At 43.4% G+C, this 576,716-nt stretch overlaps 6 protein-coding genes, 3 long non-coding RNA genes and 1 pseudogene across 23 annotated transcripts in view; 4 read left to right on the top strand and 6 right to left on the bottom strand.

The window, feature by feature from the left end:
• Positions 1-5,461: 5,461 nt before the first annotated feature.
• LOC142826622 (U4 spliceosomal RNA) lies at positions 5,462-5,614 on the top strand (annotated as a pseudogene).
• Positions 5,615-7,180: 1,566 nt separating this feature from the next.
• PKP2 (plakophilin 2) lies at positions 7,181-84,677 on the top strand. The gene is made up of 13 exons (XM_075940244.2): positions 7,181-7,778; positions 19,819-19,922; positions 21,869-22,557; positions 30,760-30,898; positions 37,174-37,381; positions 48,219-48,396; positions 66,482-66,599; positions 67,533-67,694; positions 68,201-68,374; positions 69,885-70,038; positions 71,888-72,077; positions 77,190-77,277; positions 80,025-84,677. Exons 1-13 carry the CDS (start codon positions 7,580-7,582, stop codon positions 80,091-80,093), a joined length of 2,472 nt encoding a protein of 823 aa, XP_075796359.1. The 5' UTR covers positions 7,181-7,579; the 3' UTR covers positions 80,094-84,677.
• Positions 84,678-108,700: 24,023 nt separating this feature from the next.
• LOC142831081 (uncharacterized) lies at positions 108,701-121,637 on the bottom strand. The gene is made up of 2 exons (XR_012906726.2): positions 121,432-121,637; positions 108,701-109,556 (listed from the first exon to the last, which is right to left on the bottom strand). It is a non-coding gene; the product is annotated as an uncharacterized LOC142831081 (long non-coding RNA).
• A 23,421-nt stretch (positions 121,638-145,058) lies between these two features.
• Positions 145,059-197,007, bottom strand: LOC102453956 (uncharacterized). Of its 3 annotated transcripts, XM_075940277.2 has the most exons (23): positions 195,803-197,004; positions 195,183-195,270; positions 191,526-191,659; positions 190,219-190,319; positions 186,986-187,172; positions 185,829-186,257; positions 184,655-184,707; positions 182,118-182,257; positions 178,659-178,800; positions 175,676-175,717; positions 173,297-173,324; positions 171,840-171,914; positions 168,991-169,121; positions 167,010-167,196; positions 164,615-165,091; positions 163,077-163,126; positions 160,697-160,818; positions 159,549-159,669; positions 156,696-156,726; positions 153,445-153,540; positions 152,914-153,026; positions 147,869-148,013; positions 145,059-147,132 (listed from the first exon to the last, which is right to left on the bottom strand). In XM_075940277.2, the coding sequence occupies exons 4-23, from the start codon at positions 190,279-190,281 to the stop codon at positions 147,077-147,079; spliced, it is 2,688 nt and encodes an 895-aa protein (XP_075796392.2). In that variant the 5' UTR covers positions 190,282-190,319; positions 191,526-191,659; positions 195,183-195,270; positions 195,803-197,004; the 3' UTR covers positions 145,059-147,076. The 3 variants fall into 3 exon arrangements, with proteins under 3 accessions (XP_075796392.2, XP_075796383.2, XP_006114445.3); XM_075940268.2 differs by lacking the exon at positions 191,526-191,659 and having other exon boundaries at positions 147,869-148,010; positions 195,803-197,007; XM_006114383.5 differs by lacking the exon at positions 191,526-191,659.
• A 4,647-nt stretch (positions 197,008-201,654) lies between these two features.
• On the top strand, positions 201,655-208,880 carry YARS2 (tyrosyl-tRNA synthetase 2). The gene is made up of 5 exons (XM_075940287.2): positions 201,655-202,459; positions 205,725-205,892; positions 206,926-207,081; positions 207,423-207,593; positions 208,531-208,880. The coding sequence occupies exons 1-5, from the start codon at positions 201,693-201,695 to the stop codon at positions 208,688-208,690; spliced, it is 1,422 nt and encodes a 473-aa protein (XP_075796402.2). The 5' UTR covers positions 201,655-201,692; the 3' UTR covers positions 208,691-208,880.
• Positions 208,881-218,520: 9,640 nt separating this feature from the next.
• DNM1L (dynamin 1L) lies at positions 218,521-285,187 on the bottom strand. 4 transcript variants are annotated; one of them, XM_075940303.2, is made up of 20 exons: positions 284,940-285,187; positions 268,130-268,277; positions 262,961-262,999; positions 261,750-261,796; positions 259,825-259,896; positions 257,024-257,110; positions 255,415-255,577; positions 252,366-252,486; positions 250,898-251,029; positions 250,338-250,544; positions 249,979-250,099; positions 248,396-248,551; positions 246,466-246,555; positions 240,610-240,702; positions 238,307-238,363; positions 235,592-235,669; positions 232,497-232,664; positions 231,760-231,869; positions 229,786-229,945; positions 218,521-221,577 (listed from the first exon to the last, which is right to left on the bottom strand). In XM_075940303.2, exons 1-20 carry the CDS (start codon positions 285,039-285,041, stop codon positions 221,521-221,523), a joined length of 2,208 nt encoding a protein of 735 aa, XP_075796418.1. In that variant the 5' UTR covers positions 285,042-285,187; the 3' UTR covers positions 218,521-221,520. The 4 variants fall into 4 exon arrangements, with proteins under 4 accessions (XP_075796418.1, XP_075796428.1, XP_075796422.1 ...); XM_075940313.2 differs by lacking the exon at positions 235,592-235,669 and having other exon boundaries at positions 284,940-285,186; XM_075940307.2 differs by lacking the exon at positions 262,961-262,999 and having other exon boundaries at positions 284,940-285,185.
• Positions 285,188-299,359: 14,172 nt separating this feature from the next.
• FGD4 (FYVE, RhoGEF and PH domain containing 4) lies at positions 299,360-479,606 on the bottom strand. 8 transcript variants are annotated; one of them, XM_006114387.5, is made up of 17 exons: positions 478,710-479,606; positions 368,661-368,822; positions 352,863-353,046; positions 349,258-349,750; positions 335,757-335,846; positions 332,837-332,982; positions 330,599-330,755; positions 328,482-328,620; positions 318,761-318,819; positions 317,971-318,117; positions 315,890-316,062; positions 312,982-313,012; positions 312,676-312,771; positions 312,156-312,281; positions 308,328-308,468; positions 307,203-307,343; positions 299,360-306,077 (listed from the first exon to the last, which is right to left on the bottom strand). In XM_006114387.5, the coding sequence occupies exons 1-17, from the start codon at positions 478,915-478,917 to the stop codon at positions 305,820-305,822; spliced, it is 2,751 nt and encodes a 916-aa protein (XP_006114449.3). In that variant the 5' UTR covers positions 478,918-479,606; the 3' UTR covers positions 299,360-305,819. The 8 variants fall into 8 exon arrangements, with proteins under 8 accessions (XP_006114449.3, XP_075796471.1, XP_075796449.2 ...); XM_075940356.2 differs by lacking the exon at positions 478,710-479,606 and adding an exon at positions 424,019-424,162; XM_075940334.2 differs by lacking the exon at positions 478,710-479,606 and adding an exon at positions 423,944-424,094.
• LOC142831092 (uncharacterized) lies at positions 322,378-328,012 on the top strand. The gene is made up of 3 exons (XR_012906761.2): positions 322,378-322,507; positions 322,959-323,037; positions 327,886-328,012. It is a non-coding gene; the product is annotated as an uncharacterized LOC142831092 (long non-coding RNA).
• On the bottom strand, positions 402,771-415,326 carry LOC149525616 (uncharacterized). Its single transcript, XR_016350690.1, has 2 exons — positions 409,234-415,326; positions 402,771-407,363 (listed from the first exon to the last, which is right to left on the bottom strand). It is a non-coding gene; the product is annotated as an uncharacterized LOC149525616 (long non-coding RNA).
• A 17,168-nt stretch (positions 479,607-496,774) lies between the features above and the next one.
• BICD1 (BICD cargo adaptor 1) overlaps positions 496,775-576,716 on the bottom strand; it is a 229,157-nt gene continuing 149,215 nt past the window's right edge. Inside the window, exons 3-11 of one of the 3 annotated variants that reach the window (XM_075940436.2) lie at positions 561,892-562,044; positions 560,011-560,448; positions 549,563-550,657; positions 545,380-545,531; positions 535,782-536,099; positions 534,658-534,848; positions 521,537-521,545; positions 512,028-512,103; positions 496,775-503,491 (exon numbers count right to left, since the gene is read on the bottom strand). In XM_075940436.2, the coding sequence (XP_075796551.1) occupies positions 503,401-503,491; positions 512,028-512,103; positions 521,537-521,545; positions 534,658-534,848; positions 535,782-536,099; positions 545,380-545,531; positions 549,563-550,657; positions 560,011-560,448; positions 561,892-562,044 (2,523 nt within the window). In that variant the 3' untranslated portion in view covers positions 496,775-503,400. The remainder of the gene's footprint in view (positions 503,492-512,027; positions 512,104-521,536; positions 521,546-534,657; positions 534,849-535,781; positions 536,100-545,379; positions 545,532-549,562; positions 550,658-560,010; positions 560,449-561,891; positions 562,045-576,716) is intronic. The other 2 variants (XM_006114395.5, XM_006114397.5) reach the window with 2 other exon arrangements.

The following is a 576,716-nucleotide window of genomic DNA, read 5'->3' on the forward strand; positions in this document are numbered from 1 at the left end:
CTATGCAAACTAATACAATTAGAATGCAAATGAGATATCATCACTGCACAAGGTGTTCACTAATCAATACATTTCCAGCTCAGAAAAAATGATTCTTGCATATCTTTATGTGGGGGGAGGGCAGAAAGTGCATAATTTATTTATTTTTTCTGTTACTAGGGGATAGCCTGTTTGAAGTTTAGAAACATTTGAGATAAATCAGTGAAACTTTCATTCAAAGTTTATTGTCACTCATGAAAATGGCTGCCTTTTTCTCGTTTCCTGCATTTTAGTCCCTTTTGACCTGTGATCATTTGTCTTGTGTATTTCATAAAAATCATGAGGTGTCCTTTGTTAGCATCAAGCTTGGAATGTTGATTAGACTCCCAATAGCAAAACTAAGATAATGGAGGAGCAAGTGACAGACAAATATTAAAAGATTATATATATATATATATATCTGAGAGGCACCCCAAAAGTAAGCTGCTTATCTGAACCCTAAGCCATTCTGAAATTTTGACACCCAGACTCTTCTGGCCAAAACAAGAAAGAGGAGGAAAGGCTGGACCGTGTGGCCCCTTTTTTCTCCACCCACCCAGATGGGCTGGGCTGGAGGAGTGCCGATGGCTCCCTGCAGGGAGCTGACTGACTGGGCAGGGCTGATGAATCACTTGGGAAGCTGTGCTGCCATGCAGCTTAGAGGGAACACTGGTTCATACTAACACAGCTAGATTTTGTTCAACCTTAAGATATAAATAATCCCTGCTTCATTAAAATAAAAATGGCCACCGCGCTGCGCCGGCAATCAGCTGATCCAGCACAGTGCGGCAGTGTAGACGTGGATCGGTCAACAAGGGAAGCCTTTGTCGACCTCTCCTGTAAACCTCGTTTCGCATAGGAGGTTCTTGGACTTTCCAGGACTAGTAGCAGAGCTTCATCACCTCAAATACTCTTTCCCCTAAGTGGTCTGGCATTCTGTCTGCCTGAGACACATGAGCCTTTTCACAACTACATCTGAGGGCTTCCCAGTCTTTACTGCATGTATCTCTAACTACCCCTGGAAGATAGTGAAAGGCGAACACCCTTATTTTATAGATGGTGAACTGAGGCACAAAGATCTTCACTGGCTTTGAAAATTTGAATGACACTTAAAAGAACAAACTGAAGTGATTTGCCTATTGCTCTTGCCCGTGCAGAAATGGCCTCAAAATGTCGCTACAGTCACAAACTGAGGTGAAATGCTGATCTCCTATAGGTTTAGTGCAAAACAGTGAATGCCATGGTGTTCTAAACATCCTGAGATGTTCAGGGTTTGCAAGACACACCATAATAGTGAATTAAAACCAGATTGCTTGTGAGGATACTTGTGAGCTAAATGTGGTTTCCTAAATTAGCCACTTGATGGCAGAGTAGCCTCTCTGCTCCCTGAGGTTATACAAGTAGCATAGACTCTAACTGGTCGTTCAGCTAGACTTCATGTTATGATGGTGATCCCAGAAGGAAGATGAGGGGGAGTGCAGATATGGCCCAGATGTATGGGTGTATCCTATGTTCTTATAAAGCAACAACCACCATGGTCTCGAACAGCTGCATAAAATTAAAGAATGTTTCAGGCCAGAATGAAAGGTGCCCATTTCTTTGGACATGCAGAATCATGGTTTTGTATTTGCGGGATATTTTTAAATTGCATTCATCTTGAGAAAGGCTTTACCAAAACAGCGTGTTACACCTTGATCTGAATGCCAAGGGGCTTAAACTTACTCTGTTCTCTTCTAACAAGAAGTTTCACTATCAAGGCCCTATTATTGACAGTATTTTGTTCTCAATATCTTAGGATCAGACCCTGGGCTTACCCAGACATATGTAATGGGAAGTACTGAGAGAAGCAAAATCTTTTTTTTTTTTTTTTTGGTACCACCATAGCGCCTAGGACACCTAGTCTTGAAACAGGACTCTATTCTGCTAGGTACTGCACAAACATAACACAAAAAAATGGTCATTGTCCCCAGAGAGCTTACAGTCTGAGGGCACATTTTCACTAGCTGCACCGGAGACCAAAGTTTTGGCATTCGATTTAGCAGGTTTAGTATGATTTTGAAATAGCGTTTTTTCAAAAGAGCACCATTACATGATTATGCAAATGAAGTTTAATGCAGATTATTTAAATCCCGGCTTCATTTGCACTTTCGAAGTGCTTCATTTACATCCCTCTGTTGACAAAGGGATGTAGTCTAGACACACCCATTTAAGTAAAGGTAGGTCTATACAGCAACATTATTTTGAAACAACTAGCGTTATTTTGAAATAACTTAGTCCGCATCTACACAGCAGGCAGTTATTTTGAAATGGTGTCAAAATACTGTCAAGCTGGAGGACTTCTTACTCTGACTCCTGTAACCCTCACTGTACAAGGAGTAAGAGAAGTTGAAGGAAGAGTGCTCTGTTTCAATATACAGGACTATGTAGCACTTTAAAGACTAACAAGATGGTTTATTAGATGATGAGCTTTCGTGGGCCAGACCCACTTCCTCAGATCAAATAGTGGAAGAAAATAGTCACAACCATATATACCAAAGGATACAATTAAAAAAAAGTGAACACATATGAATTGTATCCTTTGCTATATATGGTTGTGACTATTTTCTTCCACTATTTGATCTGAGGAAGTGGGTCTGGCTCACGAAAGCTCATCATCTAATAAACCATCTTGTTAGTCTTTAAAGTGCTACATAGTCCTGTATTTTGTTTCAGCTATACCAGACTAACACGGCTACATTTCTATCACTATTTCAATATAAATGCTGTGTAGACACTCCCAATTTCTAAATAAGCTTCGCAATTGAGGCAACTCAACTTGCGTAGCTTATTTCGAGTTAAGCCCTGCTATATAGAAGCACCCTGAGTCAACCCCAGATTTCTTCTTTTTCCTCCCTGAGCAGATAGGTCACTTACTTTGAGTGTAGGTCTCCTTGTTATCTTATATTGAATCAGAGGTGAAAATAAGCAGGTACACCCTGGTGCACAGCTCTGCCAAGGAGCTATTTTAAGAGATGGCAGGGTCCCAGGCTGCAATAGGACAGTAACTGTAAGAAATTTTAAGTAACATTCACCGCTATATTGAATTGTCCTCACATATCACAGCTTTTTTGATGCACCACATTATTTCAAGGGACTTTCCAGATTACGTCTGATCTTCCCTAGTAGTGGCATAGTTTGCCTAAAGGGGAAATGGCAACTGAAAAAGTATGAGAGGGGCAGGCAGGCAGTTGCAGTGAAGAAAAATGGGAGATGGACAGACTGAATCAGCCCTAGGGAGGCTGTACTGCTGGCTTAGCAGGTATGTCAGTATGGCAAAAACACTAGTAGGAAAAACTGGATATACTGGCTCAGTTTGTGCCCTGATTGCTCCATAATTCGGTTATCTGTTGTTGGGCTAGCAGCACTATAGTTAAGATTACATAACAGTGTTAATTCTGATCTCCTTTTTTTTCATTCATTCCTAACTTTCACAAAATTCACCTTTTTAACTAAAAATCTCCAAAGTTGGTCCAAAAGTTTCATTTGTTTGTTTTTAAATTGAGCAACACGGGCTCATCCATGTCCTTTTTTAGAACGAGAAAAATGGAAGTATACACTTTCCCATTCTAAATCAATTCTTGGGGGTTTTAACCACCTAATTGCCAGAATGGCTGGAAATAGAATATCAGCTCTTTGTTTTGAGATTGCATGTACAACATTAAGCATTGATCCTGCAAACTCTTGTGTGCACATATTTCTTCATGTTTAGCAGTACAATTAAGCACATGCATAAGTATTTGACCTTTTAAGATGGTATTTTTTTGCTTTTAAGTAAATCATTCAGCCTTAACCTTTTTTAAAAAATGAACATACCTATTTACACATCTCAGGAAGTTCCAATATCCATGTCATAGTCTCAGGGCCACTGCAACTCTACTCCTCTCCCCCTGCATGTTTCATTAAGGGCACCCACTTCATGCTTTTTTTTCCCCAGAGGTCACCTCACTTGGGTGGAGACCAGCATCTCTCTCCCTCTTGACTGAGGATTTTAAGGCTGGGTCTTACATTGAATTCCCCAGCAAGACAGACTGCCTAAAAAGGTCAGCACCTGAATTGTTCGTTCTCTCTCTCTCTCTCTCTCTCTCTCTCTCTCTCTCTCTCTTGTCTATGCCCAATGTTTTGCCTTTAGTTAATAAGTTACCACACAGCACTTTTGATGCCAGCACATGTAAAAGCACGATAGGCAAAATACAACAATAATAAAATAGTCACAGAGAAGTGGCCATGTTAGTCTGATCTTGGTAAAACAAAAAAGCAGTCATGTAGCACTTTAAAGACTAACAAAATAGTTTATTAGGTGATCTGAAGAAGTGGGTCTGCCCCCAGAAAGCTCATCACCTAACTATTTTGTTAGTCTTTAAAGTACTACATAACTGCTTTTTTGTAATAATAAAATAAGTCAGGCAAATACTAGAAAGCATAGGAGAGTTCACCTCCAGCTCCAATTTACAGCTTTGGGAGATTTTAATCCTTCAAACCCCACAACTGGGGTTTCCTCCATGATTGCAAGTCCGCATAGGTCTTAGATCCAGAGCCAGACCAAAAGCTGGGTAGAGTAGCTATTTCTTTGTACAATTTTTTATCATGGCTTTATGTAACAGGTAATCAACCGACAATGACCGTCTCCTCAGGGCATCTCTTCAAAAGGCTGTGTTTTTGCATAACCTTCACTGGGGAATTTGCATTAATCTCTCCCCTAGGGATTTACCAGGAATCCACTTAACACTTACTGTCCCAAAAGTTCATACTTGTCTGCTGTGGCTCTAAAGCTTGTCTCTCTCCCCAACAGAAGTTGGTCCAACAAAAGATATTACCTCACCCACCTTGTGTCTCTCATACTTATTTGGCACATTTTCAGTACAGCCATTTGAACTCCTTCACACTTCCCAGGTCTTGCATCAACCACATCTCTTCCCTCAGGGAAATTGCACACAATTCTGGCCCACCTTAATACAACACAATAAGCTCTTTTCATATCTGTCACACAGTGACAACATCAAAAACCAAAAGGACTTCATTTTCATAGCTATTAGAATCCTGCATAAACAGGATTATGCACAGCCCAGTAATGTCATAGTTAAAGAACTGCCCAACATTTTGTATTTTAAAATGTGTTTCTGCATGTTTACTATTTTTAAGAGTCTGTTCTTAAAAACTTGGGAAGAAAAGTGTGAAACTTTTCTGGAAATTGTATAAACTCCCTCCTTTTCTTTAAAAACAAATAACAAAGAAAATTATTAGCCTGATTTATTTTCTTTGCTTACTAGCAGATTTACCCAGCATTCCTTGGGTCCTTGACTCAAATATTTTTTTCTTCTTTTAAAATGTATATGCTTTATTGAAATGACTGTATTTCAGTGTTATTTTTATTAAGTTAATTTTAGTAAAGCTTTTAAATAGGAATTCCATCAAGTAGTGGCAATATCATAGCTAATGAGGTTAATCCAAGGCATGATTACAGCTAACTGAAAACTTTTCTTCATCACCACACACTCTTATCGTTCACTTTGTTTTAACAAAAAAAGAGCTATAGTCAATTTGGTATTCAATAACATTGTCTTCTAGTTTCCAAACCTGAAGCATTGATTTAGCTGTGCGAAAACAGAGTACTACTCCAAATCTCTCCATTTTATCTCTTTTCTTTAAAGTTTATTGAGAAGTAATCATATTCCAGGTTCATCCAATTTTTCTGGCTCATCTTGGTTTAGTCTGTTTCAACATTTGCTTAGTTATGTCCATTTTAAGGACTATATGGCTGCGTCTACACTGGTATGATTTTGCGCAAAAGCAGCCACTTTTGCGCAAAATCTGCCGCTTTTGCGCAAAATCTTGCTGCCTGTCTACACTGTCCGCGAGTATTTGCGCAAGAACACTGACTTTGTAATATACAAAATCAGTAGTTCTTGCACAAATACTCTGACGCTCCCGCTCAGGGATAAGCCCTCTTGCGCAAGTATTCTTGCACAAGAGGGCCAGTATAGACAGCAACGTTAATTTCTTGCGCAAGAAAGCCCGATGGCTAAAATGGCCATCGGAGTTTTCTTGCACAAGAGAGCATCTACACTGGCACAGATGCTTTTGCACAAAAGCAAATCTTTTGCGCAAAGGCATATGCCAGTATAGACGCTCTCTTGCGCAAATACTTTTAACGGAAAAACTTCTCCGTTAAAAGTATTTGCGCAAAATCATGCCAGTGTATGATTACATCAGTTAAAAGGAGTTGTGAGAGGCTCCCAAAGTTAGTGTGGGGGGAGGACAGCTGCAGTTCTACTACTCTTCTGTGCAGCAGCTGCTGGCAGTGGTGCTGCCTTCAGAGCTGGGTAGCTAGAGAGAGGTGGCTGCTGAGTGGGAGCATATGGTATTGCCACCTTTACTTCTGCTCTGCTGCCGTCAGAGCTGGACCCTTGGCCAGCAGCCACCTCTCTCTGGACACCCACCTCTGTAGGCCGGAAGGCTGCCCTACATATGTTGCAACACCCCTGTAACTCTTTTTTGGGTCAGAACACACGCACGCACCCATTTGAGAAAAACTGGCTGGTCTCCCCCAGTGAAAGCTGACCAGCATAGGGTAAAAGCACTAAATTTTATAGTGGTGAATTTGTTAGGGTTCTATCCATGGGCCCCATTCTACACTACAAACTTTGATGGATGTAATTTACAAGGCATCATTAATGTACTGCTGATGCAGGACACACTTGGGGAATGTCTACACTACAGAAAAGAGCAACCCTTTGGAGGGTGAGCTTCTAGCGTTTGATTTAGCATGTCTAATGTAAACCCCCTCAATAAAATGTGGATGGAAACACCCCTCCCCGCCAGCATCTGATACCCCTTCTGTGAGGAGCAAGGAAAGCCAACGGGGAAGGTTTGCTCTGGTGGGCCTCCCGCAGTGTGGACACGGATTTAAGGTAAGACAACTCCAGCCACGCGATTCATGTAGCTGGAGTTGCCTATCTTATGTCGACCTTCCCCTCCAGTGTAGAACAGGCCTGGGTGCCAGAAGAGCTGGTCGGGTGCCTACAACCCTCGTTGGGGGGAGTCTCTTGCCCGGACTCTGCCCTGTCGCAAACTCCGTGCAAAGTTTCTCTTTCCCCTCCCCTGCTACGAAGCGCTAGTTCCCAGGCGCCCCCTGCCTGGCTGAGTCCAGGGACTCGAGGCTCAGCCCGCCCCGCCCGGGCGCCGCGCTGCAGCCGCGGGGTTATTCCCGGGTGAGCAAAGCCGAGGCGCGGCTGGGCGGGGTGTGTGGGAGCGCGGGTGCCGCGCCTACGCCGGGATGTCCAGGAGCCCTGCCCCCGCGGGGCGCGCCGCCGGGCAGCGGAGCAGGGAGCGCGGCTCTCGCCTGTGCCGGCGGCGGCTCTAGGATCCAGGCCGCCAGCTGCTACCTGCGCTGGGGGGAGGGCGTGGCGGAGCCACAAGCTGCCCAGCCTCGGTCCTGCCGCGCCGGAGCTCGGCGGCGGCTGCTCAGGCAGGGAGCCCCGGTTCCACCGCAGCCTCCGCGGGCGCCTCTTCCCCCGGCGGAACCATGGCCACCGAGCACAGCTACATCCGCACCGTCCTGGGCCACCAGACCCTGCAGGAGCTGGACAGTTCCACCCTGGCTCTGCCCTCCGAGGACCGGCTCAAACAGCAGGGCAGCCGCGCCGGGCAGCAGAAAAGTATCCGCATCCAGCAGCAGGTCCAGCAGTCGCTGGCCAGGAAAAAGAGAGGCTCCGTGGGCAATGGTGAGTGCCCCCAAGGGCCCCGTCCTGTTCCTCCCGCCTCCTCTTTTACCTCCCTCTTAACTGTCTCCTCTCCCCTTTCCCTCAGCCCCCCCTTTCACCGCTCACCCCTTCTCTTTCTTTCCCCACCTCTTCTTTCTGTCTTCCCCTCTCTCTGCGCTTTCCTCATAACTTCTATCCCTTCTTCCTCTTTCCTTTTCCTCCTCACTCTCCTTCTTGTTCTTTTGAGCCTTCCTCCCTCCCCCTTTACCCAGCTTCATGCCAACAATGTCTCTGGAACATTTTTCTTCTTCTTTACAGCCCTTTCAGGGGATACCATTATTCTGTTTGAAGGAGATGCTGATATTCTTTGCATTCCCATGTTGCTTAGAGGAAAGTTTGAAACCTTCAGGAGTCAGATGTTTTCTCTCCTCCCTCCCCCTTGTCCAAACCATTCTGCCTGTCTTCCCTCAGTTGGACTGTTATGCTAAGACGAGCTAAGGTTCTCCATTTTTCTAGCTTCTGTCAACTGTGTGGTGTGTCTGGTAGACATTGTAGCTATATAAATATAACCTGGAGTACTAAAGGATTTAGGAGCACAATACTGATTCTAGAGTCTATTGTATTTCTGCTCTCACAGTCCTTTTCAAGATTCAGAGGGATAGCCAGTTGGTCTGTAACAGGAAAAACTTAAAAAACAACAAATAGTCTATTAGCACCTTAAAGGCTAACAAAACATATAGATGGTATCATGAGCTTTTGTAGGCACAACCCACTTCTTCAGTGGGCCCACAAAAGATTATGATACTATCTACATGTTTTGTTAGTCTTTAAGGTGCTGATAGACTATTTGTTGTTTTTTAAGTTTTTCCTTTTGAAGATTGTGAGTCTTTTAAGTTCAGAATAGTTTTCTAAGTGTCTGTAAACTGCACTAGGCCTTTAGGACATGGTTTAAAATTATTTTAATGTCTGTGACTTTCCTGCCTTGTACAACATTTACCATAAGATCTTAGTTGTGTCTCTTCCTCTTTTTTAATGCTCTCTCTCTCTCACTTTCCTTTCGGATTAAATAAATTAGCTCCGATTATCTTTTCTCACTACAGTGTTTTTATAGTAGTGTAACTCCGTTGACTTCAGCTGAGTTACTCCTGGTTTACCAGGATATGAAAGATTTGTGTCTCTTCCCAACCCTCCAACCTGCAACTCTAGTGTGTTTGTTTTAATCCTCTTTTAATAACTATATTTTCTAATTGCCTCCATTTGCAAAAGAAAATGGAAAGAAATCAAATATTGTCTTGCCTGCCTTCAGACTGCAAACAAAAAGTAAACAAAGGAGAAGCGTAATAAAATACACATGGGAAAGGAATGATTGGGAGACATGGAAACAATAATACCATAGAAAATTATTATTCACGCTATGCATTGGTGTACGTAGAGCATTACAGTTAAGTAAAAGGGAGTTCACCGTTTGAGTCCTTGACCCCCTGGGTTGGACTCATGCAGCGTAGCCACACCCTTTGCATACAGTGTGAATCCAGAACCTAAGAACCTGAGAGCTTCTGAGGAGCTGCTGAGTGCATTTGGCTCTTCATGGGGTACAGCCCTACATTATTATTAATTGGTGATGGAAATATTTTATTTTTAAACAAAGCTGAGAATCAATCATCATGAATCAGAGGGGTAGCCGTGTTAGTCTGAATCTGCAAAAGCGACGGGGAGTCCTGTGGCACCTTATAGACTAACTGAAGTGTAGGAGCATAAGCTTTCGTGGGCAAAGACCCACTTTGTCAGATGCATGTCCCACATGGGACATGCATCTGACAAAGTGGGTCTTTGCCCACGAAAGCTTATGCTCCTACACTTCAGTTAGTCTATAAGGTGCCACAGGACTCCCCATCGCAATCATCATGAAAGCTTTCATCCTATTTTTAAGTAAAAAGATTAGTTATCGACTCATTTTTTGTTCTAGTCTGCTCCAACAGTGTGAGAGGTCTTGTACTGAATTTTAAGTATTGAAGCAATCTCTTTTTTTCTTCTCATAAAAACATGAAAGTACCCCCATTGATATATATGTAATTCATCCCACTGTCTTGTCCCAATCAAAAAAAAAAAAAAATCTGGTCTAGTGCTGTTGATGACTCTCAGCTAAAAAATATTTACCACTAAAAATGAAAGGGATAGAGTCACAGCTCTACCTTCCTCAAAAAACTTTGCAGGACATCCATCAAAATCTCATACCTTTGGTTTCACCATCAAGTGTTTAAAAAGTCTGAGGGGTAACCATATTAGACTGTAACCATAAAAACACGAGGAGTCCTGTGGCCTTAGAGACTAACAAATTTATTAGGTCATGAGCTTTTGTGGGTAAAACCCACTTCATCTGACAGTGCCTGTGGTTTAGTCAAGTTCTTAGTAGCTCTAGGCAGAATATAGTTTATATACAGATTCCTGTCTTGTGAGTTTGAGTATAAAAGAAACTTCCAAACATTTTAACAATTGGCATTTATTCCATTGAAATGCATTTTTATTTTACTTTATTTTAGGGCTGACAATAGAGCTGAGACCAGGCTTCTTTAAACTGAATCTGCAAATAGGAGTGGGTTAGGGCAAAGGACATGCCAACACTCCCAAAACACTCAGAAAGAGAGCTACAGACCTATTTCCTTCTCTAATTCTTTTTCAGGGTGTCTCCGATTCTGGCAGATTTGGGATATTTGGGGGTTTTATTTGCTTTATTTATCTGAAATTCAAGTATTTTTGCATTTTGAATTTTTGAAATGCCAATTTTTTTAAAGAAAATATGCTTCAGAAGCAATAATGGTACATAAAACACTGCAATATGTGCACTAGTTATACAAATAAGGACTTTGAACCACAATTCTTCCAACTTATTGACTTCCTGTGCTCAGTTTATCATACTTCAGGTTATTTCCAGTTCAAAGCACAGAAAGACCCAAGAGACCTAGAATTTGCTTATATTTATACTTAAATTAGCCCCCCCCCCCCCCCGAGATTTGCCACTGTTTTAGGTGGAAAAAACACTCATCTTCCTAAATTATGAAGCCTTTCAAACTTTGCTTTGACACTATCGCCTAAATATAGATTACAGGCCTAATCCTGCATCCCTTAAATTTGATGGGAAAACTCTCATGCACTTCAAAAGGAATACACAGTCCCCTGCAATATAATGGTAAGCATTTCAGACCCGGTTCAGCAAGTCACAGGAGCATATGCATAACTGGACTCACACTTAAAGTCAGGCAAATACATAAGCACTTGTTTCTATATGTGTAAAGAGGAATCAATGGTACACACTGCTCTAAGGTCTCGATCCTATAGGCCCTGTGCACTAATAAATTCCATTGATTTAACTGGAAGGTTTGAGGGTGTTGGAATATAGCATCAAACAGTATATTTTCTATAAAAGGGATCAAATTAATCATTCCAACTCAGCCTTATCTGTGACATACAAAGGGAAACAATTGGATTTGTACCCTTTCTTGTTTCATAATGCAGCGTGAAATACATTCATGATGTTTCTTGGGAGAGGTTTTAAGGTTTCTACTTTTCTATGTTAGAAATTTAGGTCAATTTTAAAATGCATGTATTTTTATTCCTTGAGAAAATGAATAGTTAATCATGACATGAGAATTACTCCAGTCACTATACAATTAAAATTTAAGTTCTGCTCTGTTTCCATTTTAAAATAAAAGCATCTGATCAACACTAATGCCAAAAAAAGATCTTCATTGTCAAATTATTATAGTATTATTAAATGTAAGACACTAAGTGGCACAATTTCCAGCTACTGTTGAACCAGTTGCTATAGTTTTATACATTAAACATTTGATCAAAACGAAATAGAGCACTAAATCAGTGAAATTAAAATTCTGAATGTCTAAATAAGTAAAATAAATAACTGATTTGTTTTAAAGCGAGACCAAGTGGCAGAGAGTTTATCATCACAAAGAGAGAGAAAAAGGGAGCAGTGTCTAAAATGTTATGCAGTAATAAGTCTGGAAATCCTCCCTTCAGTTCTAATGTGTAATTTAGCAGTTCAGGTTGAATCTCTGTAATCCAGCATTCCGTGTCTGGCAACATCCATGGTCCAGCATTAGCAATGACACTATGCATGTTCCAGGATTGGAATAATCACAGGGAAAAAGCAGCACCAAGCTCCCTTCTCTGTTCAACTCTCCCATGCTTAGCAGCTCTTTCATTGCCCTGATTTGCATGTTCAAGCTCAGGGAGGAAGGGGAAGAAGCAGGGATGGGGCATGCTCTGGGGGAAGAATTGGGGTGGGGTCAGTCTATTGACTGAGCAAAATCCACACTCCTTTGCTTTCTTAATGATGTTATTGATGGAGAGAAGGGCAGAATCTGGCACTTTAGCCTACCCTTACTGTGTAATTGCTTTCAATGAAGGAATTGCATTCAATTTTCTGAGTAATAGAGGTATAAATCTTCTGTGGTTTTGGTTGACAGTTTTGTGTGTAAGCCAGTTATAGGTAGCCTTTTGTCTGCCTTGAATTTTCTTCATTTTTATAGATCTTAATGGGATTTTTCTTCTATTGTATTTTCTCTCTTCCAGTATGAGTAGATGGCTCAATAGAAACTGGATCATATTCAATCTCATATTTAAAGACATAGAAAGTAGTTTCATTTTTAAATTATTGTAGAGAAGGAGAATTATATAGAAGGAACATTTGCTGAAGACTTCCATTTTTTCCTGTTAAATTCTTTTCTGTCGTTCCTAAACAATAAAGGCTTTTTGTTTTTCACTATGAAAAATTGCATAAATATTCTAGCTTTGACAAATACAAAGTATAAAACATTAGGAAAACTATTGTAGGGATCACTCCTTCACTGGCAGGGAGAAGGACTAAATTATCTGGATGATTCTTTATCTCTAGCACAGGGTTTCCCAGCCTATGGGTTGGGATCCAAATATAGGTTGCCATTACATTTCAAAAGGGTCACCAAGTGTCTCCCCAGGTGGCTCTGCCACCCCTCTTCCCCCCGTTTTTGAATTGCCTTGGGTCACCAAGTCTTCCTGAATTGTCAAAATGGGTCCCCATCTGGAAAAGGTTGGGAACCGCTGCTAGCATCTGTGATTCCTCAAAGGTAGGGTTGCCAGGTGTCCAGTTTTGAACTGAACAGTCCGGTATTTGAGCTTTCTGTCCGGGAAACAAATTGAGGGGAAAAAAACGGACATAGAAATGACCGGTATTTTCTAATTAATTAAGTTTTATTATTATCATGAGTATCAGTACATAGTTGCATACTGCCTTTCTGGTAGACACGCTCACGATGCATGAGCATGTCTACCAGTCAGGTAGTATGCAACTACACAGTAGAGAGGAGGGGCATGGGGGATGGGGGGCGGGATGGAATCCCTGGGGCCAGACTCGCCTGTGCGCCCCGCCGGGGACCGTGCGTGGGAAGGGCAGCGCCCCGGGATCTGCATGCACCACTTCCTGCCGGCTGATTCCCCTCACCCATCTCCCCAGCCAGCCCCACTCTCCCGACCCTCTCCTGGCCAGCCCCGCTCCCCACTGGCCGGTTCCTTTCTCCCCATCTCCCGCCCTGGCCAGCCCTGCTCCCCCCTATCCCCTCCCATCCAGCCCTACTTCCCGTCGGCTGTTCTTCCCCCCCCCCCCCGCCCATCTTCCCTGGCCAGCCCTACTTCCCGCCAGCTGTTCCCCCCCCCATCTTCCCCGGCCAGCCCCGCTCCCCTCCTGGCTGGTTCTCTCTCCCCCGCCCCCATCTGAGATCAAGTGGGTCTGGTATTTTTTTGAAATCATCTGGTAACCCTACTCAAAGGGCTGATACAATAAGGTACAAATTTAGGTTATTTCATGAATGTTTGAAGATGACATAAGATTGGAGAAGGAAGGTGTTTTTGGTAGCCATCCAAATACTGGTACAGATGGTAAAGTATGTCATAAATGGGATGTGATTGCACTAGGGATGTTAAAATTAGTTTAATCAACTAATCGAATAGTCAATGGATTTTCCATCGACTATTCGATGAGTTAATAAGGGAGCTTCCTGCTTTGAAATGTAGCAAGAGCCTCCCTGACTGTTGCTGCTTTTCAAAGGTGGGATTGCCATACTGCGTTCCACCTTTGAAATGTACAAGAGCCCTAACAGGGCTCGGAGTCCCCTGCTGGCTCCAGGTTCCATGCTGCAATTCTGCTTTGAAATGTACAAGAGTCCCTGCTGGGGCTCTTGTACATTTCAAAGGTGGAACTCAGCTGCTGCGCCCCTGCCACCTCCCACGGAGCTGGGGCTAACTGGCTTTTAAGCTGGCTCCCCCCAGCAAATCTCTCCTCTACTCCCTCTTGCTACCTCCTTCTGATAGAAGCGGCATGGTGGGGGGAGCGACTAGTCGACTAGCCGATCAGTCGCTTACATCCCTAGGTCACACACAGAGTTTGAAACATTTGGTGTTCACCGAGTCTTTGCATATTGACTGTCCCATTCATATTTTGTGCAGAGTCAAACACACCCAGATTTGTCAAACTGCCACTGTGATTCTGGGGAATAGGTAGATGGACTTTGGCTGCAAGCTGCAGACAGGCTACCATCTATGACTCAGGATTATTGGAAGGAATCCAAAGGACTAAAGCCTTTCAGCACTAAAGCCTTTCACATACAAAAACACTGGTTCTTTGTCCAAGGTATCAACTGGAGAAAGACCTAGGAGATACAGGGACGCTTACCCCAGAATCCACTTAGTTTCTTCAAGATTGCCTCTGCTTTACAGAACGTGTTGCTAGTTCTCTTGATTTCATCACAAGTCTGGTGGCTCATTTTTAAACCACCAACTTCTGGAGTCCTGCCATTATGTAACCCTTTTCGTTAAAATTAACCCTGAGGTTAAGCTTCTAGCCCCTTCATTTCAGAAAAAAAGTCTTAAAATCTGAACACTAGAGTCAGGGGTGTATCCTACTTCCTCATCCTGAGACTGTCTGGCTATGTCTAGACTACAGGGTTTTTTCGAAAAAAGTGGCTTTTTTTTTAAAAAAACTTCACTTGTGTCTAGACTGCCACCATGTTCTTTCAAAATTAAATCAAAACAATGCAGCAGTTTTTTCAACAGCGGTAAACCGAATTTTAGGAGGAAGAACATCTTTTGTCGAGAGAGCATCCAGATTGCCTGGGTGCTCTCTTTCGAAAAAAGTGGTGGCTGTCTAGCCGATCTCTTTCAAAAGAAGCTTTTTCGAAAGATTATTTTGAAAATGCTTCTTTCGAAAGAAGCGTGTAGTCTAGATGTACCCTCGTGCTTAAATCAGAAGGCAAATATCAAACACTCAGATTTCATTTATATTTTTTGTTAAATCTCACTTTTTTAAGCCAATGTTCTGATTTTTGAGGCCTTGACTCATAATTTTTGAGCTGGCAAAACTGCAAGTCTAAGGCCTTGTCTACACGTACCAGGGCTAAGCATTGGAGATGAAAAGCATATTTCTGTCCAGCACAGAAGCCAGAGAAAGGAGTCACCCCCCTTCCCCGCCTCAGCAAAACTTGTTGAGGGGGGAAAAAAAGGGAACTGACTGGGGCTGAAAAACAAAAATAGCAGAAAAACTTGGGGGGGGGGGATTGACGGGGAGAGGGCTGGGTCGCCTCATGCCCCTCTGGAATTTCTTCATGCTCCCCCAGGGGGGAATGCCCCCCCATTTTGGGAACCCATGCTTTAGTCAGTCATCCACCAGGACATAGGATGTTTCTAAAAAAATCTGGCTTGTTCTCAAAATACTTTTATGAAGTAATTATATTGTCTTCTAGCCATAAGAGAAACTAAGATGTAAAAATTATCTCATGTTTTATTTTTAAATATCTGTAATATGAGAGGCTGACAAAAATGACATGAGAATGTAAAAATGGCTATACTGGGACAGAACAAAGATCCATGTAGCCCAGTATCCTGTCTTCCGACAGTGACCAATGCCAGGTGTCCAACAGGGAATGAACAGTACAGGGAATCATCAAGTAAACCATCCCTTGTTGTCCATTCCCAGTTTCTGGCAAAAGGAGATTAGGGATCCCATCCTGACTAATAGCCATTCATAGACTTATCCTCCATCAATTTATCTGGATCTTTTTTGAACCCTGCTACACAGTCTTGGTCTTCACAACATCCTCTGCCAAGGAGTTCCACAGGTTGACTGTGAAGTGTGTGTGAAGGGAATACCCCTTTCTTTTATTTGTTTTAAGCCTGCTGCCTATTAATTTTAGTTGATGACCCCTAGTTCATTTGTTAAAGAACTGTTATTGACTCTTCATATTTACTTTCTCCACACCAGTCATGATTTTATAGGTCGCTATCATATCCTCCCTTAGTCATCTCTTTTCCAAGCTGAAAAATCCCAGTCTTATCTTTCTTCATACAAAAGCTGTTCCATACCCCTAATGATTTTTGTTGCCCTTTTCTGAAGCTTTTCCAGTTCCAGTATATCTTTTGAGATGGGGTGACCACATCTGCATGCAGTATTCAAGATGTGGGCATACCATAAATTGAGATAGCAGCAATATGGCTATGTCTACACTAGCCCCCTAGTTCGAACTAGGTAGGCTAATGTAGGCATTCGAAGTTGCAAATGAAGCCCGGGATTTAAATATCCCGGGCTTCATTTGCATGTTTCTGGGCAGGCGCCATTTTTAAATCTCTTTAGTCCGAACTAACTGCCCGCAGCTACACGCGGCAGTCAAATGTTAACTCGAACTCAGTCCTTAGTGTAGCCGCAGGCAGTTAGTTCAGACTAAGGGGATTTAAAAATGACGCTCGGATGGGAAGATGCAAATAAAGCCCGGGATATTTAAATCCCGGGCTTCATTGCAACTTCGAATGCCTACATTAGCCTCCCTAGTTCGAACTAGGGGGCTAGTGTAGACATACCCTATGATATTTTCCATCTTATCTATTCCTTTCCTAATGATTCAAAACATTCTGTTTGTTGTTTTGACTGCCATTGCACACTGAATTGATATTTTCAGAGAACTATCTACAGTGACACCAAGATCTCTTTCTTAAGTGGTAACAGCTCATTTAGACCCCATCATTTTATATGTATAGCTGTGGTTATGTAGTCCAATGTACATTACTTTGCATTTATCATCATTGAATTTCATGTGCCATTTTATTGCCCTGTCATCTAGTTTTGTGAGAGTCTTTTGTATCTCTCCACAGTCTGCTTGGGACTTAGCTATCTTGAGAAGTTTTGTATCATCTGCAGATTTTGTCACCTTACAGAGTTTACCTCTTTTTCCAGATTGTTTATGAGTGTTTACTAGGACTGAACCCAGTACAGACCCCTGAGAGGCACCGCTATTTACCTCTCTCTATTCTGAAAATTGACAATTTGTACTCTTTGTTTTCTAGTTTTAACCTGTTATCAATCCGTTAGAGGATCTGCCATCTTAACTAATGGCAGTTTATTTTGCTTAAGAGCCTTTGGAGAGGGACCTTATCAAAGGTTTTCTAAAAGTCTAAATATACTGTATTCACCAGGAATGTTAAATATTGGTTAATTGAATAGTCGAGTAGCCTCATGAATTCTTATAGGTTAATTGACTATTCTAAAGTACCTGGGGGTGGGGGCAGGTATCAGAGGCAGAAGCTTGGGGTGCCACACAGGAGCTGGTCCTTGAGGGGAGCCAGTTTAAAAACTGTCGCCCTGCGCTGCTGCCTCTGATTCAGAGGTGACAGCAGCCCCTGTCCAGAGGGGGGTCTGAGCTCCTGGACCCAGCAGGAGCCAGAACTGAGCTGGGCTGCCTGCCTGCCTGGCTCCTAATACACATTAAATGCAGAACTGTAGTGGGAGTAAGTCCCGGACTCAGTGTAGCCAGGACTGAGCCAGGTTGCTGGCCAGACTGCTAAAAAAATGTGCTAGCGGAGGAGGGGTGGGGTGGAGGAGGGAATGTGTATAGTCTCTAGGATTTACGTATAAGCTTTTGCTTATCAGATAATTGACTACACTGTTACATCCCTAGTATCCACTGAATCCTCCTTGTCCACATGCTTGTTGACCACCTCAGAAAATTCTAGTAGATTGGTGAGGCACAATTTCCTTTGACAAAAAACAGGTTGACTCTTCCCCCCAAAATTATGTCCATATATGTGTCTGAAAATTTTGTTCTTTACTATAGTTTCAACCAGCTTGCCAGATACTGAAATTGCTGCCTGTAATTGCTGCGGTCACCTCTGGAACCCTTTTTAAAGCTATCATATTAACTATCTTCCAGTCATTTGGTACAGGAAGGCTCTGTGTACACCACAGATAAGATTGAAGCAACCACATTCGATCGAGGTTCGAATTAGTGGGTCTAGTGAAAACATACTAATTTGAACTGAGAGGGCACTCCCGTCGATACCGGTAGTCCTGTTTCTGTGCGGAGAAAGGGAAGTTGAAGGGAGAGTATGCTCCCTTCAACTTCCTGCAGTGCGTATAGCACCAAAATTCGAGTTGATACTTCGACTCAAGCTACACAATTAACGTAGCTGAAGATGTGAATCTTAATTCAAATGTATCCCCTAGAGTAGACAAGGGCAAACTGATTTAAAGAATTGGTTACAAACTGCATTTAATAGTTCCGCAGCCTCACCATCTGAGTTCCTTCAGAACTCTTGGGTGAATGCCATCTGGTCCTAGTGGCATATTATGGTTTAGTTCATCAGTTTGTTCCAAAACCTCCTCTAATGACTCCTCAATCTAGGACAGATCCTCAGATTTGTCACCTAAAAAGAATGGCTCAAGTTTGGAAATGTCCCTCACATTCTCAGCCGTGAAGACTAATGCAAAGATTCATTGAGTTTCTCTGCAATTACTTTATTGTCCGTGAGTGCTCCTTTAACACCTCAATCATCCAGTGCTCCCCTTGTTATTGAGCAGACTACTTGCTTCTGATGTACTTAACATTTTTGCTATCACTTTTTGAGTCTTTGCCTAACTGTTCTTCAAATTCTTTTTTGGCTTTCCTAATTATATTTTTACATTTCATTTACAAATTTTACTCCTTTCTTTTTTCCTTACTGGGATTTAACTTACTCTATTTAAAGGATGCCTTCTTGTTTCTTACTGTTTCTTTTATTTGTTGTTTAGCCATGATGGCACACTTTTGGTTCTCTTATTGTGTGTGTGTTTTTAATTTGGGTATACATTTGGGTGTCTTTTTAAATAGTTTCCATGTACTGTAGTTCCAGGGATTTCACTTTTAGCACTGTACCTTTTAATTTCTGTTAAACTAACTTCCTCATTTTTTAGTAGTCCTCCTTTTCTGAAATTAAATGCTACAGGGTGTGTTTAGACTGCAGGGGTTTTTTGGGGGAAAAAAACGACGGCCATTTTTCCAAAAAAACTCCAGTTACGTCAACATTGCTATTGTGTTCTTTTGAAAGAAAACTGAAAGAACACAGGGGTTTTTCTGACATTGGTAAATCTAATTCTGCAAGGAAGAACACTTTTTCTGAAAGAGCTCTTTTGGAAAAAGGTGTGTGTGGATGCGGAAGAGGGATTTTTTTCGAAAGAAGAGGCCTCCAGAAAAAAGCACAGGTGCCCTGGTGGCCACTCCGTCCATAGTAATTACAGCTTAAATGCGAGATAGCGTCCATTCAGTGTGTACGCTATCTTTCAAAAAAGCAGATTGCTTTTTCGATGCACTTTGGCTGTGTGGATTCAAAAGAAGCCTGCAGTCTAGACGTACACACAGTATTGAGCTGTTGTGGTGTTTTTCCAGCAGACAGATGTTTACATTTCATTATCTTATGGTCACTATTACCAAGCAGTCCAGCTATAATCAGTTCTTGGACCAGATCATGTGCTCCAATTAGGACTAAACCAAGAATTGCTTCTCCTCTTGTGAGTTTCTGCTATCAGAGAACATTGCTTATGCACTACCTGAACATAATATAGTGAATACCTAACACCTTTTCCGTTTCTCCTTGTTCACTCTCCAACTAGTGTGTGTATTATTAGCGTCACAGGCTGGATGTATATTGTCCTTTTATTATAAAATATTGTTTCCTTAAGATCGTGCTTACATTAGTCTTGTTTCAATTCTAGGCAGTCTCCATCGGGCCATCAGTGTTCCAGAAAATGTTTATAACCTGGACACAGTTGATTTTTCAAGACCTCCACAAGGAGTCACATATTATCAATCTGTTCAGGTGAGAAAAACGCAGGGAATAACTGGAAATTTGTAGAATTGCAAATTCATATCTTTATTTGCTGCCACACACAGTGGCTTGATTTTTTTTTTTTTTTTTCTATAATGGTACGTGTTCACCTTGTAATCTCTTTAAACTTTGCAAAACACAAGAATTTCTACTGGGGTGGTTTTGTCATACAGGCTTAATGGCCACGTGGAGCTTTAAAAGCACCACCACATACAATTATATTTTGTTTTTCTGAGTCTATTTACCCTCTTCGCATATCTTCACAACCAATTGCATAACTGCAACTGCCTCATGGCTACCTTTATGCTCTCTCACCACTCAATTTGAAAACATTTGAAATGGGTTGTACTCCACATTACAAAACTTAGAAAGAAGGGTGCAGTGAGGGTGGGAACTGGAGGTATTACATGAACCTCGGGGAGATGTCATAGTTTTGAAGGTGGAAGTGGAAGAACTGGGAGGAGTGGCTGCCATGAGAAAAGGCCTTGTAACCTCCCAGTGCCAAGTGACTCCTGAAATGATGCATCCTCCCCCTCCCCCACAATTTCTCCATTGCCCTTATTTATGCACCTCTGCCCTTCTAGTGAAATGGTGATGCATAGAAAGAGGTGCAAGCTAGGGTTACCTGCCTTCTTCCCTTTCAGTCCAGAAAATGGGGATTGCTGTGTACATCTCCTGGATAAACAAATGCAACCAACCTCATGAGCCTGTCCTGGTCCCACAGCTGGATTGTGCACCCCTTCCTTCCACGGCTAAGACTGCCCGTGCATGGAGCTCCTCCCCAGTGAGAGCAAGCAGTATGCAGTCTGGCCCCTACCTGCGATGGCTTGCACCCTACGTTCATACATCACGTTAATTTTTGAATGCACATACATGTAAATAAGGTGTAGTTTGTGGATTGCAACAAGTTGCCAGTGTGCCCATTGAGGCCAGGAAAGTTGTTCATCACTCAAGGTCAGATAAGCTGACTTCATGTACAAGCCCAGTTACAGTATTGTTAATAATGCTCCTTGTCGACATAACATTTTTCATCTGTCTGAGGGTCTCAGAGCCTTTTCAGACACACAACTTCAGTTTTGGAGATTTTTGTGTTCAGTGTGTTTGCAGATCAAACTTTGGGTGTGTCCAGTTGTGACGGCGCGTTGGGGGTTCCCCGTCTCCTGCACCCCGAAATGGCACAAACAGACTCCACCAGCTGGTGGAATAGAGGAAGTTTATTGCCTCTCCAGGATACAGCACAGCACAGATGGAATCTGGTCACAGAGCTGGGCTAGGATACCTCAGGCCCCCTTGAGATGGGGGAGACTGGGCCCCTAAACTCCAGTCCCTTCCCCTAGGCTGTCTCCTCCATGCTCTCAGACAGCCAGCAACCAACTAACCCTCTTCCAGCCCTGCCCCCCAGCCAGGGCAGCATTCCACCTTCCTTTGTTCCTCTCCATGGGGGGTGTCTGGCCACTGGTTCAACAAGTTTGGCATTACCTTGGCCTAGTGAGGCTTTCCCTGCTGGGTCTTGCTCCAGACAGCAGGGGTCACCACAGCCCAGCAAGTACCCCCACTACGTCACACCAGTTGAACACCTAAAACAGAGATGACCCAGAATGTAGAGGCCCTTTTGAGTATCTTATGTTTAGTGACTTGTACAGGATCACACTTTGAGTTGGTGGCAGAGCAGGGATTAGAACCTAGGTATCCTGAAGTCTAGCCCATAGTGCTTAGGAGCCAGAATGCACTCCCTCCTAGTTTCAAAGGGAGGTTCATAAAGAAGTGCAATAAACCCTATTTTCATCAGCATGTTTGTCTGCAGTCCACCTTTGATCGTACTGTTCTACTTTCTACTAGCAAGTGGCAAAAATGTTATCCACGCAAATTATCACAGAATAATTAAGAAAACAAAAAAGCTCTGTTCTTATGATGACTCTTGTCCCTTTTTGCTTCAGGTGGCCTCACCAGGCTCTTACAGAAATAGATGGGGGACTGGAGCCCCACAATATACTTCATACAAGACAATGGAAGAGAAGTATCAAAGGCAGCCTCTGAAGAGATTAGAAGTTTCTCCCCAGAAAGGTCCCGAGAAGCTGGTATACAATGATTTCCACTACAACAGGGGATTCTCTCGGAGGCCTGGTGATAGCAGGAGATCCAATGTTAGTGTTCCACCAAGATATGCTCGTTCTGATATTGTTGGTCCCAGTAATCATGATTCTGCAATCAAAGAGCAGATGTATCAAACCCATTTCCATCTAGGGTCTTTTAATGACACAGTCTTTGACAGTGCCCCCAGCAGCCCAGCTGTAGTTATGTACCCACAAGTGGGGAACAGTCGCAGTATGACCAACCTCTTGGAGAAAGAGAACTACCTGACTAATGGTAGTGCTGTGGGACAAGTCAGATCACCATTTCTTTCCCACGCTGGATTTCAGAACAGGCAGTCTTTGAAGACCAGCTGGCAACAAAATACCTTCAGAAACACTCAGTCCACAAGGGAAACTCCCCAGGCAACCGTAATGACCAGTCGTAGTGCAGAAACAGGTGGGAAGAAGATGGCATTGACTGCAGCTATGGCAGCAGCCACAGAAAATGATCTCTTACGCACTGAAAAAGTTGTCGCCAGTGGCACACAGCTTGGGTAAGTTTGATTCTAAATCTGCTCTAGGATATATCTGGAAGTTTTCATACTGACTCTGTGCCACGCATTTCCCTGTAAAAAAAAAAGAAATGATCCCCCTCCATTAGTTCACAAAGAATAGATGCATTTCTAGCTGTTTTTTCCTTTATGACTCGTGTTTTGGATAAATGGAACAAACAAGGGGAAATCTTTATTTATTTATTTATTTATTTATTTATTTATTTATTATTGGTTGTGCCTCTATAAACCGGAATTCTCTGGTTCAATAACATCTATGGTCCAGACCACAGATGTTTCATGATCAGAGTTCCCAGCATACTGTAGGTGGGGGTGGAGGGATGGCCCAGCTGAGTTGCATGGGGAGGAGGGAAGCCAGATGCACAACCCAGCTGGGCTGCCCAGGGGGAGCCAGGAAGCCCTGGCGGGGGCAGGGAGCAGGGCATCAACAGAGGGGCCAGTAATGGCCTCTCTGGTCTGGCAAAATCTCTCATCTGGGATCAGTCAGGTAGGGAGATCTGGTATTTGCCTTCAGTAATTTACAGTCTAACTTGCAATAATGTATTGACAGGCCTTGCTCTGTTGGGTAGAACAGATCCTTTCAGCACTCATTCATTGTGGCTGTTCATACAGATTGAACCACTTGATAACCAGAAGACTACAGGCAGTCCCCGGGGCTACGCGGCTCTGACTTACGTCGGATCTGTACTTACGAACGGGGTTTTTCTCGCCCCAGAGGACGCGGGCGGCGGGACCGCCCAGACCCGCCGCGGTCCTGCCGCCCGCATCCTCCGGGGCAAGAAAAGCTGCTCCGTGTCTCCCTGGTCTGCTGGGGGGGAGCCCCCCCCAGCAGACCAGGGAGACGCGGAGCAAAGCTGCGGAGGACCCGGGCGGCGGGACCGCAGCGCGTCTCGGTCCCGCCACCCGCGTCTCCCTGGTCTGCTGGGGGGGGGGGGGCGCAGCTAGTGCGCCCCTCCCTCCCCCCAGCAGACCTGGGAGATGCGGAGCAAAGCCGCGGAGGACGTGGGCGGCGGGACCGGTCTCCCTGGTCTGCTGGGGGGGCGTGCAGCTAGTGCGCCCCTGGCCCCCCTAGTCCCCCCCCCCCCCGGCAGACCAGGCTTTTCTCGCGGACGCCTGGGGCAGAGCAGCTGGGGCGCTGCCGGTTAGTCCCACAGCACTGCTCCTTGGCTCTACAAATTCAACTTAAGAACAAACCTACAGTCCCTATCTTGTACGTAACCCGGGGACTGCCTGTATTACAAGTTCACATTCCTATTTCATATTTTCTTGCACATGTAGTTTTAAATGTTAATTGTTCTCCTAGCACCAAGAGTATAATTAGATAATTTCTTTTTTTTTAAACAAGAGTATTGTCTTCAGATGCCTTTTTTTTCCAAAGCTTTGTTTGCTTTCATATTTTGTTGTTGCTGTTTTTTTGCTCCTTTTGATGGAGTTTTGCTGTGGAGCTTGAACATTTCTGATCAGATAGCAACAACATTATTTGTTTACCTGGGAATTAAGTGTTCATTGTCTATTATGGTATACAGCATCAGAGTAAAACATTGTTCTGTAGTCATCAGGTCAGCACAAGTTATTGTACAGTAGTAAAATGATTCTGTCAAAATAGGAGCTTGTTTAAACAGAATTCCCGAAGTGATATTGATATTCCTTAAAGCAGACAAGTTTAAGGGGTTAAGCTGACTGAGGCTAGAGGTAGGGATGCTGTGCTTAAAAGAAGCACATGGGATCTTTTTCAGGGGGATGAGTCAACATGCCGCATTTATTGAGCATACTTAGATCAATCAATACTTTATCATATGCATATAATATAGCACACACACCCCGCCTTGTTGTTACCAATAGTTGCTCCCCCTAACTGCACTGGCAAGCTGAGTTAGGTGTGGGGAGAGATGGAGCTGGGCTTCCGTTGATCCGGATTGATGTTCCCATGTTGACAAGACGAAAACCCGAGGTCCCTCTTCAAGATGCCTTAGATTTATAGTGTCTTCTCTCTCATGCAACTCTACACTAGTTAGTCATCACATGCATATGCATGATTTGTGAGAGTCATTATATGCATATGCAGTCAGACATCTGTGGCACCTTTGTCTGGGTGGTGTCTTAATGCTGTCACATTCACTGTCAAAGAGGGTGTTTCCAAAAGCAGGCCCTTGCTGCTGACTCCCAAGGCGTCCATAGGTCCAGTCTTCTTTTAGTGAGCCCACTTCACAGGTCCCATTGTTCTTCTCATTGTTCTTGAATCTGGCTTTCACCACTCTCTACCCCTTGCAAGTGCAGGGAGTTGCTGGTCTTTCATGCCTTATCCATTCACACCTCGTTCACTCAGCAGGACAATCAATTAAGCAAAAGGGGGTACAAAGTCTATAAGATACAAGGTTTCTATGTAGAAAGACTTAATACAAAGTTTCTATGTCCTATATGAAAGTATACAATGTTTCTATATAAAAGGACTTAATACAACAAAGCTAAAGTCTTATTACAATGCTAAAAGGACTTGATACAAAGTTAAAATAAAAATTTCAATGAGAAAATGATTAATACAGATATTAATAAGATGTATCTTCAGGGATGTAACAGTGTAGTCGATTAACCGATAAGCAGAAGCTTATAGGTTAATGCTATAGACCAGTGTTTCCCAATTTTATTTGGCCACGGAACCCTTTTCAGCTTAAAAAGAATTTCAAGGAACCCCTAGGGTTGCCAGGGTAAAATCTGTCAAGCAAAGAAAAAAAAAGACCCACTAGAAATTGTCAAGCAACAAAAACCAAAACAAAACAAAAAAATGCAAAATAGTCTCTTTAAGAGGGGACAAGGGAGCGCGACGTTCTTGTGGAACCCTTACTTTTGCTTCATGGAACCCTGGGGTTCCACGGAGCACGAATTAGGAAAGACTGCTATAGACTACATGCATCCCCCCCTTTCCTCCCACCAGTACATTTTTTAGCAGCCTGGCCAGCAGCCTGGCTCAATCTTGGCTCATGCCAGGTCCAGGACCTACCCCCACTGCAGCTCTGCATTTAAAGGGTATTAGGAGCCAGGTGGGCTGGCATCCCGGCTGAGTTCTGGCTTGTGGCAGGTACAGGAGCTCACCCCCCATCCCCATCCAAGACAGGGATGCTGCCACCCTGTACTGCTGCCTCTGATACAGAGGCAGCAGTGCAGAGTGGCAGGGGGCTCCTCAGGAGTAGGCCCGAGTGCACTGGCTGCCGGCTTCACCCCTGGGGACTATGGAATAGTCATGTAACCGATAAGAATTCATGAGGTTAATTGACTATTCAATTAATTGATATTTAAAATCCCTAGCTAAGGAGCAGGCAACTGAATTTCTATATGTATCTTCTGACTGGATAGGAGGAAGTGACTGGGTTGAACCTTAAAAGTTTTGACTGCTCGTTTCAGTTGAGGTATGCTTCCAAAAGTATGATCATTGATTCATGAAAAGAAATATCTGAACCTTGGTTGGTCAGTGAAATTGTTCGTTAAAATTCTCAGAAGAGCCTCTCTCGTGCATTCCTTATGCCCTATATCCACTTGGGCAGTTCTGAAAATGGTCTGTCTTGAGGTATTATGGCACTTTTAAGTCTTAGTCACAACCAGGAAATACAGGAAAATGAAACAAGCGGGATAAAAACTTGCCATACGTTAAGAAAAATAAACTCAAAGACATTTTCTTTTTGGAGAGAAGGGGTGAAGTTGGTTCAAGTTTTAGCTCCAGTATTAGCTGCACTAGCAGATGCATTTATCCTGTAGATAAGGCAGATACAAGTCCCATTGCTGCTCTCCCACAAAGGTTCTGCTGGGAGAAGCTGCCACTGTGTGAGACATCCCAGAAGATGTGGTACAATCAGTGCATCTCCAGGTCCCATGCTCTGCCACAGTGTGACTGGCAATGCACAGATTGAGAACATTTTTGTAGTTGTTGTTCCCGTCACTAAAGGAAATGTTTACTGCATACACCCACATCTGGGATTCTAAGAGACCGAACGAATAAGGCCCTCGTTATCTTTTTCCTGTATGAACTACTATTGACTGTTGAATGATTATTTGAGTGGCTTTGTTTCTCCATTAAGGCCCTGATAAATGAAAGCACTTGTACACATACCTAAATCCGACCTATGGACTGAAGCTGGTATTTAAAGTTCAGCACATGCTTAAGGGCTTTCCAGAATCATGATCTAACTGTGGATTTGTTTCAAACTGAACTCGTTTGGGGGGAAGAATAGGGTTGTACACCAGTAACATGTTTTTATATAGAAGGATTTTTTAAAGAAAATTAGAGGAATAAAGTAGAACAGATTACATAAATGATTCACAATTACGCAACATGAGATTTAGTCAAGGCAGCTCTGTAGAAATACATTTAAAAATCTAGTTAGCAAACAGCTTTGCTTGTATCTCTCAGAGATGACCATTCAAGGGCCACAGTTTAAAAACAAAATCTTTGGATTTATGCTGGAACAACTTTTCTGTTTGATTAATTATGGAAACAAATACCGTATTTTCCGGTGTATAAGACAACTTTTGATGCTAAAAAACATCCCCCAAAAATCGGGAGTCGTCTTATACGCCGGATATACAGGCGGCGGGGCATCCCAGGCGCGCCTGGGCTGCCCCGCCACCCGAGCCCCTCCACGGCTTTGCAAAGCCTCGGGGGAAGCCGGTGGCGGGGCAGCCCAGGCGTGCCTGGGATGCCCCGCCGCCGGCTTCCCCCGAGGCTTTGCAAAGCCGCGGAGGGGCTCCGGCGGTGGGGCGGCCCAGGCGCGCCGGGGCTGTCCCGCTGCCGGGGCGTCCTCAGAGGCTTTGCTCCCGGTGTCCCTGGTCTGCTGGAGACGGTCCCCAGCAGACCAGAGGCACCGGGAGCAAAGCCGAAGCGGCGGCGGGGTGCCGCGCTTCTGAGGCTTTGCTCTGGCAAAGCCTCAGAGGCGCGGGACCCCGCCGCTGCTGCGGCTTTGCTCCCGGTGCCTCTGGTCTGCTGGGGACCGTCTCCAGCAGATCAGGGACACCGGGAGCAAAGCCGGGGAGGCGAAGGGGCGCTGGTGTATAAGACGAAAGCCTATCTTTTAACTAAAAAATTAGGGGGTCGTCTTATACGCCCACTAGCCTTATACGCCGGAAGATACAGTACTAGAATTTAGATGCCACACTATGAGACTTGGAAAAATTGCTCTTCACACCTACAAGTGTGTGTATTCAATTGTTGTACCTCTAAGTGATTGTACTCATGTTCAAATACAGGGGTAAAATTAATGGCCAGATTAGGCCTTCTTTGAAAATGTAGCTATTAATAGCCAATTTTTTCAGTCCATCTTTATTGGTACCCTATATTTTTGCATCCACAAATTATGGACAAGTAACTGTGGGAAGCCTCTTGATCACTTAAATATCTATATACTTGCATGCTCTGTGTTTAGATGGTCAAGTGCCCTAAACTGCACCTTGAGATTACAGCCATATTATGAAAATTTATTCTTACATTTCCAAAACAACACAGCATTTACTCCCAAAGTTCAAGAATTTATAAGGGGTGTCACATTAGTTAGAGATTGGAAAAGACAAATAGTCAAGACATAGTCCCTGAAAAGAGATGTACCACTTGATAGTACACTTAATCATTAACAAAAAAAAGTTTGTGATTATAATTTATTATTTTTAAAATAAAATCATTTTAATTATTTCTTTTGATGCTGGTGTATAATAAGATACTTGTGGTTTGCAGATGTGTTTAAGTTTTTGCAGATGCCTGAACAATCTTTAAAACTTCACCCTTATTTTAAAAAAATTCTAGATATGCCTGATATTTAAATATAGGAATTTTTGCAGTTCATTCTGTTCCATATTAATGTAGAATTATATATTTATGAAATACCAGACTATATTGTGCTCTTATGCACACCATTGTAAACTGAGTAGCATAACTACAATGACAAGTGAGGACAATTAGCTGTGAGCATAAACTGACTTTTTCTGGATGTATATCCATGATACTAAAAACAAAATTTGGCCCTGCCAATGTTATTCTGTAACATTTGTCACCTCAAGTGAAGAGGAGTCGGATAAGTTTTTCTCTTACAATAAATGCTGGATTATTAAAAGTTATGAGTCCAGTTCTATACTCCTATATTGAATCTTTTGGATCCTACACTAATTCACTAAATGAGAGTAGGATCACGGTATTACTCATGTAAAGCACAGAGGATGAAATCCTGCCTCCAGGGAAGTTTTCTGGAATTTTGTCATTGACTTCAGTGGAGGCAGGATTTTATGCAGTGTAAGCCAGTCCGTTTCCCCAAACATCTCTCAGTCTAAGATATGAGTCAACTCATCAGCATTAAAGCCTTAGCAAACTGTAATAAAGCACATTCTGCATATTTTACAGCTATGTTCAGGAAGGTATTGAAAACGTAAAGATTCGTTCCTACTTTGGTCTCTTTAAAGAATAACCAAGAGGATATAAAATGATTAAACTCTTTGGCTGCGTCTAGACTGGCATGATTTTGCGCAAATACTTTTAACGGAAAAGTTTTTCCGTTAAAAGTATTTGTGCAAGAGAGCGTCTGCACTGGCACGGATGCTTTTGCACAAAAGACATCTTTTGCGCAAAAGCATCCGTACCAGTGTAGACGCTCTCTTGCGCAAGAAAGCTCTGATGGCCATTTTAGCCATCGGGCTTTCTTGCACAAGAAATTAACTTGCCTGTCAAGAATACTTGCGCAAGAATACTTGCACAAGAGGGCTTATCCCTGAGCGGGAGCATCAAAGTATTTGCGCAAGAACCACTGATTTTGTACAGTACAAAGTCAGTGTTCTTGTGCAGATACTCGCGGTCAATGTAGACAGGCGGCAAGATTTTGAGCAAAAGCAATTGCTTTTGTGCAAAATCTTGCCAGTCTAGACGCACCCCTGATGTATAAAATACAAGCATTTAAAATCATTTACAGAATATTTAGCTAACCCTGTGAATACAGAGCATGAAGCACAGAGACACTTAACCCACTTATTTTTTGGCCATGCCAATAAGCGGATACCCCAGAACCACTCTCATATTGAAGGCTTAGAGTTCCTGTTCAAAGAGCAGCTCTTTATGGAGTCGTCATTCTACTTGGCATGGAGTACCTTAATATTATCGGACAAAATGGTGTATCACTACTACTCCATATTTTAGTGATCCACATAAGGTGTCATTTGGAAGACACACAGAGTTATTATGGATATTCATTTGCTTATTTTCCCTCCACTTGCGCTAATTCGTAATATGGTATTTGTTCATCTGTGAAGGTTTTGAAGTTAGGATGGGATCAGGGCACCAAACTTTGATTTTAAAACTTTGAGCTGGTTGAACTGTGAAATGTGCTCTACAATGGTTCATTCTACTGACTAAAGATAAACTTTAATGAAGTAAAAATTAGACTAAGCCTCAGACCTGTTATAATTAGCCTCAGTATAACCTTGTGAACAGGAATCTAGGCAATGAAGGGCGTACCTTACCCGTCCTAAATCTACATATGCTTAATGTGTGTGTTTTATTGACTCACACCCATTGTCAATACATTTATTGTCAGCACATGAGCCTAGTGATCTCTCCTTCCAGCTTTTGATATTTTGCCTGATGTAATAGCCATCATCATGCTGTTTCCTTGCACCCAAAAAACCCCCAGGGCCCAGTCCAGCAGATGTTCCCTACGTAGAACAGCTGAGAAAGCATAGGACGTTAAAAACATATGGTGAGTGCATGCCTTCATAATGACATTGCAGAGAAAAACTAAATCAGAGACCCCTGAAAGCTACGAACACTTTTTTTAAATTTGGCCTCCAGTAGGGTCCAATCCTTCATGGTGTGATGGATGTCCCAAGCCCAGTGGGAGTAGAGGTTGTTCTGCACCTGCAAGTATGGGCACCTTGGAACTTTTGGTGTGGGTTTGAAATTCTAGCAGATTTAGTGTGGGCTGCTCCACTTGTTTGTGTTATAACAACTCCACTTGGTAGGATTTTTTTTTCCACAGCACATATCTGGCTGGTATAGACACCATGACACTTTTCTTAGCTCTCCTACTACTGGGAGGAAAATCATAGGTGAAGGATGACTAAAGAGTGTTGATAGTTATGAATTGCCTGGTAAAAGCCATTGGCTGAATGCTGGTACTCTGCCACCTTGATTCACGATAACATCCCTGGCTGTATATTTAGGAGCCCAGAAGGGGAGATGACTCTGGAGCGTGCAGTGAGCATTTTGGATACCGAAAAGACGTCCTCATTACCCAGGATCCTTGCTGCCATTACCTTTATACAGCACGAGTGTTTCCAGAAAGCAGAAGCCAGAAAGAAAGTGAGTAACTGTTTTCATATCCATTAACAGAGCAAAGAATGCTCTGCATCTGCTGTACTGCGTTGTCTGCCATTTGAGAGATGGCACTTTAAGAAGCCTCATGCAAAACACCATGTAACCGTCTAAGCCAGAGCCTGTGCTGCTGTAATTTGTTGAAGTCCCAATGGAGTGGCACCAGTTTACACCCGCAAAAAATCTGGCCCTTTATTTAGTATTTATAGGCAGCTGTGCTTACTATATAATTAATATATACTTTCTATTTCTCATCTCCTGTCTTCCTTATTGTTTTCAAAATTAGGGACAATTTTATTAAAATCATTGTTTGGTTAGAGAAGAGATAAGAGAGCCCGAGAAAATTCCTCAGTAGACAGGAAACAGGGTTCTTTCATTGTGCAAATGGAAATCAAAACCTGTTGTGGTGTTTGGACAGGATAATGTGAAACAATAGAATGATCTAAGAGTCTTTCTCATTTAAGTTGAGAAATCAGTTATCTGGATAGATAGCACTACAATATCCGAGGGTTGGATATATATACATTTAAAAAAAAAAACCTGCAAAGTTCAAACCTAGATTTGTACTTTTTTAGGATTTAGGTCGTGTTTGTGTTGGATTGAGGTCTACTTACCCGGAAGATGGGTCTCACAAATCTTTATTAAGGCAAAACCTTCAGCAAGGAATTGTAGAAAGAATTGTACTGGATTATCTCAAATGTTGATAGTGTAGAAAAGCCTAGATTTGGGAAGGTGGTCTTTCATTTTTTTAATGGAATGAAAGTCTGAAAAAATACAAAATGTTGTGAAGCTCATTTTACTTCTAAATAACCTAAGTTCATACACCCCTCCATTCCTGTTACTACACAGCATACTGTCTTGTGAATTGCGTTGCCAGGTGTCTAGTATTCACTCGGACAGTCCGGTATTTTCGCCTCCCGAGGCCTCCCTCCAGCTTGCAACACCCCCAGACGCTATGCTTACCTGGTTCTGCAAGGCTGCCGGCACAAAATGGCTGCCGGCAAAAAGACCTAGGGGAAGAAATGCTCAACCTCTCCCCGTTCCTATCCCTGCACTCACTCTTAAAGGGGACATGCTGTTTTAATGCTGTTTTAATGTTGGCTTTTTTTGGGTGGGGGCGGGGTGTTAATAAGTCTTGGAGTGCCCCCGCCCCTTTTTTTTTGCTCAACAACTTTGGTCTCTTCCCCCTTTTTTTCCCTTCAACAGAATTTTTTCCCAGTGGTTTTTGTTTTGGGAGGAGGGGGGTGTTCGGTATTTTTTGTTTCAATCATCTGGCAACCCTACTTGTGAAGTCCTTGTGTAGACTGACTGCTGAGTTTACCTGTTTTGTATAAGTGTTTGTATAAGTGTTTAATCACTCTTACTAGACTTGTAACCATGGGAATAGCAAATAGATAAATGACACAGATTTTTTTTTAATTTGAAAGAACCCTGTTAAGTTATTTTACATAAGGGTTGAATTAAATAGAAAACTGTTAAATAAAAAAACCTTAGCCCCTGTTATCTCTGTGGATTGTGAAACCACTTGTGTGTCTTAGTAAAAATGCTGATCGTGGTAAATGACTGAATGTTCCCCTAATATATTCTTCTGTCCTTGGATCAACAGCTTTATCAGCAAATTACTGCCTCACAGTTGGGGGTGGCGGGCGGGGGGAGTATGCTCTATGCATACCATTCCTCATAGTTCATGTTCTATCATATCTGAAACCCAGCTACTGAGTGATTGATGTGATCAGTTTTCATTGTATGTTGGGTGTTATGTAATGCTTTATTTGTTACTGTGCTCTTATGTAATTATGGCCTTGTCTGTAGCAACTCTGTAGGTAAGGCTGAGTTAAGTTTTGTACGTAAAGCAGAGAATCAACTTCTTTATTATTTATATAAGAGAAACACAGTGTATGCTCCCCAAAATTACTGGCACTTACTCTTTTCATGCAAAATAAATGTTCTGAGAATTTACAAGTAAATCTGTTAATTTGTTAGGATTTAAAACATATAAAAATGGATCCTTTTTAAAAAAGTTACTATCTAGTATCACACTTATTTTTCCATCTCTCTCTCAAAAAAAATACCCCTCAGCAACAGAATAACCGAGACACTACAAATGTCCCATTAAGTTAAAACTCACTGAAGTCTTGAGGCATTTGGGGATGGATGGATGATAAGGATTTATGGTAATTTTTCCCCATTATTCTTTATTACGGAAAGTTTTCCCCTGCCACAGAGACTGAGAGATTGAAATGGTCTGCTACTAAGAATACCACAAAGAACCTCCCATGGGTGACATCCCAGCTGGGGAAGGCAAGCTTCAACCCCACCCTTTCTGCTATGATATGACAATAATGCAAGAGCGATGCAGTAACATTTAATTCTTATTAGTGTTTGTGGATGCTGCTTCAATTAAATGATTTCTGAAGACACATTTGACTTTTCCTCTCTTATAGTGTCAATAGCAGACATAGTTAAGGTTGATTGGGTGCCTTAAACTGCAGTACCATATTAAACAGATTTGGATTTCCTTTGTTTAATCCCTACATGTGAATTTCCTTCAAGTCTTTGGTTTTGAGATAATTACACCTTTGTAATGTGGACTACTCTAAGTTACTGATATTTACTTCTAACCTTCACTCCATTTTAATGAAGCTGTTTTTTCTTGGAACACGTTCTGTTGCTATGTATACTAATCTTAAGTATGGATGGATCATTATTTGTTTGTTTCATTAAAAGCCAGATGTTGAAGGGATTATATGGTTTACTGTGGTTACATGCTACAGAGCATTTTCCTGCTTAGGTCCCAGCTCAAATACACTTAGGCTTCTGTTTTTCTGAGTTTGTTTATTCCATTTTCTGGGTTTATTTTTAGTAGCTTGAGTTTTATGTAGATGTGAAAAAAAATCAGCATTTTTCCAGGATATGGATTTTAGTGTTTAACTGGTACATACTGATAAAATGTCCTTGATTTAAAAAAAAAAAAATCAGTATGCATCCAATAAACACTGGAAAAAATCACCAGAAATGCTTACTTGGATCTAAGGGTACATCCACTAGGGCAGAGAATGGGGGTGCAGAGGATTAGGCTTTGAGCTAGGGCAAGAGGGGACTATGATCTGGGCAGGGGATTGGAGTGCCAAATCTGTGAGGGGGCATGAGTACAGGAGGGTGCAGAGGATTTGGGTATGTGCAGTGGTGGGGCAGGAGTGGGGGGCAGAGGGTTGTTGAAGTGAGGGCCTGGGATGCCAGAGGCAGCCTCAGGCCAGGAGACTTACCAGCCAGCAGCCCTTTCCTGAATCAGCCTCCCTGCCTGCCCATTCCCTGCACAGGCTACAGCCATGTGCTCTGTGAATAATTATGAGCCCCTTGTGCTTCATGGCTGCTTGTTATTGGCCAAAAGCCGGTCAATGGGATTATGCTGGGGGTGGAAGCAGCTCCTAAAGCATCCCCTCTCCCATCCAGGTTCAGTTTTTAAAGTGAAACCTGCCTTGCAGCCATTTTTCTGAGTGGTATGCAGGTGGGGCGAGGCAAGCGGGGAGCATACCTAGGGCTCCCCACAGTATCCGGGGGCTGGATACGGTGTAGGGATGTAAGCAACTAGTCATCTATATGATAAGCATAAGCTTATCAGATAGTCAACTAATGATGCAACTAGTTGCTTCCCCCCATTGCTGCTTCTATCAGAGAGGCAGCAAGGCGGGGGAGCAGGAGACAGTGCTAGAGGGAGCCAGCTTAAAAGTGGTTCCCCCCAGCACCGTCTCTGTGGGGGGCAGGGAAGGTAGAGGCCTGGACAGTCTGGTATTTGTGGCTTCTGTCTGGTAAAAAACCCAGAAAATACGTACTCAGATGGAAGGCTGCTTGGGACATTCTTCCCCAGCTGTGTGTGGTGGGGGCGTGGGAAACGTGGGGATTTAAAGGTGCAGTGGCTCTTTTTTTGGGGGGGGGGTTGTTTTTGTTTTTGGGTTTTTTTGCTCAACAACTTTGGTCCCCAAAGGTTTTTTCCCCCACCATGTTCAGCAGTCTCCGCTTTTGCCAGTTTTCCTGCGATTGTGCGTTTGAAATGTACAAGAGCCCCTCTGGGGCTCTTGTACATTTCAGAGGCTCAGGCATGGTAGGAAGCATGGGGCCAGTCTCCTGCTGGGCCTGCATTCCCTGCAGGGCTTCTGCTTTTGAACTGTAGCAAGAGTCCGGCAGGGCACTTGCTACGGTTCAAAGGCAGAGGTGCCTTTATCAACTACTCGAATAGCTGATGGAAATCCCATCAACTATTTGATTAGTTCATCTAAATTTAACATCCCTAATCCGGTGGCTTGGTGGGCCGGATTCCACCCTTGGGCCATATTTTGCCCAGGCCTGTTTAAGAGCATGGCCTTCTGTTCAGTGGGTTTAAATAAGCCAGTGGCTTTCATGGACTCTGCCCAGTAAATGAGTAGCAAATAGGCTAGTAGCCTTCATGAGCTCTGGAGTCACCGAAAATGTAAAAAAGAAAAGCCTATAAAAATATTTAATGAAAAACAAAACTAAAAACGCCAAAAGGACATGCCAGCTTTGTGGCAGTAAGAAAATAGGCCTTCACAGTGCTTGGGCTCCACTGACCTAGAGAAATAGCCATCTCTCAAGATAACTCTCTAAGAATCAGAATGTTGAAAACATAGGGAACCAGGTCAATAGTGTGTTAGCAGCAAACTTTACCTTTAATGCAGCTGAGTCAAAGCAAAGGTAGGCATACAGAGTACATGGCCAGGTCAGGAAGATAACAGGAGGCTTTGTTGGATTTTGTTTCTTCATGTTCTCGGTACCTGCCAGTTTGATGAAATTCATTTTATCATGTGGCTCCATACTACCCATAGTAGTTGTATCAGTTTTCTAAGTCTTGTATATGCAATCCTTGCTACTCAAGGATGAGTTTCTCCTGAAGACCTTGTTACATTATGGGATGCTAGATTAAACCATTCCTAATTGTGCTCAATTGTAAGACCCACTTAATAAGGAACTTGTTCCTAAAGAAGCCAAAGCTCATGTACACCACATTGTGGGATAATTGAGATACTGAGCTTTGCCACAGCATATAAACACTGAAAAATACTTTATTTCCATAGCGCTGCTGTGATATAAAATGTTTTTTGTTTTGCATTCTTTTTGGGTCAGATCTTCAGTGTCTGGTCTTCTAAAAAGAAATTGAAGAGCGCTCTCTTGTGCCGGTGATCAATGTCTTAAGAATAGTCAAGATTTATTGATTTAATTTATAATTGATTGTACTTTGGGGGGGTTGTTTTGCATTTTTATTAATTTGCTGTTTAGTGTGCTATTGCTAGGAAGTGCCTAGTAAGTAAAATGTGTTATTTATTATGTGTTCAGCCCATACAGCAGGAGACAGCAAAGAAAACTGCAACCTTTCTAGCAGGCTGTCTAGAATGAGAAAATAATAATTTTGAACTTCTGTAGCACTTACATCCTTGAAACTCAGAGCACTTCACAAATATTATGTCATTAAATCCAGTAACAACCCTGTGAGGTGCAGAATTATTTCATCCCCATTTTATAGATCTAGAAGATAGGGCACAAAAAAGGTTAAATGATTTATGTGAAGTTGAACAAGATGGTGGCAAATTTGGGAACAGAATGCAGCTCTCTTTAATTCCCGCCCCATGCACTGAACTATACTACTTTCCTTAGCTATGAATTATGACTGTGACTTACACAGAAGCCCCAAGATAAAGAGTTCCATAATAAAAGTTACAATTAGAACTGGGCAAACTATTTTGAGGGGAGAAGGGGAATAGCACATTTGAAAAATGCAATGTGGGAGTGACCAAAACCAATCAGGAGTCTGGGTTACATTTGGCGAATAAATTAGCTTAGAGACAAAATGAGAGAAAAAATTAAAAGCCAAAAACATTTTCAAAACAAAGGATACTGACATTTCTATTCTAAATTACCTATTTGGTTTGGAAATGTCATTTCATTAGACCCAAACAAAACAGTTTCATTTTTTCATTTCAATAGGAAAACCTGGAAAAAAAGCTCCATTCAAAAGGAACACTTTTTCCAGACTTCTATCCACCACTGAACCAATAAATAAGTTGTTCAACTCAGCAGTAGTTACAATCATGACTGATTCACTGCCCTAGCTATTAATGATCTGAGCTTTCGGTCATTCTGCCCACTATTAGACCTAAGCCTATGAATAACTTACAGAATCTATATTTGAGAAGGCTTTTTTCCCCAGAATCTAAATGATGAAAACGCTTCTTTTGGGTTTCCTCCCCCAGGTTTATTTCCTTCGTGGCATTCCCAAGCTTCTACAGATCGTAAAAACGCAGAATGGGGAAGTTCAGCGGCTGGCATGTGGAGCTTTGAGGAACTTGGTATATGAAGACAATGACAACAAACTAGAAGTGTGTGAGCAGCATGGGATCCCAGTCCTGCTCCATGTACTCAGACAAACCAAGGATGTGGAGACTAAGAAGCAGATAACTGGTAATTCTTGCAAAATATTTGCATGCAGATTTTCAGTGCTTTACATAGTGCACAGGCCTGTTGTAATATATGTGTTTGTTTATTTAGCAGCATGATTGATGAGTCAAATATAATCCAGAAAGGAACAAGGATTTAAAGAGGCATTGTCAATAGCTAACCCCTGAAGTTTCTATTCAAGGCCATTTTGTTCTCCTGAGGCAGTGGTCTCCAACCTTTTTGCACCCAAGATCACTTTCTAAATGACAGAACAAGCCAAGATCTACTACCCCGCCCCTTCCTCTCTATTCTCCTCCTCTCCATCACTTGCTATCCCTAACCCTTACAGTGCTGCTTTGTTTTTTCAATTCTTCTGTAGGAGTAGGTTTTTCCAACATTTGGCCTGTCTAGACTGGACCAAATGTCAGAAAAACCCTTCTTTTGGAAGCCCCCTTATTCCTCATGGAAAGAAGAATATAGGGGTTACCAAAAGAGCATGCTTGCTCTTCCACTAAAAAAAGCAGAAGAACAAACGCATCCCTGGATGCAGAAGAGTTTTTCCGGGCTCTTTCTGGAATCCTGGAAAAACTCCTGCAGTCTAGCTGTACCCTCACTGGGTTGAGACAGGATGGTTGGGCTCTGGGGTAGGAATGAGGGATTTGGGTGTGGGAAGGGGTGAGAGGTGCAAGATCTGGGAGGAGATCTGGATGCAGGAGGAGGTGGAGAAGGGGACACTGGCTCGGGGAGGGGGCTCCAGGCTGGGGAGGGTTGGGGTCAGATGGAGGGTTGGGCTACTAAGCAAGCCACAGGCTTGTGGATGTGAGGGTGCAGGAATTTGGGTTGGGATATGTGAGGGGCTCAGGGCAGGGGGTTCCAGTATATGACAGGCTCAGATCTAGGGTCTGTGGGGTGCAGGAGTATTACCATAATTTAGCGAATGTAACCCGCGGGGTATATTCGGGTGTGGGATATATTCGCTAAATTACGATATAATGCTGTGGCCAGATGGGGGCTTGGCCCCAATTGTGGGTTTGTTGGCCAGGCTTCATTTTTAAATAAAAGACTTTGTCAAATACAAAAAGTTTCTGCCTTCTCTTTATTTCTGAGATAGGCAGGGGATCTTTTTGAGTCAGGGGTCACTGACCCACAGAAAAGTCAGTTGGGGTCACATATGGGAGATGCAAGAAAAAAAAACCCTCCTCCAAAACCCCCCAAGCCTCCCTAATGTGGCCCCAACTGTGCTGGTGGGAGCAGGGGACGTGGTACTGGGAAAGGGTGTTAGTGGGTGCTGGGGCAGGGGACAGGGTGGCATTGGGACAAGGGTCAGGATTCTGGGGTGAGGCAGGGGGCAGGGTTCTGCAGCAGGGGGCAAAGTGCCAGTGAGGGGGAGGGGACAGGGTTCTGCCACAGGGGACAGGGTGCCAGTGGGAGCAGGGAGTCCCCTGCACCCACCTCCTCCCAGGACTCCTCCCCCCTCTCCTCCCACAGAGCAGGGAAGCCCCAGCGGGCACTTCCTCTGGGGCTGACTCCCCACTCCCGCAGAGAAGGATGCACCTCGGCTGAACATCGTGGCCAGCTGGCCAGACAGCCCTCCTCTTTGCTCCAGCCCAGCTGCGCTGCATTCAGCCCCTGGAGGCTGCACCACACTCCTGCTGATCAGGAAGCCCTTCCTCTTTGCTCCAGCACAGCTGGAGTGAGGCACAGCTTCCCCGGGCTGAACACAGGGCAGCAGGGCTGGAGAAGAGAAGTGGCTGCCCGGCCAGCTGGCTGTGGTGTTCTGGCCCGGTGCACCACTCTCCATCCAGGCTTGCACAGAGGGGAAGCTGCCTGGCCAGCTGGTTGTGGCGTACGCTACAAGCCTTTCTTTCAAAATAATGTCGAGCTGAAAGACTTCTTACTCCAACTCGTGGTAACCCTCTTTTCACAAGGAGTAAGGAAGAGTGTTCTTCATTCAATTTCCTGCTGTGTAGACAAAGCCAGCAGTTGAGTTAAGCTATTTCGACTTCAGCTATGCAATTGACATAGCTGAAGCTGCGTAGCTTAATTTGAGTTTAGCCCTGCTGTTATGACCAATGGTATGATTCAGTTTTTTCTCAGTCCTTCCTCAAGTTATATTCCCATTCATTTCAATATGAGTTTGCCTAAATGAGAACTGTCTTTAGAATGAGTGAGGACAATTTGTTAGAGACAAGGTTTGTTTTGTTTTATCAGAAACACTGCTATAAGGTAGGAGGGGTACAATCTAGTGATTCATCTGTGACAGTATTTGTCACCATTTGACACAGAGAAAAAGATCACTCTGAGGACATTGTCTGGTGGCTCTGTGGGGGCCAGTCAATGGACAAACGCTCTCCCCGATACTTCTCTGTAGCAGCAGTGTACAAATTAGAACAGTGGTCTCCAACCTTTTTCAGCATGAGATCACTTTTTGAATTTAAGTGCAATCCGGGATCCACCTCAAACCCAAACACCCTTGCCCTACCACCTTCCCTCCCCTGCTCACTCCATCCTTCCCCCCTCACCCTCCCATCCTCACGCACTTTTATTAGGCTGGGCCCAGAGGGCTGGAGTGCAGGGGAGGGGGGTGCAGACTCTGATCTTGGGCTAAAGGATTTGGAGTGTGGCAGGGATTCTGAGCTGAGCCTGGGGCAGGGAGTTGAGATGCAGGAAGGGGTTCAGGGTGCTGGCTCCGGGCAGGAGTTTGGGTGCAGGAGGACTCGGGGCCAGGGCAGTGGTTTGGGGTGCAGGAGGGGTTCAGGATTGGGGCCAGGGTTTGGAATGCAGGCTCCAGCTGGGCACTGCTTACCACAGGTGACTGCTGGGTGGTGGTGCAGGGGGCTAGGTCAGGCTCACCCCTACTCTGGCCCTGCACTACTCCCAAAAGCAGACAGCAGACTCTCTCCATCCCTGTCCCCTCTCCCCTCCTTCCGGCTGCCCCCCCCCTCCCCCGCTCTGTGGAAATGGGGTACAGGGTGGAGAGAGGAGCACCCTGACATCAGCAACCCTTCCTCTTCTTCCTGTGCCCCACACAGCAAGCAAGAGGCTCCTGGGACTAGTGGGGGGGCAGCTCCAAGGCAGAGGGCAGGAGCAGCATGGCAGTGCTAAGAGGGGCAGATGAAGTGCCGGCACTTAACAGCCTCCTCGCCAAACCTGTGAAAGGCTCCAAAATCTATTAGTAGATCCCAATGACCACTGAATTAGAAAACAAGCCAGCAGCGAGCCATGTTAATGTTTAAAGCACAAAAGAAAAACATGTCTGTTTTGCAAATGGAGAAAGACAAAATGGAGAAATGGAAGGGATTTTATAAGATTTTTTTTTTTTACTCTCGAACAAGAAGCGAGTAAAATATTGAATTTAAAAACTATTAAAATAACAGCATTGAAGTCTTTTGAAGTGTTTGAAATGTTGTGCTGAAAATATATCTTCGTGTTATCACCTGTCTTGGCTCGAGTCGGCAGCCACTGCTTCAAATCCATGAGAGTTCCTTTTATATAGCAACTGGAAAATCAGGTCCCTTGTGTCCTTTCAGATGCAGCATGTGTGTAGTGGTGCATTTACACTGAGAACGTTCACTCACTCTTTCCATCACCGTTGATCCAATCCAAGGGTAAAAAGGCATGTTGGTAAAAATGCCTGAGCCGTGTGGATACTCCTAGTTCCATCACTCCTGCTGTCAACGGAGCAGCACTAGCACTAGGGCAAAGGCAAGAGAAGGAGTAGTGTGGTGCAAGATCTTTGTAACTATTACTGTGTTTTAACTTAACCAATATAAAATTCAGATCCAGCAATTTTGCAATTGCACCTGTCACTGAACATAAATACTTATATTAATGACTTGGAGAATAGCTGCCTGCAAAGTACTTCAGTACTAATACACAGTGTGTTGCAGATTGTATAAATCAGGAGGTTCTTCAAGGCTCTCAACTCCCACAAGTTGCAAGGGGTGAGGGCTGATCTTTTAAAAGCAAAATGAAAATTGCAACATTGATCCTTAATTTTAATGGGCAGTGTAGCTTCCTCCTATTTTTGTATACACTAACCCTCCTTGGAACTGATCAGTGTCCCAGCTTGAGAAATATGATTGAAGATTACAAAAACTGTAGAGTTTCATTGAGTAGGTCATGTTTCCAGTTTAAGAGACTCAGGGTATGTCTACACTACCCTCCTAGTTCGAACTAGGAGGGTAATGTAGGCATACCGCACTTGCAAATGAAGCCCGGGATTTGAATTTCCCGGGCTTCATTTGCATAAGCGGGGAGCCGCCATTTTTAAAACCCCGCTGGTTCGAACCCCGTGCAGCGCGGCTACACGGGGCTCGAACTAGGTAGTTCGAACTAGGATTCCTATTCCAAACTACCGGTACACCTCGTGGAACTACCTAGTAATAGGAATCCTAGTTCGAACTACCTAGTTCGAGCCCCGTGTAGCCGCGTTGCACAGGGTTCGAACCAGCGGGGTTTTAAAAATGGCGGCTCCCCGTTTATGCAAATGAAGCCCGGGAAATTCAAATCCCGGGCTTGATTTGCAAGTGCGGTATGCCTACATTACCCCGCTAGTTCGAACTAGCGGGGTAGTGTAGACATACCCTCATTCTCTAGTCTTATTACTTCAACTGTGAACGCTGTATAATGGAATATCATCCTGGGTATATAACGTAATCACATTGCAATATAGTGACAATATACAATACTTCCAGGGAGAGGTCCTAGTGTAGAATCCTATGCCAGAGGTTCCCACCTTTTAACATGACAACTAACACTCTTTTCACCCTATATCTTATATTAATTACTTGCTAATATGACTGCAAATTAGTCACCGGAAAAAATCCCCTGAGTTGTTCTTAGAAGCATTCTCCCATCAAAGCTCCATGAATGACTTGTTAACCTGTCATAGTTCATAAAGGTTTTGAGCCTGACAGTGCAAGACTTATTTTCCATGAATGAGAGACTCATATTGGAGTTGGAAGCCTGTGATTTTCCTCAATGATGTTGTAATTTCTGTACCAAAGAAGAACAAGAAGGCTTTGCATTTCTAGTGCTGTGTGGGAGGCACTACACCAGAATTCTGTATCTGAAGGAAAGAATGTAAACTTGAGGAAACGGCTGCTTTTCAAAGAGTGTTATTCAGCTATTCCCTGTGTGAAGAGGGTCAAGAAGTCTAGGGTCAAAAATTCTTTGTGTGATATTTATTTTCCACCACATGACAGAAAGATTATCTAATTTTCAAAGATATGAGAGCAGTGCATCCCAACCTTAGAAGCTCAGCTTCAAGGTCACTGATTAGTTAATCGCAGAACTGTTCATGTAAATTTAATTGGCTGCAACTAAGCCAATTCTAACAAGACTAAAATTTATCTCTGTTACTAATAGATGCTAGGACATTTCCTCTACCCCCAGCCCTTTTCCTGTCTGTCACATGAGCACACACACACACCAGGGCAGTAGTGGTCCCCGGAGAGCCTTGTGAGCTGGAAGCCAACCTAACTAGCTGTGATGCCAGTTATGGGGATTGGAAATAGCATCAAACCAGTGTACTTTATCCAGATCTGGAAAATCACTGCAGGGTTCCCTGTGGCAAGTTATGTGGCTCTCCGGCCTATTTGCAAACAGGTTATGTGACTTCCCCAAAATCACACTGGAAGTCATGGAGGAGTTGTCAGATTTTCATAATTACAGTGTAACTACTAAAGAAAGGGTAAACTTAATTTGCTCACAGTTTAACATGTAAGCAAATTAGCTGCAGGTTCTTTTTAGGCAGGTAAGGAAGTTGCAAAGTAATTGTAGGGAAAGAGTATGTCAGGTTGGGAGAGTGAAAGAGCTGAAAGATATGCCACCCACCTGCCCTGATGGGGTGAGAAAAATTAATGGTGCTGGTGGCAATGGGTGGGACAGGCACAGCAGTAAAGGAGATGCTTGCTGATGGACACTAGGTAGCTCCTCCCCTCTTGGGAGCCTCTGCCACCCATTGACAGTGGTGGGACCAGGACTGGAGCGTTCCTAAGCTCCCAGGATTCAACCTGGTGTAGGAGCTATGTGGAGCCTCTTTTGGCTCCATTCCAGCAGCCCTACTGTACCCATCCCAAACTAGGAATGGCAACCTGTCCTAACACAAGTGGTTCTAGCTAGTCTCCCCTTTAGGGGCCAGGAAGGAATTTTTTTCTCTCATGGACCAGTTGGCCATGGATCGGGGAGTTTTTTGCCAACCTCTTAGCACCTGCAAGCCACAGTGGGTTAAGTAGGATTGCACTTACTACCCAACTCAGTATTGGGTTGAGTTAATCCATTGCAACTTGCAGCCAGATTTCAGTGTGGTTAAAAGGACAAAATAAATGGTTCCCAGAGGTGAAATACCTGGGATTTTGGTGATGGGCGTTGGGAGGAGACCTTGTGGCCTTTCTAGGACCTTCTGTCCCCTTTGTAGGAGGTAGGGTACTAGAACTCAGAGCTGACTCCTGGTGGGGAGGGGTTCAGTTGAGGAAAGGTTACCCCATGTTACAGGTTATAAGGAGCTTGTAGCCATTGCACTGGAACCAATTAAATGCCTGCTAGAAGAGAATGTGGGTAATGAGAAGGCTATGACTCTCCCCTTTGCTGAAGTTTAATAAAAGTTGTGGCCTACTGCTAAATTCCATGCGTGTGTCAGTCATTTCACATACACACCAGTCCGCATCAACCTGTATATTTGTTGATTATGTCGAGAGTTCAGCAGGGAATAGAAAGTAGAACACCCAGAACTTTAAAAAAAAAATAAAAATCAGCTTTTGAAGGTGAGCCAGCTAAGCCTGTAGGGGAGTGTCTAACCTCTTGATCTTATTGTGCAACATTCATCTAAGAAATGTAAGAAAATTTCTCCTGCAGGCAGGATTACAACACAGAGAGGCCAAGCTGTCATTAAAAGAAGAAATAATTTCAAAGGAAACCCTCCTGTCTTACACCAATCAGCCTTTTAAGGGGAGAATTGTATGCCACTAGTACAGATTGAAACTCTAATCCAGGACCACATCCGTGGTCTGGTGTCCCGTGGAGGGCCATCAGCAGGGAACCCTGTGAGGCTGACAGGGCAGCGGGCTGCCTGCAGTGAGCTGCTGGTGGGGCCACCCAGTAGGGTTGCCAGATGGTTTAACAAAAAATACCAAACACCTCTCCCCCCCCCACCCACCCCCCCCCCCCCCCCACTCCCCAAAAAAGAACACCACACCGGAAAAAAAATTCTGTTGAGGAAAAAAATGGGGGAGACCAAAGTTGTTAAGGGGGAAAAAAGAGGGGGGGCGCTGCATCTTTAAATGACCCCATGCACCTCACTCCCCCGCCACACGTGGCAGGGGAAAATTTTCCCACCAGGCTTCCATCCGAGGGAAACAGTAAGTACTGGACATTTCCCACGTCCAGTATTTTCTGTTTTTTTACCAGACGGGGGACCTGAATAACGGACAGTCCAGGCGAAAACCAGACACCTGGCAACCGTAACACCCAGGGAGTGGCAGCGGGGCTGGGAAACCTGGCCCATGGCTGGCTGCTGGGGCTGGGAGCTGCAGCAGCGGCAGCATATGCCCAGTGTGGCCCAGAGTCACTGCACATGGCTGCCCACAAGGGCCAGGAGCTGTGGCTGCCCAGTGAGATTGGGAGCCCCGGCACACAGCTGCTCAGCAGGGTCGGCAGGGAGGCAGGGCCAGAAGCAGTTGGGAAACCAGCCAGGAGGTCAGCGGGCCTGGCCAGGGTTGGGAGGCAGGTGGCAGGGGGTCAGGAATGACCTCCCTTGGTTCGGCAAAATCCCTCATCCTGGATCGGTCAGGTTCCAAGGGTGCCGGACTTAGGGAGGTCCAACCTGTAGCATATTATATAGCATATATGAAAGTAAAAAGCCTGATCCTGCAAACATTTTTGCATATGAATCTGCATTTATGCCTATAGGCTCAGTGGGATTGCTCACATGAGTAGAATTAAGCATGGGTGAGAGTATTTGCAGTATCAGCAACATTTTAAATACTATTTTGGCAGCTGTGAGTCTTCTGTTCCAGCTGCTTTTATTTTTTTTCTCATATGTATGTAATACCTATGTTCTTCTGGCAAATTGATACCTGTTGCTTTGTCACATTAATTTTACAGAAGCCAGTTCACAATATACCCCGCTTGGACCCTTCATATTATTTTACTTCCTATTTACTGCACACTTTTTTGGGTTTGGGAGCTAGTGTTTCATTTTTCCTAGAAGAAGGCTCTCATAATACATAGCAGTGGCAGCACTCCCAACATTGAGTGTGGGTTTTTTCCACTGCTGGCAACTATTGTAATTAAAACACCTACCATATCTAGGTATTATAAACGAGACATTATCCATGAGCTGCTAAGTGGAACATCAGCCTACACTGTGCTGATTTTTAAAGGGTTATGAAAGCAGCAGGCTAGACAAACAATCCTTCTCTTTGTAGTACAGAACAGCAGTTTGCGTGTTTTACTCAGAATAATACTTTTAAAATCATTGGCATAGTCTGATCATTTTTCTCTACACAATCCCAAACTCTAGTAATAAGGACTGGGACCATACAGAGAATATGGCACTGCTTCCTTTGACTGACAGTCTGGACAATAACACAATTCCAAATGTTAGTATTTTTCACTCCTGTGAGAAATTCTGCTGTTAAATGCGGAAGAAACATAGTAACAAGAATCTCTCACCTTGGTGTCTGTACTGTATGAGGGTGATTTGCAAAATTTTCTGCAGTGAAGGTATTGTTGGTGCTTCCCCCCCCCATTGACAAGGAAGGAGGGAGGGGAGTGGATATGAAAAAGATGTCCAAGAGAATCCCCATTGTGACCTCCACTAACGGGCACCAAGCAGAACTTTAGTGCCCACACCTGCATGACCCCAGAGGTATACTGCCTTTCCACCTTCAAGGGAAATTCAGCCTTGAACACTCTGGCCTTTGCTGCTAAAAGGCCCATCCTGTATCTGCAGGGAGTGACTCCACTCTTTGAACCATGCACCATTAGCTGAAAGATGCTTCCCTATGTTCTTGTCTTTTTTAAATAACTTGTGAGAGTTTTTGGTAATCAAGAAAATGAAAGATTGATGCACTTTGGAGTTGGTGTGGGGAGGGCAGTCAGGGCATTCACCCAGGAATGGGAAATATAGATTCAATTGCTATGTGACTTTGGGCAAGTCAATCACTCTATGTCTTAGTTCTCCATTTGTGAAATAGAGCAAAAATCTCTTACGCAAAAGGGAAAGGAAGAGGAAATGCAAATGAGAGCACCCCATTTGCATTTCCTCTTGTGGAAGAGGCTTGTAGTGTAGACGTAGCCTGAATGCCTCACATATATGGGCAACTGCACCCTCCTAGCACCTTGATAGGGTGTATCTAGATTTAGAAAGAAAATAAAAGTAAGAAAAGGTGAAATTTCTGGAGAACACCTTTACCACCCCCACTACCTCCCCACACATGACTGCACATATTCCAAAAATAAAAGGAACTTACTGTCTCATACCACTTCTGTCTCTCAGAGCCACCTGCATCCTCAGTTTGGAATTTCTTGTCAAGCAGGGTATATCTAGCTTGCTTTGAGTACCTGCCAAAGGGAAAGAAAATGAAGTGATGGTAATAATTATACACTGGTACGTACTCACAGGCCCACATGTGACAGGGTAGTTCTCTTTGCAATATCAGGCTATAGCTTCCAATGCTGCTTCTAAAAAACGAAAAGCAGTGCATCCAAAGGGCCATATACTCCACCCATAAAAGTCCATGGGAGTTGAGTGCAATTATAAGATATTAGGAGGCATTGGACCAGTTTCTCAGATAACAGGAATGGACCTAGTACCTGTGTTGTTAGCATTGGTGCTATGCCAATTTACACCAAGAGCTCCTTTGTCTATATACAGAACAAACTAGATTCTCAGTACCTTTTATTTGCTTTTTTTCTCCATTTCCTTTGAGAGTAAATATGTGAATCAGTAGTTTCCTGTTAATTTTTTGCCTGTGTAAAAAAACCTTGAATTCATTATCCCTTTCTGGGCTTTAGATCCCCACCATGTGATTCAGATCCTTCTATCTTTCTCCTTTTACATACTATTTGCATTGTGTTACAGTAGCTCCATAGTTGGGGAGGGAGCCTATCACTCAGTTGATCTGTGTGTTTGGTTACATTATGGAACTCTTTTTTTTTTTTTTTTTAAGAATTTGTTTACCCTTTACCTTTTTATGGCATTCTGAAATGTATATAATGAGAGAGCAAGAAAGATGAATAAACCTACCAGCCCAAAAACACGTAGTCACTTCTGTTAACATTTCAGCCCCTGAGGCACTTTTTACCTGCTTGTGCTACTGTCTGAAACAGTAAATGCCAGATGGAGTTCTTTGATCATTGTTCCCCACTAGCTACTTATGTCTCCTGATTTTTTGCATTGCCTTTCATGAATTTCAAATAAAATTGATTTCAGTCGTTTGCCAGTCCACTCAGAATGAAAAGCTGTGATTTGTTAGCATAGTAAGATCAGCAGTGCAATATTTGTCCAGTGAAGCAGTATTAAATGAATCATTAAACATCTGACATGCTCAGTTAAAATTCCTGGTTAAATTTAAACACATGCACTACAATATCATAGATCACGGTGCCTTTCCTTCGGTGCATGATACACTACCCTGCCAACACTGCAGAGTCTGGGAATTTGTGCTATCAGTTCCATCATATTGATGCATTAGAGCTAGTATAACTGAGGATAGCGGAGTTTGAGCCTTCCTTTAAAAGTTACCAAATTTTCACTTCTGTTCCACAGCCCATTCAAGTCAATGAGTGTCATTAGTTTCAATGGGTTTGGCCTCGTGAATTGATTTCTTGTTGCCATTTATTTTGGCTATTCTAGGTTTGCTGTGGAACTTGTCCTCCAATGACCAGCTGAAGACCCTGCTGACCCGAGACACTCTGGAGCCACTGACAGAGACCATTCTTATCCCCTACTCCGGTTGGCCAGATAGAGATTACCCAAAATCGAGTATTGTATCTGACCCTGATATCTTCTACAATGCCACAGGATGCCTGAGGTGAGCATCTATAAATAAATGCTACTGATGATAAATATGTCTGAACACTCTGACCCCTGCATCCTTCCAAGCACAGAGGGAAATGTCTTGTTTTCAGGCTGACACGTTGGTCATATTTTGAAATGCCAAACTAGTGTGCAGCCAAACAGCTGCTGTTGAGTATAATACAAACAGCTTTATTTGTAGAATTCTGACAACCCTTTCCAAAGAATGCTGCACAGGCTACAACATTTCATTAGCAATAACCAGTAATCTAGTGTCCAGTTTTACCAGCCTTATTCGAGTAGCCACATTGAAGTGAAGCAGGAACTATTGCTGTGGCTTGCAGAGTTGAGCCCTAAATATACATTATAATATTAAAGGCCATTTAAAAAATCATAGGTGCACCATGACTAAGTCTGTGCAGGGGAGGGGAGAATCATTTAGTCCAATACAAGACAATTGTTTGGAAGAAAAAAACTGCAAAAAAACTTTTCCAGGCAGTTTTGAAAAGTGTAGAGAAAGGAATAAAGAAGAATATCCAGCAAAAGTGGTCTTGCAAACCCAGGCCACAGCAGCAAAGTTTTCTCCCCTACTGGTCTAAACTGTGGTTAATGAAAGGTAGTAATTATCTCCATCGGGAAGGGATGTCAGAGCACATGTACCTCATCCACAGAAGTACTGCCTCTGACACAGCTAACACATCACTTGCAGAATCAATCCCTGTTTAACTTTGTTTAGCATAATTTATAGGAACAGCGAAGTTCTCATTCAAATACCTAAGCACTGTACACTTGGGTGTCTCACAAAACCATGTCTGCTTTTTTGCTGTCTCCCTCCCATACGCACCCAAAATACTTAACATACTTGCACTTAACTCAGATATATATCAGTACTCCTGGATAGCTGGGTGGGTTTAGGATTGCAATTAATGAAGCATTGCTATTTGGAAAAGGAATATTGCAATGTCTAGTGATGTCTATGGAGCATAAAAGTTAAACCAACAGTATGGTTTAGTAATTTTTCATTGTGCTAGAATGAAATATTGTTATGGTAAGTACTTATAATTTGTAATAAAGTGTCCTTAAGACAAGTTTCCTTGTATGTATGTAATAAGCATTCAAGTGTATGATATATTAATTCCTTGATTAGAAAGTACAGGTTGAATCTCTTTGGTCCAGCACCCTCAAGACCTGACCTGTGCCAAAACTGAGATCTTGCCGGACCACAGGAGGTTATTATTGTGTATCAGCATTACCAATGCTTCCATTGCTTATTGGGCTCTTAGAAGACATTTAGGAGTAAATTAGAGCTAAATAACAGCACAGAACAGTAGGAGCCAGGTCTAGTGCCTGTAATTAAACTTTATGGGACCGCGGGCAACTTGGCCACACCCGTGAAAAATGGATATTTGGCTAACTAAAATCATTCCTGACCATGGATGTTGCTGGACTAGAGTACACTGGACTAGAGAGGTTCAGCCGGTAGCTTCTAATAAAGGTGAAACAGAATTGTATTGTGGCATGGATAGCTACATTGGGGTAGTTTCTTAAGATACTGTAAACAAGGCAGAAGGCTGCCTGTTATATTGATTTCATTATAGTGGAGGCATTTTCTGAAATTCTGGGTTTGCTGACAGCTCCCAGGCAAGACTTTATAGATGTCAGGCAATGTGGTCACATTTATAATTAATGAAGCTGAACATATGGAAAAAAATGGTTTACGCAGTCTTTGTAGAAGGGGTTCCAGGTACATGAGCAATTCAAGAGTTTCTACAGAATTTGCTCTTCTGCCTCCCCAGCTGTGGTAACAACACTGTGAAGGTGAAGGATTTCAGGTACGCAACTGAATTATTTATGGTCTTCAGAGCTGACCAAAATAATTATATTCCATGCTGCTATGTTGCACCTGCTTGAGTGAGACTGGATTCTGGGGGTCCACACACACAGAGCCCACTGAAAAGAATCACCATAGGTAACAATTGAATTTGAGAACTCAGCAACAAGGCACTTAGGTTCTGATCTTTTACTAAGTAAAAGGGGCCTTTCAGTGGATTTTAAGGAGCCAGACTCATTGAAGAACCAGATGAGTGATTTACAAACTGCTCAGCTTGGGATTGTGAAATAGACATTATTCAGTTATAGTAATTTTACATCAAACATATTTACTGATAAATGTTGTAGCACTGGCTTTTTACTTGTTACTGACAACATGGATGAGATGCCAAATTAGTCTGTGAAAGGCCTAAGTTGTGTTAGACTTGCAGATTAAAACTGGACAGTCAGTGAACACAGTTGTATTCCCCTCTCTCCTTTCAGTCTGCAGCGTATGTATTTCTTTAAGTCTGGTATGTGATGCGCTGAGATTCATCTCGATGGTGGAGACTTTAAAGACATGTTTCCTCATCTGTAGTTGAAAATAATAATCGGATTGCTGATTTGTAGATTTCCTTTGGGATACTATCAGGTGATCGTTAAAGAATATATTTAATTTGTACTCTCTTCTTTGGAGCCCCTCACTATGATATCTGAGGACTGCACACACATTACTGAATATATCTGCACAGCATCCCATGAGGTAGGGAAATCTCTCCATTTTACAGCAGGAGAGTCTGAGGTACAGAGGTTAAGTAGTGTGATATGCCCACATTCCACAGGAAGACAACAGAAGAGTCAGTAGTAGACCCTACTCTTCCCTGGTCAGTATCTTAACTTATAAGACTCTCATTTTTATCAGCAGTGTGAGAAAGTCCTTATACTTTACCTGCAAAAGTCACTTTAATTATTTCAATCCTCAAGTTGCCATTTTTGATTTTGCAACATCAGCAGGATGACAGTGTTATCCTAAAACTCTGAGGGAGTTTTTCGAAACTTTCAGTTTTCTGAAATGACACAAAAGTGGTGGGTACTTCAGAGAAAGGTTATATGACTGCTTTATGCCTTCCTTCCATTAGACCTGATCAATACCCAGTGAATGCCTGTTAACTTCACTAGATATTCAATTTGCCCATTGGACATTGAAACTGAATGGAAACCACCAATGGAATGGCTATTTTTGTTTCTACACTGCAAATAAAATACACTAACATTTATATTGTGGAAGCATTTGTGGGCTCCAGCTGAGACTGAGGATCTGTTATGCAAACACATAGTAAAGGGTAGTCACTGGCCTGAGGACATTAGTCTAAATATACAAAACAGAGAAAGGGTGAAAGGGGACAGCGATGGGAAGAGAGTTGTTCAAGGTCATACAGAAGGTGAGGAGCAGAGCTGGAAACCGAACCAGGGTCTCTGGACTCCCAGTCCATAGCCGTAGGACTTAGTAATGTGTAAAGGTTGTAGTGGTACAATCTCTAAGACAATGCAAGAGGGTAGCTGACACTTATTTCTGTTTAAGCTTATTTCTATTTAGTTAGTTTGATTAGAAGCTGACTTAAGCAAATGTGGCAAAAGCAACTTTTAAACTGAAGTATGAGTGTCCACGTACCTCTTTCCATCAGTTTAAATATATTGGTTATACAATCACATTTTACGTTAAACCAGTGCAACTGTCTCATGTTGACAAGTCTCTGGTCTCTGCTCCCCATTCCCTTGTTATGATTTTGGACAGGTGCACTATACTCGCAAGAACTAAACACAAATGTGAGCACAGGAGATTTGTGGTTTTGCTAATAGGTCCAAGAAGGCATTCAGTAGATCAATGATTGCAAATAATTAAAAGTCAGTTATATTTGAAAAGAGCATAGCTGTAGTTTTGGACATGCCTCAGTGGGAGTCCTTAGAGCTGAACATGAAATTTATAGCTTGCAAAGCTGTCCTGTTTCAGCATGCAGAGGTGTTTTTTGTCAACACATTTTCTATGGTTTGGGCATAGAGAGCTCCTTTAGTGGAGTAGTTACATATAAATTGCATAAACCACTGCTGCCCCTCAAAAGGTATTGAATAAGCCATTCTCCCTTGTCAAACATTATGATTTTACAGTGCACACATAGTGGAGGTTAAAACAGACAAATGTTCAACAATGAAGATTCTGTTCCCAAAGGAGCACTGCAAGGCCACAAATATCCTAACTACTAATTAATTTTGCTTCTAAGGAATAATTAATCAGTGCATAAGGCAGGACGCTTTATTTATTTGATGGATTATAAAACCAAAGATAGACAAACTACTTGGTATAAATTTTTGTGTCCTAGTTAATGTCTACCATCAGATACGATATGTGGAATTAAAGATAACCCTGGCATCTATGAACGTGCCAAAGTTTTATGTATGTACAAAGAAATAGACCTGTTAGTTGTGCCCCTTTACAGCGGGCATCTGTCATTTTAGGTTTCTTTAGTTAAGTACTTACATATATGTCCTAGAACAGCCATTTACTAGTCAGTCAGATGAAGAGGCACAAAATTATTCCGAGTGCTGGCAGGGAGCTAGTCTTACAAAGCTTATAGTGGTGACTACGTCTTGAGATGTGCTTAGTAAAAAATTTAAAATGACAATGGGTGAACTGTTTTGGATCAAATATAAATGGATGTTGAGTCAAACTCATCCTTGGGAGTTCAGAGGAATTACAAAACCTGTTAAAATAGTCAAAAGAATTTTAAAAATTCTTTTTGTTTGCACTCTTCTGCCCTTCCCGTTTTGTGAATGAAATACCATGATAAGATGTATTTCTCACCAAAATGAAATCACGAAGTACTGGAGAACTGATGAATAAGGCTGATCTGTCAGGTTATGCAACCCAGTTAGTGGGAACAAGAAAAGACTCAGATAAGATTTAGGAACCACTCCAAGCAAAGTCTTATAAAATTATCCATTTTCAATAAAGAAGAAAGAGAAATGGTCTGATTTCTTTTTCTCTCATACTTTAATGCTGTTGTTCCACAGGCTACAGTGAAATTACCCCTGCTGTGTAGCTGTAGTAAACATGAGAGAATCTGGCTCTAAGGAGACTAAAATCCAAAAGAATGCTACAGAAAAGTGATCCAGTGAAAAACAGGGCACAGAAAGTGCTTTGCTGGCAAATAATTTGTTTTAATGTCTATACAGTGCCAGAATATAAATCTGTAATTAGTTCTTCCTTTTGTAATAATTGCCATGTTTGTTGCTCATGTTGTTAAAGTCTGTAGCCTGCAGCCTTATTGCAGCATGAAAGCCTTACTTTGAAGTTTAGAAATTATATGTGGTGTATTTATTGTGCTAACGGTGAACAGCAAAGCTGCTTCTTTGATTGCTCATGTACATTCCAATATGCTTGTGTGCGTGCTGCATGCACAATCATCAGAAGATTTTTCCCTAGTGGGGTCCATTGGGTCACCTGTACCGCCCTCTGTGGTGATGCCTCACGGCTTCGCATATATACCCCTGCCGACCTGACTCCCACTTCAGTTCCTTCTTTCCACCAGTGAGGATCGATCCTTCTAACACTTGCTTTGCAAGTAGTTAGTCCCTAGTGTAGCATTTCTTTGTTATTTTTGTTGTGTAGATTAGTAGTTCTTCAAGTTAATTAGTTAGTTTTGGGGGGGTTGGTCCCCCTTCTATTGTTTCTGCCCCAGGTTACAAGCAGTGTGCGAAGTGTGGCAAGCATATGCCCTGAGAGGATCCTCACACCACCTGCTTTGACGTGTCGTGGTGAGCTCACCTGCCAGTTAAGTGTAGTATCTGTAGCCGGTGTAAGCCGCAAACCGAAAACGAGAGGGCCAGCTGCTTAAACTGATCTTTATGGAGTCAGCACGTAGGCCTCAGCCAGCCACTTCAGTGCACGAGACTTTGGTGCTGTGTCCTGAAGAGTGGCATTGGCAACATTCCCCGGTGTAGAAGACGATGTCCTCCAATTCGTTCCCTGGTGCTGTAAAAAGAGGAGATACAGAGATCGATCCTCCTCCAGGAGGTTGAGTAAGGTCCCAGAAGCAGCCTACAACATGCCCAGCTTACCAGGGATGAGTGCTTCAGTCCCAGCACCATTGACTCTGAGCCCAAGGGGAGATCCATTGAGTCCCGTGTCGGTTGACTCCCCAGTGCCAGTGGAAATGAGTGAGGACTTCAATCTTCTCACCATGCTGGGCATATTTGAGGCAGCCTGAGACATCATTGAGCTCACAGTGACGGCAACGTTTGGGCTACATCACATTCCCTCAGTGGCACCAGCAGCTCATATACTGGCACCAGTTTCAATGGCATCAATGGCACTGCCACTGGCACCCGTGCCTGTGGCACCAGGTGCATCCAAGCACCTCACCAGTCACTCCGGCGATGACTTTAGCCCCGCCACCTGTCCCGGCACTAGTGTCCTCTTCGGCATCGCAGCTCCATGAGAAGTCACCGTCACTAAGTGTCCTTGCTCACTCGGTACCATTCTGTGGCACTGTCATCTGCTCCTCTGGTTAGTGTCAGAGTATGCTTTGGGGTTGGAGGCAGAGTCCTTTGTGTCCTAGAGCTCGCAGTATCGAGCCCATTCACGTCACCATTTCTGGCCCCAGCACCCAGAGGCCCTGGCAATACAGACGCAGGCCTGACCTCCGCCATGTCAGATGCCATTTAAATGGCCCTTTAAGACCCTGTAGTCCTTATCAACAAGGCAAGCACCCAGGGTCCACCCTCTCAGGCCACATCGGTGGCACCTTCCACTCAGGCACCACCTTCTGCATCATTGGTGGTCCCAGCCCCACCTCCTATGCAGGACTCTAAGGTGCAGAAGGCACAGGCTCTAGTGGTGGCCCAACTGGCAACTCCCCTTCCCAACCCTCAGCTGGCAGGGGATGGCCATGGAGATCAGGTGGAACAGGTAGAGCCGGTTCCCCCGCTAGCTTCTTCCTCGTCATCCCCCAACAAAGTAGTGGTGGGTACTTCCCTGTCACTGCCCCCTGTGGACTCTAGGGCCCACCAGATCTGCTCAGTCACGTGGCCCCTGGCACAGCAGGTGGTTGAAGAGTCCAATCCCATCATGGATGTTCTTTCACCTGAGGGTCCAGCAAGAGTGGCCCTGCCTCTCACATCAATCCAGTTGACCACAAAGGTTCTATCTGAGGCACAAAGTAACACCTCTCCTCCCCCTTCGCAATTGAAGAGGTATGAACACTTCTATGCCCACCCTCAGCTGGGCTCGCTGGTGGTAGAATCAGTTAACCACTGGGAACATCAAGGACAGCCTGGTCCAGCCCTAAAATATAAGGACACCAAAATGTTTGACATTTTTGGGTGCAAGGTCTATTTGACTAGGGTGCTTCAACTGTGGTCTCAAACTAGCAGGTGCTCCTCAGTCAATATGCTGTCAACTCCTGGAATGCCCCCTCCAAGTTCCAGAAGTTTCTCTCCTCAGATGCCCAGCAGGGGTTCTTTGCATGGCTGCAGAAAGGCTGCACAGTCACCAAGAAAGCCCTGCAGGTGGGCTTTGATTCTTTGGATTTGGCAGCATGCACGATGGCCACAGCATCGTGATGTGGCGAAACTCCTGGCTGCAGATGTCCAGCCTCTAGGTGGAGATGCAGTGCACTATCCAGGACCTGCCGTTTGATGAGTCAAGCCTGTTTGACAAAAAGACTGACTTCTGCCTGTGTAACCACCAGTGGGGGAATTTGAACCTGGGATCTCTGGAGTTTAGTATAGGAGCCGCTACAGCTTGCGCTATAAAGCCAACTAGCTCTCAGCTTAAGCTGTAGAGCTCCCTTGTTCTTATCTCTTGCTGTAGCTAGTGTAGGTGCCACTACATGGGACAATGAACCACACTAGGGCTATGTCTATACTCGCGGCTTCTTGCACAAGTAACATGCAAATGAGGCTAAGCGTGGAATATCGCCGAGCCTCATTTGCATACCTAATGAGCCACCATTTTTTTCAGAAGAGGCTCTTGCGCAAGGAGTGTCTACACTGCCCCTTCTTGCACAAGAAAAACCCTTTTGCGCAATGCCATTCTTCCTGAAAAGTAATAGGTGTAATGGCATTGCGCAAGACGGTTTTTCTTGCGCAAGAAGGGGCAGTGTAGACGCTCCTTCTTGCGCAAGAGCCTCTTCTGAAAAAAATGGTGGCTCATTAGGTATGCAAATGAGGCTCGGCGATATTCCACGCTTAGCCTCATTTGCATATTACTTGTGCAAGAAGCTGCGAGTGTAGACATAGCCTAGGTGTGTGGTTTACACTTGCACAGTCTCAAGGATTCCTGGGTTACCTTGAAATCCTTGGGTATTCACACCCCGGCTCCTTAGAACCACTGCACCAACTGTTGTGATTTTACCTTGGGCCACCCAGACAAGACTAGGGGTACCATAAGTGCCACCGTAAAACAGAAGGGGACCTCATTGTCCCTGCTCCAAGCAAGAGCAGGGTTCTTCCAAGCAACAGCCAGGGCCCAAGCCTAACTTTTGAGGGTGTGCTCAAGGGCGAAACACCAGAACCTATTCCAGATCTGTCACCTCCCATTAGGAATCATCTGTTCCACTTCCATTGTGTGTGGGTCCAGATTACCTCAGACCGCTGGGTCCGGAGCATGGTGGGAGTGGTATATTCTATCCAATTCTGTACCCTCCCCTCTTCTTGCCCCCCTTATCCATCCCTCTTCAGGAACCCCTGTCACAATCAGCTCCTTTATCCAGTAGGTGGGATTGCTCCTCATTGTGGGGATGATAGAAAAGGTGCCATAGGATTTCAGGGACAGTGGGGTTTACTCCTGGTACTTCCATATCCCAAAGGCCAAGGGTGGGCGGGGTCTACTCTCCATACTGGATCTCAGAAACCTGAACATATTCATACAAAAGCTCAAAGTTTCCCACGGTGCCCCTGACCTCTCAATTCCCTTGCTGGATCTGGAGGACTGGTACAGCTACCTCAATCTCATGGACGCATACTTCCATATCTGCATTGTCCTGGCCCACCGCCATTTCCTCCATTTGGGGTTTTGTGTGAACCAGCAATACCTTTTCAAAGTGCTCCCCTTCAGGCTAGCCGCAGCACTTTGGGTATTCACAAAGTGCATGGCAGTGGTGATTGCATTCCTGCACAGGAACTTGGGTCCAGGTCTTCCTTTCCCTGGACGACTGGCTCATCAAGGCGGTCATGGGAGCAGGTGCTCGGGCATGTGGAACTGATCAAGGCCACATTTTACCGATTGGGCCTAATCCTCAGTGTGCCACAATCCACACTCATATCCATGCAAAGAATCAAGTTACTTGGGGCCCTTCTCAACTCTACCTGGGTGACCTCTTCCCTACCCGATTCTCAGTTCCAGACCGTGGTGGGCCTCCTCTCCACACTAGCACTGCCTGACTGTGACGACCCTGCAGTCTCTTGACTAGTGAACGCAGCCCTACGTAGTGTGTGGGGGTGCAGGGTTCTGTTTGTGGGCCCACAGCCAGAGATCCCTCTGGCAATGGACTCCTTGAATACAAGGTGGGGACACACCTATCTGAGTTGCGCATGCAAGGTCTCTAGTTTCATATGGAAATGAAGTTGCATATCAGTGTCCGGGAACTCAGAGCAGTCTGAATCACTTTCCAAGCATTTCTAGCTTGCCTGCAGAGCAAGTGTGTCATGGTGCTGACAGACAACACCGCAGCGATGTTTTATATCAACAAACAGGGTGGTGCTTGTTCCTCTCCCCTGGGATGCTATCGCTCTGTGGGTCCTTTGCAGTGCTCGTGACATTCACCTGCAAGCCTCATCCCTTCCAGGCATGCCGAACAACCTCGCAGATTGCCTCAGTCGGTCTTTTCAAACCCACAAGTGGTTCCTCCAAGTGGATGTTGCCCTCTACATCTTCCAAGAGCAGGCTCATCCCCAGGTGGACCTGTTTGTGACCTGCCTAAACAAGAAGTGCCCATGATTTTGCTCCTTTTAGGACCACAGCTGGGGGTCTCTAGCAGATGCGTTCCACCTATTGTGGACTTAGCAGTACCTCTGCACCTGTGCTGTTGATACCCAGAATCCTCCTCAAAATTCAATGGGACAAAGCAGTGGTCATACTTGTAGTGCCCGCCTGGCTGAGACAGCCCTGGTTCACCATGCTGCTATCCCTGTTGGTGGCTAGGTCTCTGGTTCCACACCTATTGATGTAGGAGTGCAGCAAGCTGGAGTAGCTCCACCTTACAGCATGGAAACTCCATGATTAAACTGCCTCAAGTTTCAGTGCTCGGTCTCAGTCAGGCCAAGTGGAAGAGTTTCTCCATGTGGTGTCTTGATATGGTACGCTGCCCAGCTGGCCACGGTTCCCCTGTTTCTGGACTTCCCCCTTCACTTAAAACACCAAGGGCTGGCTGTCTCTCCCATCAAAGTACACCTGGCAGCTATTTCAGCTTTCCAGCCAAGTTTGGGGATGAAATCCCTCTTTGGGGACCCAGTGGTGGGTCATTTCCTTAAAGGTTTGGATAAACTCTATCTTCAGATTAAGAACTTGGATTTGGTGAAGAACTTGGATTTCCCCCTCATTCGAGCCCCTGGATTAACTGCTCTCTAGCCTACTCCTCATACAAGGTGGCCTTTCTGGTGGCTATTACTTCTGCCAGATGGCACTAAACCGTTCCACAGGTCAACACAGCTCTTAATCTCCATTGCGCACCACATGAAGGGCCTCCTGATTCCATCACTGTGCCTGTCATCCTGGATCAAGCTGTGCTATGACCTGGCCAAGGTGCCAGCTCCGCCTATCACAGCACATTCTACTCGGTTCGGGTGCAAGCCTCAATGACAGCCTTCTAGCACAAGTTCCATTTTAGGACATACACACCTTCACGACTCATTGCGCCCTCCCCCCCGCAGTCCCGGAATGATGCAACATTCAGCAGAGCTGTTTTGCACTCAGCACTAAGTTGAAGTCTGACCCCTCCTCTGTCCAAACTGCTGGTAAGTCACATATTGGAATGCACATGAAAAATCACTCAGTTGGTCCTGGCTAGGAGAGACTCACTGTGCTGTCCTTAGCAGGGAGCTGCCACTGTAGTGGAGGGAGAAGTGCCCCTCCCCAGTCAGGCTGCTTATAAAGCAGCTGCGTGGCTGTGTTGCCATACAACTTAGAGGGAATCTTGGTCGGAGGGGCATAAAGGTTAAACTGATTTTCATATGCTTTGCTTTAGAATGTTAAAATAGTGGCAATGTTTACACCTATGCATGTGATCTGAGTAATTGTGGGTTGTGATTTTAGAAGACTTTCCAGATCTCTTACTGTGATATTTGTGATCCCCTTGCAATCATTTGCTCCTTTTTTTTGTTTGTTTGTTTTTTAATGCAAATAGTGCGGGTCATGCAGCTAAACATTAGAAAGATCAGGCATGTTTTAATGGCTGCCAGACACTGAGCTTCAGAAACTCGGTGGAATTATTTGTATCCAAAAGAACCTTTGGCACTGTGTCCTGAAGAGGCAGAGTTAGGTAAATCAAAAGAAAGGGCTTGTTGCCTATCAACCAGGCAAATAGAAAAATCTGCCTTTACTATTTAATGAGCTAGTCCAAAGCAGTACTGCATACTTGGCACTGAGCCCAGGGAAACTGTTGTGGATTTGAAAGGTAATCTAGCATGTCTTTCTCTTCATCTGAAAGTACTGCACTTTGCTCTGATTCGGCATCGTTCATTCCCTCAGAAGGGGAACTAGCTGGGTTGGGTAGCCGCTACATAACTGAATGTGTGGTCTTGGGTAGGTCAGTGCATTACTGGCATGACTCTGTCTTTGCAAAAAACAAAAAAATCAGTTTTTAGCACAAGGCTTCTGTGTTTCTTTGCTGCACTTTGAACTCCAGTGAGAATTTGATCTCCCTTTTGGCAGGAAATACCTGTTCAGAAGGGCTCTTCGTGAATCACAGGAGATAAATGCATGGCATTGTACAGAAGATGATTGTTCTGCCGGAGCAGCTGCAGAAGCAGATTTACACAAAGCTGCAGAGAGGCAAAACTGCAGAGCAGGGAGGCTGCTTCCTTATCAGAGCTGTTTGATGCCCTTACTAGTCTGTGGAATGTTTATTTCCCCCCTTCCCCATCTGCCCACTTCTTCTCCATACCACTGCATTCTTTGTTTAAAACAACACAGACCAGGTGCTGAGCATACCACAGCCGCCAATCTTCCTTATTTCAGCAGACCAGTCCTGGCTTTTTAAAATCTTTCCTGTGGGTCGCTTTATAATTGCATTGTCCCCCAGCAAAATGCATTTTGATTATTTTGGTTAAGCCCTTAACCTAGGGATTACGCCTGGTCTACACTAGACCAGTCAGATCGGCATAAGGGACACCAACCAGCTACGCAAAATGCATAGCTGGATTCGGCTTTCCTTAAGCCGAGCCACCTCAGCGTCTACACTGCAGGAGGCGAAAGGGAACACATGCTCCCATCAGCTTCCCTTACTCCTCACAGTACAGGACGCCAGCAGGGGCTGCCCTCAGCGTTCAATTTGGGGGGGTCTACACTAGACCTGCTAAATCGAACACTAGAAAATCGACCTCTGGAGGGTTGATCTTCTCCATAGTGTAGACATATCCTAAGATCTGCATTGAGTTCCCATTTGTGACTCAGAATTCCTGTGAGACCTTGGAAGAGTCAAAAGGTTTTCCTGTGCTTGGGTTCCCCATCTATAAAATGCTGCTACTTCATCCTCTCTTCTACACTTTCACTGCCTACGGTATTTAGACATGAAGCTCTCTGGACAGGGTCTGTCTCTCTCACAATATTGTTGTATAGTGCTCAGCACACTGGGGCCTTGATCTCAAATGGATCCTGTAGGTGCTGCTGTAACATTCCACCTCTTTGACCTCTGTTGCAACAGGACCTTTTTACATTATCTTCATCCTCTCAAGTTTCCTTCCACGTGTCCCTGTCTTTTCTGGTCTCCCACCCAGCTTCACCATCCACTCATTTCCTCCTCGTTGTTTCTAGCTCATCCGCTTCCAGTCCAGCACCTTTGTCTGTTACTAAATACATCCCTGAATTCTTGACCCCATGTTGCTGCTGCACTTCAAAACTGGGAGGCATGAAGGGAATGCTGCACTCTGAACTTCCTAAGACATTAGCAAAGCCATTGTCCAGTGACATAGGAAGGCAAGACTCTCATCTTTGGCCTTCACACATCAAGCTTTTCAGTAAAATTTCAGTGACCTTCATTTTCACAGCAAGAGTACAAAACTTCTGTATTGATCTGCATAACAACTGATGCATAGGCCATCAAAGTACAATACAAGCATTCCACAAGGTGTCACAGTGCTGGAAGGGTTGCCCCCAGGTTCGGTTCAACCTTTAATATTTGAAGTACAGTATTTCCTTATTTAACACTGTAGATATGTTTCAGAAAATGATCGTGTTAAGTGAAAACGTGTTATGCGGGGTCAATTTTCCCATTGAAAATAATTGAAAAGGTGGGGATTGCGTTTCAAGCGGTGGTGTCTGTTGGGACCGGGGCATAAGGTTGGGGAAGAAAGGGAACTGAGTCACAGCAGGGAGGGAAGGTGTTTGGCTCTGGGGAAGGGAAGGGGAGAAGAGGAGAGGGAGATTGGGTTGGGAGTATGCACCTGTGACAGGTCTGCCGGGACCCGCACTGTGTCTGGCGAGGGGGAGTCACTGGGGAATGGCGCAGCGAGCGGTGAACTCCCCGCCGCTTTGCAGAGAGGTGGGGGAAGCCCCGTGCAGCCACCAGCAACGGACCGGCTGGGGAAATCGTATTATTCCGGGGGTGGTTGTGTAATTCAAAAAACGTTCCCTAAAAAAAAAAATCGTGCTATCGCAAAAAACGTGTTAAGTGGGCACGTGTTAAATGAGGAATTACTGTACAGGAAGTCCCCTACTTACAAATGGTTTGTGTTCCAAAAGTTTGTCAGTCAGTTGTTTGGGACAACAAAAAACATTATCCCATAGCAACAATGTTATAAATGGTAGTTTGTTTCCCACGGTAGCCCACAAAAGCCTATTTAACCCATAAAGTAGCTGAAATTAGGGATGTGAACGACTAGCAAATGCTTATCGGATAGTTGACATGCTAGTCAACTAGTTGCTCCTTCTCCCCCATCTCCCTCCCCCCTGCCTGCTTCTATCAGAAAAAGGCAGCAAAGAGGAGGGAAGAAAATAGGGTACTTCAAAGTGGCAGTGCCCAGGCTCCACACGGCGCTGTCGCTTTGAAACACCACATGCAGCTGGGGTCAGGTGGGGACTCCCCTGCTGACCTTGAGCTCCATGCAGCACTGCCACTTTGAAATGCCATGGGAAGCACGGGGACAGCGGGGGTTTGCTTGAGTTCCCCTGCTGGCCCCATGCTCCCCACAGCACTTTCACCTTTGAAGTGTATCAACATCCCTGGGGGCAGTTGCTGTGGTTCAAAGGCTGAGGCTTATCAACTAATCGAATAGTCAATGCAAATTGCATCGACTATTTGATTAGCCAGTTAATCTGAATTTAACATCCCTAGCTGAAATTCTGTATATTTGCAATGGAAACTGGTAGAAACAGTTTTTTAGTTGACTTTTTTTAATAGTGATGCTTGAGGAAAGGCAGGTTTAATGAGAGGAGGATGAGGAGGCAAGTGGAGATTCTGATGGGAACTTCTGGGCATCCCCCCATGGGCTCTGCTCCTGCAGCCATCCCCATCCCCTGACCACACCACCCTCCACAGGCTCAGCACCAGCTCTGGCAGCCCCATCCCCAGTCTCTGCTCTCCCCACCCTCGCTCCCCATCAGCTGCACCCAGTCCCCGCTCACCAGAAGGTGACAAGCAGCACAAGCATGGGCTAGAGGAGCAGAGGTCAGCCAGTGGCTGGAGAGAAGAGGTAGTTTCCCCTTCGAAGCGCCACTTCTCTCCAGCTGCTGGCTTCTTACTGCCCTCGGCTCCTTTGGAGTCCTCAGGCCAGCACTTGCACTGTTCCATCACCTGTGCCTCTTGCCTGCTCCTCTGAGACTGCAGGTGAGCTTATGTTTGCATGTGTGGCTGTCCATAAGTCGGATGGTTGTAACTTGGGGAGTGGCTGTATTATGCAGTATTCTTTTCTTTCAAAATCTGTCCTTGTTTTATGTTCTAGTAAATCATTTGCTCTAATATGCCCTTCCCATCTCAGGATCCAAACCTGTTTTTACAAAGAATAATTAGTTGGTTTTCCAGAAACATCTTTATGAGATGAAGCATAATCTGTTCTCCTGGGGCGGTGAAGTCATGTGACACCCTTGACTTATAGCACATTGTAAGGCTGCACTCCAGCCTTTGTAAGATTTGGCACTGTTCTAGATCCAAGCACTATGGCTGCTGCTATCAAAAATTCACACATTAGCCTGTTTTGTGTACAGTGATTTTAAACTAGCATGCTGTGGCATAGCACAATTCCGTATCAGCTGGTATGTCTTTGCTGGTAATGGAAATTCCATACTTATCATTCATTATATTTTTAACTCTTACATGCTAGTGAACTATTTTTGATATGCACACACAAGGCTGTTACATACAATTCTCTCTCTGTCTCCCTCTCTGTCAACATAACCAAAAAGGATGACTTATTTCAAGTGTGTTGTGTCAAAGGAAAACTAAATTGCAAAGCAACATGGATGGAAGTTCATGTGAATAAGCTTGGTTTCCAAATGCATTCATTCTGCTCCATATCCTTTCACACAAGAATGAATGAACTCAGATTTAATGGATACTGCTAATAAAGTGTGACCTAAAAGAAAATTGCAGTTACCGCATATCCTTGTTTAAATTGCCTGAATACCACTAGAGGCAAAAAAGCATGAGTGCTGCATTGGCAACATATAAAACACCACATCTGTTTGTTCTACCATGTATAAACACCAGGGAGCTTTGTGGTAGCTCATCAGCTTTATGGCATTAATAATTGTAAACCAATGTAATTTGCCATCTGGTTGTATTAAACTTTTGTGATATATTTGCTGTGTGTGAGTCATTTAAAGGGAAATGTTGCTGCTTTATTTTTGATGACTGATCTTCAGGCTGCATTTTATACTCTTTTCCAACAAAGAATCTGAAATGTGGTGAAGAGTCCAGTCCCTTTCACCAGCAGAATTGCCTGAGGCCTAAATAGTGAGGCTTAGATGTCTGATGTCTGAAATTCAGATCACATTCAGTTATAGAATAAATGTTTTGGCCTCCTGGCTCTCTCCATAAATTGGTAGCTCATTTGGGGCTCAGCTTCCAGTGGGAGTTTTTGGGGGTTTTAACTCACTTTCATAGTTCGTGTTAAGATTCTCTCTCACAAACCACAGATCTTCTGGTTGGAAGCTGGGACGGACAGTTGTTCCTTGTGGGTCTATGAGGCAGATGAAATTGTGCAGCATAGATTCAGGAGTACTCTGTGCTGGAATTGGGACAGAAGGGAAAGGTGATGTTACATTGCCTTTGCACCTCCTCTCTTCTGGGACTCTTCAGGAGACCTCTGGGCTTGACTAACTGAGAGTCCAACTCCCACTAGTCTTCGCTGGGCCATAGGAAGCAGGGAAACCATGTCCCCTGTCTCTCCTCTACCTTTCTCTGTCAATAGCAAGGGAGGCCAGTGTAAAGTTTCCTTATAAGCAAAGCCCCTTACACAGAGGGCATGCCCTGGGGTGGAGACACCCACTTGCTGCCTTTAAGCCCCATTTATATAAAGGGACCTTGAAGCAAACAGGGAATCGAGGTTATGTTCCTATACTGGGGAGACTAAAGCAAGTGAGTGTAAATATCCCCCACCTCTCTTTTGCCTATGAGAGCGAAGGGGAACTAAATATTGATAGCTGATAAGCCTTCAAATTCATCAGGTGGTCAAAAAGCAGAGGAGAAAAGGCCAGCAAGGAGAATGCACTTCACCACTGACCAGTCCAACAGTTCTTCATAGCACTGCTGTGGGAACTATAGAGGAGTAAAGGGAGCCTTCCCATTGGGTCTAGCAAAAGCCTAATCTCATGCTTCCTTTTTGCATGCAGCAGCAGCAGCAAAAGTGACTCATCTCCAAGCAACTCCAGGGAAGGCCCACTTCCTGTTCCCTTGTGCCATTCCTATCACTGCTGCTGTAAGCAAACTCTGGGCCTTTTGCCCTCCTGGGCTAAGCTCTCCTTTACACTCACAGAAGCTGTGGGCTTCCCTTCAACACTCGCCAAATTGGGGAAGTTGCTTCTGCAGCAGAATTAATCTCTGGTTCGCCTTTGCTCAGCAAGTGAGGTGAAGAGCAGTCGGAAAAAGTTCACTCTTGCAGTTTTGAAGCTGAGACTTTGAACCTGGTAGAACAGAGTATGGACTCCCACCACCACTCCTGATCTCTGCTTTTAGCCACGAAGAAGCAGAGAGAGGGGCTGGGGAAGGAGGAAATACAATATAAAAATTAACTCTAAAAGTGAATTTGAAAAACAAACTCCTAATTGGGGTTCAGCTCCAAAGGGATGCCTCTATGTAAAAGTGCTAACGTCATTATTTACAGTTTATAGTACACTAGCATGTACATACCAACTAAGTTGGTGCCTCTTTGGATACTAGTGTTGTACAAACACATAGAAAAGAGAATATAAGTAAGAGCAAAGCTAATGGGGTTTGAAGTAATTTGTAGAATCCTCTTTTCAATTCTATACATTTTTTAAAATCAGCCTAATAGATTCTGTTGCTGGAATATAGTTGTCTATTAAATTCTATTAGAAGGATTTTTTTTTAAATCAGTAAAGAGGCTACTTGAATTTGGCCTCATAACTAAGACTTTAAATTGCAATGAGCTAAACAAGTGTGCAGAGTTGTCTTAGGATGAGTTATGGAATTGGGGAATAAGTAGTTAAAATGCTAGGTGTAGGGAAAGGAGTGGCTTTCCATTATAACACCTAAGTTTGTACAGATGTTGCAGAATTTCTTATCACGTATAACTATAGATGAGTGGTCATGGTAAAAGGGTTGGTTCAGTTTCTGGGTGGGAGGTTTGATGCAGGTCTTATTCTATACAAATAGATGCATCTGTTCCTCTGCAGTATGTAATATTGTGTGGTTTAGATGACAACTTTAATTAGAAGCCATGTTTTGTTACTTGCTGACTTTTTTGATTATCCAGTGTCTGGTGACACCTAGCAGGGGAGTCCAGTCATAGCCCCACAGTGTCAGTATCTTTTCTACTGTTGGGCCAAAGGGTAAAAGGGATACAAAAAAAGTGACCTTACAAATAAATCTCTTCTTACCAATGTATTCTGTTCTGAACAGAAACTTGAGTTCTGCTGGACCAGAAGGAAGGAAAAAGATGAGAGAATGTGATGGATTGATTGATTCTCTTGTGTATTACATCCAAGGAACCACTGCAGACCACCAGCCTGATGATAAGGTACTTCTTCAGAATCAAAGGATTCTGCACCAAGACTAACTGGGAGGAAAAAACAACCAAACCATTCACTTCTTAGAGACAGATGGAAATGTTTGTGAAGGAACATCACATTTTCACTAAGCAGAGATGAAATGTCAGATAAGACTTTTTTCATGGAGGGGTTTATTATTGCGTCTTATGAGGATAACACACAGAGTACAAAGAGTACAGTTTTCAAAAATCGTTCAGTGAGTATAATCAAGTGCCCCATATTTATAAAAGGGATTTAGAGGTAGATATTAAATGTCTTTAGACATCTAAAGGTGTAAATAGGTACGTAGTGGGAATTTAAAAGCACCCCATGGCTTTTGATGGCCTAATCACTATTGTTTAGTTCTTCTATAGGGGTATGTCTAGACTACATGCCTCTACCGGCAAAGGCATGTAAATTAGACTACCTGACATAGTCAATGAAGCAGGAATTTAAATATCCCCCATTTCATTAAAATAAAAATGGCTGCCACACTGTGCTGGCTCAGCTGATCATCAGCACAACGCGGCAGTCAAGACACGGATCGGTCGACGAGGAAAGCCTTTGCCGACCGATCCTTTATGCCTCGTGCAATGAGGTTTACAGGATCAGTTGGCAAAGGCTTTCCTTGACGACCGATCCGCGTTTTGACTGCCATATTGTGCCGACGATCAGCTGAGCCAGCACAGCGCGGTGGCCATTTTTATTGTAATGAAGCAGGGGATATTTAAATCCCCGCTTCATTGACTATGTCGGGTAGTCTAATTTACATGCCTCTGCCAGCAGAGGCATGTAGTCTAGACATACCCTAGGTGACCAGGAATGCAAAGGTTAGCCATGTAAGATCCTGAATCAAACCTTCTGCCTATATCGTCTCCAACACATGCAAAGCTATAATGGCATTTACTTCTTCATTATTTTAGGCCACAGAAAACTGCGTGTGCATCCTGCATAACCTCTCCTACCAGCTAGAGTCAGAGCTTCCTGGCAGTTACAGCCAAAACATTTATATGCAAAGAAGAAATTCTCCTACCAATGATAAAAGCATGGGTTGCTTTGGAACACGCAGCAAGAAAGTGAAAGTGGTAATGTGTGAATTTATTATACTTTGAATTTTTCGGTAGTTCTAGCATGGATGCTGGTGAATGGTGATCTGATGATAGCTGCAATAAACCTGTAGTCCTTTGCGGTTAACACTTGTTTATCAGTGTGAGCCAACCAATCTCATTTCAAAATGAATAACGCTTCACTAGAAGCACGTAGGTTTGTGAGGCACTGTTGTTAGTATTACGTCTGATGTCCCAATATTTTAAATACTTACCTTTTATAAACCATTGTTTGAGCCCACAAAATATTTTAGTGTGTCATATCTGGGAGTCTGAAGAGCCATGCAGTTGACTTGATTCTGTTTTTATACCATTTTTGCACTCATTTAATTCTCTTGACTTCCATGAGGGGTTACTCCTGATTGACACCAGTAAAAATAAAAGCAAAATCAGGCTACGGTTACAGAATGCATGCTTTAGATTGTGTTGCACTGCGTCATCTACATTCTCCAGTTCTAAAGGTTTGATCTGTTTTACATGTTTAGAAGCAACAAGATATTCTGCTACGTGAGGAAAAGAGCAATCCCAAAGGTGTAGAATCACTCTGGCATTCCACACTTATTAGGATATATCTCTCCTTAATAGCAAAAAGTACAAGAGACTTCACCCAAGAGGCATCTTTGGGAGCTCTCCAGAACCTCACCGCAGGTAGTGGACCAGTAAGTTATCCTGTTTCATGCTTCATGGTTTTTTTTTTCTTTAATTTTAGATATGCGGAGACTAGGGCCGAAATGTGAAATATTTACAGCTTTCAACTCAGACCCCTATTTTGAAGTTGCAAGTTCATAAGTTGGTCAGTGAGAGTGAAACTTGATACATGGACATGAGGAGGGCCAGGCTTAGAATTGTGAACATTTTCTTCTTGGCACATTAAGGGGCAGTTCCTTCTCTGTATGTTCCTCTTTCTATGTAACAGGCTAATTAGTTGGGATGGGGATGAAGACATGGGAGTATATAGTATTGATATCATAGAATACTAGTATACTAGGACTGGAAGGGACCGTCTTCTAATAATATAGTTATTACTTTATGAAGCTCCTCAAGGAGCAAAGAACTCCCTCTGGCACACGCATAGCCACAGTATTTCTAATGTGTCATCAGTTGACACTTTTCTAGTGTATGCCACTGACTAGCCAAACAATCCCAGGATTTGGTGGTGCAAAAGGGATTTAGAGCTGCAATTGCATCACCCATCTCTCCATTCCTAGCTTCCACATAGTTCATGATCTGGGCTAATATCACAAACATTCCTGAAAATGATCAATAGGTTACTTGGGATGTGAAAGGTTAACCGGTGGGGGCTGGAGTAGCTCTCCACCCACCATGGGGAGAGGGTTGCTCCAGCCCCGTGGGGGCCCGCTGTGGATAGGGGTTGCACCAGTCACCTGGACCAGCCCCTGTCCATGGTGGACCTGGGTGCATCACAGGCAGGGGCTGCTCCCTGGGCTGGAGCAGCCCCTGCCTGCAGCTTAAGTACCTTTTCTCCCCCTCTCCTCCAGCCCACTCTCCTTTAATAGTTTAACTAGTTAACCAACATGTTTCACCAGTAATGAATTAGTCAGGCTTTTACATCCCTATAGGGTACCACGTTACTGCATCACCTGTGCTTTTAAAAACATGAACGGGATGGCCCATTATAAAACCAGCTTCCCTCACATTTAACACATCATTGATATCAAAAGCTAAGTGTGGGATGCTTCCAACCAACTCAGTTAGCTTCATTAGCACCAGCACTACAATTGACAGGTTTGGTTTTGTGGTGTTTCCCCCATCCCTTCTTTTTCTGTTATAAATTCAGAGAGTCCCCCTTTTTACCCTCCTTCATTGCTGGAGGAGTAACGGTAGTCCGAATTAGGGGCTTTAGTTCGAACTACCTAGCCCGTGCCGCGTGTAGCCATAGGCAGGGAGTCCGAAGTATGGGGCATTTAAAAATGGTGGCGCCCAGGAACATGCAAATAAAGCCCGGGATATTTTAATCCTGGGCTTCATTTGTAAGTTTGAATTACTACATTAGCCACCCTAGTTCGAACTAGGGTGGCTACTGTAGACATACCCTAAGGTGTCACAGAATTACTCGTTTTTAAAAAAAATGAGAACTTAATGTGATGGTTGTTTACACAGCTGTACAGTCGTAACAGTGGCTCATTAAAGTTGTCTGCCTTATGACAGATGCCGTTTTCAGCAGCTTATACTGTGGTCCAGAAGGCAAATGGCCTTCAGAATATTCGATACATGCTGCATGTAAGCAATCCAAATGTAAGGAAGACAGCTGTTTCATTGCTCCGGAACTTGTCTCGCAATGCCTCTCTGCAGAGTGAAATAGGTGAGCAAAGGGGTAATGTTTTCTTTCAGATTTTCTCTCTGTCTCTCCTTTATTTTCAGTTTTCCTTCTATTCTATTTTCTTTCTTTCTTTTTAAGAAAAGATTTGATTTGTGAATTTAACAGAGTTAGGGCCCAATGCTTGCAGTCTTTTTTCGGGTAGAGCTCCCATTGGCTGAAATATAGGTTTTGTCCAAGTGAGGACCATAAGCTCAGATTCTCTCTGAATAACGGTATTATGTTTTTCTCATCGGTATCTTTTCAGAAAAGGTTAAAGGAAAGAACTTTTTGGAGTTTTGGAGAGGGAAGATAGTTTTGTATTTAAAGCAATTCATACTCTCACAGGTTTACTATGGAGTAATTAACCCCTATATTTGGCACTTTGAATGTAGCCAGTAGCTGTCAAGGTCACTGTTATGTTGCCAAATATTCTCATTGTGGCCTTTACCCACTGGCACTACTGTAAGGCCTTGTCTACACTGGCATGTCTGCTGGCAAAACTTTTGTCATTCAGAAGCACTGTTCCCTATAAGCTAGGCACTTGTGCAGCCACTTAAAAGAAATTCAGATGCCACCCACATGATTAGCAGAGCACTCACAGCTAGGTTTTTTATTTCTATTGGTGCGCATGAAAAAAATATACCACACATAGATGGAAAACATCCACACATAGATGGAAAAGATTAGCAGGAACATTGTTCAAGGGTGTGAAAAGACATACCTGGAGGGAGTAAGTTTTGCTGGCAAAAGTGGTAGCATGCATAGCACTATGTCAGAGGGAGATATAGCTACTGCCACTTGTTGAGCTGGTTTTATTATGTTGATGGGAGAGCTCTCTCCCATTGACATAATGCATCTATACGAGCATTCTTACAGTGGCACAGTAGAATAACACTAGGTCACATCTATGCATGTGTGTTTAGAATCAAGCTGTTGTTTGTGCTACATGTGTGTTCTATCCCTTTCCCCATCCTTTGTCTCTTGTCTATTTGGATCAGAAGCTTTTCGGACAGAGATCATCTGCTACTCTGTGTTTACTCAGTACCTAGCACAGTGGGGTCCAGTCCTCAAGTACTGAGACTAAGTGAAGCACTAAAGTAATAAACATGATTTGATGTATGGATGCAAGAGACTCCCCGCCCACTTTACCAATGCAGCCCAGTGAATCATTTAACTCAATATCTTAAGCATATTCTATTGTAGGGATCCATTCTGCATATTGCTGTGCATATCTTAATAAGTACCGAGTACCCAGAATTCCCACTGTTTTGTTCTCAAGTCAGAATTTGGTTTCAAGCATTTTTCTGAAAGGTACTTCAGCACTTGCATAACTTTAAGTATATTTGATATTCAGCCCATGCTTAGTTGCTTTTCTGAACTGGGATTGGTTTATACACATTCTTAACTCAAGGCCTTGAATTGGAGTTCAAAATGCTCATGTGATCAGGCCCATAATGTATATCTCATAGCGCAGAATTGATACACTAACATAATTTTTTTATAATCAGTCCAAAAACATTTTATAAGTGTTAGTGAAATGACCCCTGTTTAGATGGGTTGGAGCAAAATATAATTTATATTAATCTGTCTCAGACTGGGCGGGGAGGGGGCCGTTTTCAAAATATACTATAGGGAGGAAATATCAGCCCAACAATATTTACAGATAGACATTATTATACCCACAATTAAATATAAAATACAATCATGAACTTTCTTCTGAAGTAACAGCCCACCTGCTAGTGGACATCCAGTAACATAGGTAGAGTAAATCTGGTGTTAATGTGTTACGTGTACAAAGCAGAACTTATGGTATATTTGTAACTGAATTCCTTGTTTCCCTTTCATCCTCTAGCCAGAAACGTCTTATCAGATTTGGTCTCCATACTTCCTGACTCTGTCCCAGGGTCAGATGTTACCAGTGAGACCACAGCTTCTACCTGCTACACCTTGTACAACCTGACCCATAACAGTTCCCAGAATGCACGGCTTCTCCTAAATACAGATGGCATACCAAAGATAATAAACATCAGCATGAGTGACAGGTGAGCTATTTTAAAGATCTCCCTCCCCAAGATAAAAGAACAGCATCATTCATTGGAAAAATATAAGTAGAGAGGTAGCCGTGTTCGTCTGATGTTGCAAAAACAAAGGGAAAAACTATATAGCGCTTTGAAGACTAACAAGATGGTTTAATAAATGATGAGCTTTCATGGGCCAGACCCACTTCCTCAGCTCATATTCTGAAAGAGAATTGGCATGACCATATATACCAAAGGAATACAATGAAAAAAGTGAAGACATTATTAAACTGACAAATCAGATTTAGAACAGAATGTGGGGCGAGGGAGAGGGAGGGAGGGAATAGCTATTTATAAGTCAATCAGGGGTGTTAAATGGGGAAGCTGTCTTTATAATGTGTAAGATAATTAGCATCTTTGTAAAGGCCCATTCGTAAAGTATCAAATTTAAGCATGAATGAAAGTTCTGACTATGTCCAGGTAGGCTGAAATGCAAACTGACAGATTTTTCCTTGTGAAGATGTCTTGATGTCTGATTTGTGGGCATTAATTCTTTGGCAAAGTGTCTGAGAGTCTGTCCAATATACATAGCAGAAGGACTCTGTTGGCACATGATGGCATAAATTGTATTTCTGGATGAGCAGGAATATGTGTCCTTGATCGTATAACTGATTTGGTTAGGTCCAGTGATGGTGTCACCAGAGTAAATATGTGGACAAAGTTGGCAACAGGGTTTGTTGCAAGGGAAAGTTCTAGGGTTGGTATTAATGTGGTATGACCTGTGGTGGTTGGTAAGAATCTTCCTGAGGTTAGGTGGTTGTCTATAGGAGAGTATGGGTCTGTCCCCTCTCACACTTCACCAAAGAATTAATGCCCACAAATCAGACATCTTCACAAGGAAAAACCTGCCAGTTTGCATTTCAACCTACCTGGACATAGTCTTAACGACCTTATTACATGCATCTTACTTCAAAGAGACTTTAACATCAGATTACAGAGAGAAACTTCAGAACTTTCATTCATGCTTAAATTTGACACTTTACGAATGGGTCTTAACTTAACAAAGATGCTAATTACCTTACACATTTTCATTGTATACCTTTGGTATATATGATCATGCCAATTCTCTTTCTGAATATGATCTGAGGAAGTGGGTCTGGCCCACAAAAAGCTCATCACCTATTAAACCATCTTGTTAGTCTTTAAAGCGCTACATAGTTTTTCCTTTTGTTTTGGAAAAATATAAGTTCAGGGAATATACTGTCTAAATAATAATTGAGTAATGTGACTTAAATCAAATATCATTTGTAAAACAATGAAGTCCTTTTTTATAACTCCAGCTTTTTAAGTGCTTCCTCAAAAGGTGATATGCTATGGCTGTGCTGACACTGCACACCACTAGTGTGTCAGGTAGGATGTGTGTAGATAGGGTTGCCAGGTGTCGAGTTTTTGACCAGAGTGCCCGTTCAAAAAGGGTCCCTGGCAGCACCAGTGACAAGTCATTAAAAGTCCAGTCAGTGGTGCAGCAAGGCTTCCTGCCTGCCCTGGCTCCACACAGCTCCAAGAAGTAGCCAGCATGTCCAGCTCCTAGGGGCAGGGGTAGCTGAGCAGCTCTGTGCGCTTCCACCACCCCAAGCGCTGACTCCTCAGCTCCATTGACTGTGAACTGCAGCCAGTGGGAGCTACATGGGCAGCGCCTACGACAGAGAGCAGCACTCAAACCCCCCTGGCTGCCCCTGGGCCTAGGAGACGGAGAGCCACATGGAGCTAGGACAAGCAGGGATGCAGCCTTAGCCCCCCTGCACTGCCAGTTGGGGATCTGTTGGCACCCCAACCCTCTGTCCCAGCCTTGAGCTCCCTCCTATACCCTAACACCCTCCGGAAGCCTGCTCCCCCATCTGGCACCCCAGCCCTCTACCCCAGCCCTGCGTACCCTCCAGCACCTGAAACCCCTCATCTCCAGCCCCACCCAAGAGCTAGCTGGAGCTTAGAGGCCCCTCCCAGACTGTGACCCTCTCTCATTTCTGGACCCACCCCAGAGCCTGCCTCCCCAGCTGAAGCCTTCACCTACTCCCGCACCCCACCTCCTTGCTCCAGTACTGGGAAAGTGAGTGTGGAGGTGAGAGTGAGTGATGGAGGGAGGGGGAATGGAGAGGGTATGGGGGAGGGCTTGAAGAAGGGTAGGGGCAGGGCATTAGAGAAGGGGTAAGGGAGGGGTGTTTGGTTTTTACAATTAGAAAGCTGGCAACCCTGCTGGCAGGGGCAATGCTGTGGGGAAAGCTCCGGCTGCTCCCTGGGGCAGGGAAAGGCTCCAGCTCGGAGTGCGGGGGATATTACACTGGTAGGAGTAGGCAGGAGAGATGCTGCTAGAGCATGTAGAGAGCTATGGAAGTAATTCACAGTGTTCAGGCATACCTTTACTCTACTAGCCTAAGCAGCTTCTCACATTTACACTGCATTTTATACCTGTACAAAGGGCATGCAACATACAGACTCTATGGGTATGTCTACACTACAAACTTAATTCGAACTAACGGACGTTAGTTCGAATTAACTTTGATAGGCGCTACACTAGCGCCTAGTTTGAACTTACTAGTTCGAATTAAGGGGTGTGTAGCCCCTTAATTCAAACTAGTGGGAGGCTAGCCCTCCCCAGCTTTCCCTGGTGGCCACTCTGGCCAACACCAGGGAAACTCTATTGCACCCCTCCCGGCCCCGGACCCCTTAAAGGGGCATGGGCTGGCTACGGTGCCCATGCCAGGTGCAAGCCTGCCAGCACCCAGCTAGCAGACCCTGCACCTGGAACAGCTCGAGCCAGCCACCCGATGCCCCCCAGCTCTCCCCCTCTTCCCGGGACCAGGCTGGCGGCTTCCGGGAGCTTGCCGGGACCGCAAGAGGCGGGCACCCGCCTGGTCTAGTGCGGAAATCGTGGACCTCCGCACTAGGCACAGGAAAGTGGCCGTCTAGGGCAGGAGAGCTGCCAGCCTGGCCACCCAGGAGCAGGTGTGCATGAAAATCAAGGTGGTCCACTGAGACCCCTGAGCTTACAATGGCCATACTGGGTCAGACCAAAGGTCCATCTAGCCCAGTAGCCTGTCTGCCGACAGCGGCCAACCCTAGGGACCCTGGAGGGAATGGACCGAAGATAGTGACCAAGCCATTTGTCTCGTGCCATCCCTCTCCAGCCTTCCACAAACTTTGGGCAGGGACACCACTCCTACCCCCTAGCTAATATCACTCCATGGACCCAACCTCCATCACTTTATCTCACTTCTCTTTAAACTCTGTTCTAGTTCTAGCCTTCACAGCCTCCTGCAGCAAGGAGTTTCACAGGTTGACTCTTTGCTTTGTGAAGAACAACTTTCTGTTACTAGTTTGAAGCCTGCTACCCATTCCTTTCCTTTGGTGTCCTCTAGTCCTTCTATTATGGGAACTAATGAAGAACTTTTCTTTATGCACCCTCTCCTCCTGCTTTTATAGACCTCTATCATATCCCCTCTCAGTCTCCTCTTTTCTAAGCTGAAAAGTCCCAGTCTCTTTAGCCTCTCTTTATATGGGACCTGTTCCAAACCTCTGATCATTTTAGTTGCCCTCCCCTCTCCCACCCTCTCCCTTCTCCCCCTCCCACCTCCTTTTCCCAGTCTCCCCGAGTTTTGTTCAATAAAGAGAGATTCTATTTTTGAACACACGTTTTCTTTATTTTGTACATCAGGAAGGGGGGCTAGGGAAGGGTAAGTGGAAGGAGGTGAGGGAGGAATGGGGTATGTGCCCCCGATGGGGAGGACTGGGCTGGCTCTGCAGGCTTCTCGGGGTGGAAGTTCTCCTGCAGCCCCCCGATTGCCCCCCCCCTCGGATGGCAGCCTGTGGCAAGTGCAGCCAGGGTGATGGCCGAGTGCTGTGATGTTCCGCGTGTGGGCACTCAGGGCACTCCAAGCCAAGACTGCTTTGCAAGCGGGGAACCCTGAGAACTGTCTGTCCGGGGTGGGGGTCGGGTCCCTTTAAGCACAGCCCTCGGCTAGCCTGAGACAGCAGCTCCACGCTCTAAGTCCTCATCTGATGCCCTGCCGGCACTGCTTCCGGCCAGCCTTAACCTCAGTTCAGGGTCCACTCTGTGTGGACATGCTAGTTCAAATTAGCAAAACGCTAATTCGAACTAGGTTTTAAGTCTAGCTGCGCTAATTCGAATTAGCTTAGCTAAGTTAGTTCGAATTAGCTCTGTAGTGTAGACATACCCTATCAGGCACAGATAATAGCATGTAAACATGCTATTATAGGAAATTCATCTGTTGAAGGATTAAGTCTTTTATATAAATAAATCTCTTTGTGCCAGCCCCTCTCTCACAAGGGTAAAACTCACAGGACCCCCCTTAAATCAAAGCCCCACTTTAATCCTTACTATGGGGTTTAACTAGTACAAAGGGCCTTCAATAGGACTACTGTGCTGCAGTGTCTTTCAGCCTTAAGCTATGTCTAGACTGCAGGCTTTTTGTGCAAGAAGCATTTGTTGGGAGAGATCTTCTGCAAAAACGTCTTGTGCAAGAGCGCGTCCACACTGCAAAAGCGCATCGAAAAAGCAATGCGCTTTTGCGAAAGAGAGCGTCCAGACTGCATGGACACTCTCAAAAGTAAGCAGTGATTGCTATGCACAGAATGGCCACCAGGGCACCTGTGCTTTTTCCTCTTTCCTCCTTTTTACGCAAAAAAAACCCTCTTCTCCGTCCACACATGCCTTTTTGTGAAATAACTCTTTCGCAAAAAGGCTTCTTCCTCGTAGAAAGAGGAATACCAATTACACAAAAAACCCTCTGTTCTTTTGATTCTCTTGCGTAAAAACGCACTTGAGGTATGGACGCGCCATTTTCCCGCAAAAACTCTGTAGTATAGCCATAGCTCAGTGAACACCCCTTAGAGGTGGAGAGTTCAGACAAGTTTCTTGGGAATATCATCACAACCTAGCTAAAGCAGGGAGATGCATTCCCTATGCTACGTTAGGTGGCAGGGAGTGGGGGACTCCGCTCTTGTCAGGGAAATGAAAGGGGAACTGATCATAAACAAACATGTCTTTAAGTCTGAGCACACATTGTGTTCACACATGGGTAAGTCAAATGTCTTATATTTAATTTTTACACATTGCAGCAATGCACTCAGCAAAACTAGCAAAGCTGCCTCAATCCTCCTGTACTCCTTGTGGTTACACACTGATCTCCACAGTGCCTACAAAAAGGTAAGCCCTGGGTTAGTGCAGACATTGCATCTGCCTGCAGATTCAACTGCTCGGGGAGGGGGGGTTCTTTGTGCAGTTTGTGGTATGTAATGTCCTTTATTTAGAACACGTGTAGAACATCCAATAGGTCTGCCTTGCTGCTAACAAATCCATGGTGTTGATCACACTGGGAAGATTTGTAGTCTTAATTTGGTGTTTGTGTGCTGGTTTCTGCTAGATAACAAGTGCCCTCAAGCTCCCTTGAGTATTCAGATCACCTCTGTTTTGGGCTCCCTGTATACTGCCAGAGTTGATGTGGATGCTATTGCTTGTTGTTGCAATAGTACAGGTGGGGGGTGCTATACATCAGCAGGTGTGTCTGCAGCACCTGCTGAACTAATCTGATATGGAGGGAATAAGATAGCAACCAAAATGGCAGGTGGGGTGCCACCATCTGTTCTGGGCTTTTTTATTTGCTTATTTGAAGCCCGGGTCTTATATTGTGTCCTTTTCTAGGGCCTTATCTACACTGAATAGTTTTGTCAATAAAGGTTATGTCAACAAACAGCCAGCCCTTCTGTTAAATTGCTGTTGCATGTCTACACTGTGCTCCTTGTGTGGATATGCTCCAGTGACACTAGCAGCTCTTGCATCGACACAGAGAGCAGTGCATTGTGGTAGCTATCCCATTGGTCGCAGGGTGCTTTGGGAAGGGTTTGGAATGCCTCATGGGGCAGGTCCAGCATTACACTATGCAGTTTTCTCAGTCCCATCATTCCATGGGCATCCTATTAGATTGCCAGTCACTTTTTAACTAAAGCATGCCTTTTGCCAACACAGCTGTGTAGCGTAGACAAGGCCTAGAGAGCTGCACCACTGTAAAGTCACCCAGGTAAACTCGCTACATTGAAGGAAGTCTTCTGTCTGCACAATAAAGCAACCCCAATGAGGGTGGTAGTTATATTGACAGGAGAGCATCTCTTACTGACAGCATTGACCACAGCAGCACTTCCATGGGTGTGACTTCTGTCAATGAAGAGTGTGTTATTTTTCCATATCTTTGAGTGACATATGTTTTACCAGCATAAGAGCCATTGTAGACGTAGCCTTACTCCTATTCAAAGGGAATGGCAGGTGAACAAGAGCTGACCAAATTAAACAACAGGAAGCAGTCAAAACAGAATTGGCCAATACTCTACTCTTGTTTTTCCACTTGTAGCCTCGGCAGTTACTATTTTCAACCCACCAAAGGGGAGCACTTAAATCTCTTGAGTTGCTTGCCTCTTCCCTGTATTTCTTTAAAATGTCCTCATTTCTTCCTGCTGCTTAGAACTTTCGCCTTCTGTAATTCTCAGGAAGTCAAATGAACCCAGCTTTCCAAGATTTATGGCTTTATTATCTAGTGCAGCTCTTGAGAAAAGAGGGAGCTCCCTCATGAAGTAGGGTTTATGAGTCAGAAATGTAATGTAGTTCACTGGGGAGTGGCCAAGCAATCTGATCAAAGATAGCATTCTTCTCTTGCATAGCCTCCGCAACAAGGAGGGCTAAGCATTGTAAACCACACTCCGGATGGTGAGTTTGGCATTCCTCTGCCTCATGAGTTATTGTCTGCAGTGCTGCCCCACAGCCATGGGATGGAAAGGAAACTAGGTCAAGCCAGCACATACCTGTGGATACTCTGGATGAGCTAGCGACTACTCTGTTAAGCTTAGCCCAGGGTCTATGATCAAGTGGAGAAGAAGGCCAGTGCAGCAAAGAACTCCTGAATATACTTAGAATATTAGATTTTCTTTCTCACTGATGCTTCCAAAAGCTATAAGTCTGTAGTTTTTTTGTGCTCCCTGGAACTGCTGATCATCCATTCGTGTCAAGGACCAGTACCACGCCTGTCCAAGGGTGCGTGAGTTACCATAGCAAAGCGGTGATGAAAGACCAGCTCTGATGACACACCCCAGTCCACAGGAATGATTCCTTCCATGCAACAAGCAGGTCTTTGAGTTGTGGCTGCCTGCTGTTTCCTGTCTGAAAATAGGGCATCAGTCAACCACAGATGTAGTAAGTTGGTTTAATGTATTACAGCTCTCCAGGCAGACTTAAAAATAATGGCATCTCATCTAAGTTCTGGCAGACAAGTCTACTGCACAAGGCTTTTCCATCACAGCAGCTAAAAGCAAAGTGCACAAGCAGACAAAATGCAAAAAGTTTTCATCATAAAACAGTTAGCATTAAAACACGGTGTTCGTTAATTCACAGTGTGCCAGTACTGTACACATTGCAATATATGTATCTTGCAAACCAGAAATCTAGCTTATGGAGTAAGGTGCTGTAACTGATTTACCTTTAGCAGTGGTCTCCATTGTGTACCGTCACAAATTCATTACAGTGTCACAGAGGTAAGATGAAAGTGGATAACCTGAATTTTTGAAAGTCACTAGTAGTTTTTGTGCCCAAATTGAAACTCCTTTGAAGGAGCCTGGTTTTCAGAAGCTGCGGAGCATTGTCCTGTTAAAAATCAATCCCTTTTAAGGTGTCTTAGATAGGGCAATGAAAAATAGAGGCACCCAAAATCAATGCTCATTTTTGAAAAATTAGGCTGCTAGAGAAGCAAAAGGAATTACATGACCAAATAAGATCAAATCAAATCTTAGATCATCCTTTTATAATAACATACTTTGTCTGCAGCTGACAGTTGACCTTTGTCCTATGTATTCCCTTTGTTTTCAAAATTGTCATTAACGCTAATTAGACATTTTTGTTTCTTTCCAAAGGCTCAATTTAAGAAGATAGTTTTCGTCAATAACCGGACAACGAGAGCATATAACTCACTCAAAGACTAAGTCAAGCTACAAATATAGAGAGACTGTGGATTTGTATAATTATCTCCTCAGTATCAACCTAGCCACCGTGAACTATGAAGTATCTGACAAAACAGAGACTGCTTTTGTATGCCACTTGGATGACCAGAGGAGAGCTGCTGCTGCTCTCCTGCCTTTACCCTGCATCACACTGTTCTGAGTGTACTTCAAAATATCAATCGCCAAAGATGGTATTGTTAGGCATTCCTAGTGCAAATTTTTTTAAACTTACTATACTAGCCAGTGTTTCAAACAATAGGCAATTTATACTGGGAGGTTTGAAATTCTGACCTGCAACAAATTCTTTGTAGGTCACTTTTTAAACATCAAATTCTCTAGGGGATAAATTTCAAGTATGATACTCAGGGAATAATGTTTTATTAGCAGCAGTTATAGTCTTCCTTTCATTATGCATGCACAGCACTAAAAATTGATCTGCACTCTGTGTGAAATGGAACTGAATATACAGAAAGATGTTTTACCACATGCATTTTTAAATGCACCCAGAAAGTTAGAAGGGGTGTTTTTTTTAGGGGAGGGGTGTTTGTCTTTGTTTTGGGGTTTTTTCTATTTTTTGGATTCATGTGTTCAGTAGCTCATCAGTCTCTTTTTTGCTTTGAGATCTCAGCAGCAATAGCAATATTGACAAATCAGCAATGCAGATTTATCCCACTTTTCCTCCCCGCTTCCCTTTGGCTGGCACCAGAATTTTTGGTCGTGTTTCAGAAAGAGATTTAAATAGCCTCCATAAGTGTCAGGACCATTGGGCTGAACTAGAATGTGTCACTCATTGCTAATTAGGCTTAAGCACTGATTTTGATTCATGGACAAGTTTGAGAAACATTTAGTTTTTAAAAGAAACTTGTGCGGATAGCTAGAAATGGTAAAGAGAGTAGAGATTGGTCCCTTATCTTTATTACTAAGGATTGTTGGTTAGGAGTTCACCTGAATGAGGAAAACATTCAGTGCCCTTTTAAACAAGAACTGTCTCCTAACAGATTTTTCTTAACTTTCTTTAAGCCACAGCTGATCTTTAATGTATAAAACTCTATAGGCCAGATTATCAACTGGCATAATTGGTGGCACTCCATTGAAGGCATTGGAGCTACACTGAATTTATGCTGAGAATCTGGCCCTACCTATTTCTAATATCCTTTTGCCTAGTCATCACCTTCACAGCTCCTTCACTGCCAGGCACAGGAGCTGTTACCATGGCCCTGAGCCACCAAATGATCCCTCAACATTATGGAAACCCTCAGCAGAAACTCTTTTGTGCCACATTGTGGCGAGGTCCGTACTGTCCGTCCCTACGGCACCCCCCTTCTCTTAGTCTTTCCTTTTAAAGTCCCGCCTCACACCCGATGTCTGGGGTCGCCGGTCGTGCCCACGGCCTCTGCTTGGCTCCGTAGCCCGTTACCAGCCGGCGCCGGGCCCGTCCGGGTTGGGGGTTTGCTGCCGACGGGCTCCGCCCGTATCCGCCAAGCCTCCCGCCGGAGTCAGTTGTGGCATCCTGGGGAATCGCCGTTCGGGGCTCCTCCCGTCCTCCGCACGCCTTGTCTCCACCTGCGGGGGTTGAGAGCACAGCCAGCTCCTGCTCTCTCCCCTCCCCTCCTGGTTCCCAAGCTCGCCCTTTTGGGCTTCCCAGGCGGTGCCCCACCCTCCTGCGCTCACCGCGCCGGGGTGCCCCTCCTGGGTCCTAATGCCCTCCCGTCTGGAGTCCTGCCTGCCGGCGGCTGTGCCAGCCGTCAGCTCTGGGCTGGCGGCAGTGGCACTCTCCCCGCCTGCAGGCAACAGCGGGCCGCCGAGACTCGTCAGGGCTCGGTCCTCGGTCTGCCGTGCCACCACTATGGCCGCCTTCAGTCCTCCCCAGCTGTTGGCGCCCGCCGACCAGCTGAGTTGAGTGCGGGGATCGGCTTCCCCGTCACACACATGATCAGAGCAAAGAGTTAATGGGTCATGAATTGTTCCCATTCATTTTAACAGTCTTTACCAGAATTTCAGATCTTACCTTACCTAAGGCTATAACCAAAGAAACCACAGCATAACAGTATACGCAAATGAGTCTCTGTGGACTAGGGAGCTAAATTCTGCTCTGAGGTGTACGTAGCTGTCGTAGACTTCTAGCAGAGCCACATATGTACACCCACTAGAGAATTTGTCCCTGAAAATTTAACAAAAACCACTGTTTTCTTATCTCAGGTCATTTTTATGTTAGTTGAGGCTTTTTCTTTGCTTAGAATGACTAACATCAAATGAGAGGCTCTTAAAATAATTCGATTTTAAAGGGACATTTACAACAAGTTCTATGCCCAAATATAGGTATCACTAAAAACCCACAAGGGGAAGACGAGCTCATGAATGTAAAAGTGTTTTCACTGTGTGTAATTGCATTTGAGAACAGGCATTTAAAATCTGAATATTTCTCTCCGCTTTTGTGAAACCAAACCCTGCTGCATTGTACTAATGAACAAACAGTAGGAAGTGGCACTGAACATTGTTGTACTTGTGACAGGTTGGATCACAGGGATGCTGAAATACCAGTGTACCTGCCAGCCTTCCCTTTGGGGCATCCCGCCACCAGGTCCTGCTGAGCCAGAATCTCTAGTCTCTCCTAGTGATGGCACAGAGTAGGGGTCACAGCCCATTGCAAAGTAACATAGATACTGAGAGGAGCTCAGCTCTGGGAAGGCTCAGTGACAGGGACTTGATACAGCCCCCAGGTGCACAGCTCCAATAGGATCAGAACCCCAGATAAATCCATCTTTCTCTCTATAAAGTTTCATACAGAGCAAGCTCATAACTTCTTTATCCCCTTTATCAATGAAAGAGAGAGATTCACAGCTATTGCTTCCCCCCTTCCCCCGCTAGCAGTTACTTACACTGGGTTCTTAGTCAAAAAGTGGTGACTAAATATAAGTGATTTTATTAAATATAAAAAGTAGGATTGATGTCGTTGCAAGTGATAGACCAAACAAAATGGGTTATTAAACAAAATAAAACAAAACCTACCAGCTAAATTTAGTACTCAAAGAAACTTGTTATATGCAATTTTTTATCCTAACAGTAGTTCTAATCCTCTTTTCTCACGAGATGACTAGCATCCCAACTTGAGCCTGGTCCTCCTCCTTAATGTTCATTCTCAGGTAGTTGTAGCAGACATTATAGATGGTATACGGCTGTGTTTTGGAGTCTGGCCTCTAGGGTTGCCAGGTGTCCAGTTTTGAACCGGACAGTCCAGTATTTGAGCTTGCTAGTCAGGAAACAAATTAAGAAATATAAATGTCCGGTATTTTCTAAAGAAGATGTAATGTAGATTGTGATGTAATGTCAAGTGTGTCCAGTATTTTTGTTGAAACCATCTGGCAGCCCTACTGGCCTCCCCCATTTGGTTTCCCACCTTTATGTCCTTTGTGTTCAGTTGAAACTTTTCCCATCAAAAGTACAGCATCCAAAATGGATTCCAGCATCAGGTGACCAGGCCACATGTCTTGGAAGGATCAACCCTAGTCCAGATTTACAGGAAGAACAAGACCATTCACAGATCGAGTATTACGAATAGCCCTCTTTTAGCATGTCTAGATTAGTAAACAGGTTTACATTTCATATTTCTAATTTCAAATACAGGAATGATACATGCACACAAATTGAAATACACATACAGCGGATTACAAGCTTTCCAATGATACCTTACAAGAATTCTTTTGCATAAAACGTATTTGATTTATGCATATTCATAAGCATGTTTCCATAAAAGTATGAAATACACTGTACTACCACAAAATGCAAAGAGCATAAATGGTGAAAGTGGAGAATGAAAACCAACATAAGTACCACAGAAATAGAAGAGCTAAGACTTGAGAGGGAGACTTTCAAAAGTGCTTAAGATTGGTCTAACCCTGCTCACATTGAACTCAGATGTAATTAATGGTGGTAATATGTTTATTTGATGTTGACAGTGTCCTTTTAAATTATGAGTGTTCGAAATGTATTTAGAACTTGCAAGCATGAAAAGTCAAAGCTGCTGTCATTTGAGAATGATGAATAAGGATGTTTGTGAAGAAATACAGACACACACCTTATTATTAGATTTGGAAGGACTCTATTTTTATTGGTAATTGGTGAAATGGACATTTAGCAGCATACATTTACAAGCCAATGAAAAAATATTTCCATTGATAAACAAAATGTATAGATAGGCAAAGTAAGAAAAATTCTGCTTGAGAACTTACTAAAGCCCTACCTTAATGCATATAAAACATGTTGTAATACTAACATTAGCGTGGCTGGGACTCTGTTTAGGTAGCTGTAACTTTTTTGACTCTCAATATCTGCTGTGCTTTAGTGCTGTCTGATTCACCAAAATGTCCCGCAACTGTGGAAAAAAATGCTTAAAACCCATACTTTTGTGCTATTGAAAATTTATTTTGATAAAAATCAATTTCTGCTAAGCCAACTTATTACAGCCGAGCTTCTTCATTACTATGAACTCAAAAACATTTCAACTGGACTTCAAGGGGGAGAAAATGTTAACTGGAGAAATAATAAAGCATTTGCTCAAATGGAAAATCTGCCTTGGGATCATATTGCTGTTAATGGAAATATTTGTTGTGAGTTAAGGCTTGAAAAATGAGGATTTTTATCTGCCTTTAAGAGGGCAAGTCCATTTTTGTTACTAGACCTTGATAAGGAGAAACAGAATTGCTGTAACAGGGTTGTGCAGTGATGCCATTTAGCTGTTTCTGGTTGTACCAAAGAAAGCTTGTATTAAACTGTGTACAATAGAATGCCTGTTACAGCATTTCTTGCAGATGCCATAGTGATCTGCCCAAACATTTGGCTTTCCTGAGGTTCTCACTAGCCATGCAGAGGTGTTTTCTAATGGGCTGATCACACCAGCAGTATCTGAGCATCTCATCAACTCTAATCAAATTATCTTCATTATGTTCCTATGAAGTTGGGAAAAATTATTACCCCATTTTACAGGGGGGTAACTGAGTCACTGAGGGTATGTCTACACTACCCCGCTAGTGCGAACCCCGTGCCGCGCGGCTACACGTGGCACGGGCTAGATAGTTCGAACTAGCTAGCTATTCCGAACTATCTGTACGCCTCGTGGAATGAGGTGTACAGATAGTTCAGAATGGCTACGTAGTTCGAACTATCTAGCCCGTGCCGCGTGTAGCCGCGCGGCACGGGGTTCGCACTAGCCGGCTTTTAAAAATGGCGGCGCCGGCTTTATGCTAATGAAGCCCGGGAAATTCAAATCCCGGGCTTCATTAGCAAGCTCAGTATGCATACATTACCCCGCTAGTTCGAACTAGCGGGGTAGTGTAGACATACCCAGAGAGACTAAGTGATTTACTAAAGGTCATCCAGCGAGTCTGTGGCAGAGCTGGGAATTGAATTCAGATCTTCTGAGCTGATGCATTAATCAGAAGACCCTCCATTCTCTTTTAGCGGAAATAATTAGTAGCTGATAGTGTTGTGCTAGGACCATGGGATGTTGAGATGAATTCACTGCCAGAGAATGGTTCATTCTTTTCCTTGTTCCACCTGTCTAACTTCCTCTCTCTGCTGACATGGCTGGTAAGTAAGGGGCAGGTCTCGCTTGCTCTCCCTGGCCAATCAGAATTATACATCATATCCAAAATAGTGTTGTTAGGTGACGTTAATAAGAGTTATGCGGGTTTATAATTTTTTTTCAGTTTGGGGTAGAAACGATAAGGTCTCTGTTAAGTTAAACCCAGCCACTAATACTGCACCTATGCAAAGCTCAGTGGGGAAGAAGAGGTACAACCATACTGAGCCCTGAAACTACAGAAGCTTCAGACTTTGCAGCATTTAGATGTGTTTAGCCTGTCTAAAAAGCAGCTTATTAAAGCGGAGGGATTGCTTCGTCTGTTTCTTCAATTACGCTGAGTCTGCATATCTGTGTGTCCAACTGTGTATAATCGCAGCTTGCCCCAAGAACTCAGATTTCTCTGCCCCTTCGCTTGTAGGACAGAGGCCAACAGCCTGAATTCACACCCCTTCCCACTGCCCAGATTGAGACATGTTCTGCCTCCTTAACACAGTGGCTGTGTCTAGACTGGCAAGTTTTTCCGCAAAAGCAGCTGCTTTTTTGGAAAAACTTGCCAGGTGTCTACACTGGCCGCTTGAATTTCCGCAAGAACACTGACGATCTCATGTAAGATCATCAGTGTTCTTGCAGAAAGACTGTGCTGCTCCCGTTCGGGCAAAAGTCCTTTTGCACAAAAGGGCCAGTGTAGACAGCTCAGATTTGTTTTGCGCAAAAAAACCCCGATCGCGAAAATGGCGATCGGGCTTTTTTGTGCAAAAGCACGTCTAGATTGGCACGGACACTTTTCTGCAAAAAGACGCTCTTTTCCGCAAATGCTTTTAACGGAAAACTTTTCCGTTAAAAGCATTTGCAGAAAATCATGCCAGTCTAGACGTAGCCAGTGAAACTACCACCACTCTGCTGCAAGTGGGTACAGGTTGTGGCAGTTCACGCAAGGTGTAGTAAAGTGATCATCAAAGAGTTAACTGGGTTATTCTGAGTATAATGGGAAAATCGAGGTGCTTACTATAGAAAATGAGGCTTGGCAATAAATTGACAGAGCAGGCCATCCTTTTATTGCAAATGAGATTATAGATAAGAACATCAGGAAAGCTATGTTCCTCCATGCCTGTGGCAGGAAAGCCTTCTCCCTCTGACGGTGTTTGTTACAAATGCAGAAAGGGAGGTCTGCAGATGATCCTAACAGAGCACTGCCCATCAAAGCCAAACATCAGTATAGAATGTTTCCAGTTTCATAGTAGAATGAGGAGTCAGGGTGAAACTCTAGCTGGGTAGGTGACAGAACTAAAAAGATTAACTTCAATATTGCTCCTTTGGAAAAGTTCTGGAGAATATACTGTGGAACAGATTGGTTTGTACACTTGATTTAGAAACTGGAGGCAGAAAATGAGGACTTTGGTGATGCTGCGCAGCAAGAGCAAGAACTTAAGACTAGTACAGGACACAGTGTAACATCAATGGCATCAGCACCTGATATTGGACTTCTTGGTAAGAACAGTGTTGCTCAAGTGCAGGCATTTCTCAAAGTTAGTTGTTTTCAGATTCCAAGTAATATACTGAAAGATGCTGAAAATCAAGCTGTTTTTCACTCATCTTCTGACAAAAACTCTTCCAAATAAAGAGATCTACATAAGAGAGGGTATGTCTACACTACAAAGTTAATTTGAACTAACACATGTTAGTTCGAATTAACTTTGATAGGTGCTACACATACAAACTGCTAGTTCGAACTTAATTCGAACTAGCGGAGCGCTTAATTCGAACTAGGTAAACCTCATTCTACGAGGACTAAGCCTAGTTCGAATTAAGTAGTTCGAATTAAGGGCTGTGTAGCCACTTAATTCGAACTAGTGGGAGGCTAGCCTTTCCCAGGTTGCCCTGATGGCCACTCTGGGCACCACCAGGGAAACTCGTCTGCCCCCCTCCTGGCCCCGGAGCCCTTAAAGGGGCACGGTCTGGCTACAGTGCCCGTGCCAGGTGCAAGCCTGCCAGCACCCAGCCAGCAGACCCTGCACCTGGCACGGGATGAGCCAGCTACCCGCTGCCACCCAGCCCTCCACCTCTGCTCGGGACCAAGCTGGCGGCTCCAGGGAACTTGCCCAGGGCCGCAAGAGGAGGGCGCCCACCTGGTCTCGTGCGGACATCGTGGACCTCATCCAGGTTTGGGGGGAAGCTTCCAACCATCCACAACCTCCGCACTAGGCACAGGAAAGTGGCCGTCTAGAGCAGGATAGCTGCCAGCCTGGCCACCAAAGGCCACATGCGAACTCAGGAGCAGGTTTGCATGAAAATCAAGGTGGTCGAGTGAGACCCCGACCCTGAGCCCTGGTCTTAGAACATAAAAACATAAGAATGGCCGTACTGGGTCAGAACAAAGGTCCATCTAGCCCAGTAGCCTGTCTGCCGACAGCTGCCAACACTAGGTACCCTGGAGGGGATGGACCAAAGACAACGACCAAGCCATTTGTCGGCACGGGGTCCGAATTAGCCGGCATTTAAAAATGGCGCTGGCCGGCTTTATGCAAATGAAGCCCGGGAAATTCAAATCCCGGGCTTCATTTTGCAATTCTGTATGACTACATTACCCCCCCTAGTTCGAACTAGGGGGGTAGTGTAGACATACCCTTATAGTTCTAGCCGGCACAGCCTCCTGCAGCAAGGAGTTCCACAGGTTGACTATTTGCTTTGTGAAGACGAACTTTCTGTTGTTAGTTTGAAGCCTGCTACCCATTCATTTCATTTGATGTCCTCTAGTCCTTCTATTATTTGAACTAATGAAGAACTTTTCTTTATGCACCCTCTCTACACCACGCGTGCTTTTATAGACCTCTATCATATCCCCCCTCAGTCTCCTCTTTTCTAAGCTGAAAAGTCCCAGTCTCTTTAGCCTCTCTTTATATGGGACCTGTTCCAAACCCCTGATCATTTTAGTTGCCCTCCCCTCTCCCACCCTCTCTCTTTCCCTCTCCCACCTCCTTTTCCCAGTCTCCCCCAGTTTTGTTAAATAAAGAGAGTTTCTATTTTTGACCACACATGTCCTTTATTTTGTACATCAGGAAGGGGGGCTAGGGAGGGGTAAGTGAAAGGAGGTGATGGAGGAATGGGGTACGAGCCCCCAATGAAGAGGACTGGGGTGGCTCTGCAGGCTCCTCAGGGTGGAAGATCTCCTGCAGCCCCCCGATTGACCCGCCCGGATGGCAGCCTGCGGCAAGTGCAGCCAGGCTGAGGGCCGAGTGCCGTGATGTGCTGAGTGTGGGCACTCCAAGCCAGGACTGCTTTGCAAGCGGGGAACCCCTGAGAACTGTCTGTCCAGGATGGGGGTCGGGTCCCTTTAAGCACAGGCCCCGGCTAGCCTGAGACAGCAGCTCCACACTCTAAGTCCTAATCTGATGCCCTGCCGGCACTGCTTCCGGCCAGCCTTAACCTCGGTTCAGGGTCCACTCAATGTGGACATGCTAGTTCGAATTAGCAAAATGCTAATTCGAACTAATTTTTAGGTCTAGATGCACTAGTTCGAATTAACTAATTCAAATTAAGTTAGTTCGAATTAGTGCTGTAGTGTAGACATACCCAGACTGTTGCTAAAAATGATCCAAGAAACTAATAACTGAAGCTCACAATGCTACATTAGATGTTGAGAGGAATAACTTTAAACAACTTCTTAAAGGTATTGAAATGATTCATGACCAATGGGATGCAATCCTTTCTGAGTCCAAATTAGTAGCCCAGGATATTGAAATTTTATCTGAGTCTTCCACCAATCACAACCTGATACAGAAAGGCGCTATAGAGCCAATGTTGTGGGGTTTTGTTTGTTTGTTTTTTCGTTATTATTGACTCCATCAAATCTGGCCTTTGAGTTACTGTGACAAATTTGTACACTTTTTGGATTCCTTTGGGAGTTCAGAGAACTAAGTGAAGTAGATTTATATTCAGTGGCTGAACAATTTCAACAAAGGTACAACAATGAAATTTCAAGAGATCTCTGGGACGAGATCATCTTCCTGAAATGTATACATTCCACTAACTTTAAATCGGACTGCAAGCCAAAAGAGCTGCTTCAAGAAATATTTGATCTAGGCCTGTCAACTGTATTTCCTAATACCACAATTGCATTACTTATTTTTGTCAGTCTCCCTGCATCAGTGGCTTCAGGTGAATGCACATTTAACATGTTAAAACAAGTAAAGAACTATCATCATTCTACAATGGGACAAGAGCATTTGAACGGGCTCGCAAGGCTTAACATTAACAGTGGTGTTGCCTGTAAATTCAATTTTTCATCAATTACAAGTTTGCACACAACCAAGCCAGAAAAGCATTCCTAAAATGAAGAGTGTTGCTTGAAGTGGACATTCACAATTAAAGTTAAGTTTTTAAAATACATGCTACTGGTATAATGATTTAATTGTTCAAAAATAAGGCTATGTCTACACTACAGAGGGTTTTTTTTTTAAAAAAAAGCTGTTTTTCTGAAAGAACTTCACGTACGCCCACACTGCAATCACGTTCTTTTAAAAAAAAATTGAAAGAACGGAGGGGTTTTTCTAACATTCGTAAACCACTTTCTATGAGGAAGAAGCCTTTTTCTGAAAGAACTCTTTCGGAAACAGGCATGTGTGGACATGGAAGAGGGAGTTCTTTTGAAAGAAGAGGAAAGATGAAAAAGCACAAGTGCCCTGGTGGCCACTCCGTCCATAGTAATCTCAGCTTAAATGCGAGAGAGCCTCCATTCTGTATGAACGTTATCTTTCGAAAAAGCAGATTGCTTTTTCGATGCGCTTTGGCAGTGTGGATGCTCTCTTTCTGAAGAAGATTTTCCGGAAGATCTCTCCTGGAAAAGCTTCTTCCAAAAGAAGCCTGCAGTCTAGCCTACATGTCTTAAGTATTCATTTTCATATATTATTTGGTGTTGATATGACCCTGTGGATGAGAAGTTAAGTACATCAGGGGCCTGGGGCTCAGGCGGAGCTGGGGCCTCTTAACTGAAAGTGGCCCGGGCCTCTGTCATTCTCTGAGAGGGCCTTGTGAGAACTGATGACACCCTTGTCACAGACAAAAATGGCACAAACATCTGTCAGCCTTGGAAAAGGCCCTTGAAATATTGGAGGCCCCAGAACTTGGCTTAAAACAACGTAAATGCTTTTTTGAGACCAGCAGTGGTATAAATGGGCTGCCAGATAGAAAAGGAGGGGATTCACCCGGTGGCAGACAAGTGACAGCAATTGAACTTCAGACCACAATAGAGTGTTAAGCCCCAAGGACCTGTTCTACAGAAAAAGTTTCAACAGTTACTAGCCTACCTGGATTCCATACCATCCTAGAGCAAACTGGACCCTTGTCTTTTAAAGGCCATTTAAGTGATGGTCAAATCATAAGATGTCATCAAGATCATGTCTGCAGGACATGCAAGCCTTACAGCCGTTGGCCTAGGGTAATGATCATCTGGAGGGGAGCCAAGCTCAGGAGAGGATATGGTTTGCCTGGGGATGCCTGGGAAGAGGATAGCTACAGAAATGCTGGACCAAAAGACTGAGGAAAATGAGTCTCAGCTCTTGGGAGCAGCTCTGGCTGTTGAAGAGCTGTACTCTGTGAGAGGGAGGGAGAGAGAGAGAGAGCGCAAAAGAAAGAAGAGCGCCAGGTCATTTAAAAGACTCTGTCTGGGCTGTAAAGTAAGAAGAGATGGATGCAGTAAAGAGTAGTAAAGTATTCATTGAGGGCTTAACTGGGTTGGTCAGAGTATTATGGGTTGGGGACATAGTCTAACTCTTCCTGTTTAGTGAGAGTTTTCCTCCTGTCTCTATCATGGTGCAGTAAAATAAAAGCAAGTTCCCAACCTACAGCTCTAACTAGAGTAATCGTATTTCTCCAAAAACAACCTTAAAGGCTGACAGATTTATTTGGGCATAAGCTTTCGTGGGTAAAACCACTTCATCAGATGTGGGTTTTTTACCCACGAAAGCTTATGCCCAAATAAATTTGTTAGTCTTCATGATTGTTTTGCAGAAAGCCACAGGACTCCTCAGTGTTTTTTCAGATGCAGACTAACACGGCTACCCTTCTGAAATGTAGTTCTGTTGCACCCAGCCATCCCTTAGCAAAGCAGGGAGGCTCCACACACCTTACACACAGAGCTCTGCTTTGCTGAACTTCTCCCAATGATAGAGTAGAAAAGAAGTGGCATTAAATCTAGTACCACGTGAATTCATAGACTTAAGTTCTCCTCACTAACTGATGTAACTTTAATAGTGGCAGGGATGAACCAGAGTAGCTGCTCTGTACTCCACTACCAGTTTTTACTTGAACCAGAGTAGCTGCTCTGTACTCCACTACCAGTTTTTACACACACACACACACACACACACACACACTTGTTCATTCTGACCTTGAGCAAGTCTGTCTTAGAGAAGGTAACCCATACGGCATGGTTCATACTATTGTACAGCATGTTTCAGCTAAGTCGGCAATGTTAATTACATATCAAAGAAAGTCTCAGATACGGGTACAACGAGACAGACTCAGATACGGGTAGATGAATAGCTTTTTTATGGCAGTCAATATTTGTACAGTTGGTGTTTCCCTTCCCTTTTATCTATACTTTGCACTTTTATAGGTCTATTCTCAGTGAATTACAATTTCAGGGGGAAAATCAATTTGTTTATTTCCTTCACATACTGATAGCAAAATATTTTCCATATTCAGATAGCAGGAGTGTTACCAATTCAGTATCATACATTAGAAGAAAGAATTCAAATTTATCTCCCAGAGCTTTACCGAATCTCCTTTTAAATTATTCTAGTTAAAGGGCTCTAATATCACCGCTACAAAATTTGCCTGTTAGTTAGTCTAGGCTTTTGTGTCCTTAATTTTATCCCGTTACTTCTAGCAATATACCCCTAAGATTCCTCTAAAATATCCAGCCCTATCAGGAAGGAGAGGAACTAGTTAGTCATTAGATATGTCAATAGATAGTGTAATTTAGAGAAATCACAGGAACACCTCATGAGGACACAGGGATGACTGAACAAGAGCACCCTCCCAGCCAAGGAAGGAAAAGCATTACAGTAATAAAGGGGAAATGGGATCTCATGGTTAAAGTACAGGACTAGTAATCGAGTGCTTTTCTACCTCTTTTATGGATTATCTGTGAACTTGAGCAAGTCAGCTTTGCCATGCTTGGTGGTTCCAGCTGCAAACTGAGGATAACACCTACCTGCCTCATGGAGCTTTTTTGAGGATTTCTGAATTAATGCTTGGGGGTCCCCTAACCTAAGATGCTATAATATGTAACATGGTGGTGTGACACTGTTCCTCCTCATAAGCAGGAATCCTAGCATGCTTTTGACACAGTGGAGTATGTGGTGTTTCATGGGGCAATTAGTGGATGGAAGCAGGTGCCCTAGAATACCAAAAGCATCTACATTATAGTTGCACGACCAAAAACAGACGTTCCGGTTTGGGTAAGAAAATTAAGTCCTTAATTTTGAAATAAGCGAGCTGGAAATCTTGTGAAAACAGATTTTTTGTCATATGCCTGGCATGCCTGCTTTCTTGAAGGCCAGAAATGCAAGTGAGGAAAAAAGTTGTGCGTTTATCACTACCTACCTACACTGACAAGAGGGGTTTTCCCCTCTACATCTCCCCAAGAGACAGCAGCTACACCCAGGCCCATCCCTACCAATATGCAAAATACAGAGCTGCATAGGTGTCAGCCGACAGTCAGGGCAGTGAGTCCCTTATGACCGGCTGAAGTTCTTTTAAATTGTGCTTGGTTCTATTACAGCAACTGAAGGAGTCAGGTTAAAGCTTAAACAGTTACTATTTATTGTTACAGGGTAAACTTAGTTGTTAAATGCTACTACTGTGTTACAGATAACACAGACACTACAAAGGACAGGACAGAAATTACACTAATAAGTCACTTACAGGTACCATGAAACCCTTTTGGTTCTCTGAGCTCTTATTAAATGCATGCAAAATACACATAGCAGGTATATATTCTCACCCCTGCGTTCCAGACTTGGCGTGGCCAGCGTCTTTCTCTCAATCCCTCGGGAAGAAGTAGGGCGAGGTTGGGCGTCCCACAGACCTCGGGAGACAATCAATACCTGCCAGCAGGTATAGATGATTGGAGCTCCAATGGGGTGGGCTGCTGAACCTCTTTTATACCCCTTGGGTCATGTAGGCTTCTTCCTGGGCTCAAGTGGCCAATTAGGAAAAATGGCTTTGAATGCCAAGTTTCCCACGAAGGGTGCAAAGCATAATTCACACCCGGGAAAATGCAGACAATGGGCACCTCTGGTATGTGATGGGCGAAGATTCCTCTCCTGGGACAGTGCAGGCGTGTCAATTACTGGTACTAGCCATCAGGGCGACGGGAGGCCCCGGGTCGTCAGCTAGCCCATTTACTGTCTGGTTTCTGTTTATGGTAGAGTCAGGGACAGGCAGCAAACCTGTGTTCCCAGGGCATCAAAGGCTGACTGCCTTTCTCTTGCTCTCTGGGGGGGGGGGAAACAAGATGGGGCTCGTGGAAAAACAAGATGGGGTTTTGTGTCTGGCTACAATAGGGCACCACAACCCTACTCAGCCCCTTCACCTAAACCCCCTCCCTTGAACGACACACCAGGGGCATTAGTGGCAGCAGTGGGAAGCAGAGGGCCTCAAGCAACATGGCTGGGGCCAAGTTTCTCCACTTCCCCCCCACTGCCAGCGAGTGCAGGGGCAAGCTCAATTCCTGCTGCCTCCCAGCCCTGCTTCCAACCCTCACCTCTGGGCCTGCCCCCCACAGCTCCTGCCTCCACAGCTCTGCAGCCTTGAAGCACAGCCCACTATGGAGGGGCCAGTACCCACATGGAGAAGCTGCCCCACCATAGGTCAACAGCAGAATTCTTCCACTAAGCTAGCACTGTCTGCACAGGGCCTTAGATCAACGTTACTACACCACACAGGATGTAGTAATACCCATCCTGGCAAACACAATTAAGCCAACCTAATTTTCTTGCATAACCAGGCCTCAGCTACAATTTCAACCTGTACTTGTCTCTAGGAGTCCCCGCTCAACTGAGACCATTGGGATGAATAAGCCATGTCACGCCTTTCAGAGCCTCCTGTGCTGCAGATGGACGTGCAGAGAAACCCTTTCCCTTTGTCATTCTGTTACCCATCCTATTTAAAGGACAACATTTCTACATGCTCTAACAGCCAGGTACTTGCACAGATTTTCCTGAAATTTGCTGGTCCTCCTGGGAGTGCATTGTAGAGTTAGTGACCCATATTAAGGGTTATTTGAACAAGGGGTTCTGGAGCCTCCCAAAATAGCCACTTTCAGGAAGTTTCTAGGTGGTTTTGTTTATTTGTGCCAAAGATCAAACTACTGCTATGATGTGGGTCAAAATGGCACCCATTAGGTCACCTGTCATCCATTTCGGGGATGCAAACTGAAAGCAGTTTTTAAGACCATGTTTACTTTTTCACTAGTGTAGTGTGTTGTCTGAAAGGATCTCCATGTGCATGCACCAGTAAAGAAAAAAACCCATGAACAGATGTCTGTGGACATGCTTTAGGCTAACCTGAGTGGTACTAGAGAATATGCAGCGGCAATATCACTGATGGCTCTAGTTTGAACGGTTGTGCACCTGTGCAATAAAGGTTTACTAACTCATGCTGCTTGCTACAAGTTGCTTCTGTCATGATAGAACATGGTTTTATTTTACCGTGGTGAGCACAGCAGGACGGTTAGCAGCCAGTCTAACAAACATTTTTTTGTCAGATCTGATGGGGGGAGGGGGAGAGAGAGAGAGTGTGTGTGTGTGTGTGTGTGTGTGTGTGTTTAGAGATAGGGACTTAGGAGTGGGGACAAATGGCTACCGCTTTATGAGGATATTAATGTGTTGTTTCCAAAGACATGTGATGCAGAGGGTTGGAATTGACAGCACAGGTACCTTGACCATTGAGGAAAATAAAATGTGTGGTTGCCAGAATGTTTCCACTGATTATTGTTTTAACTGAATCAAAAACCATTTCAGTTCATAGGAAGCTTTGTAAAATCCTTTCTTTAAAAATGCAGATGTTGAGATTAAAACAACTCACTAGTCTTCCTTTAAGGAAGTCTTGAAATGAGTAGCTTCAAAGGGTGCACCATATCTTATTTCTTATATTTTGTCAAGTTCTTGATTTCTCCAACACCATCCCCTGCTTGCATTTCATTTCATTCCATTCCATTCTTCCTTTCTCCACACCCATCATTATAAGTCTCATATTACAGTTCCACTAGCCACAGCAAAGCAGGTTGGGACAGCTGTCGACAGTCCTTTAACCATCTCATTAATCAGAGAGTCAGACATAAATCCCACATCAAGAAGAATCCAAATCTCTTAAAGAACTTGTTAAGAGTCTACTTTATCTGATGAATGAACAGCATCAGCCAAATGTCAAAGATTACTGAGATAAAGATGAAGGCTAAACATTTCTGGGCAATCGCTTTGGGCTGCATTAGTCCACAGATTGCTTTCAAGTGCTAAGTCCAAAGCCACTTTAATTTCCAGATGTTGGGACCTTTAATAAAAATATTAAATCAATTGAGTCCACTGGTCTTATTTTTGTACTGAAAAAATTTCCTATCAAAATGTACTCCATGAACTGTTTGCTACTGACCATTCTAGAGATGGTCAATGGTCAATATAAATTGTGAGTTTGAGTCTCAAGCCCTCACTTGCTATTCAGTTACCTATGATGTAACACTGATGCATAGATTTGTTGGCTAAAAGCTAGAAGTAAAGGGTATCTAAAGGACTGTCTTCTCCCATATGAACCTGCCTGGGGATTGAGGTCAGCTGGGGAGGCTTTGCTTCATGTGCCCCCACTTGTGGAGGTAAGCTTAACAACTACGCGGAACAAGGCATTCTCAGCTTTTGCTCCCAGGCTGTGGAATTCTCTTCCTCAGGATATTCGCATGGCACCAACGCTAGCACTGTTTTGGCATCAGGCTAAAGCCACCCTTTTTACTGGTGCTTTTATTAATGTTTGAGTCTGTATATGTATGTTCCTCCTCTCTATGGGTGCGTCTAGACTGGCAAGATTTTGCACAAAAGCAGCTGCTTTTGCGCAAAATCTTGCCGCCTATCTACACTGGCCGTGAGTATTTGCACAAGAACACTGACTTTGTACTGTACAAAATCAGTGGTTCTTGCGCAAATACTCCGATGCTCCCGCTCACGGACAAGCCCTGTTGAGCAAGTATTCTTGCGCAAGAGGGCCAGTGTAGACAGCCAAGTTAATTTCTTGCACAAGAAAGCCCAATGTTTAAAATGGCCATCGGAGCTTTCGTGCGCAAGAAAGCGTCTACACTCACACAGAAATAGTTTGCTTGTTATGCTGCCCAGCCAGAATACTCTGATACCCTCATTATGGTGAAGGTAGGTAGGCCACAAGATAACTCATGGGCTCCTTTGCTATTGCAAGTAGATTCTAAAGAAGATATGCTAGACGGTCCCTACTTTGTTGACACTATGTGAGAAATATTCTGATTGTGAACTGTTGCCTTTCTTCCTGAGTGCCCAGATACTATGTTGACTGAAGTGGTAGAAATGTATCGAATAACTAGTCTTGTGCTTATAAATGTGAGGTGTTATAGGATGGCATGACATTTTATGCTGCTCAAAAGCAGTTTCAAAGGATTTTATTCCAGATTGCACTAGAAAATAAATCACAATTAATGGCAGAACCAGGATAATCTACCACTAGAGATGTGTGTTAGGCCATGTTTCCACTTGCTGGAGGATTGACACTGGTGATTGATCCTCCAGGGTTCGATTTAGCGGATCTAGTAAAGACCCACTAAATCAAACACTGAGAGTGACCCCATTGGCACCAGTACTCCTTGCAATTGCGAGGAGTAAGGGAAGTCAACAGGAGTGTTTCTTCCATTGACCTCCTGCTGAGGGGCTGCCCCAGAAAATCAGTGCAAGGTACGTCAACTCACATAGCTGGAGTTGCATAGCTTGCATTGATTTTCTCCGCTAGCGTAGACCTGGCCTTAGGAATATTACACCTAAGTCGTAGCTTGGTGATTCATAAGAGACTTAAGAGATTACAGGTGTATCTGTGCTGCTGCAGTGCTGTGACTAGCTCCTTGGCTTCTAAAACTTTCTATGTTTTTGAAAAATTTAGTCTGGGACCACTCAGGGAAAGGGTTAGACTCTGATATTAGGCCGCTGACTACCAGCGCGTGCACAGAAAAAAGCTGCTGCTATAAATGTAACAGAGAGCCTTTCTCTCACTCTGCCAAGGCATATTATGGTGCTGGTCTGTGCGTACAGTACAATCTGGTTTTACCTGTCTTTGCACACTGTACTTAATCTTCTCACATCCATTGTTAATCTGTTTACAAAAGCTCTGTTGTCAAACTGGTGAAAAGTTCTTTGCTTCAGCAAAAATCTATAGGAGTATGTCTTTACACTGCCACCCTAGTTCGAACTAGGGAGGCTAATGTAGTCATTCGAACTTGCAAATGAAGCCCAGGATTTAAATATCCCGGGCTTTATTTGCATGTTCCCAGGTGTCGCCATTTTTAAATGCCCCGTAGTTCGAACTACCTGCCCACAGCTACACACGGCACAGACTAGGCCCCATCACCCTTGTTGGGCACACTCCCAGTGCTGGAATATATAAAAGGAAGATCAGCTCTCCCGGAGGGAGTGGGAACGTGTGTTGCTGACTCCTGCTGAGAGATTGTGAGGGATGGCGGGTATCATAGTCAGGGGGAGGCCTTGCTTCCCCAAGCAGACTACTGTGACCCTCCCCTCAGGGAGGCTAGTGCTGGGCCACACTGCTTACCCACTCTATCCCCCTCAAGAGCCCATACCACCTCCCTACCTTCACAGGGTCCCTTATCCTGCCTTCCTAAAGCCAAAGCCACCTCTCTCCCTGGGGCAACTGGTGTTGGCTGTCCAGATGCTCCGAGGGTGGGTGGAACTCAAGCCCCCAACCCTGAGCTCCCCAGGTAAATCCCCTAGTCCACTCCAGAACCCACCTCACTGCCTTTCCTTCAGAGGGTCCCTTATCCAGCCCAATAAGGGCAGGGGGCAGTGTTTGAATATGGATAAGATACACCATAAATCCACATCTCGTTGCTGCTGACTGTGCAAAGGAAACAAGATTGAGAAAAAGAAGGAAAAAGCAGGTCTATGATGTGATGGCTTTGGAGCTACTCTGCAATAGTTTAGGAAGAGTGTTGACCTGGTCATTGGAACATTCACTGTATGAAGATATTGGTCTAAAACAACAGAGACTGCCTCAAAGAACAGTCAGGAAGGACAAGAATAGCTCAAGATAGCCACCTCTCAGCAAACATTTAAGTGACAGAGGCAAGACTATTAGCTGTGCAGATTTTGCCCTTTCTCCAGACAACCAAGGCTATGTCTACACTAAGGGGCTTTATTGGTAAAAGGTACACAAATTGTGCTCTGCAATTTGCATACCTTTTTCCGATAGTTTGTTCGGAAGAGGCTTTTCCAAAATTTGGCCCGGCTACACTGGGCCAAATTTCTGGAAAAAAACCTCTTTCGGAAGAGCCTTTCTTCCTTTTGAGAGGAGGAAGACAGGCCTTCTGAAAGCATGCCTGCTCTTCCACAAAAAAAGCAGGAGAGCAGACACGTTCCCTGGACGCAGCAGAGTTATACGTCCGGTATCCCAGAAAACCCTCATCTTCTAGACTCTAGACATAGCTCTACAAAGCTGGTTTCAACCAAGACAAGAAAAGACCCTTGAACATAGGAGATCAAAAGATTTATGACAGACTTCAACAGGAATGCTTTGTCAAAAGAGGCAACAGTTGTTTCAGGGGACCAGATTGTGACACACTACACTGCACTCCAAGATTTACCACACAAGTGCATTGTGGGCTTTTTTTCTTTTCATAAAAGAGTGAGTGGCTCAGGACCACAATCTAGTTCTTCAGCTCATATTCTGGAGAAACTGATCATGTAAAGTATTTTGACAGGTGCTAAACACGTCCCTCCAAGTGAAATGCTTCCTGACATGTTAATTTTCAGAACTATTAAAATAAACTCATATCTAAAACAACAACAACAAAAGACCAGATGGCATTATTGCTGAATCTGAGCATTCTCACTGCCTGTAAATAGAGTTGGCATTTTCTTTTGGAAAATACTCCACCCTCGAGGTCAGATAACTACCTGCTGTGTTTTGCATTCAGCTTTATCCCTTCTGACAGACAATGCCATATGAAATATATGAGGCACTCCTGCACATTTGGCTGAAGGAGTTGCCTCATTCATCATGCTAGCCCAGGGGCACTCTTTACCATGGGAGTTCCCACAACCCCAAGGCAGCTATTAGAGAGCGTTAGAATTAAGATACATAGAGCCTTACGTTCTCATCTGCTCCCTCCGTTCTTGATATATAAAATAAAATCCAAGCAGAATGTTATCTAAGTTGCAAAGTCAAACTTTCAAAAGCTAGGAAATGCCTGATTTATGGTTGCCTGGGTAACCTTAAGTCTGCCCTCTTGTGCATCCATTCATTGCACCGAATGAGGCTGTGGGTCCCTAGAAAATATAGCATGACCTCATGCAATTCAAGATTGTGTCATAATGTACATACACAAAGGGACCTCGAGCACCTTAAGTAAACCGAAGGTGGTGGAAATAATTATTGACTCTTTCCCTTTCCCCTTGTACTCAGTAGATATTTCATGCTGCCCAAACGCTGATATACCAGCTTGCTGCTGCTGCTGAAGTATTTCTCTGGAAATTAGTGCAATCTTAGTATATTTTTTTCAGGGCTGCTAAAACTGCAATTAAATTAGGGCTGGGTGCACAGCTGAGGCAGAAACCTGAGCCTGCCTGAACCACCCACCTATCAGGCTAACCCATCAGTCCCAGAGCTGTTAGCTATCTGCCTTTTTAATGTTCTGATGTTGTATCCAGATTCAGACATCTGATGCTCTTTGGACCTCTTCCCTGGCAATAGGGTATATCGGAAAATGGCTAAGCAAACTCTTCTCTGCTCTCTAGAGCACAAGAGGGAGGAATACAACCATTCAATGTTGCCAAACTTCAAATATCTTTTTAGGGACGAGCACTTGATACAGCCTGAATGTTGCTGTCAAGAAGAAACATATTGTGCAAATATTAGGAGGACAATCAATCTTCTTCAATTCTGAAAAGCAGCTCTGGGGAAATTACAGATTCGAGTTTGCTCAGTTTACAAGGGAAAAGCTGGCTATTCTAACTGCCCGCTCTGCAAATTCTCCTGGGGTTCTCTGAAAAATCAAGCTCTTTTCCTTCCCCTTCGCATTATTATGAGCCATAAAAATTCCTCAGGGAGAATGTAGTCGAAAATTGTGCCACTGAATGACAGAGGAAAATAGAATTGTTTGTTCTCCCATTGTGGTTTGGGCTTTTCAGTACAAACTTCTTGTTATTGGTAAACAAAGCAGGTATGACAAGAAGATCCAAAAATTTTTAGAAATACTGTATGCTCCTGATCATAACCACACTTGTATCACAGATTTAGAAAAAATTGATTACAAAAGAAAACTGGTTCTTTTAACTACATTAAACACATCCACAACAGTCCTAGGATGCTACAATTTTCTCTGACATTTCCAGAGTGGAAAGACTTTCTTATGAGGGAAGAAATTTCAATGATTTGGATGTGAATGAGGTGCATCAAAATGTCACTTATGCATCAGAAACATCCCTTAAGTCCATTGAAAAACACTTTTGCAATGGGGGGTAACTAAGAGAGATTTTTTTTTATTTTATGGATTTCCTAATGCAAACGTCAAAACTCAAGCAGGCCAGGGGTGAGGTATGCCCCCCTCCAAAGAATCTGTGTTCAATTTCAGTACCTGCAATGATGATCCACTATCTAAAGCGCTGTCTACACTACAATCATGCTAACAGAATGATTAAAGCATGGTTCTGTTTTCCCATATAGGCAGTGGCCAGCTGTATTTAAATAGTTGTGCTAAAGCCACTTGTCCACCAAACCTTTGAAGATTGACTGAAGTGCTACAGTATTTGTCTAAGACATATCAAGGCTGTTGCACAACTGTTAAGCATGGTTATATATAACCTGTCCACATTAGAAAATGGAACCCTACTTTAACCATGTTGGAGGGTAATTATAGTGTTACAACGTACTCCCATACAATTGTATTAGCAATGTACCAGGAACCAAAGAGGCCAGTTAAGACAACTTACTGTTCCTGTGGATTTGATTGCAATTGTTGAAACGCCATGTTGCGTTTTGATGCCTTACTTTACCACTGCACAGGAAATAACCGGCAGAAGTTTAGCTCTGTTCACTGATCTTTTAAAGATAAAATATTTTGTTTCTTTCATGTGGACAGTTTCCCCTAAGAGTTTATTTAAGGCAGTTGTGCTCCAAAGAGATCTCTGTATATCTTTGTGTGTCCTGGCTTGTATATCCCCTTTTTCAGGGCTAAAATGAAGAAAATGCTAATAAGAAAACTACATGGGCTTGCAAGGACTCCAGTTTAAGCTTGAAATGGCCCTGCATTGCCAGAAGTATTCCCTGTAAGCTGTACACTTGTGTGGCCACTCAGGAGAGATTCAGATGCCACTGGCAGGTTAGCAGAATGCCCACAGCTGGATTTTGTGTTTTTCCTGGTGGCGCACATAAGACAATTTATTCTGCACATGAATGGAAAAAATCCACACATAGATGGAAAAGATTAGAGGAAATATTGTCAGTAGCCAATACTTAAAGCTCACACTGGCTGAGTCAGCTGCCTAGGTACATTTTTTAACATAGTTAGGTAACACTTGCTGTGCAATGAAAATTTGGTTGGGTCTCTGATCCTTGCACAGGATGGAACTAAAATGTCCCAAATCAGCATCTCTGAAAATCAAGCATTTAATTCCGCCCCTGTTAAAGTTAATGGGAGACCTTGATGGGAGCAGAACCGGGGCACACACTTCCTAATTTTAAATCACCAATTTTTTTCCAGACAGAAGAAGAAAGCTGCAGCAACTCTTGAGAAAACATGTTTAATTATTTAAGGTGAGTTACAAAGGTATAGGTGACACATTTAAAATGAGTGCAACCTCATCCAAGTTTCCTCTAGCTAGTTCCAAGGATTTGAAGTCACCAAATTGTGTGACCGTCTTATAACTGCTGATTGACTCTCTTTTACATTTGATGAGTTATTGATCTGACCAGTTTTCAAACATTTGCACTATTAATTCATTTACTCTATGTCTACACAGCAGCGTTATTTCGGAATATGCTATTCCAGAAGAGATATTCCGGAATAGTTTATTTCAAAATAGCGCAGATACACACAAAATGCATTTCGAAATAGCGCTAAGCAATATTGAAATAGCGTGTCCACACTGATTGGACGCTGAATCGCATTTAAAGCCACCCGGAACCAGTTTAGGCAGAGCATCAGGTCAGTAGTTACCTCGTGTGGCTGCTGCTTGAGGCTATCTGAGGCTCATGCCTAAAGGGACTCCCCTGGACAGTCATTTCTCAGGTTTCCCTGCTTGCTTGCCTACCTCTCTGAGGGAGCTGGCTCCGGGTATTCTTCAGCTCTTGGAGCTTTTGCTGAAAGTCATGCCGCACTTTCTTCAGGCTGCCTCCCAGGCTCTGCTGGAACCCAACCCCCAAGGCTTCTTGGAGACCCTCCTCGGGTATATGGAGGAGCAGCTACAGGATCTGGATACCTCCCGCCATGGTTTGGCCGCTGTGCCCCACCATATCTGGCATCTGGACACCAGTGCAGACTGGTGGGACCACATTGTTTTGGAGCACTGGGGAGGCTCCAGAACTTTCAAATGAAGAAGGGCACCTTCCTCGAGCTCTGTGAGTGGCTCGCTCCTGCCCTGAGGTGATGGGACACGCACATGAGGCCCGTCATCCCCCTCTAGAAGCATGTCGCCATCACCCTCTGGAAACTCCCTATGCTGGACAGCTACCGATCTGTGGGGAACCAGTTCAGTGTGGGGAGATCGACAGTGGGGCCCTGCTCATGCAGGTATGGCATTCTTGAGCTATTGTCCCAGGAGGCAGGTGGAAGGAGGGAATGGGCTTCCCTAGGGTAAAGGGGGTGGGGGAAGCTGGCTGAATGCTCCCGGGGAGCAGTGGAGGGCTGGCTGGCACCATCTGTCTGGCTCATGTTGGGCCGAAATGCAGTCAGTGGCAGCTGCAGGGTGGCTCAGAGTTGTCAGGCCCGCAGCGAGCCACAAACCTGCCTGCAGAGTTTGCAGCTTTAAGGGCTCCAGGAAAGAGGGTGGGGAATAGAGTTTTCCTGTATGTGGCCAGAGCGGCCAGCAGGGCACCCTGGGAAGGGCTGGAGGCCCCCTATTTCGACTTAGCCCCTATTTCCTGTCTACACAACGCCTATTCCAAAATACCTACTTTGGAATAGGAGCGATTCCTGTAGAATCAGGTTTACAGAACTCGAAATAAGCCGTCTGCAATTTTGAAATAATTTCAAAATAGCGGTTTGGCTGCGTAGACACTCGCAAAGTTATTTCAGAATAGTGGTCATTATTCCAAAATAACTTTGCTGTGTACACATACCCTTAATGAGCACCATTCAACAACAGGAGCATTTCACAGTTTAACAGAGAACTTCAAAATCTCAGCTTCTTGTTTGGAAGACAAGTGAGCATAAATCATCATGAGGTTGAGAGGCCAGAGGCAGAAAACAATATTCCTCAAAAAATAAGGTTTACAGGATCTTGCGCAAAACAGGGTTTTCCGACAAATGGCCCCGTCTACACAGGGCTTTTTATCACAAAAACCTCTTCTGCAAAAAGGATCAGAAAATAATATGCAAATGAGAATGAGAGATTTGCAAATGAGCGCTCCATTTGCATTTCCTCATCTGAAAATCTGCCACAGTGTAGACGTAGCCTTAGGGTCCACACAGGCAACCCAGTGTCTACACTCAGGCTGCATCAACCACCATCCATTGACTGTGACTCAACACCACTCAGGGAAATGCTATTACTAGGTTGGCATAATGAGGCATTTACATGGGCTGGAGACACCTTTAAGCGGATATCCATGCACAACTAGGTCAGCTCAAGATGATTTGTGTTGGCCCAACTTTGTAGAGTTCTGCACTTTACTCACCCGAATTGAAGGGTCGGCCTTCATGGCGCTTTTGTCTGCAACTTTGCCTTGGAAGTAATGTGGTAATTAGCCGTTTATCTGTAGCTGATAACTCTCAACGGATTCCTTGTGTGACTAATAGGCTGTAATACAGACTTCACTGTGGTGACTGGCTGATTGTACTCTAGCCAGGAAAATCACACCCAGCCCCAAAGGCGGTTTACAGGATTACTCTGATCCTTCACATTAGTTTCCCCTGCAGCATTCTCACCACATGTACCGCAGCCGTTACTTACGTGTTGGAAAGCCAGGGATTCTCCCACAATCTGTGCAGTTCTTTGCAGCTCAGTGCCTCTGCCACAACACTGGGGGCCACTGCTCCATACTTGGTTTGCCCACCTAATGCACAGCACTGGTCTAGCTGCAATGCCAAGTGACACCTTCTGGCTACAGCCCCTGAAGCCCCTCCTTACTTAGGTTCCACAGCAAAGTCACTATTGGCTCTGTTGGAATTAGCATTCAATGTTGCAATGTCAGTGGGACTGATGGGGGCAGAGGTCATGGTTGTCCTTCCAGCCTCTCCTCTTCTCTACAGGCAGATCCATAACCTTGTAAAATGCACAGCCAAATCATGCCATTCAAGCCCAGGCCTACACTGCAGACCATACGAAGATGCACTAGTGTTTGGAAAATGCCCAAGAGATTTTGCTGCAGAGCGGTGTCTCAGAACTCCCTACACAGCATAGCAGCTTGAGAGCACAGCACGTTCCACCCCCCAGCATGACTAGGCATCACAGCTGGCAGGTGGACAGGGCTGGGCTGGGAGGGGGCGGGGTATTATGATTCCACCATCTCCCAGTTCCTTCCTTCCTCCTTTGGGGCACTCTCCTTCCTGTGGCAGGCAACTCAGCAACAACCCGGCACTCCCCTGAATGCCGCGCTTGCCAGTTCTGGCTGGTATGACAGGAGTGTCCGTGTGCCAACTATAAAGCAAAGCGTGAGTGATAATACCAGCCAACAAACCCTGGGAAGAAAAGGCGATGCTGACACTGCGCCTGGAGGTTTTTATGCATCACTAAACATACCAGCCACTGACTAGTTTCTTAAAAATCCATGTGTGGGGAGAATCAAACAGGCTGGGTAAGAGCCTGACCCTGCTCTGGGCTCTTTATGCTGCACGAAAAGGATGGAGCAGGCTAAAGGGGACGAAACAATCTGTAAATCTGGTGTAGGGAGGATTTCCCTGATGCAAGCATTGCAGGGACTGCCAGAACCCTTTGCAAGCCCCGGCATAGCACATGTACTTGAAGGGGCAGGGCAGCAAGCAGTGCTGTAGAGATCCCAGGAACTACTGTGAACTATTATAGGGCAGCCCAGAGACACAGCCATGACTTGAGAAGTTATGTCTAGGGCCAGCAACACAAGATTTCGGCTGGTGGCTTAGCACTACTTTAGTATCTCTCTCTCTCTCTCACACACACACACACACACACACACACACTCTCTCTCTCTCTCTCTCTCACACACACACACACACACTCTCTCTCTCTCTCTCTCACACACACACACACACACACTCTCTCTCTCTCTCTCTCTCACACACACACTCTCTCTCTCTCTCTCTCTCTCTCTCTCACACACACACACACACTCTCTCTCTCGCTCTCGCTCTCTCTCTCTCTCTCTCTCTCACACACACACACACACTCTCTCTCTCTCGCTCTCTCTCTCTCTCTCTCACACACACACACTCTCTCTCTCTCTCTCACACACACACACTCTCTCTCTCTCTCTCTCTCACACACACACTCTCTCTCTCTCTCTCTCTCTCTCTCTCTCTCTCACACACACACACACACATGGAATTTGAGTTCTGTGCTCTCAGAGGCCCAATGCAGAATCTCACCCACAGGGTGTGTCTATAATTAATTTGAAGAGACTGTATTTTAAAAAGGCAGGTCCCTCAGCTGCGATGGGTAGATGACCTCTTGAGTTCTATTCCAGAGCCACATTTGTGATTTGTTTTTCAGAGTGTGGATGAACTCTGTGTACAGGAAAACCCCTGTACACAGGCTGACCCCCTACTACCGCCAAACCTAATCATTACTATTCACACAGGGAGCCGTGGTGCCGGTCTGAATCAGCCCTTCTGTGAGCCTGGAATGGACCTTTTATTGCTGACTCCCAACAGAAACGTAATGGCCCTGTTTTGGAAAGTTAAGATCTGAACGTGAGAAATATGGAGCACCCACAACTCCCGCTGTCTTCCCAGGGCTGAATCCTAAGGCAAGGCCTCTGACTCTTTTAGTAAAATACGGTGATACTGAAAAATGTTGAGTAGTGAGGGGGGGAAGGGGGTACTGAAAGCTCCCTGTCTGCCCTATCCCTCTCCTGGCTGAGGCAGGGAGCCAGGCTCTGTCTCTGGAAAGGGGGACCAGGACAGGGGTAAGAGAAGGAGGCCATAGGTGGAGATGGGTGTTGGACCAGGAGCAAAGCCCGGTGCAGGGACCAACAGCTGGTACCAACGTGCGTGGCCAAAAGCAGAGCCCTGGCCATGGGGCTGGGGGCAGGGCCTGGAGAGTGGAGCCATGACAGCAGGGAGCCAGGCACAGGGCCCCGGGCATGGTGCCAGTGGCTGGGGAGTGGGACAGAGGGCCCAGATCAGAGCCCTGCATGCAGGATTAGGAGTGGGGCAGGCCATAGGAGTGAGGGAGGGAGCCTAGCACAGAGCCAGCAACCAGGATCCAAGCCCCAGGTGAGGTGAGGTGTTGAGGAGTAGTGTGTGGGTGGAAGGCCAGTAGCTGGGCACAAGTGTGGGAAGCACCCCCAGCTTTCATGCAGGGACCCAGCAGCTGGGGAGCAGGGCACAAGGCCAGTAGCAGGCAGTACCCCCTTCACCGCTACTTACCACACCTCTGGTAAAATAGGGGAACACTCTGGCCATCAAAAGAGCTTCTAGGAGGGTTTGGAATTTAATCTCCATTTCTCATGTGGTTGCAACAGACCAGTTTACAAAGAATTAACCCAGCCTGCCAGCACCTCTGAGTGTCAGAGCTCAGGATACTGCTTTATCAGCCGTCCTTTGCCTTGACTCGGCTGAGTACTTAGTTAATAGAACACAGTCAGCCCCCATCCTCAGCTGGCCTGGCCTATCTCTCAAGGCCTATCTATTGTGTAATTCATTGTCAATCCAGCAGTTTTTCCCTAGAATTTTTCAAGAGGGATGTGTAGTACCAAAGTGCAATTTTACTATATGATTGATCTGAATCATGAGTATATTGCTTTGTCATCAACAGTATATTGACACCACTGTTTTAAGACAATGAGCATTAAAGGCACTTGGCATGGTTCTAACTGGAAACAGATTTAAAAAACAAACCTCCAACAGATTTCAATGACATTTTTGTTTACAATTTATGCACAAATAACAGCCTCGGGGTTTTTTGGCCCTCTGAGTACTGATTTGCTGATAAAGGGGCCTCTGGGCCAAACAAGAATAAGATGTGAATGGGATACTTATTCACTGTAACCTTACAGCACACAGTGTGCCCAGGGTTTTGTACCAAGTTTATCGCTGGCTGATTTCCATTGTAATAACTGTCATTGAAAATCTTTTTTTAAAAAGGAGTCTAAGCATTTAATATAGCTTTCATTTTAACCCCTTCTTCCTTTTCCCTTGTAACCCCTTATTCCTTTTCCCTTTAGATGTATAATAGTTTTAATAGGCAAAATCCCTGGCTGCCATTGTTTTTCACTCATATTATAGAGTCTTAAGTGTTCCTTTGGGGAGGGGGAGAAGTAATAGTTAGTCGATAGTTAAGTAATAGTTAGAATCAAACTTCAACCACACTCCCTTAACTGTTTCCTTTAAGAAAAAACAAGCCAAACACACATGGAAGCGGAAAGGAAAAGTTTATTGTTATGCCAAATATGACTTTACCAAAAGCCTTGAAAATCTCTTATCATGGTTCCTTTCACTTAAACAAACCAGCTAGTACCAGTCTGTTTGTCTCCAACTTTTGCTGACTTTCCTAAACAATTTTCTGGAACTGCCCAAGTTGGCCTTTTTTTCAACCTTGGGCACCTCAGAGCACAGGATTTTGCACACCACCACAGATCTTCATTCTTCCTACTTCCTAGTCCACACTCTTCAATGTATTCCCTCACTATGCCGGGCTGGGCCCAACGCTGGGCTACAACATAACAGAACTAGCGGCTCACCAGTACAGAAGAGCATTTCCAGGTCCACAGCAGTGCCCTGCTGCAGAGACAAGAGAGCTGTTGCTTTTTTAATGAATCATGTGACTTCTGGTGTTATCCCTGCACTGCCACTCGCCTCTCAGCTGTCCCTCATTTTGTGGAACATCACTCAGGTTGTAGTACCAAAGTTCCTAGTGTTCCACACCAATTTGGGTCTCAGTTCTGTAATTTCTGCCATGATGGGTGAATTGCTATGCTCACACACAAAGAATTGCAGTATCAGGGCCAAAACTCTCCTTCCTTGTTATTATTGCAAACAATTTACAGCCCCCGCTAAAAGCAAAGCAACTGAAGATACAGAAAGAAGAGCGACATGAGAGGAAGGAATCTCCCAGAATGAATCATTTCATACAAGGTTGTTTGCTTTTGTGGAGCCCTCTTGCTGGGTATTTGTCAAAAACTGGGTCTCACATTCAGCCCTTGGCAGGTCCAGAGGTGAGCTGGGCAACATTCAGAATTTCCAGTGGAAGGGAAATTCCAAAAGGACGTCCCTGTTGGAAAAATCAAAATGTTTTGATTTAATTTTTTGGAAGGGGAATGGAGCCCCAACTCCCAAGGACCCTGCATGCAGCACTGAGGGACTCTCCAAACCAAAGTCAGAGGTAGCTCAAAAAGTTGCCCAGAATTAGGGGCAGATAGGGAATTGGGGGCAGCCCAAAGGCCTCCTGGGAATCAGAGAAGTCCCTGTCACAACAGACAGCATGGACAGCGGGTGAAAGCCCAGCTGAGAAAGAGCAGCCACAACCCCACCCTTTCCGCCCCTTCTGCCCAAGGCCCCACCCCTGGAGCCAAGCCCCGCCCACCCCTAGCCTGATCCTTCCTGGCCACGTGGAGGGCTGGGCATGCTGCAACCTTGGCCTTGCCCTCCCTGGTGGCAAGGGAGCAATGCTGTCACGCTGCAGCCCCAGCTTCCCCCGCTGGTGGCCCAGCCTTTGTCGCTTGGGCGTGTAGGCAGTTTTACCAGCTTCCAATGGCAGGGAGTCTAGAAGCCCTGAGAGCTTTGGTTTCCAGAGCTGCCAAGCTCCTGGCTGCAAGACAGGAAGCCTGGAAGCCCCAGAGGTTCGCAGCCCCCAGGCAGTTTACATGACAGAGCTGTCTCGGAGCCAGCCATGTACCCTGGAAGTCCAGGCTGGCAGGAAACCAGGCAGGTTTCAGTGGGAATTCACCAAAACCGAAACATTTCCACCAACCGGCATTCTCCCGTGAAAAATGCTTGTATTGGGAAAATGCCAGCCTGTTCTAGCTGAGAGCCAGGCTAACTGCACAGCCATTTGTTTTCCTCTCACGTGTATGGTTTAGCTCCAAATTCAGCATTAATGGATTAAACTGTTCCCAAAATGGACTTTTAGCCACAGGACTCTTTTGAGAAAGGTTTATTTGAAAAGTATTTTCCTGGTCAGTTCTTTTGTTGCGTTCTCGCCCTAAACTGCTCTATTTCTGAACGCCTCGGTTATAAAGTCCCACGTGGAAAGTTTCACCATGAAACTGCTGCCAGACTGTCAGCCAGACTGGCTCTAGAACAGTGGTCTCCAACCTTTTTACACCCAAGATCACTTTTTAAGTCTCAGAACAGGTGAAGATCTACTGCCCCGCCCCTTCCTTGAAGCTCCGCCTACATTACATGAGGAAATCTAATGTAAATGCACTGCGCAGGTGCGCAGCTCAGAGAGGGCTCAAGAGCTACTCTTGGAGCCCCTGAGATCTACCGGTAGATCGCGATCTATTGGTTGGTGACCACGGCTCTAGAAGGTGTTGTGAGAGTGATATTTGTGAGTTGAGTCAAGTTACTGTAACTGTAGCTGTGCAGGAACAAACATGGAATCTGCATTGCCTTGATGGTACCAAGCATTAAAACCTTCCTACTCTTGGGCTCCAATCCCAGTACACTTCATTTGCCTCAGTGTGACATGGGAGTGTGCAAGGCATGCACAATTGAGCCCTTTATGACTTTGCGTTTACCTAGGGCCTGGTCTTGGAAACTGTTATTCATGGGGCTCCCTGGTCTAGCTCACTGAACTCAGTGGCGAGGAGTCCTGTGGCACCTTATAGACTAACTGAAGTGTAGGAGCATAAGCTTTCGTGGGCAAAGACCCACTTCATCAGATGGGTCTTTGCCCACGAAAGCTTATGCTCCTACACTTCAGCTAGTCTATAAGGTGCCACAGGACTCCTTGCCGCTTTTGCAGATTCAGACTAACACGGCTACCCCTCTGATACTGAACTCAGTGGGACAGTAATAGAGATGTAGCCGTGTTAGTCTGGTTTTGCTGAAACAAAAGACAGGACTATGCAGCACTTTAAAGACTAACAAGATGGTTTATTAGGTGATGAGCTTTCGTGGGCCAGACCCACTTCCTCAGCTCAAATTGTGGAAGAAAATTGGCAGCTGCAGAGTTAGTCACATCAGGCCCTTAATCTCAGAAGTTTTCAGAGGAAGGGTTGGTTTTGCAGTATTGGATCATCTTATAGTAGAAATCACTTTAATAGAGGATTTATTCAGGGCCAACTGTGTAGCTATAAGGTAAGAAAATTCTTATTCTAATTCCCACTCTCCTCAACTTTTATAAGCAGCAAAACAGAAAATTGGCTCTGGCTTGCCTGGATCATTGTACACATTCAAAGAACAGCCCCTCTATTCATTTGTTAAGACTGATATATATATATATATATATATATATATATATTACTGTACTTAGGGGATGATAAAGGGATCCCCTAGGGATGATGTACTGTAGTTTTGTGAACAAAGCATCCGTGTCATATTTCAAAGTAAAACATTTACATCTTTTACAGATTGGGTTGTGTTAACCTTTCAAATAATGTTGTCCCATCAATTCAATTCCAGAATTCTTTGACCAAACGTATTTCATTCTTTAAATATTTTGAAAGAATCATACTTTTTAAAAAAAGGGTCAAACAAACACTACTGCATAGCCAAAATGGCAGACCTCTGAATATTATTATTAGCAGTATTACCATAAAGTCGAGGAGCCTCAGTCATAGAATAGGACCTCTTCTTACCCTCTCCAGGATGGCTGAACAAAATAACTAACTAACAATTACAGGTTTAACTTTAAGTCCTGGCTGATGACAGATTGTTACAGAAAGTTCTCTTTTTACTGTTGCAGGTGAACTAGATCAAACTTATCCATAGTGCAACTTGATTGTAGTTGCTACATTGACACCAGTCATGGGTTTGGCCTCTCTTTAAAAGCAATCCTTGCAAAGAACAACTTATGTCTGACTTGAGAATGGTATGTCGATGTATGTCAGATGAGCATTGTCTGTATATTCCTGCCCTTCACAGGACTGGTTTTAATCAAAACAATCTATGAAGCTCCTGTATCACAGGATGATTTTTAAAAGTAAACTAAACAACTAAGATTCATAACCCTAAATAAACCTAAATATTGCAAAACTCTCGGCTTCACTAGAACTATCAAAATATGCACCTTGGTGGAAACAAAAGTGGAGCTTACTGCACTGTAACCTCAGAACTGATCCACTAATCGGTTGCTCCACTAATTCAGATTCCAGATACCAGCAGCTCACTGGAATTTTGTTCTTCCTTTTCCATCAGTGTCAGGTTCAAACCTTTCAGAGTTTAGATTTAAAACCAAAGACCCCAGGCAAAATTCCTTAAAAAACTTAAAAATTCCTATGTTTTACTTGGTGGTGTGTTGAAAATATGAATAATGGAATGTTTCTAATTTGGTATTTAAAAAAATACACATGAAATAGTTTGGATCCAGTATATGCCACTACTAAACTCAGATTCAAATGAATACTCTTATGCCCACCTAGGAGTGTTTGGAGCATTTACTGATGTCCAGTGTATTTTGAATAGCAGAGAGAATCAGTAAGCCTAGTAGCATATATAATCATCTCTGAAATGCAAGTTGTCCAGCCTCCCTTTGCAGATAAGACATGAAATACCCTTACATGAGCATTCTATAAGGCTTCTTATAATGCAGTTCCTTAGGTCTGACAGTCTGGGCAATGACAAGTGTGAAATCAGATTGCTGTGGTTTTACTTATTAATGCTGAAAACCCTTTAAAAACACAGTGGAAATGATACCTACTAGGACCAATTTCATCCTTGGCGTAAACTGTGTTATTATGAAATCAGCGATGCTATGCCAGAGATACCTTTGGCTTGTTGCATTTTTTAAAGGTACCTGTCAATTTAAAACTCAGGCAGGGGTCAATCAGGAAATGGATGGTGGGGCTCATTGTTCTGGGTAGGGCTGCTGGAGCTCCAGGACAAGCAGCACTGCCCTGTATTTCTATCGCTTCAGGGGGTAGCCGAGTTAGTCTGTAACAGGATAAACAACAAATGGTCTTGTAGCGCTTTAGAGACTAACAAAACATGTAGATGGCATCATGAGCTTTCATGGGCACAGCCCACTTTTTCAGATGACCAGAGTGTTGGATATCCAGGACCAAAATAAATATGGGAAAAGGAGGGGAGTGGAAAAAGGAAAAAATGGGAGTGGGGAGCAAGAAGAGGCAGTGGATTAAAAAATACATACATGTAGGCTGTGTCTAGACTGGCAAGTTTTTCCGCCAAATCATCTGATTTTACGGAAAAACTTCCCAGCTGTCTACACTGGAGGTTTGAATTTCCGCAAGAGCACTGACGATCTCGTGTAAGATCGTCAGTGTTCTTGCAGAAATACTGTGCTGCTCCTGTTTGGGAAAAGCCCTCTTGCGCAATTCATTTCTGCAAGAGGGCCAGTGTAAACTGCACAGTAAGGCTACGTCTACATTGGCCCCTTTTCCGGAAGGGGCATGGTAATTTTTGAAATCGCAATAGAGAAATGCGCGGGGGATTTAAATATCCCCCGCGGCATTTAAATAAAAATGTCCGTCGCTTTTTTCCGGCTTTTAGAAAAGCCGGAAAAGAGCGTCTACACTGGCCCCGATCCTCCGGAAAAAGCGCCCTTTTCCGGAGGATCGGGGCCAGTGTAGATGCTCTTTTCCGGCTTTTCTAAAAGCCGGAAAAAAGCGACGGACATTTTTATTTAAATGCCACGGGGGATATTTAAATCCCCCGCGCATTTCCCTATTGCGATTTCAAAAATTACCATGCCCCTTCCGGAAAAGGGGCCAATGTAGACGAGCCCTAATGGTTTCCGCAAAAAAGCTCCAATCACAAAAATGGCGATCGGGGCTTTTTTGCGGAAAAGTGTGTCTAGATTGGCCACGGACGCTCTTCCACAAAAAGTGCTTTTGTGAAAAAGTGTCCTGCCAATCTAGACGCGATTTTCCGAAAATGCTTTTAACGGAAAACTTTTCCGATAAAAGCATTTTTGGAAAATCATGCCAGTGTATATGTAGACGTAGATTGTAGTGGGTTTTTCACCCTTAGACCCTTAGGTAGGATGTCCATCTGTTTGCACTTGGAAAGGAAGATGATGTCCATTTGGATCTGTGCAAGTTTCTTTGTGAAGTTGATGGATTTCCACTCAATATGGCTGAATGCAGTGCCTTGCATGTTCTGAATTTTGACTAAGTACCTGTTCAGGTACACTGGAGAGGAGGCCTGAAACAGACCTAGTGCAAGCTGTTCTTTATGCTGGAGATAAGAAGAAAGAACACCAGGTTCTATTGCTTATTGAACACTGGGATACTCCATTAACGCTTGGCATTTTAAGCATCTAGGTAAATGTCTGTCTCCTGAGTACAGTGAGACATCTTCTGGCAAAGGGTAGGCAGTGCTGCTTGTGCAAGTTGTTGTAATGAAGTGCCATTAAAGTAAACGTCATCTGCATGTGGCAGTGTAGTAAAGACAACTGCTGGAGTTTCCCTCACTTTTTTTCTCCTCCCTTCCCTTGTTTTTAGTCTGAGGAACCGCTTCTTTCTCCGATGAGGATGGTCTGCGACCACTAGCTGGTGGCCTGTGCCAAGATGAACGAACGTAAGTGTTGCATCAGTGCTTATTGAACGGCTCTTTAGTAGCATTAGCTCCCCAAAGACAGGAATGGGGAAAAAAAGGTGACAGATTCAGAGTCACAGATGGAAAGTTTTCGGTGCTTTAAATTGCCCTCCCTCCTGAGTGGGACATCCCATCACACAAATGAACAACATGGAATAACACTGGCTAGTTCATAGAATCATAGAATCATAGAATAATAGGACTGGAAGGGACCTCGAGAGGTCATCGAGTCCAGCCCCCCGCCCTCAAGGCAGGATCAAGCTCCGTCTACACCATCCCTGACAGATGTCTATCTAACCTGTTCTTAAATATCTCCAGAGAGGGAGATTCCACCACCTCCCTTGGCAATTTATTCCAATATTTGACCACCCTGACAGTTAGGAATTTTTTCCTAATGTCCAATCTAAACCTCCCCTGCTGCACTTTAAGCCCATTACTCCTTGTCCTGTCCTCAGAAACCAAGAGGAACAAATTTTCGCCTTCCTCCTTGTGACACCCTTTTAGATATTTGAAAACCGCTATCATGTCCCCCCTTAATCTTCTTTTTTCCAAACTAAACAAGCCCAGTTCATGAAGCCTGGCTTCATAGGTCATGTTCTCTAGACCTTTAATCATTCTTGTCGCTCTTCTCTGTACCCTTTCCAATTTCTCCACATCTTTCTTGAAATGTGGCGCCCAGAACTGGACACAGTACTCCAGCTGAGGCCTAACTAGTGCAGAATAGAGCGGCAGAATGACTTCACGAGTTTTGCTTACAACACACCTGTTGATACAACCTAGAATCATATTTGCTTTTTTTGCAACAGCATCACACTGTTGACTCATATTCAACTTGTGGTCCACTATGACCCCTAGATCCCTTTCCGCCATGCTCCTTCCTAGACAGTCGCTTCCCATCTTGTATGTATGGAACTGATTGTTCCTTCCTAAGTGGAGCACTTTGCATTTCTCTTTATTAAACCTCATCCTGTTTACCTCTGACCATTTCTCTAACTTGCTAAGGTCATTTTGAATTATGTCCCTATCCTCCAAAGAAGTCGCAACCCCACCCAGTTTGGTATCATCTGCAAACTTAATAAGAGTACTCTCTATCCCAATATCTACATCATTGATGAAGATATTGAATAGTACGGGTCCCAAAACAGACCCTTGAGGAACTCCACTTGTTATCCCTTTCCAGCAGGATTTAGAACCGTTAACAACAACTCTCTGACTACGGTTATCCAGCCAATTATGCACCCACCTTATCGTGGCCCTATCTAAGTTATATTTGCCTAGTTTATCAATAAGAATATCATGCGAGACCGTATCAAATGCCTTACTAAAGTCTAGGTATATGACATCCACCGCTTCTCCCTTATCCACAAGGCTCGTTATCTTATCAAAGAAAGCTATCAGATTAGTTTGGCATGACTTGTTCTTCACAAACCCATGCTGGCTATTCCCTATCACTTTATTACTTTCCAAGTGTTTGCATACGATTTCCTTAATTACCTGCTCCATTATCTTCCCTGGGACAGACGTTAAACTGACCGGTCTATAATTTCCTGGGTTGTTCTTATTCCCCTTTTTATAGATGGGCACAATATTTGCCCTTTTCCAGTCTTCTGGAATCTCCCCTGTCTGCCATGATTTTTCAAAGATCATAGCTAAAGGCTCAGATACCTCCTCTATCAGCTCCTTGAGTATCCTGGGATGCATTTCATCAGGACCTGGTGACTTGCTGACATCTAACTTTCCTAAGTGATTTTTAACTTGTTCTTTGTGTATCCTATCTTCTAAACTTACCCTCTCTCTGCTTGTATTCACTACGTTAGGCACACCTCCAGACTTCTCGGTGAAGACCGAAACAAAGAAGTCATTGAGCATCTCCGCCATTTCCAAGTTCCCTGTTACTGCTTCTCCCTCCTCGCTAAGCAGTGGGCCTACCCTGTCCTTGGTCTTCCTCTTGCTTTTAATGTATTTATAAAAGGTCTTCTTGTTTCCCTTTATGCCTGTAGCTAGTTTGATCTCATTTTGTGCCTTTGCCTTTCTAATCTTGCCCCTGCATTCCCGTGTTGTTTGCCTATATTCATCCTTTGTTAGTTGTCCTAGTTTCCATTTTTTATATGACTCCTTTTTTATTTTGAGATCATGCAAGATCTCCTTGTTAAGCCAAGCTGGTCTTTTGCCATATTTTCTATCTTTCCTACACAGCGGAATTGTTTGCTTTTGGGCCCTTAACAACGTCCCTTTGAAATACTTCCAACTCTCCTCAGTTGTTTTTCCCTTCAGTCTTGCTTCCCATGGGACCTTACCTACAAGTTCTCTGAGCTTATCAAAATCTGCCTTCCTGAAATCCATAACCTCAATTGTGCTGGTCTCCCTCCTACATTTCCTTAAGATCATGAACTCTATTATTTCGTGATCACTGTCCCCTATACTGTCTTCCACTTTCAAGTTCTCAACTAGTTCCTCCCTATTTGTTAAAACCAAATCCAGAACAGCTTCTCCTCTGGTAGCTTTTTCAACCTTCTGAAACAGAAAGTTGTCTCCAATGCAGTCCAGAAACTTATTGGATAGCCTGTGCCTCGCTGTGTTAGTTTCCCAACATATGTCTGGATAGTTGAAGTCCCCCATCACCACCAAATCTTGGGCTTTGGATAGTTTTGTTAATTGTTTAAAAAAGGCCTCATCCACCTCTTCCACCTGGCTAGGTGGCTTGTAGTAGACTCCTAGCATGATATCACCCTCGTTTTTTACCCCTTTTAGCTTAACCCAGAGACTCTCTACACAGCTATCTCCTACGTTCATCTCCACTTCAGTCCAAGTGTGTACATTTTTAATATACAAGGCAACCCCTCCTCCCTTTTTTCCCTGTCTGTCCTTCCTGAGCAAGCCGTACCCTTCCATACCAATATTCCAATCGTGCGTCCCATCCCACCAGGTTTCTGTAATACCAATGATATCATAGTTGTATTTATTGGTTAGCAATTCCAGTTCTTCCTGCTTATTACCCATACTTCTCGCATTTGTATATAGGCATCTAAGATACTGATTTGATCTTGCCTCCCTGTTGTGCCCTGACCCTCCTTTCTCCTTGCCATTATAGGCCGTAGTCCCCCCCATTTCCAACCCATCTCCCAGTCCCGCACATTCAGCACTTAACAGCACTTTAGTTCAAGTAACAACAGCCAGGAAGCCACACCCACCCTTCCACATACTTGGCGCAACCACTGCCCAGCCTACAGCAATTTTACTCAAGCGAACTTTGATCTAGCTAGATGTGCTGCAATTGCTGCAAGGCGTGCTGACTGCAGCATAGGCAAACAGTTCGCATTAGAAAAGCCTTCCGCAGATGCAGGACTGGTAGAATTTTCAGTATCCAGGCTGGTAGGTACATTCTTATTCTTCACTTATGTTGCAGCACTTAGAGGTGTGCTAAGCGCTTCACACACAACACAGAAAGACCCAGCCCCTTCCAAAAGAGCTCCTAATATGAAATTAGACACAACCCAAGCAGTGATGGTAACAGACTCTAGACCCGGTTGAGGATGGACCAGAGTAATGCCAGCATGAGTAATGCTGCTGAGTGTACAGAATGGGCACGTCTTGGTTTATTGTTTTAATGTGTACATGTAAAATGTGTTTGGGGAAAACAATTGACTCCCTTACAGTGGGTCACAGAGAAGAACTGAATTTTTAGGCGTTTCTGCGTTCATTCTTGGTTTTGTAAAGCACCAAGAAGCATGAGACTTGTGATACTATACAACACTCAATAAGCAATTACAACAAATAACCCCAGGAGAAGGCATTTGCAGAAGAGCCTCCATCTTACCTGGAAGGGCTGTTGGGGTTTAAAAAAAGTGCTTGGCTCTTGTATTTGTCTAACTCTGTAAAAATCCAGCCTAGCCCAATTTCTGAGCAGGTTCAGATAGAACAGATGCTGCATGGGGTTCTTTTTATCTCCATGATAAACAACACCATGCCATGGAGCACACTGCAAATCCCTCCTGGCTAACAAGTGCATATATTTTTAATTCGTTCAGATTTTGTGTCCTGGCAGCTGTTGCACTATTCACTAAGCCAGTATTCTACGATGGTTTTTGTGGCTGTTGAATGATCTAACCAGTGTGATAAAATGTACCCTGAGCTTTGGGCAATAGTGTTTTCGATTCTTTTCTCTCCCCTACACGTCAGTTTATTCATTCCTCCTTACTCGACTTTGTTTTTTTATCATTCCACCCAGAGTGGAATTCAGCTGCCACAACAAAGTGGGGAGTTCACTTTCAGTTAATTTGACCTCCCCTGTGAGAGATCCCAGGGCTTCTTATTAAGCTCAGCGAGAAGCTGGTCCAGGGTAGGCAGAGAAAATAATGTCCACCCTGTTTATCCCATGGTTCACGTGCTGAGGGAAGAGCCACATAAAATAAAGGAAAGAAGAAAGAGAGACTAAGAAAAGCTCCAACCCAGAGAGAAATCACAATCCCCTAGTTAAAATATTCTAAGAAATGCACATTTTTTTCAGGGTATCTTTGCTTTTCTGTTGCTTTTTTTCCTGTGCTCTTCTGGGCACTTCTCCCCATTCCCCAGCTAGATTGCCTCAGCCCACAGCCCATGATTTATCAGTACCCCATCCCTCCTGTACACAATCTCTGGCCACAGAGAGTCATAGGTCTTTAAGGCCAAAAGGGACCATTATGATATGTCCCATCACACTCTGTTCAGCCAGTGTTACCAACCTGGATGACCTCCCAGCCATCTCCAGCGTCATCCTTGTTTCCCCACCATGCACATTGAAGCATGAAACCCTCTACCCAAATGTGGCCTGTCAAGCCATGCTCCTCCTCATATTCAAGTCTCTCCTTGACACCCTCTTCTGCACCACAAAAAGTGAGTTGACCCCAATAACAATTATTTTTGGGAAATGGACTGAGCTGCCAAGATACATTAACCCACTGAATCGCCATTGCTGTAACTTTCTCTCTCTCTTTCCCCAGTTCCCCTCCTTCCCTTTGTTACCCCCATTTAGCACGTCATATCCCAAATTAGCTTGCTAGATCTTAAAGACAAAGGCAGGGCCAACCTTAGACATGGGCTACTCGGTGGCCATCCAGTTCACCTGGTGGCTAAGGGGGCACCGTACTGCAGTGCAAAGGGGAGCACTGCTAATATGGGGCCTGAAACTGTTGCTCCGTGGGGGGCCCTCCCTGCTTCCCCCCAGCAGAGGAACATGGATGGTGGGCAAGCAGAGACACATGTTCCTCTATGCCCCTGAGGGGGCTGTGAGGGAGAAGTGAGGAGCAACCACAGCAACCTACCTGGGCTGTGTTGAGAAGCATCAGAAGCTGCTGCTCTTGTGCCCTCTCCTTGTGCAGGCCAGGAGGGGGTTAGGGTTAGGGTGCATGGAGCATTTGGGATTGCTCCTCGCTTCTCCCCTCATGGCCCCCTGGGAAAGTGAGGAAACAGCATTCAAGGGGGCACCAAGCAGCCATGCCAGCTGCTCTGTGCGTCCATATCCATTTCCCCACATGGGCTCAGGATGGGAGTGCGGGGATTACGGGTGCAGAAGCACAGTGTAGGGGTTCAAGGTAAGGGGTGGGGCACGGGGGAGAGCAGGAGTTAGAGTGAGGGAGGGTGAGGAGCCCACAGGAGCCAGGGCACACCCAGAGGGTCCAGGGCAAACGTGAGAAGGGAGGGGGCTCCATGGGACTCAGGGCTGTTAAAATACAAGTTCACCCCAGGTGCCATTTACCTTAAGTCCAGCCCTTGGCAAAGGTGATGATGGGCCAGCATGTGAGGCCCAGCCATGCTGAAGGTGAAACAAAGACCCATGGTGTATTGGTGTAGAAGAGACTCTAAGCCACCCGTCCTCTCTAGCCCCAGCGCGCTTTAGAGAAGGTTCCAGGTTGCTGTAAGCTACTAGAGCTTCACGATCCCCTAGGGACAGCTTCACCTGTTGGGATCTGGCAGAGAAGCATGTGCTTTAGCTCCACCCACTTCTGCCAGCCTATATTGGGATGCCAGGGGTTGCAGATCAGATGGCAGAGAGCCAGCTCCATAAGGCTTTACACCACCATGGAATTCCCTTAGAACTAGGCCCTACAAATCTGCAAAGAGCCATGTGCAATTTGTGGGGCATTGTTATAAATATAACTAATAACTATTCATCCTGGCTCTTTGTACTCAGTGGCAGGAGAAAGCCAAGAAATGCCAGCTGCTCCTCGCCTGATCCTGGTAATGGGATCTGTGTTTAGAGAACTCACAATCTGTCTGGGAAAAGTGATGAACAACATCCTTATACCAGGTCAGTTAACTTGAGCCAATTATTGTTTACCCAGCTGCACCGAGTCTTAAGAAGCCCCTTCAGATCAATGAGCTCCATTGCATTTTGCAGCGGCCTGTCTCTATTTTTGGTTCTGAAATATCATTTCCCCTTATCGACTTACCCTTCAATATACCAGAGTGAATGGGACTGGGAACACCATAGCAGGTAGTAACGCTGAGCTGCCAACATCACTGAGGAAATAGTAGTTACATCCATTTTCAGGGGAAATTCAGTAATAGCAGGAGGAAAAAGACATTTCCCTTGCTTGACATTCCCCTCTCCCTCCCCACCCCCCTTCCCCAGTCAGGTTTTCAGACAGTTTATGAGTCCTGAAGTAACAGGGCAATTTACTCATTGTTGCATTATATTTCAGGTATTTGCAGACAAATTAATGATTAATCCTTGTTATGGAGATTAGTCAAATACTGACTCAGCAAATGTATTACTTCCATGGAATTCTCCCAGTCTTTGGTGGCTTTGTGGAATTGGGTTGGTTACAGGATCTAAGTAGCGATAATTTGGGTCGTTACTATACAGAGCTTCGGTTTAAAAAATAATACAATAAGCATAATTTTACAGCTTTGAGAACATGGCTAAAAATCCAGCTGCCAATGGGAGTGGATGTTAGGCAGCATCAAAGCTCTAAGAGCCAGCAGGAGTGTTTGTTTATATTTGGCATAGATTGAAGGAATGATTATCTGGGCTGAGGGACCATACAATGGTCAGGACTTTGGACTGTTTTTCAGACTCTCTTGGGTTGACCTGGTGAGTGGAATTGTTAACATTCTAGCTGAAACAAAAATGCTTACACTGCAGAGGCTGCAAAAGATAATAGAGCAATGTGGATTGTTTCACAAATCGGGCCCATTCATATGCAATGTCTTCTAATACAACCAAATGTGAAGTTATAGATCTAGGAGGAAGGTATGTAGCCCATATACATAGATTGGGAGACTGTAGCTTGGAAAGCGGGGATTCTAAAAATAATTTAGGAATCAAAATGGTCAAGTATCGAAACGTAAGTGCCCAGTGTGATACTGTGACCTAAAAAATGGTCAGTGCAATCCTTGGATCTATAAAGAAGGCAGTAGAAGTAAACAGGTAGTTTTTCCTTTATACAAGGGATTGCGAGGCCCCACTGTGAAAATTTTTGTTGTCCACATTTAGAAATCTCGAAAAAATGGAAAGATGAAAAGAAGAGCCATACAAATAATTTGAGGAGTAAAAAAAATGCCTTACAGTGCAAGACTTAACAAGCTCAATCTGAAGATTGAGAAGTGACTTGATTTTAGTGTAAGTATCCTCAGCGAGAGAAAAAAACAGTAGTAAAGGTCTTTTTAAAAGTAGGTCAGGAAGGCATAACAACAACCAGAGCTGGAAGCTGAAGACAGGCAAATGGAAATTAGAAATAAGGCACACATTTTAACAATGAACATGATTAACCTTTGACCCAAACTACCAAGGGAAGCGGTGGATTCACCACCTCTTAATGTCTTCACATCAAGACTAGGTGCTTTTCGGGAAGAAATGCATTAGTCAAACACAAGTTATGGGGCTCAGTGGGTTGAACTATATGGGCCTAGTCTATATAGCAGATCAAACTACATAGTCCAATTTGCCCCTTTTGGCCCTTTGACTCTGTGAAACTTCCAAAGATTTCCCCCCAGAAAAGGTTCCTGAGAATTCTTGACTCCCAACTCAAAACAAACAAACAAAAATCCTCCCATGAGCAAGTGAATGATATGTTGGTTCTAGGTTCCAACACAAAGAACTCAGTAGTCAGGCCACTTGGAGCCCCAAGATCAAAGCCCTAAGTTAATAGGGAACTACTAGACTATGAGGGAGAAAGTCTCCTCAGTGCTACAGCCTGTGGACCAGAGACTTGAAGTTGGCTCTCCGACATTGCAGATGAGGGCACGAATTACTGAGCAGCAGTCATTCTTTTTCTTGCTTTCTCTCTCTCTCTGGCCCAGTGACTGTTTCATTATGTATACAACATGGAACAGCTGTAAGAGATGGCGAGACCCAGCCCAGACTACTCCATCGCCCAGAGGTTACGGCGCTCATCTGGGTAGGGGGAAGCCCTCCATGCCAATTGTTGCTCCCCATCAGGCAAAATGGGGATTAGAATCTGGCTCTCCCACAGGCTGGATGAGTACACTACCCCCTGGGCTAAAAGGTTCCAAGGGACAACCACCTCCTCCACCAGTATCTTTTGTGCATGGTCCAATCCAGCAGGCAAGACAATAGTTAGCTTGCGGATCCTGTTGGCCAGGGTTGGGCAAAATACGGCCTGGGGGGGCCGAATCCAGCCCACCAAGCCTTTCAATCTGTCCCATGGCCCACCCCATGGGATCCATAGGCAGGGAGCAGCCTCAGGGCTCAGAGCAGCTGGCTGCTCCATCTGTCTTTCTGTGCTGGGGGTAGGGGGAAGCTTCGTGCACTGCAAACTGCCGCCTTCCCCCAAACTCCCTCTCAGACCCCACACCCTCCCCTGTATCCCTGTCCCCTACCCCAAGCTCCCTTTTGCATCCAGCGTCCATCCCAGACATGGCATGCCCTCCATAGAAAAGTGTAGCTCTTGACCACTTACTAAAATTTTGGAGTGCGCCCCTCCTCCTCCCCTCTGGCCATCAAAAATTATTGCCCACTCCTGCTGTTGGCTTAATCATGAGCTGAGTTCTCAGGCTATGTCTAGACTGCAGGCTTCTTTCAGAAGAACCTTTTTTCAGAAGAGATCTTCCGAAAAAATTCTTCCAAAAGAATGGACGCTATCTCACATTTAAGCTGTGATTACTATGGACAGAGTGGCCACCAGGGCACTTGTGCTTTTTCCTCTTTCCTCTTCTTTTAAAAGAACTCCCTCTTCCCCATCCACACGTGCCTTTTTCCGAAAGAGCTCGGAAAAAGACGTCTTTCTCGTAGAAAGAGGATTACCAACTCCGGAAAAACCCCTCTGTTCTTTCAATTTACTTTCAGAAGAACGCGATGGTAGTGTGGACATATACCCCCAGATTTCAGCACTTGGGCAACACCTACTGGCAGAAATTTAAACACTGGGGGCGAGGGACTTTACTAGCAGGAGTTTAGGCACCCAGGAATTTTGACACTCTGGGTATGTCTACACTAGCTCATTAATTCGAGCTAGGTAGGCAAATGAGGCAACCAGAGTTGCAAATGAAGCCCGGGATTTAAATATCGCAGGCTTCATTTGCAACTCCAGTCGCCTCATTTGCCTACCTAGCTCGAATTAACAAGCTAGTGTAGAGAGTTAGAAAGAGAGTTAGAAAGCAGCTGAGCAGGAGTTTGGGGAATTTAAATTTAGACATAAGCACCAAAAATATTTTGTAGGTCAAGCCATAAGTAACTTGCCCATGGGCACACTGGGAGCCTATAATGGGACAGGGACTGAAACCCACAGCTCTTGGGTCACAATCAGCCTCATAGAAGAACTCTGTGGATACCTGGGAGAAGATGGGTATTGTTTGTTTAAAGTGTGTAGCTGGAAGAGGGTCTAGCACAAGCTCTGCAGTGAAGCAAAAAGAGAGAGAGAGAGAAACTGTATTACAATAAACATCTTTGTTCAGTGTAAAAAGAAAACAGATTCTTCTCATATGACACTCACAAACTCTACGCAGCTTTAGCAGTGCCCGGTGCCATCAAACTCAACTTTTGATGGGAATGGGATGGGATTGACATTTTAGCAAATAAAATAGAAGAGTGGAGTTGAAAATGTTCCACGTGGCTTGCAATTTGCTTTTTGATAGGTATTTGTGTACTGTATTAAGCCTGTTTATCACTAAAACATTGCTTTTGTTGGGAGTGTGGGATTATACATTATCCTGGTACCAGCAGATTTCGCACACTTTCCTCTTCTCTCACTCTATCCACCATACTCCAGTGGCTGAAGTAGATCACATCTTAAGCCTCAGCTGGGCTAAGCGGTCAAACACAGCAGCCACATTTGGCAGTATTGTAACAAGCAGAGTTGTACAAAACACTCATTATTAGCATCTTGAATTGCTTGTTGTGAACACATTGATTTATACCCAACCAAAAATGTGTGTCTGTAAATTTGCATTGAGATTCATTATCCCCATCAAATGAGGCCAAATTGTGCATGATGCTGAATCGTAAAGTAAGTGTCATCTGTACTTGGTGTCCTAATACAGAAATGAGTTGGTGGTTCACTATCATTCCTAATGGAGGGGTTGCCACAAGAAACCCCTTCCTACCAAAATGGGAACCAAGGGCCATATCTTCATTGATTTCAGTGGGCATTAAGCATCTAACTACCTTACAGGATCTTGGACTAATTGCCCATACGTACACATACGCCCCTCTGCTGGTATCATCAACTGAGAGAAAAAGAGGCACAGAGACCAATCGCCACTCTCAGCTAAACCTGTGGAGGGGGCTTTCTAATTCAGTATAATGACACGCTGGTAGACCAGCATGGGGATGCTTTGCATTGTGCCTGCCATGCTATGCTTGTGCTGTTGGTAGCATTTCTAGTATCCAGGACATTTCACCATTCCTAAAGTCACTGTCATTTTTTTTAACCTCACAGCTTTTTTCTCTTTTTGGCAGAGCACTTTTTCACCAGTGAAAAACAGTTTTTGCCACCATGACATTGGCAGCAAGGCATTACTTAGAATAAAAAGGAATTGTCATCTTTGAAAAAGTTTATTTTTCCTTAGTGGAGAATACCACCTTTGTGGTGAAAACATTACGTTTTCTGTAAATATGGCAAGAATGTTCCTTTTCAGGGTTCTTGAATTTTGTGTAATTGGGGACTGTGCCTTTAAGAGCTTCCCAGACAGAGTATGTGGGAGAGATGCTCTTGTTATGCCCACCCAGTTGGAAATGGACACAGAATTAAAGCAGATCTCATGCATCTTATGCACCAAATGACAACTGATAACCATGACTTCATGAGATAATCCTCATTTTGTTATGTCTCCTTAATGTCCGCATCACCGGATTAGATACTGTGGCACCATGGTCCTATGGTACTCCAGTGCTGGTTATTCTAGAAACATGATTAGATGAAAGCATCCTGAATTATCTTTTGGGACTGATGCAATATTATCACTTCATGCTATTGCAGCTGCAGTGAGCTAGGCCAGCTACTCTGTTGGTGACACATGCAATAGGCAGTATTTCTATGAGATCTCCCTCTCCTGTCTGATAGAGTTATGAGAAAGAATGGCTACTGCTTTGCAATGCAATAGCCTTCCTTCAGAATCCCAGAGGAGCTGTAATGCATTAGCTTTCAGTAGTCCCCTCTCTATCTATATTATCCTAAGGAAGAAATATGTTTTTCACACGAGTTTGGCTTATCCACCTGACAAAGTGCAACAAGGGAGGCAGTTTGTATAATAAAGTTCCTTTTTTTTCTTTGGGCCAAACCACTTTTTTTACATGAATTTGCCATGACAAGTTGGTTCCTAATCAAACTATGCAAGTGGAAACACAGTTCTTCAATTGTCTGCTATTTTGTTTTTTAAATTAGTCACTCCCATTATATTCTAGTGCTATTTGCATTGTCAATGAAAAGAACAGTTTGTTTGTTTTAATCAGTAATGAGTATGAACTTGGACCAATATTTTGTCTTAAATATATTTAAATCCCAGGCTTCATTTGCAAGTTCGAATGACTACATTACCCACCCTAGTTCAAACTAGGGTGGCTAGTGTAGCCATACCCTTAGGGTATGTCTAGACTACAGGGTTTTGTCGACAGAAGTTTTGTCAACAGATACTGTCGACAAAGCTTCTGTCGACAAAGAGCGTCTAGACTACATCCAGTTCTGTCAACAAAGCAAGCCACTTTGTCTACATAACAGTGTGGACGCAAAGGACAGTGTAGATGCAATAATGCCTGCTATCGACAGAACTCTGTTGATAAAAGGCATAGTTTTGTCGACAAAAGTCCACTTTTGTTGACAAAACCCTGTAGTCTAGACACACTCTTAGGGTATGTCTACACTACCCTCCTAGTTCGAACTAGGAGGGTAATGTAGGCATACCGCACTTGCAAATGAAGCCCGGGATTTGAATTTCCTGGGCTTCATTTGCATAAGCGGGGAGCAGCCATTTTTAAAACCCCGCTGGTTCGAACCCCGTGCAGCGCGGCTACACGGGGCACGAACTAGGCAGTTCGAACTAGGCTTCCTAGCTCGAACTACCGTTACTCCTCATGAGTAAGCCTAGGAAGCCTAGTTCGAACTGCCTAGTTCGTGCCCCATGTAGCCGCGCTGCACGGGGTTCGAACCAGCAGGGTTTTAAAAATGGCGGCTCCCCGCTTATGCAAATGAAGCCCGGGAAATTCAAATCCCGGGCTTCATTTGCAAGTGTGGTATGCCTACATTACCCCGCTAGTTTGAACTAGCGGGGTAGTGTAGACATACCCTTAGAGACTAACAAAACATGTAGATAGTATCATGAGCTTTCGTGGACACAGCCCACTTCTTCAGATGAATGAGGGCATGTACAGGCAGCCTGGCTCCTACTACATTTAAACTGCACAGCCACAGTGGAAGTAGGCCTGGGACCTAGCGTGAATCAGGACTGCTTCAGTCCCAGCTCAGGCCAGATCCGGACCACTGTGGCTCTGCCTTTCAAATGTAGTAAGAGCAGCTCTACTTGAAATGTGCAGGTGGCTCTTGTTGCATAAAAAAGCCTCCAGCTGAGCTTACTTGATTTTACACATGCATTTTCTGAAAATACACTAACTATAAGGTGTAAAGTTTTAAACAGCAACTCGTTGTATCTTTGTCAAACTTTGCAACTTTGTAACTCTCAGCGCTTTTTGCGGAAAAGCGTCCGTGCCAATCTAGACATGGTTTTGCACAAGAAAGCCCCAATCGCCATTTTCGCCATCTGGGCTTTTTTTGCGCAAAACGATTCTCAGCTGTCTACACTGGCCCTCTTGTGCAAAAGCATTTGCGCAAGAGGGCTTTTTCCCGAACAGGAGAGTCATTGTATTTGTGGAAGAACACTGACAATCTTACATTAGATCGTCAGTGTTCTTGCACAAATTCAAAGCAGCCACTGTAAACAAATGGCAAGTTTTTCCGCAAAAGCAACTGCTTTTGCAGAAAAACTTACCAGTCTAGACGCAGCCTTTCTGTTTAATGTAATATTTTATTTAAAAATGAAGCCTGGCCAATAAACCCCCAATTGGGGCCTAACCCCCATCTGGCCGCAGCATCATAACACTCCTGCACCACCACATCTCCCAACCCTAGATCTGAGCCTATCGTACACTGGAACCCCCTGCCCTGAGCCTTTCACATTCCCAAACCTCTGCACCCTCAGTCTTCTGCCACAACACTTCTGCACCAGCCACACACTGCAAATCTGAGTCCTGAGCCCATCATACTCCCAGCCTACCTTCCCTGAGCCCATCACATACCCCAACCCAAACTCCTGCACCTTCACATCCACAAGCCTGTGGCTTGCTCAGTATCCCAACCCTCCATCTGACCCCAACACTCCCCAGCCTGGAGCCCCCTCCCCGAGCCAGAATCCCCTTCTCCACCTCCTTCTGCATCCAAATTCCCTGCCAAAGCTTGAACCTCTCACCCCTTTCCATGCTCAAATCCCTCATTCTCACCCCAGAGCCCACACCTACTGTCTCAACCCAGTGAGGGTAACAGCTAGACTGCAGGAGTTTTTCCAGGATTCCAGAGGTATCCCAGAAAAGCTCTTCCACGTCCAGGGATGTGGAAGAACAAACATGCTCTTTCAGTAACCCCTGTATTCCTTGTTCCAGGAGGAATAAAGAGGCTTCCAAAAGAAGGAGTTTTCTGACATTTGACCCAGTCTAGACAGGCGAATGTTGGAAAAATCTCTTCCTAAGCAGAATCGAAAAAAAAAAGCGGCAGTGTAGCCATACCCTGAGAGTGTATAGGGGCTGGGGATAGCAAGTGATGGAGAGGAGAACAGAGAGGGCAGGGCTTCAAGGAAGGGGTGAGGTCTTGGGAAAAGAATGGGACGGTAGATCTTGGCTTGTTTTGACATTTAAAAAGTGATCTTGGGAGTAAAAAGGTTGGAGACCACTGGTCTATAAGGTGCCACAGGACTTCTCTTTGTAACCTTTGTAACTCTCAGACACTTTGCCTGTAACTTGCCTGAGCGATGAAGAGAGAGAGAGAGTGTGAATGTGTGTGTATATTAGGAGTTGCAAGGCTGGTGCACATGGTGATGAGTCATCAGACTGCAGCTTTGCAGGAGAAAGGGGAGTCTGGGCATGCTCCCTGGTGACGAGGTGGCTGAGTCACAAGGGTCATTCAGACACAATAAAAGAAGAGGGAGCACATGTGAGACTGTCTTTTTTTTCTTCCCCCTGCTCCTGAGAAGCTCCTTTCTACAGCCAGTGTCTCGCCTGACTAGCTCCCCAGCCATGATCAGCAGACAGAGCCTCCAGAATCTACATGCCTTGGCTCCTTCTGCAACCCATATGCCTGTGTAAGAGCGGGTGTGCCTGAGGCCAGGAATGAATGTGTGTGAATGGAGTGAATGAATGAGGGGTGTGTTTGTGTGTGTGAGCGAGAGAGAGATAGCTGGTCCCCCCGTTAGTTTAAACCTTTGGTGGCAGCTCTAATTTTGTAGTACACATAGTGGAGTGCTAATTCCTCAAACAATAAACCCATGTTAGTGTAACCCTGGGTGGTCTCCAGTGGGAAAAATTCGGAGTAACAGCTCTGACTAAATTTAAAAGGCAGAGCCTCAGTGCCACTGCCTCCCCCCCCCCCCCAACACTACACCACAAAGATTAAGCTGGCTCTCCCCACCACTGGCTCCTGCTTTCCCCCTTTACTGCCTCTGATATAGAAGGACGGGGGGGGGGGGGAGAAATGCGAGTAGGTGACTCCATATCTAGTAGTCAACTATTCCGCTACTCTTTTACATCCCTAGTGGCCTGGACGCAACTGGGTGGGTTCAGTAATGTGGGGCTCTGAGAGTGGGGGTTCATCAGGGTGGTCCAGGTGCAGGAAGGGCTCATTTGGAGGTTTAAGTGCAGAAATCTCAGAGAGGAGTGGTCTGGATGCAGTGGGAGGGGCGTGGCACGGAGATCTGCGTGCTTGCTCCATACGAAGGGGAGTAAAGTGCAGTGGGGGGGGGGGGGGTCCAGGGCAGCAGGCTTAGTAGGTTTATTTCGGTACCAGCTACTCTGGGCATCTAAAATGACATGCTCATGCCACTGGGCAGGGATGCACAGCTACTCTTGCAGCTTCCCTTTGCTTCTCCATCAGATAGTCATTTTTCTTCAGGGGACATGCCATCTGCCTGTACCCAGTAGTGCAAAATTCCTCCAGGAGATACATAGTGTATAAGACCATCAGTGAAATGTTGCATAAGACTTCTTTTGCATGGGTCCCTTTGTGGCTCTTGTGGGGAACAGTAAGGAGCCCAGCCATTGCTGTTCCAGGACATCGAGGACTAGGCATTCAAGCCCATTGTGTTCCTTATTGTTTCTCAGCAAGTCGGAACATATCTCCCACACAAAAAAGCACTAATTTATTATTTACAGTGGTAAAATTCAAAATCCAAATGTACTTTTTTACAATACAAATTTCCTAGTGTTAAGATCACAGAATTGTTAGATTACACATGTGGTATATCACAGCAGGGAACCTATAAACTTCCCAGTGTCTCATGAAATGTGGCTATAGCCCTGCATATACTGGGGGAGCTACATCAGAACAAATCCCCAATGTGGATGAGCATTACCAGAGGAAAACACAACTTGCACTGGTGATTTCCACTAGTAAGCTGCCAGAGTAAGTCACGCTGGTGTGTCTACACTAGGGGTTTACACCTGCATCAAGAAGAAGTTACTCACTCTGTATAGTAATGATGGTACTTCAAGATGTGTGTCCCAGTGGGTGCTTCACTCAGGTGTCGGTGTGTCCTCATGCGGGTGATTGGAGATTTTTAGCCTAGCAGTGCTTCCCCACGCTACTCATGCTCAGCAGCCATCTCGCGCTGTTTCCATACATTAGTTGTGCATGCAGCACAAGTGTCCCTCACTTCCTTTTCTACTGGAAATCCTGTAACAGACTCCAAAGTAGAGGGGAGGAGAGAGTAGTGGAACACCCACAGGGACACACATCTCGAAGAACCATTGTTACTGCGCCGGGTGAGAAACGTCTTCTCCTTCGAGTGGTGTCCTTGTGGGTGCTCCACTCAGGTGATTAAAATGCAGTACCCACCATTGTAAAGGTGGGACTTTGGAGTCATGTACTGGCAGAGGCAAGGAATGCATTGCCCACAGTGGAGGTAGGTATTGGTCCTCACAGTAACATATAATGTTGCATAAAACTATGCAGAGGACCATGAGGCCGCCCTGCAGCTGTCGGCTAGCGGGACATTGTGTAGAAAGGTGGTAGATGCCGCCATCACTTGGGTGGCGTGTGCTGTGATTGCTTGTGGTGGCTCCTTGTTTCTGAGTCTATAGCAGGTATTTATGGAAGTTGCTATCCACCTGGATACATGATGGCTGGTCCCTTGGCAGGACCAGACATGGATATAAAAAGTCTGTTAGATTTTCTAAAGGGTTTTGTTCTGTAATATAGAATGTGATCGCCCTTCATGCATCAAGGGTATGTAGTGCCACCTTCCTCGGGGAGGCGTGTAGCTTAGGGTAGTAGGTGGGCAGATAAATGGGCTCATTCAGGTGAAAGTTGGAGAGAACCTTTGGTAAAAACTGCAGCTGGGGTCTGAGAATAATCTTCTCTCTATTGAAAAGCATATACAGTGGGTTGGCCATCAGGGCAGTGATGTCACTTACTTGTCGTGTTAATGTGATCATGACAAGGAAGGATGCTGTCATGACCGGGTTTTGCATTGAGGCCGTTGCAAAGGGTTTAAAGGGAGGTCTTGTTAAGGAGTCTAATGCAAGGTTCAGGTCCCAGGGTGGGACGAGTGGACATCTATGGGGTCATGCCTTTGAGAGACTTGCTAAGAACCATTTAGTGATAGGATGGGCAAACACAGAAGCATCATTCACTGGCTTGTGGAAAACGATGGTGGCCAACAGATGGACTCTTATAGAGCTAATAGAGAGTCCTGCATCAATGAGGTCCATCAAGTATTCCAAGATGGTCGGTATTGGGGAGGAATGTGCTTATACATTGCATTGGCTATACCATTCCTGAAAACTTTTCCATTTGTTTTGATACCTCATGGAAGGGCAGAGACTGCTGAAAAGGATCTGTTTCACTCTCTGGGAGCAGGTAAGTTCATCGTTCTGGAACCATGGAGAAACCAAGGGGTAAGCTTCAGGCTCTGAGAGTTTGGGTGAAGCGTTTGTCCATTGTGTTGAGTTAATGACTAAGAAGTGATGGGGAGCTGAATGGGTTTGGCGACTAATGGATAATGGAGGTACAGAAACCAATATTGTCTCGCCCAATATGGTGTTATCAGGATGACCTTCACTCAGTCCTCTTGGATCTTGTAGATTACTCTGAGGATCAGGAGAATCAGAGGCAATGAGTATGAAAGGGGAGCTGTCCGTGGTATGATGAATGCATCCCCTGCCGAGTGTTTGCCCTTTCCCCCTCAGGAACAGAAGCAATGGTATTTGCAGTTGGTTTTTGTGGTGAAGAGGTCTGTGACTGGGAACCCCCATTGCCAAAAAATGGGTAAAATGATTGTCAGGCTGAGTTCCCATTCATGGTGTTGGGAGAAATGTCTGCTCAGCTCATCTGCTCTGGTATTCTGTTGGTCTGGTATGTACATTATGGTCGGTTCCAGAACTTGACTGCCTAGGCAGATAGTGAGCGTGATTGGGCAACCCCCTGTCTGTTGATGTAGTAAATACAGGGAGTCCATAAGGACATGAATAGTATGGCCCTAGATCAGTGGCAAAAAATGGAGACAAGCGTTGCAGACTGCTCAGAGTTCTAAGATACTGATGTGCAGTGTTGTCCCTCATTGTGACCATTTGCCTTGCCATATGTAGTGTCCACAGTGGGCTCCCCAACCTAGAAGGGAGGCATCCATAGTGATTACCCGTAAAGGATCTGGGTGGTAAAAGGGGACTCTGGACAGAAGGTTGTGTGGGCAGGTCCACCATCGCAGCGATGTGCGTACTAGTGGTGTGAGTGTAACTCACTTGATGAGGTTGTGTTGATTGGGGATATACACGGATGCCAGCCAGACTTGTCGGCATCGCATATGGAATCTCGCCAGGGACACCACAAATGTTGTGGTTGCCATATGTCCTGTAAATATATTTGGATGGTTGTCACTGGGGTCTGTAAAATCGTTGGAACAACATTGCACAGTGTTTGGAAACAGCTCAGAGGGAGAAACGCCCTGGCCACAGTAAAGTTTAGAAATGCTCCGATTAATTCTATTCTCTAGACAATGTCCAGAGTAGATTTCCGTACATTTATTAAGAGACCCAGCCGGGTAAAAGTGTCTCAAGTAAGGTCTGTAATGATCATTGTGTGTTGTCAGGAAGATCTTTTGATTAAGCAATCGTTGAGGTACAGGGAATATGATGACTCCCTGCTTTCTGAGAGAGCCTGTGACTGCTACCAGGGTCTTGGAGAAGACGTGTTACACTGTTGACAGTCAAAAAGGAAGGACTTAGTATCGATAATGATCCTTGCCTACCATAACCACCTGTGGGCTGGATGTATTATTATATGAAAGTACGCATTTTAAAGGTCGAGGGACGAGAACCAGTCCCCTTCGTCCAGTGCTGGGATGATGGATCCCAGAGTTACCATACTGACCTTGTTGCGTACAAACTTGTTAAGCTTTCTGAGGTCTAAGATTGGCCTCCATCCCCCTGTCTTTTTCAACGTGAGGAAATACTTGGAATAGAACTCTCTTCTGTGAAATTCTGGTGGAACTCACTCTATGGCCCCTAATCTGAGCAATTTTTGCGCTTCTGCTTATAGGAGGGGCTTGTGAGAGGGGTTCCTGAAGAGGGACAGGAAAGGGAGGCAAGTAGGGAGTATAGACAGTAACAGGATGGTGTAGCCAGTTCTTATAATCTCGAGGACCCATCAGTCCATAGTGATGAGGGCCCATTGGTGGTAGAAGGGCCTCAATCTGTGATGGAAGATTTGGATGGTGTGCACCAGATGGAGGAGATGGTCGCTCATATCCCCGACCAAAGTTTCAAATTTGCTACTTGGGAGGAGCGGATTGAGATGTGAATGGCTGGGCATGCTGTGTCCTTCTTCTATTTGGCCTTTGCTTTGATCTGTTGTCAAATGGCCTCTAATGCTGCCTTTGATAGGACGTATCTCTTATCTTCTGATATGGTGTGTATCTCTTCCTCTTACGGGGGGGGCGGGTACATTCCAAGTGTGCAGAGGGTTGTATGCGAGTCTTTCATGGAATGGAGGGCTCAACTATTCATGGCTAAAATGGATTTAACCATGAATAGTTGAACTCTGTCAAAGGGCAGATCCTCCACTTTGGTTTGCAATTCCCTAGGAACACCAGATGTCTGCATCCAGGAAGCTCGGTGCATAACATCACCGTTGCCAGTGATCATGCCTCCAAGTCGACTATATCCATCGACACTTAAAGCACCATTCAGGCAATGGACTGGCCCTCTTTCATAATGGACTGCACGTAGGGCCTTTTTTGTTCTGAGAGGTTATTGAACAACGCCTGAAGTTTGGTGTAATTGGACTAGTTGTAATTGGCCAGGAGGGCTGCATAGTGGGAAATTTGAAACTGGAGTGAGTGTAGCCAAGGATTAGACTTTATCAGTATTGTGACCTTGGAAGATGTGGAATGTTGTAAAATTCTTAATAGTTTGTGCTGGTTTTCTTGCACCTCTTGTAAAGGTATGTCTTGTGACTGTGCTACCCTTTTGAATAACTCCTGAAATTGTTTGAGGTTGCCAGCTGGTGGAGAAGTGGAAGTGGGAAACATCGTTTCATCTGGGGAAGACAAAGATTGCTGGAGAAGGGATTGCTTGAATGAGTTCCACTGTGGTATGTCATCATCATCCTCTACTAGGCCAGTTTGTGTCGTGGCTGAGGGGAAATGAGCTAGAGAAGACTGAACCATTTGTGGAGATTTAACGGGGGTGCACAGTTGAGTGGCAAGTTCAGTGCCGATGACGTGGTCAAAAGTGTCCTGTGCCAGGTCTGGTATTGGGAGAGGATGGTGTAGGAGAGAACTAGATGTTTTTGGAAGAATGTGGGTGCTGGCTAGATTCCACAATCCTAGGGGAATTGGGAGACAACTTATTTGTTGGCCCCAGTGAGGAGGGCATTGATGCAGGTGGTAGCCAGTGCCAAGGCTGCAGTTCACTCTCTTTAGACTTTGGCACCTGTGGTGAGAGGGGATGCTTAGATGCTGCTGGGCGCCAAAAGTCCAGTACTTGCAGTGCTGTGGTATTTTTCAACACTGGCCGAGGCAGCATATTCATGGGTGCCGGTGTGAACGGTGCCAGCATGGTGCCCTTTCTTTTTGGTTCTGACTTGGCACCTTGGTCTGTACCGTCTTTTGTTTATGTGCCATGCTGGATGTTGACAGCACTGGCAAGTGCCCAGCATGTGAAGCGGATGGCACGGCAGGCGAGAAGTGTGCTGGAGAGGCCTGTGACTTACGTGAATCCCTTTATGGGTGATGAGCTAGCCCTTTTTCTTGGTATTACAGGTTCTAAGGCGGGCAATTGAAATTTCTGCCATATTTTTGAACCTTGTGGTCCCCTTGTGGTCCTTCCTGGCCCTGGTGGTCATACTTTGACAATGTGGGCACTTCTGCGCCACAAAGCCTTCACCCAGGCACTTTATACATGAGGCGTGTCCATCTGAAGTGGGCATCAAGTCTTTACAGGAGTCAAATTTTTTAAAACCAGGAGACCCTGGCATAATGCTGACTGGAGCTAGGAACTTGAAGCAAGAACCCAATGAAAGGAAGACAAACCGGGGTATAACTTTTTTTTTAACTATAACTAACTAACGCTACTATCTCTAAAACTGACTAAACTGTAACTATGTATTTCTATGTTTTCCTTGGGTGAGGAGAGCACTGCTGGCAACTCCATCTTCTGCTGAGGATGGTAGAAAAGGAACTGAGGGACACTCGCACTGCGTGTGCAGCTAACGAACAAAAACAGTGCAAGACGGCTGCTGCGCATGCACTGTGTGTGTGTGTGGGGGGGGGGGGGAAATGGCACTGCTAAGATAAAAAATCTCCAATCACTAGTGTGAGGATGCATCGACACCTGAGTGGAGCAACCACAGGGGCATGCTCAAAGGCAAATATAATTATAGCCATGAAAATTTCCCTTATCCATGCATATACATGAAATCCATCACAAGAATGTTTTATAGGTACATTCAAAGTGAAGGCGTCTAACACCAAATAAATCGACACACGTTAAGTGTGTTTTTCTTAGCAAAGTTCTGCACAGAGCTCTTCTATGATGAAAACCCTGCACAGGGAAGCTTGCTGGCTGCTGGCATTTTCAGCCTACCTTTCCCTCTACCTGTAAGGTGTCTGTGGCATATTCAAAGGAGCTCCCCTGGTCTTAAAAGATGCTAAATGGAATATTATTGTCTGATTTTTCATAGAATCATATGGAGGTGGAGAGAAAATTAGTAATGAACAGGCTGAACTAAGTGTATTGACTTGCTGTTCCTAGGGGTGTGGAAAGAATATCCTGTTTGGATAAAGGAATCAGTATTTCATGTTGTTCATCTGGAAAATGTCAGGGATGCCTATGGCGCTGTATAAATAAAAACATGATTATTAGTTTCTACCTCTACCATTTTATGAAAACACGAGTTGTTCTCTAGCACTCAACTATGGCTCTTGTGATTCTTTGATGTGGTCAGCAGATGCTTGCTTTTTTCGAGGAAATGTTTACAGAATGTTTTTACAACATCATGCAAAGAAAAATACACACTACCTCTGAGCCAATGCCCATTGAGATTGGTTAACAGACACACTTGACTACAGTAGGAGTTCGGTCAGACGTACGCAGAACGCTGAAGACTTACAAAAGACCAGCAGGACACACGGTTAGAAGCAGAAATTATATCTGATGTGCTGAATGGTGTATGGACAACTTTTCATTATTACTTACCGATGAAACCACCCAGCCTGACTGAAACAAAACATGAAGCATTCCAAGCAGCTTATGAAGACATTCCAAGAAGATTTCCAGGCTTCTTCAGGCTCCTGGCAAGATTAGGGAAAAATATTTCTAGAATGAAGATGCTGCATTTCATAGTCGTGTCTGCATATTTCGGCCCCCTTTTTCCCTATCCCATATCCTACAGTGATTTAGTCACTACCAAATTCCAGGCAAGAAAACAAATGACTTGCTGAAAGCAATACACAGAAGGATGCTTGTTTCTAGACAGTCCCCACACAGCGAGCTGGACATCCCGGAGAATAAAGCTAAATAAAAAAGGAAAATAGAGAGAGTCTTGTGTCTTCCACTAGGTAAAGTATGTAACTCTCTACCAGTCATCCAAAAGTGATGCATGGCGGGGGGAGTCAAGTTCCCCCATCCCACCCACCAGATTATCCTGCTGGGAGGAGGAGGGAAAGGAGTTCCGTCCTTCTTTCCCTGCACCTCTCCCTTGGCAGGTTCAGATATCTGGGAGCTGGGCAAGGAATGGGATGGAGCTGCTCTAACCTGAGAAACCCTGGCTGTGAGGCAGCAGTGGCCCACTTGGACTTAGCTTCTAAGGACTGGGGCTGAGCAATTTGGAGCTACCCTGTCCCCTGGCATGCTTGGACCCAGGAACCTGGGCATATGATTTCCATTGGTAAGCTACCCCCATAGTTATTACATCACTTGTGCATGTGCAGCCAACACTTGTGGTGACACACTTCCTTCCCAGGAGCATTTGTATCAGTGCAGAGTGCAATGCATTGTGACGGGGGTCAAGTGTCTCCTCCTTCCCACCCACAGACTGGCCTGCCAGGGGCACAGAGGGAGAGTGGTTTAGTCCTTCTCTCCTATTGCCTCGTCTATCACCAGGAGTAAAATTTAAGTGTAAATGCTTTCACCACTAGATCAACGTAACCTGCCTTGTGTTGACCTAGCCATGTAGTGAAGAATAGGCCTAAAAGTTAGAGAACTTTTGACATGTCACCTTTCACCAAAATGCAGCTAGCTCTGGCACGGAGCATGGCACTAATTTAACAGTGTATAACAATACTAACCGGTAACCTGGGACATTAAGGGTATGTCTACACTATAGCCTTATTTTGAAATATCTTATTTCAAAATAGTTATTTCAAAATAAGATATTTCGAAATAACGCATCTACACACAAAATGCATTTCATTTTGCTATTTCGAAATAGCATGTCCACACTGAGTGGACTCTGAATCGCATTTAAGGTCAGGAGTTACTTTGTGTGGCTGCTGCTTGAGGCTATCTGAGGTCTGTGCTTAAAGGTATTCCCTCCCCCCCGCCCCCCGACAGCCAGTTCTCACTTTTCCCTGCTTGTTTGTCTACCTCGATGAGGGACAGCAAAGCAGCTTTGTCTCTGCATGCTCTGGTTGCCCTCACTCGGGACACCACTGCACTCTGCAACATGGAGCCAGAGCTGCCCATGGGTACTCTGGTGCTTCTCATGGACACGTTGCTGCGAGCCTGGCTGCACTTGCTGCAGGCTGCCATCCAGGAGGTCCATCGGGGGGCTGTCAGTATCCAGGAGGCCCTGCGGGAGAGCTCCCATCCTGAGGAGCACTAAGAGCCTCCCTGGTCTGCCCCACTGGGGGCTTGTGCCTCATTCCTCCCTCACATCCTTCCACTTACCCCTCCCTAACCCCCCTTCCTGATGTCAAATAAAATACATGTATTTTCATAAATACAACTCTGTTTGTTTAACAAAACGGGGGGGGAATGAAACTCTGGTGAGACTGGGGAAAAGAGGCAGGAGAGGGGAGGAGAAAGGGTGGGAGAAGGGAGGGGGAAACCTGGGAGGAGGGAGCTGGAAGGGGGAAGCAAGGAGAAGAAGGCGGGAGGGGAAGCTCAGGGTTCAGGGTTGGGGGTCTCGTTGGACCAACTTGATTTTCATGTGAACCTGCTCCTGGGTTCGCATGTGGCCTTTGGTGGCCAGGCTGGCAGCTATCCTGCCATAGACGGCCGCGTTCCTCCATCTAGTGTGGAGATCATGGACATTGGGGGCATCCCCCCCCAAACTTGAATAAGGTCCATGATCTCCACCCTGGACCAGGAAGGTGCCCGCCTTCTCCAGGCCCTGACAGGCTCCTGGGAGCTGGCAGACTGCTCCTGGGGAGTGCTGGAGAGCTGGCTGCCAGTGGCTTGCTGACTCATGTTTCAACACTAGTTCCAAATCACTGCCTGCTGTGTAGTCTCGGACTAGGTTATTTCAAAATAATGTTGCTGAGTAGATGTACCCTTGGTAACTAAATCTATTACTGACCCTGTAATTTGGACCAGAGATTGAGACTGGTAACCACTCCCCTCCCCCCGTGCTTTATAAAGTATTGTATGGAATCTTAAATAGACTCCATAAGATCAGGGCCTCGTTTGTCTACCAAATCCCAAACTGGCATCTTTGGCACTGCTCTACTATCCTATTACATATTAACTTGCAGCAGCGCTGTGCACTATGGAACCCTCTTTGTTTTCACACTTCACATAGCTCACCCATTCACACAATGACCACACCACATACCTTCTGAAATCAGCCAAGAGCACAGCCTGGGGATACAGGGCTGGAGGCCCCACAGTGCTATAGACAAACTGCAGCAATACACATACAAGATGGCTAAGTAAGGGATCAGTATAAGCATTTGCCTCCAGAAACAGAACATCCATGAGGGAGACTTACACTTTTTCCCAGAAGAAAGCTCCTACTGTCAGCTTTTAAGAAAATGTCTTATTTATCAGCTAGTTAAACAGGCAAGTAGCTGGATGTTAAATTTACTGACAGTTGGCAGCACAGCAACTCAAGCTCAAGGGCCTTCTACCAAGAACTGTGTTTAGCATGTAACTCAGTTTGATGACAAAAGCAGAGAAGCATATCTTGCAGACAGAACCACAATAAATAACATGAGAAAGGGACGCTGCTAGATAGCCCCTTAGTTCAAGGTTCTCTGCCCTGAAAACTGTTTGGAATAATGCAGTCTGTCATGTCCTTCCTTTCTACAAAACAGTGAGAATATGGGGAAAATCACATGGGCACAGTTGCATGGTCAAAAAAATGTGTTTATTAACTATGTACAATTTTACAAGACTTAGCTCCAGTGCCAGATTTATGCACAAGCTATGTAAGATACATTTTAGAGCCTCAGATTATGAAGGGCCTTTGAATAAAAAAAAGGACTAGTTTTTAGTTGCATCCACTCCTATGTACCACCATATATGTAAATATAAAACTTTGTGATGTCTATTTTCATTGTCCTTTCCATTAGAATAATTCATTGTTTTTAGGTAATGATATGTGGCCTCTTAAACTGGACATAGTTTAGGGCCTCAGCAGGTCTTAATCCAGCCCTGCCAAGCTCCCTGCTGTTCTGGCAGGGTCCTGATGGGTTCAGCAACAGACAACAGGAAGGCCCACTGGAGACCACCCAGATTATTTAAAAGACTTGTTCCCAGTTCCTATACAGTACAATCTGGAACTAACTATTTTTAGTGTGAGTACACATTACTCAGGCAGCTGTGTCCACAGCAGATCAGAGAACCTGGCCACACCCAAGACACACTCTGAGTTGGCTTGCTAATGCTTCCTTGTTAAAAAAAAAAACATTGCAGCACAAGGGGAACAATTTTACCTCTTCTAGGTTCCTTGAGCTCTTATGTGCCTTTGGGCTGCTACTCCTTTCCTCAATCACATATTCATGCTATACCAAAAGGAAGAGTTACACATACCCTCAAAAACATGTGCCCCAATTTTTCCAACTTTAAGTGTTTATTTAGCACAATGCAACATAATTACCTCGATTAGATTAATAGATATTCTCCCTCTAATGCAGGACAATTCAAATTCTGAAAGGCGAGACTAGCAACAGTTCCTGCAGGCGGCTACATCTTTGAATGAAATAGCGAAGTGCAGTTTTCTGATGGGTTTCTCATCAGTTCGTACTACTAATTTATAAATAGTAATGGTGGTGGCTACCATAGACATGTGATACGTGATGCAGAGCTAAACAACGTGTCTAGACTACAATGCATTTCTTCCCTGATACAATCCGTTTGTGGCTTAAGGAAGAAATAGCATAGGCTGTAACTCTGTAGATTTAAGTTACTCTTGAAGGCATACTGCTGAAAACTGAACAATGTCTTCAGAAGTGAAAGTAAACCAGTGCTCCTCCCAGGGCTTTCCTGCTGGCTGAAGTGCTAAGCAGCAGGCAGGTGAAAGGGACTAGCTGGGGGCATGCCCTAGCCTTGAGCCCCATCCCCAGGGCACGGTTTAGGGAAGGTAGCGGGACTGAAGCGTCTCCTTCTCCAGTTCCTACTGATACTGCTTGTTGCCTATTGTTCACTATCAGGGAAGGAAAGCAAAGTACACAGTGTCCCTGCCTTCCTCTCCCTCCTGTCTGGTGCAGGGAGGGGGAAGAGGAGTGAGCGAGCCACCCTGACAGTGATGAAAGGGGAAGAGCAAGCAACAAGCAGCATCAGTAGTAATTGGAGGTGACTTCAGCCCCCCTGCCCTCCCCTAAAAGGTGCCCTCTCCCTTTGCACCTACCCCACACCCCCCAAACTCCTACCTTGTGCCCCCTGCCCTTACCCTGATTCCTACACCCCTCCACACACCCCCAAGCACCCTACTCTGAGACCTTCCTCACACCCACAACCCTGACTTCTGCACTATCATATACCTCAACCCTCTATCCTGAGTCCCCCCCCACCATCTCCAACCCTGTCTCCTTCATCTCCCCACACAAACCCAGCCTCCTGCCATGGCTTCTGAACACCCCACACCCATTGTTCCTTCTAATCTTTTTCATCCTCGTGGGGATTTTTTTCAGCCATGTGCTGAATAATTTTAATGTGCACTGAGCCATGTGCAAATGTGCACCACCAGTAGAAACAAAAACAATCTAGTTGTGGGCATTCTGCTAATGAGGTGGGCAGCATTTGAATCTCTCCTTAGTGGCCAAACAAGCACACAGCTTACAGGGAACAGTGTCCACACCCCAATCTCCTGCCCTGAGCCCCTTGCACTCCAACTCACACTTAAATTTCTTACAAGTACTGTCATATCACATACACCCACAACTTCTTGCCCTGAGCATCGCCCCGCAGGGGAGCAATCCAACAATGCTTGGAAGAAATTTAAATTACTTACACTCTTGAATGTCTTACTTATTTTATTCCTCACAGCATCAGAGAAATGAGACCTTGCTACTGAAGATGGTGTTGATGCTCTGAATATTCCGGAACCTGTAACGGATGTGAATTATTCTGAGCAATAGGAAAGGAGAGGAATGGCTACCATTTTAATTTGGTCTAATATAATGTCCAAAAAATTAAGTCAGACATGCTGAGAAGTGAATCAACAACCTAGAAACTTTGAAAAGCTTGGGCTTTTCAAATAGAATCTAAGGGAGTCAGGCACCTCTCTCATCTGGAAATTCAATGAGAGTTGACTTTAGATTCTCTTGAAAATCCCAGGCCAAATTTTAAAAGCCCAGTTAAACAGTAGACTACCTAGAGTTCTCTAACTCATGCATGAGTTAAGCAGCTTTATGTCACTTTATGCCACCTCCTCTCCTGAGCTGTACTGAATGCTCCTAGGCTACAGCTGAGTATCCAGCCTTGAACCTTTTAAGAACATAAGAATGGCCACATTGGTTCAGAACAAAGGTACATCCAACCCAGTATCCTATCTGCTGACAGTGGCCAATGCCAGATGACCCAGAGGGAGAGAACATAACAGGTAATCCCTCTCCTGTCATCCATTTCCAGACAAAGAGGCTAGGGACACCATTCCTACTCATCTTGGCTAATAGACATTTTATCAGTTGCTTAGCTTCCTAACCATAGGTACCAAGTTATCAGCTGTATAATAGGAACTAGACTTAGGCCAGGTCTACACTATGAGAGAATGTCAACCTAAGATACACAACTCCAGCTATGTCAATAGCGTAGCTGAAGTCAACCTACCTCAGGTCAAATTTCTGTAGCATCCCCACTGTGGGAGGCGGGTGGCTAACTATGGGTTTATTATAATTTGCCAGTACAAAACCAATAGTCAAATACAATAGCAACACTAGACACTGAAAGTATATCTTTCTCAGTTAACGAGAATAAATGCTACATAAGCTCTAAAAATTATTACTGAGTGGCTAAAGCTTATACTGCCACCCAGTGGTTAATATAGATATGAATCCATTTATCTCTGTGTGATAGGTCAGGCCCTACCAAATTCATGACCATGAAAAACATGTCACGGACTGTGAAATCTGGTCTTTTTGTGCTTTCCCCCATATACTAAACTGATTTTATGAGGAAGATCAGAGTTTCTCAAATTGGGGTGCCTGACCCAAATGGGAGTTGCAGGGGGGGGGGTCACAAGGATATTTTAGGGGATTGTATTGCACCCTGACTTCTGCCTTCAGAGATGAGTGGTGGCTGTTGGCCAGGTGTCCAACTCTGAAGGCAGCACCCCACCAGCAGCAGCACAGAAGAAAGAGTGGCCATCCCATCCCATGCCATCCTTACTGCCATCCTGTGCTGCTGGTGACAGAGGCTCTGCTTTCAGGACTGGACTCCTGCGCAGCAGCTGCCACTGTCCAGCTGCCAGGCAGCACCACCACTTGCAGCAGCACAGACATAAGGGTAGCAGCACCTCAATTCCCCAACCCCCCACTCCCCAGTAACCTTGCAAGCTCTCTACAAGTCCATTTTGGGTCAGGATTACAATTATAACACTGTGAAATTTCAGATTTAAATAGCTGAAACCCTTTGTTTAGTCTCCCCATATCCATGGAAAAATATAAGATTCAAGATGGATTCCAGGTAGCATGGTCACATGTTTTTCTAGGACCAATCACAGTTTGGGTTTACGGGAAAAAAACATTTACAGATTATTACCTTGAGTACTGAGCCATTATGTTTCCGGAGTATCAGTAATGGCCCTCCATTAAGTGCATTTAGAATTATAAACAGATCCACACTTTGTATTTTTAACTTCATGTACAAAAGTGATATATGCACAGAAATAGAATATACACATTCAGCACATTGATATGTTACATGATGCATTTTGCATAAAATGTTGCTATGCTGATAAAAAGCACATGAGATCTTTTTAGGGGAAAAGGCAATATGCCACATTTATTAAGATTGCAATAGTAAAGCAGCTAACATATGCTTACATAGACATATACTATCCTAACAATATTTACCAGATTGATCGTGGATAGGAATAGGGCTCTATCAGTCGGGACTGATGCTCTAGAATCTTGGCAAGATGAACCCAAAAATTACGGCAAAGCAGCCCCTTTTTATAGCAGTTTTCCTTTGTTGGGATTAGTACGTTTTCCACCATCATCCTGTAATCAATTGCCATGTGACGAGTGCTTGTGTTTTTAAGTCATTCTTCACATATCTCCATTATTTTGTCCCAACTGATAGGTGCTTGAATTATCCTTTAGAGTCGTCAATCTGCCCTTCATCCTCATCTTGATAGGGATATACAGCAATCTCCTGGCACTTTTACACCTGTTCTTTGCTTCTCCCTAGAACATCTGCTCTGGTGATGGCCTTCACACTTACCTTCTAACACATATTTTACTTACACACACACACACACACACACACACACACACACACACACACACACAAAATTGATTTATTTGTTTTACAGAAACAATATGAATATTGAAGCAGGAACATCAAATTACAATTTAAATAAAACATACCCTTTACTTATTTCACAATACTAATTGTAAAACTTAAAACAAAAACCTTAAGAATCTATTCCTGCCTTATCATAAAAAACAAAGACAAACAACCTGCTTAATGCATCTGTGCCAACAACACTAGTCTGTTCTTTTCTGCGTGTTAGAAAGGGTGGCTGGCAAGGTACACTGAGGCAACTTATATTATATAAAGCTACATCTTAGCTACATGGCTACAATGTCTTTGAGTTATGCATATTCATACTCATAAGCTAACTGTCATAAAGCATGAGGGGCATGGCATATATGTAAAAATAGCCAAGAGTATCAGCAAAATTCTAGATACAGTATATGTATGCTACCTGAACAGACTTTCTTTTACAACCTAGGATACTTTGGTTTCTTTGAAGCTATTTGCCAACACGTTTCCAGTTATTTACACCACGAAGGATGGTCTTGTGGTTCTGACAGCCTTACATGTTTCCTGTGTAACCTGGAGAAAGTCTCTTTGGCTCTATGTGCCTCAAAGGGACATCATGAAAGTTTCTAACAAACTTCGTTGGACTTTTGGGACAAGGATTGTCTTTAATTATATGTTACTACAGCACGTGGCACAACAGGGCTCTACAGTCTCAGCTGAGGCCTCTAGACATTATTATAAACAATAAAAATAATTTTCCTGCTTATGTCCAAATATTTCTGCATTTTGTGTCACTGTGATTAATTTGGGGACTATAGGTACAACTTACAAATTCTCTTTGATGTTATGAAATTATGAAATTGTATCAGGAAATACCTCTCTGAGGATGTGGAATCTACCATACTAGGGACAATGAGGAGTTATGAACTTTAATAACCATTCTCTAACCAAACAAAGGGTATGGTAAGGAGAATGCCCAAACAGGGAAACCAGTTCAACCAAGTTTCTCTGCAGAGAGGGGAATCTGAAAATATCCGGATGGAGAACAAAGAAACCAGAAGTGGGTAGGGGTCACAAAAATTTGAGGAAGACTCACAGATCAAGACACAGGAAGCTCTGGGCAGGAGAGCAGAAGAGAAATGCATGCTTTCTTAATAGGAGGTCCAAAATCAGAGAAAGCTAGCTAACTCAGCGTACATCTACACTACAGGGTTTAACTCAAAACAAGCTACACAAATTGAGCTATGTCAATTACGTATCTTATTTCGAAATAGATTATTCTGAAATAGGGAGTGTCTACACAGGACTTATTTCAAAATAGAGCACTCTTCCTGCGACTTTCCTTACTCATACAATGAGGGTTACAGGAGTTGGAGTAAGTCATCCTCCCGATTGACAGTGTTTTGACACCATTTCAAAATAACTGCCTGCTGTGTAGATGCGGACTAAGTTATTTTGGAATACCGCTAGTCATTTGAAATAGTGTTGCAGTGTAGACATACCCTTAGAAGTACTCAAAGATTCTAAAACGAAACCATGAGCTGAAGAAGAAGAATCCTGGACATCTCAAAGGAAGCCCAAGTCCAAAGAACTCTCCAGAGTGGTAAAGAAACTGAAGTAGGGAAAAGGCATATAAGTTTACTTATTATAGTGTTTATGTATCTCTTGTGTTGCTAAATAAAGAATAATTGTGTTTCAGAATGCTGTGCAAAGTCTGTCTGTGTGTCTGTTGGCTTTTACTGTCACAGGGGTAAGGTTTGGACTCTGTTCAGGAGGCTTAAAGAGCACACAGGATCCATTTCAATAGATCCCAAACACAACAGCCTGGGAAGTGCCCAACCAGACAGGAAGTTCTATTAGGGCTGTGTGCACATTATTATTTTAAGTTTATAATATCATATATTGCCTGGCATTTCAAGATTATTAACCTGCTACTTAATTATGTGGGAGGTTGATTCTTTTTAGGGAAGGAGGGTTGCCATGTCCCAAAACACTTCTGGTTGTTCTGATGTTTATGCGGGTTCATCTTCTTCAGCAATCACAGATGGCCCCTCTCCTTTATGTGATTCTGAAATTATTGAAAAAAATGTAAGAAAGATATTAAAAATAATTCATTGGTAAGATGATTATGAGTTGATACTTTGCTAGTCATTGAATTAAACAGATATGGTTCAACTGTAGCTACCACTCACTAATCTGCGCTCCAGTGTCATTTCAGTGACTTACAACTGTTATTCTAAAAGTATCATGGGTTCTCTTTCCACTTTTGATATTAACATACTAGTTTGTTAATGTTGTTCTACTCAGTTGCACTTCTCAGTTTCACAAGGCCCCTTCTATACAGAATGTTCTCCAAAACCTACACAATCAGGTCACTGTGGCACTGGTTTCAGGCTTATTAAATGCAATGACTCACCCATTATGGGACAATTAGTCCCTTTCAGACCTCCTCACAGGTGGTCATGCTTCAAGGGACTGCATTTCTGTTCTGTATTTATACAATGCCTAATGCAATGGGGGTTTAGCTCTAGCTACTTCCAAAACTGTGAATCAAAATGGCATAAGGTTATATCACTGATTCACCTGAATCTGTGTAATGAATTCTTTCAGTTGGTGAGACTAAGAATTTAAGGAGCTAAGAGTTAGCAGAGGTTCTTCTCAAGACATTTCCCATGTGATGGAAGAGGAATATGTGACAAACTACAATTTAGATTTTTCCGCATGTCAACTGAGAAAGTACGGGATTCCAAATTTGAACCTTTCAGATAAAACAGAAATATTAGTTCATTGGTCTTGTGATGTACCTTCTGGCTTTTCCAAGGACGTAGTATCTACCTCCGATTCAGTCTCAGTCAACAAAGGATTTGTTTTTTCACTGTCTTCTTTCACTATGGCAACAGATACATCTCTGTGGGATGCAGATGCTTCTGAAGAACTGAAAATGGCCTGCTAAAACATAAGTGATTGGCTCAGTGTGCAGAGTATAATAAATAGAGGCTATCTGAACAGAATTATATTGTTCATCGTCAATGATGGGAACAGTAACTACACAATTTTCTGTTAAATTGGAGTTAGAGAACATATGGTTGGCATGTACTAGGCAAAATGTAATTGAAAAACTAGAGGCTCATTAAATATTAAACATTTCAAGCTGCTATATGGTACTTGAATCTAATAACAGAGGTGAGCAATAAAATGGCAGCGGTTCACTAGGGTTAGCCCCTGGTGGGCTGCTGATGCTATATTTACCAGTACTTCCGCAGGTATGGCAAGTGCAGCTCTGACAGGCCAGGAACAGCGATCTGTAGCCAATGGGAGCTATGATCCCCCGTGAGGAGGCGCAAGTAAATATGGCACTGTGTGGGCCTACCAGGGGACCTTTAATCAAAGGTTAAGTATTTTGCATGGAAGTTGACTTTACTATCAGAGACCTGTAGCAGTTAGAGAGACTGTGACTATGTACTCAAAGTATACAGTAATCTTTCAATTGCTTTCTAATAAGAGTTGCGTGACACATGCAGGGCAGGCAACAGACTTCAATGCTGCAGCAATCGATCCATCGGCAGTCGATTTATTGTGTCTGTTTAGACACGATAAATCAGACTCCATAGACTCTGGTTCTCCACCACGAGGAGAAGAGTAGCCAAAGTCGATGGGAGAGCAGATCCCACTGATCTTAGCATGTGGAAGACATGGCAGTAAGTACATCAACTTCAACTACACTATTTGCATAGATTAGAACAACATGGGGTATAGTATAGACTAGGCCTGATGTTCTCAACAGGTGGTCCATGGACCACTGGTGGTCCATGGTGACTTTTTCGGTGGTCCATGGGAACATTGTCCAAAGTCACACAGCGTGAGCAGGCCGTGTTCTCAAGCACACAGCGTGTCATCCATAGCGTCACGTAGGACGCAACCACGTTGTGTTGCCAGTAACTTCTGTCTGAGGCTCTGAGCATCAGTGTAGCTGCCGCCATCATGCTGAGTGGTTGCTGTGTCATTCATTCTGTGCTACATGTGCTGTTTTACAGGTGTGGTGTAGTTTGTTTATAATGGTAACGACAGGAAGAAATGTCAAGCGCAAGTATTCGGAGGACTACATCAAATTCGGTTTCACTTTTCAAGAAAAAAAAGGCGTGGATTTGCCACAACGTGTTATATGTTTCAAAGTCTTGGGGAATGACTCAATGAAGCCGGCTAAGCTGAAACTCATCTCAAAAAGTGTCACCTCAACTTGTTGCAAAAGGTTGAAGATTATTTTGAGCAGCAGTTATCAGGTCTGAAATGGCAGCGCCTCAACTCAACAAGTGTATTCTACAATAAGACAAGAAATGCAGTGCGTGCTTCCTACATTGTTACATACAAAGTTGCACAGGCCAAGAAGCCTCATACCATTGTAGAGCACCTTGTGCTCCCCTGTACAAAAGAGATGGTGCAGCTGGTTCTTGGCGTGGAAGCAGCAAGGAAGCTGAATGATATATCTGTCTCTAATGACACAGTATCGAGACGGATAAATGAGATATCACAGAACATCAGTGAACAAAATGTGGATGAAATAAAGATGTCTCCATTGTTTGCCATACAATTGGATGAATCGACCGATGTCGCATTGTGCTCTCAGCTATTGGTGTTCGCACGATACATGGTTGAGGGAGACTTCAAAGACGAGTTTCTTTTTTGTAAGACTCCTGATACCACCACAAAGGCTCAGGATGTAATGGAAATTGTTAACAAGTTCTTTGAAGTACATGGTCTGGATTGGGTAAATCTTGTGGGTATCACCACTGATGGTGCACCTGCCATGCTGGGCTCAAGATAGGGCTTCCAAATGCTGGTGAAACAGCACACTCCAATGGTAACCGGAGTTCATTGCTTCATTCATAGGGAAGCTTTGGCGTCAAAAACATTGCATGATCAACTGAATACCGTTTTCAAAGGGTTGGTGAAAGTGGTGAATCACATCAAATCATCGGCTCTAAACACCAGGCTGTTCAAAAGATTTTGCCTGGACATAGGTTTCGACTTTGATGTGTTACTGTTCTACACTTCTATATGGTGGTTGTCAGCAGGGAATGTACTCAACAGTTTTTCAGTTGAGAGAGGAGTTTGATTTATTTCTCCAGGCTCAAGGGAAAGAGGAATTCCAAAATGTGCTGACGCAGTCAAATTTAGAATTTGCGTATCTTGTCGATATTTTTGGAATCTTGAACAAACTGAATCTTCAGCTTCAAGGGAAAGGTGCAAATCTGTTCTCTCAGCAAAGCATCATCAAGGCTTTTCTTGACAAATTTGGAACTCTGGATTGTAAGAGTCGAAGGCAATAGTTTGGTTCAATTTCCATATGTGGATACCATGCTCGGGGAAAAGGCAGCCATTCGGACACAAATTCTTGATCATTTACGGAAGCTATGAGACGAATTCCAACTATACTTTCTGGAGGTGGACAGGACAAGGGATGGATTATCTTTCATCAGGAATCCATTTACAACAGATGCTAATAGTGTTCCAGAGGATCTGCAGGAGGAATTCTTGGATCTGAAAAATGATTTTGCGGCTCAAGAGGTGTACCAGCAGTCTACCATAGAGAAATTTTGGGCCAGCGTAACCGGGAGTTACTCAAATCCGTCAGCACACGCAGTCAGATTTCTTTTGCCATTTGCATCAACTTATATGTGTGAGACTGGATTTTCGTGTTTGTTGCACGTTAAGTCCAAACAGAGGAATCGGCTTGCAGTGGAAAGTGATATTCGTTGTGCATTATGAAGTACCACTCCAAACACTGAAAAGCTTGTCAGTGAGAAGAGAATCCAAAAATCTGTTAGTAAGAAATAAATTTCAAACCAAAATGTTCGTTGTCTGCTCTTTTTTATCATGTCTCAAAAAGGAGGTGGTCCACGAAAATTTTTTGATTGGCCTGCTGGTCCATGGACTGAAACGAGTTGAGAACCACTGGACTAGGCCTATGAGTAATGGAGACAAGCAGCCCAGATACAAGGACAATGTACATAAATCTAACGAGTTAGAAAAACCTCAAGAAATGTCCATGAATGGTCATTTAAGTAAACAAAAGTAAGACTGCCTCCCTGTTGGGTCTGCTTCCCATGACTACATTATTCAGTTCACTAGTAGGGCCATTTATTCATGGAAACAGAATGGCTTATGAGAAGTTTAGGGAATATTTGAGGAAAACAAATCTTAAACTCCTCTAAATGTATTTTCACTAGAAACCTGAGTCTAGGAGTTATGTTCCTCCAGTCATGGACAGAAACTTACTATGTGACTTACATACTCCTTCAGAACTACTCAACACCAGTTGGATTTCAGATATTAAAAGTTCACAGTGAACAGTTAGTGCACAATCTACAAACCACGAATGACTCACTCATAAAATTAAGTAAACAAAATTAAAAAACCAAAGAGGTTGAAGAAAATCAGACTGCTCACAGAAAATTTGTGGACAGAAAAACAAAAATTTGCCATGTAAATGATTGGCTTTGAATTATTGATATTGCCACTTCAAAACTATGAAAGGAATCCCTCATATGAGGGGTTATTTTCTGTCCAGTTATTGGTAATCACAAAGATAATATCATTAACTACCAGAACAGTAATTTTACAATAATCTTGCAATTGCTTTCTAATAAGAGTCTTGTGACACATGCATGGTTAGTGACAGACTTTGCTGGACCCTGAGCAATGGGGAGGGATGCTAGGCTCTGCAACCCTGGAAGGGGTGGGGCCCTTGGCACTGCCCAGACCACACCATGCCGGGTTCTGGCCGCAATTTAAAGAAAAATCAGTTGGGAAGCACACAAGTGAGATGCAAAAAAACTCCCAAAACCCCCAACCCTCACTGATGTGGCCTCCAACTCAGATACTTCACTCTTCTGGCACTCCAGCCCCCACAGGGTGAGCGGAAGGGAGAGGGAGGACTGAGGTTCAGGGCTTCTCATAGGCCAGATTTACTTTTCTGGGGTTCCAGAGTTAGTGGATTTTGTGGACCACCTTAGGCTCTGGGGTGGGAACAAAAATTAGGGATTCCATGTGTGGGACAGATTGCCATCGAGTGAATAGGGAAGCAGGATGTGCGTAGGAGGTGGGGTACAGGACAGGGTGAGGAGAGCAGGGTCTGGAAGGGAGTTTGGCAGCAGAAGAGTGGGTGGGGTGGGGGTACAAGAAGGAGTTTGGGAGCAGAAAGGGGTCAGGGGAGTAACACAGAAAAGGTGAGAGGGTGAGAATGCAGCAAAGAGCTAGTTGGGGAGGAAGGCAAAGAAGTGGGGTGTAAAGGAAAGTACAACTTCTGCATTGCAGTTCTGCCCACAATTACCAAGCAATTATAATTAGTACATCTCCTAGAATCTTTAGTCTTAAAGGGCTAAGTTCCATTAGCAATCAGACCAGCAGTGCTTGTTCTTAAAGGGGCCTGCAATCTTAATTAAAGTAGCCAAAGAAACTATGGTAAATTTGTCACTGTCAGAAAACACTAGACGATCAGTCCAGCGTACTTCTCAAAATATGAATTAAAATTAAAGTCAAAGGGATACTCTCCAATCAATTAAAAAATTGGCATTCATAATTTTATTCATCACTCACAGACCAATGTAGTGAGATTTTATCTTTACCATAGTATTTTTATTATTATTATTTGTATTATAGTAGCACCCAGGAGCCGCAGGCATGGACAGAATATTATTGTGTTAAGCGTTGTACAAATACAAAATCAAAGGATGGTTACTTGTCCAAAGAGCTTATTATCTTTACCATTCTAATATATATATTTTAAGCGTCATGTAGGCATATTTTTCTGGTTTATCCTGTTTATTATATTTTTTTAATATGTGTTTACCTGATCAGGAGCATATTCCTCATATGCTGATGACAATATTTCCTTTGTCTTTTCTTCCGTCTCTCCTGAGACTAAAGTTTCAGTATCCTTTCTATTATATTTCTCTCGATCAGCTGTAAGAATATCCATAACTCATAAATACTGCTCAATGCAACTTAGAATTAAACAGAAATACAACTTCTTCTCCTTAAAAGAAAAGTACATTCTTATATAAGTAAACATTGTAATTCTGGGAAATATGGGTTACAATTTTTCAGAACCTTTTTGGTGGATGGTGGGTTCTTGATCACGGTTTTGTCTTAACATGATTTAAAACACCTGATAATTCCTGGAGGTCTAGTGCGAATTCACTAAACTGATTTTGAAACAATTAGACTAGCATATACTTTCAAACTGCACTTAAAAGTGGATTAAACTGATACCAATGTAGGAAAGTCTAAAAACACTGATCAAACTTCCTGCTGAAAAATGTCAAAGTCATTACAGTCTTGAACAGATCTCAGAAATAATATTAAAAGTCAGAAAACTCACCTCGGAGAGCTAAAATCTTTTCATCACAAATGTTCATGCCTGTTTTGTCTCTTCTTCTTAGCACAAAGGGTTCAGTGCTTGGATCTGTTTCATCTTCTGAATGTGGATTTCATGTGGGGGGGAAATTTAAAGCATTAGTTTTATGTTTGGGCAATATGCTAATGGTGCACAACCTGAAGAACGAGGGCCGCATGTGGCCCATTGGGGTCCTATGTGTGGCCCATGAGACATATTGTTTGTTGTTGCCCACATGCAGGGTTGCCAGCTTCCACTGGTTTCTGTCCATGTTGGTTTTTTCCTACCAATATTACTAAAGTGACACACACGCAGGGCAAGAGCACATGAACTGAGGTGTGTGCTGATGGCTCACAACACAGACTGTGAAAGCTGTGTGCTCCCTCTGCATTAACTCAAAGTGCTGCTGCGGTTCAGTCGGCACACCCCACAAATTCTAGGTACACAAGTGCAGCTGGTAAAACTACCCTATTCCAAGAGACCATCTTGGTTATGATAATCTTATGGCCCACTAAGATGAAAGAGAGCTATTCATGTGGTCCACTCACTGAAAAGTTGAGTGTCAGTCTCCAAAGCCATGGAGTTCACCCACCTCAAGAGTTTGATACTTGTACTCCAAGGCTACGTCTACACTGGCACTTTTTTCCGGAAATGCTTAAAACAGAACAGTTTTCCGTTATAAGTATTTCCGGAAAAAGAGCGTCTACATTGGCAGGATGCTTTTCCGGAAAAGCCCTTTTTCCGGAAAAGCGTCCGTGGCCAACGTAGATGCGCTTTTCCGGAAAAAAGCCCCGATCGTCATTTTCACGATCGGGGCTTTTTTGCGGAAAAGACTACTGTGCTGTCTACACTGGCCCTTTTCCGGAACAGTTTTCTGGAAAAAGGACTTTTGCCCGAGCGGGAGCAGCATAGTTTTTCCGGAAAAGCAGCTGATTTCTTACAGTAGATCGTCAGTGCTTTTCCGGAAATTCAAGGGGCCAGTGTAGACAGCTCGCAGCTTATTCCGGAAAAGCGGCTGCTTTTCCGGAATAAGTGGCCCAGTGTGGACACAGCCCAAAGGTACAGTCTTTACAAACATATGGAAATACAATAAGAGAAGGCAAATGTGTATCAAGATAGCACTGAAAAACATCGTAGTTATACAAAATGCTGCAGAGACAATTGCACAATTTTTGCTAATCAATCAGTCACTTCTCTTGATGTAGTTCTCATTAATGTTAAACATAACTTATTAATGTTAACTTAAGTTGCATATTTATTAAAGGAATAAATTACTTCAGCTTTCTATGTAACTTAGGGTATGTCTACACTACCCCGCTAGTTCGAACTAGCGGGGTAATGTAGGCATACCACATTTGCAAATGAAGCCTGGGATTTGAATTTCCCGGGCTTCATTTGCATAAGCGGAGCTCCGCCATTTTTAAATCCCCGCTCGTTCGAACCCTGTGCCGTGCAGCTACACGCGGCACGAACTAGGTAGTTCGAACTAGGATTCCTAGTTCGAACTACCGTTACTCCTCATTCCACGAGGAGTAACGGTAGTTCGAACTAGGAAGCCTAGTTCGAACTACCTAGTTCGTGCCGCGTGTAGCTGTGCGGCACAGGGTTCGAACGAGTGGGGATTTAAAAATGGCGGAGCCCCGCTTATGCAAATGAAACCCGGGAAATTCAAATCCCGGGCTTCATTTGCAAGTGCGGTATGCCTACATTACCCTCCTAGTTCAAACTAGGAGGGTAGTGTAGACATACCCCTAGTGTTTCTACATTAACTTCACTATTTTACATATCATTACTTTCATGATTAAGCAAATATATGTCAATAAATCACAGTAGGTAAAGTCAGAATACAGCAAGTGGGACAGAAGTTAATTTGCATCTGAAATGAGGAGCAGCACTTCCTGTTGCCTACAGATTAAAGATGAAACTTGTCTGATCCTCAGTGTCCCCTTTGCTTTTTTTGAACGTGTAAGTTACCAGCTTTCTAGTAGGCTGATTTCTATTTTTAAGAGAAAGGATGGCAGCAGCATCATTGATGTATAGTATATGTTCATCTCTTCTCAGGGAAGAGCTGACTGGAAATAGGAACACAATTTGGGAAAACAGACAAAAAAAATAGGCTCATTAAGAACTTTGATAGGGCTCATGTACTAATGTACTGTCCCACTGTCACAAAGAGAATAAAAGGCTGAATTGAAACGGCAACTCTGCTGTGAACTTTTTTGCATGGGAGTGACTTTCCATAAATGACAAGGGGCTTCACATACAGGCAGTCCCCGGATTACGTACAAGATAGGGACTGTAGGTTTGTTCTTAAGTTGAATCTGTATGTAAGTCGGAACTGGCATCCAGATTCAGCCGCTGCTGAAACATCAGTTTCAACAGCAGCTGAATCTGGACACCAGTTCCGACTTACATACAGCTTCAACTTAAGAACCCCAGGTGTCCCCAAGTCAGCTGCTGCTGAAACTGATCAGCAGCTGATTCCAGGAAGCCTGGGGCAGAGCAACTCTGCCTCGGGCTTCCTGTAGTCAGCCACTGGTCAGTTTCAGCAGCGGCTGACTTGGGGACGCCTGGGGCAGAGCAGTTCGGGTGCTGCTGGGTTGGTCCAGTAGCGCGGCCGCTCCTCGGCGCTACTGGACCAACCCAGCAGCACCCCAGCTCCCCTGCCCCGGCGTCCTGATTCAGCCGCTGCTGAAACTGATCAGCAGCGGCTGAATCAGGATGCCTGGGGCAGAGCAGCTGGGGTGCTGCCGGGTTGGTCCAGCAGCGCCAAGGAGCAGTGCTGCGGGACCAACCGGCAGCGCCCCACCTGCTCTACCACAGGCCCCGGGCTTTGCTCCATGTCTCCCTGTTCTGCTGGGGGGGGGGGGACACTAGTTGTGTCCCCCCCCAGCAGACCAGGGAGACGCTAAGCAAAGCCACGGAGGACCCGGGCCGGACCCATGGCGCTTCCAGATCAGCTGGAAGCGCCGCGGGTCCGGCCCGGGTCCTCCGCCGCTTTGCTCCCCGGGGAGCAGCTTTTCTCGCCCCGGAGGAGGCGGGCGGCGGGACCAGGTGTTCCGCCGCTCCAGTCCTCCGGGGCGAGAAAATCCCCATTCGTAACTGCGGATCCGAAATAAGTCGGATCCGCGTAACTCGGGGACTGCCTGTATACAAAGTTATGTACTTGCCAGTCAAGACCTAAAGCAGTATTTTCACCCATTTAATAATTGCTCATACTTCATATAGTTGCCTACCTGTTGGATCCTTGGTTGCACCTTCTGGTTGCTTCAAGAAGAAAAAAAAATGAGTGAAAAATATTGAACATTTATTTTTTCTAATGAAAAGAGGCACTATTTAGTAGCTTGTTGTGCTGGAGGGAATTTTTAAAATAATCTTCTGAATTCTTTTCATTTTGGGTCACAATAGTAACTCTCAGCCTTGACATGAGTTGTGACTGTCCGATAATTTTCTTTCAAACTAATTAGAGGGCGCTGTACATTAATTCTTGTGCTGAAATGACTACAGAATCATGTATATAGTAACTAAAAAAGAATTTAGTTCAATGAGCTGTATTATCTTTGGAAAAAGTAAGTCCCCATTCTACTACTGTAGGAATATCTATATATAATCACCAGTCATGGAACAATTTGTGAACATAGTCCCACTGAATTAAATCTTTGCCAGATGGAGACCTGTGATTTCAGGCAATAGTCCTAACCACTCTGTCAAATATTCAATGAAACACTGTTAATGGAACATCAGAGCTGTCACATATTCAACATGCACCAAGGTCAGAAAACTAAGTTATGTTTCCCATAGCAGTTGCAATTGAACCCCAGCTGCATATTCAGAGCCAAACCTTGCCTCCTTCCAAAACAGTAAACCCTAAAGTACAGCAAAACCTCCTTCATTTTATCATGCAAGATGACTGGACATTGAAATCACATCATGGAATTTCCTGATTTTTGTGTCTGGGTAATTTCAGTTATAATACTTTTGTTTGAATGTAATGTCTTTGGCAAGGTAAAAATCATTACATCATGAAATGGGCATCATAGCACCTGGTCCTGTAACCACTGCAGTCAATGGTAAAATTACCACTGACTTGAATACTATTGGATCAGGTCCTTAATGCTCTTTGATTACACATGCAAATAAATGAACTGGCACCTTTGATTAAATATTGAAATAAAAATTTGCACATATGTTCATGCAGCCCTTGTAAGAAAAAAACTGCCAAGCATTCTGCTAGGTATTACCACTGGAAATTTCAAATTTCACATGTACTAAAGATAGCACTCCTTGTTTTCAGTTACTTTATTTAACCTAATTTTTTATTTACTTAAATCCCAGGAATTTATCACTGTTTATTACCCAACAATAAAAATGGTAAAAATCAGTGCAAAAAACTATTAACTTTTCTGAGTATATGTTAGGGTTTATTTTGATGGACAGAAAGCCAGGAGAGTAAAGTATTTGGTGGACTAATGCTTTGAATTCTGTTCATCAACATGGTTTGCTGAAAAACTAGAACAGAAATCAGAACACAATGCTACCTCTCAGTTTAAGAAAACACTATACCTCTCATCCCCAAATACATCTTTTCATTTGAATAAACAGTTTACTGTTGTAGACACAGAACTACTAGCCTCTAAATATTTACATTTAATCATTGGACCATTCTTCTTGCAGCACATACTCAACTTCATCCTTTTCTCCTGATTTTTTTTTAACTTTCAAATACTTCCTTGTGTTCTGAAATGTATTCTAATATGGATTTTCCTTTTCTTCCCATTTTAATGCATCAAATCTTTAAACCTGTTATCTGCTTTTAGCTTGAAATGTACATATGATGGACATGAGATTCATCAGTAAGTTCAGTGCTCAGACAGTTCTGAGTTTGAGTGTATACCTAGAATCATAGAATCATAGGACTGGAAGGGACCTCGAGAGGTCATCGAGTCCAGCCCCCCGCCCTCAAGGCAGGACCAAGCTCCGTCTACACCATCCCTGTTTGTTTATTATGTGTATCTTTCAGACAAACGCATGGTCTGACTGAACAGCCAGCTTTGCATAAATACAGACTAATGTATTATCATAATGCTTATACCTCATGCATTGTATTTTCTTAATAAACCAAGTTATTTTAAAATATTTGAACGATACAAAGTAGGTTGAAAATTAAAAGAAATTATGAATTATACTTTTTGTAAAACCCAGGATTTTTTAAAAAACAGATTTAAACTGAAAACAAACGGGCTTATCTGTAAAGCACAATATTCTCTGGGGGCACAGAACTCATGAAAATTGCCATGACACATCCGCCAAGAAAGCTGATAGTTATGCCTCTCCTAATGCTACTTTAAATGTAGGAGATTTCTAAAGGAAATGAGGTGAAAGAGGGATTAGCAAGATTGGGGAGGGAAGCAGGGAACCAACGTTTGACTGGGACTACATCTACACTGTGAGCTAGGGGTGTGATTCCCCTGCTTGTATTCACATACTCGCACTTCTTCTTAGCAAGCTAGTGCAAGTTTATACAGCAGTGTAGTCACAGTGACATGAGTAGCAGCAGCAGAGACACAGCTGAGCTGTGCAAAGTACTTACCCACCAGTTTCAGATAAGCCTGCAAACATAGGAGGATAATAGGATTTGTATCTGATTAAAAGAGAGACATAGCTAAGGTGAGCCAGACTACAGAAAGGGACGGAGGTGGGGAGGGAGTGTCTGCAGCAAGCTAGACCTTTCAGAAACCCCTTGGTTATTTTGATTCTTTTCTCTTAAATGCTTTGTGCCTAGAGTTAAATCAACAATACTCTTTTTTTTAGAAGGTCACTGTATTCAACAGGTCATAGGCTCCTAAAGGGAAGAGTGGCAGATATCAAACCTAATAGGACCTACTGGGTAAATGTATTTGATACACATGGTTCTGCAGCTTAGAGCCATTTGACAATGGGAAAATCATGTGATTCCACGCAAAGAGAGGTAAAATCGCCAGGCCTGAGATTCAAAGTGGTGCACTCAGAGAAGCCAGAAAGAGGCAGAGTTGCAGTGAGCCCTGTAACTGAGACACATGGTTATTTGCTGTGGACTTTCTGCTACCTACTTTTTTATCTCGATTAGGCCAAATGATTTTCTTTATCTTCAGTGCTTTAATTAGGTTTTCACAGATGCCACAGGGCTCAGATGTGGTGATTAATTCAGTGCCACTCAGATCATTCTCAGTTCTGTAAAAGACAAAAATGTTGTCATTTTTTAAAATGAGCTCTTTTTGGTTTTAAATTAATTCTCTTAGCCTATCTAAAGTGAGTTCTTTTCCGTCTCTTCCTCCACCACTGACCAAAGGAGATTAGTAAGGAATCTGAGGCCTGTAGCTAAGACTCAGGATACATCGTGAGCTCGCTGCTATGATGGGATGAGATTGCATTGACTCTACCCAAGGAGCAGTCTGCAAGGTCCTCCTTTCATCTATGTGTGCAGCACTGTAGAAATAATACTCCTGTCTATACATATACCTCACACAGATCCCGCCCAGTGTTTTAGCTTAGTTGCCTTTCTCCCCTGCTCTAGTTATGTCTAGACTACATCCCTCTTTCAACAGAGGGATGTAAATTAGACACATCGAAATTGCAAATGAAGCTGGGATTTAAATTCCTTCATTTGCATAATTGCATCATGACATTCTTTCGAAAAATGCTATTTTGAAAGTGAAACCACGGTCTAGACACGGTTCTTTCAAAAAGAAAAGCCTTTTTCAAAAGATCCTGTAAACCTCATTTGAAATTCAAATCCCGGCTTCATTTGCAATTTTGATGTGTCTAATTTACAGCCCTCTGTCAAAAGAGGGATGTAGTTTAGACATACCGTAGTGTGAGGTAACATACTCTTTTGTATCTTTTATAATCTTGTCCATCTGCCATTCATCCATGGCTCTCGCCATACCCATACCTCTACATCAAAGCATCTATTCTCCTCCTCCTTCTCCCCACTGTCTTTATTTTCTCTTCTTTGTTACTCTCACATCTCTACAGTTCTCATCAGGTCTACCTACTTCTCTTTCCCTCCCCATCTCTATCTCTTCCCTCCTCCCACCAGGAAAAATTTGGGTTCCACATCTGCATACTCTTCCTCCTCCTCACTTTTGGTGACATTTGCCCCCATCCACCCTTTCCTCCATCCTCTCCTTCTCCCACATCCACAACAACTGCCACCACCTCCCTCCCTTCTCATACCACAATTTCTCACACTTCCTACCTCAGAATTATTGCATTGGCTTCAGCACAGATAATTGCATGCTGGTCACAACTACAATCATCCTTCTGTGCAAAAAGACTATTTACTGTCCCTTTTGGAAATCCATTGTAGCCAACAGCAACCTATAACAATACCAGGCAAAAGTAAACAAAAAGAAGAATACTTTCCCAGGACCCTGATGCATTTAGGCCCAGTTCATCTCCAAAAACTTGTCACTGACTTCCATAGGAATTGTATCATTGTACACTTCAATCAGCCCATCATTATTCTTTGAGCATGTAGATTTCCATCACCTAAAATGTTTGCATTTTGAATCCTGAATATTAAATATATCTGAAGCCCCAGTTAGGGTTAGTTCCATTGCCAAATCCTGGTTTTAGGACATTTTTTCTTTCAATTTACAAGAAATCTTGATACATGAAGTGAAATAATTTAAAAAATTGAGCAAAACTGCACTATTTGCCCAACTGAGATGGTATTTATTCATTTTGCAAGGATGTATACTACACAGGTTGCACAAATGTAGGAAGCAATACAATTGTATCAGGACTGGCATGCAGAGAAGTCAGATGATGATGATGATGATGATAATAATAATAATAATAATAATGATAATAATAATAATAATTAATAATAATAATTAGCGGGGGCTTTGCACATTCCAAGCACTGTGAAGATATGAAATAATCATCACAACATTCCTGGGAAGGAAGGAAGGAAGTATTTTTATCTTCATTCTTCACATGGAGAAATAGACACAGAGAGCCTAATTCTGATCTCACAGTGATGTGACTCCACTGACTTGGTAATGGAGCTCAAAAGTACATTCCTTAGTCCTCAACCCACTACACCATGCTATGTCTCAGCCTTTGTAGTTGTGTGAAATATTAGTAAGGCTATGGGTGTACTAAGACAATTGCTGTGTCTACACTGGGCCACTTATTCCGGAATATCAGCCGCTTTTCCGGAATAAGCTGCGAGCTGTCTACACTGGCCCTTGAATTTCCGGAAAAGCAACGATGCTCTACTGTACAAAATCAGCCGCTATTCCAGAAAAACTATTCTGCTCCCGCTCGGGCATAAGTCCTTATTCCGGAACACTGTTCCGGAAAAGGGCCAGTGTAGACAGCCCAGTAGTCTTTTCCGGAAAAAAGCCCCGATTGTGAAAATGGCGATCGGGGCTCTTTTCCGGAAAAGCGCGTCTACATTGGCCACAGACGCTTTTCTGGGAAAACGGCTTTTCCGGAAAAGCAGCCTGCCAATGTAGATGCTCCTTTTCCGGAAAAAGTGAAAACGGAATAGTATTCCATTTTAAGCATTTCCAGAAATTCATGCCAGTGTAGACACAGCCAATATGTTCTAAGGCAGTAATAGGCAACCTGCAGGCTGCGGGCCACATGTGGTCCTTGGGGGTTCCACCTGCAGCCCACACACCCTGTTTTTCCTCCTCCCCCAAACCCCTCTCACACACTGGGGCACTGGAACCCAGCAATTCCTACGCCTCCCCCTTCCTCCCAGCACTTTCAAAGAGCATTGAATCCACGGATTTGCACTATATCTCCGCTCTGGTGCCCCAGTGTACAAGAGGTCAGTACGGGGGAGGGGACAGAGAAGGGGTGTGCAAGTCACAAATGGAACCACAATGGGCCACTGGTCACAGATTAGCCACCACTGATCATGCAGTCCACTGACACAAAGGAAGACTGCTCATGCAGCCCACTGTCTTGGATGCCCATTACTGTTATAAGGCCTATGGTAGATTGTAGCTGCACATTTTATTAGCCTCATCATAGTCTGTCCAAATGTCCAATAAGTTTTATACTCCATTAAAAATAGTCATGTGGAAATATGAATAATTTGTTCCTTGTGCAAGTTTCATTGTCTTTAAAATCCTTTCAGATTTAGACTTGCACAAGGAGGGGTAGTTTAGGAGACTTTTTAAGAATCACTAGTGGGTTGCGCCCCATTCTCTCTACACTTGCCAACCCCCCGTCTCTGGTGGCTTTCATGACCATACAGTATGAAAGTGTGATTACATCATTCTGTCACCTGGCAGGAAAAGCTTTTTTATACAAAGAGAGAGATTATTTACGTCAGTAGAATTAACTTGTTGACTTATAGAAATAATACTCAGAAAATCCATAGAAATGCTGTGCCTATTTTATGAAAGACTTGAGCTCTTTCAAATAGTTGTATGCATCACAATACATTGCACAAAAAACCTACTAGGAGAAGTTTAATGTGGCAATCAACTGGCACAGATTAACGTTTGTGTCAAAAATTAATACTTGATGGCAAGACTGAGCAGGTTTTCCTCATCATTTTCAAACTGTACCTAGACAAATATTAATAGTTCTTAGGCTGCATATACTGTACTTACAATGTCTTCTTTTCCATAGATCAGTGTCCCCACTCCAATATTAGGACTGTCTAGTATGAAAAAAAAATCAAATCGTGAAGATGCCAACAAAGTCTCAGAAACTGATTCACCTTCTTGGTACAAAGTACATACCCCTGAGCTATCACTATTTCCCTCCAAAGAAGATTCTACCGAGGAAAGAAAGTGTTAAGTTGCAGTGAGGGCTGCACATTGGCACCAGCTGCGAAAAGTGTCCAGGGATGTGCTTAATCAGCACATTCCACTGATGACGTGCCTGAACACAGTCTTATAGCCCACATAGCCTATGTCCCTATGCAATCCACCTCTACTCCCACCTGGTGGCATCATCTTGAGTGGAAGTGCCAATGATCTGGTAAGTGCTTATACCATTCCCAACTGCTCATTCTCACAGTTATTATATCTGCTGTTATCTCAGAAAAAGCATAAAAATACTATCTCCCCCGAGAAAGCAAGTCATAATGGTTTCTGCTAAACCTTCTGACTACAAAAGGTGAACTTATCAACTCACATCTCTCCAGGCCCATTGACAGGAGGGAGAAGGAAGCAAAGGGGACAATTGCCTTGAGGCCCAGCAATTCAAAAGGGCCTGGGACTCTCGACCACCGCTGCTGCTACTGGACGGTGTCAGCGACTGGGAGTCCTAGGCCTTTTAAATCACTGCTGGAGCCCTGCACATTGCACTTCAGACAGCATTAAGGGCTGCCTGGTATAGGCACAGTGTGCTCTGGGCAGCACTGAAGCTGCCTGGGGGAAGCTAGCTCCAGCCCCACCCCTTCCACCTGAACCCTGTCTCTTCCACCTGAGGCCCTGCATCTTCTGGGGGTGTGGAGCTGCCCTCACACATTGTCTAGGGGCCTAGCAAGTCTGTCAGCCCCACTGCCTTTCTCTGCAGCTTGGGTCATGGGTCACTTGCAGATTTAAACCAGCATAACTTGAAGTATTTAAATCATGATTTTAGGACTTCAGTAACTCAGCCAGAAATTAGGAGTCTATTACAAGAGAGGATGGGTGAGGTTCTGTGGTCTGCAATGTGCAGGAGGTCAGACTAGGTGATCATAACGGTCCCTTCTGGAATTAAAGTCTATAAGTAAGACCAACGACTGTCAGCCAATGCAGCTTGAAACTCAAAATAATTAACATGTCAGATGACACCTGAAGAAGTGTGTTATGCCCATGAAAGCTGATGATACCGTCTACATGTTTTGTTACTCTTTAAGATGCTACTAGTCTATTTGTTGTTTTTTAAGTTTTTCCTGTTACAGACTAACTCAGCTACCCCTCTGAAGCTTCTGTACCATAGGGTCACAAAACTCAGTCTTGCAGCTTCATATAGTTACTTTCTATATCACATATTACATACATATAATCAGGGCTCGACAAACCGCGGCAAAATCCACTCGCCAGCCCCGCACCGCGCATATAATTATCTACTACCCAGCACTTTAAATTCATGAACTCTTGTCTTTCCTATACCATATTATTTGATGACATTACCTTAATACTAATCATTCACTTACCGTTTCTGGCTGCTAGTAAGTTACAGAGCTGCAATGCATGAGTGTACTTGAGCTCTCTTTGAATGCTGTGTATATCATCTTGAAAATTATTTTCCATTATTTTGGTGTCAGTACCACCTGCCAGCATCCGAAAAGACTGCATTGCTTTAGCAACATCATCTTTATGTGATTTCTGGTGTAATTTATCTTTTTTAATGTGTGTCAAGTTAAGTATTTCTAAAAGTTCAGGTGATAGCATATGATCATATATAGAGGTAATTGGAGTGGTGCCCTTATCATTTGGAGGTGATCCTGTTCGTGGGAAAATCCTCTTCTTCACTGTTTCAACATCTAATATTGGTATGTAGACTGCTGCAGTGATGTAGCTTTCCCTAAAGATGTTATCAACAAGTTCAGCTTCCTTTTCAATTTTGGTCAGATTTACTTCTCTTATTTGTATTTCAAGGTTAGGCCAGTAATACACTTGAGCAACTTGAGCTGTACAAAGAAAAATATATGTAAGATAATATTAAAAATGAAATATAATAAGGTGAACTCACCTTAGTCGGCAAAATTAAAGTAGCAGGGGAACTAGCTAAACTTGTTTATGCATTATTATTTATTACTCTTGAGAACTGAGGCAGCGATGGTTGCTGCACACAGTGAGGTCCTGCTCCATGATCCTAGATGCTGCTACACTACCAATAAATCATCATCATCACATTCTATCTACAGCACCAGCAACAAAAACATGAAAACAAGAGAAATGAGAACAGCTCTGTTATTAGCATCTACGTTTAACTCAGTGGTCCCCAACACGGTGCCCGTGGGTGCCATGGCTCCCGCCGGGGCATTTATGTGTGCCCACCTAGTGACTAGTGCCGGCCCGAGCCATTCTTGTGCCCCAGTGCCTCGGGCACCCAGTGCATGCATGGCCCCTTCCCCAGGCATTCGGCAGATGCGCGGTGCCACCCCCGGGTGCATGGCACATGTGCGGTCCCGCCCCCGCCCAACCTGGCAGCCCCAAAAGGTTGGGGACCACTGGTTTAACTATTAATCTCAGACACATTCAGTGAATTGCAAACATAGCTCAATCAACAGTAAAATGGAAGTTTCACCTTTCAACCAAAATGAATTATTATTAATATTCATTTTAAAAATTGGCATCTTTTGAATTACAGGAATACTGTGAAGCCAGGTACCTACTTTGTCATATTTAAGAAATTTGTTGTAACTGGAAATTTCAATACAACCCTAATTATGAAACTGCCCACACATATAAATGCTTATAATAAGGTACATTTTAAAATTAAGGTTACTGTTACAAATATTTGAAACATAACTCCATTTAAAATTCAGTTTAGTCGAGTAGATCTTGGTGTTTTTATTTGTTTACAATGTGAACTACTTAACAGTGATTGGACCAAGGACATATATGATTCCTTTCTATTTAGCAAGGTGTTACCACATTACAGAGTGAATCTCTTTAGGCCATCAAGGAAGCGTTGTTTCGGGTGCTATTATTAAATTGAGTGAAACTACTGACTATTCATCATTATCAAAGCAGCTGCAACAATCAAATGGTAATATTAAAAAATATTAAACAGGTTCTGCATAATTTGGGAGTTTTTTATTGGTGGGAGGTGTTTGTTATTTTTTTAAAGCAAATGAATCTTGAATAAATGACAAGCATATATCTAACAATCTATTTGTCTTCTGTATTTTTGCTGGACATAATTGATACATTATTTTTCCAGAATAACACTTTTCCTCCCTTCCTAATTTTTTTTAGAATTATTCCTCTAGTTTTGTACTATTTTTCATTTTCCAGTCACAGGTTATCAGTAGCCACAGGCTAGCAGCTGAGAGCAGATGAGAGATTAATTCTCATTTCTTTGAGTTTGACCATTTCTTTTAGGAAGCCCTAGAAGGTTTGCCCTAGGATCATTTGGTAATAATTTCCAACAATTAGTAATATCACATTACAAGTGGCATCCTAATACTCTCTAATGACTGGACAAACACACTATACACACACAAAACCTTTGTGTTACCACAATTCCTATAATATTTATTCCCATATAATCTCTCATATTTTTTACCTGATAGAAAACATTAAAAAAACCACACTTTCCTAACCACTGCTCAAAGTTCAATTTCTGTTTTAACTCATTTACTCACTTGTTTTCAATAACAGGATTGTGGTATGAAAGTTAATTGAGAAGGGTGGGTGGGGTGATTCATCTCTCTATATACCCATCACTCAACAATGGGATGGGCTATTCAGTCAGGAGGGAATGGGAAATGAGTAGAGAGAAAAAGGAAGTAATCCTTGACATCAGTATTTTAATCAGCTCGTGAGTCTTTCACAGGTATGATGCCCGTTAGTTACAAGTATTGTATCTCAGATACTGACCTTGAATCAAAAGTTTTGCACAACTGATGCAAGGCATTCGAGACAAGTAAACTTCACAGCCTCTCAGTGCATTTGGAAATCTCAGCAGTGCTTTTGGCACAGCATGAAGATCCTTAGTGGAGCAATCCATTGTGATAATCCTTTTTGGTTTGTTAGCTTCACAGATGACAATTCCAGTTTTGGAAAACTACAAAATAAAATGCTTTCAAAATACCTTTAAACTTGCCATTCAAAACAGATAATGGCAAGGTCCATTTCACCAAAGCAAACTGCTTGCAACATATCTTTTGAGTGGAAGTGTGTGCAGCCAGCTAACAGACCACAGAAAACGTGTTTGAAATTGATTGGGAAGGTGGTGGGCCAAACACACCCAAGGCATCTGCTGCTTCAATGTATCTCTGAGGAAATATCTATTAGGGCTTGTCTTCACTGCAACAGTTAGCTCTAGTATCCTCAAGTTACTGCACTCCAGTCAGCCTAGTTTCAGTGCATGGAAACACACTTCAGAACACAGGAGTTTCACCAAGTAATCTGATTAGGAGCACAGATTATTGGATTTGCTGCTGATGCATTATTACAATGTAAGGCATTGAATCCACTTGAGCTTCAAGCCACCAATAGTTTGATACACCACCTGGCTTGATCTTAAAGCACTTTTTAACCCAAGCAAGAGCTTGGCATGCAAAGCGGAGAGTATCACTCAAGTTATAACTCAAGCTAAATGTGCCATGTAGACACACCCTCTGTGTGGTTCCTACAAAGTTCTAGATAAAGTCATGCTTGCTGCCCATGATGAATCACATGCAGGAAGGCAGAAGTTGTATGACTGACTACTTTCCAATAGGGTGAACCTCCCCCAGTGCAGCTGCCCCTTAAGATACAATTTACGTCTTCTCAACTGCAGAGATGAAACAAGCACCACAATTTCACAGCAGGATCAAACAGGAAAATACTGGCTCAGAGACAATATTTTAAACAGAGGTAAGTGTATCTAATAGCTAATAACAATTGTAGAAAAGTTATGAGATTGAAATATAGGAAAGAATTATCTCTTTTAATATTATTTATTTTAAGGTTTTTTTCAGTATGAAAGTCTTGTTTTATATTTTTACCCTTAAAAACTAAGGCTGGCTTTGCTACAGACTTAAGTCCTCCAAGAGCCAAATGTTATCAAATATATTTATTACTGGTATTATTTAATACTTGTATTGCTCTAATACCCAAAGGCCTCAATTAATGGGAATGGGAGGGAAGGAAAGAAGGAAAGTAGTCCTTCTGTCTGGAAATTCTTCTCTATACAGACAAATTCATCAGTAGCCATAAGGATGAAGGGAACTGCAATAGTTTAGTACTAATATAGTTAAATTATTCCACTTACTACTCCTAGTCCTAAAGCACTATGTTAAACAATATCAGAACATCCTACACAATGTCACATATGCAATTCCTGATTTTGGGGGCTGAATTTTATGCTTGTGAAAATGAGTTGGCTAGAAGCAGACACTTACTCTGCTAGCCTTCCATACACAAGTAACAGTGTACTTCAACCCAACATACAAAATCACTGTTCATCTGGTCCTGAACCACTTTAAAACAAACACCATCAGCTGTTCTGTGTGCTTGTTTTGTGATATACCAAATATGGACTATGATGAGATTATGTAAGACTAAATATTACATGACCATATGAAAACACTAGGATTTGGAAACCAATTCACTCACATGAAATCTTTGCCAAATAATGTGATATTTTCAAGGGCTATTCCACCACTGTTGGTTGGCATAGGGACTAAGTATTTAAGCAATTGGGAAAAATAAAAGGAGTTTCTGATTTATCAGAACTTCTTAGAAATGTTCCACATTATAGGTTAAAATTCTAACCAATCAAAATCTTGGTCAGCAATATGTAACAGTCAAAATCCTAACTAATAACATAGTTTCTTTTATCCTGCATAATGGATACTGAACTCTCTCAACTTACTTTGAAGGTATTTGCTTCTTCTTTCTTACCCACATATTTACAACTTGGCTCTTGACAAGTTGGTGAATTTTCCATATGGAGTGCTAAAAAGATGCACAAGTCTTCTTTATTTGGTAGACGAGCTGGAGGACCTAGAGAAAAAAAAGAGGAATTAGTTTGTCAAAACAAGCATGGAGTAAAAGTAGTAAATGGAGTAAGCGTAAAATATCCAATGGGAATGAGCTACAGACAATAATTCCCAAACTATCCCAGTCTTTGATTAAAACGAATGCTGCTGTACATTTCATTTCCATGTGTATTAAAATGAAGCACTATATCCTAAAACCACATTAATATTTGGTTCACCAGACCCCTCTGTTAAAATCCTCATTCTTGCACCAGACCAATCTATACCTGTCCAGTGCCAGCCATAACTTACACTGGCAGTTCATAGCAGCTAGGGATTGCTAGTATACAATGATACTCTGGTCTTGCTCCCTTCTCCAGCTATTCCCAGGGAAGATAAGACAATTCTGATGCCACCCATTTCCTTTGGCTGGCACAAGGAGTGAATTTCAACAGGTTTTGTGCCTAGGCAGATATCCTGTAGCTGGAAAAGCCTTTACCTCCCTCGCTCAACTTCACATTCCTCTTCTAAACTCATTTATTTCAGCTAGCATTCTGCCGTTTATCTTCACTTTGATGCTATATGTCCTTCTCTGTTACCTGAACATTATTTAAACAATTAAATCATATAATTAATGCAAATTATATTAAAATGATCACATCAGATTTACTTAAAAAGAGCACTCTCTCAAAAGCTGTATTCCCTTTCCATCCATTACTGTTGCCTTTATCTCCCTCCCCACTATGATCTGTTGCCACTATCCATTATGTTACTGGTGTGGTGTAGACTATAAGATCCCAGGGGCCTTATGTCTTTACATGTTTGTAAAGCAACAGTGGCACAGCTGTAGTTTTATATAGTGATATGCAAATAATAATAAACCATACTATCAGAACAATAACATTATTCTAATGACTATCAAAAAAGAGGCTTAGAAGTATGGAATAGCATGGAAATTTCAAATTCAAACTGAGGTATGTTGCCAAAGACATATGTTAGAAGTCTGAACTAGGGCTGTCAAATGATTAAAAAACTAATTATGATTTAAAAAATTAATCATGATTAAGCACACAATTAATTGCACTGTTAAATACAAATAGAAAACCATTCATTTAAATATTTTGGATGTTTTCTACATTTTCCGATGTTTTTATTTCAATTACAACACAGAGTACAAAGTGCACAGTATTCTATTTCTTATTGTAAATATTTGCATTGTAGAAAAAAATGAGATTTTTTTCAGTTCACTTAATATAAGTACTGTAGTGCGATCTATCATGAAAGATGAATATACAAATGTAAAATTATGTACAAAAATAACTGCATTAAAAAATAAAACAGTGTAAATATAAGAAGCTAGAAAATCTAGTAAGTCCGGCTTCTTATTCAGCCAATTGCTCAAACAAATTTGTTTACATTTGTGAGAGAAAATGTTGCCTGCTTCTTGTTTACAATGTCATCTGAAAGTAAGAACAGGACTTCATACATGCACTGTTATAGCTGATGTCACAAGCTATGTATAAGCCTGATATGATAAAGATTCATATGTTCCTTCATGCTTCAACCACCATTCCAGTGGACACGCGTCCATGCTGACGACAGGTTATGCTCGATAATGATCCAAAGCAGTGTGGACCAATGCATGTTAACTTTCATCATCTGACTCAGATGTCCCCAGCAGAAGGTGGATTTTCCTTTTTTGTGGTTTGGGCTCTGTAGTTTCCACATCAGAGTATTGTGCTTTTAAGACTTCTGGAAGCATGCTCCCTACTTCAGTCCCCTCAGATTTTGGAAGGTACTTCAGATTCTTAAACATTGGGTAGAATGCTGTGTCTATCTTTAGAAATCTTACTCTTTTTTTTAAGTTTTGTCAAATCTGTAGTGAAAGTGTTCTTAAAATAAACAACATGTGCTGTATCATCATCTGAAACTGCTATAACATGAAATATATAGCAGAATGAAGGTAAACCAGCAGGACATATAAAATTCTCCCCCCAATTGTTCCGTCACAAATTAATGCATTATTTTTTAACGAACATCATCAGCATGGAAGCATGTCCTCTGAAATGGTGGCCAAAGCATGAAGAGGTACATGAATGTTTAGCATATCTGGCACATAAATACCTTTCAATGTCAACTACACATGTGCCATGCAAATGTCTATTCTCATGATTAGGTGACATTGTAAATAAGCAGGCAGCATTATCTCCCATAAATGTAAACAAACTTATTTTTCTTAGTGATTGGCTGAACAAAAAGTGGGACCGAGTGGACTTGTAGGCTCTAAGGTTTACATTGTTTTATTTTTGAATGCAGTTCTGTCTCAAAAAATCTACATTGGTGAGCTGCGCTTTCACAATAAAGAAACTGCACTATTGTACTTACATGAGATTGACTGAAAAAACACTATTTCTTTTGTCATTTTTACAGTACAAATATTCGTAATAAAAATAATATAAAGTGAGCACTTTACACTTTGTGTTCTGTATTGTACCTGAAATCAATATATTTGAAAATGTAGGAAAACCTCCAAAACGTTAAATATATTTCAATTAGTATTTTGTAATCATGATTAATTGAGTTAATCGCATAAGTTGACTGAAATATTTGAATATTACCTGTCCATGCAATGGCTCATGACTTTCAAAACAATGAAATTTATTCAAACATTTTAAAGAAGAAATAATTATGAAATTAGAAAGAAATAAGAATATATGCACAAGTTGTTGAATATATTTTTTGCCTTTATCATTCTTTCTTTCCGCATCTTCTCCAGTGCTTTCTTCTAAATTCTCTGAGTCCTCACTGAGAATAGAAGCTGGAGGAGAAAAGAAAAATTTTAAATGAGGAATTAAGTAGGGGCTTGCTCTGATGAAGTTTAGTAATTGAAACTATCCCACCTACTACTATGAATGGCACCAGACTGCTTTTCATTACAACATGGAGAGGATCCATTTAGTTCAATATTTAATAAGTAAGACATGAAGGGCCTTATTCTAATAATGATTATTACAGGTTGTACCTCCCTTAACTGGGACTCCCTGGTCCAGCAACATCCGTGGTCCGGCATGGACCACGGACTTTCCTGGACCACAGAGCCCAGGAAGACGGAGGTCTGGCGGCAGGGCAGATGCACTGTAAAGGGCACCGGCGACTCAGCCAGGAGCCCAGAGTGTGTGTGGGCAGCGGGGGAGAGGACAGGCATCATGGCAGGGAGTTCTGGCCCCAGCAGAGCTCCCTAGCCCCAGCAGCCACGGAGCTCTAGCCTGGCCATGGCCATGGATCTTTAGCCCTGGCCAAGGAGCTCGGACCCCAGCAGCAGCCAGGGAGCTCTGGCCCCGTCCCCAGCCGCGGAGCTCCGGCCATATTCTGGCTCCAGTGGCCAGGGAACTCCAGCCCCAGCAACAGCCAGAGAGCTCTGGCCCAGGTCACAGAGCTCCAGCCCCATCCCTCAGCTCCAGCCCCAGCCACAGAGACCGGCGGCTGTGGCGCTCTGCCCCAGCGGCACAGCTCTGGCCATGGTGCTCTGGCCCCAGCAGCAGCGAGGCTGGGGAGAGTCCCGGGAGGCTGAGGCAGCAGCTGGGGCAGGCTGAGGCCCTAGCCTGGTGGCAGCACAGCCATGAGGGGAGGGACATTCCCTGGTCCAGCATATCTCCTCATTCAGGACCAGTCAGGTCCCGAGGGTGCAGGACCGGCGAGGTCCAACCTGTACCACACACAGAAAGTAGTCCCAATAAAGTCAATAGTAATCATTTGTGAAGTAAAATGTTACTTAACCAGAGTAGGAATAAGAATCAGGTTCTAAAACAAAATATATAAAAATAAAATTTATAAATAGTTTTATAGTCTTTTTTTCAAGGGCAGGGGGTTATACTGCACAATAGTGGATATTGTAAATCTTGATTTAGATATCGAAGACAATGCCTAATTTAAACTGGTGATAATTTTTCCATCAGTTAGTAACTTCTGAGGGAATGGACTGAAAGGCTTTGTAAAAATATTTAGAATGATTACATGTCCTCTCAAAATATATTTCTTCCACAAGTCCGGTAAAATCTAATTCTCCCTTCATAGTAGCTCACTGTGTGTGTGGGTGCATGCACATGCATTTGTGCGACTATACTCATGTCCCATTATACAAGCTGAGTAAGAATAAAATACCAGATTTAGCAACTTAAAGACACAATGTATATACCTTACCAGTATATTCCGCCTCTTGTGGTTTCCACTGTTGAAAAATAGAAGGAATTGATACAAAGCACGATCACAAAATAACATTTTGCACAGTTCTTTTTCAGCCCACAGCTCCCTAGCTATTCATCAGATCTGTTCAGGGAATTTCTTGGGACATCAGACAAACCTGGGTACCTTTCTCTAATTCTACATGCTATCTGTGTCATTATTTCATTTCTAAAGCTCTCATTCTACTGGGGCAAGGCAAATTCACATAAACAGCTACCTTCATTCAGTATTTATCTGATTTGTCCATATCCCTGTCTCCCCCATTTCTCTCTTCCCCCCCCCCAAACTCTGATCCTTTAAACTCTGTCAAATATGTTTAATTAATCTTAATTATTAAGTGATATTATTTCCCTCCCTTGATGCCACTACTGACATTTCTTCTCATTGATGCATTGTTTCCCATGCCATCCTTGACTAGATGACTCCCAAACACATAATACAGGCAGTCCCCGAGTTATGTGGATCCAACTTATGTCGGATCCGCAGTTACGAATGGGGTTTTTCTCGCCCCGGAGGACAGGAGCGGCGGGACACCCAGATGCGCCGTGGTCCCACCGCCCGCGTCCTCCGGGGCGAGAAAAGCTGCTCCGCGTCTCCCTGGTTTGCTGGGGGGGGGGAGCCCCCCCCCCCAGCAGACCAGGGAGACGCTGAGCAAAGCCGCGGAGCACGCGGGCAGTGGGACAGCCCAGATGCGCCATGGCTGTCTTTGCTCCCCGTCTCCCTGGTCTGCTATCTCCAGCAGACCAGGGAAACGGGGAGCAAAGCCTCGGAGGACGCTGGCAGAGGGACAGCCACGGCGCGTCTGGGCTGTCCCGCTGCCCACGTGCTCCGCGGCTTTGCTCCCTGTCTCCCTGGTCTGCTGGTCTCCAGCAGACCAGCAGACCAGGGAGACGCGGAGCAAAGCTGCGAAGGATCCGGGCGGCGGTACCGCGGTGCGTCTCGGTCCGCCACCCGCATCTCCCTCGTCTGCTGGGGGGGGGGAGGTGAAGCTAGTCCCCCCCCCCCCCCCAGCAGGCCAGGCTTTTCTCCGGACGCCTGTGGTAGAGCAGCTGGGGCGCTGCCGGTTGGTCCCGCAGCGCCGCTCTGGGCACTACTGGACCAACCCGGCAGCACCCCAGCTGCTCTGCCCCAGGCGTCCTGATTCAGCCCTGCTGGTCAGTTTCAGCAACGGCTGAATCAGGACACCTGGGGCAGAGCAGCTGGGTTGCACCCCCAGCTGCTCTGCCCCAGGCATCCCCAAGTCAGCCGCTGCTGAAACTGACCAGCACTGACTACAGGAAGCCCGAGGCAGAGTTGCTCTGCCCCAGGCTTCCTGGAATCAGCCGCTGATCAGTTTCAGCAGCAGCTGACTTGGGGACGCCTGGGGTTTTTAAGTTGAATCTGTATGTAAGTCGGAACTGGCGTCCAGATTCAGCCTGTTGAAACTGATCAGTGGCTGATTCCAGGAAGCCCGGGGCAGAGCAACTCTGCCTCGGGCTTCCTGTAGTCAGCCGCTGGTCAGTTTCAGCAGCGGCTGAATCTGGACGCCAGTTCCGACTTACATACAGATTCAACTTAAGAACAAACCTACAGTCCCTATCTTGTAAGTAACCTGGGGACTGCCTGTATGCTGTCAAAAAATCCAACAAATATTTCCACCATGAACACTGGTGTGAGTATGAATTTACACAAGTATGCACCACAATTTCTTGTATGCTGAATTTTCTTACAAACCAAAATGGGCCTGGTCAAGCATCCTCCCAATAAAGGAATTAAAGCGGTCTCAACTGTCATTAAAGTGAATTTGATTTTATGAAATGAATGGTTGTGAATACAGTAAAACTCCAATAGTCCGGCATCTAACTGTTCGGCACTCCCGATACTCCGGCATCAAAATGCCAAGTGCTCCTGACCAGCTGATTAAAAAGCCTGCTGCTCAGCACACGTGCTGGCTGTAACCAGAGGGAGCATAAGGTTGGGGAAGGGAGGGAGAGAGTGGGATTGTGTTACAATATGGAAAAGAGCACTTTGCTTCAGCAAAGAGGAAAGGGGAGGGGAAGGAGGATCAGGTTACAGCAGGAAGGAGAGAGACTGGAAGAGGAAAGGGGAAGGGAAGGGGGTGGAGGATCAAGTTACAGCACTGAGGAGATGCGAAGAGGAAAGGGGAGGGGAGGGGAGAGGGAGGGAGATTGTGTCCTGGCCAGCTATTAAGCCGTGCAACTGTACCGGACCTCCTGATTCTCCAGCAAATCTGATAATCCGGCACCACCTAGGTCCAAAAGGTGCCGGATTATCAGAAATCTACTGTACTTGTTTGCTACATTCTTGGCTCTATATTCCTCAGTAAAGGATACACACCTGGTTATATTCAAAGTTGTTCTTTAAAGAGTCTCTGGAGTCCTGAAAAGGGAAAAAAAAAAATAAAAATACATGTCTGGGCCAGCAGAAAAATTAGATCCTATCCGTAATATTCTTTCTAGAATGCTCCATGTCTAGTAGCCTTTACAATATTGGTACTCTCATTTTCCCTTCTAAACGAAAACAGACCAGATATTTTGATGTAAGCCATGCTTAGAACAACCGAACCTGACCCCTTCTCATCATGACTATGGTGGCCATCAATCATGAAGCAGAGTCTGCTTTGTTCAAACCAGCCTCAAGGGATAGATCTGGCAATCAAATGTCCTTCATTTACCACAGAAGAAAACTCTCCCCTTGCATGTGGAGGCAGTTTTCCCTGAATGTTGCAAACTTCTCATAGTTAAAATAATCATTTCTGGCCATGAGAGCCTGATCATTTAAATCCTAAAGTGCACAGTAGCCAACTAATATGATTTATGGTCAAATATATCTGTTTTTTGTAACATGTTCTTTTGGTGCAGTCTCATTTTGCCGATGCAACTTTTCTGAAGTAGCTGTCACAACTAATGAAGATGGTGCCATGTGCATGTAAAAGAACTCAGTTCCTCTTAACAGGACTTGGTATTTCTTGCCCATCTTAGTGGAGGTGGGGGGTGCTGATCCAGGACTGCCAAATTACTTTAGCTAAATCCATAATAGCCTCATTTACAGGAACAGCTATCACTCAAAGAGTATGTCTACACAGCAGAGTTATTTCGAAATAACTTTCATAGTGTCTACACAGCCAAACCACTATTTCAAAATAAATTTGAAATAGCGGCACGCTTATTTCAAATTTGGTAAACCTCATTCTACGAGGAATAACGCCAAATTTGAAATAGCTATTATGAAATAAGTGCTGTGTAGACACTTATTTCGAAATAGGGGGCCTCCAGCCTTCCCAGGGTGCCCTGGTGGCCACTCCAGTCTCAACCAAGAACACTCCACTTCCTCCCCCCACTCCCCGGAGCCCTTAAAGGGGTTGACTCTGGCCACAGTGCGTGTACCAGCTCCAATCCTGTCAGCCCAGAGCCAGCAGTCACTGCCCCAACCGAGTGGCCCCAAGACATGAGCCAGCAAGTCACTGGCAGCCAGCCCTCCACTGCTCCACAGGAGTAGTCTGCCAGCTCCCAGGAGCCTGCCAGGGCCCGGAAAAGGTGGGCACCTTCCTGGTCCAGGGTGGAGATCATGGACCTTATTTAGGTTTGGGGGGGATGCCCCCAACAGCCATGATCTCCACACTAGACGGAGGAACGCGGCCGTCTATGGTAGGATAGCTGCCAGCATGGCCACCACAGGCCACGTGCGAACCCAGGACCAGGTTTGCATGAAAATCAAGTTGGTCCAGCGAGACCCCCAACCCTGAGCCCTGAGCTTCTCCTCCCCCTTCTTCCTCTTGCTTCCCCCTTCCAGTTCCCTCCTCCCAGGTTTCCCATTCCAACCCTCTCTTCTCCCCTCCCCCACCTCCTTTCCCCAGTCTCACCAGAGTTTCATTCCCTCCCCCCTCCCACTTTTGTTAAATAAAGAGAGTTTGTGTTCATGAAAATACGTGTATTTTATTTGACATCAGGAAGGATGTGAGGGAGGAATGAGGCACAAGCCCCCAGTGGGGCAGACCAGGGAGGCTCTTAGTGCTCCTCAGGGTGGAAGCTCTCCCGCAGGGCCTCCTGGATACTGGCAGCCCCCCGATGGACCTCCCAGATGGCAGCCTGCAGAAAGTGCAGTCAGGCTCGCAGCAACGTGTCCAAGAGAAGCACCAGAGTGCCCAGGGGCAGCTCTGGCTCTATGCTGCAGAGTGCAGTGGTGTCCCGAGTGAGGGTAACTGGAGCACGTAGAAACAAAATGCTTTGCTGTCCCTCATTGAGGTAGACAAGCAAGCAGGGAAACCTGAGAACTGGCTGTCCGGGGCGGGTCCCTTTAAGTACAGACCTCAGATAGCCTCAGGCAGCATCCCCACACAGCCTTAAATGCGATTCAGAGTCCACTCAGTGTGGACACGCTATTTTGAAATAGCAATACGTTATTTCGAAATGCATTTTGTATGTAGATGCGTTATTTCAAAATAAGCTATTTTGAAATAACTATTTTGAAATAAGATATTTTGAAATAACACTGCAGTGTAGACATACCCAAAGAGAACTTCTTGAGTTCTAGTGATTTTTGCCCAATGAACCATACCGATGGGTCTGGAAATACACGTGATCTGAAAAAGCAAACTTCAAAGTAGACCAAAGCATGGGAAGTGGAAGGAGGATAGAGGAGTTCAGATGTGGGGGGTTTTGCTGTCAGCCCCGAGGACTAAACTCCAGAAGACTGGACTTTCTCAGGGTGGGGGAGTCCTAGAATGTAGCACTTACTCCCTTCATAGCGCCACAAGAATCTAGATTTAAAGGCACATTGCAAGTCATAAAGGCACATTGCTTTAGTCATACCTTTGTACAATTATGGATGTTGAAATATGTTGAAGGTGTTTTTACAGTGGATGTTCCATGTATCTCTACTATGTCGACCTTATGAGGGCATGCACAGATCCGTAGGACTTTTTAAATTGAAAATACAATATAGCATTGAATATCACATGAATGTATAAATAAAAATTACAATAAGCAGGGTTTCTCAAACTTCCCTGCACAACAAAAATTACTGCATGGACCCACCATCCTGGGCGGCGGGTGGGAGGAGCAAAACCAAAGCTTGAGGGCTTCAGCCTGAAGCAGAGGAATGGGCTGTAACCTGAGCCCCACCACCCAGAGCTGAAGCCCTCGGGATATGGCTACAGCCCTAGGAAGTAGGGCTCAGACTTTGACTTTAGCCCCACGCTCCAAGCAAGTGTAATGCCAGCACTGGGGACCCCATTAAAACAGGGTCATGACCCACTTTGGAGTCCTGTCCCATAGTTTGAGAACTGCTGCAATAAGGTAATTGTATTACATTAGCTTACTTGTTGGCTTGATGATGACTTTGATGCTTCTTGTACAGAAATAATTTTCTTTATGCCCACATATTGTATATAGTTCTGACATTCAGGGCAGGGAGGTTTGCTGCTATAAAGAATATCATTCTCTTCTGGTTTTTTTCTAAATCTGAAAAAATATAGTAGCACAATTTATTCTCTGTGAAAACAAATGAATAGATCATACTGAGATATCCCCCAGATAAATCCTAGGGCTTTCTCTCTATCCCAGATTTCCCATCTCATATTTTTTTATCTTTGAGCTTCTCATCTTTATACATAAATATTTGTGTTTATTTACAACAGTAATGAATTTATTGTCTTAACAAAAACCATTCCAGTCTCATTGTTGTACTCCATTTTTTTTCTACAGAGAAAATGGCCATAAATTAACACTAGGCCATTTATAGCTCCCATGCTTCCCCCAGCTGTTGGATTTACAGTCTTATCATACTTTCACTGTGCCCTCCGGGGTAAATCAATGGAGTTATATTGGAGAGCAATATAGTGTAGTACATTTGGAACCAGAAATTTGGATTTTAGTTCTGGCTCCAACAGTGCTTCCCTGTGTTGTATTGAGTAAGTCACACAACTTTTGTGTCTATGTGAACAAGTCCAATGTCCACTCCTTAGTGGTCACTACCTCTGGGGGTCATTCTGCCTAGTAGTTGCAATCTCTGGCAGGCATAAGCTTGGCAAAGGCAGAGGGGTAGGGCCTCCTGAGCCCAGAGCTGCTCTCTAACCCTTTGCTGATAAGTGAGAGGTATATACAGCCCTCAGACACCCTTCACCTCAGATCCAGTACCAAAGTGTTATCTTGTGGCCCTTGTGACCATCTACCTCACAAAGGCAACAGGTTCACACCCCCTTGCCAATGATGAATGGCTATTTCAGACTGTAGTTTGCCCCTGAGAAAAGGGGCTAGATGACAACTCGTAGTGAATCACTGAGGCAAGATGGGGTTAGGGGTTCCCAGAGGGAGAGGACCCCAGAGTGTGGGGGCACTGTGATAAGGCAGTACCCAGACATAGAAAATAACAGGTAAAAGCAGACAAGATGGCTATGTCTACACTGGCATGAATTTCCGGAACTGCTTAAAACGGAATACTATTCTGTTTTCAGTTTTTCCGGAAAAGGAGCGTCTACATTGGCAGGCTGCTTTTCCGGAAAAGCCCTTTTTCCGGAAAAGCATCTGTGGCCAATGTAGACGCGCTTTTCCAGAAAAGAGCCCCGATCGCCATTTTCGCGATCGGGGCTTTTTTCCGGAAAAGATTACTGGGCTGTCTACACTGGCCCTTTTCCGGAACAGTGTTCCGGAATAAGGACTTATGTCCGAGCGGGAGCAGAATAGTTTTTCCGGAATAGCGGCTGATTTTGTACAGTAGAGCATCGTTGCTTTTCTGGAAATTCAAGGGCCAGTGTAGACAGCTCGCAGCTTATTCTGGAAAAGCGGCTGCTTTTCCGGAATAAGTGGCCCAGTGTAGACACAGCCGGAGACAGATAGAAGGGGGCACACCTGAGCTGAATGAGCTAATTCCTGAGGGACCACCAGAAGGCGCCCATGGCGATAAGTCACACCTTGTTACAAGCACCCATAAAGGGATACCTGTTGAAGAACCACAGTTAGTGAACAAGGTGAGTAACCGTTTCTTCTTCTTCGAGTAGTGTTTCTATCGGTGCTCCATGTCAAGTGACTCCTGAACAGTATCCTCAGAGGGAGGAGGGAGCTTCAAAATCAAGTCCAAGACTGAAGATAGTAAGGCAAGAACCAAGTGCTGCACCAGCTCTGATTGCATGGATCAATACGTAGTGTTTAGCAAAGAAGGGCACTGAAATCCAGGTAGAAATTCTGCCTACCACAGTCCCTTGAATGTTTGCAAGCCACACTGTGGAAGTTGCTTGTTATCTGGCAGAGTGTGCTATAATCTTTTGGGGATGCTAAGCACCAGCTGCAACACAGCAAATACTAACAAACCCAAACTTTCATCTTGACAGTCTCTGTGAAGAAATTGTGGACCTTTTGATCTGTCCACTCTGGAGACAAAGCATTTAGGTGACTTCCAAAACTGTTCTGCTTATCTAGATAAAAGTCCAATGTACATCGTACATCTAACATATGAAGGGTAGTCACCCACTGAGATGTATATGGTTAGGAAAAAAATATCGGTAGATGAATAAACTAGTTAAGATGGAAATCTAATAGCACCTTAAGCAAGAACTTTGCGTGCAGTTGCAGATCCACCAGCCCTGACAGCAGTGGAGGCATAATTTTGCATGCTTGGTCATGAAGATTAAGCTATCATAAAAACACGAGTTGTGAACAGCTCCTTACATAGGGAGCTTTCTTTGAATTGTCTCAACAAATTTGACAACACTGTGAATCTCTCTGGAAGGAAGGCTCTGGCTTTCAACAAATCCAAACATGTCCCTGTGCATGCCCCTCTACAGAAAATAACTTGGAATTCTTTACATTTAGCAGGAGACCCAACTCCTGGAAGAGGGAGAGAGACATCTGGGTGGAAGTTAGTATCGATTTGTAAGATCAGAAAATACTCAGTATTGCAAAGGATCCTGATTCATGGTGAAGAAGAGGTAGTAGAGAAGGAAGTGCAAGTGATTCATCCTATATACCCTTGGAGCATGGCATGAAGTTGTCTAGAATACATATGCAGGGCAAACCAACACTGTGAATGGAAAATCTCTGATCAAGGATTTGAGTGGCACATGTGTACCTGAATTGTCTATTTTGACGGGCAGAAAAATTCCATAATTCTAATGTATCTAAACATTAGGTAGCCTTAAACTGCTCCTAATCCAGCTATTTGCCTATTGCTATGGTATTGGCAATGCCATCCAAAGCATCTTCTCTCCTTCTCCACCAGTACCTCAGTTAAGTACCTGGACAGGGAATCGTGACATTTGCTGGTTGTTAGGCAATTGAAGCAGAGCATTTTCACCCAAATACGGCCAGTCTCTGCTCTGAACAGGCACATAGCCATGCTACTCTCATCAGCTCCCCATACATACAGATTTAAGTAACCTGACAGCCACTACCATTACCACCAGAGTCTTCAGGGCAACCTCTCTGTCACTGCTGTTGCTCCCCTAAAGAACAGCTGATGCTGCCAGGTAAATCTTTCAAAAGGTGCTGGGAGCTACATTTTGTTGAGAACAGGTAGGCATGTTGGGTGACTGTGCTTGAACAATGAGGTCTTATGGTAGAAAGCATTTGAAGAGGCTTTTGTTAAAATGTTGACAGCAGCATATGCCTCGTCTTAAAGATGCACAATGTTAACATTCTTAGAGAGATAAATTGTGGGGCAGATACCAAGTGAGGTGGCTCCACAATTAACCACATGGATATTACCCCGGCAGCCATATATACTTTCCTAACAAGCATACATAAAATTACTGAATTACTTTAAAGAAACATCAAACAATAATAACCTGAATAGTAGAGCATTTGCTTCAGCATGGATAAGGACAGGCCCTTTTTCTGTTCCTAGCTTTTTTTTGTTGTGCCTACCTCCACAAGGCAGGTTTGCATATATTGCACCAAGAGGATATCCATTATAACCTGCCCCAAACTAAGAAAAAAAATTAGAACCTCACAGAGCTGTAAGATAACAATAATGATTAAGAAAAATAAGACCTACATCACCATTGTTTAAGTAAAGATAAATAGAAATGCATGCAATCCCCTCTTCCCGGACATGTACAACTTCCACATTTAAGAAAATTTTGTAACATACAATAGTTACATCACATTTATTTCTTAGGGATGTTTTTCTGCTTAAATACTCGGTCAGTGCCTAATCTCAAGACCAGTTATTTATTATATACAGGCAGACCCCGGGTTACATGGAACCGACTTACATCGGATCCCTACTTACAAACGGGGTGAGGCAACCCCGCACTAGCTGCTTCCCCCCAGCAGACCAGGGAGACGCGAAGCTAGCACCCCCTCCCCCCCAGCAGACCAGGGAGACGCGGAGCAGCTTTTCTCAGCAGACACCTCAGCTTGAGAATAAAGAACTGAGGGTTAGTGAGGTGTGGGAGAATAAAACTGAGCTCTGGAGAAATGTTTGGCTAGAGTTTCCCCTACAATATGTACCAGTTCCGACTTACATACAAATTCAACTTAAGAACAAACCTACAGTCCCTATCTTGTACATAACCCGGGGACTGCCTGTAAACATAAGTCTGAGAGTCCTCTAGTGAATATATTGCACATTATTTTAATATAGTGCTTCTCAAAGTATTGAGGTAGCTTTTCCAATTTACTAAACTAAATATCTCAGCTGCACCAGCCAGAAAGCTTCTCACTGTCACTACTTCCATTTAAAACCACTACTCACTACTTTTTTCCTGCAAGCAGTGACCTCAGAATTCCTCCACCATCACAATATTTTCTATTGCCTACCTTAATAATATACCTATAGACAGTGCTTTTTTTGTAAAACAAATAGTTATAAAAGTATCTAAAGTTTCTAGAATACTACATACAGTTCATTTACAGATATATACCTTCTTTTTGTATATTTGCAGCTAACAATTCCTGGCACCTCACTCTTTTGATGTTCAGAATCTCATTTCTAGCCTCCCTTCCCTCAGAAGCCTAGCTCTCAATCACTTAACTATAAACTCAGTAATAACATTTTATCATCAAAATCCAAACAAGTTTTCACCATGGCCCAGTGAAGAAGCTGTTCAGTATGCTGTGCTTTTTTTGTGATGGTACTGCCAGGTACGCAGTACCAGCACCTCCAGTCAGAGCTCAACAACTTTTCCCATGGAGTGCTGGCACCTTTTTTTTTTTTTAAGTTTTCAAAGAAGTGAGGCAGGTACAAGGCCAGATTTTGATTTAGTTACTGTGATATAAAATAAACTCACTTACAATATTCTAATCTCTACAGCCCAATGATAGGATATGCATTACCATAGTATTACAGCTGTGGTTGAGAATGCAACCAAAAAATCCTGTGCTCCCCTGGGCTATTGTGCCTTACACACTTTACTAAGGGCTAAATACTGAAGGCACTATCTAGAAGGTAGGTATACAGGTTGCACCTCCCAAAACCAGAATTCTCATTCCTGGATCAGAGGAATCCCGGTAGCCTAGTGGCAGGAAGGCAATCCAGGAGGGGCCGGTCTGAAGCAGTGGAACGGGACAGGGGTGGGGCTGGTGGCAGTCCTCAGCAGTGGGGCTGGAGCCTGCAGCAGCCGTCAGAAGCTCCCAACAGCCTGCAGCACTGGACCAGGCTGGGGCAGCCCCCGGCAGCACAGGATCGGACTGGCGACAGAACGTGGCAGTGCAGGCTGGGCTAGAGCCCCGGGCAACCCACAAAAGTGGGGCCAGAGCCTGTGGGCTACCCTGGGGCAGAAGCCTGAGCCCTTAGCAGCCCACACCAGTGGGACTGGGGCCAAGGTTGGCAGCAGCCCCATCAGCCCATGGCACTGTGGGACTGAAGCCCATGGCAGCCTGCAGAAGTGGGGCCAGAGCCCTCAGGTTGCCATAGGGCAGCCTCACCCTAGCAGCCTCACCAGGACCTGGGCCAGGGCCAGAGCCAGCCCCTGGCAGAGTGGGGCTGGTGCCTGTGACAGCCTGTGGCAGTACAGGCTGCTGGAGCATGGCAGGAAGTCCAGCCACGACAGTAGCAGCAGGGCCTGCAACCTAGCAGGCAGCCTAGCAGGGGTGGGAGGTAGTCTCCCTGCTTCTCCTCCCCACACCCAGAGCTGGCAGAGTCAACAGCTGTGGGCTGTGACAGGGATGGGAACCTTTTCTAGTCTGGCAAATTCCATGGTTCAGGACCAGTCAGGTCCCAAGAGTGCTGGATAAGAGATGTCCAACCCGTATTACTGCAGCAGTGACCAGTCATTATAGCAGTGGCAAAAGCCTGAAGTACTAATATTGGTATACTTAGTTAACGCACAAGAGAGAGTGAAAAATTAAAGAAAGGGAATGAAGTGTTAACCATACTTACAAAATATCCATTCTGATTATATAATGTGCAACCCACACCTCGATCTGGATCATCTTTTATAAGAAAAAGTATATTTTGTATCATTTTTGGTTAGACTTTAAATATTATTCAGTGGCTTAAGGTATAAAACTTTAGAATATTGAAACAATATATAAGTGGATTGACCTGTTCAAACTACCACAAGAACTTCTACTGACAGTATACTGTATTAAAGACTTATCTAAAGAGTGATAGCTACACTGTTACTATGGAGAGGCATTATTATCATAAAGCACAAAAGGAAGAGTATATTTTATCACCACACAACAACCCAATATAAAATTATTGCTTGACTAACAATCTCAAAATATGACATAATACAAAACCCTGAAAATGGAACATAAAATATTATATGTACACTATAATTGGGTATGTTGATTAACCTCAAATGCAAGGCTAGTTACATACATAATTTTAACACAAATGGACAATTTTATATATTTTTTCCTGGTAAATGACATGCAGAATTATTCTGAAGAAATAGCTATTCCAAGGCTTTACCAAAAATGAGTAAATTTATAAACATATAAACTGATCATTTTCATTTGACAATATCACAAGAAAATATTCAGGGGCCAAAATAATGAAAATAAAAAATAGCTAAATTATAAACATTTACCACACCAACAATCCAAGGAGTCAGAATTATGGATACTGTGTTGTGATGAAATATAGTTCTTTGTGCTTGATTAAAACAACTTTTTGTATAAATGTATTAAGTAGAAAGCACAAGATTTACTTATCATTTCCTTGTTATTCATTGCTTAGGTTACATAAATGATATCAGGAAAGGGCATCATTGTCATTCAGCAACCTTCATTGTTTTTAAACAAACCTTTGGGAATTTGAAATATAAATATAATAGTGTGTTTCAAAACTGTTGCAATTTTGCTTGTACTAATTTTTAAAAAATCTATTTTGGCTCAAATATTTTACTCAATATAATTTCTACAAACATAACATGTACTTGTTGAAATGAGAAATTATTAATTTCACTCCTGGGCTGGGAAAGCATGCCAGTTCCTTTGTTAGTCACGTGCCATTTGGCTTAGCTCTAGCTAAATTTATAGGAACATATATACATGTTTTTCATATTTGTTTGCTACTAATTTTTTAATATTTTCAGTATACTTACCGGATCTTGCTGCTAAAAGATAACAAAGCTGCAATGCATGTGTGTGCATTTTTTCCACGTCATCATTTTCTTTTTTTTCAAATTCTCCATGGGGACAATGAAGTAAACAATCCAGGCAACATAATGCATTCTTCATTTGCTCTACACATATGCTTGTATGGCCTTGCATATTAAGCAGTGAACAAATTTTTAACATGTCTTTAGGCACAGCCTCGGCATAGTGGGAACTACATTTTGTGCACTTGTGCCTTTTGGTTCTATGGGAAATTGTAGATACAGTATCAAAGTCTGTGATTGGTAGAAAAACACTGCTACTAATTTGGCTTCTTAGAAACATTTGGTCAACTTGCTTGAGATCTTCCTCGACTGCTAAATCTTCCCCTTTTAGCTCTGGAGAGATTGGCCAGTAATAGATTGCAGAAACTGATCCTAAAGGTAAACATTTAGACTGATTTAAAATAGAATTCAACCAGATAGGGTCATTAATGCCTACACTTCTTGATAACAATGATGGGCCTAATTCTCTGTTGCAGAGCGGCCAGCCATACTGTTGGTGCATTCTAGTCACAAAGCTGGCCACAGAGACTATTCCTACACTAGCGAAGATGGATTTTCAGATGCTGCAGAATCACAGTGTCAGTTACTATTACACCCCTCATGTCTGTGGCCAGTAAAGAGTGTATGGCCGAGAGAAGGAGCTCTGGCCAGCTTAGCCCTACACCTAAATGTTCTAACATTTTGCTAAGGACTATCCTAGTGCCTAGACAGTCTAGCAGTGGGAGGACATAAAAGCAAACGTTGCACTACTGACTTGAGCTCTACCATGCAGTCTTTGGAGACAGGGGCAGTAAGAACTTAGAGCTATATATTTTGGACATATTTGATAAGTGGTTCCTGACACAAACTCACATTACATGACCCAAGAATTACATTTATGACCCCAGCCTGCAAATCCTTCCCAGACAAGGTGTTTCACTGATTTCATAAGGGATTACTTACATGAATAAATGGCTACTTGTGTGAATCAGGATTTGAGGACTGAACACCATAAGATAAAATGTTTTTTTCAAACCTGATATTCAGTATGGGCTTATTTCTGACCTCCTTACTCAGAAAACTCTCATTGACTTCCATAGGTTCATCAGTATACTATTTACCTTGAATGAGAAATGTTGTACAGGTGGAACAGGGTTTCCTGGACAAATACACAATGCAGTTACTCAAAGAATGGGGAACGTTCAGTATGACATGTTGCACAGCATGTAAATTTTCTCTGGAGCAGCTCATAGCCACCACTTTGTGTATTTTGTCTGACTCACACACAACAATCCCAGTTTTATTGAACTGAAAGAAAACAAAGTGAATATTACTATTTGCCACAAATGTTATTTTACACACATCTATATGTTACAAAGAAACTTCAATGTATTACAGATTTTGCTACACTGTATTTAGGTATATTGATTCTTCCATCCTGATAAACTTTGGCACTTAATTTGTCTTTTTGCTCGATCAGTTCTATGACTATTTTTATTGATTTGTTCATTATTCTTATTAATTCACTATCTTTATATGTGTAGGCTATTTCTGAATGGACCTAATCAGGCTGCCTTTGAAGTCACTGATGAAACTCCAAATGGCTTCAAACAAACAAGATCAACCCACAATTTTCTCAACACCCTCAAGTGAAATTTATGAGCGTGAATGAAAGCATAACTTTTAGAAGTTCTAAATCATTTCTGCATGGTCCTTTGTCAGCATTAGATTAGCCGTGATTGATTTAGTAAGGCAGGGGCATCAATGCTATTGGTTAGATTTCAAGTTGTTTGGATGAGAGACTATGTGTATGTAGACTACTCCTATGTTTATACAGTATCCATCACAATAAGGACCTAATTCTTCTGGTGGCTTAGGCTTTCCTATGAAATTAGTGAATAAATTAAGTTCAAACAAAATTATTCTTAAAGGTAAAATTCTAATGTGCTCTGTGAAAGAAATAACTCATATACTCTATGCTAGAGGGTTTCATGTGCTGTTCAATTATTTTAAAATACAGTAGCATGACAAGTTCCTGACATGCATTATGGAATTGGTTTATGAATATAAATATGCATAACTTGAAGATGACTTGGACAAAATAACTCCTGTAACTTATCAATTTAATGTTATCTGCTGGATCTGTATGTCTTATTTTGGTGTATATTATCATTCTTGGATGTAAGCGGGGTCAAGGTAAACTCTATCCTGACATCTGGTGGTGAACTGTGGCAAGTGTACAAAGAGACTTCAGGGGCTGAGCCCAATTTGCATAGACACACCCACCCTGTCTAATATGTGCTCACAGCAGCCCAAATGGTCACTTTGGCCACGGTGGGATCCCCAGTCTCTCTGTTATTGAGGCAGGGGGGATAAAAGTGGAGGCAGCTCACTGGATGACGGGCGGAGTGTGACATGCGTCGACGGCAGCGGCAGAACCCCACGGAAAGGCGGAGCCATCGGCAGAGCCACCAGCGGGCCACGTAAAGTGTATCAATCCCTGCCCCTCCAGGTTGGGATGGCGAAACCCTGCCGGGTGAACTTTTGAACCCTGGGGTGGCACTGACCTGGGGCAGAGACTTTTGGGGTGTTGGACTTTTGGGACTTTGGGGGGATTTGTGGCTGGGGGGAGGGCCTTCGCTCATGTTTGGTCTGTAAATCCGAGTTCTGGTGTTTCCCCAATTTAATGCTGATGTCGGTTACCTCATGTTATTAAAGGTTTGCTACTATACTGAGGCTCTGTGCTTGCGAGAGGGGAAGAATTGCCTCTTTTGAGGCACCCAGAGCTGTATGTAAGATTTCCCAGATCACTGGGTGGGGGCTCGAGCCGGTGTTGTATTACCTTGTTGGGAGGAGACCCCTAGATACTGAACCCGGCCCTTGCTGCTATTTACTCGGCCTGGCAGAAGGGCTACATGTATATAGTTAGAAATATGAAATATGGGATTGTTCATGGTTTTAAATGTGCAAATGAGAGCCATCAATGGTGCTCCAGCAGCCTTAACAACTGGGTGATCAACTTGAGGACTTGAGAACAGCCTTGTTTGTCCTTTAAGTCTAAACAGTAGTTGGTTCTAGGAAGACACGTGACTATAACACCTTGTAGTGGGATACCTGTCTGACCAGGTAAGTTTCCATGGAAAGGGGGGTGGAGAACAAAAGATTTCTGCCCAGGAAAAGTCTATAAAACAATAGGAAGCTATCAGTCCCTTTGTCTTTGGTGGGTGTGGCACACCCAAATGGAGAGCTAGGGACCCAAGTCAAAGAAAAAGATTATCTTTGACTTGAAAGCATGCCTGAAATGGCAACAGGTTTTAGGGTAAGTTTGTAATAAATGTTAGTGAATGAGAACTAACTATGTTATTTTAATTTTATAACTTACTTTGGTTTGTCTGTTTTCACTTTCAACCACTTAAATCCTACTGCTTGTACTTAATAAAAACAGTTTTGTTTACTATCAAGGCCAGTGTAAATAATTGTTACGGTGGGGGGGGAGGAATCATTGTGCATATGCTCTCTTTCATTGATAAAGAGGGTGAACAACCTCATAAGCTTTCTTTGTGTACAACTTTTACTCAGAGAAAGATATGCATTTATTTGGGGGTTTGACCCCTTTTGGGGATTGGTTTCCTGGGTGCTGTGCTCTAAAACTACATTCTCCCAGAGCTGAAGTGGTACAGTGTCTGCATTGCTCTTCAGGAGGGGCAGTCACCTCAACTCTGTGCCTTATCTGGGGGAACCAGAGAATCTGGCCCAGCAAGACAGTGTGGCGGGGAACCCCAGAGAGCAAGAAGGTGAGTGTCAGTGACATAATCAGCACACCGGGAAACAGCCCCAAGGGGTCTTCTCTGACTGCCCCCATCACAAGTGGTATACTAGCTAATATAGGACGTTATGCACAAGAACGATGGAAATTAAACAATAAGTATAATATTTGACACTTAGGATGATTTTATATTTTTAAATAGCTATATAATATAAATTGGTCTTCACAGCATTCCTGAGAAGGAGGCAAGTAAACATTATTGGCCCCATGTAACAGAGAGGGAAGCCAAAACAGAAGATTTGTATATACTAGCCTTGTTCCAAATATTTCCCACCAGTGTACTACTATCAGGTATGTTAAGAATTATGGTATATTGATATGATATCGTGGCTGTCAATGATCACATCTCAGCTATTATCTAGTCAGGAAACTGAACTGTTAATATAACTGTTCACCTGCTCACTGGCTGAAAAGCAAGTAGTATTAATTACTGTTGATACCTATTCATTGATATTATCAGTAATTTTAAGGGTTGGTCCCCTTGTATTGAAAAGAAATACCTCTTTGCAATGACATCTCATTACATACCTTTTCAGATGGGCTAGCACACATTGGAGAATTCTCCATATGAAGGGCTAGAAACATACACATGTCTTTTTTACTTCCTAAACGTGTGGCAATCTTGTAACCTACATATTTTCAAATAAAGAGAAAAGATATTTTATAGACATATTAAAAAAGAGCCCCAATCCATGCTGCTAAAAAGATACTGTCAACTGTTGGAATACAAGTAATTTACTGAGCACCTATCACCAAAAAAAAAAAAAAAAAACTTTGGGTGAAATCCTTGCACCAGTGAAGTAAATGAGGCTAATATTTTCCCTTGGGCTCCTTCTAACTATAAAGTCAGTGCAGCTCTGGAACACGCTTCTGTGACACTGGCAGACCAGATGCTTGCTCTTGCATCATTGACAAATGCCTGGTTAGAAAGCAGCCTGGGCCACCCATTTGTTAGTTTTGTTACAGTAGATGTTAAGTTTATAAGGATGTGTTTGTGATTTGACTTTATGAAATGTATGTAAGTTGCTCCATGCATTCATTTCACTTGTAATATAGGACAGGGATTGGAAAAATATGACCTGTGGACTGGATCTGGCCTGCCAAGCCACTGGATCCAGCCCATGGGATGTAGCAGGGAGCCTTAGGCAAAAATAAACAGCTGCAAGCCCAGAAGGGGGAGAGAGGTTTCATGTGCTGCCCCTGCCCCAGCACAATCCCATCAGCCAATTTCTGGCCTATGGGAGCTGCCTGTTTGAAGAACAGGCAGCATGCGAAGCACCGCTCTCCCTCCCCTCAGGTGTGTGGTTATTCACAGACACATGTGGCCCCTTCAGAATGTGCAGGGATGGGGCAGGCAAGAAGCCTGCCTGACAAACATGCAGGGCTGCTGGCCGGGAGTCATCCAGGTAAATTTCCAGGCCAGAATCTTCCTCTGGAACCACAGCCCTTCCCTTCCCCCAACCCCTCTGTTCCTTCACTCATGCCCCCCTACCTCCCATAACCCAAACCCTCTGTCCTCCCTCCTGTACCCACCCCCTTCCAGACCCTGCACCCCAACCTACTGCTCTAGGTCACAACCCAAACCCCTGCGTTCCCTCCTGCACTCCAGTCCCTTACCCTAGGTCACAACCCCCTCCTGCCTAAGATCACAACCCAAATGCCTGCACATTTAACAGAATTAACTTTTAAAACCTAAGACTGTAACTCATTGTGTGTGTATGGTTACCTGCTTTAACCTTACAGATAACTCCCCCTTTTTTTCTTAGCTAATAAATCTTTATTTAGTTTATTACTACAAACTTTGTCTTTAATGAGGTCTCTAGAGCACAACTGACCTGGGATATGTGACTGGTCCTTCAGTACCAAGAGTAACCCAAATACTGTTGTACTTTCTGATCTACTGAACCATCTATCACAAAGGCAGGCTTGCCTGGATGACAAGATAGACGATAGTGTCCTGGGGTACTGTCTGCAACTCCAAAGAATTATAGAACCAGTGAGTTAACGGGACCATAATGGTCAACTAGTCTTGTGGCTCTCAACCCTTTCTAACTACTGTACTTGTTTCAGGAGTCTGATTTCTTTTGCATACTCCAAGTTTCTCCTCACCTAAAAAACACTAGCTTACAAAATCACACATAAAAATACAAAAAGTGTCACAGCATATTATCACTGAAAAATTGCTTACTTTCTCATTTGTACCATATAATTATAAAATAAATTAATTGAAATGTAAGTATTAGACATATTTCAGCATATAGTATATAAAGCAGTACACATTTTAGTTTGTGCTGAATTTGCTAGTGCTTTTTATGTAGCCTGTTGTAAAACTAGGCAAATACCTAGATGAATTGAAGACCTCTGGATACCATCCAAGGATATGCATACTCCTGCTTTAGAATCACTGATCTAGTCTCACCGTGTGTTAAGGCTCTCAGGGTATGTCTACACTGCCACCCTAGTTCGAACTAGGGTGGCTAATGTAGGCATTCGAACTTGCAAATGAAGCCCGGGATTTAAATATCCCAGGCTTCATTTGCATGTTCCCGAGCACCGCTTCATTTGCAAGTTCGAATGCCTACATTATCCACCCTAGTTCGAACTAGGGTGGCAGTGTAGACATACCCTTATAGTGCATGTGCAGTACATACTTGTTAAGTTTGTGAAATGTACATATAGAACATACAACCAATTTGGGGTTTTTTGTGCTGCTTCTTGACAGTCTGCTCTGAGGTGGGCATCTACATTCACGGGACACTCCAGACAGCCTGACAACTTCTAAGGAAGGCTGTCTAATTCCCACTTTTGGAGGTTGGATAAACTCCTATCAGGGATGGTGTAGGTTTATTTGGTCCTACCTCAGTACAGGGAACTGGACTTGCTGACCCTTCCAGGGTTTTGTTTGTTTCTTTTGTTTTAGAGTTTTTTTGGTTTTACATAGATGCATGCAAAAAAACACACAACAAAAACAAAGCCCTCAGCTTTCTTCACTACTCAACACGCAATCTATATATTAGATGAGGCAGGGGTCTTGCAGAAAAAATAATGGGTCAGATTGTCAACTGATACAAATTGACATAACTACATTGTCTTCAAGGATCTGTCCCAGGATATCATTGCATATGTTCAGATTGTATCATATATCATATGCACAAAAAGAAAGAGTTATGGTCATGACAACCTCAGCTTTGGTATTTGCTGAATTCTGAGTACTTCACATTACTACCTCTATATTATTTGTGACCATTTTTATATAGAATTTCTTATATTTCACAAAACCACATCAATGATCCATTATGTGGAGCAGTTTGCTAAACACAGAATTCTCTGTTCTGCACAAGATTAATACTCACTCCACTGAATCAGTTTTACCCCTTTAACTTTGTTGTCCAGAATGGAGTTACACTGCATAAGACCAGTGTATTGGAGTAGGGAATTAGGTTCAAGATGTACAGCCTTGCCTCTCCTGATGCCCAATCACAATACCGTTGACATCTTTCAAATTACTTCAACAGATGCTAGATTGGGCCATAAATAAGTGCAATTCTGAGTCCTGGGGTACATATTCCAGATATAATAAAGAATTTTTGAAAAATAATTATTAGTGCTTTAGTGTTGTTCACACTGGAGGAAGTGGTTCGATGTTTATCCCACCCACTTTTTCCATAACATTTTTGGTGAATTGATTCTTAAAAACATTTTACTTTTTTAATCAAACTTATCAATGGTATGTGCCTGCAGAGCAGACAGCCTCTGCGGGCCTCTAGGCAAGGTAGGGGGGAACCAGCTTCTTGCTCCAGGAAGGAGCATGGTCAAGAGCAGAAAGGGTGTGGCCAAGGGCAGTCAGCCCCCAGCACCGGTCGGAGCACAGCGTGCTCCCCCCAAGCCTTTACCGCTGCTTGGAGCATGTGTCCCAGTGCTCTGTAGGGTTAACAGGTGTCCAGTATCCTACCGGACAGTCCGGTATTTGAACCCTCTGCCTGGTAAAAAAAATCAGGCAATACCAGACACGTGCAATGTCTGGTATTCTCTGATTTTTCCGACTGGGCACCAGACAGAAGCCTGACGTGGGCGGCTCCGTCCCCACCAGGCTTCTGCGCAATCACAGGTTCCCAGCGGTGTTCGTGGCCCCGCCTCCCAGCAGGGAGACCCAGCTGGGAGGCAGGGCTGCAATCGCTGCTGGGTGCCTCTGGTCGTGTCAGAAGCCTGGCGGGGGAATGGCTGGGAGTCCCAGCTGGGAGGCAGGGTTGTGATCGCCGCTAATCCCGCATTCCTTTGTTTTGTTTTTTTGGCTCAGGTGTCCGGTATTTTTTGGGAGACCATCTGGCGACCCTAGTGCTCCGGTGTGGCACTCCAGCAGCGATTTAAAGGGACCACGGCTTGGAGCACTGCCACTGCTACTCCTTTAAATCGCCAGGCTCCAGGGCAGTTGGCCTTTTGCCCTCTTCCCCTGCCCCATCGGTGGGCCTAGTTTCTACCAATTTGTTTGTGAACTGCACAGTTCTCAAGTCTCATGAACTGTCTTTTCTTTACCATACTTTACCCATTTTAAAACCGTGTATATATGTACATTGCTTTATAACTTAGGAAGGCCCCAGTTGTCTTTCAAGAACCATGTAGGCTTGTGACCTGAGTCTCTTTCCCTGATGTTATACATTCCTACTGTTAGAAGCTTCAGGGGGTAGCTGAGTTAGTTTGTACAGGATAAATTTAAAAAAAAACAACAAATAGTCTGGTAGCACTGTTTTGTTAGTCTTTAAAGTGCTGCCAGACTATCTGTTGTTTTTTTAAGTTTATTCCTACTATTATTTGTCTACAGCCAGCATTCAGAGGTGGGCACCAAAAAGTGACTGTGATTGGAGTCCCTAGCACTACCACAATACAAAGAAATTTACTGAATGCCCATGAGCATTTAGGACCTGCATATCAGATGTACTGTAGAGGAAGGAAAAGGGAATACGGGAATTTGTGTGCAGCCATCTTGGTCTTGTTAACAAGAGAGCAAGAGTCAGGCTAAGTCTGTGGCCTGACAACGCGAGATCTGTAATTAGACGCTGCCTTTGCCTCTCTCCTCCATACGGAGATAAGGATAGAACGCTGACTCTGGCAGGGACCTTGAGATAAGGAGCATCTGGGTGGAACTAAAATAACGGTTAGCCATTGGTGTTTGTAATGGGAAGGAGACTAATTGTTATTGTTATTATATCTAATGGACAGTATATAAACTGCTTCATAATTGCTTGTATTCGAAGATCTGCCTCGGTGGGGGAGGAGCTTCCCCCCCCCCCCCCCCCCGTTCAAACCAGTTTTTCCCTTGCTGCAGCTCGTAATAAAACTACCTCTGGCTCCTTGTTGCTTACAAACGCAGAGTGAGGACAATGTTTTCTTCCACAGTACAAAAGAGAGGACAATTGTTAAATATGTTAATATTTTTAAATGAGTGGCAGTTTCTTCTACTAATCCTCAAAGTGTAAGACAAAAGAAATACAAACCCCGATTCATGTCTGATTGTAAAGAGTCTTTCTTGCTTTTAAGAATATTTAAGAATCTCTTCCTTCCTCATTCTTTCACCTGATATCACTGTGGTAAAGAAAGATTATATCATTACATTCAGACTCAACATCATAGATATATTAAAACTATAATTTCATTGTGCTTAAAAATGTGTTGTAAAACAGTATAATAAAACTTTTTCCTCCATATGGATGAAAGGTGCATGCACAGGACATTTTGACATTTAATATCTCAGCCTTGTGCTAATTGCCAGTATAGTAAACCTTCAAAATACGAGAACAGATCCTTCCCGTAATTAGATCAAGTCAGACATACTACTATACCTAGTTATTTGGCAGAAGAACAATATCATGGATATTTCCACTTCCCACAAAATAGTAAAGACACTTTGAGTAAATATTTCATATTCGTTCAAATACTGCACCAGCATTTCAGTGTGTCCTCTCCATTTTCTTCAGCATAATGAACATCAATTTCTACTTCTCTTTTAAGGAATTATTTACTACTGGTGACTAAAGGAAACTTTACTTTTATGTTTTAAACAACACCCAATTAAAAAGCCAATTACTTTAACAAAGTAAATTTATGCTTTGCTTACCTGCTTATCTATTACCAAGAGTGTTTGCTTCACTAACATTTAAATGGCTTTTAAAAAGCAAAAGTGAAACTCGAAACCTAGGTTCAGTTCGTCATGACGACAAGCTGCTTCCTGATTATGTTTAATAGATCAATCCTGTTTCATGTTGTTTGTTGTGCTATTTACAATATACAATGTTTTCTAAACCAGATTAATTTTCTGAAATAATGGAAATTTACCAAGCTAGAACAGAGTATGAAGATAAGTTCCAAAAATGCCCTTCAAAATGGCTAAATGTAGGTTAACCAGAGGGCATTTTATTTTGTACTTTACCCACCTCTACCAAAAATGTATTTCCCCTCTTTTCAATGTTAAATTTCAAGTTATGACATGATCTGAATAACTCCTTGCTTCTGATTATGGAATGATGTACTGGAAAGGGTTTTAAGGCTGGGAGGGATCCTCTGTTAAAATCCCGCCATTAAACTGAAAAGATGATCGTGAAGATTTCCTTGCCTGCCTCTGAATTTCAGATCCCATCTGACTACTGAGAAATCCTCTCTGACAAAAATGTATTAGCTATTAAAATTATATCTGAAGAGCATTGTCTAAGGAAACCATCAATATGCACCACATGCAAGTGGTATTCTTAAAAGGTCTCCACTACCTTCACCGTAAGAATAGGTACTCTAGTTCTTGGAACTAAACAGTAAGTTGCCAAGCAGAAGAGTGAAAAAAGTTCTCACAGAAGTTCTACACTTACTTCTACGGCAATTCTGTGCCAGTGTGCAATGCAGAATTCTGCAGAAATTAAAGTTGTGTATGCAGAATTTCCTTTCCCCTGCAGAAATGGGCCACAGTGCTTCTGGCCACAATTAGGAGCTGCTGGACCAACAGATCTCAGTTCACACATAAAAGACTCTGCTGGCTAGGTGGGGGAGTGAGTTAGAGCAGTGTTTCTTAAACTATGTTCTGCAGAACACTGGTATTCCGTGAACAACATGCAGGTGTGCCATGACCTCTTTTTTGTTTTTGTCTTTTTTTGTCTGACAATTTTTTTAAATAAAATTTTCATAGGTGTTCCGCATAAAAAAATATTATTGTTTGGTGTTCCATGGTCTCAAAAAGTTTAAGAAACACTGAGTTAGAACAGTGTTTCTCAACCAGTGGTATGAATATCCTTAAGGGTACTTTGGATAAGTCTGAGGGGTACATCAACACAACTGGGCTACGTCTACACTGGCCCCTTTTCCGGAAGGGGCATGTAAATTTCACTAGTCGTCGTAGGGAAATCCGCGGGGGATTTAAATATCAAGGATCTGTCCCAGGATATCATTGCATATGTTCAGATTGTATCATATATCATATGCACAAAAAGAAAGAGTTATGGTCATGACAACCTCAGCTTTGGTATTTGCTGAATTCTGAGTACTTCACATTACTACCTCTATATTATTTGTGACCATTTTTCAAAGTAGGAATAAGAGCCTCCGGAAGAGGGCACTTTTTCCGGAGGATCGGGGCCAGTCTAGACGCTCTTTTCCGGCTTTTTTAAAAGCCGGAAAAAAGCGGCAGACATTTTTATTTAAATGCCGCGGGGGATATTTAAATCCCCCGCGGATTTCCCTACGACGACTAGTGAAATTTACATGCCCCTTCCGGAAAAGGGGCCAGTGTAGACGTAGCCCTGGGCTGTGTCTAGACTGCATCCCTTTTCCATAAAAGGGATGCAAATTAGACACATCGCAATTGCAAATGAAGCGGGGATTTAAATCCCCCCCACTTAAAAAAAGGAATAAGGGATCTTTCGGAAAAAGGCTTTATTTTCTGAAAGATCCCCATCTAAACTGGCGCTTTTTTCTGGCAAAGTTCCAAGCCGGAAAAAAGCGGCAGCCATGTTTATGCAAATGAAGTGGGGGGGATTTAAATCACTTAAAAAAAGGAATAAGGGATCTTTCGGAAAAAGGCTTTATTTTCCGAAAGATCCCCATCTAGACTGGCACTTTTTTCTGGCAAAGTTCCAAGCCGGAAAAAAGCGGCAGCCATGTTTATGCAAATGAAGTGGGGGGGATTTAAATCCCCGCTTCATTTGCAATTGCGATGTGTCTAATTTGCATCCCTTTTACGGAAAAGGGATGCAGTCTAAACACAGCCCTGAAAATTGGAGAAAACTGCTAATTTACTTTTTACAGCATTTTATTGTTTTTGTACTTTTTACCCCTAAAATTTCATCGCCAGCCCGGCTACAATTAAGATGTTTAAACAAATGTGTTGCAATGGTAGAAAAAAATTGTGTCTCTGAAAACTGTAGCTACTGGGGGTACTTTTTTTAAAAAAAGGGGTACTTTATAAATAAAAGGTTGAGAAACAGAGTTAGGAAGTTCCTGGCAGCTGCAGTTCCTAGTATGTCCCAGGGAAGGAGCCAGTGGCACACAGAAAAACTCATGCAAGCCTACTACAACCAAGCATCAGACAGTTTCTCTCTCTGAACCCCTGGGCTCCAAGGGGAGGGAAGAAGAGGGTGTCTAGACCTGAGTCTAGAGGGTAGTGGGTATCTGGGAAAGGGAGGTCCCACAGCTGGGCTCTGGAGGAAGGGAAGGGGGTGCACGTATCTGGGCAAGGGGGGCCTGAAGATGTGCTTGGGAGGAAAGCATGCAGGTATCTGGACTGGAAGCAGCGTCGGATTTAGGGCAGGGCGAGCGGGGCGGCTGCCCCGGGCCCCGCGCTTCCTGAGGCCCCGCGCATGCGTCTTGGCACCACGGCGTATGCGCTGTGTCAAAGGGGGGGCCCCCCGCGAAATTTTGCTACCCGGGGCCCCGCGGCACTCTCATCCGCCCCTGACTGGAAGTGCCCCATGGCTGGGCTTTGGAGGGGAAGGGTGCAGATATCTGGGACAGGAGAGCCCCACCACCTGGAGGGAGGAAGATTTGCTAGATTGGCAGAGGAGCACCATATCTGGGCTCAGGAGGGCAGGGGTTGTGAGTATCTGGCCTTCAGCTGGGCTCTCAGGGGGAAGAAAGGAGGCAAAAGAAGAGACCACCTACAAGTTTCAATTTTACAAAGGAAATTTCACTGCAATGTTATAGTTAACGTCTGAGCTGACAGTTGTTGTAAAAAATACCTAAGTGGCAGAAAGTACAAGTCACACAGCAAAAAAGTGGCAGGTGACAGCAGAGTGCAAGAAAGAGCAAAGAAATAATTCCCATGGAGAAAAAGGATGAACTATCACTAAAATACCTCTTGAGAGCACTGCGATAGACATGTAGTTAGTGTAGGAAGAAAGCACACATGGCAGATGAAATGGAGTGGAACCAGTAGAGACATGCAGTGAATGTAAATGAACGGTTTTTTCGAACATGTCTGAAAAAAGCAAGGAATCAAAATCATAACCCAAGGGATACGTGAAGCATTTCATGGTATTGTGTGTCCAAATATGGCATGCCATACATGTCTGTACTGTTAGTGAAACCCTATTAAATTTAAAATCAAGTCGCGGTACAGGTGACAAAACAATGAAGTCACTCAGAAACTTAAAAATAAGCACATATTTAAGTGCTTTGCTGAACCAGAACCATGCTGTTTTGAAAACAATGAGTAATCTGTAGCTCTTGTGGGTACCTCTACATTACAGGAAAAAGTCAAATTAAGATATGCAACTTCAGCTATGCTAAGGCTACGTCTACACTGGCAAGATTAGCGGCTGCTTTTGAGCAAAAACTTGCCACCAGTCTACACTGGCCGCGAGTTCTTGTGCAAGAACACTGACGTTCTAATGTAAGAAATCAGTGCTTCTTGCGCAAGAACTATGACGCTCCCACTCAGGAATAAACCCTCTTGCGCAAGTGTTCTTCCACAAAAGGCCAGTGTAGACAGGCAACATGAATTTCTTGCGCAAGAAAGTCCGATGGCTAAAATGGCCATCGGAGCTTTCTTGCACAAGAGAGCGTCTACACTGGCACGGATGCTTTTGCGCAAAAGCACATCTCTTGCACAAAAGCATATGCCAGTGTAGACATTCTCTTGCGCAAATGCTTTAATGCAAAAACTCTTGCGTTAAAAGTATTTGCGTAAAATCTTGCCAATGTAGACATAGCCTAATTGTGTAGCTGAAGTCAAAGTAGCTTAACTCGGCTTTTGGTGCTGCTTACACTGCAGAAAGTTGGCCGAAGAACACTCTTGTTTGAACTTCCCTTACTCCTCTTGAAAGCAAGGTTATAGGCATTGACTGTATTGCCCCTCTCACTTCGAATTAGCTGCCTTAATTAGATTGCTAATTTGAACCCTGGAAAATCGACAGTGGTAGCTTTGATCTTCCTCTGTAGCGTAAGCGTATCCTTAAGCTACGTCTACATTGCGCATTCTTACACAAGAACATATGCAAATGAGGCACAGCAAGGAATAGTGCTGTGCCTCATTTGCATACCTAATGAGCCACCATTTTTGTGCAATGGGCTTTTGTGCAAGAAGGAGCAGTCTACAATGCTCCTTCTTCCACAAACCCCCGCTCTTACGCAAGAGCTGTTCTGCCTGAAAATAAGCGGCAGAATGGCTCTTGCGCAAGATGGGGGTTTTGCACAAGAATCCCAGGGAATCCTCCTCCTCTAAGGGCTGGGATTTCAGGCAGGGATCCTCTCCCAGCCTTCCCCCAGCTAGGCTAGCTAGCTCTTGTATCAAAGGGGTACCTACCTGGGGAAAGAAGGGAGCCCTCCCCCTCTTGCTGTGGGGCTTTCAGTGAGCTATCTCAGTAGTGGGAGCCAGGCCTGGAGGTTAGCTTAGTAATCAGACAGAAGAGACCTGCCAGGGCCCCAACACAGGCAGGCTGGGAAAGAGGGAGGGGGAAAAGCAGAGCCCAGCCAGCCTGTCTCAGTGGCTTCTCTGCTGCGAGCGGGGCATGTGCAGAGAAGGGAGGCAGGCAGGAGGGAGGGACTGAGAAGCCAGCGGAGAGGCTGCTGGTTCTAATGGTTACAGTGCAGGAACCCCACTAGGCTCGTGTCGCAGGAGCAGCGTGGAGAAGCAGGCAGTGTCCTGCGGCAGTGGGCATGGTTGCAGGCGATCTCAGGCTGGGGAGCAACAGGGAGATGAACATGTGGCCACTTTACAGAACAGGGGTGCCCAGGCTGGGGGAGATGTTGCTTCCTGGGCTCTCCTGCAGAATCCAGCACCAACTTAATTACAAAATACCAGACATTTATATGTCCAGGATTTTCTCCATTTGTTTCCTGAACAAAAAGCTCAACTACCAGAATGTCTGGTTCAAAACCAGACATTTGGCAACCCTAGATGCAGCAGCACCTCCAGCACCCATGCCTCTGTGCAGGCCAGAGGGGCAGGAGCTGTCCTGGGCCCAAGGCAGCGGGGTTTTGCACACCAAGCTGGCACACAGAGGCTGGACTAGGGAGAGCATGTGCGCCAGGTGTGCCAGGTTCAGTAATGCAGGAGTGGGGACCCTTTTGTGTGTGGGGGGGGGGGGAGGGAAGCACTAACCCACAGAAAAATCAGTCAAGCACCTCACACAAATGAGAAGCACAAAAAAACAAACCCTCAGAGACGTGGCCTCTGATAAAGAAATACAAAGACACCCCCCCCCACTCCCCTGCCACACCAGAGGCTAAGGGGGCCCAGCCTAGCAGACTGTGCGCTCCAGCCCTGCGGGTGGATGGGGGGGGGCGCCAGTGCGGGCTCCCCAATGCTGGGGGGGGCTCTGAGCCTGGGGGACCGAGCCAGGCAAGCTGGGGGCTGCATAAGGCCCCTGGGCCCGAGGTCCCCCCCCTGGTAGCGGGCGGAGGGGGCGGGGTTACTGTCCCCGCCTCTCACGCAGGGCGGGGCACAGGCGGCCGAGGCCGCTCGGGGAGGAGCCGCGCTTTAGTCAGCCCCTATCCCAGCATCCCTCGCGGCGTCCCCCCCACCCAAGATGGCGGCGCCCACAAGGCTGCGGGCGGCGCCTCTTTGGCGCGGCCTCTCCCGGCGGCTCCATCACCAGGCGCAGCGGGCTCCGGCCGCCAAGGGGCTGCTGGCGGCGCAGTGCGAGCGGGGCCTGTTCCAGGAGGTGTTCCCGGCGCCGGGCGCGGAGGACGGGCTGCCCGCCCTGCTGGAGCCGGGCCAACCGCCGCTGACCGTCTACTGCGGCTTCGACGCCACGGCCGACTCGCTGCACGTCGGCCACCTGCTCACCGTCCTGGGCCTGCTGCACTTCCAGCGCGCGGGGCACAACGTCATCGGCCTGGTAGGCGGGGCCACCGCCCGCCTGGGCGACCCGAGCGGCCGCGCCAAGGAGCGCGCGCCGCTGTCGGAGGAGCACGCGCGGGAGCACGCGCGCGGCCTGCGCGAGGGGCTGCGGCGGCTCTTCGACAACCACCAGCAGCTGTTCTGGCCGGCGGCGGGCGGCGCGCGGCTGGGCGAGGTGTCGCTGCAGGACAACGCCTGGTGGCTGGGGCGCGAGCCCGTGGTGGGCTTCCTGGGCGGGGTCGGGGGCCGCCTGCGCATGGGCACCCTGCTGAGCCGGCAGAGCTGCCAGGCCCGGCTCCGCAGCCCCGAGGGCATGAGCCTGGCCGAGTTCCTCTACCCGGCCCTGCAGGCCTACGACTTCCTGCACCTGCACCAGCACCACAGCTGCCGCATCCAGCTCGGGGGAGCCGACCAGATGGGCAACATCATGACCGGATACGAGCTCGTCACCAAGTAAGGGCGGCGGGACCGGAGGGGATCCCCTGGAGGGATGGTCAGCCCCTGAGAGATGGCACGGAGCAGGCTTGAGAGGGGCTAGTGGGAGCTGCACCACTGTGGCCACCAGCCTGCTCTCTCACAGGGATGGCTGCAGGAGAGCCCAGCCTGCCACATGCCATTGTGCACTGCAGCAGTATTGCCAAAAACTTCATTGCATTGGGCTGGGCAGGCCTTGACAGATGTCATCATGAGCTGCACCTGCAGGGCTTCCCATGTCCCATCTCAGAGATGGGTACCCTCAGAAAGACCGCAGGGGGGAAACTGCCATGGGCTGCACAAGTATGTCTGATTGCTTCCTTTCATAGAGTTGGGCAGTGGAAGCCCCTGAGGAATGATGGCACTCAACTGGCGAGGTGTTATCTTGTGGATCTGCAACCTTAGTATCCTGTGTATGACTTATCTAAAAGCAAGGAGGCAGCTATTCCAAACTCAAACTAGTTGCTTCACACCTGCTAATCCACAAGCACAACTGATGAGAACAATATTGAAACACTGAAAGGGTCAAATTTCTTCCTTTACTGATTCTCAAGTAGCATACAGTAGGGATGTAAGGGACTACTAAGCTTATCAAGTAGTTGAGCCACGGCTTGGCTACTTGCAGCAAGGGTGGGAGGGGGAGCCGCCTTAAAAGCCAGTTCTCTCTCCCCCCCGCATTGTCTCCGCATGCATGGAGAGGCAGAGATGCAACAGGGGACCCAGCATGACCTGGGACTCAACAGTCCTAGCTCATGCTGGGTCACAGACTACTATAGCTCTGCCTCTTAAATGTAGTAAGAGCCAGGTGGTTCTTACTACACTTAAAAGGCAAAGCCGCAACGGACCAGGACCCAGCCTGAGCCAGGACTGCTAAGTTCGAGCTCACACTGGGTCCTGGACTTATCTCCGCTGCAGCTCTGCAGTTTAAATGTAGTAGGATCGGGGCTGCCTGTGCTCACAGCTCCTACTACATCAAAACTGCAGAGCTGCAGCTCATTGACTAACAGTGTACTCAGTACAAATTGTATTGAGTACACAATTAGTTAGTTACCTGCTTAACATCCTTAGGCTAAGTCTACATTGGCCCCTTTTCCGGAAGGGGCATGTTAATTTCACGAGTCGTAATAGGGAAATGGGCGGGGGATTTAAATATCCCCTGCGGCATTTAAATAAAAATGTCCGCCGCTTTTTTCCAGCTTTTAGAAAAGCTGGAAAAGAGCGTCTACACTGGCCCCGATCCTCCGGAAAAAGCGCCCTTTTCCGGAGGATCTTATTCCTCCTTCAAAGTAGGAATAAGATCCTCCGGAAAAGGGCGCTTTTTCCGGAGGATCGGGGCCAGTGTAGACGCTCTTTTCCAGCTTTTCTAAAAGCCGGAAAAAAGCGGCGGACATTTTTATTTAAATGCCGCAGGGGATATTTAAATCCCCCGCCCATTTCCCTATTACGACTTGTGAAATTAACATGCCCCTTCCGGAAAAGGGGCCAATGTAGACGTAGCCTCAGTGTATGGAACTAAGCATAGCCAAGCTCAGGTATTCAGAAAAATGAATTGGGCCACAAATAGTTATTTTTGACTTAAACTTAACACCTGCTATATTTTTTTTTAACTTGCTTCTGGTTTTTCACCCTTTAGTGGTACATAGATATCACACTCAAACTTTTCCATGCAGTCATGAGGGCTGGAAATTTCCATGGCTTTTTTTTAAATGAAAGTGGAAAGTCTCACATTCTTGTCTCCTGCACAGGAGACTTCAAGTAAAACATTAAAAATCATGAAACGCTTCATAAAATTGTCAGGAGTGGAAATGTGAAAGTGGTCAGTTTCCAGAATTTTAACAAGCTTTCCAAAATGAAAAATTATTTTAACTTATTTTTAAATGCATCTTTTGGCTGACAGTGAGACTTAGAGATCAGCATTGTAAAGCTTCGTCGGTCCTTTTTAAAAGTCACAATCTATTCGCCTTCCAGTAGATAAGTAGAAATAAAGGAGAAAAGTGTGCTGAAAAATCCTAAGGAGCAACTTCAGAATACCAGCATTGGTGGTGTAGTAGTTGCTGCTGTTCTTGATAAGTAAATGCAAACAGTGTTTGTGCTAGTCTGTCTTAGTAGGTGAAATGGAAATTAAGGGTGCTGTGGCACTTCTCAAAGCTAAACAGCACTCAGAGTTATTCTGCAGGTTATGCTGAACACATCATCTATAAGACACTGTAATATATCAAAATTGACACGCTATGCACCTCAATCAGGATAGGCAAAATACAGGCTGGATTTGGCCTGCTGTGTCCCAACGGGACCTTTGGTCAGGCTCCCTGCCTGCCATGGCTCCACATGCTTCTCAACATGTGGTGTTTGTCCCCCTGCCCCAGCACCATCCTCACAGACTTCCATGGGCCGGAAACCAGCCAGTTGGAGCTGCAAGGGCAGTGCTTGTGGGTGCGCACAGAAAGCTACTGCACCCCCTTCTCCCAAGGGGCATAGTGCGCCAAGACACATGTTGGCCCCAGCAGCTGACCGCTTTGAGCAGCATGTGGGGCTGTTGCAGGCAGGGAGCCTACTTGAAAGTCCCACTGGGCTGCCAGGAGAATTTGCCTATAAGTGCCTTCTGGCCAGAATGTGCACCCAAACACTGGCCCCAGATCAAACCCCTCCTGCACCCAATCTCCCTCCCAGACTCTGCATCTTTGCCCCAGGTTACAATGCCCTTCTGCACCCTAGTTGCCTACTCAGAGCTCCCCAATATATCCAAACTACATCCCAGACCCCACAGTCTCTCCATCAATATAGTAGAAATGTGCAGCCTGATCACTTTCCAAATTCTTGGGTAAGTACCAAATTCTTCCCCATCAAAAACTATTTCCCATCCCTGATTTTAATGCTATATTCTGAATCAGATGCTTCAGAAGAACCTACAAGGAAACCTGTTACAGAATAACCTGCCTACAGGGGAATTTTCTTCCTAACCTTTTATTAGCTGCTAGTTGGCTTATATCCTGAAGCTTTTTTTTTTAAACTAGGTAGTTTCATTACATATAAAATTGTAACGTTTTTGTATTCCACCAATATTTTTTACCTCATATCTAGTGGCTGAGTTAAAAAAAATTTTTTTTAAATTACTTTTACTATGATATAATTACTTTGTGAAAAGTTTAGAAACACCTCAGAAGAACCAGTAGTTCCAAGTACACGTTATATTTAAATTTACTGGGCAATGTGATCTTAATGCATTGTGATTCTTTCTCCACAGGGTGACAGGAGAAGAAGTGTTTGGAATCACAGTGCCTCTTATTACCAGTACCACTGGAGATAAATTGGGAAAGTCTGCTGGTAATGCAGTTTGGCTAAACAGAGATAAGACCTCTCCGTTTGAGCTGTACCAGTTTTTTGTAAGACAGCCAGACAGCACTGTTGAGAGGCAAGTAGTTCTTAAACCTCATTTTCCATAAAACTTGCTCCAGAAAACTAACAGCAGCACTGAGGGTATGCTTGTATTTTATACTAGGGATATTAAATTTAGATTAACTAATTGACTAGTCGATGGGATTTCCCACTGGGGCTCTTGTGTATTTCAAAACCAGAATTGCAGCAGAAGTGGCACAAGCAGAGACTGCTTCAGTCCCCACTCGCGCCATTTCTGCTGTGCCTCTACCTTCCTTAGGTCCCCATGGAGACAGTGCCAGGGAGGAGAGGGGGGACCGGCTTTTAAGACAGCTTCCCCCGACACTGGCTCCTGCTCCCCTCCCTTGTTGCCTTTCTGATAGGCAGCAAGGGGGGGACGACAACCAGTTGCATCACTAGTGGACTGTCCAATAAGCTTCTGCTTATTGGATAGTCAACTAGTCTTATATCCCTATTTTATACAGCAACACAGGCCCAGCCTTTGGGCAAGGTGCATGAGGTGGCCTTGGGCCCTGTGCTGCCCAGCTACCTGCCCTGCCCACCTGGCTGCTCACTTGCAGCTCTGTGGCTCAGCCACGCTGCCTTGGGCCCTGCAGACTCTTTGACCAGGCCTGCAGCAACAGTATGAGATTGCGCAGCAAAGTATATTTCCACTGTCGTCATGCCAGTTTTTGAAAGAGTCTTTATATTGGTTAAATAGCTTACCAGATTCATAAATGTACACGACATTAGTAATTCATTTGTTGATCTATGCATCACAAATTAGCATCAAAAAATGACCTTTTGAGTGTTAAGTGGCTTAGGGGACACCACCAGGAAGGTGTATGGGTTTCCAAAGCATAGGCGCTTGAGGAAATATTTGAAATCCAAAAAACATATTGTTAGTCCTAACTCCGCAAACAGAAAAAGAAAGGTTTGCGAGAGCATCTGCAACTGGGATTAATAAAAAATAATTTTAACACATGGAATTAAATTTGCATGGCAGAGAGAAAAGAAGTGTAATAATACTGAGTGAAGTAGAGACACAATAAATCCTTTTCTGCTTTTAGGTACCTGAAACTGTTCACTTTCCTTCCTCTTCCGGAAATAGAGCACATAATGGAAATGCATGCTAAAGAACCTGAAAGGCGGGGACCTCAAAAAAGACTTGCTGCAGAAGTAACTAAGCTTGTTCATGGAAAAGAAGGTCTGGAATTGGCCAAAAGGTAAAGTTTGACTGATTTATACTGTTTCAGGCTTATTTAGGATAAATGCTCATTATGACCAGAAGAAATTCTGTGTGGATAGTTTGTGAATATTTGAGGGTGAAGGAAGGCACATTTTATGTAATTCTGCAGTTGCTTTTACCTTAAGTAGCACTAACAAAGTTGGGGGGGGGGGCAGTCTTAATGCAGTTTTTTGTAGGAAGGTCTGCTACTGTGATAAAGATGCACTATGGAGTAGCCTGACTTTTCATTCACAGTCCTCAGCACAGATACTGTCATGTATTTGGGGAGAAAATCTTAATTAAGGAAACAGAAAAACACTAACAATATATGTATTTTAGGTGTACTAAAGCACTGTATTACAGCAGTGTGGAGGCATTGGAAGCTATGTCTGACCAAGAATTACAAGAACTCTTCAGAGAAGCTCCATTTGCTGAAATGATGTTTGAACCTGGAATGAGTGTACTTGAGTTGTGTGTCAAAACAAATGCCATTCAAGATGGACCCAGTGGGTATGTTGTATTCTTTAATTTAATCCTGTTTGTTATATGGTCTACAATTGTACACTTCCAGAAATTCATATTCCACAGTGTTTTTATTCAGGTCAGTTATATCAAAACAGCAAAGTAATCATTCATCTGAGAAATCGATTAGTGAGGTGTTGATGATCTGCCTATAAATACTGTAAATTGAAGCAGGAGACAAGCATAGGTGTAGAAGTTGCACAACACTAGATTGACTTATAAATTATGATAAAGGTAAAGTAATTTGATAGGTCTTACCTCTGCTGCTAAAATCATCCTCACTGCTGTATTCATTGGAGTGTTAGAATGTTGCTATCTGCTAAAATTCATTAAGTAACTAAGTCTGTGCACCAGAACCAATTCCAAATGCACTAAAAGGGAAAATAGAATTGGTTGACTAAACCTCAGTATTGAAACAAGTGTATGTATTGCTGTCAGTGCACCAGATTAAAAGCCATGAATAATGAATGGTCTGTCTTTTGACTGAAGCATCAGGTATTGGACACTAGAGGGAATGAACAAAACAGGTAGTCAGCAAGTGACCTATCTTTTATCATCCATTCCTAGCTTTTGACAAACAGAAGCGAGGGCTGTTACAGAGCATGGTGTTGCATTTCTGCCTATCCTGGCTAATAAGCCATTCATGGACCTATCCAGTTTTTTTAACCCTGTTGTATTCTTGGCATTCACAACATCCTTTGGAAAAAGCATGGATTGGTGTCCTTTAGGAACGTGACTGGTACCAATCTCAGTTGACTTGGACTGAACTTGAATAAGTGACCTAGAGGCAAGGATTTCATATTCCATTTGGAAAAGTTGGGCAGTTCATGTCTCCCACACCAAAAATAGAGTAAATTCTTTTTTTTCTAATCTGAATGTTTGAGGGTTGGCAATAATCATTTTGTGATTACTGTTTTGTTTTAAGGTACCAGAAGATTACAGATGGTGGAGTCTCTATAAATTACATGCAAGTAACTAATCCAGAAGCTGTTCTTGTTATTGGGCAACATATCCTCAAGAATGGAGTGTCAGTACTTAGGATTGGAAAGAAAAACTTCTACCTTATAAAATGGCTGCAGTTGTGACAAAGGAAATAATTAAAATGTAAGATACACCTTCGCACAAAGTTTTCCAAATCATCTTACCTTGTCCTTTCTATATTGTGCATATTGCACAGCTCACGAGAACAGCCCAATAGGAGAGTAGTGTTTGTCTCGTTCTTCTCACAATGTGAGATCCTGCCTAATGGTTCAAATAAAGCAGCTACATTCACAAAAGGATAACTTTGTATTTGTTTTAATTTTGATAATGTTAATCTGAGAGGTTTGCTACATACTATGAGTCATGAAGCAAAGAATATACTAAAACTCAGCAAAATATTCCATTTAGTCTACCTCCAAAAATCTTTGGCAATTATCAATTGCCATTCACATAATCAGTTCTCAAACAGAATTCTCAGTGCAATAAATGTGCCCCAGAATCAGTCTGTTCTTTTGCCATCAGGATTGTGAAAAACTAATTCTCTGCCCCCATCCTATACCCTCAAGAAAAGATCTGTTTTGTGCTCTAGTTTGAGTCTTTCATTTTATTTGAACAGTGACAAACTTTAAACACTGGACACTCATTTCAACTGGTGCCTACAAACTTTTATCCAAAAAGATGAGCTATGATGGGATGAAGGTTGCTATTCTTCCTCTTCAGGAAATAAAGTTACAAAAATATTTGAAAAACTAAAGTTGTCAAGGCTGTTCTCCACTTGGCACAATGAATGCAGAAGTGGGTGCCTACAAAAGCTCTCCAAAACCTTGCCTCTACAGGCTCTTGTACAAAAAATCCCCCCTCTCCCCCCCAAATCCTAATACCAGGATTTTGGAGAATCCACTGCCACCATCAAGTGCTTTTAAATCCACAAGATCTTTTTCCCAAAAGATCTTGTAAAAGAGAAAAACAAGCTGACCCCTCAGTCAGGAAAGCAGATACACACAGACGGACATTCCAGGACACAAATCAACCAATACTGGATAATTAGAAAAAGAAAAACTTTTATTATCAAAACAAAACTACAGTTGCAAACATAGTAAAGTGGCTAGATAGAAAGAGGGGGGGACCTCTTAACAGCTCAGACATTAGTTCCAAATGTCTGACCCAGGAAATAAGCAAGCAATGAAAAATTTTAATGTATCCATCTATTGGGAAAGAGAGCCACCGGCATCATCTTGCAGAATGAACAATCATTGGCCAATCTGACTTCATCCTGACAAAGCAACCTACATAAACCAGCAAGGAGACGCAAGTTCAAACTTGAAGATAACAGGGATCCTCTGCTGGGCAGTGTGGCTTTCATCAGTGTAAGACACGCAACATAAAAGCAGACTTGGGTGAGCCTCACTTAAAATGTAAACTGTCTGATCTTACCAAATCCATAGCCATTGAAAGTGTGGTCTTAGACCATGAAATCTATTGGGGTTCCCCCCCCCTTTGGTATTTTTATACTATACAGATTTCGTGAGGGAGATTAGCTTTTCTCACATTGAGAGTCGTGACCCAAAAGGCAGTTCCAGAGGGGTTGCAGCCACCCTTATATCTGTGCGGCTTTGAGAACTTGGCAGCCAGGGAGCAGCCTTAAGGCCAAGATCTGCAGGCAGCAGAACAGAGATAAGGGTAGCAATACTGTACCATCATATCCTCACTTCTGCTGCAGCTGGCGGGCTTCCAGCCAACAGTTGCTGCTCTCCAGCTGTCCAACTTTGAAGGCAGCACTGCCACAAGCATCAGTGCAGAAATAAAGGCAACAGTACTGCAACCCCCCACAATTCCGTTTTGGGTGAGGACCCCTACAATTACAAAACTGTAAAGATTCAGATTTAAATAGCTGAAATAATTAATTTTAAAAACCTTATGGCTTTGAATATGACAAAAGTGAACTGCCTATTTGGTAGACCCTAATTATAATAGTAAGTGGCAGGCAACTTCTAACCCAGATAAAGTACATCATGCTATTCTAGCCCAGACCTGGGCAAAATACAGCCCAGGGGCCAGATCCAGCCCACAGACCCCCTCCCCCACTGGGACCTTCAGGCACATAGCTGCTGTGGTTTAAAACCCAATACCTGCATCTCTGTGCTATGCAGGGAGGGAGAGACTTCATGTGATCTCCCTGCCCCCAGCCCAATCCTCAGTTCCTATTGGCCAGAAACAACCAGCCGCTAAGAACTGACCTCAGCCAATCTATCAGCTTCTGTTGGCTGGAAACAGCCATCCAATCACAGCTAAGAGATTGGCTTGAGTGACAGGGGCAATGCAACCCTCTTCCCCCATGCTGAGTTCAGAGCCAGAGCCACCTGGAAAGAGGAAGCTGCATTTTCCAGCAAGGGAGGTGGGGGGAGGAGAGAAGAGTATTGCAGCCTGCTGGCCAGGAGACACCTAGGTAAATTCCCAGCCAGCGCTGGCCTCTAGCACCCCAGCCCTTCCTGCACCCCCAACTCCCTCACCCATCCAAACCCTCTGCATCTCATAGACTCATAGACTTTAAGGTCAGAAGGGACCATTATGATCATCTAGTCTGACCCCCTGCACAGTGCAGGCCACAGAATCTCGCCCACCCCTCTTAGAATAATCCTCTCACCTATGTCTCAGATATTGAAGCCTTCCAATACTTTGAAGGCCCCAACATGCAGAGAGTCCTTCAGCTGTGATCTGTGCCCAATGCTACAGAGGAAGGCGAAAAACCTCCAGGGCCTCTGCCAATCTACCCTGGAGGAAAATTCCTTCCTGACCCCAAATATGGCGATCAGCTAAACCCTGAGCATGTGGGCAAGACTCACCAGCCAGACACCCAGAAAGTTCCCTATAGCAACTCCTATCATCCCTCCATTGACCTATTTCCAACTGGAAATGAATGGTCAATTAGTTACCAAGATCATGTTATTTCATCCAACCATCCCCTTATCATAGAATCAGAACTGGAAGAGACCTCAGAAGGTCGTCAAGTCCAGCCCTCCGCTCTAGGCAGGACCAATCCCATCTAAATCAACCCGGCCAGGGCTTTGTCAAGCCGAGACTTAAACACCTCTAGGGATCCCCCTTCCCCAGGTCACAACTTCCTTCCAGACCTGTACTCCCTCTAAAACCCTTCCCCCAAGCCAGAATCCTGCACTCACACTCCCTCCCTGACCCTACATCCCAGTCCCCTGACCCAAGTCACAACCCTCCTCCACCCAAACACCCTCTCAGACCCCACACCCCTCCACAGAAGTACAGCCCTTGACTACTTACCAAAATCTTGGAGTGGCCCCCCACCAAAAATTATTACCCACCCCTGTTTTAGCCTCTCGTAGGCTGTGCATCTGCATAATCTAAATGTATTGTATCGCCTAAACCCCTCCAAGGCTCTATTGTGCTAAATGGTCTACAAACACCAAGCAAAATGTTTAGTTTTCCCACATTACATAAATCAATTACATTAAGAAACCACATGTTCCAGTTCTTATATCTTAAGGACTGGCTGGACTTCGGTGTTAAATTCCACATCATTTCAGACTTCAGCACTATACATCAAAGGTCACCCCACTGAATCGATGCAAGTCTATTTTCTTTCAGCTCTGCAAGCAAGCACAACTGCAAGGAAAGTCTGAGATATTTACCCTACTGCATATTGCATGAGGCAAAAATAGTGCTGTTCACTCAATCATTCCTAGTCAAAATTAACATCTTTTCATGCCTTAAAATGGGAATCCTATCCCTGTCCTTTTGCCCAAAGCCACATACAGAGGCAGCAGTGGGAGGTGTCAGCAGCCCTTGTCTGGGGGGTGGGGGACTGTCTGAGCTCCCCACAGACAGAGACTGCTGCAGGGGGAAGGCTCCCAGCACTTTACTTCGTGGCAGCCTCCTCCCCAGCCCAGCTGCTGGCTGCTGTCTTTTAAGCCAGCTCCCCCTGACCCTTTGCTGCCTCTGATAAAGGGAAATGTGAGTAGTCAAAAAGATTAACCCATAAGTGTAGGCTTATGGGTTAATTACATATTCTACTACTTGTTTACATCCCTAGTTTGAATATATCTAGGCTGCCCCCCACCTTGACAGTAGAACATGGGGTCCTGTAAGAACCCTTAAAATACCCTGCCACTAAAGGCTTGTTTAAAAAAAAAAAACTCTTCAAGGTCACAGATTCCCTGACCTTGGTTGGTATGCTACCACCACCCAAATGCAAAAATCCCCTGGAATCTAGAAAGATGAACTTGGGAACTTCTTCCTATGAGGTGACTCCAAGCTCTTTAAATCTCCCTCAGGAGAGAGCTTGAAAACAAACTATAATTTCTTACTAGCTAATCTTCTGTCTCAGGCACATTTACACAGAACCTCCTAGGACACAAGAGTCTGATCAGTCTTAAAAAGGTGATTTTTAGTAACAAAACCAAGACAACATACTTGGGAAAGCATACTTGATTGCCAGGAGATAGAGCAACTGAAAAAAAGAAAAAAGCAGATTAAAGCACAGAGAATTGCTTCCCTGGAATTCAGTTTAAAAGTTTTTTTGGAGGCGGAGTTTAGCACAGAGGAGTTTAAACAAACAAACAAAACCTGATCACATCTAATTAAACATTCTCTGTTTACTTAGGGTAAAGAGGGATGCAAATGCAGCTGAGTGAAATTACAAATGAAGCGTGGATTTGAATTTCCTGCACTTCATTTGCATATTCGAGTTATGTTGCTATTTCGAAATAGCGCTATTTTGAAATAAAAACGCTGTGTAGATGCAGTTATTTCAAAAGAAGTCCCTACTTCCGAAATAACCCTTATTCCTCATAAAATGAGGTTTAACAGTTATTTCGGAAGAAGGGTTTTCTTTCAAAATAACTGTCTAAACAGCACATGTTATTTTGAAATAGCGGCTGTCCGCAATTATGCAAATGAAGCACAGGATATTTAAATCCCCTCTTTATTTGCAATTTCAAATGCCTACATTTGCATCCCTCTCTCGAAAGAGGGTGCAAGTGTAGACATACCCATACATATCCTCTGTTCCAAGGTTCAGTCTGATAGCAGTTTTCAAGTATCTAAAATGGTGTTATAAGGAGGAGGGAGAGAAATTGTTCTCCTTGGCCTCTGAGGATGGAACAAGAAGCAATAGGCTTAAATTGCAGCAAGGGAGGTTTAGGTTGGACATTAGGAAAAACTTTGTCAGGGTGTTAAACACTGGAAAAAATTGCCTATGGGATTTGTGGAATCTCCATCACTGAAGATATTTAAGACCAGCTTAGACACCTGTCAGGGATGATCTAGACAGTGCTTGGTCCTGCCATGAGGGCAGGGGACTGGATGTGATGACCTCTCAGGGTTCCAGTTCTAGTGTTCTAGGATTCCTTAGGCATGAATATCACTGAAAAATCCATGCTTTTATTCCTGATTCAGTCCATCTGTTTACCCCAGCTCCTGCTCTGATCTCTCACACAAAGGATACTGAAGCAGGCAAAAACTGTTTCATTTCTAATCTCTCTTCCCATTGGGTCTTCTGGCTCCCTGCTAGCACTTCCTGAATGCTCTGGGTTTAACTCTTAATAGGCAATTTAGTTAACTGTATGCTGGGATGTCTAGCAAAGAATCCCATCCATCTCAGAATAATTCCTTCAATTTTGTGGGAGAATGTGTCTTCTGGTGGTTGGGATATGTTTCATGGAAGGTTATTTGCTGAGTCTTCAGTTATCAGTTGCCTTCTAATTTTTGTGGAGACTTCAATACAGTTGAACTCGGTTGCTGCTACAGTGAGAGCCATAATTAAAAAACTAAAAAGCTCTCGTCCACTAGTGTCCCTTCTCTACTTACCCTATACAGATGACATCTTCATCACCTGGACACATAGGAAGGTGGCTCTGGAAGAATTCCACTGCAATTTCAACAAATTCCACCCCACCATCAACCTCAGCCTGGACCAGTCTACACAAGAGATCCATTTCTTGGACACTACAGTGCAAATTAGTAATGGTCACTTAAACACCACCCTATACCAAAAACCTACTGACCGCTATGCCTACCTTCATGCCTCCAGCTTCCATCCCAGCCAAGCACTAGAATACAACTGCATTTGCTGCAACCCCTCAGACAAACACCTACAAGATCTTCACCAAGCATTCCTGAAACTACAATACCCGTCCAAGGAAGTGCGGAAACAGATTAACAAAGCCAGATGTGTACCCAGAAGCTGCCTACTACAAAACAAGCCCAAGAAAGAAACCAACAGAACACCACTGGCCATCACCTACAGTCCTCAGATAAAACTTCTCTGACGCATCATCAGTGATTTACAACCCATCCTGGACTTTCACAGGCCTTGGGAGGCAGGCCAGTCCTTGCCCACAGACAACCTGCCAACCTGAAGCAGACTCTCACCAGCAACTATACACCGCACCACAGTAACTCAGGAACCAATCCCTGCAACAAACCTCGGTGCCAACTCTGCCCACATATCTACACCAGCGACACTATCACAGGACCTAACCAGATCAGCCACACCATCACAGGTTCATTCACCTGCACATCTACCAATGTAATATACGCCATCATGTGCCAGCAATGCTCCTCTGCTAGATACATCGGCCAAATTGGACAGTCCCTTTGTAAAAGAATAAAAAGACACTGATCAGATATCAGGAATGGTAATACAAGCAGTCCCCGGGTTACATGGATCCGACTTGCATCGTATCCCTACTTACAAACGGGGTGAGGCAACCCCGCACTAGCTGCTTCCTCCCAGCAGACCAGGGAGACGCAAAGCTAGCCCCCTGCCCCCAGCAGACCAGGGAGACGGAGTGGCTTTTCTCAGCAGACACCTCAGCTTGAGAATAAAGGACTGAGGGAAGTGAGGTGAGAGAGAATAAAACTGAGCTCTGGAGAAATGTTTGGCTAGAGTTTCCCCTACAATATGTACCAGTTCCGACTTACATACAAATTCAATCTAAGAACAAACCTACAGTCCCTATCTTGTACGTAACCCGGGGACTGCCTGTATACAAAAACTTGTAGAACACAGTAGCAGATTTAAAAGTAAGCATCCTGCAACAAAAAAGCTTCAAGAACAGACTTCAAAGAGAAACTGCTGAGCTACAGTTCATCTGCAAATTTGACACTATCACTTTAGGATTAAACAAAGACTGTGAATGGATAGCCAAATACAAAAGCAGTTGCTCCTCTCTTGGTGTTCACATCTCCACATCAGATGCTAGAAGTGGGCCTCATCCTCCCTGACTGAATTGACCTCATTATCTCCAGCCTTACTCTTGATTGGCACTCTTTTCTTAAGCCTGTATATTTATACCTGCCTCTGGAATTTCCACTATGTGTATCTGACAAAGTGGGTCTTAGCCCACGAAAGCTTATGCTCCAATAAATCTGTCAGTCTATAAGGTGCCACAAGACTCCTCATTGCTTTTAGAGATCCAGACTAACATGGCTACCCCTCTGATAATTAAAAAAAAAAAAAACTGTTCTTTCGTTTCCTGGCTCTTATATTCAGTATTAGAAGATTTACCAGGCATTGCTTGAGTCCTTAGCTCAATTTTTGTTTTTCATTTAAATCATTGCTTGAGGGTGGGGCTTGGGATGAGAAGTTGAGTGTGCAGGCTGCCCCAGGGAGAGACAACTACCCCAGCACTTTCTCACCACAGCAGCTTGGGGCCAGGTGACTGCAGCTCCGGTGGGCACAGCCAGGGAAAGAGTGCATGTCCCCTGGCTGGGGCAAATCCAGGTACACCTGCCTCCTGCACTTCCCAGCCAGATTGAGGAATGAAGCAAACTGCACTTTCCCATTGTTCCCTGATGAAGGGGAACAGCTAGCAATGTTCCTGTACAAATAGTGGGGAAACGGGGGGAGACTTCAGCCCCCTTTGCCCTCTCTAAAGGGCGCTGGGGGTGCAAGGCTCAGGGATGAGGTAGTGCCAGACGGGAGGGGCATGGTATGCCCCCAGCCAGCCCATTTCACTTGCCTCGTGATTGTCTCTCTTCTGTTTGGTTTTATGAGAAACAATCCCATTCTGGGATTTGGTTCCTAATACAACCAAATCCTTACCTTGATTTAAGTTGTAAGAGAAAGGAAGCTGTATACTGATTTTTGTGATCCTAGCTCTTACTGTTTAGAAGGAGTTATTGAACAGAGACAGATTCAAACATTAGATACTAGGGATGAAAACAACTAGTCGACTATCCAATAAGCATATGCTTATCGGATTGTCGAGGTGACTAGTTGCTTCCCTTCTCCCCCTGCCTCTATCAGAGAGGCAGCAAGCGGGGAGGGCAGGGGAGACAGGAGCTTGGGGAAGGGTTTAAAGAAGGGTAGGTCAAAGAAATGCACCTTACACTTGGAGCAGAAAGTGGGATTCTTCACTACTGGTTGCACCAGTGAGTGTTTGAAATAGGAAAGCAAGGTTGTTTCTGGGAAAGAGATGTTGACTCTTGGTCAGGAGTGGTGTCAACTATACATGATTCTTTCACACACCAGCATGACGAATTGGATTTCTAAGTTCTGAGTCAGGACTCAGTTAGGGTGTCCAGAACTTCTTGCTGTGTTACGGTACTCAACTCTGTGAATGCAGGTGAGCTGTTGGTTGATGGAGGCAAAGCAGATCCGTATGATTTGAAAAGCCATCCCAAATGTGCACAGCCTTAGCACAGTAGAATGATAGCGCTTCACTAAGGCTAAGATTGTCATGGTTATTTTATGAAGTCACGAGCAATGAATGAAAATTCATGGAGCTGTGACCTGTCCGTAACTTTCACTACAATAATGACAAAATGGGAAGAGGCAGATCCAGCACCTAAAACTGCTGAAGCTCCATGGTTTCCCCACCACTGTGATAGCAGGGAGTTGCAGGATGAATCTTTATCCAAAAGAGAAAACAGGACACCCCCACCCGCCGCTTTCCTGAGCATCTCCTCCCTCTAGTGCAAGGCTGTTATTTGGAATCCTGTAGGGCCCTCTCAGGAGACCGGTGCTCGTCGTTGGAACCTGCTACGGCCCCTTCTCTCCCCCCCTCCCCACACACACAAGGACTGAAGCACAAAATGTCACAGGTTTCTAGAAATCAGATTCTGAGACTTCCATCACACCTCCATGAAATAAAGGTAACCTTACTCTTCACAGTGCTGGATGCTTGGCTCTGATGCACACCCTTGGCATCCAGAACTAATTAAGTTGTTTACCATGCTGAATAATTCCTTGGAGTGAGAGTTGACAGGCTTAATAAAAGCTGACAGGAAGGTTCTCTTGGCCTCAACATTAGAAAAATAATTTATCTTCTGCTTATTTTTAAACTATCCAAAATAGGAAATTCCAACTTTTACACCTGCTGTGGTACTCAACTTCATAAAAGGTAGTGCAATGGAGGCGCAACAGCAAGTAAGGTGATGGCAAAACTATTTGAATATGAAGCACAGATTTCAAATTCTTAAGTTGGCATACAAGTGAAGAGTCTTTCAGCTTACAAAAAATTCAGAATTAATCCCTTCTCTTTCAAAAGTGACCTGGCCAGTAATATCTTATTACAGTAGTTTATGTGCAATGAGCTGGTATCAAACCAGTTAAAAAGTGTTATTGTCCACCTTACAGAACTATTGTGTCAACAAATATCAAGGATTTACGAGGCACAAAAAACAGCCTCTAGCTCTGGTACCTCCAAATTGAAATGGAGACAGATAAGGTGCTTTTTCTATAGCTATGTCCATGAGGAACTTCAATTTGCAGTGATGGCCAACTAGCACCTCATTTTAAAAGTAAAGGTTCCCATAAATGTCTGGTAAGTAGGATTTGAGATGGCTGCCCACATGTATTTTAGAAATCCATTTGGTTGGGAATAACTCCCTAAAGTATACACACACACATCCTGCTCCCACTTACCCCCACGTAAGTAAAAGTTAAAACTGACCACTTAAAAAAAAGTAATTTATTGATATGAAAGCTATGTGCAAGTTGTTCACACTATGTTTTATTTACAGTAGTAATGTACATACAGCAGGTATTAAATGTCAAATTTCTATTTTTCCAACTTGTTTTTCTCCCTTAATTACTTGCTTATGTCAGTAGTTTTATTGGATACTGGATTTGTTCAAGATGTGCAAAAAAAATTTTGATGAACAAATGTTTTAAAATTAAATTTCTCAAACGTGTTAGAATTTCATTTCCATAGATTTGTTTCTATGAAAGAAAACTTACAACAGATTGTGTACACAGCAAAAAACAGAAAGGTTTAGAAATGAAATTAAATTCTCCCTGTTCCTTCCCCCCACCCAAGTATAAAACCAAAGAACTAGGGCCTGGTCTATGCTAGGTTTCTCTAAAAAATTCCATGCCATTTCTTCTAGTGATGAAAGTAACAACCAGAGTGCTTCCATGGACAAAGTGCCTATGACTGCTAGCATTTTAACCATACCATTTTCTATCACTGCTTAAACTACTTCTTATTGTGCTTAAAACACAAGCAGCCATCTGAGTCCTGTCAATGCTAAAATTCCCATAGCTGTACTAAAACTAGTGATAGGAAATTATGGGAGAACAAATCCCAGTATAGAAAAAGCTGTACAAGTATAGCTGTATTAGAAACCTAAAATTCAGATGGTGATGGGCTCTGACATAGTTCTTCATAATTCACAGTTGCCTGTCTGATATAATTAATACATTATACATTATTTAATTTAAATCAAAGGATGATGATAATGCCTGGATTGATTTTTTTCGGAATGTAGTGATAATGGCAGACAAAAGTTAGTTTCTTTTTCAATCCATATATCCTCAGCTTATTTATGTACAGTGATACCAAAATATTACTACACCATTTTCAAGGAGGATTCAGGTCACCAATGCTAATTAACACTCAACTGTATTGTTTGTTGAAAAATTTTATCTTTCACTTATCAGAATTTCTTGAGTAAGCTGTACCCATTTGCTTTGTGCAGCCACTGGAAAGTTCACGATTAGTATATTTCCTGATAAAGAGACTTTAAATTATATTTGCCAATTAACCAGTGATTAACCTCTTTGTCATCCACTAATTTGTTGAAAAGAAACATTTCTAAACCAAGAGGGTATATATATAGGTGGTTGGATTGGAAGACTAGGGCAAGGAAGAAGCACAGTTTCAGAGAGCTGAACTGTATTAAAAGTGGATTCCAATTAAAAGAAGTTCATTTAAAATAACTGTTGGTTAAACTAGTATGAAAATTGGTTCTCAGTCTGACTCTCTCTCTCTTTTGGACTCTCGTGTCCAGAACCACAGGAAGCATTTTTCCCTGGTAAGGAAGAATGATAAATTGGTTTATGTTGATTAAATAGAATATTTAACATGTAAAGTTCCACGCTGCTTACCAATGTGACATTAGGGAGATGGGATTGTTAAGGCAAATAACGTTGTTTCCATCTGTTGATCTAAATTCTGTTTGAGCATATCAGTGATAAATGAATATTGAGAATTATCCGTTATTGTAAATTAACCCCTTAAATGTTGGCAAGTGATCGTATTTGTACATTTATAATTTAGCACCTTAAACTGGAATTCAGATTATGTCAAGTGACGGACTAGTGAAGAGACTGTGTGTGGTGGAAGAGAAACTACAGTTTTACTACAGGCCTAATGTACAGAGAAGAGCCATAAAATTGTGGATAGTGATGTCTATTTAATTCTTCAACAAATAAATGTGCATGTGAGAGAAACAACATCAGAAACAGCATCACGAACACATCTATTTTATCAACTAAATCTGTGGGGAAATATACATGCAAGTGTGCTGGAGTCTCAATTCAAATTATAGGAAGCTATAATGCATCACAAAATTTTTACTTTAAGAGGCTAGTGTGATCAACATTTACTATGCTGCCTTCAGCTAGAAGAAAACAACAAACCACCATGTTTGTTAATCTTAAAATAAATTGGGTTATCTTAGAAAAATTCCTCACAACATTGTAAAATGTGTTTTTCCCGGAGGGCAATACTTAAAGTAGACTCTTGTATAAACATTCTAGTCCTGCTGTCTCTTCTACAGATACTCTTAGCCTTCATATTTCCCAAAATATTGGAAAAGAACTTAAAAAAAGGTCACCTCCTCACTGTCCAACCTAATTTTAAAAGAAACACTTATTATCCCACAATAGTTTTGAAATTTCATTTTATTTTTAAATTCCACAAAAACAATTTTGTTAGTGGATGGTCCAGAGGTTTGGTCCCAGAGGGGGGAAGGGGTCCTTGCACTTGATTGTCAACCCCAACAATGAAATGCAAACTCTGGTGCACATTCATTGGTTTGCACCAACTCCTTAGTACATCCTCCTGTTTTTTTAAAGTTCCAGGCTAACTCATCTAAAGTCATATTAATTTAGCCAGTTCAAAAATGTGTTTTATACTGCTGCTTTCTCTTCAAATTCTGGGGGAAAAATGGTTGCACACATATAACATTTTTACTGTGCCAACTATCAAATTCAGGTCTCTATTTGCCATGGTGCATGCAATATACTCATGGAAGAACACCCAGTGCTTTCTCCTCTTTATGGTATTTAAACCTCTATTGTAAAAGCAGCTTAAAAACTATGCAACAAGACTACACTGTCCAGGCACTAGAACTTTAATGGTTCTGCCTAAGTTTAAATGATACTGTCACCAGACAGTAAACTTGGTCTGTTTTATTTGCACCAGAAAACTGGTAAGGAAACATTTAGAGCCATGTATTATGTGGATTAAATATGACTTGTTTTGCAAAGTACAGCATACTTTTCTGTCTGTAAGCCAAACCAACTGTCTTTACATGAGCAAATTTACACATAGTTGCAGTACACAGATAAGAGTTCATAAATAAAATTCTACCAGGTATACAACGCTTAGCAAATGTTCAAGTCATCAGGATTCTCCACCCATATAAACTGTGTGGCGGGTAGAGATAACCTTCACCAAAGATGAGTCTCTCGAATCTCAGCAATAATCTGACTGGCTCGCTGCAATGCCTGCACAGAGGGGAAAAACACAAGAAGAAATATTAATTACCACCCTATTTGCCTCATGTGAGAGCTAGGAGATAATTCTTTGGAAGATTATGTCTATTCAGCCATGTTTTACAAAACAAGATCATTGTTTTCACTGCTGGGAGGCATAATTCAATAATATTTGTAAGAGGCCTTTCAGATCCCCAGATGGAACATACTACACAAGTACAAAATATTACAAAAACAAAGTATTGTCACAATTGTAATCCACAATTAATGCGTCAAGTCACCTCCTCCCCCCTCAGCCTCATTAAAGAACTGAAAGTGTTAGAAATTCATGCAAAACAAAAAGGCTGTGTTCCAGCCATAACTTTGAGACTTGTCTTTTGGTTTGAAAATGTTCTCACCTATCCAAAAGCCCCAATGTATTTGTACTAATCCTTCATGGTTATAATTAAGTCTTTAGACAAGCTACATACCTATTTGCTACTATTTATATCGTTACAACATGCACAGAATAAAACAGTTTCTGCAATCAATGTATAAATTGCATTTATTTTGTACCTTGTACCTAGCTGTCATTTTAAACAAACTTAATAAATCACTTTATGATAAGTACCAACAATGCACTCAGGACCACACAAGACAGATGACTCAGACCTCAAAGAGTTTACAATCAACAAAATTCTTTCACTGATTCAAACATGTGACTCAAGTAAGAGAAGAGATTTAAAATTACACTTGTTATATCCAGTCTTGGAACTGTGACAGCTTAGGGGCACTAGTATCTCTAATATGCAGAGTCAATACCTGCTCATTCAATGAGAGAATCGCCCCATGCTATATCTCCCTCACTGTGCTGATTTGATCGTCTGGAAAAAGAACGGTTACTTACCTGTAACTGTTCTTTGAGATGTGTTGCTCATGTCCATTCGAAGTAGGTGTGCGCACCGCATCTTCCAGAGCGTTTTCCCTAGCGGTACCCGTAGCGCCAGCAGGGCACTCCCTGGAGTGGCGCTGCCATGGCGGGGCATAAGTACCCCTGCCGGCACTGCCCCACCTCAGTTCCTTCTTACTGGACACTCCGATGAAGGGGAGGTAGGGTGGGAGTCGAATGGACATGAGCAACACATCTCAAAGAACAACAGTTACAGGTAAGTAACGGTTCTTTTCTTCTTCGAGTGATTGCTCATGTCCATTCGAAGTAGGTGACTACCAAGCTAACCCCACGGAGAAGGGGTCGGAGCAGTCATACCACCAGAGTCATGAAGGAAGGTGAACAATAAACGGATTTATTTGAACAATCCAACACTGACAAGGCACAAATTAAGAACAAAGACAACTGGATATATATATTTACATATTTACATCACAGATTCGAGGACTGCAGAGCCACTCTTGCATCCTCCCTGGCCTGCTGAGGTAGCGCATAATGTGTTGCAAACGTGTGAAGGGAAGACCATGTGGCTGCCCTGCAAATTTCTGTGATTGGTACCTGGGCACCAAAGGCCACCGAGGACGCCTGCGCCCTGGTAGAGTGTGCCTTCACCCTGGGCGGAGTTTTACCAGCCAGTTGATAACATTCTATGATGCACTGCACCACCCATCTTGATAGCCTTTGTGTCGAAATAGGCAACCCTTTCACCCTGTCCCCAAATGCAATAAACAATTGGGATTTACGGAACGGCTTGGTCCTATCAATGTAGAACGCCAGCACCTGCTTGGCATCCAGGGAGTGAAGCACCCGCTCCTTAGAGGAGGCGTGAGGTTTTGGGAAAAAAACCAGGAGATAAATCTCCTGGGACAGGTGAAATGGTGATACCACCTTCGGAAGGAAGGCTGGATGAGGCCGGAGCCTTACATTGTTATGAGAAAAAACAAGGTAGGGCGGGTCTACAGTTAGCGCCCTTAGTTCCGACACCCTTCAAGCCAATGTAATGGCCACGATGAAAGCAACCTTCAATGAAAGGTGCTGCAGGGAACACGTGGCCAGCAGTTCAAAGGGGGGTAGCATAAGCCTGCAGAGGACCACGTTAAGGTCCCAGACGGGAAGCGGGGCCCTCACCAAGGGATACAGCTTTTCCAAGCCAGTAAGAAACCTTTAAACCACCGGGTTAGAAAAAAGGGAGACTCCTGCCGTACCAACATGGAAGGCGGAGAGAGATGCCACATGGACTTAGATAGAAGAGAAAGATAGGCCACTAGACCGAAGCTGGAAAAGATAGTCAAGAATAGTTGGAATAGGAGCCGAGGACGGGTGTACTCCTCTCCGGGACACCCAAGACGAGAAGCACCACCACTTGGCAGAGTACGACCGTCTAGTAGAGGGTTTCCTGCTACTGAGGAGGACCATCTGAACCTCTTGGGAACATTCCCTTTCAGGTTGGCTCAACCACGGATAAACCATGCCGTTAGGTGGAGAGACCGGAGATCCGGGTGAACCATGATCCTCTTGCCCCAGGGTTGAGTTAGCAGGTCCCTAACTGGAGGGAGTGCTATTGGGTCTTGGATAAGCATGTCCACTAGGATGGGGAACCAGAACTGTCTGGGCCACCTGGGGGCTATGAGAATGATCGAGGACCGAAAGGTCCTCGCCCTGGTCAATACCCTGGAAATTAGGGGAAACGCATAGAGAATACCCTCTGGCCACACGGTCATCAGGGCATCCCCCAGGGAATATTTCCCCAGCCCCAGCAGGGAACAGTAGTTCCTGCATTTGGCATTGCGTGCCGAGGCGAACAGGTCTAGGCGGGGATAACCCCACCTGCGGAAAACCTGGCGTAGAGCAGAGTCCTTGAGCGACCACTCGTGGGCTCCAAAGGATCTGATCAGCATGTCCGCCAGCAGGTTTTTGCACCCCGGGAGGTATTCCGCCTGAGGTGTGATATTGTGCATGACGCACAAGTACCAAAGTTGCAGGGCATCTTTGCAGAGGGGAGGCGACCGCGCCCCACCCTGCTTGTTGAGGTAGAAAACTGCCTCTGTGTTGTCTATACGAACCAGGATCGAGCGGTGGGCGAGCCTTGGCAGGAAGGCTTCGCAGGCTCTCCTCACCGCCCGCAATTCCCGGATGTTTATGTGTAGGGCTCGCTCGGAGAGGGACCAAAGACCTTGAGTCCTGTGCCGCCCCAGGTGTGCTTCCCAGCCCAGGTCGGACACATCGGTGACCAGCGTCAGGGAGGGGCGTCGAAAGGAACCCCACTGCGTACCACAGTTTCCTTGGTCTACCATAGGAGGGAGTCCAGAATTTCTGTGGGCACCGTAATTATCGAATCCCAAAGACCCCTGGATTGGCTGAAGGCCCTCGCCAACCACGCCTGCAGGGGTCTCATTCTGGCATGGCGGACCATGTATGTGCACGCCGCCATATGGCCCAGGAGCCTGAAGCAGACCCGAGGGGTCGTGATAGGGAACCGGGTTAACCCCGAGATCAGCTTCACTATGGAGAGGAACCTGCCCTTGGGCAGGAACGCCCTTGCCACCCTCGAATCGAGGAGGGCTCCCACGAATTCTATCTGCTGGGAGGGAGTCAGGGATGACTTCTTGACATTCATCATGAGTCCTAACCTTAGGAAAAGGGCTCTTGTGAGTGCCACGTGAGCTTCTACCTGCCCGTACGAGCGAACTCGGATCAGCCAATCATCGAGGTATGGGAACACATGCACCCCTTGTTTGCGGAGATATGCGGCAGCCACTGCCATGCATTTCGTGAATACCCTCGGTGCCGTACATAAACCAAAAAGGAGCACCGTAAACTGAAAATGGGATTGGCCCACCATAAACCTGAGGAACCGCCTGTGGCTGGGTCTGATCGACACGTGGAAGTACGCGTCCTTGAGGTCGAGAGTCGCGTACCAGTCTCCTAATTGTAGCACTGGGATGACCGTTGCCAAAGTCACCATTCTGAACCTGTGTTTTATGACCGCCTTGTTTAAATCTCGGAGGTTCAAGATGGGGCGGACCCCTCCCTTCGGCTTGGGGACAACAAAATAACGGGAGTAAAAACCCCTTCCTCGCAGATGCGGAGGAACCTCCTCTATTGCTTTTTTGAGGAGCGCAGACACCTCCTGGGACAGGATGTGTCCGTGAGGGGTGTCCCTTACTAAGGCTGGATAAGGGGGTTTGAGGGCGGTGAGCCTAGGAAAGGGATAGAATAGCCTCCATTTACTATGTTCAGAACCCAGGCATCCGATGTTATTATGGCCCATACATGGGCAAAAAGGGATAGCCTGGCCCATAATGGGGGGCCAGGGCGGAAGATGGTACGGGACTCTTGAACAGGGTGTCAAAATTGGGGCTTGCCCTGATGGGAAGGACCGTGAGGACCTCCCCGCTGGGTATCGGTCCTGGGGCAACGACGTCGACCCCTAACCCTGAGGATGCGCAGCCGCCCCGGAACTTCCACCGGAGGCCAGCGAGCGGCGCCTCCAGTAATCCCCACAGGGGACCTGGGGCTGCGCTCTCCCCTGCTGCCTATACGGCAGCTGCTGCCGCTGCGGGGCCGGCGTGTGGATGTCCAAGGACTTCAAGGAGGATGCCCAGGCCCGGTGCCAATTGCGACATTGGCAGTTGCGGCACCGGGGTGCCCAGACCCGGTGCCTGATGAGTCGCCAACAGTTGCGGCACCGGGGTGCCCAGGCCCAGTGCCGGTTGAGCCGCCAACAGTTGCAGCACCGGGGTGCTCAGTCCTGGCGCCAGTTGAGTCACCAGCAGCTGCGGCACCGGGGTGCTCAGGTCCGGCGCCGGTTGAGTCGCCAGCAGTTGCGGCACTGGGGTGCCTAGGCTCGGTGCCGGTTGAGATGCCGCCAATGGCTGCAGCACCTGGGTGCTCAGGCCCGGTGCTGGTTGAGTTGCGGTCGGCAGTTGTGGCACCGGGGTACCCAGGCCCGGTGCCTGGCGAGACCACTGCGTCGATGCCGGTGCAGATGATGGCACGGAGACGGACGCCGGCTCCAGGGTGACCTCCATGGAGGACAGAGATGTCTTAGTGGACGCCACATGGCCACTGAGATACGGCACCAGTACCGCCAGGCGGGGAGCTGGCAAGGAGCTCATCTGCAGCGAAGTTCGCGTATGGCTGGAAACTCCCTGAGACTGATGGTTCGCCATCGAGAAGGGTGGCGAAGTAGCGACCGGTACTGACCCCACATGGGGTGGTCCCGACACATAAGCCACCTTAGCATGCGGACCTGGGCCATGCTGGGGTGAAGCCGTAGCCAGCCGAGCCTCCGACGATGGCGACCTCGACCCTTCCGAGTCAACCGAGGATGGAGGGGAGGTCGTGAGGCTCATAAGGTCCTGCGCCACTTCGAACGTATCCGGCGTGGACGGGCGGTGTGGAGGCAGGCGACCCGGACTATCGAGGCCTCCTCGGCGCCAACGGTGCAGCGGGGACGCTACGCGCACCGGTAAGCCCACGCTGCGGCGCCCAGCCGAAGTCGCCTTCTTCGAAGGGGACCTTCCCCGGGATTTCTTCACTCTCTTAGTTGGAGGAGAGTGAGACCGGTGCCGAGACTTCGACGCCGACACACGGTGCCAGTGAGGAGCCTCCTGCGTGGAAGCCGGTGCGCTGCTCACCGCAGGCTGTTCCTGCGGCACCGGTTGAAGCACTGTCTCCATGAGTAGAAGCTTCAAGCGGGAAACCCTTTCTTTTCTGGTACAGGACTTGTAGATCTTACAGGCAATAGCCAGATGAGCCTCACCCAAGCACTTAAGACAACTGTCATGTGGGTCGCCCCCCGGGCATAAACTTCCCACAGTCAGCGCACGTCTTGAAGCCTTGCGGCCCTGGCATTCCTTACCCCCAAGGGGGAAGGAACAAAACAAAGAACCTAACTATCTAACTACAAGAACTATTTACAAACCAATGTGAGAACGGGAACCATTAACTAAGAGATATAGAGACGCTCCAACGACCGTCACTGTGGTAAGAAGGAACTGAGGTGGGGCAGCGCCGGCAGGGGTACTTATGCCCCGCCATGGCGGCGCCACTCCAGGGGGCGCCCTGCCGGCGCTACGGGTACCGCTAGGGAAAACGCTCCGGAAGACGCGGTGCACGCAGTGCGCTCACCTACTTCGAATGGACATGAGCAACCACTCGAAGAAGAAACATATTTCTCTATGCCAATTCAGAGCAGAGGAATGGAACTGGTGGTATTAAGTACACCAAAAACTAGTGGAAAATTAGAAATTTGGAAAAAAAACAATTTTACTGTATTGTTAGAATTATAGGACTGGAAGGGACCTCAAGAGGTCAAGTCATTTAGTTCAGTTCCTTGCACTCACAGCAGGACTTAGTATTATCTAGATCAGTGTTACGAGTGCCCTTAGGTTAGGGGTACTCAAGAGAAGTCTGGGGGAAAACTGAATTTTTGTTTTAAGTTTTACAGCACTTTATTATTTTTGTACTTTTTACACCCAAAAATGTTATCGCCCACCTCGCAACGATTGAGTTGTTTAACTAAATGTGTTGCAAAAGTAGAAAAAAATTGTGTGTGTCTGAAAACTGTAGGTACTGGGTACTTTTTTTTAAATGGGGTACTTTATAAAAAAAAAAAGGTTGAGAATCACTGATCTAGATCATTCCTAAAAGGTGTCGAGATTTTTTTATGACGTTAGATGATGAAGATTCTACAGTCTTCTAGGCAATTTATTCTCGCGCTTAACCACCCTGACAGGAAGATTTTCCTCGTGTCCAACATAAAACTCCATTGCTGAAATTTAAGCCCATTGCTTCTTGTCCTATCCTTAAGAGGTTAAAAAGAACAATTTCTCCTTCCTTGTAAAAACTTTTGAGGTATCTGAAAACTTATGTTCCCTTCTCAGTCTTCTCTTTTCCTGACTAAATTAACCCAATTTCTTCAAATTTCCCTTTTCCCCCCCCCTAATGTCACACTATTGACTCATGGTCCACTATGATCGCCCACATCCCTCTCTGAAGTATTCCTTCCTGGGGTGTCATTTCCTATTTTGTACATGTACAACTGACTGTTCCTTCCTAACTGAAGTATTTTGCATTTGTCCTTATTGAATCTCATTCTATTTACCACAGATTATTTCTCCAGTTTGACCAAATTAGGGATGTGACTGGTTAACCAATGGGGCCTGGAGCAGCTTCCAGCCCCTGCCTTTAACTGGTAAAAATGTAATGTGTAACATCCCTAGTCCAAATAATTTTTTAATTACAATCTTGTCCTTCAAAGCACTTGCAATCCCTCTGTCCACAAACTTTGTAAGTGTGCATTATTTTAAATCACTGATGAAGATACTGAACACAATTTGACCCTGAACTGATCCCTTCGGGACCCCACTCATGCCCTTCCAGCATGACTGTAAACCATTGATAACTACTCTTTGGGAACCATTATGCACCTGTATTATGATGGCTTCATCTAGGTTGTATTTTCCTAGTTTGTTTATGAGCAGGTCATGTGAGACAGTATCAAAAGCCTTACTAAAAATCAAGATATACCACTTATACAACTTCCTTATTATGAATAAGGCTTGTTACCCTGCCAAAGAAAGCTGTCAGGTTGGTGTGGCATGATTTGTTCTTACCATCTTATCTTCCAGATGTTTGCAAACTGACTGCTTAATTATTTACCCCATAAACTTCTGTACCTGGAAAGATAAAGTCTGACTTGTCTGTAATTCCTAGGGTTGACTTTATTTCCCTTTTCATGTTGAATCTAGAATAGCTAATGCACTTGCCTAAACTCACTGCAGTACAAGAAACAGGTATAGCATCCAAAGTCACAGTCATACTCACAAAAATATGTCCCTAATCAAAAGATAGGAGTTCAGTATTCTTCACAGAAATAAGTGTGCATTTGGGGGTGGGAGGAGGGAAGAGAATGTTTAACCCCACCTTAAAAAGGAAATTGTGTCATGGGAGAGTTACAGAGCTTTAAAAGATTATATTGGAAAACTTCAAAAAGTTGACTATTCTAAAACTCCTTTATAAAAGAAAGATAATACCAATCTAGAAAAGCTATGGATGGGTTTACTCTAGGAGCTAAATTAATAACACATGGTGTACTAGTATTTCCATCTTGCTTTCTTGCCCATGTACAGCATCTATAAAAGAATGAACTAGATCAAAAGAAAAACTGACCTGAATCAAAAAAGCATGGCAAAAACCTGAACACAGTTATATAACGTGAAATCTCAGGAGATTTATCATTATGCTTCAGTTTAAGTAACTTCACTGGGTGTTTTAGTTTTCATTACCTTTAACATGTCAGCTGCCTCCTTTCTGCGTTGTGCCATGTCCTCAGATTCAGTAAGAAGGTCATCTAACAACAAGGATTTATACAGCTGTCCAACTAGCTCGCTCTGAAGTGTGTCTTTCACATGATTCACCAAAAAATGCATCACCGCCTTTGGTACGCTGTAAGCAAAAATAATAATAGTAATAATAACTAACAATACTACTAATAAATAAATAAAATACATAAATAATAAAACAACAAAATATCAAACAAGCCACATAAAGCTAGGGCATAAGCTAATCTAGATTCAACATGCAGTTTGAGTAAATCTACATATACCAATGTAAACAATTATACAGAATTTTGACAAGAATCTCATAGCAATATGTCCTAACTACCTGTAAAGTAACTGTGTGCAGTAAAACTGTGGAGTGTACTGTACTCCCATCTGTAAAATCCTGAACTGCTCTATACCAACTACTAAGTCTAAATTATTTTTATTACAGTAGCATCTAGAAGCCTGATCAAGATGAGCCCCCATTGTATTAGGCATAGGAATCGCAGCTAATGGGAGAAACTAGAGGCAGCACCACCTGCAAGTGCAAGGGAGCACAGCACCTGCAAGTGCAAGGGAGCACATGCCACCTGTGCCATGTAAGTACTCCAACCCCCTACCACTTCCTGCACGCTCCCTTCCCCCTCAGATCCTGTTTCTACACCTTACCTCCCCCACCCAGACCACACACCTGCACCCTACCTTGTGCACAGTCATCACACCTTCCACCCCAGACAACTTCCTGGCAGCCCCGCCTGCACACTGAATTTCTCAGAGTCTAGAGAGGCCCCATAAGAGTTAATCCAACCCTGGGTGGAAGCCTTGAGCCTGGAACATAAGGGGAATCCTCTCTCCTCCCTCTTGAGGTCATGAGTGAAGTGAGTGTCTTTTTTTTCTCCCTGCTTCTCAAGTTGGGGGACATAGTGTGGGGGGATTTTCCTCCTCACTTGGGGGCCAGGTTAGTGAGGTTGGGGGGGGGGTTGTTTTGTTTTGTCACTTGTGTGTAGCCCTCAACTGATTTTTCTGTGGGTCAGGGCCACTGACCCAAACAAGGTACCCCACCGCTGATCTAAAAATAGACCATAGAAGGGAGGAAAAGGGAAATGGAAGCACAGTGAAGCACTTGTCCATGGTCACACAGCAGGTCAACAAAAGAGCTCTGAACAGAAGACAGCTCTACCAATTCCCTGGTATTACCCTATACCAGTTCCTCTTAACTTTTTCTAGACAACAGTATCCCTTTCAAGGGTCAGATGTGTCTTGTGTACCCCAAGTTTTACCTTACTTAAAAATTTACAAAATTAGACAAAAATGTCACAGCACACTATTACTGAAAAATTGCATACATTCTCATTTTTACCATACAATTATAAATCAATTGGAATATAAACGTTGTACTTACATTTCAGTGTAGAGTATATTGAGCAGTATAAACAAATTGTTTATGAAATTTTAGTATTTGCTAACTTCACTAATGTTTTTATGTAGCCTGTTGTAAAACTAGGCAACTATGTAGATGAAATGATCTGCCACTGCCCTATTCATGGGATGCTGCTGCTTTTAAGGCACCACACAGCAAGAAGTGATGGGAACTTCAAAATTTGAGATATTAGATAAGGAGAAAATAATTACCCAAAACAGAGTTTGGCCATGCCCCTGCTCTTAGATCCATGAAAACATCTTTCCTAGCAGCCTAAATTTGTATTACACTTTAAAACAAGAACTAGTATTGGATGCTTTGAAAAACTGTGCTTTTTGCCTATCAAATAGACGTTAATTTGATAAGCAAACTCCATAGCTCTTCCCTGCAGAGATATTAAACTCTGTCAAGAGTGATAAAGAAATACAAAAGCAAATGTTATAATCAGTAACGAATGGCACAGCTATACCACTAAAAGACAGGCAAAGTTCAGATATCCATGTAAAGTTAGCTATTACCTGTCCTGAATGTTCTTCCTGACAATAAGGAAGTAGGATTTGATAAGTCGTTCAATCACTTCGCAGTCTCGTTGCTCACGGGCAGAGAGTCTGCGTGCAACAGGTACAGGCTATGAGAAAAAATAAAAACAAACTTACTTTAACGTTTGTAGGTCGACTATAAACTTTACCTACTTAGGAAAGCAGAGTAGTTAACACCAGTCATCTTTCAGCCTGATTTCAACCGGTCTTGCAACAAGTGTTTACCCTCCCCAAAACAGAACTAGAGATGTTTTGACAAGTCAGAAACATGGGCTCTGAAACTGAACTAAGTAGTAGTACAGAAGGCAGGAAATGATCAAGAAAACAACCTCTCAGAGAAAAAGGCAATAGTTTAATTTAATCAAACGACTTTGATTTTTACAACAGCTCATTGTTCCTGACAGTGAAAGTGATTGTTCATTTGATCCTGCTGAAGTCTAGGACACATTTGCTATTCTGACAAGAGATTAATCTTTTTATAGTATAACAAAGTAAGTAGTCAAGTAAATCCTTCATTTAGATTGGTGTGAAACTAATCCAGTGCTTCCCAGTTCTGGTCCATGAACTAAAGGGCAAGGAAGGGTTAATGGCACAGGCCCTGTTCATGGCCAGTTTCATATTTTACAGATACAGAATTCAATACAGATTAAAACCCTGTTTCCTGTGCCTGACCTAATCAGAAGAGGTGCAGCTATAGCATATTTTTCACAACTTACCACATCCAATAGGTTTACAGCATGGCCTTTTTGGGGGCTGGCAGGTAAGACTGTAATTGGTTTAGATTTTTCCTCCATTAATATCTCTTCAGCTTTTGAGGGTTTCAGCATTCCTCTCCAGTTGCCTGTTCCAGGTTCTTGAGTCACATCTCCCACCCCAGGAGCAGCCTGCAGAAACAGGACAATGCAAAGATATACTGGTCAACCAAAAGTCAGACACTACCAGGCAGTGTCCAGTGATACTCATGTGATCAGGTATGGCTCAGAGTCACCGGCATTAGATGCAACTTTGAATGTACATCCCTTGCCTTCATTTCATTCTTTTCTTCCAACAACTTTTCCCTCCCTCCAAGTTTCATCTTGGACAATGGATTAGAGGAATACATTCAATTCACTGTGACAATGTTGAGCAGCATCAGTGTAAACAGTATTATTTTTCAAATGTACATAATAGTTTAAATCCTATTTTAAAAAGTGGCTTAAGTACTTCAGAGAAGTCTCTGAGACTTGGCTTGTGTACATTAGACCTTTTCCCAATATATTTTATTTTAGTCTAAGAGCTATACTTACACTGGTATAACTACCCTGAATGGATATTTACTGAATAAGAGTCTTCTTTTGGTTTTAGCTTACACTGCTCCAAAAGTGAGATAAACGATACTAGAATTCTGGATTAGGAGTGCCCCCAGGGGGAGTTACACTGGTATGATTTAGGGATGTAAGCGACTAATCAACTATCCAATAAGCAAAAGCTTATCGGATAGTCGACACACAAGTCGACTAGTCGGTTCCCCCCGACTTGCTGCCTCTATCAGAGGGAGCTGACCTTCTCCCTGTATCAATTTAAGATTTCCCATGTAGATAAGCCTTAGGCTCTTAAGAAATGGGAATTAGTCTCCTAAATCATTCAGGAACTTTGTATAATGATCCATCTTGTAGAGATAGGCCCCTATGAAAATTGAAAGGAGCAGTTTTTGTTGAACACATTTGTTTTGGTAAGTATATTTCTAGATAACAACTTTGAAGGTCTTGAACCTATTGAATGGATTTTCTAGTATCTCAATTCAAGCAGAAGAAAGAATAGTCCCTTATAATAAAAACTGTAAAACCCCATGCATTCAAGTTCCCAAGTAAAGCCTATATGTGCGCTGCAAAACTTTAGGCATCTGTCTCCAAGGAACTAACTGCCCAGCCTCAGCTTGTACAAACTGGCATACAATGGCACATAAGCCAAAATTAAATAATTTAGATGAGCAAAACAGAAGGAAATCTCCACCCACTGGGAGAAAGGACAGCACACTATTCTACATGTGCCAGTAAAAGGATCTAACACCCATTCTGGGTTGCACATTAGGGACACTGGAAGAAAAAATATTAGTAAATGGTACTGTTGCATTAGTTTGAAAACTACGTTGACAGATGCACTCATTCACAGAACCTGATCAGCCATCCTGCACCACTCTCTAAGCCTATCATCTTTTATTCACCCTACTTATTTACTGTTGACAGATTACTGTCTGTGAAGAGAAATTTAAATGTAATAGCTGCATCACCGAGAGCGTTGAAATACTTAAATCTTGTTTCAAGTGCACGGGGAAAAAAAGCCAAACTCCATCTAATGTGCTCAGTTAAAAGGAGAGACATTAAGATAAAGACTTACAAAGGCTCATTACATTTTCCACTAGTGGGTAAGATTTCTGCCAAAAATGATTTTACTATCAGGTGAGGTATTAATCCAGAGAGTGCTGCTCCATAATGGTGATTGCTAAACACACCACATGCCCTTTCAGCACAGAATCAGTCACATCTATCACTGTCCAAAATATTTCTGCAACAATTTTGAAGTAAGACTACATTCTGTTAAACACAAACTGAGGAAGAGAATTAAAATTAACACAGAGCCTTACCAAACTTACAAATACATATTTTATACAGTGAACAGGAATGTATTTGAATATAACCTTTCCCCTGAAATCACTACTGCCATAATGCCTGAGGAACACACATCATCACTAGTAAATTAAAAATAAAAAATTAATGGAGATTGCCTATCTCCTAGAACTGGAAGGGACCTTGAAAGACCGAGTCCAGCCCCCTGTCTTCACAGCAGAACCAAGTACCATCCCTGACAAATTTTTGTCCCAAATACTTAAATGGCCCCCATGGATTGAACTCACAACCCTGGGTTTAGCAGGCCAATGCTCAAACCACTGAGCTACCCCTCTCCCCTTAGTGTCAGGAGTGTTCAGCTTTTGTTTTAACCCCCCTAAACCACTTGCTACAGTTTACAAATAAAGCTCCAGTTTCAACTGGAATGTATTGCAGGTTCTAGCTCCTTAATCAGGAGCGGGAGGCACACATGATAGTTGTTTATATGCGCATTCATCATCTAGCACAATGGCATATGAATCTTGATTAAAGCCTATAGCTGTTCTAACAATATAAATACTCAACAGCAAACATTTCTGCCCACAACATAAAAATGACTAGAAAAAAGCCTTTTTACACAGCTGTGCTGTGAATGTAACAGAACAGATAGTACACCAGAGCTGAAATGTGAAGAGCCACTGTAGGATGTATTATACAGATACAAGTAAATTGGTTAGCACAGATTATTTCTAAAATGACAAAAGGGGTTCAATTAGAATAGAGCCTCATGATATCCCCTGCGTACAGCAGGAGGCTCACATTTTTTAGTTTTATCTTCTCTTTTCTTCATTAAATGTCACCACATATTAAAACACATAGTTTGATAAACTGATTTAGAATGATGGATTACAGAATGGTAGTTGAACATGTGCTTAAACAATTTCCTGCAAATTATGGCTCTGCACATTCACACCATAATTCACCATAAATACACAGATAACAAAAACAATGAAATTTCTGATTGTACATCGAACAAAACTGCCCCAATGCAATCTAATAAAATGAGAGTATTGCTACTCAGCACTACAGGACTCATGATCAGACAGATGCAGAGGACACTGTGCCAATGATAAAAACACTATGTACGTGAACTACTTTTTGTACTATCCAAGGTGCACCACAACAGGAATGAGCATGCAGTGCTTATAGGAAGAATCAGGACAGACCTTGCCATCAGCCTCAGCAGAAGTAGCAGTAGAGGTCTCCTGGGAGGCAGATGTTAATGCACCTGGAGGTTTAGTAGACTAAAGAAGGTAAGAAATGCAGAAAAAAATTAACTAAGGGCAGACACTGAATGTGCCTAATACATTCATAAATTAAAACAGTGTTTCTTACACTTTTTAAGACTGAGGAACACCATTTTTTTTTTTAATGGGGAACACCAAGGATTTTTTTGTCAAGGGAAAAAAGGGGGGGGGGGGAGAGAATAGCCCCCAGGGAAAATTTGTTGAGCAAAAAGAGAGAGAGAAAAAAAACACCACCTGACCTGGGAGTCTAAATGTGCCACTACCACCCCAGGAAGTCTGCCTAATAACAGTCTGAAAACGGAGACCATAAAAAAGGATAATAATAAACAAATGTGAAATAAGGTCATGTGTCTGGCCAGGAAAGAGAGTAGGGTAGAGAAGGGGTCTTATGATAGGGTGTCTGGCCAGGAGGGAAGGTAGAGGAGGGTCTCAGGCCAGGGTGTCTGGCCAGGAGGGACGGTAGAGGAGGGGTCTTGGGGCAGAATGTCTGGCCAGGAGCGGGTATTGGGGCATGGTGTCTGGCCAGGAGGGGACTTGGGGCAGGTGTCAGATCAAGCTGGGAATGAGTAGTCTTGGCAGGGGGAGTGAGTGAGGGTGATTTGGGTGCAGGGTCTGGGCATGGGGGGGGGGGAGCTCTGTCCCTCCCCCTCCCCCAATGCAGCGGGGAATCCAGTGCTGCTGCAGCACCAGGCCAGGCTTCCCGCTGCCAGGGTGGTGGGGGGGGGGGGGGAGGGGGGGAGAGAAACCCCAACCTTCCCCACCAGATTAGGGCGCAGGGGAGAAAGAGCAGCAGTGCAAAACGGGCAACAGAGCCCAAGCACACCGCAGGAGGTGGGGAGAGAGAACAGCAGAGCCCGAGCACCCCCTAGGTGGGGGGTGGCAGCAGAGCCTGGGCCGGGTTCCCAGCAAGTGGCAGTTTTAAAATGCCGAGGTTCAGGAGCAGCTTGGGTACGTCTACACTGAATCCCTAGTTCGGACTAGGGATGCAAATGGAGACGACCGAAGTAGTTAATGAAGCGGGGATTTAAATATCCCGCGCTCCATTAACATGATCTCGCTGGTGCGACAGTTCGAATCACAGCTGATTCGAACCAGGAAGTGCGCACCGGGACACGTTCAGACTAAGGGCTTTAGTCCAAACTAACGCGTCCCAGTGCGCACTTCCTGGTTCGAATCAGCTGTGATTCGAACTACTGTGCCGGCGAGATCATGTTAATGAAGCACAGGATATTTAAATCCCTGTTTCATTAACTACTTCGGTCGTCTCCTTTTGCATCCCTAGTCCGAACTAGGGATGCAGTGTAGACGTACCCTTCCTCAGCTCCGGACACCCTTCCCCCTCCCAGCAACAGCGGCCTCTGTAAAAGCTGCCTCCTGCACACGTGGAGGAGGCGGCTGCACAGCACCCGAGGTCCCGTGGGACAGGGGCCATCCTAAGGACTGGCGGAGGGGGGGGGGGCAAGCCACAGCGGGAGCTATCTATGGGCTCTGCAGGGGGCGGGGGATCAGAATTTTTTCTGTTCCCTCCACGGCACACCTCTGACTGCCTTGCGGCACACTGGTGTGCCGAGAAACACACTTTAAGAAACGCTCAATTAAAACATCTTTAGCTATCCATGAAGACATTTTTAACTTGTAGATTTAGAAGCAGCACAATACAAATAGGAGAAGAATCCCAAAGGCCCTAAAAAGTAGCCAATTAAAATTTAAACACCTCTGGCTTAGCTTGCCTCCAAACCGTTGCCAATTCCCATGTTGCAGATTAAAATGCAGCAGTACAATGAAATCAGAGAAAAACACAATATAATGGGCATGATCAAACAGCACACATATCAAGCTCTGTAGTGCTGCTTAACATTCCCAGTTCTTCCAAAAACTGGCTCACACAGATCCTAGGGTCGATCCTATAAAGTAGTACTGGATACATTCTGAAAGCTTCTCTCACTTCTTTAAAGTTCAGTTCATTAACAGTTTTTTAAAACAACAAATTGCTACAATTCCTACAAACAGTATTTTGGAGATTCACGAACAAAATGTTTTGCACCAATAGGGTTTTATTATAATTTCACAACACAGTACAGTAAAACACACTAAAATAATGACAGTTGGATTGCCCATTTTTCACAGATAAGTACACTTTGTCAGTGATGCTTCATGTGCGCTTACCAACTGCATAACTTATCCTGAGAATTTTGCAAACCTAAATGAGTTGATGGAATACAAGTGAAAGAGCACTACTGTAATAGTACTGGTCAACAGGCTGGAACTAAACAGAAAGGATCTATGGCTTAGTCTGAGAATCAACTCATGTTACAGATTAATTTTTTTTTCTTCCATAGAATAAAATGCTGCACTCTCAACTGTAGCTCTAAAAGTGGCTTTATAAGTTTGAATAAACGTGTTGGCTTTGGGATTTCAAAAAAACAAACCCAAAAACACCACTAGACACTAGAGAAGGAAGAAAATCTCTGAATTCTCTCTCAAGCTACATTAAAGCGTAAAAGTTATGATCTACATTAAATCACATCTATTTAACAAGATGCTCATGCACCGTAAGCATGCAATATAGTTCTCAGGCTTTGGATCAAAAATGGTGCATTCAGTAACTTAAAAAAAAAATCAATATTCACTCACCTTGTCTCGTGACACAGCAGAAGGCAATTCTCGGGCTAACCTGTTGCGCCTTTGCTCCTTTAAAAAAACCCAGCAAAAACCTTGGATTAGGTATCACTCTGTGTCACAGTGCATTCAAGTTTTATTGCTTCAGAGACAAGCACCTATACTGCAGAGAATGATGCTAGTAACATGTCTCATATTTACTGCAAAGTAGCTTGTATCCACACTAGAAAGTTTTAAATAAAAACCTATTACAGTAGATTTCCAATAATCCAGCACCTTTGGGACCTAAGTGGTAGGGTTATCGGATATGCCAGAGTATCAGGAGGTACTCCAGCAGAGGGCTGTGACGGGTCTGCCGGGATCTGCACTGCATCCGGAGAGTGGGCAGGGAACGGCACGGCAAGGGGTGAACCCTCCGCTGTTTTGCAGGAAGTTGAGGGAAGTCCCATGATGCCGCCGAGAGTTTCCGGGAGGGAAGTGGGCTCCCCATCCCCCAGACTGCAGTAGTTATCGCCAAGTGGGGGTGAGGGGCAGCACTGCGGGACCAACCTGGCAGCACCCTAGCTGCTCTGCTCTGCCACTTCCCCAAGTCCACCACTGCCAAAACTGACGAGCAGCGGAGCAGAGCAGCTGGGGTGCTGCAGAGTTGGTCCCGCAGCGCTGCCCCTCACCCCCACTCGGCGATAACTACTGCAGTCCCGGGGGTAGGGAGCCCGCTCCCATCCCGGAAACTCTTGGCAGCAGCGTGGGGATTCCCCCACCTGCCTGCAAAAAAGGTGGAGAGTTCGCCCCACGCCGTGCCATTTCCGCCATCAGCTCCAATTGTCCGGCTGGCCGGAGAACTTCTAGGTTCCAGTTGGTGCCGGACTATTGGGAGTGCTGGACCACTGGATGCCAGACAACTGGATTTTTATTGTGGTTGGACAAGATAGTTCTGAATCATTAAAATCTGACAAAATCTGAACTGAACAAAGTGTTCAATGCACAAAGCATTCAAGGCAGAAATTTTTGCAGTATACTCAAGAAACTGAATTTCTAATCTCCAGCCTTTAAAAGCCAAGGTACAGATTAGATTACAATGGATTCCCTATAGGCTTCATTAAAACATTTGTATATGAAATAATCCATGAAGAGTTGACTACTAGAGCAGCATGAACACGGAATCTTGTGGCACCTTAAAGATTAATAATTTTATTATGCGACAAGCCTTCACGTGTTGCAACTCACATCATCAAATACATGAAATGAAAGAGAAAGAAACAGGGATACAGAGATGGGAGCATTACAGCAAAACTAGCATTCCCATCTCTGTATCCCTACTGTTTCTTTTTCTTTCATTTCATGCATCGGATGAAGTGAGCTGCAACTCACAAAAGCTCTAGTAAAACTGTTAGTTTTCAAGGTGCTACCAGATTCCTTGTTGCTTTTGCTGAAACAGACTAACATGGCTACCTCCCCAGAGCAGCACAATCAGGATAATTACTGGCACAAAAGAGGAAAAAAGGAGAGAGTTTGCACTAGCTATAGAACAACAAAGCTGCAGCTGAAGCAAGTCAACGTGAATAAGGAGAAACACTGAGTTTTCTGGTGATCTGCTAGAGATCTCTCTCTAGCAAGGACAAAGCATTATAAACTTAGAAGAAACAAAGGATTTCAATATGTAGGACGATGCTAGAAAGAGGATATAATATGCTATTCAGAATACATAAAAGATACCATACATTTACATGCACTTACAGAGTCCTCGTTCCTGCAATCAGATCGTCACAGACAGACCTTGTTCCTACACTAAGTCAATGGGAGTCCACCTGTGCAAATCTGATGGCAAAATTGGAGCCATAGGTAACATCTACTGTTCTCAACATTTGTAAGGCTACGTTTGCTCTCAGAAATAGGTATTTAGGGGACAAAAAAAGCCAATCACTTGTGCTAAACAATGTACATTAATTAGCACCGTCTTTGCTCTACAGTTTGCATCTTGTCAATTAGTTTTGTTTTATACTGTAATCGGCATTTAAAACAAGTGGAATTAGTTTTTGCGATACATTTCAGAGTTTATTTTGCTTTGTGTGTTTTTAAAACATGTTAATTTAAGAAAGGATAAGGAATACTTAGTACTGCCTTGAGAAACATGCTCCAAAGAAATAGAACATCAATGTCTTAAGTTTATATATATGGGATGTATTTATTATAGATGTTTTCACATCAAGGTCAGTTATAAGAAAATACAATTTATGTTAAGATTTTAAAAAAGTGGTTCAACTTACAGTTCCCTCTAAATAATCAACGTGTCACTTAAAAGGCTGTGTTTTCCTTACCTCTATGTTGTTGTTCATTAGCCCACAAGCATCAGCAAAGTCTGGGTGTTTTGTGTTGATATAGGCTAATTCAATGGCCACCAGATTATGAACCTGTAGGCAGAAAAGTCATTCATAGTTAAGATTTTGCGTGTTAATTTATTGCTAGGAAATAGTGCTGGACTGGCACTATTGCAGTGTAATTATCCATAGCACAGCATAAACACCCACAGTGTAGGCTTTTCCTGCACTACCCTACAGTTGCACTTCATTTCTGACCCCAAAAGAAAATTCTTATGGCATAGTTAATCTTTTCCCTGTGTTGAAACCCCCCTCTCCCTGCCCCACTCTATACATACTGGCACCATTGATGGCATTTTCAGGCAGACACATGTTCACTAGGAATTGGACTAAGTCACAAGTCATTTCATACTGTCAACCTAACAGCTGTGACACAGTAACTTTCAATCACAAGCAATCTGCACCACATTTGAATCAGTAACCTGACAGATTATCCTAGTGTCACTGATGCTCTCCAGTGCTTCAATAGCCCAAAATGTGTTTGTAATTTAGAAGAGACTATATCATACTTCATTCTGATCAAGATCAGTCAAAACTACTATTATACTTAAGATCGAGCAATGAAATGAAAATCCAATCCAAGACAAAACAAGTCTTATCTTTTACATTAACAACATATGTCTGGTTAAGAAAACAACATTCATTTTATAGTTCGGGACCAGTGGAGACTCCCCAGCAAGTAAATAAAGGTCACAAGAATTTAAAAAAAATAGTGTTACCTGTAGTATGGGAAGGATGTATGGTTTGAAAAGTAACGAAGTACAAGAGCTATAGTAACGAAGAGGAATTCTCTCAAAGAAAACAAACCCAAAGATTCCCACTGTTCAGCTCTGAAAGCAAGGACTGGGGGGAGGAGAGAAGATATGACGAGGACTTGAAGGATAGAAAGTAGCAAGGAGAAACTGCATCATACTGGCTTCTACTAAAGATGGCAGATTAGCAGGCGGGTATAAAGGCAGCCATGAATTTGAGGGCTCTTTGTCAGACTCTACCTGATCATGCTGGAGCACACCGAAGTGAGATGGTCATCTCTAGGTGTGGCCTATTGGTAAACATACTGATCACATATGTATAAATATTGTTACTGTATTGGATGCAGTAAGGGCTTATTGTTAGGCAGATAAATGTGTTCAGAACAATTGCATAAACACTATTTGGCTTGTGGAATTAACAAAGGAATTTATTAATAAAATAGTGTTTGGTGATTTCCCATAATATTAATAATTTATACAATTTTGTAAATCAATAATAAGAAAAAATACATAGCTGTACACGAGGATAAGTTTAAAAAGCTTTTCTTTAGCATAGTGGTCCCCAACCTTTTGGGGCTGCCGCACGCCCGGAGCAGGACCGGCCCCAATCACTCGGCGGGTGCACATAAATGCCCCGGCAGGTGCCATGGCACCTGCGGGCACTGTGTTGGGGACCACTGCTTTAGCACATAAATGTTTCAATGCCAAACAAACTGGGAGCCAAATTACCTGGCTACATTTGTACAAATGATAAAAGAGCACAGTACCAGATTTAGCTTTGACACAGTCAGTAAAGGAGATCACTCCCCTGCACAAAATAACATTTCTGCTCACTTTTAACAACAGGAAAATAAGGCAACTGCTGTGGCTTATGTCACGAGAATAGAAGGTTAGAAGCTGGAGGTTTGTACCGGTCAAACAGTACACAGATTCAGACAACAATTACTACTTCAATTTCTCATTCAATTGCTTTGATTCTGCTTCTCCCTTCCTACCTCAAGCTATACTTATTGATGTTTCTTCAGAAAAAAATTACAAAAAAGTAACAAGCAACAGAAACATCAGAGACCCTGATGCCATTAGACATAGCTAATTATACTAACTTAAATATCTTCCTCTTAGGCCAAGAACTGTTTTCAAATCTCAAAGAAGGAAACAGACAGACTTGTTTGAAGCTAGGAAAAAAAAAAAAAACCAGTCACGAACATTTCTTTATTATTCTTAGGATTATGTTGCTCATGTCCATCCCATTCTAGGTGTGTGTCAGCTCGTTGATGGTGTGTGCTGTCATTGGGAGATTTCTGATTTAGCAGTATCCACAAGACCAGATGCAGTGCCCCACTGAGTGCCCTGCTCATGTGTCGGAATAGTAGGTGCCACTGGCCCTGTACCTTCTCAGTTCCTTCTTGCTGGCAACTCCAACAGAGTGGTAAGAAGGATGGGTAATGGAATGGGCATGAGCAACACAATCCTAAGAACAAGAGGCAAGAAACATAAATAACCATTTTTCTTCTTTTTAGTGTTCTTGCTCATGCTGATCCATTCTAGGTAACTGACTAGCAACATCCATGCAGGTGGCCTCGGAGTTCATGACTGTGCAGATTACAGCATTGCTCTGCCAAAGCCAGTGATGTCTTGAGCTTGCTGGGTAAGTGCATAATGAGAAACGAAATCTTGGACAGAGGAACAGGTAGCATCCCTACAAATCTTTTGGATTGCTACCTGTGCAGAAAAGTTCCTGACAACGCTTGTGCCCTAGTTGAGCATGCAATCATAATCAGCAGTAGAGGCACTTTCACCAGTTCATCACCATAGCAGACACAGGCTACAATCCAGGATGAAATCCTCTGAGCAGACACTTAGGGTACATCTAATTACGTTCTATTTTCAAAAAAGAATATGCAAATTCCCACGGGAATTTGCATATCTTCTTCCTATCTCACTTGCGAAAGCTCTAACAGCACTTGGGGTGGGGAGGGGGGATGGGAGTGAAGGAATACATTCATGCCCCAAACGTGGGACAAGAAAGGTGTCTGATAAGGAACCCGTCCTTACTCTGAATTTAACAGAATATGTGGCATTTTCTGTTCTGTCTGGATACAAACAGGTACAGCCCAGATATCCCCCACCCCTGGAACATTATGACTGCCTCGGGATGGCGTGACCACTTATGGCGAGAGGAGAAAATCCTGCTGAGGTGATCCACCAAGACGTTCCTGATTCCAGGTGACTCAGATAAATGACATGCCGCACACAAAAATCCCAAAAGGTGGAGAGCTTCTTGACAAAGGGCTGAAAACCTGGCACCATCATGCCTGCTGATGTACTACATCATGGACGCATTGTGCCTTAGGATCCACATCATCTTGCTCTTCAAATTAGGCAAGAATGCCTGGCAGGCCAGAAGAACCACAGTGATTGACACTGACATTGATATGGAGGGCCAGATTGTCCTGCAGCCAGCTCTACTTGCCAAAGTGGGCTCTCCAGCCCAAGCCTGAAATATTGGAGACCAGGAGCATTGACGGGGACAGGGTTACCGACCCAGATCCAACCACCAATCCAGAGACAACCTTATGTGGTCCAGCACCCTGACTATCCAGTCAAGGTCACGCTTATTGGGGATGTAGACCAACGCTAGCCATGCTTCCAGAGGCTGGAGAAGACCACACATGTACACATGGCCATGTGCTCCAATAACCAAAGGCAGGGGTGAACTATGGTAAGCAGATGGTTCTTTACATGGCCTGAAAATGTACTTCGGGAAGGAGGACTCTGGTTTGCACAGAGTTGAGAACCATCCTGTGACGGGGTGACGGGCTCTGCTGGCACGGAGCACCCAGCACCCCGCACTTTCCGGCAGGCCGAGGGCAAGGGGGGCACCGGAGGGGATTCCGTGGGGCCTCCCGCAGCTGCAGAAGGTGCCGGGAGCGGGAGACGCGGTGGTGCGTGGACGGCTCTCCAGCTCACATACGGCGCCTGCACGAGAGTAGCCTGGGGCCCAGACGTCACCAGGGGGAGTCCCCTGCCGCTGACGTCATCAGCCTGCACACCAGGGCGAGGGGCGGGGCTTTGATAGGTGGGCTCTTCAAAAGACTCCTGAGGATGGCCACCAGGGAGGAGGAAGGCAGCCGGACAGGCACGGGGCAGAGGGAGCTGCCCCAGCCAGAACCCAGCGAACGGAGCACTGACAGGATACCTACCAGAGGTGTGGGGGGACGACGGCACCCGCCGGGGAGAGGACTAGCCAGACGAGGAGGAGGAAGCAGCCCAGGACGGGGGTTGGACACAGCGGCGCCGCCTCCACCAGATGACCCCAGAGGGTTGGTGAGTTACGGGGGAATCCCCACCAACCAGGCAGCACTAGTACATTGCTGCCTTTACGGTCCTGGGCTGGGACCCGGAGCGGAGGTGGGCCCGAGTCCCCCTCCTTCCTCGCCCCAGAGTGGATGTGTCTAAGACTCTGTGGACTCCAGATCAAGCCACAAACTCTATGTTCCAGGGAAACTGGTAAGGGACGCACAGGTGAGGGGAAAGCGCACGGGTGGACAACCCCATGATGACCGGGCTGTAAGCCTGAGGGGGGGGGGCCCAGCCTGTGACACACCCCCATGAAGTCTATTTGCTGAACTGGCCTTAAAGTGGATTTTTTTCTTGTTTATTAACAGGCCCAGGTCGTGGCAGGTCGAACACATGAGATCAAGGTTCTTCTGCACTTGCTCCTGAGACCTCTTGATGAGTCAGTCATCAAGATACAGAAAGAGCTGGACTTATTGACATCTCAGGTATACAGCCATGGGTGCCTCAGATGTTCTGAACATCCTGAGAGCTGATGAGCAGCCAAAGGGCAGCACAGTGAATTGAAAATGGTGCATAGCCATCTCCTCAACATATAGGCCCAAGTTCTCGGCCATCCGTACAAGCAGGAAATTGTCTGGCAGACTGGCCCTCGAGTGTCTTGCGACTAGCTCATTCGGGATGAGGACGATGACTGTACCACCAGAGGAGGCTTTGGGGCATCACCCACAACAGGGGAGATGGGTTTTGGGATGGGGGCTATTTCCTCCACCCTAAACTTCAAGCAGTTCTCATGCACTGAGCCCAATACCACTAGCTGATGCTGCAATGCAAGAACAGATGAGCAATGCTCAAAGGGGGAACTGCCATAACTGGCACGCCCTATGCACTCCAAAATGGCCAATGTGCTGGCCATGCTGCCCAGGTGATGCCCATTTGTGCCAGTGGGGTCTTGGCTAGAAGCTACACTGTTCTTCCATGCTGAAGGATCTCCTCTTCTGGGGACCATGATGGTGCCATTGATGCCTGTATCAAACGGGTGCACACACTCTTAGAATAGAATGGACATGAACAAGCACTTGTAGTGAATTTTCAGTTCTCTACAAGATGCATGGTGGTACAGACTATACTAGCACTCCACAACAGCAGTGTCAGTATATGCATACTACTCAACGAAGGAGTAAGTTTAGTAACATATTTTTGTGCATCTGAGATGTACATGAAAGCACAGCTTCCATGTTAGCAAGTCATGAAAAGGCCAGAGGTTTAAAACGTGAAAGATAAAAACTTTTTTTTTTTGACGGGGGGGGGGCAGGGAGAGAGAAGAGGGAGATTTTTCCTCATTACGTCAAGGTATTCAAAATCAGGAGTCTAACTTTAGGTGCCTAAATATGGATTTAGCTTCTATTTTTGCATATTTTGATTTAGTCTAATGTTTTTTAAACTTTACCATATAATATTAAACAAAAGCACTAAAAAATAAAAGCACCCAAAGCAGCGATTCCCAACCTTTTCCAGATGGGGACCCATTTTGATAATTCAGGAAGACTTGGTGACCTAAGGCAATTCAAAAACGGGGGAAGCAGGGAGGGGAGAGCCACCTGGCAAGACACTGGGAGACCCTTTTGAAATGTAATGGCAACCCATATTTTGGTCCCAACCCATAGGTTGGGAAACCCTGACCCAAAGAAACAATGTTTCACTAGAAAACAGGAATGAAATACAAGATGGTAACAGCACTAATTACCATTTCATTTGTAACTGGTAGCCTCTTACGCAGAAGACAGGTCACTACTTCAACTATGGCATCATGTAGTTTGGGAAACCTCAGCAATTCCTAGAATATAAGGAGGAAAAAATAACGTAAGAGAGTCCAGAAGGGACTAGCAGATCATCTAGACTGGGGTGGACAAATTCCAGCCTGCGCGCCGGATCCAGTCCACAGGGTTATTCCCTGGCAGGTCCCCACCTCCATGTTTACCTGCACCTCCTCAGGTATCTGAGGATCGCCAATGCAAGCAGCAGGAAGCGGCATCCTGCTCCGTGATGCTTCCTGCCACTTGTATTGGTCATGAAGGAGGCAATTCTCGGCCAACCAGAGCTGCGATCCTCCGATGCCTGTCAAGGACAGGTAAACGTAGTAGCAACGGCCCACCAGGTACTAACCCTGCGGGCTGCTGTTTTTTAATTGCCCACCCCCATCTAGACTGACACACACCACCACCACCATCTCTGTTTAATCTAGCCATCAATGCTACACAGCACCCACACGTTAAAACCAAGAACTTAAATTGTCTTTCAAATTGGAACTATGATACAAGTCCTTTTTTATTTCAGTCAGAAGCAGGGTTAATACAGAATCAATGACCAATAAGAGTTAACAGTAGGGAACACTGCATTCTTGTTTATAATTTTAGTAGCTAGAGCTCAATATTGTTGTCCCAGCAGGCATATTTGGGGGAAGTTTCAAAGACCAAAGAGGAATCACCTAACTACAATTTGTGCCTTCGAAAATGTCCAATGTAAATTAAAATTAGTGTTACATATCCTATTAAAATTGGTGAGAAATTTAGACAGAGAATGAAGTTCTCAACTAGGATATACCAAGATGCTGAGATTGACATGTCCTTTAATGAATAGCGCTATAAGGAGATCTTTTATAGCCCAATGTAGTTGTTTAGACCTTGCTTATGTCTTTCAAATATAATACACTAATTCCTATCACTGAGCTGATTGTGCCTCCAAATAGGGATGTTAAAATATGCTTATTTATGTAAATGTGTAACCGGTGAAAAAAAAACATCAGCAGTTACACGTTTACACATGGGTCAGGTGGATCCCAAGGAGCCACTCTCCCTCCCCCCTGTGCAGCTGCCTTGGATACAGAGGCAGGGAGGAGCACTGCATGTAACCGTGCATGCTAACTGATGAGCCCAGGCTCATCGGTTAACCATGTACAAGGGTGCATGTTCACATTCCTACCTTCAAGTTCCTTCCTAGCTCCCATACAGATCTGCTGTGGCTTGTCTCATAGGCACGGCAGGCAGTGGGTTGATCTGACCCTGCCACACCACACTGCGGGTGGAGGACTGCTCGGGCCAGGCTGAGCCCCTCGCCGGTTAACTGTTACCCAGGTAAGCATGCCAGTAAGGGGCATCCTTACAAGTTAACCAGACAACTTTTTACATCCTTAATAGTATTAAGTCTGGTGCGGGGAGTGACATCTATGAATTACAACACTTCAAGTCACAGTCTAAACAATCTCAACCATTGTATTAAGTTTTGGCATTCAATAATAGTACTGTATCTGCATCTCTTCTATCAAAACTAGAGCATCTGAACTTTATGGCCAAGTACTTTAGTGCCTTATTAGAGTCACATGCCAACAATCAATACCAACTACTATGACAGACTACCCTTATGACGAAGATTCTTTGTACATTTCCCACAGAATACTTTCACAAGGCTGTTTAAAGGTTATGAATTATTTTCATGTACGTGGACAGAGCCTTACTCTGTACTTTGTTATATAATGTGGATACTCAAGTTTTACATAAAAGAGGCTGCTCAATCCTGTTAGTCAAGTCACAATGCACTGAAGCCAGATCTTACGATATTATATTTCCAGTGAACACTTGTACACATTTCTAAACTTAGTAGTCAACTTCTGCTTTTACCTGTGTACTGTAATTGCTACAATGCTGGATGATCCTCTGCATTTCCTCATGAACCAACTCAACACAGCGCAAGCTGGGCTCTTCTAAACGTTTGATTTGCCTCTTCACCAATAATTCAAATGAAACTTCAGGCACAAACAAAGCAGGTCGGGGTCCCTAATCGAAAAGGGAAGAAAAGGGCACATATTTGTGTGATAGCATCCAAAGTACACTAGGTGCTGAATTAACCCTAAAAGCTGATGAATCCCAAAATTAAATCATGTTGTTCCCACACCAGAATATTATATTCCGATTAAGATAAGGTAAGAGCACAAACCAATAATCTAAGGGTTAAAAAACAAAACAAAATAAAGTAATCCAAAAACAGCACAGGAAGGATGTTGTAATTATCCAGAGCAATATAAACCTATTTTCACTCAATGTGCAGTTGACTTAATAGTTTCAGCGAGGAAGATTAATAAGAACTGTACTGTGAAGGGGGAAGCAAGGAGAACCCAGTTCTCAAGTCTCAATGCCTCTTTCCCTGCACTCTTATCTCAGTTACTCTGATAAAGGATTTGAAGCAACAGTGCAATGGGGTGTCTCAAGTACTTGGAGAGGTCAAAGCTTGTGTGTAAACATTGAACCCTTACAGACCAGTGTCTGTTGTATCAAATATTCTATCAGTGAAATCTCTCGACAGATGTCATCTTCCCCCACAGAACTGCAGCATATAAAGTAGCTGAAGAGTAAAGGTGATGAGTGGTTGAGTTACCTCTAATGCCACAATGGCCCCACTCAAGAATTGCCTGAGTTGTTGACCTGAGCCCGTCTGTAGCCTAAATAATCATAGTAATGCGATCCAATAATTAATCTTATGTAATTTCTTCGCTTTATAAACTCTGCTCATTTGTAACTATAAGGAAAATTTGAAGTGCATGTTATCCCATTGTTAAGATTTCTTAGGAACAAGAAAACACTGATCCCTTTATATTTCTTGAATGTCCTAGTTTTAATTAATTTCAATTAAAATTAGTTTAGCTTGTATGATCTCAGAAAATGTGGGGAGTTAGGGATGCGAACGACTAGTCAACTATCCGATAAGTAAATGCTTATTGGATGGTCAACAGGGTAGTCAACTAGTCGCTTCCCCCACCTTGCTGCCTCTATCAGAAAGAGGCAGCAAGGGGGAAAGAGCAGGGAGTGCTTCAAAGCAACAGCACCATGTGGGGACTCAACAGTCCTTAAATGACCCTGGCTCCATGCAGTGCTGCCACTTTGAAACGCTGCAGGGAGCACAGGGCCAGCAGGAGACTGGTTGAGTCCCCTGCTGGCCCTATGCTCCCTGCAGCACTTTCACCTTTGCTTTTTCACCCTGAGGCTCTTGCTACACTTCAAAGATGGAAGCGCCCTTATCGAATAGTTGATGCAAATTGTATCGACTATTCGATTAGCCAAATAATCAACATTTTACCATCCCTATGGGGGGGGGAGGAGAGAGACAGAGACAGAGAGTGAGAGTGTGTGTATATATTTTTTACACATACAAAACAAAGAATTCCTGCTTTAAGCACAACCTTAATTAACCCTAAAAGAATACTCACTGTGGCATTTCTAATGGCAGTCAAAATATCAATAGTATTAAGGCCACCTAATGGATCAACAGATTCTAAGGTTCTTCCAAATGTCTCATGAAAAATGTAGCAGATTCTAGCTCCACCACATCTAAAAACAGAAAATTAAAATGGAGGTTACAAATGAGAAAGAGGAAAAAATATAAACTGCAAGATCTTTTGTGCCTAACCACACTGAATATTTTTATGTTAACATTATCAGAGTATAAAGTCTTTAAATATATTATGACTTGCTTTTACTATTACTACTGTAGTTTTAAAACAACATGATCCAGTGTCTCATTCCAATCATCACAATCTAGATTCTATAAATAAACAATTATACTTACAGCTCAGAAGTCTCTATATATTTTGCTGTTCCTTCAATAGTGTTGCAATATTCAGTGGCAAACTTGGTAATAAGCTGCAATAAAGTGGCACTCTTGTCCTCTACGGGTTCCCCATAGCTATTCAGCAGAGACTGATATTGAGCAGCTAAAACATTTATTCTAGTTTTCAGTTCTGGCAAGCAATCCCTGATATGATGCATTAGTAACCTGAAAATAAAAAAGTATAAATTCCTTTGTTAGAAAAAGAAAGGCATGGGAAGACATCCTCTTTAAACTTTCTAATCTCAAGCACAGCTTAAAATATAAACAACGATGATCAAATAAATATATTCTTGTGCAACAAAAAGACGATATTGTATAGAAAGAGCACAGTATTTGCAGATACTAAATTTTGTTACCAAATTCGAAGACACAGCCAAATGTTTCACTGTACAGCAGTAGTGCTTAAGGAATGCTAAAGATACAAATAATTTTAAAAATACTGTATGCAATACCAACATTTTTTTTAAAGACTTTTTTGTTCATTATTTGCTTTTTCCATCACAATTAATCTGTGGTACCTGTTAAGTGTCCTAGCAAGATACTTGGTTCCATTTCGGTTGGCTAGGGATGGATATTTCTTTTGAAGAAAAGCATATTCATCACGGATAGAATCAGATACATTCTTCCTATTGTTAATATCTAATTGGCTCCTAGAGTAAAAAAGAGAACTATTAGTTAATAAATGTAAGCCACAATTATTTTATTCGTGTTTTCACTTTTCTTGATAGTGCCAGCCCTATTCATCAGAACATCTGCCATTTTTGCCTTCCTTCTTAATCTATTTCCTCAACCATTTTCTCTGTGTCACTAACTACGTTTACCCAAGTTTCGTGAATATTTCCCTCTGTCTGACTAGAAAGGTGGTGGTTCAGTGCCAGGGATGAAGACATGTAATCTCTTTTGAAGGTACTAGAAATGCTTCTCTACGGACCAACTGGTTGGGGTTTGTGACAGACCCAGACCAGCCGTCTGCCATTCACTGGAATACATGCTGGAGCTTAGGTAAACAACTTTCTCTTCGGAGTTTAAAAAAAGGCCAAAACCTAAGTCCAACAATCAGGCAGGCACCTGGGTTCAATCAGAACTTGCTAGAAGCCACAGGCTAATTAAACAACTGCAGCCAATTAAAGCCTGTGGTGCCACTTTAAAAGGTCTCCCCCAAGGCAAGGAAAGGGGGAAGGAATAGAGCAAAGGACAGTAAGAAGGAAGTGCTGTGCGCAGGAACTGTGTGGGTGTGAATGGAGCACTAACAAGCACGTACCAAAGTATAAATTATAAGTATAAAGTACTGGGAGGGACTGCTTGGGAAAGTGGCCCAGGGAAAAGCTACTGACTGAGAGTTGCAGTAACCCTACTTGTTGCCAGTGCCTTAGGGTCCCTGGGCAAGAATCTGGAGCAGAGGGCAGCCTCGGGTTCCCCCCAACACATCTCAACCTCTGCCTCGAAAAGGGAGATCAGGACTCCAGAGGGGGATTTACCCCACACTTATGAACTAGCCTGTAATGAGTATGGCTCAGTAAGCTGTGGCTCCTACTTCTAGTAAAAAGGAAGAGGCTGTGTGGAGGGCCACAGTGAGCCTCTGAGGCTAACACTAGTCACCAGTAGCGCGAGACCCATGGGGAATAGCTGGAGCTTTGCCACAGGTTGTACAATAGGTAGGAAAGCAATATGGGCTGTAGCCATCCCCAATAGACCATGCATGTACCCCCTTCATCAAAGCGGTATCAGCTCTCACATGGAAGATGTGAGGGGTAAAACAGACAAGAAGAAGAGCAAGCCCTTCCATCCACATAGCTGCCCACACGTTGAAACTAGGCCATTCAGAGCTTATTTCTTTCTATAATTAAATACAAATCCTACTATATATCTTAAAATGTCTTATTCTAACCCTCATGTGCCTATGCTTGAGAAAGCAAAGTATTCTTTCGTATTAAAAAAAGATCCAGCTTTCAAAAGAACAAACTAATTGCCATCTTCTATACTCACCTGTTCACTATCCCAATTATGCCAAGTTTAACTGGAATCACTCTTCCCATAAGTACATCCATAGCATCAGTACCAGCATCCATGAGATCCAGCTTTGTGATAACAGCGAGCGTTCTTCGACCTATCAGAACAGCAGGAAAATTGTCATTTATAACAAGTGTATCAGTTTTAAGCAGTTTAGTAAGACAGCAATGGTCATAACAAGAGAACTAGAACTCAGATGAGCAAGCTTGTAGGTTCTACAGAGCTCCTATTCCCTTCATAGAAAAAAAGGCTTGACTGTTGGGTTGGCTGGAAATTCAGGTCATTGACAGCAATGCCAGGAGCACTGTCAGTTGAGATGAGGTTAGAATGAGAGATACCAGGAAGTATTAGGCTCAAAAACTTACAGTTTTTTTAAATGAGCGCTGAAAAAGAGAGAGCCTTGGGCTAAACCTAAGTCTAGTCTTGACTTGTTTGCAACTGTACAAGGGTTATACTTGCAATGCTACCACTACATGAATGGCTAGAGGGGAAAAAACACTTTTATTTTATACACAAACAGGTTTAACCAGTTTATAAAGTATGCCATCAGAACTTTATGCTTGGATACAAACATTTCTAGATATAAATGTGGAAAGAAACCAGTGTAGATACACTGGCTTTACTTATTCAAGAAATGCTTTAAAAACAAATAAAACAAGCTACCTTGGAGAGCCTTAGCATCTTAAATAGCTACTGGTAACCTAAGCAGAATTTGATGGGTTAAGTGTTGGGATGGGAGGCTACTGCAGACAAACCAGGTGCTGCAAGAAGAAAGAATTCACTGTTCAGTATTCTACCCAAATCTATACTGAACCAGCAAATGTCCACACCTCAAATAGCTCCTTAGCTCGAGCCCCGCAAGTCCATGTGAGCTTGCACATCCAAGATAAGGGAGGTCTGAATCACAGTTTAGACATACGATGAGGGGTTTTGCCTAAAGAGGCGCAAGCAGAGACTGCGTTCCTATGCCTGACACAACAGGAAAAAAAAATCCCAGGCATAGAGCAGAAAAGTACTTGGAAGCCATATTAGTAGGGTGAAGCACTGAATATATTTTGTTTAATAATAAATGAAACACCAGAACAGGGAAGTGAGAGAGGATAAGTTTGTTATGAACTTCTGAACTTGCGGACTCTGAGTTGGGCTCTGAAGAACAGGGAGGCAGAGTTGCGCTCCGAACAGGTAAGGCAACTGCATGACAAGGATGTTAATCCCAGTGTCTTGGCATGGTTTTAAGTTGAGTCATTACATTCACTAGCTCTACATATTTCTTCTATAGTTTCAAGTAAATATAATAACTTTAGCTCAGTGCTTCCCGCCAGAGCCAATGGGAGTTGCAAGGCTCTGTGGCTGTGGAACCTTTACATAAATAGATCAGAGCAGCCCATACGCTGCTCTCTCAAAATGGGCCTGCAGCCCACTTTTGAAAAACACTGCTTTAGCTCATTCAGCAGTTAAGAAAGTGATTCTCTCATACATATAGGCAGCAAGTATGTAGAGTGCTTTAGGACTTATTTGGATCAAAGTCACTACATAAATGTAAATTTCTTGTATATTCAGTGCTCTGGAAAAATTCAAATCAGCATATTTTCCTGACAAATACAGGACACTGAAATGGGCAAAAATCTGAACACTAAATGCTTCCAAAAGTATTTTCTTTTCTTTTGAGAGAGCCAATTACTAGGTGCAGAAGTATGCATTTTCCTTGCTACAAGACAATTCTAGAGGAATAAAATGTGCAATCACCTACACAGTAATTCTCATGAAAGCAGTCTTCTTCAATGCAATTTTACTGCTTTGGAAATGGCAGTGGATTACATGATATATTAGAAGAGTAACAAGATCTGGACTGGCTTTGCCTGTGAGTCAGCAGGTCCCTAATTAACTACTACAGGCAGTCCCCGACTTACGTCGGATCCGCACTTACGAACAGTGCTTTTCTCGCCCCGGAGCTCACAGGCGGCGGGTCGCCACCCGTGTCCTCCGGGGCGAGAAAAGCTTCTCCCGGTCTCCCTGGTCTGCTGGGGGGGGAGGGGGGGGGTCCAGCAAAGCCGCTGGACCCCCCCCAGCAGACCAGGGACACCCGAGCAAAGCCGCCGCCTGGGCGGCTTTGCTCCTGTCCCCGTGGTCTGCTGGGCGGGTCCTGCAAAGCCGCTGGACCCTCCCAGCAGACCAGGGACACCCGAGCAAAGCCGCACAGGCAGAGGGACCCCGCCGCCCATGTGGCTTTGCTCCTGTCCCCCTGGTCTGCTGGGGGGGTCCAGCAGCTTTGCAGGACCCCCCCCCCCAGCAGACCAGGGGGACAGGAGCAAAGCCACATGGGCGGCGGGGTCCCTCTGCCTGTGCGGCTTTGCTCGGGTCTCCCTGGTGGACTCCCCCCAGCACCCCAGGGAGACAGGAGCAAAGCCGCACGGGCAGCGGGGTCCCTCCGCCTGTGCGGCTTTGCTCGGGTCTCCCTGGTCTGCTGGGGGGGGGGGGAAGGGGCGCAGCTAGTGTGCCCCCCCAGCAGACCAGGCTTTTGTTGTGGGATGCCTCAGGTAGAGCAGCTGGGGTGCTGCCGGGTTGGTCCTGTGGGAACCTACCGGGCAGCACTCCAGCTGTTCTGTCCCAGGCTCCAGATTCAGCAGCTGTTGAAACTGATCAGGCTGATTCCAGGAAGCTGGGGGCAGAGCAACTCTGCCTCCGGCTTCCTGTAGTCAGCCCCTGGTCAGTTTCAGTGGCAGCAGCTGAATCTGGAGCCAGTTCCGACTTACATACAAATTCAACTTAAGAACAAACCTATAGTCCCTATCTTGTACGTAACCCGGGGACTGCCTGTAATGTATCTCAGCATACTTAGAAGCTTCCAAGCTGCACAACCTACAATTGGAAAACGTTATCTTTTAAAGTACAACAAATGTTTTCTGAGAAAATCCACTCTCCACCATTTTCTCCAAAATTTTAATTTGATTCCTATTTTTTTCCTAGGAAAATCCATTTTAAGAGAAATGCTAAAATGCAGACGCCAGTGTGTCTTGTTGCTTACCATCTGGATCTACCTCCCGTGCAATTTTAAGTGCCTCTGACGTAGCCATGTCTGTGTTGGCAGCTGTGACTGCCAGAATAATTGAATTTGGGTTACTAATAAATCGAAGGATTAGTTCTCTGATTTGTAGTTCAATGTCCTTAGGCTGATCACCCACAGGCACCTAAGGGAAACAAACAATATAGAACAAAGGTGGGGTGAATTATGCAAATCCCAATCACACATTTCTCTCTATTAAATATGTAACAATATAACATTTAATTTCTCTGGACTAGAATAAAGTTTGAAACCAGGTTAATGAAGATAGTATAAGAATGGTGCACAATAAGAACCAAACAAAATACTAGGGACGTGAAGGTGTAAACTGTTAACCAACGAGCCTCGGCTCATCAGTTAACGTTCCAGGATACACACAGCACTCCCTCCTCACACCATGCACGGTTGCCACTGTATCAGAGGCAGCAGTGTGGGAGGGAGTGGGAGAAAGAAACAGCAGCATGGGGATGAAGGGTAACAGTGGAGGCGGAGCCAGGTTCATGTGAGCCAGTGCTTGCAGAAAGTGTCCTTAAAAGTCAGCTTCCCACAAGTACCGGCTCCCACAGAGCTGCCTGCCCTCCCGCATTACTGCGTTTCTATCAGAGGCAGTGTGGTAGTGGCAGTGGAGGCGGGAGCAGGTGTTCCCAGGGAGCTGGCTTTTAAGCTGGCTCCCTGTGGGCACCGGTTCCCGTGGAACCGCCTTCCCTGTCCGCCCAATGCTGCTGCCTTTGATATAGAGACAGCAGCACAAGAGGTGGGGAGGTGCGGGGGAAACAGTTCCACATGAGCTGATGCTCGAAGGAAGTCTGCTTAAAAGCCAGCTCCTGTGCATACTGGCTCCAGTATGATCTCCCCCATTCTGCTGCCTCTCTGAGGTAGCAGGGGGGTGGGAGCCGGTACTCGCGAGGAGCCAGCTTAGAAGCCAGCTCCCCATGAACACTGGCTACCACTTGCATCCATGCGTGTAAATGTGTAACCACTAAAAAATTCAGTGATTACATTGACACATTTTTAACATCCCTTCCTTAGCTGATACCAAAGTGCTACCTCTTAGCTTACCTGCTATCTCTATAGCATTTCCAATTTTCTTAGGGTACATCTACCCTGAAAACAAAAATCTCACAGCAGCAAGTCTCAGAGCACAGATTTACACACCCAGGCTACTAAGCTTGGCACTGTAGTGCTAAAAACAGACATGTAGACATTCTGGCTTGGCCTCTAAAGTCCTACTCCCTCCTCAGCCTTCAGAGTCCAAACAGAATGATGGCATGTTTATCTTGACAGCCCAATATGAAGAACCAGGCTCAGACTCACTGCTGTGGTTTGTTTTTTGCCATATAGACATAACCTTTATTGACTAGAGAAATGTAAGAAAACCCTCTCTTCTCTCCCCTCATCAGTGTACAGCACTTCCAAGAATCCAAATTCTAATCACATGGTAGGAACACAATTCCAAAGCCATGCAGAATTTTTGGTCAACTCGTGGTACAAAATGGTACTAAAACAGGTCATTTTGCCCCTATCAGAAATACTCTACCTGCAATAAAACAAAAGTTAAAACTCAGTTTCTTACCTTTGTCATTCCCGGCAAATCCACAAGAGTCAGATTAACAACATTAGGTGAAAAAATTTTAAGGTGAATAGGTTCAGGACTGATCCCCTAGAAATACATTAAAATGATCAAGAATTAGAGTTAGAAGATTTGTTTACCTAGAACTAACCCATAGACAGCCAATTCTTTATTAACAGGGCGTGACAAATTAAAGAAAAACCTACTCGCCAGACAAAAAAGGGACTTGCCACCTCCACCATGTGACCCCACCATGCAGGTGTGGACCACCCGGAGAACGGGACGACCAGGACAGCATGTTTGCTTCTGTGATGGGGCGGGGCTGCTCCGCAGTGGCGAGGACGACCCGCCCCGCACTTCAACGGCGCTGACCCCAGTGCTGTACGGGGAGCGCAGCGTTCTGACAGCGTTCTGAGTCACTTGCTCCCGTGCAGCCCCCCCAGCTGAGCGGCGTGTAGGGGGGCCAAGTCCTGGGACAGGAGCCGGAAGTGAGGGCGGGGCCGTACGCGGGCTTAGAGCAGGACCAGAGTGCACGTGCGCCCCTGACATCGGGGGAGAGGCACCGGAGCAAGAGAGCGCCACATTCAAAAGGGGAGCAGAGGAGAGAGGAAAAGAAGAGGGAGGAGAGTAACAGAGGGAGAGGGGAGAACAGAGGAGTGAACTAGAAGATGGCGGTGGGCAGAGAAGTGAAGGGTGAGAGCGGAGGGGAACAGGAGTCGGAGGAGGTCAGAGAAGGCAGGAGGGAGACGGGGAGTGGGGCAGAGAGCAGAGCATGGGGGCAGAGGACATAAAAGGAGAAGCAGAGGTAGGAAGCAGCCCAGAGCAGAGACCCTCCGTTACTCTCCTCCGTCTCTTCTCCCTTCTGCCTTCCTCCGCTGCTCTCCTTTTGCATGTGGCACTCTCTTGCGCCGGTGCCTATCCCCCTGATGTCAGGGACACATGCACAGTCTGGCCCCACCCCCACGCCGCTCAGCTGGGCGGCCGCACGGAAACAAGAGGCGCAGACCGCTGTCAGAACGCCGCGCTGCCCGTGCAGCACAGGATCAGCACTGTTGAAGTGCGGGGCGGGTCACCCTTGCCACAGCAGAGCGGCTCCACCCCATCACAGCTCGCCAGCTGCCAAAATCTACTTGTCATGGGTAAGTGGATTTGTCGAGCCCTGTTTATTAAAACTGAACTCCTACAGAGACCACTACACAAAAATTTGTCCAGAAATAAAGTAATTAGTTTATCAACCAATTTCTTGTGTGCAAAACTGCCTTCTCCCAGATGATGCACAAAGCAACTTTTACATTTCAGCAACTGCACCTATGCACATAAATATGGCTGCTGATTCTACAAGCTCAACGAAGTGACACATTCACACAAAGCTGTATATATGAACAACATATGGGTTTAACTTAGGGAAGTGGAAGCTATGTCTTGTGGCACTACCACTTCAAAACTGAAGTAAAGTCTGTTACCCAGAATTCTGCCACCACAATCATTTCATAGTGCTGCTGGTGTCACCTCAGAACTACACGAGCTAGTTAGTGGATCCACTAGATTATTTACTGCGCTCTGGGGTTGTAACAGGCTCTCTCAACTTTTAGCTCCCAGGTTTTCTGCAAGTGTAATATGGGGTGTTTGCCCCACATTAGCCCCAAAAGGGTCAAGGAAACAGAGAAAAGGCCAATTAGTGACCATGCATGAGAAGTTTAGTCTGGCAAAGCAATCCCTGATTGGAAGACATCACTCAGCCTAGATGACAGTTGGGATACTAGAAAGCCAGGAAGTCACCAAAATAAATGGCTGCAGTGACCCTCCGTGCCTTAGAGAGGGAAGGAACCCAAGGAAAGAACAGACTCCTGGCACTGAAAGAAGGGTGTACCTAGCATTGAGAAGGGCAAAGGAGAAAACCTATGGGAGATAAGTAGGAAGCAACCCAGGGAGAGAAATTGGGACTGAGTAAATGTTAACTGCGTGTTGTAGAGTCCCTGGGCTAGAACCCAAAATAGTGTGAGGGCCTGGGTTTCCCCTACCAGCCACAGAGGTAGTAACATTGCCTGGACAGCAAGTCTACTGAAACTCTATACCCCAGAAGGGGAAACCACATAGTGAGTTGGCTGCAGAGCTGCAACTCAAAGAGGAAGCTACAGTCTTTGGAGTAATGAAGGGGCTAGTGAGTGAAAATCATGACAACAGGCTTAGATGCTGCAGGGAGAAATACTGGACCCGGAAGACAGCTAATCCCCAGAAAAGGTAGGAGGAGGTTGTGACAGCGCATTGGGGTTTTCCCGTCTCCTGCACCCCCGTAATGGCACGGACAAACTCCACCAGCCAGTAGAATAGAGGGAGTTTATTGCTTCTCCAGGATATAGCACAGCAAAGATGTAATCTGGTTATATGGCAGGCCTAGGATGCCTCAGCCCCCCTTGAGATGGGGGAGACTGAGCCCCTAAATTCCAGCCCCTTTCCCTAGGCTGTCTCCTCCATGCTCCCAGACAGAAACTAACTTACTCACTTCCAGCCCTGCCCCCAGCCAGGGCTCCACTCCACTTCTTCCCATTGTTCCGCTCTCTCGGAGATAACTCGTCAGACAGGTTTGAAGCCCCCTTGCATAATGACTCATGCCCTGCCCTGCCCTGCGGGGCCGTGCTGCAGACAGCAGCCACTGGAGGTCACTCACAACCCAAGCCTAGCAACCAGCAACGTACCCACACTACGTCACAAAGGTACCCCCAACAGTGAATACCCCATGAGAGTAAGGAATTTTAGGAAGTGTGATATTCTGTGAACGAGAGGTTAATCCATCTTGTACCCACCTTATTGTTTCCTGAAATCCTCTCCGTTTCACTTTCTATTTCTTGTCGAATCTCATCAAAATCTGTATAGAGCTAAAATACAGAAGCAAAAATAATTGCAAGTCAGACAGCAATGTCTTTATTGCAGATGTCTTTATTAGATACGAAGAGAGAGATCAATATCTCACTAAAATGTTTCTTGCCAACAAAGTGATAAATACTGAAAGTATGCACATAAAAGGCAAAACTAATCCTCGGCACTATCTTACAATGCTATCAAAGTGAATATTAGTAGATGGAAACAGGTTACTGAGTAATAATATTCACCTGTGGCTAAAGTAGGCAGCAGAAGTTATTACTGGCTACCAAGATCTCATTAAGGGGAAAGATTTATCCACAATAAAGTGTTTCAACTATATAGTTTAATATGGATGAAAATTTTAAGCCTTTGAATTTTTAAGATGAGTAGGCTCACATCACGTCACCTTATGTGTCTCCCACGCACCCTGTTCTCTAGACAACTACACCATGCCCAGCCAATCTTCCCTGGTTTGCTTCCACAATCTGCAACCACTCTTCCTGCCTTACCCAGAACTTCCCCAGTTCAAAATTAAATAAACAGAGCTGTGTCATCCAGTCTTCCATCCTTCCTGGTTCCCCATATTTTTATGTATCCTTGTCATTCTCCGCACATATTTCTCCATCTCTGGCTTTGCCAGAGCAGTATAAAAAATTCAGAGTCAATGGCAAATCAACGAATAGTTAGAAAATAATTTCACAGATGCTGAAGTGGAGTTCTATATATGTGTGAAAAATCACCTCTATGAATGGCCTAAGCCATAACTTCACAGAATAAAAAAAAGGGGAGAAAGACAACACAAAATATTAGTCTGCTACATCTCTTCACAGTTAATTTCTTCTCCTTGATCCCAAGTACAGGGAGTCAAAACTGGGATCTCTTCAACTCACTTCAAAAACATCAAGATCAAAACAAAGTCACCATCTCAAGGACAGTTTGCTTCAACCTAGGGAGACAAACTTTCCTTACTACAGAAAGGCTCTTAAGCCTTTAATAGTTGGAGAAGCTTTCTATTTCTTTCTATCCCTCCTCTAGGCTATGTCTAGACTACATCTCTCTGTTGGCAGAGGGATGCAGATTAGGCAGGGATGCAGATTAGGCATTTTGATGCTTAATTTGCCTAAAATGGCTGCTGTTTTTACCAACTCCGCACTTTGTCAGCAAAAAGTGGCAGCTTAGAGGGGGATCTGTCAAAAAAGGCTTTCTTTCTCGACAGATCCCCCTCTAGACTTCCACTTTTTGCTGACAAAGTGCTGAGTCGGCAAAAACAGCAGCCATGTTTATACAAATTAAGCGCAGGATATTTAAATCCCCGCTTCATTTGCAATGTCGACCTGCCTAATCTGCATCGCTCTGCTGACAGAAGGACACAGTCTAGACATATCCCTACAGTCTTCTATTACTTTCCTTTTACACCTCTGCTCAAGTTACTCTCTAGTTAATGCCTTCCCTGAATATCATAATGTAGAGGAATAAAAATAATTTGTGATGGTGTATGTATATACCTTTGCACATTCTGCTCAATGCCTCACAAAAAGAAGCCCCCCAAAAGCAAAGCCAATAGTACATATAAATGTTTAAGCCTAGGCATTCAGGCAAGATGAGTCAAAATAGCAAGTTCAAGAAATTTAGAAAAGAAACAACCAGAGACACTAACTTTATCCTTCCTTTTCTGAATTTAAAAAACACCACAAACGACCCTTAAGAGGCGGGGAGGGGAATCTACCTTGGCATGAAATACAACATGCAGAGTTCATCCCTTTTAGAAGTTGATGAAGGAGAGAGGGTTGGGATTGAACTTCATGCTTAAAATGGAAAGCTATCTTCTAACTCTGAAGGAGCTACCGCCACTTCACAGTAAACATACCTTATTTTTGGTGTGAAGGAATTTACCCCATTCTTCAGCATCAATCCCTGAAAATAAACAAATAGCCAAGTTAGGGCGAAAAAAAGTTTCATTTTCAAAGACTCCCTATTAAGAGCATAAATATCTTAGTGTCTTTTGCACTTGAACAGTTTGTTGAAAACCAAGATAATGTTTTTCTTTTAAAGTAAATTCAAAAGTTAATCTGCTTCCTATTATAAGAAATTAAATGGTTCTAAATACATTTAATATTCTGCATCACATTTGAAATTTTAATTTGTAGTTCTGTTGCCTAATTTCCATTTTCTGAACAACAGATTTGATTAAAAGTGACTCATTTTTCTATTCTAGAGGTACAGTACCCAGAAATACTCTATTTAATATCTTATGATGGGGGAAATAAAACAACTTTTCACAACATCCTTTTTTGCCTACAATTAAGCATACATATAGTGCACACATAACAGGTTTTGAAGAATGGTCTTTTTATGAGGTGTGATCACATTACAGCTGAAAGAAATAGTTAAAAAAATCTGCAAGCAAAAAAACCAAGTAGAATACTTATGTATTGTATAACAACGAAACCTAGGGGCACAAGTCTTTAAGGCCCAATTCTGTCATAGGCAAAGCATCCTTAGCCACACTGACTTCAACAATGGCTGGCAATACTCTGCTTTTCAGGATCAGACTCAAAAACAGCAAAGGAGATGCAGAAGTGGCCTTCTACTTAAGGAGACTTGATAGCAAGCTCCATTTTTTAACTGATATTGCATTTCAAATGCCCAGTTTCTCTATATGGAAATCTTTTCTAGAAAGGAATCAACAAGAACTTTGCTTAGTATTTGCTCATCCAAATACTGCTTATCTAAAATTAAGTACCATTCAAACTGTTTCATTCTGGTGGGTGTCCCAAAAGCTACTCACCAATACAGATTAAAACACATTTCATCACTATAAAATTAGGAAGTTATATGATAAAGCAACACATTGCAAAAGAAAAGCTATTCATCCCCTACATGCTAATGCACAGCAAAGACAGAAATTACTAAAATTGAAAAAAGCCACAAGACCGACCAAAATAGCCATCAGTCAACAGAATAGCTAGTGTGTTAAAGTAAAAGTGCAGTCAGCAATAAAGTGGCATGAAATGCAAGTAGTTAGAATATATAAACATGCAGATGTGTAGGGAGAAAAAGCAAGTGGCTGAAAGAAACCTTTAGTAAGGTGTCTTGGATTTTTCCATGTAGCAGGGTCTGCAGTTAAACAGAAACAGCATTGAATCAAGTTTAGTATTGGTCATTAAGTTTTACATAGCACTCGCTTTACCTTTCTGTAACAGACATAGGTGGATTATAAAAGCATGCATACAGACATGCGTGCTATTCTACTATTAATGAAAATGCATAATGCATTGTCACAATACACCATACACAAATCTCAAACACTAATCAAATATATTGTCATGTATTTTTTGATGTCATTATTACTGATGATCATCTTAGAATTATTAGTTTTGAAGTACTCTGAAATCAAAGACATAAGACTTTTGGTTCAACAGAGCAATTTGGAACATCACTCTATAAGGGGCATTTCTCACATTGGATAAGCTATAAACTATTTAAAAACAAGGTTTTAAAATAAGTGCATTTTTTAAAGTATTGTTGAAGGTTAATGTGCTTTAGAGAGATCAACAACAACGATTTATCCAGAATAAAGTTATGCATGACAATTTCCTGTACATCAATGAGAAACTCATGAAAATAAAAATAAGCTGGACATAATGGCCAGAAATCTGAGATGATTTAAAAAAAAGAGACAGTGCCAGGTAATTTAGACCTTAAAAATATAGGTATAAAAAAAACCCCAACTTTCTCCACATCCTATATCTCTCTTTAGAACATGAAGGCTGTTTTCTCAAACCACCACTGCTGGGAATGGAGGAAGCCCAGCAGTGTCATAAAAGACTATCAGAAACCCAAGATCTTCCAGGTTGAGACAAGAACAGAAAGTACTTCCCAAAATAGTCAGGAGCAGTACCACTGCTGCATGAAGAGGCCCAGTTGGTCTCCCAGCTCTCTTCTCAAATACTTTTCAATTCCCTAAACAACAGCAGACAACTTCTTATAAGCTGAAATCAAGACATTATTGCTTCTGTTTATTCATCTCTTCATTCCACCCCATAACAGCAGCAAAATAAATAAATAGAACTGAAAAGACACATGCCCAGCTTCATGAACATAGCAGCCATACTAGGTCAGACCAAAGGTTCCTCTAAGCCCAGGATCCTGTCTTCCAACAGTGGCCAATACCATATGCCCCAGAAGAAGGGAACAAAACAGGTAATCATCATGTGATCCCTCTCTTGTCACCCATTTCCAGACAATGATGCTGTATCAGTTATTTCACCCTTTGTCTTTTTAGATAATAAATTCTCTGCACCAGGAACTATCTTCCTTTGCTCTTATACAACAACCAAGCACAAGGGGCCCCAACACCTAACTGGGTTTGCTGGCTGTTATTGAGATAAATAGCACTTGCTTCAGATATCACAGTCCTGTTTGGTGGTACCAATATGAAAAGCTGATAAAATAATGTTGCTTTAGTATCAGATTCTAGATATAGACTCTGGCTCCTATGGTCTCCTAATAACTATTCAGTAAGGACAGTAACATTTAACTTCCCACCCCAGATATTAAAATAATAAAAGTTACTAAACTGATCTGTCATACATCCTCTTCCACATCCCATCTGCTAGCAAAACAACGTATAATTGCAAAAATGATTCTTAGCAGCAAGATAAATTTAGTAATTAATGAGGGCAGAAATTTCACAGAGATCTTTCAATTGCTTTCTTTAACCTATAATTCAATAGAAAACAATGCACTGTGCTACTGCCACAAATATGTCACATGGCTATCAAGAAACAGAACTACTGAAGACGTCTGCTCTGACCAAACCAAAAATCTCTCTCAAACCTCACTATAAAGTGAGAGTTACGGAGCTGATGTGTCTCAGTCAGATATGGTGATGCGAAAATACAATGCTTAGTCCTTCACTTCTAATAGGCTTTGTCTACACTTAACAGTTTAAAATGCAGCTGTAGCAGTGCTTTAATCTGAAAGTGTGGTCACAACACAAGCACTGGGAGAGAACTCTCCGACCACTGTATGTGAACCACCTCTGCAAGGAAAGCAGGTAACAGCTTGGATCACTCTGGCGCTTTACAGCACTGTTTGCTGAGCTTAGGGGAGACAGTGTGATGGATAGGAGGAGTGCTAGCCATCACCTGGTGACTAAGGGGTTAAACTCAGGTAGCTAGCAATGATATTGGTAGGGGCCCAGAAGAACCAATGAGATTATGGTGCTAAATTTTATAAGATACCTTGCCTGCTTTCTTTGTGTGGGGAAGTTAACCCAGGAGTTGAGACACACAGAATGATTTAAACCCAGGGAGGATTACCTCCAAGAAATTTGGGGCATGGAAATGGACTGAACCAGAAAGGGAATGAGAGTAAATAAAGGGAAACATGTATTTAGTCACTATTCGAGTATTTTTCTTTATTTTTGTGGTTTGGTTTGAACTGTTCTGTGAGAATCTATGCCTCCCCTCCCCATTCACTATCTAAGAATTGTTTCCCCCCCCTCCTCCCAATCCTCCCTCAGAGGCAGCAAAGGGGGGAGGGTTGCATGTAGTCATTCAGATTAACCGCTAAGCCTAGGCTTATCAATTAATCATTTAAACAGCTATACATTAACATGTAAAGTCAAAGGATATCAAAATGAAATTAGCATAATTTGAAAATAGAGGTTATTTCCAACTGCCTGCATGGTCATTACTTTAATGTATTTACCTTCAGCTGTTTCTAAAAAACAATATTATTCTGCACAATAATATTAAGATCTGAAAAAAAGTACAATATGTGGCAATCCAGAAGACTTTCAAGTACAAAACAAGGGAGGAATTTTCTCAGTGAATATACCTAGGCTGAAGATAAATGTGTTTGTAAAAGCATATGTATAAAAGCCTCACTTTTGGAACTAAGGTGTGTATAATTTATACATAAATTTTAGAGCATAAACTTTTGAGTCAATATTAACACAATACAAGGAGCCATTATTTATGTTTATGGACATCAAGAGTTCATTACCATGTTCAGACTAGAACAGTGAACCAATGCAGAAAATGAAGACTTCCTGTATAAGATTCAGAAAAATAGCAGAAAAATCTCTCCTCACTTAGGGACAATATATGCCACTTTGATGGTCAAATATTAAATTTATTTTCCTCATTCTAGTTTATCCTAATTATGGGTATACCATGATATTTTTTGCCCAAGCTAATAAGCACATTTTAATGGTGATTTTGCAAGTTTACTTTTTTTTTTTTTTTTTTTTTAAGCAAATGCAGTACAGGTTGAACCTCACTAGTATAGCACCCTCAGGACCTGACTGGTTCTGAACAAGAGAATTTTCTGGATTATGGGAGGTCAATATTGTCTAGCAGCATTACCAACATGTCCACTGCTTATTGTGCTGCTAACACAACACTGAGAGCTAGGACTGGTGGCTATAAACAAATTTTATAGGACCACAGGAAACTTGGCCACACCCACGAAGTGGACATCTGGCTAACTAAAGTCATTCCGGACAATGGATGTTTCTGGACTAGAGAGTTTCAACCTGTATGTCAATGTATTTTCTGACCAGATGCTAAAATATGCTTAGAGAATAGATTTTCATAAGATCTCTGATCAGAAACATAACTTACTAGGCTGGAGTAGCTGGGAGTAACTATAACGCTGTCGGTAATATGAAATTCTCTATTATACAATAAATGTCTAACATTTCAGATTGCCCACCATTCTTTCAGAAATGTCATATGTGCTTTTCTGTGCCCTGAGGACTGTGATATTATGGGCTGGATTTAAAAATTGTTAACACTTCATATGTCTCCTGGTAAGATGCCTCTAACAATTTTGTAAAATTGGTAGCTAGCCTGTGACCTTATCTGGCACACTAACAGGTAACCAACTAAACCGACTACAGTCAAGCGCTACAGGGTTAGTTCCATGAAATGCACTTCAGTGTTAGCTGTGTAGAGTTCTATCATTAAAGTTACAGAGTAGGGTAAACCAAGTAGTAATTATGTGCACATGTCAAAGAAATTCAAAAGATATCAAAACATAACATGCTGATAAAGTGTACATAAACTTTTATACATTGAATTTGTATTTCCTGTTACTTTCAGCAACAATATTAGGAGGTTGAACACCTTCATCATTTCCCTGGTAATAGCAATTTTACAAGTAACAAAAGATACCCAAAAAAAGGACATTAATAAATTAGAACAAGTAACAGACTTCTAAAATCTTCATTTAACATTTTCCTCTCAAAAAACAAAAACAACAAACAAAAAAACCCCTGAAGTTTTAAAAAGGAGCTTTATTTAAAATCAAGGAAAAGTAACAATTTTATTTTTTAAATCTATATAAATAAATAAAATAAATAAATAAAACCAGGCCATAAATGCATATGTTTTAAATAGCAAATGAAAAGACTTTTTGCTATGACTAATAATTCTAGAGGTCTCACTCTTACATCGACAGAGTATTACTTAATGCACAGTGAAACTGGTCCAATTCTCACAGGATAATGGAGTTGACATGTGTGATCTGCCAAGGGATAATAAGGAGTAATTAAAAGACACTACAGCTTTAGACTAGACAAGATTTAGAATAATTTAAATCATCCTACTTTAATATGGCTTAGAATTTCTCAATACAGCTTAGTAAAATGATATCAATAAGCCACTGGACATTCCAATTAAGTTTTTTAAACTAATGAAAGTTTGTTTTTGCAATCCTCAGTCCACTATTTTTTCCATTGTACATACATTCTTTAACCCCTCTCCACAGTCATGTACTTATTATTCAAAATGAGGTTTTATTTATCAGCAGGAACAGAGAACATAAGCAGAAATATTCTGCAAACCCTATGCAATCACTACCAGCCAGATACCATTATATTCTTGCCTCACAGGTGCTCACTGCGTACAAGGGAGAGAACAGAAGACAGACCTAAAATATGTAACTGCTAAGAAGAAAAACTGAAACACCATTCTCCTAACTGCCAAAGCTTTTGCAGCTTCTGTTGTATGAGCTGAATAGGTGGTGACAATGGCCGTATTTTCTCAACACAATATGTATAAAATAAGTCTCAAAGGAATAAGAAAAAAAGTGCAAATAAATTTTCAAGTTAAAGTTAGCGATTTCTTTCCCCCACTTGGCTTAACTGCACAAAAGACAGATTCACAAGTTGTTTCTTTTTAAAAAGACAAGTGCATAGACAAATGAAGATTAAAATCCTAGTTGGGTCAGTCTTACCATTTTCATCTCCAGATGTTTTCCGATTATCCTCTGCTGAAACATGCACCAGCTGCAGGATAAGGGGTCTCCGGGTGACAATTCCAGTACCTCTTGGGAGCAGATCTCTCCCCACAAGACTTTCCAGCACTGAACTCTTTCCACTGCTCTGAAAATTGAAACACATCTGTGACTTTCTTAAATACCCATTACTGCAATGCTGTAATATAACCTAGTAAAATTTTATTTTATTTAAAAGGAAACAACTGTCTCCACAGATTTTTTTTAATTATCTATCTTACCAACCTTGAAGTAGCATTTTAAGAACATTAATTTTAATAACCTTTTGGAAAGAACTGAAAAGATGTTTGTACTTTAACTTCTATAAGCAATTCTGTATCTTCTGGTGTGACTATTCTGTAATAAGTCACAACAACACTACCATGACTAACAGTAGTGTAGGGGGTTAATTCTCCTGGCTACACTATGATGGAAAAAACATGTTAAAGATGTTTTGCATCTGAGTAGTTATCCTTTCTACATCAATGAATGAACTATGGTCTTGAAGAGCAAACTTGAAAGAGAACAGAGTATATTATACCATCTTGCAAAGTGATCATGGAAATGTCTACCACAAGCAGAATTTCACAAGACTATTTTACACTTTTTGGCAGAAAACTCCACAGATTGTCCAAAAGACAAGATGCATCAGGTTTGCAATCCATCAGCATCAGATGACAAAACACAGCAGTTAAGAAATACTTTCACTTAGACCGCACAATCCCAAATTATCTTTGTGTGACACTATTTGTCATTTCCCTCTGGAGAGGTGCTGGCAGTAGGACAGCCAGCAGTGGAGAACTGACCTCCCCTGATCCAGCAAATTTCCTGGTCCAGGATAGCATAGGCCCCGAGGGTGCCAGACCAGGGAGGTCCAACCTGTACATTATTTCAATTCACTACAATCCTGGATTGACGGTTTGGGGAGTTGTTTTTATTATGACCACACATTATTCAATGTGTCTGTACTTTTTAGCTGAGGAGGTAAGAGTACAGCTAAAAAGGTATTTAACATCCCTACTCAAATTCATTGATTTCCAGAGTTTAACAAATTAACCAATAAGCTGAGGCTCATCAGTTAATGGTATCAGTTAAACTCAGACAGCTCCCCACTCTGATGTTGGGAAGGAGGCTTCACTGATAGCAGGCTCTAGTCCCAGGGAAAAGGCTTCACCCCAGACTCTGCAATATAAAGCTAATCTTTATAGTTTAGAGGCCCCAGTGCAGGTAATCAATAACATTTTTAGCAGTTACACGGTTACCGGATTACAAGATTTTTAACACCCCTAAATTTGAGTCCCCAAATTTTCACCCACCATTATGGTATTTAATAACCATTTCAGCATATTAATAAAGTCCTGCTACAGATAACAGTTCTTTGGAAAATTGTAAAAGCATGGTACGAACACATGATTTTTAAAAATTGGAATGTGAAACATGCAGTATAGATATACCATCTCATTAAACTTGTTGCCTGTTTTGAAGGAAGAAATTACAAACCTTCAAGTAATGAGCTATTTGGGGTTCATTTATGCATCTATACTAGGGATGTCAATGTGTAGTTAACTATATGGTTAACTGATAAGCCCAGGCTTATCAGTTAATCTTGTCGACTACATAAATTCCCCCTCCCTTCCCAGGCAGTGAGTGGGAGCAGGCAGAAACCAGCTTAAAAGACGGTTCCCCCCAGCACCACCTCCACGATGCCACCTGCCCACCCTCCCTTCTCCTGGTGCCTGGCAGCAACACGGGAGCAGGGGGGTCAAGCTGCCACAAAGCAGCCTCTGTCCAGGATGAGCCTGGGTCTGCCACAGGCAGAAGCTGCTTCACAGCAGCAGCCCCAATCCGTGGGCAGGTCCACCACGCTCTGCATCCCTGCAGCCTCTGTCCGTGGGGAGCTCGGACCACCTACAGACAGGGTCTGCTGCCACCCCACGCTGCTGCTTCTGTATCCAAGGCTGCAGCACAGGGTGGCTGGCAGTCAGTCAGTCTGTGGAGGGAGCTAGTTTTTAAACAGGCTCCCCTCGTGGACCAGCTCCTACCTGCCAACCTGAACTGCTGCCTCTGATATGGAGGGGGGCTGTGTGTAACCATGAGAGTTAACATGAGTACACATTCACATCCCTAAACTGCATATTCTGAGTCAGTATTTTAATCCTTAAAAAAAAAAATCACATTAATGATACAAGAAACCATGAAAAAGCCAATATTGACCACCTTGAGATGTTTAAAATAAATAGTTAAAATTCCGTTTTTCTAGCTGACCCCGGGCTCCGTATGGTGCTGCCACTTTGAAACGCCACAAGGAGCCTGACGCCAAGCTCCCTGCAATGTTTCAAAGCAGCAGCACCGGAGGGAGCCCAAGGTCAGCGGGGGAGTCCCCAGCTGACCCCAGGCTCCACTCAGCGCTTTCACTTTTGAAGTGTAGCAGCAGCCATAGTGCTGTTGCTACACTTCAAAGGTGGTGGTACTCTATCAACTAATAGAACACACAATGCAAAATGTATCAACTATTTGATTAGTAAATTACTCACACTAACACCCCTAACCCTGCATCACGACAGGCTTCTGCCTCGAGCAGCCCTTAAAGATGGTAAGATGACTTGTTCCACTGGATTTCAATCCAGGGCCCTGCTGTCTCTCCTCCCTGGATCATGTCCTACCAGATCCCTCTTTTCCCAATGGCTAACGCAAAACTATGAAATAACTGAAATCAAACAAAGTCTAAGACGTTCTGAGAGCTTCAAGTCCCTTCTCTGAGGGGTTTAGCAAAGGTGCTACAGCCAGTGGCAACTCCTGTAGTGCTCCATCCAAAGAGACCAGAGCGTAAGTTTTCTCCCCAACTGCCATTCAGCTACTGAACTGATCTGCTCCCATTTTAAGTTCCTCCTCCAGTCTATACATGCTTTGCAAGTGAGGTGGGCAAGGCTGCGTAGTCCCTTTATTTTGTAATAAAATATGCACATGGGAAATGATTGTGGAATAGATACTAGAAGAATAGCTAACTACACAATAGCTATTCCAGTAAACTTTTTTATGTATCCAAGCCCTAAATTGAATTGGCTGTACAAGACTAACAAAAAGGGATGTTAGTGATGTAATGACATCAAATGTTAGCAGTTACATGACTGTTCGACAGTCCCCAGGGGGCAGGGCCAGTAGCCTGTGCACTCCTAGCCCCACTCCTGGGGAGCCTCGTGCCACCCTGCACTGCTGCCTCTGACAGAGGCAGCAGTGCAGGGTGGCAGGTGGGAGTTAGTCTGTATGGGGAGCCATTTTAAAAACCAGCTGCCCATGCAGACTGGCTCCCGCCTGCAGCCCAGCGCTGCTGCCTCTGATACAGACACAGCAGTGCAAGGCAGCGGCAGCCCTAATCCACGAGGTGCCTGATACAGGCAGCAGGGGGGCAGGAGAGAGAAGAAGCAACTAGTGACCTGACTACCCGATAAGCCCGGGCTTATCAGTTAATCAACTACCCGCTTACATCTCTAGTACCCACTAAACTGGTCAGGAGTACAATAGTTAACAGTGTCACTAAATTCAATATTAAAATCCCGTAGATGAAGGGGCACAGTTCATGCTTCTGTTAGATCTAGCATTTCATTCATTCATTTGCAGACTCGGTGTGAGAGGGGCATTGATTATCTTCTAAAGGTTTTCTTCACAAAACTAGAAGACCTAAAAAATTCTGCAGAAACTACTGATGAAGTCAGAGATGTACCAGTACTGCATACCATCAAGTACTACTCAATCTGATCTGCAACAGAAGATTACACTGCATCTTCAAAGTACACAGTAAACAGCTCATTAATGTCAATTTCACATCTCTGCTCCTGCTCAAAGCAGGCACCAGAACAACCAGGATATGAGGGGAGGAGACACTTGGGAGGAAGAAAGGCAATTACACTCAAAACCAGACACAGTGAACAACAGATAAAAATCAATGTATCTGGAAGGAATTGGGGAGACAAATACACACTCCTTGCCAACTGCTGTCTGCACTATGTATTTGCAGTTCTATGCCATCATTGACTAGCCAGCCACTGGTGTAGCTGCACAGGTTCAAACCCCTTCTACAGACATAAAAACTGAAGCTCTCCCAAGTGCAACACTTCTCTGCTTGAAACCTGGTTAAACAGCACAGATGCAAATTGTAGCTTGCCCTATCTAAAGCAAGAGTTTACACCAGGGGTGGCCAACCTAAATCTGAGAAGGAGCCAGAATTTACCATTGTGCATTGCCAAAGAGCAACAGTAATATACATCACCAGCCCTGATCATCTCCCCACCACCACTCTCAGCACATCCTGCCCACTGCCAGCCCAGCCAGTCAGTGCCTCCTTCTCCTTTTTCTCCTGCCCACTGTGATCAGCTCTCTCTCAGTGGGAGACACTGGAGGGGGGAAGCATGGGTGTAACAGGCTCAGTGGAGAGGGTGGGAAGTGAGAGGATCCTAGGGGTGAAGAGTGGAGGGGGACAGTGCCTAGGGCAGAGCTGGGGGTTGAACCGTGAGCATCCTCCGGCCCAGTGGAAAGTTGGCATCTGTAGCTCCAGCCCTGGATTTGGAACCTATGTAAGGAGCCGCATATTAGCTTCTGAAGAGCTGTATGTGGCTCTGGAGCCACAAGTTGGTCACCCCTGGTTTACACCCACACAGCTCAAGTGCACCATTGTTTTACAAATGAGAGCTGAAATTGGGAGAATCCCCAGTGGGGACAAGGTCTTAGCAGCAAAGCAGAACTCAGATGTCAACTTCACGGCTACTATAAGTATCAACTGTCCAGTAAGAATGTAAAATCCCATTTAATTGGTTAACCAGTTTAAGGTGATGTTTAATGGGATAACTGATTAAAAGGTTAGCCCTCCCCCCAGTGCAGCTGGAATGCCACTCCCCCTCTGCCAGTAGGGGCTACTCTAGTCCTGCTGGAGAAGCCCCAGCCGACAATGTGCCCAGGCATGCCACAGACTATGAAACTCAGAGTGGTTTGGTCATTAGGGTATCAAAAACATCACATGGCTCAGCAAGATTAGAAAATTAAGAGAAATCTCAAATCTGTGCAACATTGTTATTAATTAAAGATGTTAAAGCATGTTTCTTTAGATAAATGTGTAACCACTGAACATTTCAACGATTACACTTTTGCATGAGGAGGGGAGCAGTGCCGGGGGACAGTGAGGGGAAGACAGGTGTCTGCAGGAGCCAGTACCCGCAAAGCCATCTTAAAAGCAGGCTCCCACCACATCCACCTCCCCATCCTACACCGCTGCTTGTGTATCAGAGGCAGCAGCGGAGGGGAACAGGCAGCTCCCCAGGAGTGGATGTTTGCAGGGAGCCAGCTTTTAAGGAGCTGGTGTTTATAGGGATCAAGGCGGGAGGGTGGTGGCTACATGTATCCATGCATGTTATTCAATGAGCCCAGGTTCACATCCCTATTATTAATAGACTAAAATAGTTGTTCTGTCTGAAAGACCTATGCAGTAAAGCTGTGTGTTAAAATAGAAAGCCACAAAATAGCAGGAAAACAATAAAAAAGATAGAAGTCAAACAAACATAAGCCTGAGAGTCAATATGAAAAGTGCACATATAATGGATATATGTGCAACTAAGTATTACAATACCTCGCTTAATATTCTGTCCCAAAGTCATGCCTGGGATGCACTGGGAAGCTAGCAATTTTACACATGGTATGGGATGACCCAGAACTTATGTATGTAATGGGAAAATGTATTTATTACTAAGCTCGTCTTTATTTGACTTTAAAATCAATGGAAGACAATGATTTCTAGGAAGCCCCTACAGAAGACAAACAATAACCTGGAGAAGTAAAGCTACCTCATTCATAGTCTCTTGAGATGGACAAATGTGACATTCTCATTGTGCATAATGAGCCACGTATTTTTGACCTCTTCTTGAACCCTGACCTTGTTTTGTATTGTAGGCAATTAAGCTCAGCAATATCTTTCACACACGTATTTTGCATGTATATACATTCAAAGAGACTCAATTGTTTTGGTAATGATCAGTCTTTCTCCATTCTTTATATTGTTGTGTTTTGTGCTATTAGATGGAGGCCGTTCCATAATGCAGGGGTCAGCAACCATTCAGAAGTGGTGTGCCAAGATTTAACTTATTTACTTATTTTTACGCATCTGCATGCCAGGAGGAGGGGGGCAGGAACAGGATGTGTAAGGTGACCATATTTTATGAACCAGCTGCAGCTAGGGAGAATGGTTTAATTTAAATGATTAAACAGATTAAGCATTTTAACTTGGTCATGTTAGTTTATCAAATTTCATTTTAAATAAAGTAAAATATTAATTTTTGTCCAAAACAAAAGACATCTATTTCTTTATTTATGGTAGGGGTGGGCCACCTTTCTCAAGGGCCAATGACCTATAGAAAAATCAGCTGGGGACCATGCAAGTGAAAAGCAAAAAACCTCTTCCGAAAATCAACAACCCTCACTGATGTGGCCCCCAACTGAGACACAGCACTCCTCTGGCACTCCAGCCCCATGGGGTGAGGGGAAAGGACAAGGAGGACTGAGGGTCAGGGCTTCCCATTAGTCAGCTAGTCCTTAACATTCCTATCTGATAAGCAAATGTTTATCGGACAGTCAGTCAACTAGTTGATCCCCCACCCCACCTTGCTGCCTCTATCAGACAGCAACAGCAAAGGGTGGATGGGGGGTGGGGAGAGGAGGTACTTCAAGGGGCAGTCCTGCACAGCTAATCCTGAAACAGCTGTGCAGCACTGCCACACACGGAGCCCAGAGTCAGCTGGGGACTCTAGCTGATCCTGGGTTCCAGCATGGCATTTCCGTGGAACCCGGGATTATTCTGGAGAAAGGACACGTGGAACTGTGGTCAGCTGGGGAGTCCGGGTTCCGCTGAAATGCCGCACGGAGCACAGCTCCATGTGGCATTTCAAATCGGCAGCGCAGCATGGAGCCCAGGGTCAGCGGGGGACTCAGAGTCTGCTCTGCGCTGAGGCAGACAGAGCCTGGGGCTACTTCAGGCTGATTCCAGCCTGGCCATGTTCAGCAGCGCGCTGGGGAAGGGGCTCCTCACATACCCTGGGGGGAGCAGTGCACCACACACCAGACCCCGGTGTCCCATGGACGTGGCAGCAACTTGCAACCAGCTGTCCAGCCCCAGATCTGCAGAGCAGCTCCAGCCACATCCCCTCCCAGAGAAGGGAGCAGAACCTCTAGTGGGGGGGAGGGTTAACCACTTAGCTCCTGGAGCCGCACGACCAGACTGAGCAGGAGCAGCCCCAGGGACACGGAGCCCAGTGCGAGGTCTTGCTGCCCACCACAATTGCTGGGGCCGCGCCCATGCCTCCCCGTCCCCCACTTGCCCTTGTAGCAGGAAGCTGGAGCTGGTTCTGCAGCTGCACGGTGACCACAATGCTCCAGCTGCTGCATGGGAGTGGAGGGGACTGAGTTCCTGCCACATGTGCCACTCGAAATTGGCTCGTGTGCCACTTATGGCGCACACACCATAGGTTGCCAACCCCTGCCACAGGACTGAGCAGTACTGGCTCACGCTTGTCTGGGATGCTGTGTCTCCGCATTTTAAACTTAGTAAGAGCCACGAGGCTCTTACTATGTTTAAAATACACAGCTGCAGCACAGGGGGCTCCCGGAGCCAGCATGAGTCAGGACTGCTCAGCCCTGACTCAAGCTGGCTCCTGGAGCTAACCCCCCATCCCCAATGGCTCTTAAGAACGGCCCTTATCGACTAATCATGTAGTCAATACAAATTGTACAAATTGACTATACAATTAGCCAGATAACCACAATTTAACATCCTTGGTGCATGCCTAAAGGATATGGGCAATTTCTAGCAAGGTAAGGGTTTGGTTGTGCCAAGGAAATGGGATGTGCCTGGAATTAGACTCGGGATAGCCGAGTTAATCTGTACAGGATAAACTTAAACAACAAATGATCTCGTAGCACTTTATAGACTAACAAAACATGTAGATGGTATCATGAGGTTTCGTGGGCACAGCCCACTTTATCTGAAGAAGTGGGCTGTGCCCACGAAAGCTCATACCATCTTTATGTTTTGTTAGTCTATAAAAAGTGCTACCAGACCATTTGTTTTTTAAATTTATCATGGAATCAGATTGTTTCTCATAAAATGAAAGGGAGAGTCTCTGTAGCCAGACACAAAAACCCCATCTTGTTTTTCCACGAGCCCCATCTTGTTTCCCCCCCCCCAGAGAGCAAGAGAAAGGCAGTCAGCCTTTGATGCCCTGGGAACGCAGGTGTGGTGCCTGTCCCTGACTCTACCATAAACAGAAACCAGACAGTAAATGGGCTAGCTGACGACTGGGAGGCCTCCCGTTGCCGTGATGGCTAGTATCAGTAATTGACACGCCTGCACTGTCTCGGGAGAGGAATCTTCGCCCATCACATACCAGAGGTGCCCATTGTCTGCATCTTCCCAGGTGTGAATTATGCTTTGCACCCTTCGTGGGAAACTTGGCATTCAAAGTCATTTTTCCTGATTGGCCACTTGAGACCAGGAAGAAGCCCATGTGACCCAAGGGGTATAAAGAGGGTTGAGTTGCCCACCCAATTTGAGCTCCAATCACCTACACCTGCTGGCAGGTATTGATTGTCTCCCGAGGTCTGTGGGACGCCCAACCTCGCCCTACTTCTTCCCGAGGGATTGAGAGAAAGACGCTGGCCACGCCAAGTCTGGAACGCAGGGGTGAGAATTGTACCTGCAATGTGTTTTCTTTATGTGTACACTCTAATTGTCTCTCTGTTGTAAGTTAGTTACTTTATTATAGTTTTCTTAAAGTCAAACTGCTTCATCTCTATTGTAAATCACCTTTGGTAAGGTGATTTAGCTATAAACTTTGGGAACAAGTGGGGTGCCCTCATTCACTTATAAAATATATATATCTATATACACTGAACCAAGTTTCTTTATTTCTTTTCTCTTTCTTTCTCCTATGAATAAGCCAGTGCGTGTCAAGCTTCTGACTTGAACCTGTGCTGCTGTACCCGAACCGAACACAAACAAAAGAACTTCAGCCGGTCATAAAGGGACAGATATAGGGAGAGCTTGGGCGTTTAGATTTGTGTCACACCCAGGTGGCAAAATTCAGTTGGGGCGCTTCTCAGTCTCCCCGAGGCTGCCCGCTGCGAAGGAATTATGAAATTCTAGCAGCTGAAATCTGAAGCGTAATAAGCTCTCCCTGTACACTTATTGGGGCGCCTTTCAACCTCTTCCAGGTTGCCCACTGCAAGGGACCCCGGTCTCAGCAGTTAAAGTCTTAGGCGTATAGTACACACATAGTATAGGAAGAGCTTGGGCGTTTGAATTTGTGTCACACCCAGGTGGCAAAAATTCAGTTGGGGCGCTTCTCAGTCTCCCCGAGGCTGCCCGCTGCGAAGGAATTATGAAATTCTAGCAGCTAAAATCTGAAGCGTAATAAGCTCTTCCTGTACACACTGGGGCGTCTGTTAGCCTGTTTGGCTACCCTCTGCGACGGGACCTCGGTCCTAGCAGTAAAGTCACGGACGTTAAACTACTTTTCAGGGTGCCCTCCAGCCTCCTAGGCTGCCCGCTGCAACGAGACTTTGTGTCTCAGCAGTTGAAGACTTGGGTGTAACACACACGCACACACTGCCCTGACCGTCGGCTGACAGTCTCCAAGAGGCAGTTATACTGTACAATGATCACAGGGCACAGCAAGGAGCCAGAGATGGGGACAAGTACAGCTATAATACCACTGGTACTGCAGGGATGGAGAAAAGGGATAGCTATCTACTATAATGTCAGACAGTTTGTGTGTATCTTTGTCTATCTGTCCCCCAGCTGGAGGACATGTACCTTTTCCCTGGTTGCTGCAGCGGCCATGGATAGGCACTTCTCACCTGGCCCCAAGCTCCTGCAGTGAGAGAGCACTGAGGTTTTCCTCTCTCTCCTCATCCCCAGCCCCACCCCACAACAATGATTTCAATGAAGAAAGCAAAACTTATTTGAGTTAAGGACCCAAGCAATGCCAGGTAAATCTTCTAATTACAATACAGACGAAGGACAAGCTGATATGTGAAATAAAACTGCAGAATATTACAACAATTTCCCTGTCCAACAATATATAAAAATAAGGCCATGTAATAAGAGAAACAGAAAATGGAAGAATGGGAACAATTAATTGACAGGAGAGAGACATTCTCTTTAATTTGACAGCATCCATTTCCCCACAAAGAATGAGTCAGGTGCAGAATACAGAAATAAAATTGAAAAGCCAAAAAGAAGAATGGCAAAATATTAAAGAAAATCATCTTAGCAAACTACTAGGAAAATAGCCATCTTAAGAGAACGCCTGGGCATGGCCTTTAATCACATAATTCTAAAGTAACTGGACTACAAAGAGATTCCTAAGGAGGTTCACTTCAAAATTTACTGAAAATAAAGCTAATTAACAATTTAAGAAGAAATTTGAGGAGTCTCCAGAAATCTGCAGAATCACAAACCAACCTTAAACAAAAACACTCAGAGGGCAATAATAAAACCAAGAGCAGTCAACCCAGATTCACACCACTGCAATCACTGTTAATAAATATGATAATTATTTATACTTTTAAAATATTAGGAAGAATGCCATTTATCAGGACTTTACAAAACCCTTTAGTACAGTGTCATGAAACCCTCATCTACAAGGTCTATAAGGAGGATAATTATGAAATTATTGAATACAGAGCTGATATGGATATAAAAAGCAGAATACTAAGAGTTAGGGGTGAGCATACTTCTTTATGTTAAATATGGGACTTTTGGTAAAAATTGCTCATATTCCAGTAAGTTCAACAGCAACCAGAACAGTGCAGTACAAATATTCAAATTAACAAGTTGACTGAGCCTCTGTTAAATATCAAGGGTAAATAAGAAGAATCCAGCTATGCAGGGTTTATGTTTAAGACCTTATAGTTCACATGAGAAGAGGGACATGCATACACTTCCATATACCTCTGTCACACAGTGGGATGACTGACCAAGCCCTGACCCTTCCCTGGCCGACCGGTCCCAGAACAGAACCACCTCTTAAGATACTTGGGAGTCACATCTGCCCAGGGTAACACATGTGGGGGACACAGGATCTCTGGGAAGGGATGTACTCCATAAGGGAGTATGAGGAAATGGAGGAACAGAGGGGCTGGATGGGATGAATGGCCATATCAGGAAGAGGACAAGACAAGGAGCATGGAAAGGACTGATGGGAAGGCAAGAGAGGCTCAAGTACCAGCTATAACCTGCTCACACTCACCGGCCGCTCGCAATGCGCAGTCGGTGAGGAATGGAAACAGGACAGAGGGCAGAGGCATGGAGGCTAAGCGCTGGCACGCAGCAGGGACCGTGCTCATGGACTAGCATTGGGAGTGGCAACCACCAGCTTTGCACACTCACCACCAGGTTTGGTCACTGGACCCCTCCTATCACTTCTGGATCTGGCCAGCAGCAGGGCCTGCCAGTAATGATGGGGGTGGGGGAGAAGAGATAGAAAACATGAAACAATTTGCCTGTTTTTAAGTCAGGTGGAAGAATGCCACAATTACACCTGATTTGGGATATGTGTTTTACAATTATTTTACATGAAGAGTAATGGTATTAGTGGAGAAATTAAATGTTTTCAGAGGATAAATCATCTATTTTCTGCTATAAAAATAAGGGGATTAATAACTGTCAATGCAAAATAGACCCCCCCCCCCCATAGTAGAAAATATATCCTTGACAAATCCTTCTATTACAAGTATTTTTTGTCTGTTAGAATAATAATACATCAGTCATTTAAAATAGCTAATCAACGTTGGTAAAAAAAAAACCCAGCAGCTTCTGCACTTCTCTTTACATTCTAATTGGCTCAGAGAGCAAATCTATTATGTGGTTCAGCAACATAGTTGCTTTTGCATAAAGAACAAGTATTCCAAAGTTCAAAAGGAATAGTGCTCTTGTGAATATATAATTTCTATTCCCATCCACACTATATACATAATTGATCCTCAATCTCCAGAGGGTGTTGGGTTTGAGATAAAGGATGCATTAACCCTAAAAATTAAACGATTTTTTTCTTCCAAAAGGGTACTTCTACACAGAAGCAGGATATCTGCAATCTCAGAGCCCAGATCAACAGGCTCATGATATAAAACTAAAAATAGCTCTGTAGACATAAGGATTTGGGCTGCAGCTCAAGCTCCAAAGCAGGGAATGGGTTAGGACAAAAATATGGGTCACCATTACCAGGACTCGACAAATGCACTCGCCCGTGATGAGTAGATTTTGCCAGCTGGCGAGTGCAGGGGCGGACTGGCCCGGAGGGCTGTTGTAACAGGCTGGCCGAAGCCCGCACTACAGGCGGCGCGGCCCCATCCGATCCACCGGCCGGCGGAGGAGCAGAGCGTCGCTGGGAAGGGGGAAGTGCGGCAATTCTACCCACCGGGCTGCCTGCGTGCAGCTCCAGCGCAAAAAGGCAGGCGGGGCAGGATGCCAGGACACTGGCGTGACCTGGCCCCGCTGATTTCAAAGGGCCGCAGCAGCTCAGCTCTGGCTGCGTGTCCCTGGGAGCTGGCTGTGGCACGCAGCACAGCATGGGCCCGTCCTGCCACGGTCCCAGCCCCACTTTGTCTCCGTGCCACCCGTTCCCCATGCCTCCCCTGCACCCCAGGCCCCCTGCTCTCCCTCTTCCCGCAACCCTTTGGCTCTGCACCGCCCTTGTACCCCGCACCCTGCTCCCCCTGATCCCTGCCCCCCCAGCTCTGTGCTGCCCATTCCCTGCACTGCCCCTAGACCCCGATCCCTCTGCCCCTCCCGTTGCCCGCGTCCCATTCCCTGTGCCTCCACTGCACCCTGCTACCCGCGATCCATGCATCCCTCTGGCTTTGTGCCTCCCATTCCCCGCACCACCCCTGTACTCCCCCACTGTTCCCTGCACCCCTCTGGCTCTGTGCTGTCCCTGCAACCTGCTCCCCCTATGGGTCAGGAGTGAAGGGTGCTTGCTCACAGGGAGGGGCTGAACAGGGCAGGGAACAGGCTGCTGTGACCCAGCAGCGAGTGAAAGGGGGAGTTCACTTGAAGCGCCTTTGCTTTTATGAAAAAAAAACCCCTGAAAATGCTATTTGTTATTTATAGGGCTAAAATGCCGGGACAAAAAAGAAAACAAAAAAAAAACCCCATTGCAAAATGCAAACATGTAAAAGACAACAACGGGGGGATGTTTTGCTTGGGGCAGCAAAAAATCTAGAGCTGGCCCCTGGAGAGGGGAAGGGGCTGGACTGGGCTGTGGGAGGAGGAGGGGAAAAATATGGGGAAGGGGCTAGTGCTGAGGGGGAGGAGGTCAGGAGAAGAAGAAGAAGAAGAAAGGGGAAGGCACCAAGGGACAGGGGTGCAGGAGAGACAAATGCCAGGGGGCCAAGTGCAGACAATGAGGAAAAGGGCAGGAGGGGAGGTGTCAGTGGGAGGGGAACAAGGTGATGCTGGGAGAGGAGAAAGTAAGGGCACTGGGGGCTAGAGGGGGAGGTGCTAGGAGAAGGCTTGAAAGAAGGGGTGGGCATGAGGAAGGCGAAGATGGAGTAAGGCATCTGTGAGGGCACAGGGGCATGAGGGGAACGGGGAAGAGGGTGGTGAGGGGGTGGGTATCAGGGAAAAAGAGAGCAAAGGGGGCAGTGAGGGAAGGGGGAGGCACCAGAAGGGTGGAGGTGCCAAGGGATTCTAGGGGTGAAGCAGAAGGGCAGACACCTGCAGGGGAGGGACCAGCACCAGAGGAGAGAGGCAGGGCAGGTGTGTAGAGGGAGGTTTTAGGAGAGGGGATGAGGAGGGGTAGCTCACATGATCAGAGTGGGGCTACTGGAGGAGTGGGCACAGAGCGGAGAGAAGGGCTGGCGGAGGGGGGCAGGTCTCAGGAAGGCTGAGGGCAGTGAGAAGGGCAGGAGTCAGGACAGCAGAGGGTGAGGGGTTGGGGGGCAGTAGGCACCAGGGGAGCTGATGGAGCAAGGGGAGGAGACATGGCAGCAGAGAGAAAAAGCAGAGGTTTATAAGATACTTATTAATAACCTGGGTGATATTTATTAATAACTTATTAGTAATTACTGTTCTTATTCTTATTAGGAATTTATGCCATTAAAAAAAACCACTTTGTGGGGGAGCGTGGCAAGTCCCTTTTTTGTCTGGCGAGTAGGGTTTTCCATAATTTATCAACCCTTGGCCATTACGTTTTAAAAGGGTCACTATCTCCCCAGGTGGCTCTGCCTCTCCTCCTCCCCCCGTTTTTGAACTACCTTGGGTCACCAAGTCTTCCTGAATTGTCAAAATGGGTCCCCATCTCGAAAAGGTTGGGAACCGCTGCCCTAAAGCCTAGAGAGAGGAACAAGCTTGAAAGCCAGAGATCCTGCCTGAATCTGAATGTCTATATGTTTATTTTTAATGCTTCAGCTCAAGCTCCAGTCTGAACACACAGGCTCAGACTCACGGTCATGAGATCCTGCTTGTGATGGAGATGTACCAATCCTGCAGGTGAGTCCATGTAGCTAGATCCATGTAACACAGCTGTACCCATGGAAAGCTCCACTGAAGTCAGCAGGGATTCAAGAGTCTGTTCTAAGGATGTTAAAATGTGGTTAATTGACTAGTCAACAGGCACTTCCACACTCCTCCTTTGAAGTGTACAAGAGCCCCCGCAGGAATGCAGAACTCTGCATACAACCTGGGGCCAGAGGGAAGTCCCTCTGATTCTGGGCTGCACACAGGTGCCTGCTTTGAAATGCACAGGAGACCCCAGGGGCTCTTGTGCATATCAAATACATGGAGCCCAGAATCAGCAAGAGACTCCGAGTCCTTCGGGATCAGCGCTGCAGATTTTGGGTTCTGGAGAAATGCCACTGGGAATCCCCAGCTGATCCCAGGCTCTATGGCAGCTACCCCTTTAAAATGCCGCTTCTGGCATTTCAAAGGGGTAGCTGCTGTGGAGCCCAGGGTCAGCTGGAGACTCCCAGTTGATCCGGGCTCTGTGCAACAGCAGAACCCAGGGTCAGCTAGGGACTCCCAGCTGATCCCGGGCTCGCTGTGGCAGCGGAACCCAGGGTCAGCTGGAGAGTCCCCAACTGTGCAGCACTGCCACTTTTAAGTACCTTTCCCCCCACTGCCTCTCTCTCATAGAGGCAGCGGGGAGCAGGGGGGAATCGACTAGTCAAAAGACTATCTGATAAGTTTATCGGATAATTAACTAGTCTTTAACATTTCTAGTCTGTTCACGTAGCTATACCACAAAGTAAAGCCAAAATATATAGGCACTGCCTAATTTCTATTCCAGTTGCTATTATCATTACAGGGATATGGTCAACTTACATAGCTACGGTAAACCTTTCCTTTTTAACCCACAGAGTGCCTTAAATTACTACATAAAAATGAAAGGTTTTTAAAAATTGAATTTAGTTGGTAACTAAATATGTGCTTCACTTTCTGCATTCTTCCAAGTGTAGAAAATGAAAAAAAAAACAACAGTTCTACTACTGTTAACTCCTTTCACTTTCAGTGTCCTTGTACTCAACACTTGGGTTTCAAACACAGCTAGGGATGTGAAAGATTAAGCAAAATGCAGGACAATGTAGCACTTTAAAGACTAACAAGATGGTTTATTAGATGATGAGCTTTCGTGGGCCAGACCCACTTCCTCAGATCAAATAGTGGAAGAAAGGTTGTGACTACTTTCTTCCACTATTTGATCTGAGGAAGTGGGTCTGGCCCACGAAAGCTCATCATCTAATAAACCATCTTGTTAGTCTTTAAAGTGCTACATTGTCCTGCATTTTGCTTCAGCTACCCCAGACTAACACGACTACATTTCTATCACTACACAAAGATTAAGCAGTGAGCCTTGCCCTTAATGGGTGAAGCTTACCGGTGACAGGGTAAGGGATAGGGGCTGGAGCTGGGGGCTGAAGCAGCAGAGCCACAGCAGGCCCAGCTCAGGCATGCAGCAGGGGTGCTCCAGCCTGGCCAAAGAAGATGGAATAGCGGTTTGCTTCAGACCCTCCCCCCCCCCCATTTAACTAATTACATGGGATTTTACACCCCTACACTACACAGGAAGCTTTTTCTAAGAACTATTTCTCAGTCTGATCAGGATAACTTAGGAGCGGCCTCTAGTTTGATAACTTGCCTTAAAGAAAATGATACGCCACCCGTAAGCAGGTAGCATGCCTTGAAATAATAGTACGTTTAAAAAAAAAACAAAACCTATTAGCAGGGCTTCACTCAAACAGTCATTTGTTGCAACGGCTTTGAGCCAACCCCGGGTTGTGGTTTTTAAACCCTTGCACCCAGGGGCCATGTACCACCACAGAGTCACATACCTGCAGGGGATCTTCAACGTCCCCACGTGAGAGCAGAGCGACGCGGGGGGGGGGGGGGGGGCAGATGTTGCGTTAGGGGGAGGCGCCTGGCCAGCGCCGAGCTTCCTCCTACACCCCCTTCCCAACGGCGCGCGCGGCCGCAGCAGCAGGAAGGTCAAGCCCAGGCTCGAGCGGGGGCCTAGCGATGGGCCCGACGCGGCAGGCGGGGGGCAGCAGCGCAGTCACCTTCAGCGGGCGCCGGCCACTTCCCGCCCCCCGCCGAAAGGGGAACAGCCCTGCCGGGGCCGGGCGCTCCCCTGGGGGCGGGGCCGGGCGCCCCCGCAGGCTGGCGGGGCCCACGCGAGGCCAGCCCCCCCCCCATTCACTCTCTGCTGCCCTTCCCCGCGCAGGGGCCGGGCCCGCTCACCTGCGTCCCCACCACCACGATCTGCGGCAGCTGGATGATGTCGGCGCCCACGGCGTTGAAGACGTCCTGCAGCTTGTTGATTACCGGGATCAGCGCCTCCATGGCGGCGGGGCGCGCGGCGGCGGCGATGAATGGAGCCCGCGGCCAACGGCTCTATCGCCTCCTGCTCCCCCCTCCCTCGGCCGCTCTCCACCACGGGCGCCGGCCCCGCGCCCAGCTCGGCCTCAGCAGGCTGTGTGCGCGCGCGCACCGCCCGCCCTCCGCGGCCGCCGCAAAGCCCGTCGGGAGTTGTAGTGCCCCGCGCCTGGCAGCGGCGCCCCCGCGTGGTTCCCAGCGGCAGCGCCGGGCGGAGCAGAGGCGAGCGCCCCTCTTCGGGAGCGGGAAAGAAATGTTACCCCCGCCGCCACCCGCCTGCAGCTCTCTGCCCGGCCTCCCGCCATAGACCGCCAATCAGCAAACAGCTTCTGTGCTACAGCGCTGCGGGCGCTGCTGCGGATGGGCCCGGTCCAGGTTGCAGCACGAACAGCCGCAAAAGCAGGTGTATAGGCAGAAAGTGCTACTCAGCGCCTGTACTGTAACCATTGGTATTAATAGGACAGGATTCAGGACAATGTAGCACTTTAAAGACTAACAAGATGGTTTATTAGATGATGAGCTTTCATGGGCCAGACCCACTTCCTCAGATCAAAAAATAGGACAGGGGCACTGGAACGAAGTCGCTGGAAATCCCACGACTAACCCAACCTCTGATCCTGCTCCAGCCGTGCAGTAGGTCTCTGGTGCCATGGGTTACCCCTGGGCCCCAGGGGCCTGGCTTACCTCAAAATTAAAGATTACTTTTTGTTTAAAAATTATGCCTAAAAGATTACAAAACCACCAGGAATTAATCCAACCCCAATATGCAACTCTCTACCCTACAGTTTCTGCAGCACGTTTCTTCTCTCTGTAGCAAAGCATGTCCTTATCCTTTTCCACAATACAAATCTTCAGGAATGGAAAGGAAAAAAAAATATACTACTCAAGATACCTCCTACCCCAAAAAAGTTTCTCAAACTACTGCAAGACTACAACTGTGCACAACTGCAAGTTTTCTTCTGGTTGTAGGAGTTATTTTCAGTAGTCACTGAAAGAAAGTGGCACATTAGACTAACACACAACTCAGAGACTAATGAACCCCAATCAGCACAGACAGTACAATAGAGAAATATGTACACAATGTCTCTGAAATGAACGTCTAGGAGAAAATCTGGTTGTAAAAACATAAGTGCATGTCTATGCTATAATTTCCATTGTTTCCACAGATGCAGCTGCACCTGTTGCACATAGACTTCAGCGGTGTATAGCGCTCTATTAATACAAGTAACGAAAAATGATTACATCAGCATTACCACTGAAGCAACTTGTCTGAGAGCAAGTTGTTGCACTGGAAAAAGGACATTGACCTTGCAAGTCGTCCAAGGAAGAAAAAGAGGGTAGTGAGAGGGATATGAAAGAACCATAAATGGACTAACAGAATAAACATTAATTTTTGTAACTGTCACATTCAGATCCTGATCCAAAATTTCACCAAACCAGAAGTAAAGCTGAGGAAGTGTTCCAGCTCAGATCCATTGTACCAGGACTCATGAGGGCAACTGCTTGTCATCTTCTCTGCATCATTCTTATTCCCAGTCAATAGGATGTATTTTCCAGCTGCATTTGGATTTACTATCCTTTTATGTTTTTACAAGTGAGGCATCTATTATAGCAACATTATAACTACTGGAATTATTTCACAATAAAAGTTTAAGGCAAAAATGAACTAATTTTAAACTAACATTCATGGAAGAGAAAGTTAAAGCCAATGCAACTTAAGTGCAGAAAATTGTACTTGAATGACTGTACTCCGTAAGGAAAAGTCCAAAAAAGTCCAAGTTGAATATATTATTTCCAGTAATGATACAGTAATCTGCTGTGATTGTCCTCTAGTGGCATCCATTAACTTTTGGAGCACAAACTCAAATATTCCTGCCAGGAAAGAACACTGAAATACTGAACCTGTGAATACAGGTCTGGCTGTGGCACACCACACAGATTCATTCCTACAGCAGCCTCAGCTCAATGCTTCACACAATTCTTGGCCACTCTCCTGTTTTTTCTTTACTGGCTGAGTGGCTGACATTCCCAGTAAAGAGAAACCACATGGAACCCACCTTCCCGTTAAGCAAGAAGATAGAAAGTTTTGCATTCCAATCAGCACCCTGAATAGAAGACCCCTTTGCTACAAAAGAATGGAGGCTGCTGCCATCTGAAACATATTCTCTATGGGCATGCATAAACATGGTTCTTTCAAAAAAAAAATACACCCTTTCCTATACTCATTTTTGGAGGAGTACAGGATCTTTTGAAAAAGGTTTCCACCCCCACCCTGAAAGATTCAGGTATACATAGCAGTTTCACTTTTGAAATACCCTTTTTCAAAAGAATGCTGTGATGTAATTATGCAAATGAAGCACAGGATATTTAGATTCCCACTTCATTTGCACTTTCAATCTGCCTAATCTACATCCCTCTTTTGAAAGAGGGATGTAGTTAAGACACCCTGTGGTTGCGTCTAGATTGGCATGATTTTGCGCAAATACTTTTAACGGAAAAGTTTTTCTGTTAAAAGTATTTGCGCAAGAGAGCGTTTATACTGGATTGTGCCTTTGCGCAAAAGATTTGCTTTTGTGCAAAAGCATCCATGCCAGTGTAGACGCTCTCTTGTGCAAGAAAACTCCGATGGCCATTTTAGCCATTGAGCTTTCTTGCGCAAGAAATCAACTTGGCTGTCTACACTGGCCCTCTTGCGCAAGAGGGCTTATCCCTGAGTGGGAGCATTGGAGTATTTGCGCAAGAACCACTAATTTTGAACAGTACAAAGTCAGTATTCTTGTGCAAATACTCGCGGCCAGTGTAGACAGGCGGCAAGATTTTGCCAGTCTGGACGCATCCATTGTGTCTGTCTGTCTGCCATTGTGTCTGTCTCTTTTCTTCTATTAGTTGCATTTCTGACACTTAGTGGCTTGTGAAGATCACTGACAAGGCAGATACAGACTGTTGCAGGAGTGGGCAATAACTTTTGACCAGGAGCCACTTCAAAAATTTCTGAAATTTTTGAAGTGGCCCAGAGCTGCCCTGGAAGGGGCAGGGCCTCAGACAGACAGAGTGGGGCCCCGGCACTTCTATCCTTCCCCACCCACTTACCCTGATTGCCTCCCTATAGAACTGCCAGCTGTTAACAGCTGGTGGTTCCCCCTTGGTACCCCTGCTCCTGGCCGTGGGAGGAGTCTTCACATGCTCCTCCTGATGCCCCCAGCTCAATCAGGGCCTGGGAAGGGGGAGCATATGAAGTCTCTCATTCCCTGCCCCAGCCCTGCAAGGGAGCACCCTGCTTAGAGCCAATCACCAGCTGAGCAGCAGTTGATTTAAGTGCTGAGCCCCTTTCAGGGCAGGAGGAAACTTCACACTCTCCTTCCACCCCTAAGCCTTGATTGTTCTCAGCAGGTGGAGCGCATGAAGTCTCCTCCTGCCCTGCCAGAGTGGAGGCAGAAGGGAAGAGAAGATCTTTTGGGAACTAAAAAGACACTGGAGACATCTAACCGGAGAGGAAAATTAGGAAGGGGAGGAAAAATGAATGTAGATGGAACATGTACAGGAGGGATTAGTCAATTCAACAAAAAGAGAAAGGAAAAGGCAAACAAGGTCACAAATGTTTATGTCACTATATTTTATTTTTGTGTCAAAGAACTGGGAGTGGGAAAAGAATTTTGTTTTGAGACATTGAAACTCTTGGTGACTCATGAGACACAGCACTTACCTCAGTCCAGTTACAGCAGAGTCCACAAGAAAATCTCAATTTGCTCTAGCTGTCTAAAATATAGATGTCATGGTCACATGCCCCCATGCTTTATGAAAACTGGTTTATAAATATGAATATGCATAACATGAACATGTGTTATGCAAAAGAGATCATGTAGCATATTTTCAAAATTGCAGTCTGCTGAGTCTGTATATCGTATTTTTGTGCGTGTATCATTCTTGTATGCGAAGCTGGAAGTCTGAAGTGTGAATCTGGTTTTAACTGTAAATGTGCTAATGAGGTCCATTAGTGATATTTCAGGTACTTAATGGCTCAGTATTCAAACCGTGACCCATAATTATTTCTTGTAAGCCCAAACACGAGGCTGATCCTAGAAAGACATGTAATCATGTCACCTCATACTGTGTAAACAATTGTCACTGATAAAAAAGGCTGACCTTATGAGCTTTCTCTGTGTAAGTTTTACACAGAGTAAGATTAAATTATTTTAGCTTTTGGTTCCTTTGTGGGGTTGGTTTCCTGGGTGCTACCAGCAGCGTTATAGCTGAGTCCTCACAAAGCTGAGCAGGTTCAGCATCTGTGGTGTTTTGAAGGGTGATTGTAACCCCCAACTCTATGCCTTGGCTGGGGGGAATCAGAGCTTCTGGCCCAGAGGGACAGGGTTGTGAGGATCCCCAGAAGGCAGGCACCAGTGGCTTGATCAGCACATTGGAGGTCAAGCTGTAATACAACCCATCACAATTAAAATTAGGTATGAACAGATTGCGCCCACGAAAGCTCATGATACCATCTACATGTTGTGTTAGTCTGTAAGGTGCTACTAGACTATTTGTTGTTTTTTACTTGTTTATTATTAGCTAATTGAAATTAATATAATGGCAATTGCCATATTGGATCAGACCCAGGGTTATCTAGTTCAGTATCTTGTCTTCAACAGTGGTACCACCAGATGCTTCAAGTGAAGAACAAAAACAAAAGCCAAACCCCAATAACTCACCTTCCCCAAAACAACTAAACAAACAGATATTAGATCATTTATCCACTACATTTGGTCTCATACTGATATCTAATAATTGCAGTTTGGCTTAAGCTCTGAAGCAGAAGGTTTAACATTCTTTCCAACATTTTATCATACTTAATTATAAACTGGATGTTCTTGTTTTCCATATAAATGTCCAATCTTTGTTTTAATCTTGCCAAGTTCTGGTCTTTAATGATTTCCTGTAACAGTGCATTCGACAGTCAAATTGCACATTGTGTGAAGAAGTATTTCCTTTTATCAGCTTTGAATTTGCTACCTTTTAATTTCATTGAATGTTCCTTTGCTTTCTTGCTCGGAGACAGGAAGAACATAAATTTCCAAATTATCTTCTCTAGATCATTTATTATTCCATATATTTCTATCTCGTGACCACTTACTCATCTCCTTTCTAAAGTAAACAGCCTTTTCAGTCTCTCTCTTCTATACAATTTTTTCCCATGACCTTGATCATTTGTGTCACCTTTTTTGAACTCCTTGAATTATGCATCATCCTTTCTGAGAGTGCGCTCTGTATTTCTCTCAGTTTTCTGGAGGCTACATCATTAATTTATATAATGGCATGATATTTTTCTTCTCTATCCTCTTCCTTATGGTTTTTGACTGAAGTTGCACATGGAGCAAGAGTCTGAATTGAACCACTTACAAAGGCAGCCATTCCCCTCCTTTCTTTAGCACAGGGGTCTCAAACTCATGGCCTGTGGGCCATCTACAGGCCAGAGCAGTGGTCCCCAACGTTTTGGGGCTGCCGGGTGCCTGGGGGCGGGGCCGCTCACACGCTGCGCGTATGGGGGCGGGGCCGCTCACAGGCCACGTGACTGGGGGCGGGGCCAAGCATGCGCCGCACACCTGAGGTCGGCACCGGCATGTGCCGTGATCCCGGGAAGGGGCTGCCCAGGTTCTGTGTGGCCGGGTCCGGGTCCGGCAAGGGCACACGCGGCGCCCCCGGGGGCGGGGCCAGGGCCAGGGCCAGCAAGGGCATGCACGGCGCCCCGGGGGTCAGGGTTGGCACCGGCATGCGTGGTGCACCCAGGGCCAGGGCCGGCCAGGGCCGGCCCCGGGGGTGGGGCCAGCCCGGATTGCTCTGCGGGCACCATGGCGCCCGTGGGCACTGGGTTGGGGACCACGGGGCCAGAGCCTATTTGCAATCCAGTGTGGGTCACATGTGTAAACCTGTCCCCCAACCCACATCATTTCCCATCACCTTCTCCCATCCTCTTCCCTTCATGGCACCCCGTCCTCCAATTAATGCTGTCACCACTGTGGGGAGTGGAAGGGGGCACAACTGCTATTGCTGTACCCCACCAGGCCTCTGGGAACATGGTGCCATGTGGGGCAGTGGTAAAGAGGGGTGGGGCTTGGGAGACAGGCTTGAACACGCCTTGCAGCCCATTGGGTCAGATTGTGAATATGCACTAGGGATGTTAAATATTGGTTAATTGAATATGGTTTTCCTGGGTCTGTCTTGAAGTAGATGGTTTCTGGGTATTCGTTTGGCTCTTTATAAACCTCAATTACCCACCCGGAGAAATAAAAAAACAAATTGAAAGAGCCAAACGAATACCCAGAAACCATGTACTTTAAGACAGACCCAGGAAAACCAACAATGGAATACCACTTGTCGTCACCTATGGCCCCCAACTTAAACCCGTCCAACGCATTATCAATAAACTACAACCTATACTGGAACAGGATACTACACTCCGAGAGGCTCTGGGAGACAGACCCATAGTCTCCTATAGACAACCACCTAACCTCAGGATGATTCTTACCAACAACCACAGGACATATCACACTAATACTAGCCCTGGAACTTTCCATTGCAACAAACCCCAGTGCCAGCTTTGTCCACATATTTACTCTGCTGATACCATTATTGGACCTAACCATGCCAGTTACAAGATCAAGAACACATATTTCTGTTCATCCAGAAATATAATTTATGCCATCATGTGCCTAAAGTGTCCGTCTGCTATGTACATTGGACAAACGTCTCAGACTTCACCAAAGAATCAATGCACACAAAACAAACATAAGACTCTCTCACAGAGAGAAAACTGTTACCTGCCATTTCAGCCAGACTGATCCTTCCCTTAATGACCTTAAAACATGCATATTGCTTCAAAGAGACTTTCACTCCAGACTTCAACGAGAAGCTTCAGAATTGTCATTCATGCTTAAATTTGACACTTTATGTATGGGTTTAAACAAAGACTCTAATTATCTCACCCATTACAAAGATAGCTTCCCCAATTATCACCCGTAATGTCATTACCTCACAGAAACTTCCCCTATTATCACCCCTATGTCACTACGTCACAGAAACTTACCTTCCCCCCTCATCCCTACTCTGTTCTAAAATTTGATCTGTCAATTTCACGTGCGTTCACTTTTTTTTTTGATTGTATCACTTTGGTATATATTGTTGTGTTGATTTTCTTCCACATATTGATCTGAGGAAGTGGGTCTGGCCCACGAAAGCTCATCACCTAATAAACCATCTTGTTAGTCTTTAAAGAGCTACATAGTCCTGTCTTTTGTTCTTACTGTTGATTGGTACTCTTTTCTTATGCTTGTATATTTATACCTGCCTCTAGAATTTCCACTACATGCATCTGACGAAGTGGGTCTTTGCCCACGAACGCTTATGCTCCAATAAATCTGTTAGTCTATAAGGTGCCACAGGACTCCTTGTTGCTTTTGCAGGTACCCATTAACTTCCCTAACTCCTGCATCCCACACACCAACTCACCGCCCTAAGCCCCTCACCCCAACTTTGACTTACACCCCCCACACTCCCAGCCCTCTTCCCTGACCCCCCACGTCTCCAGGCCCCTGCCTTGACTCCTGCACCTCTCCTCTTCCCTTAGCCCTCCCACATCCTGACATTGAAACTTCCTGCCTTGCGCCCCCCACACTCATAAGAATGGCCGTACTGGGTCAGACCAAAGGTCCATCTAGCCCAGTATCCTGTCTGCCGACAGTGGCCAGCACCAGGTGCCCCAGAGGGGATGGACCGAAGACAATGATCAAGCAATTTGTCTCATACCATCCATCTCCAGCTTCTGACAAACAGAGGCCAGGGACACCATTTCTATCCCCTGGCATGAATCTGCTTCTGTCTACAGGAAGATTGGAAGGTGATGTGTAAGATGATGCAAATGAGTATAAACTGGTGCAACTTGAACACCAAAATGAAGAAAAAAGAGAGATAACAGTAAAAACTGACAAAATAGCATAGGCCATAGGTACTGGTACTAGGATATGTGTGGGTAATAATTTTTGATGGGGGGGCCACTACAAGATTTTGGAAAGTGGTCAAAGAACACACTTTTCTATGGAGAAGGTGCAGGGTCTGGGACAGCAGTTACATAAGAACAGCCATACTGGGTCAGACCAAAGGTCCAGCTAGCCCAGTATCCTGTCTGCCGACAGTGGCCAGCACCAGGTGCCCCAGAGAGGGTGGACTGAAGACAATGATCAAGCGATTTCTCTCCTGCCATCCCTCTCCAGCCTCTGACAGACAGAGGCCAAGGACACCATTTTATCCCCTGGCTAATAGCCTTTTATGGACCTAACCTCCATGAAATTATCTAGCTTCTCTTTAAACTCTGTTATAGTTCTAGCCTTCACCGCCTCCTTTGGCAAGGAGTTCCACAGGTTGACTACGTGCTGTGTGAAGAAGAACTTTCTTTTATTAGTTTTAAAAACTCCACCCCACATTTCCACTTTCTTGACACTACAGTACAATTACACAACAGACATTTCCACCACCTGATACCAGAAACCTACCAACCATTGCACTTACCTACATGCCTCTAGCTTCCATCCAAGACACATTTCCCAATCAATTGTCTACAGCCAGGCCCTAAGATACAACCACATTTGCTCCAATCCCAGAGAAACATCTACAGGATCTATATAGAGCATTCTTAAAACTAAAAGACCCACCCAAGGAAGTGAAAAACCAGACAAGCACCCAAATTTCAGCTTTTTCAAGATAGGTCCAAACAAAGGAAACAACAGAACACCTAAGGCCTCCAATTTAAACCCCTCCAGCGCATCATCAACAATCTACAACCTATTTTGGAAAATGACCCCTCACTCTCACAGGCCTTGGAGGACAGGCCGATCCTTGCCTACAGACAACTCTCTAATCTCAAACAAATTTTTTCTAGCAACCACGCAGCACAACTCCAGAACACCCATCCAGGAACCCACCCCTGCAATCAAGTACAGTGCCAACTCTGTCCACACATCTATACCAGAGACATTATCACAGGACATAACCACATGAACCACCACATCAGAGGCTCATGTAACTGTAGATCCACCAATGTGATCTATGCCATCAAGTGTCAGCAAGGGCCCTCTACCATGTATATTGGCCAAACTGGACAGTCTCTATGACAAAGGATTAGTGGACACAAAAAGGCAACACACAAACATGTGGTGGAACATTTTAACGTGCTCAGGCACTCATTAATGGACCTCAAAAGTTACCATATTATTACAAGCCAATTTCAAAAACCAGCTTGAAAGGGAAGTTGCAGAACTTAATTTCATTTACAAACTTGATACTTGCAATAGAGGATTAAACAAACACCTTAACTGGATTACCGGCTACATTCTACATCCTAAGGACTTCAAAAGCCAAGCACAGGGTACTTAAGAGTACTTAAAACCCACTCTATCAGCTTCATTTAGCATGAACACTTTAATAGAAGGAAAAAATGGGGGGCGGGAAAAATGGTCTTTCCCTCCCAATCCCCTCTCTTTCTCTGCTGTTTATTTGCAACCTGGATCACTTAACTCCATTCATCTGAAGAAGTGTACATTTTTGTTAGTCTCTAAGATGCTGTAGGACTATTTGTTAAGTTTTTACAGGTACTGTTGTAATCACAACCACCTCTCCTCCCCCCCAAGCTTTCTCTGGCAAGGTGTGGGGGGCTCTGCTTTGTGCCCTTGGAAAGGGCAGAGTTGCGTGAGCCAACCGTTAGTGCCCTTTGGCCTGCAGCACTGGTCCTCTCGCCTGCCCTCAGAGCATCACTGTGGCAATGATTTAAAGGGCCCAGAGCTCCCTGCTGCTGCCAGACTTGCGATATGACAGTACCCCTAAGACATTTCAGTTAGTTTCACTCTTGGACCGAAAAAAGATGAGCCATCAAAAATAGGATGAATCTGGAACAGGGCTGCTTCTCAATAAACCTTACATAAGAGAGACCAAATGGAGAAATTTGGGAGTCCTGCTGTGTTTTGGCACAGCTAAATCAATGCTTAAGATTTGAAAACTCGAAGAAAATGTTATTGGAAACCAAACTGACCCTTTTTGTTAAAACAGGGCAAATGATAAGAGTTTATAGGGATGAAAAAACACACTTGATGGAATTCCCATTTGAAAATATTTACTAAAAATTAAATGGAAAAACAAATTTTTATTTTGGATTTCTTAAAAAGGATTCAGTCCATGAAAACACTATTTTTGAAAAATACAATCTATTAAATAAGCATGTACATTTTCCTTTTATTGTCCATTAGGTATACCCTGTAATTAGATAATCAAGTAAATACACGTTTGATGTAAGATTATTAGACTTGATGGAAACTAAGGAACAATTGTTTAGATTGTTGCCACGAAATGCATTGTGTATGTACCTGTAATTGAATCGCCCAACCAACAGGACTGGAGTTTTAGAACTGTAGAAGATGATGCACACTAACTTCCATCCATAGGCCAATAGCAAATCCACAGACCTAGTTTATTTTTAGTCAGAGGAAAAGGCCCATGATGGAGATAGTCCCAGAAAGCAAGCTGGCAAGTAACAGCTTTAAGAATGGATCCAGGGAGCAATCCAGTATCTTTGGATTCACAAACTGGGTGAAATACTTAGTGACTAGACAGAGATCCCTAGAGCTATTCTAGGGAACCGAGACATTTATGTAAAACTAGCAGATTACAACTCTTCTATCAGTTAGGATTTACAAACTTTGACCCACCTGAAGATGTATCGTACCTGCTTTAATCTCTCAATAATGCATTTTTTAACCGAATGAACCTTTAGTTAGCTAGATAAATTGGCTGTCTTTGTGCGAGACCCAGATTATCCATTGACCTGGGATAAGCACCCAACTCTTTAGGATTGGAAGTAACCTAATGTGATTTTTGGTTTTAATACCCTTTCATCACAAAGTCTCTCTTGTCTAGGTGGTAAAGAGGGGCTGGAGAACCTAAGGGAACTATTTTCAGCTCCATGGTAAGATTAATAGTGATCCATGGTTGCACATTTGTTACTGGCTTGGTGAAATCGTTATAAAATATACCACTTGTGTGGGGTGACTACCTTGTTTTCTGGCAGTTTGACCCCAAATTGGCATGCTCAGGTGTAAGCCATACCAGACAACATGACAATCTCGTACTGAATCTCAAGGCACCCTTCTGTTATCCCTTTGCCAAGATGAAAATTGTCTGCTTAATCCTTTTTCTTTTATGCCACCCAGAAGTTTTCAATCTTAGTAGTGTTCTCACCCAATGACTACTTAGCTTCTTTAGTAGCCTCTTTTGAGGGATCTTGTTAAAGATCTGCTATTTTACTGACACACAATTGAATTAAGGAGGCAAACTTTTCCTTTGCAGAAAAGTTCACCATAAACACCTCCTTTAAAGCTTTAGAAGGTAGCAGAGTTTTTTCTGTACAGACTAACAACAAATGGTCTGGTAGCACTTTATAGTTCTGCTGGAACCCTGAATTGTAGCCAATACTCATAGAAGGAATGTGTTGAATATCTTAATATGTACTTCAGTGTGTTCGTTGTGAAAACTGTCAAGCTGCCAAGAATCCCAAAAATGAAGACAACGGTCATCCATGTCTATTATTCCAAGCCATGGTCACGTATTTTTAAAGCTGCCCTATCTGACACAATCACAACATTCAGCAATAGAAAAGCCACCTGACTCAAGTTCGAAAAGTAAACCGCATGCTCAGCAGAGGGAGCCTAAAGCCCTTGAACAGGGATCCAAGGGCTTAGACAGAACTATGAAAGACCTAAGAAAGCTAAGCCATTGGGCAGCTCAATAGCAGATGGAAATTCAGTTCAACAAATCCTGATTAGCTAAGTTTGGGACTGTTGGGAATGCTGAGTGGGGGCTGAGGGGAGCTGCAGGAACTAGATTGAAACTAGGCATGTTAAATATCAGTTAATTGTATAGTCGATTAACCTCATGAATTCTTATCAGTTAGTCGACTAGTCTCTGGGGTGGGGCTGGAAACCAGTGTGCTCCAGCCCCACTCCCGAGGAGCCCCCTGAATCAGAGGCAGCAGTGTGGGGTGCCAGGTGGGAGCTGGTCCACAAAGGGAGCCAGTTAAAAAAACAGCTCCCCTCATAGACCAGCTGCCTGTCTCCACGCGCTGCTGCCTCTGATACAGAGGCAGCAGCACAGGGTGGCAGTAGCCCCTGTCCAGGAGAGGAGCTGAGCTCCTGGACCCAGCCTGAGCCAGAACTGAACCAGGCTGCCTGCCCATCTTGCTCCTAATACACTTTAAATGCAGAGCCACAGTGGGGGTAAGTACCAGACAGCGTGAGCCACAACTGAACTGGGCTGCTGGCAAGCCTGCTAAAAACGTTACTGGCAGGTGGGGGGAGGGAGAAATGCGTGTAGTCTATAGCATTAATCTATAAGATTTTGCTTATCGGTTAATCGACTACACTATTACATCCCTAGTTGAAACTATGGGCTTGAGGTTGCTAGCTGCTGCTGCTTCTCTTTTCCCTATCACTCAGGTCTCCTTTAGGACAGCTCAACAGCAATCAGAAGCTCTGCTGATCTTAGAATCATAGAATAATAGGACTGGAAGGGACCTCAAGAGGTCATCGAGTCCAGCCCCTGCCCTCAAGGCAGGACCAAGCTCCGTCTACACCATCCCTGACAGATGTCTATCTAACCTGTTCTTAAATATCTCCAGAGAGGGAGATTCCACCACCTCCCTTGGCAATTTATTCCAATATTTGACCACCCTGACAGTTAGGAATTTTTTCTTGCTCCAGAATTGAGCACAGTGAGGGTGGAGGAAAAAAAAGAATGAGACCTCCAAGTAGCTTGACTTGAAAGTTGGATGAACAGCACACTGAAGACGGGGAGAGAGGAAGTTTTTCCTAGTTCTTGTTCTCTGGTTCTCTTGAGTTTTAGTGACTATTGTAGGGTTTCCAACTGCCATGATTGTCCTGGAATCTTTAGGCATTGAAGATTATCATGTGATAGAACCTCCAGGAATATGTCCAACCAAAACTCGTAAGCCTGACATGGGTTTCTGTTATTTTTTTTCCCTTCACATGGTGGGAAATTGTGATAGACTAGACACTTCTCAGAGTCGTTCAGTGATCAAACCCCACCTGTTCATATGTCTATTAAGAATACTATGTACAGTTGAGTGATTAATTCACAAACCCTCTATCTTCTAGACATAAATCAAGCACTAATTGCCTGGAGCTGGAAAGAAATTTCCTCCATGTTATTGCAAAGTTGTTCATTATGGGGCAATCAAACACTGGAGTACTATGTCCAGTTCTGGGTGCCACACTTTAGGAAATATTTGGACCAAATAAAAGAGTGCAGAGCAGATCAACAAAAATGCTAAAGGTTTAGAAAAACCTCACCTCTGGGGAAAGGTTAAAAAGGTTTAAAAAAACTCGACACATTTAGTCTTGAGAGAGAAGACTGAAGCATTACCTGATAATTCTTCAAATATGTTAAGAATACTAAAGATGATGAGTATAAATTATTTTGATATCTCGTAATTTGCACAGGCCAAGTATGTAGAAAAGTATTCCTGTTAATGGGAAAAACATGATAGTTTAACACAGTCATACGAGTTTTATTTTTATTAGATACAGCTTGAAAACTATTTTAGTCCAAATAATTTTAACCTTTGCCAGTAAATTAGCTCTTCATGTTTATATGTACATAGGCTGTTCTTTTGGTGATAATCTACTGATACCAATTTATATCCAACTGGAGTGTCTCTTGCAGTGGTCTCATGCAGGAAACCTCTCCCTGGTTTAGAGAGACTACATGGAATTCTGTAGAATTCCATTTAAAAATATTTTGGGAATTTTTACTACAATTCCATAAAGAAGAATCTGACTTCAGTGTCAAGGTAATTTCTGACCTGACAAGCTAGTGCTTAGGTAGGCAATATTGTCTAGAGGAATTACATTTCAATGGTTAAACATATTAAGTCAATGACTGTCTTTTATTCTTTCCCACCACCCTATCAAAGGACATCCATGATGCAATATGTTTCATAGTAATACATAGTAGCTTCACAATATCAAACAGAATTTGTTTGCACCATTTCCTAAATCAAAATAAGCCCCTGATTTAAAATAAAGTAAGTATCCACACAACCTTTTGCACTGGTTTAAGATCACAGTTAAAATTAAGCCATTACAACTTTGTGTTCGCATGCCTTATTTTCAAGTGTCCTCCATATGCTCAATGTTGTATTGTACATCATATATCAGAACAGCAATGAATCATGGAGAGATTATCAACAGTACTTATTTAATGATGTTTTTATTTTATGGCATACAAACTAAGTATTGAACAAGAATTAAAGTGCTTAATTTTACAATATGCCAACTCCCATCTTTATGACCAAATGTACATATGTTACACAAAATATATACAATATCTGCAAATATTTTACATTCATATATTTCTTGACCAGAAAAATTACCGCTTATTTGCACAACTCAAATTTTGCCTCTTTTCTGAAATTTTGCAATTCAGTGTTAAGTCAGAGCAAATTTATACCTAATTTATTAGGATTTTTTTAAAGCAAAATAAAATTCATTTTTTTCCAAATTAAACTGCAAACAGTATTTTCATAATTGAGAGATTCTAATGCATGGCATGTATGTCTGACATGACACACTGGGGCTGATGCAACTCCCAAAAAAATAAACAGTTCAAATTTCCATTAGCTTAATTGGAGATATCTTACTGTATGTAAAATACTACTCTTCAATTGCAAATGATTATTCATATATAACAAACTTGCCCTCTTTCCTCTAAGCATTATGGCACCTCTGTGTAAAAGATGCTTTGACACCGTTTCCTCCCCTTTCTTAAATATTCCACCATAAATAGTTAATGAATCCACAAGAATAAACTATAAATTGAACTAGGTTAGTATCACACATTGATAGAAACAACATGTTTTATTCATGGACATCCTTTGCTTCACTATTTAGACAAGAAAAAACAATCTACGTTTATTTGAAGGGATGGTGATGACAAGGCCATGAATAAATCTGTGCATAATTTAATAAAGAGACAGTACAAAAAAATGACTGACTATTTAGCTGTATATTTAGACTGAATTTCAGCTTATAAATCAGTTGGAAACAGGCAATTAAAGTAGGTCTACTTACGCATTGATTTTTATCCCATTAAAGTATATAAAACTGTGTCAAAAGATTACTTATATTTTTAATTCACAGTGTAATTTTGATTGTAAAATGCAGTCTGAAACAGATTGGTCTATTATAATTGTCTTAAAAAGATACATTTATTAAGCCTTCCCATTGTTTTATAAAAAGGAGAGAGACAGGACTAAGAAGAAATCTGATTGGCAAATGTAAATTTCCATCCAAAGAATATATTTCACTATAGTCCAATGGCTCAGAACTGCATGGGTAAATTAGCTCTCTCTTATCAATATGGCCAAGAAGTAGATGACAGCACTATAAAACAGCTCTTTATAGTTCATTGTAAGCCTACAAACACAGTTAGAGCCATATATACCTCATCTATTTTTTCGAGCATTAGTAGATTCTTCTCATACAATTGTTATTTGTCCACTCCCATACTTTATCTGGATAATCTATTTGAAAGCAAATGATTTGTTCTCAAGGACTTCCATCTCCTTATTCTCACTTATACCATTGTTAGTAGTTTTGGGAGTTGCAACACTGATAGGATTTTGAACTCAATTTTGAGCTGGATCTTGTCCTGTGATTCCAGGTGAATGACAATAGCTGTAGCATGCCTGAAGATGGAGTGACCCTAGTTCCCATAAGCATGCCTTCAGATAATATATGCAACATCTAGAGCAAGTGTAAAATCTCACAGCTGTTTAGGCTCCACTGGAGCTATGCCAGTTTACACAGCTGCGCCTATATACTTTTCATGGATGGGTCTCAATTGTTTATATATTTAATGTTTTTAAAACTTCCTTTAAGAAAACAGATCTTCTTAGAACTGGTTTAAAAAATGAGAAGACAACTTTTTTTTTAATTTCCTCTAATTTCAAGGGGGAAACAGAAGCTTGGTCAACTACAGACCTAGTAAAAATGAAGAAAGATTTCATAAAAAACTTCTTGAATTTTTCTGCATCTTTTCAAGATTCAGAGTTTTGACCACTCTACTTAGAACCTATTTGAATCTTTGTCAGTAACCTCTTCTAAAGCCTATACATATTTGGGGTATTTGTTTTGTATTCAATCTCTGCCTCAATTTACTCCCTATATTAAATGGAAGAATCAATACACTTCTAACCCCACAAGGGTATTATGAGGTTTATTAAACAGTAGTAAAGAGTTTTGAGAGCCTCTTTGTAAAAAGCTGTAATTGTGTGTGCATGCACATTGCATTTTAAATATTTTAACATTCCACTCCTAAAGGAAGAGAATGTTTTCAGTGCTTGTTTTTTTGGGGAAAAAATCCTTTTGAATTGGGGTATTTAAACACAAAAAATAGTCCTATCAAAGTCAATAGAGTTGAAGCTGCAAGATGTTACAGCAGGGATGGGGAACCTTTTTTGGGAAAGTGAGAAACCACTGCCCTCCCACCCTCAACCAGCATGGGCTCCCCAATGATGGGGGGAGGGGGAACCCTGAACCTCAGGGACTAGATCAAGACAAGCTGGGGGCCACATCTGGCCCCCAGACCTCTGGTTCCCCACCCCTGTGCTACAGGCTTTAACTGCCCTTACTCATTCAAGTGTAATTATTGAAGCCATAATGGAACATACAGGAACAGTAGTGTAGAAATGTTGAAGACATATTAAAAATAATGCATAGGGTTACCAAATGAAATTATGTGCTTGCAGATAAGAAAAATCTGTTGAAAGTTATTTTGTACATTTTATCATTATTTGACGAATATATGCAACTAAAGCTTTTTGACTAGCCATCATTTTGGTAGAATATAAGGGGGGAAAGTTAAATCTGACTAACGCAGTAAGTAGTCAAATATTTGATAAGCTCTAAATTGCACAAATATATTCTCTATCACATAAAACATTTTAAAATGACAAATTTCAAAAATAGGGGTGGCAAAGCTAAAATAATGTAGCCATTCACATTAATTATAAAAGAATGCCCATTTGTTACTTACACATATGGTAGCATCTCTTCATGCAACTAAAGTTAACATTAATAAAGGTTTTCTTTAGGGAATTTGGTTTTAAAAAACCTCACTTTGGGATGACATTTGGACCACAATATAAGTTGTCAGGTTGGAAACATTTTTTCTTTGTACATCAGATGTCCTAACACCATGGGAATTAAAGCATAAGAGTTACTACTTTTATTTTGTCTCTTTGCAGACAAATTAAACAGGAGCTTTTGCATGTGATTATGTGGATTAGCCTTTGAGGTATTGAGTAAAATACTTTGAGTCACCACTTGCTCCAGAAAAGCAACCTCTGTCCTTTACTGTATTTTGTTTTTAGAACGGTGGGCAAGTGTTTATACTCATAGAACACACACAATCAAATAATTCTTGCTTTTTAGAGTCTCCCATTACATGTTCATTGAGAAAGGAATAGGTTTTGAGCAAACTTATGGTAATAAAGTGAAATAAATTACTTGAGTCAAAAACTTAATTACTGATTCACACAAACTTTAATGGCTCAGAATGAGCTCCCATGGAACAGGAATGAGAAAAAGAGACCAGCTACTTGAACACCAGATTTCTGATTTTGGCCTATTCCCTAATCCATAGTCTGATTTTGGAAGTAGTAATTTAGGGCATAGACTTTCAGAGGTGCTGACTACTTGCCACAGCTCCAACTAAAGAAATTGTAGATACTCAGGCTCTCTTGAGAGTATCAGACACAAATCTCTGCTTCTCAATTTTCCCTGTCTGGGAAAAAGGGAAAAATATCTGGCTACTTATATGCCTCATAAAGAAGACCAAGTTGATGTTTGGGATATGTTTTGAAAAAATGGAGCACTTTATTAGTGCTATATATTATCATCATCCATCCAGATAATCCCTTCCAGTGGGAGGGGAGCAAAAGAGAATAAAAGAGGTTTTCCTTATAGGATTCCTTTTCTACTGTGTGGGTAAGGGAGCTGTCCAGTCACGCAACAGGCCCTGAAACCTCCAACCATAAAGAATCTACATCATTTCCTGAGAATGGGCAATGATATCCCCCTCAAGATGCACTGAGAACCAGGTCCCCAGAACCAACAGTTCCCTTGGGAACTCCTTTTGAAGGTGGATCTCCATGGAGGAGAATTGACATGGAACGATAAAATACGGACTCCAGGTAGTTCTTTCTGGTCAGAGCTCAGCCTAGGTGTTTCCATGCCCCGATCCTGGATGGTTCTGTGTCCCCTCGGAACATGTAGAAAAAAAAGCAGCAACGCTACTGCAGAGAAAGCCAAGTCACCCAGCACTTTGGCTATGTCTACGCTGTTTTTTTTTTTTTTTTTTTTTGCAGAAGAGGATATGCAAGTGGTGCCCTATTTGCATATCTTCTTCCGATTCTTTTCGCGGCAGAGATTTTGCCGCTAAAAAGCCCTGTGCAGATGGGGCCATTTGTCAAGAAAAAACTGTTTTTCGCAAGATCCCTTATTCCTCAAATATCAAGGTTTACAGGATCTTGAGAAAAAGGTGTTTTTTTTTCCCGACAAATGGCCCCGTCTACCTGTGGTTTTTCAGAGGCTCCCCAATGATGGTACATTAGAGACTCCATTTAAAAATGTAGTGAACAGGATTACATGCAGAACAGCCTGGACCAAGACCAAGGGGCAAATTACAATGCCATAATCCTGGACAATTTTATGAGGCCAGATTCTGATTCACATGGATAGAAATCTGCACTAATTCCACTAAAGTCAGAGCATTACACCAGACTGCCAGTAGTACAACTGAGAGGAGAATCTGGGCCACTGACTTCAAAGAACTTGCATAGGAGGTATGTTAGTACACTATTTGTTGTGACTGTCTTTTGTTTACCCTGTTCACCCTGGGTATTAGGCAATACAAACAGAACTAAATGACATTAGGTAAATTACTGTAGAAGTACAAGTGACTGAAGTATAATCTTTCACCCTCAATGCTAAAAAAAGTAATGTCTGTCTTAAAATGACCATGAAATTTTGGGATAAAATAAATCTGAACTCAAATTACTCATTTTTATCTAACTGTAAAAAATGGACGCACTCAAAACTCTGGCTTTATCTCACAGAGTTTTAAAGAAGACTATCTACATTTTGTGACTTGGGATCATCTCAATTGCTATATTAAAGAAAATTCAAAAGAAGTCTTATTTTCTAAGTCATGAATTGATTAACTTGCTCCATTCAAGAGCCACTCATTGTATATGCACTATCATGTCATATAGTCCATCCAGAATAATAGAGTGGAATTCTCTTATAGCAGAGTCATTTGCATCTATATAAAAGACTATTAGAAATGAAGATTCATCATAGGCCCAATAGTCAAAGCCTCTCACAGGCAAGTCTTTACTTCCAAGAGCAGTCCTACTGAACTCAACAAGAATCAAGACTACTCATGCAAGTCAAGATTTTTCATCAGCGTGCATGCAAGGAAGTTTGACATACAGTATGATGCGTAATAATCCTAGCAGACGGTTTTTAGTTCTTACCAGTTGATGCAATGTGTATTTGTGAAAGTTAAAACATATTAAACATGTCCAAGTGTTTCAATGACCATATAGGCAAAAATTATGAGATCCCAGAAGTTCATTTAAGACCAAGATGCTAATTGCTAAAGCACATATTGTATTTTAAAAAGGTAGCACAGTACCTTCAGAAAGGTAACAGGCACAGAACAAAATTATTTAAAAAAAAAAAACTATTCTTTTTTAAAAAACACAGCTGGAACTGACAAATCCATTACATGCCACTTAAATTACTATTTTAAAAAATTCTTAATGCACAAAATTAGCAAGATCAGTAGGGGAAAGCTAGTTAAACAAATCACTAAATAGTGACATCAATTTAGAACCCTTTGTTTAATTTGCAAGAGAAAACATGCTTTATTTTAAATAAATTATAGACTAATAAGAACCTTTTGTCACGAAGTCAAAGCAAAATCAAGTACAATTTTTTCTAATACTGTACATATATTGTACTTATTTTTCATATTTAGCAATTAATTTCCAAACTGAAAATGAAATTGTTTTCCTGAAACAGACTTTAAAAGCCAAAACTGTAAAATCAATTTGCATTAAAAAAGTGAATATAACATATGTACAGCATTGTGTAAGTAGTTCTATAAACTTAGATACAATAAATCAAATTGTCCCTGTATATTTCTCTACAGATCTATTTTGGTGATGCAGAGGTATATCTTTTTTACTGCTAAAGACCTAACATGTAAAGGATGCATTAACTATCCACATTCTTTATTAAAGTTTTGCCCAATAGCAAGTGAATCATACAATGCAATTTATTTTGAGACAAACAATAAGTACACTAACGTTAATAGGGTTTTGTTCTTTTAATGGCATTTTATGTTTTTTCTTAAAAAAAAAATCATCGGTGAAATGGGTCTGTACATTGACTTTATTGACAGAACATAAATATAAGAAAGTGATCTCTAAATAGATCAGTATCTTTTCAACATAAAGTGCTAAGAGATGCATGTAGTAATTAGGAGAATTTGCTTCTTTTGCTTGTACAAAGAAAAATTAACCAAGAATCTGACTGGATTTTTTTTTAAAACAGATCATGGTCTTGAGCTTCAGCATTCAGATTTTTTAGATGATTCAGGCTGCTCCTCTAAACTTGTCGGCAATTCATTGTGACATTCTGGTGTCTCACCTTTGACAGCTAAATGGATGACTTTCAACCATTTCTGTTTCAGTTCCTCACTGTCTGCTGCAAAGCTGTGCACAGATTTGGACTGAGTCAGTTTAAAGCTATGCGGGAGGTCAGCACTTCTTGGAGTGTCATCTACTGCATAGCCCAGTAGTGGAATTGTAGCCAAAGCTTTAACATCCTAGGAAAAAGAAAAAAAAAAAAAAACCAGTAACAACCTGCTTTGGTACACAATACAGGCTGAAAACAACTCCTTGACTGTCTCCAGGCCTGAAGAAGAACTCTGTACAGGCAGTCCCCAACTTACGCGGATCCGACTTATGTCGGATCCGCAGTTACGAACAGGGCGAGAAAAGCTGCTCTGTGTCTTCCTGGTCTGCAGACCAGGAAGACGCGGAGCAAAGCCGCGGAGGGGCTCCGGCAGCGAAGCAGCCCAGGCGCGTCTGGGCTGCCCCCCTGCCGGCTTCCTCCTGGTCTGCGGGGGGGCGGAGCGCAGCAAGTATGCCCCCCGCCAGCAGACTAGGCTTTTCTCCGGATGCCTGTGGCAGAGCAGCTGGGGCGCTGCCGGTTGGTCCCGCAGCGCCGCTCTGGGCGCTACTGGACCAACCCGGCAGCACCCCAGCTGCTCTGCCCCAGGCGTCCTGATTCAGCCGCTGCTGGTCAGTTTCAGCAGCGGCTGAATCAGGACGCCTGGGGCAGAGCAGCTGGGGTGCTGCCGGGTTGGTCCAGTAGCGCCAAGGAGCGGCGCTACTGGACCAACCCAGCAGCACCCCAGCTGCTCTGCCCCAGGCGTCCTGATTCAGCCGCTGCTGAAACTGACCAGCGGCTGACTACAGGAAGCCCGATGCAGAGTTGCTCTGCCCCGGGCTTCCTGGAATCAGCCGCTGATCAGTTTCAGCAGCAGCTGACTTGGGGACGCTTGGGGTTTGTAAGTTGATTCTGTATGTAAGTCGGAACTGGAGATCAGTTTCAGCAGCGGCTGAATCTGGACGCCAGTTCCGACTTACATACAGATTCAACTTAAGAACAAACCTACAGTCCCTATCTTGTACGTAACCCGGGGACTGCCTGTATAAGCTAAAACTTTTGTCTCTCTCACCAACAAAAGTTGGACTAATAAAAAGATACTAATTTACTCATTTTGTGTCTCTAATAGCCTGGGAATTACATGATTATAACACCACTATGTATACAGATTTTTCCTTAATCTCACATTACATGTCTTTCCACAGATGCTACAATGGGGCAGAGGGTAGTGGAGGGTGAAGGATTTCCTATGTTTTTTCTCCATTTCCTCTCTACATACCTGTGGAGCACCATACATGTACAGCACAAGAGCTTCATGTTTAGGAATAACACACCAAGCTTTCTGCCAAGGCTTTGATTTTTCCATATATTGAAGAAAGCTGCAAATGACACTGTTTCCAGAGACTTCAGCTGATTCTATCTGTGGGGAACAATACAACGATGTCAGAAGGAAAATTTTTAAGAAAAATTAGAGTTTTCATGATATTGAGAAGACTGAAGCAGACAAATTAAATTTAACACCATTTATAACAATCCATGGAAGCTTCTCAGAGGGATGTTTTAAAAGTTTAAAACCTCCACAAATGTCTGCTGAAGATCATGGAAGTTTGCCTGATTGAAGACTGCATAAAAGCCTCAGGACTGAGTGCATGAAAAATAAAAACGTATCTCATATATTCATATATATATTTCAGCCTCTGCCCCTTAGTTATGCCCAATCTGCCTTGCTTTCTCCAAAAAATTTCAAGTGTAGGTGGCAGACTCAATCTTAACCTACCTTCACCAATGTGTAGTTGCTGAGTTATTTAATATTTAAATAATCTCTTATTTCTAGCATGCCTACCATGAAGCATCCAAATCGTACCAGCAACCCACCACAATTACTCTTCTATTTTAGCATCCTATGAAAGCATCCAACAGAAATGCATTTTCATGATCATATTGAAATGAAACCATACCCCTGCATAAACCCATAAGAAATCAGTAAATACATTAATGGGAGAAGACTGACAATTAAGACCTATTACTTGGACTCAAGGCATCTTGGGAATCTGTAGAGGGAGAACATGCACAATTGTGTAGTGTTAAGATTTTATTTGCATGAATTTGGGACTAATGCATTTCTCACAAATAGCAATTTAATAAAAACTGTCTTGACCACATAGTATATATTTGAGAGAGTTTATCCATCTGTCTGTCTGTTCAAGGGTTTGATTGTGCCAGGAACATGGGATGTGCCTGGAATGGGATTGCTTCTCTCAAAACCAAACAGAAAAGAGACAGAATCACTAGGCAGGTGAAAGGGGACGGCTGAGAGTGCACAGTCCCTCCCCCTCCTATCCAAGACTGCCCCAAGCCTTGAGCCTCCAACCCCCCCCCCAGGCACCCTTTAGGGAGAACATACCTCCAAGATGCCTTTCTTCTTCTTTTCTTCACTCTCTGTGCAACCCATTATAATCTGATAGCAGTCTTTACAAACTTTGTTCATTTTATTGCCATCATATTCAAGATGAGCTTTATAATCAGAGCATTTCCAGCAAACCACCTCAAGAAAAAAAAACCAAAATTTTAAGCAAGTAAAATTACTAGCAAAATCAAATTTATCAATTAAAATCTACTAAGATGTAACTCAACTGAGGGGTAAATACTGTCTTCTGACATTGGCAGGGCTCTCTCGCGTACCAATTGTAATTTAAAAGCCACTCCATTTCCAGCTATATCACTGTTACTCAAATAAGAGTGCTTTTTACCTTTCAAATTGCTGGACTTAAAAAAAAAAATCAGTATTAGGATTCTTTTAACTGTTCTACAATTTAGGCCCTGATTCAGAAAAATCACCCTTGTTAAGGATGGGTGCTTAAACAATGAGCTTAAAGTTAAGCACATGTTTAAGTTCCACTGAAATAAATTGGAATTTCAAAATTGTATCTTCACATCAATATTAATGACAGTTTGAGTATAAGATATATTCACTCAGTCTCATGGTCCTTTCCCTGGAAGAAAAACTGAAGAGGTACGCTTACTATTTCCCTCTCTATGCCAGGGATACATCTATTTACTATTGTAAGCCACATACACAGCCTTCACTGTTACATGGGCTGCATCCACACATTATATACGCACTACCTGTTTTCACTCTGAGGCTATCACAGGCTACAGCTGAATGTTGATTAGGCTGTGGGTGGAGGGCAATAGCTCTACACACTCCAATCAACATGAAATCACACTGTGTTTTGTAAAATAAATTGCTTTATTTGAACCTTTGAATTGCTTTATTTATTATTCATGTCAAGACAGCTGAGGTAGCAGTCCTACTCCACAAGACTGCTGACACACCACTGGTGGACGAGATAGCTCAGGGGGGACACTGGCAGCTGGTCATTTCTCGCAGCAGGCAGTGCTCCACCCTGCCCCCAACCCTCTTACTGTCGTACTGGGAAACCGTTATGCTCTTGATACAGGAGATAAGGAATCAGCCCCTACAGCTGAGGAGGAGAAGCCTCATACCCCCAAGGCTGGGAGGTCTGCTGCCACCACGGCGGGGAGGAAACGTAGGGTAGTGGAGTATTGTGTTCAGTTCTGGGCACTGCATTTCAAGAAAGATGTGGAGAAATTGGAGAAGGTCCAGAAAAGAGCAACAAAAAATGATTAAAGGTCTAGAGAACATGACCTATGAAGGAAGGCTGAAAGAATTGGGCTTCTTTAATTTGGAAAGGGGAAGACTGAGACGGGACATGAGAGCAGTTTTCAGGTATCTAAAAGGTGTAACAAGGAGCAGGAAGAAAAATTGTTCTCCTTGGCCTCTGAGAATAGGATAAGAAGCAATGGGCTTAAACTGCAGCAAGGGAGGTTTAGGTTGGACATTAGGAAAAACTTCCTAATTGTCACGGTGGTTAAACACTAGAATAAGTTGCCTAGGGAGGTTGTGGAATCTCCATCTCTGGAGATCTTTAAGAGCAGGTTAGATAGACATCTATCAGGGATGATCTAGATCAGGGTGGGCAATAATTTTTGGCCAGGGGCCACTTCAAAAATTTTGAAGCTTCTGGGCTGCCCTGGAGGAGGTGGGGGCCAGAATGCTTTCGGGCTGCCCCCGCAGGGCGGGAGGAGGCTTTATGCACTCCCCCTGCCCCCAGGCCGATCAGGGCCTGGGGGCAGGTAGGGCGGGGGGATGGCGGAAGAAACTTTGCGTGCTCCTCCTGCCCCCCAGGGCTTTGGGGTGCGGGAGTGCATGATGTCTCCTCCTGCCCTGCAAGGAGCGCATGGCACTTCAAAGTGCTGCATGGTCCTGCCAGGGAGGAAATTGCGCGTGCTCCTCCGCTCCTAGGTCCTAATTGGCCTGGGGACAGGGGAGCAGCAGGGCCTCCGTTGGCTGGATCACACCACTTGGCGGGCCGAATCCGGCCCACGGAAGCCCGTTTGCCCACTCCTGGTCTAGATGGTACTGGGTGCTGCCATGAGGGAAGGGGACTGGACTTGATGATCTCTCAAGGTCCCTTCCAGTTCTAGTGTTCTATGATTCTACGAAACAAACATCTTTTAACTTTATTAAATCTAAGCACACAGCTTCCTACTTAAAAAAAAATCCCAAGTGAGGAACTGATGTAATAGTCTGATGTTATATTCTGACAGTGAACATTTTTCTTTAAATAGCATAAAATAAGAAAGCTAGACTCCTAAATAGCGTGGGAGGATGGCCTTTTATTATAAATATTTTTCAACAGCAAATATTCCTCCGAGGAGAAGACGCCAAGAATGAAAAATGGAAGAGAATAAAAATAACTGTTTTTATGGTTGTTGAAAGTAGCTAACTAGAACAGTACACAAGTGGAATTGAAGCACTCTGATACACCATCAAAACAGATGTTATTTTTCATTATGGATTTTGGTTGAAGACTAAGTGAGCAAAACTGACTAACTTCTAGAAAAGATATCTGGCATCAAACTCAATCAGCCTTTAAAATACTATTTATATCCCCACAAAACAATTAAATGGAGGGACACACACTGAAGATAATACAATAAGGAATCCATTAAGAATTCCTTGAATCACCAACCATGTAGAAGGAGAAAGAATTGTCTTCATAAGTATAAGTGGGCACTTCTAATAGTTCTTTGGATTGCTTCCTCTAGCTTAGAAGACTTAGTGCTAACCATAAAGAGCTAATGAAAAAATGCCTGAAGCATAGTACAAAGCAGAAAAGTAAAGCTAAGCGTGTAGTAAAGACATGTAACTGTAGGCCAAGCAACTCATCAAGGATAATCTCCAAGATGACAACCTTTTTTTTAAAAAAAAAAATATTATTAAATAAGAAGTTGCACCAACTTTTACTGGAAAAAGAAATGACTTGTTGGGAGGTATTTTTCTTCTATTTATAGTGAGTCCTAAGGGATATGTCTACACTTGCACCCTAGTTCAAACTACGGATGCAAATGTAGGCATTCGAAATAGTCAATGAAGCCGGGATTTAAATATCCCGCGCTTCATTAACATAATCTCAGCTGCACACTATTCCTATCGTCAGCTGATTCGAAAGTGAAAGTGCGCTCCGGGTCCCGTTAGTTCAAACCAAGGGGTTTGATTTGAACTAACGGGGCCCAGAGTGCACTTTCACTGTCGAATCAGCTGGCGTTCAGAATAGCGCGTGGCCGAGATTATGCTAACGAAGCATAGGATATTTAAATCCCCGCTTCATTGACTATTTTGAATGCCTACATTTGCATCCCTAGTTCAAACTAGGGTGCAAGTGTAGACATACCCAAGGTGAGTAAATAGGTAATAGTTCATGTTGTATAGCCTAATATTTTAGGCAGTTTGCAAATCTTACACAAATACCTATCTTTGCTAAGAATACGTGGTAAATTTTGCCCATCTTTTTCTCCTTTTTGGCTCACCTAATGGTGCTGCTTCTCACAAACCCCAAAAAGTCACAGCTGAAGTCTTTGCTGCAGTAACATGAACAACCATCAGCCACTAGATGGGGGTCTCTTAACAGTTAAGCTTTAAAAAAAACACCCCAGACAGTATGGTAGCACTTTAAAAAACTAACAAAACATGTTGATGGTATCATCTACATGTTTTATTAGTCTTTAACGTGCTACCGGACTATTGGTTGTTTTTTAAGTTTATCCTGTACAGACTAACTCGGCTACCCCTCTGAAGCTTCTAAATAGTTAGTTAGATCTGTTCTGCTGTTTGGTTCCAAGCTAGCAAATGTGTCTTTGCACTTACATGCCCACATGCTCGACAATGATGCCTTCTCCTTGTCAGTGCATTGAAGGGCTCTTTGCATTTCATGCACATTGTTACTTCATTGTCTCGGATCCATCTTGGTGCTCTCTTCCCAAGCTCAGCACTCTGAAGAGGGAAAAGAAGGCCAATTGTGCAGTATTTTTGGTAGATAAAATAATTATTCTCTTCCTCTGGAAAGGAAATGGCAAAGCACAGCTCAAGCTATGTTTTGAAATCTATGGGAAAGATAACTAACAAAGAATCTAGTCAAAAATTATAACACATGGCTGAAAGGACGCTCCACCATTCATTCTAGAAAGAACAGAATTGTTTATAAGGCATGGTCTGGCATCATGAATGGAAATAGCTGACCAGAAAAATGATTACTTTGTAATTGCATTTCCATAGGAATCTTAAGCCTGCATATGAAGCTTCTGACACACTCCAGCAATATGCCATTTGTAACTGGAAAAGGACAAAAAAGGCACCAGTTGTATTAAGCTACAACAACCCAACTTACAGAAACTTCAATGGGCATGTCCTCATACTCTTTTGCAATGGCATTTCTGAAGGTTTCATTCCTCTGCTGAAAAGCTTCTATGGTATTCTGAAGAGCCTATTATAAATACAACAGATAAATGTTGCAAACATACAATATTTAATAGACTCTTTGAAATTGCACTTTGACTAACGTTACCAGAAACGTGAACTAATATGATCAGCATTTGATTACATCAGAAGTTAATATTTACATTGAACAACCTCAAGTACAGCCCCAAAATAAAATTTGCATTTTTTAAAAAAGCCAAAATGTAGATGTGTTTACCTTTATCCATTCTTCCTTATCTTGTTCAGAACTAAAACAAACATTGACATATTATTATAAAACTAGTACAGGAAACATTAGCCTATGGTAGTTGGTTAATGAAACTAACTTACAACAGAAGCTGAGAGACTTCAAAATGATTCCAACATTTATAAAAAATAGTGCTAGTGAAACTGTCTAGTTAAAAATTGCATCAGAATCATGGATTGAGGCTTGGTACATTTAACAGACTATCTTTGAAGTTGAATTTAATTATAATCTTAAATGCATATTTAAATATTATACAATAATGGCATTTCCAGCACTAAACTTTCTTAAAGTACAGTATGTATAAAAAGCACATTTCAGTGCAAGTTTAAGATGCTGTAAATGAACCACAATCTTGATATACTGACAATTTTTCCCTGCCGCTCTCTTCCTAAAATAACCTTAAAAGAAACAAGAGTAGAAACCAAATGGGTTGAATAATAGGGTGATAGTATCTAATAGAAATTTGTTTTAACTCCATAAACAAAGCATATATAGGTTCCCTTTTATTCACTGGGACAGAAGATTTATAGTAAGCATTTTCCACCAAAGTATCTCAGGAAGGCCTCTAACATCAAATCCTATGAAAATAGGCCTGGTACCCAAGTAAAAGCACTACAGGTTGTTCCTCCAAAATCTGGGACTCTCTGGCCTGGCAAAATCCATGGTCATGTAGGACCACGGATGCTCCTGGAGCAGAAAGCCCAGAAGCCCAAGGGCAAGAGGGCAAGTTGGGTGGGACAGTCAGCAGCCCAGTTGGGGCTACACGGGGCCAGGGTCCAAGACCCAGCCCTGCGGCTGTTCCCGGCTGCACAGGAATGGAGTTCCATAGCAAGAGCCAGCGCATGGGCCACCAAGTGAGCCAACAGTAGCTGGGCAAGCAGCCCCAGGCCCACACACAGAAATTTCTGTGGGGGGAGAGGGGTGCGAGCTATGGGCGGGGCTAGTAGCTGCCCCGCCCCTGTGGCCCAGCCCCATCCCTAGCCTTGCTCTTGGGGAAGGGAAGGGAATCGGAATCAGCCTCAGCCATCTCCCAGCATGGCGAGGAGGGAGGCTGGTGTAATGCACCACTCCTGCCTTCCCCAGGCCAAGCAGAATCAGTCCTATGGCAGACCATGAAGGACTGTGGGCGGGGGGGGGGGGGGAAGAGAGAGAGGAAAAGGTTGCATTCACACCCTTTGCAGACCACCCCGCATTAGGGCCTGAGCCAAGCCAGTTTGGGGGGGGAGGGGAGGGGAAGAGGGTGAGGCAAGACTGCCTGCTGGGGCAGCCTGCCAGCAGCGGGTGATGGGCTTGGGGACTGATGTCAGGAGACCTCCCCTGTATTATAATCTAGTGATGGGGTAAACACAAACCCCATTTCTCATTAATTGTCCATCAGGGGAAAATGACTTGAAATAACACCACAGTGTTTTTTGTTCTGCTACTCATTTAAAGCTTCTCACTTCACCGAAGTGAGGGAGGAAGTGCCCATGCCCTGCACCCCCCCCCCCCCCACACACACACAGATTTTTTTCCTAAATGTAGGATGGGATGTGCAGGTGAGACCACATACTTATATAAGATGGAAAAGCCCCCAGTGAGGCTTATATATTTTGTAATATTACTGCAACCTGCAATAGAACTAGAATCCTAAAATAGAAGGACAGAGTCCTATTCCTCATCCTTCATCTGTAAATATTGGAAAAATGAATCTGCTAAATAGACAAAATAATTCTTCCTAGCCCATCAACTCAAGTAACTTATAAGTAATTCCTTCATGTAGGAAATGATCTATTTTTGAGGGTGACCAAAACACTATAATGTACTGAATCAGTAATCTGAAAATATGTAAAATTCTTGGAAAAAGGGAATTCTCGAGGCTAACTAAATATTTAACCTGAGAGACCACAATTTTATAGGATGAGATTTATGGATATGATACAACAAGAGTAAATTATGCACCAATTACGATGAGTTTAGTCTCATTGATCTGTTTAGGATAGCATTTTACCTATTACTTTACAATTTGGAAGGAACTTTATGAAACACATGCCAATATGTTTGCAAAAAACTAGATAAGCTTCCTCCCGCAAACTAAGTAACTTTTGGCTAATAAACTCCAGGTGGAATAAAGTGGATAAGTTCTATGGTGTTCTGCTACCACACAACAATTTCTGATCTGTATGAAATCTAGTAAATCTATTATTGAATCAAAACATTAAAGACAGATTTACCTTTATGAAGAGATCTTTTCAATTTAATAGAATAATAACTTTTCTATAGGTACTGAATCATCCAATATAATTGAAAATTGTATCTCTACCATGTAATTATATTGGATAATTAAAAATCTGTATCAAGATTAGAATTTTCAATTACATTTTAAAGATAATTTATATAGATATGTTACATTTTTTACAGAGAACACTGCTATAATTCCTATTAGAGGATTTTTCCATAAAGCTAGGTAGGTAAATTACAATGAAGCCTTTGTTTATTCCCAGAATATAGACAACACGCACAAGACGACCACAAGAACCTTGACAGTATGCTGTTATGAACTGCAGACACCACTATTTAGGATAAAAGGTCATTTCTGCACACTTGTTTAATCATTGGCCTTTCTGCAGAGGCTGTCAATAAAGGCTGTATGTGGCAGTGATATATGAAAACTGGAAGCTTATCTATTAACAAGGAACTAGGCCATCAATCATTGAAAAAGGAGAAATAGCAGTTAGGATATTTTGTAGGTACACTAACCTGGGCAATTTTCAAACTAATGATTTGCAAATGCAAAGTTCCAGATCACTTTACCTGTTCTCCAAATCAACCAGTCCAACAATTCTCCTCTATTTTGATATATTTTTAGTGCTTCAGAAGTAGCGCACATTTTGCTTACCTGGCCTGCAACTCCAATGTTCGTTCTTTTCCAGACACTTGGAAGGTGTATGGATACTCTTCATTATGTGTTTCTACAATCTTCATACCATCAATACCAACTCTTGTTCGAACTGAGTATTTTGACCCCACCAAACTGAATTTGGGTACACAATACAGCAACATGTTGTTGAACTATTGAAAAAAAAAACCCATGAACATATCAGGAACAAAAAAGAAAATAAAGTACACTACGTTAGGAGGTTAATTGCGTTATCACGTTACAAAAACAACTTGAATGAGTGTGAGATTAGGGTTGTTAATATCAAAATCATAATGGAACAACTGAAAGCATGGATAGGATTTAGAAATTAAATGCCAACTACTGATACATTTAAAAGCCAGCTACAGCATAGATGCAGTAATTTAACATCAAATACACTGAGTGGACAAGATGCTTAACAACACTGCAAGCCCTTTACTGAGGAGAATTTTCCATGCTGGTTTCAATCTACTGAACAAGTGGGTTAACAGATTTTTCTTAATCTTTATACTGTAAGAGCAACAAATTGACTTGGAAGGAATTTCCAATTCATACAGTGATAATTTGTCTTTTCTTCACTGTACTTTTTTTTTTTTAATCAAATTACATTGAGAATATGTATACCCACAAAAAAGAAAAATTGTATGAAGCCAAAGTGGACATGCTGATGAAATAGAAATCACAGCTCTTTGCAAAGAATGTCAACTGAAGAAAAGCACCGTATAAGAACTAGGTATTATTAGTGTCATTTATAATTTGTAGATTTTAATGATTTTTAAACAGCCTAGAATTTCAGCCCAGGGCTGTCGCTACTACTATGAGTTTGTGTTTATGAAGACTGAAATCAGATCCATAATGGTTAACAGGATTTTTTTCCTATTAATTATTAAAATCAGAAACTCACCGTATAAATAATATTTCACAAAAGCAAAGTCTACCCCGTTAAAATGATTTAACAGCTTTTTAATATTTCTTAGAGCTTAATAAGTCCTGTTGACTAGGGACTTGCTCATCTCTGCGGCGCACTTTAAAATCAGTCAAGAAAAAAATCGTTATGGTTTAGATGCAATGGCTAGTGAAGGATTCTATACGATTCATTTGATGGTCTAAGCCACATTCATGCCAGCTAAGTGTATATCACAGATATGGCACATCTGAACTTTTTCTCTCCCTTACTGTAAATATGCACATCCCTCATTTTAATATGATGTGTAGCCCCATTCAGAACTTGTACTAATTATTTATCACTCGGCTAGGAACACAGGAGAGCAGAAACCTGTCCCTCAAAAATCACATATTTTACTACCCAGAAAGCGTGAAGCATCCAGTGGCCCATATAGCAAAGGGCACAGATCAGGGCTTGAATCTGCCATTTTAATTACACTAGAAGCAGCGAGTTATATAAACATTCTACTAGGGAATTAATGAAGAATCATTGATGGAGTCCAACTGTGTTAAATAAAGACAGCACTGACTATGTGAACCAAGGAAATGTGATGAAGTAAAGCAATGAGAGAATGTGAAAAGAAGATATGAATTTCCCAGTTGTACTAAATTCTTATTAGGCCGTGACACCCATTTGATTATATTGCAAGGATTTTGAAAGAAATGTAATATACGCTATATCTGTAACATACTTGTATGTTCAAAGTGCTGGATTAGCTAATCTATTGCTCTATAGTCATGTATTAATACATTCCAATATCTAATTAGAATAATATCTTAAATATTTCTGTTTCCAAAATGTAATCAACACAAATATAGTATTAGACTCTAGCAACAAACCAATAGTCTCCATGATAGCTATAAGCAACTAAAAAAACTAATACTGCATTTTCTCAGAGATGTGTTACTGGACCTTGGTTTAATTCTATTTGAAACCACATATTCTTGTCATCTTTCATCAGGCATTGTGAGTAAAATATTGGACCCAGGTGAAGTTAATGGTAAAATTTTCCTTGTAACTTAAACAGAGAGAAGATTCCAAAGCGTTGCCTGAAAGCAAGAGTGAAATTTGAGAAGATCTTAATATCACTCCAAATGCACATCTTGATACTTACTAAGAAAAGGTATCGTTCTTGGGCTGATGTATTACGAGCAGCAAGTTTAAGAATCTGTCCTTCTTTTATCAGCTCATTTGAGGGGTTAACAATATCTTCCTCTTCTCCCAACATCTCATACACCTCTATCAACTTCTTCAGATTTTCCTTTTCAATTAAAATAAAGCAGCGTAAGTGATTTTACCAGTGTAAAAAGGTATTTGTGAAGCTTGTGTAAAAAGGTATTTGTGAAGCTTATGCAAGTCTGAAAAATATTAGCTTTAAAAGAATTTGTGCAACCTGATGGTAGCGGTTGCCAGAACTCTCTTATATTTAGGCATGAATTAGATTACTAGAAACAGATTATGCAACAAGTATTTTTAAATATACTTATGTAGTGCTATTTCATGTCCAGAATGTTTAATAGTTTATGTACCGCAGCATCTGTGAAAGGGAGATAAGCATTTCTCCATTTTGCAGGTGCAGAAACAAGCACAAAAAGGTTAAGTAACCCATATAACGTCTGACTGGCAAGCCAGGAAAAATATGCAGCATTTGCAATTTCCACCCCCAAACTTGAGTTACAATATCATATTTTATCAAGCATTCCAACTGACTGTAAAGAGGGTAATAAAAATAGCAGCATTTTGGAAAAGGGAAACCAAATTTTGCAAGTTCAACCTTTTGAAAAATTTGCATTTCACATACCTGGTAAAATTCACAGAATTTCCTAGCTGTACATGCTACTTAATATACAGTACGAAGAACAGAGGATTAAGAAAGGGAAACCCTCCCCACAAAAGTCATTTACCATTTTTCGTATAGCACTATTGGAGTGGCTGGCTGCTGTGGATATAATTTCCAGGGATTCTAGATGGCACCGAAAATGGAACACAAATGAAAACACATTATTATTTACTACTTTTTACAGATTACTGGCTCAAATATCATACTTATAAATGAAAGTCAGCTCTCTCATGCCACAAAATCATCAATAAAGTAAGCTACAGGCATCTAGTCCAATACAGTACTTTTGCTTTAACTGACTATAAATACAAAAAAGTTAAAGCTATAGATTAGATGCTAGAAAAGCTTAACAGGAATCCTTACCACTTTTCAATTATTGTTGGGTGATTGTGCAGTGAATTTAAAAATTCATCAACTTGACTACTTGTACCCAAAAGATGATTCCAAAAAATCATGGCTCCTCCAGTCAGAAAGCAGTCTGACGTACAGATCCAAAGAAAACAACTCCAAATTCAGACATTTTAAAGAAACTACTACATACCATGATTTGCAGAAGCTACTTGATAAATAATTGTGAATAATTTAAGAACTTTTTTTTAATCTATTCTTGCATAATTGATATATAGAAAAAGATAAAATGGAACCTATTTTCACAAAAACAACAACGCAGCAGTGCATTTAAAAATATGGATCCCATTTTCAAGGGTTTCCTGCCTCCCCCCAGCAAAGACCATGTCTGTATAAAAAGCAAAATAAAAATGTGTTAAAATTCCAGGCTAGTCTTTCATAAGCCTTGTGCAGGGTTGGCTCTAGGCACCAGCAAAACAAGCAGGTGCTTGGGGCAGCACATTGCTGGGGCAGCATTCCAGCCTGCAGGTGGAGGAGGGCGGCGGGGGGCCTCCCGGAGGCCACACCAAGCCGGAAGCCCCGCGCCCGGCTGCTCGGAGCCTGCGCCTGGCCCTGGGGCACTGGGAGGGCAGGTCAGGGCGCGGCGGGGCACAGTGCTGGGAGGGCGGGGAACATGGCCCTGATGCAGGGCAGCCGCGACTGGTGACGCTGAGCCCAGCAGCGCAGGCCGTTGCCATGGTGGCTGCTCCCGGCAGCCGGCTCACTGGAGTGGAGTTCAGGGGATCAGCGGGTGCTGAGGCTTAGCTGCGGTGGGGCCCATCCCCTGAGCGGAAAGCCCCGCACCCAGCTGCTTGGAGCCTGCGCCTGGCCCTGGGAGCTCTGCGTGGGCAGCCCCGAAGTGCGGCCCCTGCTGGGAGGGCGGCATGGGGCGGCCGCAGCTGGTGAGGCTGAGCCCGGTGGCCTCTTCTTCGCCTTCATGAGTGTGCCCCCCCGGCCGACCCCCCCCCCCCCCCGTGCGCCCTCCCCGCAACTCCCCCTCCCTCCACCCTCCCCGCTTGTGTTCTCTCCCCCGTAACTCCCGACTGTGAACCCCTGTTGCCCGGCTGTCCCTCCCCGCCCAGCCTTTGTGCCCCTGCTCACTGTCCCATTAACCCCTCCCCCCCAACTCCTCCTCTCCATTTCCCTCAGCTTGGCCTCTGCTCAGCAACCCCACCTCCTGGCCCACTGGATCCCTGCTGGGACCCCTTCTATTGTTCTCCCCGCAACCACCTGGATCACCATCTCTTGTCTGGCTCTCTAAACAATCTCCCCTCCCCCTACTCTCTTGGCCCTGAACCCTCCCTTCCCCTCCCCAACCCTCCCCAGGAACCCAGCCCCCTTGTACTGTATCCTGACAACCTCACACCTGCCTAGGACCCAAGTGATTCTCCCTCTCCCTTTGTCTGAGGAAGGGGAACGCTGGTGTTCCCAGTGCCCATGTCCCCAGGTCCCTTCCTGTCTGGGGCAGGAGAGCTTTATTAAAATAGGAATTGTGATCCCATTTAAATAGGCTTTATTTTAAATAATATATCTTTAAAATTAAATTAAAATGGTCATGGCCTAAATTTATCATAACCTATTTAAATAACTTATGAATTAAGTTTAAAAATTAAATAGAACATGTCTCCTGTCAACTTTTAAAGAAATTCTACCAGTTCACTGGTGTAAGTTGCTGTGTAAGCACCTGGAACCAGTGTTTACATCAGCAGTAGCTTCTTCTGCAGGTGAAGAGAGAATGTTTTTATCACTTTGGTTTATTCAGCTAGTTCAATTCAATGATTAGTTTATTCACCATTGCAAAACCGAGAGTTGACGAAGCAGAAAAACTTGTTTTCCTCTTCTCTCAGTAAAAAACTGGTTATAAGAGTGTTCTAACATCTTGAAGAACATGATGACTACATTCGATTGGTTAAATTCACTATGGATATTTCCTTTGTTTAATAAATGAATTTTAGATGCAAAATGTGTTTGGATACTTTTTTTTTGTTCTGTGTCCTTCATATTTAAGGTAGTTTTATTTCATACAAAATTAAATGCTGGTTTTGTTTATTTTAAATAGAATTTACGTCCAGACAGAAGTAGATGCAAATCATAGGTTTAAAAAAAAAAGTATCCACCACTCAGCAAATAATAAATGGGATAAAACCTATCTCTTAAGTGTTCCTATTACAAAATGGTGTGTAATAGAATAAAAATGTAAGAATTAAGAATCTGGTTACACGTAAGTTACACAATTATTTGGGCATTTATTTAGTTGTTAGATGTACTGAGTGTATTCTCCTGGTTAGTAAATTTAAACCTAGGTTTTCTGCTTGCCAGTTTAAATCATGATTAAAATTAGAGATTTAAATCAAAGCTATTTAAATCAATCCACCCTGCTTCAGAGACTGTTTGGTCCGTCCCTGAAGGAGAAAGCACAGGGCTGCACTCATGGAATAGGTCTTAGGCTAGTGGGGTTTTGTTGTCTGGTGCCTGTCTTGTTCTGGACAGTTGAAACAGAAGTTCTCTTAATCCCTTTGAACTGCGTCATTGTATAGTGAGGCTGATTCTTGTCCATGGACACCAAGAGTTAGACAGCTTGTGTGTTGGGGTTGGAGTCTGAGTGATTATAAGGCTTCTAGTAATGAAATCCCTTTGCAGAGTGAGGAGTGGGACCAGGACTCCAGCACTAGATGATGTGAACAGCTGCATGCTTTGGAGGTCTTTAACTGGCTTGCTGTGGATGAACCTGCCCTCCCATTGTCCTCACGTAGGGAGTCCCTGGCACTCTCGTAGGAGATGAAAACGCCCCGGGGTTTGGGTTCCCCCTGAAGCACGTACCCCACCCTCCAGGAAGCCGCACAAGCTGCATTCGCGCGCACACCCCCAGCAAGCCATGCAAGCTGCGGACCTTTCCCGGACAAAAAAGGGGGGAGGAAGGGGTGGCCAAAATATTTTATGCTTGGGGCAGCAAAAAACCTAGAGCCAGCCCTGGCCTTATGCATATGGTGTAGTTTAAAAAAAATGGGTGCAAAAAATCACATAAAAAACCAACAATTTTTTGTGCTCCATTCCAGAAAGGACATACAGTAAATTTTGCTGCTCTATTGCTAGCCTACGAAATCAGCATTAAAAGGGAGTTACTCACCTTGTGCAGTAACGAGTATTCTTCGAGATGTGTGTCCCCGTGGGTGCTCCACTGTAGGTGAAGGGTCGCCCTGAGCCTCAGATCGGAGCTTTCTATAGCAGTTTCCCCTGTTGAGTCACACATGCCCAGGAAGCGTCTCGAGCCCTTCCCGCCTCCTGAGGAGAGTGACTCATCCCCCTCCCTTTCAGTTCCTCGGCTCCGCCCGAGTAATTTCGACTCCGAGCAGAGGGGAGGTAGGGAGGGTCGTGGAGCACCCACGGGGACACACATCTCGAAGAACACTCGTTACTGCACAAGGTGAGTAACTCCCTTTTCTTCTTCGAGTAGTGTCCCCGTGGGTGCTCCACTGTAGGTGACTACAAAGCAGTACCCAGTATATGGTTGGAGGGAGCCGGAGTCAGTGTTTGGCAGTGGTGGAGAGCACTGCTGTGGCAACTGCTGAGTCACTCTTAAGTTGTGGAAGAATGGCGTAATGTTTAGCAAAGGTATGATCTGAAGACCATGTCGCTGCCCGGTAAATGTCTCTTAGGGGGACATTGCTCAGAAAGGCTGTGGAGGCAGCCGTGGCTCGAGTCGAGTGTGCTCTTGGTGGGCATATCAGCGGTCTATTGCCCAGAGAATGGCACTTAATTATGCATGTAGATATCCATTTTGAGATTCGTTGAGATGATATCGGTGTGCCTTTGGATCGTTCAGCGATGGAGATAAAAAGTCTTTCAGATTTACGGAATGGTTTTGTTCTTTCTAGGAAGAAGGCCAGAGCCCTCCGGATGTCCAGAGTGTGCAGAGTGGCATCTGTCTGCGACGAGTGCGGTTTTGGGAAAAAGGTAGGTAACACGATCGGTTCGTTAATATGGAATTCTGTACCGACCTTTGGCAAAAACGTGGGGTGGGGTCTAAGTATGACCCTATCCTTTGTGAAAATTGTGTAAGGAGGTTCTGACATTAACGCTCCAAGTTCGCTCACCCTCCTGACTGAGGTGATGGCTAAGAGGAAACAGACCTTCATAAAAAGGAAAGGAAGTGGCACTGTTGCCAGTGGCTCAAAGGGAGGTCTGGTGAGGTAGTTCAAAACAAGATTTAGGTCCTACAAGGGGGGTGGAGTCCTATGTGGTGGGTATACATTCTGGAGTCCCTTGAGGAATCTTTTTGTAATAGGGTGGTTAAAAACGGAGAATCCATCTACCGGTGTATGAAATGCTGCTATTGCAGAGAGGTGTACTCTTAGGGAAGAGATAGAGAGTTCTGATGCTTTAAGGTCCAGAATGTAATCTAGAATGGTATCTAATGGTGAGGCACGGGGCTCCATTTTGACTCGCTGTCACCAGTGACAGAAACGTGCCCATTTCTGTTGGTAAGTTTTCCTAGTAGACTGTCTCCTGCTCTGGAGGAGGATGTCCTTTACTCGCTGGGAGCAGCGATCTTCTACCTCTGAGAACCAGAGAGAAGCCAAGCCTGAAGATGCAGGGTATTGAGTTGTGGGTGCAGTATCTTGCCGTTGTTCTGAGATAGTAGGTCTATCCGGTACGGTAGCGGGTAGGGGGGCTGGACCGCTAGCCTGTGAAGGTATGGGTACCAGGTTTGTCGAGGCCATGATGGCGCAATCAGGATGACTAGGGCTTTGTCCCTCAGGATCTTGCGCAGGACTCTGGGGATGAGCGGTATGGGAGGAAAGGCGTAGTGTAGGGAGGCTGTCCAATTGATCAGGAAGGCGTCTCCCAGAGAGTGTTTGCCAAGTCCCGCACGTGAGCAGAATTGGGGACATTTGGTGTTCTGGGTAGAAGCGAAGAAGTCTATCGATGGCCATCCCCACTGGTGGAAAATTGAGTTCGCCACCTCCGTATGTAACTCCCATTCGTGGTTCAAAGCGAAGTTTCGGCTGAGTGAATCCGCTTTGATGTTGTTCACCCCGGGCAAGTAGGACGCTATGAGGGTGACTTGGTTGCGGATGCACGAGTTCCACAGGCGAATAGCCTCCGCGCATAAAGAGCGGGAGCGGGCTCCACCCTGCCTGTTTATGTAGAACATTGTGCAGATGTTGTCTGTTAGGATGCGGACTGTGTGATTGGCGATGGCGGAGGCAAAGTGTGCACAGGCATTCCTTACTGCCCTCAACTCGAGGAGATTGATATGTAAGTGTGTCTCGTTTGGGGACCATCTGCCTTGAACTTCGTGGCCGTTCATATGTGCCCCCCAGCCTAGCAGGGAAGCATCTGTGGTGATTTGGATAGTGGGTTCGGTTTGTTGGAACGGAACCCGTCAAGAGATTGCTTGGCACTGTCCACCATCGTAAGGATCCCAGCACGTGTGGTGGGATAGTAACCGTTTTGTTTCGAGGGTGCCGTGATGGGATATAAACGGTTGCCATCCAGAGTTGAAGACATCGAAAGTGCAGGCGAGCATGGTGGACCACATAGGTGGTGGAAGCCATGTGGCCCATTAGTCTGAGGCATGTAAGTACTGTGGTGGTAGGAACTGTAAGCATCCCATTTATAATTTCTTGCATAGTTGCAAAACGTTGTTGAGGTAGGTATGCCCGGGCTGTCACTGAGTCCAGGCGTGCACCAATGAACTCTATGTCTTGAACTGGATACAGCGTTGACTTGTCTTGGTTGATTAGAAGGCCTAGACGACTGAGGAGGGTCGTGGTCGTCTGTATCATAGAGGCTGTTTCGGCGTACGAGGATCCCTTTAGGAGGCAGTCGTCTAGATAGGGAAATATGATGACGTTTTGTCGTCTGAGATATGCCGTCGCGACAGCCAGTACCTTCGAAAATACTCTCGGGGCTGATGAGAGGCCGAAGGGGAGAACCCTGTACTGGAAGTGGTCTGGTCCCAACATGAAGCGCAGGTAACGTCTGTGGGAGGGGTGGATGGTTATATGGAAATAGGCATCTTGGAGGTCGAGGGCTGCAAACCAGTCCCCTTGATCTAGCGCAGGAATGATTGTGGAGAGTGTGACCATCTTGAAATGTTGTTTCTTGAGAAATGTGTTCAGTTTGCGGAGGTCCAATATAGGTCTCCAGCCCCCTGTTCGTTTTTCGGTTAAGAAATAGCTCGAATAAAACCCTCTCCCGTGGAACTCTCGGGGTACCCTTTCTACTGCTCCGATGAGGAGTCGATCGATTTCTTGTTTCAGAAGGGTCTCGTGAGAGTGGTCCCTGAAGAGGGACGGGATAGGGGGAAGGGTAGGGGGGATAGAGGTGAAAGGGATGGTGTAGCCCACTCGAATGATTTCCAAAACCCAGCGGTCCGATGTTATGGACTCCCATTGAGGAAGGAATGGGCGCAAATGATGGGTGAACAGATGGCCATGTTGGAGTAGTGCTAGATCGTAAGCAGGGTGTCGCAGGCCCTCGACCAAATCTTCAAATTTGCTGTTTGGATGGTTGGGTAGTTGGTGGGCGGGCCTGGTTGTGGCGTCTTCTGGGACCTTGTTGCCTTGGTCTAGTGTCTTCATAGGGCCTCTGTGATCTATTATATTGCCTATATCGGTATAGGTTGTATGAGTTATATGGGGTGTATCGTCCGCGTCTATAGGGCTGCGTGTACATGCCCAACGTGCAGAGTGTAGACTTGGAATTTTTGCTGTTATGGAGTATTTCATCCGTAGTGGCTGCAAATAGTTTGCGCTTGTCGAATGGCAGATCCTCTACTTTAGGCTGGAGATCGCGGGGAACTCCTGATGACTGGAGCCAAGAGGTTCTACGCATGACTACCGCTGTAGCTGTAATTGGGGCTGCGGTGTCGGCAACATCCATTGCGGTTTGAAGAGCAGTGCAGGCGATCATATGGCCCTCATGAACTATTGTTTTCAGGATGGATCTTTTAGACTCAGGGAGATGTGGTATCAGCTCTCCCAGTTTCGAGTAATTGTCAAAGTCATGATTTGCTAAAAGAGCAGAGTAGTTCGATATTCTGAGTTGTAAGGTGGAAGAGGAGTATACCTTCTTGCCAAAGGAGTCCAGCTTTTTGTGGTCCTTGTCTGTGTTGCCCAACTTGTGTTGTGGGATCTTTGCACGTTGTTGCGCTGAATCCACTACTAACGAGTTGGGTTGTGGGTGTGTGAAAAGAAAGTCGTTGTCTTTTGATGGGACAAAGTACTTCCTATCGATTCTTTTATTTGTTGGTTGAATGGATGCAGGTGTTTTCCAGAGGTCTTCCGAGGTCTCTATTATTGCCTCGTCTATAGGGAGGGCAATCTTGCTATGTAATGTGGGATGGAGATTCTTTAGCAGTTGGTATTGTTTCCTCTGGACCTCTTGCAGGGAAACATTCTGGCTTATTGCAACCCTCTTGAATAGATCTTGGAATTGTTTTAGGTCGTCAATTGGTGCAGAATCTGATGGAACTACGGCTTCATCTGATTGTATATCGGGAGCATCAGAGTGTGTGACGTTTATTGAGTGAGTGTCTGATTCATTGTCAGAGATTCGGTCCACCTCCTCATCCGAAAGAATTGCTGGAGGTAGGGACTGCGGCCGAGATAAGCTTCTCCGGGATGGAGTGGAGTGAATTGGGGAGCGTTGTCCACGTGATTCCCAGTGTTCCCAGGGTCCCCATTGCGGATAAGGTGGGGGTGGGTAAGGCCAGTACGGGTGCCATGGGTTCTGTTGTGGTGGGGCTCCGTAGTCATAAAAGCGAGATTGCCTAGGTGATGGGTGCCTCGAGGAATAAGATGTGTGGTGATCATCCTCAGGAAGGGGAGCGTCTCGGCCGGATAAGATTGGTGTAGACCTGGGAGGGGATAGCTGTGATAGGGACTTCCCAGGTGAGTAGGATGTGGAAGGCAGACACTGAGCAGAAAGACTGCTGTGTGAGAGAGCTTCTTGCTGGCTCTGCTCCATAGCAGTGTCGTCTGGCTGCCTGTCAGTTTGCCCTGGCAGCGTTAGTGCAGCATCCTGCTGCTTATCTGGAGGTGGTGCCAGGCGTTTGGGCTGCGGGTCACTCTGCTGCGGTGCCGTGGTTTTAATCGGCACCGTAGCTTTAAGGAGCGCTGTGGCTTTCGGCGCCGCAGAAGACTGTGCATTTGAAAGCGGTGCCGCTGTTTGAAGCGGCACCGCGGTTTGCTTCGGCGCCGGCTTTTCTTGCCGTGCCGGCTGTTTTGAACGCTCCCAGGGCCGCTCAGCAGTGGCGTGCCCCGATGCCGGCGCGGAGTGGGAGGATCGCCCCGAAGCCTTTGTGGCGGGCGTCCTCCCGGTCTGGTGTGCCTCTCCTCCATGTTTAGGACAGGAGGAGGCTGATAAGGAGCGGGATGGTGAGGCTCTACCCCTCAGCTCGGTTCTGGAGAGAAGGGGAGGCTCTTGGCGCATTCCCGGCTGTTCTGCGGGCTGCAAGGATTTTTCAAATAGAATCATTCTTAGGCGGAGCTCACGGTCTTTCCTGGCTCTCGCCGTGAGGGAATTACAATGGGTGCAGCTGTGGGGAGAGTGAGATTCCCCCAAACAACGAATGCATTTTGAATGACCATCCGAAGCCGGCATAGGGTCCCGGCATTGGTCGCACTTTTTAAAGCCTGAGGAGGCGGACATGTCCGGTTCTCTCCTCTTTAAGCTTTTTTTTTTTTTTTTTGTATTTATTTTAGTGTTCCTGCTGTTGTCGTCAGTCCGTGTTGGTTTCTCTCTTTTTTTTTTTTTTTTTTTTTTAAAATCTGTTCTTTCTTCTCTGTGTTAAAGAGCTGTGAAAACTCCGGTATCTCTGAGACCCGGTCTGAGGTGATTCAAGCCCCCCCGAGGGGAGAGGGGGGTTAGGTAAGTGTATTTCCCTTATTACTAAAAATTCTTTTTCTTCTTCTTTTTTTTTTTTTTTAAAGAAACAGGCAAGGTAACTTGGATATCAGGGGAAAGAACTATAACTAAACTAGGGAGAAAAAGGCAGTCAGAGAGTCTGACAGGGAGCTCCTGTTTGCTCCGTCCGCAGGCGAGGGCGGTTGAAGAGGAACTGAAAGGGAGGGGGATGAGTCACTCTCCTCAGGAGGCGGCAAGGGCTCAAGACGCCTCCTGGGCATGCGTGACTCAACAGGGGAAACTGCTATAGAAAGCTCCGATCTGAGGCTCAGGGCGACCCTTCACCTACAGTGGAGCACCCACGGGGACACTACTCGAAGAAGAACAATAGGTTATTTTTCAGAGTCTTGCAACTATACACTGACATTTTCCCTGCAATTGTGGACCTTTATCTCATTTTTCCTGAGATAGCTTTATTTAGAATCCTTTTATTACTGTTTTCTTATTGATATATTAACTTATAACATAGTCCATGAAATATTTACTTTCAGCATCCTTCAAGTCTAGGGAATCTTGAGGCAGTTTCCTTAGGTAATCCTTTAGCAGCATCTCATAGCGTGGAATCCGTTGTACTGGTTCTAGCATGTGATGTTGCAATGTCAAACTCCCACAGACTTTTTGTGTCTAGGAAAATATAAATATATTTATATTCCACAGTTCAAACAATATTTTTCCATAACTTAGTATGAGATAATGTAAAACTGCGACTGACCTAAATTCAAGAATACTGTATCTTCATAACAGTGAACTGTAAAAATCTGAGATTTTAACCTAAGACTTCCTAATTGCAGAAATCAGAATAACTTTTTTCATCAGAAGCAAATAATTGAAATTCCTCCCAAGAATTTTTTAATTTGTATCCAGCCAAAATAATTTCATAAATAAGACAACAAAGGATACTGCATTTTAACTTAATTGTCAAATATTATCTATAATAATTAATCTTAAATATTTAATTCAGTTAATAAGGGACAAACAGTTTACCATAGAATGTCATAAGTGCAAGACATTTTCTTCTGGACTCTAGTGTGGTACAAACACATAAACAAGCACTCTCTTTCAACCCAGTTATCCGCAGTGTAATTATCCATTACTTTCGGGAGAAATGATGTATCTCTATTCCCATTTCCTTAGAAAGGAATAAGCAGTAGAGGAGACTAATGCATACAAACCATGTCCTGTACCGAGGACCAACATTCTGCTTAAGTTGTACTACACTGCAGGAATGTTTTATTCCTTTCCTACACTTCTAGTCTGTAGACTTGAACAGATATCCATACTAATAGATAGAAAAATCAAGAGGGGGCCCTGGAGAGGTGAAATTACGGAGACTTTTCCAAAGAGATAATACATTCCCATAGTCATCTGCTCCTTTAACCTCCAGTTTAGGATTGTAAATGTACTTCCTAACTCAAGTGTTTTGGAACACTACAGGTCATGTCACACAACATGACAGACTAGGAATTTAGAGACTGACCGTATAAAAAGCAAGTGTTGTTTACTTTTTAGTATCTATGACTGACAAAGCAAATACACTGCTCCTTGTGTGTTACATGAATGAAAACATAAAAGTTATTTCACTGGAGAGGAAAGATACGAGGGGAAAAAAGGAAAAGGAAAAATAGGACAAAGTTAAATGGAACAAAATGGGATCCAAACTTTCTTCTAAGGGACCAGAAAAATAGAATATTTATGGAACAGACTATCGAAATACCACTGAGAACCTGTTGCAATATAAAAACACCATTGAGTGCATGCGCCTACTTGCCACCTAACACCCCATCATGGACCCCTTAAGAGGCATCAAACAATTCCCCAGTTTATCCAAGCTCATCATCAGAAGCAAGCTTCCCACAGATTACAAAACAATTTAAACTGGCAACACAGCCTGCCAGAACAACAGATGCAAAGCCTACAGACATAATTCCACTGCTACAACGTTCAGTTGCACCTACAACATGGTTTTCAGTATCTATGGGTCCTACACATACTCATTGCCATATGTGGTTTACCTCATCTAGCGCAAAAGCCCTACCAACAACTACATGGATGAAATCAGAACCACAGAAAAATGGTCACACACAAAAAAACAACCTATCAACAGTCATTCCATATCTGACCTCACAGTCCTCATCCTGACAGGAAATCTACGTAACTGCTTCAACACACAAGCTTGGGAACTTCAATTCATAACTCTGTTGGACCCTAAAAACAACAGACTTACCAGAGATTGTTGTAATGGGCCATAAAACCAATCTGTAACATGCCCTAGTGCCCGCTCACCCTTTCTTTAAAATAAAAAGGGTATCTGTCTCCTATAGTGTGTGTGAACCGAACCCCTTAGACTTAATCTATACCAACTTGTATTTAGCTCAGACACTAAGGTTACCTTCTCCATATCTGAGGAAGAGCTGTAGCTTAAAAAGTTTGTTTCTCTTACCAACAGAAATTGGTTCAACAAAAGATATTAATACCTTACCTATCCTGTTTTTTCTAAGGGACTGGACATTGAATTCCCTCGTTAGCACCATCTGTCAGAAATACAGAAAACCACACACACTATTTCTTGAAAAGGTACAAAACAGTGTCTCTCCTCAATTACCTGAATGTCTTGAATAATGGATTTAAACAGAGGTGACCGCTCAGTCCAGGTTTTCACCAGTTCCATTGCATTATCAAAGTTCTTCACATACTCTCCATACATCTTGAGGAAAGGAGATAACTTCTGTAGAATATCTCCAATTCTGGGGGTCACAGCCCTGTAGAGCAAGAGGACCAAGCCAACTTCATAGTAAATTAGTTAATACTATGTTGGGTTTCACTTATTTTCAAAATGAATTTTTTAAAAAATCTGAAGTAATGAATCCCCCAAGAACCAGCTACACAAAGGATCCCAGTTTGACCTGCAAAGGAGACCTGTAAAAGTGAAAATCTTTGTGCTATATCTTGATGATGTAGGAAGGCCTTACATAAGGAATAAAGCACTATGCAAAATGTTAATTCTTCTTTCATTATTTTCATTTAGTGAATGGCCATTCTCTGGGCTGCCATTTTAAGCAATATAACACTATACTTGTCAGTTATAGGTGAACACTCAGGTGGTCAATTAAAATAGAACTGAGAAGATTCCAGTACTATTAGAAACTAGCAAAAAAAATCAGGTTTAAAAGTATGTAATTCCATACTTTTGAAAAAAATTAAGTCACTTAGAAGCTTAAAGTAGTTAAGTTTATAGTGTTGCTTTATGTACACAGTAAAAGAGTAGCATTTAGCATTTCTCAAAATTTCAAATATCACTTTGCACAGACCTTTTCACAACTGTAATCTGGACTGAGACAAGCAGGTAATTTTATGATGTCGGATGGATCAAGAATTGCTTAATTCTTCTAAAAACACCCACAATTGTTGGTATTTGGACTACATTGTAATGGGGTTTCTGGATGAGACAATATTCAATAAAACCTTGGGAACTTCCAAATTAAACCTGTGTTTGCATGGCAAGATAAAGAGTAACAACTCAGGAAAACACTGAGATGACATAGGAGCAGACCAGTGTACTGATGGTGAAAAAACTTCTTTTGTGCTCATGAGGAAGAGAATTTGTTCTGTGTTTTGAAGAATTAGGTCGAACACATAGGCTGAGTTTGTGATGACAACTGCTGTGTTTAAGTAGGTCTACTGTTACAAATAACTAGAAGTATGCCTGTGCTGTGGTACTAAAGAGGCAAAAGGAAAAGCTTATCCAGAGAACAAAATGCCCATTTCACAATATTTTAACACACATTACCCTGGTTTGCTCTTTTAACATAGCTTGCCCTTGAAAAAAATGCCACAATACCACCATGCTAAAAAGAATCCAGAACAAGGTATTATTAAATTATCAAGTTAAAACTTGTAATACAGGTTGGACCCCCTGGTCCGGCACCCTCAGGACCTGAGTGGTCCCAAATGAGAGATTTTGCTGGACCAGGGGAGTTTATTTCTGCCCCCTGCCACCCGACCCCCAGCCCGGCTCTGCTCTTGGTTGGCCTCCCGGCCAGCTCCCCACCTGCCATAAGCCCCACTACCCTACCATGGCAGCCCACAGTCCCACCTCTGGAGCTTCCACTTCCACCATGGCAGACTGCTGCTGTGGTAGCAGCCCTGCAGGCCCGTGGTTCTGCCACCGGGGCTCCCAATCCTGCCACGACAGATGATTGCTCAGCCACGGGGCTTCCAACTCTCTCAGCCCTGCTGCGGCAGCACCAGCCCAGCTGTTGGGGCTCCCGGCCCCTGCCAGGGCTCTTGGCCCTACTGTAGCAGACTGTTGCCGTGTCTGCCAGGGCTACCAATCTTGCCATGGCAGACCCAGCCTGCTGGCATTCCCGCTGCTGGCTCATCTGGACTCCCTCGGCAGTACTCTCAGCTCTGGGCCCCTGCTGCCAGCCTGTCTGGGTTCCTGGCCCCCATGTGGCTCCTGCCTCTGGCCCTCAACTGGGACGCTCTGGTATGGCAACATCCGTGGTCCTGCTGGAACATGGATGTTGCTGGACTAGAGTCTCGGTTGAGAGAGGTTCAACCTGTAATATACGGAATTCTGCTTTAATATCGAGTAGAAAGCAAAGAAAAATGTGAGTAAGTCCACTTACTTCACTGAGACAACATATGTGTTAAGGTCAGGACATGCTTAATTCCACTACTAAATAGACCCTAGTAAATAGTAGAGCAGCAGACACTTATTCCCAGCAGCTAATTTTATTGGAGCTTTTGAACAGCAAAGTGTCCTCTATCTCAATCATAATTTCTACACTAGCTCAGACCTATTACTAACAGGCTTACTATCTTTCAAAGCAATTCTTACCATTCTTGCATTCTTTTCTCAAGCTCTGGCAGCAAGAATTTACTATGGAAGGCGTTGATGGATGAAATATTAGAAAAGATTTTATTGACCACCTCAGCTGGAAATGAACCCCTATTAGCTTCCTCCAATAGTCTGCCATAGAATACCTGCAACAGAGAAGGACATACAAGTTAACAGCCCTATACGCATTTCTGTTGTCTTTGCATTTTAAGGTGGTTACTATTGTAGCTGAACTGTGGAAGCACCCCTAAATTACTGAAATAGCTTAGAATAGGTGTTACTCTTCTTCCCCTCACCTCTTTCAGATCTCAGGCTATGTCTACATTGCAGGTTTCTTGTGCAAGAAGCTTTTATCAGAAGAGATCTTCTGCAAAAACTTCTTGTGCAGGAGCGTGTCCACACTACAAAAGTGCACTTTTGAGCAAGAGAGCATCCAGACGGCATGGACTCTTTCTTAAAAGAAAGCTCTGATTGCTATTCACAGAATAGCCACCAGAGCACTTGTGGTTTTTTTTTTCCCCCTCCAAACTGGCTCTTTTTGCGCAAAAAACAGTTATTCCTCGTAGAAAGAAGAATACCTACAGTACAAAATCTGTTCTTTTGATTTACTATAAATTTACTTGTGCAAAAATGTGCTTGAGGTGTGGTGTAGATGTAGCCTCAGTGTCACTCCCTCCCCAGTGAAGCCCTGTGGGGTAAAACACATGCAGGACATAATGGATGCAAGTGATTAGGGATGTAAAATCCCAGTTAAAAATTAACTAGTTAAATGAAATGTTATCATGATCACTTTCACCCAAATTGGCTTCTATCTTCAGATTTGATACCAATCACTCCCTATTGGTCAGATTCAAGTCTAAAACGGCTGTCTCGCTGGTTATTGCCTCCATTTTCCGAAAAAAAAAAAATTGTCCCCTATATAGTTCAAGAAATCACTAAACATTTTTTGTTTTGCCATACTACTCTTCAAACAGATGTCTATACAGCAGAATTTCTTAACACACTACTTGTTTGTCAGTACAGTATATGAGAAACACTTCCTCGTAGAAGTTCTCGGACACTTAGTGTAATGGTTAGAGGAAAAAGATTAGCAGCCAGGAGCTCAATCTAATCCTAGCTTTGCCACTAAGTCAATCTTGTACAAACCAATACTTATCTCCTTTGCTTGGGATTTTAGAAGTATTATCAATTAATGGTGGTAATCATTACATACATATTGATTACTTTAACCAAATTTAAGGAAATAAAACTCAGCCTCCACTATTCTCTTTTTCTTTTGTGATGCTATTCGTTTTAAGTATTATCAGTAAACGTTTGCCTAATACTTGAAAAAACCAGCATGCAGAAATGCATCTAAAATTGAGATAGTGAAAATACTTCTACAATGTCAGTCAAAAAAGACTAAAATTAAATGTGATTATTTTACTGAGGTTTAATATCCCTAAATATATGCTATTATTTGCAAGAAGGGTCTATTTTCAAACATGTTCATGTAAGATAGCAATGTAATCATTTCCCTCATATTAATGAGAAACAAAACTGATATGCCTAAGCAGTCTGACAGCTACCACCTGGACCTGATCTTGACTTACAAGCCCATGCACTAAACCAGGGAAACATCAACATGCAATGAAGATGAAGAACAATGTCAGTTGACAAAGCAATGCATGATCAGAGCTATCTAGGTATGGTGGATATACCTATGAGAGGGTAAGTAGGCTCAAAAAGAAATTACAGAACTGAACTGAATACAGTATGACATATAAGAAATGACAAATATAATTTCAAGCTGTAAAAAGTGCAAGTGCTCAATTCTTCCATCACAGGATACGAGGAACTCTCATTTGCTTTAATAGGAATTAGAAGATTTACTCAGTATTGCCCAAGTACTTCAGGGGAGGGAGCTGATGGCATGGGGAAGGAGTCAGGGTTCAGAGAAAAGGGACTCAGTGCAGGGAGTGGGGGTGGCTGCTCTCCCGAGCAGACCACTGCCGCTGGGGGCTCCCTCCGTTCCCCTGTTCCCTCCTGTGGTGGCAGGGCACCAAACAGGTCTATCTCCCAGGCAGAGGGGCCCTGCTTACAAGGTCTGGTGATGAGCCCAAGCACTGCTGGCCACTCTCTTGGTAGTATGGCTGCCCCAAGTGGATACTCTGCAGTACAGCTCTCCCCTGCAGGCTTGCTACCCCCAGTGGCCACTGTGAATATAGAACCCCTCAGAACAACCCCTCCCTTTCCATGTTATGGAAAACCGTCCCATTCCCAGCACTTCCTGTTTTCCTGGCACAACCAAACCCTGACTTTGCTATAAGTTGGGAGAAGAGGAAGCTGCATACCAAAATTAGTGGTCCTCACACTTACCATTCTTGAAAAGACTCACCTCACAGACTCACCTTTCTAAAAACATACATATAGATTAAGCAGACACTGTGACAGAAGAATAGAGCAGAGAAGATTTAAGATGGGATGTTTCTCTTTTAGGTCACTATTTGAAAGCTGGCTAAAGTAAGTAGACACCAAATTTCTACCAGGCAGACTATTCAGTGGCTAAGAGCACAGGTGATTACATCAAATGCATACAACTATACATTAGCACCCTTGCCGGCAATTTCAGCAAAAACCAAGAAATGAATGGAGTACAGAGGTTTCTTGGAGACTGTCCCATTGGTATGAAAGTGTGCACTTCTACTGTTCATGCTGTGTTTTACATAAACATAATAATTCAGTTTCTCTGTCTGTCAGGAACTGGTATGTTTTGCAAACATTATGCTTTAAAAACAGAAAAAGAAGTGGCTGTTACAAATGATTGCTTAAATTGAGAGGATTAGCAGAAGACAAAACCCACAGTATCTTTATATAGTTTTTACAAACAGATAAAGCTCACACGTACTGCAGTGTAAGCACTACTTAAAACAAAATTCACCTTGTCTAAGAGGTCAAGTCGGTTGACGTAGGCTCTTTCTGTATGCAAAAGCTCATCAGCAATTTTGTGACGTTTCTGTTCATCTGTCTCCTGAGGAAAAACAAACCACATACACACAATATTTTCTCAGAATAGTTCAGTGTAATTCAGTTCATATTCAACATTTAATTAGTAACTCTTTTAGGCAAACACAAACTAATCCAAAGTGACAAATTCCCAAAGGAAGTAAAATTCCCAAAGGAAGTAAAAATCAAGAGTGGGATAAAATCAGAAGCAGTGCAGAACAAACAAAAAACATGCAAGAGTTTTCCTGTTTGTGCAGATGGTTTTGTATTACTAGGTATTTGCCAGACCGCTCACTGTTCCCTACTCCCAGGTTTCTATCCACTTATTCAACTAGTGTCTTGATAATTACTATTAATATTCCAGAGCTGGATGAATTAACTTGTTTTTTGAACAGATGAATTCAACCCTTTTTTCCTGCTTTCAATATAGTTTAAACTGACTGTTCATTGCCTGACTATTTGTTGTTCAAAATTATCATACAAACATTTTATGTAGACAAACAGGCTAGCCAGAGCTAAGTATTTACTAGAGCTGTTAGGAAATGCATTTTCTGTTTTCTGGGAAATTCCAACATTCCGAATCCTTCATCCGCCATTGTGAAATGGAACAAATTTGTTAAAATTTGTTCAGGAAAATCCAATAAATATTTCAGATCAATAGAAACATTTTGTTCCAACTTTTTAAAAATGTGACCTTTTAAAAAAGCAGAAAACGACTGTTATGGAGTCATTCTAAAAGAAAAAAATTGAAATGCTCTATTACAAAAAGCTTGAAACTGAACATTGCACCTTGAGGGAGGACACAGCATTTCCCCACAACATTTGGAATTTAATGCAATGACATTCTCCAACAGAAGAATGTTCCATGGGAAAAAAGCTATACAGTTCCAATATTCACAAGTAACAAGAAGTAGTCCTGTGGCACCTTACTGACTAACAGATTTATTGGAGCCTAACTTTCCATGGGCAAAGACCCACTTTGTCAGATGTGTGGTTCTGTGGCTGTTCACATTATTCACAAGGAGTGAAAACCGATCGTACTCAAGAAAATACCTCTATGGAGCCAGTATTTCATCTATACTATTGTTTCTACTACCTATCCGGAAGAGTAAATCTTTTATAAAGAGGAGGGTTTGAGTAAGTAATTTGTGCTATCAATTTTCCAAAACACATTTGCATGACTAAGACCGACAGACAGACACACACACACTACAGACATCTTTGCAAATGTCTGAGAAACACTGAAGTACAATTGCTGTTATTAGATAGCCTGTTAGTGGCTCAGTTTTGGTAGCACTCACGCAAGCTTTAATGCTATTATCATTAGGGATGTAAAATCCTGTTTCATCAGTTAATTGGTTAAATGTTAAGTTTAATTGGTTAACCACTTAAACAGGGGTGGACGGCAGTGAAGGGGGGGCTGCTCTGACCAGGCTGGGGCCACCAGATTTGCAAACTACTCCGAGTAGGCCGGGCCAGGTTAAGCATAACCAGTAAGCATCATTCTCTAAGGTGATTCACATATCTAATTACCAGCCTTATAAATGTCAGTATCTGTTAACAGTTGTAACATATTTCTATCCTAAGCTTCAGGACTGCCAGAAATCATATTGTTCCATGCCAAAACTTTTCCCTACAGACTTAAGTAGGTGTTCTGACAATAATCTCCATTAAATCTGCTTTCCCAGATAAGGACAGTTATATCACTGACACCTATAAAATAGCACTCTTACTGTTTCCACACTCTCAGAAGCACTGCAGAGCCCAAAACAACTACAGGATGCTATAGTTTAGGAGGGTAAATTACAAATAAAGACTCACATTTGGACTTTAGAGGCTATGAAGATGCTTGTTTTTACTGCAAAAATTATTTGGAAAAAAAATCCCAACCATTTCCCCAAGCATGTGTGATGAACCATTTCACTACATAGTTCCAAGGTACTATTTAAGTCTACATTATTTGTATATTTGCATGTATTACAGAACATAAATAAAGGCAAGCAGCTAAAAGAACAGACTTGTTAAAAAAAAGTAACAGTGATATTGTCAATACAAAACATTAAAACCATCATGAGTTAGGATACTCAAACATTTTTATTTTTAAGACTGACTTAAAAATAAAGCTTTTTAAAATGTATTTTTAAAAAGTTTGCCATGTGCTTTTTACTCATTTAAGGGGAAGCTTCCTACAACCAAAAGGGTGAAAACATTTCAGGGCTACTCAGCTGTTTCTTAACAGGAGAAACTACCATTCTATCCTCTCTGATTTTCTGCTGGATCATCACCCTTGGTTTCTCTCCTGACTCATTTCCTTCCCTATCTCACCCACCTATGTCTCCTGCCTCTATATTTTCCCTCCTTTTTCCCTTTATATTTCACTTTTCTTCCTCTGTATCCTCATTAGTCTCGTCCTGAACGGTTTCATTTTCCCCATCTCTTTTAGTCTTCTCCTACCTCTCGTGTTCCTCTGAACCACCTTCGCCTCCCTCTTGCATCGCACATTCTCTTCTCTGGACCCTATAGTACAAGGGTCCCCAGTGCAGTGCCCACAGGCGTCATGGTGCCCACCAGGGTATTTGTGCGCCCACTCCGGTGTTTTAAAACACTGGTCTCCAAAGTGGGTTGTGCGAGACTATCGGAGGGCGCGCATGCTGCCGCGCAACAGCTGAGGGGGGAGATGCTCGTTTGTAAGACATCCAAGGAAGCACATGTGCGGCGTGGCTTCCTCGGATGTCTTGCGAATCAGGCGTCTCCCCTCTCGGCTGTTGCGCGGGCTGTTCACTGCGCATGTGCTCCCTCGGATGTCTTGCAAACCAGCATCTCCCCTCTCAGCTGTTGCACGGTGGCACGCACTCCCTCCAATCATCTCGTGCACCCTGCCTGGCAACAGCTGAGAGGGGAAGGTGCCAGGTACGCAAGACATCTGAGGGAACACATGCATGGCATGTTCAAATGCCTGTGCAACAACTGAGAGGGAAGACACCCAGCGTGCCATGAGGTCGCAGCCTGGGGCTTTAAATTTTAAAACAGCATGGCCCAGCTCCAGTCCTGGCACATGGTCTGGGGTCACGGAAGCACCTGGGGCCAGGCCCGATCACAGACTAAAACTGGAAGGCAGAAGGTGGGGGTGCAGGAAAAATAGGGGGAAGGCTGGGGAGAGGAACGGGCTTGTGCTGAGGAGAGGGGACAGGTCAAGAGAAGAAAGGGGAACGCACCAAGGGACAGTGTGGAGGAGAGACAAATTCCAGGGAGCCAAGTGGAGACAATGAGAAAAATGGCAGGAGGGGAGGTGTCAGTGGGAGGGGGACAGGGTGATGCTGGGAGAGGAGAGGGTAAGGGCATTGGAGGCTAAAGGGGGGATGGCGAGGTGCTGGGAGAAGGCTTGAAAGAAGGGGTGGGCATGAGGAAGGTGGGAATGGAGCAAATAACATATGACGGCACAGGAGCATGAGGAGAATGAAGGCAGAGGTTGGTGAGGTGGTGGGTATTAGGGAAAAAGAGGGCAAAAGGGGCAGGGGCAGTGAGGGAAGGGGGAGGCACCAGGATGGTGCAGGGGTAAGGGAAGGCACAGGTGCCAGGAGATTCTAGGGGTGAAGCAGAAGGGCAGACACCTCCAGGGGAGGGACCAGCATCAGAGGAGAGAGGCAGGGCAGGTTTGTAGAGGGAGGTGTTAGGAGAGGGGATGAAGAGGGGTAGCTCACATGATCAGAGTGGGGCTACTGGAGGAGTGGACACAGGGGGGAGAGAAGGGCTGGTGGAGGGGGGCAGGTCTCAGGAGGGCTGAGGGCAGTGAGAAGGGCAAGATTCAGGACAGCAGAGGAGGGTGAGAGATTGGGGGGCAGCAGGCACCAAAGGAGCTGATGGAGCAAGGGGAGGAGACATGGCAGCAGATAGTGGGACATGGTGGGGATGGGAAGTGTGAGATTTAAAGGTGCCATGATTTTTTTCGGGGAGAGTGCTTTTTTGCTCAACATTTGGACATCCCCCTTTTAATTGATGCAGAATTGTGTTATGTAATATTGAATGTTGTTTTTCATATTATTTAATGTACAAATACAACATAAGCCTTGAAAAATGTTTGGCGTTCGCCACTCTTCTGAAAATATCAGTGTGCTATTGGCCACCAAAAGGATGGGAACCACTACTATAGTAGATGGACACTCATCTCTGCTGCTATGGAGGTATCTATCCCATCAGTAAATTAGAATAGATAACTTTTGAGTTCAGTCTTAACAGCTCACTTTCTCAAAATATTTAGCCACACCCAGACCAGAACACCTTTCCTGTTTCATCCAACACAACTGGCAAAATCCATGCATCAGACACAATTGTACATTTTTCATTAGTTTACAGATGAAGACTAAAATATGTATTCTATATAGTTTGGGCACACACTTACTACAGACATATATGAATGTTCCTCCCCTTTAGACTCATTGTACAAAAAGAAAAAAAAACAATTTGCATTTGAATTATTGCCTGAACTCAGACATTAAAGATGTGATGTGAAAAAGCCTGCAGAGATTTAAATAGTGCACTTCCAGGATTAAAGTATAAGCAGTATATAGACTTTTTCGTAATCTTGCAATAGATTTAAACATCCGATGAATTTAAATAACCTTTCTTGTATGAATGCATCCCAAGTTGAGGCAGTTTCTACTGAAATTTATAGATCCAAGTAAACTAATATCAATACTTTACCAACAAAGCAATCTGCCAGACGGCATGGGGATATTGACTATGATTTTTTTCCTTTAGTCCATTGTCCTTCCCTCTAAGAATTTACAATCTAATACAAGTGACATCTGAAGGGTAGGGAGAAAAATACAGAGTATGTATAATTTATTTTATTTGTTATCACTATTGCTAAATTCAAATGTTCAAAAATCATGAGTGTCCTAACAGCAATAACATTTAAAAATACAATACAGTTGAAATATTTTTAATTGACTTTTGTTTGAGCGCGTAAGTTGCACTAGCTCCATCCACATTTTCAAGCTTTTCTCGGCAACCAAGCGGGCTAGAAACTTAATTTAAATGAAGGCTGATGTTCTCAGGAAATCTCTTCATCCCAGAACCTCTGGCTTTAAGACACATACCACGTACTAGGAGTCTTGTGATGCCAATCATGAGAGTTGACAATGATGTCAGGCGGTGCCCCACTCCGGTCAGACAGCTGGGATGCTCTGTTGTAGGTTGAGGGGTGCCATTCCAGGCTGGCACTGGCAACCCCATGCAGCACAGTAAGCGGCAGGCAGCCAGGTGGAGCAGGCTAGTTAAAGGAGGCCAGATGGGGGTACGCTGAAGGAGGCACATGCACTCCCAGACGGGCTCCTAGTGTGTCCGTGCCTGTCCTGCTGACCCCTTTCTCGCTGGATGCTGGGTAGCATACGTGCAGTCCCCAGTATGCTTGGCTGCCAGCAATCCCGGGAAGAAGCCAGGGAATGGAGCGGCAGGCCAGGGGAGTTCTCAAACCACCACTGGCATTTGCCTGCAGCAGTGTCCCCACAATGCCAGCCCCCAGCTCCCTTGGCAGGGACAGCAGAATAGGGACCTGTCCACCAGCCATATAAGGTAAACCAACCCCCATCCCCTGCGCACACAAAATCCCTTGCCCTGACTCTTCCCATACACACTCACCTAGCCAGCTTCCCTGACTGCACCCCTCACACCCTTAGATCCCTGCCATAAGCCTCTACACCCCTCTCCCACATTCCCTGCCCTGAGTCCTGCACCCTCCACACCCTCAGCCTCCTTTCCCTGAGCTTCCACCCATGCCTCCAGCCTTCTGCTCTGAGCCTCCGCCCATGCCCAGCACCCTGCCTTTAGCGCCCCACCCCACAATTACATTTCTTACAGGAACCATTGTATCATAACCCTCCCCAGACCCTCTGCCCAGGCCTCCCTTCAAGGGGGGAGGGGGAAGAAGAGGTCCGATATAACAGTACCCAAGGTTATTTACACACACACACACACACACACACACACACACACACACACACACACCTCATTTACTCTTCAGCTTCTCCTCAAGTTGCCAAATATTACCGTATTAATTTTTTGCACATCTACCCACCTTCAAGAAAGGGTATAAATACGTTATTACTCTTGAAGATGTGACAGCACTAGCTAAGACACTATCATCACTCCCACACCCCCATGCACAATTCAGGGATGACATTCTGAGTATTTTTCCTCAGGAAAATGCAGCAGTTTTTGCACTCTGCCTTTTTGGGGAAGACAAATCTGCAGAACCAGGGAGACACAGATAAAGAAGATCTACATTCTCTCTCCCACAAGTGTGGCAAAAGGCAGGACCTTTTCTGGCAGAAAGTCAGTCTTAGAAGAAACTCCCCCTCCCTCTTCACACATGAAAAAAGCACATCACATCTGCAGCCTTCATGACCTCTGGGATTGATACTTCGGTATTTTCAATATTGTAGCCTCCAGCTATGCCACTAAAACCACAAGTCAAACAAATGCTTTGCTTACTGAAAATACACAGTTGATTTTAATCTCGCTGGAACACAGTAGTCCAGAGTCTGATTTTCCATTACATTCAAAATGTGTCAGACTTTTTTGGGGGGGAGGGGGAGGGGTGTCTTCAGTTACTTCTAATGGGACACTTCTCCCAAAGTGTTCTCTCATCCAGTTCTGGCATTCTTGTATTGTTCAGCCTTCATATTTTAGGGAAAAAAAGTCCATTTACAGAAGGCACTGATGTAGCAAGACTGTCAATTGTCTTAAGATCTTCTCTTTAAAGATCTGTTGTCATGTGTTATTTGCAGTTCTTGATATTTCCCCCCACCCCCTTACATCCTGTAAAGAGCTTATTGCTGCTAAAATAATCCTTTATGGAACCTGTTGAGCTTTAACAGAACAACTCTTTGCCAAGTCTAGTCATCATTTTGTTTGGACCCCTTTACAACCTGTAATTCCATAATGCCTTAGTCAGATCTATCTGCTACAGAATTGAGAAAAGGAACAGGCAAGATGTTCTCAGAATTAGCTCTCAATAACGAATTATGGCTTCACGTTACTTTCCTGATCCATCCTGGATGCACTCAAATCTTTCTTTCTTTTTTAGATAAATCTATTCAGAAAGCAAGGATGTTTCGCTCATCACTTTTTCTTGAATTTTAAGAATATATTTCAAAGCAGCAAAGTTGCTGTGCAAAGACTACAAGTAGACATTTACACAGTGGTTCTCTACCTTTTAGTACTGCCATCTTAAAACTTGGTGATTTCTCAGAACCTAATTTTTGTATTTGATACTAGATTCAAGGACACAAGAATGAACAGTTCTGTGACTTTAAATATTGATAGCTTAATTATATACATAGATCTAACCGGGGTTTTAAAACTATAATTTGATTGTATGGATTTTTGGCATGTTCAGTCCCCATATGATTTGAGTGAAAAGAATGAGCTGCTTTCAAAATGCATAGCCATGCAATGTTGAATCAATGTTTGCTAGTTTCCAAGTTTAAACAATATATATAGTTAGTTTTCACAAAAATCACTGCTTAAAACTCAACTCCAGAGCAAGTGGAAAAGGCATTTTCATTGCTTGATCAAAGGAGAATACAGAGAAGTCATTAACAGAAAGCCAAAATTCCTGGTTTGTTGGATTTGAAAACTTGGTCTTCGGAATGTGATTACCTGACAAGTCTAAGATTTTTGTGTCTGAAACACCTAAGGTTGGAATGGAGTTAACCATTACTGTGATCAGATTTCAAATCCAATTGGTATTTGGAGATTCATTTTCCACTCCAAGCAAGTATTCACCAAAATGGGACCACAATCCAGAAAAATTAGTTAATATTTTCTCTTAATAGAATTCTGATCACTCTAAAAAAATAAGTCTGATATCTCTAAGTCTGGGAATATCTCTGAAACTCACTTTTCTAATCAGCATCTACAAAGCCAAAGGTTTTTTTAAAATCAATCCTTTGATTTTTCTCTTTCGTATCTAGCATATTGGCATTTCTAATTTGAAATGCTAGGTTCTGTGCATTGTATTTGCCACGTACGTTCATCCTGTATGCTAAATTCGATGAAGACGCGCCCTTTACAAACTGTTTACCCAAGAGAAAAATCCTTGTTTTATCAAGCAATTTAAAGATGCGTTGTAACACTTTCCCATAGGATAACCATCCTGACTTTACTGTGATAGTAAGTGCAGTCAGAACACATCTTAACACATTGTACTAAAATAATGTATTCACTGCCCAGGATTTTACAATATTATTTTACACTAATGTTGAAGGCCTCATATTTCAGGGTTCAACTTCAATGCCAAAGCTTGGTGAAAAATCATTTAGTTTCCCATCTCTGCACAGCCACCTTCACCCTCTGCAAATCTGAGGATTAGGAGTGGCTCCTTTCTGGTTGTTTAGGTTGGGGTTTCTTAGCAAAATAAAAGTACTTCAACTATTGCACTTGCTTTCATAAATTTCAGAAAACACAGAAGTGGAACTAGGTTAACTATGTCTGTGGTTGAGCAAACAAAGCAAAAATATTAACTTTTTTTTCCCCCATCAACTGTTCTTGGGTATTTTCTGCAAAGTCATCACTCCATCGATGGATGCTGTTAATTGACTAAATTGTTTTTTCAGTGTCATGCCTGCTTGTGCCCCAATTGTACTTCTATAGGTCTATTGCCACTGGAAAGAGACAGGTCCTGTCCAACGGATGTGCTTGTTTGCCTTTTGCAATTCTCATGACCACATAAGATGCCTCTAAGAAGCTACTTCATTAGATACAACTTTTTTGTCCGTTTTTAATTTAATCGAGTTTCTGAAGGAAAAAAGCACAACTTATGTTCATGAATTCCAGGTGTTAATTTCTCAAGTGTCTCTGTAGCTTCCTTAGCCTCATACTTTCAGTTACTAACACTTCAAAATAAACTACACATTGTGGTTGTTCCGGGTAATATTGAAACATGAATATCTAGACGTAACATAACTATTGTTGTGTAATCTACTTTCCTTCCTCTTCTGTTTAACTTGATTAAATCACCTTCTTTGCCCCAAGGTGTGTTACATGTAGGCCTACCACTTGGTAAATATCATTCTATCGTCTAGACGAGACACAACTGTCTCTACTTCAGTCTCCTTGCTTATCTGCTACCGCTGTGAGCCTCTCTCGATATATTTACACATATTGCAGCAACAAACACCCCCGTCCAAGAACACAGTGGAGCTAGCACAGAGAATCCAGTTTTGGTTGAACGCAGCGCTGGAGGTTTTATACCTTTAATTAAATATCCATCTCAAATCCAGGAGACTCAGGTCAATCCTGAAAGTTTGGCAACCCTACCTGGCGGGGTGCATGGTACTGTGCTAAAAACAGCCATGTAGACATAATGGATTGGGCTGGGAGGTTCATTGCTACAGATAGTGATTAAGGCTTAGAAACATAGGGAGGAGGATGGGCATCAGGGACTGAGCTCCAGCTAAGTTTACCAACCCTCCTGATTTCAACAAGAGTCTCCTGAAATTGGGCTCCAACTCCTGGAGGAGGCTACTGAAGCGAATCCAGGAGATTTTAGGCTACTAATCTCCGGAGGTGCAGCTGGGCTAAGGCAGGCTTCCTGGCTCCCTATGCTGCTCCTGGAAGCAACAAGGACATCCCTGTGGCCCTTGGAGGGAGGGACAGAGGGTCTCCACACACTGTACCTGCCCTCAGAGATGATTCCAAAGCTCCAATTGGCTGGGGATTGCCAACAATGGAAACTGCAAGGGTGACTGCTGAAGGGAAGGGCAACATGAAGAGCCCTCCCCACCCCCCTCCCCGACAGGGGCTGCAGGTATGTCCCGATCACTTCAAGGAGCAGTTTGGGGCCATAGCCCTGCTGCGCCACTGACCAGGAGCCCCATGAAGATAAGTGCCACCTGGCCGGAGCCTGCACCTCAACCGCGCTTCAGCCAGATGAAAGTGAATGAGGGTGGGGAGAACAAGCCACAGAGGGAGGGGGATGGAGTAAGCAAGGCAGGGCCTCAGAAGGGGCAGGACAGGGAGCTGGGCAAGCCTCTGGGTTTGTGCAATTAGATAGTTGGCAACCCTAGCCCAAGCCACAACTTTGAAGCACCGTCAAACACTTGTGGCTCCTCTTCACTGCTCCCCTAGAGAGCCACAGAATTACGTTGATATCTACTGCTATCACTAATCATTAGGCCACACACACACTCTCCTGCTCTACTTTTTGGCTGTCAAGTTGGGACATTAACAGCAACTACATATCTAAATTAGTGCATGTGTGTGTGTGGGCAATTCCTTTTACATCTGCTTTTTCACAGAGTAATTCTGCTTCTTGAAGAAGATAACAAGTCTGTATGCAGGACTGGATGATAGTCTTGTGCGAATTGCAAATGAATATATAGAAGAGAAACTGCTGTAATCTCTAACGTAATACAGGTTGAACCTCTCTAGTCCGGCAACATCCGTGGTCTGGCATGCTTTTGGTTAGCCAGAGATTTGTTCACTCATCATAGGTGTGCTCAAGTTTCCTGTGGTCCCATAAAGTGCATGTACCGTTACCAGTCATGGTGCTCAGGGTTCTGTACTGTTAGAAGATATTTAGGGGTAAACTTGAGCTAAGAGCCCAGTAAGCAGTGGAAGCGTTGGTAATGCTGCTAAACCAGTGTTTCTCAACCAGTGATACGAGTACCCTTAGAGATACTCAAGAAGAGTCTGGGGGGTATGTCAGGGTACGTCAACACAACTGAAATTTGGAGAAAACTGAATTTTTGTTTTAAGTTTTACAGCGCTTTATTATTTTTGTACTTTTTAAACCCAAAAATTTCATCGCCCGCCCGGCTACGATTAAGTTGTTTATACAATGGTAGGAAAAAATTGTGTGTGTCTGGAAAACTGTAGGTACTGGGGCTACTTATAATTATTATTACGGCCGGTCCCCGACTTACGAATGGGTTACATACCAAACACCTGGTCGTAACTCGATTTGTTCATAAGTTGGGAATACATGCTTTTTAATACGACTGTGCTGTTCGTAAGTGCGGATAGTGTGGTTGCAAGTCAGGGACTGGCTGTAATAGGCTTAATGGGACATTGGTCGTAAGTGCAAACGGTCGTAAGTAGACGTGTTCGTAACTTGGGGACCGGCTGTATTTTGGGGGGGGGAGGGTGTATTTTATAAAAAAAAGTTGAGAAACACTGTGCTAGACAATATTGACCTCCCATGGTTTGGCAAATTCTCTGGTTCAGCACCAGTCAGGTTCCAAGAGTGCGGGATTAGAAAGGTTCAACGTACAGACTGTCTGTGGAATGCTGCTGAGAGAGGGTATTGCGGTTCTAGATTTTAACCACTGTGGCTTCTTTATTCTACTGCCATTAAAAAGCTAGTGCATCTAGCTGTACTTGGCTCCAATATTACATCTTTTCTTTTTGGTCTGATTAGGACAGAGAACATCTGTTGGTTCTCCAGGAAGCCAAGGGCAGGCACAGATGGGGTTGCTCTCGTTAGCATTTTCTCCAAGCATTTGCCCAGTTCCTTCCTGTATTTTATGTTCTGACAACATCACATTTCTGCCTTTTCCTGTGAGTACTGCCAGCACTTGTTGCATAGTTTGGATTCCCATTCTGCACTGCCTGAGAAGTGTATTGTATTAACCTAGCCGTGCCCATAAAAAGAAAGGCATCAGAGGACAGGCAGTAAATAAATATAATAGAAGGTGTGGCAGGGCAAAGGTGCTTTGGAGTCCTATCAGGCCTACACACAGATGGGATCCTAACATTGCTCGTATCAGCAAGAAATATAACCTCCCATTCACTGGCTACGGTATTCAACACTTCACATGTGAGACCTACCTTTCCCATGCACTCTATCTGCACACCCAGGATCAGCGCCTATACAAAATCAAGTGTCCAGTGAAAACCCATCACAAAGTACACAAGAAAACTCATGGGAACAAAATACTCAAGAGAAAAAAAAGCATGATTGCAAACCCATGAGAGCCTCCATCCACCACTGCTAAAATACATAATCCTATAGCAAACGAACAAGTAGGGAAGGACAGACACAGATGGGTGGGTGCACGCATGAGAGAGAGACAGACAGACAGAATTAGCAATGTTCAAGTGCATATGGCAGGCCCTAGGTTGCCAGAGATTGCTTTTCATCGCAAAAGTTAGGGGGCTATGCTTTCTAGACCGACAGTTTGGTTCTATCCTTTTCATCCCCCTGAATTTCCAAGTGACCCTGCTATGCAGCAAAGTGGCAATCACACAGATCTGTAGGCCTTAATAAAGATGCCAATTACCTTACACATTACAAAGACAGCCTCCCCACCTTTCGATATTCGTAGTAACTCCAGATTAGCCACTTATTGACTTACAATAAGCTATTTCCTCTTTCCTTGTCTCTTCTTTGCCCCTTGCTCCCACCTTCTATTCTAGTAGCTGATTTGTTCGATTATAATCGGTTTACTTTCTTCATTGTATTCCTTTGTTATATATGGTCATGCCAATTCACTTTCAGAATATGATCTGAAGAAGTGGTTCTACCCCAGGAAAGCTCATCACCTAATAAACTATCTTGTTAGTCTTTAAAGTGCTACATAATTTTTTCCTTTTGTTTTTCACAGATTTAGATGGCTGTGGTTTTGTTACAATACAGTGACTCGTGGACTACAAAGTCATCTGCATTTTGCATCAGGATGTGATTTTTTTGCAGTTACATTTTCCAACGCCTATTCACTTTCCCCTACTTGTTTCCTTTTAAGAAGTCCCTAGTAAGGAATCTCAGATCTATCCCCTGTCTAATTCCATTGGCCTCAATGGGATTTTAGGAAGGGATAAATGTATGCCTTTATTCCTTTTGTTTAACTGGGACATCCGACTGGCTTGCTATTGTCTTGCTAGATTTGTTCAGACAATTATACACAGGCTAAGCTCTCAAGCCAATTCTGTCTCCAGATGTCCTGATACTGCTGGGTTAACAGTGTTTTTTGCTACTCAACCATTTGTTCCTCCACCTTTTTTCATAGCACAAACATGAATAGACATGCAAGTTCAGGTCAGTTAGTCTTTTCCAAAAACACCTTCTCTCTTCTCCTTCACCGTCCAGTTTTGGAGGAATGCCACATTTTCCATATTCAAGATCATTGAGGAGTCCCAGTTTTGGTGCACTCAGACATAATATCATTGTGCAGTGCATATCCTGGGTGTATTTCTACAGGTTAAAAGCATTCAGCATTTTCATAACTACCACATTTAAAGGCTATCTACTGTTGAAAGATTTTTTGTTTTATTTTCTTTATTGTATTTGTAGAGCTGAACACAATTTTTTAAAATTTAGAAAAATAAAATTTTCCTTTTTGAATGGCTCTATAAAAAATATCTTCATATGAAAAACCTGGAAAAACAGCAGGTATGGTTATAAGCAAAAAAATAAATACAGAATATAGTTTTACCTTTGCTTCTACATGCTCATCCTCCTTACTGAGTTCCTCATTCTGCTTTTCCTCATTCGGCTTTTCTTCTACATTAGTATTAATTTCTACAGTTTCATTTTCACAAGGGAGCAGTGTATCCCTGCTTGGAGTTCTGCAGCTGTCAAAAGTTTGCTCTGTGCAGACAGTTATAGTATGCAATGAGTCTGTAGTAGTGCTTTCTCTTTCCCCATTTACTAAGTTACTGTTGACTGTAATATCTGTAGCTTGTGTGGCTGTATTGGTGCTATGATCTGATAGTTGATTGGCATTGCATTCCATCTGGCTTTGTGCTACTACTCCATTGACCGTGTGTTTCTGTACAACCTGAGTTTGATCTGTATTATTTCCCTGCTTTTGTAGTGGGTGTTGGGAGAGGAGTTTTGGCTGAGGTGATGCTGACACAAATCTTCCTTGAGCTTTAGCAGCCTTTAGAACAGAGGATTCTTTCTTCAAATCACTAGGACTTGAGGGACTAAAGGATAAGAAGAAAAAAAAGGGCAACATTAGAAAAGTGTTTGATTTTAGGAGGGCTTTTGTATTGAGCAACTTTAAACTTCAAATCTGTTTAATTTGCTAATATTAGAAACATCCAGTTCTGGAGAACGTGTCGAACATTGGCCTTCCAAGGTGTAATGTCATACTTAATCCAACAAGTCACAGAGACAACAGTATACATCTTTCTAGAAATTAAAATGCTGTCCGTTATCTGCTTGTTAAAAAAAATAACTTATATTACACTCCTCTCACTAGTAAAACACAAAGCATATCACAAAGGAGAGCAAGTATTATCATCTCTATTGTACTGCTAGAGCAAATGAGACAGAAGTGCAGTGAGTGACTCGCTCATTCGGCAGGCTAGCAGCAGAGCTGGGACCAGAAACCAGATCTCTCTCAAATCCTAGTGCAGTGCTCTGTCCCTAGACCGCACTGTTCCCATGGCTACACTCAAGAGTGCAACTCTTAATTTTTCTCTTTTCCTTACTTTGCCAGAATATATTGAAGCTTTATATTCCTATTATAGTTCTATATGTTTAGCTCGATAGTCCAGTCCCAGGTAAGTCAACTTATTTATTGTCAGCTTTTCAGATCCTTGTCACTATCAAGAGGAAAGAAGGCTGCCTTTTTCATCATGCCTCATCAGTTCTCCAGGTCAATCCCAAACACTAGTGTGTGCCCTGAATTTGATCTTTCTGTGCTATTCTTTCAAGGTTACTACTCTAGGCTACTGTTAACATTAAGACACTCTATACAAGCAAATTTGACTACTTTAGTGTGAAATCACTGGGATGAAAAGGAATACTTGTATGTTACTGTTTTACTTGCAATTCATTGTTAAGCAAAAAATGTTTTAATGAACTATCATTCCAGAACTATTTTGCATAAAAAGTGCTAAAGGATACAGTCCTTCTACTGCATTGTTCGCAACATGGGAAGACCACTAATTCCATTGCACAATTCATTTAGAAGGGTTAGAAACAGCAGGTTTACTATCATATAACTCCTCCTTAATATAAATATTACAACCACATTCTGGACTCAGCCGGTTTATTGGTGGCTTGAAGAATACACTTCGATTTTGGTTTTCTGCAGCATATAAACATATCTAAATCACACTGTAATTTGTTTTGTGAAAAGTATCCCCTTTTAAAAACCTCAGTGAATTGTGTATTGTGTTACTGTCACTCATAAAAATAAGTAACTTCCTGCAGGTTCATTTTGTTTCTTTCATGCCATTTTTTTAACATTGCTGCATATAGTTAAGAATAACTTTAACTCTTCCTCACTTCTATTAAATTTGTGGTTGTGCACGCTAACAAAAACCTAATACTATAATTCACAATCACAAATTACAGTTCACAGCTGCACAATTTGGGTATAGAGAAACAAAGCATTTGCCGAGGCAGTTATTCTTCCTGCTTTAGAGCAGTACCACCCTCCCACCTGAGGTTATGAAAAAACATCTCTTTCCACAGCCCACAATATATCACAGAATTTTGCAGGCATGTTATGGAGGCTTTTTGTCAAAAGAGAATTAGCAAAGCTCTAGGAGTCCAGTTCAGACTAGTGTGTGGGACTGAATACTAGACAGACCAATTATCTCTTCATGTACGACAATCCCTGGGTTTGTAAAAGAAAAGAACAAATGTTGTAAATAGGGAATAATAGGTTGTTAGCATAATATTAATAGTTCTCTTTGGTTGCAAAAAGTAGTACTGACTTCTCAAAACCATTCAGACATCCCCAAAAGACAGAACTAACATACCTCCCCATCTGAAGGGGATGGCTACCAAAGCATGCTACCTGTGTAATTACCAGCCAGGAGACCTTGATATTTGAGGGTGGTTAACAGGTTCCCTAGCTTTCCCCCCTCCCTCTCACCCAACTCTGCATCAAGGAGATGCACAAGGTCTCGTTTCTCTCTAGAAGATAAAACTTTGGAAGAAGCTGGGAGGGATGGAAGTCTTAAAGGCTACACTCTGATTTCTTTTATTTCCCTACTTAACCAAAAATGAAACAGTTCCGTTTGAAGGCTGGGTGAACATTCATCACATGATGTAACCAGAGTCAGTTAACCCACACTGTAACCTGCAGCTTCACTGCATTTTCTCTCTCTTGTTAAACAAGGCCTATAATAAATCACCAGATAACTGTTAAAGCTGATGCAAGAGTAAGAGAAGATTTTCTAAAGACACCATCCTGTTAAAAGAATGTTGAGAATACTACTTGGGGGAGAATGCTTAAAAGCAAAACAAAACAGAGACAGGGGAGGAAGAACTAAACTGAAAGTTCTTGTAAATCCTCCAACTCTACATTTCCTTTTTCCTACTAGCAGCTGTCATTGTAGTGTAGCAGAAAGAGGTGATCTCCAATATCCGAGAGGCTCCTTTTTCTTTCATAGATCAAGTTCATCATCCCTGTGATAGTCTTGGTTTTCTAGACAATAAAGTCTCCTCTTGCAGTACTGGACTGCTGCTGTTTTAGGGTACATTTCCTAAGCTTAATGTCAAATTCTGCCCCTTGATGCACGTGTGCACATTGACCTTAAATTAGTGGTCTGGCGATGTACAAGTACCGTAGTCCTATATTCATATAGGAAATGTTCCTTCACAATACTGATGTTCTTGAAATATGGAAAGGCCAATGCCACCTATATCCGCTACACCTTTTGCTGCTTCCAGCATTGGCCCAGTCTCAGGTTTGACAGCTTTCTGGAAGGTCACGGTACAATATCTATGATCATTTAGCGAAATTTTAAACAAAAGAGCTACCCCGGGTTTGTTTTTGTTTTGTAGATCTGCTTTTAAAATGAAGGTGTCTGAGATGGTGTTCACTTAAAATTTACCTCTCTTCTGATGGCAGTTCCAGCTCCCCCACCCCCATCCCGTTTTTCTTTCCAATTTATATTCACATATATCTTGAGTAGAGAAATTGACCTTGTGCGTGTATACAGAACCAGCGAAACTTCTTGGGACAGGTATTATAACAAGTTTATTGCCATTTTATTTATGGTAACATGCACAATGATGTTGCCCTTAAACCCCTTCCCTTAGCCCCCTATTTTTAAAAGAAAGCAAGTGACTTACCTGCCTCCTTCAAAACGACTGATGAGATCGGACACTTTTCTGGGTTTTTCTTTTGAGACACAAGAAGCAGAGGTAGGTGTGACTTCCTCCATTCTTGTTCGTGCAGTAGGTAAAGCTTTACACGTAGGGGTTTGGTGTGCAGTGGATAAAAAGGAATTCTGCAGATGTACTGGCTTTGGAGGCACTGTAAGAAAACACACATTAGCTATTGCTTTGCATTGCTAAACTGAAGACAGACAAAAAGACACTAGGAATGCCAAAAAAGATTCCTTGAGTTCCCCTAAATGTAATAATTCTCTTACCAATTTATATTAGATGTCAGCATTTACTGCATGCTGTAAAAAAGTTACTATATAGAAGCTAGTCAACATGCTACTTTAACAAACTTATAAAGTTGCTTTATAGAATCTACTGCAGTCAAAAGGAAAGCAGTTTTGATCCACATAACCAGTGCTGTTACCCAAAGCAAGAACTAGTATAATTCCAAGAACTAGCTGCAATGAAGACCACAGGAATTATTCCAGTTACCTTTCCCCAGCGGAGGCTAAATAAAGTACTGACCAAAACTTTGGTGTGTTCTCTCACCTCGTCCCCTCTCCAACACCCAAACACCCTCCATACTCGGGTATTACAGGGGCTTTGCTTCAGGAAAGTTTCAGTTCTTGTTGTCCGGTACCAAAAGACACTGCCTTGAGCAACAGGGCTAAGATCTGGCTCAGACTATATTGGTGCGATCAGGTGCAGCTGTATTTTCACTGGACCTGCGCCCTTTTACACTGGCTGACAGTATTCTCTTATGAGCTAATTTAGTTTTATATAAGCCTTTTATACATACCTATCCTTCGACATACACAATACAAGGTAAAACAGAAACAATCATTTGGATATGAACAAAAATCCAGCAAGTCTCTCACTTTGATCACTCCCTTTCCATAACACCAGAAGAAGGATAAGCTTTGCAGCACATCCAGAAAGTTTGGGGAATGGGAAAGTCAGGTGCTGGCAGACCGATGGGTGAGTGAGTTCCCAAGTCAGGGGTCCTTTTCGCTTTCTATAATTTGCCTCAAATCCTAGCTTTCTGAACTCCTCCCCACCATCTCCAGCTCTAAAAGTTTACACTCCCCTATCCCACCAAAATATTTGTTTACTGTGTCCAGAAATCGTTCACTCCTCATCCCTACAATAGCGAAGGGTTTCTTGAACTGTCAGGGGTTATACAGCCATAGCCAAAAGGCAAAAGGCCAAGCTGCATGAGCAGCACTGCCATTCAGAGTTGCAGCTGCTGGTGGTTTCCAAACTAATCTCACCTCTATCAGAAACCACCATTCACCACATCTGAGTGGCAGCTCTTCCACTGTGGCCTGACACTGCTTCCTGCAATCATTTCAGAACAGCAAAACTGCTTCTGCATGGCAAGGAAAGTGGCAGAGGGAGAAACAAAAATCGTATGAAACAAGTCCCCAAAGATTAGTTGTAGGGAGGTGAAAGAATGTAAGCAATTGAAAAGGAAAAAGTTTAATTACACACACAGCACAAATAAGCTACTACTTGGGCGTCAAAAGAGCAGCCACTTTAGTGGAAGAATGGTTCATGAAGCAATAAAGATAAACAGTTACTAAAAGCTGGTACACATTCAATAAAATAAGACTCCCACCAAGGGTGGCAAGGAGATGGCACTAGCACAGGATATGTGCACCATCCCCAGCTAAGAAGAGTAAGCATTCTAGAAGCTACTGATGTGGGGTACCATACATAGTTGAAAGCCAGACAATTCCCTAGATGCACCAACACTTGATTTTGCATGTATTATGCTTCAGTATCAGACTTTTAAGTTGCAATTATTCACACATTTACCAAACAGGAAGAGGGACTCCAAGTTTGGGGAAGACTGAAGAGTTAGCTCAAATTACTATAGTTTGGCTGAAGGACAACTAAGACTGGAGGTCAAACAGTGTGCAGTGATTTAAATGATGGAGAAGGCAATAGTTTAAGGCCGTTTACAAGACATAGCTAGGCAGCTAGGAGAGGAAGATCTTGTGTGTCCACTCCCTCTACCCCACCTCTCCCAGAAAAAAATCAAAATTTACTACTAGAACAGGTCCTGGAACAGTTCCTCACAGATAGCAGTTTAAGTCCAATCATCCAAAATGTCAAGACCATGTTGATCAAAATAGTTGCATATATACACCATATTGTCAGGAACTACCCCAGCCTCTCTCATCTCTACTTTGCATTCACATATGGGAGGAAATAGTGAATTTTGCCTTGAATCAAGAACTTCACTTCCAAATAGTAGCTTCAATGACAGCTTCAGTATAAATAGGGGCGTATGAGTCACTTTACAGATTAAATAGCCAGATCCCTTTCCCAAAGGGTTTATAACTTCAAATCAGACCAGCATCAAAGGATGATAAATGAAATGATAGTACAAAAGAGTAGAGGAGGAAGAGTCATCATAGTAAGAAATGAGAAATTTCTCAGTTACCTTTGGCTATTAACATTTTAATTCATTAACACATTAATTTATGTCTGTGATTCAGGATATAGAGACTGGACTAAGAATGAAGAAGAGGTGATCCACACTTGAAGGGTAACTCAACATGTAATATTTTTTAATGATTGCATTATAACCCAAGTACTATTTTCCTGGCCAGTATTTTGTACAATGAGAGGCTTTATCAGATAAATTAAATACATTTGTTTCATCCAGCTGCTTGCTGCTGGGAAGCCCTGTTCTCTCTCTCATTCACCCTTCTCTCATGCAGCTCTCAGAAGGACTGGCAGATCTAGGCCACTGAGCATCAGATAATTGTCAGCACTGAATAGCTAGCTGGCTGGCTGAACACACAAAGGTAACGAGACAGCTAAAAAAAAATATCAGACAGCCTGACTGGGAAGAAGCAGGACACATCTGAGGGTGGGCATTCCAATTTCCCTGGAGGAAGAGATGAAAGGAAAAGAGGAGTTTGGATGGATTTAAAACCAGAATTACAATGATGTTAAACACCCTTTCTTGTGATGCATTTTGTGCTCTGCACAACTGTAGAAAATCAGTTTGATAAATAATTAATAAAGTGAAAATTCATAAAAGTTGATGGTGTTAACGGTATTTATGTTGTGTTCAACAAAAACAAGCTATGCGTGTTTGGCACAGAAAGCTTTTTCATTGAGCCCTACTTCCATTTGGGGACAAAAATCAGTTTGTAGATCCTTCTTAAACTGACCATGGCAAGAGGTGGTCAGACTTCCTTCTAGTTGATAGCAATAATAGCTAGACAAAATCCTAGCTCCACTACAATTGGCAAACAGGAGGACGATCTTAGCCAACTAGGACAATCACAGTATGTTAGAAAAACTGGTCAACCTGAAGATATTAAGTTTTGAGTGACAGAACACATGAGAAATGGGACCAGACAGCCACACTAGTCCCATTAAATCAATTTGTTTTTATCTTGCCTCCATGCTTGCTCTACCACCTTCAAGTAAACTTTCAAATGAATCTAGTTAGGTGCCACAGAGCAGAGTCGGGCAATAATTTTTGACAAGGGGCCACTCCAAGATTTTGGAAAGTGGTCGAGGGCTGCACTCTTCCAGGATATTAATGGAGGAATTCCAGGGTCTGGGATGGAGGCTGAGAGCAGAAGGGAGTTTGGGATAAAGGATTGGGGTGCAGGAGGGAGAACGGGGTCTGGGAGGGAGCTTGGGTGAAAGAGGTAGTTGTGACCTAGGGCAGGGAACTAGGTAGGGTTGCCAGGTGTCCGGATTTGAACTGGAGTCCAATATTTGAGCTTTCTCTTCGGGAAACAAATTGAGAAAATATAAATGAGAAAAATATAAATGTCTGGTATTTTCTAAATAAGATGTAATGTAGATTGTGATGTAATGTCAAGTGTGTCTGGTATTTTTGTTGAAACCATCTGGCAACCTTGGAACTGGGATGAAGGGTTTAAGGATGTGACCTAGGGTAGGAAGGGATTGTGATCTGGGGCAGGAGATTGGGGTGCCAGATTTGGAAGGGGGTTGGTTTGGGCGTAGGAGGGGGCAGAGAGTTTGGGAATATGGAGGGGAGCAGAGCATGGGGGAAGAAAGTGTCAGAGGCAGACTCTGGCTGGGAGGTGCTTACCAGCAGAAACTTGAGGCAGACCATCTGCTGCAGGCTGCTCCATGCGGCTCCGCTCTGGGCATGGGGGGGACGACGAGCAGGGAGGGAGAAGGCTTCCTATACTGCCCTTGCTCCCAGCAAAAATGCTCAGTTCCTATTGGCTAGAAACTGAAAGACTGGCCAATGGAAGCTAAGAGATTTTGCTAGGGGAGGGGGCGGGAACAGCATGAGAAGTCTCCATCCTCTCTCCCCAGCCATCCAAAATGGAGAACAGTGGGCTTTTTAAAGCGAGTGCTGTTCTCTGCCTTAAGGGTTCCAGCAAGGCAGCCACGGGATGGATCCAGTGGCTTGGTGGGTTGGACCTGGCCTGCTGGCAGCCTCTTGCCCATCCCTGCCACAGAGCCTCTGTAGGAAAAAGGCATGAAGATATCAGCTTGGATCCAGGAAAGGAGGAAAATCACTCCAGTCTATTCTATTCTAGATAGGTTCCTAAATCATGCTAATCATCTTTGTATCTAAGCAACTTTCAGTAGTGCATTACACAATGTGACTAACGTCTGTCACAGGTCGCTGCTCTTATTCTCTATCCAGTTAAAAGACCTGTGAACTATATAAAGGTTGGACTTAACATGTCATGAGCATACTTGTTTGGAGCTGAATCTGTGCTGACCCTACAATGATAAGGAAACCCCTTGCATGGGGTTTTGAAGGATGAACTCTGATAGCCATGCTTGTAGGTTCTTCTATTGTTTTTAAAATGTTTTCTCCATCCTATTTTAGTATAAGAATAAAAAAGATTTGCACAGGAACAACTGCCTGGTAACTCACAATTGTGGGCTCTCACCCCTATCAGTCTCTGAAGAGAAGGCAAGAGAAGCTTGCTTAGGCAGGCTGTCTTGTACTGAGAATAACTGGGAAGGGAGGCAACTGAAAATCACTAAGTATCAACAGCTGTGAAACGAACCTACTTAGACAGGAAAAGCACAGAGAAAAAAGTCTCAATCGTCTGCTTAGGAAAAAGATAGAGGAAAGACTGGGGAAAATGCATTTTTCAACTGCTGTAGAAAAACTGGTTGGTTGAGCTACGTAGAGAAAGGCAGCTAAGAACCAGGGACCAGATAAAAGCAGAGCCAGTACATTTGCTGTGTTCTAACGAGCAGCAGCAGAATAGCCCAAGTTTACAGAATCCTGAAGCCAACTCCAGAAACAAACAGGAAAGAGGCTGACAGAAGCAGCAACTGTATTCTGTCCAAACCAAAGTACGTCACTGCAACAGGAGTGGTGGACAGCCCAAATGCCAAAACAGGAGACGTTGCTGCTGGAAAATGGGTGCATCTGGAAACTCAGCAGCTTGAAGAATAACAGCAACAGAGAGAGAGAGCAGATGGGGGAGGGGAGGGAGGTGTTGCAGCATCAGAGAAGACAGAGATGGAATGCCAGTGTCAGCACAAGGGAAAGGACAAGAAGGGGGTACTCTCCACTTAAAATGGAGACTATGCCAGATGGACAGAAAAGACATCCCAAGCTTGAGGCAGGGAGACTGACAGAATATGAGTCTATAGGTAGAGCCAGTCCCCAGGTACTTGGCCTGGTGGGTGTTGGAAAGCAGGCTTTTTCTGTCCATGGCCTTCGCGTATAGCCCATCCTGCTACACAAGGCCCCTCACAGAAAACCCAGACTGTGAGATATTCAGAGAAGCATAGGAAGCACAATGCAGCTTTCTGTAAAACGGGATTTGGCCTTGTAGGCATCATAGAACAGGGAGGTGAGCATGAAAAAATAGAACACAAGTTGCAAGAGATAAATAAGACTCTCTTGACCAGTCCTTGAAAGCAGGGAGGTAGGCATAGGGAGATAAGACGCAACTGCCTTGCACACTAACCATGCCCACACCCAGCACTATCCACGGGGCCATCAGGCAGGTATCATGAGAAATCCTATAGGGCAGTATTTCACGTTACCTCATTACCAGCCTATCAGGCCCGGCCAAGGAACTAACCCTAATAAGGTACCGGATATCAGGTTATGTTATAAACGACCCTCAACCCCTTTGTTCGAAGAAGGTTCCGTGTATTGAGGGCACGTATCTTTTTTTGCCCGGCTAAAGGATTGATCACCCTAAGGCTGCCTTCCTACCCTTCGAGTCAAATATAGGGGTGCACGAGTCCTGAGCATGCTTCGAGTTCTAACGTATCTTTGTGTTGTTATCGTTGCTGGATTTGTAAGTATTGCTTAAATGTATTAGTTATTGGTTTAATTAATAGTTATATTGTGTTAATTTCACTGTGTATTTCTGTGAAGAGTATCTAAGTTCTGTTAACCACACTGTGTAAATCGTATAATTTTGTGTTGTGTAGTAGTGTTGTATTTAGGCTAAGTGTAAGTGTTAGAAATAGAAGTCCAAGAGTTGTTAAGTTGTAAAAGTAAATTTATGACTAACTCCACCAGCTGCCCTAAAATAACCATAGAGGGGCTGGCTTTAGACAGAGTTTTTATTATCATTATATTGTCTTTGTTTTTGTATTTTTGTTAAGCAAATTAGAGACAGTGATTTAATATAAGTAAATTGTAATCTAGGAATTGTAATCAGTTAGGTATAGTTGTGTTCAAGTTTTCTATCCTGTAAAAGCATTAGGCAATTGTTAGTTAAAAAGACCATTTTTTAATTGTTAGTTTTGATAAAAAATCATTCCACTTAATAAAGATCATTTGTTTTACACCATCATCCAGTAGTTTTCACTAGGTAATCGGCTTTAACCCTTGAGGCTTCCACCACATCACTGAACCAAGGTGTAACAGTGGGAAGCATACACTCACAATTGCTTCCTTGCTCTAGGGAAGGGGGTGACATGGATATGTGCCTAAAGATTGTTGCAATAGGATATGAATGGAATAAGATAAGGAAGGAAGACATATGGAACCTATTGTCTGGGATGGTGGTCTTGGACATTGTTACCCTTATGGGTAGGGTGGCCTGCAAATACTATAACTGTAACAGAGCTTTACTGCAAAAGTTTAAAGTGACACCAAAACTTTTAGGAAAAGGTTCCAGGGAGTTCAGGAAAAAGGGGCCTATGAGGTTTCTACTCAAATTAAGGGATATGTAACCAATGGGTAACTGGCTGTGGAACAAAAACAATCAGTGAGGCCTATGAATTAATGGGTATAGAATGATTCTATAATATCTGCCATGCCAACCTGAAAACACGTTAACAGACAGCAACACTAGAGAGGTTATGATGGCTGGAAAACTGGCAGGCCAGGATATGGATACTTTCTCTGTCAAAACCAGGGCGACTAACAGGGACAGAATGGGATCAGAACACAGGGACTGAACCCAAGCTGAGACCCACACTCAATGGGGGAGGGGGACACGACAACTCACTTCCCAGAAGCTCTGGGATGAGTAAGGAAACAAGGGATGTGCCATGTGTGGCCAGAAGGGTCACCTTGCCCAAAAAATACCAGTGATGTTTACTGAGTCCTATTGGGGTGGTGAAAGGCCAGCTGTAACCCAGCCTCAGAGCTAACTGTGCGACAATCATTCCACAAACATTGGATTGGTTCCCAAGAGACACAGGAGTGGGAAGCAGAGGTGCAGGGTGCTGCAGCGCTCCCAGATATTGGGTATACTAGTTCCACGCCCCTGCTGCCCATGATCCTGGCTGCTGGCCCCATGCCTCTGTGGTCTGTGGGCTCTACTACTGGCCTCCTGCTTGGCCCCACTCAGCCCTGCTGCCAACCCCCAGTTTGGCCATGCCACCAGTCACTTGGCCCTCAGTCCTGGGGTCCCAGCTGGCTGCCAGTCTTGTGCCTGGGGCTCCATCTCTAGGCTTTTCATGTGGGGTCCCAGCTGCTGACCCCAGCTCTAGGGGCAGAGACCAGGGGGCATAGCGTCTATATGCAGCTCAGCACCCTCACTCCAAAAATCTCTTTGAGTGCCACCACCAAGAGAGCTTGGACTCCTGCAAAGATGAATTTCAGTCTTAATTGGGAATACAGGCAGTCCCCGGGTTAAGTACAAGATAGAGACTGTAGGTTTGTTCTTAAGTTGAATCTGTATGTAAGTCGGAACTGGCATCCAGATTCAGCCGCTGCTGAAACTGACCGCCAGTTCTGACTTACATACAGAATCAACTTAAGAACCCCAAGCTTCCCCAAGTCAGCTGCTGCTGAAACTGATCAGCGCTGATTCCAGGAAGCCTGGGGCAGAGCAACTCTGCCTTGGGCTTCCTGGAGTCAGCGCTGGTCAGTTTCAGCAGCGGCTGACTTGGGGACGCCTGGGGCAGAGCAGCTGGGGTGCTGCTGGGTTGCTCCAGTAGCACCGCTCCTCGGCGCTACTGGACCAACCCAGCAGCACCCCAGCTGCTCTGCCCCAGGCGTCCTGATTCAGCCACTGCTGAAACTGACCAGCAGCGGCTGAATCAGGACCTGGGGCAGAGCAACTGGGGTGCTGCCGGGTTGGTCCAGTAGTGCCCAGAGCGGCGCTGCCCCCAGCTGCTCTGCTCCAGGGTCCAAAGCAAAAGCCTGGTCTGCTGGGGGGGGGGGGGCACACTAGCCGCGCCCCCCCCCCCCCCCCCAGCAGACCAGGGACACCGGGAGCAGAGCCGCAGCGGCAGCGGGGTGCCGTGCCTCTGAGGCTTTGCTCTGGCAAAGTCTCAGAGGTGCGGGACCCCCCGCGGCTGCGGCTTCAGTCCCGGTGCCTGTGGTCTGCTGGGGACGGTCCCCAGCAGACCACAGGCACCGGGACTGAAGCCGCAGCAGCGGCGGGTTCCCGCGCTTCTGAGGCTTTGCTCTGGCAAAGCCTCAGAAGCGCGGGAACCCGCCCGGTGCCCCTGGTCTGCTGGAGACGGTCTCCAGCAGACCAGGGGCACCAGAGCAGCTTACGAACGGGGCTTTCTCGCCCCGGAGCTCGCAGGTAGCAATCCGCTACCTCAGCCTCTGGGGCGAGAAAGCCCCGTTCGTAAGTGCGGATCCGACGTAAGTCGGGGACTGCCTGTATTCTTTTTTGCCAGAGGTGTGCCATGTTATACACCCTGGAGCTTTAGATCTTTTAGTTCCCCTGGGCCCAACTCATTCAGAATCTTGACAATGAGGACAGAGACCTAGAACTTTATTTGAAATGCTATGGAGAACCAGCATATAGAGCTGAGAACAGGTTTCATGTGGCTCACCATAGCCTGGATAACTGAGGAGATGCGCTGCAGTGTTGGGCATTAGCTGGAGTTTCCTATTCAATGAAGGTTTAATGCTGCAAGATTGTAGTCCAGCTGAGCGCATGTATCGCTAAGGCCAGCTTTTTGACCACCAGGTTGACACAAAAAGTCTCCTCATCAACCTGGAGAGGCTCAAAAGGTTTACTCACAGATGCTGAACCTAAATTATAGTTAGAACATCCTTCAGAACTACAGGTGTACAGACATCTCTTTGTAAAATAGCTTACCAAAAGTGCAGTAAATGAACTTTATTTATTTGCCACTAACAGAACTTGAATTTCATTAGGTATGAAATAAGAACTCATGTGTGATACATCACACAACTGGAGGAACATTAGCATCCAACAAACAGTGTGTCTTGTTTATAACATTCTGTGAGATTATGATGAAGCTAGGCCCACTCTAGGGTTCAGACATATCCATAGTGGGGGCTAATTTCAAACTATCATGTTTCATCTCTGGATTATTAGAGAACTTTGTGAACGTTATCCACGCGATCCATGCATGGGTCATCCCCAAGCAGGTGGTGACACGTAAGCCGCCATATTTTTCATCTGACAACGTGCAGGCACCAGATGGTACTGAATGTGCCTGCCTGCTTCCTTTACAGTATAGACAGTTATGAGCACCTCAGGAACATGCTTAAGTCCCTCCACTGGCTTCCAGTCAGTTCCAGAAACCAGTTTAGGGCCTTCCTCCCCTACTTCCCTCCACTCAATTTTCAAAGCAAAAAGGATTCTAAGCTCAAAAACATTACAGATCGAATTTGTGATCTATGAATTGTTGAGCCAACATATTGCTGAAGGGAGCCCTGAGGAATAAAGAGGGCAGTTGACAGGAAAGTGGACAGTGGAGATCCCATAGTAAGTAGATATAAGCTGTATCCATTTGAGTTAAGTTACTAACATAGTTCAAATTGCGTAGCTTAGCTCAACCTCTCCCCGTAGTATAGATCGACCCTTTGACACACTATCATGTGTTCTGCTTAAAAACACTAGGAAATAATATAACCAAAATTGAGGGGAAAGAATTTTAAATTGGATCCTGTTCAGCAATGTGTTCACTTGCTCTGGCTGCATCAGCGCTGGTATGTAATGAATTATGAGCTTCCAAAGATTTAAACTTCTTTTCAGACAGAGACCAAGTAATTGCACTGAACAAAAGCAGGTTCAGGGTCCAAGGTTATTTTCAAATTTGAATCATGGGTAATATGTACAACTATGGTCATTCTACACTTACAAAGCTGATGAATTAAACATACACACTTCGCTTTATTTCTGTTACATCTATCGCAAATTTTGCTAGGCTAGCAGAATGTCATTTAGCGATTAATCTATTAACAGCAAAGAAACTGGCACAGCAATTCACGTCTGTTATCCTATTTCCTTTCATCACAGATATTTAAGGTTGGCAAGACTAAAGCAACCTCCCAAAAAGTAATTTTTGAAAACCATTTCCTGCTAGCACTGTAAACTAAAACTACAATGCTGTTAAAATCCAGCTTCTCCACAGAGCACACCCAACCATTTCAGACACTTGGATTGCTTTGGTTTATGTGGCTACACCTCATTCCATTCCTCATGTCTGTCTGCTTGGTTTATGAACAGAAACGCCCAATACAAAATGCTTGATAATTTTGTTATCCTGAATGCACTCAGAGAAGTAGAGAGGGAGATGCACAATGCAGACCCTGAACACACCAAGTCCTAAACTACTTACAATAGCTTTATTGCTTTTTTAGTTTGCAAATCTGCACAATATTGCTGGATGTGGCCCTATCTGGAAGAGGTTCTTTTGAGATGAACATCGGATTCATGGCTAGGAGGAAGCAATATGAATAGCAAAACTAGCTGAATTTTTCATGTTCACTGCTATCCAATAGAGAAATAACCTTACAATTTACAATACATTACTACAAATTGGTGTTTTAAAATAAATCAGACAATTTTTATGGATTTCCTACTTCTCTTCATCTATTAACCTTTTAAGTGTTTTAGTTCTTATGGATTAAAACTTATTTTTCCGTTTAGCTTGGATTAAATTACAACAGGACATTCAGGCAACACATAAAGGCTACCAAGCTGAGCAATGTTTATACATGACCTTCACTATAAACAAGATTATTTTACCATGGGTTTTATGTACAGATAGATCAGCTTTAATTTGCTTATGTTTCTGGAATAGTCCAATACTTACCCTCTACACCCACTGCCTTTTTCCATCCCTTAAATGCAAGATGAAGTAATATTTACAAAAGGTGCCAGAGTGACACCTCTAGACAGTAAATGCCTCATTTATACACAGTATAGGCAACGACAATGCTAGTTTCCACCATACCAGCAATGTACCTCAAACTAACCTGTAGAGGAATTCTCTTAGGAAGACAGGATCAGTGTCCATACTTTCTGTGGAGTATGAGGCCTTGTTTACAAGCAACTCCAGATAGGTTAACTGCATAACTGGAGTCAATGTACCTTAACTCTACCTTTAGAGCCTTCTCCACAGCTGAAGAGAGGAGTATCAGCATTGACAGGGGTACCCTCAGCATTCAGTATCGTGGATTTTTACTAGACCTGCTAAATCATACTCCAGAAGATCAACAACCGCAGTGCTATCTTCTCGGAAGTGAAAACGTGGCCTGAGCTGAAGGTCACTAAGCATGAGAAAAAATGCAGTCTTAAAAGACAAAATTTTTTTTTTAGAAGGACAACATTTTTAGATTTCAATGACTTTTGGTCACTAGCAGCCTCAGCTAAATGTTAAATCAGTGACCTCAAGGTGAAAAGTTCCACATCCCACAACTTCATTCCTAGCGCTGAGATTTTTGTCTGCCATGGTAACATATACAGGCAGTCTTATGTCGGATCAGACTTATGTCGGATCCGCACTTACGAACGGGGCTTTTCTCGCCCCGGAGCTTGCGGGCGGCGGGACCACCCAGAGCGCAGTGGTCCCGCTACTGCGTCCTCTGGGGCGAGAAAAGCTGCTCCGGGTCTCCCTGGTGTGCTGGGGGGGACTCCCCAGCGCAGCAGGGAGACCCGAGCAAAGCCGCACAGGCGGCGGACCCCTCTGCCCGTGCGGCTTTGCTCCTTTGCCCCGGAGCAAAGCCGCAGAGGTGGCGGGGTCCCCCGCCTCTGCGGCTTTACTCCTGTCTCCCTGCTGTGCTGGGGGGGGGGGGGGGGGGGCACAGCTAGTGCACATATGTAAACATATGGGTATGTGCTTACCATCTGATGGATTATTGGCTTCAGTACCTTTTTGACTGAGCTATAATTCTCTGGGCTGTCCTTATTCCCCCTTTCTGAGATAGGTACTATATTTGTCCTTTTCCGGTCATCTAGAGTCTCTCCTGTCCTCCATGGAGTTCTGAGACAATGGCTCGGATTTCTCTTCAGACAGTTCCTTCTGTATTTGGTCAGGCCCTGCTGATCTCTAACTTGTTTAAGTAATTCTTAACTTGCTCTCTCATTTTAGCCTCAGAGCCTACCCCATTTACACTTATGTTCACTATATTAATTACCAGATCACTAATTTTTCTGGTAAAAACTGAAACAGAAAGGACAATTTACCCATTGCTGCATTTTCTGTCACCGTCTTCCTCTCCTTATTAACTAATGGGCCCACCCCTGTTCTTAGGTCTTCCTCTTGCTTCTCATGCATTTGTAATATGTTTTCTTGTTACCCTTTAGCTATTTTTAGAAGGCAAATCAAGGAGAACACGTGATTGGTAAGAGTAAGTAAAATATACTTCCTCCATTCAACATGCACATTTGCATAACAAAAAATAAAGACTAAAACCTTCAATATAAAGTTTCTCTCTCTCTCCAAACCACCTCACTATAAACAGGTCCCCCATTTCTGCTAGAATCTGAAATTCCCCCCTAACTTCTCCTACTCACTTGAGCTGTCTACCTCACCATCTTGTTTAGGGGCAAGAAATCTTTTTTGGGTCAGGATCCACTGACCCACAGAAAAATCCATTCCGGGGAGAGAGGGGGGAGAGTCAGACACACTAGTGTGATTATGTACCCCAGCTCCGCAGTGGAGTGGCAGGGGAAGCCCTGAGCCTCGGGAGCTGGTTCCAGGCAAGCCAGGGGCTGGATCCGGCCCTGGGGTTCCCCACCCTGATCTAGCGCAAATATAGGATCAAAGCCTTCCAGCTTAGGGATGCAGGACTCCTTTCACAAACTAGCAACACACTCAGGGAGCTTTGCAATGCGAAATGGCATCAAACCATAGCTCAGCAGGCCTGACACACCCATTGCTCCAATTCACCGTTGCCACAACCTGTAGCCAAAAGGTATTGCATAAGGTATCATGCAAACTGGTAACATGCTGTACCTAAATCCATTGTTTTGCTACCTTGACTGCCTCCAGTGAAAGTTACACAAGATGAGACCAAGAACAATGACAGACATTTTACAGGCTGAACATCCCTGGTCCAGAACTCTTGGAACCCAGCCAGTTTCGAAACAGGGAAAATCAATATCACCCCCTCTGTTCCAGGCTGCTGCTTTTGCCCCTTAGGCTCCGTTCTTCCCTATGTCAGCAATGCTTCTGGCCCCAGCCAGCCAGTTTTTCTGTGCGAGTGCTGCTGTCCCGCAGCACCCACAGGCTCATCGACAATGCCAGACCAGGAAAGTCCAAATTACAGAAGCTCAACCTGAATTTGTAAGTTGAACAAAGGTGAGCAAGTGCAGGAAGGTGACCAAATAATTTCAAAGGGGAATGGAGGCTGCATTCCCAGGAAGCCTGCCTACCTATTGAAACAGGGTTAATGAACTTTGGAAAGACAATACAAAAGCAAGACACTATTTTGTGATCAATCCATCAGTAGATAGGCACATGGGGCCAGAGCTCTTGTGATCTGAGAAAGATGATCTTTCAGGTATGGGGGCCCACATCTCTGGGAACTAATGCAGTGAAAAACCTGCTAGAAACACAGATTATAATTTGCGGAAGTTATATTTTAGTCACTAGAAAGCACGTTCTGTTTTACTTTAACCACGTGTGTCTTGTCTTACTTGTTATCACTTAAATACCTGCTTTATGTTAATTAACTTCTTCTTCTTTATGAGAAAGTCTCAGTATTGTGTATCAAAATGAAGGATAAAACTCTCAATCAAACTTCTGTCTTTTAGCGAATATACCCCGCACCCGAATATACCCTGCAGTTTTTGCAGTTTGAGTAAAAAAATCTTGTATACCCCACGCAGAAGTATAACCCGCAGGGTATACAAGACTTGTTTTCAAACTGTGCGGGGGGGAGGGAAGGGGGGAAAGGAGAGGCTTCTATGGGTCCGGGGTGGGGGAGGAGAGAGAGAGGGATTAACCACCCTCCGGATGGAGGAGCACTCACCTCCCCTGGGTCCCGCGTGGCTGCACAACCTCCAGGCGGGGGAATGAGAGTGCTCCCCTGCCCCTTCTGCGGCTGCGCAGATGCCAGCCTCCAGGTGGGGGAGCGCTCATCCCCCGGTTCCTGCGCAAGAGCACTCCCTCTGCCCCTTCCTGCGGCTATGCAGCTTCTAGCCTCGGGAGTGCTCATCTCCCGGTTCCTGCGCAGTCGCAGGAAGGGGCAGGGGGAGTGCTCCTGTGCAGGAACTGGGAGATGAGCGCTCTCCCGCCTGGAGGCTGTGCAGCAGGGGAACAGGCGGGGGAGCGCTCACCACCAGGTGAGTAAAAAAAACAACGTATACCCCGCACCCGAGTATACCCCGCGGGGGTACAAGGTTTGTAAAAACAAATATAACCCGCGTATTATATTCGCTAAAATACGGTAAGAGGCTGGCATGTTTTCTGTCTCTCTGGAGGCAGGGAACTCAATAACTCCTGAAAGGGGGCAGCAGAAGAGACTCTACACTGCAGAAGGGAGGATGCACTGAGAACTCAGGAACTGAAGTGCACTCATTGTTACCTGCACAGCAGAAGTCTGACCCAATCTCAAGGAGTTTGCTGACAAAGCAGACACACTGGTAGCTCAGGAAACCGACTTGCAGTTTAGCAGCAGCAGAGCTTACCCCGACTGAATCAGAATAGTAACACACAGTGGGGTCTCAGCTCTGGGTGACCTATGCAAGGCATTACAGAGTGATACTTCTGGTATAATAGAAACAAGGGTCATAGTTTGAAAGAATACACTCTTATCTCAACCTACCAATCGCTCTTTGGGCCAGACAAGAAACTAAAACACTATTTGCATATCCGCATAAGGAAGCCAGTAGGCCCATGGGGTCAGATGGAATACTTGTGTTTATATCTATATTTCTTCATTTGCAGCAGTACAAACCTTCTCTCTGACAGCCATTTTCTAGTAAAATACTGCTTTGCAAATACCACATGGTCAAAGTAATATGCACAATTTCATGGTTGCTCTTTTATGCTGGTATCTTCACTGGATCAGAAGGGGAACACAGAGATTGAGCTTTTCCTTCAGCAAATTGGACAATTAGCTGCAGAACAGAGAATTTGTATCAGGCTTACCTTGTGGCTTTGGACTTGAAGCTGAACGTGGGGACTGCTTAACTGGCACGTTTCCATTTATTCCCTGAGCTGCTTCATTGCATACGTTCTGCTGGACTAGTCTGGTTGTGCTATTTGCTGAGCAAGACTTAGTTAGGAGGCTCTTTGGACACGTGCTGCTGCCTGCAGGGGAGGAGAAAAAGAAAATGAATAATGCATAGTATAGCAGAGTTATAACACTCTACCAAGTATGTTCTGACATTTCACCTCCACACAGAAAGCTCTGAATGATTTTGTGGCAGCCATGGGTACTGGGTTTCACACTTGCAGTTACTGCTTAATATAAATGTCTATAAATAGAATCATCTTACATGTGTGTTCTTTCCTAGTAACATGAACAATACTGTCTAGTTTTAAAAATCTTGTCACATTAAGAGAGCTTCCCAAAAGCTTTCAGATCTATCAATATTTTGTTAATTATATTATGTATACAAATAGTGACCAAATATTTCCCTTTTCACTATATTGGTTTTGCAAAAACAACACACTGAGCTACCTAGATTGACAAATAGTTGCTTCAATGAAGACTACTGTGGACATCTAACTACAGCTAACAGCTTTTCCATACGATCACCCATGCAGTGATAATGGGTTAGGTACATAAAGAAGGAATCTGAAAATGGCCCTCTCTCATTCAACTATATTTTGTTATTTCATTCTCCAAGCATTCTATTATAATTTCTGCTAGGATTCTCCAAAGATGATATGATTTTTGCCAACAAGCACAAAAGTATGTTATCTTCTTTGTCTAAAGAAAGCTTGATGCAATTCCAGATCGAGACTGTAATTTCCAATGTGTTTTAATTTTCCAATGTGTGAGCTAGTAAGAGATTAAGAAATTTAATTTTAATTTTGTTCTTAACTCTATGAACACAATCCTGCATAATTCATCTGACATTTAGTTTTAATTAAGTGTCTCATTCAGTTCTTAGCTTCTCATTCCTTTTTTGAAAACTAAAAGCAACAAGGTAACAGGAGTCATTCTACAAATACCCCTACTACCACAAGCAAAGACTTGTGGCCTTTCTTATTGATATCTGTAGCACAGTATTAAAGAAATCTCAACAACAGGAGATCACATTGTATGTGTGGCATCATATGCAGTACTCTTAACACAATATTATCCACCCTTTCCAAATCTCAATTTCAATTACAGTATTTCATGCCCAACTGTTTCTACAATTCCTAATTTAAAAACAGAAAAATAAAATATCAGATCTGAAAATGTTGAAAGTTTAACTAAGTAAGAGTCTTTAGTGAGCTCAGTGGGAGCTGCCAGGTGCTCAGAATTTTGAAAACACAAGCAGATGGTTTCAATGTAGCTTTATCAATCTTAGTTACAAGGATTTTATGTTTGAAAATTTTGACCACAGTTTCTTAAACCCCAAATGCGAAGTAATAAGAGACAATGTCTACCATAAAAGATTTCTAGAGTCATTTTCACTGCAAAGTTGATTGTTAATAAGTCACTTACGATTTAAATATACGTACAAGGAACAAACATCCCATCAAGGGGCTTATTTTATGTATGGGCTATACTACGTTCAGGGTTCCTGTCAAGTGAACAATTTATTACTCAAAATAAAGAAATATTTGTTTTGTTTACATCACCATATTTGTTGGAGATATTTTCAATTTCTAAATAATTTTTACGTTTCAAACTTATTGTACCATTTTCTTCAAAAGCACAGGAACTACCTGTTACAAAACACAGTTTATCCTACCATGGTTAGTAGATTGTGTTTAGCACCCCAGAACTTGAATTGAAGGAGTGAGAGGAAACCTTGCCATAAGAATCCTATTACTATGTTTATCAATCATTCTCTGGGGACATATAATGTATAAAACACAAAGGGACTATGAGTTCTGGCTTCAAACCAGTATCTTAAAACAAATTTAATTAAGCATGGAAGGCAACAGAAGTGCTATAGGTGGGACCTCCCTGGTCCAGGCACCCTGGGGACCTGAGCAGTCCCAAACAACAGAGTTTGCTGGACCAGGGGAGGTCAAGCCTCCTCTCCCAGCTGTTGGGCCTGCTCCCCACCACAGGCCCTCTGCCCCCAGCCCTGCCAGGGCTGCACTTCCCTCCCACAGCTGGGGATATGCTCCCCACTGCACTCACTCTGGCTGTGGCTGTGCTCTTTGCCACTGACCTGAGCTGCACTCCTGGGCTCCATTCCGGATTGCGCTCCTAGATGCCAGCCCCACTGCCTCTGGCCTGGGCAGGGCTATGCTCCCAACTAAGCTGGTCCCAGCCAGGGTTTTGCTGGGAGCTACCCTGACCCCACTGCCTCCAGTTGGGCAGGACTGTGCTTCCTGTGGTACTGGCCCTGCTGCCATTGGGGCTGTGCTCCCGGACAAAGCTGTGCTCCCTGTCCCCAGCCCCAGCCGACCCCATGCTACCCACACCAGCCCAGCTCCTGACCCTGGATAGCTGGGGTGCTCTGGTCCAGCAATATCTGTGGTCCTTCCAGATAACAGATGTTCCCAGACTGGAGAGTCCCAGATTTTTAGAGGTTCAATCTGTACTTATAATCCTATCAGGCATGAAAGAAATAGAACATATTGCAAAAAAGCAGCAGCAGATTTGCACTGCTATTGTTTTCATAGTATCATAGAACTGGAAGGAACCCTGAGAGGTAACCAAGTCCAGTCCTCTGCCCCCATGGCAGGACCAAGCACCATCTAGATCAGTGGTCCCCAACGTTTTGGGGCTGCCGGGCGCCTGGGGGCAGGGCTGCTCACAGGCCGCACGCCCGGGGCCGGCACGTGCCGCGACCCCAGGTAGGGGCTGCCCAGGCGCCGTGCGCCGAGGGCCAGCACCAGCACGTGCCGCGCACCCGGGGCCAGAGCCAGCACCAGCATGTGCTGCAACCCCAGGGCAGGAGTCACCCATGCGCGTGGGGCTGGCACCTGCTGCACGCCCGGGGGCGGGCCAGCCCAGATTGCTCGGCGGACACACATAAATGGCCCGGCGGGTGCCATTGCATCCACGGGCACCGCACTGAGGACCACTGATCTAGATCTAGATCAGTGGTTCCCAAACTTTTCAGCATCACGCCCCCTTTTTGATTTTTGAGAAACCCTCATGCCCCACATCCCCAAAATAGCAGCAAAACGTGTTGAGAAAAAAAGAAGGGAACTGAGCAGGGCAACAAAATTTGATGGGGAAGGGGCTGAGTCGCCTCACGCTACCCCTGAAATTTCTTCACGCCCCCCCAGTTTGGGAATCCATGGTCTAGATCATCCTTAACAGATGTCTGTTCCAACCTGTTCTTAATATCTCCAATTATGGCAATTCCACAACCTCCCTGGGCAATTTATTCCAGTGCTTAACCACCCTGACAGTTAGGAAGTTTTTCCTAATGTCCAACCTAAACCTCCCTTGCTGCAGTTTAAGCCCATTGCTTCTTGTCCTACCCTCAAAGGCCAAGGAGAATAATTTTTCTCCTTCCTCCTTGTAATATCCTTTTAGATACTTGAAAGCTGCTATCATGTCCTCTCTCAGTCCTCTCTTTACCAAACTAAACAAACCCAATTCTTTCATTCAGTCTTCCGTCATAGGTCATGTTTTCTAGATCTTTAAATATTTGTGTTGCTCTTCTCTGCACCTTCTCCAATTTCTCCACATCTTTCCTGAAATATTGTGTCCAGGAATGGACACAATACTCCTAATCAGTGCAGAGTAGAGGGGAAGAATTACTTCTTGTGTCTTGATAAAAACACTTCTGTTACTGCATCCCTGAGTCATGTTTGCTTTCTTTCGCAACAGTGTCACACTGTTGACTCGTATTTAGCTTGTGGTCCACTGACCCCTACATCCCTTTTTGTAGTCCTCCTTTCCATTCTATACATGTGAAACTGATTGTTCCTTCCTAAGTGGAGTACTTTGCATTTGTCCTTATTAAACCTCATCCTGTCTACCTCAGCCCATTTCTCTAGTTTGTGCAGATTATTTTGAATTTTGACCCTATCCTCCAGAGGACTTGCAACTCCTCCCAGCTTGGTATTATCTGCAAACTTTATAAGTGTATTCTCTAGATAATCATCTAAATCATTAAAGATGATATTTAACAGAACGGGCCCCAAAACTGATCCCTGTGGAACCCCACTTGTTATACCCTCCCATCATGACAACCATTGATAACTTCTCTCTGAGAGCAGTTATCCACCCAGTTATGCACCCACCTTGTAGTAATCCCATCTACCTTGTGTTTTCCTAGTTTATTGATAAGAAGGTTGTGCAAGACTGTTAAATATTGTATTGAAGTCTAGGTATACCATGTCTACCACTTCCATCTTATCCACAAGGCTTGTTACCCTATCAAAGAAAGCTATCACTTTGGTCTGATATTTGTTCTTGACAATCCATGCTGGCTGTTTATCATCACATTATTATCTTTCATATGTTTACAGATGGATTCCTTATTTATTTGCTCCATGAGCTTTCCTGGCACAGAACTTAAGCTGACCGATCTGTGGTTTCCTGGGTTGTCCTTATTTCCCTTTTCATAGATGGGCACTATTTTTGCCCTTTTCCATTCTTCTGGAATCTCTCCCATCTGCCATGACTTTTCAAAGATGATGGCTCTAATGGCTCAGATACCTCCATAATCAGCTTGCGTACTGAAGTTTTCAACTTGAGAATACTAAACATCTGCCCGTTTGTTCTCTGTATTGATTATTTGCAAATCTTGAATGACATTTTCAGAATTTCAATTGTGTACCAACACAATGCTAGCTAGTTACTTGCAGGGTATTACTACAGTAATAACTGTGGGGATGGTAAAACCAATACACCGGGGGAAGGAAGAGAACAATATTTGAAAAATGCCACTGGAATATACAAGAATGAGATACTATGAAAGAAATAATGGAAAAAAAAAATCAACAGGAAGGAGCGTTAGGCAACAAACAGAATGAGTACCCAGTCACCTTTTTACGTATAATCTACAGTGAGGTTAGAAGAAATCCTCCATCTGTTCTAAGACTGGGAGAAGCAGTATCTAGTTTTCCGGAAAATGTTAATTAGGAACATAGTGTCATATTTCATCTGCCACTGTTAGAAGTGCCAACAACAACGACGAAGAACTGATCTGCATTTGCACAAAATGAAAAAATAGTTTGGCACAGTGGCACTCCTCAGTTTGTGATTCTGTAGGCCATGGAAAGATGGAACAAGATCATTAGAGTATCAGATTTTTTATTTTCTATTCTGTTCAGAACACCTAGGTATCTCAAACAGCATTTTATGTTTGCTGCCCTAGTGAGCCTATGCTTGGTTATTCATACTGGACTGTAACTGGATGCAGTCACAGAAGACCCCTTGGGGTGCTTCCCCAAGTCCTGACAAAGCCACTGACACTCACCTCCTTACTCTCTGGGGATTCGCACCACCCTGTCCTGCTGGGCCAGCTCACCTGGTCTCCCTCAGCCAAGGCACAGAGCTGAGATCACCATCCCCTTTCTCTCTCCTCCTCCCGCCAGGAGCAATACAGACACTGAAAGTCTTCAGGTCCCAGGAAGAGGTAGCCTCCAGGGAAACCACTGCCTAAATGGCATCAAACTTAAATAAATCCTTTAGGCAAGCCCCCTTTAACACTGAAAGAGGGAATGTACACACTGATTGCTCCCACAGGTAACACTTTTTTACACTGAGCTTGATAGTAAATAAAAGTGATTTTATTAAATACTAGCAGTAGGATTTAAGTGGCTACAAGTAAAAACAGGCAGAGCAAAGTAGATTACCAATTTAAAATAAACACATAGCTAGTTCTAACACTTATTAGACACTTACCCTAAAACTGTTCTTATTCCAGCTAAGCCTTCAAAACAAGGACATTTCTTCCCCCCCTGGAGTCTTTGGTTCATTCTCCTGGGAATCACATGCCAGACAAAGAGCTGAAAGACTTTGCATCTTTAATAGACGCTCTTTCAGGTGAGAATTTTGTTGTATATTCTCACCTCCCATGGAAAAATTACCTGGTCAGCACCAACTAGTTAGGGTGTCTACACTAGCTTGTTAGTTCGAGCTATGTAGGCAAATGAGGGCAACCGGAGTTGCAAATGAAGCCTGGGATTTAAATGTCCCAGGCTTCATTTGCATGTTCCCAGGCACTGCCATTTTTAAATCCCCCTTAGTCCAAAATTCGTGCCCGCGGCTACACGCGGCACGGAGCAGATAGTTCAAATTAGAGATCCTCAGGAGTAACGGTAGTTAGAATTGGGATCTCTAATTCGAACTACCTACTCTATGCCGCGTGTAGCCGCGAGCACGGAGTCAGGACTAAGGGGGATTTAAAAATGGCAGTGCTTGTGAACATGCAAATGAAGCCCAGGATATTTAAATCCCGGGCTTCATCTGCAACTCCGGTTGCCCTCATTTGCCTACCTAGCTCAAACTAATGAGCTAGTGTAGACATACCCTTTGGGAGGTCGCATCACTTCATAAGATCAGCCACTGTTAAGACTTAAAAGAACAAAAGGGTCTGGTTTACAGGTGATCCCCCTAGACATTGAGGGAAACATGCTTGTTGGCTTTCATTTGCACATTTAAAACCAAAAGCCATTTCATACATCATATCTGTAACTTTACACACACACGAGAGATACATACACCAAAATCAGATCTACAAATCCATCCGACTCAGACATTAAAATTGATTGGTCATATGAGGTATTTTGCCCAAAGCACCTTCAAGTTGTGCATTTTTGTATCCAAGTCAATTTCATAAAGCATGGACAGGGGTGTGTGAAACTGTCACATATTCATAGTGGACCAAAACAGAAACATGTTTTTGGGTGCAGTCTAAGGCCATTGGGACACACAGACTTACTCAATCATAAATGAAAGCAAAACAGTTAAGTGTTTTCAGGAGGCAGAACTATTACAGTCTCAATGTCAGTGTAAGAATACAGATTTTTTTTTTAAATATCTCATTAGTGATTAAGGAATTCACAACATGCACATTTTCCGGCCCACATTAAATGTGGTTTCTCACTGTCATGGTGCCAAACTAATTCAAGTGATATACTCTAATTAACTCTTACCTAATTTTTTTTCCCCACACATCACAAAATGAGAAAGACAGTCTTATTATCTGACTACTCAAGACCTTTATTAAATGTTACTTTCTACTTTGCAGGGCAATTTCACTCAGGCTGAAACCTGGGAGAAAACTAGTCCAAAAGATAAAACAAAAGAAAAAACTGCAGATACACTGAAAGGCAAAACCTGCTCATTAAGGAGGGAAGTATTTTGTGAACAGAAGTGCCAACAAAAAGCATTCACACATGAACTTTTAGCAAAAGGCCCGTGTTGACACAGTGTTGTCACTAACACCTGCATAGAGTAAACACATCACTAGTTTTGCTTCTCTGCGAAAACCTAGTTAGCTCAACTGTGTATTCTACTAGGGTAGACTACGATCGACTATACATATCCCTCTTTCTTCCCCCCCCCCCCAATTCTGTATCAGAGGCAGCAAGGGGACAGAGCAGGAGCCTGTTCTCCGCAAGCACCAGATCTACAGAAGCACCTGACCCCTACTCCTACCTCAGTGCTGCTGTCTATGATAGGGGGTGTCTATGATAGTGCAGAGGGTGAGCGAGACAGGCTGGAGCCAGTACATGTGGGAAACCAGCTTTCAAGCCAGCTCCCTGTGCATTTTAGGTCATGCAAGCCACCTCCTCTTGCCTCTGATAGAGGCAGCAGCAGGAAAAGGGGGCAGGGGAGGCTGCCATGGAGCAGCCTCCATCCAGGTCAGACCCAGGCTCACCATGGAGAGAGGCTACTCCACGGGATGCCAGCGCATCCTCTGTGGAGCTTGGACCGCCCCTCGCGGATCAGGCCCCAAATGTACGGATCCATTGTTTTCTAAAGAGCCCGATTCTGCAATCTTTACAGAACCCTTACTCTCATACGCCGACTCACCACACTCAGTAAGATCGCTTGCATTAATTTTGAATGCAAAAAATCAGGTACGTCTTTAATTTTTATTTTGTTCAGGATACCAGCAATATACAAGTCATGTAGCATGGAACTATGCTTGAGAGTAAGATCTAACATTCTTTAGCATGGCCACCCAAATGTTACTGAAGAAGCACAATTTTTTTTGTTTATTTGTTTAAGCAGGAGAGAAGATAGAGAGTTCTTAACATCACAGAAATACAAAATAGCTAGTTACAATGGTAGTTGACTTTCTTATGTTAATGAAAAGGTTAGTGTGACCACATGCAAGAAAATGCTTTCCCTTGTCTATATTTAAGACAGTACAGACTGGCGGTAATTTTAGATTTTCAAACATTGGTCAATTGGCTTCCAAAAAACCCCAATATTTTTAAAATATAAACTGAGATTCATTTAGTCCTTTCTTGCACATCATATATAAATTCTGTATTGGAACACATTTTTAATGTGCCTATGTCGTCTTTTGAAATCTTGTTAATCTTTAAAGTGCTACATAGTCCTGTTTTTTGTTTCAGCTACACCGGACTAACACGGCTACATTTCTATCTTTAGCCCTTCAGTCCTCCTATCTGGTGATTTGTGCAGTTAAGACAATCCTAAGGCAATTTGTTTATTTAAAAAATAGCTACATTTTAAAAGATGAACGCAGATATATTTCACTGATAGAAGTCTCTGTGCTACTGGGCAATATTTTTAGAAACAGGATGCTGCAAGAAAATACCTCAGCCTGAAGAGAAAAACAAACTCATTTAAGAAGGTGTAAATGCTAACTATTCCTTTGATTAATTTAAACACAAATTTACAAATCATGAAAATTTCCTCAGTTTATTTTATGTGATATAAAGATTCCATATAAAATCTGCCAGAAATGAGACACACAAAAAAGTCATAAGAAAAAGAATTAAAAGCAATGTCAACACTTGAGCCAAACTTAATAGCAGCATGAACCATCTTTCTTATTTCTAAACTTTTCTTTCAAATTGCAGAATTGGATAGCATACATATGGCAGAACCACCATTGATAGCCCCACTAACTCAAGCACAAAAGAACACCCCGGCCTCAAACCTGTGGATTAAAATCTGAAAAAAAAAAAAAAAAAAAAAAACCTTTTAAAGGCAGTGCCTTAATTCTAGAAAGCTGTGCACTAGAGCCATCTCCATAACAAAGGCCAGATGCTAATATTTACTGCTGCAAGACAAAATCATTTAAAAAGAGAAGCATACCTTAGAAAAATCATCCCGTTTGTCAGAGCAGACTGAAGCAGACTGTGAGCCCTGTGCCCACAGCTCCCATAAATACCAGCATTGCCTCTGTGCAGAACTAAAGCCACTTTATTTAGCATGCTTTTTCTAATCTTTGGGGCACATGGCCCATTTTCAGGCTACTCAAGTAGTACCCGTTTGTTGCCAAGTAATTAACAGCCAACATCTACAAAACACAGAACAAAGAACAGCTCCCTAGGAAGGGCTGCAGCATAGAATCAGAAATATAAGGAACTCAAGCTGCAAACTTCACAAGAATTCCAGTACTTCCTGCTTTTGACCTGGTTGGAAATACCATAAGAATTGCCTTAGATGGCTGGTTTGAGCACATTTACAGTTTCCTGTGCAATCATTCAGTCGGAACCCCTCCTGCAGTCTCCCAGTCATTCTCTTTTACCAAACTTGCACAACGGTGCCAATTTTGATGCAGGCATTGCCTACCAAGAGTTAGTCTTCCATATCCTCAGCATAATGACCCAGGGATATTACATTTCATTTCATCAACTAATCGATTAGTTGATAATCAGGGGAGCCCTGGGAGCTAACCCTGATGTGCCTCTGCCTTTTAAATGCATTAAGAGCCTACTGGCTCTTAATATGTTTAAAAGGCTGATGCGCAGAGGAGGGACTCGGCACAAGCCAGGCCAGCTGATTCCTGGCTCATGCCTGGTCTCTCCTTCTTTACTTCTGCTTTTTATATGTATTAAGAGCCAGCAGGCTCTTAATACATGTAAAAAGCAGAGTCGCAGTGTCTGGGACTGGGCGCTAGCCAAGAATCAGTTGCTTCCTGGCTCACGCCCAGTCCCTGCTACCTCCCTGCCTTCCCTGCCCCCCATAGAGCCCGTGCTAGCGGGAACCAGTTCTTAAGCTGGCTCCCCCCAGCATCGGCTCCTGCTCCCCCCTATTTCTGCCTCTGATAGAGGCAGCAAGGGTAGGGTGAAGGGACTAGTCACTTACTTCTTCTCTATAATGACCATCATTAAGGAAGTAAGTTATATTCACATAATTCCTTTTGAACCCAAGACAATACTTAAAAGCAATCTGCCAGAGAACATTGTTTTGCTATTTAAATACTCACTTCAGCTGATGTGTAATTAAATGCTAATATCAACTGCTTAAATTTTATTAAATGATCAGGCTGACAGACATACTAGAATTCCAGAAAGACCCAGGCCAATAGTTTAATGTTTCTACACTGTCCAAACTCTCTCTTCTCTCCTTTCCCCCCCGCCCTACCTAAAATGAATTTATTCATCCCATCAATGAATAGACACACACACACACACACACACACCCCACACCACACGATTAACTCCCAGGAATCTTTTGAAATTATTTTTGATGAAAAGACTTGGTTAAATTGCTTATTAGAAGCATTAAACACTAAAAACAGATGAAGTGTCATGTGATGAATTAAATCAATTTCCTGTTCTGGTATTTATAGTATTCCTAAAACAAAGAATAGGAACTTCCCACGAAATCTCATGCTACTGGAGGAAAAGCCTGATAAGCTTCCTTGTAAAGCAGGAGTGGGAAGCCTATGTCTTGGGAGCCAAATGTGGCTCCCAGCTTGCCTGGATCCAGTCCCCAAGGCTCAGGGCTCCCCCACCCCTGAACCATCATCAGGAAGCTAGCACTGGTATTTCAGCCCTGCAGTGTCCCCTTTCTCCCCTCCCCCCGTGGCCAGCATCAGCTCCTCACCACAGGGGAGGGGGAGCCCTGAGCCTTGTGGGCTGGAGTCAGGCAAGTTGGGGCTAGATCCCATCTATAGGCTCTGCCTGGCAGGGAAAGGAAACAGCTCCACATGTTGTTGCTCCCTCTCCCACTTCCTCCAGCTGGTGAAAAAGCAGCTCAGCAAAGCACTGCCTGGAGGCTTTTCCCCTGCCATTCCCATTGGCCCTAATCACAGCCAATAGGAGCAGCAGTGTCAGTGCCTGGGAGTGGCGGGAGACAGAGAAATATGTGCACCCCCAGGGAGCTGCACCAGGTAAGCTTCCCCCCCATCCACCATCGCCCCGACCCCACACCCACCCTGCTCTTACACTCTCCTCCCACTCAGAGCTCCCATACCACCTCCAGCAGAGACCTGCCACTTCCAGCCCACTCCTGCACCTCCCTCCCACCCAAACCCAACATCCTAAACCCACTTCCTGGCAGCCCCATCCCACACACTGAACTCCTCATTTTTTGGCCCCACCTCAGAGCCTGGGGGGGGCACAAAAATCTACTAGCCTGCCTCCACCTCAGGCTCTGGTGTGCAAAGGGAATGTAGGGAGTGTCTTTCTGCTTCTTGGTCGGGTGCCATGTCAGTCAGGTGTGAGTTTGGGAGGTTTTCTTGCTTCTCACTTGTGTGGCCCCCGACTGATTTTTCTGTGGGTCAGTAGACCTGAACAACAACAACAAAAAGTTCCCTGCCCTGATGTAAAGTTACCAGTGCTTCACCAGTGCAAGTGTCTTTTTGTGGGGATTGCCACAGTTCATACGGCATTCACTATGACCTGTCTGAGAAAGGCCCTTGATCTCCCAAGCCCTTATTTATTACAAGTAGCCTCCTTCATTATACAAAATGTAAAGCTTGGGCTAGATAAAAAAAAAAAAAAAAAAAAAAAAGACAACTTAAAACCAAGCAAATTCTTGTCAATTCACAATATTTGGCGTTCTTCTCAAAGTTCCAGCATCACGTCATGGCCACTGTACCAGCAGTCTCCCTCAAGGGCATCTACTCTAGATACCCAGCTCCTCAGCCATCATCCTACTTGAGCAGAGAGTGATGTCTCCTCCTCCTTTCTGACCTAGAGTTTTCCAGGTTACACAGTTGTGTCTGCTCACACAGTTATAGCCCCAGCAAGCCACACTGCCCCAAAAAGCTTGGCTTTGTCCTCAAAGGTTATGAACAGCTGTAATGGCCAACAATCATAAATTACCCAACAGCAACCCAACTCTAATCTTTTCCATCTATGTGTGGAATAAATTTTTATGTGCACTGAAGCATGTATATGTGCCAGTAGAAACACTAAGCTAGCTGTAGGCACTCTGCATTTCAGCTAGGTGGTAATGGAATCTCTCTGACCCTATGTCTAGACTACATTCCTTTTTCTCTGTCATGCGTTTACCAGAAGTGTCTGAGCACTTTCACTTTCAAAAAACCCTTTTTCACAAAAGCACTCAGATGCAAATATGCAAATGAAACTTGGGATATTTAGATCCGCGCTCCATTTGCATTTTGGATTTGCTTTGTTTACATTCCTCTTTCGACAAAAGAATGCAGTTTAGATGTGCCCTAAGTGACCACACAACTTTCAACAAACACTGCTACACTGCTCTTTATAAGCACATTTATACTTGAGGTAAAAGCATGACAGAGAAATCATTTCAAATAGCACCAATATATATGCTAAAAGCTTACCAGATATCACCCATCAGTCTTATGCAGCCTCAGTCTTTCCAAACCCTCCCTGAAAGGATTGAGACCCTTTCCCCTCCAAGAGAAGGCCCTGTCTGTTTGCTGGATCAGAAAGAAAGCCTTGAGTCAGTTTAAAATCAGCTACAGGAAGTCCCCGGGTTACATCAATCCAATTTACGTCGGATCCCTAGTTACAAACGGGGGGGGGGCGCGCAGCTAGTGCGGGGTGCCTCCCCCACTGTCGCCGCCTCCGGTGGCGCGCGGGGCGCTTCCCCCCAGCAGAACAGGGAGATGCGGAGCTAGTGCTCCCCCCAGCAGACCAGGGAGACGCGGAGCGGCTTTTCTCGCTGCGGAGGACTCGGGTCTGCTGGGGGGAACAAGACACCAGCCAAAAGGGGGCACCCCAGAGTGGAAAAATTAATTTCCTAGGGAACAGCAGGAGCAGCAGGCAGTGAGACCCATTGTGTTACAGTCCCCACCTTGGGAGCAACAGCTCTTTCCCTCTTCAGTGCTAGAGCTGCAAGTATCTTGTTAGCGTCACATGAAATTAACAAGTCCCTTCCAGCCTGGCAGAAGTGAAGCTGAAAAATTACCCAGTGGTGTGGGTGGGCAAGAATGGGGAGGAGCAGGACAGAAGGGATGAGGGGATAAGCCCCAACCCCACACCCTGGCTGGAGCAGAGCAGGATAAGCCCTGAGGGGATGGGTCTGGTTGCAAAGTGGGTGAGTGAACAATGAGGACCCACCTATGGCTAAACTCCTGTTCCCAACACAGAATTTTTCTTTAAAATTAATCCTGTGGATAAATTCACACACACACTTCACAGGAAGGGATTTCCATTTTCTGCTCAGCAGAATACAACAACAGCTTTGATTGTATCAATATTTCACTTTGCTCTCCAATGACTATTGATTACAATTAATACCCATTTCACTGAACCATCTTTAGCAAATTCTATTTGGAACAGTAATATGCATTGAATAAACTTTTTTTAGTTATAAAAAACAAAGATTCTGACTATTAAATGAATAACTGGGATCTTTCAGGTACCCCAAAAGGAAGATTTGGATATAGCATGAAACACTGAAACTTATGATCAATTTTTAATTAAAATATCAACCAAAAAAACCTTGATATCAAAACAGTATGTGTTTTTCTTAGAATAAGGAAGTTGTATGAGAATCAGGGTCTTTTCCACCTAACTCCAGCTCCCCGTCCCCCCCCAAAATATGTACCAGTTCCAACTTGCATACAAATTCAACTTAAGAACAAACCTACAGTCCCTATCTTGTACGTAACCCGGGGACTACCTGTATTTTATTCACAAGTCCTCTTTTTATTACTTGGTTGCTGATGAAGACAGTTTCTCTTAGCCTTTCTCCAGGTGGTAATACTTTCCTGGGGGTTTTACAACCTGAGTGAAATTGCCTAATTACACCCCCCTCCCCCCCCCCCCCCCACACACACACACTGTTCTTAGCTCCTGATGGAACTTTTGGTCATTTTTTTCTATACTAGCCAGCTCTCAACTTCTCCTGTTCACTCAGACATGAATCTCATGGTATGCTAATACACCTGAACTAGGGATGTAAAATCCCATTTAATCCATTGATCAGTTAAACATTATGTTTAACTGGGTGGCATGACAAGCCAGCCAGGCTGGAGTGCTCCTCACCCACAGCACGGTTCAGTGGGCTAGATGGTCTGGAACAGCTTCCCAATGGGCAGGGTTGCCAGATTCAAGAGGTTCAAGCCTCTTATTTGATCAGCATTTTTCAGTAAGGTCTCCCCGTGGTGTGTGAAGTCCGAGTCCTATCTTCACGTCGTCTTCTTCACCTCTACAACCCAAACAACCTAGTTGCAATGCAGCACGAACAAGGAAACTTTACCAGCTATTACTTGAGGCCTCCTATTACCACGCAGGGAAGCTTGTTACATGCCCTTCTGTGGAACATAGGAGTATCATCAATATTTGGCCTTTCAGGTAGAAGACTCACAAACTTCATCCATCCAGACTTGCTCATATTTTAGCCCAATAATTGAAATGGCATAGTAATGAACTCAAGAGAGAGATTTGGGGGCGAGGGGGATAATAATATGGAAACAACTAGAGAAGGCAGAAATCCATATTCAACTAGTACAGCTAGTTTACTTAGTTAATACTGATCAGTTTACGTAAATTGCAAGGCAAGTGTCACCCATCACGAATTGCTTTATCACACATCACTTAGATGACAGCTATTTTTAAAGAACTGTGCTCCTATCACACCATGTGAACAGAATTTGACCACAACAGCCACTGTAAGCATTCTTCCCCTCAGAACACAAAACAGCACGCATGCACGCAGCATACATCGTGCAATACAATCATCTACTTCCAACCACTGCTGTGCTCGTCCAGCCAACATCCTTTCTGCAGCCATGGTTTACAAGATAGCTTTATGAAGTATATTATTTCACACACATTGCGTTCCCAAAACAGGTTGGTGTTAGCTATTAAAGTTGAAATTAAAAAAGGCCAAAAACAAAAATAGAGAGAGAAAGGTTCTTGCGTTCATCACAAAGGGATTGTGTGAAGGCATTCATCAGATACTATACGTACGTCTGAACTACATCTCGCTATCGACAGAGAGATGTAGATTAGGCATGTTAAAATTACTAATGAAGTGGGGATTTAAATGTCCCATGGTTCATTCGCATAAACATGGCCACTGCTTTTTTTTTTAAATGGACCTTTTTCGAAAAAACAGCAGTCCAGACATGGATCTTTCGAAAAATAAACCCTCAATGAGGTTTACAGGATCTTTCAAAAAAGGGTTTATTTTTAAAAAAATCTGCATCTAGACTGCCTTTTTTTTAAAAAAGCGCAGTTTCAAAAAAAAAAAGCGGTGGCCATGTTTACGCTAATGAAGCACGGGATATTTAAATCCTCACTTCATTAGCAATTTCGATATGCCTAATCTACATCTCTCTGTCAACAGACAGGTGTAGTCTAGACACAGCCTATATGAATTGAGGGAGTTGGGAGAGGAGTAAGAGACCAGTTCTGTGAGCTAAGACACAAAATCAGAAAGGTTTTAAAGAGTCTAGGCACAACTGTTGGAGCATGAAATTAATGAGCTGTGAGTGGAGTTGCCTGATACGGATAGTATGTCACACTGCATCATGAGTCACACACCTATGAGACGGTGGGCACCAGCAAGTACTGACGTCAGGAGAACTGGGCTTGTAGTAGACAGAACTGCAGAGAACTGAGTTCTGCAATTCGCTGCACAGTTTATCCCAAGCTCCCTCAGCAGATTGGCATCGAAACCCCAGGTCAACTGCCATCCAGCACACAGACATTCTCTTTTTCCACCCCTGCCAACTAGTTCTGTGTATTTCAGAACACAGAGTGATGGGCTTTAACCTGACAGATCTATTTCACCCCTAATATTTTATTAGATTCCCTTCATTTAAAATAGTACAGCTCCATCTTAGGGTCAGAGGACGTTTACATTGTGTGTCCTGCAGAGTCAGCAGAAGGCTGAAATAATGCAATTTAAATAAAGAACACTCTTACTTACTGCATAGCAAGTTAGAAAAGTAATCCTAGAGTATGTGAAAGTCACCATTGCAACACCACATATAAAGAATTACTTGACAAAGCAAGCTTTATTTCTCACAAATTAACCATGTATACTTAATTCATAAGCCACTGAGAAAATAAACATGTAATGTTAGCCAAACATTCCCAGAAAAAACTCTATACACTGATTTATCACAACATAGCCTAGGGAGCTTTCAACTGCAAACAGAATGGTTGCTGTCAGCTCAATAGAAAACCGGAAATCGAAAGCACTTAAATAGCTACAAACTCAATTGTTTGAGAGTTAAGGTGTAAGTAGTAGCAAAATGAGCAGAAAGAAACAGTACTTTTGCATGATGAATTAGCCAAACATTCCCAGAAAAAACTCTATACACTGATTAATCAGAGCAACACTGTTCCAAATATATTACACAATCAAGCAGCTAAATTTATACACGTTTATACTTTTAAAGACACCATATACAAAACTTTGCTCTTCATTTGTCTTTGGACTAAAACACTAAAGGCTACAACTTAAATTCCAAGACTTTAACAGTCAACAAAAACAATTCAAAAATCCAAACAAGCCAGCCTTACCTAGATCAGAAGACATAGTTTTCATGTAGTCTGCTACCAAATTCACTCTGCTGTTGCTGCTGTATGCACCAGTAATTGATTTCACAATAGTAAGGATCACTTGAAAGGTTCACATATCCCGATTTACAAGTTTTGAAGACCACTGACAAGAAGTTATAATCAGATGCTTGATACATACTGAAAGTTTACAGTTCAAAGACAGAATGTGATACGCTCCACCTCTTTGAAGGCATGCCTGCTGTGTGGGGGGAGAGAGCTTGCACAAGCAAGCAAAACTAAGGAGAGAAGAGACACAGACAGTCTGAGAAGGCTTTGCCCCTGTTAAACAGAAAAACAAAAGCATCAACTTATGTAACCTTCAAACCTCAAGCACACAGTGAAGTTGTTTTCCTCTAGTGACTCAGCTGTTTTGGAAGTTTCTACGACTGTGTTAATTCTACCACTGTATAAAATACAAGGTTAAAATGATAATAGTAGCTCTTTCCTCTGGTTAGTTCTTACATTCCCATTGGAAATAAAAGTCATTTAGTTGCGATGTCCTTTTCATGGTGCAAACAAAGGGTGTTTAGATGGCTTCTCTGAACTAAAGTAAACATGAAGATTAGAACTCCAAAGCAAAAGTAGAACCAAAAAAGATCACGGAATCTACTACATATTTGAGAGCTTGTGTGTGTGTCTGTTCAAGAACTCCTCCTAAGTGATAAGAGCTGGGATGACCAAATTCAGTATACGGCTTACTCTTATCACAGCTTAAAGCAATGTAAGGGTTTGATTTTGCCAGGAAAATGGCCTGTGCCTGGAATGGGATTGTCTCTCTTCTGTCTGGTTTTATGAGAAGCAGAATCACGAGGCAGGTGAAAGGGGCTGGCTGGGGGTGTGACCCCCCCTCCTCCCCCGCCCCATGTGCAAGCCTCCCATCGCCCAGAGCCCTTTGGAAAAGTGAGCTAAAGCTCTGCTCCCACCCGCAGATTCACACGGGAACATTGCTGGCAATGGGGAGTGCACTGTTTGTTGCACTCTCCAGCCAGAGCGAAGAATGCAAGGGGCACATGAGCTGTGCATTTCGCTCTCACTCCCTGACAGGGATAGGAAGGGGAAGAGCAAACAGCCCTTATACGAATCTCGGGGGAGGGGGAGTTTTGAACACATCACAGTTCCCCCCCCCCAAAACACACACACATAGCCCCCTGCCCTGAGCCCCTCACACCCCCCACCCCGCAACCCTTACTCATGTACCCCCCACACCTCCAGTCTCTTGATTCTGTGCTTGCAGTCAGAGTCAATTTTATATGGTGCAAATGCAAATTATCTTAGGAAAGTACAGAGAAGATAGTAACAATTACCTTTACCAGTTCATCTATTGTCATACCAAATGCTGAAGATCCCCAGAATTCCTCTCCTTTAACATCATGCCCTACTTGTATTGTATGACAATTGCTCTGTGTAACTTTGCTTACGCCGTAGCAGACAGTATTCACAACTAAACACAGTGGTCAGCAAAATAAAATACATGAAAGTAACTTATCCTGTTTCCTTCTCATTCATGTAGATCATGTGACAGGGACAAATGCTGCCCAGGCTTAGGGGGGAAAACACCTTAAAAGTCCCGAATTTCATTTGGGGCAGGAAAAATGAAATGGGTTAAATTGACTCAGTTCTTGGTAAACTCAGGCCATGTGAATCAGAACATGGCAGCTTTCATTTAATTCATAGTAGTTGAAGTCCTCTTCCTCAATCACTGCTCAGAGTATCAGGGCATGAATCTGCTTCTGTCTACAGGAAGATTGGAAGGTGATGTGTAAGATGATGCAAAGGAGTATAAACTGGTGCAACTTGAACACCAAAATGAAGAAAAGAGAGAGATAACAGTAAAACCTGACAAAATAGCATAGGCCATAGGTACTGGTACTAGGATATGTGTGGGCAATAATTTTTGATGGGGGGGCCACTACAAGATTTTGGAAAGTGCTCAAAGAACACACTTTTCTATGGAGAAGGTGCAGGGTCTGGGACGGAGGTTACATAAGAACGGCCATACTGGGTCAGACCAAAGGTCCATCTAGCCCAGTATCCTGTCTGCCGACAGTGGCCAGCACCAGGTGCCCCAGAGAGGGTGGACTGAAGACAATGATCAAGTGATTTCTCTCCTGCCATCCCTCTCCAGCCTCTGACAGACAGAGGCCAAGGACACCATTTTATCCCCTGGCTAATAGCCTTTTATGGACCTAACCTCCATGAAATTATCTAGCTTCTCTTTAAACTCTATTATAGTCCTAGCCTTCATAGCCTACTCTGGCAAGGAGTTCCACAGGTTGACTACACGCTGTGTGAATAAGAACTTTCTTTTATTAGTTTTAAACCTGCTACCCATTAATTTCATTTGGTGTCCTCTAGTTCTTCTATTTAGGGAACTAATACATATCTTTTCTCTATCGGCCCTCTCCACACCACTCATAATTTTATATACCTCTATCATATCCCCCGCTCAGTCTCCTCTTTTCTAAACTGAAAAGTCCCAGGCTCTTTAACCTCTCCTCATATGGGACCTGTTCCAAACCCCTAATCATTTTAGTTGCCCTTTTCTGAACCCTTTCCAAGGCCAAAATATCTTTTTTGAGGTAAGGCGACCACGTCTGTACACAGTATTCAAGATGTGGGCGTACCATAGTTTTATACAGGGGCAGTAAGATATTCTGGGTCTTATTTTCTATCCCTTTCTTAATAATTCCTAGCATCCTATTTGCCTTTTTGACCGCCGCTGCACAGTGTGTGGAAGTTTTCAGAGAACTGTCCACGATAACTCCAAGATCTCTTTCCTGATTTGTTGTAGCCAAATTAGCCCTCATCATACTGTACATATAGTTGGGGTTATTTTTCCTGATGCGCATTACTTTACACTTATCCACATTAAATTTCATTTGCCATTTTGTTGCCCAATCACTCAGTTTGGTGAAATCTTCTTGGAGTTCCTCACAGTCTGCTTTTGACTTGACTATCCTAAACAGTTTGGTATCATCTGCAAACTTTACCACCTCACTGCTTACCCCTTTCTCCAGATCATTTATGAATAAGTTGAAAAGGATTGGTCCCAGGACTGACCCTTGGGGGACACCACTAGTTACCCCTCTCCAATCTGAAAATTTGCCATTTATTCCTACCCTTTGTTTCCTGTCTTTTATCCAGTTCTCAATCCAAGAAAGGACCTTCCCTCTTATCCCATGGCCATGTAATTTACACAAGAGCCTTTGGTGAGAGACCTTGTAAAAAGGCTTTCTGAAAATCCAAGTAAACTATATCTACTGGATCTCCCTTGTCTGCATGTTTGTTAACCCCTTCAAAGAACTCTAATAGATTAGTAAGACAGGATTTTCCTTTACAGAAACCATGTTGACTTTTGTCCAACAAATTATGTTGTTCTACATGCTTCACAATTTTATTCTTTACTATTGTTTCGATTAATTTGCCCGGTACTGAAGTTAGACTTACCGGTCTGTAATTGCCAGGATCGCCTCTAGAGCCCTTTTTAAATATTGGTGTCACGTTGGCTACCTTCCAGACATTAGGTACGGAAGCCGATTTAAAGGATAGGTTACAAACCACAGATAATAGCTCAGCAATTTCCCATTTGAGTTCTTTTAGAACCTTTGGATGAATGCCATCCGGTCCCGGAGATTTGTTAACATTGAGTTTTTCTATTTGTTCCAAAACCTCCTCTAATGACACTTCAGTCTGAGACAGTTCCTCAGATTCATCACCCACAAAGGACGGTGCAGATTTGGGAATCTCCCCAATGTCCTCAGCTGTGAAGACTGAAGCAAAGAAATTATTTCGTTTCTCCGCAATGGCTTTATTGTCCTTGATTGCTCCTTTTATAGCTCGATCATCTAGGGGACCCACAGGTTTTTTAGCAGGCTTCCTGCTTCTAATGTACTTAAACATTTTGTTATTTCTTTTTGGGTTTTTGGCTAGCTGTTCCTCAAAATTTTTTTTGCTTTTCTTATTACATTTTTACACTCGATTTGACAGTTCCTTTCTATTTATCTCACTAGGATTGGACTTCCACTTCTTAAAAAGATACCTTTTTGTCCCTCACTGCTTCTTTACATGGTGGTTAAGCCACGGTGACTCTTTTTTAGGTCTCTTGCTATGTTTTTTAATTCGGGGTATACATTTAAGTTGGGCCTCTATTATGATGTCTTTAAAATGTTTCCATGCAGTTTTCAGGGATTTGGTTCTAGTCACTGTGCCTTTTAATTTCTGTTTAACCTCCTCACTTTTGTGTAATTCCCCTTTTTGAAATTAAATGCCAGGGTGCTGGACTGCTGAGGTGTTCTTCCCACCACAGGAATGTTGAATGTTATTATATTATGGTCACTATTCCCAAGCGGTCCTGTAATGGTTATTTCCTGGACCTGATCCTGCGCTCCACTCAGGACTAAATTGAGAATTGCCTCCCCCCTTGTGGGTTCCTCCACCAAGAAGCAGTCATTTAAGACATTGAGAAATTTTATCTCCGCTTCTCTTCCTGAGGTGACATGTATCCAGTCAATATGGGGGTAATTAAAATCCCCCATTATTATAAAGTTCTTTATTTTGGTAGCCTCTCTAATCTCCCTCAGCATTTCAATGTCAGTATCGCTGTCCTGGTCAGGTGGTCAGTAATATATCCCTACTGCTAATTTCTTATTATTGGAGCATGGCATTACTATTCATAGGGATTCTATTGAACATGTTGATTCACTTAATATTTTTATTTCGTTTGAGTCTACATTATCTTTCACATATAGTGCCTCTCCACCACCCACCCAGCCTGCTCTATCCTTTCGATATATTTTATATCCCGGTATGATTGTGTCCCACAGATTTTACTCATTCCACCAGGTTTCAGTGATGCCTATTATGTCAATCTCCTCATTTCATACGAGGTACTCCAGTTCACCCATCTTATTATTCAGACTCCTAGCATTTGTGTACAAGCACTTTAAAAATTTGCCACTGCTTATTTGTCTGCCCTTCCCTGATGCATTGTATTCCTTTGTATGTGGTTGTTTGTCTGCTCTGGCCCCTTGTTTGTCCTCTCCCCTCCTCTCTTTCTGACTACAGCTTAAAGATTCTCTATCAATGGATTCTCCTCTAAGAGAATACTCCGTCCGATTTACATGCATCTCCGCACCAATCGGCCTTCCCCCATATCTTAGGGTGTGTCTAGACTACCTAGTTTTGTCGACAAAAGTGGACTTTTGTCGACAAAACAATACCAGCGTCTACACTACCGCGGAGTTCTGTCGACATAACGTCGACAGAACTCCGCGGTTTTGTCGACGCTGGTATACCTCATTTTACGAGGCATAACACTTTCTGTCGACAGAACTCTGTCGACAGAAGGTGTTATTGCCTGTAACACTGCGTCCAGACTACGGAGTTCTGTCGACAAAGCGGCTTGCTTTGTCGACAGAACTCCATGTGTCTGGACGCAAATTGTCGACGGAAGTTTTGTCGACAGTATCTGTCGACAAAACTTCCATCGACAAAACGCAGTAGTCTAGACGTACCCTTAGTTTAAAAACTGCTCTACAGCCTTTTTAATGTTTAGTGCCAGCAGTCTGGTTCCACCCTGGTTTAGGTGGAGCCCATCCTTCCTGTATAGGCTCCCCCTCTGCCAAAAGTGTCCCCAGTTCCTAATAAATCTAAACCCCTCTTCCCTACACCATCGTCTCATCCACGCATTGAGACTCTGAAGCTCTGCCTGCCTACCTGGTCCTGTGCGTGGAACTGGAAGCATTTCCGAGAATGAAATCCAGGACCTCTATGGTGGCAATCGCTTTCCTAGCAGCCTAAATTTGGCCTCCAGGACATCTCTCCTACCCTTCCCTTCGTCATTGGTACCTACATGTACCACGACCACCGGCTCCTCCCCAGCACTACACATAAGTCTATCTAGATGCCTCGAGAGATCCGCAACCTTCGCACCAGGCAGGCAAGTGACCATACGGTTCTCCTGGTCATCACAAAGCCAACTATCTATGTTTCTAACGATCGAATCACCCACTACTAACACCTGCCTCTTCCTAACTGGCATTCCCTCCCCCTCAGAGGTATCCTCAGTGCGAGAGGATACTCCAACATCCTCTGGGAAGAGGGACCCAACTACGGGATGGTTTCCCTCTGCTCCCATTGAATGCTCCGTTCCCTTGAGACTTTCATCCTCCTTAAGAGCACTGGGGCTCTCAGACTGGAGGTGGGACAGTACTACAGTGTCCCGGAAAGTCTCATCAACATAGCTCTCTACCTCCTTTAGCTCCTCCAGTTCAGCCACCGTGGCCTCCAAAGCCCAAACTCGGTCTCTGAGGGTCAGGAGCTCCTTGCAATGGGTGCACACATATGCCACCCGCCCACAGGGCAGGTAATCATACATGTTACACTCGACACAATAAACAGGATAGCCCCCACTCTGCTGCCGGGCTTCTGTCTCCATTTTTCTAATAAATAAGTTTAAGTATAAACTGGGATTCTTTTTAAACCTCTGGAATATAGATTATTATAAAAGAGTTATGTTTTAAAGAAGGACAGAAGTCACTAGTGCCCTCTAACCTCCCCCTCCAAACTCCCTGTTAGCTGTTCCTGTTCGCAAGGTTGGGTGCAGAAGAGAGCTCAGAGTAAGGTGCAAGAGGGGATGTGAGGTCTGGGGTGAAGGAGGAAGTTGTGAACTGGGGCAGGAGATTGGGGCGCAGAATCCAGGAGGAGGTAGGGGTATAGGAGAGGATTCAGGCCTGTGATAGAAGGGTAAAGGGGGGAGGGTGCAGGATCTGGGAGGGAGTTGTGACCTGAGCAAAGGGGGTGAGAGGGTTTGGGTGGTGACCTGAAGAAGGGTGTTTGGGTGCCAAATGAGGCTCTTACCTCATCAGCCCCTGGCCAGCAGCCCAGTGGGACCCTGAGACAGATTCTCTGCCTGACAGCCCCAGGCTGCTCCAAATGGCTGGCTGCTCCCTACCTGTGCTTCCCTGAGCCATGCGCCAGGGGAGGTAGTGGCAATGATTGGGTTGGGGGTGGGGGCAGGGCGCAAAGTCTCTCCCCTCACAAAGGGACTTGGGGCTGTGGCAGGCAGAGAGCCTGCCTCAGGCTCCTGGTTTGGTGGGTTGGGGGCCTGAACTAGGGGGTTCTTCGGGGCTCAGATCAGGGATGTTAAAGTTAGTGTAATTTGCTAACTATGTTAACAACTGAAAATTTCAGCAGTTACATGTGGGTCAGCTGCCAGCGCCCTGGAAGCTGGCTTTTAAGGTGGCTCCTGTCATATAAAAAGTCATGTGGGGGAATTACAACTCACCAGGCTAGGATGGACGTTTCCATCATAGTTGTACATAGCCTGGGACCCTGCAAGCTCAAACAGCAGCTGGTCCTTATCAGCTTTAACACATGCACTTGAGCTGGGAAACTAAGAAGTGGTAAACAAGTCTGACCTCAGTCTCAGCTCCTAAGAGTGATAAGAATGGTGTTGAGCTAGTATGCGCACACCCAATAAACAACTGTAGTATAACTAGTGTATGGAGTCCTGTGCCCAGTGAGTCTCACCAGGGACCTACACCTTGGAGGGGGCCCTGGATTCCCCCAGCTGTAGCCATGTCCACTGCGGCCTGGTGCAAGGTGACAGGAATGGGACTCCCTGCAGACTGAAGGGGCGTAAGCATTTTTAAGTGCCTATTGCTCTCTTATGCATTGCTCGGCCTGTGCTTATTGATGCATCACTTTGCAGTAGCTGTGTAACCATAGGGCAGCATTAACCCTGTAATAGTAGTGACGTATCGAGATTAATAAAACGAACTATTCCTAATCGGCTCTGTCTTGAAGCGAATCCATAATTCTGTTTGGCCATGCCCCTATGAGTTGATAGCTCCCAGCATGCACCAGCTGCTACCCTGCCTGCCACCCTGCTCCCTGGGGGCCAGCTGCTGCCTCGCACTGCTGCTTCTGATACAGAGGCAGCAATGTGAGATGGCAACTGGCTCCCCAGGAGCTGGACCAGGAGTCGCATGAAGCCATATAGCAGTTTGGGTAACCAATAAGCTCATACTTATCTGTTTACACAGCTACACTCTTACATCCCTAGCTCAGATGCTGGTAAATTTTTCAGCATGAGCTGAATAATAGATGAATTACGGTGATGACTGTTTTTTAAATCTTACAGTGCATTTGGCAATGGGATTTGGACAAGGAAGAATTAAAAAAAAGAGCAGAGCTGAAGAGGGAGTCTAAGATAGTATAATTTCTTTGCTGAGGTGCTAGAGGAAGAGTGGAAATCAAGTACAAACTTAAGTAATTTAACCTACGCAAGGTGCTGAAATAATTTTTATATGGGGGTGCTGAGAGCTACTGAACCAAACTGTAAAACCTGTGTATGACGGGAAAACACTCCAAGCCAGAGCTCGGAGAAGCAGCCACAGAAGAAGCATCACAAGAGCTAAGTGCCTTTATTACTAGCTAATCATCCTCTCCTGGACAGTCTGCTATAAATTTCCCTTCCCCACCTGAAACGTGTTTTAGTCACCATCTTCTTCTAAGGTCTGAATGTGTTATGAAGCAGGTGATGTGGTTAGCATTAAGCTACACTCCCCAAGTCTGTATCCAAATTAATCTGAGTTCATACCATAACTTCCCTCTGTCTACCACCTCCCTTGCTTAATAGATAGGACTACTTGATAATGAACGTGCAGATTTAAAGGCACAGTATACTACAATATTTGCTTATTAGAAAACCCCACACACATTTCCTATTACTACCCATAGGCAATTTTAGTAAGGAAACCACTTAAAAGCCATCCAAATAGTGTTTTGCCTCCATAACAGATGCAATATTAGATCCAAAAGGATATGTAACCTGCTTCAAAAAATATTCTCAACATCAAAAAACACCAAGAGTAACTAATCCCCAACAAGTAACATTTAAAAAAAAATTAAGGAAGCCAATTCCCTAAAACCTGTAATCGCTCACAGCCCTGTTTAGTGTTTTTTATGTGCAGAACAAGCTATCATCATCATCAAGGTATTGATAACTGGTTTACTATCTTTATATTGAAGAGTCCGCTCTTGGGAACTGGGCCCTTCATTATTTTCTTTAGGGTACAGACATTGGGTCATGTCAGCAAACAGTTTTGCCAACCCCCAATAAAACTTAACGGTTTTGCTGTTGTTATTTTAAAACTTTTATACATATTTTGCCTTTAGTGTGACAATGCAAGTCTTATTCATAGATATCTGAAACTAGAATAAGGCCTTGAGGTTTCACCATGAAATCCTAGTTTCTCTCTAGTTCAAAATATTTAGGGATGATCTCACTCTTACTCTTTCACCTCGCGACCCTACGAGGTGAGCAAGCAGGATAACTGAATTTCAGTGAAGAGGAGTACATGCTTCCTTCAAAAATAATTGTAAATTGCACCTGTTTCTTTGTTTTGAAATTAACCCCTCCACAGAAATTGTGTTTTCTGGGGGCAAGTGAAAACAAGATTAAAAAAAACATGCTATCAAATGGAGCTCTGCTCACTCCAACTCAGCAAGTAAGTTTGGAACCCATTACAAATATCTTAAAGGGAATATCAGTATGCTGATGAATTCTTGGAGTGAACACTGTATAAATTTCAATATGAGAAGAACTGCAAAGAGGGAAAGCTGTAAATTCTCCAACCCTAAGTTTGTTAAATATCCATTAATTAACTAATCAAACAGTTGATGGGATTTCCATCAACTGTTCAATTAGTTGATAAGGACTAGTGCGCATTCCGCCTTTGAAATGTACAAGGTGCATTTCAAAGAGCAAGTGCCGCCCTGCACCCCTGCCCTGTCCTATGGAGCTGGAGGGAACCGGCTTTTAAGACGGCTTCCTCTAGCATCCCCTCCTCTTCCTGCCCTTGCTACCTCTGTGATAGAGGCAGCAAGAAGGGGGAAGCGACTAGTCGACTAATGTATTGACTATCTGATAAGTTTTGCTTATTAGAAAGTCAACTAGTCGCTTACATCCTGTTATCTACCAGCCCTGTGCTCTTGGGAAGCCAGGGAGTGACACATGAAAAACCATCCCCCTCCCCATGGCCTCTGCTAGAATCAAAGACAAAGCAATGAAAAGGCCAGGGAAGACACACCTAAACTGCTTCAGACAAGGGTGATAGAATTAAGGAAACACCCCAGCCTCATCTGCATTGAAGATAGAACAGAGACACATCTCTATTAGCATACAGAATGGATTCCAGCTTTTCCAAAGCAGGAACCACACTGAACTATGGGATACCAAAAGCAGAGAAGCACTGCCTGATGGGAAATATCTGCTCCAGATGCTAATGAACCCAGGCCTAATTAGTCATTATCAAACCAATTCTAGTAATGGATCCTATTGACATCCAAAATAGTGAAACTGCCTAGTTGCATTGTGAGCTCTTCAAAGATCATCACCCATAACCAGGGGTGATCAGTCTCTATTGTCTCGCCTCTGTTTACCCAGAAACAATCCAGTATTCTCTTTGAACTATTGTCCTGTCCCTATAAAAACTCCTACCCTTACTCAAGAAAAACTGTTCTGAGACCTGGATTTAAACTGCATCAGTTCCATTGAGACTTCTTCATCTCCTGTCTGATCGTGCTGGGGGCTCTGCTCTGCTTGTCTCCTGCCTTCTGGACCCCCAGCTCCCATCACCATCTGCGAACCCCGATCAGTGCAAGCTCCATAGAGTGGTGAAGTGTCTGTCTGTCTGTCTGTCTCTCCCCCACTTCCTCTTCCCCCTCCACTACCTCTTTCTAAGCCTAGCCTCCTGAGTCTACCCTATGTAAACTGTTATATGGTTACCTAGCCCTAACATTTGTAATCAGTTTCAAATTAGATTTAATATTGTAACTGTTATCTGTGTTTGGCTTCCTATCACTACCCAAAAATAAATAACTTTCATTGTTAAGCTGGTTGCTTCTCTCTCTTTCTTTCTCTTTTCCTCACTCTCCCTCAAGGGGTGTTGTTTTGGCTTCCCCATTCGCTCTGTAACAACGCCTCTTGTACCCAAGCTAAAGGTCCCTGTAGTGCCCAAAATCCTGTGGGGTTTGCTCATCGTGTGGTTTACCAGTGAATGATTGTGGTGTGAAAGTGGGGATAGGCGGTGCTGAACCTGGGGGCTTATGAGGATGGCATCTTAAAGTGCTGTTTAATCCAGCCCACTGAGTCCAAAGGCTCATGACGGTGCAGTGTGGCATTGCTGTTAACCCAGCCTGCTGAATCCAGGGACATGAGAGGTCAGCTTGTGAGTGCTGATTACACAGTTCTCTCAGGCGTGCTCTGTTAGTGGATGTGAGTGTCGCTAAGGTGGGAGAACCCCATCCTGAGGAACCTAGTTCCTGCAGGAGAGCTCCAGTGGGAGGGGGAATTGGCAGCAAGGAGAATTCAGCTCCATATGAGCGCACAAGTAAACAAAAGCAGTACACTGCTAGAGTTGTTAACCTCCCCCCAGTCCCATAAGAGTAACCCTAATAAATGAGCATATCCTAGAGTATTGGGCAAATCTGGTAACAATCCCTACTCTCAAACAGACAAACACTGCTGGAAATTACACTGAAATTTAACACACACACTACCAAGTACATATCACAAATTTAGCACCACATCCAGAGATGAAGGGTGGCTTAGTGCTTAGGAAACCTGTGTTCATTCCTTGATATTATTCATCTTGATTTCAATAGACCTACTGGCTGGTGACCACTGCCCTAGCCCAAAGAGCCTGTCCTCCAGAGGACAAGAGATGCAAGAGCAGCACAAAAGCAATTTGTTTCCAGTGCCATTTTCTGCAAGTGCAATTTGCTGGCGCTTGGGACTTCTGGAGCTTAGTATATCAGCCTGTACTGCAGAAGCTAAAAGCCAGCTGTGTCCGGCTTCTTCACACTCCTTGCTCAGCCTGTCCTCCTTCCATCCCTCCTACAGAAAAAAAAAATCAGCCTTGTTTTCAGAGACTCTCAGGAAACAAGGGAAAAAAATCTTCCCAATAGGGATGTAAAAAGATTAACCGGTTAGCCAGTACGCATTAGACTTATTGGGTAACCAGTTGGATGACCAGCTGTGCCATGTTGTAAGCAGCCCTGGCTGCCATGCCTGTGTCAGACTGACAGGACCCCAGCCCCGGCAGAGTGCAGGCAAGACCTTGGCCCCAGTAGAGTGGCCCTTGCAGAGAGGCAGGACACTGGCCCCAGCTGCCTTCTGACCTCCTGCCCTCAGTTAACCAGTTCAATGGTGTAATTTTAATAGTTTAACGGGTTAACAATTTTAATGGCTGTTGACATTCCTAGAATAATAGTGCTTTGAAGTTGCAGCCCAAGCTGGTTATTCCATGTTGGGCTCAGCTGTGACCCAGCTCCCCATCTAGAAAATAAGGGTAATAGCTCTTCCCTACCTCAAAGTGGTGTTTAGAGGATAAATACATTAAAAAGTAAAAGGTGCTCAGATAATACAGTAATGGCTCCACATACAAGTATCACAGACAGTGACTGATTTTAAAGAAAGGTATCATCATCATCATCAATATAGTCTCATTTCCTTCATGGAAGAGGCCATATATTTATATAAAAAGCTTCTATTCTGTATGGCTGTGTCTACATTGGCATCCCTTTCCGGAAAAGGGATGCTAATGAGACACTTCGGAATTGCAAATCCGCTGGGTCCTTTCAAGTAGAAATAAGGGATCTCCCGGAAAAGGGCTTATTTTCCGGAAAATTGCGTCTTCACTGGCGCTTTTCTCCGGCAAAAACCCCACGCCGGAAAAAAGCGGCAGCCATGTAAATGCAAATGCCGCGGGGGATAGTTAAATCCCCCACGGATTTGCAATTCCGAAGTGTCTCATTAGCATCCTTTTTCCGGAAAGGGATGCCAATGTAGACACATATGAGAAAAGAGTTGCAGAATAGAGAGATCTGCTCAGTGAAACGGTCTGCAAAGACAGACTAGCAGTCTGCCTATTAGATAAGGCAGTGATCCCCAACGCAGTGCCCGCGGGTGCCATGGCGCCCGCCAGGCCATTTCTGTGCGCCCACCAAGTGATCGTGGCCGGCCCCGCCCCCGGGTGTGCAGCGCATGGACAGCCCCAGCCCCTGGGTGCATGGGCAGCGCCAGTCCCGGGTGCACAGCACATGGGCGGTGCTGACCCCAGGTGCACAGCATAGGGGCGGCGCCAGCCCCGGCTGCGCAGCACATGGGCGGCCCCCGCCACCAGGCGCGCGACTCATGGGCACTGCCGGCTCCTGGGCACGTGGCACAGGCGCCAGCTCCGGGCACGCAGCTCCCAGGCGGTGGCAGCCCCGCTCCCAGGCACACGGGATATGGGCTGTTCCGGCCCCAGGCCCGTGGCGTATGGGTGGCCCCACCCCTGGGCATGAAGCACAGTTGCAGCACCAGCCCCGGGAGTGCGGCGCATGGGTGGCACCAGCTCCAGGCACGCAGTGTATGGGTGGCTCCACGCCCAGGCGCATGTGTGGCCCCACCCCTGGGCGCCCAGCAGCCCCAAAAGATTGGGGACCACTGTAGGGATGCAGCATGACTATCAAAGACTCTGTAAGAGGGTTGGGGACAGAAACAGCTGAGTCATCTCAGAGCCAATGAATATTTTCTTTCCTAGAAAATCTCTTTAGGGCAACCTGACCTTCAAAAAGTCAATAGATGATTAAGACTGCACAAGCCTGAGAAAGCTTGTGAGAAACTAGACGTACATTATTGGGAAATTTCTTAATTTTACCAGCTATCAGAAATGCATTTTATGTACCGCATGGATAGTATCTACAAGGGATAGACAGAAGTAAAAACTGTATGGGAACAGACCTGTATTATTTTACTCCCAGCAAAATCAGTTCTAATATCAGGCTGATACTAAAAGAGGGAACTGAGGTCAGGTCTACATTAAAGGGGATTGTCAAATTAAGATAAGCAACTCCAGCTATGTTAACTACATAGCTGGAGTCTATGTACCTTAATTCGAGTTTCCCTGCCGTCCCCACAGTGGGAGGCCAATAGGAGCAAATTGCTCCCATCGGCTTTCCTTACTTCTTGCAGCAGCAAGAGTACTAGCTACTGACAGGGACACCCTCTGACTTCCATTTAGTGAGTCTTTACTAGACCCACTAAATCTAACTCTGGAAAAATTGATTGCGACAGTGTCAATCTTCCGCCTAGTGAAGCTATGGCCATTGTTGCTCTCGAATTATTTTACACATTTCAAAATACATGGCTGGTCTTACAAATGTAGAAAAGATAATTTATGATCCCATATGATTAGACAGCAGATAAAGGGATTTGAGGGATTTAAAACAGCTATAACAGACATCCCATTAACTTATTTCTCTTGTGTTCCATTCAGCATTCCTTATTCTAGCTAAGGATGGTACAAGTGATGAAACGGATTATGCTGCTTTTGAAAAAAAATCAATGTAGTAAAGCATTGGTATGACTTTATTAGAAGTAAATTGACAGTAGATGCAGCTACAGCATTAACATCTTCAGAGTAATGTGCCTACCAAGTAAATGGGATAACATCACTATTTCTTAGGGCTGTATAGGCCATGTCATCAACTACATTTCCTACATGGTTTCCTTGTTAGCAATGCTAAGATATCACAGATCTCTCATGCTATTAGAAAATAGCTTCTCCCAAAATTTGTCACTAGAGTGTCATTACCAATATAAGAAAACCTAAAGAATGGGTGATAAAATTTGATTAAATCTCTCTACCTACACAGAAAAGAGAGTGTCATGAAATGAAATCTCAGTAATTCTGGTTCAAATCTTCTCATTAGTGGTTAATGGAGAATGTTTCTAAAAAGGATTATTTTAATCCATATTATTCAAATTATGTGAGATACATCCAGTAAAACAGTGTTTGGTGGGGTCAAGAACATGCATCATGGGTGTTCAGTATAAAAGTCAAATCAAGCAGAACATTTACATTGCAACATGATGAATCAACAGATATGACTAGTCATCCTCTAGTCTCAGCTAACACCAGGTACATAATGGAGATAATACTAAAGATTCCACTAGTTCAGTCCCCACAGTGAATTAGAGCAGCAGGAGGCACATACTAGCTTCATCTAAGAGCCTGGTGCACTTGTGCTCTTTGATGAAGCTGCAGTGAGTATGTCACATGATTTTGAGGTCGATTACAAAAATCTATGTGGAAGTTTCACAACAGAGTGAAAATAACTATTTGAATTTTGTACTGATGCATACATCTAGGGTAATTCCATCAGCTACAGATTAGTTCAATTGACCGTGACTCACCTGGACAAAGGCTCTGTGCATTTACAGTGTGAATAATTATTGTAGGCTATTTTGAAACGTAACACATTATAATGCCCACTCATGGTCAAGAAGTTTGCGTTGGAAACGACAGCGGCTTGATGCTATGGCGTGAGACAATGATTTTGTTCCACAGACAAAAGCTGGAGAGCGCCCAAACTGAAGTGCAGCTCTGCACAGGTGGAAAATGCAGTAGCATGTCTCTCCAATGGAGAGCGCTGCTATGAGCACTGAACACACGAGTGCTCTGCATTGAAAGTGTTGGCTTCCCAGGGATAGACCCTACTCTCTGAAATCCCCTTTCCACTGTTTCTTCAGTGGTCGAATGGGAGACATTCAGGGCTTCCCATTGCAGAGAGGCACCCCAAGCAGTGAAGGCTGACATGGTTGGCTTCATGCCACCTCCTCCCAGACTCTCCACTGCACAGGGGGTGTGCCATGGAGCATTCCAGGAGCAGAACAAAGCAGGGCCAGAGCACACTGCTTCTGCAGTCTTCACTGACATAATGGCCCTTATGAAGCTGATATACCGGTAAGCCTACTGCTGGCTCTAATTCACCATAGCAGGTGAACTGGCTACCAACCCTTCCCAGGATCTGATGGATATAAGATAGACAAGGGGCATTATTTTGCATCTTCCCATATCCCACCATGACTAAGGATTATGCCCCTGTTGAAACTTAACTGATGGGCCACTGCTGTTTTCTTGAATTTTGAGCTACTCCATAAATCAATAGCAAGATGACATTCTCCCTGGAAGGCCCATAGCACTGGAAACATATCTTTCATGGCTCACCAAAGCCAGGAGTTGATGAGTAAGGATGTTAAGGAGCAGGTAATTGGCTAAGAGTGTAGTCGATATAATTTTTATTAACTACGCAATTAGTCGATAGGGTGGGGTGGGGGTGAGCTCTGTCCAAGCTTGCGCCTGATCCAGGAGCTACTCCTGCTGCAGCTCTGCCTCCTCTCCTCCCCCATGCACTGCTAAGACAGAGCTGGGGGAAAACAGCTTTTAAGTCGGCTCCCCCCCACCACTGGCTCCTGCTCCCTCCCCCCGTGCTGCTTGATACAGAGGCAGCAAGGGGGGGAAGCAAGTAGTCAACTAGTCCACCCAATAAACCTAGGCTTATCTTGACTACTTGACTAGTGTCTTAGATCTCTATTGATGAGATTCAGTATGAAGCTTAAATGACTTCTCCATTCCTCCATATTGAGGCATGGGAGGGGGCTGCACCAGCCCAGCCAAAGCAGCCCCCATAAAATTTTAACAGTTAACTAATTAAATGGGATCCCTATCTCCTGACCATTATGGGGTACTTGTACTTTAAAGGGAATATGGTCCCAACATAGGAAGATTCTTTCAAGCTAGTAGTGTAATATAGCAACTGGCATTTAATAGAGTATGCAGTAGATTAATGGAGACTCGAAGTCTGACTAAGAAATCTAACCATACTATGTTAAGTTGTGTGCATACACAAGCACGCAAATGGATTTTAGCAACTGCCAAATGAACTTTACTGCAATAATTCTCAAAGGAAGTCATTCGAACCATAAAAACACAATATTAACAAAAGCTGTGAGCAATTTTAAAATAGGGCAACAGCAAAAACACACTTGGATCTGTGTCAGGTATCCACATGTGAAAAGGTATTGTGGCCAGTGGTTAGGAAACCAGAGTGTGTGTTGGGAAACCTAGCACCTCCTCCCATCTCTGCCAATGACCTGCTGCTATGTAATCTTGGCCCACCGTTGTTTCCCCTCCGACCCTTAAACTTTGTGTATTTACATCGTAAGCTCTTTGGGGCATGGACAATCTCTCACTTTTTTGTACCATAGAGCCCTGATATCTCAGCCTCTAGGTATAATCTGTAGTGCTAAAATAATAACAAAAAGGTAATGATTTTTCACCTTTCCCTAACCCGGAAAATCTTAAAACACAACAAAAAGTCTAGCAGTACCTTAAAGGCTAACAAAACATGTAGATGGTATTATGAGCTTTCGTGGGTACAACCCACTTCTTACAGACTAACTTGGCTACCCCTATGAAGCTTTCCCTAACCTGTTCTTTCCCCCTAGGGCAGACTCTTCCACATCCATCCTTTAAACAGATTCTTTTAACTGTTTAAAGAAGCCTCTGGTACAGGCCACCATTGAATAATGGACTAGATGGACTATCGGCCTCTGGGCATTACCATAACCAATTTCCAGCTACATTAACGCTGACAACAAGACAATTCCTACATTCCTATACAAATGGGAACCTTAATGGCCATTCAAACAGATTTCTAAGAACTTAGCACATATAATAAACTGTGCTACTATTAGCAATGAATCCGAACTACAACTCTGAATTCCAAACCTCATGTATATTTTGGGATGAGGAAGGGAGAAAAGAGAATTTGGATGCAAATACATGGGACTTGTTTAGGAAGGAGAAAACAAAAAGCAAAAATTCAGCAGTTAGCTTTTTCAGCCGCACAAGAGTCACTACTGAGCCAATACTATATTTTGAGGCTTTGTCTATACTTAACAGTTGAAAAAGCAACTGCAACAGCACTTGAAACTGAAAGTGTGGCCTCTGCAAGAGCCTGGTAGAGAGCTCTCCCATCATTCTACATAAACCATCTTTGAGGAGAGTAGCTAATGGTGCAGGGAACTGCTTCCAGTGCTGTAACATGGTTCACACCATGGCACTTTACTGCGCTGTAACTTGCTGCACTCAGGGGACCGGGGGAAGGGAGGGGGAGGGGTATTTTTTCCACACACCTGAACCAGAAAGCTCCAGTACAGTGGCAGTGTAGACTTTGGCCATCTTTCAAACCGTCAACAGAGCTTATTAAACGCTGCATGGAGAAAGCCACTTGCATTGTACAATTGACCTAGATGGAAAGTCACTGCATTAAAGAGCTGTCTTTTAGTTTGTATTTATATAGCACCTCGCACAACAGGGTCCTGAGCACAGCCATGGTACAAATATAAAAACCATGTTTTACTGCTTTTACAAAAAATCCAGCAATTATGCTACATATTCTTGAACAATCAATCACTAGCTTTTTGTTCTATTTTTGTGGAAATAAATAATCACTTGTGCAACATTTACTGTGTGGGTTTTATTACTACAAAAAGTGTTTTCTGCTGTTTTAACATTTTCACATCCGCTACAAAAAATAGGAACTTGTGGTTCATTTGCTAATCCCCTCCTGCAAGGACAGACTTTGCCTTTATCATCACGGGTTTAAAATTTTAATCAAACTTGCAGGCTTTAACAGCAATAGTTTCTCCTAATAAATTTAACGGCTCAACATTTATTAGGTTTCCTCTTTAACCTAACTATAATTTCAGAAAATTGATAGACCTGCTTTGACAGATAGAGAAGAAATATCATAATGCCTCTATCCAAATCCATGCTATGCCACATTTTAAAATACCACATGCAAATAAGGTTGCCACACATCAAGAGATAACGGAATTGAAAAAGATACAGAAAAGTGCAACAAAAATTAAGGGCAAAGAACAGCTTCCATAAATGGCAAGGTTAATAAAACAAAGTTTTCAGCTTTGGAGCTAGATGATCAAGGTCTATGAAAATCAAGGCATGAGTGGAGAAAGTAAATAAGGCAGTGTTCTTTATTCCTTTGCGTAACACAGTGTGAGATCACCATATGAAATTAACAGGTAACAATTTAAAAACCACCAAAGGAAGTATTTTTTCCACACAATGCACAGTCAACCTGTGACACTCCCTCTCAGAAAATGTCGTGAAGATCAAGACAAACAGGGTTCAAACAAGAATTAGACCTATTTTCCATTAATTTATCTATCAATAGCTATTAGCTAGGATGAGCAGGAATGGAGTTCTTAGCCTCTGTTTGCCAGAAGCTGGAATAAGTAAAGAAGGGGATGGATGACTTGATTACTGGCTTTGTTCATCCCCCTCTGCCAACAGTGGCCAATGCCAGATGCTTAAGACAGGATACAGGGCTAGATGGATCTTTGGTTTGGCACAGTATGGCTATTCTTATGTTCTCCCCAAACTCCTGCACCTCTGCCCCAGTCACAAATCCTTTCCAGACCCTTTTACCTCTCCTACATCCCTCCCCAAAAAAATCAGAATCCTCTCCTGAACCCTTACTCCCTCCCGGACCATGCATTCCAGACCCGCACCCTAATCCCCTGCCCCAGATTACAACCCCCTCCTTCAGCCAAACTCCCTCCCAGACCAACTCCCTCCCACTCTCCAATCCTCTTCCCTGAGCTCCCTTCTACTCCCAGCCTCCATTCCAGACCCCGCACCTCCTCCATTAACATGAAAGAGTGTAGCCCTTGACTACTTACCAAATTCTTGGAATGGCCCCCTACAAAAATTGTCCACCCCTGCAGTAGTACGCACTGGTTAATTTATAGGAAGATTTTTAAACTTTCTTTTTGGATATATGGGGGGGGGGGTATATCTCTCATCTATGTAGATGTACTTACACCTATTTTACTCTCACTTAAAATCAATTTGATAATTCATTAGTATATGCAAAACAAGGATTAAATGGGTTTAAGAGCATCTACATTAGGGGGCATCACTTATTTAACTACACAGATTTCAAATTAATTTAGTTAAGACTGTAAAACTTGTCTAATATAGACAATGCCTAAGTATTAGGACACAATTGCAAATATTAATATTTCCCCAATGTGCATCTACATATTAATATAATTCCACAATAAGTCTGCCCATTAGGGTTGCTTCATTTGTGTCTGATTCTCTCTCAAAAATAAAATATAAAATTTCCCTGAGAAGGTGTGTGGGGAAAGCCTACTGAGAGAATAGATGAACCATTTAATGAATGTCCTAAGGCTAGAGGTTTTGTCTACATGATTTTCCTGTGGAGAATATTGGTGTAGAAAAGAATCGAGTACAAGGAGGGAAAAAAGCTTTCCAAAAGGCAAAGAATAAATACTACCTAAAGGAGAAGCCAAGCGAGGAGGCACCATGGAGAGAAGGGTCTGGGGGAAAGAGGCAGGGCAGGCATGCCCAATCTTCAGAAATCAGAAAGATGGCTCCCCAATTAACTCCTACAATCATAGTATGTGTTTTAATGAAGTTATTGCTTGGCTAGAAAAACATTTTTCTTCAATAAAAAACTGTGACCAATCAACCTTTACCCCAAAATCAACCATTCTGCAGTATCTATTTGTAGTTTGGTAATCCACAATGTGAGCTACAATACATATGCATCCATAAGGCGAGACGCTTTTTATTTAGGGTTGCCAGGTGTCCAGTTTTGAACTGGAAAGTCCAGTATCTGAACTTTCTGTTCAGGGAAACAAATTGAAAAAAATAGAAATGTCCGGTATTTTCTAAATAAGATGTACTATAGATTGTGATGTAATGTAAAGTGTGTCCGGTATTTCTGTTGAAACCATCTGGCAACCCTATTTTTATTGAAAGTGATTCTTACCATGTTAAAAGGACAACATAAGAGGTTCCTAAGTTGCTCCCATCTTAGTTACTCCAGAAGGAATTCCGTATGCGCGCGCGCACACACACAAATTTCTCAACTTTCTGCATATTGTATTTATAAAAATAACAGAAAAACACAAACATTATCAAAATAACCGAAAAATGGAATTCATGTCCAAACACCTGTCTGCGAATGTATGTCACAATACAGACAACAAAATGAGATTTTTTTTAAAAAGTGGTTATGACAAATAGATTCTTTTCTAGGCATATCAGCACATCTATATAGTTCCACAGAACAGATGGCAATACTAATATTTCCATGTATTGCCAAGCACAGATGACTTTAAGGCTATTTCTACATAAGCAAGAATAACCCCTGGCTGGACTCAGTCTCATAGAGCTATTGCATTGCTGCACAGACTTACAGGTTTGGAGTATAGGCAGAGCTCTGAGATAGTCCTGCCCTGCAGGGTTCTAGAGCTGAAGTCTACATAGCAATGAAACAGACCCACAGCCTCAACATCAAGACCTGGAGTTGGTGGACATGGGCCAGCTGTGGGTTTTTCTTAGTTGTGTAGACATACCCACAAGGGCAGCACATACTTTGGAGTGAAGTTAGGCCACGATCTGGCATAGCACTTAAACATTAAATGCCTGATTAAACAAATATAAAAAGCCTCATCTTGACTATTTTCCTAAGTTTAGCTTTTCTTATACCTCGACATACTTATGGAGGTCTGTCTATGCCCGTATTGCCTCCTGTCTCAGATGTACCAATTATTTTGTTCTTCTCGCTTGGCACTATTAAGACTCACAAAATCTGGAACCCGAGTCAGCCAGCCAAAACGGCAGCATTTCTGCACAGGGTCCTGGCATCTGCCATCCTATCCTAACACACACAATTGCTTCAACAGTTATCCCCATCTACCCCAGTTGAACTTACATTTCTAATTAAAAATGATTGAGATGAAGTTCATAAGGCACAGTCAAGGGTAAAATCTATCTAAAGGAAGACGAGAACACTTACTAAAGATTGTTACATCATTGCGGTACCAGCTGAGTCTTGTCATGATGAAGGTACAAGCCCACATTTCCAGGCGTTCTGATTTATAGAGAAAAGACTCATATTACATTGCTGGTTACACACAAAGGCTATGTCTACACTGCAGGCTTTTTGCGCAAGAACACTTGTTCTTGCGCAAAAACTTGCAGTGTCTGCACTGCACACACTTTATTGTAAATTTACTTGCGCAAGAACGCATCAGAAAAGAGGGCTTCTTGCGCAAGAGTTAGTCCTCTGCTCACGAGGAATAAGCCCTCTTGTGCAAGAAGGCAGTGTGTACAGGCAACAGGGGTTTCTTGCGCAAGAAACCCCTATGGTTAAAATGGCCATCAGAGCTTTCTTGCACAAGAGAGCATCCACACTGCCATGGACACTCTTGCGCAAAAGCACATTGCAGTGTGGACGAACTCTTGCTCACAAGAGTTCTTGTGCAAGAAGCCTGCAGTGTAGACGTAGCCAAATAGTTTTCAGGTATTGCTTCAGCGTAATTACATTGTAATTTCTTTTAAGTTACAGGCTGGATGCCCCTGGTCCCGAATCAGGCAATTTGCTGAACCAGGGGAGGTCCCCTGCCTCAACACCTCTCTCCACTGACAGCTCTTTCTGGCTCAGGTCCTGGCTTTGATGCCACTGACTTCAAGGCTCTCAGCTGTGCTACCAGCCTATTCTCACCCCCTCCCTCTCCTGCTACTCCACTACTGGCAGCCAGCTGTGCCACCAGACCTCCCTGCCCCTGGGCTCTCTGGTCCAGGAACATCCATGGTCCTGCTGGACTATAGAGATTGCTGGAACAGAAAGTCCCAATTTAGGGAGGTACAACCTGTATTACTGTCTACATCAGTGACTCAGTGATGGCTTTTCATAGTTAATTTTAACCATGATCTTTTCCCATATGTGTTCTTCAAATGCCATAGAGCTCCTCAAGTAGAAGGTAGCAGAACAAAATAGGTTTACCATAAGATACATGGTTATTTAAATTTCATTTTTTGCTTTCTGACCTAAAACCCAAAATAAGTTTTAGCCTCTTCTGAAACTGAGCTCGACCACTTCCATCTAGCTAGTTTTTAAATAAATGAATTTTGCAATATTTGCATTGAAGTTTTAAGAATCTGAATAAATTGAAACATGATCAGCAGACTAACATACCTTACTGAAAAATCTAAATTAGATCAAGTGCATTTTCACAAATTGTTTGGGTCTCCTCTTAGCATTTACCTCAGTCCACTACATAACTGATTATAGGCTGCTTTATTCAAATGTCCACGCTCAGGGCTGGCCTGTGCCATTTGTGCCCCCCAGGCGTGCGAAGCATACTCGCCGCCACCCCCGCCCAGCCCAGCAGTCCTACGCAGCGCTCCCTACAATGGGGCGCCCCGGGCAGTAGCCTGGTCAGCCTGTAGCTTGGGCTGGCTTTGTCCATACTCCAGGTTAAGGATGTTAAAATTCAATTAATCAGATAATCGAGTAGTCGATGGAAATTCTCGCTCAATGGAAATTGAAACATTCAGGCTCATGCTGGTCCCAACTGCTGCTCCTCTCCCTTTGAAATTTACAAGAGCCACAGGGCTCTTGTACATTTCAAAGGAAGAGGCACAGAGGGGAAACTGTGCCAGCGGGGGGGACTGCTTCACTTATCGACTAATCAAGGATACTGGGGGGGAACTGGCTTTTCAGGCGGCTCTCCCAGCACTGGCTCCTGCTCCCCTACCCCTGGCTGCATCTCTCAGAGGCAGCAAGAGGGGGGAAGCAACTAGTCAAGTTCCTACTTCACTACCCAATAAGCATTGGGTAGTCAACTAGTCACTTACATCCCTACTCCAGGTGTAAGTTTAAAAGCAACAAGGAGTCCTATAGCACGTCAGAGACTAACAAATATATAGTATCGTGAGCTTCTGTGGGCAAAACTCACTTCTTCAGCATCAGCAGACGGCAGAAACAGCTTTCAGTTCAGGTGAATTCAATTCTGTGTGAAGTACCAGACAGAAAGCATTTTAGAATTAAAAGGAAACCAGAAGGAAGACAAGATTAAGTTACCTACTAGCTAAAGTTTTATCCCTACATGGTACTGAGAAAAAAGTATCCCTGCAACTTGTGGAAATATCAAATATTCAGTTAATGACCTGGTACTTTGCAGCAAGGCTAAAAGTAAAACCAAGTCAGCAGGCTTGGAAGACATAGTTGAGGTATGTATTGGCACTAGCTTATACAAAAGGCTTATCGCAAAAATCAAAACTCAAGCAAGAATCGTATCACCATTCTAGAATCCAGCATGTGGTTTGCTGAACACAAGCAGTCTGACAGGGAAAATTGGCTTGCAAGACATCTAACAACAATAGTTTGAACCAGGTGAAAAGGAGCATTTAGCAAAAGCACGTTCATGGTGGACAGATCACTGCAGTAATACAAGTATCTTTTGTTAATCACTCACAATGAGCCTTACTAAGGAAAGTGAATGCTTTATCCTGTCCGGAAGACAAATTTTACAATACACCAGCCATACATAGCTACAGAGAAGCTTTTCTGCAGTACCTACTCCCCAAGATTAAAATTTAGACCTCTGAAAAGACAGAGGGAAAACTGTCACAACAGGACCAAATGGGTCATGTGGATTTTATAGTGAATGTTCAATTATAACACCAAAATAGGACTCCAAGAAATGACATACACAATGGCCATGGAAGAAAACTGGTGCAGAAAACTCGCATCTGAATCGAAATCATATGTAATTCCTTCTTGGCAATTGCATTTGTCTGAAGTAATAAAACAAGGGCTTTGAGAAAATAAGGGTGCTGTCCGATCACCCAGATTAAACCCTCGGATATTTCAGCAATTCTCGATACTTAAATATTATTCATCATACTGAACACAAACTATCATGTCAAATCACCCTACTCAGAAAGCTCATTATTACGAGTCCTAACCAAGGCAATCCCAATACTATAATCTGATCAACCACCAGGCAGGAAGCTAACAAGAAGCCATTTTACTTATAAATACATATAAATATGTTCTTATTCACCTTCTGGAACATCACAGTCTTCTTTATTAAAAGAAGGAATACAGTAGAACTTCCGAGTTACAAACACCAGCCTTATGAACCGAATGGTCAACCACATACCTCATTTGGAAGCGGAAGTATGCAATCAGTCACAGCAGAGAGAAAGACAGAGACAGACACTACACACACAGAGCAATATTGTAAAGTACTGTGTTAAATGTAAACTGCTAAATAAAGGGAAGTTGTCCGTGCTTGTTTTATTTAATTTAAGATTAGATATCTCAGCATTAGATATCAGTAAAAAGCATGGTCCATAGCCTATCAGCGTGTATAAAAGTCTGCTGAGAACAAGCTAAAAATTACAAGTGATAGATCCTATTAGAAACAAACTGTGGACATTACTTTTCATTTGAAAGATGATCCCTCTGGCATGATCTTGTAAGATCCCTTTTCAGGACTAGGTTTTCAGTATGAAGCAAAAATAGCCAGTACAGAAATTACTGCGACTCTATTATTTCCACAGTTCGAGTCATTAAAAAGCAGCTCCATTTAGATTTGCTGCTACTTGCAGTCATATAATCACTTACAAATATTAAGATAGCCATCAGGAACTTATAAACATGGTCATGAACCCCTGAAGTTTCACAAATGGATAATCTTCGTGGCTAAATTTTAGTTGGCCAGTGAGGGGAGAAGAAATACCATGAGTCCACTACATGCCACGAATACGGACAAGTCAAAATGAAATATTCATAGGCCATTCACAAACAACCCACAATTAAAAAAAAAAAAACTATGTCTGAAATATACAGCGTACTAATGATATCAATCTCCATTCTTAAAACAAAGCCAAATTTAATTGAATTTTCAGTTGAGAGAATGTAATTGACCACTCCAACCATTCATTACATATAGGACAGTTGACCCAGCATGAAAACGCTCACGTTAAACAACAGTATTTGATGAGTATGGAACATGAATGTGTGTCTCAATTATCTACATAGACCTTACTAACCAGCAATCTGGTCCTGGGCAGGTGAATAACCACCTCTGGAGAACTCAGGGGCAATTACTCCTATTACTATCATGCCTAAACATTTACAAGGTCAGGATTTAGGCTATTTTTTATATTTAAGTATTCAAGTATGCAGTTTGCTCACTCACTTCTTACATAACACACACTACTTTGTTCCATTTCATGGCTTTCCAAGTAGTATAATCTTTCATTTAACTGCTAGTTAATTATATATAGCTGAGCAACTGGATGGTGATGATGATTGTTTTTATAATCTCACCTGAATATTCTATTCCTGCCTCTTCTACCAACCCACTTACCCCATTTTGCATATGGGAAAACAAGTACAGAGGGTAAAGCAATTCCCAAAGGTAAGCTGTGAGATTCATTCCTTTTATTAAATCAATTTTGAAGTCCTCCAAATCTTCAGTTATATGTTGCTAATGGGGAGTGGGTGGTGGAGCAAAAAGTATTACATTCTTCCCTACTGAATACAACTCCCTCCCCTTGGAAAAGACTAAAAATTCCATTACAAATTATAGATATTTTTAATCCTTCACTGTCACTTATAGATTTAGCTGTAGTTATGCAAATATACCATACCAAGAGAAATTATTTCCTTTCAAATGCATCAAGCTATTTCACAAAATTGCCTAAATCCTTATATAGCAATTTCTAATTTCAGAGGGGGCAAAATGCAGACATCAGCAATATTTTTAAATAAAACAGGCATGAAAGGCACAAGTAATTTCATATAGAGAATTTACAAACAGGCTAGCAGTAGCAACAAGCATGTCAGCAGGTTTTTCCTCCCACATCTAACATCCCTTGGCCTCCATTATCTCACACAAGTTGCAAAGCGAGTGACTTGTAAACAGACACTATGACTTTCCAAAACAGTGAATGTTGAGAGAATTGCCAACTTTAACCTTGAAACTGAGAAGCATCCACAAGGAGATAAGCCACAAGCTGAGTTTGGTTTAATTTTTTTAAATTCAAAACAGCAGAAAAATGTATCAAAACTAAACTTGTTTACAAACTCTGCAAGCCAGCAGCCTGGATGCAATGCATAAATCCACAACATGTCAGACAGCATTCCAGAATAATGTGGCAAAGAAAGAGCAGAAAGACTTGTCTGTTCATGGGAAACAATTGGGTCAGTTTGCTGGCAAGCCCTTTAGACTCCTTTACATTTAAATAACCAAACCCGTTATTCAATGCCAAGCATCCTCTATAGTTTTATATACCTAGATATTGCAAATGAGGCACAAGAAATGTCCCAGTTAAGTACCTACACTGTTCATATATTTCTGGCCATGGTATGTTGGTTATGTCTTATTGCTCATTAAACACATCCTGTAATAAGAGTTTGTTGTTTTTGAGCGGAGGCTGGGAGAAAGAGGTTGCGGCAAGATGCTCAGGAGGTGATCTTCCGCTCAGGTAGATCTTTTCTAAAGATAACAATGCTGCTCCAGGATAGTTTTTCAGGAAGAATTCAAGGAGTGACAGAAACCTGCATTTGGGTACTCCTCAAAGTGGCTCAGTGCAACCTGCTGACCGAGAGTGCCAATATTCAAGGACAGGTTTCCCCCATGACAGTGCATTGCACACAAAGGCATTGCTGTAGCCTTCATTTGCCACTGTATCAAGCAGGAAGGCAAGGAACATTTACATGTTGTCAACAACGAATTAAAGTAACAGATTCCATAAGAAGTCATGTCCACATATTTTTACAAAGTATTTCAATGTGATTCGTAGCATCCAGAAAGTGAAAAAAAATGTTATGAATAACCAGATGCTTTAATGGATTAAATACTGACTGGCCTTTAACTCCCTCTATATGGAGATCAGGACTGACCAAGTGACCAAAACACACACCATTCTGCAGCCTCATATACATTCCAACTTTTTTTTAAAAAAATGTGTTGTAAGTCTATTTAAACATTTACAACATGTTCACCGTCATTTAAAATGTAAAGATACATCTGAGAATGTCAGTTGTGAAAAGTGTTCCCTTTAAACATTTCCATCTATGGATGGAATAAGTTCTCATGTGCACTGAGGCAAGTGCAAATGTGCAGCACAAGTAGAAACAAAAGAACTAGCTGTGGGTACTCTTTCTAATCAGCTGGGCAGCGCTTGATATAGTGCGATCACACAAGAAGCCACTTATAAGTCCATTCCATTATTGGCCTCTGCCTACACTTGTCAATGAGATACTAACAGTGTCTACTGTAATGGACAATTCTATGATTGACACTGTCCAGTAGGAAAAACTGAGAAACTCATTTCACACAAGCCACAAAACAACCATGATATAACTGCCAATTGCTACTTTTGACCCAGCTCAAATCTATAATGGCCTAATGATGAAAGTTCTCTCTTTCCAACCACATGAGTCAGTCTGCTCCCTGAACTTTCTTTTCAATAGCACCCAACTATAATAGAACACATGAACAAGTTGAATTACCACAACTTTAAGTCCAATAAAACAAGTTTTACACAAAGGACACTGCTCAATTGAAGCAAAAACACTTGATTGTGAAGAAGGGATCTGTCCAAATGCAAAATGATTGAATTACTAAAAGGCTGTACAGCCCTCACCAAAACTACTTCCCCACTTCCACCATGTGTAAGCATGGCATTGTTCCATTAGACATTTAAAAGGACTTCAGGACTATCTTCCTACATTTAGAGCACATATGTAGCCATGCAACTATGGGTTCTATATATAAACCCATATGTTGTAGAGCTTCCAACATAACTGCTCTAGAGATAAGAACTCAATTTTCAGCACCACAAGACATAGAAGCACCACATTGGTAGATTACAAATATAACATTTTCAGCTGTTATTCTGCACATAGCTGACCTATTAGCCATGTCATTTTCCAACTTTCCTCAGATTCTGACCTACTGACATTTTAAATACACAAACAGATCAGTGGAATTAGAAAGACTGACATAGCAAAATTAAAAGACTTTGGTGTTGCCTTCCCATCCCTGGCACACCTCTTTCTGCCCCCCCCCCCTACAAAATAAAAATGGAAGTCTTGGAAATATGCATGCAACCTTAAGTGTTTTATTTCCAATGAAAATACCAAAACATGGTCAGAAACCTTTGCAGAAGCGAAACTATATATTAATTCTGATTTGGTACAGTAGTGCTTTAAGAAATATATTTTTAAAAAGTCTCTTGCATAAGGAAATAGTCATTTTAATTGTACGAAAAAGGTTAAATCAATAATTTGTTATAACACCACAAAAAACACTATTTAAAAAGGAGGACACCATGGATAAAAAAAAATAAAGGAGCTTTAGAAATGAAAGTGTTCCCCTAATTTTACACTTGCTTTTACTGATACCCTGACATGAAAGCACTGCCGTATTGCTTCCACATGCACAGCCCCAGCACCCTGAGAACTTGTGCAAAGTCACTGCACAATGTTACAAAATAAAAATTCTAAAATTTGATCCGTCAGCTGGGGGGTGACATAGTGGTGAGGGGGGGGGGGGAATTGATCTTACATTCAGCTACCATTTCATGTTCTACAGCATTTACATGGTTGGCTTAGATAGTTAATCTATTGTACCAGTATGTCCATTTGAATACCCCTCCCCACATAGCAAAAGCCCCTTCCAAAACATCAAGCTCCCCACTAACCACTCAAAGGAAAAGCAATTAACATTACAAGGTGAGTAAAAATCAGTCAGTCCAATAGTTCAGTGTGCAATGGGGGCAATAAACAGTATTTCACATACAGACGAGGTATGAATTGCCTCACTTTGGCTAATTATTGTTCTCATCTATTACTTCAGATTTCCAAAATCAGCTACTTAACACGAGACAAAAGAATCTTGAAAAATATTTCCGGTCCTCATGGATAAAAATTGCTAGACTTAAATGACCACTAATATTCCTCCGTAGATCTCAAACCCATATATCACATCAATATTGCACAAACGGTATGTATATAGACACATTTCGTATTTAGCACTAACCTTAGAAAAGCTGCATTTACTCCTCTTGGTTAGAAATCATTAACAGTTTTTGGTAAAATCCCTTTATGTGCTCTTCCAGCTTGCTAATTCAAGCCTTCCATTAACACACTCCATTGCAGATAATTGCAGACAGCACACGCTCCCCTGCTTTTGCCCAGTCCCCAACACAGCAAGGATAATCACATTCCAGCGGGGAGTGAACAGATGGTGGATTCCATGGTAACCAACTCTCCTAAGGCTATTGGTAGAGTATGTGACTACCACTTATTGGGTAACAATCACTCTTTGTGCTTCAGCCTCACAAATGCCTAATGAAGGAACATATAGCTTCTAGCATTCACTGGGCATGCCTAAGCAGGTCTTCTGCCATTTAAACAAGGCACTGCAACACAACAAATGCTTTCATCTGGATTTAACCTTGATAGTGGCTGTGCGCCCAATATTTTGGGCAGGTTTAATGCTGAAGCACAAGATCACACAAAGCTCAACTTGAAGTCTATTATAAATCGCTCTCAACAGTTATGGACACATGTAATTACATTCTAGATTTATTCTTCAACCTTACTGATTTCCAGAAGGGTTAAGTGCAGTCAGTCTTTTTTTTCTAATTAATTAACTTCAAAACCATACTAGATTGAGATTTACATTATGTCACTGGCAAACAAAACAGGAGAGAGAGAGAATTATTCTATCTGGTGAAAAACACTAGAAAAACAAATGTTTAAAATGTAAATATTCATAAAACAAAAAAGTAGCAGTGTAAGATAACTAAGTTAATGCTAATAAGTTAATGCTAATATGGAACAAAAATAATCATCAGAACAATTTGCCAAAAGATTTATTTCCACTGGAAAAGCTTTCATACCTACTCAGTTGGAAAGCTTGCTGCCTCTTCTGGAACTACTATGCTTTTGAAACTAAAAGTACTCTATAATCTCGGGTTTTAAGAAGAATATTGCAGTTTCTTGTTTTGTTCTTAGAGCCTCTGCTGGGTTTTCTGCCTCTGCATCTTGTGACACTAAAGCTGATTCAGCAGCCAAAAGTTCTCTACTCTTTGTATTCTGACTGCCTGTGGGGGCGTGTCTGAAAAGGGCTTTTTGTACTGGGTAGTGACCATACACCCATCTAGCAATAAGCCCACACTGACCCACATTATTCTAACCAAGTGGAGCATTCTTAGCAACAACCTTAGTGGCATTATCCTGAGGACAGGAAGAGCAGGGAAGTGTTTTTTCAAGAACAATCGATAGCAGTCTTGCCTACAGAGGAGAAAGAGCCTTGAAGGCATAAGTTAAGGCTTTAATTGCATACTGTCCTCATTCAAAATAAGAGCCCTATTTAGTGAAAGAGCACACCTGTCAGTTTACCAGAATTTTGTGGGCAGGATCTGTTTACAAGTTCAGCCTTTCACAGTCAGGCCCTCCAAGATTCTGTCATTAATACTTTACAATGCTTTGGAAAAATTTGCAAGGGCAAGTCAAACTACCCAATATCTGCATCCATCCTAAGCATTACGGAGTGTCCAACTGACAGATTTACTAAAAAAAATCCCCTCCTTCCCAAACTATACTGGTCATATCTTTTACTAGAGTAACCCTGATGCTGCAGCACCATTAGCAATTCCTGTAGCAGAATGAAGCCCTCTATTGGAACCCATTGTGATAAATTTCAATTTTTCCCTGCAGACAATGCTATGTACAGTGAGATCACCTAGTGCTGCCCCTGTGTCATTCATTCCTGGATCCTCAATTCCTTTCAGTCACTGCACTCCTCAGCTAAATAAGCAAGTTGACCGCAAACAAAGCTAGAGTTATAATTAAACATAACTATTGCTTATAATTGAGGTTTGGGTAGCACCCAGAGACTGCTAGAGAGATTGGAACCCCCTTCCCATTGTTGTAACCACTTTACAAACATGTAGTAAGAGAGGTGCTGCTCCTCAAGAGATCAGTCTAAATCAGGGGTGAGGAACTTTTTTGGGTTGGGGGCTGCTGACCTACAGGAAAAAAAATCCATTGGGGGTCGCATACAAATGAGAAGCAAAGTGAGAAGGGGAAAGACACTCCCCACACTCCCTTTGCACACCAGAGCCTACGGAGGCCCAGGCTAGTAGATTGGGTGTGCTCCAGCCCTGTAGGTAGGTGGCAGGGGGCTGGAGCATCAGTGTGGGCTTCCCAATGCTAAGCCTCGGAGACCAGATCCAGGCAAGACAGTTTGAATGACAGGACTGAGGTTCTCCACCCCAGATCTAAATAGACAAGAGACAAAGGGTAGGAGGAGAGAGGCACTGGTAGGTTAAGTGGCTTACTTATAACGTCACAGAAAATCAGTCACTAAGGTGGGATTAGAACCTAGGCAGTACATACTGGCTCCCAATGTTAAATAATGTCTGAAAAGCTTTACAAGTGGCATTGAGGTTCAGAGGCACAAAACCACACCTGATATTTCCCCTCATTTGCGTAGTCCCCGGACAACTCTATCTGCAAATTCTCACCCATTCCAGTTCCAAAGCCATGAAATGTGGGTCAGAATGCTGGAAAGCAGGGGAGAGAGATACCAACTATTTTATTCTTATATTGGCAGTATATTCAGATGAGCACTGGGTAAGAGGAGAGCTAATGGGCAACAACAAAGTGGTACAAGTTGTGATACAAGTAGATCCTGTCACGGAGAAACTGAGGAAACATCGACTGAGATGGCGAGGACAGGGAGCTGACAAGACAAGGGGTGTGTTAGTCAGAGTACAAGACCTAGTAGTCCCAGGAAAAAAGGACAAGGAAAACCCAGAAAAACGTGACTCAAGAGACTGAAGGAGACAAAAAAGGTCAGTGTGTCAGTGAGAAAGACTCACTCATCAAGAAAATGTGGAGACTATGGACTAGGCTGCTGATGCCCAACTAATGAAGCAAAGCAAAGGCAAGAAAAAGGGATGGAAGACTAATTTACATCTGTGTTATCCGAACACCTCAATCTGATGCATTTTATCTTCCCAACACTATGACGTAGGATACCATTACCAGCATTTAACACCCGGGAAACTGAGGCAGAGAGGCTACAGTACCTTACCCTAACTCCCACAGAAACATAACAAAGCAGGTAACTGCACTCAGGTCTCCCAAGTCTTAATCTACTGCTCTAATCATCCTTCCACTCCAACTCCCAGTGCATGTGCCACCTCAAATAATGGCTAAAGATCCCCAACTCGCTGAACATGGAAGCGATTGGTACCAGCTGACTATCATACAGGGATTGATGCTGGCCTGCAGGATTTCTGGAGGGGTGGGGATGGTTGTTTTGTTTTTTGGGTGTTGCTTGGGGGGGGGCACTGAGGAGGGTGAGAAGTGTGGATGGAAACTGTAAGACTGCCATTCTTCTCTGGCTGTAAGGAATTGAAGTTACACACACATACATACTCTCTGATGCCATACTAGAGAGACAGCAAAGTCATCACTATAAGAAAATCAGAGGAACTGTATTGATGACTATATTAACATAGAAGCCACAATGAAAATTATGTAACTACAATCGAGTGGGGAATCCTCTATGGAAAACACCAGTATAGTCACCACGTAATAAATTAGAATTTATTTATCAGTATTTCCGTTGCTGGTCGTCTATGTTTATAAATACATTAAATGTTTGTTTATTAAATCTGAGAGTGGCCTAACATACAATGGCCTAACTCTATATAATATATTTTAAGTCCTGAAGAGACTCTGGTTTGTGTTTCAACATAGATAGTCTGAGTTACAGGATAAGAGAAGTGTATTACAGTTATACATATATTATTATTATTATTATTAAGCATCTCTTCTTTAACCCAGTACAGGTGGCTAACGTATTAGTCACAGAGACCCTATAATAGTGTTTACCATCTGCTTACTGATGTACCCAATACAACAGTTTGATGCATTTTAAATTCCAACTGTTGTAGGAGGAAAGCGATACAAAAAGCATCACTGCCAATTCTTTGCCACCCATTGCTAAGCCTTAAAACTGCTTTTCCTAGATGTTTATACGCAAGGCCTTTTTGCACTGCTACAGAGCATGAAGACCTCACAAATTGGCACAGGACAACTTTGAAAGCCTGAAGCTCCTCCACTGTGTGCTAACTTAGTTAGCAGCAATCTAAGCCAGGAAACCAGGCCCTGTTATTTGATCAGGCAGCTACAGAGTCTGCCCCATCTGTGACCACAGCTGTCAACTCTAATGCCAAGTGAGCAAGAGAAAGTGATCCAAAGGGAAAAAAACAACTTCTTAAGTTTTGCTAATAGCAGCAGTAGCTGTGCCAATGAATGAATGCTAAAAATTCTGTGTAGATTTCAGTATGGCAATTTTTACAACATATGTTTGCCATGCTTTCTGCAGTGGCTCACAACCCCAAGTGCCAATCTCAAGGAAGAGATCCCAAAGTATTTGTATGTTCTACAAAAAGATTTCTCCAAATCAGTAACAAGTGTCAACTCTTAAAAGCTCTCTAACAGCCTTACCCTAGAGTCACAAACAGTTCCCATGGGCATTCTAGTTTACCTTGCTACCCAGGAAAGCAGGACTGTGTGATAGATGGTCACTTCACCCCAAAAATAATATTCAGGTTATAATCCATCCCAAAACACTATTCACTTACTACAGGTCAGGTGTACTCAGATCTCAAATCAATGATGATACCTGTAGCCAATGCCATAAAACTATAGATTTATTAACTTACAAAATAAAATTAGAGTAATTTACAAGGTTAAAAACAGGTAATACACCAATGAGTTGCTGTCTTTGGCTTTATCTGTCTACACTTGCAGCATTAAGGGGCTGCTGCAGCAATGCTTTAACATGACAGTGCAGTCCTGGTGCCAGTGCTGGGAGAGAGCTCTCTCTTCACTTTAGGAAAACCATCTGCATGAGGGGTGTAGTTCCCAGCACTGGGAGTCTGTCTACACTGGCAAGTTACTGTGCTGAAACATGCTGCAATAATGGAGGTTCTTCAAGATGACTGCCCTGTGTCTGGATGCCACTGTGCACCTAGATGAAGATTTTTGGTGGCAATGCTCTCTAGTAGGCTTCACACGCAGAGCAGATGGCATGCACGGTGCAGCTACTACACATGTGCAGCCACCGATCCCCTCACATCCCTACCTGGTACCTCAGTGGAGGTCACGCAGGGGTACCTTGGGTGTTTGCCCCTGCTTTTTAAAGGGGAGTCACCCTTACTTGATGAATGGGATCTCTTCCTAGGCTGGTCAGAGGAACAGTCCCTAATACCAGAGACTGAGGGAGCAGCCTTCTCAGAACATGGCCAACGGAGACGGCTGTTGAGGTGGAGTGGAGTGCTCTGAGTCCAAGGCCAGGCTCACCGTGTTCTCCAGGGAAAGAAACTTCAACTGTTGCTCCCCTGGATTTAGCATGCAGGCCATTAACTGCTTGCCCTGCTGGCACTGGACTGTGGTGCATGCCTGTCCCAGGCACTGAACACACTGAATGCCTGTTCAAGATGGGGATTGAGAGTCTGTAGGACAGGTAGCTTTTGAAGCCTGGGGAACCTGGCATCCCAAGGAAGGAAATCTTGTTAAGGAAAAAAACACCTTAACAGCAAGAGAAGAAAAAAAATTAAATCTAACAATAACTGATTTAACTATTAAACTGGGGGGGAAGGGAGCTATACTAAACTACACTAACAATAACAACAAACTATGAAGTTTTTGAAAAAGGCTGGAGAGCAATTGTGGTTTCGACTTATGCCGGCGGCAGCAGAGAAGGAACTGAGGAACCGTTTGGCTGCATATGCGTAGTAGTGGCACCACACCTGCTCTGAGCGCGCAGCCTACCAGAGGACACGGCTACCAAAAATCTCCAACTAGGCATGCAGAGGCATCCAGACACCTAAGATGGAAAGCCTACAGGGACTCTCCTTGAAGAAGAGTACACAATTCTCATATAGCAGAAAGACATTTCAGCAGAGTCTGTCTCTATGTAGAATATCTAGCGTGCGCACACACAAACGGGTCATGATCATGAATGGGGCCATGATATTATAAATAGATTTACAAAATTATAGCATTGAAGATACGGGTCATTAAAAATAATCTGTTTACTGTCCTGTTTAAAAGAATGTTTCCCCCTCTGTTGATCCGATTACATTGTTTCTGCGGTGCTTCACATTATGAATACACATTTCAGCAACAATAGAGCGATAATCAGAGGGTCAGCAATACCTTTCTTTCCCTCAAGCATGTAAGAATCACATATTGGTAGGGCGGCAATTGCAGAATTGGCAAATAGGAATTTTTATTTTTTCTTAATATGGCAATAACTAGGGTTGCCAGGCATCCGGTTTTGAACTGGACAGTCCAGTATTTGAGCTTTCTGTTCGGGAAGCAAATTGAGAAAATATAAATGAGAAAATAGAAATGTCCAATATTTTCTAAATAAGATGTGATGTAATGTCAAGTGTGCCTGGTATTTTTGTTGAAACCATCTGGCAACCCTACCAATAACCTTTTAAGTAACCTAGAGTAGTTCTCAGGTATACACATGGGGGAGGAACCATAAAAAAAATCATAAGAGTAGCATTACTTACATTTCCAGTGACTGCACAGAAGAAAATCAAATGCAATGCAAACTGAAGAAATATTGTTTTGCTAATATGAAATTTTCAAACATTTTTCTGCATTGTCGGTAGTCTCTGACTTCAGTATTGAAGCACTATCCCAGTCAAAGGAATACTGAAAGTATTCGCCCCATCTGTATAAACTGCAATGTTGTCAAATACACTATACTAACTAAAATAAGTTTAAGTTCCTTCCACCATCACCTGATAGCCTGCTATGTTACATACTCTGAACCCAAGTAAGGGCTTCACTCAAGAGTTTTGACAACCTCACCGTTCTAATACAGATGCAATTTTTTTAAATTTTAAAAAACTGATCTATGCAAGCAAAAGCCTAAACACAAGTGTAGTTATACAAGCATAAAAGTAGCTGTGCAGATATGGCTTGTTTTGTTTGGGAAACAGTTAACAAGCTGTACAGGCAGTCCCCGGGTTACATGGATCCGACTTACATCGGATCCCTACTTATAAACGGGGTGAGGCAACCCCGCACTAGCTGCTTTTCCCCCAGCAGACCAGGGAGACACGAAGCTAGCGCCTCACCCAGCAGACCAAGGAGACGTGGAGCGGCTTTTCTCAGCAGACACCTCAGCTTGAGAATAAAGGACTGAGGGAAGTGAGGTGTGGGAGAATAAAACTGAGCTCTGGAGAAATGTTTGGCTAGAGTTTCCTCTACAGTATGTACCAGTTCCGACTTACATACAAATTCAACTTAAGAACAAACCTACAGTCCCCTATCTTGTACGTAACCCGGGGACTGCCTGTACTAGCAAAAGCAATTTTTTGCCAGTATTAGTTGCATCTCCAGCTGAAGGGTTTGCCAGTGAAGTTGTATCAATAGTTATAAAGGCAAAGCTTTTAAGCACAGGCAAGGCTTTGATTTGCTTCCTTAATCATGAGGACTTAATGAGGCACTGCAACCACTCCCTAACTGCTGATATAGGCAGTAATACCAAATATCATTTCCCATCCCTATCATTCACACAGATGGACCAACAACAGAAAAAGCAGAAAGAGAAAATTCAAATGTTGGTGGCAAAAAACACAGTTTAACACAAGAGAAGAAATGGCAAAAAGCCTATCTATGACATTTTGCTATTGGTGTGAAGATATGGCTTATCCTGCACAACACACCAATATTCTGCTTGCTGCACTGACTTTCCAACCAGTACCAAGTCCAAGTCAGAGAGTCTGATCTGATGTTCAAAGTCCTCAATATAGGGTACGTCTAGACTACCGTGTTTTGTTGACGGAAGTTTTGTCGACAGATACTGTCGACAAAACTTCCGTCGACCAAGAGCGTCCAGACACATTGAGTTCTGTCGACAAAGCAAGCTGCTTTGTCGACAGAACTCCGTAGTCTGGACTCCACGTTACAGGCAATAACACCTTCTGTCGACAGAGTTCTTTCGACAGAAGGTGTTATGCCTTGTAAAATGAGGTATACCAGAGTCAACAAAACTGCTGAGTTCTGTCGACGTTATGTCGACAGAACTCAGCGGTAGTGTAGACGCTGGTATAGTTTTGTTGACAAAAGTCCACTTTTGTCGACAAAACTAGGTAGTCTAGACACACCCATAGTGGAGAAGGAAGGCTTTATTTACCTGAGAGATGAAATCACCCTTCTCAACAACTACATGCCAGCATGGGGGAGAGAACTCACAGGAGAGGGACCTAGACTATGTATCTGACTTCTGCAAAGGCAAAAATGATCACACCGGTCTTATGTCCAACAATATACACAGAGCACATCTATTTGACTTGCATTTCCACTATTTTTTAAACAAATGCCCCCTCTCCTCCCCCCCCCCACACACACAAATCAGATCTAGAAATTAATCAAGGCACTGGTCCTAAAGGCTGGAAAGCAAGAAATATTTCTCATTTCAAATTCTTGGGGACGCTCAGGTATAATGGCAATAGAGATTATAAATTTACCTAACTAAAAATAACAAAGTAACTACACTATACTAAGATGCGTTAGATTAAAATTAGTTTACTTACAGCCACCCATGCCTTTCATCAAAAAAAACCAGCTAGCGATGTGAACGGGACTTCTTCTTAATCACAAATATTTACCTGTTAATAAGTTTATGCATTTTGGATTTAGTCCATAAACTCAGCACAGAAAGAGATTTACAAATACAATGTGTTAAAAAATAGGAAGTTCTGAATTTCATAGTAGTTGCTAACACGGATGCCACTCAGGAAGTATGCAATAAAAGTTTCAAAACACAGTAAGAGCATTCTAGTGGTGGGAACTAAAGCAGAATTAAAACAACAACAACAAAAACAAAAACTTTACAACTCCTTAAAAAGTACAGTAAAAACAAGTTGTCCATTAGCATTCAGAGAAGCTCTCATACCAGTTCACGCTGTGTCCTGGGCAAATGTATCTCTCCTGTTTTGGCTCTTTAAGTCTCAAGATTGTATTTTTAGGGCAGGACATGATTTTGTTGTGTTTGGTCTCTCTTACTATTGCCAAAAAATTAAAACAGTGAACAGATTTTTATGAAACACTGTGTGTCTAAGAGCTGCATGCTAGCTGATAAGCATTTGTCCAAGAGCTTACATTTAGATAAACAGAATTAGGAAGACCATCTGCAGTGGTTCTATATACGTCCATCACAAAAGATGGAGACAGGAAGTACCAAGAGCCAAGACAGAAGAGACAATCTGGGAACACTAAGTAGATTCCTCTTGGTCTACGAGACTTTCCTGAAATCTAAAAACTCACTAGGGCTACGTCTAGTCTGCAAGCTTCTTTCGAAAGAAGCCTTTTCGAAAGATCTTTCGAAAAAGCCTCTTTCGAAAAAAAGAGTGTCTTGACTACAACCAGTACTTCTGAAAAAGAACGCCGCTTTTTCAAAAGAGCACCCAGGCAGTCTGGATGCTCTCTTTTGAAAAACAAGTTTGCATTACATAACGCCTTTTTCCAAAGAGCACTTTCAAAAAAGGCATTCTTCCTCATAAAAAGGTTTTCCATGGTCAAAAAATCTGCTGCGTTCTTTCGATTTACTTTCGAAAGAATGCGGCAGTAGTGTAGATGCAGGGGAAGTTTTTTTGAAAAAAGGCCACTTTTAAAAAAAAACAACAACTCTGTGCTCTAGACACACCCTAGATGACAACTTACCTTACGTACACATCATGCCGAAACAAGCACATATACTACATCTAAAAAATCCAGTCAGTCAACAATGGATCCACGATCTAATTATTTTTCTGTGCTTTTGCCAAGATATCTGCTTGCCCAGAATGTCTATTACACGGCATTTACATTCCTGATTTTTTTCCCCTTCAACTCCTACTAGCTAACATTTCGTCCGACAATGGTACAGAATAGAATGAGTCACTTTTAACACTCAACAAGGAATTTGTCAAAATAAGCAAAACACTTATGCACAAAACTATTTTCTTTCATCCCTTCATGGCAGAATCTTGATCCACAACTTGATCCCTTTCCTCTGTCATGCCCCATATTTAAAGAAACAATACACAACGCCTTTTTAAAGTAACATTTTAGTTCTATAGCTTTTTTTTTTGCTTTTTACAGCATGGACAGTAAATTCTTCACTCTCCCACCTTGGTAATTGTATGTTACTAATTTATGAAAGCAATAGTGTGTGTCATCTGGCACACTAAATAAAAAAAACCATCACTAAAAATACAGCTGTTACGTTTTCTTGCCTGAGTTCAATTTGGTTTCATCAGTGTCATTGCTAGAGCTATTGGTGACATCAACAGGGAAAAGTGATTCCATTTGAAAATGGACAGAGGAATATCAGTGCTCCACCACAATTATCTGAAACAAAATAATGCTTCAGCATCTACTATACAGACAGTTCACTCTATATTCAAGCTTATTTTAGGTCACCTAGAGCATTCACATAAAGAAGGTGGTATTGTTAGACACTATTCTCCTCCTCAGTCCATTTTCATGGCATTAATCTATATAAACCTAGATAGATCGCAACTTCTGCTCTAAGTTTTAGATATAGTCTCCATTGAGGCTGTTTATTATGGTAGCAACTGTAGACCCTAGCTAAGGTGAGGGCCTAATTGTAGCAGGTGCTATACACATATACTAGGAGCGCCTTACTCTAAAAAGTGAAGTTACTCACCTCCGGTGTAGTAACTGTCGTTCTTCGAGGTGGTGTCCCCACGGGTACTCCACTAGGGGTGCTGGGCTTGCCCCAGCGCTGCAGACGGAAGCTTGTCATGAGCAGTGTTTGGCCGGACCATGCATGTGCCGTGGGCTCGCGGCTTTCACACTCTTTTCTGTCACGTGGTCCGGCCCCCCGCCAGTTCCTCGAAACCACCTCGGAGTCTGTAAGTGACAAGAGCAGAGAGAGTGAGGGCTCCGAAGCGGGGAGGAGGGCATGTAGTGGAGCACCCACGGGGACACCACCTCGAAGAACGACAGTTACTGCACCGGAGGTAACTTCGCTTTCTTCTTCGGGGATGTCCCCGCGGGTGCTCCACTATGGGTGACTGCGTAGCAGTAGTTGCCAAAATGGAAGGAGGACAAGGAGCCCCTATTTATCCGCTGTGGAGAGTACCGCAGTGCCACTACCCCATCTGAGTGAGAGAGTAGAGAAATAGAATAGTGCTTAGCGAAGGTCTCATGTAAGGACCAAGTCGCCGTTCTGCAGATGTCCTTCAGAGATACCCCTCTATGAAACGCTGTAGTTGTGGCCATTGCTCTAGTGGAGTGAGCGCGTGGTTGGGACGGAAGGGGTAAGCCTTTCGTTGCGTACGATTGCACTATGCATGAGGTTACGAGATTGGAAATCCTCTGGGAAGATAGGCGTTGACCCTTTGACCTGTGTGCCAAGGAGACAAATAAGTGGTCCATAAGCCTGAAAGGTTTAATGCAATCTATGTAGAATTCTAAGGCCCTGCTGGTGTCCAAGGAGTGTAGGGCCGCTTCTCGTGGTGAGGCATGGGGCTTCGGGAAAAAGGTTGGCAGGATGACTGGTTCGTTAACATGGAAATGGGAGACAATTTTGGGTATGAATCTTGGATGTAATCTCAAGACTACTCCATCCTTACGGAAAATTGTATATGGCGGTGTGGCCATCGTGGCGGAAAGCTCGCTAACTCTGCGTGCAGATGTTATGGCGAGCAGGAAAATGGTTTTCAGAGTGAGGAAATGTAAGGATACAGTCGCCAGAGGCTCGAACAGCGGCCTCATTAGGGCGTCGAGTACTACATCCAGGCTCCACACAGGTGGAACTGGGTCATGAGGTGGGTCCATGTTGATAAGGCCCTTGAGAAATCTTTTAGTCGTAGGATGGGCGAAGATAGAAACGCCATCTGTCGGTGATGTGAATGCTGATACTGCTGCGAGGTGCACCCTGATGGAAGCTAACGCGAGACCCTTGTTCTTTAGGTGCAGTGCGTAGTCCAGTATGGAAGGAATCAACGGACGTATCGGACCGTGGTGGTTCGAGGTACACCAGGAGGAGTATCTGTGCCATTTGTGAAGGTAAGTTTTTCTCGTGGTTTGTTGCCTACTGTGTACTAGGACGTGTTGGACTGGAATGGAGCAGAGAGATTCAAATGGAGTCATCCAGTTAGAAACCATGCTGTTAGGTTCAGCATTTGTATCTGGGGGTGTTTCAGGCGTCCTCGGTCTTCTGTGAGGAGATCGTGGAGAGGCAAAAGGTGGATTGATGTCCACGCAGAGAGACGGTGCAGGAAGGGAAACCAGTGCTGGCGAGGCCAGTCCGGGGCTATGAGGATTAGCGTAGCGCCTTGTCCGCCTTCAACTTCTGAAGGACTTTGAGAATCAGAGGTATGGGGTGGAATGCATAAAGGAGGGGTCCGTGCCAAATCATCTGGGTGAGGAAATAATGAGCAAATTTGCTGGGTGAGCAAATTTTCTGGGTGAGGAAATAATGTGAGTAAAAGCCCCTGTTCCTGAAATCCTTTGGAACTGGCTCTATGGCACCCAAAGAGAGAAGGAGGTCGACCTCTAGTCGGAGGAGGGTCTCGTGAGAGGGGTCCCTGAAGAGGGATGAGGTGGGAGGGGTGGGTGGTGGGATGGCTATGAAAGGGATAGGGTAGCCAGACTGAACAATCTCGAGGACCCATCTGTCTGTGGTGATTTTTGCCCATTGATGTAGAAAGGGCCTCAGCCGGTGGTGGAAGAGCTGGGTCGTACGATTCGTGATGTTGCCTTTGACTGTCTGCTCGCCCTCAACCAACGCATCAAACCTGTTGCTTGTTGTTGGGAGGCATGTTCATTCTGCCGGTTGGGTTTTGGTGTCGCTGAGGTCTCTGGCGAGAGCGTTGGTTGTCAAAGGGCCTCTGTTGCTGGTGCTGTTGCTGCCACTGATGTCTGATGTAGGAGCAGTCGTATCTGCGCTGATATGGTGATACGGCGTCTCTTAAAGGGGGGTGTATACATCCCCAGAGTTCACAAAGTTGTTCGGGAGTCTTTAGAGGAGTGTAAGATTGAGTCCATAGTCTCTGCAAACAGCTTCCCCTTGTCGAAGGGTAAGTCCTCGACCTTGGCCTGTAGTTCCTTTGGAACTCCCGCAGCTTGAAGGAAAGAAGCTCTGCGCATAACGATGGCAGTAGCAGTGGAGCGAGCAGTGGTATCAGCGACATCCATGGCTATTCGGAGGGACGTTCTCGCTGATGTGTAGCCCTCTTGGATTACTGATCTCAGGATCGATTTTTTTGAATCAGGGAGATGATCCATGAGGGGAGTGAGGCGTGAAAACATATCAAAAGTATGATTGAAGAGATGCGCTGAGTAATTGGCGATTCTGAGGAGTAGAGTTGCTGAAGTGTATACCTTCCTGCCCAGGAGGTCAAGTCTCTTTACGTCCCTATCGGAGCCCTGTTGTTTGAGGTGGGGGGCTCTAGACCTCTGTTGAGCTGCGTCGACTACTAAGGAGTTAGCCCGTGGATGGGCAAAGAGAAATTCCATGCCCTTTGGTGGTATGAAATATTTCTTGTCGGCTCTTTTGTTGGTGGGGAGAGCCGACGCTGGAGCACGCCACACTTCATCAACCAGTTCCAGGATGCCTTCGTCCAGAGGAATGGCTAGGCATGACCTATGCTGCGGTTGGAGATGCCTGAAAATCTTATGTTGCTTGTCTTTGAGTTCCTGCAGCGGGATCTCTTGTGTGATAGCTACTTGCTTAAACAATTCTTGGAACTGACGGAGATCAGCTGGTGGAGAGCTGTCGCCAGGTGTGACTGCCTCATCTGGAGGAGATGAATCTGGGATGGAAGACTCCAAAGTTTGGTGCACGAAGGAAGTATGTTCCGGCGATGATGGGTGGTGAGAGGGTAATGGTGAATGGTGCGGAGAAGGGGAGCTGGAGTTGGAGAGCGCCTGCGTGAAGTGTAGTCAAAGGTGGATCGTGATCAGCAAGAATATCTGCTATGAGAATGTCGGGAGTAGCGGTCCTCACGATGGTACGAGCCATGTCGTGGTGAACAGTCATCATGGAAGCTAGAGCGGCTGCAATACTGATAGTGGTATGGGGAGCAGGGCGAAGAGGAGCGGAGGTGTGATGCCCTGGAGGACGAGCTGCCTGTAGTGATGCCTGTGATGAGGAGATGCAGCAGCCAGAAACGGGGAAGGCAGTCTTGAAGAGGCATGAGGAGACCCATACCAGTGAGAGGACTAGCGTGGGGATCGGAGTGCTGGCAGAGGAAAGGATGGTGCCGGGGAGAGGAAGCAGGAGCGAGAACAGCTGCGGCGTGGAGATCAGAGAGCAGCAGGGCTCCGGGGTGGTTGTGTCGTGGCATGTGCTGAAGCGCTAGCCGCTGGATTGCTCTGCTCCAGGTGCAGAAAGGCAGGAGCAATCGGTACTGCGCTGGCAGCGGAACGTGTCGGCGCCGTGTAGTCCGGCACCGTGCAGTGACTCAGAGGCGGTGCCGGGGCCGGTGCCGTGATGGTCGGGTCCGAGGCTGCCCTTGGAGCCGGCTCAGCGCTCTGCGCTGGAGTAAAGAGAAGCAGCTGAGCTGGTGCTGCCTGGGGAGCTGGCGTTTGGGAAGCCTCCCATGGCCGCTTAGATTTCAAAGCCGCTGAGGCAGGGGGACGTGGCTTTACATTGCCAGACGTCCGAGGTGTGTCTGCCCGGTTCTCCCTGCCATTAAAGGCAGCTGGCAGGGATCTCACTGGGGACAGACCGCCTTCTTTTGAAGTCCCGAAGTGGGAGAGGAAGCCCGGCGTTTGTGTGGCTGCTGATTAGAGTCAGTTTGCTGCAGTTGCAGGGCTGTGTCAAAGAGGAGCATGCGAAGGTGCCTCTCCCTATTTTTTTTCGGGCCCTGGAGGTGAGTCTTGAACAACGGGTACACTTCTGGGGGATGTGAGACTCCCCCAGGCAATGGATGCACTCTGCATGGACGTCGTAGGCTGGCATTGCCTCCCGGCAGGAGCCACATTTTTTAAACCCAGTCGCTGACATTTTTCCGGCAGCCTGTTTGTTGTTGTTGTTGTTGTTTTAATTGCAGAGAGACAGGTAGTTGTTCAATGTTGATAACCTGGTGGTAATGACTCTGTCCTGCTGTCTTTGTTCCTTTGCTCTTTTTACAGGTTTTTTTGTTTTGTTTTGTTTTTTTTAAAAGGTGAACGCAACTATATACAATGGAGTTGACAGGAGAACAGCTGAGAGGCGGGAGGTAAGAGCGGTATGCGGTTTCTGTTCTTACTCCCGATAGTTCTGTCTTTTGTCTTTCTTTTTTTTTTTGTTTGTTTAATAAGAGAAAGAGAAGGGAAAGGGAAGGAAAAAGGGAATTTATGTACAAGGGGAAACTAGAAGCAGTCTAGTTCCGTGAGTGAGGTAAGGAGCGCAGTTCCAAGCGTCTACAGCCTGAGGCAGTGAAGAGGAACTGGCGGGGGGCCGGACCGCACGACAGAAAAGAGCATGAAAGCTGCGAGCCCGCGGCACATGTGTGGTCCGGCTGAACACTGCTCATGACAAGCTTCCGTCTGCAACGCCAGGGCAAGCCCAGCACCCATAATGGAGCACCCGCGGGGACATCCCCGAAGAAGAATACTACAATCTAAGTAAGCCAGAAATAAAAGTAGTACTAGGTATATTTTAAAGATAAGTTTGAGGAAAAGAGATTAAATAACTTGCCTGAGCTCTCACAGGGCCCTGATACAGAGCTATTAACTGACCCCATGTTCCCAGTCTAGTTCCTTAACCAAAGATCATCCCTTCCACAAGTCCACAATTGACTTTGATCAAGCCAGTTTTTCTACACAATTTGTCTGCCATAGACAAGCAAGACAGCGTTAAGTGTTTCACATTCTGAACACCAGAAATGTCTTCATTTTCCATTTCAGGCTCCCTGTGCTCAGCTGTTCATTCTTGTGTCAGGTACACATTGCCATAGCTTTTATGTAATCTTCTTCAAACTTTCCTTCAACTTACTTTTGAAGAGCCCTGTTCTCATTTTGGTTTCAGTATTGCTTTTTATTTGAACAGGTTGTACCTCTAGGCTAGTCCAGCACCCACAGGACCTGACTGGTGCCAAACCAGAGAATTTGCTGGACCGCAGGAGGTCAATATTGTCTAGCAGCATTACCAACACTTACACTGTTTACTGGGCTCCTAGAAGACATTTAGGGGTTAATTAGAGCTAAACAACAGCACAGAACATGGAATGGGCCAGGACCAGGAGCTGTAAACAAAGCTAATCTATTGGATTTATTTTCCATTATTTATCTATTCTTTTCACTTGATATCAACAACAACAACAAAAAGAAACACAAAACTGGTTTGTGGGGGGATGGATTGATAGGGATACTTACCTGCAGAAGTATTTTACGTTTTGATTCTTAAAGATGCTCAATGAAAATTCATTTCAGTTGATTTTCATGACAATGACTAACAACCTTGCCTCATCCTAAAGCTGGCTACCACAGACTTGTCCTTTGTCTCAGGTTTGTAAATGAGGTGCTGAGATAGTAGGTACTGGGCATTCAGTAGAACTTGTCATCTTTTTACCATGACATCTCTCCATTTGTTTAGTAAACCAGTGTCTTATGGAGAGCGCAGAGCATGTTTAAAATGTAAGGCTCATTTTGTTGAGTAAGTTAAGGTACCCAAGTTTAAATGTTCTGCCTCCATTTTCCAGGGAGAATTTAATGCAGCATCTTTTATGATATCAACAGGGCCCTCCACGAAATGTTCATCAAAATATAAACAAAAATTTAATCTCAAAAGTAGTAGAGTTCAAAACACTTTTTGTGAGGCAGGTCTTTTGATTTAGATTAGGGATGTGAATGGACAACTGGTAAGTATCACCCTTATCAGCGTAACCCCCTTTTTCCTCCTTGGGTTACTCAGGAGTAGGTCACACTCACAAGTGTGCCTGGGCACCTGATGGTTTTAACATAAAAGGAGTACCCCAGTGGTGATGATGTTTAGTTGTGGAAAAACCCTATTCACCCCTTTGCTGCTGTCCCTTGCTCATAAAGAACATACAATGGCAGTGACTCCACCTGGAGTACACACTTAATGGTGTGCCTTGGGAGCCTCTAGAAATAAAATTATTCCAGCAATAATCTGGATCTAACTCCAGAACAACAATTACAAATCGTAAATAATATACATCTGATAGATTACATTAGAATGAACAACCTTTATTTAACAACTTAAAGAAACAGGGTTTAACAGATCACCAGTGAATAACATTAACAAAGTACAGGCAGTCCCCGGGTTACATGGATCCGACTTACATCGGATCCCTACTTACAAACGGGGTGAGGCAACCCCCCACTAGCTGCTTCCCCCCAGCAGACCAGGGAGACGCGAAGCTAGCGCCCCCCCTACCCCCCCGCAGCAGACCAGGGAGACATGGAGCGGCTTTTCTCAGCAGACCTCAGCTTGAGAATAAAGGACTCAGGGAAGTGAGGTATGGGAGAATAAAATTGAGCTCTGGAGAAATGTTTGGCTAGAGTTTCCCCTACAATATGTACCAGTTCCGACTTACATACAAATTCAACTTAAGAACAAACCAACAGTCCCTATCTTGTACGTAACCCGGGGACTGCCTGTACACAGTAATAATAGGAAACTTATCTATCTGGCATGTGCAGTGCCACCATTTACCCCACTCCTCAGAACTCACAGTACCATACACTTGCTTGTGTGGGCCCGCTTGAATATTTTGCAGCTGGAGTGCATGGTCCTAGTCTCCTTCTGTGTGCTGGGTACAGAGTAGCTTCTAGCCACAGGTACAGCCAAAGGGCAATCAGAAGCAGCCTACTAGATTCCTGTCCCAAAGGCTCTTAGTCCAAGTCTGTAGCTGCACCCTAACAGCTCCTGGACTGGATCAAACTCCTCCACAGCAGCCTGGCTTCCTTTCTGCTCCAAAAACAGAGGGAAGAGTCCACAGACTGCTGGGCCTCTCCTCACACACATGGAGAGACCCAGGACCAAAACAAAGAGTTGCTTCCTTCCTGGTTTCCTCCAGGGCTCATGGGAATTGTAGTCTCTTGGGCTAGATTGCACCACACAGGATCTTCCCAGAGAATAAGCAGAGGCACCTTTAGTAAGGGGACTACACCAGTTATCATTAACTGGCAGCCCAGTCAGAGCAGGCCCCACCCCCCTGTTTAAGCAGTTAACTGGTTAAACATAACGTTTAACTGATGAATTAAATGGGATTTTAGATCCCTAGTTCAGGTTATTCAACATTTACATACGTTTTACTTTTAATTATAATTATTTACATAGCATTACAAGTCCAATACATAGGACAAGCATTGAGATCTTAGCCTTGCATGTAAGTGAATACGAAAATTCAACAGTGTGCCTAGACATCTCTAGAATTCAAAGAGAAGACTAAGAAATGGATCATCTCTTGCATTTAAAGAACCTGGCTGCCAGCACTCCAACGAAACAAATTTCCAACGAACAAGCTCATTGAGTTTGCTGTACAAGTGAACAAGAGTATGAATCTATAAAACAATATGCAATCTAGTTGAGGGCAGGGAAACAACTCCTGCTGGTGTTGGAATACACCTTGAGAGTTTCCATTTGACAATATTTCTCCAAAACACATTATATAAAAATATACACCAGATACAAACTGAAGAATACCTAGCACAATGGGGCTCTGATTCATGATGGAGACACTGAGATGCCATTAAAATACAAATAATAGGATACATATATAAACAATTTCCTTTTGAAATTTTATAGAACTTTATTTTAAAACAAATGCAATAGATCTGCTCAAAATTAATACAATCCATAAAAATCTGCATCCTTTCTATTTGAAGTCTGATAAGAGAGAGGCCCAACACCATTCCCAAAATATCTGACATTGAAAATTGCTTCCTTTTCTGGAACAGGGCCAGTAGTCTTTCGCTGCACTGTCAAAACCATACCACCAGCCCATAGATATTTATATCTGTATAATTTTGTTCAAACATCTAAACTGCTCTTAGCTGCCATAGTGGAACATAGGGACAGAGCTGGCCTCTCAGGTATCCTGGTCCCAGCTATTCAGACATTTGTAACTTTAAGACCACATATTGATTTTCACAAGAGCAAACAGTAAGCCAGAGTTTCTGACTACTGATTTCACATAAGTTTCCAGGAACACAGTCAGGCATCTCAAAGCTTCCCCAATGTGTCAAAATGGGAAGAACCTTCCTCAATACTGGCAGCGGTACCCACCCCTGCTATTGAATCAGCATCTCTCCTCTAGTCTACATAATGTTTTTCTAGGAAACTTCAACCCATTTATTCTCATCAAGCACAATTCAACAGTCTAGTCTTAGTCAGGCAACATGAACACAATGTGATAGAAATGAAAAAGCTGCTAAATGTCACCTGGAGAATGACACCACAGCCCAAAATGCCTTGCTATCTCCTTTAGCAGCCTCTTGTACACATGGACTAGAAGAGATGTGGGGGAACTCTTTTGGGTCGGGGCCACTGATCCACAGAAAAAAACAAACAATCCATCAGAGGTCACACACAAGTGAGAAGCCAAAAAAATACCCCCCTCCCCCACAAGCCACAAACCCCCACAAACCCTGAGAAGGAGAAAGATACTCCCCACATTCATCTCCCCTCCCACACCAGAGCCTGGGCCTAGTAGATTTTGTGTCCGCCAGCCCCACAGAGCACCAGCCCAGGCTCCCCAATACTGGGGAGGAGAGCCCCAAGCCTTGGGGGCCAGATCCAGGCAAGCCAGAGGCCACATTCGGCCCCTGGGCCTTAAGTTATCCACCCCCGGAATAGGTGTTTTTAGTTTTGGAGATGGGTAGGGGGGAAAGAGGGGAAATCTTCTAGGATCTCTACATAGGATATAATACACCTGATGAACACAGTTTCTTTTTCTCCCCATTCAATAAAAGGCAATGTTTAATAAAACCAAAGATTCCACAATGTTAAGAAGCCCAATTTTGCCAGTTTACAAAATGTCTATAGCATATGATTGAGGGAAATGAAAAATGGGAACTGCAAGATGTTTCTCACGTTCAAGTTCTTCTTCTGAAAGAAGAAAAAACCCCCATTATTAGATAAAGCTAAGTAACCACTTTACAAACCCTCTCGTAAAATTCTGAGGTTTGACTTCTGTACTTTCTGCCTTTTTTTTTTCCACAATAGAGTTCAGCACATTTTAGGAATCAGCTTTGTAAAATAGTTTTAAGGACATCCCTTTGCCCCATCACCCAACTTGAGCCATCACAGCTACGAGAAACGTGAACTTGTAAGAATACAGTGTTAGAGGACTACATATGGTATGTGAAATATTACAAATGCATCCAATCCACCTCAAGTGGTTCAAACTTACAAAGTCTGGGGGATTGCGAAGGTTTCAGCCTCGCTTATGATGGAGGGGAAAAATCAGACCCAACCCTCTCCAAGTCGGCCGGAGCATGTGGGAGGAGGGCTGAGGCAGCATGGCGCTTCTGCCTTTACCCAGCTGGCCAGAGTACGCTTACTTTGGGGACCATGACAGAGGGAAGTGTTTGCACCCTAGCAGTCCACGTTTACAAAAAAAAAAAAAAAATCACACACCCACACAGAAATTCCTGTGTTCAGGCCTGAAAGTAGACATTAGGAGGTAACAGGGCAAATAGAAATAAAAGCCAAGTGAAGAGGAAGGACAGCAACAGCAAGTGTTCAGAAAGAAACACTTTGCTGACCCAAACAGCAAGAAGAGGAACCTCTGTGTTGAGGCTGGAGTAATGACAAGAACCTAACTATAGAAAGCTTGTTTTGGTTTTAAAGAAAGTCCTTTCTATTTGTATTACCAATTATATGCAGACATATAGTTGTACTGTGGCTACAGTGTAGCGACTTATAACAAGTGTATGAGAAAAACTGAAGCAACTGTATGCACTTTTTTAGTTTTAAATAAGATGTTCGATTTATCATCTGCTAGCAGCTAGTGGTAGGGAGAGGATTGCCGAAGAGGAAATCCTGGAAACCTAGAAAACACTCTTCAATAGTCACTACTGTACATTAAAAAGCACATCAGGGAAGTGCACTTAAAAAAAATTGGGAAGCCATCAGCAATCAAAGCACACCAAAAACTATGTAAAGCAAAACAAAAAAACCCCAAAAGTGTGTCAAATACGCAGTGACCCTTCATTAACTGTGTCAATGTCAATCCATCCCGTAAGCCCTGTCTGTCCCCTGTTTAAGTTGCTATTTAGCTAACATATAAAGGGCACAAATGTCTGAAAAGACTACCTAACTATCAAGTGCTTTTGAAAACGTTACCTATTACATTTTAATAGGACCTTGTTTCTAAGTTACAAAATAGGTAACATTTCACAAGGTATCAGTTTTGCTAGCTGAAAGGGTGACCCATTTAATTAATTCTTACTATGGCAATGAGCCTGAAGCCAGGCCTAGACTCTGATCCGGTTCTTTGATGATGAGTAGACAATACAATTCAGCCATTTGGTCATCTGCCTTTTCCATTACAGCAAATCCTGGAACAACTGGCCCTGCGGTTGCCATGCTCACAGCTCCATACACACATGACTCAGTCATGATTTTATAGTACAAACATTACTTTTTCCCCTCTATTTTGGCTGCTGTTTACATATTTCATGGTTTACAACTGCATCTTACTCTTCCGTTTCAAATAACTTGCGTGTGAAGAAATATTAAAAACCTATTCCAGTCTAAAAGGTCTTGAGTTTCCTCACAGCTACATGTACTGCTAAGTTTGTGCAAAACGCAGGACAATGTAGCACTTTAAAGACTAACAAGATGGTTTATTAGATGATGAGCTTTCGTGGAAGTGGGTCTGGCCCACGAAAGCTCATCATCTAATAAACCATCTTGTTAGTCTTTAAAGTGCTACATTGTCCTGCATTTTGCTTCAGCTACCCTAGACTAACATGGCTACATTTCTATCACTATGCTAAGTTTGTCACATTCTATGTCAAAAAATACCAACTACAAATGTCACAGAAATGAGAAAGTTTTACCTGTTTCCAAGAACATTGTTTTTTATCTATGGAATTCAAACACCCATTTATATGTTGCTGCCTCCTAAATCGGTCTACAAAACTGTTGGTCAGATCGAATAGGTCAAGTGTGGAAAAAAGAAAACTAATTTTTTTTTGCACCAACTGGTTGAGAGTTTGTTCTTAAATACTGTACGAAATAAGTTAGCTGTGCAGTAATACTCTGATGCCAAAGTTAGGCAACTAAATCCCTATTTAGGCCCCTACATGGCCCCATTTCCATAAATGAGACCCTTCAGCTGCAATTAAAAGATCTCTTGTAAATTTTGGCCTTGGTATGTACATTTCAGTATTTTACTATGTTGTATTTCATTTGGCACCTACACACCTAATTATACAGGGGGAAAAATGTATCCAAGAAAAAAATTAGGTCTATATGCTCACCGGTTTGAGATACACTGACACCAACATGAGCACTGGGAACTGCACATGTGAAATTGGAAACAAAAAAATACCGTTGTTTCCAAAGTCAAGTAACTTGTGAGAACACCATTCCTAGAGAAGATGGTCTCTGGTTAATGGATAGGACTGGGCATCCAGAGACTTGATTTCAGCTTAGGAGTGACAGACACTGCCTAAAAGTTGGAGAAGCTGGGCACCCAAACTGTAGCCCCACCACTATGATATCTCTTCCCTCTCAAAAAAAACCCACCTTCAGGCTGCCCCTTCCCACATTCCCTTCTTGCTCGTCTCCTCTCTTCCCTCCACTGCTCACCCTTATGGCTGGTTTAATTAAAAAACACACACACCACACACCACACTCGAAGAGCCCTCTGCCTCCCTTCTGGCACCCTTGGTTCTAGGGTTGCCAGGTGTCCAATACTGAATCGGACAGTTCAGTATTTTCACCTCCTGTCCAGTAAAAAAAAAAATTCAGAAAATACCAGAAACCTAAAATGTCCAGGACTTTCTGATTTTTCCCCCCGGCCAGGAAATGAAAATCTCAGGCTGAGAAGCTTGGTACAGAGGCAGCCTGGCAACCCTAGTGCTTACCAGGTTCCGCAGGGGAGCTGTGCAGCCCAGCGCAGGGAGGCAAGATGGCGGGTGGCCGCCAGTATCCCGTTGGAGCTAAAAAGTCTCACCATACGTTTTTTCAAGGGGCCATGCTGCTGCTGCTGTTTTTGTTTGGTATTTTTTCTGAAACCGTCTGGCAACCCTACCTGGTCCAGGTCTCACCTCTTCTACATGACTTGAGGCAGAGTGGTTTTTATATGCCCAAACTTCCCATATGTAAAATGGAGGTAGTACTACTTTCTCCATCTGTCTGGCCTACTTTACTTGTAAGCAGGTCAGAACACAATTGCTCTATAGTATACTAATAACAGTCTTTGACAAATACAAGTACAATTAGAAGATACTATCTCTTCCCCAATGATCTAACAATTAAAGTTTGACAAATCATGTGACAGTCTCCGAGAAAACGGAATGGGAAGTGCAAAGAGAAGAACTGCTCTTAAGCAGAGTGTAGGTCAAGACCAGACAATTTGTAACTGGCTGTGTGTCAAACTCCTTAGTTCCCGATTTTTTGGCAGTGGGGGAAGAACATTATTTTGTTCCCTGTTTGTTGGTAAGAATCAGAGTGAAGAAAGCAGATACATCAAGCAAGCAAATATTACAAAATTTTCTAGAAAAGGTGACTTATAAGTGTCAACATTTAATTGTTTTATCAATACACAGGAGAACTCAGAAACTCTGTGGCCTGCAATAGTAAATAATCATGGTTAGTAACTCTCAGAAACAATGGCCCGCATATATAGCTGAAAGTTTGGAACCTCTGGTAGATAAACATATAAAACATTCCAAATAACTTCTTGATACGCCAAATGCTTCTGGTATTTCATTATAGTTACTAATCCATTAACACACAGGGAATTAGATTCTCTATAGAATTTGTGCGCATGTGCTTTAAAAAACAAACCAAAATCTAATGTAGTATTGGGAGGGACCTCAAGGGATTGATAAATCAAGCCCTCTTTGTAAAGATACACAATTCTCAACAGGTATTTGTCCAATCTGTTCTTAAAAGTCTTCAGTGACGGGGATTCTACAATCTCCTTTGGCGGCCTATAAGCTACCCGCATAGTTAGAATTTTTTTCCTATTACTTATCCTAAATCTCTCCTGCTTCAGATTAAACCCATTTCTTCCGGTCTCACTTTAATTGGACACGGAGAACAGCTGATCACAACCCTCTTTGTAAGTAATTTCAAATGCACTGCTTGGAACATCTTATTGGTGATGAGGAAACAAATTAACATCAAATCTGCACTTACATGGGCAAAATTTCCTCTAGTCACACTTTTGAAACTAATGGCTACATTGTCATTTATTTTAAACCCTTAAAATGTGTTTATAAAATACTTAATTCAGTCTATGAACTTTTAGCAGGCTTCCAGTTGGTTGTACTCTTAAAGATACTGAAGAGTTTATAGGTTAATAGTTCCAACTTTTGTGGTTAATGGTTAAAACAATTATTTTACAGCACTCCTCCTCTCAGATATTAAAAAAAACAAATGTAATCAAATCATAAGAACTTCACCATAACATTATTAGAAAGATCAGGCTTGGTGATACTATTCATAAGTTGTCAGACACAAAAACCTATAGCTTTACACACTTTCTTCTGAAAATGATACCAAGGTAGCCATTCTTGAAATTAATGAGCAGCTAGTGTTTTCCCATTTCATCTCTGAACTCACAGTACTGCAGAATATAACACTTATGAGCCCAAAAAATTATGATTTGGATTTTGAAGACTGCATAAGTCTAGCAGCAGCCACAAAAGAAGATAGTCTAAAGAGCTAGAATAGAAATAAATGAGGTTTGTATAATTACTATTTTCTGTATTACTAGGTGGCTAGATTATATTAGGAGACAGTTATCAAAGTCTTTGACATCCACACAGTTCAAACTTAGAGATTTTTAGACATGCTTACAGGCCAGGTCTTTCCTTTATTATACACATACGGAAGATATCAGAGACTTATTATGTGCACAACTATAAAGTAGAGGGACGTGGTCAAGGCTGATAGAAACCAAAAAAGTGGATCACGTCTGAATCTCTTGCAAGTACCTCTTTAAGCTTCAGCAATTTTTTTATAATACCTGGAATACACTAAAGAAAATCAGTACATGTTATAAAATGTAATAGCACATCTTTTCAATACAGGCAGTCCCCGAGTTACGCGGATCCGACTTATGTCGGATCCACAGCTACGAACGGGGTTTGCTGCCCATCTCCCTGGTCTGCTGGAGACCAGCAGACCAGGGAGACGGGAAGCAAAGCCTCTGAGGATGCTGGCAGCGGGACAGCCGCGGTGCGTCTGGGCTGTCCACTGCCCGCGTGCTCCACGGCTTTGCTCCACGTATCCCCAGACCAGTGAGACGGGGAGCAAAGCCACGGAGCACGCGGGCAGCGGACAACCCAGATGCACCACGGCTGTCCCGCTGCCGGAGTGTTCTGCGGCTTTGCTCCCCGTCTCCCTGGTCTGCTGGAGACCAACAGACCAGGGAGACAGGGAGCAAAGCGGAGCAAAGCCGCGGAGGACCCGGACGGCGGGACCGCGGTGCGTCTCGGTCCCCTGCCCGCGTCTCCCTGGTCTGCTGGGGGGGGGGGGGCGCAGCTAGTACGCCCCCCTCCCTCCCCAGCAGTCCAGGTTTTTCTCCGGACGCCTGTGGTAGAGCAGCTGGGGCGCTGCCGGTTGGTCCCACAGCACCGCTCTAGGCGCTCCTGGACCAACCCGGCAGCACCCCAGCTGCTCTGCCCCAGGCATCCTGATTCAGCCGCTGCTGGTCAGTTTCAGCAGCGGCTGAATCAGGACGCCTGGGGCAGAGCAGCTGGGGTGCTGGTGGATTGGTCCAGTAGCGCCGAGGAGCGGCGCTACTGGAGCAACCCAGCAGCACCCCAGCTGCTCTGCCCCAGGCGTCCCCAAGTCAGCCGCTGCTGAAACTGACCAGCGCTGACTACAGAAAGCCCGAGGCAGAGTTGCTCTGCCCCAGGCATCCTGGAATCCACCGCTGATCAGTTTCAGCAGCAGCTGACTTGGGGACGCCTGGGGTTCTTAAGTTCAATCTGTATGTAAGTCGGAACTGGTGTCCAGATTCAGCCTGTTGAAACTGATCAGAGGCTGATTCCAGGAAGCCCGGAGCAGAGCAACTCTGCCTCAGGCTTCCTGTAGTCAGCCGCTGGTCAGTTTCAGCAGCAGCTGAATCTGGACGCCAGTTCCGACTTACATACAGATTCAACTTAAGAACAAACCTACTGTCCCTATCTTGTACGTAACCCGGGGACTGCCTGTACACTCATTTTAATTTGACAGCAGCAAAGATAAAATACAACTTAGCACATTTAACTTTTGAGGGGGGAAGGTGTGACATGAACCACTAAACAAGAAGAAAAAAATGCTAATGACTAAATTATCTCCTCTTAAGGTGTTTGGAGGGGGGTGACTGGAAACTTCCAATGAACATCCAAGGCATACTTTGCTTTTCATGTAAAGAAGTGCTAAACTTGAGGCGTATTAAAGAGGTGTAACATAGGGATGTTAAATATCAGTTAATTGAATAGTCAAGTAACCTCATGAGAATTCTTATCGGTTAGTCGATTACTCTGTAGTCCCTGGGGGCGGGGCCAGCAGCCAGTGTGCTGCAGCCTCACTCCCGAAAAGACTCCTGCCACTCTGTGCTGCTGCCTCTGTATCAGAGACAAGAGCACAGGGTGCCAGGTGGGAGCTGGTCTGCGAGGGGAGGCAGTTGAAAACTCAGCTCCCTTTGTGGACCCAGAGGTGTAGCCAAGGGGGGCAGGAGGGAGCAGTTGCCCCCGGGCACCAGGCTGGGGTGGGAGCGAAGCACACACTGCTCTGGCCCATGTGACACTTTTGAACAGAGACCCACGAGTTGGGTAAGTGCTCCTGGCTCTCTACACACTGTGAGCTGAAGCAGCAGGGCCAGGTGGCAGCAGCGGCCACTTTAAAGGTTAGATTTCCTTACCCGGCCGTTCCTTCCTCCTGTGTCTGGCTCTGAGGGGAGGGAGGGGTGCTCCCAGAGCCGGGGGCACCTGGTTCAGGGGGAGGGGTGAGTGCATTGGGATGGGGGAACACTGGGAGGGACTGGCTCAGGGGGAAGGTTGAGTGCATTGGGATGGGAGGACTGGCTCTGTGGGAGGGTGAGTGCAGTGCGATGGGGGGATGCTGGGGAGGGGCTGGCTCTTGAAGCCCACTGAGGGCCACAAAAATGAAAACTGATAGCTTTCAGGGACACCAATGAAAAATGTACTTCTATTGGAAAGTTGTAATTATTTATTATTATAGGTTATGTTTTAGGTATATTTCATAATATTTTTCAGGTCTTGTTTTAATATAATACAATAATTTGATGTGTAAAATTGTTATTTACTCAAAATAATTTTTAATTTAAACAAATTTAAGATGCTTTTTAATATGATACATAATTTGTTTTGTTGAAATAAAATCAAGTATAGACCATGGTCAATCAAATAGAACAGGCTTCTGTGAAAATTTCAGATACCTTGTAAGTTTTAGATTTTGCATAAACATATATTTATTCGAGCAACTGCAAAAAAATTGACATATATTTGATATAAAATTAATATACATTTTGTGATTTTATTTGGAAATAAATACATAAAAACCAAAACACAACAAAATATACCCCTCCACTCCCCCAGAGACAGGCACTCCCATATCCCCATTCTAACCCAATTGCCCTCCACTCGCCCCACTCTAACCCAATGCCTCCTCCCACCCACCAACCCAGGCACTCCCAGCCCCGCCCCTCCCGTACCTACTGCCTGGGTCCCTGAGCCAGTGTCACCGCCGCCACACATTTGTTCCTCAGGCACTGGGGAGGCATGAGCACAGCAGCCAGCTGTGAGCAGGCACTTGATGCTTGTGCAGAACAGCCCAGCCAGCCGTGATATGCATTCGTCCATGTGCTCCGAGCAGCTAGTGGGCTGCACTTTATTCTTTTATAGAACGTACTGGCAAGCCACAAAAATTTTTGATTGGGCCATATGTAGCCCACCAGAAGCCCACAAAAGCTCATGATACCATCTACATAATTTTTGCCCTGGGTCACCTTGGAAGGGGCAGGGCCTAAACAGGAAAGGGTGGGGCTACCCAGACCATGATTGGTCTAGGGTGGGGGGAACCCCTTTACCCCCTCCTTCCCACTAGGCACCCATGTCTCTGGTAGGGCAGGAGGTGGCGGCTTCGGGCATTCCCCCACCCCCAGGTCAATCAGGGCTTGAGGGCAGGGAAGCCTTCTCCTGCCTTGCGAGGAGCACATGGTGCTTGGAAGCACCACATGATGCTCGCAGGGTGGGGGGCGGAGCACACACAGTTTCACAAGCTCCCCCGCCCCCAAGCCCTAACTGGCCTGGAGGGTGGGGGAGCAGCAGGGCCTCCACGGACCAGATCCGACCCACAGGGGCCCTTTTGCCTACCTCTGATCTACATGTTTTGTTAGTCTTTAAAATACTACAGGCAGTCCCCGGGTTACATACAAGATAGGGACTGTAGGTTTGTTCTTAAGTTGAATCTGTATGTAAGTCGGAACTGGCGTCCAGATTCAGCCGCTTTTGAAACTGACCGCCAGTTCTGACTTACATACAGATTCAACTTAAGAACCCCAAGCGTCCCCAAGTCAGCTGCTGCTGAAACTGATCAGCGGCTGATTCCAGGAAGCCCGGGGCAGAGCAACTCTGCCTCGGGCTTCCTGTAGTCAGCGCTGGTCAGTTTCAGCAGTGGCTGACTTGGGGACGCCTGGGGCAGAGCAGCTGGGGTGCTGCTGGGTTGCTCCAGTAGCACCGCTCCTCGCTCTTCGGCGCTACTGGACCAACCCAGCAGCACCCCAGCTGCTCTGCCCCAGGCGTCCTGATTCAGCCACTGCTGAAACTGACCAGCAGCGGCTGAATCAGGACCTGGGGCAGAGCAGCTGGGGTGCTGCCGGGTTGGTCCAGTAGTGCCCAGAGCAGTGCTGCAGGACCAATCGGCAGCGCCCCAGCTGCTCTGCCCCAGGGTCCACAACAAAAGCCTGGTCTGCTGGGGGGGGGGAGGGGCACACTAGCTGCGCCCTCTCCCCCAGCAGACCAGGGACAGGGGGAGCAGAGCCGCAGCGGCAGCGGGGTGCCGTGCCTCTGAGGCTTTGCTCTGGCAAAGTCTCAGAGGTGCGGGAACCCGCCGCTGCTGCGGCTTCAGTCCCGGTTCCCCTGGGCACCAGGAGCAGCTTACGAACGGGGCTCTCTCGCCCCGGAGCTCGCAGGTAGCAATCCGCCACCTCGACCTCCGGGGCAAGAAAGCCCCGTTCGTAAGTGCGGATCCGACATAAGTTGGATCCGCGTAAGTCGGGGACTGCCTGTACTAGACTGTTTGGGGTTTTTTTTTTAAGTTTTTCCTGTTACAGACTAACTCAGCTACCCCTGTGAAGCTTATAAAAAAAGATTCTATACTATACCATTCTTTTTTGCCTCCCAGTTTCCTTTCTCCTTTGGCAAGTTTGACAGCAGGAGTTTTGGTAAAAATTTATCAGACGTGCACACAGCTGGTGCTGGATAATCAGAACCTCAATTCTAAAGGAGTTGGCATTATTGAAGTGATAGATCACCCCACGTTTTGTTGCAGATTTTCCATCTCCCAGTCATAGCAGAAACTTGGGATTAATGTGGCTGTCAACTAAAAGTCTTATACATGTTCGGATGTTGGGATTATGAACACCTGGAGAGGCAGTTGGCCTTGAATCTTGATATCTATGGCTTCAGTTGAACTGCTTGTGTGAAATTTGGAAGAGCAGCTCAGAGAGACCTCTCTCCTTTACCTAAGGATAGAATTTCATGGCAGCCTGAAGGAAAAAGTCCTCATGGCAGACAGAAAGCCACGCTTACAGGGTATCTTCAGCCTTAGGCTACTTACTGCTTCAGTTGCCTTCAAGAAAGTGAGGGTGATTCTTGTGTGTTAGTTTTATTTAAAAGTTTTTCAAACTGTTATTTTAACAGGTAAATTAATCTCTTACATTCATAACACTCATGTAGTTTTTCGCTGTGCAATAATGTGAAAAACAATTAGATTAACTAGGTAAGTAAATGGGCAGTTAGGAAGCATTACAGATTGCTTACAATAAATTTATTAGGTATCTTGTTAGTCTTTAAAGTGCTACATAACTTTTTTTTCTTTTTGTTTTACTAAGATCAGACTAACACGGCTACCTCTCTATTAAAAAAGATTTTGAGCATATCAAATTTATTGTACTTTTTCTTCTTTAAAGCAATGTGTTACTCATTTGCTATAACAGTGGTTTTAAATGCATGAATGACATACAGTGATGCCTGTGTGATTTACCATGTGACCCCAGATTATTAGCGTTTTCTGGATCATGAGTAAATAATGCAAAGCCTGAATATTTCTGATTACATGGAAAGAGAAAAACACTGTCCTCACAATAATCCCAATAACTGCATTTTTCAGTAGGAACTGACTTTTGAAGGTGTAGAGAACAATGAGGCATAGAAGTGGTGTGAGCATTTCAACATGCCAGTGTCACCAGACTAAACCAAGTCATTTAATATTTTAGATGTAAGCAGAAGAGGGGGAGAAGCAGCCATGCAAGTGACATAAGCCAACGTTTTCTCTAAAGTCAATGATAAATGTGTCCCTCTCCTATTCAACTAAAGTAATTTCTCTGTTACTCTGAACTTATACCAATGGAACAAACTTTGGCCTGACTTTGGTCTTTTGTGGTTTACAGCAACAGGAGTAAGCAAAACAAAAATATGTATTCTTGCTAAGCAATTGCTTTTTCAGAGGATTGGGGGAGGGAAGAGAAGGAAAGCAGGGGTAGAGGATAAACAAAATAATACAATTAAAACAAAAAAAAACCCCACACAGATGGCCATTTCCTGTTCAGAAAATTGAGTCATCTTGTGTTTTGTAGTGAAAATACTCTCTCAGGGTGTAGCCAGACAGACCAACACCCCATCTCATCCATCTTATTTGCCTTCCTGAAGCATACAGGACAGAGAAGGAGCAGTAAAATCAGCATAGTCTATGATGGCTCATCTGATCCTGAGAAGCTGAAAACATAGATATGAGGAGAGAGCTATTAAGGCAATAAGCTGGCCTTGAGGCTGCGAGAACTGCCACCAGCTGGTACCTATGTTGATTCGAACACACACACAGTCCCTGGGAGAGGAATTTCCCACTTAGAAAAGAATCCCCAGTAATTCCAATTTAGTTATCTCTCTTACAAGTGTAAATTAAGTTCACAACTCCCTTGTAAGAACTGGTCTCACAAAAGACAGACCAGCCCTATTTGGCATGACAGATAAGAAAGAGAAATACGTGACCCCATGGGTATATAAGATAGGTCCAGCACACACTCACTTTGAGTGTCATTCTACCCTCTACCTGCTGGTCGGGTTAGGTGTTTGACCTCCCGGAGGTTCTATGGGGACGCCCACCTCGTATTTTCGTCTTTCCTAGGAATTGAGGGACCGGCCCTGGCCTGACATGCTGGAGTCGAGAGGCACAGAAGGGGGTAAAAATTGTACCTGGATGTGGTCCTCTCTCTTAAGTGTACACATAGAAAGAGTAAGCTGTTACTTGGTACCATTATTTATATTTTTCTATCTTTATCTTCTTTGTAACCATTTTTAAGATCTATATTTTGCTAGCAGTTAAGAAATAGAGCAATAGCCATTGTAACCATATGATTTATAAGCTTCTTTAATAAACCTGTAACTGTTTAAGTTTTAACCTGACTCCTTCAGTTGCTGTAACAGAACCAAGCACAATTTAAAAGAACTGCAGCCGGTCTTAAGGGACAGATATAGAGAGCCCTGACCGTCAGCTGACACAGGGTAGCCCAAGTATCTTGTTTAAAGGGCCCCTTTCTTCACCCTATTTAGTCACTTCTAAGGAGAAGATTTTAATACTTCTGATGACTTGTCTGGACACAGAGAAAGCATCTAAATTTTACAAGGCTTTGTATCTGCAGACACTATACAAGCACATTGAGCCAGCCAGATACAGGATCTTTCTTTCTCTATGCAAAACTGGTGTTTTCACACTAAAACTTCACAATCTCAGACTCATTTCATATTAAAATACAAGTTCAATGGTGCTTGGATGCAAGAGAAGCTGGACCTGTCTCTACCCTTAACAGACAGCACTAATTTACTCTTGCTTCCCAGTGGTGAGTAGTAATTTGGACTTTCTATCCTATCCTTGTAATTTCTCCTACTCAGGAGGCATAGTAACCAATGGAATGGTGGTTTTACAGACAGGAAATTCTGTTTTAATGAGTGGGTGGGGAGAAGTGATTAGTTGCTCAACTCCAGAGATACACTTCGTAGTTCCTCGTTTTCTTACATTTCCCAGAATACTTTTATTTCTTCATGGGCAGAATCTTGAACATGCTCCGACAGGCAGTCCTGCTGATTTCACTGTGAGACTCCCCTGGGGTATGTGAATTCACAGTGTAACAGCAAGCTTTGGCAGGGTTAGCCTCACAACCCACGGAACCTCTGGAGCCTTGCTAAATAAAGGAAGCTGGGGACTGGTGCCCCATTAGTGACCTGCCTCACCTCTGCTGAAACAGTGTAGCCAGGGCAGAAATCATTTCCAACACAATAGAACTAAGATTTTTAGTGGCAATGGTCTGTGATGCTGACTTGTAAGATTTTAGTTTTGGTAAAAAAAGCCTTTTCCCAAGAGAGAAAACTGGAGCAAGAGACAGATTTACAAATTCTGACTGTAACAGCTCAGGTGCCAAAGCCCAGAATCCAGCAGAAGTTAAAATTCTCTTTTAAAGTGCAATTGCTGTTCCCAGGAGAATGTGATGCCACAAAGCAAAATTTATTTTGTGGGCAGAATTTCACATTGGGCACTGCAGAAATGGGCTGCTGGCTGCCACGGAGGCCACTGGATCTGGAAAGGTCCAACTCCAGGGCAAACGGAAGAAACTGCCAGGAGCAGGAAGAGCAGAGTTCCTGACAACTCCTGAAAGGAGGTGATGTGTGTGCTGCATCCTCACAGTGAAGGCCCTGGGCAGTGTCAGTCCTGCATAGTCCAGCACTGAAATCACCACAAGCCAGATCTGAGCATCACTAATCTGTTTCTGCCTCTAGTTCCCTGGCCTCAGGAAGGGAAAGGGGTGTGGGGATCAGGCAGGGGGAACTCATGCAGTCCCCTCTCAATATCCTCCAGTTCCTCTTCTCACAATAGGGTAGTCTATTTGAAATGGGATATCCCTATGGGGGGGCAGGGAGGGAAGGAGAGGAGAGAGACAGACAGACAGACAGAATCAAATAAAACACCAGAGAGGCACAATCCAGAACTCCAACCCCCGATGTAGGGTTGCCAGATGGTTTCAACAATAATATCGGACACACTTGACACAATCACAATCTACATTACATCTTATTTAGAAAATACAGGACATTTACATTTTTCATTTATATTTTCTCAATTGGTTTCCAAACAGAAAACTCAAATACTGGACTCTCCGGTTCAAAACCGGACACCTCGCAACCCTACCGATGTGCCCAGCTGGCATGACAGACACACCCAGACTGAGGTGTCCAAGAAAAGCGTAACAGAGAGAGGGGCTTGTAGTGGTTTCTTTCATTCTCTTCTCCTGGGGAAGTTTTTTTTGTTGTCTGTGTGGTTACCTGTCAGCAAGTAGATCTGTATTTTGACACACACAAAAAAAATCACCGAAATAATTCAAACTGGCAAAATTCATATTGTTATTTTCTAGAATGAAATATGTAATATATTGTAGAATTTTAAATTATGATGCACTTTTTTGGGCATCGAATTCCCCCAGAAGTAAATTGCTCCGGAAATAGTGATATAATCAGCTTACTTAGACCACAGATAGGGATGGTTTTCATGATTCAGCAAGTCATGAAAACAATCAGGCTCAATCATGCTGATGAATGTAGCAAGGGTGTCAAACTACAAAAGCTGGACTGCCTTTTGAACTAGTTTTTCTGGTTCACTACAAAACAAAATATAGCTGCGTGGGAGAAAACATATTTAACATACTATAGCAAAATATTCTTAGGGGTTCCCTCCAGAAGTATATGCACTGTCCTTTCATTTCACCAAATCTTTTTGAACTGAAACAGCAGCAGCCATTTTTTTTATTTAAATGTTTTGCAAACCATTCCATTTCCATTTTTAATTCCACCATTCCATTTCCATTTTTAATTCCACAAATTTAAGAAAAATGGGTAAGTGGAATGGTTATTCGAGTTGAGAATACTGGCCTCAGCCACTCCCAAGATGACTTACAGCCAATTACTCTCGGTATTAGTCACACTTTGGTTAATATTCAGAGCATCTCTTTTATATGGTCTTAAGCATTCCTATACTTTTTACACTCAACATCTGCAGAATCATAGGATGACAAATACTCCTTCAGAAAAATAACTCACATCTCTCTCAGAATTCTGAAGACTGCTCACCTCTCCAAAGAGATAGATTCACTAACAATAAAGATGGGCTGAGAACTTTTGCTAAGAAACTAATGGATTCATTTATGCTATATAACCACAATGTGTGTCTTTTTTTAAACTTAGTTAAAACCATGGTGTGAACAGGAAGTGAATACTGAGACACCCGGATAAGGACATACTGTGTTTACATAGCGACAGGGCTAGCAGTCTCATTTCCTTTGTAGCTTCTAAGTGAAGACCAAGACTGAAAGTCTTGCCACTGGAAGATCTAATGAAAGGAAGATGACACACTCATAACACCCTTTGACTGCACACACTGGAGCACTGGCAATGCGGGAGTTTTCTGTGGGGGGGGGGGAAGCGGGGGCAGAGAAAAAGTGAAACAGACAATCTAACAGTCCTTTCTATTTCAAGTGTATCATATTATAAGATTGCCAGACACAAATAAAGGCTGTCTAGTAAACTTTCACAATTTTTGTTCAAATCCTATTGATTAAAATCAGTCACATTTCCAACCTACAGCTGCTCTCCCACATGGGCAATTTACATGTTAAAAAGGGAGGCATTGCATGTAAAGCATCTGACATGGGTCCTCTAAATGGGATCTTGATTTCATAGGCTAAGTCTACACTGCCACTTCAATGCACTGCAAATTTTGCCTCAGGAGCATTAAAACATCCCTCCCTCTGAGCGCAGCAAGTTATAGTACTATAAAGTACCAGTCTATGTGGGCTTCCAGTGCGGGGAGCTGCTCCACTAGTGGAGATGGTTTACATAGAGCACTGGGAAAACTCCCTCCCAGTGTTTCTACCGTGGCCATACTTCACTTTTAAGTGCTGCCATTGCAGTGCTTTAATTTTAGATGTGTAGACAAAGCCCAAACCTGGCAACGGGACTATCGAAGAATCACAACCCTTTCATCAACATGTTAGTACCAGCAGTCTGGTAAGAACGTGCTTCTCTCAGGTATACAATCAAAAAAAGACAAGGGGTTTGGGGTAGGCATAAGTTCAGGGTACAGGAGGCACTTCAGGCAGCTCCTGGGAGGTGGCCTATATTATCCCTGGGGCCCATTGGCACATGGGGTGGCCACACTGTCCCCAGCTGCAGGTGCTTCCCCAGCAGCTCCCATTAGCTACAGTTTCCTTGCCAATGGGACCTGCAGAGCTGTAGGTTGGGGTGGGGAGCACCCAATGGATCCTCCCTGTACACCCACTTGGCAAGTGGCTGCAAGGACATGCTGGCTCCTTCTGGGAGCTGCATGGAGCCAGGCAGGTAAGGAGCCTGCCTTAGCCCCACTGCACTACCACCTGGACTTTTAACAGCCCAGTCAACAGAGCCCACCAGAGCCGCCAGTATTCCTTTTCAACTGGGTCAACAAATGGAAAACTGTCCCCAAACGGAAACTTTCAGCCAGAGGCGTAGCGAAGAGGGTGCGGGGGCAATTGCCCCCAAGCACCATGCTAGGGGGGCACCGGGCCGGGGTGAGAGCGAGCACATGCAGAGCAGGCTCACCTGGCATGAGTGGCAAGTTCTATGGCCGTCCCCCGTCCCCGGGCCCTCCCTGCCATGTGTAGTGTTCAGTCGGCTCCCCCTTGCCTGCGCATGCTACGCAGCGTTCTCAGCTGACCGGGGAGACGCCCGGGCATGACATGACATCACGGCCCAGGACTTTAAAAGTGGTTGGTGCCGCATGGTGCCGGCCTAGCTTCCGGTTCGGAGTCTGGGGACCTTCGGGGCAAGTGGAAGGCAGAAGGTGAGAGAAGAGGAAAACTAGGGGGAAAGGGTGGGAGAAGAAGGGGCTTGTGTGGAAGGGAGGGGAGGAGCTTGTGCAGACATGGAGGGGAGAGGGAAGATACAAATGCCAGCGGCCAAGTGAAGACAATGAAGGAAAGGGCAGGAAGGGAGGTGTCAGTGGGAGGGGGGACAGGGTGATGCTGGGAGAGGAGAGGGGAAGGGCATTAGGGTCTGGAGGGGGAGGTTCTGGGAGAAGGCTTGAAAGGAGGGGGACATGAAAAAGGTGAGGATGGAGCAAGTCATGTGTGAGGGCACAGGGGCAGGAGGGGAATGGGGCAGAGAGTGGTGAGGGGGTGAGCATCAGGCAAAAAGAGGGCAGTGAGGGAAGGGGGAGGCATCAGGAGGGTGCAGGGCTAAGGGAAGGTGCAGGTGCCATAGGATTCTGGGTATGAAGCAGAAGGGCAGACACCAGCAGGGGAGGGATCAGCACCAGAGGAGAGAGGCAGGGCAGGTGTGTAGAGGGAGGTGTTAGGAGAGGGGATGAGGAGGGGTAGCTCACCTGATCAGTGGGGGGGCTACTGGAGGAGTGGGCACAGGAGGGAGAGAAGGGCTGATGGAGGGGGGCAGGTCTCAGGAGAGCTGAGGGCAGTGAGAAGGGCAGGAGTCAGGCTAGCAAAGGAGGGTGAGGGGTTGGAGGGAAGCAGGCACCAGGAGAGATGATGGAGCAAAGGGAGGAGACATGGCAGCAGAGAGAAAAGGTAAAGGTTTAAAAATATTTATTAATAACTTGGTATGCTGCCCACGGCAAGTTTGTTTGCACCCCGCGGTGCAGTTTGGGTTTATGTGGGGATCAACTCGTGGCCGGCGAGTGGGAGCCAAAACAAAAAAGTAGTCAGTGTAATGATCTTCTGTTGATATGCATTTTAGTAGTTAAATTCTTGGACTGTCATTGCTCATGAAAAGTTCTGTCACTTGGGTAGAAATCGGGTAACTATTGCATTTTATTAATATCAGCAGAGCTGACTTAAATGGGGTCTGTGTGTTTTGTAGTCTTGCCTTAATCTTTGTATTCATGCCTGTCAGTGTGAGAGAAGCTATTTGTATATATTTGCTTGCATATGCAACCATACTTATGTTGAGGCCCTCAGCATGTTCTGTAAGTATCAGTGTGGTTCCTGGGGCTTCCAAAGTTGAGTTGCCCTAGCTCATCCCTAACAGGTGTCTGTCTAACCTGGTCTTAAATATCTCCAGTGATGGAGATTCCGCAATCTCCCTGGGCAATTTATTCCAGTGTTTAACCACCCTGACAGGCAGGAAGTTTTTCCCTAATGTCCAACCTAAACCTCCCTTGCTGCAATTAAAGCCCATTGCTTCTCATTCTAACCTCAGAGGCCAAGGAGAACAATTTTTCTTCTTCTTCCTTATGATACTCTTAAGACACTTGAAAGCTGCTCTCATGTTCCTTTTCGGTCTTTTCTTTTCCAAGGTAAACAAGGCCAATTCCTTCAGCCTTGCCTCATATCTCACGTTCACTAGAACTTTCATCATGTGTGTTGATCTTCTCTGGACTTTCTCCAGTTTCTCCCTGTTTCCTGAAATGTGGCGCCCAGAACTGAACATGATACTCCAGCTGAGGCCTAGTGTACATGGCTCAGTTCCTGCCTAGGGGACGTGAGACTGGGCGGGTTAATTTCCAATCCTCTTGTTTATTCTTTTCCTAAGTCAGGAGGGCACGGTAGTTCTGATGGAGACTCTGCAGGAAGGCGGCCCGCACTGCTCCCTGCCTGAAACCTTGTGCAGGTGTTAAACTGCTGTTCAGCCCACCCTAAAGGTGACTGCATTTCAGCATGCCTGAAGCAACACATCACCAGCAATGGACAGTAGAATGGCTCCTGGACATGGCTTGCTCATGACTGCTTCAGTTCCATTGGATGGGCCTCAGCCTCTTTTCTTCCCAACCCCCTCTTTGCAATGGGGCTGTAGACTCTGGGGGGAGAGGGGTGGAGGCAGGCAGAGGTGTCTCCCTGCAGCAGATGTAGACATGTCTCTGTATTAATCATTCTCTCATTGAAGTTTTTAGCTTTGTATTGAGACCTTTTACATGGAAACTTTGTATTATGTCTTGGTAGAATAGTCCCTAAGACAAGTGAGGCAGAGACTGTCCCTGTGGGGTGAATGAGGTGGGAATGGATAAGGCGGAAGGTGAGCACCTCTGGGCAGTTGCAAAGGTTGGAGAGGGGATGGAAGCCAGATCAATGAACCCTGGGAAGTGGGCCCATTGAAAGGAGACTGGACCTGTGGATGCTTTGGGGGTCAGCAGCAAGGGCCTGCCTTGGGAAGCCCCCTCTTTGGAGGTGAATGTGGCAGCATTGAGACACCACCCAGAAGCAGGAGCCACAGACACTAACTGCAGATTCATGGGACGGCTCTCACAGATCTTGCACATGCATAAGATGATACATCTGCAGGAGGGGGGGCAGTAGCCTAGCGAGGGGGCTGGAGGGGTCAGTTGCCCCGGGGCACCATGCTAGGGAAGCTCCAATTTAATCCCATTCTGCTCCCCCCGTTAACCCTGCAGCTCACATGCTCCTACTCCACCTGCCACTGGCAGCTGGGGCCTCCTCCCCGCCTCTCTGCTCCAAGCCCGACCCTGCTCCATCTCCACTGGAGGGTTAGTGCATGAGGGAGCCTGGCCCCAAACTGTAGGGAGTGGGGGAAGATGCAGTACAAGTTCCCCTCAGCTGTGCACAAGGTTCGGGGCCGTGCCACATGGCGGCGGCGGCAGCTGGGGCAAGGGGGGAGTGGCGCAAATTTTCCTTTGCCCCGGGTGCATAATACCCTCGCTATGCCTCTGCTTTCAGCATGGCCTTTCATATAAACGCGGCACACATTCTTTGCATCCCCCACTACATAAATCCACACTTGCAGGTACATGACACAATGGCTTGTACAAAATGCCCAGACAGAAAGTTTATTAATGTAATTAAATGTCATGTCTGATTTTTTTGTGTGTTTCCTAGAAGGTTTTCTTTTTGTGGCCGTATGCTAATCCTATTGCACAAAAACAAAGAAGTTCTGGTTTGATAGTCATATCTCTAGGTTCACTCCTTCAATAAAGCATTTTGTAAAAAGCATACTGTGTAAGGTCTCATTTGAAAAACCTGATCAGTACTGCCTTGGTAAAATGTGTGCACCAACATGTAAAACAGGGATGCGAGCATATAGACTTTTAAACCATTAACCAATAAATCTGGGATTACCAATAACCTAAATGACTACATGAATGCCCCCCCGCACTTTCTGCCTCCGTATCAAATGCAGCAATGGGAGGTGGGCAGGAAAAAGCCAGTGCCACTCACAGACTAGCTCCGCCTACCACCTTGCGCTGCTGCCTCTAATACAGAGGCAGCAGCGCAGAGCAGCAGGGGACTCCCATGGAGTGGGGAGCCAGAGGCACACTGGCTGCCATCCCCAAGCGTGGGGGAGCATTTTAGTAACCATGTAAGCAATGAAAATTGTTTTGGCTACACGATTACTAAAACAACAGATATCAAACACCACTAATGTAAAATAGGGGTGAAGAACCTATGGCCCCCAGCTTGCTTGATCCAGCCCACAAGGCTCAAGGCTCAGCCCTCCCCCTACAGAAGAGTGAGACAGCACCAGCACTCCTGCCCTGCCGGAGCCACTGTGGCTAGAGTGCTAGCACCAGCTCCCTGCTTTGAAGGGGGGAGGGGAGAAGGGAAGAACAAAGTCCCAAGGCTCACAGGCCTGATTGAGGCAAGCTGGGGCTCGATTCAGCCCATGGACTCAGCCTGACATGGGGAGGAAGTGGCTACTATGTACTGCAGGGAACCACCCCCTCATCAATCCCATTGGCTGAACTGCAGCCAGTGGGAGTGGAGAGGGATATTCCCTGTAGTTCACATTGCTAGGCACAGCCACCTATGCTGCCCCCCACCCTGAGGTCCACCAGCTAGGCACCCATGCTCCCATCCCTTTCCTCCTCCCACCCAGACTGTGCCTCATCTCCCCTCCCACTCCCTTCCACACAATCCCTTTCAAACCCCATACCCCCAGCCCACTCCTATGGCCTCCCTTCTTCCACCCACCCAGACCCCCCACACCTTTCCGTGCACCCATCCTTCAGACCCCAACTAACCCCGGGTTCCACGCTGCACTGCCTCTTGGAAGCGTCACAGTGACTTTCCAAGAGGCAACACATTAGGAGCCTGGGATCAGCTGGGAATTCCAGCTGATCCCTGGCTCCACTGTTGCAAATCCCCTTTGAAGTGCCGGAGCTTTGCAACGCGGAGCCGGGGATCCGCTGGACACTCCAGCAGATCCCCAGCTCCGCATGCGCTGCCCCTTTGAAGCGCTGGAGCAGCACTTCAAAGGGGCAGTACAGTATTAACACCTGCAATTAACACGTTAAAAAAATTAACAAGTTAATCCTGCCTGCATTAATCACAGGCATTAACGAAGGTCAATTGACAGCCCCTATTACCAAGACATGTTCCAATATGTCCTAGTGAGGAGGTCTTTAAACTAGGTTTGACAGCAGCAAGTGACCAAAACTCACAGGTAAGTTAAAAACATGGCGATCTTGGAGAAAGTCAGAAAATTGGGGAGGAGGGAAGGGAGAAGATCAGTTGTAACCACAGCAATAAAGGAGACAAGACAGAACTGGGGGGCAAAAATCAAATTAGTATGCCTGTATACTAATATGAGAAGTAAGGGGAATAAATAAGAATTCAAAATTCAAGTACACAAACACAATCATGCCACAGTTGGCATGACAGGGACCTGGTGGGCTAATACACGACTGGAATATTGGTATAGAAAGATACAGCTCGCTTGGGAAGAGTAAGCAAGGAAAAAAGGGAGGTGGTGTCGCCTTATATTAAAAGTATATGCACTTGGATTGAGATGGAAGTAGGACACATACTTGTTGAAAGTCTCTAAATAAGGGCACAGGGGGTTTAAAAAAAAAAACCCTACAACAACAAGGGTGATGCCGCTACTACAGACCACCTAACCAAGAATTGGACAAGTCTTTTTTCAACTAACAAAATCATCCAAAGCATAATATTTGGTGGTGATGGGAGACTTCCACTATCCAGACATCTTTTTTTGGGGAGAAAGCACAGCAAGGCACAGATTATCCAACAAGTTCTTGGAATACATTGGAGATAATTTTTTTTAGTTCAGAAGATGGGAAAACTACTGGGGGAAGGCTGTTTTAGATTTGATTTTAAACAAATAGGGAGGAACTGGCTGAGAATTTTCAAATGGAAGACATCTTAGTGAAAGTGATTATGAAATAGTAGAGTTCATGACTTCCTAGGACAAAGAACGATGAAATAAAGACAATGGATTTCAAGGTAGCAGACATTAGCAAACTCGTAGTGGGTAGGTAAGATCTCAAGAGAAGCAACTCCAGGAGAAAAACAACTGAAGACAGTTTTTCGGAGAGACGTTATTAAGGGTATAAGAGCAAACTATTCCACTGGGTAAGAAAGATCAGAATTATGGCAAAAAGACTAGCCTGGTTTAACCAGGAGATCGTTATTGTAGGGATGTAAAGGATTAACCAATTAACCGGTAAGCATTGCCTTACTGGCATGCTTATCAGGTAACAGGTTAATTGGCACCCAGCCCAGCTGAAGCAGCTCCTGCCTGTGGTGCAACATGGTGGGCTGTTTAACTGGTTAAACATACTGTTTATTTACATCCCTACCTGAAGAATCTAAAAATTAAAAACGAGTCCTACAAAAAGTGGAAGTTAGGTCAAGTTACAAAGATGAATACAAACAAGTATGTAGGGACCATCCATGGACGAAGTGACTACTTTTCAGCAGGAGAGAAGACATGGGCAAAAAGTCTACATTTTGTCAAAAACGCCATTTCAGGTTCCTGGCCACAATGCCTGACTCCTGAACATCAGCTGGAAAGGGTTCTTGCACAAGAGAAGAGGCTGTAAGAGGAGAGACAACAGACACCCTAAATTATCACTCTCTTAGCTCTCTACTCATGGCTGCATCAACAGCTGAAGAACAAAGGAAGTAGCATTGGAATGGGGGAAGAGAACCTGAGTCAAAGAGGTTCAGCCAATAAAGACAGCTGTAACATGTGCTGATACCACCATACCTGTGCCTGCTAGCCACTTGGATATTATTGCATTTTTTCTTTTTTATAACCAAGTCAGAACCTCAAAAAGGAATTCACTCTCAAAAGAAGCAATGTACAGAAGTTGTCTTCTCCAAAGAGGTTCTCTCCCACTTCACTGATGGCCTCCGAACTATGAAAGTCTCAAAATACTCGTCACTCCTTGAAGCTCCTGTGAGACATTGCACCAGATAACCTAACACAGTTATCTCCCACCATCCCCCAACCCCCAACTAAATCTCATGGTTCCTAGTTTTTTGATCCTCTGCCCAACAACCGTCTCTTCCTCTTGTAAGATTCAATGAGATCTGGGGACATACCTCCCTTAGGTGCCTTTTGGAAAAAAAAAAAAAAAAACAGCATTTATGCCAAACAACTTCTGTCATATGACCTTCAAGTATTATATCACCATGCCACAATTGTTTGCCAGCATTCATGAGAAATGTTTAAATAAAAACTTGATTCCCATGAGTCTTTCCTTTTCAGGTTATCACTTTTGCTTCACTCTAGCTTTGGGCACAAGTTGGGGGCGGGGGGAGGGAGATTTCCTCCTGTTATGTCTGTCCTGACTCCATTGCATATATAGTACAATAAAGCAACTTTGCAGTCACAGAAAAAACAAAACAAAGAAACACACATCTTCAAAACAGTTCCTGACTGTTCCAAAAAGATTTCAGCATTTGCCCAAGGGGAAATTAAATATCCTCCCTTTGGTTTTTGCAATTTGTTTTCATATTTGGAAACAAGTTTTCAGAGCAGCACATGGAAAGGGCATATTAACAACACTGGAAACTACTTCTCTGCATATTTATGTTACGAACTCGTAGGACATGTGTGTAAACATGAGTTCGTATTATTTCACACTTTTCATATAGCCATGTGAAAGTTAAAGTTTGCCCTTTGCTGTACTAACTGCATTGCAATTTGTCCATATAGCATCTATTTAGCTGAGACGCCATCCACTGCACTGTGCAGTCTCAATTAAAATCACCCATGTAGGAAGCACTTCCTGTGTCTAGCTCTGTCAATGCCCTAAGAATTTCCAGTCTATAAAAACGTGGCAACCCAAAATCTTCTTCAATCATTAAAAATATTAACCACCTAGCACATCACAAGACACTCTAGGCTGTATTCAGAAGGAGAGTCACATTACTGAGACACAGTTTATTGCAAGCCAATCCATACAATCATAACAGTACTTTTACTTAATGATTTGGGAAGAGTCAACCATCCACTGACACTATGTCTAAACTAGATTTTTCTTCCAAAAGAGGAATGTAAATGAGCCTGATTGAAAACGTACATGAAGCACAGATTTATAAATCTTGCGCTTCATTTGCGAGTGCTTTTTTGAAAAACCCTTTTTCAAAAAAGAAACGGTAGGCTTACAGTTTCAGAGTTTTTCTATTGTGGTATGAGGAGGGAGGGATGCACAGAAGGCTGTGGGAAAGCTGGGTTGAAGAAAGAAGTTTTTCATTTAGTTTGGAATTCAGTGAGGTTAGAAATCAACCTCTGTTTCTTCTGCCAGCTAGTTCCACTGCACTGTCTTGGTTCAACTTCTGCCATGCACAATCCTGAGTGTTGCCCTACATTCATTGTTCCAGTCAGCCAGCCACAGGGAGAGTTGGACACTCATACAAGACTTTAAAAATCAGGATAGCAACTTGCACCATAATAAACTATCAACTGTACCTTTTTTTATGACTTAGTTTAAAAAAATCTAAAATCAATCTCCTATCCCTAAGAAATTTTACTGGGTGAAAAAGGAAGGTCAGTTTAAAAAGACACCAGTTTTCTGCTCCAATCATATTTTCGTTCAGTTGGAACAACAACAGCAAAAAAGTCAGGAATGCTTAGATATAGAAGATAAGCTAGTCTTGTGCCAAACACATGGTCTATGTACATAATTATATCATTTATATTCAACCATCCGTGTCGGGCACAGACTTGTAAATGATTTACCATGATCAACACTGATATACTGTAACTAACTACATATTATGAAAGGCATCAGAATAATGTTGAATTATTTTTAAACACTCTTGAACATATGAATTTTAGCTTCAGATGTGGCTAGTGATTCTGTAGTTCAATTTTTTATTTGATGTAGAACAGGGGTCTCCAAACTACGGCCCGCGGGCCGGATGCGGCCCGCGAGGCCCTCTCATCCGGCCCGTGGAGACCTTTTTGTCTGGCCCCGCCTTCTCCCGCGTGCACCAACCGGAGCCAATCAGGCGGTGGAAGGAGAGAGCTTGAGTCCGAGCATTGGTGTCAGCGGGAGAAACGGATTCGCAGGCGGCTGCGCGAGGCCCCAGCGCGCGCACGGGACAGCAGGTAGCCCAGGTCAGGGACGGCTCCGCGTGCCGCTTGGCCGGGCGGGCGAAAAAGGGGATTCTCGAAGGCGGGCTCCGGATCAGACCCGGCGGCAGAGGATCGCGGGAGGCTGGACGGAGGGGAGGAAACCCGACGGTGGTTTCTCAGGGGCTAGGAGCGAGGGGCTACTTCTCCGGGGGGCGGGGCTGAGGAGCTGGTGCCCATTGCAGGAGGCGGTCTGGTTGCTGTGGCACAGCCTCTGGCTGAACATATTGCCAGGATTATGTTGCTTACAATTTTCATCACATTGCGCAGGTGGAAATGAGTTCTCAGCAGTTTCCCCGTTCTGGAGCCCCTCCTGCAGGACTAGGACAAGCACCACCCCCAATTTCAAACAGTGATTTCTAAAGCCAGAAATGTCTGCTATTTTGGCATCCAGGAAACAATTTCACCATTCACACTAATACAGGTGTTCATGTGTAGTGTATCAATGTGTTATTAAATAATAACTGAATAAAATAATATTAAATAAATAATTAAAAACAACATCCATGTTTTGATTGTTTTTTATTTGGACCTCAAGTGTGTAGTTGGCCCCCGAACTGCTGTTTGATAGTTAATGCGGCCCTCGGGCAGAAAAGTTTGGAGACCCCTGATGTAGAAGAACTACACTGAAAAAGGAGATGGGATAGAAAATGAAATAAAGGAAATCCTTAAGAGTATATAAGACAATTTCATGTGAAAATGGAGAAATGGTGTAATCATATTGGTGAGGTAAATTTGGATTAGGTAACAAGTATAAACGCATCCATTGTCACAAAACACAGTTTCATCAGATCGTGTCTATCATAAGGCGGTTCTTTTTAGTTGTGATACATAAAGCCAATAATCCTTTCAGTAATTGTTTAAAACAATTACCTTTCTATCCATCAAATTTTATTCTCCTAATAATAGCTAAATCAGTACATTCTAAAATCCCTTTTGCACACCAGGCACTCAAAGATCACAAGAAAAAAAATCTGTGACAAATATACAAGAAATCAAAAGTTCTCAACAGAGTAGAAACATAGGGGTCAGATGAGAAGAGCTGAGGGACAGACAAACAGACAGATCGTCACACAAACTCTCTCAAATAGATAGATAGATATAGATATAGATACACACACACACACCCACACACACACATATATACAGGTTGAACCACTTGAGTCCAGAAACATCCATCCAGAATGATTTTAAGTTAGCTGGATGTCCACTTTTCATGGGTGTGGCTGAGTTTCCCGTGGTCCCATAAAGTTTGTTTACCACCTCCAGTCCTACCTCTTAGTGTTCTGTGTGGTTATTTAGTTTTAATTTACCCCAAATGTCTTCTAATAAGCAGTGGAAGTGTTGTTAATGCTGCTACAATACTGACCTTCTATCATCCGGAAAATTCTCTCATTCAGAATTGGTCCTGTCCCAAAGGTGCTGGACTAGAGACACTCAACCTGTATGGCTGCCCCTTTCTCTGCCCCTGTTGTGCCAATGGGGTTATAACTGTCCTGGTCCTCATCTCTGGTCCCTTGCTGCCCACTTGTGGCCATTCTATAGCATAGCTGTGTTTACTAGCAGACACCACCCTTTCAGTTTTATGAGAAACAATTGCATTCCAGGCATATCCCATTTTCGTGGACCAACCAACCCCTTACCATTATCTAAATTATGAGGAGAGAAAGTTGAATACCAAATTTGGTGGTCCTACCTCATTTGATGGTCCTACCTCTATCATTTAGGAGTTCTGGAGTAAACGGACTCCCAATATAATGTAGATTCTCATTAGCATCCACATCAGAAGTTGCTTGGTTTAGATATAAAAAATAAAGTTGACACCGTGAACTATGAACATTTGGGATCTGAGTGAGATACTTAACTGCCTTTCATGCCATCACCCATGATAAAAGTTCTGAAGTCAGTAGGTTATTTACAAATTAATTGATAAGTGGGTAGAACAGAATCCAGTTCACACTGCCACAGGCAAAGTAATACAGGCAGTCCCCGGGTTACGTACAAGATAGGGACTGTAGGTTTGTTCTTAAGTTGAATCTGTATGTAAGTCGGAACTGGCGTCCAGATTCAGCCACTGCTGAAACTGATCAGTTTCAACAGCGGCTGAATCTGGACGCCAGTTCTGACTTACATACAGATTCAACTTAAGAACCCCAGGCATCCCCAAGTCAGCTGCTGCTGAAACTGATCAGCAGCTGATTCCAGGAAGCCCGGGGCAGGGGCTTCCTGTAGTCAGCCACTGGTCAGTTTCAGCAGCGGCTGACTTGGGGACGCCTGGGGCAGAGCAGCTAGGGTGCTGCTGGGTTGGTCCAGTAGCACCGCCGCTCCTCGGCGCTACTGGACCAACCCAGCAGCAACCAAGCTGCTCTGCCCCAGGCGTCCCCAAGTCAGCCGCTGCTGAATCTGACCAGCAGTGGCTGAATCAGGACGCCTGGGGCAGAACAGCTGGGGTGCTGCCCGGTTGGTCCAGTAGCGCCCAGAGCGGCGCTACGGGACCAACTGGCAGCGCCCCAGCTGCTGTACCACAGGTGTCCGGAGCAAAGCCATGGAGCACGGGGGCAGCAGGACAGCCCAGACGCGCCGTGGCTGTCCTGCTGCCCTCGGGCTCCGTGGCTTTGCTCTGCTTTGCTCCCCGTCCCCCTGGTCTGCAGACCAGGGGGACGGGGAGCAAAGCGGCGGAACATGCGGGCAGCGGACAGCCCAGACGCGTCTGGGCTGTCAGCTGGCCGGGCGCTCCGCGGCTTGGCTCTGCTTTGCCCCCCCTCCCTCTGGTCTGCAGACCAGGAGGACGGGGGGGGCAAAGCAGAGCCAAGCCTCGGAGCGCGTGGGCAGCGGACAGCCCTGTCCGCTGCCCACGTGTTCCGCCGCTTTGCATCCTCTCCCTGGTCTGCTGGAGACCAGGGAGAGGAACGGCCCCGTTCGTAACTGCGGATCCGACATAAGTCGGATCCGCGTAACTCGGGGACTGCCTGTACTACCAATGCAGAGGAAAAAAACACGCATACACAACATTACTTGGATGCATCAAAAGGAGAGAATCCTAAATAAAGTGTGATTTCATTTTATTGTACCAACTTCTGTTGATGAGAGAGACAACTTTTGAGCTATCCAGAGCTCTTCCTCAGGTCTGGAAAAGTTAACCAACAGGTCACAGCTCAATACAAGGTGAAACAGATTGCTATATAAGCAGACCATTGAAGGCCAAGTGGCATGTTAACATTTCTACAGGATAGGACAACAAATGGGGGATGAGTGGATTACAGACTGCTGTAAGTGCTCATGATTGTCCTGGGTGTCTCAATAATTATTGTTTTCCATAAAACCCAAGCTCCTGAAGTCAAGTAGATGTGTAAAGATTTCAGGCCTCACTCTTCTTTTTCCTCCGAGAAGGCTGTGAAGAAAGCTTCAAAAAGCGACCCTGACACACACTAAAGGCTCAAAACCCAGAAATCAAACATACCACAAATTATAATACTTGCACATAATCTCATTAAAGCCTATTGTGATTCTGGGTGATCCCGATTCATGATTTTTTGAACATCTGGAGTTGGTAATACAGTAAAACCTTCAGACTGCACACACCTGGGTGCCACCTATTATCCCACACAAGAACCCAGATGAGGTATCATTAAACAACTACAGCCTATACTCAGAGCTGGCCCAAGCTACAGGCTGACTGGGCTACCACCCGGGGCGCCCCATTGTAGGGGGTGCCGCGCATGCGCCAGGGGGCACCGCGCATGCGCCAGGGGGCGTTGCACGCCCGGGGACAGGCCACGCATGTGCTGCACTCCTGGGGGTGGTGTCACGCTCCTGGGGTCTGGGGCGCACAAATGGCTCAGGCTGGCCCTGCCTATACTCAATGGGGACCCCAACCTCAATGAAATCTATCCCAAGCCCTCTCTTCTGGCCTTCAAACTCCTCCCAACTCATGATCAGATTCATTGCCAAACTCATGATCAGAAGCAATCTCTGTACAAAAGTGACACCAGTCCCTGCCAGAACAACAAACGCCAATGTACTCATGGTGAAGTGGCCCATTAATGGTTGTTCTAGGTCACACAAGTGATCCATCTAGCCCAGTTACCTGCCTTCCAGCATTGGCCAATGCCACATGTATTCATTCTCACTGAAGCAACAGGGCAATTGTGTGTTGACCACTTAGGCTAAACAATCTGTTCCACCTTGTACTGAGCTGTGACACTCCTTGGGCTAGTCTATACTAGAAGCACAAGAGCAGTGCAGCTGCACCACTGTTGCATGTCTGCTGACAGGAGAGCACTCTCAGCGGTAGGCTCAGCAGGCAGTCGAGTTGACTACTCGCGTTTATACACACACACACACACACACACACACACACAAAATCAGAGGCAGCAAAAGGGGGCAGGGGGAGAAGCAGGAGCCAGTGCTGGGGAGAGCCAGCTTAAAAACTGGTTCCCCCCAGCTCTGTCTCCATGGGGTAGGGGTGGGGGCAATGGACGGACAGGGGAGGCAGGGGTGCAGTGGGGACCTTGGTGCAAACAGGGACCGAAGCTCTGCTTGCGCTGGGTTCCCCACTGCACTTCTGCCTTAGAGGAGCAACTGGGAAAGAGAGAGGCGCAGCAGAGATAGCAAGAGCCTGCTCCTACTTTATTGATTGAGTAGTCAATGGAAATTCCATCAACTACTCGATTAGCTGACTAATTGAAATGCAACATCCCTAGTATAATAAAACCACCTTCCCCAGAGAAGCTCTCTTGCCAACGTGGCACTCTCTACACCGGTGCTTAGGTCAATGACATACAACATCAGTTATACCAACACAATCTGTACTGTAGGCAAGCCCCAGTTATCTTTCTGAGATCTGAAGAAGAGCTCTGTGGAACTCAAAAACTTGTCTCCCTTACCAACACAAGTTGGTCCAATAAAACAAAATCTGATGCTATGTAGATCTATTAGAACAGTGGTTCCCAAAGTTTTCAGCATCACGCCCCGTTTTTGATTTTTGAGAAACCCTCACACCCCCACTAGAAAAAAAAAAAAAAAAAAGGGAAATGACCAGGACCGAAAAACAAAAACAGCAGCAAAACTTAAGAGTAGGGGGCATGGGTCACCCCTGGAATTTCTTCACCCCATAGAAAACTCTGTCTATCCTGGGACCATCACAGGTATAACAGTGCAAACATTTTATTTTAAAAAATCGAAGGACAATTTGAAAACTTACGAATAATCTATGCTTAAAGCCAGTCAGTAATGGTGCTTGACCTTTTTTGTTGACATGAAGAACAATAGCCTGTGATTAAGGTCTAGAAATTGCATATTATAGAACTGAAGGTATTAATCATATTGAAACGCTAAATACACTGGGTCATGTTCAGTCTGTGGAGTTACACAAGCAATTAGTTTGACCCATTCTTGTTTTTACACATGAAGAATTTTTTAAGATTACCACTAAAGCTGCTTAACTGAATTGCCTCTGCTGAGGTCCAATACACTGAGAAGTCATTCCCATCTGCTCTCACAACTGCAGCTCAGCAACCCACTTAAGCAGCCTTTGTGGTAAGAAATTGGAAGCTGCCTCGTATCTTAACATTAAAAGTGTTTCCCACACCAAATGTAGAAGCTAATTCATCTATTCTGTATTCACACTCCTGTTAAGAGGGGTGAGGGATTCGGTATTTTTCAGGAACATTCACTAGGTCAGAACTGTGTGCATGTTTTGATACAGCCATTAGAAGAGAAGCTTGTGTACAACACACACTTCCTTTGTGCTTGTATTGTGCTAGACAAAGGAACTGACTTGCTTTTGTAAAGTACAGAGATTTACTACTGTAGTTTCAGCAAGCCTCCTATCATCTCTAGGATAGGGGAGAAAAAGAACGAAATCTTCTTTATGAACTGTAAAAAGAAATGCATATACACCATGGTGGAAATAAACAATAATAGGTGGGGTCATATCTCATTCATTGCAGCAATATGTTCTAATTAACACACAGATTTCACTCTCATTAATCCAAACGACAAATCTTTTGTTTTAACCTGTGTATATTCATGCAACAGTAATTTCACTATGTACTTTGCAAACAAAATCCCCCTGTTCTTTTAGGAACCCAAGTATTCTTTTGCTTCAGGTATTTCTTCACATGATAAAGAACATGCATGGTATTGGCTTACAAAGCAAGAGCATTGCTCTCATTCAGTTAAGTGAATTACTGTTTAATGATGGTCCTCAGTAAACCTCGTGTAAAAGTGCAATCAAGAAACTTAAATTAATATATAGGTTGGGACTATATAGGGATCATACATTTAGTTTGTTAACATGTATCAAAACCACATGCATAGAGTGTTCTTAGGGGTACTATGATAGAAAGCAGCAGAGATTCTTCAGAATAAGCACTAGACAGTTTTGTTTTAGGGTTTATCTACACCACACATTTCCATCTAGCAGCATGTATAGTACATATACTGCACGCCTCCAGCACTGGTATTTATAAACAGCATAGATGGTGAGGGACTGTATAGGCAAGTAAAGGCGCGCCTGAACACGCTCCCGCCCCCAAAATACACCCAACCTGTGTGTCCCTAGTCTGCACAGTGATTTTTAGCTGTGCAGTGTGCCAGTGCCAGAACCAGAGCCTTTCCCTGCTGCAGAGAAGACTGACAACAGAGAAAGGCCCAGACAAAAGCTCCAGCAACTCCCTGCTATCACAGCCTTTCCCCACTGCCTTCTTCTGCCAGAGCCTTTCACCCACACACATACACCACAGCTTAGAGAGTCTGATTCTCTTATGGCATATAGCGGCATGTACCCTACACACCACTGCCACTTACCAGCTCCAAAAAGTCTCTTGCACTTACCCACCCATACAGATGTTACGAGCCCCCCCTCAAAGAGACCTCTCCATATATGAGAAAAATCTAGGAAAAACTCCCTCTGTTTGAGGAAGTCTTCTGGCGTCAAGAAATGGGAATGCATTCCTCTGTTCACTTAAAATCATTAACCTGCTTCTGCTTTTCTAATTACCACTTGTGCACCTTATCTGGAAAGCACACTTATCACAAATCCGCTCCTAGCTCTACGCAGGCAGGCACGCACAAGACAGGCAGGTACGCACAAGCCATTGCAAACAACAGCGCAACTCAAACTTCTTTGGCTCAAACCACATGGCACTCCTGCACTTCCAAAAAGAACTCTGTGCAAACTACAGTACACCTTACTGTCCCAATACTTCCCCCGCATATTAGTACTGAGACTAGAGCTGGTCCAATAACTATTCAAATGTTTTTCCACAGATATTTTTTAAACGATGTTTAACATGTTTGTTTAAGGCCCAGTCTTGTTACCTTGACTCACACTGAGGAGTATGTTTCTTCACAAGCAGCACCACTACTTTAAACATCGTAGGGTAAGATACAGGTCAGCATAAGTGAAGATGGCAAAACTGGGCGTTGCATATATATAGATTAATAATCCACTAGATCCAATTAAAACTGATACCAAGTCTACAGCTAAATAATGTTTTTGAAAAGTACCGAGACTTTGATAGCTGGGTCTTTAAAGGAAATACACAGTCACGTTACCATTCCCTTCATCCCCAGAGGGGATGTAATAGTGTAGTCCATGAAATTGGGGGTGGGCAATAATTTTTGCCTAGGGGCCACTTGAAAATTTTAAGTTCCTGGGTGGTACCTAAATGGGAAGGGGTGGGGCTCTGATTGGCCTGGGGTGGGGGAGCCCCTTTGCCCACCCTTCCCACTAGGCATCCATGCCCTGCAAGCGGCGCGCAGCACTTCAAAGCACCACATGCTCCTGGCAGAGTGGGAGGAGGCTTCTCGCGCTCCCCTGCCCCCAAACCAATTAAGGGGAGCTTGCAAAACCTTCTCCGCTCTGCAAGCAGCATGTGGTGCTTTGCACTTGGCGGGCCAAATCCAGCCCGCAGAGGCCCTTTTGCCCACCCCTGGATTCAATGATAAGCAAAATCTTCTAGGTTAATGATATAGACTACACACATTTTCCTCTCTCTGTCCTTGCCAATAGTTTTTTTGCAGGTTGGCCAGCAGCCCGGTTCAGTTCTGGATCCCTCTGGGTCCAGAACCTATTACTGCTGCAGCTCTACATTTAAATGTATTAAGAGCCAGGCAGGCAGGCCTCCTGGCTCACGCTGGGTCCAAGAGCTTAGACCCCCTTCAGTCAGGAGCTGCTGCTACCCCATGCTGCAGCCTCTACATCAGAGGCAGCAGCACTAGGTGACAGGCAGCCGGTCCAGAAGGAGAGCTGATTTTTAAACCATCTCCCCTCTTGGACCAGCTCCTGCCTGGCACCCTGCACTGCTGCCTCTGATACACTGGCTGCTGTCCCTGTCCCTGGGGACTACAGAATAGCTGACTGATACAAATTCATGAGGTTACTCATCTATTAAATTAACCAATATTTAATATCCCTAATTCCCAGCCCTACCTAAAGCTAAAGAAGTGTTGTAGATGGAAGGGGAGAGGGGCATAGAAGGGGAAGAATTCTGTGATCATTTTGCACCCATCTACCAACCTTAGTGTTCTTCTGTCACATGTTTTAAAGTGGTGAGCAGAGATGAACAAATGGCATTGCATAGTGGACTACCAAAATAAGGGCAATAGATGAAAACTGAATTTTCCTCTGAAGACAGTTCTTTGTAAAAATGGTATTGCAATTGAGCACCTCTGGCTTCTGCTGACCTGTAGTGCATCACCTACGCATGTCCAAACTGATGACCTGTAGTGCATCACCTACGCATGTCCAAACTGACAAGGGACAATAGTCAAGAAGTGTCATGAAAAAACAAACAATATGCACGAGACCCCAGAGGAGAATACTCAATCAACATAAATGGCTGGCATCAGTGGCACTGCTATGTTTTTCTTTACAGTGGGTTTTCAAATTGTGCTTTCTCTGTTCCTATTCACCCACCCTACTGTGCCTTAAGAATGATTTGAGCATCCATGTTTCAAAGACTATTTGCCTATTTTTCCATGGGTACTGCATCAGAATGATTAACATTTCTCACTGTCTTAATTGCATTTAAAAGCAGTGATAGTAACTAGTGGGGGTTGAGGAGGTAGTGGAGTGAGTTTATTTTCTGGCCCTTGCAATCACTGGTGTCAAATTGTTGAAGCCAGGAACTTCAGATACTCCCAGAATCAGTTTTAAAGCCATTTTATAATCTGCTTTAAGAAGCATTGGAAGGATGTTCCAGCAATTAGGGCCAGGATTGGTAAACTCTGGGTTGAAGACCAGCTCACTGAACACTTGTTGTGTGGTCTAGGGCAATTTTGTGGCCACACTGTCCCTCAGTTTCTCATCTGTAAAATGGATACAACAACACTTTATTCTCACAGCACATCTGTGAGGCAAAATACACTATAAATTGTGAAGTTCTCTGATACACAATGCTAGAGGACATATACATACCTCAAACAGAAATAGTCCCGTTTGATATTGATACATACAGTATATCAGTACAAGTCCTGAACATGCTCCTGGATTATTTTGCCAAAAGAAATTCTGAAGGACTATACGAAACATTAAAAAGGTCACCTTCAAAGAAGATCAGTGTGACTTCTCTCAATTGTCATGTACTGCGTGTTGTTCTGGATGGTCTTCAGCATACTGTATTAGTGGATCCAGCGAAACCTATATTAGAGCAATGAGCAGAGGGACTGACAAGAGGCTGTTTCATAGAGCTGGCTTAATGAAAGGGAAAGCAGAACTGGCTTTGGAACATTTGAGGCACTCTTAGAAGAGGTCACTGTCTAGGGAGGTTTCTCTCTACAGCTTCTTTCACTTGCGGTTTTTTAGATTTACCTATTCTAGAAAATACATTTTCAAGTCCGTGCAATTCAAGACCTGAAAACTTTGCTGTCTCATTTAAATGTTCTGTAATGACAGACTTTTTAAAAATGGCTGAAACTAATTAGAAACTAGCTTCAGTCTGATGGTTAAATGGTATACAGGAAATACTGGGGAGGGCAAGATCTTTGTGACAATAGGATTCATTTGACATGTGTAGATTAGCTGCCAAATGTAGCAGATCTGCCTTGAGCCAAGGCTCAAAGTTTAAAGAAGTGCTAGGTCTATGCTAGGACTTCTGGCTACAAATCAACATAAATTCACATAAGAGATAAGGAAAACCCACAATGAACCATTTAGTTACACTATTAATAGGGTAATTAAGAAAAGTAGCAATTTAATTATTTCTGTCACAATCACCAGCTGATAGATTTGCTCCAGCTGTTAAACCAGGAACAGGTGATGCTTACTAGGTCTGGCACCTCGCTATCTTCTGGTGATAGAGTGCCCCTCCCCTACTTGGAAAAACAAACATCAAATAGTCATGCAGCACCTTAGAGACTAACAAAACATCTACATATTAGAGGCCAGAAGCATCCATTATGATCCTTAAAAAAAAAAAAAAAAAAAAAAACCACCATCACAAACCTATCAAAAGGTGTTTTGCTGATAGCTTCTTGTCATTTCAGTCCCAAATGCCGATAAAACAAAACCAAAAAACAAATATGCACACTCGAAGTTTAAGATAAGATGTCTGTACCAAATATACTAACCACAGACTATATACCAAATTCAATCCAGGATTGATTCCATTAGTTTAAATGTTTAAGTAAAGTTGGATGACTTTAGTGTTAACAGGACCATTAAGACTTAGAATACCAAGGTCTCCATTTTTGATATTTTCATACAACTTGTGTCCATATACCTGTGGGTAGAATTCAGTCCATAGTAGTAATAATCTGCCAAATAACTGCAGATTGTTGTAAAGCTAGTCACTACAAATCTCTTAGGTGGTTTTCCATCTAACAATTTGCTTGTACATTGCTTACATTTTTAAGGAAGGAAAATATTTTCAAGACAACTTCCCTCTGAGCGCCCCATTTTGTTTCCTAATATTACACCTGTCAACTTGTTGGATAATTCACATATTAGCAAAAAGAAAAATCCTGTGCACGCAAGGGAGGTCCAATATATGATAAGCATTAGGTACTATAATTGCTGTCTGCATTAACGAATACTCATTTTGGTTTTCCCTGAATACACCAGATAGCAATCAGATATTCATTCACAACAGTCCAATCAACCTAATGCAGTGGGTGACTCATACCCAAGAGCAAGGAGAGCAGATGCCCAAAAGCGGCAGAAAAGAGAACCAAGGAACTGTTGATTTTGCTCAGATCCCTCAGCCTCTATAAGACTGACTGTTTTACCACAGACAGCTCTTAAGCACTTCATAGCATATTGATTGATTCTCCTTTATTTCCTCCCCTATAATAAGAAGCAAATAAAAAAAACCCAAAGACTTATTTAAATAATCCCTGGAGATCATATCCATTTGACAAGCTGACAAAGCAGCAGTAGTGGGACTCTCAATCTTTTCTGGTAGACTCTGCAGATACTGTACCTTCCAATGCTGTATGTTGGAATGCAAGTCATCTCAGTTCTCTGAACATAGGCGTGCACAGCACATTTCATTAGGGTGTGCACTCAGGGAATTTTTTTTTTTTTAAAGGCGAACATTTATTGAATACTCAATCATAATGGACATTATTTTTATTAATCAAACAAACTAAACAAACAAACAACTAATCTTATTTTTTTTAAATTAACAACTAAACGTTATTTAAAAAATACAAACTTAAGTATAGGACATTGTACTACTTAGTTTGTTTTTTGCATGTGCACGCTTATTGCATAATACAGAAATCCATACTTTAAAACTAAAAAAGAGTATCATGCGATTAAATTAAAACGCAAAGCACCCAGTCGGAAAACCAGAAAATACTGGACATTGCACATGTCCAGTATTTTCTGGATTTTTTTTTTAACCAGACCGAGCCCCAGAAAACCGGACACCTGGCAACCCTAAGACATTAGGGTGTGCCTGTGCACACCCCGTACGCACGCCAGCATCTCTGAAAGAGTTGGACTGGGCTAGACCACAATACTGCAGTATAGAACAAAGCTGACCTGTAGGAGCCTGGCAGGCAGCCCTATACCATGAGGTAAGTGGGGCAGAAGTGATCCAGTAATTTTTCACTCAGAGGAAGAAAACCAAGCTATGCACATGGTCTTTTTAAATCACCTTCCACCTGGCCAGTCTTCTTTAAAAAAAACAAAACACCCATTCATATTTTAGAGGAAAGAGTTCACATTTATGAATGACAGAATAAAAGTCATTTTTATGACAGTTAATGATCACTGGTCTATGTCCTTTGATCAACGTCTTCACTGCAGAGTTAACCCAAGTTGTTTACATGCAAATTAATCCTCTTGCATTACCTTAATTGAGAGTAGCCATGCAGTAGTACTACGCTCACACTGCACAGAGTGACTGGATCAGAAGCTGATGCTTGCGTGAACTTGAGCCCTGGCCTACCCTCTGATTGGCTAGCAAACTCAAATGAAATGTGCTGTCCAAGTAAGGGTTTGTGTGTGGGGCATCAGGACTCAGCTTAGAGGCAACACTAGAGTGCTAGCTGAAGTTCACTTGACAAGCCTTGTCATAACCCCTATGATTAACCAGGTATCTGTAGTGAAACTTTACAATCCACGGTTTCTCAACAAATAGGTCACAACCCAAAATTAGGTCCTCAAAACACCTCCAAGCATCCCATGGCTCCAGTCCAATGAGAATGGCAGAACTTGAGTCCCTCATCTGGGTGCTATGATCTATACAGCATGTCAGGACTAGCCACTCCTCCTGAAGGAGGATGGGACCAGCTGGGCCAAAACGGAGTGAAGTTGATGCTAGGCAGCAGCACCCAGAACAAGGAGGCAAGGCCAGCCAGCTATGTGGGACCTGAACCACAGGAACCATCACTGTAGGGCTAATGCGCAGCGGCCTCTGGTAACCATCCTCCGATCCAGGGCCTGCCACTGTGCTGGGAGCTGGACCAGCTACCCACCCCCAGGGTCTATTTACTGGGTCCCAACAGGCCAGCAATATTTACAAATAAGTTCTGAATCCAAAAATTTTGGAAACCACTGCTGCAGACCACCCCGCCTGCAATTTGCAGCAACAACTTGAAAAATCTCTATGTTTCCATTGTGTTCAGCTTTTAATTTAATGTCAACTTCCAATAGGCAAATCATTTTTACTGGTCCTTGGGGTAGTCACTTAAGTCACTTTCCATTCTAGTTTTAATATAATCAGATTGACATCGAGCATATCAGCATGAATTATTTTGGCTTTGATAATAGCACATTTGCCCAGATGGTTGTAAAGTCTTGTATTAAAAACCCACATCTGGATTTCACCTTATGCCAAAGGTAATACAATCCTTATTTGACCATTAGAAGTGCTTTTTTGCATGCAAAATGCTGCATTAGAATACTTACTGCATTAGAGATTTAATGCGTTAGATTTTTATGGTATGGCTCTTGAAGACTAGCTATAACCTACAAGGTTCGCTACATTAACACATTCTGATGCCCAGGACAGAGCAAAAGCTGTTGAGCAGAAATTGGAGTAACCACAGTTCGCTCATTAACTATACACAGTTTAATAGTGTACGGAAAGCTTTTAAATACCAGCTGGATACAACATTCTAGAATCAGCTCCAGTCTTCATCGTGTTCTACACAAGCCCATGGTACATGGATAGTTTTTCCAGTTGTCTGGCACCCAGATACAGCCAATCTGACTGCTGTGATTGTTGCGAGAGTTCTCCTGGCCCCTTGAAGTAACCTACATAGCTGGCATATTTTCAAATGCCTTTCATGAGACAAGTATATCAGTGTTTCAATGCATACAATACCTGAAGGGGGGCAGTTACATAGGAAGCTTTCTCCAGGTCCAACTAGCATTTTATGAACTAAAATAGAAACTGCAAAGGATCTGGCACCCTTCCTATCATGCCAACACCTAGCTTTAAAATGCATTATGGTGTGCCAGAAGGCTAAAGTGTACATTTGCAGCACCGGAGATAGCATGAGTCACTAGTTACCTGGGCAAGATTAAAGGAGAAAATTTCGCAAGTGATAATGAAAAGAAATCAAACTGGCTAATCAGTCTCCTTTTCCCTACCTGTAAATCAGAGATGGAGCACCTACAACCTGCAGGCCAAAGTAATCTCCCAGAGCTGGGGTCTTCCCCTCCTTGGGGCAAGCTAGCACTGATGTTCCAGCCATGGGGGGGCGAGTCTGGGAGCCTCACCCGCACACACACGTGGCTGGAGCAGGAGTGCTGGCTTACAGTGGAAAAGCAGCAGTGAGCCAGCACTAAAAGCCCTTGTGTGGGCAGACCCGGCCTTAGGGCAAGGCAAGCAAGGTGGTTGCCTTGGGTCCAGTGCCTTCAGGGCCCCGCAGTGCGCCAAGCCCAAGTACAAGGGGCTGCGGCTGGAGCTGCTGCTGCACAAGCTGGTCACCTGCATTGCTGCTCATCTCACTGGCCTTTGCGCAGGAAATCTCCATAGGTACCCAGCCTGGCCAGGGTCTCCCTGCCTCACCCTGTGGGCATCTGGGCTCCAGAGCTGGCTCGGCTCACGAGTGTGTTGACACATCTAGGTTGAGTTTGGTCCTACTGAGCCAGAATGCAGCCCAAGTCATTGGCCTTTCTCCCTGTCTGCTGCAAATTGTGTTTTATTTGTATGGAGGGAAGAGTCACACAAGACAGCAGAGAATCTGTCCCGGCCAGCGTGTTGTGGAATATATCCAGCAAGCAACTTGCGCAGCCCAGGCTGGATTCTGTAACCCCTCAGCTGAGTTTGACTTAAACTGAAGCATCCACTGGTGAGGCCCTGCTGTCAGTGTGATGCCTCGGGCCCCACAAACTCTTTGATCAAGCCTGTGGGTGGATGGCTGGCTCCGCCCGGCAGCAAGGAGGAAGTGGTTCTGCACACTGCCATTTCCCCTGGGCTGGGGGGACACACAGGAAAACACTCATCTGCACGCCCTACCTCCATTGCTCCCATTGGCCAAGAACTGGAGGGGGGCTCTACAAAAATCTATTAGCCCTGAGTCAAGGTACCTCCTCATGGGACTGGAGCATGAGGGGAATCCTGGCACCCTGAGTTATATGTTGTGGAGTTTTTTGCTTCTCAGTTGGGAGCCATGTCAATGAGGGGTTTTTTTTGTGCTTCTCAATGTGTGTGGCCACCGGCTTATTTTTCTGTGGGTCAGTGGCCACCCCCCCAAAAAAGGTACCTCACCCCTGTTGCAAATGAATATGTTTTTAATACAAGGATGTCGTGTGAACTGCATTTCTTTGAAGTAGCCTGAATAGGAAGCGTTGTATCTATTTGGTGCATTATTATTCTCTCAAACTTTTGATATGGTTCTTGCCTAAGTAACGGCTAGTCACTTTCTCACTATTCAGTTTCTCTGTTTACTCAGATTTGCAGTGAACAATGCCCTATGATTGCCACACAGGGTCACCATAGAAAAGTTATAGTAAATTCAACATAACAGCATCACAGGCAGGGCGCAAAATGAGGCAGTAGGTTGGAGTATGTATACCTGCAATCCCTCTTCTGACTTCATTCACCTTGTTGCTGCCCTCTTCCATTTTTAAGTTTCTCTCTGTAAAAGCACAAGGCCTCTTAACCCACCTCTCCCTCCTGAAACATTATAGTTAGTGGGGGAAAAAAGACCCATGGAGTTACAAAAGGAATGCTGATCACCACCACTTGTCCTAGACAAATTTTTCTTGAGTCCTCTCCCCCCTCTCCTGTCTCCTCACCTCTTGACTTCTCCATGTCTGTTTGGAAAGTAACTCTTTCAGCTATGGTTTGTCAGTAAAGTGCCTCACATACTTTAGACACTACGGCTGTACCATATAGCCCTTTTAAATATAAACATCCCCATAATCAAACGTGACACAAGAAATTAAGAAATGGAAGCTTTTAAGTATGACATTGCAGGGTAGAGGAATTGAACAGTATTTCTTTAAACAGATTATGAGCCCTCTAGTGGCTCTCATGGTTCTTTAAGCCACCAGAAACCCGTCAGAGCAATTGTGCGTGAATTCATAGTAAGGCCCTGCACGTATAGTCAATCAACATGATTTCTGCCATGATGGGTTTCCTTCATACTATGTATGTAGTACAAGGAACAACTCATCTGGATTAGTATCTCAGCCTCCCACAAATGTAGTGAAAAAGAGGGGTAACTGCCAAGGTTTAGTAAAAGTGCAAACGAAACTACAGCTGCTCATTTGGAGGAAAGAGTTACTACTCAATTCCTATTTATGAAAATTATCCTCCTACTACAGAAGTCCTATGCAAAATCCTTCAAGTAAATGGGAAAAGGAGGGTTAAATGCTTTTTTAAAAAATCATTCACTAGTATATTAATGTGCTCTGCAATTGCTATATCATTTTGCTCATAAACAACTTCTTAAGATTCCAGTACAGCCATTGTCACTGATGGGTTTTATAAAAGTTGGTTTGCATCAGATTCACATGTGCAGGCAAATCTGAGTTGACAGCTTCCTTTTAACATCGTGGGTTAGGTTAAGGGAGTGGCAGCTGGCACTTCCAGCTTGAATCTGTGTCAAGAAGCAAATTAACACAGTTGGTCGCTTATTCACAACAGGTGAGTTTCTTTTCTTCCTTCTAAAGAGAAAAACTAAAATATCACCAAGGACAGAATCCCACGTTTATTGCTTCTACAGTTTCCATGTGCTCAAGTTACAGTTAAATAGATTCTTTTTCCAACTTGCAAGCCCAGCACATTCAGAATGGGTTCTCAGAGCCAAGTTGGTTCCCTTCTATCCCCCCAAATCCCATCTGTAATAAAGGTTCTGCAGGCCTAAGTGACACCTGTATAACCCCCACCACGCCCTTAACTGAATAGGTCTGAATGATCAAAAAACTTAACAAGCCTATTCAGGAGGGATGAGATAAAACAGAATTCCCAGATTCTTCTGTTATAGCTACATTGGCTCTAAAGAGCTAACAGAAAATCCAATAAGAGTTGGTCACTAAAAAGTCAGAGACAACACAGAATACACATATACAGAATATTTACATAGTATGATCATGCTATTTGTAATGGCATTTTCTCAGTTCCAAACTAGACATTATTGGACAGACTCACTAACCCAAGACCTGCCAACTCTCACATACTGGGAATTCAAACTGAGTTGTAGGTGCTGCTTTAATGCAAAAATTAGTTCTTGTAGAAACAATCACTTCTGACCCAAGACGACATTTTTAACACCAGAAGAGAATTTTAAAAGCAAACATCACCATGCTATGAAGCCTCCAGAAGAAAAATACATAACCTACTTTCATTGCCCAAACAGAACAAAACACCACCAAAATCAGAGTGAAAAGTTAATACCCTACTGCGTTCATTATAATTGGATAGAACCATTTAACATTATTGTATTATGTTATTATGACCCAATGGCCAGATGATCCCAGCTTCACCAGAAGGGATAGTGCCTGTAAGACCAGAGCCACCTTGAAGTCTTGCCAGGTGGTGAAGGGGCAACTGCTTGTATATTTCCATTTTTTATTAGTTATTGGCATTACCCTAAGCTCGTGGGGGGGGGGCATCCTGTGGCCCGTGGGCTGCATGTGGGGTTGTGTGTGTGGCCCACGAGACATTATTTACTTTGGCCCATGCTCACAGGGTTGCCAGATTCTGCAGGTATCCATGTGTATAGTTTTTTCCTACCAATATTACTAAAGTGATATCTATGTAAATCAATTGTATCCTTTGGTATATATGGTTGTGACAATTTTCTTCCACTATTTGATCGGAGGAAGTGGGTCTGGCCCACGAAAACTCATCACCTATTAAACCATCTTGTTAGTCTTTAAAGTGCTACACAGTCCTGTTTTATGTAAATCAAGGCACATGAAATGAGGTGCATTCTTATTGCACAGAACACTGAGAGTCCTGCACTCCCTCTGCAGCCAAAGTGCTGCTACAATTCTATCGGCACGCCCTGCAAATTCTAGATACGCAAGTACAGTTAGCAAAACTACCCTATCTTAGGGAAACCATCTTGATTACGTGATTGTGGCCCACTGAGATAGAGGGCCACTCATCCAGCCCACTCACGAGCCTGGGTTTTTCCACTGCTGCCCTAGCCCTTTAGCATCCTCGTCTTGAACTTCAGCGTGCTAGGCACTGTACAAACAATCAAAAGGCATTGCCCCAAGCTGCTTGCAGCAATCTGTGAGCCCTTCCAACCAGGAGTCACACAAGGCGGGGTTGAGTGGAAATCTTTTAGTGAACCAGGGGGAGACAGGGCTACCCCTCAAACTTCTGTAGGGGGAGGAGAGAGGCTTTGTGGCCAGACCTGAAGAGCTCCCAGGAAGTGGGAAAGGTGCCTCTCACTGCGCTGGGCCACTAGGAGGTATCTCCCTCCCCCACCCATCCTGGACCATGGACTCCTAGAACTGGAAGGAATCAAAAGGTCTGCAGCCCAGCGCCCTGCACTCATGGCAGGGCCAAACCTCATCCACCCCCTCCCACACACACAGAGAGTTTAAGGCTTTCCCACGTCCAGCCTGTCCACTCGGGGAGGGACCTGGCCACAGGGCGCGGCAGGCTGAGGGGCGCAAAGGGGGGTTACCTGCTGCTTCCTTGCGAGCTTCCTGTCGCTGCGACGGGCGGGAGCTGACGCCTCCTTTGGGGACAGCAAAGACCAGGGCCGGGCTAGATTTCCGCCGGATCGCCACCCGCCTGAAGTCAGCGCTCTCCCCGCCGCTCATCCTGCCGGGGGAGGAGGAGGAGGCGGCGGCAGCAGCGCGCTCAGCGCCTGGCGGGAGCAGGGCTTGCATCGCCTCTGGCTAGCGCACGGGGGGGAAGGAAGCCAGCAGCGGAGACACGGGGACCCTGCCCGGCTGCGGCTGGCTCCAGGCGCCGCCCGGCCCGGCCTTGTGACGCCGCTTCCCTCACCTGCCGCGGCCAGGTGCGTCCCGCCCGCCCCGCCGGGAGGCAGTCAGCCTCCGCACCACTGGGGCAACGCTGCAGCTCCGCCCCCTCCGCCGGCGGCCTTGGCCTTTGCCTTTGCCTCTGCTCCGGCGGCGCCCTCCCCACCCCCAACTTCAGCCCTTGCCTTGGGCTCACTCCGCGGCACCACTAGCCTGGCTTCTCCTGCAGCTGCCGCGCCACCTGCCCGCCCACGCAGCGCACCCCCCCGCTGCCCAGAGAGCACCTTGGAGCCTCCTCCAGCCAGGCAGCACAACCGCCTGGGCTTTGCGGGCAGCTCGCCCTCATACCCCGCTCTTCTTCCCGGCTGCTCCACCACGCACGTGCCTCCTCCCTCCCCGGCGACAACTCTGCGAAGCTGCCACCTGCGGCACCGAGAAGCGGCGGCTTCCCCCCTCCTCGTCTGTGTTCTGCTTCCCGGGCTTGCTTGTTCCTTTCTCTGCTGCTGAGGCAGCGCGGACAGAACAAGCAGGCAGGGACATGCCTGTATCCAACCACACTGAGCCTTACCGGACTGGGGAGCTCTCAGGCCAAGGGAAGCCTGCCTGACAGGTCTGGGCTTCATACATGAGAGCCTGGAGCGATCCAGCCTCCTGGTAGAAACAGACACAGATCCTCTGGGGGAGCTGGAAGGCCTGGGCCCTCCACCTTTCCATCCTAAAATCGATCCTCCTCACCAGGCAGGCACTGCTTTCCCCGGGAGTGCTCTTCCTCCTGCCCTCTGGAGGAGTGGAAGGATGCCAACTTCCTCAAAGATTTCTGTGTCTGTATTAGAAATGGGCCTTACCTTGCCACACACCAGGGAAAGAAGCCAAAGCAGGTCACCCTCCTCCTTTCTTTTTTTCTTTTTCCAATTATACAACAACCCAAGTACCAGATGTGTCATAATATCCAAAGTAAAGGAAAGAGTGAGTAGAAAGAGAAGGAAGAGGAGGGGCCATATCTATCTTCGGCATTGACATTCATCAGAGATGTCTCAAAAGTCAGCCCAAATTGCTTTGAATGTTTCAGGCATTCCCTTTCTGTGCAGAGCCATGCCTTCTTTAGCTGCATGGTCAGCCCTCTGGTTGAACCAAGCATCAATATTTGATGGGGGTTGATTTTTCCATTTCAGCAGAACTGATCTTTTTAGCAACCAAAAGCTGCATGTTGGACCCATGCTGCCTTGTCAGCAAGTAACTGCCAGACATCAAGCAGATACCGAAAAAAGGAAACTTAAGGGGAGGGGGCACCCATAAAAAATGTTTCCTCTGAGCTTGTGATAAACCACGTATGAGCATGTTCATTTAAACAAATATACTTTCATGTTCAGCGGTGAGGCGAGGCAGCAGTGTTTGTCAAACAAACATATTAGCATTCTTTTCTGGAACTGTGTATGTTTATTTATGGAACATATGCAGAGCACTGTGCTGATAAAACATAGTGTTAAGCTTGAGTAATTTGAAATGAGCTGTGTGTCAGAATGTCACATGCTCTGGAAGCACAGTGATAAGGGCCATATAAAAATCTATACCATCAGGGATGATTTATGAGTATACAGAGAGTAGGTGCCTCAATCACAAAAAGTGAAGCCCCACCCTAGAGTCTCCTCAACTATAAGCACAATTTTAATAAGGGATTCTGAGGGTATTGGATGCCTCACTGTGTATAAGGCAATCATCACTCTGCCCTAAGTTTTCCAAACCAAGTAGTGATTTGCTTGGATTCCAGTTCAGTACTTTAAGGACGGAGGTATTTAGCTCTTTCTGAAAATCAGCCCCACGTTAAGGTATCTCCAATGGAGAGAAAAACAAAAACAAGACAAAGCAGGTCCCAGTTTAAAAACAAAATAAACACTTCAGGAACAGAAATAAAAATGCCCACTGTAAAGGTCGCAGCTTGTCTAAGGCAATGGTCTCCAACCTTTTTACACCCAAGCTCACGTTTTAAATGTTAGGATAAGCCAAGATCTACCCCATCCCTTCTCCAAGACCCCACCCCTTCCTTGAGGCCCCGCCCTCTCTGTTCCCCTCCTCTCCATCACTTGCTATCCCCAGCCCTTATGCACACTCAGGGTACAGCTACACTGCTGCTTTTTTTTTATCCGTCTGTTGGAAGAGGTTTTTCCAACATTTGGCCCATCTAGACTGAGCCAAATGTCGGTGTAATGGGGTGTCAGGGTCCCGGAAGGGGAATCCCGCACCCTGCACTGATGCAGCGCTCGGCCTGAATGCCACGGCGCTCAAGCGGCTGTGCCAGGAATGTTCAGCGGCCTCTGCAGGCTCTTGTACAGGAGCACCCTGCGCTGCCAAGCCGAAAGGCGGGACTGCGTTTGCACCAGCATCCCAGGCAGAGGGCGCCCGCTTTTAAAAGGCTGGGGGGGAACCAGGGAGCGGCCCTGGCAAAGGGGCATAGGGTGATGCAGCCCCAGAGACAGAGGCCGTCGGAACAAGTCAACAGGAGATCCTGGAGGAGGGCAGCACGTCGGAGCACAGCAGGAGGGGAGGAAGGAGCCCAGGACAGGGCTGAGAAGTGGCTCGTGGGTCAGTGAGTTATGGCAAGCCCCCACCGACCAAACAGGAAACTGTCGTCCCTGTTCTGAGGGTCCTGGGCTGAGAGCTGGAGAGAGGGTGGGCCCAGGTCTCCCTTCCCTCCCTGCACACGGGCAGCGGTGGACTAGTTGAAGTGACTCGGAAAAGGCTGCTGTTGGACACTGTGGACTACAGGTTAACTGTTGGGGTAGGAGTCACCCAGTGAGAGTTTCCTCCTGAAAGGGAGGAAAACTGTAACAGCTGGAAAAACCCCTTCTTTCAGAAGCCCCCTTATTCCTCATGGAACGAGGAATACAGGGCTGCTGAAAGAGCATGTTTGCTCTTCTGCTAAAAAAAGCGGAAGAACAAACGCATCCCTGGATGTGGAAGAGTTTTTCCGGGATACCTCTGATATCCCAGAAAAACTCTTGTAGTCTAGCTGTACCCTCACTGGGTTGAGACAGGAGGTGTGGGCTCTGGGGTGGGAATGAGGCATTTGGGTGTGGGAAGGGGTGAGGTGCAAGCTCTGGGAGGGAATTTGGATGCAGGAGGATGTGGAGAAGGGGATGCTGGCTTGGGGAGGGGGCTCCAGACTGGGGATTGTTTGGTTTGGGGTGCTGAGCAAGCCACAGGCTTGTGGATATGAGGCTGCAGGAGTTTGGGTGGAGGTGTGTGAGGGGCTTAGGGCAGGGAGGTCGGGAGTATGATGGGCTCAGGGCACAGATATGCAGTGTGTGGGGATGGTTCAGGAGTGTTGTGGTAGAAGACTGCAGATATGGGGGTGCAAGAGTTTGGAGGATGTGAGAGGCTCAGGACAGGGGGTTCCAGTGTCTGATAGGCTTAGATTTGGGGTGGGAGGGGTACAGGAATGCTATGATGCTGCGGCAAAGTGGGGGGTTGGCCCTAATTGGGGGCTTGTTGGCCAGGCTTCATTTTAAAATAAAATATGTCGAACACAAAAGGTTTCAGCATTGTCTTTATTTATGAGGAGAGTAGGGCAACTGTTTTGAGTCAGGGGTCTCCGACCCCCAGAAAAGTCAGTCAGGGCCACACAAGTGAGATGCAAAAAAACAACCCCTCCAAAACACCCCAAGCCTCACCCCAACTGTGCTGGTGGATGCTGGAGCAGAGAACAGTGTTCCAGTGGGTGCTGGGGCAGGTGGCAGGATCCTGGGGAAGGGTGGTGGGAGTACAGTGCTGGTGGGTGTTGGGGCAGGGGACAAGGTGCTGGGACAAGGTGCTGGTGGGAGTAGAGGACAGGGGCTGGGCACGGTGCTGATGGCAGGGTGGTGGTGGGGGCAGGAGGTAGGGTCAGCTCGGGCCAGTACCTGCAGCCAGGTCTCAGGAAGTACGTGCGCTGCTCCCCGGTGCGTTTCCTGAAACACCAGGTCCCATCACAGACCTCCCTGGTGCCTCCCTGGGGGAGGAGGTCCCAGGACCACATGATCTCCGGTCCTGGGACTCACCCCCCTGTGCAGGAAGGCAGCGGGGGAAGTAAGTCACTGGCCCGCCACAGACCCGGCATTTCAGGAAACACGACGACTGTTTGGGGGAGGAGGGAGCAGCCCATGCACTTCCTGAAACCCTGGAAGTGGCGCACAGCTGCAGGACTTCCCCCCCCAACACAGCAGGAAGCTGGCACTACCTCCATTGACACTGAAGGTAGCGTCAGCGGGGGCTTCTTCTTGGGAGTGAGGGGAAACAGTGGGGGGCCCAAACACCTTGCAATCAAATGGTTGAGCCTCCCCAAACAACCTGTCAATCACAATCTATGGGTTGGTGACCATGGGTCTAGGGCTTGACTCTATTACAGGGTGGAACCATCTGCAGCAATCCATCCACTGGGGGTTGATTTAGTGGGTCTAGTGAAGACTCACTAAATTGACCACTGATCACTCTTTTGTTGACTATGGTACGCCACTGGAAAGAAAAGAGTGAGGGAGGCAGCAGAAGTGTGTCTCCCATTGACCCACAGTGGTATGTAGATCTAAGCTTCAACTTGAGTTATGTTATTAATGTAACTCAAATTGCAAAGCTTAGATCAACTTGTGCCCATAGTGTATACCTGACCGAAGAAATGTCAGTGATGAGCATAGAAATGCTTGTGGCCTCATGGGACTCCCAAAAACTGAGCAACCTGAAATTGCTGGTCATGTGTCAGTATTTAAGTTTCTACGTCTCAAATGAGCTCAGCAATACCAAAGAAGATCATACCTATAATTCTTTAATACCAAGTTTTAGAAAGTCTTATAGCACAGTCTTTTCCTTTACCCTCTGGAGACTAAGATTTGTAGACTGTACATCACAAGAAAGTATTTGAGCACATTTGTTTGGGTGGTAGTCCAGGGAGTTTCCTAAAACTTAATATCAGGCCTGTATGTTGTCTCTTCTTTAAAAAAAGTTTTACTTCATAAATATTTCTTTTTGGGGACTGACAATCTCATTCTTCCTTTTGTTTGAAATTCCAAATAGTATCTAGTAAAACCAAAAATGGAATCCTCCACATACAAAATCCATAGTCAAATATGTAGCCAGCCAAGCCAAATCTTGCTTAGATAGTTGGATGTTACTTTGGATATATAGTCTGATTATTCTTTGAATAAATAGCTGTGGAATCAGCAACCTGGCCTGCCAAGGGGAAATATACAGAATAAAAGTACATATATCAAAAGTTAGACAACATTTATAGATGAGAGCACACATCTCTGATCTCATTCACTCTGTTGCACATTCCATATGAAAAACCTCTGATGGCAGCAGAAGTCCTCAACACACAGTATCTGCCAGGGTGTGCCTTAGAGAGCCAGATGAGTAGAAAGAGATTTTATATATACATCAATTAAATCAGAAAGCAAATGCAACATTTAGTAGGTGAAGACTATGTGAAATTGAGCCATGGGCTGGTGGACATCAGATTCTTAAACTAGTGAATGGCTTACAATGACAATGACCTCACTCCTCATCTCTGCCTACTATCAGATGGGCTCAGTTCAGGAGAAAAGAAGTTGCAGGTCCCTGATCTTGGGCTGGATAGGGGCTAGATTGATGCAATGTAGATAAAAGCAGAGAAGCAAATGAGGGACAGTGCTAATGGACCAATTACAGCACCATATGTAAGCAAGCGTAAGAGAATGGAAAAAGAATCATGAGTCAAAAATCATAGGTGTATCATGCTCTCTCTTCATTAACATGTGTACCACAGAGGACTGCAACCCTGATACCATAACATTGTGGCACTTAATTGTCATGTCAAACCACATGACCCACTGTTTAACATGGGGCTATTTGTGTAGTGTAGAAGCACTGAATGGTGAAGAGATAGCTGTTGAGAAAAAAAATCTATGCTAGTCTTTTGTATTCTAAGGTTCACAATGTCATACTGTTCTTAATGCCACTTTAGGATCTTGTCCAGTAGCTTTAACCATGAATCATTATGTTCATCATGACCAACTCTGTCTCTACCACATGGAAGACTCTAGGTTGAGCGCTGGTTGTTGCAGAGCTGTGCCTGCAGTTCTACATGTATACACACAGTTGAAGGTCATCAACTAGCTGAAGGATTCCTGGCCTCATAGCACATTGGTCTCTGCTGCTACTTTCATCTTAAAAACAAGTCACATTTTTCTTCCACAGATTTGCATCTGGTCCATTTTTTGCATACACTTATGCTATATTGAAATCATGTTGAAAAAGACTATACAAGCTGAACTTTCCTAAGCAGTCCCAAACCAGAGAATATACCAGACCAGGGGACACCAATGCTGGGCCTTCTGGCCTGGCCTCTATCCCTGGGTTCCACTCCTCTAGAGTGCTGGGGCTCCATTCCCGGATGTTGGCCCTGAAGGTACCTGGGATCCACTCATGGGCCACCAATCGCCCCATTGGCCCTGGGACTCAGCTTTTTACTAATCCAGCAATGCTCCTGGCCCTAGCCCACCAGTTTTTCTCAGTGAGTGCTCTAGCCCCGGAGCACTCACAGGATTGTTGACAATGCCAGACCACGGGTGTTATTGGACTAGGAAAGTACGGATTACAGATGTTCAACCTGTAGTGAGTACTCCATATTGTTTTTGAAAGATTTCTGCTTGGAGGAAGTAATTGCTGCTAATCAGTAGTTTGGCTAAATAAGACTTGCAGGATGGAACTCCCATTTATCAAAGTTCCACACTGGTTATAGACGTCTCAGATTATTCTTCATTGTCACTCCCAGTTTAATGAAGTCTGCCTCTCCCCGCCCCATTGAAGTCTGACATGTAGATACCATCCATGAATTTGTTTTAATACAGATTAACTTCAGGTGAAGGCGAACTTTCAGAATCATTTTTAATAAACTGGAACAGAAAGAGGAGGAAAGAACCCTTTCTGTTCCTCTTGGGAGTTGATGCTAGCTCTCTTTACAAGGCAAAGATTTTTGAAAATGATTAGTGATTTTAGATGAACAATTTGAGACAAAGCATGTGTAATAGTCAGAAGATGGGTGCTCAGCACATTATAAAAATTAGGGCCTATTAATGGGATCTCAAACTAAATACCCAAAATTATTGGCTAGTTTTTATAATTTTGGCCAAATCTTTAGTTTTATGTCAGATCATAGCCTGGAGTGAGGTGGACTTCACTGTTAGGAAACTTGTGTTAATACTAAACTATTTTATATAACCCTAGGGCAGTGTTTCTCAAAGTGGTCTGCGAAACCACTTTGAGAAACCTGCTAACTGGCCACTCTGGTGTGTTTATTTACCGACTCCACAGCCACTGAGCTTTGCTGTTCCCCTTGGTTTCGATTTGCGTTTTGTAGCTAAGGGGAGCTGCAGGACGCAGTATGGGCTGGACCACTGCTTCGCACGGCTCCCCTTGGTTGCAAACAGCGAACCAGAGCCAATGGAAGCCACAAGGTTCTGTGGCCACAGAGCCAATAAACACACACACTGGAGCAGCCAGTTAGCAGGTTTCTCAAAGTGGTTTCGCAGACCACTTTGAGAAACACTGCCCTAGGGTTAAATTTTGTGTTTGGATATGATTGTGGTACAGGTTGATCCTCTCTAGTCCAGCACTCTATTGTCCAGCAACATCTGTAGTCTGGCATGATTTTATTTAGCCAGATATCCGTATCATGGGTGTGACCAAGTTTCCCATAAAGTTTGTTTACAGCCCCAAGTCCTGGCTCTCAGTGTTCTGTGCTGTTATTTAGCCCTAATTTACCCCTAATCGTTTTCTAAGAGCCCAATAATCAGTGGAAGTGTTGGTAATGCTACTAGACAATATTGACTTCCCATGGTTCGTCAAATTCTCTGGTTCAGCACTGGTCAGTTCCCAATGGTGCCGGACTAAAGAGATTCAACCTTTACTCTCCTAATGAGACTATAAGTCAGATTTACACATCATAAACCAACCCATGTCCCAGGAATATTACAAGTTTTAATGTAAGGATCCATTTCTAGGTCTCACAGTTGGGCCTTATTGTCCTGAGCCAAAGTCTTCTTGAAGTCATTACAGTGGGATTCATCACACTGAGCTCAATGGACTTTGAATAAGGCTCCCTCTGTGATGGGTCGTGGGGAAGAAGAATGGTCCCATAACTTCTTAATTTTCTGCTGACACCATATCAGGTGGAAGAGAAAGAAAAAGCATGGAAACATGTAAATATAAAAAATAATGCTTTCTCTCTAGTGCTCTTTTTCCTTGTTTTGTTGTCTAGATAATCCAAACCTTTACCTTAGTTTGTCTTTATTCATGCTCTCTGTATGTATTTGACTATAAATCTTAGGGCAAATACTGTGTACATCTGTGGTGCTATATACCTCATGTAATAAATTTCGTGTATGCATAGAAACCTAACAACGTAATAGAACAAAGTGTTTTGGATCTGTACTTTACAAATACCAGGATGGAGGTTTTTATCTCCTTCTCCTGTATGCCACTAAAAGAACATCAAGCTGATGAAATTATTTGTAAAAAGAAAAACCCTCATTAATTTGACACTAATCCTGGAAGAAATGTCATGGTCATGACATTGTTGCTACCTGTATGCCTTTGTTCTGCTAGCAGTTTTCTTTCTGACAGAGCTGTCAGCTACCTAGCATCCTTCTTAATGAGGTATCTGGTACCTATGCATAAAATTTGACCTGAGTATTAATAATTTATAGTGACTTAATATACTGATTTTAAAGCTGCTGCAGTGTTTGCAAAAATCTCCTAATGGAACCTCTTCTATCCTTGGTTTTTTTTCCTTCTTTCATTCTCACCCATGTTTGGATGTTTATGACTAAGATTTGATTATCTGGAGCAGAAGTTGTGAAGATACTGCAAGATCTGCTCCTGTCCCAGCTTCAGTACTTTCATTCAGCATGTAAAACTATTGTGTTCATTGTTACTTTATTTCTGTATTACTTTAGGGGAAATATAGCTTACTGGCAGCCAGATTTCGTGCTCTAAATGCCTGACTCCTTTTCTAAGGCTTTGTCTACACTGCAGGCTTCTTTCTGAAGAAGCTTTTCTGGAAGAGATCTTCCGGAAAAACTTCTTCCAAAAGAGAGCGTCCACCCTGCAAAAGCACATCAAAAAAGCAATCTGCTTTTTGAAAGATAGTGTCCACACTGAATGGACGCTTTCTCACATTTCAGCTGTGATTACTATGGACAGAGTGGTCACCAGGGCACCTGTGCTTTTTCCTCTTTCCTCTTCTTTCAAAAGAACTCCCTCTTCTCCGTCCACACATACCTTTTTCCAAAAGAGCTCTTTTGGAAAACAGCTTCTTCCTCATAGAATGAGGATAACCAATGTTGGAAAAAACCCTCTGTTATTTCAATTTTTTTTCAGAAGAATGCAATTGCAGTGTGGACGTAATTGAATTTTTTTTCGGAAAAACAGCCATTTTTCAAAAAAAACCAAAAAACTCTGTAGTGTAGACGTACCCTAATTTTGGAAACAGTACTTTCTGGAAAAAGTATGTATACAATTATTTCAAAGCTTTATACATGGTAAATGGTTGTGCCTTTAATATATTAAAATGTGGTGTGATGAGAACCTTTATAAACAATCATGAACAGATATAAGCATAGATGATTTGGTCTGAGTATAGGATGGGGATACAGGCATTCCAAAATTCCAGTCCCACCTCTGATACAGATTCACTTCTGTGGCTGTGGACCAAATGTTAAAAGGACATGTTGAATATAAAAAAAATCCTCCAAATTTCTCATTGCATTTGTTTTTAAACTTACTATTATTACAAGTACCAAGTTTACTGTGACTGAGATTGCAGAGGGTGAAATCTATTCCTTTTCTTTTTCCAGTGTGCTCACTGTGAGTATCTCCTGCTCAGGCAGTCAATTGCACTTGTAATCTGTGTGTCTTTCACAAAGTAACAAGGTAGGGAAAAGTTTAATTAAGAAAATGATAGTAGAACCTAGTAGACAGTAGAACCTAGGGACAGTAGAACCCCTGTTAATATAGGTAGTGGAATTCAGGGGGAAAGTGTGGTACCTTAATTTCAGCTCATTTTTCTGATTTATTTTTCAAAATTGGTATCTCTTCAACTGCATGGCCTCAGATTTTTTCAACTGCAAGAGAGAGATAATACCCATTTCCAGAGATGCCACAAGGATAAATTCATGTGTGTAGAATGTTAGAAGGTTATAAGAGTAATATGTTGTTAATTGGTATTTTGCTTAGATATCAGGGTATGTCTAGTCTACGGAGTTTTTCTGAGATACCTCTGGTATCCTGGAAAAACTCTGCCACATCCCGGGAACGCGTCTGCTCTTCTGACATTTTTTGTGGAAGAGCATATGTGCTCTTTTGGAAGCCCTGTAATCCTCATTTTATGAGGAATAAGGGCTCCTCTGAAAGAGGAGGTTTTTCCAAAATTTTGCCCAGTGTAGACGAGTCAAATTTTGGAAAAGCCTCTTCCGAAAAAACAATTTGAAAAATGTACAAAAATTATGGAGCATCATTTGCGTACCTTTTTCTGAACAAAAGCAGCTGCCTAGAAGGCATTTTTGATAGCAGAGGTGGTACTTATTAAAGCATTTCCTTTTTAGTGCTATAATGCACACTGAGATTGTGTGCAATTGACATACCTTCCCACTCCTTAGGTTGCATGACTGCAGTTGTGACAACTGAGTCATTTACATTAACCTCTGAATTATTAAGCAACTGCTTTTTGAAATGCATTAGGTGTTCAGTGGTCCAACCCCAGTATTACAATCTGATCTGCACAGATGGACCCCTGTTAATAAGGCTTTGCAACAACACAAGGGCTTGTGTTGATCAGACTGTGCAATTATGGTCTAGGAGCCTGATGTGAAGCCCACTGAAGGCTTTGATCAGACCCTTAGCATGAAAGCAGTCAGGAATTATCAAACTTATAATACCATCATGGTTTGGTGGCCTAGTGGCAGCCATGTGAGAGAGTTGGATTCCTTTGGTCTTTTTCTCCTAGGGCTTATCTGCTCTACCAAGAAGACCGGAGCTGCTGCAGTCGCTCTTCCGGGGTTTGAATTAGTGGGTCTAGTGAAGACGGACTAATTTGGATGGAGAGGGTGCTCCCATTAGCACCTGTAGTCCTGCTCTGAAGAGGAGTAAAAAGGGAGTGTGGGCTCCTGTCGACCTCTTGCTATGTGAATGGCGCCAAAATGTGATTTAAGATACTTCAACTCTGGCTACATAATTAGTGTTGCTGGAGTTGCGTATCTTAATTCAAACTTATCCCCCAGTGTAGATCTAGCCCTAGAGACTAGCATGCAGGAGTCAGAAGCAGTAGAGAGGTATGTCTGTGGGAAAAGTGATCCCTGGAAACATATAATATTTGATTAAGACTATGTCTACACTACACAGCTTTTAGCGACAAGAGTGTGTCAACACAGAAGTCAGGCAGTGAAACTGCTGCGTGCCAGCTCCTTTGTTGACAAAATAGTCCGCTCCCCTCCCCCCCCCCCCCACTATGGTGTTTGCTTTGTTGGCAGGAGAGCAGTCATCACTTGGCAAAATTTTTGTCTTTTTTTGGGGGGGGGAAGGGAATAACACCTGTGAACAAGTAAAGTTTTGTCTCAATTGCCAGTGTGGACATACCCTAATTGTAAAACAAACCTGCTCAGTCCCGTTTGTACAGACAGATGGAGCAAGGTGCCATGCTGAGGGAGGAGGAGTTTCCTACCTTATGGAGAACACAATGATCCTCTTTTCTCCCCTGATCATATTCTTTCCCCCTGTTTGTGACAGTAGGAGAACAAGATATGGAGTCCAAGCCCTCAGCATTCAGAATTCCCATTGAACTTCATGGGGGTTCTGTGCACATAGGACATGCAGGATTACACCCATAATTTGAGGCATTGTTAAAATTCATGGGCTAGCATCAGAATCAACATTCATGATGAATATAAGCAACACTCAACAACAGCTTACCACTTGGGGGTAGAGTCATAAGAACTCACTGAAATAAGCTTAAATTGCTATTTACTTTAAAGTCCATTTGTGCGATAAAGCAAGCATGAAGTTTTTCCCCCTGTAGGTTTCTTTTAAATCCTATTTTATGGATTCTGACTTCAAGGATTTCCCCCTCAGCAATAAAAGTCTTTTACTGGATGAATAACATTCTTAATAGGGTATGACTGTAACAATCTAGTTTGAAAATTATTTTTGCTTTTTTTAAAATCAGATCCTATATCTTATTGTTGGACTTAGATACTTTGGCCAGGGATTCAGTGAGCTCATGAAGAGATTCATAAAGAGAAACTAGTGAAATATGAGTTATTAATTTACTTTGATATCCACAAAGAGACTATGGCTGTGTCCAGACTCAGGGGGTTTTTCGAAAAAAGTAGCCTTTTTTCGAAAAAACTTCACCTACGTCTAGACTGCAGCCGTGTTCTTTCGAAATTAAATCGAAAGAATGCGGCTTTTCTTTCGACGGTGGTAAACCTAATTCCATGAGGAAGAACGCCTTCTTTCGAAAGTGCTCTTTCGAAAGAAGGCGTTCTTGAAAGCAAACAGGCTTTTTAGAAAGAGAGCATCCAGACTCACTGGGTGCTTTCTTTCGAAAAAGCGGCTTGCTTTTTCGAAAGTTCCGCGTGCAGTCTAGACGCTCTCTTTCGAAAGAGGCTCTTTCGAAAGAGGCTTGCAGTCTAGACATAGCCTATGAGAACATTTTTCAAAGCATTGGATTTTTGGCCAAATTATTAGAATTCATCCCTGAGTTGTCAACATTTATTACACATGCATATTCATGCTTAGACAGACAAGGTGGGTGAGGTAATAGCTCTTATTGGACAGACAGCTAGAGAAGCTTTTGCAGGCAAATTTCCATGTGCTTTTAGAGCTTTTGTCTCACTTCAGGGCACACATTCCCTCTGCGATTAACGAAGACATTATTTATTTTTGTTAATGATTACCCAGCCAGAGGTGGTTTTGACCTTCCTCCAACTATTTCACTATGTTCAAAAGTGAAGTTTAGTTTTAGGTTCTTTCCCCATTTTTACATCAAAGTAGTTTTATCTTCTATATCCAGCAATAAATATCAATTATGTTACGTGGAGATCAGGTCCTTTGTAGTGACTTTTCATGTAATTAGTGTTTCTATCCTTATGAATAGTCTCCTGAAATCTAGCTATCTACATTGGATTTGATACAATGCTTCAGTTACAAATAAGCCCAAAACTACTATATTAATATTCCCTGTTACAGTATGTTACTATAATGCCATCTTTATAGAATGGTTGGGCAGTATACCCTCTTCTTTATACTTCTATACACTTCTTTTGTCACATACGTTATATATTAATTATATAACCTCAACTAAAATTCTGGATTGTTTCCAAAGGATGTAAGCAGGGAGAGACAAGAGTTACTTTGATATTATTGATTGTTCCACCAACTGTAACAGTTCTTATTGCACACTTACATCCCAAAATACATTGCGTTGTTTCATCAGAGAGGCTAGGGACTAAAAATGCTGCTGGAGACTGAATTAGGTTATCACTGCTTAACGCCATTTCTCTAAATGATCTTGCCATCAGGTATTTGGGGAAGTTTTTCTGCTGCTGCCTGTGATGGACAGATTAGATAGATAAATAGGGCTTTCAATGTCAGCCTTCTGCTCAAGTAAAGGAACAGCTGGTAACTTAGGGTACGGGGGTTATTTTTGAAGAAGGTATGCAAATTGCACTCACATTTGCATATCTTCTTCCGTTTTTTTTTTTTCCGGAAGAGGATTTTCCAATATTTGGCCTGTCTACACGGGGCCAAATGTCAGAAAAAAACACCCTCTTTCAAAAGCCCTCTTATTCCTCGTAAAACAAGGTGTATAGGGGACTTCTAAAAGAGAGGTTTTTTCCAACATTTGGCCCCGTGTAGACATGCCAAATATTGGAAAATCCTCTTCTGGGGAAAAAAAAACTCCAGAAGAAGATATGCAAATGTGATTGCAATTTGCATACCTTCTTCAAAAAAAACCACAGTATATCCGTACCCTTAGAGATGACTCAAAGGCTGAGGATGAGGGATACATAACAGAAGCTGAATGAGGATAACTTCAGAGAAGCTAAATTCAGCATTGTCAAAAGTATGTTATTTTGGGTGCTCAACTTTAGAGACCTAGAGACTGATTTTTCTGAGTACTTAGCATTTTTATTGTACTTCGTATGTTCAAACCATAGCCCTCTTTGACTTCCTTTATAGCTGGGAGTGCTCATTCAATACTTCTGTATATCTGGACATGTGCATCTCAAAATCAGACATCAAGGGAATGAGGAACATCACAATCAGTGCCACTCCCCCTTGCAAAGATCTGGGCTTACATGAGTTGCTTAGAATTGCCTCAGGAACGCTGTGACAGAGACAAGGATAGAATCCATTTCTCTAGGATGGCAAATACCTTCACCATAGGCCAGCCTTTCTCTTCCACTACTCTAATCATTCTCAGCCCATTTCTGTTTCCCTACACCTTTGTCTGTCCTATGTCCCTACCATCCTCTGCCTGCTTCACACTAGGGATGTAAAATCCCATTTAATCAATTAATCCAGGGATGGGGAATCTTTTTTGGCATGGGGGCCGCTGACTCACAGAAAAATCAGTCGGGGGCCGCACACAAGTGAGAACTCTCACTGATGTGGTCCTTGACTGAGAAGGAGAAAAACACTCCCCACATTCCCCTCACATACCAGAGTCTAGGAGGGACCAGATTATGTGTGCTCCAGCCCCACAGGGAAACTGTAGAGGGCTGGAGTGTCAGCATGGACCCCTGAGCCTCGGGGGCTAAATCCGGCTCCCGGGCCTGAAGATCCCCACCCCTGAGTTAAACATTATTGCCACCTTTACTTCTACACTGCCTTCAGGACTGGGCAGCTGGTAAGCAGTGGCTGTTGGCCAGGTACCCAGCTCTGTAGACAGCATCTGCCAGCAGTAGTGCAGAACTATAGGTGGCAATTTCATGCCATGCTGCCCTTAGTCCTGTGCTGTTGGTGGCTCTGCTTTCACAGCTGGGATACTGGCCAGCAGCTGCTGCTCATCAACTGACCAGAACATTAAACATTACAGTCTGGAAGGCAGGCAACCCTAAAATAATCGGGTGGAGAACCTCCACCCTACAACTCCTTTTTGGCTCAAGATCCCTTCAATTACAGCACCATGATATTTCAGATTTAAATAGCTGAAATAATGACATTTATTATTTTTAAAACCCTATGACCATGAAATTGCCCAAAATAGACTGTGAATTTGTTAGGGCTCTAATCATCCACATTCATCTGGCAAACACCTGTCTATCAGTCTATCTCTTATCAGAATACAGAATGATTAGCTGTTTGGGAAGGATTTTGACAATCCTTCTCCTCCTCTCTGACCCATCTAGTCAGATCCTTTTCAGATTTCTGCAAGGGAAAAGCTTTAAAGATGCTGTTTTGCTTTGATGTACAGGTATGGATTGCTGCACTATGCACAGCATTCATAACCCAATTTTCGGCTGGCTTTAGCTCATCCTTTGCTTGCACATCACTTGAGGCTAGAGAGATGTGCATTTTACACAGCTGCATAGTATGAAGGCCCTCCGCAGATACTGGTGTAATTCAGAGATTATAGACATTTGTGGAAACACTGTAAGGCTACGTCTACACTGCAGGCTTCTTGTGCAAGAACTATTTTGCGCAAGAGTTCTTGCACAAGAACATTTTCCACACTGCCATGTGCTTTTGCGCAAGAGAAGTGCTTTTGTGCAAGAGCATCCATGGCAGTGTGGATGCTCTCTTGCACAAGAAAGCTCTAATGGCCATTTTAACCATAGGGGTTTCTTGCGCAAGAAACCCCTATTGCCCATCCACACTGTTTTCTTGCACAAGAGCTCTTGTGCAAGAGAGCTTATTCCTCATCTGGAAAGGAATAACTCTTGCACAAGAAGCCCTCTCTTCTGATGCTTTACTGTAAATTTACTTGCACAAGAACACGCATGCAGTATAGATACTCCACAAGTTATTGCGCAAGAATGGCTGTTCTTGAGCAAAAAGCCTGCAGTGTAGACGTAGCCTAAGTGTATTCAGTCCTTATTCCCATGTCTGTTTCAATGTCAGTAAAAGGAAACAGCAAACCATTTTTATTCAGGGCTTTGTTGAACTTTCTTGAGCCTGGTGCCAAACGTATTGTGAGCCTCCCGGGAGACACTAAGCAGGAGTGCCAGACCCTCCCCTTTGTCCTGTCTTTTCCATTGTTCCCAACCTCTGTCTTGCTGCTTGCTGCTCTCCCTCCTCTACCTTTCCCATCATTCCATTATCTGACCTCCCTCCCCTCTCTCTGGGTGGTTTAGGCAAAGTGAATGAAGTCACTGTATGCTTTGCCTTTATATCTCTTAATACTGCCTTTCTGACAAACAAGAAAACTTTATCTCATTGACCAACTATCCACTTGCTGGAAATGTAGGCACAAAGGTGCATGAAACTTTCCCCATAAATAAACCTAGTATGGTCCTTCATCAATCCATACAATTTGTAACTATTCAGTGCATTGTGCCGTCTAAAGTCAGAGCTTAATTACATGTTCAAAAGCTTCAAAGGGGTAGCCTTAAAGGCTAACAAAACATGTAGATGGTATCATGAGCTTTCGTGGGCACAACCCACTATACTCCTGTCATCTGAAGACATGGGTTGTGCCCACAACAGTTCATGATATCATCTACATGTTTTGTGAGTCTTCAAGGTGCTACTAGACTATTTGTTGTTTTTAAAATTTTTCCTTAATTACATGTATTGCTAAACAATGTCAAAGAAATTCTCTTTGGTGTACTAACAAGTGGAGCACGGGCAAGAGGAAGGTCAAAGTTAAGATTCAAGGATAGATGTAAAAATACTATGAAAAGATTTAACATCAATCCAAGCTCTTGGGAATCTACATCATCAGATTGCAACACTTGGCGACAATTATTACAACAGGGCACGACATTCTTCGATAGTACCTGTGCAAGTCATGCAAAAGAATTCCACCTCAGATGGAAAAATTCTCAGACTCATGAAAATAGAAGTAGACTGGCATGTAGCTATTGAAATCAACTGTGCAAATCCAATATTGGACGCATAAGCCATGAAAGAAATTGCAGATCCAGGCACAACTCATAGATTGTCACTGCCGCTGCTTACCACTGTCTCTCACAATAAATGGGCCATATATATCAAACGCTACCTAATAGTAAAATGATACAAACAAAGCTATATACTGTATTGTATATGAAGCAGAGCAGGATTAGAATTAAAATCTTTGAGATTTCAATATTGTACAGAAGATAAGGTGAGGTGGGAGGTTTTTTTGACTTCATATAGCACTATTCCTTAATTTTGGTGGGAGGGGAAGGGAACCCAGACTGAGCTGACAGGGGCTACAGGTTGAGATTGAGCAACACCAACAGAGCTGTTGGAGAATCCAAAGCTGAGCTAGCAGGGGTCTGCCCAGGTTGGTCCCTGGAGTGAGGAAGTAGCCGATGGCAAGCTCAATTAGGCAAGGTGGGGAGCAGTCCCCAGAGTGAGGAAGGGACCAGAAGCAAGAGCACACTGGGTTTGGAGGCATCAATCCCTGGAGCAAGGCTGGGACTGGAGACAAGTGCAGCAGGGTGGGGTAAGCGGGGACAGGGTCCCTACTTGGGAGCTGGTACCTACCTCTCTCAGGGGTACTTGGAAGCCAGTTCTCTCTCTCGCCAGCTGAACTGCAGCTGCTCTTCCTGCCCTCCTGGCAGCGAGGCTGACTGTGGTGACCTCTGTAACTGGACTTTTAGTGTCGACACTGCCAGGTCTGCTTGTTGACCGGTCTTTTAGGTCGAAAACTGGACACTAGGCCACCGGAGCACTGGAAGAGAGGCTCGTCACTTTTAAAAGTGGGAAGGTCATTTTCTCCCACTGTTTTCCTGCCTTAAGAATAAGTGACAGAGGAGGATGGGGAGAGGAGCAAGCAGTGGGAGGGGCTTCAGGGGAAGAGCTGGAGTGAGTATGGGGCCTTGGTGAGAAGGGGCCAAGTCGGAGTGGGTCCTGAGGTGGCGTGAGGCCACAGTCCTTCTGAGTGCGGGCCCACTCCCATGGCGCCCTTGTAAACCTGGTATTGTTTCCATGAACTCTGATAAAAGCATACAGCAAATTAATTACAGAGACAGGGAAGGAGAAAAGAGTGAGCATAGAATTAAATGAACAAAAAATGGCCAGTTTATTTACTGGGACAGCAATGCATTACATTGTAATTTTAATTGGAACATAAAGATGTGAGATTCAGTATACTGGCTTCCTTTAATTGATTTCTTCAGCACTGGTTTGTTTTTCTGAAACCATTTGACTGCATGATCATACTACACATGTACAAGCACATAACTTTATGAATTCCTCACAAGGCATTTGCCTAGGATTATCTATAGGTATAGGAAACAAGGCAGGGAAGGATTAAAATGGGGATTATTTAACTTGAAATACAAATAATGCATTTTTGGAACAAAGAATTGCTCAACATTTTTTGCTTTTAAACAATAAATACCAACATCAAGTGTTTCTAATGTTCAATATTTTAGTCAATGAACACATATACTTTTGTTTTCTTCACCATCCAGAAGCTCTCCCTCATTTAATCCCAAGAAGGCATTACAACATAATTTCAATGCAACATAGGAGTAGCCAAGTTATAAGAGCAGTAAACATACACTACACAAATTTGGGTTTGTCACAAACACTATCAATGTTAAAACTGTTTGGAAATGAACACAACAATTGGTATGGTTTGTTAGATACAGGTCATCATGCAAATGGAAATGTTCAGTAAATTACAAAAATCACAAAACATCTGATTTTTGTTTTTGTTTTTTAAGGTTTTTTTTGTTTTTGTTATTTTTTACAAAGGATCAAGTTAATTAACCCTTTAACAGTCAAACCACAGGGCTTGAAATCAATAGGGCAATAACTAATGAGATATAATTAATTTACCCACTGGCATGGTGCACAAAGCCATACCTGTGAATAATAATAATTTTTAAAAAGCTAGATTTTTCTTATTTCTTCGTCAAAGCTGATTAAATGAATCAGCTAACAAACCATTTCATTTGTGTCACCTAGTTTTGTTCATTGATCTCCAGTACACCTTTATATCAAACATAAGGTTTAATTTAAAAAAAAAACAATTTGTTTAACCATTTTTACTAATGCTGAGAAAAACATACAAATAATCTCCACTCTTTCTATTACAGCATAATAATGATGAGCAGAACAAACATCTCCATATAAAGACAGTAAATTAAACCCAAGGCCCTATCACCCAGAGTCTGACAGCAAATTAACTAGTTATATAGAATATGGGATTTTTTTTTCTTTATCTCATGTCAGTTTGTCACTTTGTTGACTTAAGTTTTAGTAGAAAGGGATTTTCAAGAACTCTGCAGGAAAGAGATTAAAATGCAATGAAGATTTAAGCCATGCTTCTTAGGATATAAAGTACAGACAGACTCTGTGTAACAGCTGTCTTGCATTTTTGACATGGGGAGTAAGAATTATACAAGAAATAAGAATTCTCTAGCTTCATCATCATGCTTATGGAAAAGACTACATGATATAAACCTAAGAATCTCATGCACGCATTTTATATTGCATATTTAGATGCATTTGTGCCTTAAGGCGAAAGGCAATTAATTGCTTTTTTGTTTATTTCTTTTTCGCTTAATATTTAAAAATTAACACTCCCTTGCAACATTCATTTATGGTGAAAAAAATTCTGAATACTGTGAATCTCCTTCCCACACACTGCATGTACAGCAGGACAAAAAGAAGTACATTGATGGCTATCATTGTAAAAGAGGTAAATATTGCAATGATCATGCTTCAAACATAAAACATCAATGCCTGCCATTTTCAAATAAAGACTTTGTTAGTACAGAAACAAACAAATGTACAGCAATTCCAACAGATATACATCTATCACTTAAGAAAGGGAACAGAGTTCTCAGGAGCTGTATAATCTCATTATTCGCTCAGTTCGTTTCTACTGAAGTTGGTAGTAAAATTCTTCCAATGATGAAAGGTCAAGTTCTAAAGTAGCTAGCATAATATGGGCCCAGATCTGCTTGCACTACAGCCAGTGTAAGGAGGATGGTGTTCCACAGAATCATAGAATACTAGAACTGGAAAGGACCTCGAGAGGTCATCAAGTCCAGTCCCCTGCTTTCATGACAAGACCATGTTACTAGCTGCTGAATGCAAGCTCTGATACTAATATGATTTCAGGTTAGCAGCCTTCATTGGCAATGTCTTTATCATCTTTTAAAATATCCTCCTTCTTTTGTTTACAGATACATATGGCAAATGGTTAAACCCACCTTTATCTTAATAAATAGTTTCAATCTACTAATCTTACTATATATATAAATAATAATATTAATTCAGCTTGAGTTGAATAAATATGTCAAAGATCAATTAAAAAGGTTCTCCCTTGTGCTTCTATATAGAAGCAAAGACTCTTAAATGATTTGAGATAGGAAATTATTAATATTTTTCTATAAAAGTCTCAAGATTACCCTTGGATGCTGGTAGAGAATATATTCTCCCCCACTCCCCATTTTTACAATTTTCAATTTGCTCACTTTCTTTTCACTTTATATTTTAATTTGATTTATAGTTTATTTGTTTTTCTTCCACTGATTTCCATTAATGGGATGTAGATTATTGCTTTCTACTAGGAGACAACTCTTCCAAGCTCAGAAAAAAGGACAAAGGAGACCTACATTGAGGCTACGTCTACTTTACCAGATTATTTCAAAATAATTATTTTGAAATAAGTCCTGAAAAAACTATTTCAAAATAGAATGTCCACTACAGAAAAGCCTCAAAATTAGTCCGAGACAGGCTCCCTTAATGTGGATGAACTACCTCAACTTGGAGCCTCAGGAAGCACTGAGGAGTTATTACTTTGAATGACTCTGGGAAATAGTTATTTTGAAATAACAGCAGCTGAGCGTCCACACTAATGCTTTTTCGAAATAACAGTTTTGAAATAAACATTATTCCTCATCTCAAGCAGGAGTTATTATTTTGAAATAAAAAGACCTTTTTTTAAAAAAACAATTTTGAAACAATGGGCTTGCTGTGTGGATGCTCTTCTTATTTCAAAATAACAAGTGTACACATGCCCTTATAGGCTGACAACCAAGGTCCTCTTTATGTATAACAGCTACATTTCAAACATGAAATTCAGGACAAGTTTTTGAAAGGTGCTTCTTTGCTGCTTGGAGGGTAGTGGGGATACAATCAGCAATTCTAAGCATATCCAACCTTTAATATATGTATTCATTTTAAAATCAGGATAGATGCCAACATATTCGGAATGATTTTTTAAAATGGTGTGTGTGTGTGTGTGTGTGTGTGTGTGTGTGTGCGCGCGCGGAAACAATTCATACCAGACATTTGATAAAACTTTATATCACTAATTACTATCTAACCAAGAAAGCTTTACATTTTCTGAAATTTAAAATAATTTTTCTCCCCCAGTGAACTGACAAAAGAGGCAAGACTGCTCTGGGGCCTACAAAGCTTTATTTCTTACAATGCATTAACCACAGTCATTTTTTACATTTAAGTTGGTTCTTTCCTAGATCTCTTTAATTTCAAGAACGCATTCTTGCTTTATTATATTTAAAAATTCTAAATTGATTAGGAATTAAATTAAAGCATCACAATAGAATCAAAACTTTAAAAACCCACTTATTTCTGTAAAACGTGACCAAATTTTCGAATCCACGGAACATTCTTCTATAACTCTCGATCTAAATGGGTATACCAATACAGTGTTTTTAGAGTTAAGTTTACTTTGCAAATCACAATTTAAAAATGAATATACTATGAATATACTATTGAATGAATATTTCAAAAAAGTATATTCTCCACAGATTCATATCTAATTAAAAAGAAACTAACATATACAGGGTTTTTTGATATTTGTTTTAATTTAGGGGGAAAATGTTCTTTGTAGTTTCAACATGTTTTCATATACAAACCAAATAAGAAATAATATTCTAAATACAGTCTACAGCAACTGAATATGGCATGGCAATGCTAATTCTTTTCTCACTTAACTGATAAGCAGTAGCTGTCCTTGTCGGACACAGATGCTACCACTGAAGAATAGTAATATACTGATCTAATACTGTCAGATATTCTGAGGTGCTTTTTAGAGGCTACATTTGCCCGGACAAAACAGTTCTTTAATAAAAATCTACATAGCAGCTTATTTTAGTGCCAAACAGCATGATAATGCTAAACAAATTGTATCTGACTTTTCTGTCACAAGAGTAGGTTAAATATGGCACTAAATAGTTATGCAAATGCAGTATATGAAGGGTTGTGTGAACATCTTGGAACCATATATAGAAACAGAATTTTTAGGTTGGTATGATCAGACTTTTCATGAATTTGTTTCTATTTGTCTCCACCTCCAATTCTACACGTTTTGTTACATTAACTCAATGGCTCTGACAAGGTTATACAGTGTGTACATTGTTGATTACATTAGGATATTTCTATTTACAGCACCTTTATTACTGATACTATGGTAATGTTTGTTAGGCACAATGATTGGCCACTGATTCTTTTCTCCATTTGGGTACCTTTAAGTACTGTTAGTATTGGAGGATAGTGTTCATTTCCTCAAATTCAGTGATATTCCAACTATATCTGCAACAATTTTTCTTTTTAATTGCTGCAAATAGTAAGCTGCAGTAGTATTTTCATCTTGTGGTTCGTATTAACATCACAGAGAAGAAACAGACAGAAACATGGATATGTCAAAACCTGTTTTCTTTAAACAAATTAAGGCCACTGACCAAGAGCAAGGACCATGCTAATTAGCAACGAGTGGGCTGTACTTTTCTATCCCGATAACCAGATCAGAAGCCCAAAGGTGCTAAGACACTGCAGCTTATTTAGCTGTTTGCCTTGCTGTCAGAGTCTGTGCAAAATAAATTCAGCTATCCTTCATTTTGCTATGAAAATCCATATTCTGCAACATAGCTTTAGTCAGCATTTAAAGGAGAGAATCTTTAACTAGGAATACTGTGCACCATAGATCACCTGAGTATTTGTCATAAGCCGACAACGAGCTAAGGTTCTGTATTTGTTAATATTTGGCAAGGAAAAAAATGCACTATAGCAAAGTCCTACCAATTTCAATCCAAGTCATTAACCCTACATGCATGAGGTATTTCACCATAGGATATCTCACGCTAAGTGTATATAACCTCACAATTTTCACTCTTTATCCCTTCACTGGTAAGGCCTCAAACTAGTACCCTCAATTTGGGAGCAAAAACAAAAACTGAAATTTTCAATTAAATACACAACATTTTACTTCAAGTTATTTTAGCTTTTCTTTATCAGACACCAAACAGAACCCTCCCCACACGCCCAGAAAAAGCACCAATTCATCCACTTGTCTGAAATGCAAAAACAGACTAAATATGCAAGCAAATAACGGAATGAAAATCAAAGCATCATTCTTTAGTCTCCTTCATAGGTTTAATAATTAGCTTCCAGTGAAGAACTAGAACAAAACTAGCAGCGAGTGTAATAGAAATTAGAAAACAAGTGCATAAACAATATCAGTGCAGCAGCAAAATACAAAGTCACTATTAACATTCCAATTCACCCCATTTTCAATGTTTTTGTGCAATGAAAAAAATATTGACCATATTTTCTGGCCAAGATAACAATCATCATTAACCAAAAAAACCCCTTACTAAATCATCTTTAACTTAAGCTATTTCTGGTTCTTTTTTGGAAGTAAAATGAATTAAATACAACCCTCACCAAAAAGAGAAATGATACAAAACAAATCCAAAAAACAAGGACCACTTTTTATAAACGTGAAATTATGGTGCAAATAAAATAAAAAATAAATGTCACACCCTGAACACCAGAAAAGAAAAATCTGAACTGGTTCCTATGGCTGAACGTAGAGGATGTGAAAATAGGTTTTGTAACACTTTTTTTTTTTAAATATTGGCTTTAGTTTCTCAACATTTCAGAAGCAAAGCCACGCAGTTGGGAGGAACTTTTTCTCACGTTGTTAAATTTCACTAAACTTCAGGTGTGATAGCAAAGTTTGAATATAATTAGAGGAATCATAAAAAAATCACTTCTTGACAGGCAGGGCTCTGTGCTTTGTGTTCTTCTTCTCAACCATCACTCAGTTGCCAAAACATTGGATATGAATCCAGACTTGTCAATGCAGCAACAAGGCAGGATGGCCTTTTGGATCTTTGGGAGCAACTTAGACCTTTGTTGTGTAAGCTCCATTCAGTTTGTTTGTTTTTTCTCTTATGTTGCATCTGAAGATTAGGGATAAGGAGGAGGTTTGGAGAGACAGTTGAGAGGGGCACACTGAGAGCTGGAATGTGGCTGCTCTTCTGGAAGGTCTACATTAGGACTGAAAATTAAAAGAAGAAAAAACGCTTAAAATGCATGGCCAAATCTTTACACAAATGTACAGGTCTGGGTACCGATTTTCAAAGGGGATGGAACACAGCTTGCAAATTTGAATCCTCTGTTTAATTCAGGCTGAGAAAACGAATGCACGGGCGAAATGGTGTGAGCACATTTAAATGGCAATTTACAAGTGTCATTTAATTTGCACACCAGGGATTTGGTATGTGCATATGATGGCCCATTTTAAACTCAGGGTGCCAATTCAGAAGCAAGATTTCATCCCCTTTGAATAGAACGTACCAACCAAGGCATTTGTTCAAAACCACTGAAACTCCGCTTTAGGGATATCAACCCTGAGAAATACCCTCTAATGCAAGTAAGCACTTCAAAATGTCCCCAAGATTTCCAGTAATGCTCTGTTTGATTTCTAACCCACTTTGGTTTGTCAGTTAAGACAGGTTTCCTTGCTTATTGTTTTAAACATCAGTCTAGAAACAAAATTCACCCAGGGTTAAATTCACCCCTTACAGTGTCTCACATGGCCAAGCTGTATTTGAAGGGGTGACTTGCATGTCCAGGAAACTTTTACATCTGAGGCCTGCTTGAATTACCGTCCTTAATTTTTCAAGTAAAGCATCAACACATCAAGCTTCAGCTTCAGCATATGAATAAGATCAACCTATAAACACCTTCAGTTTTTTAGTCTGTTTGGGAAATGTCTTTTGGGGGGAGAAGGCAGGGAGAAGAGGGTCAGTATGTATTACAGTCTTTCTGGCAAGCACTTCCTTTGGAGCTGTTCCAAGCTCAGCAGTGTAGTGTACAGTGAATCACAAGTGCCCTTGTACGTGTTGTTCCAGCTCTTTTCGATTTTCCTTGCTTTAGAAACTACAAGGTCTCACGCATATATATTAGCCCCCCAGGACAGAATACTGGTGCATTGCAATTAGTCTGTTGTTGGAAATGGATCAATTGGAAATGCCAAAAGGTATTTATAGCATGTTGAAAACCCATAAATATGCACATACAGGATTTAATTAGGGAAATGGGAGAAAAGTTCAGTTTGTTCAAAGGTAAAACAAAATGCAGTACATTATCTCCATTGTGATTTTAAAAGGCCACAGTTTTCAAATTTGAGGAGCCTCACTACCATTGGAATTCAATTGGGCACCTAATTTCCCTTTAAAGTCTTGTAAGAATCCATATCATGCCTGAAGTTAGGCTCTTAATTCTCTGTGTAGGCCTTTAAATAGAGGACACTTGATTATGGACTGAAACCTGCAAGGTACTGGGTACCCTCAATCCCCATTGGCTTCAGTTACTTTTGAAGGTATCCAGCATCTGGAAGAATGAGTTTCTTTGGAGGGAAGAGGGGACACCCACCGGGTGAAGCTACAGTGATTCAGCACTTTTGAAACCTGTCCACTTGTCTTTTGGGGTTCTAACCTGGCATGGGCTAAGCACTGATCCAGCCAAATACTTAAGCATACGAGTAACCCCACTAGCTGGCCAATGCCAGAATGCCCAGCACCTTGTAAGATCAAACCTCATAATATATGGAGTTAGAGACTTAATTCTAGGAAGCTGGGCTTGTGTATTTTGGCCTCAACATTTTCCTAGTTGGATTTGTTTCACATAAAAAAATTCAGTGTAATTTTCTATTAAGGTACTTTCCTTTGCATTGCCATTAGTGTGATGCAACAACATGTAAATATAGAGCTGGCATTAGGGGAGGGATTTGAATTGGCTTTTCATTTATTCTGGTCATCCGTAATAGAGAGTGGGGGAGCGGGAGCACAGAAAAGAGTTGCATCAGTGCGAATTTCATCCATTTACTGGGAGCAGTGCAAGGCCTCTGTACCTTTTAAGTCTTCAGAATAGGGCTTGAGTGGAACTTAACTCAAGTCTTGTTTTTGCTGTCAATGAGAGAGTGAAATTCACCCTTAAAGTAGCAGGTATTATGAGGTGGCCCCATAATCCTACAAAGGTCCCATTTTTTCCTAGGACTCCTGTGACTGGTTGATAATAGTGGAGTGGACTGGAAAGAGTCGTACAATTTTTTCTTGTTCAGAAAGAGATCTATCCAAATGTGCTGACTTTCAAAGCTACCTTCCTAGCTTTAAAAATAAATAACACTAGGTGATGCATGTTGGGAGGACAGGATCACTGTTAATGTAATATGAAAATATCCCAGTACTCTGGACATTGAGCAAGTGTTCATTTTTCTATCCATGGTACTGCTAAGTTACCTTAGTATATAAAAACATTTGTATGCATAGAGAAACATGAAACATTTCTGTCTCACCAATCTCTTAATGACTAATAATATTGTATTAATAATACATATTAGAGGCATTAGAAGAAAATAAAATTAGTTTATCAGCATGGTCATTTTAATGTTTTTGTAGCAAAAATGCACACAATAATAATAATTTGCAATCCTAGTCAGTGTGAATCTTGTAGAGAATATTTATCTTATCATACTATTGACACTGATAATGTTGCTGTCTCTGCTCAGAGAAAAAAATATAGTTCAGCTTAATACAGCAATACATTAGCAAGAGTTCGATCATGTATAGGATACAATCACTAAGGGATACATGGCATATGTTTCTTATGATGGTACACATGAATGAAACCAATGTGGCAATGAATTTTGGGGTTCAAGCGTCAGCTATGTTGAGCAGGGTAGGCAGAAAGAGATGACAGTAAATTACTAACAAACATCAAACAAAGATAGGGAGAAGTGTGGAGTTTTTGATACATAACTGAGAATAAACCTGCAAATTAGGAAGCTACATGAAGTAAAAATCTTGCCTGGGTGCTGGGTAGGTAGGCATTCTTCTTTTCCTTGCTGGAGGAGAGATTCCCTTCCTGTTTGAGAATCCCCTCGTTGAGAGTGGTCCCTGAAGAGGAACGGGGATTGGAATTTTGGAGGAAGTGGACAAGTAATCTTGATTGTATAATGGGATTGTGGGACATCTAATACTCACTTGTCTGTTGTTATGGCACAGCACACCAATTGTGGAATCAGAATACTAAATGATACCTGATTGGGTGGTGACGGTGGTATTATTAATGGCGTGCAGCTCTTGAACTCAGAAATATCTTTCTGCTGGAGGGTGGGGTTGAGAAGGTGCTGCATATGAGGAGGGTGCAAGAAAATGAGACTTCTGAATTCTCTGCTTCTTACAAGGAGATCACTAGTGATAAAACTGTTGAGATGCCAAACTAAGTTCATGAGGTTGCCTGTGACAGTTCCTTTTTGGGGCAGATGTATATATTCCCAGGGATCAAAGGGTGATCATAAAGTCCTTTAAAGTTTGTAATAACTGAAGTTGTACAGGGAGGTCCCTTGACCTGGGTCCATCTGTGGCCTCATGGCCTTCTCCATGAGGCGTTCTCTGACTTGAAGTTCCTGCATCTCCTGGCTAAGGAAGGGATGGCAGATATTACACCTAGCCACAATGTGCACCTCTCTGAGACAGTACAAACAGTGCTGATAGTCATCATTGGCCAAGAAGGAAAGGAGGCAGGACACATATCTTGAAGCCCTGCCCTCCTTCCTCCTCATTTTGGTGCCACTATATGTAATGCCTGCATATCCACAGTGGAGTGCACATAGGGACCAGCACTTGAAGAAATTCAACAATTTGGTAAACATCCAAAACATTGACTGCTTATTCATACCTTTTCAACCTAGCCATTCAAATGGATTGTCATGCACATTTTCAAGTTATCCAATGCACCCTGTCTTTAGTATTGTTGGAAACAACAAGAAAATAATCTGTTATAGTGCTTCCAAATCAGGTTCTAACTCACCTAGGCAGAGGCAAGCAAAACTGTGAACATAACAAAACAAACTGGCCAAATGTTTCTGAACCTTGACATTTCAGGTTCAATTTGATTTGAATCTGCTCTAAAAATTATCATGGGAAGTTCACCAGAAGCTATTTACAAAAGCTATTCGAGAATTAGAATTACACTGGAACGAAAACACATCTGTGGGGAGATGTCATTTCTGTGTGAATTTCAGAATATGCACAGGTCCAAGTAAAACCCTTCTAGATGCCCTTTAAGTAAAAGAGCTTGGGCAGCCCCATTTGAGTAAAGATCTCGTGCCACATTTGGTGTTATGGCGAGGACCATAAATCATTTTGAACATGACTAGACTTGACATATCGTGGGATGCAGAAAATGATCGGGTGAATTTCAGTCATAATGAGACACTGTGCAGTTCCAGGTTAGATGGCACAGAGAGGTCACATTCCTTCAGGCATGGCAGCCAGGATTTGCAAAAGCATGCACACAGCTATTACAACTATAGGCAATTTGCTGTTCCCTCAACTGCCTTAAGGTATTATTCCAGATCCCAGTTATGAACTTGAAGCTGAAGCAGTAAAAATTCATGCTTTTGTGCTAATAATGGAGCTGCTGCTGTGTTTCTTCACTGTACAGGACATGGTCTGGGGTATGCACCTATGTGGTTTAGGCATGCCAGACATTTATCAATATTTATGACTGGCATTACATCCAACAGTGCATGTATTTCCTTATCAATAAGAGCATCAAACTGACGATAATCTTTTCAAACCCAACATATAGGTTGGATAAGGGACTACTTGATTCTTGTGGGATGACTAATCTGGATTTCTGTAAGTTATGACTACAAATTCTAATTTCCCATTTTGATTTAGGTAGCCACAACATGCTTCTCATGCAAATTTTCCAAATCTGGTTCTAACAGAAATATGCAGAGGAAAACAAAAATGTAAATAAATGAATAAAATAAATGACTAAGCTTTCTAATTGGGGACAGACATGTTTATACAGTGGATACCTCAGCACTTTATAAGTGTCCTTATTTTCCACTCTCCTATGACATGGGGAGGGGATCTAAAAAAAATTTCTGCATGTGCAGAGGAGAGGGAACAGTGGTTCTGTAACAGGCTCTCTACTTCCCCAAAGGCCTGTGGAAACCACCACAAGACGGGGGCTTTTTGCGCCACAAGGAGGCAGGGCAAGCAAACAGCCACATGAAGTGATATCTATCCACTCCACATTCATAGGAATTCACTCATATAAATTAAATGCAGCACCTGTTGTCACTGGCATATGAAATATCCCTCTTCTGCAAGCTGATCTTCCCTTAAGGGAGAGATCGGAGGCAGCTAATGAGAACTGCATGAGAGAATAGGTCCTGAGGCAGGGAGTGGAAGAAAGGGAGTAGGAGGGGAATAAGGGATAGGGTTACCAGGTAGACCCCGCCAAAAAAACTGGACACACTTGAGGGGGGGCGAGAGGGGAGGGACCAGCTGGGAGGGGGCGGGGCTGGCCAGGGTGGGAAGCAGAGCTGGCGGAGGGGGGTCCAGGGCCAGCTGGGAGGAGGAGGGCGGGAAGCAGAGCTGGGGGGGGAGGGTCGAGAGCTGCGGTGCTGGCCGGGAGGGGAGGGTCCAGGGAGGTGGGAAGCAGATCTGGAGGGGGGGGTGCAGCCACTGGCTGCAGCCGGAGTCCAAGGGGCCGTGCCTCTGGCAGGCGCTCCTTTTAGTTGCGAGCAGAAGCCAGGCGGGGCTGGGAGTCCCAGTCCCTGCCCCACCTGGCTTGCATGTGACCACAGGCTCTCAGCTGGGAGGCAGGGCCGCAATTGGTGCTGGGAGCCTCTGTTCGCAAGCAGAAGCCCAGCTGGGAGTCCTAGTCCCTGTCCCACCTGGCTTTTGCACGCGACCATGCACCAGTCGTGCCCTACCTCCCAGTTGCTCTCCTGCTCCTGCCAGGCTTCGGTCTGGTGCCCAGCCGGAAATTTAGAAAATACCGGACATTGCACGTGTCCGGTATTTTCTGATTTTTTTTACCTGACAGAGTGCAAATACCAGACTGTCCAGTAGAAAACCGGACACCTGGCAACCCTAAGGGACAGGCTCTAAATGGAAGCTTTGGGCCTCTCTGTGGATTCCTCAAGATTGTGATAATTTATAGTTTTACAGGACTAACTTCCCTGGCTCACTGGAAAGTTCAAGCAGCAAAATAGGACAATTCGGACTTTCCACTGGGCTTGCCTCTCGCCACACTTTTGTTTGCAGGACAGATGATATACCCAAGTGAATCTGCAGTAGTAGCAAACGTGATGTGGTTCCATTTTGGCAGAGATTTCCAGAATCAGACCTGCAGGGTATGACTTACTAGATTCAATTTAGTTCAGGCTCTAAACATAAAACACAGCCGGGAAGACTGTTCTACAGAGATCCATTGCTGTGTGCTCTCCATAACTATATACATTGATGATGCGACATACACGGGTGATATGACATACATTTCACAGCTGGCATTACTGTACTTCATGCTTGCTGAGGCACTGATGAGCAGTTCTGTGCTAAATGATTTTAGATCATTTGCAGCATGTCATTTCCCTCATAGAACCTAGAGAGCCCTGCAAAGTTTTACTCACTCAATTAGCAGGGGGTAAATTTTGATGTTGCTGGTTTTCTGCGGTGCAACAGGAAAGCAGAGATACAAAGAATTTAAGTGACTTATATGATGCCATAGGAGTCTCACTGACATAGCAGGGATCAGAATTCCCTGGCTTCTAGTCTATTACTCATATCTCACCTGTACTCCAACCTGATTAAAGAGAACTTCCATATGTACAATAGTAAGTTCATCTTTGAAGGGTGGATTAATTAATAAATAAAGAGGGGAGGTTTTGTTATAAATTAGAGGCAAATGTGGAAAATAACATAGCATACTGCAAATGAGCATGTCAAAACATGGATGAGTATCCTGCAGAAAGCATATATTGCACTGCAGCTGACAGCAACACATCCTGTTTAAGAAACAGCAGAGAGGGATGACAACAATTTCTTTGTTTCATACAGATTGTTTTATGATTAACTGAACTTCTGTAGCATTACCAGACCTTTGAACTGTCTATGAACAGGGAAGCCAAGAATGGAATTTTAATAACAAGATAAGGGCCTGTATTGATGGGGATGTAAAGTCACACAATTCAATGACAATTCACTCCCACTGAATTACAGTGAGAGTTAAGTATCACAGGGGTAGCCGTGTTAGTCAGGATCTGAAAAAGCGACAAGGAGTCCTGTGGCACCTTACAGACCAATACATCTGTTAGTGAGAGTTAGGTTCTTAAGTCTTTTAGGCACATTTCCCAGACCATACAAATAGGAACCTTCACCTATCCCTAAAAGATGTGTATCCTATTTATTTCATGTAGTTTACAGTTTAGATGGCAATAAATAAATAAATAAATAAACCCCCTTTAACCACCAATTGCTGTAAGATGAACTATTTGTTACATTTTTTTCAGTGTCAGGTCAGTACAATATTATTGAAATGGGATTTACATACTTTAAAACTTGTGTGCAGAGATTTTTCCTCTTTCAAACCAAATGTTTTGATTCATTTTTAATAACACTTAGAATTTATATAGCATTTTTAAGCCAAAATATCTCAAAGGAGATTAAGTTTCACTGTCTTTGTTTACAGATGAGAAAATTGAGACTAACCAAGAAATTAAATGACGCTGTCAAGACCATACACAGAGTCAGTGGCAGAACTAAGACTGGAGCCCAGTCCCCAGTGAGTCTCCTAACTCACAGTTCCCTGTTCTAATCACATGACAACACTATCTGAGAAAAGTTAAAGACTAGTTTGGTTTTTTATGTGGTCACCTGACATTGTTGAGTCTGCTGACCTTACTCAGGCAAAAGTCTCAGGGTATGTCTACACTACCCTCCTAGTTCGAACTAGGAGGGTAATGTATGCATACCGCACTTGCTAATGAAGCCCGGGATTTGAATTTCCCGGGCTTCATTAGCATAAGCGGGGAGCCGCCATTTTTAAATCCCCGCTGCTTCGAACCCCGTGTAGCGCGGCTACACGGGGCTCGAACTAGGTAGTTCGGACTAGGGTGCCTATTCCGAACTACCGGTACACCTCGTTTCACGAGGAGTAACGGTAGTTCGGAATAGGACCCTAGTCCGAACTACCTAGTTCGAGCCCCGTGTAGCCGCGCTACACGGGGTTCGAAGCAGCGGGGATTTAAAAATGGCGGCTCCCCGCTTATGCTAATGAAGCCCGGGAAATTCAAATCCCGGGCTTCATTAGCAAGTGCGGTATGCATACATTACCCCGCTAGTTCGAACTAGCGGGGTAGTGTAGACATACCCTCAGAGATTTCATCCAAAATATATTAATTTTTGTCACTGGAAAATTGTTTGGCCCAAGGATTGCAAGACTGAGTCCTAAATTATTTTTCTTATTTTTGATTTATGTATAAGTGAACAGTCTCCCATGCTGTAACTACAGAATGTATCAGAGTAGCTCAAGTCAATATTTTGGTTAAAAAGCAAGCAAGCCTGTCCTCCTTTCGCTCCCCCTCTTCCACCTGTTCCCCAGACACACACAAACAGTTCAGAACTTCATAAACAGGAAAGACTATTTGTATAGGAAAGGCAGGAGTGGTTGCAGACTGGCTATGGCATGCAGTTATTTGCAAAGAGAAAAGAGTTAGCTAAAGTTACCTGACAATCTGGCAGTCTGGCCCCCTGGCTAGTTGTGAGCCGCGTAGTGGTATGGAGGCAGCAGGCTGCTGATAATCTACAAGAAACTGATAAATTAGACATATATACAAAGAGATGACAGAGCAAGGGGTTAGTAACAATAGTAAAGAGACTATGCAGCTGATGGAGAGATTTAGTGAGGAATGTGTGTTCAGTTCTTGTCACTAACAGTTTCTTTCACAAATATTAACGGAAACATTTGAGCTTATTTATTCTTCTCTGGCAAGATATTAGATTGGAGTGTTAGACCAACCTTATTTAATGAGCACATACTAATGGACCTTTTGAAATATGAACCTGAAGGCAGTCTTTTCAGACTTGAATGGAGTCTGAATCAGGCTATATTAAACTATTATTTTATCATAAGGTATGAATGGAACTGATTTGCTTACTAGTAATAGAAAGTGTTAATTACAATTACTTTTACATGCTCAAGAATATTATGCCTCTTATAAAAAAAAATCTTCTCTGAACTTGCAGAGTAACATACCTATCTCCCCTGTGGCAGTTCTAGTTTCCATTAAAACACAGTTCTTTCATAATGATTTTAAACCAGACATTACAACCAGTACTTCAGAGTGTGCGTGTGTAGAGCCACTGTAAAGGCTCTGTCCATGCATAACAGTTGAAAGCACAGCTGCAGCACCGCTTTAAACTGAAAGTGCAGCCCCAGCACAAGCGCTGGGAGAGATGTAGTTAACAGTTCTGGGAGCAAAGCTCCCGGTGCTGTAGCCTGGTTCACAAGTTCGTAACTTGTTACAGCTTTACAGCACTGTAACTTGTGCACTCAGTGGGGAAGGGGCTGTTTTTTCACACCCCTGAGCCAGAAAGTTACAGTGCTGCCAAGTGCCAGTGTAGACTTGGCCAAATTCTTGTGACTGTGTTTATACCGGAACAAGGAAACAGGTTTTTAATCCACTAACAATATTCTCTTTTCTGGATTTAAAAACCAAACCAAACAACAAAACAAACCCTGCACTGCTAGCTTCTGACCAACTTCCAAGTCTGAGCAAACCCCACCACTGCATATCCACATAAAAAACTAACACAAGCTGACCCTTTACAATGGAGTTAGTCCTAACATTCTGTAACCTGTGTTATACATAGAGTCATACTAATCTTTGACAGGGTCTTTTCGGGCTTTGAAACCCTGACTCCATTGAAATGAGTGGAATTTTGCCAGTGATTTCAGTGGGCTCTGTGCATCTCATGCCTGCTATGAATATTGCATCTTAATTCTCTAGATCCCAGCTTTTGATTTTCCAATACTCTAAGGGTATTTCTAGACTACATGCCTCTGGCGACAGAGCCATGTAGATTAGGCTACCCAGTATAGGAAAATGAAGCAGTGTTATGCCTCGTGGGATGAGGTTTACCGGGGCAGTTGACAAATGCCTTTGATGTCAACCGCGGAGCGTCCAGACTAGTGCACTGAGCTGACAAACAGCTGATCAGCTCAGCGCAGCAGCCATTTTAATTTAAATGAAGCGGCGATTATTTAAATCGCCGCTTCATTTTCCTACGCCAGGTAGCCTAATCTATATGGCTCTGTCGCCAGAGGCATGTCGTCTAGACATACCCTAAAAGTCTAAAGCAACTGTTCAGGAAGAGGGAAGTATATTTCAATCTGAATTTTAATAACAAAAGTGACTAGACATCACAGTCAGTCAAAATCTCTCTCAGTAATCATGAGTCTTTTCTTCTTTTTCTCACTGATTGCCACTGAAAGTGCAAAACTCCTTTGGAAGGAGGCACAAATAATGTCACTCTCAGCTCTGGTGTAGAGGAAGATTGTTCCCTTGAAATTCAATTCTGCTGTCTCAGTTAGAAGAAGTTTGTTGGTAATATATATAAAGACTCCTCACATGTAGTTGACACTATCGATACTGCTCTTCTGAGTCACAGGGCAGAGTACCTGCCTACTTGGGGTCAGTCTAGTACCACCATTGCCTCTTTTCATACAACCACATTTATCAGTCATTACATAGGGATCTGAGTCCTCAAGTGATCTGTGCTGCCCTCTAGTGGTCAAAGTGCGTGTGGGCAAACTACATTTAGTGCCTACTTTCTCACTTCAGTACACAGAATAAATTTTGGACCTTGAGCATGACCTTTGTCAGCAAAAGAGAAGGAAAGAATGTGAGGAATTATGATTCAACACATCAAAGTGTGTCATATGACTTGAGTTGACAGAGCTGCTATTTTGTTGCAGTTTGCAGAGTACTCTGTTTGAAGTGCTTGTCTTAGACCCAGATGTCTTCTCAGGATTAATCAGTGCTTAGTTTGGTAGCGGATGCCTTATGCAGTGAGATGGCTGTCCTACTGGTGAGCACATATCGAGAAGAAAAATATTATTTCTAAAATCAGTGTTTTCCAGTGTCTTCATTGAACTGGATGAGGTAGAGAAATGCAATCTTAAAGCAGGTTAATCGCTAGAAAACACCTACTCATTGTAGGACCAAACAAATTTGGTCATTGATTTGGAATGATTTTTTTATCCATTTACAGAAAAGTCTGGATCCCAAAACTTCATGAGATTTAGTAGATGAAAATAAAAGTTATTCTCTTTAAAGGAGTTGTGCCTACTTCCTTATCTAATTGCCAAGGACAGATGGTAGGAGTAAAGACTCCTAATTCCTCTGATCTAGCCAAGAAATCTTCCTATTTAATATTAATGTAAGCTTGGATATTACTATAGCATAGTACACATAAACAAACATCTCTATGAATAAAGTGAAATGCTTTTAGCAGTTAGCCAAAGCTCTAAGTTATTAGGATGGCACTTTCGTTGGGATGGAATGCAGCTGTGTTCTGAGAACATAGGGTAACTCACTTGTCATGCCTCCTCCTGTATTTTGTAGCACTCATCTGACAAAAAGTTGATCACTTGGTTTTGAACAGGACATTTCCACGGTGTCCAACTTCGGTAAGTGTGTGCAGAAATGCGTACTGGTGTATCATTGTAATGGAACAGTTGCCCCCATTCTGGCTTAGAAGGGATTACTGGGAGAGGGCCATCCTGGGACCCAATTAGAAGGAGGCATGAGGCAGCCAATCAGAGCCTGTATGGGCTGTATAAAAGGGCTGCTAGCCTGAAGGAACTCACTCTTGCTCCAGCTATGGAGGGAGAGGAATCTCGTTGCTTTCTAGCATGCGGTACTTTGGACAGAGCTGCTTTGGAAAAGGCAGGGTGAACCAGCCAGGGGAGCTTGGGCCTGAATAAACCCCAGACTGAGGCCCAGTGACAAGGGCCTAGGGAGGAATAGACAGAGCAGGAATAGGCAGCAGGTCTACCTCCTGCCCCCTTGCCAGTGATGACTGGCCTATTCAGACTGCGATTTGTCCGCCCCTGAGGAAAGGGGCTAGATGGAGAATGGCAATGGGTCACTAAGACAAGTTGGGTAACTGGGTTCTCTGGGAGGGAACTACCCAGGTTAAGGGACACCACAGTCTGGGAGGGACCTGGAGCCTTATGAGTGGCGGAGATAATAACAGGAGGTAACAGACAGGAAAAGATTGTCCAGCAAAGCATGCTGTGAGGCCAAAGAACTATTTCTCAGACTGGCCATCAGAGGGCGCTATGGAAGAGAGACAGAACCTTCTAAAGTCAGTATGAAGAACAAAGCTTTGTTTCACTATTTCATATATACCAGTATCAGCAAATATATCTATTTAACATTGGTAATATCCTACAATTTTCCTGTTTAGGCTTTGCGACTTTTTTTTTTTTTTTTTGCGCTTTTGATTTGTACCGCATAAGATATAGACCCTGACACACACAAAGCAAAGACAGACATCCCTACATATTAGTGGTAGGGACCTTGTGACTTACACTCTTTGGGATGAAATTTACATCTGAGTTTATGAAGGGGACTTGGTGGCTCATGGAACTAGTAATGGAATACAGAGCTTTTGGCCCGTAGGTCACTGATTTGAATTCGACAGAGACTACGTGTTGTTGCTGTCTGGTTGTTGGTCAGCACCTACATGAAATGAGTTGCAGATCCTAATCTCTATTTACCTAAGAATGAATTATTCTTTTTCCTGGGATGTAAAAAACAATGACTTAGTAAAATTTAATGTAACCCCTGCTTAACAGAATGAATCAAAAATAGTGAGCAAGAAAACTTTTTCTGAAAAATAACCTCCCTTCTTCTGAACACTGGAATCTAGCTGAACAATAGGCAGAAATGCAGGGTATTACTCTGCAGATCTTCCAAAAACAATTTGTTCCCTCAGCTCTGTTTTACTCATTTGTGTAAATGCTCCATTTCCAAAGTCAAAGGCCAGTGTGAAATGCCAAACCATGGTTTGTAAGGGAGAACATTCACCTGGTTGATATGAGAGAATCTCTGAAGACATTCTGAAATTCTAATCTGGCAAAATGGGAGAAATCCTAACAGCCTTTAATATGAGGAGAAAAAAATCTATGCTATAAGGTAATATTTCCATAATTTGTAACACGAGGTTTGTGCATCAGTTATATTTGTGATTTTTCTCTTGATTTCCTAACTTATGTCCACGAAAAACTGCTTTTATTAAAACAAACTGGAATTTGATGCGGTGATTTCAGTTGGAATGCTGGCTACCTCAGAGAGAAGGCAGCATAAGAGAAGTAACAGAGCAAAGATGAGAAGAGCCTACCTACTTCCCAAACAATGCTCTCAGGAAACTGATCCATATAGGAACAGGGAAGAGCAGAATAACTGATGGGTTCCAGATCTTATTATAAACAGGTCAACACACAGGTGCATGGACCAGGGCTTGCTGACCAGTAACTCAATGGAAACAGTGACTGTAGTAGATGCACACCAGTGTGTTTAGTCTTTCTTTGAGGTACAGTGCTGATAAGCGCTAGATAGCACCAAATCTACTATGTGATTTAGTGCAGTAAGGTTGACCTACTGTGTGTAGCAAGTCTTGCAACGATCCTTCATGAACATTGTGTCAGCACAGTAAATTACACTTAGGTTAAATATGTTACTCAGAGCAAATCATCCTTCAACATTTTTTACTTAACTAGTTGTCCCTAGGTTTCAGGCTGCTGAACTCTCATTTAAACATCGAAATGATGTTATCAGCATTTTCTGTACATTGCACCAAGAAGAGGTAAGAGGGCAATGGGATGACTCAGAGGACAGGTAAAAGGAGAAGGAATCTTTAATCTTGGGGCTAATGGACTGAATCTAATAAAGGTTAAAAGAGGTACCATCTGATGGTAACTGTTTGTGGCCTGTGTAGGAGGAGTTAATTATTTCAGATCAGTTTCTACATCACAGCAGCCATCTTTATTGACAATTTCAGAGGACAAAAAACTGAACAGAGGTGGAAATGATTATACTATTGCAACTCCATAGGTGCCCCTTGCAGGTCAAGATTGAACCTTGTTGGCAAGGCAGAGTGTGCAAAAGTTTGCATTACTGTTTAGCAAATTATACTCGTTCTTTGGATGGACAAACTCTAGTTTCAAGGAATATCAATTTGATGCCTTCAGAAGCACCCTACACCTAAGTTTAAAAAAATCTCAGAAGAAGCCTTTCTATTTACAATATGCTGAAAGAAAAATTAAATAGAAGGGGACAAGAGAGTCTTCAGTATTAAGCTCTTTCCCTCCTCCCAGATCAGCCAGTTTGGAGATTTCATACACATGAAGGAAGAACAGCTTCTATGTAGGCAGCGTTTTATGCCCAAACAGGAAGAAGCTAATAAATCAAAATGCTATTACAGTGTAGAGATAACTTAACCATATCAAATAAAGTAAGAGTTCCTCACCCATCAAAAGTTCACCTATATTAGGACCTGAAAACTTTTTTAAAGCAAGATGGGAACAGAAGAAAGAGCTCAGATTATTAGAATGTGGTCACCATGCTGCTGCTTCCAGTTTTCCTCCCTGTAGGGGGGAGCTTGGGGAAGGTTAGCCATTTCTCCTCTGCCAGGCCACACACGTGGCCTCACACAACTCTATGCTTCTCATGTACTACCTTTTTTTTGCGGAAGAGGCTCATCTGCCCCTTTTGTCCATGCACCCATTTTTAGAGTGCTTCATTAGTTCTTTGTTGGGGGCTGGCCAGGGGCCAGCTCAATATCCCAGGTGGAGCCCCTTTTTTGGGAGAACTCATGATAGAGATTTCATATCCGCGTGTCCCATCCTATTTCATTGTTTTGGTTGTGAGAATGAGGATTTGTGAATGGCCTTGTGCAGACAGGGGCTGAGTGTTTCCAGGGGATAGTAGCAGAAAGAATGATTGTAGGGACAGAAGGAAAGGAATAGGGGAATGGCAAGAGGCAAACTGAACATCCTGCTTCTGCCAGTTCATGCAAGTCACACTGGCCCAGGGATTGCAAAACTGATCCCTGAATGGGTATTCACATTCCCCTGCACCACTTGTAGGCATGTCTGGGTCAAATCTGATCAGATGTTTTCAATTTTCTACTAAAGCAAAGATTTAGTACACACAAGTACTGACTGGATTAAATTCAGCAGTACAGGGTAAGCTTCCAAAGGTGTAAAACTCATTACTCCCCCATGCCTGTTCACTGCTGAAGTGTGCACAAAAGATACAGTCTCATAAGAAGCATGGAAGGAAAGCATTTGATGATCTAAAGGCTTATCAGCAAGAACAGGTGATTGATTTATTGGACTAGCTAGAATATGTCATTACTGGCCTAAAAGAAAAGCATTTAGAAAGATGTGATCTGTCTTTTTGACTGCCACAGAACAATGGGATGAAGCACAGATAACAATAATAATGTAGTGCTATACTTTCGTTAGGACAAAGACATATGGCTTTATGATCAGTTTGTTTAAATTGCTTCCTGGAATATCTCAGGCATCTCTGGTTATTGATATTTTTAATCCAAGCAACTGTAAAACAACAGATTTTTTCTTCCTCACAGCATTTAGCTAGGTAATTTGCCTGTGCAACTAAGATTTTAAAAAATACAGAATTCCAGCTGAATTAATTAACAAGTGATAGGCCTATTTCCTCCTTTCCCTGTTGTGTAAGAAACAGGCAAGGATGCTTCAACAGTCCCCAACAGCACCAAAAGATACGTTCCTCACGTGTCATGGTTCCTAGATTAGGAGATTCAGGCAGCCAGCTAGCAAGCATTATCCTATCACCAGCAACCATTATCCAGATTCAAAAGAGATAATTGATGAATGAAACAATAATAAATCACTGGAATCAGATGGTATTCACCCAAGATTTCTGAAGGAATGCAAATGTGATATTGCAGAACTACTAACTGTGGTGCGTAATGCATCATTTCAATCAGTCTTTGTACCAGATAGCTGGAGGGTAGTTAATATGATGCCAATTTTTTTTAAAAAGGCTCTACAGGTGATCCTGAAAATCACAGGCCAATAAACCTAACTTCAGTACTAGATAAATTGGTTGAAACTATAGTAAAAAACAGAATGGTCAGACACGTAGATGAACATAATTTGTTTGGGAAAAGTCAACAAGGTTTCTCTAAAGGGAAATCGTGCCTCACCAATCTACTAGAATTCTTTGAGGGGGTCAACAAGCATGAAGACAAGAGGGATCCAGTGAATACAGTGTACTTAGATTTTCAGAAAGCCCTTGACAAGGTCCCTCAGCAGAGGCTCTTAAAGTAAGCTGTCATGCGATAAAAGAGTCTCTCATGGACTGGTAACTAGTTAAAAGACATGAAAAAAGGGTAGCAATAAATGGTCAGTTTTCAAAATGGTGAGTGGTGTCCCCTGGGGTACTGTTCAACATATTCATTGTGTGACAGACTGCTTGCTAAGCCAGAGCTCTGCCACTACAGCCTGGCTGAAAAGGGCAGTTGCAGCCAGCAGAACAAGCCCATGCCTGAAGGTCTAATGGGAAATAGCTGTGGGTCTCATTAGACAGAATGCTAGATAAGGCAACTAGAGGGGAAGTAGAAGGGAAGGAGCCAGAGAGTGGCCGAGTGTGCTCCCCAGGAGAGGGTAGCTGAGTTAGTTGCTGAAAAACAAAGCTCTGTAAATAGAAGGTGGTGGGAAGTTGGCACAGACAATAAAAAGACATGGGTGATTGCACCACAAAGGGTCTCCAGGTGATTTGTGGCTGAAAAGGGGTCCCAGGGCAAGGGACCTGAGTGAGAACCTTGCCTCAATAAACAATTTAGAAAAGAGGATAAACAGTGGATTGGAAAAGTTTGCAGATGATACAAAACTACTCAAGATAGTTAAGTCCAAAGCAGACTGTAAAGCACTACAAAGGGATCTCATGAAACTGGGTGACTAGGCAACAAATGTCAGATGAAAGTCACTGTTGATAGAGTAATTCACATTGGAAAACATCATCCTAACTATACATATCGAATGATGGGGTCTAAATTAGCTATGATCACTCAGAAAAGAAATCTTGGAATCACCATGGATAGTTCTCTAAAAACAGCCAGTCAATATGCAGCAACAGCCAAAAAAACTAACAAAAAGTTGGGAATCATTAGGCAAGGAATAGATAATAAGGCAGAAAACACCATATGATCTTTATATAAATCCATGGTACATCCACATCTTGAATACTACATGCAGATCTGGTCATCCCATCTCAAAAAGATATATTGGAATTGGAAAGAGTACAGAAAGTGGCAACAAAAATGATTGGGGGTATGGAACAACTTCCATGTGAGGAGAGATTAAAAAGATTGGGATTATTCATCTTGGAAAAGAGATGGCTATTGGGGGATACGATTGCGGTCTATAAAATAATGACAAGTATGGAGAAAGTAAAGAAAGAATTGTTACTTACTTCTCATAATGTAAGAATTGAGGTCATCAAATGAAATTAACAGGCAGCAGGTATAAAACAAACAAAAGTAGTATTTCTTCATACCAAACACTGTCAACCTCTGGAACTCCTTGCCAGAGGATATTCTGAAGGCCAAGACTATAACAAGGTTCAAAAAGGAACTAGAGAAGTTCATGGAAGGTAGGTCCTTCAATGACTATTAGTCAGGATGGGCAAGATTGCTGTCTCTAGCCTCTATTTGCCAGAAGTTGGGAATGGGTGAAGAGGATGGAACACTTGATGATTACTTGTGCTGTTCATTCCCATTGAAGCACCTGGTGTCAACCAATGTTAGAAGACAGGATCCTGGGTTAGATGGACTATTGGTCTGTAGAAACCATTTTATGTTTAGCTAGAAGCCATCTTGTATAACAGAAACCATTTCAGCTTTTTTGCCTTTGCACGTAGACTAGAGTGAACTTTCTATCACCCCATGTGCCAGGCCAAGACAGATGTGCTATTAGAATGTGTTAATTGGGCTGTTTTAGATAGGAGAGGTACTCCCTTGTACCTGTCCGCCATCTTGTTGACAAGGCTTTATTTTTCCTAGCTTAATTGATGACTTCTGTAATTGGATACCCTGACGTCAGGCTGTCTGGTCAAGGGTATAAAGATACTAGGATTGATTGTATTAGGCAGCCTCACTGGGCCCGGCTCTGCTGGGACCACGTTTGGCTCACTTTGGTTTTATTGGCCAATAAAACTGTCTGTTTAGCCGCCTAAACTGAGTGAGGTTTTTGCTTCAACAGGTCTGACTCAGTATGACCGTTCTTAGTGTTGTTGCTAAGAGCAGACTTGAAATGTGCTCCACTACTTTGAATCCTGCCCCATGAAGTTAGATTTCTTTAGCAGATGAATTACTGAACAGCTGTCAGTGTGGGCTGGGACAGGTTTTGAAACTCAATGTACAAGTAATAGTCAAACAGAGGGACAGGTTGCATTAGGGTTCTTTATTAACAGAAATTAAAGCAACAGGAAAAGTCAGAGGGCAGGCAGCAGAAGTGTCACAGAAGAACAAGATTTTCTCCAAGATTTAGGAATGAAAGCCAGAAGGCCAACACAGAGCAAAAGAAAGGCTCAGGTGGAAACAATGATTAAGTAGGCCAGAAGTTGGGAGCCAAACTTGTATCAGCTACACATGCTTACAGACCAGATGATTTTACATCAGCTGACGGTCTAATCCTGATATTATCATCATAATCTCAAAGGCAGGCAAAGAGATATGCTAGTGCAGGAGATGCTAATGCTGACTTATCTGCACTGGCCTCTTGCTCTTTTTTCTTTTAACATTGGAACATTTAAATTGGTTAATTATATTTCCTGCCTTGAGTTGCATGTAATAGCAGAGGACTGGATTTGATAATCCAGGTGGTCCCTTCCAGTCATATGTTCTTATATACTTGTTATATGTATATTTTATCGAAATCTTGTCTCCTTTGCCCAACACTGTACAAATAGTTGCACCTATCTGAAAACATAATTCACAAAATCTTTTAAAAAGCCATGCTGGTTCATCCCCAATCTGTTCCACTTCTCAATTCATATACCTTGCTCAGACTCCCCACCTTTTAAATGTGCTGGCCCATCACAAGAGAACAGACAGCTCATTTTATGAAAAAATTGAGTTAGCTTTATTCAGCACTTTCTTCTAACACCTGCAGTCCCTGCCAGCCCCCAAAAGTCTGTTCTGGACTTTCCATGGACTCCACTGGTCATGTGAATGACAATCAGATCAAAGGAATGCAAGCAAAGCTGTATGCCAACCTAATCTTTCAGCTTTGCCTCATTGAGGTTTATATTAAAGACACAATCATCTTTTTGCTAATAATTAATGTAACAACATTTCCAGATACAAAAACAATATGAAGAATTTTAACAGTTTGACACTTTTTTTGGTACATGATACTTTTGTATTGTTACACTGATAACTGGTGGGATTTTTAAAAATCATTCCTCACTAAATCCAGTGAAAAGCTAAATAGTGGGTTAGTAAATTAGCAGAAATGGGAATGGACAGAAGCTTAAATATATATTGTGTTAAGATTGTTATACAGTTCAAAGGAATAATATTTCTACAGATCCAAACATCTACCATTAACACACTTATATTAACATGTGATATATCAGTTAGAGGCTTCAAAAGTAAAAAGGAGAGGCCTTATAAACATATCACTAAGACTAGCGGATAAAGTGTTAGTTTGGCGTAGCTGAAACAAAATACAGGACTATGTAGCACTTTAAAAACTAACAAGATGGTTTATTAGGTGATGAGCTTTCATGGGCCAGACCCACTTCCTCAGATCAAATAGTGGAAGAAAATTGTCACAACCATATATACCAAAGGATACAATTTAAAAAAATGAACACATATGAAAAGGACAAATCAAATTTCAGAACAGAAGGAGTATTGGGGGGGGGAGAAGGTAAATGTCTGTGAGCTAATGATATTAGAGGTGATAATTGGGGAAGCTATCTTTGTAATGGGTAAGATAATTAAATTATTTATTCAGACTCAGGTGTAAAGTGTAGAATTTAAGCATGAATAACAATTCAGAGGATTCTCTTTCAAGTGCAGTCTTAAAAGGCTTTTGAAGCAGGATGCAAGTAATTAAGTCGTTGAGACAATGTCTTTTCTGGTTGAAATGGCAAGAAACTGTTTTTTCTTTGTGATCCTGTCTAATATCTGTTTTGTGGGCAGTGATCCTTTGGTGAAGTGTCGGAGACATTTGTCCAATGTACATAGCAGACGGACACCTCTAATATCATTAGCTTTTTATCACCTCTAATATCATTAGCTCACAGACATTTACCTTCCCCCCCCCCATACCCCTTCTGTTCTGAAATTTGATTTGTCCTTTTCATATGTGTTCATTTCTTTTAATTGTATCCTTTGGTATATATGGTTGTGACAATTTTCTTCCACTATTTGATCTGAGGAAGTGGGTCTGGCCCACGAAAGCTCATCACCTAATAAACCATCTTGTTAGTCTTTAAAGTGCTACACAGTCCTGTATTTAGTGGATAAAGTTCGTTCTAGCCTGCAAACCTGGCCAAGGCATGGATACAATTTGTACCATGTCAGTGTACAAGTAAAGATCTGATCCAAGGCCTGCAAAAATCAAGGTGAATGGGATTTTGGTAGGCTTTACAACAGGCACTAAACAGCAACTGTCACAGTTCTAAACAGGAATACCTCTACCATTATGAATATGTTCATTTAGATGACAGCAGTTATTGGTGAGATTAGATTACAATCTCCCAAGGAATAGCTCTGCAACAAAGCTAAAAAAATCCTGGCATGACTGACTTAAACAAGCAGAGATTCACTTCTGCAGTATCCTATGTTTTCAGGTAAGAAGCACAGTAACAGTCATATATTTTTGGTGCTAAAAATTAGTAATTTATGAAACCGCATTAAATTTTTTCACAGAAGATAAAGACAAGAGGATTTTTTAAAGTAATTTTGAAGAAATGTCAATAATTGTTTCAGACAATTGAGGATACTGGATTCAGAAACAATCTTTTTATGGAAAGTAACAGTACTGGTAATATATTTTTAAAAGGTATGATGTGTTACTTGCCTATATATTTGGTTTGAAACAGCCTAAAGTCTAACAGTTTCTAATAAATAACTTCCAACAAACCTTTCTAAAATTTGTTATTTGGATGAGACTAATTCTGTACTACAACCACATAATTTTGTATAGACAAAGAGAAAAGTCAATAATCTCTTGATAATATTAAGCCTTAAGACATGGGGCTTCACTACAATCCTTTATTTCTTTATTTAATTTTGTTTTATAGCTTGCAATCCATCTTCATAAGGAGGGTTTTTTAATCCCACTTTAAAAACATAATGAGGAAATACAAATATAAGTGAATACAACTGGTGGCACAGCAGTGAATTCATGTCGTCATAACAGTTAAATTCTATTGATCAGCATGAAATGTATGCCATCGGTCTTGTCTGTGGTAATTAGGAAGCTAAACATAATAGAGAAAAAGCATAAAGCAAATAGGTCCTATTCACAGTGGCACTAAGAGGTAAAAGTACATTTAGCCAGCTGATTTCTTGATCAGTTACAGCCAGCTAAAGTTCGTGGCAATGATACATCTCTTCAGTTTTGGAGTAGCTTTCACAAGGACAATGTACCACAGTAGGAGTGATGTAAATGTGTAATGATCATTAAGCATTAGTAAAGTGAGCATATCAGAGGTGGAACATATAGTCCCAAATGGTGAGATTAGGATATATAAAATTTGCTCTAACCCTAACAATTAAACAATGAAGACAAATTACACACATACAAATGGTTCATTACAAAAATCAGAGAGAACAAACAGTAAACAAAAAATGGACACAGTTAGTAACATTAAAAATGTCAATTATCCTTTTTGTATTTAGCCTCTAAAAAATTGCAATTTAGTTACAGTTTGTAACCCTGAAAAAATTGATTAAAATAATTTCCATGAATAGTATTAGATTAAACTAATACTGTAGAATCCTGTAAATGTCAAGAGCTTGTCTGCATATAAAAATGAAGCAAGCAATTTGTGTATATAAATTCAGACTATAAACATGAATACATTCATGGCACATAGAAATATATTTTATGCATACTCACGGGGTCACAGAGAAACTCAAATAAGATCCTCTTGCCCATGGCTCACCCAAAAGAATAATTTGAATTTGGCCTATGTAGTTGGTCTCAGTTTTGTGATTTTGGAGGATTTTGAGAGTCAAGATAATTTGTTTAAAATATTGGACCATATTCATCAGCATGATCCAACTACTTTGTGTTGCTCTAATTACATACAGCAGCTACAAATTGATCTGATCTGGCTGGTTAAGCCAAATTTCTGGCTGCTTTTCGACACCTTAAAGCAAAAAGCATATTGGTGAATCTGGCCCAGTATTTTTAAGGTTAGTTAAGACTCTGAATGAATTAATTTTGACAAATTCCTTTGAGAAGCAGGGGTGTATTGTACTGCAGTTTTATACATTTGCGACTAAGGTAAACATTTAGTTTCCCTTTCAACCATAAAAATTATCTTAACGCATACATAAAATTGTATCTTACACACAATAAAATTCAGAGTCCAGAAGCCCTGTTACAGAATCAAACTTTTGGTCAACATGGAACTAGCACAGAGGTAAATGTCAATTTTCTGCTCAAATGGTGTGTTTTTTTCTGAATGTATTCTATTAACCTCAAAATATTTAATTTAAGACAAGGAGAAGAAAGGATTTTTAAAAAACTGTTAAATTAGTACCTGAGCTACGAATTTTCATCAATGGCTTTGGATCACATTTTGTAAAGAAATTATGCTTTCCTTCATGTATAGGTTTGTAATAATCCCGCTCTCACAAAAGAGAGAGATGTTAGAACAAATCTACATTTAGGAGTTAAGGCACTGGAGTTTATCAAGTTTGGAATAGTTTTGTGGATTTTGTTCTTAAATGCAAAGCAAAGCTGAAATGCTTATTAGCCTCTAAAATTACAAGTTACAATCTCTATTACTCCAAAGCTTGAGGATTAATTGCATCAGAAAAAATAAGATAGAAACAAAACAGTTAAAAATATAAAAAAATTTCTCTCTCAAGGGTGTAAGTTACATTGACTGTAATAGAAAGGGCTGTCAATCACAATTAATTCAAGTGATTAATTCAAAACAAATTATTGATTCAATTGCAACAGAATACAAATAATTCAATGCTCACATTATATTATTACAAATATTTACATAATATTTGCATTGTAAAAAGAAAGAAAAGAAATAGTATTTTCCAATTCATGTCATGCAAATACCATCATGCAATCTCTTTATTGTTAAAGCACAAATCATAAATGTACATTTTTGATTGTGTGTTAAATAACTTCATTCAAAACCAAAACACTTTTGTAGCTAGTGTTGCAGAGTATTTACCTGCCAGGTAATGCTAAACATTCATATGCCCCTTCATAGTTCAGCCATCATTCAAAGACCATCCTTCCATGCTGATGATGCATGTGAAAAAATGTGTTAATTAAATTTGACTCAACTCCTGGTGAGAGAATTGTATTGTCACCTGCTCCATGATTTTGCCCACATTCTGCCATATATTTCTTGTTATGGCAGTTTCAGATGCCTACTCCACATATTCTTCGATTTAAGGACACTTGCACGGCAGAGTGACAAAATGCAAAGAAGGTGCCAATGTGAGATTTCTAAAGACAGCTACAGCGCTTAAACCAAGGTTTTAGAATATGAAGTGTCTTCCAAAATTTGAGAAGGAAGAAGTGTGGAACATGCCGTGAAAAGTCTGAAAAGAGCAACACTCTGATTTGGAAAACTACAGAACCTGAACCACCAGAAAAAGAAGTTAATTTTCTGTTGGTGACATTTGACTCAGATGATGAAAATGAATGTGCATCAGTTCTGGATTATCAGCACGGATACATATCCCTTGGAATGGTGGCCAAAGCATGAAGGGGCATATGAATTTTAGCATACCTAGCAAGTGAATACCTTGCAACACAAACACTAGTGCCATGAAAATACCTAGTCTCACTTTCTTGTGGAATTGTAAATAAGAAGCAGGCAGCATTATCTCCCATAAATGTAAACAAATTTGTTTGTCTTTGCCATTGGTTGAACAAGTAGTAGTACTGACTGGACTTGTAGCCTCTAAATTTTTACACTGTTTCGTTTGTGAGTGCAGTTATGGGGAAAATAATTCTATATTTGTAAGTTGCACTTTTACAATAAAGAGACTGCACTACAGTACTTGAACGAGGTGAACTGAAAAACATTGTACTTTTCTCTTTTTAAAATGCAAATATTTGAAAATAAAAATAATAAAGTGAGCACTGTATACTTTATAGTATGTATAGAAACTGAAATCAAGATATTTAAATTTGTAGAAAACAGCCAAAATATTTAAATACATGGTATAGTATTATTATTCAAAAGTACACTTAAAACTGTAATTAATTTTCTAATCCCACAATTAATCATGATCCATTCTTTTAATTGTTTGACAGCCCTAGCTATAATGATTTATTCCTGGGGTAATTTTGTACCACTGACGTGTTCCCCTGCAGATTTCTTTGGTTCTCTGTAGAAGGGAAGCCATTTCAAGGGCCTGGCTCTGGATGGCCCTGGGCAAAGTCGGGGGACACTGCCTCCCAAGAGAGAGGCAAGGCGTGGGATTGGAGCTGCCCTGGTGAAGGAGGGTGCCTGTTTTCTGTATAACGAGTGCCCATGTTGGGGCAGACAAGGGTGGTGGGGACAAGGAGGGCAGGGTGGTATGAAGAGGCAGTGTGGAAGGAAGGGAGTGGGATTAGGGTGACCACATGTCCTGATTTTATAGGGACAATCACAATAGTTTGGTCTTTATCTTATATAAGCGCCTATTACTGCCTATCCCATCCCAATTTTTCACACTTGCTCTCTGGTCACCCTATGTGTGATAGGAAAGGGGGAAAGGGGTGTGGGAGTGAGGGGAGGGGAATAGGGGCAGAGGAGAGTGAGGAGAGGAAGGAGGAGGGGATGGGGCTGAAGACAGTGGGGAATGGGGATGGGATGAGGAAGAGAAAGGTAGGAGAACTGTGGTGATGCAGCTGTGCCTCCTCCCCCAATAAGCACCCATTGAACCCACACCTTAATGAACACCAGTCCCCTCCTTCTGGACCACTCCAGTGAGTGCCCTATGTTGTGCTCCATCTTCTCCAAACCCAGACACGCCAATGAGCCCCACCTCCATGCTTCCTCTGCTGAGTCCCAACCACCTTCACCTTGACCCCCCCCTCCGCCGAGTCCCATTGTACCTGCGCCCAGATCTGCCAACAATCCCAATCTCTGCATCCTGATCCCTCACTGAGCCACCTACATCCATATTGCCCTCACAGAATCCTCTTACCCACTACATGGATCACTCCAGAGTAAGCCCTCCACACTTGGATCCTGCTGGGCTGAAGCTGTCTGCCCACACCTGGTGTGCCCGGTGCAGAGGGGCAGGGCCTGGGGTGTTTCTGGAGCAGTCCTAACCCTTGCACAGAGTCAGAATAGGGTGCAGCCTAAGCGCTGAATCCTTGTCCTGCAGGCAGGGGCAGAAGTTTTCCAGAAACTTTGGTGGCTAAAATCCCTCCCCCTCATCTGCCTAAGGCTCTGGGATGCAGTTTAGAGGGAGAGTGGTACAGGCTCTGAGATGCAGTTTGGGTGCTGGATGCAGGCTCGGGCTGGGGCTCAGGATTGGGGTGCAGGCTCTGAGCGGGAGTTTGGTGGCTGGAAGGGGTGCAAGAGTTTGGGGGAAGAAGGGGGCTGGGAAGAGGGTATAGACTCAGGGAGGAAATAGGGTGTGTGAAGGTTGCTGCACTTACCTAGGTCACCCCACTCTGGCAGTAGCTCCAGGGGAATGGAGGGTCTCCACATGTTCCCCCTGTGCATCCTCCAGACTCCCCTGCCACCCCATGCATTCCCTCTGTGCATCCACCAATCCCACACACACATGCACACACACAGGCCTCAGGGACACATATATGCTACCACTCTAGTTCTACTGAGCCTGGGGGCAACAGGCAGGGCTGGGAGATGCATTGGCGGGGGGGAGAAGAAATGCACAGGGCAGCATTGTAAAGCCTTTTGTGAGCCCCCACCTTCTGCACTTAGTGCCAGAGTGGGGAAAGGCTTTGATAGGTCCCAGATGTTTAATCTGCATGTATAACACTTTCATTATAATGAAACACACACACATACTTATCATTAATAAAGAGGTAATATAAATCACATAAAACCAAAATTGTATAAAATACTTCTGAAAAAAAAAATTAAATAATCAGTAGTTGCACAGCACGTGTACAGGAAACTTCTTTGAAAAACACATTGGAAATGGAAAAATAAAGGCAGTGTGAATTTCTCATCACTTGTGAGCTGGCCTAGTAAGGTACTCGTGATAGAAAGACACTCAGTACCTTAGAGGACTGAATCTCTCTCTTCTTCAGAACTCTTTCAACAGGATTTTAGTTGAACAAAACCCCCTCCCCAGGTCACTACAATAAATCTTTGAGTGTGTGTGTGTGTGTGTGTGTGTGTGTGTGTGTGTGTGTGTGTGTGTGCAAAGAATGCATAGCATATACACAAAATCTAAAATCTTTGGAGACAAATCCTCAGCATGTGTAAATGAGCATCACCAGTTTACACAAGTTGAAGGTCTGGCTTTAGCTGGTCTCTGAATTTCAGAGACCAATGTCACTTCTACAGGGTTTGTTTTGTTTTTTAAATTGGTTAAAAAGAGTTGTATAGCACAGATATAATTATCTATTAAATTCAGTAGTACTTTTCTATCTGAATAAAATGGGTGATTTTTTCTCTTGATACATCTGAAACACTTATGTGTTAAACATGTACCCATCTGATATCTGCTGTTGGTAAACATAAATTGAACTATATGCAAATGTAAAACCGACTATAATTTGATTCAGTAGCATGTGAAAGAAGGGCAGAGATCTGCATGTACCAAAAATATTGTGACTGACTTCTTAATAGCAGACTGAACATAAACAAGAATAATACAGAATATTTAGCACCCACAACTGTAAGGTGAGTCATATGTTTTATGCAGAATAAATTGCAGGTATGAGTTATTCTACATCATACTCAAAACCCTCCTATGAAACCATTAGCTAAAGCTTTTTTCTCCAATTCCAAGGGCCACCACAGAGGAGTGAAATGTACCACTTTAAGCCCACATTGCTAAAAACAACAAAGAACTTGTACGTCAAAGTAATGGGTGTGGCAAAGAAAGGAAGCTGAGGATCAGCTTTGGACCTTTTCCCCTTCCCTTCATTGACAAAGTCAACACAGAATGCCCTCTGTCAAAGCCGGGGTAATGGAATATTAAAGGCCATCTCATAACCTCATCTATAGGGGTTGTACATGAAAATTAGAGAGGAAGGAGTTCAGTTACAACTGAAAATAAAAGACCATTGGTGATACAATGCTGTGAGGCAGTTAAATTCAGCATCAATTCATTACTCCGATTCCTGTGGAAGAAATAAAAGCTGTTATGGGACCTTTTGCTTCCTTTTTGCTCTCTGTTTCTCAGGTAAATAGGAAAACACCATACACAATACAGAGGGCTGCAGTTGCACATGCTGTTTGGCTCAGCCTAGCGGAGAGATAAGCTGTAGCTGCATAAAAAGGTTTATTGATAAGGTAAGAGGGGGAACACATTTCAATCCTAGATGTGATCCATACACTGAGATCCCAGTGTAGTATGCAGCAAGTCCACAGTACAGAAAAATACACTTCCCTGAGAAACTGAAACAAGATGTTTTAGAAGTGAATTGATGAGTGTTCTGTAACTGTGATTAGAAATCTAAAGGAGACCCAGAGGACCATACTGCAATAATCCTGAAATCAGAAGGGTGTATGTACTGATTTACTGATGTGTTGGACTTATCTGGAATGAAGAAGGAATTAAGAATTATTTCCTGAGCATGCTTTACTGGTGTGGGCTAGATTCATCTTGTCAAATTCACCATGAAAGTCCCTTACTGAAGATGCTAGACCCAACTTCCACTCTGCCAAAAGGCCAGTAGCAACTGGCAATTCCCCAAAAGTAGGGAGCAGTGTCCAGGAATGTGGCATGGACAAGGTAGCCAGGGGATGCACCACTCAGGAGATCGAAAAGATGGGTGGCAAGCAAGGAACAAATGAACACCACCGTTAAAAATGCTATATGTGGTGCACAAGGGAACTGGTCATAGCATAACTCACATATCTCTGCACCAAGTTCACGTTTTTTAATCCTTAGTCTTCATCAAATATATCTCTAATTCCAACACACTGGAGATTAAAGAATGACTAGAGAAGTCTAAATGTCCTATGGATGAAATTGTCTTATGAAGGAAATGCTGATTTTAAAGACTCATAACTTAATTACTGAACCAATACTGTCAACACTATTTTTTCTTCCTCACCGATAACATTAAAATAATATGTTTGAAGTTTCTAATCTCAGCCATTCTTTTCACTCTTGTATAACTCAAATATACTAGGTTCAATTTTTCCTCAAACTTCTCTAAGTCAGAACTCAAACCAAGTATGGATCATTTCAGCTCAATTGGCATATGCTTGAGGAAGTTATGAGAATAAGGGAAAGGGTTAGAATGGGAGATACATTGCAACGTTACTTTGGTGCTTACTACATGTGAGCACTATAATAAGTAAAAAGACATCTATTTATAAGATTAAATATAGGAGGTTTAAATTGTAGATGAAAAGAATAAACCATATCAACAGGGATACTGGTTAAAAAAAACAATAAAACTTGATGGGCATCAGAGTGACTGCCAGACAGTCCTACTGGACTAGAAGGCTGGTTTCTGTGAAGTAGAGATTCAAAGAAGATATGTATAAAACACAAAAGGAGTGGAAGCAGGATCAATGGGTTACGGCGTCATCTTGGGACTGCATCGTAGGAGTTGGATAAGAAGAGCACAGGAAAAGTTTGATAAAGAAGTGTTGCAAACCTCTTTGGGGTTGTTGTGGATGTTTTAATTCTGTGTCATCCTTCTTGAATTCTATTGCTAATTCTACTTGTGACAGCTCATATAAATGAAGATGGGTGCTAGAACCTTTGTATTTCATCCTGTTGTGTCATTTGGGTTTGGATGCAGTTGCTCTTCATCCACTTGATGAAGAGGTATTGGTATATTCTGAGTAGCAAACATTGTTCCTGATTCTATACAATGTATGGAGAAAGACCCAGTTACTGACACAAGGAGCTCGCACAATTCCTGCAAAAATGGACTATGGAATACTTTCTGCATAGGGGAAAAATAAAACGCAACTAAGCTTGCTGCAAGAAGAACAATATTAGACCATTCCCAACTCTGATTTACATTCCCCATTCTAAAACGGGCCTGAATAATCTTTAAACCTGAAGCTGATATAAAGCTTTTGACTATACTCAACTGTAAAGTAAAATGAGGAAGGCAAAAACTATCTGCCTTTATCAGGATTAAGTGCTCAGTATAACATTCCTTTGAGAAAACCACTATAGCAGGTTTACTTGTTGAGATATGGGCTATATGAAAGCATAAAATGCCAATAAACCAAACCCAGGAAGCTGTTTAGGAGTCTTTTACCCTGCAAAGCATAAGGACTTCAGGAATATAAAACATGGTCTTAAGAACCTATAGTCTTTGAGAATATGCTGGTGCATCTACAGTGCACTGTTTGAAGGCATTTATCATCAATGAACACTTCTGCTTTTCAAGCACCAGTGAGTTCTTTGGTCTCTGTTGCGCAGCAGGTCATATGAGATGATTTTAATGGTTCCTTTTGGCTTTAAAACCTATCGAGCTTGTAAATTCTACACAAACAAAATAAACTCCTTTACAAAAAAATTACCTTGCGAGGCTTAGACTCTCATCAAAGTCCCACTGATTTCAAATGGGGAGTTCTGGTTATACAAATAATGCAAGATCAGTTTCCTTAGGGGTGTGTAAGTAGCCTCCAGAAAGAGTGATCATGACCCCATTCTAAGAGGAGGAGGAAATGACAGCAGGTACCATCAGTGTTAACAGGTTCCTGCCTAGAGGGTAATTATGGATACACACACTTCTCTTTCTTGGCACATTACTCTTTCCTCCAAATGATGAACAATATTGACACAACTGCTGCCAGATGTTCCTAGTGAAATAAAATAGTCCTATCAGGTAAGGTCTGATTATTTATTTTATATTGCTGCTAGAGCAACGCAAAGGAAATATTTGAAAGGAATTTTTGATAATGGACAGATATGATTTGCCGTGCTGGGGTGCCATTTCTTAGCAACTGTCGGCCATTTGATATTTGACAGTAGAATCTTATGGATGTCTGCTGCATTCATGCTTCCTACAGTTCTGCATTAAGCATCTGAGCCAGCGTTATGTGAATCACTCTACTAAAAGCCTATTGCAGTATTGCTTTAATGAAGGGAGATTCTGCATATTTTGATATATTATGCCATTTTCTTAGAGCAGATACCCTATTTATTTCAGAGGACACCACCTATCTGGTTTTTGCTCCTTACATTTTCTGTTTGGGCATCTTCTGCTTGTTAAGTTTTAAAGCAAATAGTTAAACACATCTATTGAGAATCAAAAGGTGCATGTTAACAGGCTAAAAGCACTGCTTAATGGCAGACCATCCTTACTGCTTTCTAAGAAAAAAAGAAAGCAATTATTTGCCCACCACAAAGAGAAACAGGACATGACCTTAGGAACCAGGAAAGCTTCCTGGCAAGATGGACCCCGTGAGTCAATTTACATAAAATAAATCTTTTGTGTCTCGGCCTTTTGACTAAGATCAAGTAAGTATATTACAAAAACTCTGTTGAGTAGCCACGTGCAAGCAGGACACAGATTCTACTTTTGGCCTGTGTCTATTTCCAGCCATTATATGCTGGAATGAGAATTCTTGATTCCTCTCTCACTTTCAGTTTGCATTTTCATACTGGCTAGCAAAAGAGGCACTGGGCCAAACTCAGTACTGGTGTGACTGGGTGCAACTCCTGTGGATGCAAATGGGAGTTGCCTCCACTTACAAATAGATGAACTTGTTCCACACCATCTAGAACCAGTTTTTGTACATGTGGGAGCTGACGTTCTGCCAGCAGCTGCAACAGATTACACAGGAGAGGACATTTTGCTTTTAAAGTTGACAGAATGTGTCCAAATTACATAGTATGCAGTTTTGGGGGTCCCCTATTCTGCTAATCACTTTGCGCCACATGCACCCAAGGAAAAAATGTTTACCTGGTATGGCCACGGTTAACCTTTTTTCCTTGCTGAGACGGTACCCATGGATGAGTTCACTCATGGAAGGGGGGCCCCTCAGAAGAAATGATTCTGTGGAGGTGGGATCAAATGGGAATCTTAATATATTCTGTAGGTGTGTCCCTGAAGTCCTGGGATGGCTCTGATCACAAAGGGAAGGTGAGAATAGTCTTGCAGGAGATCCAAGAAAAATACATATGGAAACAAAAGAGTTTTACTTTAATTATCTTTAAATGTCTCATGAATGACAACATTATGTTAAATGTATGTAACAGGTAAAACCAGCTAGGGTTGCCACCTTCTATCACTTCCACAACAGGACATGTTGCCCTGTGTTGGAAATTCTTTTTCACACTTGAGGAGGTTTATTTATTTATTTTCCACCCATCTTCCCACTCCTTGTTCATTATAGTCAGCACTTAGTAGCCTCCCTGAACATTTTCTTATCCTTTGCATTGAGACCAGATTGTTCATTCCCTTTCCCTGTACTAACACCCAAGACACTTCTCCAATGGAGTTCTTTTCAATGTCAGAACCACTGACATCTCCACAGCTACACAGCTTTGGCATGCCAGTCAAGAGACAACGCCAGAATTCACGGCTTGAACAACTAGAGCATTTGCTTTAGGTTATCAACAGGAGCCATTCCTTTTGAATAAGCAGAGTGAACACATTCATATCCTTCTCCCACACATGAGGAGACAGAGACAAGCACTATAGCACATCAGAAAGATTGTGTTGCTTTTGAAAAAAGCATTGACGTGCCCACATAGCAGAGCTTTTTTCTTCATTTCTGGAGGTTATTGTGCCATGTGTAAAACCTTTAAAAGGACATACAAGGTGCACTGAAACACTGACAGAATATAGTTGAAAACTATATTAGAAAGGAGGAGATAACATTATGGGTAGATGAAACCAGAAACACACTTAGCCAGGCTTTGAGTTTTGATCAGTCACTATTTTTATCCTCCCCTCTCCTATCACCCCAACCAAAATATAAATCATCATCATCATCATCATAAATAATCTGTTTACAATTCAGTGACTGACTTTAACTAAAGTCTGGCCACTGCACTGTACTATAAAGATCACTGCATGCATACCTTTTCCTCTGAGTGCCACTGCTGACCAGAAAGTTTGGTTGCTGTGGGCCCTGACTATGCAGGAGGAAAGTGTCTATGGTTGGCACGGTGGCTGATGCTTCCTCACTTACTTTAGAGCGGCTGTCCTTGCTCTTTCCAAGCTTGCCTTTGCTGCGTCGGGACTGCTCATGATCGAACTCTAAATCCTCCAGTCGCTGGGTGAGGGCAAGTTTTTGCTGGATAGCCATCTTCAACAGAGAGTTTAAGGTCTTCTTCTCATCCTCTGCAGCTGCCAACTGCCTTTGCATCTCATCCAACTGTATGACATACTCATCACACCTGGAGAAACAAATGGAATAGAAGGGTAGTGAAGCATTCTACGACCCACACAGACCACAGCAAATCTAAAAGTCAATCTAACCTCATCTCTAGAACAGGCTTAATCTCAACCTAGCTTCCAACTACGCTGAGAAAAATGTGGATGCAGATCTGGATTTGAAGCTCACAAATTCAACAGGAGAATTTGGATCCAGAGAACTGATGGAGCTCATGAAAACTTTTCAGATTTCAGATCCAGCCAAGGAATTCACCCCTAGGGTTTTGGTTTCGGGCCATCCCTAATTTTGAGCCCAACTGTGAAGTGGGCAAATTCAGCTAATAATTTTCATAAACTGAAGGGCATCGTAAATAATAAATTCCACCTAAATCAAATTATTACACAAAACAATATGACAAAAGCAAGAATATTTTCATTTAATACCCAATATTGCAGATATTTGTGTGATGAAATGCTATCTATTATTTGCCTGTGCTAATTGTTCAAAAGATATATGCCATTTTTATGGATCAGGAGGTTGTTCAGTGTTTGGACTCATTCAGTCCTTGACCAGACTTCCGATAAGGGAGCCAGTGAGGCAAACTGCAGTGAGTAGGGTTTTGTGATGTGGACACTTGCTCATTTTACAAATGTGTGTCTGTCTATCAGTCTGTCCATCTCTTTGTTCAAGAATGCCTCCTAAAAGGTAAGAGCTAGAACCATCAAATTTGGTATGCCGCTTCCTCTTATCGTAACTTAAAGCAGGGTCAGGGTTTGAGTGTGCCAGGGCAAAGGGAGGCATGCAGAATGTATTGTTTCTCATAAAATGGGAAGGGAGGGATCTGATATAAGGGGGTTATACTGCAGAATGACCATAGAGGGTCAGAGATGGGGACCAAGACAGCCCATTGGGCCAGGAGGGGGTGGAGTAGAGAAAGGGACAGCTATTTGCTATATATTTCAGAGTGTTTGTCTGTTCATGTGTCTGTTTGTCTGTGTGTCTTTCTGTACCCCAGCTGGAAGACATGCACCTCTTCCCTAGCTGTGCCAACTGCAGCTGCAGCAGCCACAGATAGGTGCTTCTCACTTGGCCCCAAGCTTCTGAGGTGAGAGAGGGCTGGGGTTGTTCTCTTCCTTGGGTCAGACTGCATACTGAACCCCTCTAAAGCTATCACTGGGCCAAGACATGATGTCATGGCTGGAGGGAAAGAGCTTTAATTGTATTAAATGAGGAGCCTCTTTTCTAGTCAGAATTTTTACTAGATGCAGTCTAGTTGCACTGATTATCAAACTGCTGGATAACGAGAATGGGACAGCAGCATCACTCATTCTCGGCAGCATCAAATGCTTCTAGCATGCTTTTAAAAAATGCTAAAATATGCAACCACCATGTTAGAAATTTCATGGCAAAAATTATTTTAATTCACCACAAAAAAAGACACATTTAAATAACAAAATCCTACAATTTCTCTACTAAGGGCCAAAAAAAAAAAAAGACTGAAATATCTCCCACAGTAATTCTGCTGAAGTTGATGAAGTTACGATTCACATCAGTATAACAGAGATAAATTTAGCTCGCAAAGGCTATGTATACACTACCAGGTTATTTTGAAATAATAGCTCGCAAAATAACTATTTCAAAATAAGCTTATTCCTCTTCACAAGCAGGCGTTGTTATTTGGAAATAATAAGTCCATTATTTCGAAATAACAGGCTTGGTAATGTGGATGCTTGCCCTATTATTTCAAAATAAGAGAAGTTATTTTGAAATAATTCCCCAGTGTAGACCCGCCCATAGTACCATCAACAGGAAATAAACACCCAATCCACCATTTTATTTTCTCTCTCAAAGGGTGTGTCCACACAGCAGGGCTTAACTCAGAATAAGCAATGCAAATTAAGTGATGTCAATTGCGTAGCTTATTTCGAAATAGTTTATTTCGAAATTGGGAGTGTCTGCACAGCACTTATTTTGAAATAAAGCACTCTTTCTCCAACTTCCCTTACTCCTTGTACAATGAGGGTTACAGGAGTCGGTGTAAGAAGTCCTCCAGATTGATAGTATTTCAACATTATTTCGAAATAACTGCCTGCTGTGTAGAGTCGGACTAAGTTATTTTGAAATAACGCGTTATTTCAAAATAATGTTGCTGTGTAGATGTACCCAAACTGTCTGACTTACAATAACTTTCTGAATTCTTGCTAGCTGAATGATGAAACCCCATTTAGTCTATGACTTTTACCCTTCAGTTAGAAAGCAGGAACACAGTGTTTGGAAAATTATTATTAAATCTATATATACATTGTTCTCCTCTTTCAAGTGATTTTAGCAAATTTAATTGGAATCAAAATGACTGTAAACTAGTCATAGCCTCAGAAATATCTGCTTTTTATAAAGCTTTAACAAGCATGACTGCATTTGATTGTCGAAGCCATGGGGAAAGGAGATATTACTGAAATGCTGGCTAGCTTACAGTCATCTGTGATACCTGTCTTTGCTAGAAGCAGTTTGCTGTTTTAATAAATCTATTTGACATCGCCACTAGCATGATGTCAGCATCCTGGAAATTAAATTGATTTGAAAAATGAATGGCTGTAGTACCCTTTATATCTCAGATTTAAATTTGTACTCTCTGGAATCTGATCGATCTTGTATCTCCCTTCTCCCATTTTACTCTTTAGTTTACCCAAGAAGAGATAAAGAAACTTTGACTTCTAACTAAATCCCAGGGGGAATTTTTTAAAAAAAATGCAACTACTAGAATCAACACCACAAATACTTGCAGTATATAACACTAGGAGCAGAAGTTCCTTGCTTTTGTATGCCAATGACGCAGTTTCCTTTTTGGGATAAAATTAGTAGGCCTTAGGTCTCAGAGTATACATGATCTGCAAGGTACAACTAGATTATCAAACTGTGTTTCTGTGCAATCATTATTTAAACATAAGGCTTAATGAAGATGTATGTTATTAAAACCAAGTTAGACAAACACACTCTCGCTGCCATATAGGACATCATCATAGATTGGCTTTAGATTTGGACATAATAGGGGGTTCCTTACTGGTAGTTTGTGACCTCAAATGCATGTCACTGATGACCTAATAAAAGTAGTTTTCTGATAGTCATCCATAATTTTCTGTACATCAGAAACTTATTTTCATAACAGCAATAAGACATTCTTGACAATTAATTGCATGAGAATTAGTCACTTGAGGGTACATCTACACATTTATTTTGAAATATTCTGAAATAGCTTATTTCGAAATAGCAGGTCTACCCAACAGGGGAGCCTTGAAATCAATCCAAGGCAGGCTCCCCTAATGTGGATGTGCTGCTTCGATTTAGAGACCCAGAAGGCACTGGGGAGTAATTACTTTGAATGGCCCTGGGGAGGGACATTTTTGAAATAGCAGCAGTGGAGCATTCACAGTACTGCTCTTCCAAAATAGCTATTTCAAAATAGTCATTATTCCTCATGGAATGAGGTTTACAGAAGTTAGAATAAGCCATCTGCTTTTTAGAATTTATTTTGAAATAATGGAATTGCTGTGTAGATGCTCACATTGTTATTTCGGAATAACGGCTGTTATTCCGAAATAACGCTGCTGTGTAGGCGTACCCTTGATGAATACTACCATCCACAGTAAGCTATAATCTCTCAGAAACAATGGCCCATAGGTTTCTATGTTGTTGGTTTTTTGTTTGTTTTTTAAAGAACCAGTGTTCAAAAAAGCTAAGCACCTCAACAAGATTCAAGTCAAAGGTTTTGATTGCCTTTTGAGGCTGCTAAATCTCCGATGTGCTACAACAGTGATCCCCAACGCGGTGCCCGTGGGCGCCATGGCACCCGCCGGGGCATTTGTGCGCGCCCGCCGACAACCTGGGCCAGCCCCGCCCCCGGCACGCGGAGCACTGTAGGCGCCGGCCCCAGGCGCGCGACACGCACCGGCCCCAGGCGTGCGGCTCGGGCGGCGGCGGCGGCCCCAGGTGGCTCCGGCCCCAGCCCTGGGGCACATGCCGGCACTGGGCGCAAGGGCATCCCCGCCCCTGGCGTGTCCCAGGACGTGCGGCCCCACCCCCCCGGACGCCCGGCACATGAGTGGCCCCACCCCCCGGGTGCCCGGCGCGTGAGTGGCCCCGCCCCCAGGCGCCCGGGAGCCTCTAAAGGTTGGGGACCACTGTGCTACAAGTTTCCTATAAGTCCACAGAGGTGAAAGCTATTTCCTTTTACAGGAGGAAAAAGGTGATGATAGATGTGTACTTCCCTCTGTACTTCCTTCCGCACTAGATCCCTTTTTCCTCACCTCCTCCCATCATATTGTTTGCTTTGGCATGTGGAAATTGAGGTTTTGTTTTTTTAAAAAGGCACCAGTCTATTACTGTGCTTTCTCCATGTGTGTTTGCCTGCCGCACTGCTTTAATAGGAATGATGCTCAAACCCTCTGCCACTGACTCAGAAGGAGTAGAGAGGGCTGGCATCTTGTATCAGGTCTAGGGAGACAGGAAGGAGCAGCAGACTGTGTGGGTGCATTGAGGATGAGAACTGGCTCAGGTGGGCAGCAGCAGTTGGCAGAAATTAGATCAGCTGTTGCTTGCCCAGGCAATAAATATCAGAGGGGTAGCCGTGTTAGTCTGAATCTGCAAAAGCGACGAGGAGTCCTGTGGCACCTTATAGACTAACTGAAGTGTAGGAGCATAAGCTTTCGTGGGCAAAGACCCACTTCGTCAGATGCATGTAGTGGAAATTTCCAGAGGCAGGAATAAATATGCAGGCCAGGATCAGGACAATCAGGACACAATCAACTCTGGATTAAACAAAGACTGTGAATGGCTTGCTAACTACAAAAGCAGCTTCTGTTCCCTTGGAATTCACACCTCCAGATCAGCTGCTAGAAGTGGGCCTCATCCTCCTTGATTGGATCACCTCATCATCTCCAGCCTGATCCTGGCCTGCATATTTATTCCTGCCTCTGGAAATAAATAGGAACTCAAATTCTACTCTCCCGTCCGAGTTCCATCTATGTCCATTGCCCCAGCAAATCACTTCCCCGATGAATAAGCTTCAGCAGGAGCACCCTATTGACGTTCACAAACAAAAAATGCCATTATAAAAGAATTATGGCTGAAAGTGTCTTTTAATAGAGTCCAACTAGTGCCCCAGGACATAACTGCACTTATAAAACATCCTCACCTTTGAAAAATACCCAAACCTTAGAAAGTTTGGCGATGACCAGTTAAGAGATCACGTGTCTTATTCATCACCACATAATATTTCATCACTTATTGAACATCGACAATCCGACTTAACTGACTCCCTCAATTTTGCAAAATACATGCAAAGGTCAAAAAAGTAAAAAATAACAAGGATCTTAGGAGACAATGGAAAACGGCTCCTTCTTTGAACAGGAAATGGATTTTTATCAAGCCTTCCTATATGGGGTGGGTGTGGGGGAAATCTAGAGTTGTAGGGAGTATGTGCTTCTGGAAGGGGAATATGAGGAATCTGCCCCTTTAGCATCCATGTGAAGAACAGGACTGCTATTTCCCCACTTCAAGATGTGAATTTAAACTGCTGTATTGCCACAAATATGGTATATCTGATTTTTACAGCTGAGCACTAGAACAAATAAATAAAAGTTGCCCTACAAAACAGAAGTGTACTTCATATAGGAAAAATATTCTACTTCCTAATACTGTAATACAGAAGAAATAATTTATATTAATATTTTCATAATATTTAAAATATTTATTTTAAACTCTTCTTTCAATAAATGCTTTTCCTGCGGTATGGACTCAGAAACAGGGATCATGTGATACAGGGTTTCCATAGGGACCACTCCAATTTTCTTCAGCATGAAACTAAACAACTGAATTTTCACGCTCAAGATTATGCTTTGACAGAATCATAATTAGAAAAATGTCAAATTGTCCCATTTTTCAAGCAGATTTTTTTTCTTGAATTGGATGCCCATAGTACATTGTTTAGAGTTGTAATTTTTATTTAGGCACACAATGCTTCCAAACAGGGGATGACAACTTGCTGTATCATGTGAAAAATGTGACAAATATAAAATTCCTTAGATTTTGGGTGGAAGGAGAAGAGAGGGGGCATTTTTAGCAGGGCAGAACCAAAATGAATGCACTGATAAATATGCTCTGCCATGAAATTTTAAAAACATACTGACTTTTTCTGACTGTCTGTGCCTACAAAATACTGCATAAACCGCAGTACCACTACCCTTACCCCACACTGCCTTCTATAATTCATACAGTGACATTTTTAAACACTGATGCATGTCACTATATGATGTTACTTGTGGCTCTGATTATCTCTAACAGACATATTGAACCTCATTCCAAACAGATCAAGCTAAAATAGTGTCATCCATATTTTACTGATTTTAATCTATATAGTTAGGTGCATACAGAAAAACTCAAAATGCTAATAAAAGACATTTGATCTTGAGAAGCAATTTCTTGAATACAGTGGCCCCTCTATGGTAAGAAATACAAGGGTCCAAAAGCAATAAAAAAATGGGGAAAACACTTTTGACTCTTATGACAACAACCCCACATGGCCTAGTAACTGTTAAAGAAGAAAAGGGATATGGTCTAGAACAGCAGATGAAACATTTTAGAAAGGATATAGTTAGTGCCTTGCAAGAGTCTACAAAGAAATAGTAGAAGTAATGTTATTTGAGTGGCCAGTGCAATTCTACCCTGTGGCTATGTCTACACTGCCGTTTTTTTTTCACCAGACGATATGCAAATCATGCTCTCATTTGCATATCTTCTGCCAATCCTTTTTGTGGAAGAGGTTTGATGCTAAATAGCCCCGTGGTTACAGGATCCTGTGAAAAAGGGTTTTCCCCCCCAACAAATGGCCCTGTCTACATGGGGCTTTTTAGCAGCAAAACCTCTTCCGCAAAAAGGATCGGCAGAAGATATGCAAATGAGAGTGCGATTTGCATATCTTCTGCCAAAAACCCCCCAGCAGTGTAGACATCGCCTTTGTGTATGTATGAGAATACTGATTAAGCTTGTCGTCTGCACAGATGCAATTGCTGTGACTCATAGAGGGTTGGTGTGCTGTTCTATCTAAAGAAATAGTGCACTGTGCCTCAGAAAGGCTCTCACATGGAGAGCAGGGTGCCGGTTGTGAAGTTTTGGCAATAGGCCTCACATATTTCTGAGTTTAGCTACAAAGGACTAGATTCACAAAAGGGCTTAAAGGCCTAACTGGTCTTTTAGGAACCTAAACCCAGAATCATGCCCCACTTGGATTCACCATCCCCCAGCTCAGCTGCCCTTGAGGCGTTTTTTAAGTCACATCTTAATGCACCTTGATACTGTTAAAGAAGAAAAGCTGCAGCTATATGTGCCAGATACTGTGCTCTATGCAAGGCAAACCTTAATGGTACATGGTCCTCAAATGGTGCAATGAAAAGAGGATTAGCATCTTAGGCGTAAATGGGAAAAGAGGATAGTCTTAAAAACAAGAGAGGTGTGAAGAGTACGTCCATGAGAACTTTCTCAGGAACTTAATGCAAAAGGGCATAATTCATATCACAGCATAGGGGTTTATTTCCTTATCAATAAGCATGAGATTTATGTGGGCAGCTTTTTTTAGTAATAAATAGTCTTTTAATCAACCATATTCTAAAACAGGAAGATAATTCTAGAATCTGTAATTTGCTCTTTTTCTTATTTTTGTTGGAAACCTGTTTGTCACTTTTATTATTTATGGTCAGTCAGTATTTTAAAGATGACCTACAAGAATATCTGTATTCTTTAATGGCCTGTTACAAACCCAGTGAAGTCAGTAGAAAAACTTCTACTGTCTCCAACACATGTTGAATCATCCTTGGAAAGCTGCAGTGTTTAAAAATATACTTTTAGTATCCCAAGCGGGATAGAGAGGTGTGTATTCAGTAAACCAACAACAACTTAAAAGTACCTTCCTTATTTCAAACTGTCCGAAGTTCAGCCACATAGCGGATTACTGGCTCATCGTGTACCACATGATAAACAGTCTGCTTCATACCACTGATGCAACACCCTTCCTCAGGACCCTGCTGCAGAGTTGAATGGCCTTCATCAATGTATCCCTCACAACATGTGGGTTTTTTTAAAAGATTCATAAACAGATTTTTTTAAACCTACACAAAACTATGCACTCTGGGAGAAACTATCTTCATATCAGTGAAGTTTCACTCAAAAGGAGCTGCTGATCTGACTCCTAATTACTATAGAAAAGTTCCCGTATGAAACTGTGCATGTAATAAGGTTAGGCTAGGACACTAGATGAATCAGGAGCCAGAAGTCAATGGGGTGTGAGAAGAGAGGGGGAAAGTAGGGTGATTTAATCCCATAAAGTGCTGAATCTCTCTCTTTCCTTGGTCACTTGGGCAAATTCAGCACATATTGCTGCAGCTGCTGGATCTTTCGCAAATAATTATTTGCAGGTCACCTTAAAGAAATCAGCTACAAAGGAAAAGTTCTCTTTAGCAAAAACCAAAAAGACAAGATGTAATTAATTACCACTCTGTTGGGAAGAAGTGAGGAAAAAACTGCAGAAGGTGTGTGACATTTTTAAACCTATGAATGAGAAGATAATAAATGAACTACCAACAGCTGTAGGAAATAATAATTTACAGTGCAATGAGAAATTGCAGTAACTTGATAATTTTCATGGCTGGGTTATAGCAGAGCCTTACTGAGGGGGAATTATAGATTTTTTTCAGTGGCAAATAATAAACCATATGGCAAGGTCAAAGATGGAGTTTAGCCATGTGAAGCTGTTTGCATGGCAGAATCACCATGTGCCTTTTCTGAATGTGAAAAAGTCACATAAATCTAACTGTTATTGTCCACTTCAAAAAACAGAGTATAAATCCAAATGTAGAGGGCTCTAATATAGATATTTATAACTCTTCACCCAAGGCTCTACTGGCATTTCCACTTGTAAGCATTATTTTCAGAGGTATGCAGCCTGGTGCCATTTGGAAGCTTGAAAATGATGCAGTGTCTGCATTACAAACTTCATTCATCTTCATCCAACAAAACTCTGCCACTGCTGAAATAGAGCTTGTCCCTTCCACCAACAGAAGTTGCTCCAGTAAAATATATTACCCCACCCACCTTGTGTGTCTTACTGAGAAAAGTAGTTCTGGTATCCACATATTAGCACATCAAGAGCATAAGAAGAAATACATGTAGGTGAGAATGTTCTCTCACTCACATCATATACTTACCTTTCAACTACTGAGCATGTAAGACGACTATGAAGCAGTTTCCCTTACCTTGTTGCAAACCATGCTCTCAAGGATGAGAAAGTTGCTGCATCTTCTTTCAAAGCCTTTAATTCATTTCGCAGTTTGGTCATGGTTTCAGTCACCATTGATTTTTCATTCTCATATTTATTCTTCAGATTGGCCAGTGCCACTTCAGCTGTCTGAAAAAGAGGAGAGGGGAGGGGCAAGGAATATATGCCTCTGAGATGGGAATTTGATAACAGCTAAGATGCCAGGTTATGATTTCGTTTCTGGTTTCCCCCATTATTCACATAAAACCAATGATATACATGAGATACACTGATGATAGTTTCATCTTCTGGACAGATATCCTAAACTCTCACAAATTCCCACCGCAACTTCAGTGACAACCACACATCCATGAAACTCTCTCTAGAACATTCCCACACCAGCATCAACCTCCTGGATACCACAATCAGCTTCAGCGATGGAACTGTGAGGTGATCTATATAAAAGAAATCCATGGACCACCACATTTACATTCATATATCCAGTAACCACCCTGAATGCACCATGAAATCTGTTAGCTATTGCAAAGTACTTAGATGGCTAAGAATATGCTCTGAGGAGAAAGTCTGGAATACACACTTAAAACAGTCTTCACCAAACAAGCACATTCTACCAGAGAAGTAGATTTCATCATGGAATGGGCCACCTAAATACCTGAGGAGAACCTGCTTCAATACAGGAAACCAACTCTCCAAAAAACCCTTTTTGTCACTCACAAACCCACACTACAACCCATATGAGGTATCAGCAAACAGTTATAATCTATATTTGATGAGGACCACATCCTGAAAATTGTTTTTCCCAACCCCCCGTCTTCTGGCCATTAAACAACCCCACATCCTGATCAAGTTCATCAGCAGAAGCAAGCTTACTACAAACCAGGGGACACATCACCTCAAAGTGGCACCAGACCCTGTCACAGAAATAGATTCAAAACTTGCAGACATATCTCCACTCTTATGATGATGACTATCCCCACAACATTCCTTTGAAGACCATGGGTCCTACACATACCTATCATTAAAGGTACAGTACCACTTCTAACACAATAATTAGGTGGGTGAAACCAAACAATGACTATGCTCTGAAAAGAATTCACACAGAAAAATTATAAAAGACAAAAATTTCATATCACCCCATGGGCAAACACAAATTAATTACTTCATGTCTGATCTTTCAATCTTTGTCCTCAAAGACAACCTACACTACAACTTCAAAAAACAAGCCGGGAATCCTGAATTCATAACTGCTGGACACTAAAACCAATGGACTTCACAGACGAAGTTGTTTTATGGTTCATTAAAACAATTTGTAACACCTCTGCTGCCTGCTGACCCTCCATTCTTCTACCACTACAGAGATGCCAATTGCCCACTTCACATTAAGGATGTTAAAACGCATTGTGGGGCTTTTTTTGTTTTTTGTTTTGGTAAACGTGTACCTTCTTAAATTTTAAGCTGGCTTCCTGCTAGCACCAGCTCCCAAGGAGCCCTCACCCCCTGCCCTCTGCTCTGCTGCCTCTGATATAGAGGCAGAAGGCAGTGGCAGCAGGGCGAGGGGAAGGCAGGTAACTCCTGCTTACTCCTGAGGAGTAATGCCCCGGAGGAAGAATGCAGAGGCTGTCTGCGCCGCAGGAGGTGTGAGTTGAGCGCAGGGTTTTCCTGTGCCACGGGGGAGGAGAGGGTGTTAGCTACCTCCAGGGTTTGGCGAGGGAGGTGGCTGGGGATTTTTTGTGTGACATTTTTTTTTTTGCTCAACCAAATTGTTCAAATTGGGCCCCACACTTTCTAAAGCCGGCCATGCCTTCCACTTCCACCAACAGATGCTGGACCAATATAACATATTACCTCACCCATCTTGTGCGCCTCTCAAGTAAAAAACAGTCAGACTTCTTTAATGCAATACATTTTTTTTTCAAAAAAGATTTAAAAAACTATTCTCCTTAGAAAGAAGGAAGCCATGAATGGACACAGTAAACTTAAAAACTATTGGATTCAATCGGCCTGAAGCATTAAGACTGTACAAATCAGCAGTTATACTCTTCCATGTCACAGAATCTTATCTCTTCACATTCTTCTGAAAATTTTAACAACCAACCAATTGTGTAAATGATAATGATTACTTAAGAGAAAGTCTAGGGAAGAAGTTATGAAGTTATCCTACTCTATATTCTGCCTCTTTCTTCCCCCCGCCACCCTACTCATTTTCTTTCTTGTTTCAGGCCTGATCTAATTTTCATGTTATCTTTGTGTCTTGTTTGCTTGCCATTGTTTGTCAGTTTTATTCATTACTTAAAATAATTTTAAGAGATTAAGAAAATTACAGATTTGCATTTTTATAGTGTTACAAGTATCACTTAACATTACTGTAACGAACATATTAAGAAACATTTTTTCTTTTATATTTTTCCAGTACTTTTACTTTGTGAATCTGAAAGCACTTTGGTTAGTATTTAGTTAATTCACACACTTTTGTTAGTGTGTTGTTAATTCTGTAGTGTTTCTATTACAGTGTACATGTGTCAGTTCCCCAGTTATTTTTGTGAATCTTTCACATAGGAACAGAGAAAAGAATAATAGGAAAAATGCAATTGTAAAAATCACAAAGATTGGAATGGGACCATCAGAGGAGAGTGCAATGGTTTTAAAACCTGAAGCGACTTTTAAATCATCTTTTGGAAATTCACTAGATTTCAAGTTCAATACGGTCGGTTCCTTGGTTGTTTTCCTTCAGTCAGATCAATTACTGTACAGTGAAGAGAATTAAGCACAATACAGGTTAAGAGATGGAAGTACTGTTTACATTTTTTCAAGGAACTACCAGTTATAATGCCAATTTAGCAAAAAATGGTAGTGAAACACTGCATTGTTTCTTTTGGCAACATGATGCGGTTTTCTTTTTTAAGAATAAAGTTACAGTGCTACTTGGTGGCCACTAGATAGCACCCATGTTTCCTAAATTTACTGTGTAACGCCATTACGTAAACAATAACACAAACCATAAATCCTGGGCTGGATTATGATTTTTAGCGGTCCTAAGCACTGAAAAGATTATGGTTCCCCCCCCCCATGTAATTCAAAATAAAAACAATACATACCATAAAATCTCATTATTATTTTTTTGGTGCCCTTGTTTTGCTGGTGCCCTAAGCACGTGCTTAGTCTGCCTATTGGGTAATCCAGCCCTGCATAAATCCTGCATTTTGTTTCTAAAGAGTTGAATGAGGGTAAGAAGAGAGTAATATGCTCCCCATTATTCACCGGCTTAAAGTTAAGCACATTGTTGGCCTGAGACCTAATTCACCCCCATGCTAAACTAGTCTTGATTAACCTTGGGTTACACTCCAGGATTTCACCAATAAAATTAAGAGAAAAAGTTCTGTGCTGCTAAGGCACCCCCACCTCAGGAATGCCCCTAAGAAGAGTTATATCACCCAGGGTTATAAAGTAGAGACATCCAGGCGCTGAAAAGTTCAGTGACGATACAGAAAGACCCCAACAAATGGTAAAGGAGATAAGATAAGCTCCGACCCTTGTATGCTGACAATCAGCACAAACAAAGAAGGTCATAAATAAAGTATAACTGGGCTTTAAAATGTAAACAAAGATTTGAGCAAAACATAGCTGCCAGTGTGTGATTGGTTAACTTTTGTTATTTGGGGTACTGAATAATGTAACAGGTATAGTAACATTCAAGGAAGGTAGCTTGTTTTACCTTTTTAATGTAATGAAGAACAATGCTCTTTGGGAACCATTTTCAGACTGCTGTTCAGCAACAAGCCTCTAGAACTCTGACCCTGCTGCACAACCTGGTGCAGAAACATCACTGGGACTCCCAGATGAAAAGCTCCTGACTGGCCATCCGATTAAGTTTGTCTGTACATCGGGAGCGTAATAATAGCTGTGCGGGGCATGTGTATTTTGTGTGTGTGGCTAGTAAATAGATGTTTAGAGCATGGCTGCGTAAGGCTCTTTCACTAGGGAAAAGTTATGCAAAGCTGTATAGCCCAGAGCTCTGGGAGAAAGGGTGGGTTTTTTAATTGACCAGATTTACCCTGTGCTCCCTGGGTGAGGAGATGTGCTATCGAAGATCCCTATTTGAAAGGCACATAAATCAGCTATGAAAATACTGATCACCACAGAATGACAACATGGTTACTCACCTGTTTGTTGGCTTTCAACACTGCCCTCAGGGTTGCTATCTGCTCCCGTTTTGTACTCAGCAGGGACTTCAGTTTCAGTATCTCTTCCATTAAGGCCTCCTTGTCCTTATCAATCATAGGCACCAGTTCACGTGCTGCCGCACGCTGACGTGACAGTTGCAGTGACCGGTCTACAGCCTTCTGCAGGTGCTTGATTTGGTCCCGTATTATGGCATTTAGGTTGTAGATATTCATTGGCTCTTTGCGTATGTCACTGGTGTCAGAGACAGGAGATGAAGGAGGGGCCGTGATGACAGGAGAAATCGTAGGTGTCTTGGTTGGACTTTGTTCTTTGCCAGCCTCCATGTTCTCTTTCGAAACCTGCTCAGTTGGGGTCCTGGCTTCTACCGGAGATGCCGTTCCTCTCCTAGCGAGCCGTGGAGACAGGAGCCCCCTGGGATCATCAGGTCCCTTCAGGCTCCCACTTCGGGTGACTCTACTTTGCCTGTAATAGTCCAACATGACCCTATTAGGCGTTTCATTATTACACAGACATACATGGTGATAGAGCTGGGCCAACTCCTCACTAAATGTTACCAGCTCATCCTGGGCTGTGTTGAGGGTATTATGGTTTTCATTCGCGACACTCGTCATCCTTTGCAACTCTTTTTCCATGTGAACCATTTTTTCATAACTTTCCTTAGTTGATTTTTCCAGGTTCGTCACCTGCTCATCATACCGCTGGATCCTGCTCTCATACTTCACCTTTTCTTCAGTGTAGTTTTCTACACATTTATTGTATTTCTCCTTTAAGGCCTTTATTTCGGCTTTAAGGTCGATCACTTCTGTAACGGCCACTTTATATTTACACTCAAGAATCTCCAGGCCATTGATGTCCACTTCATAGTCATGCGCTTCCTCACCGGAGTCTCGGCCCTTCTCACAGTCCAGCTCTACTTTCAGCTCCTTGTTGCTCTGCAGTCCCCTCATGGCATTGACATGCTCTGTGAGCCGGTGGACCCGCTCGTGTTGCTCAGTCAGGGCTCCCTTTGTGTGTTCTAGCTGCGTTTGGGACTCTTGGAGGTTGGCTAGGAGAATACCTTTTTCTCTCTCCACCTAGAATGATTGAATGAAGAACATTAACATTTGACAAAGAAATGAAACTAAGAAATCTAGACCCTTAGGCCATGATGCCTTTTGCCCCGGCCCAACTTTTTGGCCAGGCCAAACCCTAGTGGGGCTCTGACCATGTGTGCCTCTTGCTCAGATTCGTCCTGGCTCCAAATCTGTCATGACACAGGGTTCTCCTGGGGCAAATGCGAGTGGCACTGCAACCCTCTGCATCAGCTTGCAATTCCATTTGCTCAGATTTGGAGGGAGTGGATGGAAGGGGTCATGAGCCAGGAGAGTCAGGTTAACAGTAGGTGCCAAGAGGGGAAGAGAAGGTCAGGCAGGGCAGGGTATCCATGTGCTCCTACTTTAAATGGTGCTCTGCAGGCTCTGTATGGGCCAACTCTCAGTCTTCATTTGCTTGTGTGCTAGCCACCAAACATTGCCAATAGCATGTTTCCCTACAACTAGGTAACCTAGTTGTGGTTTTCAAAGCCTCCAAGGGGATTTAGACACATCAGCCATTAATTTTAAAATGACATGGTAGGTACACATTTACACCTCCTAGAGTATCTGACAATGTCAATGCCTGCTGCCATTTGCAATAGCATAATGACAGGTGTTCATTATTTCCTATTATTAGTGCTCTTTCATCAAGAGCTACGCACTTCCCTAGCACTTCTGCTAAATCACCTAAATTGGCAGTGACTGGTGTGTCTCTAAACACCAGATTTCCCCAAAATATATTCTTTGAATTTTAAACAGCCACCACACATTATTCAGCTTACTTCCTGATATAATACATCAAAATGATACACATACATTTCTCTCCTACATGTATACATTTATTAGGATTTTCAGTGAAAAACTCTGGCTTTCTTTCACCATCATTATTTATATATTTGGCTTTTTACCAACAGTAATGAAAAGCACTTTCTCGGTGCTCTAGGTATCCATGACAATCTGAAAAAAAATACATTAAACAGATGCAAAAATTCTCCCAGTTCAAATGAAGTCATGAAGCAACTACGTAAATAGAAATTACAGCACACACATAATCCCCAGATGTCCAATCCACCACTATGTACCAGACCCAACACTCATCTCCTCAAAGACAAGAAAGAAAAAGTAGTCCTTGCAGCAGATCCTGGAAACTAACAAACTATTACAAACCTGGGGGTAGACACAGATGGTATCAATCAAAAGCCAGCAATCTGTACATGTGCTATGAAATGTTTGGGCCACATCACCTCCTTCCTGGGAGAAGCAAAAGCAAGAGCTGTGTGGCCACGGGCTCTGAGCTATATTAATTCTGTCCTAGGTTTCCATAGAAGAATCTGGCGGTTAAAAAGTATCCGGTGCCATGGAGAATGGCTATTCCCCCAGCAGGTGGGAGAATTAATACAGAACTTCTTAAACCGAGGGAACCAGGTTAGTTGTTAGTAGTTTGGTCCATTCAGATTCAGATGGTCATAAATAAAAAAAACCAAAGTTTAATGTTTCCTGTGTGTCTCCATCCAGATCAGAACTGGTGATACAAAGGAAGGTAAAAGATTATGAGTCTATTCCTTCCAGCCAATAGCAGACCCAAAATTGTAAGTGGAAAACCAGAAACCACTCTAAAACCACGTTTAAAATCTGGCCGTAAATCTTGTGTGTGCAAGTGGAAGGGAGAAGATGTCTCTTTCTTTATTTAAGCAGAAAAATTGGGACCAAACATTATTACTGTTTTCCTCATTTCTGTATTATGTCACAAACAGCACATCCACATCTTCGGACATACAGAGCTGCATTTCTGTTAGCATTTAGTCCCCACTGTAATCTAAGGCTGCTGAAGAGGTTAGCAGAGTTGTTGACTCGAGTCCCACGTCTTGAACTCGAGTCCGACTTAAGTTGCCTAGGTGACTCGACTTGAGACTCAACTTGGGTTCACTGTTTGTGACTTGAGACTCAACTTGAGACTTGCTAATTTTGTTAAATCAACTTGGTGAAAAAATTGTCCAAAAATGCCGATATTGATGGCTTGTACAAAAGTGACTTGACATTTTTTAAATTAAGACTTGAGACTCGACTTGAAAGTGACTTTAGGGACTTGAGACTTGAACTGTAGTGACTTGAGACTCGACTTGGACTTGACAATGACGACTAGAAGACAACTCTGGAGATCAGTCAAATTCCATGGCTGTAGCAGGATCTTCTTCAGTTCGGTTTTCAGCTCCGCCCTGCCCCAATTTCCCCTTTCCCTCTTGTTAATCAGACTTCATGCTGAGAGGGTTTGTGCTCTATACCTCCTTTTTTTGACAGTCTGGTTTATTAAAAAAACCCAGCAATTTACAGCAGAGAACTTCTGACCAGCCTTCTGGTTAATTCTCTTGGTGTAGGGTTCCTAGTCCAATTCCTGCTGAGATTTTCTTCCTAGCTGTCCTTGCGCCCTGCAAGTCTCTCTCTTCCTCAGCCTAGTTTTCACTGAACCACCACTCTTCAGTTGGGGTTGGTCCTGCTTTGAGCAGGGGGCTGGACTGGTTAACCTCCCGAAGTCTCTTCCAACCCCCATCTTCTATGATTCTTTAATAGAACACTGGCCTCCCACGTCGACTCTCCCAGGAGTCTCTCTCCTGACTGAACTGAAACTTTCATCATGTCCCCTAGAAGGCCTGGTGCATAGTTGCATTCTCCTCACCCCATTCCATTCATCTAGCAAGATGGACTGAACCTGGCACAGATGAGACTGAGTAACAACCTCCTTAAAGTGCCAGCTCTTCCTAAAACAACTGACTCGTACCACATTACTGTTCAATGCAGATATCTTCTATTGTGAAGGAAATGAATGAGAATCTTTATGATAACTCTGATGAACACAAATCAGCTCTGGAAAAATGGTTTATCTTGAAAATGTTGAGACTGGCAAAATAAAGGGAGAGCCTTCATGTAAAGGATTATCTGTTTGCAGGTACAAAGGGATAGTGTTAGAAGTAGTGGGTCTGGACCCCATCTTCTCACCTAGTATTCCAATTAAAAATGTAAAGACATCTATGGAATCAATGTAAATGTATTCTAATTAGTTGCATAACATTAGATGGCATAAATATGTTACTGAGTCTTAAAGTGACTAATGCATGCTTAAAAACAAAGCAAAAGCAAATTCCTGAATAATAATGACTTTTTGCTGTTTCTAAGTACAGCATTTGTATTTCACTTTTTATACTCTGCCATGTTTTTACTTCCACCCACAGCATCCTTCTAGAAATAGGGTGTATATTTCAGTCTAATTAGGAGGTGTGGGGACAACTAAATTAGTAGTTCCACTAACTAACTTTATCACTATCTAAAACAAACTGAAAAACTGAGCTGTGGTGTTTTATGCTTCATACTTCTTCACAAGGATTTCAGATTTGGGGGCTTTTTTCCCCCAGTGCACATCAGTGGTTTGCGTTGACCTATCGGAACCAAATTTATCATTGCTTACTTTGTTAACAAGAGAAATTTATTCACACATTGACAGTGGGAAATGTGAGGAACTACTAAACAGGAAACTTCAATGATGGATCCTGACGTCTCATTTTCTTGGTTCTCTGGGCGGAAAAGCACTGGAAGTGCTACTGAAGCGGAAGGAGAAGGTCAGAAAGGGAAAATGCCCTGAAGGTTGTTCACCGGACAACATGTTTGATAAAAAAGAGTTAGCAGGTCTGAAGGAAGATTTGTCTAATCCTCTTTACCTAGAAGAAAGGTGGCTATGGTGCAGGGCCTTAGGAATATGGACAATAAATTAGTGGAGGGAATCACAGGATTCTGAAAAGGAAGTGGATAACTCTTCTCTCCCAAAACAGAAAAGACACCTTTGCCATTAACCATCGCTAACATTTTAATTATGGCATGGAACTTTGCTGGGAACTGTGGGGCGGAGGGGTGGGGGGGAGCCATGTGACCCACCATGTTTAGAAGTTGTGTCTTGTTTTCATTCTAGGAATACAAGTGGTGACATGGTCTCCTCTGCACCCATCAAAGCTGGCCTGCCAAGGGGCATGAGGGAATCCAGCCCCAAAGCTGCAGGAGGGATCGTATCTGCCTTAACCAATATTTTGGTAGGTGTGCTTACTTTTGAAAACAGGGCAAATAAAATTGCTGTGGTGGACAGAAATTTCAAAGAGCTAAAATACACACTCTTTGGAGGAAGTTGAAGGTGTTCACACAAAACTTTGTTACATGCTTTCATGAATATAACACTGTGAAGAGACACTGCCAAATCCCCGTGTTCAACATGAAGAAACTTTGCGGACAAATTCCTTATATTTAATTTGTGTGACCCATAGGCTACATCTAGACTGCAAGCTTCTTTCAGAAGAAGCTTTTCAGGAAGAGATACTATGCTCCTCAGTGGTATTCTATACACAGAGTGCATCAGCAGGGGATTTTAATATGGAATGCAACATTGTGTTCTGTCTCCAACCCCAAGAGCTCTTTGTAGGGTAAGTATTCAACAAGAGGAACTTTTCTTCCCTTTTGTTCTTAGTTGAATGCCAAATCTTTCCTCAGCTAAATGGCAAAAACTCCAGTTGACTGAAACAGAACAGAGTCTACATACACTAAGGACTATTTCAGATACCCTTACTTGCACTGACTAGCACCTTGGCCCACAGGTAGTCTCGCTGAAGTAAATGGGAGTAAGGTGCTACTGAACCATTGTAATGGGATCAGAATGGGGCTCTAATTTATTCCACAAGAGGAGCTGGATCCTAGTGCCAAAAATGGTCTAGAAAAAGTGAGTGTCATAGAACCATAGAAATGTGGAGCTGAAAGGGACCTTGAGTGGTTATCAAGGTCAGTCCCCTCTGCTGAGGCAGGGCCAAGTAAACCTAGAGCATCTCTGGCAGGTGTTTGTCCTACCTGCAACTATGGGGATTGCACAACCTCCCTTGGAGGTCTGTTCCAATGCTTAACTACTCTTATAGTTATAAAGTTTCCCCTAAAATCTAACTATACCTGCCCTATGTGCCTTCTTGTGGTGTTCTGCCTTTGCCCTACCTTGTCCTTTATTCTCCCTCTTCCAGGCCCTTTTCCAGAGACTCCACATTTGCTCATCCCATCACCACCCTTAATGGGGTCTGGGTTTATTCAGAAAAATAACTCAGAAGTAAAACTCAGAGTCCCAACAATCTGTCCTGGGGAATGGCTCTTCACTCAGAACTTTGGTGGACCAAAAAGGTTCTCCACAGAGTTCTTTGTTAATGAGTTCTTAAGGGGTAACCAGCCCTATGATTCATCTTTCAGCAGTCCTGCTCAAAGCTGAATCCCCTGTAACCTTCCCAAAGGCAGCCCCCTCAAACAAATGTCAGCTCTCTTACAAGGAGCCAACTGCTTGAGGTACCTTCCCTGCACCAGCTGTCTCTGGTTAGCTCATTTAGCAAGCCAGCTCCAGGCTGCAAATCTCCAAAAGGCAACTCCCTCTTCTTTGTTCCTGTGATGGGGTGGGCCAGGCCCAGCAAACCATAGGGAAGTCCTCTGGGAAAGCTAGAGTGGCACAAAGGACATGACCAATCAGGGCCCAGCAAGCTTGTTAAAAAGAAGCTGTTGGGTCAAAGTGAGGCAGTTCCTCCTTGGAGCTCCGAAGGCTTAGACAGGGCTGGAGAGCTGGGTTGCAGGAGGGCTGCCACAGCAGGGAGTGCAGACACAGGTACTCGGCCAACGGGGGCCACTCGCATGAGGTGAGTGATGTCCTGTTACAGTTCCACTTTTAAAAAAGAGGTTATATTTGCTTTGGGTGACCGCATTTCCCTATGCCAGTGATTCTTAAAGTGTGGTCTGTGGCCACCTTACAGGTGGTGCACAGGAAGGATGCCAAAAATGGCATCACTCTAATAGCCACGCTGGGGGCTGGGACCTGGCTGCTTGCTCTACCACCCCAGGCAAGCGCTGTGTTGGGGGCCATATCAGTGAGGGTTGGGTCTTTTTGGAAGAGTTTTTTGCTTCTCACATGTGTGGTCCCCAACTGATTTTTCAGAGGGTCAGTGGCCTCTGATCCAAAACAGATTCCCCACCCCTGCCATAAATAAAGGAAACACTGAAACCTTTTGTGTTGGACATAATATTTTACTTTATTTAAAATGAAGATAAACTAACATGAGAAAGTTAAAACATTTAATCTGTATAATAATTTAAATTAAACTGGTCTCCCTAGCTGTAGCACTAGCAAAATGGCTTGGATATAATTATGTAATTAACGGTGAGTGTCCATTAGCAACTGGGGGTCCATGGAAAGACTTACACTAATTCAGATGGTCCATGGGCCAAAAAGTTAGAGAACCACTGCCCTGCGCTGAATAGGGGACAACCAGTAAAATTACTTATATTCAAGTGAGTTCAACAGTAACCAATCAGAGCTATGCAGTACAAACATTCAAATTAGCATCAGGTTGACCGAGCCCCTGCTAAAAAGAAATACTGTGTAGTTGGATTATTTTCACTTACCTTCTTATCTCTAAGGCTTTAGGGTTCACACAGGGAGAAGTAACACACATGCACCCATTTTTCCCTCCTATCCACACACACGGGGAGGGTGACACATACACACTCCTGTACACCTCTCTCACATGGGAGTGGGAAACCAGCTGACCTGCCTGGCACTCTCTGGGTTGGATGCTCGGCTGGATGCAGGAAAGCCCAAAATCCTCTGGCTCCCGGCACTGGCAAGGAGATGCTGAGGCCTTCATGTGCCAAAGTCTTGCACAGGCTGAACACTGTGACCAGGGACTAGTTTGCTGTAGAGCACTGGGAGCTGGATGAGTCCCGCCGGTGGGGATATGGAGGAGCAGTTGGGCTAGGGAGGCAAAGATGCAAAGCAGGGAGAGGGCAGCGAGAGGGGGAGCACGTAAAGGGTGATGGGTGAGCAGCAGAGGCATCATGTCATGTAACTGGCTACAGGCCATGTCATGTAACTGGCACAGAAGCTCGCAGTGCACAGCCAATGCAGGCTGGAAACGGGATAGGGCAAGGTCCTGCTGGTGGAGAACTGGCACACAGTGGGGACTGTGCTGATGGACTAGCAGGGGGAGCACCCAACCCCACACGCAGCCACCAGTCTTGCACAATTCCCCCCAGCGTTGACCGCTGGACCTTCCCATTCATCACTGGTGGGAAGGCTGCTCTTGAGCAGGGATCTGGCTCACAGGGCCCACCATTACTGATAAGGGTGGAGTGGGACAGAGAGAGGAGAGAAATACAGGGTAATTTGCCTGTTTTCTTAAGAAAAAGTTGCCACATCTACAGGAGGGGTTAAATACGGGACTGTTCCTTTAAAATGGGTCCTCTGATCATCCTGTATTTTTTCTTTGAGACTGGTAAACCAGCTCTGGATAAAATTAACAGGCCAATTCACCTGAGTGTGATCTTAAAGGAAAGAGGAACTGCCAGGTAATCAGGCTAATTTGCTGCATGTTAATACTGAAGGAATGTTAATGGGGCTTCCAAATACAAGCAGGTCACTTGTGTTGGTAAGAATCAAGAGTAGATACTAAATTGCACTTGTCTATGTTTACTTACATCCTCTTAAGAAGGTACCAGTGTAACCAAACTAACTTTTCATATTTTGCATTTGCCTTTACATTATGTATGCAACTGTTACAGAGCAGCTTTCATAAATTGTGATTAGATCAAGAGCATGTATTTAGCATTTAAATGTAAAAATAAAGATTTGGTGGCTATCACACTGAATATTCAACACCAAAACCTTAGGGCTGAAGCGTTCAGTTTTCATAGCGAGGCCATTAGGAGTATCTGTTCTTCGTCAGAATCGATGCTGAGACTGTCCTTCTAGGAAGACACCTGTCAAATGGTTGTTTAGGTCAGACTGCTATAAATATGGATTTATGGGACTCATCCAACAACACTGATCTTTCCAGATGCCATCAGGGGGCTTATTCTAAATTCAAGACGGAGCTCCTCAAATCTACTTTGGGATAACCCTGAGACACTTGTGGGAGGACCCTAAGGGCACATCTACATAGAGGTGTTATTTCGGAATAACTGACGTTATTCTGAAATAACAAAATGTGTGTCTACGCTGTAAGCCATTATTTCAAAATAATGGCGAGCTGCAGGACTTCTTACTCTGACTCCTGTAACCCTCATTTCCCAAGGAGTAAGGGAAGTTGAAGGGAGAGTGTCCTTCCTTTGACTTCCTGCTGTGTAGACAGTGCCAAAAAGCTGAAATAAACTATTTTGACTTCAGCTACACAATTGATATAGCGGTAAGAGACTTATGGAGAATTAATAGTCATAATACCTCGGCTGGACTCAGATTCTGAACTGAGACTAATGTTTCTTATCAGCTTAGACCTTTTAATAACTCTTACTACTTTTTCTGAATTAACACATTTTTAGTTGAGTTTACCAAGGATTAGGGATGTTAAATCCTGGTTAATAGAGTAAGCAGGATCCCACTCCACTCCCTCTCTCCCCCCAAGCTGGGGGTGTGGAACAGCCCTGTGTGTGGGAGGAGGGGCAGGGTGGGGCTCAGCAGGAGCTGGCTGCTATGGGGAGGCGGCTTCTTCTTCACATCCCTACTAAAGATTGGATTCCGGTTCTGTTTTTGGTGAGATCCTGAAGTATTCAATGATCTGGGGTAAGTGACTGTTCTTTTGGGACTGGAAGAACCTATTGTTTGGCCGTTTTGATTTTAATCACCTGACATCATAAAGTGCAGTTTCTCTGGGCTGGACTGCTGATGGGGCTGTATGTGACTTCTTGGTAAAACTAATACAGTGATCCAGGGACACACATTTGTGACTGGCTTGCTTAGTAAAATCTAACCGTAGAATTTACCACCAGTTTGGGTGGGTCTGCCACATCCCTTTCTCTTCTCATCCTCTAGTTTTTTATTATTTCACAACATACCCCATTTTCTCAACTGAACTCCCCCCCCCCCCCCTGAAATCTGGAAATTAGAAAACTCCTAGGGCAGTGTTTCTTAAACTTTTGAAGACCAAAGAACACTAAACAATTTTTTTTTTATGGGGAACACCAAGGATTTTTTGTTGAGGGGAAAAAAAAGATAAGGGAGAAAAAGGGTTGGGGGGGGAAGTTATTGAGGGGGGAAAAAAAAGGGTCAGAGGAAAGTTATTGAGGAAAAAAAAGGTCACCTGTCCCTTTAAGGGTGGCCATTTTGAATTCCATTGTTCTTCATGGCACACCTCTGACTGCCTTGCAGCACACTGGTGTGCCATCGAACACAGTTTAAGAAACATTGTCCTAGGGAGCAAGCAAAGTTCAGAGAAAATACATCATGGGGAATATGAACATGAACAAGTTAATCAGTCGTTAGCGTTGCAGACTGGTGTAATGAGGTGAAAAAGCTGAGCTCTTACCTGCACAAGTTGCTGTTTCAACTTCTGCATTTCTGATATGTTGAGCTCACTGAAGAGATCAGAGACGGGGTGCAGAGATTCACCTTTCCTAACGGTGGGAGTCCGGTAATCTCCATTCAGTTTCACAAGAGGCCCATGAAGATGCCCATTCATTTTGTCATCATTATTCGGTTCGCTCCCATCCTCAGCAAACTTTAGGCCATCTACCGATATATTAATGTGGTTACTGTACATACTATCATTGAGGTTGATATATTGGGAGAGTTCCTTCCTCAGATTGTTCTTTTGCTCCCTTTCATTTTTTAATGTCTCCAGGACTTCCTCCAGCTGATGTTCAGCAATCTCCTTCAATCGAATGGCATCTTCTAGCTGGCTATTAAGCAATACTGTCTCCTCCTCAAATCGTTTAATTTCGTGCTTTAAACCTTCATATTCAACCTGAATTAGACAAGACAAAGAACATTCATAACACTAAAACTTGGGGCTTAAAAACCTGCCATTTATTAGCCTGATTGAGTAATCAGAGAGGTATTTTTTAAATCCTATAATTGTGAAACTAATCATTTTTCATGGATTCTTTTTCCAAATGCCAAAAAAATCTGATAATAAAACATCAAGGAGTACATAATACATGATTTCATAAATGTAAGTATATGCAGGACTAATCTCTTATGGAATTTCATCTTGTAGATCAAAACTATTTTCTGAGTTTTGAGTCCAGACACAGAGAAAATTTGATACAAAAATATTGCTATTTTTAAGTCAGTCAAAATATTCAGATATTTTCTCCTCTTTACGGTATTCAGGATCATTAAAAGTGAAGTGCTGTAACAAATACAAATATTTGTGAATAGATTCTCTTCAGGTGGGAACTATGACAGTCCTTTCCGAGCTTGAGTATCCCCAAGATCCGTGCATGTAATTCCCATGAAACTAGTGAGAATTTCACCTGTGCGTCAAAGAGGAAATATAATGGCCTGGATAATACCTCTCTGATAAAAACAATCTGCTGGAAATTTTTAAGTGATGGTGTCCCAATACAAGGAAGGGAGGCTATTAATCTGTTTTTATCATCTCCACATCTCCTGTTGTGCTACTTTGTTGTTCTAAGAGCTTCAATCCTCAACATGTCAGGATAGGTAAAATATTAGCAATCGTTAGATGAAATAGCACTGCATATCCTGATAGCAACAAGATAGCTTTGTTAACAAACTCCCAATAGAAACTCTGGCACTCTTGAATACTTGATAAAAGCCCTAATTATCCCGTTGAGCATGTTAGGATTTAAAAAGCAATTACATGTTATGGGGGCAGGAAGCAATTACAATCTGTTGCAAACTAAGCTAGTGCCTTACAAATTGTTACCCAGTCCTAGCATGGGATGTGTTTCAAAGAAGAAAAATATTGCCAGTTTAATCACCCAAATTGCATATCTATTGATTTATCATGACAAAAATGGCACTTTTGACAGAAGAACAAATTTTGTTCAAACACCAAGACAGTAATTTTCTTGATTACGTCTTCAGCAGAAAAATGTACATTTTTCAGAGTAGCATTTCTAAATGTTAGACATACATAAGTGAGTCAGACTATGCCTATCCCTTCGACATCAATGGCAGGTGTGCACATTGTATCAAGTGGAGAGCAACCCTGTTTACAGGTGGCTGCAATGGGATTTTAACTTGTCATGGAATCTCAGGGTGCATTCAGCACTTCACTAAGATTTCCTGTGTGATCGTTTGCCAAGAGTTTTATTTCACTATAACCAACAAGATATGAAGAATCTTATACCAGATTAATTTAAAGTAGGTCAAATCAATTGTAAGTCAATTGGTGTATTTTTTTTTTTAGTGTAGCATCTAAAATCTCATCTGTGCTTACTTGGTTTTGTTTCAGTGTGGACACCAGTTTTTGCAAAGTGATATTTTCTTCTTCAAGCTCTGTGTAATCCTGAAGAAGTCTTGCCTCTCGGAACTTGTATTCTCGAATTTCGTCTTTCATCCGTATTCTCTGTAGCTCTGCCATTTCGTTATTCTGAAGAAAAGGGGAAAAAACACAACATATTACTATTTCATTCCCAGCAACATGAATGGTAAACATGGCCCCAGCATACAAGGACAACAAATTAACGTTACATGTCACAATGGCAATACTGCAATTTATGTGTTGTCAGACCAGTTTCTCATATGTGTTTTACAACTGGATGCATATAAGTGAGCATGTATAGTTCCAAGATTAATTTTCTATTTAAATTAAAAAACCCTTCATTGTTTTTCATCTCATTATTTTTATTTGCTAAAAGCCTGGTTGAAAGGTTTAAATCAAAATGCAGGTAGCTCTTGTTTGTCTCTAAAGACAATAATCTAAATTCACGCAGTAGAAAAATGAATAATGGTGTCGGTCTTGCAAAGATAACTGTTAACTAAGATGAAGTAATATGAGAACCAACTGCATATTTTGAAACCCAGTACAATTATTTTTGTGCTGTACAATTTAGTGAAACCTAAAGTGACTCAAACAATGGAAAACTCAGTTATTATGTGGTCTTCTAATAAAGTTGAAGTATTTCAGGATAACGTGAGGCAGCTTCTTAGGGACCGAGGTTACCAGAAAGCATGATCCATTGTTTCAGGGTCTGCTGTATGTATAAGTCACTTCAATAATAATCCTACCAGTATCCTAGACAACATTCTTGTGTATGTTTCAAAAACTGCCACCAAAAAGTTATTCGACTGCACTTAATTCTAGGCTTGCCTAACTTTTTGGAATCTAGAGCTTGGGTTTCCTAAGGTTATTCTTTGTAGGAGAGTCAGATGTGGAAGTGACCTTTAGTCTCTCTAAATCATCAGATATCAGAGACCTGACTTGAATAGTACATTTGTGTAACACCACTGTCTGTTATGAAGTTACTTCTGATTTACAATTAGGCTTGAAATGCTAGATTTGTATTGGTAAAGGTCGACCAACATTGATTTCAGCGTACACAAAGCAACGAGAATTATTTCCATCAATAATCATCAAAATTTACTGATAGGCAAAGGAACAAATGCGCTGCTTGACAACTCCTTAAAGTTTGGTTTAAGGGTAAAATTTTGACATAGGATGTTGACAGCTTGTATTTTAGCAGTTATAAACCTTGAACTTTTAGAATTTCAATTATTTACTCTCATGAAATAATTATAGTCTGGCATCCATAACTTCCTGCAACAGTGAACATTTAATTTGATAAAAATAAATAAAATGTGTAAAAATAAACATCAATATTATCTTTTGAAATTATTAAAAAAATCCAATTCTCCAACCCCATTTAGAATGGAGTAGGTGCAAGTGGAATCAGTAGCAGATATGGCCTGTTGGGGTAAGAGTGCCCATCGCTGCTCTGTACGTCAGCCCTTTATTCCTGATCCATGGCAGTAGGGGTCATCAGTTATATCTTCTCCCCTCCTGCAGGAATGACGAGCACTGTGGCAGCAGTGGTACCCAGGAGGCATGAATGATTATTCTATAGTAAGAGGAACAGGTATGTTTATAATGATGGCTCAGGCTCTGCCTTGCTGTGATGCTAGGAGGAGCACAAACCGAAATTCATGTCTCTGGCTTCTCCACAGAAGGAGAGCCATCAGAGGCAGTATCTTTTTCTGAAAAGTGGAGCATTTCTCTAAGAATCAGGAACTACAGAGCCTGCCTTCCCTGACCTGTGTGTGTCTGGTTCCGTATGCAGTGGCAGATTAGCCACTGGGCCAGGCGGGCCTGTATCCATATGCCCCAGGCAATTAGGGCACTTCCCATCCCTGCTCTGTGTCAGGAGCGCTAGGAGGGATGGAGAAGTCCCTGTGCCTTGACCCTGCTCCCCAGCAGGAGGGCTGGAAGGGCAGGGGAAGCCCCTGTTGCCCAGCAGAAGTGCCAGCGGGGGAGTAGGGCAGGATAAACCCATGTTCCTCAATCCTATTTCCCTGGCAGGAGTGCTAGAGGTGAGGTGAAGGGACTGTAAGAGGAAGAGGTGGGGAGGGGTCCCTATCTGCTCTGGTCCAGAGCTCCACAAAAGTACAATCAGCCTCTATCTGTATGTACAGCCTAATTCTAATTCCTATTACATAAGGGTGCTGTAGTAAATTCTCAAGTCTGAATTGATTTGCAAGACACAGATACTTAGTTTTGCCTCTGGGTTAACTAAGGTGTAAAATCCCAGAAGATAAAATTATAAACCACCACGAAGTATGTTGATTCAACAAAGATGACAAAGGGTGACAAACAAGCACCTTATTAGACCAAGCCTTTTCATTCAAAAAAAATTAATGAAAACTCCTGGCACCCAATTATAAAAAGTGAAGAAACTGCAAGATCTCAACCTTGGGGCAAGATTTCAGTTTAAACATCCCAGGTGGCAGAAAAGTCATGGGGGGTGGGGGGGGGGGGGAATTAAGATGTATTCCTGCAGCTTTCCCTGGTGACTGAGCCTCTGAGTCATATCTGGGAATGGCATTGTGTTATTTTTCCGGGTGAAGACATTTTATGCCACCAGAAGAAGAAATATAAAATTAAAGAATACGAGTTAGTTTGAATGTGGTTAAGGAAATACATGTGTTCTAAAGAAAGGTCCTGACTAACGAGTAGAAGGAAGGTCTTGAAAATAGCGAGTTATCAGACCAGAAGGAATGAAGTAGGGAGAATGCATGGTTTCAAAAGGGAGGTTACAATAAAGGACATCTTTGACTGATAGGGTGACTGCACATGGAATTAAATAAAGCAAGAGAGAAGAGCCAGCATGAGCCTTCCCAACTGCATTCCACATACCAGTGTAATCTCAAAAACAAAGGGCTATGTAACCGAGGTACAAAGGAAAAACTGCTGGTGAGCAAGGAGGGGAAGAGAAAGGGAGGAAAAGCCTTGGGGAGAAAGAAGGCTGTAAAGCTTCTCTGGATTAAGACCAAAAAATAAGGGTGAACTAACTCATCTGACAAAGTGGGTTTTACCCATGAAACTCATGATCTTATATATTTGTTAGACTTTAAGGTGCCACAGGACTACTTGTTATTTTTAAAGTTACAGACTAACACGGCTATCCTGCTGAGACTTGCCTCCAATTGCTTTTAGCTGAAGTCATTATCTGGCTGTTAAAGGATATTAAACAAAATTAAGAATTTGAAGATTCTTTGTCCTACCCTACCTGATCATGCTGGAGGCCACCAGAATAGACAGTTCCCTCTATTTCTTGCCTAACTGTAAGCCTACTGATCACATGTTTATGGATACTTTGTCACTGTATTGGGTGCAGTAACTGCTTGTTTTTAGGCTGTCTTGCATACTTAGAGAAACTGTATAAAACTCTCACAACCAGAGGCTCCCAGCTGGGAGGCGGGGCAGCGATTGGTGCTGGGAGCCTCTGGTTGTGTGCAGAAGCCGAGCAGGGGCAGTGGCTGGGAGTCCCAGCCCCCGCCCTGCTCCGCTCGGCTTTTGCACGGGACCACAGGGCTCCCAGCGCCAATCGCAGCCCCGTCCCCCAGTCGCTCCCCCGCCCCCGTCAGGCTTCCGTCCGGCGCCCAGCCGGAAATTCAGATAATACATGACATTACATATATCCGGTATTTTCTAATTTTTTCTACCAGACAGACGGTGCAAATACCGGTCTGTCTGGTAGAAAACTGGACTCCTGGCAACCCTACCCTCTGCCCCTCTCAACTGCTGGCTGCTTCTGGCCTGTACCTGGCCACACTGCCCCCAAGCTCAGGCTCTGGCCCTACCCCTGCTGTAGCTAGACTCCACCATCAGCCCCCCTGCTGCCAGGGGCTCCCCAGAGCAGGAGCGCCCTGCAGCGCTGCAGACCTGTGGCTGCTGGAGCCAGATCTCTCTGCTGCACTGCCAGACCCCTCTGTCATGGGCTCCAGTGCGGCACACCCTGTCTTGCTGCCAGTCCTCCTGCTGGACCTTGGATGTTGCTGGACCTGAGAGTTCCAGTTTAGAGATGTACAGGCAGTCCCCGGGTTACGTACAAGATAGGGACTGTAGGTTTGTTCTTAAGTTGAATCTGTATGTAAGTCGGAACTGGCGTCAGCCGCTGCTGAAACTGATCAGTTTCAACAGCGGCTGAATCTGGACACCAATTCCGACTTACATACAGATTCAACTTAAGAAACCCAGGCGTCCCCAAGTCAGCTGCTGCTGAAACTGACCAGCAGCAGCTGAATCAGGATGCCTGGGGCAGAGCAGCTGGGGTGCTGCCGGGTTGTTACAGTAGCACCGAGGAGCGGCGCTGCGGGACCAACCCGGCAGCGCCCCAGCTGCTCTACCCCATCTTTCTTAAATTTATTATGTTAAAAAAAATAAGAGAACGCTTTGTCTTTCATCGTATGTATCTGCTTGTCCTGCACATTCCTGGAAGTATAAACAGAAGAAGTTGTACTTAGGGCTCTACCAAATTCATCGCCATAAAAAATACATCTCAGACCTTGAACTCTGGTGTACTCATATGTAATCTGGTCTTTTGTTTGTTTTTACGCTATACTGTGCAGATTTCAGGGGAGACCACCAACATTTCTCAAGTTGGGGGTCCTGACCTAAAAGGGGGGTGCAGGGGGTTGGAATCTTATTTTAGGGGTGTCACAGTATCGCCACCCTTAGTTCTGATCTGCCTTCAGAGCTGGGCGGCTAGAGAGTGGCAGCTGTTGACTGCTGTCCAGCTCTGAAGGATGTGCTAAAGTAATGGCAGCAATATTATACCATGCCATCCCTATGTCTGTGTTGCTGCTGGCAACTGCTTTCTAGCAGTCAGCAGCAACTGCTCTCTAACTCCTCAGCTCTGAAGGCAGCAGCACAGAAGTAAGGGTAGCAGTGCCAACACCCCTCCAATAACCTTGTGATCCCATCACAACGCCTTTTTGGCTTAGGACCGCTACAATTCCAACATCTTTAAATAGCAGAAATCATGAAATTTGTGGTTTTTAAAAATCCGGTCACCAAAATGGACCATGAATTTGGCAGGGCTCTGTTTATAAATACTTCTCTTTTCTCCCTTCTTTTATCTATATAGAAAGTGTTACTACAGAACAAACTCTTTCATATTACATATGCTCTGTGCTCTTGTTAAAACAAAAAGCAACAACTAAAGACTCTGTCAAAAATTATCCCTGCTGGCTTTGGTATTACCTTCAGTGTATATCCAAATCACCAGGTGGAAGCAAGCCTATTATCCTGTCAACTTATCAACATCAACTCAGCATGTTATTTTGAAAGATGACACATTTCAGTAACAAATCACTAACCATGTCACTGAAAATGGCATAACATTGCACTCTATACTCCAGGCTTTCCCTTCACACTTGCAAATGCCTTCATTATGCTGGCAAAGATCCAGTTGCAAAGTACAGGTTCATTTTCAATATGCACAGAAATTGCTCGTCTTACTCGTACAGCATGTTTTGTCCAAGCTAAACTAAAAGCAATCTGTGGGATTTTATTTAGATTTGTATCTAGTATGCACAAATATCAGAAGATGTCTTTCATTAAAATGGAAAATGTTATACTACTTTCATTATTATGATATTTCTTTCATCTTTCCAAAATAACTGGCTCAGTTTGTATTTGGTCCTTGTCACAAGTATAATATGTGCTTCCACCAAACGTTCTGATTAAAGACATAGGGTATGTCTATACTTGCCCCCTAGTTCGGACTTGTGAGGCAAATGAAGCATACCAAAGTTGCTAATGAAGTGTGGGATTTAACTGTCCCGCGCTTGATTAGCATATTCGCGGCTGGTCGCCATTTCAAAATGCTGGTAGCCCGAATTAACTTACCGCGTGTAGACACGGTAGTCCGATCCAAAACCTTTCCCTTGAATTAACATGCAATGAGGAATAACAGTTAATTCGAGAGAAGGGTTTTGGATCAGATTACTGCATCTACATGCGGCGAATTAATTCAGGTTAACGGCATTTTAAAATGACAACCAGCCACGAATATGCTAATCAAGCACGGGATATTTAAATCTCGTACTTTATTAGCAACTTCGGTATGCTTCATTTGCCTCCTTACTCCGAACTAGGGGGCAAATGTAGACATACCCATAGGGAATATGTCCATTAACAACTGTGTTTATTATTATTATTGTTTTTAATATTTTGACTGAACAATAAATCCTTATCAAGTTTAAGGATGTAAATTCCATTTAATCAATTAACTGGTTAAATGTTATGTTTAACCGGTTAACCAATTAAGCAGGCTCGCATGGTAGGGGTGGGCTCCTCGCCCTCCATGGCCAGGTTGGAGTGCTCCATGGCATGCTGCTCCAGACAGGCCGGCCTGCCACAGGCAGGGGCTGCTCCAGCCCCAGCCACCATAAACAGTAAGCATCACCCGGCAAGGATAATGCTTACTGTTTAACCATTCATATTCTTAATGGAGTATACAAAAGTCTACTTGTCATAAGCTATGGTGGGTGCATGATGCAAGTTTCACATTTGATCATCACATCAAACCTCTCTAAAATATGTTTGAAATGCACCAACAGATTTGTGTGTGACGTAAAATGAGTCAGTCAGCAGGGCAATTTTCCAGATGAGCCACCAGGGTTCAATTCTAATCCAAATGAGTCTATGATCAGTAACATAATTCATAATGAAGCTTCACTTTTAATCATGTACTGAATATTAAAGTTCCAAAGGGTGGCAGCTGACCCAGAAATGTTTGATTTAACCAAGACATTTCCATCATCTCCAGAGCAGATTTCTTTAAGAACTACTGTATCTGTAAACACTAAGTTAACCCAAGAGGTGGAGCTAAAGGTACAGGAGTAAGGTACAGTAAAGCCTAGAGGTTTTTTCCATTCCCAGTCATCATAGGAATTTGGTGCAATGATTTTAATGCATCTGTGCCTCCTCCCCCCCCCCCAAAAAAAAAGAGAGAGAGAGAGAGAGAGAAAGAGGAGAGAGACCTATACAATTAAAGAACACAACAGACTTGTAAGCATGGTATCAGACACAGGTTCATGAGCAATTTTTTTCCCATGTAAAATTCAAGTGAGGGATTCCAAGTCAAGCAGAAGTCATGCCAGCAGCTAACAACACAATATAAAGCCTATTTTCTTCTAGGGTGAATGCATATTAGCTTTGTAAATTGGAAAACAATCAGATATGTGCACACTGAAGCTAGTCTACACTCAATCAGAGTTTAAGTCTCAACTGGTGGGAAGCACAGCCACGGCCATTTACACTGTATGTGAATTTATAACATTAATTTAATAATTCAGAAACATGAATAATTAAAAATCCAAGTACTTTAGTTTTAATAATATGTTGTTGTATGTATGCAATAGAAAACAACATTTGAAGATGATGTTTGAACTAACAAGTGGAATGTTTTGAAATTGATTAGTCCAGATAATTTATGATTAAATATCTGCTCTCTTGAATCTGGTAATGCCTGTCATTGTAAATGTTAAATGTAGGTGCCAAATTTACTATAATCTATCAGATGAAATAAAATATGTGTATTTTGGAGATACCAATGGGATTGAACCTGTAGTTTGAAAGTGACATCAGCCATTTGCTCTTTTGTAAAACAAACAAACCCAGCCATCCATCAGGTGTTTTGTGCCAAATTTCCTCTACTGGGTCCAAAAAGAGACTGACTGCACACAAAAGAAAAGTAATACTAACTGAAAGAGTTGCATATTAACCACATATTCACTAGAGCAACAAACTGACCTCAATCTGAACACAATTATTTTTATTTCTGTATTTATTTTGTGGTTGAGAAATTATTACACCATTTTCGTCATCCTCTAAGGATAAAATCCTGGCCTTTACATCCTACATCTGGGCATGGTACAAGAACCTAAACAGACTAAGAGTGAGACTGATCATTTTTACACTTGTCACAGAAAATTAAAATTTAAAAAATGCATTCGTTTATGGTTTGTTTTTGCATGACAATGCTACATCCCAGGCTACGTCTAGACTGGCATGATTTTCCGCAAATGCTTTTAACGGAAAAGTTTTCCATTAAAAGCATTTGTGGAAAAGAGCATCCGTGCTAATCTAGACGCGCTTTTCCGATTGCCATTTTCGCGATTGGGGCTTTTTTGCGCAAAACAAATCTGAGTTGTCTACACTGGCCCTTTTGCGCAAAAGCTTTGCACAAAAGGACTTTTGCCCAAACGGGAGCAGCATAGTATTTCCGCAAGAAGCACTGATTTCACACAGTAGGAAGTCAGTGTTCTTGTGGAAATTCAAGTGGCCAGTGTAGACAGCTGGCAAGTTTTTCCTTTGCAGAAAAACTTGCCAGTCTAGACACAGCCCTAGAGTTTTTCCTTGAAGATGGAAGAAAAAAGAGTTATCGTCATCCATAAGAAGGCTGGATTGCTGATCCATTTTCCCATGTATCAGATGCAGCAGAGTCAGTATCGTTATAAGCTCTCCATTCCCCATGGCAGTTGATTTCCCCTTCCCAGGATTCAATGTAACTTAATCTTATTACAAGTTGAATCTATACAGTCTGGCACTCTCTGGCCTAGCAATATCCATGGTCCAGCACGATTTTAGTTAGCCAGATATCCACTTATGTGCGTGGCCAAGTTTCCCGTGGTCCCATAAGGTTTGTTTACAGCCCCCAGTCCTGGTTCTCAGTAACAGAACACTTGTAATCAATCTAATTTACCCCTAAATGTCTTCTGAGAGTCGAGTAAGCAGTGGGAAGTGCTGGTTATGCTATGCTGCTAGACAACATTGACCTCCCATAGTCTGGCAAATTCTCTGGTTCAGCACCAGTCAGATCCTGAGAGTCCTGTACTAGCTCAACCCTAAATGCTTTATGGTTGAGAGATGAGCATGACAGTCTGTAATAGTCACCATTTTACACAGGAAAGGAGTTTACATCTAGCCTCTGTCCACAGTTGAAGGGGTATGTGCTATCCACTGAGTGAATCTTTCATCTGGTAAATACCAATTAGAGCTCCATTTGTCATCACCTTCAAGCAAGCACTGCTCTGCCTTCTGTTTTGCTAGAAAAATTCACAGGGTGCACACTCTATCTTAAATGTTAGCAACACTAAAAGCCAGTAGGAGGCCATAAAATCATAGCATGATTAACACAAGCCCCAAGACTGAAACTTATGCAAATGGACACCTGATAACTACAGTCATCTATCCTAACAGCATGCAAAATCACAATCACTTGTTATAAATCAATCCTTTTGTGGGGTTACTAGCAGGTTTCACAGTATTCTGTAAAATACCTGGATTGAAAAATCAGTGGCCTAGAAGAAAACATGCTATTCCCCTTTAACTAATTACTGGACTTACACTCCTCCAACTGATGCTGGCTTTTTACTTCAGTGAAGCTACTTCTCATATGTGTTTTTCATTTCAAATGAATTATTTAAATGGTATTATGCACACTATTTGATAAGCCTCGTCTTCTATAATGAGTAGCAATACCCAGAGAAACTGAAAATCAAATCATTGTAATACAGAAAATCTCACAAACTCTGGGCATGTCTATACAATGCTTTAGGCTTCATCAGAGGGGTGTAAATTCTAGAAAGTATTGTCAGGTAGGTGTCTTGCTGATGGCTCATGATGTGTAAAAGGGAAGTCAAATCCCCCGGAGCCATTGATTCCCCTATGAGGGGCACGTACAATATACATACATTGCTAATGCTTAGATATATTTGCTATTTGTATAGGAGTAAGACATGACAAAGGTCAAGGCCTGTCACAGGTAATAACTTATAATAAGGAGACGAGGGGAAGTGAAACCAGTCTTCTGTTAAGTAGAGATATGGATAGATTCCACATCCTTTAAACTTGTGACCGGCTCAAGCAGGAAAGGGAAAAGGGAAGTATGGCTTGCCCATTGTTCAGCAAAAGTGAATGAATATAACACAGCTGTAACTGCAAAGTCAGCAAGTAGGCACTGTATTTAACCTCATTTGGAAAATTAACCTGACCTATAGGAATGCTAAACGTCAAAAATGAAGTAACCTATCATGTTAAGGCACCTAAACCAGGAAGGATGTTAACCCTATAAGAACCCCTGCATATGAGATGTTGGGGGTCGGCTCTGATTTGAACATTGAGTTCCTTAGCCGTACCTTGGTTGCAACCAATAAACTTGAGTTGGACCCAGCCTGAAAGTGTGACTCTCTTCTTGGGGTAAATCAGACTAGCCTCCAAGGGGACGAAACCTTGCAATTTATGCAACACTCATGTATTTCCTGCTGGCAGTTAGCCAAAGTTCACTAATACACATTACACTAGTACTATTTGAAATGTGACTATGTTAATGTGGGAAATTTTAGTGAACGCCAGCAGGGTCCACATGAGCTAGGCAGAGCACCAGAACCTAGTGCACATTAGGATTTACACCCCTTTGGTGTGGAACAAATGCACCATGTAAACAAGCCCTCCATTTCTCATGGTTCCATTGCTAAACTCAGTGTTTTAGACCAAATTTTACACCAAGTTCACGAGTGTGTTCTAATCTGAAATCCAAGGATTGTGAATCCACAAAACTGGTTGTTCATACACAGTACGAACAACTAGTTAGCTACATTTGTACAGTGCACACTTATTTATTTAAAGTTTTGTGATGTGCTTTTACTACCTTGTTCTCAGGCATAGAGGTTACATCTAGACTGCATCCCTCTGTCGACGGAGGGATGCAAACCAAGCACGTCAAAATTGCTAATGAAGCTGGGATTTAAATATCCTGTGCCTCATTAGCATAAACATGGCCACTGCTTTTTTCGAAATGGAGTTTTTTCGAAAAAACGGCAGGCTAGGTGGATCTGTCGAAAATAAAGCCTTTTTCCAACAGATCCTGTATTCCTCCAAAAATGAGGTTACAGGATTTGTTGAAAAAGGCTTTATTTTCGACAGATCCGTGTCTAGACTGCTGGGTTTTTTTTTCGAAAAAACTCTGTTTCGAAAAAAGCAGTGGCCATGTTTATGCTAATGAGGTGTGGGATATTTAAATCCTGGCTTCATTAACAATTTCAATGTGCCTAATCTACATCTCTCTGTCGATAGAGAGGTGTAGTCTAGAAGACTAGAAGTAACATCAAGCTAATAAACATAAACATAAGAACGGCCGTACTGGGTCAGACCAAAGGTCCATCTAGCCCAGTATCCTGTCTGCCGACAGTGGCCAGCACCAGGTGCCCCAGAGAGGGTGGACTGAAGACAATGATCAAGCGATTTGTCTCTTGCCATCTCTCTCCAGCCTCTGACAAACAGAGGCCAAGGACACCATTTTATCCCCTGGCTAATAGCCTTTTATGGACCTAACCTCCATGAAATTATCTAGCTTCTCTTTAAACTCTATTATAGTCCTAGCCTTCACAGCCTCCTCTGGCAAGGAGTTCCACAGGTTGACTACACGCTGTGTGAAGAAGAACTTTCTTTTATTAGTTTTAAACCTGCTACCCATTAATTTCATTTGGTGTCCTCTAGTTCTTCTATTTAGGGAACTAATAAATAACTTTTCTTTATCGACCCTCTCCACACCACTCATGATTTTATATACCTCTATCATATCCCTCCTCAGTCTCCTCTTTTCTAAACTGAAAAGTCCCAGTCTCTTTAACCTCTCCTCATATGGGACCCATTCCAAACCCCTAATCATTTTAGTTGCCCTTTTCTGAACCCTTTCCAAGGCCAAAATATCTTTTTTGAGGTGAGGAGACCACATCTGTACACAGTATTCAAGATGTGGGTGTACCATAGTTTTATACAGGGGCAGTAAGATATTCTGGGTCTTATTTTCTATCCCTTTCTTAATAATTCCCAGCATCCTATTTGCCTTTTTGACCGCTGCTGCACACTGCGTGGAAGTTTTCAGAGAACTGTCCACGATAACTCCAAGATCTCTTTCCTGATTTGTCGTAGCCAAATTAGCCCCCATCATACTGTACTTATAGTTGGGGTTATTTTTCCCGATGTGCATTACTTTACACTTATCCACATTAAATTTCATTTGCCATTTTGTTGCCCAATCACTCAGTTTGGTGAGATCTTCTTGGAGTCACTTAATATTTTTATTTCATTTGATTCTACATTATCTTTCACATACAGTGCCACTCTGCCACCCACCCGGCCTGCTCTATCCTTTCTATATATTTTATATCCCGGTATGATTGTGTCCCACAGATTTTCCTCTTTCCACCAGGTTTCAGTGATGCCTATTATGTCAATCTCCTCATTTAATACGAGATACTCTAGTTCACCCATCTTATTAGTCAGACTCCTAGCATTTGTGTACAAGCACTTTAGAAATTTGCCACTGGTTATTTGTCTGCCCTTCCCTGATGCATTGGATTCCTTTGTATGCGGTTGTTTGTCTGCTCTGGCCCATGGTTTGCCCTCTCCCCTCCTCTCTTTCTGACTACAGCTTAGAGATTCTCTATCAATGAATTCTCCTCTAAGAGAAGTCTCCTTCCGATCTACGTGCATCTCCGCACCAATCGGCTTTCCCCCATCTCTTAGTTTAAAAACTGCTCTACGGCCTTTTTAATGTTTAGTGCAATCCTTCTTGTATAGGCTCCCCCTCTCCCAAAAGTGTCCCCAGTTCCTAATAAAGCCAAACCCCTCTTCCCTACACCATCATCTCATCCACGCATTGAGATTCTGAAGCTCTGCCTGCCTGCCTGGCCCTGCGCGTGGAACTGGAAGCATTTCCAAGAATGCCACCATAGAGGACCTAGATTTCAGTCTCTTTCCTAGCAGCCTAAATTTGGCCTCCAGGACATCTCTCCTACCCTTCCCTACGTCATTGGTACCTACATGTACCACGACCACCGGCTCCTCCCCAGCACTACACATAATTCTATCTAGATGCCTCGAGAGATCCGCAACCTTCGCACCAGGCAGGCAAGTGACCATACGGTTCTCCTGGTCATCACAAACCCAGCTATCTATGTTTCTAACGATCGAATCACCCACTACTAACACCTGCCTCTTCCTAACTGGTATTCCCTCCCCCTCAGAGGTATCCTCAGTGCGAGAGGATACCGCAACATCCTCTGGGAGGAGGGTCCCAACTACGGGATGGTTTCCCTCTGAATGCTCTGTTCCCTTGAGACTTTCATCCTCCTTAAGAGCACTGGGGCTCTCAGACTGGAGGTGGGACAGTACTACAGTGTCCCGGAAAGTCTCATCAACATATCTCTCTACCTCCCTTAGCTTCTCCAGTTCAGCCACCCTGTCCTCCAAAGCCCGAACTCGGTCTCTGAGGGTCAGGAGCTCCTTGCAACGGGTGCACACATACGCCACCCGCCCATAGGGCAGGTAATCATACATGTTACACTCGACACAATAAACAGCATAGCCCCCACTCTGCTGCTGGGCTTCTGTCTCCATTTTTCTAATGAATAAGTTTAAGTGTAAACTGGGATTCTGTTTAAACCTCTGGAATATAGATTATTCTAAGAGTTATGTTTTAAAGAAGGTCACAAGTGCCCTCTAAACTCCCTCTCCAAACTCTCCTGTTAGCTGTTCCTGGTCACTGAGTCACAGGCTTATATAGCTCTGGTAGCCCCTCCCCCTGACTGAGGCTCAGCCAATTAACAGAGGCTTCTAGATTTCAAACCTTTTAAGGGCTCCTTCAAACAGACAAACCAACCAACCAACCAAACAATCCAGACAAACAGAAGCTCAGCACACTGCAAATAACTCCCCCCCCCCCCACACACACACACAAACACACACTCCAGACAGCCACTTACCACAAGGGTCCCGTTTTTACTCCTCTTTTACCTGGAGAACTCCCTCTCTAAACTCTCCTGTTAGCTGTTCCTGGTTGCTGAGTCACAGGCTTATATAGCTCTGGTAGCCCCTCCCCCTGACTGAGGCTCAGCCAATTAGCAGAGGCTTCTAGATTTCAAACCTTTAGAGTTGCTCTTAAGGATAAAGTAAAATCGAACCATTATGCTGAAGGAAATAGAAGAAAATCAATCTTAATGTGCTTTAGAAAACAGCTTGCATAAATTAATACAGGCTAAAGAGAATCTGGATTTTAGTTTCACAGGTTACAAGCACTCAAAATTGGGCAGCTATCAAGTCATCCTTTACAATATAATGAGGCAGCTGTGCAGAGCTCCACTGCAAAGAAATACATGTTGCATATAGCTGTAGGTTTTTTAAAATAGTTGTATTAGAAAAATGTGTTCTGTAAATTGAAAATTGCAAGTGAATCTTAAAAGTTCTTTGTAGATTTGCATAAACCATCTCTCTCAAAGTCAGTGAATTATATCAAACTCTTCTCACTCAAAATCAATGGTACAATATGATCCAATGTTATGAAAAGAGGAAAAATATGAATTGTTAGCACAATAGCAATTCTCTTTTCCATGAAGGCACTGAGAAAATGGCAGCTTTCACCTTGAAACAAACACTTTTGTGCCATAATGTTGTCACTGATAAGGAAAGAGAATGTCTCCAAAATGCACATGCAATTCCAGTGCTTAAATTCTACATATTCTTTTACCTCACACAAATGCTGCAAGACAAACCTGATACACTGCAAAGCATCTGATCTTGCATGCATAGCACACATGCTTAGTTTTTCTATGACATCAGGTACTTTTGTTGGTGTTAAGAAGATGGCTAGGTTTCAAGGACTAATTCCTTTCTTCCCAGAACATACTGAATTTTTTTGCTTTTGCCATTGTCTTTGAGTGATTTCAGCAATGAGTTATGAGCAAGATTAAATTCTT

This window comes from Pelodiscus sinensis, chromosome 1 (assembly GCF_052426305.1).
Source record: "Pelodiscus sinensis isolate ZL-2025 chromosome 1, ASM5242630v1, whole genome shotgun sequence".
In the NCBI taxonomy this organism is placed as follows: domain Eukaryota; kingdom Metazoa; phylum Chordata; order Testudines; family Trionychidae; genus Pelodiscus; species Pelodiscus sinensis.

Bases quoted from the DNA above. Each gene is read 5' to 3' on its own strand.
- LOC102453956 (XM_006114383.5), bottom strand. The intron at 173,325-175,675 runs GTGTGTATCCTT...ATTTTTCAACAG, and splicing joins ACAACTTTGAATATAACCAG to TGGAAACCACAAGAGGCGGA. The intron at 167,197-168,990 runs GTAAGTTGAGAG...TTTATTTTGTAG, and splicing joins AAGAAGCAAATACCTTCAAA to TTTTCCAAAACTGGAATTGT.
- YARS2 (XM_075940287.2), top strand. From the start codon at position 201,693: ATGGCGGCGCCCACAAGGCTGCGGGCGGCGCCTCTTTGGCGCGGCCTC. The intron at 205,893-206,925 runs GCAAGTAGTTCT...TTCTGCTTTTAG, and splicing joins CCAGACAGCACTGTTGAGAG to GTACCTGAAACTGTTCACTT. The intron at 207,082-207,422 runs GTAAAGTTTGAC...TATGTATTTTAG, and splicing joins GGTCTGGAATTGGCCAAAAG to GTGTACTAAAGCACTGTATT.
- FGD4 (XM_006114387.5), bottom strand. From the start codon at position 478,917: ATGCAAGCCCTGCTCCCGCCAGGCGCTGAGCGCGCTGCTGCCGCCGCC. The intron at 332,983-335,756 runs GTGAATTTTGTT...TCTCTGTTGCAG, and splicing joins GACTTGACCTCTTAGACAAG to GTATTCTATGGCAGACTATT. The intron at 307,344-308,327 runs GTATGTTCTCCC...TGTTCCCCACAG, and splicing joins AGAAGAAAGGCATCTTGGAG to ATAGAATCAGCTGAAGTCTC.
- PKP2 (XM_075940244.2), top strand. From the start codon at position 7,580: ATGGCCACCGAGCACAGCTACATCCGCACCGTCCTGGGCCACCAGACC. The intron at 48,397-66,481 runs GTGAGCATCTAT...TGTTCTGAACAG, and splicing joins AATGCCACAGGATGCCTGAG to AAACTTGAGTTCTGCTGGAC. The intron at 66,600-67,532 runs GTACTTCTTCAG...TCATTATTTTAG, and splicing joins ACCACCAGCCTGATGATAAG to GCCACAGAAAACTGCGTGTG.
- DNM1L (XM_075940303.2), bottom strand. From the start codon at position 285,041: ATGGAGGCGCTGATCCCGGTAATCAACAAGCTGCAGGACGTCTTCAAC. The intron at 263,000-268,129 runs GTAAGACTGACC...GTTTAACTGCAG, and splicing joins AACATCTGGAGATGAAAATG to ACCCTGCTACATGGAAAAAT. The intron at 248,552-249,978 runs GTGAGTATTCTT...CTTTTCGATTAG, and splicing joins CTGCCATTAGAAATGCCACA to GGACCCCGACCTGCTTTGTT.